This window comes from Antennarius striatus, chromosome 16, assembly GCF_040054535.1.
Source record: "Antennarius striatus isolate MH-2024 chromosome 16, ASM4005453v1, whole genome shotgun sequence".
Taxonomy (NCBI): domain Eukaryota; kingdom Metazoa; phylum Chordata; class Actinopteri; order Lophiiformes; family Antennariidae; genus Antennarius; species Antennarius striatus.
The window spans coordinates 11,926,952-12,477,391 of record NC_090791.1 but is presented as its reverse complement, the minus strand read 5'-3'; the positions used below and the strand labels follow the sequence as shown (position 1 = coordinate 12,477,391).

The following is a 550,440-nucleotide window of genomic DNA, read 5'->3' as shown; positions in this document are numbered from 1 at the left end:
TCTTTGCCTCTGCTGTGAGACATTCAGGTCCACGCTATGTGCGTACATTTGAACATTTTGCAGCAGCATTGTTCAGTGCAAACCTGTCCTCCTGTCGCTGGGTGAACTGGCACAGAGTTGATGAATGAGAAAGATAGACGAGCTAACAGCAGACTTGTCTACATATCGCTCTCGTTTCTTATTTGTCTCTTTATTTTTCTCTCAGCCTCCCTCTGGCTTGATCGCCAGCCTGTGATAATGCACAAAGTTGTGCTATCAAATCCTTGACATAGTGGCGGCTGTGGTAACATTCAGTTCTTTCTTTCAGTCCCAGTCTTTTTTCATCTCTGGTTCCCAGACTGAGAACAAATGCTCTCATCAGTCTCCAGGGAGGCTCAAGCATCTGGTTGGGAGTGCCAGGCTGAATGAAGTATGGGAGACAAGCAGCTGTGTTACGCTGCGGTTTGCTGTTATAAGGTAGCATCATGTGGTTTAATGTGTGGAGGTGACACCTAAGTCCTCTGGGTAACCTAGAAACCACTACACAAAGGAGCCCAGCGCTGATTATCATTAGGATTGTACACACAACATCAGTAAACCAAGTTTTAAAAAAACCATATGATCCCTATATTAGCATCTTTAGGAGGACTTAAGCTTCAAGGAATGCAAATCATAAATGCTGGGCTAAAACCAATGTTATTTCATGTTTGGCAGCGAGTCTACAGTATTATCTGCTCTTGTTTTCACATGAAGATTCATGTGCATCTAAAGATGGGATCAGTGCCACGGAGGAATGAACAGATGGGAGGCCTGAAGGAGAGAAGGTCAACCACTTTGGGTTCAGAGACACACAGAAACAGATAATGTTGTCGAGCACCTGTTTGTTTTGTAGGTCACGGCGCTGTTGAATGCTGCTTTGTGAGATATGGCCTCTCTGACCTGTTCTGTTGCTAACATCATGGGAGGATGACAAAGATCTTTTTTTTCCTCTCAGTCTCTTTCTTTATTCTTTCTTTAGTCGAAGCCTTTTCAGTACTTTTCAACACTGTGTTGCTTATTTTCAAAAATTCCTCAGATCAAGAGATGTATTCAGCGAGCGGAGATCAAAACAGAAATTCTCAACAATGAAACAGCTATATTGACATACGACAAAGTAAGATGTAAGGTTCTTCTAATTTCCGTGCTGGAGTGCATCTTTGTGCGTCGTGAGGTCAAATTCAGAAGTCTGGAGTGACAGAGGTGTCATTGTGCGACTGCATGGCCCTTCTGGTGAGAGTTTCTGCTGGCTGAGCGACCAGTGTCGTCTTTGTGTTGCCACACCAAACAAATCTCGTCGTGACAAGTGGAATCTCCAGAAATCACCACCACTGTGGAGTTTCAGTGACATCACTCCTCTTGTTGTAACGCAATGACCTCCCTGGTGTCTGACATACTCAAAAAATTACACATTTACAAAATTGCGAGCATGAACTTCCCTTTTTTTTTTTGTTTTAACGCAGCACTTACAGGGTGTATCCACGGTGTCAGCAATGTGGTTCACGTCCTGTCACACAGGAATGTACCGATGACTCAGTTTAGTGTTTTCACCTCGAAAAGGAAAATGACATGGAGTCCCCAGGAGCTCAATGAGTTTTAACTGAAGTGTTTCCTTTGCTATTGATCTGAAATCCAATTCAGCAACTTTACTTGCATCTGAAAACACTCCAAGGGATCAGGTCGCATACCTTTTGTTGTCACATCGTCTGCATCGGGGCCGGGTCGGTTCATTCCGTGTCTCCCAACAATCCCAGTGTCACCTCATTGACCTCTGACCTCTGATCCCTGTAAAATAGTGGGGTCACCATGCGACTGACAGCAGCTCCTGTTGTTACAAACAAGGCAACAACACTGCTGTAGCTGCACATGATAACATTCATGTAGATACACAGCTGTGTGGACTTACACCAAATCACTCCACAATACCCAACATACCTGCTTAATCGCCATATGATCTGCTGTGGCATAGGCGAGAATTGAGAAGGAGCTGTTGAAAGTGCCTCTGGTATGTTATTGTATAAGGTCATTTGTTCAGATTCCATTCCTAAGCGGTGTGTTTTTATACCTCTGATATCCAGGTGATGGGAGCTCACAATAGCTGCCAGTTGCCTCATGTAGAGGCATCATTTTCTTTTTCTTTTTTAAAAAAAGAAAAAGCTGAACAGAGCAGAAACCTTCAGCATGAGAGAAAGAAGAGAAAGAGGAAGTCAGCACTGTTGGTGTATGTCATCACCAATACGCCTCACCGAGGACCGATGGGAAACAGAACAAACAAGTAGATAACTTCTCCGTCTTGTGTTTCTCTCACCTCTTCTGTCCCCTTTTGTCTCTGAGATTTTCCCTTTTGATGGTTTTCTTTCCTTCCTTTATAGATTAGTCACCTTTTTATACGCACTCTGTATTTTGAGTTTTATTAATTCTGCATCAACCTCAAAGGTTTATTAATCTTTCATCCCATATTTCCCTTTCTTTCTCCTACTCTTAAAGAGTCAGTCCCATTACTTTTTACTCAAACTCTAACAATCTTCACGGCATGCCGCTTCACATTGTCCAATTGTTGCCCTTGGGGAGGACATTCCTGTCTGGCAGAATTCTGCTTTTTCACGCTATTTATACTCAAATATCTGAGCCCTGCTCAGATACCAGTAAAGCATGAAGCCAGACTATTGTGAAAATCGTCATCTCACATTCCAGTATTACTGGAACTCTCTGCTGAGTATACAAAACATCTCTGGTAATAATATCTCTCTCAAGTAAAGATCTATCCAGATAAAAGTGTAGACCTTTGAATCCCTCATTCTCCTTTTTGTTAATGTGTTATTTTAACACCATCAATCAGTTTTGGTGGGGTAATTTGGATACAACTTATTTCCTCATCCATTCTACAGAAAAGGAACAATCCACATCTGAATGACAGTAAATTGTAAATTTCATGCCACGTAGGGAGGGACATGAGAAAGCCTGTTAGTCTAAAATCAGCTTAGTTCATCAGCTGGCTCCTCAGAAACACAGTGTTGGTGCACTTGTATGTCTGTTTTTGGCTGGTCCATTCCTATTTATAAAATTCTGTCAAAAATGTGTGTACACGTTTACGCAATAAAAAAAAATTGCTCTCCAACAGTCCTGCCTAACTAGAACGGTAGAGTCTATTAACATTACCAGACAGCGGTCCTATAAATATAGTTGGCTGTGTACTTTTTTTACTTACTTTTTGGTATCAGCTGACAGTAACAAGTACATGAGGAAAAATATAAACAGTATGACTATATGCAAAAACTTGTTTTAATCGGTCTATGTGTATTTATCACACAGACACCATAATGGTAATCTGGCTTTATATATAAAAGGTAATGGAAAAATATAAAAGGCATTATATAAAGGCACTAATCAGTCAATTTATGTTTCACTCTAGGAGGAAAATTAATGGGCAAACCTGGTTGAACACAGATCCAGGTTTAAGTCCAGTTGTTCATATCTGGCATTTACTATGTTTCCACATCCACCCTTTTCAATATGCAAATGAACATCTCATTGGGACAATGCTTGTTTAAGTTAAAAGAAAGAAAGAAAAGTACATTTTCTGAACTTGACAGAACTCAAAAAAATTCATCAACAACCTCAGAGCAGAGTTTCAAATCGCTATCCTTGGAGACCAATACTTCAAAACCTGGAAAAACAGAACCAAAACTATTCCAACGGATTCCAACCACTGTGGGTAAGTGAGAAAATATGCTTCTGGGTGAATTGACCCTTTAACCTTCTAAACAGTGTGAGATGTTCTTCAGTGAACCCCAAACCAACAGCGTTTCCTCTTCTGCCACGGAGACCTGAGAGGTGCGGAGGAAGGAGCCGTGTGCTTTTTAACCAGGGGTCAGAAGGGAGGTTCAGAGGTCGGAGGACTCCACCAGCGTGACCTGACAGTCTGCTCTCTGAGGCAGTGGTGTGAATTTTAGACAGAGCACCTGTTGAGGGTGGAGACAGAGACATTTACTGCCATTATTCAGACAAAAATGGTCTACCTCTTCTCACCTAGAGTTCTCCTGTGTTCATGACTGATTTAGTCCAGGATTTTTCTCTCAAAATATACAGCGAGTAGTGAGAGTCGATGGCTTTTGGTTTATCCAAGGCAGTAGTTAAAGTACAGGACCACAGACATAAAGCTGTCAACATGTGGTTGTTGGACACAGCCTCGCATGGCCCCACAGCAACTTTATATGAATGTTTAACACCCCCCCCCCCACCTAAACATATCTGTCCTCTGTATTATATTTACCGGCCTGGTTAATATGCAGGCTGTGATTTCTCTCCACATTCTGCAGCATAGGGTCTCCACTCAGGACTTTTGTAGAGCAAAGGGTTCTGACTTGTTGGGAGAACTGTCACTGACATCTCTGTGCTTGGAGTTCCACCTGATATCAGTTTACCCTTTACGGGATATTTGTGCTGTTAATGCCAGACACTTAAATTGTCTGTGTGTGTCGGCTCCTGTGTTGAGACACATAAGACATGAGCGAGAGGTACTTTATGTGACGGTGTGTCTCCGAGTGCGATTTTTCCACCTCTTTGAAGTGCTCAAGATAGTGTAGATAATGGGGTGATATATCAATATATGTAATCATCTCCAACATCTGACACCCCTGTATCCCACAATGCACCACTTGTTAGAGAAGATCATCGTTTTAAAACATTATTATTATCCTGCCTGTGCTTTCTGATCATGAGGTTGCACAGTTACAGAGTTCAGCGTCTAACCAGACAAATGATTGTCGGCTTTGAAATATTGGCCAGATGAGAGATTGGCGACCGGCACAAAAAGGGATGTCTGAGTTCCTTGTGGCAAATCAAAGAGTGAGGATCAGTCAAACAACCAATCATTAAACCTTTTACATAAATTGTGCAAAAGTGCAGCAACAAAGACTGTTCCCTATGCTGCCTTTGTGGCAGAGCAACGTTACTCTAGTCAACAAGTTAAAAGAGGAGTGAAGTCTCAGCAGCTTTGATGTCCTGGCGGCAGATTTAGACCTGTTTTTGAAGGACATAGAACTTCCAGGCCTTATGCTTTCTCCCAACTGGAAGAGATAGCTTCTTGAGTCAGGTGTTAGCTTCTGTTAGCTGCTACCATTTGCTTGTTTAACATTGGTTAAATATTTTATGTGATGTCAACACATAACTCCAGTCATACCATCTCTCTGACTCTGACTACCTCTGGTGCCATCACTACTAGTTTTTTTTTTTAATGTATATACAGGAGAGCGATGCACAATAACAGCCCTATAGTCCAGTCAGTCTTTACAAAGTGTGGTGGTGGACACATGCTAATCATTTTGGTTTCTCCAAATGAAATCTTGATGAGGGACAGGACGTAGACTCCTGCCTCACACCCCATGCAGCATTAAACCTGGAAATCTAATATCTAGTAATTGATTCTTTCATCTTCTTGTCGCTCATCTTCCTTGTGAGTCATGGTTCTGCTGGGGCCTATCCCAAAGGACTACAAGCAAGAGACGGGGTACACTCCGGACATGTCACCAGAGCATCGCGAGGCCACACAAATAGTCAGACGACCACTCAAGCAAACACTCACAACTACCTAAACCAAATGACAGCAACAAAGGTCTGAAACGTGAGCATCCATCCGGCCTCGGCCCGACGCTCCTTATCAACGTGGAGATCAGTTTTGTTTCACTTTGTTTTCCTGCTACATTTTTTTTATCCCATATTTGTTTTCCTGCTTTATACTTTCACTTTAAAGTAGAGTGATACGCAAGCTGAGTTTTTCCAGCACATGTTTCCTGTGTTTGGAAGACGGGGGGGGCGGGGATACAAAAACAGAACAGTGGGTGAGAATGTCAGCCGTACACAAGGGAAGAGGTTGGAGAGTGTGAAGGTTAATTGAGAAGTGGATCTGAAGACAGACTCTCTATTCTTCCCATGCAAGTCAACCCAGGTTGCGATGAAATGACTAAGACAATACTGTTTAGACCTGAATAAACCAAACCAGCATTTAGTTACAGTAAATATCATGAAGGAAAGTCTTTCTTGCTATTTTAGTGGAAGAGTGCAGAAAGCAGCAGTGTAACTAAGGTGTGAGGTGTAACGTGAACCAGAAGTTACAAATCAGCCCAACCATGCAGTCACCGTCTATCACCTCTCCCAGAGACTATACAAATAAAATATCAGCTGGTTTTATCTCCTGAACACGACCACAATAGAGACGTCACCGGGCAACAGCCGCAGCACCCTATCTAGATGATGGTACTGGACTCCACACATTATCAGCTCCAGATGAATGATATCATGTTTGACAGGGAGATTGTAGCAACATGGCTTGTGCATAGCGTTAAGGTGTTACACCTCATTTAGGGATGAGCACAAAAGGTGTGTTTGTGTACCACAACATGGGGGGCGATAAAATATACGATGTTATCCTACAAAGGTGAGAATAAGAGACATTTTTTAACCTTACGTTAAACCCAAATATTATGAAAACGTGAATTCCACTTTAAAAGAGAATCAAATGCTGTATTACGGCTGAAGCTTAGATTGACACAGTAGCAGAAAACTTAACTGCTCTCACTATTGGGGAGACAACACAACCCAGGAAAGAAATACAGCCTATCTTGATTTAAAATTATTTTTTTAGCGTGTAAATTAAGTTACCAGTAATTTGACAAAGAACTTTATCTGAATTTTTTTTTTTTTCCTTCTCAAAAACACGAAACTGACAAGAACAAGCAGTGGATGTAACCACAGCACCGTCCACCTAAAGGGATATATCACACTCTTTATGCTAAAATAAGATTGGCATTTTTTGGTTTGGCTTATAAAAAGACAATCAAAGACAATCTGAAGCAGAGAGAGGTCAGGTCTTTTCTCCCATCATTGCGGTGCATTGATACTCGTTTGGTGGGACATCACTGAATTGGCTGAGGCTGTTTTTCTTCATGAGAGGACAGACCCATCTCCTTCTTATTTCTTTAATTTAGTATTATTAATAGTTCATAGTTACATATTGTCTCTTTCCAAACATGCCATCCAAACATGAGCTTAACGTACATTCACAGATACACGTCTCTGTCCGGGTCACTCAGGGTTAAATTCGTAGTTGAACACTTTGCTGAATATGTAGATGTTTTTCTCATTCCTGTGCTGGAAACTTCCAGGACAGAAACTTTGCTTCATTTGTGACAGTTTACTCATCCATTATATAGACAGCATTTCCTCTGAAAATCAAATTTATGTCTATCAGTCCCTTTCTAATTTGGACAAAACACAAGAAATATGCAGTACCGTAGAATGAAGTAGAAGTATACCAGTTTGGAATGTTTTGTAGGAATGAACTAATTTAAACATTGTGGATGGAAAAGTGATGTCTCCTCACCCCTTATTTACGTCTACAGAAAAGGCCTAATCATCGTCTGGCTTTTTGTTGTTATGAAAGTGTTCTAATAGTCTTCAAATGTCAAAACACAGATGAGGTATAACATTACTGTCTTCTTTTCTCAAGCCCCTGTTTCCTCCCACACTTCTATCACTTTACTCGTCATGTTACATAATCCTCTCTTTCTCTCACCCATTTTTCTCTATCTCATGCTACTTTTATGAAATATCTCTTCATGTATTTTTGTGAGTTGTGACAACGCGAATGGTGCCAGTGAGGAACTGCTGTTCTATAGCAAACCCCAAAAGAGATTCACCTTGATTCAATCTCTTTTACACATTCTTCACATTGAAATTACTAATTGCTGAGATAATTTCAAACAAGTACTGTTTTTTTTAAGAGATTTCTGTTTTCTCCTTTTGTCTTCTGTCTAATAAAGGTGGACGGTAACCAGAAACAGCAAAACTCATGCTGACCTGCTTTGAGCAAAACTACAAGGCACAGGAGGAAAACAGATGCACTGAGGAATGTCATTACTTTGCAGAAACGTTTGCTAATGTATCCTAATCTGCTCCAAGATATTAGTCAACGCGCATCAGTTGCACATACGCAAACACTATGTAGATGGACATGCACACACACAGACGAACACACAGGGTTGAAAAGGGTATTTCCATAAATTAATCACTAGTAATGCTTAGGGAGGAATTATTAATTGTGTCTCTGATGCAGATTGAAATCAGATGCAGATGTGCTGTTTGTTAAAGTATCTACTAACAGACATCAGAAGTGCACTTTGTTTGAAAGTATGACTAACAGGGGGAAACATTGTCTGCTTATGTGGAGGATAATTTTTAAAAAAAACTTTTTTCATCTATTAACATCTTATAATTAGTAGAAAAGTGAGCTTAGTGGCCAAAAAACACAACACAAGAGAAATCATGGAATCAGTTTTGACATATAGGTCTTTCATAATTTTGATTTTATTTCTTTTTCCATGAGATGGATGTGTGACAGAGTATAAAAAGGTTTTTGACAGGTTCAGTGCACCTATACCATCTCTGCATTCAAAATACAACCACAAAGCTAACATCTTAGACACTCTGAGCTGCAAAAAAAATGATCGGAATTGCTGTTGAAGTTCTTGCTGACATCTGGGAATGCACGGTAAATCTGCTCTTACTTCACCAAAAGGATGGCAGGGACAGCAGGAGTGCGTGTGATGGAGCAGCAGTGAGCTGTGACAAACAGAGGGAATGTGATAGTTGTGATAACGTTCTCCACAAAGACAAGATCCATACGTGTGTATCAAACTGAGAAGAAGGGACAGGGATGAATTTGTCAGTGATGGCAAGAGGATAGAAAGCAGAAATGAGACAGAGCTCCAGAATATTGAAACAAATGCACACAAAAAAGCAAAAGGAAGGTAGAGAGTGTGTGCATCTGCAAGGTTGTTTCAAGGGTGGAAGTGTGTTTTAGTTTACAATCAGCATCTCCCTGTGTCTCAGTCTGTCTGTTCTCAGTAAGAATTGTTTACAGCTGTTCAGATAACATCAGCAAAACACATCTCTGGACTCACGCTACAGCCTTGGACCACCTCTCCACTCACGGTTACTATCTCTCCACCCTGTCTCTCTCTCTCTCTCTCTCTCATCACACAAGTACAAAAGTGCTGCTGTAGATGTTACATGAGCCTGTTGTGGAGCGCTGCAGGCTGCGCATCATATGTTTGGCTTTGTGACGGTGACAAATACGTGTCTCTGTCCTGTCGTAAAAGAAATAATTTGAAATGATATACATCAGTGCAAATTTGTAACACTTATTCTTTAATGCTTCCAATTTATTATGACTCAGTTTTGATTTTTTTATGCTTTTTGTATTACCTTATGTTACCGTTTGCTGTAAGTTAAATTATGATTTTCAAATGAGACACAGGATGCTCTCCTGAAGCGTGACATATCTTTATAAAATACACAATAGCACATTAAAAGGTTAAACTTTACTCTGCCAACTTCAACAATAATTTTGATTAATAAACTAATAATTATCTGGTAATACAATCAAACACCCATCAGGGCGTTCTCTCACTATTAGTCTGTAAATGACACAAATGTTCTTTTAGTAATATTCAGGTGATATTCTTATTATGAAGGAAATCTTCATGCAACTCTTGGATTACAGGGGCTCTGCACAGGTCTTAAATTGTGTAAACTTAAATACTGATTGTGGTATTATGATATGGGAATATGATTTACATATTTCACAGTCATTGGATTTATATTTTTCAGGTAAAAGTGTGGTGAAGTGCAGGACTTGATTATTTCTTTATGTGCACTCAAAGCATGACATCATTTAAGAGTCTTGTCATTTGTTCTTCAAATCCAAACCACTTGTTTTCTCCTGTCCCGCGACAGATTGATGTTCTCATTGATCTTGAATAAACTCTCAGCTTTCCAAGCCCAATATGTTCTGCTGTCATGGGTCCTTTGATACACTTTTTTTTTCATTTTCCTCTCATCCTGTCTCCACTCGCTTACCATCCAGCTATGACATCTTCGCAGGCTCTACATCTGTCTGCACGCTGTCTGCAGGCTGAGGACGACTTGGGGAACTACCCCTCCATGCTTATATTACCTGAACAATATTCATGTGTGCTGGCTGTTAGTTCAGAGCTGCAGATGAAAGAGGCCTGGAGAAACACACTAGGTGTGTGTTATAAGAATGAAAAGATAAGTGTGTGTTTTTCATTTGACTTGGACATGATCCAGGTCTGTCTTTTGTCATCATTTGTTTCCTTTTTTTCGGTTTGTGATGTTAGCAACTGGTGTTTTGGTGCGTATCTCCTCTGCTGTCTCATATTCCACTTTAATTGGTTTTAATCTATTTCTATTCCTTCATCCTTCTTCACTCTGAACTGTGTTTCCACGTTGGTTTAGTAGGCTGTCATTTCTCTTAACCCCCCCCCCATCCAACCTTTAAGAGTCTTCTGATTTTCAATCTTCCACTTCTGTTCTTCTTCATATTTTCTGGCTTTGGTTCCTTGTGTCTGTCCTCCCAACTTCAGCTCAGTGCAGTATCACCTCGCTGTTTTCCTCCTTTTCTCCATGTCTGTATGAGCTGGGCAGAGAAAGGCAGGCTAATCTGTTATTCTTTCCTCCTTTGTCTGGCATGTGAGGAAGATAAAGGAAGATTTGAAGTCTGATCTGCTGTAATTTTTGCCCATACTTTTGGGTCAGTCAGATGAGGAGGGAAGTCAAGTCTGGTTTTATGATAAGAGGGGATGATCGGGGTGAGACGGGGCATTTACTTTAAGTTCCACTCTGACTGCTTTGCTAATTGTTCATTTCCTACAACCAAAAACATCAGGTTTGAATGACAACGGCAAGAAGACGAGTGCTTAGTGCACAGAGTACACGTGTAGATCCATGTTGCACCGATTTATTGAACCCATACAAATTATGGACTAATTGTGGGACAACCAATTAATTTCCATGACTGGTCTTTAAGAGCCCCATTTAGTAAAATCCTGCTTCTGTCTGGAGAACGAAACACATACCAGTGTGTAACTGATATATCTCCATACACCCACGTATTCATTGACATTTTAAAAGTTCTATGTCGTCCAAGCATACACAACAATGTGTGTAGTATAAAACACTAGATGACAATACAAGTGAAAGAATACGTCTTTAAGCGGGTTATCATTTCAATCATTCCAGCCTGAGGCACAGTCAGAAAACAGAAGAGAATCAGAGAACAGTATTTTATGAATAGGATTTACAGAGGGTGCCCCCCCACCCCCCCTTCTTTTTTATAATCTTCCATGAATGGAGTCTCAGACTTTGGCAGGATCTGTAAAATGAACCACTTCAAAAATAAAAATGTCATGTTTCATCCATCCATCCATTTTTTTTTTGTGGTGTCAAAAGTTCAGTTTCTGTGTGTTTGAGTAACTCGAGTGCATCTCGCACAAGATAACCACCATTTGTGATGCGAGTGTGGTGTCACAAAATGAATGCACAGCATATTCATGTTTGTGCATGTGTGCATTTGTTATTAACCATTCACGCAGGTGCGCTTTTCTTGTTTGCAGCACCTGAATGTGAGCGAAAGCCTCAGATTTTGTTGGATCAAACAACAGAACAACTCTGAGGGTCCTGGGGTTCAGGCTGGCAGCAGAGAGAGGCCCAGACCAAGGCACAGGTGTGTGTCCTTTGAGGAGAGGTGCTGTGTGTGTGTGATTGGTGGTGTTGGTGGGGGGCAGCCTTTGAATTGTTGCCAGGTTCACCCACTCCCTCCCTCTGGATTCTTTTAGTCAACAGCAGGATTTGCATTCAAGGACAGAACATGTTTGCTGCAGACAAGGAGAGGATGCATGTGGTGAAATAGATGTGATACACTTTACTTTAGTGATACAGTTTAATCATTTAACCTGATATAAAAGAAATAATTTACTTTTTCCCAGGTCTTTGGAAAAACCCACAAGTTAATGAAGGACACTGTGTGCAGGACCTGGAATGTGCATTTGGCACTGTGCCCGAAGTAGGAAAACACCAAATAACTACTTCAAGGTGATCAGCCTCTCCACCTTCCCATCATGCCAAGCTGCCGAGGATCTTTATCATTATGAAATGAAACAAAGGACAAGAAAACCCTGACACCGATTTTGAGCCTTAACCCCAAAAGGACCACTTCTGCTCCCACGAAAATCCGAATGATTTCCTCTTTTTTCACTTTTCCAGTTTTCAGAAAAATGGACAAACTTACAGACACACCGAGGGGCATTGTAAGGAAAAACTAAGCTGGGTTTTCCCCTTTTCACAAGTTCTTCAGTGGAAAAAAAAAAACACACCCATGCAAAAAAAAAATCTGTTTAAAAGAGCAGCTGAAAGGTGCATTTTATTTGGTATTCTTCAGGGAGTTGGGTCTAATAATCATGGGGTTGGGTGGGTTTATTTTCTAAATAAGACATCAAGGAGTAGTGTATTAATCACCTGTGTAACCCTGTTTCACTTCAACCAGTGGAAAAACATCTCTGCGGTCAGAAAGAGTTTTATCCCACCATGTCCGGTTCTCGCGGCTCAGCATTGCCCCCCAATGCATGTATAGCCATGTGTACATACATGCATGAACACATAAACACATGCTTATGCGTTTAGTGCATTCTGGGAGAGAAGCAAAGTACAGTAGACACAGGTAGTGCTGTTCTGAGAGGGCTCAAATGTTACCTAATGCCTGGATACGTGTTGCTGTGAAAGGAGCTTTGTGAGGATCCTCTTTAGCCCTTGTAGGGTTGGGGTGCTTAAGTCCTGCATGACGTCATCTTGCAGACGGGGGGGGGGGGTTTCGAGATGGTGCACCCAGTGTGGGGATTATGCTTGGTTCCTGTCACTGTAATGACTCTTCAACAGTTGGAATTTAAACAAATGAATGAATGGGGTGGTTAAACTCCACTGCCACCAAAGCATGACGCTTTATCACACTGAATTGAGGCCTCTGGACTGTTTATTGTTAAGCCATGACGTTTCCTCGGTGCTGCAGCCAGACACCTCAGCTCGACCAGGGCCTCGTTTGCCACAGGCTCCACTGTTGGACAAGAGGCCTGCAATTATAGCTCACTTCAAAGATGCCAGTCAGTCAAAGACGGCATTCATGCATTTATTTTGGCAAACCCCGTTCCATTCCCCCTTTTCTTGCCTCCTCACCTTTCCACCTCCCACTCCTTTACACGTCTTCCTCCATTCCCACCAACCCTCAAGCTTGTTTAGATGAGCGATTAAGGAGAGAAACAAGTGCAAATGGAGTTGTTTCTCTCCTCAAAGTGCAAATGGAGTTTGGTTTGGCTTGGATCATATTGACACACAGTTAACTGAAATATCTCCCTGCATAGTTTTCCCTCCCCTAAATTTGGATGAGGTGGATGTCGGCAAAGATGAGGGGAGGAGGAGGTCTCATGTGCCCAAACAGGGAGGTTATATAGTCCTTGGCAGAGAGACTGTCCTCTGCCCCCCTCTCACCCCACCTCCTCCAGTTGATCCAGAAATAAAATCCAAAACGGAGGGGGTGGGATGACATGTTTCACCTTAGGACATCTGCTCTATGCAAGCTATTAGATGTTCAATTAACAGGGTAAACTGATAGTTTGTCGAGTCAACAGAGCACCGTGTCACTAAGCATCAGGTTCTGCCTCTGCATTACCCCCCCCCCCCAAAAAAAGGATAAACAAAAAAACAAAAATTAGGCAGACTAAAATTTAAGAAATATTTATTCACAAATCATTTAGCTTATTTGACCATGAGAGTGCTGTGTATGTTAGAAGTCTAATACTACTACTACTTTGTAATACTTGATATTGCCCTGAGGCTTGAAAGTGCCCAAAGCAAGAGGTTTGACTGTAGAGACACAGCTGTTATATTCTTTCCTGCTATTCACTTTATTAGAAGGACATCATTGAACATAAAAATGATCATATTTCACAAAATTCCAGTTGTCTACCATCTGCTGGGTGAGACCTAGTCTTGTAAATCCTGGATACTGATCCAGTCTGAGACCCAAGTTGTCCAACGATTGGCCTTGCAACTCCATCAGTTACAGTTACTCAACGCAGGTGTGACTTTGGTGTAAACTGCATGTGTTTTTGAATTTTTTGCTTGTGTGAAAGCATGTGTTAAATTCCTCTTCTGTCCCATTTTGGGTTTGTTTTTGCGTATGTGCAGGAGAACCTGTAAATGTTTGTTGTTAAGGCAAACCAGACACCTTAGCCCCACTGGGCCAGAGCTCCACCATCACACCCCCTGGAATTTGAAACCTGATGCTGGAAGTTGGGCAGCCATAGCGATTAGGGGGACCTATCATGCAGGCAGTGTTACAGTTTGGATCAGGTGTCCCATTCGTCACACAACAGACCGACCCCAGCCTATAACGGCCCGGCCGACACCCCAGTCGCTGCATCGTGTCTGAGGTGGAGTCGGGAGGCCCAGGGACCTCTCTATAGGAGCCTGTATGGCTCCCATGGGTTCAACTTATCCACCCGCCTGTGAAGGCTCCTCTAACTCGTTAAAAAGCACAGAACTGCAGCGCTAAATCATCAACCTGTCACACACATCATACACACCTGGTGTGACTTGTATCCCTGTAGAACAATAACTGTCACTTACTTAATACTACGTGGACACCGAAAAGCGGAGTGAACAGTGAACATTTTAGCCTGGAGAACAGAGATCAAATCAGATAGATCACACAGTCTGGTACACACACACACACACACACACGCGCACACGCGCACACACGCACACGCACACACGCACACACACACACACACACACACACACACACACACACACACACACACACACACACACACTCAATCTTGGTTTGACATCAGAGGTAGTTAGAGGTCAAAACCACAGTGAGTGGGTCCACATAAAGGCAGCTTTGTTAAGATGCACTGTGCTCTGAATACCATCCAGCTCAACCTCAAATCCCTGCAGGAAGGAGAGGACAGTGATGGGAGTGGGCTGAAGTAGGATCATAGATATTAATATGTAGATAGGACTTTATGAGAGGGAGTTTGCAACAGCTACTGTATATATTTATTTAGGGAGTTGTGCATCCCTCTTATATTTTCTATTCACACTCACATACACACATCATAAAAAGATCCTTTAAGGTCTTTCAAGCCTCACAAGTTACCTCATTCTCATTAAAGTGAGAACATGACGTTCTAACCCTAACCTAGGAATTAATTCAGGGCACATTAGTTAAACTGTTTGCTGCCATAGACAGGACGCTGCTATTCATTAATCCATCCAGGATAATGTGCTAATGTTTTCTCAGTCCTCTCCTATTGAGGGGTAGCTTTAAAAACTAGCGAGTGGCTTTAAAAAAAGAGATAATTTGGGAAATTGTAGGAAGGTATTGAAAATAACACATGAGAAAATAAATACCTGAATCCTTGGCATTAATATTTGGTACATTATTTACAGCTAAAAGCATTAATTTAGTGTCATAAATCAAGAGCACTTAAAACATTATTATAAAATGATGTAATGTCAACAAATATCTGCTATTTTCAACTCCAATCAGCAGACAATTATGCACAGATTAGAAAACACTTTAAATGTCGCCCACCCACTGATGCTGAAGCGCGATAACCAGACAGAGACAAAAAACAACAGAAATGACGCAGAGGCTCCATTTAAACTTTTTTATTTGCTTCTTGTTACAGTTATTGTTTGTTTAGTTGGGAAATGAGGGATGAGCTGTGAGCTATGCATTCGGAATTATTGTTTCTTTCTCTTGTTGCAATGAATAACTGAGTATAAAATGTTTCTCAAAATTTAAACTTTAATTCAGTTATCAACTGAATTAAATTATCAATTAGACATTTCATTTACTTTAATATGATATTAATATTACATGAGTGTACTCTGTTTATCTGTCTAATTCTGATTAATGCTTAAAACATAACTCTCATGTGAGATACGTCCCACATGTCTATCTCTAAACACCACAAGATAACCAGATAAGGAGAAATGAAAAATGAGTGGTGAAGTTATTATAATGATTCTAATAAACTTGTCTGTGAAACTCTTCTGAGTCTCGAAGTTAACAAATGAAACTGCATCAACAGCTGATGACCTGTAACCCCCTCACACCCTCCTGTCACGGTCATGCCTTGAGGCAGCATTGTTAATGGCTCTCCACCCTGGTATGCAGAGAGCGTGAGCCGAACACAGAGGATCCTGCCAATGCAGATTGAAAAAAAAAAATCCCCCCTGTGTGCAAAAGGCCCAGCAGACACCTAGGTGGTCCTGAAAAAGATGGTTAGAGAGGGAAACTGAGAGACACGGGAGTACATGGGAGGACAGGAGTTATGTGGGAGCAAGAGTGTCAGGATGTCTGTGTCAACAATAAGGAAATAATTGGCTTGTGTAGCCGTGGGCCTCGCCACAGCAGCCTGGGGGCCTGCTGGGGTTGGGTGGGGCATGGCCCTGGCATTACACACAATTAGGCCAACAAGGGGGTCAAAAAGGGGGAGGCAAGGGTGGTCCCAGCCATGTCATTCATGAGAGGGATGTCTTTGTCCGTTAGGCTCGGCCAAAGCAAGGCTAGAGTCGTATGGAAAGGCCCTGAACTAGGCGTCTGACTGAAGATGGAAGGTTAGTGTGAGCGTCCTGCAGGTCTTAGACCAGGCTGATGACTAGGGGACGGTTGAACATGGGTTTATGTTGAGGTGAGAAAGTGTTATTCGGTGTTTGGTATGCCAGGTGCCAAAAAAAAGAAACTGTTATTGCAAATTAAAGAAGCTTCATTTCATTTTCCTCATCTCCATCCAAACCTCACAACTTTCTTCATCGTCAGTCAATCGCGAGCGTGTTCTGATATAACTGTTGAATCTACTAAGACCTGCTCAACAGGTTTTCCTGTCGGTTGTCAGGCTCTGGACAGCATCATCACCCTGGTTGCTGGGTGGCAGCCACTCGCCCCTCACTGACTCGCTTCCCTCCTTGACCTCTGCTAATATGATAAACATTCCCAGTCAATGAAGGAAACAGGGTGGAAGTGGTTGGGGGCCATGAACGTGACCTCCTGGTCGGCTTCAAACGCCTGGTGATTTTCTGTTTACACCTAATCCTCGCCTCGTTCTTCCGACATGGAATGTTTTGCCAGACATGGAATTAGGTCAGCTGGTTCACACCTGGTATCACTACCAAAAAAGTCACCCATCGTGTCAAATATTTCTTTCAAAACTTGAAGAAAAAAAAAACATCTAAGGAAAATGTGTTTCTTTTTCCAATAATCAACTTATTTCTGAACTCAATGGAGAACCAGTTTTTAGATTTTTAAACAGTTTTTTTTTTTTTGTTCAAACTGATGCTGAATTAAATAGCAACATGTTACAGTCCTTTCTCATTCTGAAAGCATCAGATACTAGTGTTTCATAATGTTCCATGGAATCCCCAACAAATGCATCTGGAAGCAGATGGTGCAAAATGTAAACTTATAAACCCGTCCAAGAGTGGCTGGAGAGTGGGGGTTCACACACAGGATTGTGGTGTACTACCCCCCCAAAACAAAATGTCTTTTCTTAAACTTAATGAAAAAGGGTTTTGTATCTAAACTAAGGTATTGTTCCACTTTGGAAAGAAAAGGAGGCTATATTCGAAACAAAGAAGTGTTGGTGTTTAAAAAGAGAGGATGAAGTCATGTCCACATTCACATTAATGCTCCATTCTCACTGTCATTATGCCATTATGAAGTTTTATGTATTGTGCTAAATGTAGTTTTGCTTTTCTGTTTCCTTTTCTTTGGTTTTAATTTTTGTCTTGAAATATTTCAATGTACTCAATTTATTGTTCATCTCTACTTTTGATCATCTCTTTATATTAAACTTGTACACATGTACAATGTATTGTGCTGGAACATATCTATGAAAAAAATGTGCATGTAACAAATTATATTATTAGATTAATAAAATGGTGATATATTCATATTTTAATCCACAAATTATATTTTCATATGTCAATAGGATGTTCTTATACAAACAAACAAAAATTTTCCATGCATGAACAATTCTAAATAACAGACGTGTCTTTTGACATTGGAATTTTAAGAGTTTTCTTGTTCTCTCCATGTTTGTGTGGGTTCTCTCTGGGTTCTTCCTCCAAAACAAGCAATTTAGGTGAATTTGACACTCCATAGGTATAAGTGTGAGTGGGTGTCTAACTTTTTTTGAGGCCCTGCAATGAAATGGCGACTCGTCCAGGGAGTACTCCACCTCTCGCCCTTAGCTGGGATAATGGGATGTCATTTCTACAGGAACAAAGAGCACTACCTGCCTTGTAATGATATTTCACAACTTTGTCTCTTTGCAAAAAAGTAAATAACTAAGTATCTCTCATGCAGAGAGCAGACGGCTCATGCTCCACACGGATGACTTCATATCATTGGTGCAAGAAGGAGAGAGCAAATGATCTGAAGTCAGTCTTATACTATGTAGTATTGTTCTCATTTTTTCTACAAAAGGAAGTGCGACAGCAGTCTAATGTCACCACTAAAACTGCCCACTTCCTTATTTTCCATTATCAAGCCATCTGTGGGTAACAAAAACTGTAAAAGGTCATTTGTGACTTCAATGCTCTGTTTTAGTTTAAGGAAAGGTCCCCCCCCATGAAATTCTATCGTGTTCATGCTGAGTTACTTAACCTCTACAGTACCTCCACCAAATAAAATCATTCCACCTCACCCTGTCCCAGCGACACCATGGTCTCCTCTGGCTGACGGACACACTTACAGTACAGTAATGCCGCATACACCCCCCGCAGGAATTCCCGACTGTATGTAACAAAATATATGTCTGAGCTCTGTGCTTACTGAAGCTTTTTGCCGCTTCCTCTTACATTCAGGACATGATCAAGCAAGACGGGACAGGAAAGTGGGATAGAATTTAGGTATGTGTGAGTTTGGGGTTGGGGGTTGTCTCTGGGGATGAGAAGAAGATGGGGGAATTGCATCTGAATCACTAACCTCCCACCCTCTGGCTTCTGGAGAGCAGGCAGGGCTGCTGCTGAGATGGAGTAGGGCTCAAGTTTTGTCAACGTGCATCAATCTCACTTGTCTGTCAGCCTTATAGCTCCCAACCCCTGACCCTTCCCCACCCTCTTGTGGCCCGGGTTACAAAGCTTCCAGCATGAGGATTGGTTCTTAGAGAGGTCCAGCTGAGAGACAGAGGAGACAGTAATCTGGCCTGCAATGCCGTCGTGTCTCAGACGGATGCAGCTCCGGTTGCTTTGGGCTGAACTTTACAAATCCAAAATTATGTCGGGTCTTTTCCACTCCCCGACTGTCATTAGTTATTTTGGTCCTTTTCCTTTTTCCCAATCAGAACATCCCCTCTTTCCTACAATTGGCTATCTCTCGTTCATGCCATTCTCTCTTCAAGGTACAAAGTGTCTCCATCCATCTCTCTTCTGGTGACAGAGCAGTCTGTCAGCGGGTTACCTCTGGATTGAAGGATGATAGTGTCCCTGAACAAAGAAGCTCACTTGTTCTCTACACATGCACCAAGTCTATCTTAGAGCTCAGAGCCTGGGATCCTGGAGTCGGGATTTTGATGTGCATGTGTGTGTGTGTGGGATAAAGACATGGCGGGAGCACGGAGAGAAACTGTAGAGACAGCATGACAAACCACATGTGGCATGGCTGTCTTATTGCATCTCCTGCACTATTAATTCTTGGACAGCCCTACTTGACTGCTGCCCTCTCTCAAAGACTCTCTGTCAGAACACAGCCGAGGTCAACAATTCACTGAACTCCCCCTGAACTGCTGCATTCATCTTTTCTACTAGTACATTTTTGGGTTTTAGCTAAGAGATAGTGACATTTTTTCTGGGGGTTGGGGTACCAGGGCAAACAGAAGGCAGGCAGGGGTTATTAACGCGAGGGGTGGAGGGTCCTGAGGTACTCCAGCTGCAGATCTCCACAAGCTTCTCCCCTTTATCTTTCTCACTCCTTGCCTCCTCTCTCACCATCTCCCTCCATCAGTCACTGTCCTCTGTCCGTCAGCATCCTGCAGGTTCCTGATTAAAGAGAATATCTTCTAAATGTGCCTGCCAAGTAGCTGGGACCCTCTCATTTTCTCCAACCCTCTTCTTCAATCTTCTTCTGTCCTCTCGTTGATATCTCCTTCACATCTCAGTGAAGTGACCTGACTCACTTCTATCAACTTGTCTTCGGATTATCTGAGTCAAGTTTTGTCATGAGTACAATGCACTCGACCTAAGTGTTTTGTAGTTTTGCAAATTTCCACCTTAACTCAGTCCTTTAACATGGTTCACAAAAACAGGTGTCAAGCTTGCCTGAAATTAGTGTTTAGTTCAAAGACTGACATGGAAAAGGGAAAAAGTGAACAAAAGCAGCTTTATTTATTTTCTCCCTTTATGTATGGCTCTTCTGTTCTTCTGTGAAATTTCAACTAGAGTCCCAGTCAGCTCTTGCCTGTTGTCCATTAAAGTCAGGACAATACACCTGGTTAACTCATCTCTTTGTCACCATTGCCCGGGAATCAGCAAGATACAGCTGACATCAGCACCACCATGGCACTTAACGAAAGACTTGAATCAAAGGCAGGCTGAACCTGTATGGTGGTATTCGCTCACAAACAGCTCTCTGAAGCAGGAGGCCCTACCCTCATGCACAGACTTTCAATCATCATCAAATCATCAGTTCTAGCTTTGATGCTCCCTTTGGTTGATGACTTATTGTTGCTGCTCCCTATTCACCAGCACCTGGGCAGGCTGGCACAGTGAAACCATCCTGCTGTGTTATGAAAACCCATGCATGACCCTACTCAGAGGACAGGATTTGAGATTAGGGATGAGAGCACAGACTGTGTTCAAAAAAACTAACAGAGGTATCCTCTTCCTCAACAAAATGGGAGGCGAGTAATGTGGACATTTGAGACAGGGTGAGGTTGTTTTTGCCATGCTGTCTGAATTCACCATCATGCAGATCATAAAGACCAACTAGAAAATGTTTACAATACAATGTCTTAATGAATCTCATCCAAATCACTCCAACATTATATTTTAATCAGATTCCGTACACAGTTGGTCTGACACCTTGATTCCCAGATACTTGACAAAGATGAGAGCTGCTGAACTGGCTGTATTGTAGTGGTTGTGGAGCACTTCAGAGCTGAGCAATGCAGCTGTGGGCAAGACAGCCTGGCACCATAAACTTGAGATCAGGCAGCGCCGGTCTTGAAGTCTTGGAATCGGCCAGCGTGTCCTCGAGATGCCTCCTCACCTCTGTGGCCACAGGTGGGGGTGTAGGGGACAGAGTCCTCCTTCATCACCTCGATGTGGGGATGGGACTTGCGCCCAGTGTGGGCATGCCCTGGCAAGTCCGTCCTAAACTCAGCCAGAGCAGTGCAGATAGGGAGAGCTGGACCAACGGAAGGCAGCACAACTGGCAGAATATGATTCACTGTGAGCTAAAACAGCATGGGTAAACACACGAAGATCTGTGAGAAAGTGTGCACAGCTTGATAAAAATACACCCACCCATGCATGCCCCTGTATACACATTATGTACCAGAGTCCCAAAATTTGTGTTGGCCAAGAAAATTGCTGTTTGGAAATGATAACAACAATAATGGAAGCTTTGCTGTTTGCCCTCATGTTGGTGCATCTGAAAATAGGTAATGAGTGTGAGGGGGAGAGAGGAACGGAGACAAGGCAGATGGTTGAACTTGGTGTCTTTGATGCACCGTTGTTCCACTAGCTGGCCTCTCCTCCTATGTAGCCCTGTGGTTTGGCCTTGGCTCCACGACCCTCTTCACAGCCCTCTGGTGCAACTCCACCGCCGCAGGCGCACTTCTTTAGCACATGTCAATATTGGTTTAGGATTATTTCTGGAAGTCCAGAAGGGTAAAGTTCTTTTCGAGATTACAGAGCTGACACAAAATAATGAGGAAGAATCTAAGGAACTGTGGAAGAACCATTAATGAATATTTATTATTTGCATAACACACACAGATGATTTAACTCTGGCATGCTGTGGGCAACTAAATTTGGGTGAAGCAGCACAGTGTCCTGGCTCACCTCAACCCAGAATAGCCTCCAATGAAGACAGCAGTCACAGTGGTGTGTTAGTCTCCTGTGTTTAGAGGTGAGGATGAAAACAGTGAATAGAAGTACAGGTAATTCCTTCCACCCTGGTTGATCTGAGATGAAAAGCTTCATGTCTGGCTCAGCAGTTAACAGCCCACTGGCATTTGGCATCTCATTTCTGGAGAATGGACTGGGAATCCTGGGAACCAACTGGGTGGTCAGGTCACTGACACGTGTGTTAAAGCCAAAAGATTTAACCGATTCCTTCATGCTCATTCCGTTTGTGCTATTTAATACGAGATGACAGCAGAGATGTAAAATATAGACTGTGTTAAAAAAGGATGTGCTGTGTTTCCATGATCTTTGAATGATTCCCAGGTGGGGTGTCCTCCTGGCAGGCCACAGAACGCTCAAGTCTGTTGCCTGATTGTTAGAAGCAGTCAGCGATTAGTCATGCAGTTCCTAAATAAGCTTGATGCGTTACAGCCATGCTTTCCTCTGAACTATATCTTCTTTTTTCCTTGACTGGAAGTTATTCACCTTTTCTTCAGTCAGCCTGGATTGGATTAGATTAGACTGGGGCCAACAAAATTAGGGCTGAAACAAACCCCTCCGCCAAAGGACTACATCATCTCTAAGATATGTGATGCCCTAACAGTGTTATAGTTCCCTGTGGTTTCTGAAGAAATACTGTTTTACCTGCTGTGAAGGGAAAACTCCCATTCAGCCTTCATGTGTGCATGTGTATGTGTGTGTGTGTATGCATGTGTGTGTGTGTGTCTGTGTGTGTGCGTGCGTGCGTGCGTGTGTGTGTGTGTGTGTGTGTGTGTGCGTGTGTGTGTGTGTGTGTGTGTGTGTGTGTGTGTGTGTGTGTGTGTGTGTGTGTGTGAAGATTCTTGGCTATGGCCCCTTCAGTTAAACTTCCTTTTCAGCATAAATTTATCTTCAGTTATTTAAACCATTCATCATTGCTGTTTATGCTTCGCTGCTCCTCCTCCGCTTAAACTATTACTTTTATTTAACACTTTAACATAACTGTTAGATTTTAAAGGCATATATTTACTTTTATTTTGAACCATTACTTTCAACTTTTTATCCATTAAAAACAATGTTTAAGTTTTATTTAGTATGTAGATATAGGTTTTGTTAATCATGCATTAATTTCTCTAATCTGGTTCAGTCGTAACCTGGTTAATTTGGCTGAAATGAGATTCTTTGATATCAGTGCTAAGATTATTCATTCATATCATATTATCATAGTTTGTAAAAGACAATCATAAATGTTTCAGGTGACACTACTAGACTACATAACATTTTACACAGGCAATAACTAATGTGATCAACAGATATTTTGACACTAATCCTCCTCGTCATGGACTGACAACCTTCACTTGACATCTGGTGGGAATGATGCAGCTCGAGCTGCAAACTCTTCAGGATTTTTTTTTCTTAAATTATGTCAATTTATTTGGCTTGTATTCTATTCTCCACCAGATTTTGATTAACCTCAGTGGTCGACTTCTTGGCTCCTGCATGTTTATTTCCTTGTTATCCAGTTTTTGTCTATTTTCTATTTGCTTGTGTTTTTCTCTGGTCCTAACCTGCTTTCTCTCTCTCTGCTAAGAACATCAGTGTAGACAGCAAGATTGATGTCTTGACGCCCACACCTCATCCTGTTCCGACATCAGCCAGTCCAAGTCTCAGTCAGAACCAGTCCTATGCCAGAACTTCTTGTCACCTGCAGCTCTCTTTACCAGCCTTCAATGAATTAACTTTTTCATTTCAGTCTAAAGTCTCTCAGTCTTCTGGGCTCATGTTTAATCTAAAGTTTAACAGTCTGTACATAATATGGATTAAGAATAAATGTCAAATAGTGGCTGTGGCTATAAAAGAAGTGAAAAAGTAAATTAAGCATTCTAACTGTGAAGCTAAAACATCAATGGAGTAATCCAAGAAGGATTTTCCAGGTTAAGGCTTAACAGGTAAAATATCTATGACTCCAGGGGATGAGCAAGTCCTACATTGTTCAGTTCAGATCAACACGAAGTTATGTAATCACTTAAACAGGCACTTTGTCTGTGGTAAAGGGTGTGTAACAGGAGGACGCGCTGCTCACATTTAACTTTGATTAGAGAAATAATTTAGGCGATCGTCATGTCTGAGTCTGACAAGAGGAGAAGGTGGGAGTGAGTAACCTGGAGAATTTGAATGAGTCATTTCAACTCTGTGTGTGTGTGTGTGTGTGTGTGTGTGTGTGTGTGTGTGTGTGTGTGTGTGCGTGTGTGTGTGTGTGTGTGTGTGTGTGTGTGTGTGTGTGTGTGTGTGTGTGTGTGTGTGTGTGTGTGTGTGTGTGTGTGTGTGTGTGTGTGTGTGTGTGTGTGCGTGTGTGTACAGTGTCATTTAAGAAACTCTGTTTGCCCCATTCTCATTTTGTTCTCTGCCTTAGAGAAGCGTGGAAAGTCCATATAGCAGTTTGGAAACTACAACCACAACCAGCCAATGCACAGGACACTTATTCATAGACTCACACACACACTTGAGGTGGGGAACAAGAGCGGCAGCAGTGGCAGTAGCAGTAAATTGGTACAGACATCCATCAGAAGCCCCATGAGTCACCCACTGGAAAATGTACAGCCTTCCACAGCCAGAGTAGATATCCATCAAAAAGTGATTGCGGCTGGCGCGTACTCCTGCAAAAACAGATATATACACACAATTATGTGCACGTACACGCAAACGTACGCCTACTTGCTCACATACAAAATTTGCAGCCGTGCACGCACTTAACAAAAGAGGGAGCTTTTTGTGGTGTCAATGCTAAGGTGCTGGGAGGATGACGAGTGTAGTGTAGTGTATGGAGGACAGACGTAACCAACACAGAGCCTTAACAGTGGCCAACTTTGTTTGTGAGGTCAACTGACAGTGTAAACACAAGTTGGTCTCCAATGCTTCGATATTGTTTTGTGAGCACCAGCTGATGGAGAACAAGCATGAAACCGTTTGAGTGGAACACAGGAGGGAGTCACGATGTCTGATGGCTCACTGTTAATATAACTTGCTTAGAGAGCCTGAGATCTCTCTAAGCAAGTCCCACCAGAATATAGAGTCTGATTCAGACAATATATCCAAGACAGGCAATCAGGGTCTGAGATAAAGTGTGGGTTTGATGTGACAGTCAGACGTTTCTGTTCAACTTTCTTCATGTCGAGATGCCTCACTGCACAGTACATCATATATTCCACATGGTTGCTATGTGTTGCACACATGTGTTACAGACATTACACTTGCACCCGAATTATGTGGAACAAGAGAGAACACATAGGAGAGGCCCGAGTAGAGCTGTTCATTGAGGGATCTAAATATCTCAATGTGGTACAGACGTTCTGCACTGTGTTTTCTGGGAGATTTTCTTCTCTTGCAATAAATAACGCACCTACGATTCCTGCCAGTCAGCCTGCTTCGTGTAAGCTCTCCCCTTCCAGTCATCGTTAATAACACGGATATACAGTATTTTATGAACATACGACACTTTCAAAAGATGCCCGGGATAAATACTGTGTATTTGTTGAGATTTAAGATACAGTTCAGTCTTCACTGTGCACTCATTTGCAAAAAAACATCTTCAAAAGCTTCTAAAAGTATTATCTTGGAAACTGAGACAGCTGGCAAACAGGTCTCGAAGCAAATTATGAGCCGATGTTGGTGAGTCATCTTGTCACTTTATCCAACTTTGCTTGCATTACTGTGCTGTGCTGCGTGGACGGCCCGCTACACGGATTCCTGAGACGTCAGACATTCTGGTGTTGGCGGGGCTAATGGTTGCAAGCCTCCACCTCACACATGACTTCCACAAGGTCAGCAGGTCAGATTCTCTGATAATCCTGTTCACATAGCAGCATGGCGTGCATATGTTTGTCCTCCCCTTAAACTGGAGAGGTTGAACTTGTGTGCATATTTGCCCACCACTGTGTGTTGGATGGTTGCTCAGTTTTGGCACTTGATAGCAAACAAGGGTGTTTTCAGAGTTTCACCAAAAATGATGCAAACCCCACAGCATGTTGATTTTGCATGGTCCTGTACCTCATTTCCACATTCACATACAGTATATGCATGTGCCGTAGTGTAGTGCACACGTTTACAATCACATCTTAATGTGTGTGCATGTGTGTGTTCAGGGGTAAGTGTGCACTTTGTCCCAGAGGGGGTGAAAATACCCATACCTGCAGGAGTTCTGCAGAGCGCATTACTGTCATCTGCAGAAGAGAGAACAGAGAGAAAGAAGATATGAAACAAAGAACAGAGTGATCTCACTCCGCCTCTACACATTGTTATTTCAAGCTTTTCTCATCATATAGTGGAGAGAACAATACACACACACACACACACACACACACACACACACACACACACACACACACACACACACACACACTTGGAACACTCACAGAGAGCAGCACAGTCAGCTCTTTCAACGAACAGAAGAAAGAGAAAAATCAAAGAGCAAAGAGGCGAGGAGAAGGAGGGACGGGGTGAAAGACATAGACAGCAGGGGAGATAAAGTACCTTATCCACAGCGGCTTTACTCCTCTCTCCTCCTTTACCACTTTTACACATTTTTCCCTGCTCACAATTGCCAGCTCTGTTTCAAAGAGTATGAGAGGGCAGATAATAGACAAAGGAATGACATTTTAAAAAGGATCTTTAGATATTTGTTACAAAAGTCATTTTCTTAAAGTGGAAATATACATTCACCCCCTTCTCCAGTTGTTCGGAAGGAATGCCTCTCCTGTAGATCTAATGGCAGCTGGGATGATTGATCAGGTGGCAAACAGTCTAGAGTCATGATAGAGTCTGCAGTTTGTGCAAGCATGTGCACTATGCATGTCACACACATGCGTGTGTTCCACTGGCATTTGTGTATGTGCCCGCCTGTTTGTGCATGTAAATTCCTTATACATACACAAGTGTGTTAGTGTGGCTTTACAGCAGACAGCAGGACATTTGGCACCACACTGACGTGACCCAACACTCGACCCCGCAGGACGCCGGTGACGGTCTGACATGAAGGACGAGGTGCAGTGGAGAACACCAACAGGGAGAGAGAATGGAAATGCAGCTTCATCTTGTTGAACTAGTAGTCCTACAACTATTTATTACTTGGATCACATAATGATTGAAATTCTCAACACAGACAGCATACTCCTGCAGAAATGTGGATGTTCTTCACCAAGCTCTCCTCTCTGAACTCTCGAAAAAGTCCATGCAGTGAAAAAAAAAATCAAAAAGACAATTTTATGCAATAATATAAGAAATGACAAGAAGAAACATCTGTGTGTGTTTCCCTTTTGGGATCTCTTTAATATTGAGGAATTTTGATGCTTCATCCCTTACTGGCTGTGTTTGTACAGTACTTCTCTGCTGGCAAGCCCTCACTTTTTCTGCCTCACCATTTTTCTTCCAATAAATATCAGTTGGCAGGGTTGAATTAGAGCTTGAATAAACTTCAATAGGTTTGGGATTTTGGCATGGAGCCTGGGCATATCTAGCATTGGCATTTAACCCCCTCTACAGGAGAGCGGGACTGTCACTTCTCCAGACTTCCATTCAGATGTTATCTGTCCAACAGGCCCACAATAAAGCTTGACTTACAGCACATTTATGGATTACTGGGAAACTACTGATCCACATGTGAATGCTTGGAAGATTTCCCTTTTATCATGGATATGAAGCCCGCGGCTATGTGGGGGTGGGAATTTGGGGCTAGATTGTGCAGACAGAATAAATACTCTGATGTATACCCTGCAGTGTCTACACGCCCCCCTTCTTTCATCTACAATCACTTCATTCACCCCTGTTATTTCTGAGGCCTTGGGCAGTGCAGTGGGGTCACCCAGCTGATCTAATGGGTCATCAGCTGAAGGGGTTGGAGTCACACAGTTCAGCTTGAAGAGTCAGGTGTATCTGACCTGAAACAGACATAAGGAGAGCCCATTACTTTGGTTTTACCTTTGCAGAGTAAAACTGACTTTGGAACATTGTGGTAAGAAAGCAGCTAAAAACAAATGAAATAGATACGTCCCTAAGGAAACAGTCAAGCTGGTAAAAAATGAGTTGGAGGGGAAAAAATGTTCACTTGCCTCAAAGTAAAAAAAAATATGGTATTGCATTGGTCATTATGCCTGATGGTATTCTCACTGCCCAGTAGGTTGAGTTTTAAAGCGCGGTTTTGGGTGAGCAGAGTCACCCAGGCAGGTACAAGGAACAGCAAACACAGGTCCTGAGCCGTGGGCGTTGTGGTGAGTTTTCAGGACGTTGAGGAGTGAGATTTGACATATGAAGGTGGAGGGATTTCTACCTGGGTGCAACTATTGAGCAGTCCCTCCCTTCAATCCTCTATCCTTTGATTGTACCATGCCTTCGTCTGGCACTGTCATGTTTGGTTTTCCAATCGGCTCCCTCTGCACCTCCCAACTTCCTCTGACTCCCTCCAGCAAAGGGATGTGTGGAAACTGAATCAATCAGCGACTCTTCCTTGAATTTTCCTTCTGTTTATGGAGGATCCCAGTGAAACCATAGTCAGAGGAGGAGTTCCCACAGCCAGATATAGCTTTTACATGTTTACACAGGACAGATAAAAATTGGTCATCAATGACGCCTCTATGTGCAGAGTATGGAGAGATTATTACGATCTCCCATACTGGACTGAAAGTTTATAATTATATTTAAAAAATATAATATAATTTTAATTTTCTGTCCAACACCTTTTCAATAGTAGATTGTTTTCACCATGAATTATGTTCTGATTATTTTCTAGTTTAATTGATAGAACAGTTTAGTAAATAAAATTAAATCTCCCGAGTGACATCATATATGAAACATCTCAACCTCCTGGTTTCAGGAGAGGAAAGAAAAGAGTACACTCAATGATGCCTGCACAGACAGTTAACATATTTATGGCTTTAAGAAAATGAAAAATGATGAATCAATGATCAAACTAACTGAAAATAAATAAAGCACCTAATTGACTGAACATTTCAGGTCTTCTTTTAAAGACTATAGTGTGTCTGCATGTGGACACAGTTGTTGGGGACAAACCAGGGTCCAGAGTCGACTGCAGGGGAAATGTGTTTACTTCACAATTACTGGCAGACGGCCCTGCATTAAAAAGCTTGGCCTGAATGGGAATTGAACCCAAGGCCTTGGCATTACTAGCATCAGCTGAGGTAACTGGCCCAGATATGATGTACTCATATCTGTATTTCTTCACATACACACACACCCACACCCACACACATTTTAAATCACAGGGCTTGAACAGGACATCTGTTTATGGTTGGTTGTGTGGCGCCATCTACAGGTCATAGAAGACCTGTTTCTGAATATTGTCTAGGTGGACAGAAATAACTCAGTTTGTCCCTCCTGTCCAGTTCTAAAATTAAAAAACAAAAGTCATTTATTTACATCCATACTTTATGCAAACATACAGCAGCAACCCTATTACACATTGTACCAGAATTTATAGATGTTCTCCTCTCAGCCCAGTGGAATGAAACACTGAAGCAGTAGCTTGTGGAGGGGGACGGATGCATCGCCTGACTTCCTTTTAATTTGTCTCTCAATGTTGTGTGTGAGAGAAAGCAAGCATTCACACTGCATCTTCCTGACTTTTGAACCACTACCACCTTTAATAGTTAGACGCTTCCCAGGAAGATTTATTTTTTCCTAAAACATTTACCAGGCAGATTGGAAAGTTTTAAACAAACCGAAATGAATACAAACTCAGTCTCGCCCATAAAGCAATCATTACTCTGAGAATCTAACACTTTGTCCTTTGTGAGCTCCATCCAGCAGTAATGTTCCATATGTCTGCATTTATATTTCCCCACTCAAATAATCTTGTGTATTATTCCTGTACTGAGTAAAGCATGGAGGGAATGACAAAAAAGGAGCAGAAGAAAAGGTCAGGACATGAATGGACTCCTTACACACAATGCTAATTTATTTTTTCTCTTTGTTGTCATTCCTTCCTTTAACATATATGTCAAAGCAGACAACTAATGATTTGTGACGTTGCTCTATCAGAAGATTTTTGATTATCTCACCATTCTGTAATTTTAAGTGAACCATGAAGCACAATTGTGTATTGTAAATGAGATCAGAACTGCCAAACACAGGATGTATAGTTTCTGAACACTGTGATCCAGTCTTAATCCATTCCATTAATTTTCTTAGCAGCGGAGGAATTTTGTTTTAATAGTGCAATATGGGCTGAGGGCCAAACCCGACAAGCAAATTGAAAGCAGCCATGACTGTCGGATAAGAAGCCATAGTCATGCTGGCGGGTTGAAAGAGATCACAGGTAGGAGAGGAGGATGTGGAAGTTGTCTGTCCTTGCCTGGTGGCAGTCGAACCCGCTACCCGAGCCCCCAAGCTGTGGAGAGACGGCCTCAAACTGCTTTCAAGTCGCAACGAGACATGTGGGGAAGTAGTGAAAGCTCCACCGTTCTTCAGGATTGTCATCACTAAATCAACAGCAATGTGTTATAGAAATTCTCCGAGCCAGGAGGCTCACAAGGAGTGTCAGAACAGGTCTTTTGATCCAAGGCTCCTTTTTTTCAAGGAATATTCCTGCAATCCAGATTCACGAACAATCAAATATGTCAGGGAAAATATGGTAAAAAAGAGGAATGTGTCTGCATTTGTGACGATGCAGAAGCAACCAGCAGTGAGGGAAAGAGAGGGTGGAGGTGTGATGGAGGGAGGGAGGCAATGGATGAAGAACTGGAGGAGAAGGGGACATTGTTAACTTTCCTGGAATCCCACAGAGCTGTGGGACAGCCTCAGCTCCATCAACATTTGTAAATGTGTGTTTGTGGATGTGCTCATGCCCGTGGCTGTGTGTTCAGTACAAGCTTTTCCACTTAGTGCAACACAGGTTGTCAACAGAGCAACACTCAGCTCACACAATCACTCCCTGTCAGTTTTATTGGAATGAAGGGGTGTTGAATTCATGCAGAAATTTAAAGGAGGGGCTGGAATGATGGAGCTGTAGACTGCTTTTATATATTAAATGCTAAATAAAGTGCAGTCCATATATCAACGCTAATAATAATTTATGATACACTGATGGCAAGACTTCATATTCTGAACATACTGTTTTTTTAATAACGTGAGATAACGTAATTTAAACCACATCTGTATGCTGGTTTTGATGGATTTTATCAGCCCAGAGACAGTTTTATTGATGTTAAATTACTTAGGATACTTTATTGGATCAATAGCTACATGTAATTGAAACAATTCGCATATTTCAACATAAATTTTTTAATTACTTTTTTGAAAGCCTTCCCTTTGAACAAAGTGAGACATACATTAAAAGAAAAGCGACAAGGAAATAAAATAGTAGAAGTAGAACATCACTTTTAAGTCATGATGTTTCAATTTAAATCATGGCGGCATGACTGAAATCGCTAACCTAGTTGTACATTGAATAGTACATGTAATAGCGTATTTACTTCATGCATGGTTTAGTGAGAAGAAAAGTACAAGCATATCATCAGTGAGTTTTATCTCTCCCATGAAAACGTGCGCTGGTCTTTGATGCCTCGGTTCTGGTTGCTAAGGAGCAGTTTGTCCAACTCTATGAAAATACAGAAACGCTGGTGGACAGGATGTGGTGTTTTTGCTCACCATGAGAGGTGTTTCCCCGGTATTGTCATCTATTAATGGAGCTGAATGGAGAAACTGCAGGACCTCTGCAGAGTGGCACCACAGACCCCCGTTCAGTAAGAGGCCAGGCTGCCATCCATCACACAGCATCCCTGCCTTTTATGGCCTGAAACGGGGTGGGTAGAAAGAAAGAAAGAAAGAAAGAAAGAAAGAAAAGTTGGAAGAATGCACGGAGAAAGGAAAGAAAAAAGAACAAAAGACCCTGTGTCTTTCTCTGGAGTTAAGAAAGAAAGAAAGCAGGATTTTTAAATGAATAAAAAACAATTTTAAAAACAACATTCATTTCGAGACAACAAATTTACAAATTCATCAAAGAAAAAAACAAACAAAAAAAAATGACAGAAGGAAATATTAAAAGTAAGGAGAAAATTAAGATATGTCTTCGCTCTTTTTTGTAATCTTTCTCTTTTTATTATCTTTCTATGCTTGACATAGTTGTGTTTGGTTGCCAGGTAACACATGTGTTACTCTAACAGGAAATGTTGTGGGCCTACCCCTTTATCCAGATCTCAGCTGGAGCCTCCTAAATCAGACTGATCCCCTCACTCGTTTGGAAGCATCATTCCATACATGCCTCTCCATCTCACTAGCGTCCTCCACTGTGTTTCTTTTAGCAGACATCTCAGATCCTCTGAGACGCTGTCAGCCTGTTCAACCGCATTCATCCAAACTACATCCAGCCTCTTCGCATTAGGCAGAGGCCTGTCTTTCCCCTAATTACCACGCACAACATCCCTACCAGCACAGCTATCCTTGGCCAGGGGTAGTGTTTGCCCACTACTAGAATACTGACAAACTCCATGTTTGTCATTATTCTAGTCGTGGGTAAACACAGGAGATAAGTTAGGCAGAATAAAATGAGAGTGTGCAAAAAACCCCCCAAAAAACTAAGCAGAAACATGAACGAAAAGAAAGGAGGGAGAGAACAGCCCTTTATTTTTCCACATAGAAATATGTAGTACGTATCTACAACATGTGATATCAGATTTGATGTTGATGTGCATCATCTGGATCTCTCTCTATCTGCCTGAGTCTTTATTTTTCTCCATCTGGTCGGCGCTGTGGCTTAGTTGGTTAAAGCGCCTGTCTAGTAAACAGGAGATCCTGGGTTCGAATCCCAGCAGTGCCTTTTTGGCGGCAGTCGTTCAGTTGGTAGAGAGGGTCGTCCAATGATCAGAAGATTGGCGGTTCGATTCCCGCTCCCCACAGTCACCTCTGGAGCACTGCCGATGCTCCCTTGAGCAAGATGCCGTTCCCTTCATGGTGCGCTCACTAGGGCACACCATGAAGGAGCTGCCCACCACTCTATCCTCACCCCCCCACATACACACATTGCATGCCCACAGGCCTCTTGTGTGTGTGTATTTCAGGTCTGTACACACTATATACATGCATGCGATTAAACTAACAGTGTGTGTTAGTGTGCTAACAATTTTCCTATGGGGATGAATTAAGTATATTACATTTACAGTACATTTATATTTACATTTAGATTGAATGCGTGTTTAGAAAATATGATTATAAAAGATCCTGCTAATACTTGACTGATGGAAAGTAGGATTTCGTCAGCTATTTTATTCTCATGAGTTTCACATCTGGTAACATTTCTGAATCAGTTTTATTACCTAGTCATTCCTGCGTCAGACAAATGTTTTCTATAGTTTCTGACAGTACAGAATTTGCGTGTACAGAAGAAAACCCTCAGATGGCATTGACTGACTGTAAATATAGATGAGATTAATGAGGTGAGTGTGGCTGGTTCTGCCTTGGGTCCTGCTGAAGAAGATCTCTGACCCACCTGTTCACCTCTAACCCTACGTTAAATTCAGAGCAGCTGCCACCACTGAACAGGGTGAGGGAACGGTGTTTGGATCTGGAGGCAGGTGAATAGAGACGTTCGAGAACACTGCACGTTTATAGTCGGTCTGTTAAAACGGGCAACAATTCAGAACTCATTTAGAGTTTCTCGTGATTGGGTAAACCTTTTTTAACCACTAATTTGTGAAAATATGTAATTTCACATTTGTTATTGAAGGGAAATGTTTATAAGACGGTGATGAGGCCAGTTTTGATGCAGGGATTAGAGACAGTAAGCTGGAGGTAGTAGAAATGAAGATGTTGCGGTTCTGTCTATGAGTGACCATGTTGGATGGGATCAGAAATGAGAGGAACAGCCACGGTGAGGTGTTCTGGAGAACTCCAGAGGACAGATGGTGAGAAAAGTCTTCATTATCTAATTAAAGTGATTGACTAAGATTAATTAATTTCATTTTCCTCACTGTTACGTGTTTGTTTCTGAGACAGCTTTACTTGTACAAATATGGATGATGCTCAGCGACATCATCTAAATACAGAATTATAGTTTGCGCTGAGCTGTCCTGCTCCGTCCTGTCTGCTCACTTCATGCCCATTACTTTGAAAAATCACAGACGCGGTGACTAACTGCAGACTATTTCAACAGCTCAAGTTAATGTCATTTTTGGTGCTGCCTGTTTTTTATCAGTCAAAATCAATCGATATCATTATGATGGTAGTTTAATCATTCCATTTTTAAACTCTGACAGTGCCATACATCTTTTTATACTTTTGTTACCCTTTGTGTTAAAATGTCAGCTGTGTTCTGTGGAGATAACTTAAAAATATTTGTTTGAAACGACCCATGCTTCCCTCTGGTGTTCACGGCAAAGCAGAGCACATGTATGTCGTGACACATGCATGACTTCACAGCAGCATCAGATACCTAAACTAAAATACCGACGCTAACATTGCATTAGCTGCATAATAAATAAATGATCCCATAATTAAAGCCACATGACAACACTAAAGCAGTGGGTTTATCTAAGGACTGTCCGGCTTGATGCACAAACAACTTTAAGACTATGTGAGTACATCCTCATCTCACAGTCCAACTCAAACGTTTTCTATTACAGCTTTTGGGCCTGAGGCTGCAGTGAGTTTCTGCTCATTGTCCAACTGTCAAGCCTGTAACTTTACTATTCTGGTTCACTCCCACTGCTATCATCTATCTTAGGCTCCAGCAGGCAGCTGGTTTCATTACAAGAGCATCAAAAAGATATATGAAAACGTGTGAAGTTTTAAGAAAGCTAAGTCTCCTGCTAAGACGGATCATGCAAATTTATGCATTTTATTTAAATACGATGTGGAAGTACAGGAAGGATTTGCCACATGTGAAAGAAAAGCTTATCTATGAAAAGAAACCAGTTTGGTGCATCTTTTGGCACTAAGCTCATAATCTTTAGCCACAAACAGCAACTATAGCTGGAAACATTGTTAATCACATTATTATTATTATGAAAGCTTGTTCGGTGTGTATTTGTGGATTCATGTTCATGCAGTCTAAAGTCGATATATGAATGTTTTGATGTTAAGATTCTTCTAGGTTAACAACCATAATAAATCTGTAATAATATCAGCTTGGTTACATACAACACTGATTGAAAATACGCCTTGACCTCCATCATATTTGGAGCTCCATCATATAGTTCTGTTATCACTTATCCTGTTATTTAAAAGCAGTTGGCATTCTTCCAGCTGCTGCCCTTTTTGTCCTCCATACTTCCATTAGTATTCTGTTATTCCCTGCAGTCATCTGGGTCTAGGCCTGAGTTTCTTGGTCCCTGGGGGCCTAATGGACCCTTTCTCTTTCAAAGAAACCCACATTATCACTTAACCATTCAGCTACTCAAATACAGTACAGCATATTTAGCAGTTGTGTCTATAGTTGGAATCACATTACATATATTACTTTACAAGCAATGTTGAAGAATAATTCTACAGACTGATTCATTAGCCCTGCTGATTCATTAAACAGCACAATTACTGAGTTTTACAAGAATAATTTTAGCTTCACTTTTCTATTTCATTTTCATTCTGACTTGTATTGAAAACTAAGCTAACAGCAGATTTCTGATGTTTGCAACATGTATCATTAAGTGTTTCAATCCCAAATAAAGGGGAGTGTTTGCGTATGTGTTTGTTGGTCTCTATGTGGCTCCGCGGTGCACTGGCGTTGCATCCAGAGTTTCCCCTGCCTCACACCCCTAGTCAGCTGGGATAGGCTCCAGCTCCCACTACAGTAGATGAAGCAGAAGAAAATGAATGAATGATTAAAAGAAACACAAAATCAGTGTGTCTATATACATAAACAATTACTCATTCAGCATTCATTCAAACACTTTCACAGCTTGACAGTAATGTATTATGTGAAATGTATTATGAAAAAAGAGTTCAAAACATTCAAATAAGTTCAGAATTTATTCTGCTGATAGAAAACATGAAATTTAGCATTTTAAACTAACAAAGTATAGTGATGTCAGCAAACATCGACACACTGAGCAATACTGGCACAGAAATATAGCTTTATGGTGGTATTGCAGGGAACACTTGATGCGAGTAAATCCATCAATATGTTGTTAAATGACAGGTTTAGTGGTTTTTTTCTCTGGTTAAATCTCTGCACTGAGTGGTTGTATTTTTGTCAAGCTACTCAAATGAAGTAACACCAGCAGAGTACTGGTGTGGGCAGTAAACATACAATTTGGCATAGATTTAAGCCAAATGTTGAAATACACTCATAGTTCTATAATCTTAAATAATTTATTAAAGCACAAACAGGTATTTATAGCCCTTTAACAAACAACCTTCACTTCATAGTACACACTTAAAGGTATTTTTAGGACAGCTGTGTTCTATTATATCAGTATTCACTAGATGATGTGAGTACACAATAACTACTATTTTTTATTTAGTTATGGACGCCTATCCCCGTGCATGAAGCTGCATAAGACACTTAGCATTTATGGATATTGGCAACTCGTGCAGTAAATAATATGTTTTAAGCCAGAGGAATTTCTCATACTGGTTCCAGTATCAGAAGAAAACCTTCCATTGAGTACAATGCAGAAGTCCACTTTCAAATAAATACCTACTTAGTCCTTAAATACTTTACATCAAGCTACATGAGAGTTTTATAGGTAACAGTTAGTTGTTGCTACTGAAACTACTGTTAATTACAATAACATCCTAAAGGTAACAATAACATTCTAAAGTCTGGATACAATCAGTAGTATTTCAGAAGAAAGGTTATATTTAGACAAGTATTTTATTAGCAGCATTGACTAGAGTTTAACCGCTGTAAGGTTTGTATCCAAAGGCTAAAAATGAAAGTTTGTGCTTCATGCTGTTAACCCAGAGAGTGCTGCTTCTTCAGGCTGTCGGAGCGCCTCATCCTCTCCTCTGGGGTGCGTCTGTACCAGCTCCTGAGAAGACAGACGGTTTAATACTGAAATACACACATTTACACTGGAATGATTATTTTGAAAAGAACTCTAAAGGTTTTAATACACACATTAAACATGTTCTCAGTGGTACATGAGGTACATTTCACTGTTAAACAAGAAAAGAGACTTTCTAAGATAATTAAGCTTTGTGACTCACCCCTGACGGTTCAGCTGAGGAGAATTTTGGCCTTGATTTGGCTTTGGACCTCTGACAAAGTTAAAACAAAAAAGTATTGAGTGTAGTAGAACAAAACGTGAAACAGACAATATGAATAGCAAATAAACTTATAACAAGTTCCCACTGATGTGCTTGGCTCCTGTTGGTAGTAGGGCTCTTTGGCTTTTGCTGCATTTTCCTTGCCTGCGCTGGGGATTCATTGACCCTGTATGGGTACCAGACAAGTCTTTGCTGATAACTGAAACTTATCAATAGAAATCTTTAGGTCTAACACCATTAAAACCATGTTCCCTTTATCGCTTCTTACTTCTTTTTCCTGTCCAGAGACCTCTGTGTGGCGGCAGAGAGAACGAACCTCTCCTTGGGGCACTTGGCTTTCTCCTGCAGGTTTGACACAGTCGGTTAATAATATCTTTTATAACAGAGATACTGACAGTGACAGCTGGAGACAAAGTGTGTCACAAGGTGCGACAAGAAAATCATTTCCTCTATGGGGTATCAATAAAGTTCTTCTGTTATACACTTGTTATACACTGATAGTTAGTTTGTAAACTTGTATTTTCTGGTTACCATGTCTCGTAGTTTCCTCTCTGCCTGAAGCTCCCTTTCTTGCTGCAGCAGCACAAATCGATCACCCAGAGGCTTTTCAAAGAAGATGTTGTGGATGTCATAAAGAGCTGCTCGGAGCTGAGGGACAAGAGACATACCTCACGTAAAAACATGGAAAGAGTAGCCTCTCCTGTCCATATGAGGTAACTACACTCTCATACCTGGGCTCTAACTCTCTCCTCTAAGGAGCGATCTTGTTCTGAGGAGGCACTTCTTCTCTGTGTTCCTTCAGTCTGGAATGAACGGATGAACTCTCGTGTATCCTAGGAACACATATGCATTCAAAACACAATTCATTAAAATAACTTTTAACTTTTTAAAATCTTCCTCAGAGGAAAATTGTGCAGCATTTTGCCTTCTGTTGTATAAACTATGTCTTAAGAATGTATGTTAGTGTGTGATCTCACCACAACAGTCTTTCGCAGGTGTTTAACTTTCTCTGTTTTGAGCAGACTACGTGTGAGGAACCCACGAATTATGGCACCAATTTTACAAAACGCTCTCTGTTGCTCTGCTGTCAGAACCTGGGGAGCATAAAGGAGATTAGAACACACTTATTCAATTACACTTTATTGTCTGCTTGGAAGATGGCACGGTGGCGCAGTGGGTAGCGCTGTCACCGCACACCAAGGTGGTTCCCGGTTTGAGTCCCGCTCTGTGTGGAGTTTGCATGTTCTCCCCGAATCAATGGGTGCTGAAGATGAATGAATGAATGAATGAATGTCTACCTGGACACACGCACCAAACTTAGCCTTGCTTGAGGTTTGCTGATTGCCCATGCAGGTTCCCAAAGATAGACAGGAGGCTGGATGGAGGGAGAGGACACACAGGATTTTACAGGACTGGGAAAACCTTGGAAAAGAGAAGCAGAGATTACAGTAACCTGATTTTCAACCCTCTTCCATCTCTGAGCAGTTGCATTAACTCCAAAACAATTTACCGTGTCCAGGCAATGGCTCAGACGGTGTGTAGACCAGCTTCAGTCCAGGGCAAGAGGGGCTCACAATGGGACATCTGTCAGCCACAGACCTACCCGTCCATCCATAAGCATCCCCACCCAAAGGTTGCACACACCCCTGCTCCTTCAGTCTTCTCCCGGTCTCACACTCCTAAACAGAAACACACACACTCCTCATTAAATCATAAAAACAAATATATTCATGTTATTGCATTTGTACTGAACAGTAAATTAAATTTTGTGGTTTCTTATATTTTTTTTCTTGGCAATAGATTCAATTCCTTGAAGAAAATCTCACTAGATGGAGGTGTTGTTGTTCCTTCTCCTGCTCAGCCAGAAACAGAGACATCTGGAAGGCAGGATCTTCCTTCAGAAGCCTTTGCATGTCCTCCACACCGTGTGCTCTCCTCTTGCTCTCCTCTTCTGATGGGAATAAAAGAAAAAATTCATCCTTCATCTATTAAAGGTTTGATCACTTTCCTTTTCCTAAATTCAATGCTGCATTGAGAGAAGCAGTATTTTCTGGACAATTTCATTGTAAGTTAATAGACTATAGTACAGAATGTGTTTATAGGCGACTGACCGGTCTTACCAGCTTGCGTTTCAGTTGCAGTTCTGAAGATGGCCGACGGGATCCTTCCATTGTTTGTCCTCTGAGCATCATCAGATTCAATCCGGAGAGAAACCTGAGCCATATCAGAAGTCATGCGAGGCCTCAGCAGAGACGGCGAAGGATTGTCTCTGTCATACAACTGGTTCGTGGCGGCTGCAGGGCTGCGGCGACTTGGAGCCGCCCATGTAACTCCTGCCATGAAGCGAGGAACCCTTTCTTGGCTACGGTCTATGTTTTCAATTCCAGAGCGGTAGCTGTGTGGCTGGCTATCCAGGGTGTAGCAGCGCCGACGAAATCCTGCAGCTAGATGGTCACGATGTCCCATTGGGCAACATCCTGAGGCACTAACAGGGCTATGGGTATCCTGCATTGGACTGGTACCACCACGACTGCTGCTAAATTCACTACCTGCTGTGTTCCAGTGATCAGGGGACTTTGCACCTCCTGGGAGGTCGTCTCTCCTCTGGGCCACACAGACACCATCCCCTGACCTCACAGAGTCTCGAGGGATAAGGTCTGCAGGGCCAATGGGAAACGTAATATGAATGTTCCCAGTAGAAACTGGCCGTGGTTTGCGTCTCTGAGGACTTGGGCTAACGCTGGACTCTGGACTGGGAAGACAAGCATACCGGTCAGGCAGACTAGGTGAGAGGTAGCATGACTGTTGAGGGTTGGTTTCATACAGAGTTTGATGTTGGATGTGAGTTTGAGGTGTGCCAACAGGGCTGTGGTGCAGACTGAATCCAAACTCAACACCTGTGTCCATCCTGGGAGGGACGGTCCTCCTCTCCTGGTCAGCAGTAATCTCAGACGGAGTCTTGGCGACCATGTGCACGGCTTTAGACTGCTGACTGTGCTCTTCCTTTACAAAATCCTTTGATCTTTTAAGGAGGCTATCCAAACTCATGTCATCCTCCTCTTCTTCCTCACTCTTCTCTTCACTCTCAACCTTCACTTCCTCCACTGCCTTGCAGCCTCTGAAGAGGGGGACCATCACAGATGGACTGGGAGGCAGAACTTTTGTATGAAGCCCTAATCCAGGGTCTCTAGGATGTCCAGGAGAGTCAGTGACTAGGGCGTAGCCAGTGACTGTAGCAGATCTAGAAACTGGCAGCTTATTTACCTCCTGTCTTGGTGCTTTCTGTATCTGCGCAGAAAAAATAAAGTGATGAGTCCTTATCAACTAATCACTGGCAGTTTCCAACATTGCTATTACAGACACTATTCCTACAAAACCACTGTGGTTTAATATTTTTTATTCATTGCTGGTAGTCCGGTGGCAGTTCTAAATTGAAAAATCTAGATGGAAAAAATACACTTGAGCTTAAATGTGGCCTGACTGTTAAAATAAAATTGAAGTAGCCCCCTTTGTCTTATCGTTGATATGAAAAATGTAATCCAACTGAGAAAATAAATGCTCGTGTCATTTAGTTATCTTAACGTGAAACTCAATCACCATTCATCATCGCCGAGACTGTAGTATCAGTAGAGTCGGTCAATTCTGACAAGACACTGGTCAGAATTGAATCCCCAGCGCAGGCAAGGAAATCTAACACAAGTTAGATCTTATTGGCTTATGGAAAATATTGATTTGAATGCTGATTAGACAAAAAGAGATACCATCAAGTAAAAATAGACCAGACTGCAAGACACAGTCTGATGATCTGTATTCAAGTATGGAAATGTCACAAGAGATTCTGGGAAAGACTAATCAATTTTAGTGCTAAATTATGGAAACACATAGATATATTTCTCATTTCTCAATTCTCAGTTATAGATGTGTGCATTTAACAGATACAAATAATGGCTTTATTTTTAACTGAAAATAATTCTCTGATTCTATTTTATTTAAATTATTTAGTGCACAATCTAACTTGTTTTTCTCCCTGTGTCTGTATGGTTGTCTAAATAAGTACAAAGTACAAAGAGATTGACCATTTATCCCTTAGGAGATGTTCAAAGAGATCAATCTAAATGTATAAAAGCTAACGATGGTTGATTCCTCCACGGGTCAAAAGATATTACCTTGAAGAGAAGAGCAGATTGTGGTCATTTCAAAACCTTAACAAGATCACAAATCTGTTTCACGATGATCAGGAAGAGAAGAAAATTAACAAAATGAACCCAGATTACTCTGAATCTGGACATTCCATCCTCAAGTCAGAGATAAGATAGGCCTTAAGCAAATTGAAGAACAGAGACCCCAGGGGCCCAGATGGTGTGTGCGTAGAGATGCTACAAGCATTGGACAATGAAGGAATAGACATGATCTGAAAGCTAAATTACAGAACTTATGAAACTGGCAAGTTCCTGTCCACCTCAGGGAGACGATAACAAATTGGTTTCCCAATTTGTCGCTGGAACCCCTTTAACCTCTAATCAGAAGTTATTTTAGAGGAGCTTGAGGACTTGTCCAAAACAATTGTGGTCAACTGTGTCAATATCAACAATCTTTGATACGCAGATAACACATTTCTACTCGCGAGATCTGAAGAGATGCTCTAATGGCTGTTTGATGCTGTGGTAAGCAACTAGGCCACTCGGTCAACAGCAAGAAGACCAAACTCTTGGTAATGTGACGAAATCAGAGACAGCCCCTGTATGCAGCCTACACAACAACATCACCATAAAGCGTGTCTTCTCGTACAGCTATCTCAGGGCATTAGTAACGTCAGATTGCTGCTGTAAGAAAGAAATCCAAAGAATGATTAGCAAGTTAAAGCCTTTGACGGAATGAAATCCATGTTTGCAGACAAAGATTTGTCTACTGGAGTCCTTCATCTGGTCTACCCACACATACCGTTTATGAATCATTGAGTTTTAAAGCTGAAACCCGTCATAACGTCGCTACGACCAGCACGCGTGCAACCAAACTCAAAACCAAACAAAGTGGCACGAAATGGTTCACATCATGCTGACTTGGCAAAACTTACGTCATGTCAGCGTGGGTTCTTTACGGGTTCATACAACATGAACTTAGGTGGGCACACTAATTTGTCCATAAGTGTGTGTGAGTGTGAATATTTTTATATTTGATGAGCTATCGTATTGTCCATGGTGTAACCCGCCTCTTGTCTGCAGTCAGCTACGATAGGCTCCAGCATAACCTGCAACCTCTATTCCAGATAAGCGGCTGAAGATAGACAGATGTATGGATGAATGGATGAATGAATGAATGAATGAATGAATGAATGAATGAATGAATGAATGAATGAATGAATGAATGAATGAATGAATGAATGAATGAATGAATGAATGAATGAATGTGCATATTGTTTACCTTCACATTTTCAGTTAATTTATATTATTTTGTGTTCTATACCCAGGCCTGTGACAGGATCATACCTGAGGCTGAGCCAGTGTGTCCTGAACCTGGACCAACACCTTGTTCCTCTGTGTGTTCTGTTTGTTCATCTCCAGCTGGACTGCTCTCCTTCTGTGTTCACACATCTCACTGCGCTGCTCTGCACTTAACTGGAAAAAATGTGAAAAATTTAGTCTGTTAAAACCATTTCTTGAGGAATAGCATAATGCATTTAATCAGCTAATGATCACTCCCTTGTTACACAAACACACCCCTACGAAACTGTACAAAGATAGGGAAAGAAAAGGACATTCTGAAGTTCTGAGCTTTGACCTAATCACCATTAAAAACATCAGTATTGATAAGACACACATTGATAACTAGATATATAAATCTTGCACACGTCTGAGAAATGTTTGGTGTTTCTAGTTCCATTCTGCCATGTTGTTTTTAACTAATGATCAAATTACATTCATCATTAAATGTCGATAGGAAAAATATCTGTACTTTTATATCTCCTCTGTTCGCATGGAAGAAAAATCCTCATCGTTCATCACATGGCTGGTCCTAAAAAAGTCTTTAGTCAGCATTAATCTAGTCATGACAAGATGTTTTTTTCCTGACTAGAATCAAACAACATTTGTGTTCTGAATTAGAAGTTACCTCATATCTGGGGCGGCAGTGGCTCAGCGGTAGAGCAGAGGTCTTGAAGACAGATCGCCCAGCCATCGGTGGATCGATTCCCGCTCCCGCCAGAACATCTCCGGAGTGTGAGCTGACGGTGGGAGGCGTCAGCTCACCTCCCAGCCACTGCCGAGGCGCCCTTGAGCAAGGCGCCGTCCCCCTTACAAGCTGCTCTATTGGGGCGCACTCCAGGAAGCTGCTGCCCGTCACTCAGGCTCCCGATGTACAGCTTGATGTGTGTTTGTATACTAACTGCATGATTACAGGCCCCTTTGTGTGCTGTGGTTGTTTCAGGGGCCTGTACATACATAGTGTGTGAAAAACTAACACAAAAAATGTAACAAATGTACACCTGAGTGACAAATGTAATTTCCCCTAGGGGATCAATAAAGTGTATCTTATCTTATCTTATCTTATCTTATCTCTTTCCCTGTCAAATGCTGATCTAATATGAACCATTTATACCACATCTCAGATACAATTAGCAGGCCAAAAAGAAACACATTTTGCTCACCCAGTCTTACCCCCATTACTTTAGCCATGTGATTGTGATGTGATTATTCAAGTACATATTTTTTTTAATGTCTGAAACAAAATCAGACCTCTTCAAAGTGTCCTTTAGCTGAAGCCTTTGCTTCATATAGTTTTAAATGAGCTGCTCTGGTCTGTTCGTTTCTTCCTTCTTACCAGAGGTGAAAGCACAGCTCGTCCGTTGAAGCTGATGACAGATCCAGCCTTCAAGGACCACAGAGGGTCACATGTCATCTTCTGGAAGCCTCCCTTCTCCTTCAGCGTGGCCAGAGTCCGCAGACAGAACTCCTCGTAGCTCTCCATCTCTGAACACCCACACATCCACACTCTAAGCGGGGAACACACACCATGTAGCCTCGTCATCCAGCTGTGGAATTAAAAAAAAAGAGTGACAAATTAGAAGGAGAGTCCAGAGGTCAGCAGCCTGGACCGTATTGAATGTGGGTCACTAGAGCCTCCATCAGAGACACACAAGAGGGTCTGTGTGACGTCACTGGCGTTATCACACTCATCACATTCCTGCCATTCCTCTCGATTACCAGACCCTGGTGGTGACTGGCTTCCATTTCTGCGTATCACTGCAAGGAAAACATTTCAAGGACGTTTCTCTCTGCGCGAATGGAATCATGTGTCCAATCAATAGCTTCTATTATTGAAACATTAGTCAGCAGCTGGTGAATTTACCTTCCGTTCACAGACAGGTAGAGTGACAGCATGTCAGCCTGAACGCACAGTTGTTGTATGGAGGAAATATTTAATGTGAAATCAGCTCAGAGATTTCCATTAAAAAGCCCCTTTTCCTTCGATACGATCTCAGAGATGCTGCATTGTGCGGCGGCGTCTGAAGCCATTAAATGTTGTCTGTCCAGATGTGCCCTGGTTTCAGAATGACAGTCCAGACCGTGACGGGCTGTTAAAGCCTTTCTTACCTTCACAGCGGAGTTGAAGCGATTCCTTCCTTCCTTTATCCACCCGGTGGGTGTCACAGGACGCAGAAATTTCCGAGGGAATCAATAAAGTGTGGCTACATAATGAATATTATGCTTCTCCTCTCAATCTCGGTTTTCTCATCACGTTCAACTCTTCCGGGCTCAAACAGCGCCTCCTAGCAACAGCGGATGGGTCGCGTTCCAATACCGTGCGCACACAACCTGCACAATCTGCTAACGGTGGGAAATTATAACTAATTATGCGACGACAAATACATATCATCGTATGTATTTCATGTCAAGAATTATATTACTTAAATCGTTGTTTTTTTTTAGATTTTAGATGACTTATAGTAGAAGTGGACGAGAGAAAGGAGAATAAGTAAAAAAGAAGAATGCTAAATGGAACCAGACATCTGTCCTGCCTCATCGCCTGCAGCTGAAACGATTCGATGATTCTGATGAATTAAAAAGAATATCCTGCTGCTATTATCTGTGCTTCCAGCCCAACTATTAACTTTACGTTCTTTATGCTCTCTATAATTTTTTTCTGATATTTTACATGACTCGGGTTTTGATTTGTACACATCTGAACTCACACGTGTTTGCATTTATGTTTAGGTTTCCAGGTCAGGAAAAAAAAATGCCATGACTGATTGGAAAACTAAAGTAAATTAATGTTTAAACCAATTTGACATTATGTTCAGGAGTGATAACTGATCATCTGATTCATCTCTAACATCATCATCATCATCATCATCATCATCATCATCATCATCAACATCATCATCATCAACAACAACAACAACAACATGTTATTGGAGGAATCTTGGGAACACATCCTCCTGTTATTGTACAACTGTGATTTTTCAGATCAGGTTAATTACAACTAATATTTTGTGTCATTGTCTTGAAAAGGCACTCTGCACTAAAATTATTGTTTTAACATTATAAGGTTATAAAAAAATTTACTAAAGAAAAGCCATTTTATCACGCTAATTTAATCACATTAGTCAGTCACACATAAATGTGCAGTATACTGTAATTGATGTGAAAGGTCCTTAGTGTCCCTGGGCAACAATCTCCCTGTGACGTCTACTGTGTGCACATTGGACACAGACAATGTGCAGAGGAACAATGCTCACAGCGGCTAGAAGGAAAATGTTTGACTCAATGGTTCCATTGCTTGGTTGTTCTTGAAATGACTTGGCAAATATTCCTTAGGGTTTTGGCTGTCGATGTGTCACTGCACTGACACATTGTATTTAACAAAGTATAGGCTCTAACAAAATATTCTAAATAGATATACTTATATCATTGTACACTATCATATGCACTCAGTATCTGATCTCTATGAATTCTGAAATTGCTTTGCAAGTCACAAGTGTGATATTTTGCATCTTTGAAAAACAAAACAATTGGACATAAACCTCCTGTACAGGCAGCACAACATTTTTCAATAATTTCTTTATTATCCTGACACTCAGAAATATGCACTACAAGCCATCATACATTCAGTCAAATCAAAATTCCATTGATGTCTTCACAACTCATCTCTTGAGTTCACAGGTGAACCTGAATGTACGGGTCGAGCAATTCGCACATTTTCCTTGTTGTCCCGAAGAACATCCTCAATGTGACTTTCCATGACGTTCTTTTCTTTGGAATACTGTCATAAAAGTTAAGGCATATTAGTTCTTACAAAACTATTCTGCAATTATGGATGTTAGTGTTTAAAGATTTCACATCTGCCCCACCTCAAAAGACTGCAATTTCACCCCCACACATGCTGTGGACTGTTCATAACACAGGATGATATTCAGATGCTCTGGTTCTTTATTGGCCAGCGCTTCCTTAAACCGGTTGTGATGAGACTCTGTAGTGTAATTCAAAACAAGTGACTAATTAAAGATTTTGAAAAAATGGAAATCCATTAGTACATTATTTCCTCCTGACCTTACCAAACAGGTGTGTGCAGGAGGATGCCATCTTGTCCTTAGAGATGCGGTCTTCTTTGTGGGACGACAGTTTTGCACACACACCCCCGGTGAGGAGGCTATCGATGACAATGTGTCTGCTCTCTGATGAGACTTCCTTCATGACCTTCTCAATCTCTTGGTGACAGAACACATTTTTATTTACTGTTTATGACTTCAAAACATGTGATGATATGACAGACAAGCACAAAAGGTCAAAAGGAACAGTTTACTCAAAAATTAACATAACAAAGGTTGGGAAATCTTTCTATAAAATAATTTTAACCCAGATTTTTTGATCTCTGAAAAGCCCATGTACCTTGTGCTGCTCTGAGACAACTCAAACAAGTGGCATCTGTTAAAAGCAAAACAGAAAACTATCAGAAATAAAAGAAACATGTCAAACTGCAAACAACTTTACCACAGAGGAATCTACGACATCAGAATTGTAGCGTTTACTTACGACGTTCAGGATCAACAGGTTTTACAGCAGGCAGCAAACACATAAACATGACAAAAATGATGACTTTCGTTGTCAGTGACAGCGGATCAAACATGTTTAGCTCACACAGTCGCACACAGAAACACACAAAAAGGCAAAGCAGCCTTACGTCCTCAGACTACACTGTCTTCCCTTACACATAATGTGGTCACATGAGCTCAAGGACAACAGGATCATGTCACCATCATTCCACAAATGACAAGTGGCCAGTTTTTCAGGTTTCCTCCGGATGCGTAAAGCCATTGCTAACAAAGTACAGTACTTGAAACACAATATAAGCCCTTTGACCTATTTTTAACAATAGTATGAACAGAAAGAACATGCAAAGGGTATAAATATTTTGCAACTAGAATAGTTGCAAATTCTGAGATTGTTGTTTTATGAGTATAACATAAAATATCCAATTTCAATGAAGAGTCCCTTCACATACAACCTACATTCAAAGTCAACATTCATATCTTCTCTGAGAAACAGCATTCATATCTATAACTATACATCTTCTTCTCTGCCAGGCTTCACATGACACTCAAGTTCAGAAACAGTCTTCAGCTTGTTCTTGTTGTTCACCCTCATCCATCAAATTTCCTAACCTGACCTGAATTGTCAGCAGTCTCAATGTTTGTGAACATCGATATTGCCATAAATCCATTGTGGGTTTGTTACCTTCTCAGAAGTTCACAGAGATGGGGAGAAAAGAAGAACAAAATGCTGCAGATGATGCACCAACAGGAAAGCCGAAAAGGCCATGTGAAGACTGACACCACAGCAAACTGTTCACTTAGTCTGATATCTGCTGAGTTATTTTGACATGATTTGAAATCTGAATCTAATGTTATGTTTTACAAACGTTCTCATTCGGTTAAATCCTGTTTCCATGTTGGCGTGATTGGCCCCTATCCATTGTCCTGAAGTAGGACATCTTCTACATCATGGAACAGGACCTACCATATATATATATATATATATATATATATATATATATATATATATATATATATATATATATATATATATATATATATATATATATATATATATATATATATATATATATAGTTATTACTAATAGCTAGTTTGTTATTAGTAATTTTATCTTATTTATTTCATTTTTAAGATTTATTCTTACGTCCTTTTAGCTCTTTATTTTCTTATTCTTAAATTTTCTATGGTTCTTTTTGAAGCAGTTCAATAGCGACAAAAAAAGATATTTCCGGTTCATGTTTAGGTGTATTTACCAAAAATAACCACTAGGTGGGGCTCTTTTATTTTGAAAGTCTGGTTGTAGTACTTACCACGGCCTATATATGGTCATTTTTACCATATAAGGATCGTCGCGTGTGACGCTGGTGTAGCAACGGAAAATTTGCTTGTGTGCGGGAAAGGCGAACGGCAGAGCAAAGTCCTCTTTTCAAACTGGAAGCTAGTTTGCTGTGAAACGTCAACGAATTGGATGTAATGAAAGTTAACGGGATTTACTCAAATACTCAGAGCCACTGCGTGAGTATATTTAACTTTTTTGTAAAGAACCACGTAAATTAACTCCATTTTTGCTAACCTAAACTGACAGGAGAGGCTGTAACTTCATCACAAGGCCAACCTCCAGTCTTAAATTATAAGTACAGTATGGATGTTACTGAGGGGCAGCTTTTTAAAAACACGTCTTACTTCCGTTTCCGTTTTGTTTTAAGTTTAGGGCCTACTGATTATAGGATATAAACACAAGAAGCATCCCTTAATGAAATCCAGAGAGGAAATTTCTATTTTGAGAGCAGTAACACGGGGCTATACGCTAGGAAGTTTATCCACTTCCGTCTTTGTTAACGTACCAGAAACGTTTGCATCTCTGACTACCGTTGTGCTTTGCTAATCTACACAGTTTCTGCTTGCTCAAGCATGATTAAGACGTTTCCCCTGGTCCAAGACATCCAGACACTCTTCAGTCAGGGCTGCGTGGAGTTGCTGTGAGCCTGTGGAGGGTGTTTTAATGCTGTCACGGCCACTGAATTAAACACTTTGAATGGGTCTAAATTTGGAGCTGGTTGTTTGTCAGTCCAGACGTCCAGCGCCACCTCTGGTGTTCCAGTGGTACTACACCTGTCAGGATGTCCTAGCCTTGACATTCTTGTAGATGTCATTGCCTTTCTACAGCAGTGGGTTAGTTTAACAAGGGAGTGGTCGTTTGGAATCAATTGGACAAGGAGAATGTTCTTTGTGCAACTGCCAGCCTTGGCAAAGTTGCTTTGTCCCGTCTTTGGGTTCCTGAAATAAACAGAGAAACAAACATAGTGGAGAAGCTAAGGCTGGTGATTTATGCCTTTGAGGTGTTGAGGTGCCGAGAAAATATAGTTGGCCATCAGTCAAGGTTGAGACAATCCTGCATTAGTTTTTTTCATGACAAGGCACCATAGATTGACTTAACAAACATGCCTCCAATCTAAATATGTCATAGCACAAACACTGACTAATCTAAATATGATCACATATTTTCTGTACCTAGCTGCTTTAACTTGCAGAAGTTCAGGATGAGCACCATAACACATGCATTAAATTTGTTCATGCAGAGGTTGGGGGGTTTTTTTGTGCAGGTTGAATTATGATATGTATTGACTGATTTTACAGTCGTTAAATCTAGTTCAGAAATCAGCTTCGCAAACATAAGGAATTTCAGCAAGGTGAATTTATTAAACTTGGCACTGTCATGTTGTTTACTTGCTGTTATTTTTGAGGACAGTCAGATTGAACTCCTACATCTAAATGTAGGCTGCTCTCCAGCAGATGGCATAGAAATCAAAACCAGATTATAGGACTAAATATTCGGCTTTGATATTTCTCTGGAACATTTCTGGCCTCATCACATCAGCTGCCTATAAGGTAAATTCATTTACATGCATACAAATCTTTCCAAAAATAATGATGGTTCTTCTATTATGATTTACGACTCTATTGGTACACACTGACTTAATGGAACATACCAGCATAGCTTCATACAACTATTTTATGACTAGGTTAAACAGGGACAGGTGACAACAGCTTTTTAGTTTGAGACATTTTTTATGTAAACAACATAAAATAACAGTAAAACAATAGTATCTGGCCCTGAAATATAGTGAAGCACAAGCATGATTTAACATTTCCTTTTCTTTTAGCCGTACCACCATCTTTCTTCTCCTGACAATATGAAGGACAATGTGGGGATTTTTACATGAAATAGGGGACAAACGAGTCAAAATCACCTTTAGGAACCTGTAGATTCTAGACTGAAACTCCACGTATAATGAAATGGTCATTTTTTAATCAGTACTTCATACATTTTATTGCAGTTTAATATTATTTTCTGTAGGAAATATGCCATCTTGAACAATGGTGCTCCCTCCAGCTGCGGTCCTCGGCGTGCCGTTGCACCAGAGCTGCTTTCCTCTATTAGATTTTAAAAAGTGCGCCCCGGCCGACAATAGCGGGCTTGGGAGTGGGAGGATCAGCTCAGCAGCGATCCTTCTGGCTTTGTTACACCCGGGAAGCCATTTTGGAAATCTGCTTGTTGTGCACTAGCAAAACAACCAAAGGATACTTGCAAACTTTTGCGTTTTTCTTGCAAGAAAAAATACGAAAGGGATCTTAGAGTCTGTAGTGAGTTAACCTTGACGTTTCCGTCCGGCGGGATGCTGGCACAAGTTTGCGCATTTTCCGTTGCGTTATTATCAGGATCTATTTCCTTTGGATTACAGTCTTAAGGAATAATAACATACATGGACTCCAACAACACGGGCAAGTTGACGTGCGACTATAAATGACGGCCCGTGTTGCATGGAGCTACAGTTTTCTGCTGTGAACGTGTCACTTGGTTTTATACAGATTTATTTTGTTCTTGCTGAGCTCATTTACTCACAACTTAGGCGGTTTCCGGCCTATTTGACTGCTTTGATCACGTCTGCTTCGTCATAATTAACGTTAAAACGTTAAATAGCTCGTATTCGTTTGTATTTTGACAGAAATGCTCCGTGATCATTTTTTGATCAGCGGTGGGAAAAGCGCGTCGTTGCGCAAGCCAGTAAGTCGATGCTGTCAGGAGTGACGCCGTTACGCGAATACATGGCGTTTAAATTTAGAATTGGGACTGTGACAATGTAACTGTGCTAATGTTTCGTCAGTTTTATAAAGTTTAATTTAAAACAGATATGGCCGCTGACAGGAACCAGCCGGTGCCCTTTTCGTCGCAGGTGGTTTGCGTAAATGAGCCCACAAAACAAAACAGGAGAAATCCAGTCTGTGTTCAAGTGTTGCCCTGGCATGTTTAGAGAGTAGGTGTGTGTTTGTGGTACACTTGCATGGCCTGATGTTATTAAACCTGTACTTTCTCAATTTTGTGTTGATACGTCTCAAAGATGGAGTCTTTACTTTGAGCAGATTTGGTCAAACTTGAAGAGAAACACTCCTGTCAGTGTTTGTGCTGTGACATGGTATTTGAAAAACAAATCATACATGGACAAAACTAGTACTTGGTTTTTGGTTTTGTTTCTGATTATTCTTATTTTGTCTTACTTGGAAGTATATTTAAAATATGATTGAGGTTGTTGCTAGATATTCTGTTGGGGGATATGTTGAACAAAATAACAATTTCATTGGCTTTTCATATCTGAATAGGAGACCAGAAGGAGTTCCTGTCCTCCATTCATACTGTATACAGGGAGAGAGAGAGCAGACAGCTGCCTTGTCACTTGGTCATTCATGTCTAGGTAGCACCCAGATGAAACTACTGCAATCTAACACAAAAATCCTTCAATAAAGTCTGTGTTCATGAAGGTTCGAATGCTTAGTTTTTTACTTGTTCAGAATTATTACTGAGGAGATCTTTTTACCTATTGATCATACATCTTTTTTTATTTGCACTGAATAAACTAGAGGAAAAATGCTGCTTTACTGGTATTGCTTAATTTGTTTGACAAAAGAGGTGGGTCAGTACCTAATGTCAGGTTGTACATATTCTATGTCAAGCTGCGCTTTGTAAATGCCAAAATAACAACTGCAGCAACCATTGTCTTCCCTGTTTCATGGTGGCTGAACCTATCCTCTGATCGGAGGGTAAGGAGCTCCTGAACATCCATTGTGTTTCCCCTAATTTACACTTTTTTAAGTGTTAAGTTAATGTTTCTGCTTCAGGTTAGCTGCTAACTGCTATTAGCTGCTCTTAAAACCCTTATTTAATCAAACGTAATCGACATGTTACATTCCTTGTGTCTTTGTGATCTTTTATTCAACCTGTCAATGCTGGGCCTTCTGGTATAGGCTGAAAAGCATCCCAGGAACTTTCAAGGGTCTAGACTGGTCTGGTCTACTGTATTTTACCACTATTACTTGATTCAGCTGTAACTCGTATTGAATCCATGAATGGGAGTACAGAGGTGCAGCAGTCAATCAGGACATTTATTAACATGTTATATTTTTATTCATCACAGTAACTATTCTTCAGCGTACCCATAACCAAACAGGAAGTACTACCCTGTGGTGCTCAGGTAGATATCCTGTGGCTCCTTTTACAAATAAATACTGCTTTTGTTGGCAAACATCAAATCATGATGTGCAGTCAAATAATACATTTTTATTCTTTAGCCAAGTGGTTTTCAACAATTGGATCTTCCTCAATATAGGTAGCATTTATTTGAAGACCCTTGCATTAGACTTTATTATTTGTATCCTGGTAGCCGGATGCGACATTATATTATGGTAACAGTATTTGGACACTGTGTTCATATAATAAAGTTTTCACTATGAGAGGTCAAAGCTTGACACCAGCTGCATCCTGCCCTTTGAGAAAAAGTCAGTCCCATCCCTCACTGTTTAATTTGGTTTCCTAATACTGTGTGTGGAGCTCACCCAGCATGTTACTGTGTGCAATGGCTGTCCTGGTGAGTACTTGAATCAAAACGGCAGGACAGAGGGTGTCAATTCCTGTCTGTTCCTGTTGTTATGTCAACCATTTGAGAAGAGATGAGTCATTGCTTACAAAGACTGTGGTGTTTCTAGCCTCCGTCAACATGCAGGATGAGGTCAGCCAACTCGGTTCTACTGTTCGAACCATTGCAGCATTGTTGTATTCCTGGGTAAAAGGAACGGCTAGCAGTTCTCATTAAGGCCTGTCAATGCTGGGCCTTCTGATGTTGCCTTCTCTAAAGAAAGACCAGACAAGAGAAAAGCTCTAGAACTGTGAAGAGGCAGAGGATAGACTGTGTTGTATTTCATGATTGGATACAGTAGTGATTCCTTGTGATTCTGTTTTTCAAATACAATCAACGGCTTATGAGTTCAGCTTATTAGCAGAACTCATTTTACAGAATGAACGAGGCCATGCATGTGTTCTTTGTGAGTGTGTATGGAAGTTAGTGTATGCTTGTGATCCTTGTTTCACCATGTCAGCTTTAGCTAAAGAGTCTTGTCCTTTGCATCCTGACTCCTGCAGTCGCAGTTTAAACAAAGAAGAATGACCATGGATTTTTCCCAACTGCACACATACACACCACCTCAGTGTGCTCCAGAGAACACTGGCTATACCTATTCCCTCAGGTGAGATGACAGTGTTGGCTGCAGCTCTAAACAGTCAGAGCCTCGGAATTTCACTTACACTGTGCCTGTAATTTGTGAGTCCACCCAGCTATGGATATTAACTTTGAATACAAATTACCATTTAGACCCAGTCACATTTTAATAACTTTTAACAGCTCACAAGGTGTAATGTGGACCATCCTCTTTATATTCCCTTTGCTCTTTTTAAAAATTTTTTTTAATGGGCACTGCATATGCATGTTGTTAGTTTAAGAGTTTCATTTTGACAATGGAATATAATGTGCATTTTTCTAGGCTGCTAAATAATCACAACTCTAATTCATTGCTCTTTGCAGATTATTTTTGACTGTTAAAAGACAAAAGATTAGTGGATTAGTGAGTTGACCACTTTCTAGATTTTGATCTTTAATGGTTGCATTGAAGTGTTTTGTTAAAATCTGAAATCTAAAACTTTTGCTGACATTGCTGTTTGCAGACTTTCTGAGGTTTATTACTCCAAATAATGCTAAAAGATCCTGTGTTTTTAATGGCTCGCCTTCTATGATTTAGTTGGTGTGTTTAAGTACTTGGTGGGAACACAGAGATAAACGAGCCCTTTCATTTTGCTTCTCCTCTTGTTTATTCTATTGTTCTGCATAGTTTGACTTTCTCTTCACAGATCATACAATTATTGTGGTTGATGCCACACCAGGAGGGTTTTTGCATGCTGTTGAGGTATCACTGTACCTAATGCTTGATAGTTTGTGAAAGGAAGAGTTATTGCCTGACTGAGGTATACCATAATTAAAGTGAATGCATGAACGTGTAAAAGGTGGTTGAATAAATACTCCTTGTTGGGTATACATCTGTGGTTTGCCATGGCTCAGTGGTAAAGCGGGCAGTAGAGCGGGTCGTCCCATGATTCAAGATCGGCGGTTCGATTCCCGCTCCCGCCCAAAAAAATACCCGGAGGTGAGCTGACAGTGGGAGGTGTCAGCTCACCTCCGGAGCACTGCTGAGGCACCCTTGAGCAAGGTGCCGTCCTCTTTACAAATTTCTCATTTGAGGCGCACCAAGTAGGAGCTGCCTGCCACTCTACCTCCCTTGCATGCCTACAGGCCCCCTTGTGTGTGGTGTGTGTATTACAGGGGCCTGTACACACTAATATGCATGTGATTTGAATTGATTGACTAACAAAAAAAACTAGAGTGTGCGTTCTTAATTTCCCTTCGGGGATTATAACAGTGTATTAAATTAAATTAAATATTTGTTTGAGTTTCTCCCCATCTAGTAGAACAAGTTCAGCCTCGGTCCATTACCATTTGAATTAGATGAGATATCAGGTGCTCCTGTACTCACACTGTAATTACGGTGTTGTTACAAACTACAAAGTTACCTGCCACCTCTACTATCTTTTTTTATCTGCAACAGACTTAAGCACCTAAAGAAGCAACATGTAGTTATGAACACAAGTAGTACTACAGCTAATGTTTCATAGTATCGTTGGAGAAACTTTATTTATTTATTTATTTATTTGGTCTTCAAGAGCTGCAGCAATTTTTGATATACTGAAGCCTGCGATGTACATTGATGTACTCCCATATTGGAAATTTACAACAAACCTTTAACTCTGCTCTGCTTGTGTTCATCGATATCTTTCTGTGGCTTGCTTGTTACACACTGGGTTATTCTGTAAACAAGAAATGCTACTCCGGAATTACTCCCAATGTAGATCCTCGTCGGAGAATGAGGAAGGGGTCCAGAGAATTTGTGCACTAGTTAATGACTTAAAACAAGTCTAAGATAATGCTGGATGGGCTTGTGCGTGCGCAGACTGCCAATGAAAATATTAATTGTGTTGACATCAATAACAGCAGTCATTGTGGGGCATTTTTCATACTTCAGAAAGAATAGTATGCCATGTTGTGTTATGGAGTAAATGGCAAAACAATAGAAAACCCTACCCTTATTATTTTTTTATTGAACCTATGTCCAAACAAACTTTCCAATCATGTCAAATCCAGTCCTAGTTACCATTCTTATGACACACACTGCTGGCTGAGGCAAAGTTAGATGAATCTACAAAAGCTTGTTAGGAATGTGCCAGGTAGACGGATAGGCTGGAACAAGCTAATCGTGTTCCTTTGAATGTGGTCAGCTGAGAAGCTATTAATGAACCTCACAGTCACTGTGGGCCCTGATCCCGCATCACACTAATAGTTTGTGCTTTGTGGCCAGCTAGTTGAGAGATCTGTTGTGTATGTTAGTCTGTGAGTGTTACAGCAGGGAAGCTAATGATTCTCTTTAGAAATAATAGCCTTCATTAAATTTACAGCATCAGGCTAGAGCCAGAGAATAAATTTTCTTAACAAAGTTCAAAATGCTACCGAGCCGTCCCAGACAGAGTCCAACAACTGATAGTGTTAATTCCTTGGAGGGTCTATTTGTTTCTACGGTTGACAACACTGAATACAAGAGAGTGCTAGAGAGACGGACAGGGTCAGGTGACAAAAACCGTTGGCCATCTGTTGTCAAGACTAAAAAGAGCTGTGAGGAGCTTTTGTGGTGTTGAACGATCTGGGAGAAAGAGGTGTAGGAGGCCAGCCAGTCACCTTCTGTTTCTGTCTCACACACATACTGCTGCTACAACTTGGACAACCAACCTTTTGTTAATATGATTAATACTGTGACTACAACAGGGGAAACACTCAGATTTGTCCTCTAACAAGGATGTAGTAGATTTAAAGGTTTCTGAGCTCTCACTCTCCTCTTTACATTCAATGTTTTGAAGAACATAGACAAACAATTTTACAGAATATTATTCACAGCTTATAATAAACACATTTCATGTTTGTTTTGTGTTATTTCTTAGTTTTAGAATGATCCTTAGATGTATGTTCACAACTACAGTCATTCATTTATTCACTCAGATTTTACAAATGAATATTATTCTGCCAATTGAAGCCTTTGGGGGAAAACCACAATGTATCATGTTCTAAGTGACGATAAAGTGAACTGAGGTACAACAACTTGAAGCAAATATTGAGCAATGTTCTGAGTAGTACATTTGATTATTATAGTTCTGGGCTTGCACTAGGAGGTAGTATGACTAAGCCACTGTGGCTCAGTGTAAAAGAATTGAGTAAGCCACAAAAAGCCACATTCTGTGTCCAAGACAGCGGCTTGCTGTAATAGCAAGTAAAACTTACAAGTAAACATTGACTAATACCAAGAATCAAATTTATTAAAATCAAAGTGTCTAAGTCAAAGTTAAAATGTCTTGTAGTCCAAGTAAAACTTAAAAGTAAACATTGAGTAATATTTTGTATGACTGTATCTTCACATAGTGAATGCAAGTTTTCAATTCTTGGGGGATGTAAAACCACACATGTCATAGGGGTGTGTGTGTGGGGGGGACCCCCCGCATGGGGGATTGGGGGGCCCCCCCGGGAATTTTTTTAGAAAATGGGGTTGTTTTCCTGCATGCTGGATGCTGGTGCATTCTGAGGGCAAAATCTTCTGTTCAGTTTACCTACAAAAATACACTAAAGTCAACAGTTCAAGCTTAACTACCTGTATTTCTATCCTATGTTATGCAGGTATAAATGTGATATTCAACAATTGAAAACTTGCATTGTTTTCAATTATATGACTATGTGAAGATAGTCATACAAAATATTACTCAATGTTTACTTGTAAGTTTTACTTGGACTAGAATACATTTTAACTTTGACTTAGACAACACCATTGGTATGCCATAGTTTCATTTTTTTTTAAAAATTCGATAATATGATTTTTCATTTCAATTTAAAAAGGCATATAAAATTGCAAACGAGTTGAATACACATTTACATGCATCGCTATTTATTCCTGCCGGTCATAGAGACCAAAAGTCTCAGACTACAAAAAAGTATTGATAATGTCTTTCATTTACCTTCTGATCGGTCTGTCACAAAACCTACCCCTCTCAGCATTCACCATTTGTTGTTCAATTGGAATTTTAACGCAAAATCTACTATAAAACACTCCCTTCTCATTTTCTTTCAATCGATCATCCTCGCCTTGTCGTACACCAATTCGCGGGTTTAGCTTATAAAAAAATAATCTTTTTGTTTTTCATTGGATGAGAGGAGGTCATCACCCGAGTGTATATTTAATGAGCGGGAGCATTCGGGTCACTTCGGCTATTTCCGTCGGCTATTTCCGTTGGCTTGCGGAAATAGCAGCGCCGGCGGGAATAGTGGCGCTAGCGGAAATAGGGGCGCTAGCGAGTGGCGCTAGCGGAAATAGTGGTGCTAGCGAGCGAAAAAGTAAGAACTTTTAGCCTTTTTTCCGTAAAAATAAGAACGCCACGGTCTACAAACCTTGTAGCCAATCTGGAATTTACTTTGCCTTTGGCGAAGTGGCGAATGGCTAGCGCAAGTTGTATAATCGCTCCTTCAACTCTTTGCATTATGAAACACATATAAACAAGAAAACACAAAAAAATATACAGTCACTCACACACCTACAGAAAGGAAAGGTACTGCATTTACAGAATATTAGGACTTTTATTCCAGCTTCAAATGTTGGTTGTTGGAGGAGATGAGGTCATCCTATTCTGTGGTTCACAGTTGAGTTGCTCCATCTCTTGAGAGACACTGCAGCTCCATCAGCCCAATTGGAAGCAGAAGTATGACTTCTGCATTGACCCACGCCTACCCTTTCATTTTTTATGATCTAGAAGTGGGTCAGTGAGGCCTGGGCCTCTGGTTGGACTTTTCTCCTCACAGTTTAACCATCACAGATCTGATGGTGTACGTATCTGTCTGTCGACGGCTGGTAGCAGCAAATCGATCTGAAGGACTGGAGGATTGGTGAGATGTAGAAAACATACAAGCATGCTGTTCATGCTGCTGTTTTGACATCTGTTCTGATTGTACTGTGTCACAGCATTCGCTCTGTACATGTTGCATATAACCAATCAAAAAGTCTTGACAGTGGTCTCCATAGCAACCATGGCAACATAAAATGACATATGATGGCAACATTACATGGAGAGCAAATGACGCTACTGAGAGAACTCTGGGGTATTTGCGTCTGATGGAAAATGAAGGTGGGTTGGAATGAATAAATGAATAAAACAAGTAAACAAACCAAATAAATTCCTCCCTAAATTACACACAAAGATGTTTGGGTTAGAAATCTGAAGGCTCCGTTGGATTCAGTTTCTGGCCACTAGTTAAACAGGCTGGTTCACATCAGGTCAAATTTGTCTCATTTGTGCCAGCTGAATTAAACAGAAAGCAGTTGAGCTGCATTTTTAAAAAAAATCTGATTTGCCACTTTCCACCATGGATGCCCAGTGATGTCCCCAAGAGAATTCAGGAAAAGATAAGAATGGCATAGTTTTCATAAGCAAAGTTTGGCCCCACAAAGTCAATCGGAGAGAATTTAAGTAAATATTTGGCTATTGGTGACATTACTAACATTGTTGTAAACAGTGATGTAACAACTTTTTGATAAGAGTTTGTATCAGATTTTCCTCCTGACAGTTTTATTAACACCCCTCCATCTTCTACAGACATCTTTGTTTTTTATTTTTGTTGTTTTCTGTGTGCAGAGGGTAAAATTTTCCTCTTGATCAGACTTTCATATCTGCAGTTGTGGTTTTGAAGCTAAGATTCATTACAAACCCTGAAGTTTTAGTAAAAAAAAGTGTGTAGGGCGGGAGGTTGCTAGTAGTGAGTGTTACTAAACAGAAGGTCTAAGTGCTGCAGATTGTCCACTAATTAGGTGAGGTTTGATGCCTCAAAATGTTTTTTAAATTATTTTGCTTTTCAATGAGACTGTTTCCCATTTAATCCCAGCAAAATAAGCCATTGTATTTATACACTCGTCACATAAGTGTATAAATACGAAGGTTCACATAATTTATACTGACCAGGAACCCATCCTGCATGCCGCTCAGCATTAATATGTGCTAAATAAAAAATAAAGCAATACCTTAGCCACTAAAATGAAGAGTTCTTTCTGATACTCTGCTGTGAGTAGACCTGAGCCAAAGCCATCTGTGCCTACCGAGTGTGGGAAGAGTAATAAAGCTTTAGTGTTACATAAGGAGAGATTCCCGGAAGCTGAAAGTCAGTTTATCTCAGTACAGTAAGTCTTCATCTTCATCTGCGTCTTCCTCATGTCTCTATTTTTACCACTGATGTAAGGCGTGGGAGCTGCCTGAGGGAGAGTGGCACCAAATCAATATGTATAGCCAGAACAACAGGAAAGAAATTGAAAACTGATTAAGCATAATTTACAGCCTCTGAAATGTGCTGGGATCTGAAGATTCATCTGTTTTTAATATTTGGTTTGTTTTTTAATGGTAACTAGAAAGTGGGTTGTTACGGAGCAGAACGTTCCATTAGTGACTGTGTGTAACTGGAGGTGAGGTGAAACATGGAAAGTCTGCTTTCTTTCTCACACACACCCTTCCTCACTGGCAGACACTCAGCAATATTTTGGCCCAATCCCAAGTCCTCTTTTCAACCATACCATTCACTTTCGGATTTAAGCTGTTAAAGTTATGATGTGTTGTGTCTTTATCTAGGAAAATGGGGCAAATACTCTATTTGTAGTGGTTAGCTAAGTTTAGTTATGGTGAAACAATTATCACAACACTATCCATCCATTTTCTTGTAGACGAAACGATCACAATCGTCTCATCTACAGCTGCTTATCTTTCTTGCTGGTCATGGGTCTGCTGGAGCCTGTCCTAGCCTGTCCTATGGGCAAAAGGTGGTATAGACCCTATACGAGATACCAGCGCATTGTGGGGCCATCATGACATTAATACACTAGCAAATGAAGATGGCAGTCAGGTCAGCTACTCTTATAGCAGCTTGGCAGTGGATTTAATTTCTGCTGAAAATTGGAGCAGATGTCTCATTTGCACTGGCATCTCTCGGAAACATGAAGGTTTTCTAGTTCAACACAAGCCTGTTGCTGCTACCATTATCAGCTAGTGACAAACCTGACCCAATTTAAAGGACAGAACAAGAGTCAAAAATATCACAAACTACATTCAAAAACATTCTTCTACCTAAAACCGCATGATGATAGCGTGGATAATAGAAATATTATAGTTGTTTATGTAATTAGTGTGTTGCAACAATCCTCTACAGCTTAGAAGCACATCTTGTTGAGATTACGAGCTATCACACTATTACCCCTGCATACATGATTGTGGTTTGTGAATAAAGCACTGTTACTTATTGGTTTCTTGGAAACTGGACTCACTGGGTTGAATGTGGTTTGAATAAACTGGCCAACTGAGATGAATATTTTAGTCTTTCAAGGTTTGAAATTCAAAACCAACTGTACTGTCGTGGAGCTTTTTTCCAATATTTGAATGACAAATTTTTAGTCAAGGAAATGATGTAATAGTAAGAGGTGGTGCAGCAAATGATTGATTTGTTTGGAAAATGATTAACAGCATAAATCTTCCGATCAATTCTTCCATAGATTCCAGTGTTTTAGTATGTGGTTTTATGGCTCTAAATTGGCATAGCTGTGTGTGTAACTCTTGATTTTCTACGGTTAAGTTTTTTTTGCTATTGTTGTAAGACAACATAATGCAAGACATTTTTTTTCCTCAACCACAAAAAGGAAGATATTTGCATTAATTATAGGATACGGAGCTAGAGATGATGCTATGGTCATACAATCAGAGAAATGCTGGTTGTGGTTGGAGTTAAACAGGAATGAAAGCTCATAATTGGCTCCCAATGGAAGAGTAATCCTGGCTTTAGCCATAGAACAACATGGACAGTGCACACACACATACATGGACATACAGGTGATGCTGCTGAGTTTATCATCTGTGGTACATGTATGTCCGGCATGATGTGCCAGTGTAACCAATCACATTTTGTTTAATCAAGCAACTTCCCTCTGTAAGAGTCTGGCAGGAAGTTGATCCATCTCCATCCAGTGCCCCCCCCCCATCTGTGAAGTAATGCAGTATGACTTTGTTGATCCACTTGGCAATAGGTCCAAAGAGCCTGTGAAGAAAGTCTAACAAGGCTGTTACATCCCGCTTCAAAGCGGTGATGTATTGTACTACCCCTAGCAAAAAGTATGGAATCACCAGTCTTGGACGAGCACTCACTCTGACATTTTATTATGTAGAACAAACTCAGATAAAAAGCATGAAAAGATAATGAAGTTTTTCAAAAGTGCAAATCCTTGGCATTCAGACACACTAAAATAAATGAAGAAAGAACATTGTGGTGGTCAGTAAATGTTACTTTTAAAGAGCAAGTGCAGGGAAATAAATATGGAATCACTCAATTCTGATGAAAAAAATTTGGAATCACTCCATTTCGAGTAGAAGATAAGGACACACCCAGTCAATTTCCTTTCCTTAATTGAGCACCTGCCTCAGATTACATCTGCTCGTTTGTCAGCAGTTAAAAACAGTGCAGTTATCCCACCTTGGAGGGCTGCTGGACCAAGTGGAATGGCAAGAATCATGGCTCCAACAGGAGAGATGTCTCTTGACACCAAAGACAAGATTATCAAACTTCTTGAAGAAGGTAACTCTACAAGTATGGTTGCCAAAGATGTGTGCTGTTCACAGTCAGCTGTATCGAAGATCTGGACCAGGTACAAACAGCATGGGAAGGTTGTTAAAGTCAAGCGTACTGGTAGACTACAACATCTAAGCGTCAAGACAAACAACTAAAGGTCATATGTCTTGAAAACAGAAAATGCATAACAAGACAAATTAAGAAGAAATGGGAGGAAGCTGGAGTCAATGTATGTGACAGAACTGTGCAAAATCGCCTAAAGGAAATGGGATTTTCATACAGGAAAGCTAAAAGGAAACCATCACTGACGTTAAACAGAAAAGAACAAGACTGCAATGGGCTAAGGAGAGACAATCATAGACTGTTATCATCAGTGATGAGTCGCCAATCTGCATTGGACAAGGTGATGATGCTGGAACTTTTGTTTGGTGCCGTTCCAGTGAGATTTACAAAATGGACTGCCTAAACAAAACATCAAAATTCCTACAGTCCTTGATGATACGGGGCTGCATGTCAGGCAAAGGCACTGGGGAGATGGCTGTGGTTAAATCTTCAATTACATTGACATTTTGGACAGCTTTCTTATCCCTTCAATTGAAAAAATGTTCGGGCATGATGAAATCATTTTCCAAGATGACAATGCATCATGCCACAGAGCAAAAACTGTGACGGCATTCTCTGGAGAAAGACACATCCAGTCAGTGTCATAGCCCAGATCTCAAAGCAATTGAAAACCTGTGGTTGAAATTAAAAAAATTGTCCACAGCAGCGCTCCGACCTGTAAGGATGATCTGGCAACTGCAATCAAAGACAGTTGGCACCAGATTGATGAAGAATACTGTTTGTCACTCATGAAGTCCATGCCTCAGAGACTGCAAGCTGTCAGAAAAGCCAGAGGTGGTGCAACTAAATACTAGTGATGTGTTTTGATTGTTTCTTTGTCTGTTTTTCATAAATCCACATTTTTTCCCTCAGAATTGAGTGATTCCATATTTATTTCCCTGCACTTGCTCTATAAAAGTAACATTTACTGACCACCACAATGTTTTTTCTTCATTTCTTTTAGTGTTTCTGAATGCCAAGGAGTTGCACTTTTGTATAACTATTTTTTTCATGTTTTTTATCTGAGTTTTACATAATAAAATGTCAGAGTGAGTGCTCGTCCAAGACTGGTGATTCCATACTTTTTGCTAGGGATAGTAATTGTCAGTGTTCGTGTGTTCGTCCGTCCATCCACGCATTAGTCCACCAATTATCTTTGTAACTGTTGCAGATAGAAAGATTAAACCAAAAGCACATTACTCGGATGACAAAGGGGATGAAAATGAGATGATGACCTTGAAAAAACTAGGTCAAGGTCAAATTTTAACTCAGGAACTGGATAAGGTAGACGAAGGAGAAGGCCAGTGTAGGACCGTAGTTCAAAACTACTGCTTTGATAAAAAGCTACTGCTTTGATCTATGAAAGTAGGTCAGACTACTAGCTTTGATCTTTGACCTATGCAAGTAAGCAACATTTTGAATCCAGGGGTGTCGCGGGATGTTGCAGTCTCTGACTGCATTGGTTCTTGTTTGTTGTTGTATTTGATTGCACAGCACTAGTTTAGTAGCTCTTACTAAAGTGTTGTCTGCCTTACTAGTGTAGAGGGAGGGAATTGGCATGGTATTTTGTAATGTTCCAGTGAATTTTACAATTGGTGCCTGAAAGTGGAGACTGAGTGTTGGCTTCGACTGTGCGTTCCTGCCCTGCCATGTGGGTGTGGTTCTGTGAGTCACAGCTGCACATCGCATAGCCAAATTTATGATCAGTGTCTTTGTGTGTGTCCACTAGCAGTTGGCTTTGATTTGCAACGACTGAGGCATGATACTTTTCCCCAGTTTACCAGCATGCTTTTGGATGTATATTGGGCTCTTTTTTCCAGTTTTTCTAGAGATCCGCTGTCGATTGTTGTTGTCGCTCTCTCCTCTGAGCGAGTCACTTCCCGTCAGGCCCACACTCAGGGAATAGCAGCGCTCTGAAGGATTGTTTGTGTTTGAAAGTTCTGAAGCTGATTTTCAAGATATTGCTGCTCAGTTTTAAGTTATGGTAGGAAGTTATTCTCTCAAGAATCGTGCATTTTAAATTAACATTTCATAACCGCCTTCTCCGAACTTCTTTTGGCCTTTCTTTCTTCCTTCTTTTCTTTCCCGCTCCTTTACCTCCTCCTCCGTTTTTCCCTCCTTTCTGTCTCAGCTCCAGCTACTCCACTTCAGCGTTAGAGTTTGAGAGGGAACATCAAATTGCTGCTGTTTATGAATCTCCCAGGATGTCACGGCGAAGCCTTCGTCTCCAGAACAGTACCAGTCACTATGTCAATGACAGCGTGGCTGATTACTCCAGGAACCTCAGCAGTAACAGCAGCAGCTACACCAGCACCAGGAGAGAGACACGGTGAGACCAGCAACTCTCTCTTAACAGCTGACAGGAAGTGGTAAATGTTTTTACCTCTCTCTGAACTTGAGGGCTGCTTACATGACAACTGTGTCACCCAGAAATATCTTCTTCTTCTTTTTTGTGATTTGCTGTTTGTTTACATGAGAATTCCATACTTGGGCAGTAAAAGGTTTAACTTGTGAAAATGTAGAAGCTTCTGAAAAATGTGACCCTTGTAAATGACCCTTACCACAAGTCCACTGAAAACAGATAAACAAACTGACTCAGTCTGCCCTGTTTTGTGCTGCTGATGCATTTCAAATGTGGATTTGGTGGACCATCATCGTAATCTTGTTCTGTGGTTTTGATTTTAAAATATTGTACACTATCCTGACATCCTACAGCTTCTTCATTCATATACTGGTGTGAAAATGTTTTCCCCTTTCTGATTTTTTTCTTTGCACTATTGACACATCAAACAAATTAAAATATTTGTCAAAAACAACACAAGTGAACAAAAATGCAGTTTTTAAATGAAGGTTTTTATTATAAAAGAAGAAAAAAATCCAAACCTACATGGCCCTGTTTGAAAAGGTGATTATCTCTAAACTCAGTAACTGGTTGGGCCACCCTTAGAAGCAAAAACTGCAATCAGGTATTTATGATAAACTGCATTAACCTGCATTTTGTGTTCACTTGTGTTGATTTTGACCAATATTTACATTTGTTTGATCTGAAACATTCAAGCGTGACAAACATGTAAAAAAAAATTAGAAATCAGGAAAGTGGAAAACACTTTTCACACCCAAAGTATTTGCTAGGTATTGTAAACAGAGAGAGGTCATTTGAAAATTTGCTATGTGAATGCAGAATGTATTTGGAGAATTTCGGTTCTAAATACCTGTTTTCCTGTCCCTGTTCTTCCAGTACGCTACGGAGCAAAAAGCTCCAGTCTGCATCTGGTGGCCTGTCTTTATCATTGAGCCAACTCGAGACACCGAGGAAAACGCTCTCCTTCTCAGCTGTTAACACCCCCATTAACAGCAGCATCATTCAGGAAACCAACACCGATGCGTCTCTGCTCACCTCCACCCTGGACCATTCTCACATAAGGCAACGCACCATTACCACTACCAAAACCACCAGCTCTAGTTCTGTGGATGGACACTGGGGTCAGTTGGGGAAACTATACAAATATTTTATCACAAAGGACCCATCACGATTGCATAAATGCTATATAAGGATCTTTGAATTCAACTTGTCATTTGACCAGTGTGTTTTCAATAATGTTTTATTAATCTTTGTTTGCAGAGAGGAGCTTCACTGCCGACCGCAGTTCATCCAGTGTCAACGGTGACGCCAGCGCTTCGCATTCCCACGCCACACTCCACAATGGCTATATCTGCAAAGACTGCTCTTTAAACTCTCAGAAGATGGACTCCTATATAACACAGTCATCATCACAATCATGTTTATCGTCTCATGCGGCAGAAGATTCCTCGGATGCTCTCTCTGCCTCATCCTCTCAGTACACAAGCATATACACCAGAGACAGGACTCAGAGAAAAAAGACAGGTGCACAAATGTTGAACTGAAATCAACCTGTTTTTTTAACTTGCATCTTATTAAATGTTAGATTTAATTGAGCTCGAGGTGCAGCCTTTATTTTTATGAGAATATAATTGGTAGTGTTTTGTCTCCTCAGGTGTCCTGGTATCCATGTCTAACGCCTGTATACACTACAGCAAACGAGCATTGGCCCCCATAGTGTCTTTAGTCACCCTGATCATCCACAGTGTGGTCTGGCTGGGGTCAAAAGTCAGGAGCCCCCCAGGAAAAGGTATACTTCAATAGATGTTCTATGCTCAATAATTATCAGTTTCTGTTTTTGACAATCACACCCTGTTTGTAACCTTTGCCATGGTTGTCTGTGTAATCCTGTTCAGACAATAGCCTCTAAGTTCCCGATAGATTTTCTTAAAACTTGATTGGAGGGTCAAGGGTGATTAGAGTGGATTGGTATCGAGGGTTGAATCCATGTTTGTTCCATGTTGACTAACAATGATTGTGTGTGGTGGGCGTCCCACCAGGTGTCTTTTCATTATTTTCAGACACGATGACACTTGCAGCTTCTTCCAGTTTGTCCAAGCTGTTGCTGATAAAACAGGCTATGCTCCACAGAGTAATGAGCTACAGAGAAAAAGGCTATGATAGAAAAGGTACCAGCCTTCACCCCAAAGGCTCCTGACCTCCTCCTGAGCTTCTATTAATACATTTTTTACCATTTCTCTCTTTTCTGTACTCAAGCCTCAAGTTGAAGGATTTTCTTTCTCTTCCCTTCATCCAGCCTTCAATTTCATACTTTTTCTGAAGGAGACAGAATACTAGAAATAAAATCAAGGCTGTAAACATCTTCAAACATCCATGATGTTCTGTAATTTTAATACTAACCCATTAGTTCACATGATGTTTTGAAAAATAAAGATGTTAAAAGCATGAAACCCAAATGATGAGATGGACAGATAGTCAGCTTCCACATGGGGATTATCCATTTATTCAGAGTGAAATGACAGGACGATACGACATAGTCTCACTAGACCTCTCTAGTCTTTGCTAAACTTCTTATCATGCTGATTAAGCATGATAAAATGTTTGTCCTTTAGAGTATGGGCAGTATGTGTGTTTGAGCCTGAGTGTGTGGGTCACACCTGCATATTATGAACACTTAAATTAAGTAAAACTAAGGTGAAAACCTGTCTACTGTCTAAATAGTGACCTTGGTGTTCATGCTCAGGTGGGGGTTTTCCTTCAGCCTGCAAGGTTTTGGTTAGGTTGAACTTAATGTTTCCCAGCAGCTGTAATTTTCCCAGCATCATTTTATTTCTCGTATTCTCCTGATTTTTGCAGCTACAGAAGAATTTGAAACTGAAACATCAGTTTCACCATATTTCTTGTTCCAAGCAGTGGTAGCCCATCCCCTCACTGTTTTCACACACTTATCTTCATTAAGATCTAGACTGCTGGTGTGTGCGTATACTCTCCTTCATTCATTCTGCCCTGTTCTACACATGTTGTTTATGGAAATCTGTGTGTTTTGCAGCTCACTCCAGTTTCTGTAGAAGCATGAACGTGGAAGGTTTGGTCACTGATGATGCAGCACATCTCAATGGTTCCCTCTGTAAGCATGCACACACACATTTTGTCTTTACTCGTGTGTTTTCTTACTTGGCTGTGATTGACAAGAGTTAATTATATGCGTGACCTGTGTGAGGATGGGTGCGCAAAGGTTGTGTGAACGGCATTAATCAGTTAGCTGCCTGTTGACTGTTGTGATCCATCTTTCAGTCATCCAAACCCGTTTCAAGGGATGAGAACACCCAAGTGCATTCACATACACAAACAATAAAAACGGATATGTCGTTAAACCTTAATGACTCAAGAGGTCCCATAATAACCGATTCCACAAAAATTGTATCAAAAAAACACTATAATAAAACTTAGCTATTGTAAAAACATCAAATAAAGCAAACTGTAGTGTGTTTGGTTGATAATGGATAATTACAGTGTTGAATGGTGACCTACATCAAACCTACATCTGTGATGTTATCGATAATTATACTGCAGTGACCTTAAAATTAAAGTTTTTGAGATCGACTGAGCTGCTTTGTCATTGTGAAGAACACATTAAAATTGGCCCATTTGTGTTTGTTTTAGTAGGATTTATTTCTGCAGATTCATTTTCTGTCCTTATTACATCCTGTGACACGGTGATGTATTGTAATTGTCAGTGTTTGTGTGTTCGTCCCTCCGTCCATCCACCAAGTATTTTCACAACCGTTTCAGATAGAAAGATGAAACAAAAAGCACATTACTCTGACTAGGTCATGGTCAAATTTCAACTTTTGTACTCATCGTGGATTTTTGGAAGGCAGTCATGTGATACCGTACGGGCATTCTATTGGCTGACGGCATCCGGAAGTGTACTACGTTCTGCGAGTCTTGGACTTCTGTGAGACAGAAAAGTACTTTAAACAGTCGATAAGAGTGTGGGAAAAGGTAATACAGATAGAATGTGGTTTAATATCAGTATGGGGAGGGTTCATAAACGTCTATATTAACGTTAATAATAAGATAAATAGTTTGTCGCTCTATCACGGAATTCGTTAATTGTGTGTGGTTCCTGGAATAATCCGCGAGGAACGACGGCGCACTGTATACCTTTTTTAGGTACACATCTCTGAAACCTGATGAGATATAATCATGAGACAAAAAGCAACATTTTCAGGAAGCCAGAGGAACAAACATGTGTAGGTCAGGGTAAAATGTTGAATTCAGGAGTGTCACGGGATGTTGCAGTCTGACTCCCTTGCATATGTTGCGTTGATTTTAATTCAGTTTTATGCTTAGGCCATTTGAATGTTGTCATTTTCACAGCTTTTTGTTTGATTCTTTTGTGTTTCCTGTTTGCCCACGGCTCATCTTTTTGGTGTGCACAGGTGATGACTGTAAAGGCAGAAAGCATTCAGAGACACACACTGTCCTCCTCAAACATTCCTCCAGGCGTCAACGTCTGGTGGCTGCTCTTTGGAGCGTCCTAGCTTACACAGGTTAACTGGCACTTTCTATGTCGATGATACTATTATGAACAGTGTTTGTAGTTATATTCTAGTCAATAAAACCCGAGAATCAATAGTAAACCTGTTAACTAAACCCTGTTTGGTGGTGTCCTCCAGGCTACTGCCTCCTCCTGCCAGGGCACTGTGTGGTGAGAGCAGGCAGAGCGCTGGGATCTGGAGCTGGGGCCCTGATGCAGAGGCTGCTCTCACTGTTCTGGACACTCCTGACAGCTCCAGGTTAGCAGTGATTTCTTTTCCCTCTTCCTCTCATTTTAGAATGCGTCTTTTTTTGCAGTATAGTGTGATTGCGTTCTTATTCTCTGTATGTGTTCTTATGTTTAAACTACCCAGTGACTGCAGGCAGAGGACTTCTGTGGTTTCTTGCTACAGGATGGTACCAACTGGTGTTGCTCATGTCTGTCCTTAATGTCTTCTTTCTGACACGGTAAAAGTTTTTCCTCCACTGTCTTTTGACTGAGGTTAATATGTGTGTGTTTCAGTTGACAAAGTGAAAATAATGCAACAGGCTGACAATTCTAAAAAGTTAAAACAATGGCATGAAAACAGTTCTCATTCTTCCAGCTAAGCCAGTTTTCATGACGGCAATACTGATTTAAATATTTGTCTTGAATTACAGTCAACCCTCGGTTTTCGAACATAATCCGTTCCAGAAGTCTGTTCGAAAAGCGAGTTGTTCGAAATCCGAAACTATTTTTCCCATTATAATTAATGTAAATAATTTTAATCCGTTCCAAGTCTAAAAAACAACTTTTTCTAAGTTTTTTTTTAAAAACTATTTTTCACCATAAACTGCACTGTATACTGTTTACCATAAATAAAAAAGGGGTAGAAATAGACACTGTGTTTTATTTTAATAAAAGATATCCTATCGAAATTTGAACACGAATGCGCTACGGAGGAAGCATCCTGGGCATTCGAGTTCGCTCAGCTCCCGAGTGAGTCGCGTTCAGGTACGCTCAGCTTCTTTGGGTTTGGTTGAGAGCCGAATTTTGGTTGAGTTCAGAGATGTAAAATTCTCAGATTTTTGGGTCGAGAACAGAAGCGTTCGAAAACCGAGGTTTGACTGTACTTCATTTTGACTGGTAATTCTAACTGTGTAAAGAATAATTTTTGAGAAACAACTTGTATTCCTGCCAGCCGTCTTTATCTGACTGTTGTGTGACTGTTTCAGATGTGTTCCACTACTTTGGAAGCTACTATTGTTCCTTTTGCCCCTTCTGCTTCTCCTTGGTGAGTTTCCAAGATGTTACTGTTCTGGTTTTACCACAGGTGTAACCCATTTTTTGAGAGGGTAGAAAGAAAAATCTGTTGCGAGTACTAAATTTCCTAAGCAGCACACATCCCAAGGGTGAGCTTTGTTTCCAGTATCAGATTGAGGTCAGCCTCTCTGGACCAGCGCTGTGCAAACATCTTTACAGAGGAACGACAGACAAGCACTTTTATGTATTTATCTTTTTATTTACTGTTTGTCTGTTTGCAGTGTTCTGGCTGTGGGGTCCGTCCACTGCTGCCCTGCTTGCTTACCTTCCAGCAATAAACCTGACTGAGTTGCATCCGGCCTCTGCCTTCACTTTCCTGTATAACTTGGTGCCAGCGTTGTCTCTGGTTCCTGCATCTGTTCCTGCTGCTGCACGCGAGACTCTGGAACAAACCTCCGCCACGCCGGTCTCACAGGGGACAGTAAGAAAACAGTGAAGCCATTCTTGTAAAGCACTGGTTGTGTTTGGATAAACATGATGTATGTTGTTACTCATTTGTTCTCCTCAGCCCATCCTTCCCCCTTTGGCGCTCTCTGGTTTGGATTTGGAGCGACTGGAGCATATGGAGCGGCAGCTAGCGCTGCTGTGGGAGAGTGTCCGGCAGGGCGACCAGAAGCAAGAGCAGTACCACAGGGACATTCTCGGTCTGTACAACATCCTGAGGGAGCAGATCCACACTCGGACCGACAAGGAGAGCTTGGGAATATGGGTGTCATCTCTGATGGAGCCAAGACTCGGCGAGTTACAGGGAGAACTGGCTCAGATGAACATACACACAACACAGGTAAAAAGATGAGAAGAAGTGCAGAGTTGCAGCAGTAATGCTAAAATGTTTTACATGCATTTCAATTGGTTTTCTTCATCGTTGCTCCACCCAGAGTGCAGAGCAACAGAAGCTGCAGCAAGAGAGTCAGGCAACACGATTGGCTGATGTACAACTGCTGTTAAGTGCACTGACTATCAAAACTGAGGTGTGTTACATAAAATTTTTAACTTACAATGATGAATGACTTGAAAATGTGCAGGCTCCTTGTGAAAATGTGGCCGAAGCACTGAATTATTAGAAAAAAAATATAATTCCAAACAAAAGGAAACATGAGCAGATATGTTACAAAAGCTAGCAACAACCAGACTGGTGATGTAATCCATCAAAATATCTAAGAATGGTGTCAAATGATAATTATTGATAATTGAGCACACAAAGCCTGGAGTGTAATTATTCTAGTGAGTTGCGTACCGCACCCAGATAGAAAACAATCATAGAAAGAGTGAAGAATATCCAGACGTGCACAGACAGGTGAGGACAGACGATGGTTATGGAGGCAGATCTGGTTTTAACACAAAGGATTATTGAAGCTCTATCAAAAATCTAATGAATCTAATGAGTCTTCATGGAAAAATGTCTTTACTATAATTATTGTTTTGGTTTGTTAAGAGCTTAGTGTTATAGTGTGACATAATCTGAAACCTTACATGCTGTGTGTTGTAGGAGCTGCAACAGAAGCAGCAACAGTTTGAGCAGGAGAAGCAGGAGACGCAAGAGAGGGAGAGAGAGGCTGTCGCTGCAGCAGCAGACACACTTCCTGTCAGGTAAGAAGTAAACCTTCAAATGTATGTGCTGACTCAGCCTTGATATTTATTACTTGTTATTCATGTTTTGTGAGAGCAGGGTTGTGGACGTTGGCAGCTAACTTATCTGTTTTTCACTCAGTGTGGGTGTGAACCAGGAGGACCATGATGCTTTGCTGTTGGAGGTGCAGAGACTTGAGGCAGAGCTGGGCCGAATCAGACAGGATCTGCAGGGCGTTATGGGATGCAGGGGCAAATGTGACCAGCTAGACACATTGCAGGAGACGGTAAGTGACAAAAATTATTCTTATTTGCTCCATCGTAAAAAATCCATCCTCTTTATGCTTTACATGTCTGTGATCCCTTTTCCAGATATCAGTCCAGGTGTCATCCCAGGTGCGTAAGGAGCTGCAGGCGCTGTTCTACGGCAGCGGGACCGGAGAGCTTCCAGAGTCTCTGGTCCTGTGGTTGTCTCAGCGCTACGTGAGCACGCCGGACCTGCAGGCCTCGCTGGCCTCACTGGAGATGAACATCCTGAGAAACGTATCCCAGCAGCTCGACCTCAGCCGCGCCCAAACCCTCGGCGAAGCTGAGTCTCAAGCCAAGACCATTGTTCAGACGGTAACCAGCACCGTCCGGCACACTGCTGCGGGCGAGGGACTGACAGAAGAGGTAATGAACTCAAATGACATCATCTAACTTTAATGCCGTTAGTTAGTGTGTTTGAAGTCATTTTCTTTCATTTGTGTTGTGCTCTCTACCACAGCAAGTAAAGCTGATTGTCCGAAACGCTTTGAGGATCTACTCCCAGGATCGAACAGGCCTGGTAGACTATGCCCTGGAGTCTGGAGGTAGGAAAGAAGCGCCACATCAGAACCAGCTCCGGTCCATCCAGAGCCTTTAGACAGTCACCATTTAGCACCACAGGGATTAGAAGGATAACTCAGGCTGTGGTCTAGTGCGGATTGCTAACATAATGAGGGGGCAGGCATTAGCTGGGTTTGAGGACAGCAAGGTATTAACAGTAGAAGCTCAGGCTCCATTTTCCTGTGTGAGCAGTCTGTTGACCTACATGGGAGCATCACGGAGGGCGTGGCCTAGTAGTTTAAACACACTGCATTTAATCATAACATACCTGGCTTCATTTTCATCCTCCTAAAAAATGTTTCATTTTATTATTATTTGCATATACAGGTGGCAGCATCCTCAGCACTCGCTGCTCTGAGACGTACGAGACCAAGACGGCCCTCATGAGTCTGTTCGGCCTGCCGCTCTGGTACTTCTCCCAGTCGCCACGTGTCGTCATCCAGGTTAGCCTCATTAGAGAATGGGTATGCGAAGGTGGTTGAAGGAGAGCTTATTCATGTTTAGGGTCTTAATACAATCAGCCAGCTCTCAGTGTGAACAATAAAACAGACTTTTTCTGTGCTTGTTATTATGTTAGACTTGATTTAAATTAATCTTAATACAACGGTTTTACTGCTCATTCACCTACAGTAATTTTGTAATTCAGTGAATGTAGGGGAATTGCAGTAAATAAACCCTTGCACTCTGGGGACAAATTAATTTGACGTATTTTCTGCCTTTTACAAGCATTTTTTCTTCTGTCCCATCAGCCTGATGTGTACCCAGGTAACTGCTGGGCATTCAAAGGGTCTCAGGGCTACCTCGTGATCCGACTGTCCATGAGGATCCTACCTACATCTTTCTGTGTGGAGCACATCCCCAAGGCCCTGTCTCCAACCGGAAACATCACCAGCGCTCCACGCAACTTCACTGTCCTTGTAAGCAACATACAAATGGACAGTTTTACAACTCGATGCTCAATTGTCAGTGAAGCAGTGTGTGATTGAATGATGTTTGTTTGTGTACAGGGTTTAGATGATGAATACCAGGAAGAAGGGAAGCTGCTGGGTCACTACATATACCAGGAAGATGGGGAGTCACTGCAAACTTTTCCCATCATGGTACTAAAGAGTCCTCCTCTAAAGTATTAGAACTAAAAAACATTTCCTGGTCTGTTGGCACCTTCTGATTATAATAACTTCTTTCAGGAGGAGAACGACAAGCCCTTCCAGATTATTGAAGTTCGGGTGCTGTCGAATTGGGGTCACCCAGAATACACATGCATGTACCGCTTCAGAGTCCATGGAGAGCCACAGCCGCAGTGAACGACTTCTAAAAAAAAGCTCACATACGACAAACAACACTATCTGTACATAGCTCTTGCCAACTTGTTACAAATACAATGGATAATAACTGTGGACTTTTATGAAGGACATGAAGAAGCCGTGGATTATTAAAGGAACGTGTGGAACATATCAAGAATGACTCTTGCACAGATGTTTTGTAACATTGAAAGAATCACAGGAAAGTTTGTAAAGACAAATGGAACCAAGGAAGAAATAAAAACCCACAGCGCCCCCTTTTTTTATTAAATGTCTCTTGCACTGATTGAGGGCAGCAGGCTCCAACATGTCCATCCCCTCATTTGACTCCCCGCCTCTAGGGAAATGAATGCTTGAAATGAGGGATTTCAGCCTCCTCTACACCATTTTTTCCCACCTTTACATTTTAATCAGAATTTATTTTTGTTTTTTAAATCATGTGCATGTAACTTTGGTTTCACGATCGACACCATCCCCACAGAGAAATCTGTTTCTAAAACCCACAAACAAACATGAGACGGCACAATAAAGATGATCATGACAGGAGCTCCGAAATGCAGTGGAAGAATAATTTTTTTGACAGCACATCTCCATGTGAATCGTCCTTTAGTCAGCCATTTCCAGCATCGAGCCGCTGCCCCTTTTCCTGCGATGCTGTCCTGGTGTGTCTCTTTTTTTATTGCCAAGTCTTGGAGCGGTGTAGTTTGTACAGCCTGCGGGGCTGGACCGAACTCAACCATGAATGTACTGGACATGAACGTCTCCCTCCATTCAGGACATGGCGTTGTGCTTCATCAGAGCCATTACTAACTATTGTTCTGGAAATAACGAAGCCTAAACTCTGAATGACTAACTGGAGGTTTTGATGCAAGTCCTCCTTTAACGTAATACCAACACTATATTACCACTGAGCTCTACGTGTTCGGAGTATGGGCGGCCCTTCCCTGGAGCATGTGGCTCATAGTGAACCTTTTAACTACTACATGCATCATGGATTTGCATGAGTGTCATTTCTTCATATTTGAGGCCTTTGCCGACTTCTCAATATACTAATAAATGTTGAACGCTAAACAAATAGAACTACTTCTGTAGACAAGAGATTCTTACCTTCTGAAGAGCGGACTGCGTGTCCCCCTAGCTCAGTTCTAAACGTCCTCCTCACGTGGGCTCCTCTATTCTGAACCCATGAAGGAATGTAATCTGTATACTCAATTGTTGATAGTTTTTCATGATAACTGCTTTTGTCATGGTTGCTTTATAAGACCCAGGTTTTGTTTATAACTACAGTTTTTCTACATTATGTTTGGTTTTTGTTTTGGTGATGTCAGAGGATGCACTGCAGCAGCTGTGTAGAGAAATATTTGTGGCACAGGTCTTCACAGATTGTATAATTGAAATGGCGGGTGTGCGGTCAGGAGTTTCAGTTGCTAATAAGGGGGAAATCAAAAATGTTATGTATAAAATGTCTTGTTCACAATCTTATTTATTAACAAGTAATTAGTGATCTCAACATATAAGTAACTGCAATGTATATTTTGTCAAAAGCTTTTCAGTGCATTTTGGAACCATCTTGGGACTTTTTTTTAAGGTAAATGGCTATTTTTGTTCAGTCATGAGATGACTTTGCTTTGGAATATATTCCAATAAAGATTTTAATTTTGAAAAAAATCAGTTATTGCAATCAATGACAGATGGTTTTGATCGATCATAGCAAAAATATAAATCCAAAAAATGTAGAACTGATCATCTCAGGGAAAACAAAAGTATATTTAAAAACTAAATATTGGGAAAAAACATCTAATATTCAAATGATGATCAATCATCCAGCTTAAGGACCTAAAATGACCAAGAATCTGGGAAATATCAAACGATATCCTAGAAAAGATAAAACCCATTCCTCAAAACTGACTGCGTGTTACATTCACAAATCTATCACTGGATGTATTTAGACAAAAATTAAGCATCACTTGTCAGGCTGTGCAACTCTATTTCAAATCAGGCGTAGTTCAAACATTTGTGGAATGTATTTTAAAGTGTGAAAAATCTAATATTGAACATGGATGTACAAAGAAATCCTGCAGTTTTCTAACAAACTAGTGAGTGGTCCACCTTGATTTGATAGATACTTTATTAATCCCGGAGGAAATTGTACATATCCACTGCTCAGGCATTACATAACGAATAAATACTGGATTAAACACCAGGAGAAAAAGAAACACTGACATCAGGACATACCACAAGACATACACTACACTAACAGACACATGCAGCACTAACAGGACTTATATACCAAACTATAACTAAAATATAACAGTATTAAAATATAAACAGTATAAAATTAAAAATATAACAGTATTAAATTAAAATATAAACAGTATAAAATTAAAATATAAACAGTATAAAATTAAATTAAAACCAACCGCGTGCTGACTTCGCCACCTCCCCCCCGCTCCTCCTGAGAGAGTCATTGTACCCCCTGATGGCACGGGGCACGAAGGAGGACCTCAGCCTCTCTGTGGAGGCGCTGTGTGGCAGCAGTCTGCCGCTGAAGGTGCTTCTCTGCTGGGAGAAGGTGGTGTGTAGGGGGTGCGTGGTGTTGTTAATGATGGCCTTAACTTTAGACATGGTCCTGCTCTCCAGAAGCGTATCCAGAGTCCAGGCTCAGACCAACCACTGAGCCCACTCTACTGATGAGTCTGTTCAGACGGTCCATATCTCTTTTCTTGGCCCCCCCACCCAAAACATTAACATTTACACATTAATTTGAATTTCCAACAATTTCAAGTGCATAAAGTCGCTGTCTAGCTGTCTCAGAGGCGCTGTTGTCTCAGCCTAAAATCAGTGATCCCAGATCTTGAGTAGCTCCAAGCAAAGGAGATGATTGCCTGTCATGTTTACTGTGACAATGACGTGTTACTGGAGCAGTTCTTTTCCTCTATTTATACATTGATCTCTGTCTTCGACTAATTTACACATTGTACAAAATAAAATCCACACCAGTTGTAAATGTCTTACATCTCTATGAACGTGGTGTTAATGTGGCTGGCAAATGTTTACACCAGGGGAAGGGGGGGGGGGGTGGCGAGGTCAGCACGCGGTTAAATGGATTTGGATTTAATTAAATTTTATACTGTTTATATTTTTTTTATATATGTACTGTTAATGCTACATGCGTCTGTTAGTGTAGTGTATGTCTTGTGGTATGTCCTGTTTTGTTTTGTTTTTTGTTAGTGTTTGGCTGAACAGTGGATATGTGCAATTTCCTCCGGGATTAATTATCTACCTACCTACCTACCTACCTACCTACCTACGGTGTTTTAGAATTAAACGTTTTAACAATGGTAACATTGACTATTAATCAGCTATCTGCTGCCCCCTAGCGGTAAACACGGGTTAGAGAGGTGCGACAGTGACTTCTATGACAAATTAACCCTTTGAGCATGAATTGCATGAATCGGAAGCGTTGCTTTTCAAAGCCCACATCAAAATAACGTCTCCGTCCATATTTCCTATAAACTTTATTGACAATGGTTAAGCCGTTCCATACAACCAGCTGTGACAGTGAACGACTTCTCCAGTTATCCAAGAGTCGTCAACCCGTCCAAACACTGAGAACCTGCGTCCGAACCGTAAGAATGGTCATATTTCTATTTCTTCTTCGGTTGTGTCCAGTGTTTTCACAGTATCTCCGAGTCCATCAAGAGCACTTGAAAGCAGCGCAGTGGACTCTGTCTCCATAGCAACGGTGAACAACAAACAACAAACTTTTACGGTTCTTAGTTGATACGAGATAATATTACAAACAAACAAATAACGTTTCTAAACTTTCTCTGAGGATTTAGAATATTCACAGAATTTATCAATTTGAAGAACGTTGTCATCTCCTTACGTCACTACGTCACTACGTCACTACGTCTGTTCCGTGTTTACATCGGAAGTGATTCGCTGAACTACTTCCTTAGTGATAACGAGTTCCTGGCAACCAGGAGGCCAAGCAGAATGACAGACACAAGCGGTACCACAAAATCACTCTGGGAAAAAGTGTGTGAAGGTAAGATGAGTCATTTTCTATTAAATATAAAATAAAGTGAGAAGCAAGGCTTTTATTTTGTTACGTGTTTGTAGAGTTTGAGCGTGAATTGCTGGTAAATGACAGCTCAGAGGGAGCCAGCACATCCTCAGTCACTCAGGGACTGACCACATCCCAGGTCAGATTGTCATGAAACACAGTCACACATCTGTTTGATATGATAAAATGAAAAGAATGTCAACTTAAATCATCATCATGGGTTTCATCAGGTGTCGGGTGATGGTCACCTGGCGATGGGACTTGACCCTCCTTTTTGCCATCCTGCTGTCACTGGCTCTATGTTGTTGGGAAAGCCTCGACATTTAAGTGAGACGAATCTCTCAAAAGATGAAACTACACCTCCTCCACAAGTACCTGAAAGTAAGAAGAGTGGACTTTTCTCTGCAGGGTGAACATGTAGTCAAACATCTGTTTGAAATTTGTTTATATGCTCTGTCCAGCCCCCAAAAAAGTTGCCTTCAAAACAGAAGGTCACTCTAATATTTTCTTGGACCACCTTTAGGTTTGATTTGGTTGTGGCATTAATTTATTTTACAAAGATTGATTTCCCTCCAGTGCTGCATTTATCTGTCACCGAGGTATTATTGTAGATGGACGTCTGACCAATTTCCAAGTCCTTTTCTGGCACTTCCCAAAGATTCTCAATTGGGTTAAGGTCTGGACTTTGGGGAGGCCAATTTATGTGTGAAAAGTATGCCCCATGCTTCTTAAACCACTCTTTCACAATTTGAGCCCAATGAATCCTGAGATTGTCATCTTGGTGTGTGTTCAATCCAGGTGGCGACTTTGTGTGCATTTATTTGTATGTTTATTTCAGGTCCTGTCACACGTTTTTTAGATAGGACTGTGTTTCCAGTGTTGTTGCCTGGACTGGAGGCTTTGGTGAAAGAAGCCCAGAAACACGACTGTTTTAAGGTATGAATTTCTTATCGTAATCAACTAATAAACACACTACATACAACCAATACTGTAAAATTATCTAAGATTAACTTAAACCCTGAAAATGTAGGAATGTATTTTTCCAGTAAAAACTGGAAAATTGCACAAGCAAATGAAAGTGCTTTGCACTTTCAAACATCCACTACAAATGAGATTGTAAGAAGGATTTCTTAGAATATTTTACAAATAACATACATTTTCTGAATATTTTTAGAAATATCTTTATTTTATGAAAATGACATTTTTGTCTTGTAATAAGATTAAATGTACTAAATAATTCTTCTGCAGGTCAATGATTACTGTTTGTTGTTTCAGAACAAGATAACAGCTTTTAATCCCTGTGACTTCTTAACTGAATGGCTGTACAAGTAAGGGCCTTGTACTACATCAGACACACACACACACACACACACACACACACACACACACACACACACACACACACACACACACACACACACACACACACACACACATATGAACACAGACACATTAGTTTTCTTTTCTTTCTCAGCAACAACCCTCGCAGAAGAAGACAAACCCGGGTGGACTTCCATAACATCCCATTTGTAAAGGAGTGGTTCAGATTACAGTGAGTGTCTTCTTGGACTGGTTATCCAAAAACTGAAAACTGAAAATAAGGCGTTTTCCTTTTTGTAATTAAAAAAGGACTGTTTTTTTTAAAAAAGTGATTAGATTTTCAATTTCCAGCCCAAATGTGATTGTCTGGCTACAAAAACAGGGCAAAAAGTGTGTTTGAACAGGCCCTGTCCAACTGGCAGCTGACCTGTGGTGAGTGCTCTAAGATGAAAACACGGGATGGTCTGTCAGAGAACAGCGAATGTTAATCATAAAATACCGAATATTCTATCCTGCAAAGACGACGAAATGTTGTTGGGGATTTTTTTGCAATTTATCTGAAGTCAATCTGCCTTTCTAAAACGACTGCAGCACACCAGCTTCAGCATTTGATGCTTTTGAATTGTAGCCAGAAAATCATCACGTTTAGTGTCTGCAAGCAAAACAAAAAACAAGCAAAGTGTAACAAGCATAGAGTGTAAAAAAGAATTTCTCCACTGGGGAAAGTTCATTCAAAGTTCATTCAAACTTAAAGTTGTTTTATTTGTTCTTATTAAGAGCAGAATAAGAAAATTAGACTCTGAAAAAAGAAAAATGTGTTATATTTCAACTTTGGTTCTGGAACTATAACAAAAAGAAATCTATTAACCCCTCCATTTTCATTTTTTTCTTATATCTTCTTCCGAAACAAAACTTGTATCGGCAAGACACGTGGACCCTCCTCGAACTGAATGCTTTAGAATAGAAATCGATTGTTTATAAAGAACTTAAAATCCATTGCATTGTTTGAAATTTGTCTTTGGCCTGTGGCAGGGTCCTAGTTAGTTTCCAGTGTCTTGAGCATAAAATATGCATAAATTTCACTCCAAAAAAGATGTCAGTCCTTAGTTTTTCCATTTTTTCATATTTTCTTTCTTTTCTTCTATCTTCAGCCCCCGACCTCCACTCCCTCTGTTTCTGCTGCTGAGTAAAGACCAGGCCGCTCGGCATATCCAGGCTTACTGGAGGGGGTACAAGGTAGATTTTACACAAGTAGAAGCAAAACTATATCGGGAGGCTTTGTGTTCAGTGTGTTAATGGACCAGAACCACAGACAGAAAGACATGAAAAAAAAAAAAAAGAACCACCGTTTGCACACAAAAATGTTAACAAACTAACCAGGGATGTTTCTAATAAATTGCTAGGAAAACAAAAAACTAAAACATTCCTTAATCCTGAACATATTTGACATTGCTATGGTTACATATTAACATATTTATGTGTATGTTTATGCTAATCATGCTGGCCAAATCTAATTAGACATAGAGTCAGCTTGTTTTTTCATTGATTACAATATGGTAAAAAAACCCAAAAAAAACAAAGAAGAATTGAGGTCTGAAGCATGAGGGATCCTGCAATTACTCGTCACACCACAGTGAGCCATTCTGCCTGTATATGTGAGTTGTTCAGATACAATAGGCGCCCTCCTGCGAGTGCAGCGGTCTGCACTGCAATCTTGTTGTATAATCCTACCCTGCTGAAAAAGGCCCTGTTCCTCAGGGACTGCAATTTTATTCAGCAGCTTGATTATGTCATCAGTGATGCTGGGATTTAATTCCTTCCTGTGTGGGTGTTGTGTTCTGAAGTACTCTGCGCTTGGACATAAATAGACACAGCAGTGATTTATTTACACATACACACAAGCAACTTGAGTCTTGTGTGGAGTCGATGTACGCAGGGGTCATGTTTTTGCTTGTCTCACAGGGAGCTCATTCTTTTTCCTGCTTATCAGCATGTTACACGAGTCTGACTGCACAAAATGCCATCTGTGCAAGTTGCCTCTATTTTACTGTAATGAAAACATGTTTTTATACAGTATAGTTGCATTTTTGGATGCGTGCATGAGAAAATGAGTGGAATCTGTGTGCGTGCTGTCATGGCTGTCTAGTTGACCACCAGCAGAGGGCGATATTTCCTCTACTTTTGCCCGTAATGAGAACTATTAAATTGGCCTTTTCTCACATAGGGTGGCAGCATCGAGCTTGGTGTCTGGAGCCTCAGAGGTTCTCTGGGGCCTCTGACACCACTGCAGCCCAGCACCCTGAAGGATTTAGAAGAAGAAATATGCTTTTAGAGGGATCTAGATAAAGTATGCAGAAAGCTTGTGGTACCTAGTGACCTAGGATGAGGGTAGGAGACACTCAACCTTGTGTCTGTCGCAGTTAAACATAGTGGAATAATGGAAATGCAGATCGGACCTCAAAGTTGTGAGTTTGCCTCTTAGGATCATGACTTATTAAACATACTCAGGCGGCGGAGGCAAAGTCTTGTCAGGCATAGCGGCTTGTCACAACCACTGCTGCCTCGGCTTGAGAAAACAGCATTTAACAGCTCAGTGGGCAGCAGAGCAAAGACGAGGACAAACTGTCCCCCATGCAGCACAAATGTACTGGAGGATGTGTGTCTGAAAGCACCGTCTGTTAGTTCCCTAGCTTTACAAATGGATTCTGAGAAAACTCACTTTTCAAGGCACCAGTGTTCACAGATTTAATATCTAAATGCACAGTAATGAGCTTAAGTCACCACTGAACCATCTAGTGTGAGTTTTATAAATACTTAAGAGTATTTTTGAAGGTTGGTGCTCTAAGAGTTTTAGGGAATTTGGGGATTTGGCTCCGTAAAAACACTAAAAACACATTCTGAGTCGATCCTCAGTATGATTGGTCTGGTATATGAACATTACACTAAAAATCAGAGATATTGAAATCATGTATGATCAGTAACCTAGTAGGAATTGCTCTGCCTACATCAGGGTCCCTTATCCTCTTCTACCCCCTTCATGCCCCCTCTTCCCCCTCTCACTCTACGGCTTCAACTCTTATATAACCTGCCTGACGCAGCGCTGACTGCAGAGGGTGTGTGTGTGTGTGTGTGTGTGTGTGTGTGTGTGTGTGTGCGTGCGTGCGTGCGTGCGTGCGTGCGTGTGTGTGTTTGTAAGAAAGACGGACAGACTGCCAGGGGTGGAGGGGGTTGAAGGGTATTTTTGTAGATCGGAGTTCTGCCCCTCTATTATTAATAGGGTTCATAAAAACACACTGAGAGGAGGAACAGAGAAGGAGCAGCAGTAGAATTCACACACACGCGCACACACACACACACACACACACACACATCTATGACCCAGACAATGTGATCATCTCTTGTTTTCCTCGTGTACAACTTTAAAGCCCTGACAGATCTAAACATTTTACATAATCTCCTTTAGACGTTGCGTCTCAGACCAGCTGTAATCCATTCACCCATGCCTGCTAATCTAATGCACACATATTGTTTGTACACACATAAACACACACACACACACACACACACACACACACACACACACACACACACACACACACACACACACACACACACACACGTCATCGATCACTGGACTGACTTTCTCAGTGCTGGTCAGCTGATGCATCACAATATGGCTTCTTTGTAATAAATAGACTTCACAATTAGGATGTTGGTGTTAAGGTTTTTGCGGTCCAGTAGAGAGGCAGCATTATTTCCACTCTAGTCTAGTTGCAGATTTAGTAAGTGTACACACACAGTGTGGTCAGCCTTTTCCTGGCCATAGCACAACATTGTCATGTGCAGCAGCCTGGAGCAACCTCAACCACCATCTAAAATTCAATCTGGTTAGTTTTGTGACTGAAAACTATGTGTAATATTCCTAAAAACTTGGATACTACAGTAATTCCTTTCAATTCATCTCTAGAAATGTGTGATAATGCAGATCTTGTCATCTGGCTTTTTTTTTCTCTTATTATTATCTTGCCAGCAAGTGTTTCTCAGTGTTCTGTGCAGATTCTCTCCAGGTGTTCTGGCATTCTCTCAGAGTCTAAAAACGTATCACATCTGTGAATTGATGACTCTAAATTGACCATAGGTGTGAATGTAAAGGTTGTTTCCTTTATTATGACACACTGGAAAGCTGTCCATGGTTGTCTCTCACCCAGTGCCAGCTGGGATACGCCTGGGCCTCGCTGCATCTTACAGAGGACTGGATTTGTTGTGTCCTTGATGCTTCTGGGCTGCAGCCTTCATCCAACAACAACAGAGCTCTATAAGGACACGGCGACTAGGTTTTTTTCCTCTGCTGTCTGTGTCTGGAGCCAGAGCGAAGGCTGACCACAAGCCTGACGGAGAAAGGCCCCCAATGGGATACTTTCCTGAAGGGTTGTGGTCATCTTTATTTGTGCTTTTGACCATAACCACTGTGAAACAATCCAGAGCTGACTATTCCTTCCAACGCATCCCTTCTCTCCACAAATCACATCATAATTTTTTTATGCAACATCTTTATTTAGATTCTTTCAATGTGAAAACATAAAACTCGGAATTTTAACATTCGTCACTGGAAAAGCAGCCGTTAGAGAAGAGTCAGCGTTTCATTCTCTGACTGGCAGATACCTTCCAAAATTGAATCACTTGTTCCCATCGCTGACGCAAATATCTGATAAAAATTTTATGTCAATCTGTTCTAAAACGTACAGGGTTCTTTGTGCTTCATGTGGGCCACTGACTCTTTTGAAGTTCATCTTCCAATCAAGAAACCCCCCCTCATTAAATGACAACTTGTTAATCACACTTTTTTTTTATTTTTTACAGATAAACTAATTATAAAAAATGTTGCTATAAAAGAGACTTATGGATGCTGGAAGGACTATTTTACCTTTGCATGCATTTAAGGTAAAATAGGTCTTTACCATTTTCCTCATGCTATGCTAAGCTAAACAGTTGATAGCTTTTAGAATAATTTATTCAAGACTTACCAGAGACTGGATTTTTCTTATCTAATGCTCCACAGGAAAACAAAAGAAGGGCAATTACCAGAATGTCAATTCACAACTTTGAAAGTTTGTTTTCTTGGCTTTAAAAAGAAAATTTTATTCTGAAGAAATTATTCTTGCGCTCGCGGGCTCAGTTGTTTTTTAAAAGTGGGACACTGAGCACTGAGTGTATTCTTCTTGACATTAGCAAACAGAAGTGCTTGAAAAAGTTCCACACATCAATACCCGGAGATCTGTGTAGTCAGCAGCACAACTAGGTCCGTGATTCCAGCTGAATGATCCAAGGGCAGCGATAGATGAGTAATTTGAATTGAGGGTCAGTGTTGAATAAGTGACGGGCTGCATGCAGAGACACTCATGCAGAAAATATGTCACAAACACTCAGGACATCCAATAACCTGTGACCCCACTTTATCCTCACATCTCCTTTCTGCAGAGTCTGAAGGGGCATTCATTCCCTGATGATATATGTGTGCGTGTGTGTGTATGTATGTATATATACTGTATATATATATGTGTGTGTGTGTGTGTGTGTATATATATATATATGTACACACACATAAATATATACACATATATACATATATAATATACTGTATATAATTTATCTTTTAGTTATCTATGTGTCCCTGTGTCTGAACCACTGAAGCACAAATCGGATCACAGGTTGCTCTGTTTAAGCCTAACTAGAAGCATAAGCGAGACAGAGATGACAGATTGGAGAGTGGATGTAGTGTGAGGCGTAGACGGAACACACTGCGTTGGCCGTGTCTTTATGCAGCCTGTCAGAGAGGCTGGAGATGTGACTGCAGCCAGTTCCTCCAAACAGAAGCCATTGTGCTGCTGCAGAGGGTGAGAAGAAGAGAGCAACTCGGTCTCACAGGCAGCTTTGCACAAAAAAAGGAAGGTATCTTTGAAAGGCTGTGCAGTGGGATTAAAGTGTGTGTGAAACAGAGGGCACAGTGTGCACCTTTTGTGTGCTTGTGCTTCTGCTTATTTCTGTGTGTGTGTGTGTGTGTGTGTGTGTAGGGGGGTGCTGGTGTCGCCTGTGGGAGGTTGAACATTCTCTTGTGTGTTTGCTGGTGGCTTTGCACAAATTCTTGCACCTTGCAACCTCTTTTCGTAATTTGTGTAATCCAGTGTTCGTGAATTCACACAACGTGCGGCACAGACTCACACACACAATGAAAACATGACTCCAGCATGCATGACATGGACAATTATAGGAAGAAGATATTATAATATCATGGGTTCATTAATGATTAATTAATTGTGATGAAGTACAATGAGGAGAGAGTTAAAATGCTAATGTCCTCACACACACACACACACAAACACACACACACACACACACACACACACACACACACACACACACAGCATACAGAGATACACAAACACACGATCACAACAATACCACTGCCCTACTAATCAGCTGATGCACACAGACAGGCTTCAAAACACTCATGCGCACACATACGATCACACACATACACACATACACACACCCTGTCAATATCCGACCCTATTCTAAACACCAGCTTTCCAAGAATGGAGACTTTGATTTCATCTTTTTTTTTGTGACCCATACAAACGTTGCCTCTGGGGCTGAGTGGGCATTGAGTACTAAACTGTCAGCGTTAGCTGGCAGCAGGAGCACAAGTGGAGCAACACACACCGACTGCAGGACGGCAGTGAAAAGTGACCCAGACTAGAAATGACCACACAGACACAAATAGACAAGCTATGGTGAGCAAACACAACAGACTGACCCCCGCTCCCTCCTCCCTCCCCCACCTCTCCTGACCCTCACCCTTCATTTCCATTTGTATGGTTTGCTCCAATAAGCAGAGGGGATGCTGTGACACAGTGACACACGGTGAATGAACTATCGGGGCCCGCTAGTCTTGTCCATTCCTCCATTCCGCTGCCAGGCTTATATAACAAGCCCACTTTTATACCTGCTGCTAATAGCAACATTAATGTCACACTCAAGCAACAGGGGCTGAAGAGACGAGGAGGAGGAAGAGGAGGAAGAGGAGGAGGAGAAGGAGGAGGAGAGGAAAATGAGATTTGAGAGAGAGGAAAGGTGGGGGAAATACAAGAGGAGGGAGACGGGTGGAAATGGATGAAGAATCGATGTGCTGGAGAATGAGGAGAGACTGAAGTGTTGTTGTGAGGTTGAGGAAGAGGAGGGAGAGAGAGGCACACCTGAGCGCTGAAGGAGACGAGGAAGGGAGAGGAGTTGTAGAAGGAGGAGGGAGATGGAGCTCTTCAGGGACACTTTTCTATTTATCAGAAACATTTGAGTTTGTTTAGCTGCTCCTCAGGAAAAGCCAGCAGCCAAAACACAAACACACAACAACTACTGGGTGTCCCTCCAAGAACACAACTTCAGCTCGTCCCATACGGTCAGGGAGGAGAATCAGAGGCAGCTGACTGATGCAGAATGTCAGTGTGTGCACACACACACTGATGCAGTCATACACTTCATCTTAACATTCCCCTCCAGTGTGCTAAACCTTCCCTTAACACACAATGAGACACACGTGCTTTAGTCTGGGTTGATTACTATGTTGTGCAAAGGTGAACCTGAAAAGTTCAATTGTAGTTTGTGACTTATATCTCATTACGAGTGGAAAAACAGCAGCGGAGATAATTTGTGTAGCAGCTTTTTAAACAGTTGGAAGGTGTTTTACATGGGAAAATCATTCATTCATTCATTGTGTGCATGTGTGTGTGTGTGTGTGTGTGTGTGTGTGACATAGATCAGAGCACTTCCAGACGTGCAGGAGCTGCGAAATTGGCAGAAAGAGCTCAGAGAGAACCGTGACATTGCAAAAACCGTTGAGCATTTCTGGGCCGAACAAGAGAATCGAGGTAACAATGCACACACACACACGCACGCGCACGCACACACACACACACACACACACACACACACACACACACACACACACACACACACACACACACACACTCACTCTCACATGGTATGACTGAATGCAGAGCTTCAGGCTCACGGACAACATAGTACTATTGATCTTGAATTTTCTCCTGTTGCCGTTGAGGGACAAACTGGATGAACACACAATTACAATTCAGATGAATGAGCAGAAAATATACAGATGTCAAACCATACAATACACTAGTACACACACACACACACACACACACACACACACACACACACACACACACACACACACACACGTATGCACTGCATGTTCTCAGACACACACAATGATACATTTATGAACTACAGAGGAGCAGCGCTCAACCGAACAAGGTTTTAAAGTGAGAGCAGAGCGGTGAGGACTCAGAACAGTGACACAGACAAAAAATGACAGAGACGGGGGGGAATGGGAGGGAAAGGGAGAGAAGATTGAAAGTGAAGGAGTGGAAGACGATGTCTGCAGGGCTCAGACTGTGTTTGTGTCGTGAAGGGATGGAGCAAAGGAGGTGAGGACACAGGGAGATACACAGAGCTGTATGAAATGATTAAGTGTGGCCCTTTGTGTGTGTGTGTGTGTGTGTGTGTGTGTGTGTGTGTGTGTGTGTGTGTGTGTGTGTGTGCGTGCGTGCATTAAGCACATGAAGGACAGAGCAGAGCAGCTGAGAATGCAGACCCATGTTGAGTGCGACTAGCAGTAGGGCTCAGTGAGAGTAACAAACACAACTTTGTCCTTGAAAGTAGAAAAACACACACACAAACACTCACACACATGGGACAACATGTGATTCCATAACTTCATTTCATAATACAAACCATAACAATGTTTCCCTTTCTAGAATATTTAAAGCCCGCTGGGACCAGACACGTTCATTTTGTTCCCGATTCGTCCAGGAGCCTCAGCAGTCTTTCAGCAGCAGGAGGTCTGGCAGACCGGACAGACCTCTGATTTCTTTCTCCAACGCCAAACTAAAGTCATTTTGTGCCCCAATCTGATCATTTTAGGGTCGTATTGTCTAAAAGGCATTGAGGAAACTTTTTGGGGAAATCCACCCAATATAAAACTACAGCTAAATTCATTCATTTTAATTTTCCAGAAGGTGTTTACTTCAAAAATGCCTCAATGATTTAAAGTTGAACATGTGTTTTCACACATGCAGAATATTTCAGTGGTTAGAATCATTCAAACTCACTTATTTTTTTTACAAATGTTGATGTATATCCGGTTGAGATTAAAGTATTCCAGACAGAACAGATCTTGGTAACATTACTGACTGATTATCTTTATATTGCCTTGATATCATGTAGACCATTTCTATGGAGACAAGATTCTAAATTGTTGGCACAGAGAACAGCAGTCGATCTAATCAAATGCACTCAATCAGATCAGCCAAACAAGTGTGTTTATCTGTAAATACAGTCAAAAAATTTTTTTTTACATGAATGGATGCTCTGGTCTGTCAGCAGTCTACATAAAACAGATAAGATAGCTGGACACTGTGTTTCGTTCTTGTCTGATTTCAGGGTGTAACTTGAAGGGCATCAGAAACACACATTATCTCTCATGTAGTTGTTTTCACTTGGAAATTCCAATTTTCACTGTACTTTAGTTTTGACAAAAATCAACATATTTCCCTTCGGGGATCATAATAAGTATTAAAAAAGAATGATGAGAGCACTGACAATGAACTTAAACAGATAAGTTGCAAGCCAGATGACAAAAACAGCTACAAGACCTAAAAACCCATGTGGAGCTGCTGAATCGTACGTTTGCCACTGCATGAGACATCGTTCACATTCCATTAGTCACGTGATTACAGGTGTACCATCCAAAAACGTTTCACTAACAGGCTCCTTTAAGTGAATGTGCATCACTGTGATGATGCCTGTACACACTCCTAATTCCACACTCGGTGCTCGGTGATGGGGCGTCTCTGTTTGTGCCGCTCACAAACAAAAGACGGTGTCACAAACACTTTTTTTTTTTTCCTCCATGCTGACACATTCCTCACAACAAAAGATGCAGCTGCGACGGGCCGGCGAACATTCTCCCACAGTCACAGCGTGCTGCAGCTACTGCCACTGCACCACCACTGCTGACCTGTCTTTTTTTTTGGAGGGTGGGTTGGGGGTGTTGCATGTGTATACAAGAAAGTCAGTGGAGACTCTCCTGAATAGAAGCCATTTTCTGAACTGAATGAGGTCAGTAAATGATGGATGGGACGGGTGGAGGAGCAGAAATGTGTGAGCTACATCAGGCAGGCTGGGGCTGGCGGGGGCTGATGCTGAAGCTGCAGTTTGCTGACTGTTTTTGTTTGCTGCTGTTTCGGATGTAATGAAGCAAGAGCTGCTCCCCCAGTGCTGACAGATAAATGACCCACGTTCAGCACGCTCATTGTGAGCGGGTGAGCAGGAGAGTGAAACTATTTAGGGATGCCCCCCTCCCTACTGTATACATGCTGTTTAAGCCGATCCAACAGCTGCACTCATCACATTTGACCCAAAGAGAACGACACCTGATACGTCGTCTAACATTTCATGTTTAGCGGTCTGACGTTTGATTCAGTCTGAACTTGAGAGTAAAACAAAGGGAGAGGAGCTCACATGAGATGATATGTCAGGGCCAATAGGTCACGGTTCATTCGACAGGTGCAGCCCCCTGCACTGCTCATGAATCACATGACTATCTAACACTTTGACCATGAGTTCCACTGCTGTTACAAGTATTAATCCAGCTGAGATAAACAATAATATTGTGAAAAAAGTCCAATATTTATCAAAATTACAATTCAAGTTGATTTAATTCGATCACAATCACATGAAGCTCTGTTACTTTTTTATGTTTTTATAAATACTCAATATTTTAAAGATCTATTTATATATAGTTTAAACAGTGAAATACATTTTTAGATAATAAGTAGGCACAAAAGAGCTTGGTTTCTTCAGAAGTGTGGATGATACGGACCCAACTAAGATGAAAACAAATGAGAAACATTTCTTTTACAAAACCCAGTTACATTCATCAGCATGTAAATAACACAAAGCAAATCTCACTGGCATCGCTGACGGTCCATCTCTGGCTGGTGTTGTGGTACAAATGTATCAAATGTACCCGGTATTCACTGGCAGATAACAAAAGACCCCCCACAATAGCCTTGCAGTTGTTACACAGAGAAGGTGTCAATAAGATGGAGTGAAGCACGGCGTCAAGAAGAGAAACAGATCCCCACACATCACTAAGTGATGAAGGTTTATGGTGCTCTATCTGAAACATGAATGAAGCTGCTCACATTAATGATGCTTCTGGTTTGTCTCCAGTGGGCTTTGCCATACCGGACCTACCAGGAAGCCCCCAGCCTGACAACAGTGTGTCCATCCAGGTTGTTTCCCCCACCCCCCAGAGCACAGTGGTCCACACCCCAACCACTCAGATGACCCCTGAGGCCGGCGACTGGTTGACCCCCGGCATGCACAGCCTTGACAGAACGGCCTTCCTATGATTGTGTGTGACTGGTTTCCTGACTGTGTGACAAACACCAGTGTCTTCCTTTTACTGGGAACTCACAACCTGAGCCGGTTGTGCTCAACTGAACACATTAACTGTGTGGACACGGTTCTCTGCTGTTTAAAGGCTATTACATTGTGTAGGGCTGATGCTGGATTGACTAAAGTGATCCGTCATGCGAACCTTTTAAAATGACTGTAAACCAGTGGATACAGCCAGGCAAGGATTTATAGTCCAGATTCATGTCTGATTAGTTTGACTGCTCTCGTTTGGCTTGATGGATCGCCTCCCTTCAGGACTTCCATCCTGCAAATGAACAACACAACACGCATCATATATTACACCACCTTGTGTAGCAGACACGATGTTTCCTCTCAGCACCCCTGGCTTGGAAGATGACCAAAACGTATTTCCCTTGCCTTGTCATTTCCTTTTTTCCTCAGCAATACATATCATTCCACATCAGAGGTTATAGCATTTCTATTCAAGTCAGGAACTGAGGCCAGAGCCAGAGGTGACTCAGCTTCAAGAGCAGCCATTCTATCCTGTTTATCAGAAGAGGAAAATATCCTGTCAGGGAAAAGGGATTTAAAAAAGAAAGATCACTAGCAGTTGATTGACAGAGTACCAGGAAGGAATTTTTATTTTCCATGTCATAATAATCTTGTTGCGTCAAATGTTTTACGTGAAATGGTTTATGACTTGGCTTAACATACTGTATGAAAACATCCACCCATCAAGACACAAATTATTAATATAATAATAATTATACATAACATATATCATGTATGGCACTGAAAAATGGTGTTGTTTTGCTTTGTACGTGCTGTATTTTGTTATATGTATGGAATACAGTAGTTATGTAGCTTAATATTTGTATTGTCCTTATTAACTGGAGCAGAGAAACTCAAACTCAACACAAAGAGAGTTCATCAGAGAGAATAAAGTCAGCTCTTGGCATACTTCCAATCTCTCTTTGACCCCTGCACACCAGAGAAGATACTTTTCCTGTCCCATCCAGCGTCTCTGAGGAACATCGAGACGGCGTTCTTGTGTCGATGATGATGCCCGCCGCCTCATGTTGGGGTGTGAGGAGGGTCAGGTATCTCCCACTGCAGGTATGTGGATGCCTGAGAAACAGCTGCCACTGAGTGAGGTGATAGAGCGGCACATTTCATCCCGGTGACATTTGATACTGCAGCCAGCTTCTCCGAGTCTGACAGAGCCGGACATGGACTGAAACGGGATCACACGGCGGCAGGGGGAGCGGGCACCAAGCTGTCAGAGTAAAGACCGAAAACAACTGCTGCTCTGCAGGCGGTCCAGGCTAAAGGTGGACGTGCAGAACACAACTCCATACTGCTGAACTACCAAGTCTAGAATTTATTTGTATTTGACACCGATTTTAAGACACGACCACCAAATAGGACAAAAGTATATGAGCTCATTGGATCAGTGGACACAGGTTTTAAACACATTATCGGCTGTGTTTTCACTTTTTTGAGTTGTTTAATGCTCCACCTTGCTCACTAGCTATTGGTGAATGTGCCTGTGCACTGTTTAGTGGGAAACAAGTTGTGTTCAAGGACTTTTGAATGTTTGCTGCAATTGAAAATGACATTTTGTGAGCTGAGAGTCTGAACCAAAAGCAACAAGGCAGTCAGAGACTGCAACATCCGGCGTAAGGTAGGTCAGGGTACCCTAAAAGTAGTACCTGACATGTGCATGGCTTTGACCTTTCAGGGTAGGTCACAGCTATGCACTAGCTTTGACCATAGATCAAAACTAGTGCATAGCTTTGATCTTACTCAGCTATGGTCTTACTCACACTGGCCTTCTCCCTCGTCTTTCTAATCCGGTTCCTGAGTATACAAAAGTTGAAATTTGACCTTGACCTAGTTTTCTCAAGGTCATTTTCATCCCCTTCGCTGCCCGAGTAATCTGCTTTTTGTTTCATCTTTCTACCTGCAATGGTTGCGAACATATTTGGTGGACATACTAACAAACGGACAAACACACGAACACTGACAATTACATCACCGCTTTGAAGCGGGAGGTAATAATGTGGCAGCACAGAGACCCATTTCAGTTCACATTCATATTGTTTTCATGTTATCATTTCATGCAGTTATGTCAAGAATAGGACTTTTTATACTGTTTCTTAGTGATGGTTAGTTGAGAGAAATAATATAACTCCAATATCCCTAAGCTAAATGGAGCTGATTAGCTTAGCTTCAGACTGAAAGTGTAAAATACAGTATAGCCTGGCTCTATCTAAAATCTTTAATTATTCTCTATTTATCATACATTTTATCTTTCTTCCCTGGTTGTTGGCTTTGTACTAAGTTTAACTTTAAGTTCAGTTGTAAAATTACAATAAATATCAATATCAATATATAAAGTGTACTTCTTCTTCTTCTTCTATCCATATCAACATAAAAAAAATGAAAAAGACGTATGTGCTTGCAAAAAAACCCACAAAATCCAATTTAAACTTAACTACAAACATGACACCTTTATTGAACTTTTTTTTCCTGATTCAGTTACAGAAACAAGAGAGTTAACTGTTTTTTATTTTTCTAATCAGGGGAATTAAGTTCTATACAGAGGCATGCTGCGTCACCGAACAGTCACAGCTGTGAAAACCAATATCGGCCCCGTCAGCAGCCCCCGCTGGAACGGTCTGATGGTAAGACAGATCAGTAGAGGACAGGCGAGGACGTCAGACCCAGGAGGATGGGTGTTCAGTGGACTGCCCAGGGTGACAAACAACATTTAGAAGTTTTGTGCAAATTTCACCACAGTTTATTTGATTTTCAACACAGAGACGATATCAGTCAGAATGTTCTCTTTTTTCCCCCCTCAAGGCTTCCAGCTAACAGAGGAAGTTATTATTAGGTCCAGTCATGATGGCATTCTGTTCCTTTTTGAGGAATCACACTATTTTGGACCACCCCCCCCCACCCCTTCTTTACTCTCTTTTATCCTCAAGAGCCAGCTCCCTTTTATGTATAAGAAAGCACAGACATTAAATGTGTCATCTGATTTACACTGAAAATTATGATTGCTGTCACATGACCCTTACATAAGTATTCAAAAGTATGTCTGAGAAAGGTCTTACATGTAGAAATGGTGATAAGCATGCACAGATAGGTAGTTGACGAGTGCAAAATCTACAAAGTCACATGTTATTGGTTTTTTTTTTTCCATTCATTACAAGAACTGAAACCTCCCCCCTCCCCTCTGAGCGCTGCAACTCAAGAAGCTTTGCCTTATTACTGCTGACAGCTTCTCTGAAGAGGCTATGATGCACGGTTCTGTAACCTGTTTCTGACCAGAGTCGGCATAAAAAAAGAGCCTGACATAGCAGAACGCTCTTTTGGATTTGCTGGGACGAGTCCAATTTTAGTATAACCAGTGGTTAAGACACCAACATAGAGCAGCAGTCAAGGGTTGTCCCTTAGTCTTTCCTAAAGCAGGGATTTTCCCCCCCTCCAGGCCAGAATCCAGGGGTCGGTAGGCTTGGAGATCGTTTTCTTCATTGCTCCTTGTTCTGTATTTCATAAATATAGTTCTAGAGAATAACAGATTAAAAGTTGCTTACTGCTTGATGTGCCTTTAGTTACTCACAGCCGTTGCAATTTTACTTAAAAAAATTAAATAATTATGTGTGTATCCCCTGTTAACAACTGTTTCAGAATAGACAGCACAGAGCGGACCACTGTCGTGAGAGAGAATACTGCACGAGGGGCGCAACTGACGTAACCCCCAACCCCCCCAAAAAAATGTCAGCTCATAAGATATCTTGAAACATTAATCAAGCAAAAATAAAAACAAATAAAAATATATCTAGTGTTGGCAATACAGTTCCAAAATACTAGTTTCAAAAAAATAAAAGACACCAGCGATTGAAAAGTAAAAGCATAATGTAGCAATAAGCAAATATATGAACACAAAGCAAGCCATAAAAAAAATAAAAAAATCCTCAGATAAAAAAAGAAAACAAACAGGTTGCAGTAGTCAGACATTATGACACTGGTGTCTAAAGTCAGCCAACAAATTGAACGAGCAAGCAAAGCTTTACAGCACTACTATGTACACAGCATCTCTGGTGAAGAGAGAGCTGGTATCACCATGAAGGGAAAGGGCGTGAAACGGAGACTCCAGTGAAACCAGAGTCCTTCTTGGCACTGGGACTTGAGTTATGGACGACCACAGAGAGGCAGGAGGAAGGTGAAGAGGATGAAGCGCTTCACCCAATGAAGAAGACATCCACATCGCACACAAACACACACACTGATCAGGGTGCCATTTTTCTCACACGGATCAAACGGACTAAAAGCGAAGGGATTTCACCGTCACTAAGATTCCCCCTCCTCTGGTTATCTCTTTCCTCCCCGTTTCTCCATTTGATCTCCTTCATTCTACCTTTTCACTGTAAATCTCATCTCTCTAAGGCTCTAGGATATCTCCTCACACACCTCCATAGTCACTCACACTTCTTCAACTCTATCTGCATCCCTGCTATTCCTCTGGTTTTGCTTCCTCTCTGGTAACTCACATGGAGGAATTTTTCAGGACCAGATAAAAACTCTTTATCTTTGAATTTCATCGCCCAACACTCATAAAAATCCCAACACACACATAAATATGGACAGAGGAACAAAGAACAGCAGGCCGTTTTGTCTCGTCGCTCCGTTTCCTGCTGATATAAAGTGACAGTTTCTCCTGGCGGTTTGGAAGCGCCAGTGGCCACCGGAGATGCGGGGAGAGCAGCAGCACAGCAGTCTGACCTAGATTTATCCCCACTGATGAGTGACGCCCCGCTCATCCAATCAGAATACATTTACTCCGGGGAGTATGCGTGTGTGTGTGTGTGTGTGTGTGTGTGTGTCTGCAGATGTGTGTGTATATTTGTGGGCTGTGTTTTTGTGTGCATGATGACCAGGAACATCTTTTGTCCGACCTTGACTCAGTCTTCACAGTTTGCTTCGTATTTGAGTCCGTTGCGTCCACGCAGGTTGGAAGGATGTCGTGTTCTATTCACAGATGGTGCCAGGAAATGATGGAGAGGGACGAAGGACACTCATTCAATGGTGAGGCTGAGGGGTAACAGTCTTGGTGGGGCAGTTCATCGGAGCGGTGGAGTCGAGGTGCAGGGAACACACTCACACTTCATTTCCTCTCATATACTCCACACACAAACTTTCTATGAGGGTGGTGCTCAGGCTCTACAGCTGCCCATGTGCTCTGTCTTTCACCTACACCACGGATGGATGAATGGATGGATGAATGGATGGATGGAGGACAGAGCCAAATGTTTCTCAAGAGTCAGCATTGTGAAAAGCAGAAGGACACAGGATGATATATTTCACAGTTTTCAAGGACGCTTCAGTGCTGCAGGGCGTAAATCAAGCTACGAGGAAGAATACGGCATATTGGTATTTTTTCAGATCAGAGACAGTGTGTTTTGTTCTACTCTTACACTTTCTGGTCCTCTTTTTCAACTCTTCTGTAGGGTTTTGTGTGCTAGAAGAGCTTTAGCTCTGTCCTCCATACCCACCATCACTCACTCACACACTCACACACACTTATACTATGGTTGATTGGCACACAGTCGGTGTTAAAGTCTGTACAGAGCGAAAAGGCCCAAGTGGGCATCCATGTTTTGATTCCCATTTGTCTCCTTCCTGGACCCCCTCCCTTCTCACCCTCTCCATCCTCCTCCTCTTCTCCTCATTTTTCTACCACACGTCTTCTTTCCGAACCTCTCGCTCACCACAGCTGTCTCCCTGTGTAAGTGGGAGGGGCGGAGGGTACCTGTGGAAAGAGATGTTGTAAATGAGCATCGTGTACGAGCATCACACACCCACACATGCGTTTTACACACATGCCAGCATCAGATGCATTTACGCCATTTATACCTTTTACTCATGCTTATGTAAAAAAATTAAAAAATCATCAAATAAGCCCTTATCTTTCAATTTAATATAAACCCTCCGATGGCTTCTTTTAGACGTCCTTGACTTTAAGGCTAGCAGCATTTATCTATTAAGCTTCATAAAGGTGGAACAGACCTTACCCGCATCTTACCATCAAATTCAATGCAATAATTCGAGTTTCTTCCTTTTTTTTTTTGCTAATTAGGAAGTGGGCAGGCTGTTCCTAGAAGGGCTCCGGTAGAGGAGGTTGTGATTATTTTTTTTGGTGGATAAAAAGCAGCAAAAGATGAAGTTGTACCCATCGATGGTTCATCGGTTCATTAAATACATCGTCATGTATGTTTTTTAATGTACTTTATTTTTATCCTTTATCTTGTGTGTAGACATCTTTTTCATTTCCTCCACACATGGGAGCCCTTTGGAAATGTTCACAAATATGTATAAAATGAAAGAAGAGGATGGATGGAGGGAACTGTTGGAATATATATATATATATATATATATATATATATATATATATATATATATATATATATATATATATATATATATATATATATATATATATATATATATATATATATATATGCATAAGTGCACCTATCTGCAGTATGTGGAAAAGCTGACTACAGATGATCTTTATGCATGTAGAGAATATGTGCTTCAGCATCTTAACCTCTGGAGGGGTGTGAGGTTGGTTGTTGTGAGTTGTATTTAATTCATGACAGTCTGTGTCAGCCATTAATCCTGCGTAATGAAGAGAGCGACAGACCAGCAGAAAGTCACGTCACCCACTGGACAGATTTATTTACTCACACTGGGGCATATGGATGCTCCCTGACACCCACCCTAACCTAAATCAATGTCAGATGAAGGAGCATTTGTGACAAACTGTCCATGCATGTGCCCATAATACACAACACATCATCGCTAAACCCCTGCAAAATAATAATGCACACACACTCACAATTCTCCCTCATTCTTGTGCAATGGCGGATGGTCGAGGAACGCACAGATGTGCATGCAGTCGGCGTGGTGTTGGTGAGCGAGAGCGGCGTGTAAGCGGGGGGGGGTGTACCTGTGACTGGGCGGATGTACTCACCGCTCCCCCGTTCAGGATCATGGTCATCTCGGTGGGCTGGTAGACGTTGCTGCGGAAAGGTGCGCTGGGTCTGGCGCCGGTGTTGCTGTTGTGTTGCCCGGCGCTGCTGCCGGTCCTCAAGCCTGGCGTGAGACGGACGAAGAGGAGGATGAAGACAACTAACTCATCACTGTCTCCCGTGAAGGAGACGGGAGACAGCTTTGTAATTATGCAGAATTTCCTTCTGTGCTTTTATTTCTAGTTGCACAAACAAAAATCTGTCGTGGTGTTCACTGACTCACTTTGGCCCACATTCCACCTACAGTCTGTCAGCACATATTCAGCCTGTCTGCTGTGAGATATTGGATTGTACCTGCGGTGTTCTCGTCGCTGTAACCGTAGCCCTGGTTCTCCACGAACTGCCTGTGAGAGAGTGGGATGTCTTCGTCGAAGCTGGTCTCCCTCATGCGCGTGGAATTCTGGGATGTGTCGAAGTAATCCGGGGCGGTGGGCTGCGGCGGGGGTTTTAGACAGATGTGGGTTTCGGGAATAGCGTGGAAGATCAGCAGCAGCCACCCCTGAGCCACTAAAGCGATGGCCAGCGCCGGGTCGTTCCAGTCCGGGGACCTTCCCAGCCATTCGTTGCCGTAGAGATAAAATCCTACCCAAGCCACCCACAGCAGCACCGACAGGAGGCAGGTCACCAGCAGCCAGATGGCATTGGGGCGCCACTGGCGAGTTTTCCCACATAGAGCCAGGGAGCCGGCGGTCAGCGCGGCTATTAGCAGAGCTAGCACGTAGCTGCAGGCCAGAGAGAAGTCCAGCGGCAGGTACTGACAGGCGGCGCGGCCCTCCCTCAGCACGGTCAGGAGAAGCCACTCAGCGGCGATGATGCCCTGCACCGCACTCAAGCCCAATGCCAGGCCGGTCAGGGCGCAGCCGCCGGGGCTGCGGCGTTCGCGGCCCAGCCTGCGCAGACGGACGCCCTGCACCAGCAAGCAGGAGAAGCAGACGGCAAACAGAAGCCCCCACAGGGCCCGGCGGAGCAAGCACAAAGACTCGTCCTGTTCGATCAGGTAAGCAAAGCTCAGGCTGAACAAGCCCAGGACGCCGAGGAGCAGCAGGAGGAGGGGACCCACGCCGCTCCGCTTCTCCGCCTCGCTGATGTGGCGTAAACCGCACAGCAGGACCAGGGCGAGCAAGACGGCGGTCAGCACGCCGCCGGCGGCAACCGATTCGACGGCTACTCCCCATATGGAGTCCAGGTCGCAGAGGAGGGTGTAGGGGCGCCCAAAGCCCCAGCCGCAGCCTCTCGGGAGATCCTCGGACTCGTCGGAATCTTGGCTGGTGGCGTGGTGAGGAACGGTCAGCAGCAGGAGGAGGAGGACCGGGAGGAACGGCATCGCTGAGAAACCAAGACGACGAGAGGAAGGATGGAGAAAGAGGAACAGAAACAGCAAAAGAGAGGAAAACAGGAGAGTGTGAGTCATTCTATTTATAAATGTTTCAAAGGCAACAGAGTTGACTTCAGATCAGTTATTCCTTCTGTTATCATCTGCTCCTGATGGTACAGTCAAATACTGCTGTCGTAGAAAGGAAACAAAGGACGTACGTTCATGGAAGGTCTCTGACTGAGGCCTGATACACAAATACACAAAAAAACACCTTTTTTTAAGGCTTCAAGGGTTCATTTCTGGCAAACAAGCTCAAACAAGACATGATGGAAAACACCCACATTTGTTTTATTTGTCCAGTCCTGCCCAGATAGCTGTGACATCATCATCCATATTTTTTATGACAAAACACAAATATCAAGATGGAAAATTGTGTTTGTACAAGCACTTCTGCTCACTATCACGCAATCTAAGGGCATCTTACCAGGAATGAGACAGTACAAAACATTTTACACCAAGAACATAGATATACTGGTGCCCAGGAGGGAAAAAACATGGCAGCATTCAGTGTTTGAAATATCTGTCTGCCTTTTCCCTGATTCAACACATCTCTCTCTCACACACACATCCACACACACACACACAAACACACATCAGCCGAGGTTTTATTTATGTCTCCACTGAATGATCGGCGCTGTTGTTCCACCTGACACAGACGGCGCTTTATGAAAGGTTCCTTTTATCAGGTTGCCGTCGACCGTCGCTCCATTACGTCACTAAGCTTTCGTAAATTCTTTCCAAGCCAGGTCATAGATTTGTGTGTCAAACAATCTGCTCTCACAAAGAACACACACACACACACACACACTTCTAGAAAACTCTCCATACTTGAAGATACACTTTGAAATACACTCCTGTTTATGTCAGACGCTTTGAGTCTCACTGGAGTTTGGACATTAAGGATTCCTCTGGTGTCTTCAAATAGCCTGGACTGCATTATTTACATACCATCTAAAGGACACTGGATATTCTGAGCTTCATTTTCTCTCCTTGCCAGTAAGTGAAGGAGAAACACACACACAGCCGAGCCTTCAGGGAGAGTTGTAGGTTTAAATACTGCACACAGTGATTAAGTGGGTAGACGGTGAGAAAAAGACAGACCACTAGATCCCCTCAGTTTTTTTTTTTTAACCAGGTAAACAGAGAATGGTGTCTGAGGGAGTCTGGTGGACAGTTTTTACAGATTTTTTTATACCTTTGGTCAAGTGCTCTCTTCGTTTCAGTCTGTGAATTTTCTAGTTATTTTTCCGCTTTGTATTTGCTCTCCGGACCATTTCAGCTGGACATCTCAGACCTCTTACTCCCATTCATTCTGCAGGTTTCTCACTAGCTTGTCAAAAAAATTAGGTTCTACACACATAACAAAACACATGAAAGATTAAAACCCCAATACAAATAAAATCCATTCCTTAGATTGAGGAGTAAGAGATTAAATGATTAATGCATTTATGAATTTGTCCATTTATAGCAAAGTGTTGTTTAAAATCAATTCTAAATCAAAAATGACCAAAACTTCCTGATTCCAGTTTCTGAATGACCCAATTCCTCTTTTCAATGTGGGCCATTGATCAGACAAATCAACAAATTTTTGGGTTAATCTGTGGAGCTATTGGTTATAGTTATGATTAATGTGGTTAATCAAAGACATTTCTTTATCAGGACTTTATCAGGACTCCCTCACGAGGAGGTTTGTGGTGTATCTGGTGCTTTGGGTAAAATTCCTACGCTGCCATGCTCATCCACAGCTTCCTCTTACTGTATGTTTCACAAATCCTCTCTGCTCGGCTCTGTGTTGTAGTAGCTTACCATCAATTCCCTTTAACCTCTGTGTGAGTGTGTGTTGTGCACATTCCTTTATTTAGATCTTTTTCAAGAGCGTTACACACGTAAAATCACTCCTCACACCTCCTCATTACTAAGATTCCTTTTGTTTCCTGACACTTTTTCCTCCTGTTGTTTCCTGCCGCCTCAGATCCCTCCTTGTCACAGCAATCGCTGAGTATTACCGCGCTACATTAACATCATTAGGCGCTCAGGATGAGTCACCACAACAACGACAAAAAAAACACACAGCCGACAGCTCCTCTCCTGTAGTGCTTTAAGCTTCTTCTTTTTTTCTTCGCTTCCATTACTACCTTCTTTTGTTACTTTTTGTGAAACCATACAGTCACAACAAGAAGACATGGTGTAGTGAGTCACTCAGCCTCTCACCCAGTCACTCCTCATCTCACAGATGGTTGCTCTGGCTGTTTTTTACGATTGAGATTTGGCAGACTGGTCGACTGAAAGCTGAAGGGGTGCGTATAAATGGGCAAAATCACCAATACTTGTGCAAAAATACACGACGTGCAGCGCATTAACACACAGATCCACAACACACGTCACACACTTATGTGTGTGTGAGAGAGAGAGAGATGGAGAGAGAGAGAGAGAGAGAGATGAGATGGAGAGAGAGAGAGAGAGAGAGAGAGAGAGAGAGAGAGAGAGAGAGAGAGATAGAGAGAGAGAGAGAGAGAGAGAGAGAGAGAGAGAGAGAGAGAGAGAGGGAGAGAGAGAGAGGGAGAGGGAGAGAGAGCCAGCCCCTGGCCTTCCGCTTGATGAAGCAGAGGATGCTGCCTCCGTCTCATCCTCCCCTCCCTCCCATCCTTCTAGTCATGTTTCTTGCTCTGTCACTCCCGCTCCATGCAGCCATTTCTGTCCTCCCCTCCATTTAAAATGCTCTATTCCGTCGGCTTTCAATGCCACCTCTCCTCCAGAGCAGCTGGAGTGATCTCATCTGCTTCGTTTGAGGATACGCTACGAAAGATGCGCCTCGCACATCTCCTGTCCTCCACATTTACTCCACATTTTCATCTCCAGTGTTTCATTTCCAAACATGCCCTCCCTACCATTTTGACTTCTTCTTCCTTCCCTGTGACACTTCCTCCACCCCGTTTCCCTCCCCCCATTTGCCTTTTTTTTTTTTTACTGTGCGTCTTATGTAACAAGGGGAAGTATCTGACTCCTTCCAGTTCAGTTTCATGACTGCTGTTTCTCGGAGCATCCTCATCCTCTTTAGTGCCCAAACAGATTGCTGACACTAGAGGTCCAGCTTAGTCGTGCTTTGGGGTTTTACATGCACAAACGCTGCACACGTCAGTCACATTGATCCATGCAGGATGTCACGATGTCCTCGAGTGCTGGCTGTATTTTCATGTTAATGATAACATTCTGCTGGGTGACATGTATTATGCATTTGATGCGAAGACATCACACCATCACACAACCGAATGCGGCAAGTATGAAGCATGTTTCTCATTACACTGGTGTTAAATACGCAACATGAATGCATTTAGATTAGAGAGGGATGAGGAATTCTATTGAGACGTTCTGTACAATAAACTCCAATAATAATACCAGACAGCACAACCAGATGATTTCTAATCACCATGGAAACGAACAAACAGTGACGAAGGTATTACCTTGTAGCTAAAGGTAATTCTTTTCTTCTCCTGTGATTAATGAGTCTCTGTGATTCTCAAATCTTTCTTGCTTCCTCTACATTTACGTTTCTGGTGTCATTCATCCGGCACCATGAAAACACTCTGAAAGGACACATGGTTGTTATATGATCCACAAACTTGTGATGTTGAGAGATGGTCTTTCCAGTTAGTTGATTCACAAAACCTCAAATACAGAAAATTGTAAAAGCATGACCCTATTTATAAAACAAAACATTTTTAGAAAGATATCTTCCCTGAAATAGGCAAACACAAAATTCCAGCTAAAGAGAAGTGCTCTAACTGAACCTTCAATACAAGTGGCCTGTGTATATAATAACAGCTTTAAAACACTTACAATAAGGATAGACTTACAGTCAGAATTACTTTACACAAAAGGGTCAAATTACACTCATCAGACTTACTACTACAAGTAAAACTCAGAGTAATCATAAATTGCACCGCACGGTCTAATTCTGATTCGTTCTGCTTCAAACCTCCACACATCTGTAAGCTTTTGGAGTGATGTCAGAACACAGCTGGTGGTGGCAGATATACAGGAAGAAAGTGGAAAGTGGGAGAAGAAATTTGTGGAGAGATGAAGTAGATGTTCAGCCTAAAACAAACTGCTCAACATGATAAAAATCTTCCCATTTGGTCATGAACTTGAAAGAGAAGCAGTTTTACAGAACATCATCATGTCGGTGCACTTGATCTACTGGATATTAAATGTTACTGTTTCTTAATTTTTACCCTATTAACTAACTGTGTCAACTTTTTGTCAGAATTATCATGTGACTTAAAGCTAAAAAGAGATTTTGTGAGTTCATAGTTTAAATGGAAAACAGAAGAAGTCCATTCGTCAGACTGGGTGCATGAAGTACGTGGAGATATTTTCCCCAGCATCCTCAGACACCTCTAGCCATTCTAATTAAGCCTCATTACCATGTGACTAGGCTCACAACAAGACCATATGCTAATTGACTTCACAATTAACAGCGCCAGTGGCTTACATTCCTCCCTTTACCCCCCACCCCCCCACCCTTTCTTCTTCTTCCTCTTCTTCCAGCAAAAACAAAGAAAAAAGGGAGCTGCTGGGTTGGATGTAAAGGCATCCAAACTCTATGGAAAAGCAGAGCCACAGACCTCTGGAGTCACGCTTCGAATGTGACACCAATAAGCATCTTTTGTCATCCTGAGGTGAGGAGACCTCACAGCAGGATGGGGGAGATGTGGGGAATCACAGGAGCCCAAAGCAACCTGGGTAGAGAATGTGATGATAGTGATCAGAGGAGGAGGAGGAGGAGGAAGAAGGAACAGACGGATGTGCAGGGGAAAGAACTAGAGCAAGACTTTTGCCTGGAGCCTGTGGGTGGAAGAGTGGAAGGGTGGATGGGTGGGGGTGGGTGGGGAGGGTGCATGAGCTCCAATGCACATGCAAGAAGAAGCAGGGAAGTTTTCATGTAACTGCAGTCCATGCGGCTCATGGGCTCAGCTGCGTCTTATGAAGGTAAAAAAGCGTGCTGACACACACACACACACACATGCACACTCACACACGCACGCGTGGCATCAATCCCGAAGAGATACTGAGGCATCCTGTTTTCCCATGAGGAAGCTAAGTAAGTGATGAAAGCCCAGCCTGAGAATAAACAGCTCCATCCTCCTGAATATTGATTAATGATGGAAAACTGAACACTAAAATAGGTCCGGGAGCTTTCTGTGGACACAAATACTGCACCGCCAGAGGCTCACATATCATCCATATTCATCAGCACAGATCAATCAATACATTGACTTCCACTCCCCAACTTCTTTTGTCTAATTGCACTCTGGTGAGTCTTTAAATGTAATTTCTGTCTGAGCTGCGTTCAGGGCCCTGAAGCCAGTCGGAGGGCCACACAGCTCCTAAAGGGGACCCCCAGTGTCCGCTGACCTCAGGACCAATGCAATGCAAACACACACATTTACATAATGCTCTTTATTTTTATTTTTCCACCCCCCACCTTAACAATAAGACCACACGGGAGGGTCCCTAGGGGGTTCCAGAACCGTGTGTTTGTTTGAGAGCAGAAGTAGGACCATTGTTACGGAGATGTGTGTGTGTGTGTGTGTATTTGTGTGTGTGTGAGAGAGAGAGAGAGAGAGAGAGAGAGAGAGAGAGAGAGAGAGAGAGAGAGAGAGACAGAGAGACTCAAAAATAAAGAATGACATCTAACCTCTCCACAATCTTCAGCTAAACTAATTTGTGGGCTGAAAATGGAGAAACAGCTGAGAGTCAGAACCTATTTATCACGGTGAGAACGAGGTGCCCCCGCCAATCATTAGAATCCACATCAATGGCTTTAATTAAACTTAACACGGATTTAATCACATGTTTCTTGTGAGGATGGATTTCTAAAACAGGCCTGGGAAAACCGTCAGGAGAGGCAGACTGTTATGGGGCCCTGCCAGAACAATTTTGGAAAGCCCCCCCCCCCCCCCCCCCACATCATCACATACTGGCCTGTATTGCAACAAACAACTACTGACCTCCAGTGAAAGCACTACCAACATCCCCAAACCCTCTTTTTCTGTTGACATGTGGCTCATTCTTTGTTCCATAGTTAGATGTGTATCTCTGTGTGTATGTGTGTGTGTGTGTGTGTGTGTGTGTGTGTGTGTGTGTGTGTGTGTGTGTGTGTGTGTGTGTGTGTGTGTGTGTGTGTGTGTGTGTGTGTGTGTGTGTGTGTGTGTGTGTGTGTGTAATCACGACGTCTCCTTGCCTGTGTCCACCCACAGTGTAGGATCGCCCCTGCCTCTATCTACACTCCCCTCTGCTTCACACACCTTTGCATTTGCTGCATCGACATCGCCTTTCTCCAGGAGAAACCACTGACGCAACAGACACCAGATTATAATAATCCCCATTACAATGCAAACACAGAGGTGCATTCTAATCACCGACATGTTGTAATAAACCCAACAGTTGTACCCACTGCGTAAATATCACGCGCAAACATTTCCACAAGGAGATCACACCCCCCTACCCTCCTTTCCCATCGATCACTATCGTGTGAGCTACGTGGTGAGCAGCATGTACCTCAAGTCGATGTAAACAATTCCAATAGATAAAGGAGGGCAGATGCGAAGTAGTCACGACTGGAGAGTCAAAATGTCACATTTCGGAGTCAGCCCCGTTCACGGCGTGTTTCTTCATCCACATGTACGCGATGAGCCCAGAAGGTTCCTCCGTCTTCTTCTCCAGGTTTGACACCAGTGGTTCAGCCCCGTTGTCTCCAGGAACAGAATGGGCACAGAGTCCCGACGGATCCAGAAAGAAGAGCCGGGGTGTCAGGATTTTTAAAAAAAACCGTGAATCCTGGTGGTTTTACCCCTAAATCCTTTGTTCAGCGGGGCGCATCTTTTGACTGTCACTCGTCTGCACCAATAAAGAGACGCACGTTGAAAGAAATTTGCTCAAATCCCTCAAAGCGCACAAACCGTTGAAATCCCGCGGTGCGCACGGAGAGAGCGCGTCTCCAAAAACTGTCCGCGTCTTCTGCTGTTGCGCCGATTATGCCGCTGAATGGCCGGGTTGACGCTCACTGCTCCCCACTGCACATGCCCCGACTGAACGCATCACCAAAAACTGCGTATAACGTGCGTATAATCCCTGTGAACACACACACGCACACGCACACACAGACACACACACACATACACGCACACAAACACTAAAGAGAGAAAGTGACAGCTCTCCCAGTCTACGGTTCCTCTCCGGCCCCTTCCCTGTAACAGCATTAAACCCCTATATATTAATTGGTTCCTGAGTGAGAGACCACCTATCCAATCTTTTGTAGATGGTGTGTCACACACACACACACACACACACACACACACACACACACACACACACACACACACACACACACACACACACACACACACACACACACACACACACACACACACACACACACACACACACACACACACACACACACACTTAAATCTGTCACTTTCACAGGATTTACGCACATGTGAACTCCTGAATGGCTGACCCCCTTTAGTCCCTGTTTGTGTTACTGTTTTTCTTTAGTTCACTGCGCTAAATCACACAAATCATGTGGCATCAAGTTGAACAGCTGAAGCGTAATTTCCGGTTGTTAGTTTCAGAATAAAATGTTTAAGATCCGTTCAAAGAACTCCAACCAACTTACTGTGAGTTGTTTGGTTTTCTCAACAGAACAAATGACTAAATGGATGGTGAATGAACACTCAACAACTTTTTAGTTTAAGACCACTCAAGCCCATTTTAATCAGGCTATTCAAGAACAACTGTTGAGGAAGGTGTTGCTCCTGTCATATGGTTCCATTGCTCCAAACGTGTTGTTCAAGGTGTTCCGAAAACGGCCCAGAAGATACCCTCTCTGCTACGCTGTACACCGAAACATGCAGGACAATGGTTAACTTGGAAATTAAAAATTTCCCCTTTTTAAAAAATTCTGCTTCCACAAATAATCAGAATATATATATATATATATATATATATATATATATATATATATATATATATATATATATATATAATATATTATATATTTTATATATATATAAATATATATAATATATATATAAATATATATTATATATATATATATATATATATATATATATATATACACACACACATATATACACACACACACACACACACACACACACACACACACACACACACACACACACATATATATATATATATGGGGTTTTAAAAAAGACGTTTTGGAAGGTTCTGAAAATGCTGCTGTTGTGTAAACCAACAACAAAATAACAAATCTTCAGTGTTTTAGGGTAAAACTGTCACTATGGAGTGACATTCTGTTCTTCTAGGTTTGTTTAGTGTGCAGGGATATTGTGCGATTGCAATGCAAGCGGAGCTTCATTGCAATCGCCCCAACTCCTGACCCTACAGCAATATCATTAAAAAAAAGGAAAATGAATCCTTCACAGACCCAGTGCATGTTACAGTATTTTCCGCACTATAAGGGGCACTGGACTACAAGGCACACTGGACTATAAGGCGCACCTTCAATGAATGGCCTATTCCAAAAGAAATTTTTCACATATAAGGTGCACCGGATTATAAGGCGCACTGTTGATTTTTGACAAAGTTAAAGACTTTTAGGTCTGCCTTATAGTGCGGAAAATACTGTACTCATTCCGAGGCTTGTGTTTGTTAAAAATAATGTCTGCTCATGTGTCCCTTTCCTCCATTTTCTTTCACGTAATAAATTACACTCTTATTCTGAAATCCATCCATTCCCTCATACCGGTGTCATCGCGGGTGTCTGTGGCGGCTTTACGTGGGCCTCCTGGTTACTCCTCTCAGTCACATGCTGATGCCTCAGCTGCTCCAGTGTGTTTACCAGGTAGGACCTCATCCACCACCCACCTGATGTTTCATTGTGGATTCAGCCTGGTGCACGATGTGAACCACTGGAAGTGGTCTTTGACGACACTGGCACCATTTGCACCATCTCCCTAAACCGTTCCCTCTCCAGATGAGCATCAAGCTGCTGGTTTAAGATTTTATAGGAGACAATATCCAAGTAAACCTCCGTTCTGCTACGCTTACAGAGCCCAGTGGCTTTCCACTGAATGGTAAATAAATCAGTATTATGTTGGTGTTAATCTGCACAGTGTGTTAAAACCAAATCCTGCTGCAGCATGACAGACAACCAACAACCCGGCCTCACTAACGACACACAGTCTGCATTGGACACCCCCCCCCCATCGTCCCCTTTCACACACTCTTATGCATAACTGCATGCAGAGTGAGATGACATGTGGACTAAGGGCAGTTAGAAGGCATATCAATTGGAGCGGCAGCTGAGGGTGTGGGGCTAATCTGACAGTCGCAGGCCAGGAGAATGACAGCATGGGAAGAGGGGGGGGGGGTCACGTTCTAAAGAGGACAACAGAGATTATTGGTCCCCTCGTTCTTCATCTGAAATTGTAAAGGTAGAAAATACATACTGTTCACTTGAATTCATATTTCTGGGATTTGAAAACATCTTTTGCTTTCTTTGAGCCAGAATTAAAAAATGATAGTGCTCTCACATCTGTATTGTAAAAATATAAAGTATTGAAAAAAATAATTCAATTTAGCTCAACATAAATACAACAAGCAGGAAGAAATAGCCAGCTTGGTCCTGTGCTACACTAACAACAGCTGGCTAAGGTCCACCATTTAAGAATCCTCAATAACAAAGCAAACACTTTACCAAACTTTAGCACATTTTGAGGTACAAAACGTCCAACATGTATAAAAGTTTGTGGAGGTTATAAACTAGAAAAAAAAAGATTGAACACAGGGTCACGGACAGCTAGGATCACCAACATCAACTCCAGCAAGACTTAATGTTATCAGCTGAAACCATTGATCCTAAACCCAATCATAAGAGTAACTAACATTAACATCAGATAAAACTGTTACCCCACTGACAACCAATACTACCTTACCTTACATTATCTCTCTCTGAGGCTAAGCATTAGCAGATAAAACTGTTACTTCATTCATTATTAGCAGCAGCTAACATTAGCTCTGTCAAGGCTTAATATTATAAGATATATACGGTTAGAAATAATAATAGTAACATTTCTGAGAAGTAGCAAGCAAAGGAGAAATTTCTTAAACTTAATAAAGGATTTCGATGTGGTGGTGGTGGTGGTGGGGGGGCAGAACTTCATATCTATGGCCACAAATGTCTGCATAACTCTCAAATAATTAATAATTGAAACATATTATGGACCAGGATGTACAGTAAGTGATTGAATATTTTCACAATCATTGATCCCAGACAGAAGCAGCATTGTGGTGCAGTAGGGACGGTCCAGTTTCCTCACATCTCCAAAAACATGCAGCTTAGGTAAATTGTTCACCTTGATTGATCGTCTCATCTTCAATAAGCTGCATGAATGATGGAGCACATGCAGCAGCAATGTGACAAACTGTTTGTGTACATGTGTTTGTGTTCATGATGCCATCCTCAGTTTAAACCATTAGAATTTATTGAGGGTGACAAGGCGGCTGTGTGCCACTATGTTAGGGGCCGTTTGATGTCTAATATAGCTTTATAGGCAGGAGGAAAACACATGATCACACTGTCAACAGGAACAACATCATTATAGAGAGCACCTGTCACGTTTCCTTATCGTTTATGTCCTATGTGTACACAGGTATGTATGAACACACGTAAATAAAAAATATATTTATGGCTTTATGTGCGTTTGTTTTATTCCGTACTAAACTTAATTCTCTCAAATCTGTTTCCACCTCCACATGTTTTTTAATTCTCATTTTAACTTTTCCTCTTTCTCATCCTTCCTCTCATTACTTACCCCCGTGCTGCCAGGAGGTTGCCCCACCTTGCCTTGGCTTCACACAATGAACCACAGACATGACAGCAGGGTGGCCAGCACACAGGCCCCCATGATGCATCTGTTTCCACTGACAACTATCAGGATGAGAGCCTGTGACCACACAGGATGTGTTAACTATGACAGGATGCAGGTGTCCAAAATAAGCAGGACGGAGTCTAAGTTTAAAGATGACCTCATTTCCAGACCTTTGGATTTTAAACTCACTGCAATTTGTCTTACATTTGTGTAAACTCAGACAAATTCCAGATGTTTAGCAAGGAAAAAAAGAACACCTGAACAATTAATTCAAGTGTAAAATAAAATCTTGTTTGAAAGTTAATTCCTAAATATGTGCTAACAGACAGCAAATGTTTTGTGTATGTGAGGAATATAACAGTTTTACACTGCACCCATGGACTGCGCATGTGGTCCTAAACAGGGAGATTTAAAAAGCATCTAGTAGCGTTTGGTAAATAACTGAAAGAAGAAGGAAACCTGTAATGTCTTCACATTGGAGACACACAGGATCAACAGTCATGTAGCTTAAAAAGTAAAAGATTGAAAGATTGCTTTTCGATACGTTATTTTGTTGTTTACCAAGCCTTTACTCTCCTATTTATGAACACTTCACACTTCCTACTGGAGAGTCATCAAGATCATGTTGCTATTATTGTTAAATATAAAGGCAGATGAGTCATCATGTTCAGTTATTGTAGGACGAAATAGATTTAAATGTCGTGTGTGTGTGTGTGTGTGTGTGTGTGTGTGTGTGTGTGTGTGTGTGTGTGTGTGTGTGTGTGTGTGTGTGACTAAAGGGAGACTAGAGTTTCCCTTCTTCCCCCATTTCCCTCTCTTAAAGCCCTCAGCTCCTTTATTTATTTATTTATTTATTTGCCATACTGATCAGCTGACACTGATGATGTTTTGGCTCCAGCTTTAATAACTCTCAGCTGTCAGTTGACTTTGAAGACTACAGATATTTATTTCTTTTTAAATCAGGCCTTCTTTGGTGAAGGAATGCCTGCATTATAAATTAAAAAACGTCATCAGAAAAAACTGAGGTTTTAAAAAGACGTTTTAATGCAAAGATACTGTTGAGTTGTGTTACAGGAAATGAAATGCGCTGACTGAGGTAATTGAGGTAATATCTTAAGTGGAATAATCCCGACTTCATCTGGCCATCATGGCGATTTAAACCCTCCGGCTGTCGCTGACCGCTCAGCGTCCTATAAAATTAGCAGGTGTCATGACCTTTCCAGTAGCATAGCCTCACAGAAAGAGGATGGATATTAAAGGTCACCTAAATGAGACCTTTCCAGGACCTTGCACAGAGTGCACATGGATGACGAGACACTTACAGTTCTTGAGCAAATACAGAGACCTTCTCACCACTTCAAAAACCACATCGTGCACTTTAACACACTTGCCTTCCTTCAGCGAGCCTTGGAGAGCTCTCTGCCAGCTCCTCAGGTTTCCCGATCGCTCCAAACGGGAGTTAACCTCTACAAGGTCAGGGTGGGGTCAGTGGAGTGAAGGCAGATCCAGGATTTACCTACAGCACCTCTTCTAATGTCAGTCACCGTGAGCCTGTAGTAGAAGGGATGTATTGTTTTTCAAAGCCTGTCTGAAGGAAGGAGATGGATAAAGAATTCTCTTAATCAGCTCAGTGGAAATGTCAACCAGGACAGCAAAATACAGGATATGAACAAAAGACTTCTTTACAAAGAGGGACATGTGTTTGTCCTCTTTGGTATGGCATAAAACTCAGGGATCATGTGAAGTTGTACAAAGCGTTACTGGTTAGCAGTGTGGTCATATGGTTGGTCTGACGGTCGGCTCACTGCTCTTATTCACACTGAACGCTCTCAACACCTATCAGAGGACGGCTTTGAGTCTCATCATTTGGGGTTTTACAGCTACCAGGAAATTGAAATTACTTTTTCAAACACTAAACATTTCATCTGGAGTCTTTTAGTTTCACTAAAGTAAAGTGAAATACCGCTGCCTAATGACCTACAACAACATGCTTCAGTGTCACGTATCATCTAAAACACACCATGGAGATTTTATTTATTTATTTATTTTTATTTATGTACTAATTTTACAAATATTTGGAGTGTAAAATTTTATATATCAGAATTAATAGGCCATTTTGTGTTTACGTGTTTATTTTCAATGGGTATACAGATCACATTCAACCAACAACCTGATTCTGATGACCTTGTTCCAGTCACATTAACTGAAACTAGTGAACCCAATCATCCTGATATGAAGGTTCCTGTTTTATGTTGTTCTCTAAATGTAAGGAGTGTCTATGTGTAGTTGGTATGGGCCACCAGGAAAATAGATTATGACCCGACAGTCAAACCACTTTGATTAGAGACTGAAGTTATGTAAAATCTCGAAGGGGTGACCACTTGTTTGTTTGTTGTCACCTCTGTAGTCTCGTTCTGTTGTTCTGTTGTTCCAAGCTTTGTAGAAATTCTCAAGATCACAAGTCAGAGTCTCCCTTCTTGGCTGTAAACGAACACGATAAGCGTTATAATGTAGTTGAGGTTGTTAAACGTTGGTCTGCACTACACGACACTGTCAGTGTGTCACCTTCATGTCAGCCTAAATCACGCCTCAGCACACGGTCCTGATGGGAAGAAACTATTTTACTGCACAGTTAAACTTCACAGCCTGTCTGTCGTTCTCCTCCGACCACTTGGAATCAGGCAGACCCTAACCGCTGGAGGTCTCGTGTTCCCTCCACCCTCATGCAGTATTACCAAGTGAAAGCTTCTGTGTCTGGCATGGGGAAGAGTTTGAGACGGGGTGGGGTGGTTAGAGTTGGCGTTGCAATCCTGTCTGAATCCAGAACCTCTGGTCTCTTTGGGGAGGGGGGTTCCTGGATTAGATGACAGACGTGCTGACAGAGATAGCACAGCCCTCATGACACCGACAGACGTTAACTCAGACATACTGCTCACCCCCTGCTTGGAATCAGACTCCACACAGACAGATAATCTCTTTCCAAGTCTATCTTTTGATGTTACCCCCCCCCCCCCACCTTAACTCACAAGACACAAATAAGCATGTATGTGTATGTACACACTCACTCCCAATGGGTTTTGGGCAGATTTGGAGGCACAGCATGCAACTATTGTTTAGGGCTTGGTGAGAGTAAAGGATTATTGACTTAATAGGACACTGACCAGATGCAAACACACGCCTGTCGGAGTAAAGTTATTAAATCACATCAGCACACTTGTCCGGCAATACTAACATCTGATTTGTGTCAGTGGAATCTTTGTCGTTGAGTGTTTTCCCTTCCCTGCACCAGTAATGGCTTTGCTAATGTTTCTCTGAGAGGTCTTCCCATTTATGTCGAATAAACTGTGGGTTCATCAATCTGTCCACACTTGACTGCTTTTTTTGTCAATATTCCAGATTCCAGGTCTTTTAGTCCATTTCTGCTCTTCCTCCATGAGCCTTTTTCCCTTTCAGCTCCTTGCCTTCTGAACCCATCAAACACCTTGCTGTCTCAGCACTTCCTGACCTTCCCAAATATTCAAATTTTAGGTTTGATTCAGGTGGTAGAATCTGAAGCGATACAACGAGTTTAGCTGCTCTGTGTTTTTGAAGCATCTCCATGTATGTGTGAGCTTTGGAATATAAATGGAGCTGGCAGAGGCCATGGAGCAGGAGCAGACCCAGGAAGGAAGGAGCACCACTCAAATTAATCTTCACTGGATAGCCCAAAAAAGGAGCAGAGCCATTTTTGAGAATGAGGAGCCATCTCCTAGGTGAGCACCATGGCAACAGCCAATGTGGGCCTCCAGCTTTCAGGGCTGTGCTTTTCAAGCACCCGATCTAAAGTGGCAAGCCAGTTTTTTTTTTGTTATGTGGCGTCTCTCACTCTCTCTCTCTAGGCCATTCTTCTCTATCTCCTTTTCTCTCTCTGCATGACATGGTCCTGGCCTTGTTAACCAGAGAGGCTGTGAGAAGACTGCAAAGGGTGAGTGTCTGTGGGAAAATTTTGCCAGATGGACACGGGTGTGAAACGGGAGATGGTCTGGGACAACAATGGATTTATACATCAAACCGGGAAAGATCGCAATGGATACGTTGCTTTTGCGCTCAATGTTTGCATTAAACATAAAACTGTACATTCTGCAAAACGGCTTCCTTTAGTAGAGGAAACTGGTATCATGTCTCTCAATGAGACAGATAGACGTCACATTGAAGCAATACTAGAAACAATAAGCGTTGTTTCCACATCTTATTAGTTTGTTTCTGTTGATTGCAGTGATTTACTTGATTCTATTTATTGAATCTTTTGTGCTCGTAGACAATACGACTCAATCGTCTCGCCTACAGCTGCTTATCCGCCTCGCGGGTCACGGGTGTTGCTGAAGGCTCTCTCTCATTTGGTGGTTTTTAGTGCGATGAAGGAGCGAGTGAACGGAGACATGTTTGTGTACAACTCAGGATGCATTTAAACCTTCACTATTCACAATCCAAGCTTTAATCTGACTCATATAAGGAGTTTCTCACCAAATATCTAATCACCCTATTTGTTTTAGTGTATTCCCCATTATTCAAATCAATCACAGAACCGATTACTTGTGATATGAGTGTATTACATTTACATAACAGTGTTTACCTTTAACTGTTACAAGGTGCACGTCAACTTCTACAGTAGTTGCTTAAAATAACATCACTTTAAAGGTCATTAAAGGGTACTTCCACATCACCAAACACATGCTGAATAATTCTCTGCATTTCTTTCTGCCTGACCCTTTGGCCAGGCACTCAGGAGGCGATGACTGTTTGTGTCAGAGTGCCCCCTAGTGGTTAAATGAGTGAACGCGGACATGAAATGTAAATAAATGTTTGTTAAGCAGTCACAAGAAAAAGAAAGGATGGGCTACAAGTGCATATGGAAAATGTTCATCTGATTCCCTGTGTTTAGGATTTATAAACCTGCAATTCCTTAAACATAACCTCCATGGTTACCCCCCCCCCACTAAGCCATCACTGTTTGCAGCCAGTCAAGATAGCGAGACACTTTCATGAAGATGTAGCCCTTGGTGCAGTCGGCCCCTGGAGGCCGGCTTACCACCCCGGTGAGGAAGAACACCTCCCTGTACAGGGTGAGCAGGGGGCTGCCGGTGCTCATGGTGCAGTCAGCATTGCTGCGGGGGGTGGTGCAGCCCATCTTATTGGTCATGAGGTCGGGGTGACTCTCCAGACACAGCGGCAGGCGGTTGTATTGGAGTTGGTTTAGAGTGAGTGGGCCTCGGAAAGACTCTGGATTCTGCTTGTCTTCTTCCCAGCCGGTAATGATGGCCGGGTGCCCCCCGCCTATCAGGACGCTCTCTGCAAAGTCTTTCTCAGGCAGACAGGCAGCAAACACATCCGACTTAAAACGGATGTTGGTTTGGAGCTCAATCACAGCCAGGTCGTTGTCAGGGCCACCGCTCACATAACGTGGGTGGACAGAAACGGACTTTACATTCAGCGTCTGCTCTCCAGCTTCATAGCTGGTGCTGCGTTTGCCTGAAGACACCAAGGTAGGACAATAAAGTTTATTCGATGTGACGTTTAACTGACAGATACGAACTAATCGGACAAACGAAACAAGTAAAACCTGTCTTTGACGACACAGTGGTTTACAAATACAATGAATAAGTAAATGTATATCTGCTCACCCACTGACACCTGGAAAGAGGTGTGTTTTCTGACACACTGAGCTGAAGTCAGAACCAGGTTCTCCTTCAGGATGACCCCGCTACAGTAACCTGGTGACTCTGAACTCTTCAGGAGAGCCTGGAACCAACACAATGAATTTCAGTAAAATGCATCAATGACACCCTGCACCACGGACCCACAATAAATAAGTTGAGGTCAAAAACCAGTTAAGGGATGGCTCCATACTGTCAGTTTGTTCCACAGATGAGTGCCTTGGTCTACAATTTCAATTCCTGGATATTAAATAGTCATCTGTAATTTCATGTCATGGTCACAGTAATTTCATACTTGCCACTTATATCTTGTGATGTTCAATGTTTCACTGTTAATTATTATTCTCTGGGGTTTTTTTTACTGCTAGTGATTGTTACAATCTCACCTCCAAGTGGTGACAGCTTCTACTAGGAATTTATGAATCTGGTCACTCCTGCAAATCGATATTGCATTGGTTTCTCAGTGTATGTGTGTGTGTGTGTTTGTGCGTGTGTGTGTGTTCATACCTGCCAGGGACACTCTGAAGAAGAACAACTATAGCCTTCAAAGTTGCTGTGCACGTTGCTGGTCTGTCTGCTTTCCCAGCGGCTCAGACTGTTCAACTTGCCGCAGGGGAAGCTTCCTGATAGAAGAATGTCAGCTGATTATTTTCTGATTGAATTATTTCACAAATGTATTGTTAATAGTTCTTCGTGATGAAGAGAAAGAAAATATCTTGGGGGAAATATATCAATGGCAGTTTTTTTGTCTCAGCGTGCCAGAGGCTGTGTCGTTGTCTGCCAGCATCTAGCAGGCTGAGCTCCTGTAGTAAACGCTGTTTATCTAATTTTCTTTGAAAGTTCTTTTACATCCCTCCTCTCAAAGATTTGTGCCAATAGTTAGCATTAAATCAGAAAAAAAAAGTTAATAAAGATGTAAAATGAAAATCACACAAGGGAAGAAAATCATTATTGTTCTGTAAAAAAGGTTTATCAATAAAAAATGCTTTCTGTAATTATAAAACAAACATAAAATGAATTTAAAAAATCTTGCTGCAGCAGAACAATTTGCATTTGACTTAAACCTACCTATAGGATCACACTTGTGCCTGTCCGATGTGTTGATCCTCCATCCCCGGGCGCAGGAGCATTCGTAGGACATGTAGCCTGGTTTACAGAACTGGGAGCAGCCCTTGTTCTTCTCCAGGGTGCAAATAGTCTCATCTGAATTTTGAAAACAGAAGGGAAAGGTTTAAAAAAGAACCACATACCAGACCAGAAGTGAATCAGTAAAACCAATGCAGACATCAGTTGCTCACCTTTTTCGCAGTGGACCCCGGTGAAGCCTGCCTTACAAACGCAGTCGTAACCTCCAACGCTGTCTGAGCACATGGCTCCATTTTTGCAAGGATTCTCTGCACATTGATCTCCGTCTGAAATCCACAGGAAGTCATTAGATACCACAAAAAATTGTGCATATGTGAAAATAATTTAGATCCAATACCTACCGACGTAGACAGCCCAGAAGATATCCTGCAAAAGAACATATGGTCCATAAATCCAAGTTGTAGCTAAATACTGACAGACAAAAAAAAAAAAGACGAGGAATTTTGAAGGACTTCTGCAGCTCACCGTCCGATACGTGTCCTGGAAGAACGCTCTAGCCTGCTCGTAGGTGCACACTTTCTCCATGCAAGCCTGCTCCAGCGTGGACGGGCTGCCATCGCTGCTCCTCTTCTGCCGGATCACGGAGGTCGCCTGCTGCTTGTCCAGGAACACTGGAGGAACACTTCATGTCTGAGCTGGTTCATCCGCAACAGACCCAAGTACAGACTCTGCTTGAGCTAACAGACAAGCTGTTACGATAACCCGCTGCAATCTCAATTTGTAAAGTAGTTAAAATTATTACAATTTGCTGATACATGAATAGTAACATTTTTATTTCACTGGAATAGAGAGGTTGTGTCGAACTGATGGTTAAACAACCTTCTTCCAAACAGTATTATACAATGCTAACTATCAAACAATTATTAAATATGAAAATAATGGTTACTGCAGACTGAACTAGAATAGAAAATGCCATTTTTATTTATTATTTTAAAAATTATAATTCGATAAACCCTGAAGCTGTTTTCATCTGGCTCCATTTCACCTGTCTCAGGCATTTGAACGGCCGCCACAGCTGCTGTAAGACACAGTAGAGCAGCGCATGTGGTGGAGGAGCCCATGGTGGTGCTGGAGTGAGATCTGAGTGGGTCCAGCAGGGATCAACGTCTTCTCCTGCAAGGCAAGGCAAGAAGATTACAGATGTGATGATTGTAGAAAGAAGCATGTGAGCCTGAGATAGTTCAAGTTCTTTTCATTGCATTAGTTTTAGTGCTTTTTGGTGGATTTTATCTGTTGGCGTTGCTTGCAGAGCTCTCTGCAGTGGTGCAGCATCAGCACCAATCTGCTGCTCGAGCTCCCGTTCAATTAATTTGATCAGGAGTGGGAAATTCAAGACTCCTAAAACCATTTGAAGTGGATGACATTAAAAACCATAAATGACTGCAGCATACAAATATGGACCCATCATTACAATGGGCACACTTTACACACTATAGATTTAGGAGAGGCTTTGGTTCATTAAATATTTACTGGAAGATGATGTGCATTTCTCTATTACCACTGCATATTTATAATACTCATAAATATGTAGTGGTCATCAATAAAGCATGGACAAGAAAAGAAAATGACAGAGAAGAAACAATTAGACACAGGTTTTAGTCAAATCTACATAATCATGAAAGAGTGAGAACTTTGATTAAACATTTGTTCAAGTTCTGAAGTGATGTAAGGTTCTATCGAGTTTGTTTCATGTCAGGTCTGTTCTATTTGTGATGCGTCTTTTCATATTTCATCGAGACACATTCTTTTTAAATAAAGTGACATTACCATACCGAGTGATCGATCTTTAATGATGCATTAATAATTATTGAGGAGCATTTTGCATAACGTAAACTTCATGAAACCAATTCAAGCCTTTATCTACATTTATATTAAATTGAATTTATCTTAAATCTATCTTTATCTTAAATAAAAATTTTTAATGATAAAAAAAAAACTTCATAAAACCAGTTCGTCTTTCTCTAAATTTATCTTTAATTAAATTGATCTTAAATTAAAAAAAATAAATTTAATAAATAAATAAAAATTCATAAAACAAATTCAAGTATTTATCTCACGATATGTAATATCAGTCTTTGAATGCCACTAAATTCCTATAATTCCTGTTATTTGTATTTGTTTATCTATTAGAGGAGCCGGTAAATGACGTCACCCTCAGTGATGATGCAGGTTTCCTACAGCAGGCCTCCACTGATCTGTTGTTCTATTGATAAACACAAATACTGTACAAACAAACACTGAAGGCCTCTAATTCGGCTGCGTTATGTTCCTGTTTACACAGCAGCTCTTGTCAGCCTGTTAGCATTAGCTCCTCTGGTCCAGCTGTCATGTCCGCTCTGAGGCGGTGACGCTGTCTCTGGTGCTATTTCTCGCTTAGCCTCCATTAAAACGAGCACCGTCACCGTTATTTGGCTAACGCGGTAACGGTATGAAACAACAGCATTAGCTCGTACCTACCGGTTCGGACGTGCTGCAGAAAGCGGTCGGACTGGGTAGTGAAATGCCCTCCTGGAGGGATCGGGCCTATCGATCCAGAATAATGGATGATAATTTCATCCGAGCGTTTCAGCCGCCCACCGCCCTGTTTACACTTGTGGACCTGTAATGATAAAATATGGCCGCTAGAGGGCGCTACAGGACAGAGCTGAGGTGCGGGGTGTTGTCTCAGAGCTGCAGAATGTTCAAACTATAAATTCCCAATCTGAAACATTCAGCACTGCAAAAATATGAGTCTGCAGATGAAATGAAAACATTTTTACTTCTTTTTTTTTTTACCTTTTCAAATGTTCTGCAGCTTGCTTATTGTGAATGTGGAGTCAGGGTTCTACCATGTTCACCCTGATGTCAGATAAGGTTAAAAAATGACTGCGATTAAGGATTTAAAAAAATATATAGCTTGGTCACATACAGTATAATAATATTGAAATTTGTTTTATGGGTGTTTTGTACTTGTCACACGAATGTGCGACAGCCTCTGTCCTTAGATTTGAGTGCCCACAAATATCCTCCAGTAGATTCGAAACACACTTAACACACACACTTAACACACACACTTATAATGAAAACTTTTAGTATGTGGAAAACAAATTTTCTTTATAAAAACAATAAAACTGTTTAAGATACAGGAATACAGGTAGATGCAAGTTTTTAGAAAAATAACATTGTGTTCTTGGTGATAAAACAAGACAGCTATATTATTTATAAGTCAATAAGTAATTATAAAATGCTGCTGAAGTCTAACAATTCAGAAAGGAGTTCCATCAGCAGGACACCAACAAGTTTGGTTTAGTATTTCTAACATCAGACCTGTTTTAGATTGATGCATCATAATTATAAAAGTTCCTCTAACAATAACAACTACAAGCTAATGTTTGCAAACAGCAAAAGAGTACATTTAAAAAACTATTGTCATTACATTTTTACATTCACAAGCATTTCAGTTTCAACATCAATATTGCTGCTTGGCAGTGGTAGTAACAATGGGCTACAAGAAAGACTGTCTATATTATGTATTTGATCATATTCATCCATACAACAGACATTCCAGGAACTACAAGCAATTTATGTTTTATGTCCAGTAAGAAAATTGAAATACATGTGGTTTATAAAAGAGCGATGGGTTCACTCATGTTTTGATAACGATAATACAACAATAATGGGGCATTGATCCTCATCTAACGTCTGTGTAATCAGATAATCAGGAGAGAGAGAGGTTCTTGGTTGACTGATGGTCCAGCAGAGAGGAACCTGAATGGAGGGGAGAAGGAGGCCAGTGTTAACAGAGGAGGATTACCCCAGTTGAAAACTGAGTTTTAAAAAAATGCTGTAAAGGTAATAAGTGAAATCCACAGACAGGTAATATCTACCACATCTCAGAAAGAATTGTTACAAGCTGAGAACACACACACAACCGAGATGCTAGGAGTGAAGTAAAGCTGTTTATTTCAAATTTACTGTACAGGTTTAAAAACATAAAAGGCAGTTCAAATCAGAGGACAGCATCCAAAGTCAAAAACCAGAAAACACACAAGAAAGAACTTGAAGAAAAAAAACACAAGGAAACATAAGGAGGGATGGTACGTGTGAGGAAACCTCAATGATAAACTGACAACAAGGAACAAGAGTCACCAACTAATACACTGGGGGATGATGGGAAACAGGTGAGGCAGGTGGAAACAACAAGGCAATCTTACACTGGAGGGAAAAACGAGCAAGGAAAGACAGGAACAAAACAAGAAGGACAAGAAACACAAACCCCAAAGAGTGGTAAAAAAGGTATAAACATGTCAACACGGAACATAAGACAAGGTTCAACAGGTGATGCAATAATAACAATCACTTATGACAAGAAGAAACAGCAAAAAATATATTGTGATATGGAATTTTCAAAATAAAAGTGACACAAAGTAGCCTTCAAAACAAGATACCAACACCAAAACCATGACAGTATCAGGTAAAATGCACTCAGATAAGATGATATTGTGTTTTATCATTTTTTAAAAAAGCAATATCGGCTGTATGGTGCACCCAGGCAAACGAGGACATGAATTTTACAAATAATGGATTTACCATCACTGAATGGATTTACTATCGCTGCTGTTTTCCTCATCACTGTGATCAGAATCAGGACCCCCTGATGTTTGCTCTTGATCAAACAAAATAGGATGCTATCTACTGGGATCAATACATGCAGCCACATGGCAAACAAACACACATCAGCAGAGACAAGAGCAAGGATCCAGATTTCAGCTCTGCACAAATCAGCTAAAGTGAAAACCAAAGGGGAGTGGAGGATTGGTTAAGATCTGCTGGGGGACTGAAAGCAGAGAAGTTTATAAGAGCATGATGAAAAACAGTCTTAAAGCTCACATCTTTGATTAAATTACAGTTATGACACATTTCAGTATCTATGGAGATCTTATGTAAAAATATTTAAAGTTGTTTCGAATGCACAAACAATCCGTCCAAAGAAGAATTTTTAAAATGCTTCAAACAGACATACAAGTAAGAGATAATCTAACCTCCTTGGTAGATGCAATAACGGGAGTTACTGAAACTGGGCCACCAAGACTCCTGCCTTCCAAAACTAAAGAGCGTCCACAGTGGCCTTATTTCAGTGGGATTGTTTGTGAGAACAATGTAATTTGCAGACAGGGCCACGGGGCTTTAGTCTGAGCTGCAGCCGTGTTAAACGTCTAATAACAGAGGGTTTATAACAGCCTTCATTGACCAGCTGGTCCCTGGTTTTGGACAGAGGCAGGACCTGGACTGCCCAGTCCAGGGAGACTCATCCATGGGTGGGAAAGCCTGTTTCAGCTTGCAGAAGTGTTGCTAGATGGATAAACGATTAAGATCGGGATGATTTCCCTCGGGATTCTTGGTCAGAGGTGAAATCCACGTGCATGCTATGTCTTGACTCTGTCTTGAAAACTGCTGTAGTTGAAATCGCTGCATTTATTCAACAACCCTGTGTTGTACTGTCTCTCACATTCTGCCTCTCTGTTGCTCCCACTCCTTCCCTCTCTTCACATTATTCCTCGAGTGTCTCCTCTAAATTGCAGGATGGCACTGAAGAAAGAGCGCTGCGAAGCTCGGCGTTCTCACACGACCTTGTTCACCCGTTCGTCTTCAAACCAAGGATTCAATTTTACAGGAACACTAAACAAATAGCCCAGTCATTACAGAATGCATCCATAATTAATTTCAACTGATACTTGTCAACACTGTGATGGATTTAACAGGCTGCGGGTAGGAAATCTCCTGAACTGCCTTCATGTTGTAGTCTGGATCAGTCCCACTGCGTCTCATCTCCATTGCTATTGATCACCGGTTTCATTTACCTGTTAGGCAGGTTAGTGGTGCAATGATACGATTGAGAACCGGTACGTTTTTTATGGTCCTCAAATGATGTGTTTCAAAGACATGTTTTCATTGACCAGTATACAGTAAATTTATCAACTGCACGGTCATATATCCATTCTAACAATGTTCCCTGAAGCTTCAGGTGTAATGTGACTATTTACTTAGCTGAAGCACGCTACAATGGCTTGTTGTCATGGTAAAGGTTTGTTTGTTAGCTCAAGAGCTTAGCGTTATTTTTGTCCACCATTTCCCACAATTACTGCTGGGAATAAAATGACTGATTTTCGAGGCCTACCCTATGCAATTAAATTATGCATCTCAACATACACAAGTTAGCATACGTATGACAACTGTAATACAGTCAACCCTCGGTTTTCGAACATAATCCGTTCCAGAAGGCTGTTCGAAAAGCGAGTTGTTTGAAATCCAAAACTATTTTTCCTATTATAATTAACGTAAATAATTTTAATCCGTTCCAAGTCTAAAAAACAACCTTTTCTCAGTTTTTTTTTAAACTATTTTACACCATAAACTGCACTGTATACTGTTTACCATAAATAAGAAGGGGTCGAAATAGACACTGCGTTTTATTTTAATAAAAGATATCCTATCGAACTTTGAACACGACTGTGCTACTGAGGAAGCATCCTGGGCAGTTCGCTCGCCTCCCAAGTGAGTCGTGTTCAGGTACGCTCGGCTTCTTTCGGTTTGGTCGACAGCGGAATTTTGGTCGAGTTCAGAGACGTAAAATTCTCGGATTTTCTGGTCAAAAACCGATTTGGTCGAGAACAGAAGCGTTCGAAAACCGTGGTTTGACTGTATAATGAGGTTGACATACTGAAGTCAGCTTATGGAAGTTAGAAAACTGAAGTTGGTTTGGTTTAAAATAAGACTGTCTGACTGTAACCTCACGTTGGTGCTGTCATGACTTTAAAGTCTTTATTTCTGAGCAAAAAAAAAACTATTACTCTATCTGCATTTATCTTTCATTTGGTTAACATTTTTTCCCCTCGGTTCAAACAAATCATCCAGTTTTCATTTCAACTGTGACACTGAGATATTCACTGACTCTGGAGCATCGCAGACGACAACGTATGACTTTAAACTACTTGAAAATTATGTACAGTATTTCAGCTCCTTCCTGCTTAGCAACCATCCATCTATCTGCGACAGCTTATCCTTGCAGGGTTGCAATTGAGTGCTGGAGCCTATCCCAGCTGACATGGGGGGGGTGGGGTGGGAGGTGGGGGTTAACTCCATGGACTGGTCTCCCATTCATCACAGGTCTGATACATAGAAAATCAAACAACCAATCATATTCACATTCATACCTATGGGCGATGTAGAAACCCCCCCATTACTGCATGTGCTTTGGACTGTCGGTGGAAGCCACAAAGGCACGGGGAGGACATGTAAACTCCACACAGAAAGGCTCATGATCCCAACCCAAAACCACCCTGTGCCCCCCCCCCAGCAACCACCTTTAAATGCCAGCCCCGCTCAGACAGAAACAGGCAAACATTCCTACAGTATTTGAAGCAGTAACACTTGTTTGGTTTTTGCACGTTTGTGCACGTCCACATTTGATTTGTCAGTTTGTGAGATGAGAGTGTGTGGTTCCCAGAGGATTTGTGTAATGATGATGTAATGGTTTAATAGCACAAACTCACCAAGAGGAACTCATACACAGACTTATCTACTTTTGACCTCATACACATACATCACTACAGGATGTAATGAGGTTAGGTGGGGGTACGACCACATAACCACACACACCCCAGCCCCCCACCTGTACTGGTCTCATAACATAACAGCACATCAATTAATAATGTCACACATCCACTGTCCCACACTGAACACAACAACCCCCCCCCCCCCACACACACACATAACATAACAATTTTGTGTGTAATCGAATTTGTGTGACAAGGACCAATGATGATGTTGTATTAAATACTGGAAAGCAGGCAGCCCCACCCCCACCCCCACCCCCCGGGGAGGGGGGGGGGGGCGTCTTTTAGAGCTATGCCTCACCTTACTCGGTCCCATTTCTCTGTGATCAGTTCACGTCAGCAGGCCATGTTTTATTTAACACTTAATTGTGGCGCCCCCTTCCTGCGTCCCCTGCAGCTCATTTGGTCACATGCAGGAGGAAAACATTTGGAGCACGCGATTACTCCTTTTCACTCTTCTCACCTACATTCACTTTTTTATTTCACTTTCCTGCATTGGGTTCAAGTGACAACCGTTAAATGCTGCTGTAATTAATTATTCCTTCCATTTAATGATGTCAGTCCAATGTGAGAAAAAGACCAAACAAAGATCCAAACAGATTTTCAGATGATCCTCCGTGAGCATCCTCTGCTTGGTGATTCAAGAGTTCTTTTGTTCCACAAAAAGCCTTTCTTTGTTTTGTTTTTCTTTTTGTAAAACTCCCTCTGTCCTGAAGTCCATATCACAGCCACACGCACTCCATTACCTCTGCCAAGGAGTTAATTCTCTTGCTGGTGTATTGGTTTGCCCGTCTGTTTTGTCTGTTGGTAGGATTACACAAAAACGACTTGACAGATTTTAATTAAACTCAGAGGGACGGTCAAGTGTAACCAGGAAGAACCCCTCAAATTCTGGATTTAGATTGAGGGGCAACGTTGGGAATTTGATCTGCCTTATTGAATATTGAAAGATAATGGATTGTTTATGTCAATTACACAAAAACAACACAATGGTTTAGATTTTCTCAGTTGTGGAGTCAACTATTGATGGTCAGACAATCCTGTGGACATTCTGAATTTCAGTGCCACTCATGTTTTATAATAAAATATAACAAAATTTTTTAGTCCAGCCATTACTGTATGTCCTTCTGTTCTTGGGATAATAATGGTTGCTTCCTCCACAGACAGATTTGTTAAGTGTCAAGGTTTTCTGCACAAGATATTTTTTTCTGACAGATCTTGTAAATTGAGGTTTTTCATTATGGTTCTCAAAAGGAGGCATGGCATATGAGTGTTTACCTATTTTTCTCAAGTGAATAGTTTTGCATAGAATAATTTATCATACAATAATGTAATCATAACATGTACAGTGACAATATGTAGGTCATTTATATGCAGGGCTGGATAGAATGTATCACACTTAAGATAATCGATTTTAGTATTTATTTTCAGTCTCTTAACATTATATATTGGCCATTTAATGACCAGATGATTGTATGCTTCATGAACTCTTGTCTACCTTTCAGCTTTGTTTACCAAAAGTATGAAATTAATTATTTTTTCTATATTTTTTTCTATATGATTGCGCTGATTCAGTCAAAATAGAAGAACACATTTTCATTACACGGGGGGTGTTGGGGTCTGCTAGACTGAAGGGTAATAAAAGTGTGGAAATTGTAAATAAATTGCGTCAAAATAGAAAAAGAATTTAAGACATATTTTCTCTTTCTTTGGACTGGTTTTGACATCAGTTATGTTCACAACACAAACTTCTTTGCAGTCTTGAAATTAGAAATGATGTTTGTCAGACTTAATAACTTATGAATATGTTGTAAAATTTGGTAGATAAGAAAAATAAATTGACAAACCGGAGACTTTGGTGTTTCTTCAAGAGGAGTATTTGAAATCTTCAATGTCAGCCTTGCGCTCATTAGTGCATTTAAGCTGGAAATCCAAGCAGTTCACACTGCATATAAAATTAGTTGATGCACCCAGTGTCAACCCACAATCCTGCACACACACACACACACACCTTCATCCTCATTTGATCACACGTGTTATTACTGTATTTCTTGTTAACGGTATGCAAATAGGCTTCTGGGTACATGATTGGACCTGCATGTTTATGCATTCATTTGTGAATAAAATGATCAAAAGCAAGTGGCTAGAAATACACTCAAGCAGTAAACACATTGACAAGATAACAAGGGAAAACTCGCTCTTTTTCCCACAGTTGACTTAAGCCTTAATTTGTCCCCTTTCATCGGTCACATCTGCAGTCTACATTCTATCTCCCTCCCTCATTTCTCCGTCCTGACTCTCCATCTCCTCCTTCCTTCTTTTCCTGCCTCTCTCCTGCTCTCTCCTCTCTCCTCCTCCTCCTCCTCCGGCTGCGCTCTCGACTCACTCTCATTCCCCCTTGCACACACACTCAGGAACCATCCTACCCTCGCCACTTCTGTCTTCACACTCACCTCACTCCTCTCCTCTCTCCTCCTTCCTCTTCATCACCTACTAACACATATCATCTCTGGCATCGCCCCCCCCCACCCCCCACCCATCTATGGTTTCCCCTCTTCCTCCACTCTCTCCTCCCTCTCTTACATTGCTCCCTCCTTCTCACACACTCAACCTTGCCGTCTCGCGCAAACTCACGTGTACACTCACTCATGCTTATTGGCACCCAAGGACAGAGCACCCTCTCTCCCAAAGCGACCACCAGAAGGTTTACCGCCGGGGCCAGACTTCTTGACACTGAGCTCAGCTGAGGAAGAGGAGGAGAACCGGGCCATGGAGCACAGCCACATCTTCCCTGTTTTTTCCCCCAATGGGAGCACCTGGAGCCCTGGACAGCATCCGTCTGAGGTCGCCCAGGGATGCCCCCTCGGACCACTACCTGTTATCTACTACAGTGCCCTGCTCTGTCTTGGCCTGCCGGGTAAGACATGTGAATATTAGTGCGTCTGTTGAATCCCATCTTGTGCTATTTTCTGTGTTAATTTGCTTATAATTGCGATTAGGTCCTCCATCTGTGGCTTCCTGGAGTCATGCTCTGCATTTTGATTTGTTGTGCACTTGCCTGCGGGTTTGAGTGAGTATGTGTCGCCCACAGTGTCACTCTGCCGACACGCTGTTGTCAGTCTGACCTTGTGACAATCACTTGTACATGCATGTGTGGCTCTTGTGGATGACCTGAATCGATGGCAATCCCTGCTCACCGCTGACTGATGAGTCCATTCACAGTCATTGTCAGACCCACTGACTACCTCGGTGCCACCGCGTGACAGACGAATGCTGATCTAGCCTTGTATAGCGAGGCAAAGTGCATGCACATGCAGTACATGTAATGTAGTTCTGCTTGTGTGTGTGTAGAGACAGAGACAGAGAATGTGGAGGTCAGATGAAAGAGAAAAAGTATTGTAGCCTGCTCAGAGACTAGAGTTCAGGTGTTGAATGCCCTCTGGGCTGTCGGATGCACACTCTACTTCAGAACATTACAGAAATGTTGGACTGATCCCGTCAGCACATAATATAAAGAATAATTTAACAGTTTTGATACACAACTGTCACATAAAGGTGTGCTTTACTGAGGGATTTGAATTAAAGTAACCCAAAAGTTGTTTCCTATAATGAATATAATTAAATTGAGATATAAGATGTTGTAGTTCTAAACAGAGCTGCAAAACGAAAAGCCTTGATGTGCTGAGACTGCGGTTGCTCCACAGATTTACAGCCTCACAAAAGGTAAAAAATCTGTCTTTCTGATCAGATCTCACCTAATTATTTCTCCCTAACAAATAACAAACCAGGTCTTGCACCAGCAATTCTCTATGTTGTCATTTGTGTTTCTCCTGGGATGTTTTTTTTGATTCTGCTGCTAAGTCATCCTTACAGATGTGAGTGAAGCAGTTTGTTTAATCAGGAGCAACAATGACCTGAGGGTGTAATGAAATCTTACAGTAGTTGTCTGAATTAATGATAATGGTTAAATCATTACAATGGCTTTTTTTCTGCCTCAAACTGAATTATGAATGTTTCATACGTGTCTATGTCTGAGCAGCAGCAGCAGCAGTAGCTACGTGGCTGACAGACCTACAGGTATTCCACAGGCTTGGTGGATTCGAGATTTTATATCGTGATTATCAGCCAGCGTTTCATCAGTTAATGGCGCAGAAATGGCATGTCATGTCTGCGTATTTCTCACAGACTTTGACCTTTTAGCTGCAGATGGAGGGGGTCACATCAAGAGCCCGGGTTTTGAGGGTGAAAACCAAGATGAAGGATGCTGATAGAGAAAGGGATTACGTAAGTCAAGTGCCAGGAAATGATTACAATTCGACCCAAGGAAATGATGAACCCAAAGCTTGGGGTGAACAGGAGGGAGAATCAAAAAGACAAGGACACTTAGAAGAAGAGAAATATAAAGAAGATGTGTGCAAGTAAGAGAGGTATATATCAAAGCAGTAATAGAGAGAGAATTTAATAACAGCAGAGCCAGCTGAAGTAGTACCTTACAGGCCCTTAGTGCGGTAGCCACAGACGATGGAGCCGAGACAAATTGCCACGTTTTTAATTAATCTCTCTCTCTTTCTCTTTTTCTGTCTCACTCCTCACCACACCACGCTGGCTGAGACAGAGCAGACGTGTGCTGGCATAGGAAATAGCAAAATGAAGGAGTTGACTCTTTGCCTCAGTCTTTGACATGCTGGGATTACAGAAGTGAGGCCTGCTCTTTGTACAGTACAGTATGTCTCAAAGCAGTCATCGCTAACACACGTACTGTACGGTTTGTGGAGCGTCTGTCCGGGACAACTCCGTGCAGTCCAGGCTGATCTCAGCTGTTTTTCAGGACATTTCTGTGCACAATCATTACTCTTACTTGGCAAATACACTTTTCAAATGCCTTCAGGTCAGTGCTGATGCCTGAATATTGAAGTGCTAATGTACTGACGTTAGATTACTGCCCTCCAAAATGATGCAGCAGGCCATCAATCCACTAACAGGATTAAAAGGAATTCTGTCAATCATTATGATAGAATAATTATATAGTAATATATAATTATGTATTGTATTATTATTAGATAATTTTGTATATTATACTATTTGACAATACTATTTGAATTTATTGAACTTGTTAATGGATTTAATTCCTTGTATTATATTCCATATAAAGAACTATAGTTTTCTCTGATTGTCATACTTTTCATTTATAGCTGAATTAATTTCTCCATTAGTTTAATATTATTTTATTATCTATTAATTCCATCTCCATGTGTGAAATTCAAACGTCATTACTGTGAGTGCAAATTCATTTTGCTTCCAAGTGCTCCGCACACAGAACATGACAAGTATTAATGTTGGAGGAAATAGGATGGCTGTACTGAAGTTCTGAGATAATTTCCTTAATATCTGTTTTCATACAATATTCTAAAGGTTCACTTCAAGGCAGAGAGAACAACCCAGTCACTATAACTGACAACAAGATTTTGAACAATCAATCACTTTTATCACACATACATCACGATTTGGCTGCTCTGAAATAAACTGACTATGAAAACAGCAAGACATATTTTGTCATATTAATTTGTGTCTGGTTCCTGTCACACCACTGCTCCTATAGGTGTTTCCATCTACAGCCATTTTTCTTTTCTTTATTTTGAGTGACAAAACAGTTACACACGTCACGTGTAGTGCTCTATGATTTATTCTCAATTTTGTTTTCAGCAAAAATTCCTTTCCACTGCATTCCACATCGCATTTTATCTTAACATCTCCATAAATCAAACCTGTCCATTTCAGCTGAGGCTTGAAGCCTATTTGAAATATTTTGACTTTTATTCTTGAATTTCCATCATTTCTATCAGATATGTCATGCACAAATGTGGAAATATACATAAAATAAATTGACTGGAGATGTATTATTTGTTAAACAAACTCAACTGGCAGTGCTCTGAGTGGTTGCAAAGTGGAGAGATATGCAGCCTTGTCTACATCTTCATTTGAATCCTGTTAATCCCTCCTCCATCCGTTTTCAAGTACATGCATGTGCTCACGTACTTCACGGGGTGCTGGTGTGTTACTTGCCACTTATTTGTCAAGTGCCAGGGTGTGTAATTTGTTAAACATCTCTGCCCACACCCACTTTTTCCTCCCAGAAGACGGGGAAGACACTGGAGATATTCAGCACTAATGACGCTGTTCATCGCCACAGTTTAGGTCAGTAGTCAGCTTCTACTTAATGAAGAGATGGAGTCCATCGATTTTCAGTTTGGACTATTGATCTGTCAATCTGCACCTGCTTGTTAATAGATGCTATCACTCCAAATGTGTGGCGTTTGAGATTAGAGGGCGTAAACTGGATGAAGAAGGAAAGGATCTGAGGGATGAGCAGCAAGGGAAAGGGAATGAAAAAAAACACGAAATGGATGAAGGTTAAGATTTTGAGGTTCTGGTTTGTCTCCAGTCTATGGTTTGAGAAAAGAGAGGAAGTGAAGGGGAAAAGGGTGGCGTGAGTGTGTCAGCCTGTCATGGGGGAGATGTGCCAGAGAGGGGACGGGAGAACAGAGAGGGGGTGAGGTAGGAGGGGGGATTTTTGTTTGAGGCAATAAATCATGTTGATGCAGTGACAGAATTTGTTTGACCAGTTGATAAAATTGCTGCTGAAACACCACAAACGCAAAATCCCCCACAAAGTGTTTGGGCATTGTTCAGGCAAAAAATCTGTACGTCAGTCTGGGGATGATTACAGAGCTGTTAGCGGGACATCTTTTTAATGTTTCATTTTTCTAATCATCTTCCATTTATTTATCTCACTTCCCATCTCCTCTCTGCATTTATTGTCCCCCGCGTCTCTCCCATCGACCGCACACCAATTAACTCTCCCCATTTGTGTTCTTTCAAATCTAAAACCCTACATGAAAAAAAAAAATTCAGTCACATCAAGAGGCAGATCAGGATTGTTGTCACTGTTTCATAGCGTTTTTGTTTTGTTTTGTTTTTTGAGTTTTTTGCTTCAGGGTCACACCTAGCAGTAAGGTCAGGCTTGATGTAGGAACGGTAAAGTCTGACTTGCTATATCCTGGCTGTAAAATGACTGCAGACAGGATCAGACGCAGAGCGCAGCAGCTGTATCGACGCTATCAGCACCAAACTGCTTCTCTTAACATTCTAGTTAACCCTACATATTAGAGTATAATATATTTATATCTTGCTCCTTTAATTTATGGCTCTCATTTCCTTATTTTATCAGCGTCTCTTCCACTGACTCTAGAACAGCCGTGTGTTCATAATGGCATCTGATAGATATAATTGCATTTTCATGTCATCACATGTCTGCAAATCAGACAGGGTTTTTATCAGGGTTTTCCTCTTGAGGATTCAATGTTTAAAAAAATGTCTGTAGAAGCATATTTTATCTTCAACACATATTATCACAGCTTTGTAGGGCTTCGCTCCTGGTTTTTGTTCAGCTGAATTAACGAATCATCCTGCTTTTTGTCCACTCCTGACACTTACAGAAGAAAAAAGGGAAATGGTTGTCATCAGGAACAAAGTGCTTGTGACCTTTTGAAGGAAGCTTTGATATTCACCCTCTCTCTCTCCTTCTCTCTCTCTCTCTCTCTCTCTCTCTCGCTCTCTCTCTCTCTCTCTCACCTCTCCCCCCTTTTCCTCCCACCTGTTTGCTGCTGTCTTCCATGCTTCTCTCATTCTGTTCCCATCTGATTCTCCCCTCCAGCCCTTCTCAATATCCTTCTTACTTTTTCTTTACTTCCAACGACCTTCCTCAGGACACACTTTAGTCTGCCGTCCATCTGTATCCTTCTGTTTTCCTCAAATTCCCTTAACCAACCTCCAGAAAAGCCAGTTCTAAATTTCCCAAAATGAACAAAAAAAATCTAGCATAGATCGTTTCCACTCCCCCTTTTTATGGGGCGTAACTTTGTTTCCGTCTGTTTAATGTGAAGCCCGTGTAAAAACCCCAACTATGAGATGGCAGAATCTTAAGTTTGGCCCGTTTTTTTTCTACGGGGGTTAAGCTACGCAATGTAATTTGTCGACAGCCCGTCTGAACACATCCCCTTAATGGTGGGATGAGTCAGCCTCGTTACACACCTCGGGGAGCATGCTGTGCCTCTCTTTTCCCACTAAACAACATCAATGATCCTCGTTATGTTACAGAAGCAACGGGGGGAACCAATACACAAAAGCACTCCAACGCAAATAGCACAAATAGACAGTAGGGGTCATCCGTGAAGACACACACACACACACACACACAATACCACACACCAGCAAATGTAGACAGACACACACAAAAGCCCATTATCTGTCCTGCAGGTCATTCTAATCCCCTCTCAGCTGGAGACACTTATTTTTCCCTGCAAATAGAAAAAAGGGGGAAAGATGGAGGGAATTTTTGCGTGTGTTCCTGTCTGAATATCTGAGTCCAGGCATGAAATGTACAAACTGTATGCATTCAGAGATACCTGTGTGCACATCCCTGTAACTCATCTGTCTCTGTCTGCTCTGCAGAATGTTGAGCAGGTATGTGGTTGTACATGCAGGATCCCCCCCCCTCCCCCACAAACACACACACACATATACACATACACATCAATTGAAATTAATGAAAAACCCGACGCAAGCTGACTAGAGCTAAATGGAAATGTCAAGCTCACCACAGATCCCTTCTGTCTGTCTGTGGAGGGCCCCGTCACACCAGGGAGCCAGAACAGAATAATACCCAGGCAAGCAACAGTTGACACCTCACTGTTTCCATTTCATGTCACACCTCTCTGTTTAGCTGTATGTGGAAACAGAAACAGAGGGACAATAGAGAATGTCAGATGATGGATGAAAGGTAAAGTACATAATGCAGGAGCTGCAATGGATATCCACCACAATATCATGAAGGACGTCGCAATGGAGTAAAAAACAACACTGATGCTGCTATTTGAAATAATTTATTTGTTCTTTTTTTTTTTTTTTTTTTGAAGACTGGTGACAAGAGTACATTTTCTTGTACTGAACAGTGGAGGTAAAATATCCCTTGTTTTAACAACCACCCAAAACAGGATTGTCAGATTCCCACACTTGCACCTAAACCTGAACGCACCATTACTTCACACCATCCTTCCTTCCTTCCTTCCTTCCTTCCTTCCTTCCTTCCTTCCTTCCTTCCTTCCTTCCTTCCTTCCTTCCTTCCTTCCTTCCTTCCTTCCTTCCTTCCTTCCTCCCTCCCTCCCTCCCTTCCTTCTCTTAATTTATGTATTTATTTATTTATCTACTTATTGATTTATTGATTTATTTATTTGCTTGAAATTGTAATGTCTTTGGACATGAACAGGTCTTACTCTTGTGTGTTCAAAATCTGTTTTTTGTTATTTTTAGCCTGAAAAATAAGTGAAACTATCAGAAAATTACCAGAATAGCTGCAGTCTGATTGAATACTGATCTGTATCAGACAGCAAAACTAATTCAAGTCAAACTCTATGATACAACATGGTTTAAAAACAACACGGATCAGGCATTGGTGAATTTTCATTTTGCATATCTGATCATGTTTTCTTGTGTTCACTTCATTGTACTTTTGTCAGAGGCCAAATCGAAACGTGTTTTGGATGAGAAGTCTGCTTTTTTATCTCTTTTCATAACATTTAAAACATTTTTAATCTGTCCTCTTTTGATCAGCACACAAACACTGCTCATTATATTAAACTGTATCCTTATTATCCAGTGAGAAGAAAAGTCCATGGTAATTTCCAGGTTGACATTTTCATTGAAGTTTGCTCTGCTGTTCAGGCCTTTTATGCAAATATAACCTTGAGTCATAATCCAAAAGCTGAGATAAGGAGCTAGCCACGGAGACCTAAGTTCACTTGTTTCTATTTAGCCTTCATTTTATTTTCAACTTCAAACTACAAGTTTGAAGTTGTTATACTTTGACAGGATAATGAATTGCCATTTCTTAACACTTTATCACTTTTAGGTAGAATAAAACTGGTGACTTATTATTCAGTGAAAGTTGCTTCTTCTCTGCAGCTCTGTGCCTTGAGCTGAAGCAGGTCCCGATATGTCTCTTTAGTTTTCTTACTGTATTTCCAACAATTTTCTTAAACCATCCATGTCCTGCTATATTGAGTAAAGTCAACAAGTCAGTGATCACACTCTCTTCAAGTTGTGCAATTGGAAATATTCTCCCAGATTGTACTTAACAGCACATCACTGTATGCCATTAATACAGCAGAATACTGTTCTGATTACACTAGAAATGTATATCAAAACTTTTGCAGTGCAACTGCATATAAAGAGCACAAATATTTAAATAAATTTTAAACAAGCCCAACCATCTCGTCTAAAACTGCTTCTTCCACCTTGTGGGACACGGATCTGCTGGAGTCTATCCCATCTTGCTACAGGCGAAAGGTGGGGTGCACCCTAAATAAGATGCCAGCTTATGGTGGGGCCCCATTCCACTGTCCCTCATAATTTCATTGAGGGGTTGAATAATTTCTTCAATTTACTGTATAGACGCAACGTCCAAAAAACCCCATTTTCAACAACATGATGCTAACTGTGAAAATCTTTGCCTATTGATTCCGACCTTAACTTAAAACTGAATTTGCTCTGGGTTTTGATCGTGGGGCCCAAACATACCAAAAAAGTCTGAATGTGGAAGACCAGTAGCTGAAAAGCACTAGAAGAATCAATAACTCAAGACTCAGCATGAAAGCAATTTAAGTTGGCTGTTCAAGATTTACTGTGGTGTACAAGTTGGGGTTGTTGTATTTGTGGATGGTGTGAAGTAGTCCAGCAGCCTGACATCTACATTGGCTCGCTAGGGCTTGTAAAATGCTTTGACATCCCATTTATGGTAAATTATAGATTACATGGTAATGAATTGATGCCTCCCTAATGATCTGTGTGTGTGTGTGTGTGTGTGTGTGTGTGTGTGTGTGTGTGTGTGTGTGTGTGTGTGTGTGTGTGTGTGTGTGTGTGTGTGTGTGTGTGTGTGTGTGTATGTACAAGTGTGCGTGTGTGTACAAGCGTGCGTGCATCCTCCAGGCAAGGACATCTTTAGTCATTATGTGGAGCTGGCTTTGTAATTTGTAATCAGCTGCTAGTGGCTGAGGCTGTGAAGTGTGGGGCACCAGACTCCAAGCTGCCACATTTAATCCAATCCCAGATCTGAAGCTGCAAAGAGGGACAAGACTACAGAAGACACAGACACACTGTAGATGAACACTGACGTCCGCTAAGTGTATTGATGTCTCAGTGATACGTATCACTGTCAGAAGCATCTTCAAACAAATCAGACACGGCTTCATACTGCTGCACATGTTTCACAAGATGGACGTCAATCACACAGGATGGATACGTTATTGTGAACAATAGACAGTAAATGTAGACAACTGAAGCAGTATGGTACAAAAAAGGACTTATGGATGTATTATAAAACATTGATTTCTGAAATAATGACTCTGACACTTCACTTGAAAACACTATTCTCATATCTTTGTGTCTGAAGTTAACATTTATATCCCAAATCTCCACACTTTAAGGTCCATACTTGACCAGTGGATTAACATGTATGACTCAATAATACAGTATACATATAGTTAAGGGTACACGGTGCCAGTAAATGGTAAAATGAAAACATCAAATCCCAAGAAGGAAACACACGGATTTTTTAAAATAAATTTTGATGAGAAATAGGAAATAAAAGATCAAGAATTTTGACTGTTTTCACCCAATATTTGAGATGAAAATCACTGATGAAGCACTTTCTTCATTTTATTTATGCATAATTAATTTTCCTCCAGTAAACAAATTACTACCTACCTCCATGGAGCTTTCCCATGAATCTTTATTGACAATTATCAATTGGAAGGTTTTTCTCTAGTGGCCAGCAGGCTCATTTTAGATGTAAAGTCTAAATACAGTTGTGAGACAGTGATAGAACTGCACAGAGTTAGGGTAATCATGAGCTTTTTCTTCACATTTCAAATGATTAAGTCCTACAGGATGTGTTGTAATTAAACATTAGCATTTCTAAAATCATGTAGTACATGCCCAGCTTCATTTCTCATTTGCGCAACTGAGAAGTGAGAAATGAAGAAGCCATTAATGGGTTCTTATTAGACAAATGTAGTTTCATCATGGTTTTTATGACCATTTTTATGACCTCAAGTCATGAAAAAATCATACAAATTTGTCAATCAGACTATCTTGAATTAAAATAAATGAATTATTCGCCTTGCTTATTCACCCACTGTGAGTGACTGAGTAGCTTAGGATCATTGCAGTTTAACTAAACCTCCAGAAGATTCTCTACTCAGTCATTAACTCCAGCAATGCAGATTTGAGTATCTTGGAATATTAGCAGAACTGCTAGCTACACACTTTGATTTCATATTTTAATATTTAATCTACCAAATTTCTGCCAGGACACATCTTCTAGAGATCCATTACATTATATCCCACCCTTTTTTTATTCTTTTATTCTTTTATCTTTACGAATTTGCATTTTATCATCCTGCAGGGTTGGAATACTTCAACATTTTCCTTGTTGAGAAAACATAGATTTCCAAATTATGTTAATGTAATGTAATCATCAGGACTTTCATATTTGTGACAGTGCCGTTTATAGATAGATAGTGTTTGTCTCTGTGAATTGTTGTAAAGATGCTTTTCTTGCTGAACATTCTGTAAAATTGTCTCAATTGAAAACTTTTGAGAGGAAAAAAATATTCTTCAGAGAATGTTTTCATCAAACAGTAATGACATACAATTCTGAAGATCGCAGTACTTTCAGCTCTTTAAGTAATTTGGGAAATATCTTCAGCAACAATGGGAATCATTCATTTAACTGCATCTTTTCTTTTCGTCACAGTCTAACATCACTGTGTCCTGTGGATTGGAGATAAGGGTGATAACCTGGGAATAATATGCACATGTGATGTTGGTTGAACAGACTAGTGCAACAAAGAGAGAAAATTTGCTGAATAGCGGTTCCACGTGAGGAGCAGAAACCTGCATTGGTCTGTCTGATGCAGGTGTACTGAGGCCACGCTTTGGCAGCATCTGGATAAATCCCATCCTGACCTTTATTCTGGTGTGTTTGTCCTCCTCCTGGAATATTTAACTGTCCTGTAAGAAACTGAATTGGATGAGATAGATGGAGGCGACGTAAAGATTAAATTTGGCAAACAAGAAAGAGGTATGGTGGTATTTCTTGGGGGATATGGAGCTAACATTGAAAATAAGTAAAGATGTCAACAAGGAGGAATGGTGTCCTTGTGCTTTGTTTTGAGAGCCAAATAGCCCGACTGAATTCACTGCTAGAGCAGCGGAGCTTCACATTGCCCTCCTGTTTTTGTGTAGAGCATACTTTTACTAATTTATTTGAGATAATAATTTGTTCAAAGGCATGCTCCATGAAAGGGGAAAGGTAAGGGAGATATAAAAAGTCCAGCATGGTAAATACTAAGGACGATAACAAATTAGGTTTTTACATGTATGAGACAGAACCTTAAGATCACTTCAGCTGAGTTCACCTGGCATCTTCCCAGCCCTTAGATTTGAAGCGATTCCTCGTCATAATAATTGTGCTTTCACACTATATTTAATGTTTATGCTGTAGAAGTTACACTTACATGTTGGCTGCAGCTATAGATTGCCGCATCTTTGTTGCGTGTTGCCTTTTTTTATTTGCCAGCCGAATAACTGTCAGTGTTTCTGTTTCTTCCCCTGCCCATTCACATTTCCTCCATCCTATCATATTGTTCAACACCAATCCTCTCCATTCTTCCTCCTAGCTAACATCTTGACCGTGGTCATCCTGTCCCAGCTGGTGCTGCGTCGTCAGAAGTCCTCCTACAACTACCTTCTGGCTCTGGCGGCCGCCGACATCCTCGTCCTATTCCTGATTGTTTTTGTCGACTTCATTTTAGAGGATTTTATTCTGGCCACGCCTCTGCCTCTATCGCTAAACAACGCAGTGCAGGTTTTGGAGTTTTCTTCGATCCACACCTCCATCTGGATCACAGTGCCTCTCACCATTGACCGATACATCGCTGTTTGCCACCCCCTGCGCTACCATACAGTCTCCTACCCAGGCCGCACGCGACGGGTGATATTTGCCGTCTATATTGGGTGCTTGCTCTCTGCAGCTCCTTATTACTGGTGGCCTGAATTGTGGCACAGTCACCCTGGTGTGGGTGGAGGTGGAGGAGGAGGAGGAGGAGGAGAGCGCGACACAAGAACCATCTCCCAGCATGTCCTGGTGTGGGCCCACTGCGCAACCGTCTACCTCCTGCCCTGCACAGTCTTCTTCTCTCTCAACGCCGTCATCGTACAGAAACTGCGCAGACGCCGAAACTGCTTCCGTCTGCGTGGCTACTCCACCGGCAAGACCACCGCTATCCTCCTGGCCATCACTTCCGTTTTTGCTGTTTTGTGGGCGCCCCGTACCCTCATGATCCTCTACCACTTCTATTCCCTTCCTCCTGCCTCACCGGGCGCCAGCCGACTGCTCCACACGCTCACCGATCTGGCAAACATGTTAGCGTTGCTCAACACCGGCGTCAACTTCTTCCTCTACTGCTTCATCAGCAAACGTTTCCGCAGCATGGCGGCCAACGTGCTACGCGCCCTTGTCCACTGCAAGAAGCAGCCGCCGCCATTCTACGCCAGCCACAACTTTTCCATCACGAGCAGCCCCTGGATCTCACCAGCTAATTCCCACTGCATCAAGATGTTGGTGTACCAGTATGACAAAAATGGGAAGCCCATCTGCATTTCCTCTTGAGTCCTCAGCCAATGGCAGCTGACCCCACCTTAAATTGTTTGGAGAAAATATTTGGTTTCCTTGGTGACCAGCTTTTCTCACATGGGACTCTTTGAGACTTGAAAATGTCGAAGCACCCAGAGAGCACAGAGGTCACAGTTTAGCTAAGTTTGAGTGAAAGCAAAGCAGTAGGCGAGTGAAGTTTAAGAAACCTAACGGCAGGTATTCTCAGCATTCAAAAAAATGCAGCGACCACCATCAAACAGATGATGACTGTTTCCATGCAAAAAAACAACAAAAAACTAGAGCTACTGTAAGTGACTGGATGCTGTTTAAGTGAGGGAATACTCAGACTAATGAAGGGATATCACCACCATCTACCATTAACATTAATGAACCAATGTTTGTATTGCCATTAAAATATTAACTGACAACTTGACGAATCTCCTGCCACGCATCAGAAGCTGGGCGACAGCGGTTGCTTGAGGACACTGTTGCACAGCCACAAACAGCGAAGATCTTTGATCAGCAGCATCTTTGTTCCGCTGAGAGTCGTTTCCAGGAAGCAGAGATCCAGTCTGAGCACTAAACATTGCACCTCACTGGGTAATTCACTCAGGCAGAGCCACCAACGGTGTGTGTCCACTGCCCACTGTATTGACTGCAAGCAATTTAAAAAGAGCTCTGTCATTTGCAATTTAATATGCAGGGGAGTCTCACTGGCATGTTTGGATTATTATGAAAGGAGAAACCCTCCCAGACATTCCTCATGTGTGCTGAGCTCATCTGAGCAGAGGAGGCTAGGTACAAGACTGACTTAATCTCAAATCCAAGCTCACAGATTGTCTCTGGACACTCAGTTTATTGTTGGCTAAATATCTATTAATGGTAGACTTGACTGTTATTGTAGCTTTGCAAAAAAAAAACACGACAAAAACATTTTGGTTCCATGTTGTCATTAACTTATAATCACATTTTCAATTTTAGGGAGAGGAAGTTTCTATCTGTAGATGGTCCTCTATTAACTATTAATGGTCCTTGATGACTTATTTGAATGAATATAATGAATGTAACTGAAGAGCTCTTTAATCCACTAGTTTTCAGACAGAATGGGTGAAAACGAGAGAGAGGGAGAGAACGGAACAATTTGTCCTCCATCATCATGCTTTGCTTTCAGAGCCAGAGCGATACTTTTCAGCTCTGCTTATCCTGCTTCTGGCTGAAGGCGGTCCAGTAACATTTTACACCAAGACACAGTCACGTTCATCAAGTCCAAGTCCTGCCCAGTAACAACCCATAAATGTGAACACACAGACACAGAGAGACACAAACACACACACACTCAAAGTGTATTACTCGCAATAGCAGCATGTTGAGGTCAATGCACATCCATTCTGCAGACACCTTGGGGCACTTGAGTGTTCATCTATCTCGTGAGAATGGAGCCGTGCCAAAGGGCAGGTTTTTGCTAATACCTGCCTGCGGGGATCAGACACAACAGACTTTTTAATGGATAAGACTTTAAATCTGAGCAGTATTATGTGGGTCTGCCACAGCTGATAAAGTCATACCCTCCAAACTCTTGTTCAGCACTCAAACAGCACAAGTAGGGCAAGACATCAGAGATTTGTGCTGAGGTGTCGCACATTCAGTCACAGGTCCAAAACATATGACAGAGGTACAGTAATTATTTTATCTTTATCTGAAAGTGTCCATATCCAACTAGGTGCCTGGCATCAGCTGAAATCTACATGTAAGGTAATGAAGACTTACACATATGGACTGACTTGTCTGAAATAAAGTTAAAGTAAACCAAGAATTAACAGGTTAGGTTGTCAATTCATAGCATCGTTCAACCTCATACAGCAGAATGTTAAATTTTCAGATCATTTGTATCAGCATGTTTTTGCATCAAATCCCCTAACTGTTAAATAAAATGAAGGTGACAATATTTTCTTATTGCCTAGATCAAAGACGTACTTTGCAGTAGGTGGTCAAAATAAGCCTTTCAGGAGAAATGTGAAATACTGAAATAAATCTTAAAATGCTAAAGCTAAGAGGACAAGTGAAGAACAAAATATAGTTGTTGTAGAAGTGAAGAACAAAATGTATAACACTTGTTAGTTGTAGGTGTTGTAGAAGTAATGTCATCACCTCAGTAATATCATCAGTAGATGACTCAGATTAAATATGATTTAATGTACAAGAAAATTAGGACTCTGGCTGTGTAAAAGCATAAAATAAAAGTGAATTTTAAATTTTCTTTTATATGTACAGATTTTAAAAATCGGTTTATTCTTATTATACTCAATTTTCCCATTTAGCATCTCTTCAAACTTAGTGAACATTCTTCTAAACTATTTGTCTTCTCAGTCATGCACTCAGGCACTGCTTCTGAATTCCTCCTTGAATTGATTGCTGTTAAAGGTGAAAGCAAATGAGGGAGTGCCGACCACACCTCGCCTGTTCTGATCTGTCCTCTCCACACTCATTTGTTTCTTCCCACTTGTCAAATTTAATCATTCAAAATTTATTCCACAAGTGTGCTTTTTCCTTGTTAACTGATTACCTTGATGTCTGTCGTACACCATGTGCATACTGAGCATATTGCACCATAATTTCTTATCAGAAAATTGATCCATGCTTTTAGGGACCTTGAGTTGTCGCTGTTTAAAGCCAAGCACTATGTGATGGAGCTTAAGGGTCAATAACCAGAACACTCTCACCAGCCTCTTTGACTCCATCCATTAAAGATATCCTCAGCAGGACGTTACACTTTATTTTGTGAAAAAAACACTAAAATATGTTCATGAATTAATGATCAGAATATAGTGATCACAAAAATTATTGAGGCTTCAGCCTGAGGAACTCAGTGCACAGACATTAATTTCACCTGTTAACCTCACCTCTCTTTTGGCCATATTAAAGTTACAACTGTGCAAAATTCAGCAGGTCATTTCAGGAAAATAAATGGGCATGCTGGGAAACCAAAGCAGAAAGAATTAGGGGGTGGGGGGCTCAAAAGAGAGTCACATGCAGGTGTTGCTTCCGAACCCACGTGAGTCACCTATGAGCAGGAGGGAGGGTGTGATGGGGGGGGGGGTGATGCCATGGAATTGTCCCCATTATGAGAGAAAAAAACACAACCTAGCAGCTATATATTCTTCAGCTGGATATTAAAAAGATAACCAAGCATAAATCAATCAGAGGGTAAATTATATTTTCTCTCTTACATATCCCACTCTGCTCACTTTTCTCTCCATCTCTCTGTTCTTTTGTAACTCTATAGTGTGCGTCTGTGCAAGTGTGTGTGTGTGTGTGTGTCTGTGTGTGTGTGTGTGTGTGTGTGTGTGTATTTAATGTCCGCGTTAGACAGAAAGAAGCTTTAAAGTATTTGTGCCATAAGACCTGTAATGTATGAAATCAAAAGTGTATTTATACTCAACCATGTCTAATATACAGCACAGTATTATAATGTTATATACATGAATGTAAAACTGACGCTTCTGCCATCTTTGTTGGTATTTTTCTGATTGTGATTTTCTACACAATGGCATTTTTTGAACAGTCTTTTACCTTTTCTTCATTTTCCAGTGTTTCAGAACTGTTTTGGTTTGATTATGCTGGAGTGTTTATAGGCTTGCATAACTCAGTTTTCTCTCCTAATGAATGTACCGACTGTACTAAGAGTATGTATTACTGTACTGTGTGGGGGAAATGTGCAGAAAAGTATTGGCTGATATCAATATTTTTGACTAAAGAAATAAAGTATCTCTAATGATTCAAACATGGTGCTGCTGAGAATAATGAGTCTCTTTTCTTCATGTTACATGTCACAGTGAGAAATAGAGCCTTGGCATAATTTTTTATATTGTAAGAAATACACACACACACACACACACACACACACACACACACACACACACACACACACACACACACACACACACACACACACACACACACACACACACAGAAAAACACACAAACATAATTAAGAGAATGAGGGCATTATGCCCAGTTTTGCAAGATATATTGCTTTCATTTGATTGTTGGACAAGGACTGCATACAATATCAATTGAAATAATTATGCATAATTTAAATACATACCTGGAAGCTCATTTTCATGTCCATTCCTTGCATAGGTGATGAATAACACAGATATAAACATTACGTAAAACAAGCAGCATCAAATTCCACTCAATCATAATGCCATGACTCGTAGAGAACACTGGAGGTTGTTAAATTATTTCACCAAAATTCAAACATGTAATGGGTTTTACCCTTTGTTTTGTTTTGTTTTGTTTTTTTGTTTCATGTAAATGGGCAGATAAGCTAAAAGGACTTACATTTTAGGGTCGTATTTGAATGCGAGGAGGACCCACAAACTGGGGTTCAGTACGCTGCTCAAATATACATAGACTGCTCCAGTAGACTGGAGCAGCTGGAAATCAAACCACCAAACTGCTAATAAGTGGATGGTCATTCTAACCACATAAGACACTTCCACCACCACATGATGTGGAACTTTTGTGGATCCAGAGGGAATGACAGCTGCTCTTTTTACACAGAAATCAACCAATCACAACAAAAGCCCTTCTCTCAGAGGAAAAGGGGAATAACAGCGGCCTACATTTCACCTGTAGCATCCATACAGAAAGTAATAAAGACATAACTATCTCACCTTGAACAGGCAATACAATAGAGAACTGTCACCTCCAGCTGGAATCATTATGGTATTGATCACAGAACAGTACTTAGTAAGATACATAGAAAAAAGGGTCAAATCAATCCTTGGGAAAAGCAGAAACGACGTCAGAATATTAGAAAGTTTACCTTTAAATAATGAAGAATTGCAGAATCAACAAAATTATTTTGGTAAGTGTGCTGCAGAAAGGATGGTTTGGTACCATTTTGAAAATGATAATGTTAAGGTTGTATCTAAAGATTATTGGTGTTTATTCATAGATAGGCTTTTGTGGCAGGATATAGTCTCAATATACTACATCATGAACACAGTGATGCCAATGACGACACGGAAAGAGGTTGATTTTAAACAATAATAACATCATGGGTCACAACTGACTAAGCTGCACCCTCAAAAGTTATCAATGTTTTCTAGGTACACAAGTGAAATTATAGGTTTACTAGTTCTGTAGTCCAGCAACTTAGAAGTCTTTAAAATTAACAACCATCTGAACCGTTACTGCCACCAATGAGGAAATGTCCACTAAATTAATAGGAAAAATATATTTTCCAGCATCGAATGAAAGCCTTTATATTAACCCATGTATTCTTCCTTTGACCGTTTATCAATATGATGCCTAAACTTTCTTGGACGGAATTTCTCCCTTGCTTCCTGACATTGTAAAAACAACATGCAACCGTTTGGGCCAGCAATAAAAAATGGTAGCTACACATCAGGGTACTTGTTTTATCTCCAGACGCTCTGACTGTGAGTAATAGAAAGATGAATATCAATAGATGATCGGTGTCAGAGATCTTGTTGTCCTATCTCCACTGGGACGCTGCCGTGTGGTCACATTGTGTAGGGATGATAAGGATGTGTACTACAGGTACACAGAGGAAAACAGGGATTTGTTGTTCCACAGCACCAGATTATCTGTCACAGCCCATGCGATAATCACACTGTATACACTATATGTAGATGTGTGTCCATTGCCAATTTAAGTCATGACAGCACTGCTGTCAACACTACTAACACATTGTTCTCGTCAATATCAGGACAAGTGAGAAAGAGAACGCAGCATGCATGAAAGCTCTCATACAAAGATGCTGTTTTATTTGCCTATAATCACCTCTGATTGGAGTTGAAGCCACGTGTGTTTCAGCTCAAACTACCCCAGATACATCTGCAGACACAGGCAGCCAATTGCGTGTGCTCATATTCACCGTCTACCAATCATCATCAAGTCAAGAGCTCGCAATAAGCCAATTAACACCTCTCACATACTGTTTGCAAGAAAAGCAGAAACACTTCTGCTCCTTGTAAACTGACTTTGTTACAAAAAATAATAAAATCAACGGCATTGAGCCACAGGATCAGCGTCTTTTTTCACCACCTGCAGTTGACTCTTTCAGTAGAAGGCATCTCTATTGTCTGAGCAGAGGTCAACCTTACTGTAATATAAAGTAGGTCTATGTGATAAATGTGCCGTCAGCCCTGAACTGTCTCTCATGCAAAGCAACAGGGGAGACGATCAGAGGGGGAGAAAAGAAGAAAGATGTGAGAACGAGCACAGAAAAAATGGAAGGACATGAGAAAAGCTGCGTGTGTGTGTGTGCATGTGTGCGTGCGTGTGTGTGTGTGTGTGTGTGTGTGTGTGTGTGTGTGCATGTGTGCGTGCGTGTGTGTGTGTGTGTGTGTTGCAGCTGTGATAAAGATGGATGAGCCTGTCTCCAGCTCCTGTGATTGGGACGGCTGGTGATTGTGAGTGTATGTGTGAGCATGTACTGAATGTTCGTGTGAGCGTACACAAATATTTATTTATTTGTGTGCATTTTTGAGTAACAACAAGTGAGAAATCATCACATTCTCTGCAAAAAAAATGTGTTGTTCTACAATAAATATGTGTGAAGGCTATTTATTAAATATGTGAGTCAACATTCAAAGCAGAGGCTGTCCATCATGTAGATTTTGAACTTTTTTTCCATATTTAATTTCATGTTTACGTTTTGTCTTAAACATATGGACCGATGCAAAAAGACAATATCCGATCATCCTATACTTTCCTGTTAATTTCTTATTTACATTTCAGAATGGTACTCATATACTGAGCAAGCTGCTTATGTTGTCAAAATCTAGAGACTAAAATGAATAATGGCTGTATTCCATTTGGCTGCTCCAGTTTGAGGATCCTAGTATTGTGAATACTGCCTCTCTGTCACTTTACATAGAGAATAGAATAAAGCAGAGCCACCCTCCATATAATTCATAATACCTATGTGTTTACAAAATGTCTGCGGTGAAAAATACGGTTCAAAGAAATATCAATATTTTCTCTAAATGCTGGATATTAAACAATCATTTAACTACATTTTAAAATGTGAGACAGTTAATTTCTTCCTCTATCTCCTGTTGTTTTTGTTATTTCTGAACATTTGCATTTCCATTTTGGTAATCTTTTGAATCATTTCTACAGCAAAAGCTTTGAATTATGACAGAAAACCGATTGTGGGATATAATCAATTTTGGAGCTGCACCTCTAATCTCTCTCCCAGCAGATATCCCTTAGATTTTCAGAGATTTGAGTAATTGATCGTAACCCACGTTTTGCCAGCTTTAAGGAGGATCAGGTTGGAGAGATGCCCAGTGAGCCCAGCTTTAAGGAAGCAATGTCTCCAACCGCACCTTGACTCAGAGCTTTTGTCCGTTTACCTCTGAAGCTGGGTAAACATTGCACAATGTTAGAATGTTGTTCTCTAATTCCAACTCATGTGAGCAAATCAGCATACTAATAATCAATGGAAGCCTTTTTAAATAGAGATGTTGCAACAGCACTACAAAAACCAAAGACTATACGATCTTTGTATGTTTATGCTACCCAACGCAAAGCGAGCAAAATGTGGCCCCATAGTTTTATTTCACATCACACAACCAAGAAACAGTGGAGTGACATGCAATATGCATTTACACAAAAATAAATTCAGAATTTCACTGTTTCACACCCCATCTCTCCGACCCTGCTATTCAACTGGATTCCTTCTACAATGAATTAGCTGATAGCTTCTACTCGCCGCTTTTTGAGTCTGCTTGTTTCAGGTTTTGTCAAACCTCTAAGTCCTAAATCCTCCCTATTTTGTTCAGTTTATAAACATTGAGAGTCAGTTTCTACCTTCAATGCGAGTTCAGAGACAAAACAACAACTAGCACTATATATGCATTTGTGACTTTTGAACAGGAAGGTGATGTAAACCATATACCAAAAAAAAAACATAGCGATGGATGGCTGAAGGGAGATGTGGGCAGACTAGTTTGTTCATTTTTAAAACAACACTGTAATTATAGTATTGTAATACTGTATCTCTTTTACTTCCCTTTTCTCTGTTTCTTTTTCATCATTGTTTTTCACTTGCACCCAAACACTAAACCTCACATTATCTCATGTGTATGTTAGCCACTTGCTAACAATATGGTTTAATAATAACCAAATTATAGTGTATCTGCACATAGACATAAATTTGCTTTATTGTATTTCTACCATTAAAAGTCGGCACATCCACATATCCCCCAGTGTCTTCACAACACCAGAGCTCCATTATAGCTTCTGAAAAATGATGCACATCTAATCATTAACAACTTCTGAAGCATCGTTGCGATTCTTAGCGTATGAGATGCAACAAAATAAATATGTTTTATGCTACTACAACCAATTATTTTAGCTTTTACAATAATCCTCTAGCTACAACTCCCATGCAATTTAGGAATTTAAATAAAGTTTTTGGTCTTTGCTCTTTGTGTGTGGTGATGAAGTTGTGGTTTCACTATATTCTTACACAAAGGTGTTGAAGCACATTGGAGTTTTAGTGCAGAGCTGTAAATGGGGCGTATTAGATTCTCTGTCTGTACATAATGCAGGTGTCTGTGTCTCTGGCTGCTCCAGGCTCTCACAAATATACTTTTAACATCTTCTTTATGGAGCAATAATCGCGATCATCTTTTGTGCGCTCAGACCAAATGTTTGAAAAAACAAACACTTATAAAACAATGAAACTGACAAAGAGAAGTGAAACAACGACACTCTTCCTTATGACTCATCGTGGGGTTCAGTTTCTCTCTCAGAAAGTCTCACCGACTGACTCACATTTAGAAAATAGCTATCACACCTGAGCTTCTCTCTCCGCCTGGAGACTTAAGCTGAAGGTAAGAAATGGTTTGACAAAACTATTCTTGGGGTTATGACGATTCAAAGCTAGTTTTTAATGACTGGAGTTCTCTTTGAGACAAAGCAGCACAAGCATTCCTCTGTAGTTAAATGTAGCAATTTCTTTTACTTCTTAAAAGTTTCATTCAAAGATATATAACTTTATCTAAATTGATAGCAACAATTCCAAAGCATCCAATTTCATTTGATAGAAACTTCAATTTCGGCTGGAACAACCTGACATGTCACATGTGATGATGTGAAAGTGTGAAATGAAATTTGTTTTCTACTTCAAATTCTCTTTGAGAGAAAAAAAAAGAAGTTGGGGGAGGTTTTTTTTTAAATTTCACAAGAGAAATTTATGTGTCTGTGCTCCTCTGGTTTTGATAGGCTGGGTCTCAGCTGGAACAAGTGCTTCTGAAAAAAGTTACCCTTTCAACCAGATTTAATAAATATGCTTATGTACACAGACACACTTTCTGAACAGTTTACGCTGTTAAAAAGTTTATTATGACAGGACTCTAAGCCAATCAGTACTGTTAATAAATATGATTATCTACAACATACACAACCACAACTTTTAAAAGAATAATATAAAGATGTCAGCTCTAATGTCTTACTGGTTCATAAACTAAAAATAGCCCATTTGCTTTCAAACATAGCATTCTGTGAAAGGTCTCCTAAGGATTACATCACCATAGCAAACACAACAGTAGCACAAATTCATTGATTGATTAGACAAATTAGACATGCAGATCCCAACTTGTGGAATCATTTCCTGCATAATTTTTAAAATAATGATTTAAATAAAACGTTAATAGATGTTCGTTTGACTTAATTATGACCTAATTTTGAAACACTGCTCAATCACTTTGGAGAACATTTCAACTAATTTTTCTTGCTTAAACAACCAATAAAACAATCAACAGATCACCGTAGTTTTAAAGACAATATTTAATAATAGATCATGAAGGATGCCTAGTGGATTTTTGAGTCGTCCTTGGATATATTTTATGATGAAAAAGGTGAGCACAACTTCTTGCACCAGATAGTGAGTATAGAAGACTCTACAGCCCCAAAGGTTTTAGATAGGTGTGTGATAACTCCTTTTAAATTAGCTTGGTAACAATTTAATCAGAAAATAATTCTTCATTAAACACATTGTCTTCTATTGAATACTTTACATCCTTTGTTAATTAAATGAATGTTTTCAACTGTTTTCACATTCTATTGTGTGCTTCTTGGTGCAATGCTATGTTCTTTCATGCACTGACTGTAACATTGTTCAAGTCGGTGCAGCTTTTGGTACCTGAGTATGTGAGAATAGTCAATTATGATTGGCTGCAGGCTGTCCATAATTCCTGGCTACACATATCTACTACGAAGCATCAAGGAAACTACTCACCATTCAAATTAGTGCTTTTGAATGTGAACACCTTGACATTAGAAATAAATTACATCGGGGGGAAAAATTGAATGTCAAACCTTGAGTGTTCCTGAGTGCAACCCTTCAAGGCCTCATCCTCATAACAGGATGGAGATGTTACAACTGCAGGTAATCAGCACTGCTGTCCTAAACTTGCTGTTACTTTTTAGGTCATCAAATAGGCAATCATGTCATCTCATCTCATGTTTGCTACTTCAAACTGCAGACAACACACACCCTTTCATTTGTCTAGGAAAATCTTGATAATGGCGATAATGTTGGGATGGCTAGAAAGTCTTGTCAGACATTCTGGTGCATCTTATTGTGACAATGGTGAGTGACTCCCAGAGGTCCTGTACATGAAATTGTCACCTAACTCTTGACAATGAACGATTATAGTTATTTTCCTAAATGGAACTTTAGGAATGTTGCATAATTAGCCATACACATTTAATGTTGATAAGAAATAGGATTTTCTGATATTTTAAATTCTTTTGGGCCTATAAGATATCGAATGTTAAAGGATTTTTAAATTTGATCTGGTAGCTATAAAATGTCTGTTCCTATCCACAACAAAAGGTCTTTCTTCCTCTCCTGACAACTGCACAGCTTCATGTAACACTTTCCTGCGAAAGAGAGATGATGCATCCATGTTAATCTCCTTTTTCATCACACCCCACCTTCCTGCCCAGCAGCTGCCTCATCTGAAGCTGTGAGTACCTACCTGTTTAATGTATTTCACCCTTTTGCTACCTCCTCTGCTTTCATCTAGCTAACAACAACACCCTCATGTTTGAGTAGGCCTTAATTCAGGGTGGTTAGAGCATCAAAAGGAATATGTAAGTCCAAACAACCACAGACACAAAAGTTCACCCATGAAGTCAAGGTTTGTGTAGCTCGTGTTTGTCATACATTGTACACATGCAAGTTTGTTAATGTTTGCATTTTTAAAAAGATTTGTCCAGCAGAAGCTGGACACTGCAGGTACTAGAGGACATTCTTCTATGTGATAACCCTTGAACCTACACAGAATATGAAAGATGCAGCGTTCTTTACCCACACAAAACAACAACGTGGCACTAATTCTACTCTAACCCAACCGATAGATGTTTAATGAGGAGCCTCGTCCAGCAGTTGACATTAATGCTGTAGCACATGGATAGACAGGAGTCTGCTTCACCTGGCTTCCTTCTGGGACACATTGTGAAGTGATAGAAAATACAAAAGGGTGGTCACAGGTTTAATGAGACAGAGGACCTCCTCTAGTCGCCCCATGTTGCGACTCCTATTCATCGTCTCTCTTTACTTTCCATCTCTTTCCTCCTCTCCCTCTTGTCCAAAGGTCGCCTCCAGGTCGGCCTGACATAAAGATGCAGCAAATAATGGATGAGGGTGTATCACTCTAGTATTATTCTTTAATGAAGACCTCTCCATCCGCTCCTGCTTCTTTTAATTCAATCCTTTCTCACAAGCGGTCACTAATACTACATCAGTTTTTTGGCCGTCTCCCTTCATAGTCATTGTTCAAACAGTGTATCAAAATGCAAGAAGGAATGGCTGCAATAGCAATTTATCAAAGTACATGAGCTGTGAGGGGAACTGCATAACTGATGAGAAGTAGAAACAATGCAACTCCTCTGATGTACTGTGAACCCACTGACCGAGCTTTTAGAGATCTCCACTCTACTTTGTTATTCAATGGCACCACATAAATTTTGATGATGAAAATTTTATTTTTTGATAGGCTGCAGGGGCGAAGTTGATTCGATATAATCAAATGTGTCGGGAAACACGCTGATTAAATATTGCAAATTCAATCAGTGTTCACAATGAGGTGGAGGAAAAACCAGTGGCTGACTGTTGGAATTTGTCATAGTGATGTAATATACTGATAGAAGCAGATAGCATCAAACAAAACATGACACACATATGAAACACTTATACTGTATACACTTTTTTACTAAGACATTTTTCTCTCAGGTCAGTTAACTTCACATCGTATTAAGAGTGAAACCAAGGCAAACAATTACTGCCAGTATTTTCAAAGTTCTCTAATTCTGTTGCTCATTTAAAGTAGCACAAACAGCATTTGAGCATTAATATGCATGCGCCAGCAAATAACTGAGAGGTTACAAAACAGTGGAGTAATGATATCTGCTTGGTATTCTGAGCCTCGCACTGTTGCTCTGGAAGCAACAGACAGAGGCTAAGAATGTTAAGAATTTTATATATATATATATATATATATATATATATATATATATATATATATAATATATACACATACATATATAGATATATATATACACAGGATATATATATATTATATATATATATTATATATATATTATATATATATATATATATATATATATATATATATATATATATATATATATATATATATATATATATATATATATATATATATATATATATATATATATATATATATATATATATATATATATAAAATTTTAGCTACTTTGGAGATGCTGCTGCTTTTGGTGAGCTTTCAGAGGTTAATGAAGGGCTCTGACTCTACCGCCCCCCTGACAACACTCCAGGGAGCTCCCTTTGAGCGTCTCCCCCTCCTCCTCAGTTGGACGGACAGGAACTGGAAACAGCCTGATTCATCTGGTAAAATGACTGCCACCGACAATTTGACATGGGGTAAAGTCCAAAGACACTTTGTTCCCCTGTGGCCAACGTTTGGTGTAAGACTCCCTTGCAGCTTCAGAGAGAGTTGAACAAAGTCGGAGCTGGGAGGAGTCAGGGAACAGATGCAGAAAGAGTGATGGAGAGGTGTAGGCATCGAGTATGACAAGCGAAGTGGTGGAAAAAGGCATCTGATCCTCCTCTTCCTTCTCATTTTCTCAGGAAATACATGTTGCCTGCAGTTTGTCAATAATGTATGTGAGCATGCAGTTAGAGATGGACATGCATCGAGACCCTGGAAGTATGGGAGATTTATAGCTGTTTTAAACCTCTCCTCTCTCAGTGATTTTTTTTTACAATCAGCTCATGCAAATTACATTCTACTGACAGCCTATCAATCACAGTCTGGATCCATTTATTGAATGACGAGACACGTGCCAGCACACATATCATACAGCCATTTTTGTTTCGGACACATGAAGCACTGTCTCCATCCACAGTCATCGTTGCCAAGAAACATTCAGTAAACTTTTATTTCTCAGCAGGAAGACAGATTAATGTGTTGGATGTAATACTGTATATTTCAGGATATCTATCATGAATCCTAAAGTCAAAATCTGTTTTTAATTACAAGTTTATGGCTAAATATCAAACAAGAGAATACTTTAACTGATTTGCATTTTCAAATGATAAAACTTTTTAAAAAACAAAAGAAACAAAGTTTGTAAAATTATCATTATTATAAAATGGATCAAATGAAAATCACAGTTGCGTTGGTTGGATGACTGTAGAGGCTGACCTGATTTTATTTGTTTAATATAAATCATTATGTAAGCTGACAAGTTAATTGATGACATTTATAAAATTGTTTACATATTTACATTATATTTCATTAATAATAATTTGAAATGAGAGGAAACTCCAACACTATGAAACAGAATGAAATCAATAAATCCACACATGGTTGTTGCACCTTTACTCTTGAAAAGAGACATATCAACGACAACACATGTCTCTTTCCAGCTTTTTCAGATCCAGTAGTGACATACATTTTTAATTTTTTAAGAGAGATAGAGTTCACTTCGAGGGTTGCGGGGTGCTGGAGCCTATCCCAGTCGACTGGGGGGCGTGAGGCAGGGGACACTTTGGGCGTTAACACCAGTGCACTGCTGAGCCACATATAGACAGGCAAGCAGGCACGAATGAACTCACCCCTATGAGCAATTTGAAGCCGGCCAATTCATCTGGAGTGCAAGATTTTGGAGATGGGGGGAAGCCGGAGAACTCGGAACGAACCCACGCAGATACGGGGAGAACATGCAGTCAGAGTGGGACTCGAATCAGGAACTGCTTTGCTGTGCAGCCACAGCGCTACCCACTGCTCTACCCACTGCTACCCAGTACACACTGCTCCACCCACTCCACCGTGCTACCCAAATTCAGTTCAATTCAATTTAAGTTATACTAGATATAGAAAAATAAACTGTGACATGTTCTTTTAGTAGTCAGTAAATTGAAAGCAGTGTAAAAATGAGAACACCTGATTTTCAGTTTAAAGACACAATGCACACACTTGAAATGTGAGCTGAACATTATTTTTTTTGTTTGGGATTTTTTTTTTACTATTTGACCAGATGAACATCTGTGAGGCACTGATAGTGGGTGAGTTGTCCTGGTTCACAAAAAGACACTGAAATCTTTTCTTTTCACTTCTGACATAATCAATAATATATTTACAAAATGAAATGAAATTTTGTTCTTTTGTCCAGAAATAGGTGAAAATAATTATTTCACTCATTTAGCCATCCTTTGTGCGCACCTCCCACTGAATGGCAGGCAATTTTGGTACAATGGAATTAAAAGGGAGTGAATATTCAGTTTGTAGAATGGCTGTGGTAATAACACTAGAAGCATTGTGATTGCTTTGAATACATAATATGTGTGGAATTGGGACATAAAATTGCCTAATAACTCAAGCAGAAGAGTTAGAAAAACAGCAAGAATAAACTGGATGTGCTTAAGGTCACTTGAAGCTGTTTCACCTCTCGTTTAAAATGGCTTTTTCAGTTTTCTAGTTGATTTTTTTTTTTTTGCTCTTCTTGATTTACCTTGACCTGGATGACTGCATAATAACTGTTTGACCATGGGCTGTTTTGAGGAATGAAGCATGGGAACAGTGAGTTGAAATTTGCAGAAAAACAGTAGTTTAACCTAATATGGCTACCTTTTTTTAATTCCTTGAACGCGCAAACTGCATAGACTAAGCCCACAACGTTCAGTCCACAAGGCTTGGTTCACCGAGTTCATTGTGTTTAACAGTCTGGAGAAGTGTTTGCATTCTCCCTCCTCACTCTTACAAAACCATTCCACTGTGCTCAATACAACAATATAGTGTGATTAATTAGATAGACCAGCAGCAGTCTTTTGGGTGGCTCAAAACTGATCATATTTTCATTCACTAGGAAAAATGTTGAAGGTTTAATGCTATCCAAAACTCAGGAGGCTAAACTTCATTTGTAGGTGGTGGTGGCAAGACCAGCAATTTCTGCCTTTGATTGAGGAAACAATCAGTGTTGGTGGTGAAGGTGAGTTATTTAATATTCTGTTCAGTCGCCGCCATCACACAGAAATCTGGGTGCAGCCATATAATAGCGGCACAGTGCATACTTAGAGAATGTGTGGTCAATATTTTTAAGGTGCCATTTAAATGACAGCAGCAACTTACCAGGACCCCCTCTTTTCTGGATGACTGTAGAACTTCTGCTGTGACTTCTCTTGTCATAAATCAGTCACACTTGCTGCTCAACAATCACAGCACTGAATTGTGTATTTTTTAGAGGTTTTACATCCTGTGCTGAAACTCCATAATTCATTCCAACAGGGTGCATAATACTTCTTCACTCATCCGAAAAACAGAAAACTTCCTGGCAAAATATTCAAACTTTGGCGTTTTAAATATAGTATGTGTAAACTTACTATATTTTCATAGTATATTTTATAACACAAACATGCAGAAAGAATATCTTTCTCCAATTCAAATTCAGTCACCTGAGAAAAAAAGAGTATATTTTGCTTAGAAAACAAATTATTTTATAATTAATCATCTAGCCAATAAAAGTAATTGATGGTTTGTGGGTGATCAAGCAGAAACAGACTTATGGTAATAGAGCTTTAATGACAATGAGTAATGCCAGAGAAGGAGGAAGGAGAAGGTGATATACAGCTGAATGTGTGGCACTAGACACAAGACAAGATTATTACTACAACTAATGATGATAACAATATGATTTACAATCTGTATAATTTGTGTGTCTGCGCAGTGTGTAAAGATACGATAGTAAAAACTATTACGTTTTGTCCTGGTATTGCATGTGTTACCCATTAATTTAGAATTAAAAAATCTTGTTATGTAACGGTTAACAATCTAGATCCATATGATAATCTAGATCTGAGACAAAATCTGGTACATTATTCCTTGAGCGTTTCCAATAATAATTTTGATCGCATTTTGATTGATCGCATTCTATTTATTCAAGTCAGCAGAGAAATAGGAATTCAACTTCAGGAAAAGCTTTAACTCTTTGATGAAGGTAATAAGATGTACAGTTTGGCACAGACAACGATTATTACACTGTTATTAACACACGTTTGCCATTACCTCCCTGTCAGCACTACAGGAAGATGCACCATTGAGATTCTACATATTCTACATGGTCTCAAGTCGACAAGCCAGAATGAATAAATAACTGAGATATCTGTATGACTTACATTGAATCTATATTGTTATAATAGGTATGAAATTACCTATTAGACTATTACCCCATTAATTAGCCATTTTGTATTTTCCAGGGTCACATTAATTTACTATTTATTTTAATTATGGAGCCTCCATAATTGTTATTAGAGGACACAGTTGGCTTGATTCGTTTTTAATGAGGACGAAATAATATAGTCTCTGAAATTTGTCTGAAATATACGACAAATTTGGTGAATTTCTCACATGAATATATAATATGAAATACAATGGACAGTAGATGGCAGTAGGAACAAATTTCAGTGCCTCTATCATCAGAAATCCTGGAGAGGAAGAAGGAGGAGGAAGAGGAAGAAAAAAAAATTGAAGGTGGGGTTTCAAGAAGAATTTGTTCCACTGTTTGTGTGGCTCAGATTACCTTCAGCTCCATGTTGGGCTGAAGTCTGCCGTGGACCTGGTTTGCTACATTAATCAGGTTTGAGCTCACAAACTTTGTTATATCTTTGAAGATATTACTATTGTACCAATATCTGATGACATACTGACTAACCTAACACCTCTGTTCTAACACTACTGACTTACCTTCTGTCATTGTTACTTGAATCCAATCCACACTCATATAGACCAACCAGCTGAAGAAATACCTGCACCAACCTCTGCTGTGCTCTGTCTGCTCAGAGTCATGGACTTACAATCTAGTCAAGCGACTGAGCTCGAGCAGCTGTGGGGAAGCTGGACCTCCAGGATGAACAACCTCTATGAAGACCCCAATGTAACGTATATCTGATCCTTTTCTTCATCCTTGATTCAGGAAATTATATCAGGACGTTATCAGCTCAGCCTTCTCTCAGTTTATTTTAGAAAAATAAAACATTGTTATAAACTAATATCAGACATTGCCTGATATTGGTTAACACAACACAGCAGCATGCAGAGATAACACAAGTAAGGAATTATTTCTTACTTGTGATGCTCCACACTAATTAAAATTCTAAAATTGTTTGCTTGTCTGCAAGATATCACAGGAAGTATTGGACAGATCTTGGTCAAGGAGGAATCGATTAAGTTCTGGGTTGGATCTGGATGATGTAGATTTTAGATTGCTTTTTAGACTTAGACTTTTATTGGCAATGAAATGTCATTGCTTGGCAACCGGAGTACACAGCATTTGTTCACATTGCTATTTCTATAGTGTTAGAAAACAATTTTCTCTTCAACACTGGAAGAAAGGGTCTTTTTTAATGTAATATTTTCAAAATGTCATGAAAAAACACTGCCGTCATTATGCAGTTGAAGAAGATTCATAGTCAACTAATTGGATTTCATGAATCTATAGATTGCAGGATGTTATATCTTGATGTGCTTTTGGTGATAATTCTGACATCTCTCCTCCACAGGTATCAAAGCTGATGAACACGAGTGTGGGGCAGTACCTCCTCAAACACCCTCTCTTAGCTCTGACAGCAGTCACATTCAGTGTTGTGGCCATGCTTCCTGTTGGGCTTTTCCTCACGTTCGCTATGGTGACCATTATTATGTCCACAGTAGGTTTTGTTGTCTTTGAGGGTAGGTGTAATCGTGTCAGAAGCACCAATGTGTCACGGCATCCTGTGTTAGTTGTGGCAACTGCAAACCTGTCGATACTGTCTTTCAGGATTCCTGCTGTTTGTAGGAGGGTTGTTTCTGCTGTGTGCTCTTTTTGGCCTCGCCCTCTTCTCTCTTGTCGTTTCACTGGTCTTCCGAATGCTTTATGTCACCGTCTCCAAAATCCTCATTCACCCACATGTGGCAGAGGTAACATTGGAAGAGGTTTATTGTAGATTATCATACACCTATTCACATTAAAACCATTGACTTGACTGCTTTGTGTTCATGCTCTTGTCTCCTCTTGTAATTTTCACTCTTATCAGCAAAGTAAAGACCAGACAGAAGAGACTGAAACATCGAAGCTGAAGGAAATGTAGTGACTTCTTGCCGATTGCCTCTCCTTCGATGTGGAAAAACACAAATTATGCAGGAAATCTAAAGTCTTCTACTAGGTGCTATGTCATGGCTTGAGTTGGGTTGTGCTATCTTTATATACGATGAAATAATAATAAACATGGTGTAACTAATCCATAACTTCCTTACAAGTCTACTTATACCGAAGGCATACTTTATGTTCATTAACAGATGCCCAAAATGTATAGAACTTGAAACAGTGGCTCATTTCCTTTATTAGAGTGAAGGGACAATACTTCATGTGTATTTTGTTGGATGTACAATCCTACTGTGGATTCAGGCTTTCAGGCTGTGTCTCTTTGTGTGTGTGTGTGTGTGTGTGTGTGTGTGTGTGTGTGTGTGTGTGTGTGTGTGTGTGTGTGTGTGTGTGTGTGTGTGTGTGTGTGTGTGTGTGTGTGTGTGTGTGTGTGTGTGTGTGTGTGTGTGTGTGTGTACTGTTGGTGTCCACTTGTGCCTCTAAGGCAAAATAAAGCACTTCTACACGTCTGTTACATGTTGGTATTTGCTGTTAACTTAATGTTGTATACATCTGTAATGCAGCTTTGAATAAATATTTGACAGAATGATCTTGAATTGTTCAGCTTCTGTGTGAACAGAGGCAGAGAACATAAATGACAATGTGTTCTTTGGGCGAGCTCACTTTCTGGTTTGAATGTATTATGTTCAGCACAATGTGGAATATACATTTGCATATGTATATTAGTTAAGTGACCAGAAATGATAATTTTGTAATTTTTCACAATGTACGACTTTCATTATTCCCCATTTTTTCCTGTCACCACAGACAAAGGAAGGCAGGTGATTTAAGAATTTGTTTCCATTCCTCTCTCCTTTACATTAACTCAAAAATAGTCAGGCATTTTTTAAAAAGAACATTTTGCATACATTTTTTCAATTAAAAAAATATTTTATTTCTTGGAGAGCTCTATTTTAATGAAGTCATCTGGAATTGTACAGAAAGTGTGTTTTGGGGTTATTGGGTTGTTGTTTTTTACATTGTTTTCTTGACAGTTTTTGCTTTTATTAGATAAGGCAGCTGAGAGGATATGACAGGAAACAGGCATATTGTGGAGGTGACATGTGGCAGAGCTGGAGCGCACTTATATTATTGTGCTTGACATGCCAAACTTGCATTAACATCCAGGTCTGGGAATAACAGGGATCCAAGGGTAAAAACATTGTTCCACATTACTGAAGTACCTTTTTAAATGTACGCTTCTCATTTGTGCTTCTATAATAAAACAGCCACAATAAAAAGTAGTTCTCATAAAATATTTAATGGAGGTGATATCATGCAAAAAAAAAAAAAAAAGATTTAACATCATTTTGAAATGACAAATTTAAAGTTTGGGAGCTAACAACAGGACCCTCATTTTAGAAGCACGGACTGAACATCATGATCACTCGTGCTTAGTTATTATGCAGCATTTCAAATTGGTTTTTGACACTCCAGACAATCAACAATTGAAATATCATCACTAGTGAAGTGCTGGAGGATTCTTGTGCCAAATACTTGCACTGATTGATCCCACTATGTGAAAAATGATCACTATTCAGTCATTTCATTATTGCTTTACTCAGTGATAAGTCCATGACAAAAACAAAGACTGTTTTCGATCTACATCCAAAATATGGTCCAACTTTGTTTTGGATGAAATTGTATTTTAAAGCTGTAGAAAAATGGATTCACTTTAAACTATTCAATGAAGAAAGTAAAAAAAATAAATGAAAGTTTCATTCCAAATGAGAGGCGTCTGAAAATACTGACCTCTGACAAAAAAAGAGAAAGTAATTATTTTTTTGTATTTAACTTAATATGAAGCAAAACTTTCTATGAGTTCTCCTTATAAAAAGTTATATTTCTTAAATAAGTAACCTTTTAAAATGTTTGCTTTCAACAAAATTGGTGTGTACTGGTGTGAGACTCTGTGGGCCTCCATAAATCATCTCAGCAGAGTAAATGTGTTACAGTATAGGCAGACACTTATCTAGATTTTTTTTTTTTAATCCTAAGGTAAAAAAAGGGAATACTGTGAGAAAACAGACATAAACCTCATTAGGCACATTTCTCTTTATCTCACTCTGTAATAAGTCTGTACATTTGTGCATTTCACTACCAAGCCAAACAAGGTACTTCTCGAAGTCGACCCTATTTGTGACATTATAAAAAAATAAAAAACAAGCGTTTACACCTCGCATGTAAAAAAAGAAAAGAAAAAGCCTTTTTTCCTATTTGAAAGACAATGAAAATAATTTTAAGGCAAGATGCTGAACACAGAAATCCAAAGATTGGGTTGATCTTTGTTCAGCCCTGGTGTTTGGTGAAATTAACCAGTTCCATCAGCAATCATCAACAAGACTAGTGTTTTTCCCCGATAGTTGGCTCTCTGTCTCAGGCATCTTGTGTTGGAGATCACAAGATTCCACGCCGTCATCTCCAACATCCCCTGAGTCTGCTGAGAGTCGCCATCTCTTGAGCATTTTACGCCGGTAGGCTCAGCTTCTTGCCTTTCAACACTACAGTGGGTGAAAGATGAGGTGAGAAAGTCATCGAGAAAGACCTAACACTGGCTTAGTATAAGTTCACACTGCCATTGATGACACACACTGACGTATAACATTGATAAGTCTCACGTTTTCTAAAAAGGTATTCTTCAGAAGAAACTCCTAGTGGTTAGCTTAAAGAGCCGCTGCATGTCAGCACTGTACTATCACGACCAGCTGCTGTTACATAAACTTTGTAAATAGAGCACTATTAGAGAGGTTAACTTATAACATCTACTTTCCATTGCAATGAATAGGTGGCGAAACCCACAGTCTTGGTTTCATGAGAAATTTTATCTGTAGTGGCTTCAGCAAATTAAGTGTGTACTTCCATGTTTGGTTTTCTTTGTACAAACTCTCTCGGTGCATTTCCTTTATCTCTTATCTGAGCTACTGTGGAGGGACAGTACCAGAAAAACAGTATTAAACGTAAAGCACCGTGAGGTGGAAACAAAAACTTCATTCAGTAAACTGATGTGGAAATTCAATAAATTTTAGGATAAGGTTTTGTGAGAGACTGTGGGTTTCACCGAAACGCTTTAATTAAAGTTCACAGAGAAAGAGACATCTTTGGAGCCAGAGTGGATAGCATGACAATAATGTGAAATACAGTGCGCCCTTGTTACTCGCGGTTAATGCGTTCCAGGACAATTCCGCAATATAGCGACAAACTCTTTATCTTATTATATACCGTAATTTAAATGTTTATAAACCCTTCCCATACTGATATTAAACCACCTTCTATCTGTATTACTTTTTCCCACACTCTTATCGACTGTTTAAAGCACTTTTGTGTCTCACGGAAATCCGAGACTCACAGAACATAGAGCACTTCCTGATGCTGGATGCCAATGGAATGCGCGTACGGTATCACATGACTGTCAAAAATCCGCGATAAGGTGAAGTCGCTAGTGTTGATGTGCAGATGCGCGAGGAAGCACTGTATTCCTATTAGCTCTTTTTAGTGTAGCAAAATAAGATATCAAAATAATTGGTCAATGAAAATCATGTTGTATTTGTATGTGTGAGATCGTGCAATGAAAGTATTAATATGAAACCCACCTTTGGTGACATAAAGGTAGAAAAAGTCACAGTAGAGGACAGTCTGGACTACCCCAGCCACAATCGCAATCAGGTCGAAGAAACCTTCAAAATAAAAGCGCCAGATCCAATTGCAGAGATAGAGGGCCCGGTAGAGACCCAGACAGAAAAGGTAGTGGGTGGTGATCGTCTCCGCCTCCCCAGTCTTGCTGATCATGAAGAGCTGAGGCAGGATCGCCACAGACTCCAGGTAGATGGAGAACGTCCACAGGATCTAATGACAGACGCAGTCACACGTTATTTGCAGGAACATGACTTTTACTGGTTGTAAACTTTATTATTAGGTCACACTTTAGCATGAATTTCAGACTCTGAACCACCTCAAGGAAAGAGAAGTCATGGTTGATGAGAACAGCAAGACCACCAACAGGAACAACCAGGAACTCCACTCTGAAGCTGTCATGGTTGCCATCATAGGTTGCCCTGAACTTCATGTAGATCAAGTAGACTGTGGCGTACGCACAACCGATGTAGATCACCTGAAATGACAACACAGGACAGCTCATCGTGACGACTCTGAGGAGAAATAAGGGCCTTTCAAAAAAGGACACAACCCAGTCCTGAGAGGTGTCTTACCTTCATACACGTGTTATAGAGTGAAATGAACGAGGAGATCAAATCCAAGTAGCGTGTGGTGAACACGATGGCAAACAGGATTTGGCTCTTTCCAGAGATTCCTAAAGGAAAAAATATCACACAGATTTATATGTGCAGGATGCTCACTTCAACTTCTGACAGCTTCACATGTAGCCGACAACCAAAGTGTTTCCTTGTTAAACAGCAACATCTACTGGAAACTAGATGAATATGTATCGGGGCTTTTAGAAAGCTCATTGGTCTTTAAACCCCATGTTTGAGACCCAATCTTACTTTTTTAACAAAAACTTTATTAATGTCAATGCACTGACTCACATCTTGACTGGCATGAGAACATCTCAATTGCAAGATCTATATTGTGCTTCAAACATCAACAAAGCACCGTGACACAACAAGAAGTGTGTACAAGATTCTTTGTGACTATGTGTCTATTTGTGATTGGGTAACAGCAAAACAGCCTCTTGTTATCTTGGTTCAAAAGGTAATTACAAGCAGATTCACGTGCCACGCCCACATCTTTCTCTGACTGTCACTATGTCCAAAATGTCAATTTTATTCTGTAAAGAATCTTTGCCTGTAAAAAAAGAGCCACACAAATGTAAACAAAGCAGCTGAGTGGTATGATGGTTAGTAATTAAACTAGAAAAATGGACTATAGTTCCAACCTGCTGGAACCTTTTTGTTGTCTCGTCAAGTCTAAAGACATGCAGGACAGGTGAGCCCTGGTCTGAATGAAATGTTGCCTACATTCTTATGTCCTACCATTAACAGATCAGCGACCTGTCAAAATATGGCAGTTTTCCCCCCTAATTCAGGAATGATTTGTGTCAAGAACCTGCAAAATTGCACAGGACAAACATAGCCGGTCCAAAGCAGAACTTTACCCATCGCTGCTTAAACTTATGTATACTTTTGTACATGTTACCTGTAGTAACTGATTATTCCCTCACCATCCCTGTCTCACCTCCGTTCAAACATCAAGGTTTGTGGAACAATAAGCGCCTCAATGACCCCAGAAATCTGTGATGTGTGTTCTACCAGGTGCTGTTCCCTGTTCCTACACCACACACCTCTAAACCAGCTATCGGAATTTAACCCGGAGTGAACGATTCCTCTACTTCTTCAGGGCAGCTACTTCCGTAGCGCCTTCCAGAACGCCACGTCAGAAGCCTGAGTAAAAAAAAAAAAGACAAGCTCCAACCTCAAATTAACGGTGCAGGAATACGTGGATGAGAAATATCTACAGCATGTTAAATCAGCCTGGAAAACTATACCAAAAATAAATTAAAATTACATAAATGTGCCCGTAAATTTAATAAATTCCGGGCACATTAATGACCCTCTATTCCCTGAAACAAGTTTAGCTTTAATTTTGGTTAGCTAACGCTCCGCTAACAAGCGATGCGGTACATTTTCTATAACCTCTAACTTCAATAGTTAATTATGTTCAATATTTAATTATATTTAAACTACAGCGTTCATAATGTCAAAGCGTGCAATCTCTGTTATCAGCAGCTATCTCACTGACTCCTCACGCTGCTAGCCGCCAACTGAAATGAATGGGTAGTTCTATTAGACTGGAGCTAACGCTAGCTAGCACTAAACTTGAGACAACCCTCAACCAATCATTTTGGCAATTATGTTAATTAAATCCGTAGGAAATATTTTGCAGGGACGTATGTAAAACAAAAATTCCAGCTCTGGCTCACCTGCACATGATCTGCTTTTCCATATTTTGAGTAGCAGGATGATGATAGCAGCCAGATGAGAGAGGTCTCCAGTCAGCCTGAAGATGTTCATCGTTGCGGGATGGAATGTGTAAAGCACTACAGGATGAAGCACCGCGGGTTGTCTTTTATTCTTTACACTCGGTGCTGTCACCTAGTTAATGGCAAACCGGGTTTGGGAGATGCATTCGAGTGAAAATATGGCGAAAGTGCAGGTCGACGTGGAAGGGGCGTGAGAGAAGCGATAGAGCGGTTTGCATTGGATTAAAATCTGACCGTCAACAGAGATGATCCGCCCACAGTGATGGGATTGAGCAAAACCCGGAGCCTGATGAAACTGGATTGGTAATCCAACATGAATGAGTGGTTCAACAGGGGCACGGTAGATAAAGGCTTGGGGACATGCCTCAGTAAAATGGGTGTAGGATAATTAAAAAAAAAATAAAAAAAATAATAATAATAGAAAATATGGAAATATGTGCTAGGGCGTTCAGTACAGCCTGCTATATTACATTTATTAGATCAACTACCCCTTGTAAAAATGAAACAAAAAGTTTATCCATGAAGTCATCGCTTTACCCTTTTCATTGGTTGCTTAGTTTCATTCCATTTTTGCTATTTTCTTTTAAAACCATAATAAACCATAATTTTCCACGGTGCACTGGCGTCGTGCCCGGAGTGTCCCCCGCCTCACGCCCTATGCCAGCTGGGATAGGATCCAGCTCCCCGTGACCCGCTACGGCGGATACAGCGGCGGTACTTGAAAATGAATGAATAATTTTAATCACAAATCAGGCATTTCCCTCTTTCTTGGATTGATCCATCACCTAAACAGAGCTGAGAGTACCATAGTCCATACATTATCAGATATTCTTTTCACATCAGTACTAACTGGCCGACAGAACCTTTTACTTTACAGTTAACAATGAAACACATGTTGTGACTCAATCTTTAGCTATAATAGATAATGTTAAATTAATCATCATTATCATGTCTTACTATAAACACATTGAAGTGACTCATGCTTTGCAAATCCAGTGTTTCCATTCCTTTGCAAACAGCAGTAGCATAAGTAATGATCAAGTATTGAGGAAGTGAAATATACCCACTTCCTATGTTGTCAAACATTTAGACAGTTTCACACAAGGAAAAGGCTCACTATTCACAAGTTGCTCATCTGCTAACATGAAGTTGTTGTTTTGGTTTTCTCTCCTGCTCATTGACCTGACAGTAACAGGTAAGATGTCAGTGTTATGTACAGGATTGGTTCAGGAAGCAATACTTAATGGGGATTTGTGGTTCAACTCAGATTGCTTTTGCTCAGTAGTGCAATGATTTCTCTAAAACATTTTGGGTTACAAGATACTTAATCTGTTTCATTCTTCTATCGGTTCATTCCAGAGAACATGGAAACAGTTGACGGTTGCTTAAAGCAGCAGAACAACATGTGGGGGGCACCAGGTCAAAGTGCTACTCTCCGTTGTGACACCAGATCACATTGTTCAAACAAAAGCTGGAGCTATGAGTGGATTGCTGTCAAGGAACACCATCAGTTTCGTATAAAACCGTCTGAAAAATACAAACTGAATGGAGCGTTTTTACACATCAGTGCACTCAATAGAAATGACAGCGGGATCTACTTCTGTGCTGCAGTAGCAGAAGGATTTCCAGCACCGGGTTTACAGCAGGTGGGATTTGGAACAATTCTTACTGTGAAGGGTAAGAGAAAAACTTGCTTTTAAAGGTCAGGCACAGATGTTTGGAAGTTTCAAGACAAAAATGGGACAGTCAAGTTTTCTTATATTTTCAGAAAGATTTACACTAATGAGGATCATTCGCCTGCTAGCATTTATCCTCTTGTCAATTTACAGCGTGGCTCTAGTGACCCTTATTGTAAAGAAGGTAAATAAGACTTTGACTCTCCATATATTCCTAAAATCTATGAAAGTTAATCTGAACAGGAGTGAAAATACTAATCTACATTTTCATGTTGCTCTTTTCTAGTATGGATGTAGAAGGATTCACAAATTGGACAAGGTTTGTAGACACAGTTGTGATTTTTTTTTTCGGGAGGCTAATCATTTCAAATGGTCTAAAAGCAGAGAAGAAAAAAGGAACAGGAACCAGCAACGCTGTAACTGACTGACAAAAAAAGTTCTTACAGCATCACATATGACAACGCAGTTGTTCACCAGAAATTCTTATGAGTCAAGTACAAAAGATGTTCATTTATTTTTATCAAATGTCTTTTCAAATAGAATCACTCAAGCAAGAAAAAACAATTTCAACATGTTCTGCAAGAAATGTACAGAAGAGGAAACCAGGAGAAACCCAAACAAACTGTGAGCAGAAACTCTTCTCAAATTCAGGTGAACTGTATTGTTGTGTGCTAGATTTAGTCCAAAGGCTGTGTAAATACAATGATTTATAAAATGTGTTAGAGCTTATTGGCATTTTGATGAAAGAAATTTGCTGTTTTATCACTGTCATTGAACATTTACCCCCTTTGCAGGCAACAAACACCAACCCCATCAGCTCATCTGGCGACATCTATCAGAATATCTGAGTGCCATCCAAGGATTTCAGATGATAGATTCAGAGCTTCATCATTCCAACTAAGAGGGACTCCAACACAATTAAACTTGGCTCTCGGTTCAAGTGCTCTGACACTGTCAGCATAATACTACTAAAATGGGATCTCACCCATTGACCCTGTCAATATGTATTATTTCTGTTTCAGCTGACTTTGGCACTCAAACAATTAATCTTCAGTTTAGACAAATGCAAACCCTATTAAAAACAGTGACTGAAAAAAGGGTCTAATGCTTGATTAGGACCCCTGTAATATCTGGTCCAGCAATCCAGTTGTAATGTAATAGAAATGATCAGATAGAGTAAATGAAAGGATAATTATTACACCATCAAATGAAAGCCTTTACAGTGGAGTAATTATCTTATCCCAACAACACTGCGGGAGAAATATCTGCCACTGCTCTTTACAGAGATCATAATTTCTCTATACATGTCAAGTTACTTCACATTTTTATACATTCACCACTTGCATAAGATTATTTAATATTAAGATTTTCCACATCACATTCAATACAAATCCTTATTAGCAACAGAGAATTTCCAGCACAAGTAAACTCATCCAGCTTTCCTCAAATGCTGGAATGATTTGAATTAGCCATCGATGTTCTTTGGGTCGACTGTATGACTGTTGCGTATGGAAAACAGCCTCCAGGCCAGTGCTTGTAAAATTGCAACTAGCAAGGGAAACAAACACACCAGGTAGAACATGACGCTATGGAGGCTCTCCAGGTCACTGCAGACAAGACAGATGATTTTTTACAAAATTATTACCGTGGCATTTCTTTGAAACGTGTCAAAACTAACACAAAGACTGAAGATTAATGATGATTAAATCCAACAAAGGAAACCAAACAAACAAGTGGAATTATTTCAAACAGCAAAACCTGTTTCAGTCTTCAAACGTGATCTGCATATTTATTTTGAATAGTTTATGCATTCAAACTGAACCAAACCTTTTCATTTAATGCTTTCAGGTAACCTATTTATTCATCAGCAATGTGATGTTGCAAACAAATATTGGTGAAGACCTGTTTTCTAAGGTTTTTATTTTTAGGTCAAAGAAAACAAAGAGTTATGAGTGAAGATTACACTCTTCTTCTTTTCCTTTCGTCTTTTCCCTTTAGGGGTTGCCACAGCGAATCAGTTGCCTCCATCTAACCCTGTCTTCTGCATCCTCTTCAGTCACATCAACTACCTTCATGTCCTCTTTCACTGCATCCATAAACCTCCTCTTTGGTCTTCCTCTAGGCGTCCTGCCTGGAAGTTCAAAACTCAGCATCCTTCTACCATTATATTTACTATCTCTCCTCTGGACATGTCCAAACCATCTCAGTCTGGCCTCTCTGACTTTATCTCCAAAACCTCTAATATGTGCTGTCCCTCTGATGTACTCATTCCTGATCCTATCCTTCCTGGTCACTCCCAAAGAGAACATCAGCATCTTCATCTCTGCTACCTCCAGCTCTGTCTCCTGTCTTTTCCTCAGTGACACTGTCTCTAGACCAAACAACATCGCTGGTCTCACCACAGTTTTGTACACCTTTCATTTAATTTTAGCTGAAACTCTTCTATCACACATCACACCTGACACTTTCCTCCACCCATACAATCCCGCCTGTACACGCTTCTTCACCTCTTTTCCACACTCTCCCTTGCTCTGGAATGTTGACCCTAAGTACTTAAAATCCTCCACCTTCTTGATCTCTTCTCCCTGTAACCTCACTCTTCCGCCTGGGTCCCCCTCATTCACACATATACTCTGTGAAGATTATACTAATCCTCCTAATCATTCCATCAGCGCCATCTCAACATCAGTGTTAATTCAGATACAGTGCAGTTTCATTTATGAGACCAAATGCTAGTGACATACCGTACCTTGAATTTAAATCACTTCTCTTATCTTTCAGCTGTTCGTATCCAAAGTTGTTGAGGATATTAAGCACGATCATAGGAGCCAGAGACTGCGCTGGCTTAGTGAATAGGGCATTCGTCCCAAAGACCATGGAGGAGAGAGGGGAACTGTAGAAAAAAAAACAACATTTATATGTATATATAAAATGAGACCACCAATCTAAGCAGGAATTTGCTTGATTCTGTGCTATTGCCACTTTTTGTTTCCTTTTTTTACCTGCGGTTATACTTGTGCAGGTCTGTGTCGATGATGTCAGACAAAGGCAATCCAAAAAGACTGAATGTTGCTTGGATTATAACCCTGAATGTAAAGCAGAGGATAATCGAGGAGTAGAGATTATCTGATATGCCTTACTGCATTGTGTAATTAAAGACAAAAACACAAAGAATGTTACATGCTGTTTTTTGTGCTGCTTAAACTCTTACATGTTAACAGTGAGGAAAAATGCAAGGACATAGTAGTGATGAGAACCAAGTGCTAGCATTAAAACTGCCATTCCAGTTTCCATATAGAAGGTGAAGAGGATGACCTTGTAGTAGCCAATATCACGGAGGAGACTCTGACTGCTCAATACTAAAAGCTGCGGTAGAAAGTGTCAGCATAGCACATAAACACAAAGTAGAATATCAGGCATTTGACAGCATTTGCTTATTGTTATCTTCAGACATGTCAGAGACTTGACGGTAGGTTGTCAAGATGTGTTGTACTCAAAAAAATATATACGATATAGAACTAAAACCGTAAAGATAAACAAGAAATAAACACTGGGTTGGGGTCAATGATCATCTATTTGACATATCAGATATTTCCAGAGGGGATAAAAATGTTTTCAGAAATTATGGTCATCGATGATATGTTGAATGGAATTCTTGACAGGCTAAAACCCACTCTATTAACTTCGGTCTGTTTAGGTCAACCAATAACAAAACAACATTTAAAGGTAAATGATGGGTCTGACAGCAGTGCTAAGCCTCTATACCTGTGGACAGATGAATCCTGCTCCGTACATGAGGCTCTGAGCCAGTGGTGGAAGCGTATCCGGAGGAATCAGGTGCTCGGTAAATATCATGGTAAAATTATTAAAAAACGCTATCATGAACACCTGGAAGAAATTCATAAGTACAAAAATCTGGAAGTCCCTGTTGGCAAGGATTTGCCATGTTAAAGTTTTTAATGTGGCGAAAGAAAATTCTGACTGATGAGAAGTATTGTCACCAGAGCAAAGCTCTTCCGATTCAGATCCTTTTTTATCAAAGCGGCTCTGACAGTGGAAGCCCGTATAGAGCATGCAGCCACAGCTCAGGATGGCAGCCAGCACTGTGAAGCCTTGGAAGGCTCCAAAGTCCTCCATGTTTTGTGACACAACACCACAGAAGAGGATGCTGGAGGAGCCAATGAGAGAAGCCACCTGGGAAATCACAAAGAGTGAATGTGAAAAGGATGGACAAAGGATGGAGGAAGAGTTTAGTGTGCAAAGGTCCTTACCTGGTTGTATTTAATAAGTCTCAATCTGTTTTGATGATGGCTGGAAATCTCTGCAAATAACGCACATTGTGCCAATAACACAAAGGTAAGCATGCCATCAAAAGCACACAGCGCAACAGTCAAGTGTAATCCACTCAACCAGTCACCAGCGGCGTAGGTCCGCCAGGGAAACCAGGCTATAAGAAAACTCAAGGAGTACAAGGGAGCGCCATACAGGATGGAGAGACGTCGTTGGGAGCAACAGGGCACCCGAGAATTATCTTGCAGGTAGCCAAAGATGGGGTCATTAAAGGCATTCCACACCATGTACACCACCTGTGGAGACAAGAATATCACTGGAACTTTAAATACTGCTGACATGACGACTTGATAAGCCAATCTCCAGGATGTTCAGATTAATCTAACTGATTGTGTAAAAAGGACAAACACGTTCCAGCTTCTAAACTGGAGTTTTCAGTGCATTTCTCGAACTTAAGTATCTTAAACAGATACTTCTGGCTCTCTTTCTTCTGTCTCCTGTTGTTGCTATCTCTCTAACTCATACCCAGACTGACTCACTTATTCTCTGCAAAATGATGAAACCAAAAGGATAATCGGAGGATACTAAAGACCAGATGGTCTCTATGAAAGAATTAAAGAGTGAGTTAAAGAGCAACTTTGATAAGTTAGGGAGTGACTTTGATAAAAAGTAGGAAGAAAAGCTAAAACCGGTGCTAGACGACTCTGAAGAAATGAAGCACAAAATGAAGAAAATGCAGAAAGACATGGATGAAAAAGACCGACAAATTGTTGTCTTGGGACAGGGACAACAAACAATGGATGATTTGGAACAACGCATTCGTATAAATGATGTGATCATCACTGGAATCAAAATCAAGCCGAGGAATTACAGAAATCCTGTGGCTAGCACTGACATCGAATCTCTGGAGCAACAAATGAGTTCCCAACTGAGGGATCTGGAGATAACTATAGATCCGGCCCAGATTGAGACATGTTACCCATTACCATCTGGAGGTAGGAGACCACCTGCAGTGCTGATAAAATTCAGCAATCGTAAACACAAGAGAGCTCTTCTGAAACAAGGCTTCAAACTGAAAGGAAAAAATGTCTACATTAATGAAGAATGAAAACAATGAAGATCAAGAGTGCAGAGGAGTTGGTGAAATATGAGCAAGAAAGACGGACAAGAATTTTTACTACACCAAAGATCAGTACACCAGAATCACTTCAATATTGAGAGCTCTACGATTTTGGACACGCCAAGTATTTCATGGAACAGTCAAAAAACTTAACATCATTGATATCAGAAACATGGACTAATGAACAAAAAAAACAACAAAACAAAACAAAAAAAGCATGTATTTGTGATAACATGGGATAACATTAACTTTGAGAGCATGTTGATATTTTTTGACAATATAATACCATGTGAAACTGTTCAAGTGTCTGCAACAAACTGGTTAATTCTTGTATAAACACTGAGTTCTCACTGAGTTCTCAACTGAGGGATCTCAGTTGAGATCCCACCTTCTCCACCTTCACCTCTTTCTGCTGAAAGAGGTGAAGGTGATCATTATATTCTTGTGGAGAACACTGGCAAGGTCAACTTCTTGTTTTGACTATCCATGATGTTAACAAACCCTGTGTTCCTAGGAAGAATGTAAACATGGTTATACTCTAGGGTAAAAGGATCATATCTGGAAGTGGATAAGGGTATGAACGTCTGTCAAAATTCAATGTATGAGCTGGTTGAAGACTTTTAATGTCTGAGTTTATTGATTACACATTCTAATGAGAGAGATGTTTTGTTGATAACTTAGGGGATGGGAATCTTACAAGCCAATGGCTTCCAACCGTTAACCCTTTTTTTTTCTTTTCGGATGTTGTTGATGATGTTTCAACACTGATGAAAGTGAAATATGTTGTAATAACATGTCTGGAAAGAAGAAAAAATAAACTTAATAAATAAATAAATGCAATGAGTGCAATTTCAAGGACTACAACTGTAACACCCACTGTGAAAATGATGGAATATTTATGTCATGTGGAAAATGCTTCACTGGTTGGACTGTAGCACGTGATCGATTCATAACTCTGACAAGTCTCTCTGTTTACAGGAACTTCAAAAACTATTGAAGTCTATAACCCAAATACAATGCAACCAGGGCTGAATTTGGAAAACCGTCTTCTAAAGAGAACAAAAAACAAAACAAGAAACTTTAAAAATAGACAAGCCAAAGTTTCCTTCCAGTCACCTCGTCTACAGCTGCTGATCTAACTTGTAGGTCAGGTGTCGGGAGAACGGCGGGGAACACACCGGATGAGATGCCAGTTCTTGGTGGACACAGGCTAATATATATATATATATATATATATATATATATATATATATATATATATATATATATATATATATATATATATATATTTTATTTTATTTTTTTTATTTTATTTTTTATTTTTTTAAAGCTAATGAGTTTTACTGTATGTCAACAGACGTTGCATTGACCGCTTCGTATATTGTGTGATTCTGTTTTGATGTTATGCATCGTTTTGGTCTTGTAATGAGTGTGTAATAGTCTGATCGTAAATGACTTCCTGTTTAGTTACAGCACTCACACTCACCTGTGACTGCTGGAAAGCGCCTTCTGATATCTTGTACTTATTAAGAAAGAGTTTGACATAGTAAAAGCTGAATATATTGTTTATCATAGAAGCTCCCAAAGTCGTCATGGCATAAGCCAGAGCCACAGAATTGACTCGTCCATTCAACAAGTATCGGCTTCTCTTCATTGTTCCGGAGTGCACACCTGGAGGATTCACCTCCATTACAGATCAACTATCAGTCAAACCAGCCGGGAGAAAAACTAACAAACATCCTGCATCTCACAGGATCTGAACTATCTTGTGCTGTTAGCTTTTCTGAAACTACTCCTGGAAAAAAAATGGGTATAGCCCAAAGTAAAAGAAAAAAAAATACTAGTTATTTTATCTGTCTTGTTTTCATCTTGCCCCTAAGGGAAGGTATAAACTCATCTACGGTTGTTGACGGTTAAACCTGTCCTTTCCCTAAGGAAGCTTGTCAAACTTTTGTCACTTTTCCTGTATGGGCGGGACCATTGATAAACACAAAAATATGATTGGCCGAATAATCTCTGGCACCACCTACTCCTCCTGATTCGTCGACTAGACTGACGTAGGCGGAAAAAGGAAGATGCGACTGTAGGTTTTTTTTAAAACAAATACCTTTTTGTTGCTATAGCTTTACGATATACATGAATACAGTATAAATATGTTATTAAAATATAACGTCATTTCAAGTTAATATGAAATAAAATTATATTTTCGTGTCGAGTTATATCTTCCATCTACCGGATGTTGGCGTGTCTCAGGAATACGCCACGTTGCTGGAGAGACAGCAGGCTTAACGCCTCCACTAATACACTAACAAGAGGGATGATGGACACTTTCACCAGGCAGCACAGGGAAGGGCGGACGAGTTGATACAGTTGCTAAACTAACACACACCTGTTTATCAGGTTTCTGACGGCAGGAATCTTCTGGGGCAAGCATGTTAACAGACATGATTTTGGAGGAAGAGTTTGACAGGAGTGTGGAGCCCTGGTACGATCCCCGGGACCTGGAACGCGGTAAGGGCTGCTGGCGCTGCGTGGGTCGCGCCCTGAAGTCTGTCCCGTATGGAGGGCTGCTGCTCACTGTTGTAGCACTGAATCTCAGCTGTCAATGAGTTAAAACGGTGTTTCCTGACGCTGCTTTGTGAAATATTTGCTTTGTGTAATTGTTTCTAATGCTTGATGAATACAAAAGTACTACATGCGTAAAAATACTAATAGGTATTTTGAATTATCCTGATCTAAATAATAAGAAGACACAAAAGTGTATGAATAAAACATCTGGCAAAATAAATAGAAATGATACAAACTTTATGAAGTGCAAAAGGATGCAAAGTGACAAGAAGTGGGTTATGTAGAGAATTTTGTATTACAATATCTGATGTGCAGTATCAAACTACTGTATAAATACAATATATTTCAGATGAGAAAGAAAACAGGCTTTATATATATATATATATATATATATATATATATATATATATATATATAGATAGATATATATAGATATATATATATATAAAATTTTAGAAGACAAGCTTTTGATATAACAAAACATTTATAACTGATTAACAATTCATCAACCCAGACATCCTCAGACAGGTCTTTCCACGTCCAAGGAGCTCTAATGCAAACCCCCTGTCCCCTTCAGCCTCTATGTTTGAGCTTGGGGCTTAAGATGAAGCTTACATACTGTATTACCAGCAGGCCAGTAATGTAAATGATGGAGAAAAAAAAGGGACACAAGAAATAAGTACGCCACTTAATAATGTTTAATAACGGGTAAAAGTGTAAACTACTGTAGAACAAAAACTATGACCTTACATATAGATCTGTTTTGATTTTTTGCTTGCAATTTTAATAAAAGCATATTTCCTCTGGGATTAATTAAGTATCTATCTATCTATCTATCTATCTATCTATCTATCTATCTATCTATCTATCTATCTATCTATCTATATTTTAATACATCATGGTCAATTCTTGCAAATTATATTTGACGTCATCTAAAGAATGGTAAATTAATCATAAAATGTAATAGCCAATTCACTGAAAGTGTAAAGAGATCTCATTTGCAGGCCTGATTTATTATTTTTATAATCGACACTGATGAAGAATAAGTACATGACTAAGTCCTGGTTATAGGCAGCACAGTATGCAGAGAATAGGCAGCTGGTTGGAGAGACTTCCCTCAGCATTCCACAGTTGCTTTGCAGAAAAAAAAAAGAAAATGCTCTGTTGTTTGTAGAACAATGAAGAGAATTGTAACATATTACTGTTTGTGCTGTTGTCACTATCAGTTTCATAGCTTCATAGTAAAAGGTCACCTGTTTGAAAAATGACAGGACACACCTTATTGCTTTGGTTGCCTTACATTGTTATTGCTTGTACCTAGAATAGTATCAAATAGTTAAGAGTCATCACAACCAGGAAAGTTCTGTAGGTGGTAGACAATGCCAGTTAGTTCTCTTTGAATGAACCATTGTTAAGTCTTAACTCCTGACAGATATTTGTGCCACATGCACATCTTATATCTAGCAGACTAGAGTAGTCCCACATAAGACGTGACTTCATTGACTTAATTTGTCAACACCGGTACTGGCTAGAATCTTGTGAAGGCTGTGTCATGAGATCCTAAGGGATTCCAGTGCCACATATAGGTATGAGACGATGAGGTCTCTGTTAGTGTGTACATACCCATCATGCACGTCTGGTTCTACCTGATGCCTTTGTTTGGGCATTGAAATAAACTCTTATCTCGTGTTTACATGTTTGCTTCTGTTTGACAGATCTCCACTTGGCAGCGGAGCTGGGAAAAACCCTCCTGGACAGGAACCATGAGCTGGAGCAGGCCCTGCAGCAGATGTACTCCACCAATCAGGACCAGTTGCAGGAAATAGAGGTGATAAATACAGTATGAGGGAAGAACCCCTCAGAGCTATTGAGGAGCACTCAACTCTCTTTGAGTCCAGTGTGGGAGCGACACATTATCGTTTCACCAACGTATTGTATGTATTTTTCAGTGCTGCCTGTCAACCCATATTTCTGACGAAGTGATTTTCAATTTTTGAACCAACAGAAGGAGTTGACTCACTGAAAAAAGTAAATCTAAAAAGCCCTCCCACTAGTCAGGAAGAGTGGTTGTGAATTCCTCACAGCTTGTAACAGGATGTAGTAAAACAGCTCATCCTGACCAGACTGACCTCCAGAGCCTTCTTCTTGGCTGGATGTTCGTCCACTTAGTTATAGGAAAACTTTCAACAGCTTATTTCGCACTTTCCACCGTTTTCTTTTTTTGGACGCAGTTTAAATGTCAAAAATCTTAATATACCTTAACACTGCAGAGCATCAGTACTCAGACATTTAATTTTAGCATATGCCGACTCTGCTGATCCATCAAGGACATTGTATGCAGTAGATCACCAAGGATAAGAGCCTTAATTTGTTTACGGCATTGAGAAGCCTGAAGCCTTGAGGGTTTATGGAGGTTGATAAAGGTAATCACCATACGTCTTGTTGACCCTGGTCCTCCTGCAGCGTTTGTCACTGCACTAGTGTGTCACAAAGGACTGTGTTGTGGTGCTAGATAAATGGCACCATTGATTTCTACTTGACAAAAGCCATTTAATTGAACTCAGCTCAGTTTATTCACGCTAATGTTCAACTCTCCAGGGTGATTTAAATGTGTTAAATTAAATGTTTGTTAAAAATGTGTTATTCACATTAGAATATAACTCAGACTCCTGTTGTAGTTCCTTTTAAGACGTTATTTGACAACATTGAGATGTCAGGCAGCTTCCAGCAGGGACTTGATGTATGTGGTAATAAAATGTCAGATGTGTTGTATTTTAAATTATATTACTTATGATCTCTTTCCTATGTGTGGATTTTATAAAAAGATTTTAATTTTACTTGTGTGATTTTATGCTACTGATCTGAAATTATTAAATCTGTACTTATTAGGTCTGCTTCCAATATTAATTTAATTTTTAGCTAATAGACTTGAAAAGATGTAATACAATTTCCTAAAAACTAAGACACATTTGGCCCAGCAGTTCAAAACCCCAAAATATTCATGTTACCTACTCACATTCCTGACTAATTGGATACTCCACAACCAATTTCATCTGCATGTACCATTTATTTAAAATATAATGCAGTTAACCTTAAAAACATTAATGAATCCTAATCTATGTTCTTTCCCTCTTTTGTTCACAGTACCTGACCAAGCAGATGGATCTGCTGCGTCAGATGAACGATCAGCATTCCAGATTGTATGAGCAGCTGGATGTGGCTGCCAGAGACCTGGAGCAAAGCAACCAGAGACTAGTGAAGGACAATCGTCTTTCCCAGCAGAAGATCAGCAGGTTTGTCCTCCAGCCATGAATCTGCTATTCAAATAATATTTCATATAAATACTCTCCCTAAATACTACCCCTTGAAATACTAAATGGACAGAATGTCACACCTCGGTGTCTTTCCCCTCAGTCTAACAGAGGCCATTGAAGGGCTTCAGACCTATATGGAGGACTTGCAAAGTCAGGTGGAGGAGCTGAAGTCATCCCGGGCAGAGCGAAACAAACGAGACCTGGCAGAGCAGCAGCGCAGCCTCGGAGCACAGAGTGTGTCCTGTCTCAGAGAGCTTTATGACTTACACCAGAACAGGTATTACATGTGCATCATTATTCACAATAGTACCCTCATTTCACTGATCTGTCAGTCTTCAGCATGCTGACCATTCAGCTTTAGCTCATCCAGAGCCAGACCATGCCCTCGTCTAATGACATAGTCTCCTATATGTCATGAGCACATAGCAGGTCAGTGTTATAATATATGCTGACCCTGACCTGAGTCTTCATGTAGTGGGGTTGTATCCACTACAGATCACTTAATATTTGTAAAAATTAAAAATAAGATAAAGCAAAAATAGGAAAATAAATAAATGATGATGTAAATAAGGAATGCATAAAAGCTGTCATGCTTTTATGCCTAAAAGCATGTAATAGATTTATTTTGAGTATTTGATGGGAAAAAATGTCAGAATGTAAAACTGCAGGCAGCAAAAGCAGGATTTAAGTGAGGGGGAGATGCAATTATCGCAGGTGGATGGTAAGCCTTTGCCAAACTGCTAACAAATGAAAAATTGTTTATTAAAATGCAATTATCGTACTTCTTTGTCTCAGTGTAATATATTTCTCCTTAACATGATTTAATGACATTCTTCTTTATTGGTTCAGGGATCGGATCCGTGATAGTCTGGATGGACTCTGGTCACCGCAGGGCCTTTACTCTGACCGAGACAGACGCCAAGACCAAGAGGAGGAGAACGCTTCCCTCCAGCGCTCCATTCATGCCCTTCAGAGCCAGATAGCCTTGGAGCGGAGCCGTAGGGAGACAGCAGAGTGGGAGAGTGAGTTGACCATCAGTGAGAACAGAGGCCTGGAACAGCGGCTGTCCCAGCTGGACGGCTGCCGGGCGAGGCAGAAGGAGCTGGAGGTGGAGGTGGAGCAACTGCGTCTTCAGTGGCGATCCGACTGCGCCAAGAGGTAGGCCTGAACTAGATTATAAACGTCTAACTGTTTTGTCTTCACGTAATACGACAACTTGTGATTGGTGTTCCCTCCGTTCCCACCAGTCTGAGACTAACGGACCAGTCGCTGTTGCCTGATACAGTATACTTTGCCTCAGAAGAAAGATTCAGCCATGGACAGAATGAGATGGAAATGAAAGAAGAAAGGGATGAAGAGCAAAGAAGATACAGCAGGACGAGGTGTAACAGCGACAGTGTTTTGAGAGCGACGTACCCAGACGAAATCTTCCGTGGTCATGAGCAGCTGTGCATAAGGCGGGCAGAGGCGGTGAAACAGAGGGGCATCTCTCTGCTCAATGAAGTGGACGCACAGTACAATGCTTTGCAGGTGGTGTATGTCGTACCATGTGGTATGTCTGAGAAATCAAATGTTATCTGACAGTCAGAGTTTCTTAAAGATGCTTTTCTGGACTTTTAGAAAGTGCACATCCATTTAAAAATGTACGTGTGTGTTTTGTCTAGGTTAAATATGATGAGCTGCTGCGGCGGTGCCAGCAGGCAACAGACCAGCTCGACCATAAAGCCGTCCAGACATCTAGCAGTCCCTTTGCGAGCAGCCGGACCCGCCGCCGCCTGTCCAGCTCAGCTGCACTGTCTGATCTGAAAGTGGTTCTGGAAGACGGCCAGCAGCCTGAGTACAAGGCCCTCTTCAGCGAAATCTTCACCTGCATCCAAAAGACCAAAGAGGACCTTAGCACGAACAGACGTCCAGTCAAGGACAGCGATTCCCTGGGCTCAGCCAAGTGATTGTGTCATTCATCTTTCAGTGTCTTTCACTTGGAGATCACTTTAGCGCAGATGCAATAAGTACATTTTGACCCTTGCTGCAATCCTCCTATCCCATGTCATTTCAATACACTTATGTTTTTGATAGTTCGCACTGTTCCTTTACTTTAAAAAATGCTGTTTCAGGTAGATCAAGTTTAAGAATTCACTCCAAAGTTCAAGAGTAAAAACAATTTTATTGTGACTACAGTGTTTTTTGCCTTGTTACAGTGGCAAGTCATTATTTTATATAGCAATATTTATATTAAGATAAATGTATTCTATGCTGATTAAATGAACATTTCAGCAGGTAGTTTGCCCACTTAATCTGCAGGTATTCTGTCCACTTCCAACAGTACTCAGGCTTAATGTAAGGGACCCTGTTACTACATAATCATTTGATGACTCAGAGGAAAATATAAATATTAAATGTTACATGGTTTAAGATGTAGCTGTTGCTGTATATAGGATTTATGTAAATGGAAATGTTGGAATGTAATAATAGGATGAAAACTAGTTAAAACTAAATCCTCAGGAGTTTATGATAATCAGCTTAACTGTTGGTGCAAAAAAAAATTTTTATGCTTCCGGTTATTTGTTCACCAGTTGGGGGTCTTTAACGTTTCAACAGAGACCTTAGAAACCAATTCTACTCATATGAACTGTTTGTTTTCACGTAACATGACACATAACAACTGCACTTTTTATGACTGAATCAAGTTGTCTTATTTATAGATTTTTGTTTTATTTTTCTAAGGTTAAAAATTAAATTATATTTGTTTTCTTTGTCATTAATGCTATGTTCGGGACAATTATAAGATTGTTTGACTCAGAGCAAAAAAAAAAGTCCTGGATGCAGCATTTATATGCAGAGCACATTGTTCAGCTTAAAGTTGAAGGGAGTCAGAAATCCACAAAGGGGCATATTTTGTGTTGGGAATATTGCCTGGTGGGATTAAAAATGTACAACTAAACAGAAAGAAAAAAAAACAAAAAAAGTTACCAAAAAGCTATTTCAGTCTTATAGCCTTTGTAATCTAAATCAACTGCAGGCCCTTTTGCTCATCCCACCATATCATTTCAAGTCCTCACCAGATAATACCTGAACTTCTACAGACCTCAGAATCCGACATCCAAATTGTGCATGTTGTCATTTAATTTCACTTTCCATATGACTTGATGTTCATGACAAAGAAGAAATTTTTTTATGTACAGTGCTGAGACTAGCAGAGGCATTTAGCAATGTGCTATTTTTAAGCTGTGAAACTTATACTGCTATGGATGTTGTCACTGTACGGCCTAGATGACATCTATGAAGATTAACATGTTTTTCTTGCAACTAATAAAACTTTGTAGCACAAGGTTGTTGAGTCTTCTAACGTGTGTAATTCTGCCATCATTTGTTTGTTCTAAAGGGTTCACTACAGATGTACACAGAGATCAGCTGTAAACACTGTCAAAAGGATGGAGTCAAAGAAAGCAGACAACTTTCACATCTCTATAGCTCAGTCTGTTAGTGGTTTGTTTGTCCAGGAAACTTAATGTGGCCTTTGTCTCATTTCATAATTTGGTTATACACAACTTCGAACTCGCCCTGCTTGCAACTTGTCCAAATTCGACTTAACCCCCCTAACAAGGGGATTGCATATTTCACCAGCATAACAGGATAGAGTTTGACAGAAAGCTTATAAAGAATGCCGGTACTGTTAATCAGCCATAGTAGCAAATTAATTGGTATGTACACTAATATGAAAACTGAAATCACCATAGAATGGGTCAGTTACCGCTGCAAAAGAAATAATACCATCATTTGTTTGCTTTCAGTGTTGAGAGGGCGTAATGAACTGATTGTTAATTTATGCTTTAGTGTTGGAGAGGGAGGATAATGCTCATAGAACAAACCATTAGATGTTGATGGTGACTGTCTGTGTGAACAATATTTTTAAGTACTATTTACTTTGATGAGATGGGGTAATTATACACTTCAACCAAACAATACTAAATAATTATAGCATTAATAACTAATAAGTATAATAGGAATAAGAATAATTACCTCCAATGCTTGGACAAAAATAATGTGCTGACCTGCTCATAAGGCCTGCTACATGTCAAATTCTGATCTGGATTATAGTAATATTCCACATCTGGTGATCTACAATGTTTATATATCTAATCAAATACTATTGATCAATTTTCAGTCATTTTTATCAGGGCATAACTGTGGTCAAATAAAAGAGACACAAAGCTTTATGTCTATGTTTTGTGAAGTGTTTTTTTTAACTTATAATAACATATTAATATATATTAATATATTAATATATTTAATATATTAAACATATACAGCATCTTAATATTTTATTTGAAATTTTTGAGTCGTGTCAAACGTTTGTTAAGCATGTTTTTTTAAACTGATTTTCAGAGGACACTATTTGCAATACATTTATTACAGGTTTTGATGTTATTATTATTTACAAATGTATGGATTATTTATTTGTTTGTTTGTTTATTTATTTATTTATTTATTTATTTATTTATTTACTTACTTACTTACTTACTTACTTACTTACTTACTTACTTACTTACTTACTTACTTACTTACTTACTTACTTATTTATTTATTCATTCATTCATTCAGTTCATTTTTCTTCTTTCCAGACATGTTATTACAACATATTTCACTTTCATCAGTGTTGAAACATCATCAGCAACATCCGAAAAGGGAAAAAAAGGGTTAACGGGTAGAAGCCATTGGCTCGTAAGATTCCCGTCCCCTTTTAGTTATTATAGTTTCACAACTATATTACACTATGTTGAAAGTTGTCAGATATTTTTTAAATTGTATTTATTTATTTTTAATTAAAAGATTAAATTAAATTAAAAATTAAAAAAAAATGTTGAAAGTTGTCAAATTTACATGTTGTAACGTTTTCTGTATACATTTGTCTTTCACTGGCGGATGGTTCATGTTAAGCAGCAGCATGAACCCTCTGCCGGTTTCTATAAATGGAATTTAAAGAGTTTAAATTTCATATTTAATGCCGGCATCCTGAATTCAGAGAAAATATCATTGAACTTGTGGCGTATAAAATTGTCTGAATCCAAAATTAACAATCTCGATCGTGGGAGCTTTGTGGTAGCGTGGCCGAGTGGTCTAAGGCGCTGGATTTAGGCTCCAGTCATTTCGATGGCGTGGGTTCGAATCCCACCGCTGCCAATATGTTTGCTTTTATTATAGAGCAGGTAGCTGATTACCATCTAGTAATTACCCTGGTCAACTCATACGTCGTCTGTAAGAGAACTAACATACATCCGCCCTAATTTAAAATGATATGGATTCTGTCTTCCCGGGAGGCAATTATAGTGGTACAACAGCGCCCCCTAACGACTTATGTCTCACAAGCCCGTCAAACATACTCCACACAATTGTCAACATGACTGTTGTAAACTAATTTTATTGCTTAAAGTGTACAAAATTATTAATTGATTACTAATTACAATCCATACAAATCACAACAAGTCTTTAAAACAAAAGCTGGGGGTAATCCATAAATACAATCAGGTAACATTTAAATATTTGTAACACAAACTTAAATATTTGTTTACTTTCTGTGAAAGCAGTAACTTCAAACTGTTGAGTAAAGCAGATCATGATCCAGCTCAGACCAGTCTGAGCTAATGCACAATGTTCTCTCTTATTTGGAGAGTGATTTACAAAACCACTGATGTCAAATCAATATTTTACATCCAAACTAACAAGACAATAGCAATATTTGAAAACCATCCTTAACTGCAGTCTGACAGAATTTAAACATTTTAGTACAAACGTGGATATTTTCTTCATTTACATGAATTAATGCTAACTTCAAACTGAGAAATATAGATCAGTATTTCACATTAGCCTTGAGGTTTTAAAGCTGGACACATACATGAACATTAAAAAGATGGAATAAATTATTGGAGTTAAATAAGTCATACATATATGTTGGAAATATTCCAGTCTGTTAACTTTCATGAATAAGTGAAAATACATTATCACTTTATGAAAAGATGAGCTTATTGTGCTGCTGTCCATTGACTTCCAGTAAGCAATGTCACTGATAGATTAGCACCAGTAGCACCAGTAGCACCAACATGAGACCCAACAGCAGTAGCATGGAGGTCCAGGAGCACCTAAGAGGACGCAAGCCCGAGTGAGGCTGTCTGGACTTCAGGTACTGCTCCACACAATCCACTAGGTTGTAGGCCTTGGGGCAATAGCCCAGCTCTCGACGGGCCTTGTCGATCTTGAAAGTGTGACTCACGGCTATGCTCCTCACCTGCCGTGGAAGAGAAGGTGCTAAACGTAGGTCAAAAATTCATTCCTCAAGTCACATGTTGTCTCTACAAGCTTTTTAAGCCACTGCAGAGACACAGTTCAAGGTCACACTGTGCAGCTAGTGGTTCAAATTAACAGGCTGGCACACGTGGTTTTCCTTTCTAATAGCATGTGACTGATGGATGCCTCCAGCTACTGAATCCTCTTACTGCTCGGAGATAAGGTATCAATGTGTGAAATATACGCCCTGAGTTTCAGACTCACACCAAGCTCTTATACAACTTCAGCACGTCAGTTTTTCTTCCTAACCACATAGAACTGTTTCAATCAACACACACCTTCACTTAAAAATTCTTGGGATTTTCGCTGTGTGAGTAATTGCAGGTTAGTGATCTACTGTCAGACACAATACAACTCTACACTGTTTGGTCTGGCCTGGCCGGTTTGACAGGACAAGGATCCTGACTGAAACGTCCCTGGCAGCTTAGCCGATTCACCGTCTTCAGTGTTCTTCTCTGTTTTTCCTTTGTAAATAATACCTATCTCTCACCGAAGAGGGTGTGATGCACTTCGTCTTTAAAAAACACAAACCAAGCAAGCAGTGCTGAAAAAAATACACAAAAGAGGAGTGTTTTATGTTCCACACACCCCAGAACCCAAAGAGTCCCAAGAACCAATGATAGGGGTTGAGCAAAGACCAGCTGAAGCAGCAAGAACAACCAGACATGAATCTGTCATCAATTTCCCATCACTTCATACAAAGGTCCTTAACCCCCCCCCCCACACACACACACACACACACACACAAATGCACTTAAAAGAGAAAACACAAACTTCTTCAGAAATTCTTCAGAAAACAGCTTTTTTTAATGTTGCTTCACCTTTATATAATCACGAGTTCACATGTGGTGTTGAGTTGGTGAGCTTTTATGTGTAATTATATTTTTTTGTTATTCAGAACCCATCTGATGAAAAGGCTTGGAAACAACACGTCTAAACAACACTGGAACGTCTTTCCATCATAATTATGATTAAAGAGTGCTCCTTTAAAAAAAAACGCTGAAGCATATGAAAAAACGAATGAAACAACAACCATCCATAAATACATTTGTGCTTACATTACACACATATGCAGCGTGTTTCTTGTTTATGTGATTATGGGGTGTCTGACAATGCTCACAATAGCAATGGCTACTATAGTGAAGTCACTTCCTGTAAGCTTCATTTTGGACTTCCTGGTCTGACCTACAGTAGTTAATGTTTTATTCACAGGACAATCATCGATCCCCCAGCCGGCAGCTGTCTGACAGCTTTGGTTTCTACCTCATCACATATTCATGAGGACCTTACAGGTCAACATGGAGACTTCTTAAGATGCATCATAAAGGCTTCCCCAGGCACAACTATGGTGAACTGCTACTGACACTTGACAATCCTTCTGGGTTGATTTTTATTGTGCTTCAGCCCCTCTGATTGTCGGCCAATTAAAAACCTCCTCCCAGTGACAATAAGGATTATTTATTCGACACAATTTTTGAATTCATGAAAGGCTCACTTTGCTTCTCCATAATTGATGCATCAGACGAGGGAGGGGGAGAGTAAAGGGCCTGTGGGAAAATGCCAACTTTAATGAAGTCTGTCTTCACTGTAGAGAACGAGACTTAAACAAGAATCTACTCATGAGAAAGCAGGTAAGGGATCTCTTACACACAAGACTTTCAATTAGAAATGACCATAAGCACCCACACATTCACACCGCTGTATAGCACTGAAACGTTCAGCACTATGTGTCATCCTGACCTCATCTCACACTGGGTTCATTCAGGGCAGAATAAATATTTTAATACAAGCAGAGATGGAAAGATGTGTGGTTACCTCACTTTGGGTAAAGAGGAGAGGCACCTCTATCACAGGTCTCAGAAAAACATGTAAATTTTCTACCAGGTTGGCTGAAAATGAAGGACAAACATAGATAAATACATACAATTAATCTTACAATCTCTCATCATGCCTTTCCAATTTAATTTCTAAAATGTTAGAGGGAAAGAGGTGAGCTACCTGCTAAATAGACGAATGAAACAGGAAGAGTTATCAGAGGCCTGCTGTAGCCCAGATTTTCAAACTGTAACGATATTGAAAAAGGAGAAGAAAACTTTTAGACAAAATTTAGACAAAATGCATTTCTTTAAATGCTAAAATTTTAATGGATTCGGCATAAATAGGTTAAAACTAATTAACCCTAACTAATGCATCAGCTTATCTCTCAGTATTTTCTATCATTCCACCACTCAGGCCAGATCTGTCCTATTGAACATTTTTAAAAGCAACACACAAATATTTTTTCTTAAAAAAAAAAAAAAAGCCACAGTCATTTTTACAACAGCATTGTGCTGACTTGTTCTTCGTTAGTGTGAAGACAAAGAAGTCATCACCACCCTCTTCATTTAACTCACCAGTGGTGCCAGCCACTCAAACAGATTGACTGAAACGCCGTCATTAATGAAATAGACCTGTCCACTCTGCAGAAAACAGAAGCAATGAGGTCACTTTGTCTTTATTTAAACTATAAAGTAATAGTTGGAGACATTAAGAACCTATTTTGTTTTATTTTGTGTAATTAGATAATAGGGTTGACTATAACAATACAGCAGGGCCCAAAGGACCAATTCTAAATCAAATATAACTAACATTTACCCACCCAATTGGTCACTGAAACTGAAAAGGTAAATTTTTTAAGTTAATCTTCAGCATTTATTGAACTTTAATTGTAGAGTGTAATCTGATCAGATGGGGTCTGTGGCTTTTTTCCTGACTTACAGAGACATAATTCTTTCGCAGTGTCAGAGCTTCAGCTGCCAGCGTGTGCGCCAGCACCAGGTTATTTACATGCACCCAGTTCATCCTGGCCTGGGGGTCGCCAAACCGGAAAACAAACAACCGGCGTTCCACATTTACCTGCACGGGACAGAGACGGAGACAGACAGAGACAGAGAGCAAATCTTTTAAATTTCTGTTGATGCTTGTTTTTAGGGTCAGGTGATCTCAGTAATCAAACCCTAGCAACCCTTTTAAACAGTTTCATTGAGTTGGAATACTGAATTGGCTGAATTGGTGGATCAGAGTCATGGAATCATGGGATGAAGCCCCTGCAGTAAAACCTGAGAGAAATATGATCCATTCATGAAACTACTGGCTGGAGAGTTGAACATAAATCTAATGCTGGTAAAAAAGTGAAACAAAATCAGACAACCAATTTTAAAGCCATCTGTAAAAATGGGAGGAGATGAAAAGAAAAGGTGGAAGACATCGGTCTCCTCGCAGCCCCTACGATGATGAACAACACTGTCGTAAGTCTGGGGTCTGGAGACAAATGGGAGCACGGCGGAGTAAACAAGCCTTCTGCAGGTGAGTCAGATGAGGAGCACGATGCAAAACCGGCTCCTAGTCTGAGAATGTAGAACTTCCCAAACAACCACAATCAGAGACGCCTGCCTCAGTGAAATAAATGCTGAGACAGTATAATTTGGGAGATTTTGGAAATGAATCACTTTCACACGTAGTGGGTCGCTACATCTCAGGGAACAGGTGGACAATCCAGGCATTACTCGGTGTTAGAGACAAAGTTTAGGCGTGAGCCCAGGGCACTCGATGCCTGGAAGGAGACAATAGGCTACAAATGGACAGGTGAGTGATCTAGAAAACAGATCTGACTGGCTTCTTAACCACCACATGACATCTATTATAAACCTCTAAGACTGGGGCAAAATCAAACTGTGACAGAAACACAAACGTCCATTTATGAAGTCAAAGGTGTGACTGAAATAATGGATTCAGACGTGAGTCTCAGAAAGATCGGTATGTCCCAACATCAACCAAAAACAACATGGAATTAAAATTTTATATTTTATATTCAGACTTTATACACAGTAATAAACTGAAACTGATGTTGTTGTATGATGTCCTTGTATGAAGTGATTTAATAATTTCCAGAATAACAAAGTTTTGGAATAATAATACCTACAATTTGCAGATATTGTTGAGCATCTTACATTCATTATCATTTTTTTCACAAAAGAAGAGCAGGTCTGTTTAGGAGTTTGAAGACAACTCCAAAATTACAGAGGGTACAAAATGAGCCAACTTGACCGACAACAAAAAACCCGAACCATCTGAGTACAAACAGCCTTCAATAAACTACACTGTTGCCTCGTAGAAAGGAAAAAGCTGCTGTAATTGGATGCGTGGAAAGCTTGATAAATAATGTAAACACTTCAGACCCAAACACATTTTGTCAGGAAGGCTGCAAACACTGCAAGATGGATATTTTTCCAATGCCTGCACAGAAAACATTAATCTTGATAATAGATCAATAAGATAAATGTACTTTTTTTTGTATACGGTCTCACCATCACTCTGTGAAGGTGTCTTTCCTCATTTGGTCCGTAGATGCCACTGGGACGCAGAACACAGGTCCTAAGCACGCCCCCACCTTCAAAAGATAGGAGTTAAGTAGATGCATGCAGTGTAAGCATTGTACCACTTATATACACTCATTTAACCTTTCATGAATATATTATATCAATATGAGTTTTTTAAGAGTTCTCAAATCAATGTATGGGAGTAGAAAGTACAGTTTCCTCCAAGTTGTAGTAACGTAGAAGTATTAAATCCCTCCCTTTGGGGGAGGAATAAAGTAATATTCTATTCTATTCTATTCTATTCTATTCTATTCTATTCTATTCTATTCTATTCTATTCTATTCTGTTCTGTTCTATTCTATTCTATTCTATTCTATTCTATTCTGTAGCGTAAAATCAAGTAGAGTACTTTCCATCACTACTCAGGTATCTTTATGGCACCAGATCCTTTAGCCTCAGTCAATCGGAAAAGAAAATCATCCCCCAGCAGATACATGAACTTCAACCTGCAGTATATAACGAGACAGCACTCAGCTCTAAGCTTAATTGAATATATAAGGAGGTGGTAAATGAAACAGTGTAAGGTTACACTGAAAGAAGAAACAGCAGGCTTTGCACCTGTTAATGTAAAGAATCTAGAAGAAATTGAAACCCACTGCATTGTATTGAGTAACGGTAAAATACGTCAGCTGAGCTATACTTCTCTGCTACCCGCCGTATTTTCATGTGATTTCATGTCATTAAATATTCTGATCGTCTTCACACCGTTTAGCGAGCATCCGTTGACAGAGAGGACCATGTGCTCTGCGATGGCTTTGGTTCTAGAGTAGTGGTCGATGTGCTGGAACACACACAGGCAGCTGCATTAGTAGTACTTAACCCTACATGTTCGGACAGAACATATACAGGATTTAAACAGATACTGTTTTTTATTCACTTATTTTTACTCACTACATCTGGGGGAACATAGGGCATTGAAGCCTCGTCACACTCCTCAATTGGTTTTCCAGTAAACACGGCATTGATGGTTCCTGTATACACCAGCCGGGGGATAGTCCTCTCCTTACACACTGAAAGAGAGAAGACACGTTTAAAGAGTTATGTGACGACAAATCTAGATGGATAGATAGATGGATGGATGGATGGATTATTTATTAGATTAGATTAGATAAGATTAATATTATCAGTTAATTAAATGTATTAATTAAATGACAAATGCTTCTGATAGATGGACATTGACAGTGAATACAAATCATTTTTTACTCAAGAAATTATGTAAAACCTCCAGGTTGCTAAAACTGGAGATAGAAACCTTTTTTGTTTGTTAATATTTCTATTTTAAAACCTCTATTGTGGTTTATTATGCTCCCTCTGAAAAAAATGATAATATTCATCCTCAACCCAAGGTGAAGAGTCTTTCACCTTAGGATGTACAATATTGGTACAATATTTCACATCATCCTGAGATTTCCCTTTGTGTATTCATGACGGTATATGTCATACGGTGTTGTGCTTGTGTGTTACATGCATGCTTACCATTTATGATGTTGTTGGTCCCTTCAACGTTAACTGACTCCACCTGTTTTTTTCTCAGCTGGCAGAAAGGCAGACAATCAAATTCTTAAACAACACCACTTTCATCCTGTAGGCCATTTTCACACATCCTATCCTACATACATCTATGCTCTACAAGAAGCCTCTTACTGCAGGTACATCTCAGTTTGTTACTGAACTATAACAAAGGTCCATCTCAGCAACATTTTGTCATCATTTTGAATGAGACATCATGGCTGATACATTTTATATAACAACACAATGATTTCTCATACACACACAGTCTGTATCTCAGGTCTCATCTCTCCTATAAACTAGCAATCTGAGGCTACATGAGCTGCTGGCAGTATAAAACACCTGAATTGTCACGGAAACAGTAGAGTTTGGAAGTTTCAGTCAGATAGATTAATGTGTAGCATGAAAGCATCCATTGTTTCTTATGATTGGAGGAGGATTTAAGGGAATATTGTGTTTTGTTGAATTGCTCTTCATTTGTACAACCAGAACAGGAACCTTACTTTATATATAATCCTTCATTGCTCTTTTCACCTTCACTTTTCCTGAGCATTTCTGGTACTCAAACATTTTCTGCAGTTCAGCACCAGCTACTGATCCCTCCCACTTGACACTGTGTTATTTTAAAGATACAGAAAACTAAAAGACTATGAATGGAATTAATACAAAAAGACAACACAACATAGTTTCACTTGCTTTTAAAAAAAGGAAAGTCACCTGTTCTGGTCCGGACATCCCATAAGACGCTGTGTGAAATATACAGTTGACCCCATCACACACCTTATAGAGAGAGGAATAGTCTCGGATGTCAATCTAGAAGAAAAAAGGGAAGAACGGTTTCCTTCATGAACTATAACATTTATTTTAAACATCTTTGTCCAAAACACAGACAGTCTTCCATCAATGGTATTTTCATGAAACGTCATGACAATACCATTGTGTGTGACGTGTGTTCTCATGGCAAAAATTTTACAAATTTGGAAAATTCCACATATGAGAAGGTGTGATCATAAACTATTCCAGTAAATGTACGATGAAGCCCAGCCGGTGAAACCTGAATCATGTCTCCACCTCATGAAGCGCAGTCAGCGCTGGTGGTCTGACGGCAATCACTGATCAATCAGAGAGACACGAGCTGGCACAGAGAAATACTGCCAGTCTGCTGAGTGTTATAAGAATACGCAGGAGTTTAATGAATTATAATTTCACGAAACTTTTTGTGATGCATTTTTTTTATGTGCATACAGCTGTAAATCCAGCCCAGCTAGCTATTTAATTTATAAATGTTCCAAAATAAAAATACTACCTTCCTCACACTGACTCAAACTAAATTGTTGCAAAATCATTTTAAGTTCCAGAATTAATCGCAATTGATTAACATTAAGAAAGCTATGGTTAAAACCCTCATACCTACCATGAAATCCTGCTCTCTGAGTATCGTAAGACCACAATAGATGGATCCAGAAATGAAATATTGTGTATTTGATTTTAATTTTGAAAATTAACTTGCATTTACTGTGTCTTGTCATTTTCTCAGACTGTAGACCACCTGAAGGTGGTTCTGGTTGGCTCGTAAAAAGAGGATTTTTAAAAATCTATATAAAAATTCAAAGCAATGGAAGACATTTTATGGCCTTAATGATATTCAACAACCAATCTGGACTAGGCGTTTAACATTTAATATGTGAACGGCACCTTCTTAGAGCAAACTGCCTGAAATGTCCAAAGAAATGTCCACAGTCTTGATGGGAAACTGGTAGGGAGCGAAATTCTAAATGTTTGGGAAAATAATTATTACCATTGTCAGAGTACACTTATCATGATGTTCTATAACAAGTTATTTAATTCAGGGCACATTTATTGGTTAAAATGTGTGTAATCTTTGGGGGAAAAAAGCATATTCCATAAAATATTATAAAAGTTAGACATTACGAGACAAAATTTTAAGAGATAACAGAGTTCCCCTCCTCCCCTGCGTCATACCTGATAGAAGACGGCTCCATCAGGGATATCAAAAGTGGGCTTATTGATGTCCAGAAGGATCACTGACATCCCCTGACGGGCCAGTTCTCTCCCCAGTCTGGACCCAAAGTAACCCCCTCCCCCGGTCACCAGGACCTTCTCTGTGGAGGCGGGCCAGGTCAGCGCTGCCTCGTCTCCCACTCTGGGGTCCACACACTCCTGGCCCTTGCAGTTAGCCATCACAGCTCCATTCACCCTGTGACGGACGGCCGCCGCCGGGCCAGAGGCGGGAGTCGGGGCGGGTTGGTTGACCCATGGCTGGTGGGTGAGGTGGGGGAGTTCGTGCGTGCGGAGACAACACAGGGGGACACCGTGGCAGGGGAGCTGCTTCACGTGGCACAGAGAGCCTCCACCCTCACTCATGTTGGGACTGCAAAGCTCCATGGACGCTCTGACGGGTGGAGGACGGACGTGTGCGTTGTGTTAGGAACACCATCACTGAAGGCGCCATGATTCAAAGGAGAGATTCACAATGGCTGAAGCACTAAATCAAATTGAAATTAGAGTCTGTCTGTCTGTTTCTCTGGCATTTTTATTACACTAGGAAATTTTGTGATGTACGGGAATTTCTTTATAATTTGGTAGCATGGGATTTGATGATGGGTTCATTGAAAATAGTGTATAAAATGTATGAAATAATTCAAATCGAATTCCCATTTGAGTTTGTCCAGGCCGACAACACACCCATGTGTTAAAAAGAGACCACAAGACAACAATCTGATATTTACCGTAGATACATACTGTACGTTATTTTCCTGTCATCCTAACAAACGAATTAAAATGTAAAATACTCAACGTTGTAAAAAAAACAAAACAAATTCAAACAAATGCGTCAGTTACTCTAAAATCCACATCCTATAGCTTTATGCATTCATCCATACTTCAGCTGTAAGTTTAGAATTTATTATAAAACGATACTCCGATCAAATTGCTGCCACGTGATCAATTTCCTATTCTGTGATGAATTAATGTATTAATTAACTTACCTGAATTAATTTACCTGTCGCCCTCTCACATCCATACCTGAACCGCTCGCCTCAACAAGTAACCCGGTCTCCTCCGTCCCGAAGCCGCGGTGATCGGATCCGACCCGGCGCTTCTCACCTGCCAATCACCTGCGCCTCCACCTGACCAGGCCCCTACCGTAATGACACGACACAACACGCACAAAGAAGATGGCGTGAAAAGGAAAGACTGTCATTGTGCATCGATGACAGAATACCTTGTTAGAACTTCTACCAGGTTTTATGAGTCAGAGTGTGACTGTCTCATGTCCTAATGCCTCTGAAATTTTCCCTGTGCAGTCTATTGTTTTGGAGGTGACGTTGTCTTCTCATTTTTAGTCATTATTTTGCTATTCCTGGAGTTCTGTAGCCTCCTTTCAGTTGTTAACATGGATGAATGTTATTCATTACTATTATTATCTATTAGGGCCTGTACACTCATATATATGCATGATTTCAACTAACTAGAGTGTGCCACTAATTTCCCTGCAGGGATTAAAATTAGTATATAAAATTATAAAAATAAATTTAGAAAAAAAATCAGCGATATGTAGTTATTAAATATAATTAAATACCCACTCGACACTTGTCATTATTTTCTTTACAAAGATATCTGTATCTTCTATTCGCTGTTGAAAAGTTTAGTGACTGTGTGTTATTTCACATAAAATAATCCAAACTCTGAGCTCATTTCTGGCAAGAATTTTTATTTTTTAAGCTCCATGCATATACAGTAGGTATGTTAGGTATGTTACAACAGTGCCTTATTAATGTTTAAATAAATAAATAAAAATGCATTCAAAGGTAATGTATTAATGTCGGGATTCAAATAGAAAGCACAGCATTTGGTTTGGTATCAGTCATATGAACATTCTTAACACTCCAGGTAAACAGCAACAAATCAGCACAGGACAGAAAAAGACACTTCATGTTTTATTTAACAGACAGCAGACAGACGTCAAGCTGAGTCCATACTGCTCATTATTACACAGGCAGGTATTCAAGTCTTAAGTAGCCACAAAACAACCAGGTGTAGAAGAAAATCTACAATTGTGCTGCCCTTTTTTTTTTGTTATTATATGTGGATTTAATCCTGCTCCCCATCTCAGTAAACACGCACACACACACACACACACACACACACACACACACACACACACACACACACACACACACACACACACACACACACACACACACACAGAGAGAGAGAGAGAGAGAGAGAGAGAGAAAGAGAGAGACAGAGACAGAGACAGAGACAGAGAGAGAGACAGAGAGAGAGACAGAGACAGAGAGAGAGACAGAGACAGAGACAGAGACAGAGACAGAGACAGAGAGATAATTTGATAGACTATGTCAAATGAAAAAGCACATTGAAAAAAAACACATTAGTGGGTTTCATCACCAGGGATCTGGATGTCATGAGGTGTTCTTAGTAGCACAGAGGAGACAGGTTTAACCCCTGCAGTCACCTGCTGAGCTGTCACCTCGGCTGACCTGCTGTAGTCATGAGGGAATGAGGGAAAACCACAGGCCTCTCCTCTTAACTAGTCCTCCCTTAACTAGTCCTCCTTTAACTCCAGGAATAACTCTAAGAACTGGTAACTCATTTAGGATAAATGACCACAAAGAAACACATATAGTAGGGCTATTGAATATGTCGCTTATATTAGGTTACAATACTGTAATTGGAATGTCTCTTAAATATCAGATAATAATGACCCACAATAAGTTTCTGCAAAATGACATTTTTAAATACAGTATGTTGCTTAGTTTTACCCAAATAGATTCAATGTAAAGACACCCCGTTCACACTTAGGAGATAAAACAAACCTTAAAATGGGCATTGGTGCTTGGGGTTTGCTTGTATTGAATTACTTGAGCATCTGCTTGATTATCTGCCCTTTGAATATGACTCAGCTGAAATGAAAAGCATTGAGTCGTAGATTAACCGACATCAGTAAGGTACACAAATCATTGTTTCTCACTTCTCCACTGAAAGCATCCTCCCGCTGGTGTAGCAGTAGAGTAATACAGAATAATCAGAAATAAACACATTATTGTTTTCCCAGTCAGATGAATAAATACAGGAAAGCGACCTCAGCAAAAATAGAATTAGGCAGCAGGGGGCGCTAGAGTACAGCATTTGATTTAAAAAGAGGCTCACAAGAGTGTCAGTTACTGAAGTCATTGATTGCTTTGGCCTTCTAAATCCAGGTTAGACTGTAAAAATAACCCCCAGAGTGTTTTTGTTGATTACACATTTTAAAGACTCACGCTTGTTTCATTTTTTGAAACAGTTTCATCTAAGTAGAGAGGTTTTTATGAGACAAATAAATTTAGGGAATCTAATAATGGTGTACTCAATTTCATGATTGGAAAATCCAATTTAAAGTATTTATTTACAAAAGAACACCCAATAAAATTCAGTCAGTCAATAGTTGGCCAGTGCTCAGGGGGTGACCTGACACCTCTTAAAGCCAGCTCACACTCAAGATGTTTTGACCCACATGGGTCTTGAGCCGGTGACCCTCCTGTCCCCAGCCCAAGACTTGGTAGACTCAGCTACTGCCGCCCCCCCATAAAACGTTGACTGAAGCAGATAAAGACAGTGAAGCAGCTCTGCAGGAGAAGAAGAACAAAATACAATGAAGAGCTGTCAGAAGGACAAACAAAACACTTTGCATTCAACAAACCTATAAGCGACACTGAATGACAGGTCCGGGATCAGTAGAAGGTTTTCTGAAGGAGGGAGACGTTTGTCTTTTATACAGTGTCAACCCACATGTCAGAGAGATAGAAAAAAGAACAAGGCTTACGCTGCAGCAGCTTCAGACTGACAATGAAAAAGATTCAACCGTCAGGGGGATATGGCAGATACATACTGGAAAATGTAAGAAATACTGAAGGAATAGTGCACAATTTAGAGGATATGCTCTGATACACTACGGCCTATTTAACAACAAATTGTTGTCAGTCTGAAAGCAAAGTGTACAAACTTTAGTCATTTTAAATTAGCAAAAGATGCATTTTGCATAATTATTGGTGTATATGTGTGAGAGAAAGAACACCCAGTGTAAAAGATGCATTTTGAATACAAACTTCATTCCATTCTTCAGAACAGAGTTGTTACCATGGAAACAAATGGAAATTTGTAAAATTGTATAAACAGCTAAAAAGTCACCACTCTAGTGACTGGTTACTGTCTATGCACAGTGTGTGCTGCAGGGTGTGTGTACTGATATAGGAAAAGATATACAGTATATACCTGTATATATACCTAAAGGAGTCTCTGCCAACCTGTCATGGAGGTACTCTGCCTCTCACACGATGTCAGCTGGGAGAGACTCCTTTTGACAGATTGAGTCACAGTCATACCTTGAGTACCCAATTCATCTGTATCCTATATCTGATGGAAGGTTCGGTTGTCAGGTGAGACGGAAATGAGGTGCGCTTCATGGAAGTGGGTTAAGGGAAAGAATCAGTTATTTATAAGAGTGTTCTGTGTTGCTCTGACATCTCTTCCTTATCTTCAGCGGCATGTTGGCACCTGAGGGGGCCTGAGACTCACAATGCGTGGGCATCGGTGTGTGGAAGTTAGACCGCTGGTTCTACTCTGTTAGCTGTAAGGTTTGGATAGTGTAAAGTTGCTTAACGTCTATAGAAAAACAATCATTGCCGTTTAAATCCCAATCATAAAATTCACAGTAATCCAGTGAACGATGGTGAGACATTTTTAGTGTGTACATATTACTGGTCGGACACACTGGACTGGTATTCCTAGCATGGGCCAAAGCAGCAAAAACTCTGCTCTAATTAGGATTCTAACACTGGAGGCTGATGTGGCAGGAACTGTGGGAGTCTCTGAATCTTATCAACATTGACTCTGCTCATTAATTGTTCCCACTGCTCACCAGCTGCTGTCCAAACACACACATGCATTGCTAAAGAGACACACAGGAGATGGGCTATAGCTGTGAAAACTGGAAAGCTGACTGAAGCAGACAAAGGGTGGGTGGGGTAGGAGACTAGGAGGGTAGGGAGGGACCGTGACTTGCATGAAATAAAACTGTCAGCATTAACTACTATTTTCTACAGAGGGAAAATGAGCATGGGGGACCGTGACAGATAGAGTCGGGATTGCTGATTCATTATTTGGGATAATGAAATCCTTCTGAAAATCCTGTTCTGCACTGTGTTTGTACATAACAAACAAATAAATAAAGTGTGGTACAAATGTTGGCACTGCAGGAATGGAGCAAGAGAGATGACAAACCTTGAACCGTGGTGGACAGCTCACTCTACATTTATCTGTCACACCTTTTTTTCTTGTTGAGTACATGCTGGTTAATTTGAGGTGTCACAGATAAATTGTCTTCATTGCAGTGATGTTATGTGAAGTTTGAAAATAACATAAAAAGAAGTGATCTTACCTGACCTTCATGTTTCTACTTGGCTCGAGGTGACGATAACCAATTCCAATTGGTTTTAACCAATATAACCAATTCCGATAACCAATTCAAGTTGAATTGACTGAGCTGGAGAGACATGTTTTAAGAATATGAAATATTTTTCAACTGTCAGTTTGACTTCAACAATGTTACAGGGGTATAATTGGATATATATATATATCTTGGATATAGTGAAATTATGCTGTTGCTTGGTTGCTGAAAGTGCTACATAATTTATAAAGTATTCTTTAGGTTTTAAAGGGGTTATGAACTTTTCATTTATAATGATCGAGCGTGGATGCTCCCTGTCCTTTCTCCCAAGTGACACCTTCAATTTTAAATATAGCTGCCTGTTAAAACTTTTCTCAAGTTGAAGATTCTCCTCCAACTGAAAACAACAATAAACTTTTGTTTCCACAGCCAGAGGAGCCCTTCTTTTGACAAGCAAATATACATAATAAAACTCCTTCAGCATCCTTACAAGATTACTTTGTCGAACTCTTTTGAAGGATCTTTTATTTGTGTTGAACAGCAAATTGATTTGTGTAACAATTCAAGTACTGTATATTCATGGAGAAGTGACATTTAAGGACAATAAAGACACTCTTGAATACTGAATTTACATAACCATCTATTTTAGTATGACTTAAGGTTTTGTGGACTGTATTTAACTAGAACACTGGACCCTCAGGATATGACATAACAGACCAACTTCTGTTGGAAAAATTAACTAATCATTGTCCTGATCTTTCTCTTGTAATCTCTGGCACGTCTGTTTCCCTTCTTGGTCAGACAGACAGAGAGCGATAGAGAAACCTGACAGACGGGGACAGAATTGGAAGCTTGGGACAAAGATGATGGCGGACCTGCTGCTTCAAGGACAGATAAAAACAGTGGGGGGTAGGGATATACTGCTAATGCTGGCCAACTATTGACTGACTCTATTGTCAAGAACAGGATCAAACTGGATCAAAAGGATCCAAACCTTAACATTATCCTGTTTGGATCCAAATTCAGACAAGATCATGTGATAAATATTTTGTGAAAAATCATTTATTAGTGAATTTTCTCTCCAAAAGCTGAAAGGATCTCATTCCAGTGTCCTTCTAAGATTCAGAATACCCTACAGATTGTGCATACACTGTATTGTAACAGAGTCAGACATCTTTACACCTGCTCTTCTTAAGGTCGGAGGCATGCAGGGAATCAATATTTGGCAGTTACTACTAAATCCATCGCTCCAGCGCCCAATCAGCCAAGCAGATGTCCTGATGCACCTGACAGCTCAAAGCAGAGGACGAGGGGAGGACAGGAGGTGGACGGCTTCCTAGATTAACTCTGCATTTCTCCACAGCTGTAAAACATGCAGTGATGAAACTGCTAAACAAAACACTTTGAGCACAATTTTTTAAAATAGCAAGGGCATATGAGAAAAAGACAAGGAGAGGCTAACAGGATTAAAGTCCCCTCCTCTGTTATCACTTTGCAATGTCCTTGACGGGGACCGTCAATCTGGCTCAGCTCTGATCGTCCTGCATAAAATAATGGCTTCTGTTATCTGCCACATGCATACACGCAATAAAACACAAACTTCCTTTAAGTGGGCTCTCTTCAGACTGGGAACATAATAATAATTCATTTGTGCTGGTTAAAAAAATATTTTCTTTATTTAAAGAGGTTGAGTCATGATAGGAGCTACTGCAGTCCCAGCATGCACCACTGCACAGTCAGTGACAGCAAGTGGAGTGCTGCTGAGTGCAAAACGCAAGATAATAATTAGATAAAAGATGAAGGAGACAAGGTGCACAGAGTATGAGAGAGGGGAGGTGTGTAAATATTCACAGGCAGGACAGGCAAAGGCAAATTAAGGCAAATAAACTACAACTTTTATGCAGCTTTGCATAAAAAAACAAACTTCTATATTTACATTGTCTATAATTGAACAGCAAAAAATGTCTTTTTATCGTTTATATTAAACCTCATAAATATACATAAAAAACTATAACATTGTCAGAAATGGAAATTGCAGTTGTGGCATACAAGTCCAGCTGAAAAGTCTATATAAAATCTCTGCTAGTGAGATGTGTTTTCACCATTATTTAGTGTCCATTAGTTGCTCCCTTGCTTCTCAACAGGATTACCAATTTTGAAAAAAAAAACTGTTTTCCAGTCACCCTTGTAGACTAATGATGTAGGAGCCACAGGAGATAGGAACTTGTAAGGGACAGTGGAAGAATTGATTAAAATTTGGCACAGATAAAGGGGCGGTTTCAGAATCTTCCATCTTTTAAAACATTACCTCTATCCGGTCCATCAGCTCTGATTATAGACCAGCACAACGTCCAGATATCATCCTGTTGGATGACGGCCCACGATTCAGTCAGAGCTGCTCAGAGACTCTCACTGAACCATTGGCGTTTAACCTGGGTGTCATAGCTGGTGACTTTTGTCGTCTTGTGCAACAAATATTTCTTTGTTTTACAGTATTTCTCGATTGCTTACACACATCTTCTGAAAGCGTGCTTCATACTCTCAGAGCTCTACACACAAATCCAAAACCCCACACACAATGGTCAAAACCTCTCACTTCTCCTGCAAAATGAAGCTTTACTTTCAAAACAATGTTAACTCTTCTCAAAATGGTGTTTTGTTGTCAAACGACAAAGACAAACCATCAAGTGAGTAGACATTTATAAGAACCATTTGAACACTGATGTGCTCAATGTAAAACACTGTGATTAATGGAAAACACTTCTTCTCCTTTCATCATAAGGGCCTTTTTTGTTCAGTGTTACACTTACCACAGACAGTACAGAAAAAAGTGTTGTAAAATATTTTACAACATTGTTTTTATACTAAGAACAGACAAATACAATGTAACAAATATATATTTATTTTTTTCCCAACAAAAACAATGTACACAGTGTACACCCAAACCAACACAAAGTTGCAAATACAAAATAGAAAAATGCAGTTACAGTACGAAAAAAAAGAAAAAGAAACTATGCTGCATCCTGTCTTCTGTTTGGATTTGGCCACAACACCTCATCCACATCACAGGCAATGTTTTCCTCTGGCTCTGCCTCTGTTGGCATCCATTGTTCCGAAACAGACAAGCTCACCCGTTGCCCCTTTATGCTAAAGCTGTGATTGCTAATTGTAAAACTGTGTGGCAAGTGTTTGCTGATGTGGTGAGTCAGTGCACATAGTAATTAAATTTAGAATTTTGAATGACAGTGTGTTCCTTGTGAAATAAAGAAAGTTTCTTCATGAAAATTGTGTCTAAGGCAGAGAATTGTGTGTAGTGTTTTGAAAAAAGTGTGTTTTACAATTGAAATGTGAGTGTAAAGCAGAAATTGTGTTTGTAGTTTAGCACAAAATGGTTCAGGGGGCTGGTGCATGAGTTACATGTTGTGGTCATTGTGTCTCAATTACTAGAAAATGTGTGAAAGAGAAAGACTGTAATCTGGTGTCTCCTTGACCAAAGATCCAACACTCTGAACCTAAAATGCACAGACCAAAGTGTGGTACCAATCTTATCTCACTCATTTAAGGATCCACACGCTGTATTGTAATGTTAATTGATAATCACCTTGTACAGTTGTGACCTGTTATTTTATGAGTGAAGTGAATCTCTAAAACCTTCTCATAGTCTAGAAAAGCTTGTTTGAAGTTAGCACTTTAAGAGCAATTTTCTTCACAGTGATTCAGCATCATGCTTTAACAAGAAGAATTTCAATTAATTTTCATAATTATTTTCATGTAAATTTGATGCAAGGACACAACTTCAGGTAGCAAAATTATACGTGGAAATTCACTGAATCGTTTTGGCTCTTTGGTCTTTCAGGTCATTTGGGGCTGATGATAATACTGGCAGCCCTCCAGCTCAAAAGCCTCTGTTCTGGCCATGAAAGAGGTTATTCTTCCCCTGTGGGAGTCCCCTGTCTAACCTCAGTATGAAGTCTGGGGGACAAACAAAGACTCCACATAAATCTACTGTCTATACACTCCAACAACACCAGATCGAAAATGAGGCTTGGTTTCTTGTGCTCGAATTATCATCCATACTTTTTTTTTTTTTACAAAGCTCAAGATTTTGAAATGTAATACAAAAGAGACCTGGGCCTTTCATATACTCTATTCTCTGCTTTCTGTGTGTTGTTGGCTGCACATAAAGGAATGAGCTTCTGTGTTATACAGGATACAGAAGCCTGCATTGTCATGAAAGTGTATTTTGAGAACAAATGCATATGATAACACGGTGGGCAGAATTATTTGTGTGTGTGTGTGTGTGTGTGTGTGTGTGTGTGTGTGTGTGTGTGTGTGTGTGTGTACTCGCGCGCATTTAGCCATACTCACAAAAGGCACAGACTGTTCTCAGCATACCCACACATTCCCCAATGACTCATCTAAAATAACACAAGAAGCATATCAAATTCGACATTAATACCATCATGAAAATAAACAGTGGGGTCTGGTCAGGGGGCTTGTTCTGTGGGCCGTGGGACTGCAGCCTCTCCTCCACGTCCCGCTGCTACGACAACATACCGAGCACGATGATGTCGACCTCGGTCAGAAACGGCTGAGCGGCTCACGGGTTAATATCAGCTCCTTCGTCACACATGTGTGTCGGCTGGAATATGAGGTCCATCACGGCTGACAGAGTTTTATGGGCTTTAATGAATTTTTGGCTGAGTGGACTATAAGGTCAAAGGTTAACTGCATCATTGTCAATAATCAGGAAAGCAAGAGAGGGATTTTTTTAAATGTTTATTCAATATGTCAGTACCTTCAGCACAATAGGAGATGTAATGGTTGGCTTGTTCTCTAAACTTACAGGTGTATGTTGTGTTCAACACCAATGTTAAGCATTTCTTTTATTTTAATGTTTACCTCAATCAGTTTAATCAAGAACTAAGATAAATATTTAAACTAACCAATCAATTACTGATCCTAATTTAACAATCGAAACAATTTCTGAAACATTCATCTAAAGATGTTTTTGTGTTACGCCCAACATGAAAGGCTCATTCGTGTTTGTCCAGATCTTTGACATTCCTCATCAGATACATTCTGTCCTTACTGTCTCTGAAAAAGATGCTTTCTGTCATCATTTTAAGATAATATCATATACTTATTTTGAGGATGAGTTGTAAGTGTATCCACTGACTTTTACATCAGTGAAACAACAATGAATGGAAGTGCATATCAAATATTCACTAATTGATTTATTTTTGAATACCATAGACATACTAAATATACTGAATTTAATTAATAAAGTGAATCTTGTCTGAAGCTTCAGACATTCAATGTATGACATATCATAGCTTATTAGTAGATGAGGTGAGATGAGATGAGATGGGATGAGATGTGATGAGATGAGATGAGATGAGATTAGATGAAGTGAGGTGAGATTAGATGAGATTAGATGAGGTGAGGTAAGGCAAGATAAGATAAACCTTTATTAGTTCCACAGGGGGGACATTTCCACTATTACAGCGGCAGCATCAGGGGTATAGACAGTCTGATACTAATATTGATGGATAAGAAAAAATCAACTCCATCATTTAACATGTTGAAAAGCTTATACAAGTACCTTAGTCTACGCTTAGCATGTACGCCACTATTTGACATTGTGTGTGAATTCAACATCATCTGTCCATAAAACACAATCAACTAAAGCATTAGCAGACATGAATTACATTCTAACGTTAATTGTGTGCTTGTAATATGTTTATGTTGACTCATCCGGACTGTTATTGTAGAAATACACACTGACGGAGCAGAAAGTTTCGCTGTTTACCTGTGACTACTTCTAAACATGATAGAGGAAAATGAAGCATGTGATACTGGAAATACTTGAAAATAAAGCATCTGTACTTGATTTCTTGGCTGTTTGAGCCCAGTGGAAGAAACAAATACAATATGTATTTAAGTTACAGCTTTTTTTACACAATATGTTCAAGATGGGACTGTCTTTATCTCTCCTCACCATTCTATATAAGTAAATGTCTTTAGTCTTATTTTATTCAGCATTGTGTAGTTTGTTGAGTCTTACCTGATCCACAGTCTGATCTCGGCCACAATGAGATTTACGAGAATGACATTTTCTCTAAGCTATGGTAATTCTATCCTTTCTAATGAACACACAATTGGCATCTGATGACTTCACTCAGGAAGAAGCTTTAAAAAAAGTTACTGGTCTGAGCGCTGTGTTACAGATGGACATCATTAGTGAGTTAATGCAGGTGAACTGGGTAACAGTTTGGGATCACTGGATTTTAACAGTCCCAGTTTGATTATGAAAATCCACAAAGTTTGAATGTTGCCTAAATATAAAATCACCATAAAATTTATGTTTATGTGTGAATGTGACCAAACCTTCCCCCCAGAAGAATGAAGACCAACAACACGTAGCTCCTATAAAAGGAACATGGTTCATTAAATCAGTTAATTTGTTGAATATGATAACGCTCAGATTTCTGACTGTCTCTAATTAAACTTTAATGTTCATAAGCTATGTGGAGATTCCTCTTTTTTCTCAGCTGATGTGCAAATTTAATTTAAATTTATATTTAAATGTAATATACTCTTTAATTAATGTGACATGTATTTTAAATAGTTTATTCCGGTCAGTCTGTTAACATTATTACATACACACATATATGATTCCACATTCTCCTCAGCTACATCCAGTTTACTGTATGTGAGTGGGTTTTCATTCAATCAGACTTTTCACCACGGTTGTCTCCAGGTTAAAAAAAATCTCCTAATTATCTTCTTGATAATTCTTTTTATAATGATTTTTTTTTTAACATTTAAGAGGTACATAAAATGGAATGTCTCTGCCACTCTGTTACCACAATACAACATTTTTCAGGGTTATATATTACAGTATAACTTAATTATTGATACATGACTGTTTGCTTCATTTTCATTTGCTATAGATAAAATTACTAGTGAACAGTAGTTACTTTATACGTGCATAGTTACAGTATAATGAAAGTAAACATTGGATGGATGGACGGATGGATGGTTAGAGCTGGCACAGAACAGATGGAGGCCATATTTCACTTGGCAGCAGCACGTTGACACAATTATCTATCCTAGTGAGCAGAAGGACCCTGTAACCGATGAAGCAACATTCATGGTTGGAGGACTTTGTACGCATTTGCAAATGAGGCTAAAATATTGGAATACACGCCACTATATGCCACTATGTACTCACTGCTTTTTCCACCCACACAGCTATGCAAATATTATATAAAGGCACCTCTCAAAGCAAAGATGAATCCGAATGCTGCACTACTTTATGTTTAAGATTCATTATAAACTGTATCAGGTTCTGATTTAAATGCACATCTCAACAGAGTTGTGAAACAGGACTAACAGGCATTAGCAGAAGCATTCCATGTCATATTAATTAGAGTGAGGGTTATATCATTGTGCCCAAAGGCAATTGTCCCATAATTGTTGGGCCCTCTTAAGCCCTTGATCATTAAAACCTACCACTAGAATTTGGAATTGATTCAAAACTACAGTATATTTCACAAAACGTTTTCTTCAAGATCTAGACCAATTACTTTTGAAAATATTTTAATGTGATACCAAATTAAATTAACACAGTAACGGCTACAATTTGATAGTTGCAAGTTTGTACTTATTATTTGTATTAGTTTTAATGTTACTCCTCTCGTTCAAGCACCGGGGTAGTTTTCCATTCTTTTTTTGCCTCTGTATATTTGTGGAAACACAATTACAAACTTTAGTGAAGTCACTCACTAGAGCGGGACTCGGTATAATAAAAGGACATTCAATGTGATACATATAGAGCTATAGACTCTTGTTAAATGACAGACATTTGCACAAAATTAGAAAAGGATCATTGCTTGGTGATGCTCCATTAAACATATTGTGCTCTCAACAGTGAGTGGAACATTTGCGCATGAAAAAAGCTAATTGAAGTTGTATTGTCACAGTTCATCAATACTTGGACAGTCCTTGTAAAACTTTCTTAATTAAACTTTGAAATGCATCCATCACGCCATATACGGCCAAAACTTTATTTTTAATCACAAAGCAGAGTAAGGGGTAAAGTTTTTTGTTTTTGACAATTACAAGCACACATCGAGGGGCTGAAAAACATGTCATCTCCATCTGGACTGAGAGAACTGATCCGGGATCTGTTAGTGTTGATATCTCCTGCAATAGCTCACTATTAACCATCTGCTGCCAATCAGTGGGGCCTGACTGCATCAAGAAGAGCGGTCTCATGTGGGTTCCCCAGGCTATAAGCTAACTTCAGTGCATATGCAGCTGGCTTAAACACAGGCTGGTAAAGCAAAGAAAGGAAATCCTGCAGGAGCAACAAGAACTAATGTATCAGTGAAATTGTTTATGTACAAACAGTAATTGAAAATTCACCACTGTATTTATTTTCCTAGCTAGATGTGTTGTAAAAATAAATTGTATTTTGTTTCTTATTAACTCCGATTTTCCTAACCTGGTGTGGACATTCTTGCAGATGTCACTTTCTCCCCAACCTTGCTGCTTTCATACAGATGGGTTAGGCTGCCAACAGAGTGGAATTTAGGATTCTTTAAATTTGTGTTTTCAGACTCCAGATTGCTCACAAAAATTAGTGCTACAAACACTCTCACAAAACTGCCCCAACATGTAAAATTACAACCAAATCCAAAATACAGGTTTTGTGATAGTGGCCAAAACGAGCATTAGCGTTTTCATTTTTATTTGTTCAGCTCATGTAGTGTGTTCTCTAATTCTGAAAGGATAAAGTTGGGGCGTATTTTATCAATTTCATACGGCAACAAGCTTGTAACTTCTTTTTATCTATTTCTCATGTCTATTTAAAAATTATCAACACAAGGCTGTAATACTTTTACATTTCCAATCAGGCAAAACCTTCTCCAGTAGTATTTCAATAAAAAAATAGTTGAAAATAAAGAAGAATCTATAATTTAAAACAATTTTTTTTCATGGTCATTAACCTTGTGAAACTCCTGGCCCTCAGGGCACGAAGCACGGGATTAATAAATAGCAGCAGTTTATAGAATATATGTAATTATCATGTCTTATTCTGGGAGTAAATATGTCCAATTTCCACTGAAACCAGGATAGGCTTTAACAATCAGAGAAGCTGCAGTATGACAGCATTACTGTGATTGTGACAGAATAACACAGATTAAGCTATCAAGCCTGTCACATCTGTAAGGAACACTTTCAGCAGCTGAGAGCAAACATTCATTGGGTCATTTATCCGTTAGTTCTGTTTGATGTCCCACATCTGTGTTTGGAGTGTTGCTGGTTGGACTGATGTGACCCTCTGAAATCTGAAACAGAACCACTGCATCATCCTGCAGGTCGCTCAGAGGCCAACAGCGGAGAAATCCTGGGTTGAGCAAGCAGAACAGGGAAATGACAAATGAAACTACGGCGTTCATCTGATTGTATATGAACATTTCTGAACAATATCTGCAAGTGAAGTCTGAGCTAACTCACTTCCTTGAGCTGTATGTGAAGCCAGCCATCACTCTTATGTCTATTCAGTAGTCCACTTCAATGGGGAAGTGTTACTTCTGAACATAGGGTAGCCTTTTCAAGTCTTCATGCTAAACTACTGTATGTTAGCTGAGGTATTTACCATAGACTACAAATCTGTAACAACACAACGTGTCCAAACATCAGATGTAGTATTCATTACAGGTGGAAACTCTTCTGGCTGCTTGCTCCATTTCTAAAAAAAAAAAAAAAAAAAAGAGCTTTGAAAGGTCTCAAATATCCATTTTCTTACATTTTGGTCAATAAGCTGCCACAAAAAATGTTGACCTTTTCATTGATTCATTTTCTCTAACCTGCTACATCGATTTGCGCGGGTCACGGGGGCTGGAGCCTATCCCAGCTGACTAAGGGCGTGAGGTGGAGGAAACTCCGGGCGCGACAACAGTGTGCTGCAGAGCCACAATGAGACACAGACAAACACACACGCACACGCTCACACCTACGGGCAATTTTGGAACAGCCAATTCGCATGAAGCACATGTTTTTTGGAGGTGGGAGGAAGCCGGAGAGAGCCCACGCAGACACGGGGACAACATGCAAACTCCACATAAGCCGGACCCTTCTTGCTGTGCGGCGACAGCGCTATCCACGGCGCCTTTTTTTTTTCAACAACAAATAATTTTTACCTATGTAGCACTTTAAAATAGAGCACGCTGCTAATGAATGCGCTGTGAAAAGTTTTCCAGGTCACTAAATAGCAAATTAGTGCCTTCATCCAGCGTCTCATCTCCAGACAGAGAAACCTGACCGTGTACATAAAGAGGTGACGCGCATTAGGGATCATCTTTGAAGCTGAGCTGAAGGTTTCATGTTATGTTTAATGAAAGGCATGTTCTGCAAAGTGATTTCATGAATAAATTTAGCCCTTATAACATACCTAAACAAATATATTGAGAGGAGGTCACTGGCATCCAAAGGGATATACTGTGTGGACTCCATATTGACACTGCACAGGAGGTTGAATTGTTAAATGTGGAAGTGTTGAACATTCACCATGTATACTCCTTGAGCAGATGCTTTTCTACTGGTGATTCCTGGTGGCTGACCTCGAATTAGATTTAATGAAGTGTGAGTGAAAGGACATGTCAGCAGCATCTTGCAGGAGCATGTTGATTTCAAGATTTATAGGTTAAGGAGGATCTCTAATTAAATGTTCCGCTGTGCTTTGTGTATAAGCTCAGATTAGTAGTGATTCATACTTCACATCTAGTAAATCATCAACACAGTCTCTGTCAGTCACACGCACACCCATTTTCTCCTTTTATTCAGTGATAAATAATTTCCTATGACCATAGGCTTTATGTGAAGACATCCGATCAAGGCAAGAGACAAATTAGAGGGCACACATTGCCACCATTAGAAAATAATAGCAGAAACAAAAACATTGAGGTAAGAAGTTCTCTTTTTTTTATACATTTGTGGTGCTTCTATTTCTGTTACTCACACTGTTGAATGCACAGTGCTTCCTAATACAGAAATCCTGCTTTTTGTGTCTGTACATTATTAAACAAAAACAGGTCATGGCACAATACTGAACCAACCAAGACAGCGTACTGCAGAGGGTAGAGTTAGCAGTATACATAATCAGACCGAGAGTAAGAAACGCTGAGCAGCAAACATATACAAAACCAAACTCAGACTCAGTGACTGGGCTCCGTGACTGGTTACAGACACACACACAAACACACATTGTTCAGTAGAAATTGGATAGTAGTTTAATGTATTCTTAATTTGCTTTGTTTCTTGTGATGCTAGTTTCTAAATCAGTGGTTTTTAAAAGGCCACTACAGGTGATAACTGAGAACAATTTAGTGCAGGAATGGTTGATTTGTGGTTTTTAAATAAACCCAAATATCCATTTTAAATCACACAATATCATGGAAGAAATTCCTGCTCTACTCCAGGAGTAGGCTTTCTTCAGTAAAAGAATGTAGTGGACTGAGCATTGATTCATCTCAAACAAGAGAAACCAAATATTGGACTTTTTTATGCTGTCAATTTGTCAAAATATTAACAAGTTGAAAAATACAGGGCAGCTGAAGCCCACCTCTAACTCATCACGGCAAAATGATGAAGAACTAGGCTTGCAGGCCACACTGGAAGACTTAGAAAGCAGCCGTTAGCAGTTAGCCGAACACCAGTTTAATCACACACACGAGTGGTGCTGTTGAATTGTTCAGTGTTAACAAAGAAAGGTGTTACAAACAAGGGACGTTGTTGTGGTGCTGCTGCACAATTTCTGCCTGAAGGAGGCTTTGGAAATGTAGTCATGCCTCGATCCAGAAAATAACACACTAACAAGCATCATAGTTGTCCTCTAAGCAAAGTATGGAATTTGCAGAATCACCTTTGGCCCTTAGGAACACTTACGATTTTCTGAGATTAATTAGAGTGACTGGAAAAGACGATGAAAATACAGTTAATCGCAGCGCTGTGGATTCCAACAGGAACAAAAGCATTGCATTAGTGTGTGTGTGTGTGTGTGTGTGTGTGTGTGTGTGTGTGTGTGTGTGTGTGTGTGAGTAAAACACTCACGGGCCTCAAGGGCAGCAAACTGAGGCACAGCCCCATTCAAGGACCTGACCTGCAGTCCCAGTGTCTTCACTGTCATACAAAAGAAGACAAAAATATTCCTGGCTCCCTTCTTTCCCATCCAACATTAAGGGGAATACCATCAATGTTCAGGATTCACATATGTTATTTTCACACATTAGGTAATGACACTTCCTATAGAAGTCAATACTGGCTATATTGAGTTCATCTTGACCCCACAGTCATGTACACTTTTTAAAAAATACCTTGAAAGCCTATTATGATTGTGGCTGTACAGAATTTAGAGTATTACTACAAGTACAAGGTGTATTTATGTTCAGATTATGGTTCTCTAAATTCACAGTCTTCTAGTTATTGGCAAACTATGTGTATCAGCATCAAGGATGCATCTTAGCAACCGTCTTTGCTGTCAACACTGTTCCTGTGTATGTAAATAACATACTGAGGGTCTAACATTGAGTGGCATTCTCTTCTCTGGAACTGAACCTCCTCTTCTGCAGCCCATGGAGGTCACCACCCCCTTGCTACCAACTCCTTTAGCTGATTATGGTTGTGAGAAAAGTAGACAGCACACCTGTACTTTCCTCAGGTCAGCAGTAGGCTGTGTGCTGGTCCAGACAGCTGGGCTAACAGCTGCTCTCCCCCCAGCTACACACCTGGGGCTTCGCCAAGTGACAACTGAGAATAAAACCCTGCAGAAAACCATCCAGTTCTCAAGGACTCAGTTAAACTCCTCCAGCTTCAATGGAAAGGAGGTGAGAGGTGGAAGAGAAAAAGAAAAGAAACTGAACACAAAATGTACAACAACAGAAAAAACACACAACTGAAAGAGCTAGGAGAAGCCAAAAATAGCAACAGGAGCAGTCTTGACAGCACAGATTTGTGCTTAGGGGCGACGAACTGAAGGTGGACAAGGAGGGGGGGGGGGTCAGGTTGAGTGGTCCTCAAGAAATGTGTGTCAGAATCGTTACTGTGGTTGCCATGACAGCGGCACACTGAGCATCCTTTTCCCCCAACAGAACCACAACACAGAGACGGCCATGTTTTCAGTCAATAGTGGGAGGACGCTGCTACAGCCGCGGCGGCCAGCCGTCTCAGGCCTCCATCCGTTCATCCATGTCCCCCCCCTATTTTCAGTTTTGTTCGTTTATTCCTTTTTTAGTTGTTAGGTACTCCACCGCCAGCGGTCCTTTGACACATAATCAAATACTTTCCTGTATCCGGCTTCCGGCCAGAGTTTGTTTTTGATTTTCAGTCATTGCGTATTTTGTAAATCCCACAATATTTTCTGAGCCTCTCCCGACAGTCCTGAGGCAGGCGTGGTCGAGTCCTCAGCCGGGGAGGCAAACTTTGCCTGCAAACAGAAGTCCCACTATAGTGAAGAAGATGGAGAGGACGAATAGCACGTACGAGGAGCCGACAACCGTGTTGTTGGGCAGCTTGTACGGCTGGCCTCCCACCTCATTGATGTAGAAGCCTATGGGGAAGATGAGAGCCGCCATGCAGAACAGGATCACTGGAGGGAAGGAGCGACAGAGGGGGGGGGGGAGTAAGGAAATTATTAAATAAAGATATAATTATACTTGGAATTCATAAATCTTGAATGTGAACTGAATTAGATTTATTTCAGAGACAAAGTCATAGAACTAAACATGCACTTGTTTAACCAAAGAAATAAAAGCACAAAGTACAGAGAAATTAACCATGAGCTCTAAAAATTCTACAAACTGTGTTCCATTTTAGTCAGTTCAATAGCAACATACATTTTCATCATGAAATGGCTTTCAGGGATAAATTCTACACTTTAAATGCTAAAAGATTAGCGTGACTCTGCCTGCCATGCAGTCATGGGTTATTAATATTTCAATATTTCATTTAAAAATAGGTTAATTGCCACAGACAATACATTCCTCTGGCAATTCCATGACATCCAAGCAGTACATGCTGTTTTTTCTCTTGGAGGGAGGAGACGGGAATAATTTCTTATTTTATGATAATGTCTTGATAAGAAGAGGCGACAAGAAGAACAGTTGTCTACATCACTGTGGATTATTTCATTCAGTGAAGCCTAATTTGGCTTCTTATCTTCACACTAGCTGAAGGCAGACTTCGGGGAATGTTGGACAATTGTTTTAGTACTGGCAGAAGTAACTTGCTCTTATCTAAAAATAACTCGTATGTCCAGCAGCTCGTATCTCAAGGTACTACTGTATAAATAAAAAACTACAGCAGAGACAAAACGCTGGGTGGCAGATGTGCCCGACCCCTGGCAGCGATTAGTAAAACTGTGTTTGAAGGGATATGATTAGTTCTCATTTGTTATGAATGTATTAATCACTTTAAATGAATGGCACATTCTTTACATATAAATTGCATAAATGTTTTTCAGTTCTTTTTTTCCTCTGTAATAAGAATGTGATGTGTTGTCCCTCCTGTTTCCATTTTTCCACCATTGCTTACATTGTTTACACTGTCTGGCTTCAAAACACTCCCACTATTTCACACATCTTTTCTTGATTTGACTTGAAGAACCTGAGTGAAGGATCATCATTTTCTGTTGTCTTGAGATTTAAGAGACAAGTGAGTTTAGGAAACATCCTAAAAAATAAGCGAGAGCTGACTTTCTATTTCTCATATAGAGCGCCATACCCTCCCACACCTGAAATACCAAGCCTTTTCCATTGTTAGAGGTGATCATCACAATGCTTTTAGCTCCTTTAAAAAAAGTAGTTGTGCTATAAATATACCTTTGTTTCCTGTTCCTGTGTTTTTTTACACAATACCTCAATGCCCTGCAATTTAGCTCGTGACATATTTGTGCTGGCCACACAGTTTGTAGAGGATTTGTTAGAGGACTTCTGAAAATAGGTGATTCACTGGGTTGCAAAAAACAGCATTGGCTTCAATTACATAGTTACATTATTATTAATTTGTTAAGTTAGACCAAATTACTTGTTACATTACAACACTAAAGCCATTAAAACTGTTAATGAAGTAGTTACAGTATAGTCAACAAAGAAGTTGCTGGATTACTTTTGCATAACCAAAAGAAAATAAAGAAATGTTCTGTATGAGTAGAGATTACTTTTAGCTGGGATATTTGAGTGGCAGATATAAATAAACCAGAATGTGTCCAACCACAGCATATTCTCATGCCTTACAGGCTACGACTGCATGAAAACACTGAGATTGAGTCAACTATGTTCATACAACAACTGATCCCTAATGAAGACGTCTGATGAAAACACCTGCAATTCTGGAATGGCGTGACAACATTATGACATATCTTAAAAAGGTACTGACTGTAAATTTCCCAATTTGAGATCAATATCTTACCTCATCTCATCTTATCTACATCCAGAAGAAAAACGCCATTAATGTAAAATAAATTTCATAAATAACTACCAACATGATGCCACCAATGTTATTAAAAATACTAGTTAGGTTTTCAGTGTCAAATAGTCATTTGAAAATGTCACTATTTCTTTTGCACTGGCAAAATGGCAAAAGTGAGCTCTTTAGTGATATCTGGCTATTATTAGTACTCTAATTCTTGTTGGAAGAGATAATTATGAATGTACTTTTGGACTAGCAGGCAAAAACCCAAGGAAAGCGTTGGGTTTAATAATTTGAGAGACAAAAGGGGCCATAGTGTCCTGAAAAATGCTCCCACCCAGTTTTTAAACAATAATACAGAGCATTGTGGCAAAGCAACCAATCAAATTCCATTCTCCCGCAGTCTTATGAAACCAGGTCCAGCCACAGTGCTTTGAATGCTGAGCTTTTATTGAAAGCTGGAAGTGTATGTACACAGAAAAAAAAAATCAAGGTAAAGCTGGAGAAAAACGCTATAGAGAAAACGAGAGCGATGCTGTGCCACATAAGCCACCCACACCATACCAGGCAATCTTACAAGAAATCAGCTTAAAGGGAGCACTAGGTGTCATCAAGTATGCAAAAACAGCATTCACGGATGTGCTAGAGCACATTTAAATATACACACCCACACACAGGTGTTTTCATGTCACCCTGAAACACACATAAGCCTGGGAGGTGGCCTTGGAAGTCAAACTTTTCTACACATCGTAAATAACAGCCAATATTTCCCTAGTTATTCAACCACATCCCTTGTCCTTTTATTAAATCATGCCCTGAAGAAACTCTGTTCAGGAAAACAGTCAAGAGGCAAAAACAATTCTTTTTATCTTAAAGTTACATCACCATTGATATAGTGAGATGGAGAAAAGGGTGAAAAATCTTCAGCGGTATTCAAGTACTATCTTTGACTTACTGCCAGTGAAGGCGATCCAGCGGGCATATTTGGTGGCTTCTCGTCGCCAGTGTGAAGCCACCAGCAGTCCACAGGTGACTGTGAGGGAGATAATGCCCATTATGATGAAGAACAGTGTGGTGACCCACTCTGGGGGAAGCCGTGGTGGGATGCAGGTCCGGTCTCGTCCATGGATGGTTTGACATTGCCGGACTAGACCCACTGTGAGGGCACCTGCAGAGAGAGGTTGAATTTAGATAGAAACTGTTTTTAATCTTTGTTTGATTCCTCCGATGGGATATCTAAGCAGAGATCAGATCAGATTATATGATGTGCAATAATACTGATAGTTTACTCAAAAAGAATTTGCATATAATTTATTTTATTAAAATAGTTGACAACATTAGTAAATGGCCATTAGTAAATGGTTCGTGGCCCACGGATTGGCAAATCATCTGCCTTCATTATTCATAAGCAACAGCTCATGAAAAGTGCACAAGTAACACACTTACCGGTACACACAAAAAAAAGGTAGTGGATTCTCAGAACATTAATTCGGAAATGTGCCCAAAAAAATGCATCATTAGAGGTGGGCAACTGCCAAATGATAATTATTTTGCTTCTTAAACAGAACTGAAGCCAACCCAGTTCAGCACAATGTGTCTATTCACCAAAGGGCAAAATATGAATCTAACAGCCAAAGTTTGAACACATGATCCTGACAGTGTGCATAAAACCTTAACAAAATGAGAAAATTGGCAAACAGAAAAAATTATGGGCAAAAAAGATTAAGGATCTCATACTGGAGAAAAAAAATCCAAATATGATTAATTGGTGGTCAACTGATGGCAAGCTCTAATGGGAGAAAGGCCAAAGCACAGTAGCTCAACTGATGGCAAAGTGAAACAAGAACCAGTGAAGGAGGAGAGAGGCAAGAAAAACCTTTGATTTGCAAACAGATCAGTGGTGGAAAACTGGTGGGACCCAATTATACCAGTGAGTGGCCAAGACATTTCCTCATGCTTTCAAGCACAGAGGGTGAGAGCTACATTAGTCCTGGCAATTACTGAATCTATCCCACGCAGGTATGACACTTAGCACAGACAGTGAGAAATAGCAATGATATCAGGCAGCAGGTTTAAAAACTAAATATATCAATCCATACTCGACTGTAATCATTATCTTCGTCCATGACTAAGCTTTGGATAAATTCTTATGTAGAATGGCACGACTGCTATAGTGACAAATGTCGCAACGTGATTTTATACGGCAACTATCACTCAATGTTTGCATGGGAGGACAAATGAATCTATGGCTCATTCTGCATCACCATTAAAACCAGTACTCTGAGGAAGAACATGCTCCAGTGGTGCATCCTCTCTGGATGGATGCCAGTCAATTAGAGCACAACCTCAAGGGAAATTTCAACCTGAGTAACACAGCATCATATCACTTTGGTTACTGCTGATCACAGGCCTAAGCCAAAAAAGCAAAGCCGGATTAGAAGCAACACACTCAGGATGTAGGAGATTAGTGGCATTTGTTTGAAGGGTTTCCATTGTGATGGGCTCTGTGGTGCGCATTTGTTTTCTATTTAAATGTGAGACGAGCTATCCTAAACCTCATTCTTTAACACTTGCCATCTGAAGCCAAATAAAAGGATGGTGTCTAAGAAAATACAGCTGTCATTTCAATAAGGCCACTGGTAGAACAGGCTTTGGAAAAGGAGGCAGGTTTGTTAGCAAGCTTTAGTGTTTTGCCATGTGTTGCTGGGGAAATTTAACCATCATCTGACAATGCATGGCTTTAGGCAATCAGATGTTTATGAAGACACATTCCTGAAATATTCCTTATTTGAACTGTGAAATCCAATTAGCTTCCTTAGCAAAAACGCAAACCATTGTACTCTGGTATTTCGCTCTTGTACAGTAAGCTAAATGAGACTGAAAACAAGGGAATGTATATCAATGTACCTCAGCCACCAGATAACCAACATGGACCATAGAGATAAGGAAGGCAAATGGAAAAGTATCACACCGACCTGTGGCAGGGGTATTTGTGAAACTGAAATAGTCAAAATCCCTAAAGACTTTAAGCCCACCAACACAAGAGGCCGGGACATTCTAAGGTCGAGACACCCAGAAAACAAACTGGGTGGTGTGTATAAAGTTCAATGCAGTGTGTGCTGATGAGGCAAGACAACCACTTCACCAGTGGATGGCACAACACAGGAAATCAAACTCAAATATTAAACCTAAATGACTCTGAGGAGCAAACGACACAACTATCATCCGAACGACTGCAGGGGACAGGACCCTATGGACCACAGGTGAAACCTACATGACTGCGTTTCATGACTCTCATTGCAATTTAACAGCCTCAATCACTCCCATTGGGTTACATATCTGGAACTACCCATCAACCCTTCAGAAACGAAGAAGCCTCCTGGATTAGAGGCAAAAAAAGTCTTCAGGATTTTCCTAAATCCAGCTAACCTTATTCAACAGAGACCTCTACCATGACCTGGCTCTTCACAGATAAGTACTTCTTTTTAGACTAACCATATTTAGAAGTTGGCTGACTTATTCCTGAGACAACATGCAAATATGCATTAGGCCGTGTCACTAGTCGAGTCAAGGTAATAACATAACTAATGAGTTGAAGAACCTGAGTGAAGGATCATCATAATCTCTTGGTGAGCGGGTTGATGCAGACATTGACACATTTTCAACCCTCAATAATCCTGTTGTTTTCATCTGTTTCCATAATAGCCTTTCTTCCCTGCCTCTGGCAGTGGGTTTCATGATAAAAAATGGTGACCCACTCATGGGAAAAACAAGCTGTTCACTTCCTGAAGGTCAAAATCGCCCCAGGAAACCTTCAAATAATCTTTCTGTGAAAGAAACAACAGTCTGTATATGGATGAGCTAATTGTAGTCTGAGCTACAATGACATGAGCATTGCATGACACAATGTCAGAGTATTTTGGCCTTACCATGTTTGATGGTTAATAAAAAAACAACAACACTCATTCCATTGACCGCAAAATAACCCATTCAGAGAAAAGGCACTGAAACAACAAGCTTGCATGGGTGGGACCAGTAGGCCATCCAGAGGAAATCCTGTGCCCTTTATGACACCCAGTGAAAGCACTGCTTTTACAGTAACAACCCACAGAAACAATGCTAGTGGTTCAAACAGAAACATGAGAGAAGGTGGATTCAAATTAAGGCAAGGATGGAAGTGAAGGTTTCATATCTCCTGTAGAAAGTATAAAAATTTACTTTTTAGACCAAACACAGTAACGCTGTCATGAGAGAACAAGCTTCATCACAGACAAGCAACAAATGAAATGATGTTCTACCTTCTCTATCTTATTTACCCTCTCTCTTATTGCTATGGCTATTAAAGTCTTGTTGAGAGGAACATGCAATAACGGTCATGTTCCACAGCCTACAGCTGAAGTTTCTTTGACATAACCTTTAACCTTGAGCAGGATAATGTATGGTAGGTGAGAAAGGTAAAGGATGCAGGCAACGTTGCTGAGAACAGTAGACCATGAGGCAAAGCTGTGGGTAATGTAAGCGTTTTATGACCATTTCCCCTGGTTCCTGAGACATCCTGCTGTTTCACTAGCTCTGTGCGAAATTCCTGCCCGACTGCAGGCAGTCACGCTATGATACATGGGTATAGGTAAACAACTCAACAAGCATGTGCACACACAAGCTGTTCTAGTTCAAGTCTAGAAAAAAATGATCAAATAATAATAAGGCTTGTTTACGTTATATAATTACTCTAAAATTCAAATAACAGCATACATACAACCTGAGCCTGTCTATGCAAGAATGTCCATGAGGATAAAGGAGAAGCATAGATATACATTCTGGGAACTCTAGGGCTCTAGTGATGTTGGTTCAGCTGCAGACTGTAATTTAGCGTTTTTATATCCCTTATTTTGGAGCTCATACTTTGGGCTTGATATTCTTTAGCTAGAATGATGGTGGAACAATCCGATCACCAAAAAAACAAAAACAAAACTTAAATACTCACAACAGGACCTTTCAGGCTTAAAATCAAAAATATATGTGCACTATGGCTTAATGAAAATAACAAAGTCCTAGTAATGACAGGTGGACAAAACAGAGGCACACAAATATCTAATTGACAAACCAGGCAAAGGTGCTGAAATATGGATAATTTGTACTGACTAACTGCAATGCAAAACCCATCCATTTTAGCCACTCCAAGCGTGGTATGTATTGACAAACATGCATCAAACTCAAAGTGCCAGATGGCTTGTCCCAGTTTTCACAAACAACTCAAAGTGAGGGGAATTAAACAAGCCGTAGCTTAGCCAAGAGTGAGATGGGGTGGTTCAGGATGGCTAAATGTGCACTGGTGTAAAGAAAGAGGTGCGTTGGATTTATTACACAAGGCAAAAGAAAAACATCCCTGCAAAAACTAATGATTTCATCAAATGTTTATTCTTTATAATAGCTGGAAACCAAAACTTCTAAAGAATTCACTGCACTGAACAAGTGTCCTGAGCCAAAGTTAAGTGCTTTGAATTAAAAACAAACATTATTTGTTCCAGAAAGAGGGAAAAAACTCTTCACCAATCCTTCAGTTTGAGGGTCTGCTCCTCTGCTAGACCTTGTTACAGTGCTGTCGGCTGTGTATTTACAATTAACAAAATATTCCTCTCACCGACTGAGAGAAATGAGATCTGTGTCTGCTTGCCTTTGGTATGATGGTGTTGTTGTTAGTGGGGAATAGGAGGTGCCGCTGTTTGAAAGATCTGGGGGCGACGAGTCAAACAAGCCTCTGAACTGTGGTGGGCGGCAAGTTGGCGAGTGAAGCAGGCAGCAACTTCTGCTGCTAGAGGCCATTCATCAACCCTTCACTCTGTAGGGACACAATTAACATGAACACGGCTGATGTGCCCAAGAAAAATGGACCGTATTCGAGGTTTTATCGATAAATGTCACTATTACTGTGCTGGCATTACTAGAAATGAAGTTTCCACTGTCAGATCCCCTTTAAAAATAAAATGTTGATGAATTAAACAAGGAAAGATTCTCCTATGCTGAATTTGTACGTCTGTACTATCATACCTAAATATCAGTAGTGCTTTATCGTCAAAGGCCTTCATTTCTAACTACAAATGGAATGTTTAAACTAGTTGTGTTAATAGATTGTTGATACTATTGATAGGATAGTGATACTGTACTGCGTTACTGTACCTGCATGGCTGCAGCAGTGTCTGTCTGTTAATTCAGTTTAGGTTAGCATGGCTAAGTTGTGTTTCTGCTGTTGCATACAGTGGGTCTCTGTTGTGTTGAACCTGCTTAATGATTTCGACCAAATTTCTAACTGTTGTGTTTGAAATATCCGACCATTCTATGGTACTGAGTAAAACACAAACAATTATGCTGTCAGTGACTCTTTCCCACCTTGATCATTTTGTGCGCTACCAAACATGATACTTCAGATTCCTTCAGAGGAATGACATTTGTCATCACTTCCATATCTGCATCCTACATTGGTTTTGTATAAACAAATGTGGTGAAATTCTATGAGGCACTGTGGAATTCAGTGTCATTAATTTCAAAAGGAAATTGATTATTACAAACAAAACTTTATCTGTTTATCTTTATCTCAACTTTATCTGTTCCTGGTAATGTAGTCGGTGGTGATAACTCATCTACAGGCTGTTTATAACAGCTAAAAACTGCTAAAATTGGATAAATTACCTGTATTGATGATTGGAATATTAAAAAATACATGCCTATTTCTACTTACGTATTTCATTTTTTTAATCTTTAAAGGGCTACTTCATGATATGTATGCAAATTTACCTAGAGACCAACACACAACTGCTCATAAATATTTGTTGTGATTAAGAAATCAACAGTTAACATAACTAGTTAATTCTTTAAAAAATTGACAAGCCAGCCTAAGGCACCTTTTGGAACCAAAATGAGTTAGCAACAAATGAAATACTTCCAGCGTAAAGCAATGAATTTAATAACAACTGCAATTTTAATTACCTGTTCCCCTAGAGGCTAAGCATTAAGACTTTTGTTAGGATTAGTATGCATTACTCTGTTCTGAATATAAAAATTATATTGCCTGTAATTTCTAAACATCGTCATAACTACATTTTCAGTTTGGAAGGAGCGCGCTGCCATCTTTGTCCTTGCCTGTTGGCGGTACAAATTAGACATGAACTACAAGTCAGAACTGCCTGGTCTGCAGCTCTGCAATGGAATGATATTGACTGGGTGTCAGTTGCTTTGAATCAGTAACAGTGTGTCCTTGTTCTTTGAAAAGGGATATCAAAAATAACACAACACAGGCATATATGCGGGTGTCTTGATGCGGTATCTCCCTGAGCGTAATCACACATCCCTAAACTGGAGGCAAAAAACCACACTCTCGATGACTAAAACCAACTTTGATACATACTTTCTGCCAAGGGAAAATGTTTTTGAGGTTAAATAAGGGCAGAATTCCAGGCAACGATACCGTCTGCTAAGACAACAACACAGCATTGGGAGCTATCAGTGACTGTCAGAGTACATTAAGCTCAAACAAAATATTAGCCTGTAAAAATGGGTGAGATAAAAACTGGCACACAGCTCAAAATAGTCCATAAGTAATGAAGACAAGTCAATCCCAAGGATTGCACTGCAAGAAATGTGCCTTTTAATTTGATTAAATTTATAATACACCAGCTCAATTGTAAGAAGCTGAGCAAATTAGCAATTTCACATGGAATAATTCAACTGTACAAAAGCCAGCATAAAGAGAAACTGAAATTATAATACAGGCCGCAAGTAGACGGATTTTACTGATGAAGAGAAGACATGGTCACAACTATAGAATGAGTAGGCCACATTAACGGCAGGCCTTAAAGCAAATCACCCAACTTTGATTGTGTTCTGTTATTTTAAAGTTTGTTTGAAGAAACATGTTCATTAATAACCTTTCTGAGAGATGAGAAAACAACGTAACATTAATGTTATCAAACCACTAGTTGAGGTGGGATTGTGGACACATGGATTGGGTTGCAACAGTATAGGTGGTAGTAGGTAAATCTCCATTTGCAAATAATTTAAGTAAGAATAACAAACATCTCCTGATTGGACCCCCCCCTACAATTATTTCATTAATTTATTCATCATCAACCGCTTCATCCACTGTGGCGGGACGCGGGGGCTAGAGCCTATCCCAGCTGACTGAGGGTGTGAGGCGGGGGAAACTCCGGGCGCGACGCCAGTACACTGCAGAGCCAATTAACCTGAAGCGCATGTTTGTAGAGGTGGGAGGAAGCCGGAGAACCCGGAGAGAACCCACACAGACACGGGGAGAACATACAAACTCCACACAGAGCGGGACCCCAACACGGACTTACCTTGCTGTGCGGCAACAGCGCTACCCACTGCGCAACCGTGCCCTCCTTACAAATATTTCTACAATCAAAAGACCTTAATATCCTGACTTCCTTATTATTTATTATTGTAATAATAAAGTAAGACATAGAATATAAACAGAATACAAGCATAGCAGAATAGAATTAAATACAACAGACTAAAACTAAAACAACCTCAAAGTCAGATAGACACACAAATTGAAATAAAGTGAAATTTTCTTTTTACTGTACTGCAACTTAAATTCCAACCAGCAGTAGAAGAACTTCCAGACCCTTAATTTAAAACAGAATCTCAGGATGTAACCAGACTAACAACAAAGGTCAGACAGCATCGATGGTTGGCTAAAATGAGTTTGAATCATTTATCAACTGTCCACACACCACACTACAAGACAAATGTTGAACAAGGTCCGACAACTGGTACAAGTTTGTATAAGTACCATTGGCAATCGGGTCATGCAACACAGGGGAGAATTTGATGCTAACTGCAGATGGAACCAGCAGGTTTATGGTGGCACGTCACTGTGGAGATCCACCAAAAAGGAAAAAGGAGCAGGGTGGTAGTAAAAGGAAAATTCAGAGAGGTGGTCCTTCACAGAAAAGGGGCTGAGGACAGACTGGCCTTCTTTCAACCGTAACACCAACATCATGAGCTGTAGCTGCGGCTTCAAGTACTCCAAAAATACACCTTTCCTGTTTGCTTCTTATGAAATTTTATTTTTTTTCAGTATACCAGAAATTTCATGAGATATTAAACAAACCAACACAAACCTGAAACTCAAATCACTTGAGCACATGACATTAAAGGTGAAAATAATGCTGGAATACAACCTCTTGCCTAAACCATGTACTGTTATGCTTGCCACAGCAAGATAATTGTTCAACAGAAAATGTTGTATAAATGTGGAGTATTTGCCTTTCCGGACCAAAAAAACACCAACATTAGTTATATACTATATATTCTAAACCTGTGGCTAGCACAATTTCAAAATGATGAGGGGGGGGAAAGGGTGTGAGGGAAATGCATTTTAGTGTTCTATTGTGTAATTGCCACTTTTCAAGGCAAGTCAAATCACAACTAAGGACAACAGTGAAAGCTTGGGGGAGGCAAGAACAGTCACAAGGATGTAGATGTTTTCTTCTGTATGACACCCACGCTCAACTGGCACTGCAGTTTAAATTTAGTCAATGTACGACTTTCTTCCCACAGGTAGAGAGCCTTGGATATCAGTGAGTAGTTACCATGCAGTCAGGACACCTAACTTTATACTTTGACCACACCATTATATCCTGACCTTGTCTCAAACACAGCTTTAGCCTCATCCTTTGCTCTCCAATGCAATCCAAAGGACTGCATTCTAAATGGTGGCCTCGTTTCATTTGAATCCTATTATTACATTTGCCCAGACTGCTTATTCTGTAATGTAATACCATCTAGATATATTGTATTGGTGGATGACGGAGCCTTTCTGACCCAGTTACTAAGCGGTCATTCTGCAGAGAGAACAAAGACAAGCAGCTGTCTGTCAACTAACAGCACACATCTGTGACAAATCAGCTGGGATACCACAAATTAGCACCAGTTTGGTCCCTCAAATCTGATCTGTTTTGACTGTCCACAGGCTGATTACTTTGATGGCAAAGTTAGCACAAAACCAAGCTTCAAAATTTTATCAGTCAAACAAGAGAAGGCATAAAATTGCTCTTATGATCATGAACAGTTTTCACCATTAAAAAGCCTTTGTGGTCTACAAGAAATGTATGAAATTACTTTTTAGAGAATCAACTACTAAATACTCGTTTGCTTGATATTTACTGATCATTTATTGATTAAAAGTCACGCAAAAACATAACTTGAAATTATAGAAGCACCAGAAATCAACTTTGCTGCTCTAATACAAATAATAACTACAGGGTCAATTTACAAAACACAAAGCTGTAGATAACAAAAGATGCTGCTGCAGGTAAAAAAAATAAACAAAAACCATACAAAAACATAAGTGCAGCTGTGGGTAGCAGTTATCCCGCTTCATTTACCTGCTGATTCACCTGTGTTGATCCAGTCGGGGTTTGCAATGCTGGCTATTGCAAAGATGTCAGCTGCCAGAAACAGGCACCCTGAAATGATGGTCAGCTTATCCATACCGCCCGATAAACTTATGAAGCGGTGAAAGACGTAGAGAAAATGTGCTGGTCGTTGTCCAAACGCGACCCGGACCCCGGTGAGACACAGGGGCGGGGGGCTGTGATCAGGCTAACCTCGCCCCCCCTTCAACGAGACTCTGTTGTGGTTCTGTTGTGCATTTTGCAGCAACGTAAGCTCTTTCGCATCCAGTTAAATGAGAGTCTCCGGATACAAAAGGCTCAAACAGCCGTCACCACAGCATCGCATCCCAAACGTAGTCCGGTGCGGTAGAACAAAAGCTCACTCATGCTCCAGGGCCTCGGACCGTTCGTGTTGTCTTTCGGATCGCAGCAGCAGCAGCCGCCGCAGCAGCAGCATCGGGTACAGCTGCGGCTAGCAGGTATGCTAGCTAGCTCTTTCCCAGATTCGGGCTCGGTGTACCGAGCTGCGGCCCGGAGGCTGCTCGACGGCCGAGACCGTCAGTACGCTAGCATCTCAGACTCAATACAGGAGGAGAGAAAGAAGCAAAGAAAGTTCCCCTCCCTTCACAGCCTCCTTCCCTTCTAGCTGAGGTCTAACATTAACGTTAGCCGTCAGGAAAACGAGAACCCATCACCGCCTCTCGCTGATTCGAGCCCGTTCTACTCTGCTGGAATAGCATCTGGTACTTCCAGTCCGTTAGCCATCCATCTTCACCTTTTCCACATCTTCTTCTTCGGGAAACGATGAGGAGCGGCTTCTCGTTTTTTCTCTTTTTTTTAAGTCGACGTTGGGGGTTTAAATCCACACGAGGTGCGAGTGGTAACGTTATTGTTTTGCTTTCAGTCCGTGTGCCCACCGCTAGCTCAGCTACCCTCCCAGTCGAATGACATCAAGCGAACACCCCCACGCAGCGTCGCACACATCCACACAGGGTTCAGGTTGGAGCAGGGGTCTCTTCTCGCGAGATTACACGAGACCACGGCTCGTGTTGCGTTAAACGTGTGGTCATTAATTGAGGGTCTGTGAGATAAAGTGTGCATCAGCAAATACATATCAATATTATGCGATGTATGTAAACTAAGGGTGATTCTATGATCAATGTTCGATATCAAAATCTAATTACATTTAATCTACTTAAATCTAATCTTGTTAATCTTTTATAATAATGCAATAATTCAATGTCATTCACCCTTTTCATTGTACTGTACGTGTCTATGGGCTTAGTAATAATGTAAAATAACAATCATCCAATGCTTTTGAAAACACAGGGCACCAGATGAAGTGGAATTTGCTTTCAGATAGCTCATCACATATATGAACCCTATGTGCTTTTCAACATTATGCAACATCATTGTTTTACTTATGAATAAAATTATAATGAAAATAATTCGTCTCCATCTTGCTGGAAACACCCTAGGTCTTTTAAATGCAATAGCTTAAAATACTATCACATTCACGAAGGCTATCACAAACAATATTATTTCGAGTTGATTTTGCTGTTATTTTAATTTTTACTCAAGAAAATTATCCCCCACAATTATTAGATAAACAGGAACAAGCTTGAGATTAAATTTATAGATGTTCAACATCATAGGCAATTTGCAATCTTTGTGCTCCTGGTTCCCCCTATTGGTTGACGAAATATCATTAACAGCATCAATAGATATATACTTTATTTATCCCAAACTGGGAAATTTAGATAACACCAGAACACCTCGAAGTAATAAAATTACAAGATGCCTGAAAAGACTAGTTGACCAGCATATTCCTGCTACATCAAAACCTACAGTAGTCATTCTGGGTCACAAATTCAAGCATCAAGCATATTTTAATTCTATAATTATTTTAATTTACATTGATATACACTTGTATTGACAACAAACAGGAGGAGAAATGTATTAGGTGGCTCCTTGTTGAGTTGCTTACACTTACTGCAGGACAGACTAGAAATGATTGTTGACATAAAATGATGTGCTGCAAGAAGCTGTGGTTTTGCAGTCCCAATTCCTCTCCAAGCAGGCAGGTACAGCATACCAAACTTAAAATAATACCGTATTGGCCCGAATATAAGACGACACTGATTATAAGACGACCCACTCTTTTTCAAGACTCAAGTTTGAAAAAAGACTTTTTGAACACCAAATTTAATTTTTATACAGAAAATAATTACAGTACATCTGAAACAAATGATCATAACAATATATTCGAGAGAAAAAGCGTGATATTTTGCCTCATTCAAATCATGCAAAAACTGTCTATCACATCTTAATATCTGAACATTTAAATATGTAAACTTAAGTGCAATCACATTTGTAAATGAATGGTGAGTGGCACCAACCTTGCTACCATCCGAGAACCGACCCGCTTTTCTCCAGATTGTCGCTACGTGTCTCCATTTTCTGTTATCTTTTCTTTCTTACCGCTATTTTTATTTTTCTTCTTCGTGCTACCGCTAGTTTTATTTTTATTTTTCGTGACAGGGGTTGGCTTTGGCCTGGGGAATTAAGTTCAGCATTCGCTTTAAAGATATCTGGCGCCATCTAGCGTTGTGAATGGGTATAATGTCTAGACCCTGGATGCAAGACGACCCCCACTTTTTCAATCTTACTTCAATGCAAAAAAACACCGTCTTATATTCGGCCAATACGGTAGATTCTTATTTTTTATATTACTATTCATATTTCATCCACAAACGGGGTCGTCTTGAGTTGTCCACAAGCTGCCATGGTTTTCTTGCCATCCACAAATTTTTTTGCAGCCTGTGTAGAAGGACAAAGTATTATTCAAATGCAGTAGACTCACTCATTAGTCAGTTATTTGTATGACAAACTCCATCAACTCCATTTACAGTATGGGACAAACAAATAAATACACCAGCACACTCAGAGTCACACAGTACATGTTACAGTTGGTCACTACATCTCTCCACTACTATTATTCTCTGTTGCATCTTTCTACATGACTGAGTCATCAGTACAGTTGACAAAATGCTTCACTGCATGTAGGGAGGGAAAGTATAATGAAAAAGTAGTGTGCAGCTGTAATGCTTCTGTTGATGCCCAGAGGGAGCTAAGTCCATGGATATAAACGCACACACAGTCTTCTCAATGCATTATCGTGTTTTAAAAGTGGTATTTTAAAACACGTGTTAAGATCTTTGAGGACTTGTTGATCACAACCACAGACGAATGTTTTAGTGTCTGGATTCTGACTATTTTTAGTGAATTACAGTGATCTGTTTATCTTTCCTTCGCTTTCCGTTAGCTCCAATTTTTGGTTGAACCTACACTGCCCGACCAAAAAATAGTCACCGTTTGGGTTTCAATAAGCAAATTGCAGTTTTATCATCAGAGGTTGCTTCGGTTGGTCAAGTCCAGGCTCAGCAATATTATTCAGCAAAAAAGTTAAGTCAGCTGAGTATCTGAATGTACTGAATGACCAGGCAATCCCATAAATGGATTTTTTCTACCGGATGGCACGATCATATTCCAGGACAACAATGCCAAAATTTATCGGACTCTAATTGTGAAAGAGTGGTCCAGGGAGCGTGAGGAATCATTCTGACACATCAATTGGCCCCCACAGTCCTGAGCTTAACCACATTCAAAGTCTATGGGATGTGCTGGAGAAGACCTTGCAGAGTGGTTTGACTCCTATCGTCAATACAAGAACTCGGCCAAAAATTAATGAAATTCTGGACAGAAATAAATACTGTGACGTTGTACGAGGTTGTCGAAACAATGCCGCGACAAATGCGCACCGCAATCAAAGCTACAGGCAGTCCCACGAAATATTGACTTTTTTTTTGGCAATGTATTCATTAAACTCAATCACACCACAGCTCTTTCCACATATAAGTTTGATTTTTATGTTCTTGAGACACTCAAGCTCAATGATAGAACCTTGCTAATCATCTCTTGGATTTGTAAACTCTGACCCTGTCTTCTGATACCACACATCATCCTCTGCTACATAGTTATTATGACAATAATGAAAATAAGTGTTTTGAACTATTTCTCATCATGTAAAGCAAAGCACAACTGGTATCTGATCTGGAAAAAACTGAACTTGTGACTGAATACTGACAGAGAATGACAACTTCTGCTGTCAAGGCCCTTACATTGACCACTGCCTCCTGGGTGACAGCATCAATCGTCTCCAAGGCAGCATCAGGGGGCTGATATGCTGCATTCGCCAGAGCCTGAGCACCAATCTCCTCCAGCAGGGTCTCAGAGCTCTCCATTGACATCAGGTAGTCTGTTTTCAGCTGTTTCCTGTGCAGAGCAACGAACAACAGACCAGGGTCAAAAATCCTTTTTCAAATCCATTCCCATACTCAAAAGATTCCCCCCAATGTTCCACAATGCTCAAATTAACTCACTTTGCCCTGGTGATGTCGGCCTCCGTTAGATTTCTCTCTGCCACAGACCTCACTTGAGTGATGGCAGCTTTGATGGCCTGTCCAGAGAATGGACACAAGCATGACTTCAGAGAAACACAGATTCGGGTACACTTGCACATTTTAATTGGAAGATTTGTCTTTGAGAGTATAAATTAGTGAATACCTCTCCTGCAGATTGAGCTTGTGCAATAATATAAACACCAAAAAGTCCAGCATCAGAGTACGATGCATTAAAAGCTGTGGCCTGGAAGACAGCCAGAGGTCATCTGACATTAGAAGACAAGCTGTATTTATACAGAATGAAAAACACATTATAGAGTGAAAACATCTGTTTCCATAATCAAACTTACGTCAAATGGCTGCATAGTAGCTTTGGCAATTCCTTGGGTCAGTTTGCTTGTGATGTTGGAGCCTCTCTTTACACATGGCCCAGCTCCCAGTATTCTTTGCAACACACTGAAGGCATTAGCCTCTTCAGTACCAGTCACACCACCTTCACTTGCTATCAGTGCATGAACCAAGTCATCACTGGTTTGGACCCGCAGCTCACCTACACAAAGACACCTGTCAAATAGTATTGTGACAATAATCCAATAATCACATTATTATGAGATTTACCCCCACGGTAAACAGCCTTAGCTTGAGGTGCACCACCACCACTGCGGACATTGAGGAGACCCTCTCCCACCTGCTTCAGAACGGAGTGCTTTACACCTGGAGAAATAAATTAGATGTTAATGAAGAGTAAAGAATCAGAAAAAAAAAATCCACAACATTTCACACTTTACAGCAATTACCAAGCTTATGTGTTTGGATGAAGACAAAAGGAATTTGTGGAGGGTGAACACATATAAATTTTACTGACATCAGTGAGATGCACAATGACTTCAGAGAACAAACTTCTAATCAGTAAGATGGAACCCAGAAATCAAAGCCTGAAGAGATAGGACTGCAGTGATGCATTCAGACGAGACACTCACCTAGTCCTACCAGAGCCATCCTGCCAGCGGTGAAATTATCCTCAGTAAATGATTGCAACTATGAAGGACAATAAAGAGAATAAGAGTTGAGATGATGGTTAACCACCAACATGCAGGATGTGTGAGAACAGGTCAAAACTCATTCATACCTGCTTGCAAGAGATGTGACCAACCATGTGGTCAGGGCAGTACAAAGAGTTGGACAGAGCATTTTTGTACGCCGCCTCGTGCAACTTCTCAATTACACCTGCATGAAGAACATGGTTGGATCTTCATTAAAACGGAAAGCTTCTTGAGTCAGTTTATTTGGTTAAATGACTAACCTTTTCAAAACTTTCTGTTATATAATGATGAAGCTCAGCTCTTGGAATGTGCCACTGAGAATCACTTGATTGTGCTCTAATTTTTCCTACAACTGTGCTTAATCATAAAGCAAAAAGAACTCCATAATCAACATGACTGGTACAGTGCTTTAACGGCTTGTTTGTTTTGGCCGTGGTAATCAAAATGTGTGTAGTGCTAAAAGTAACAGGATGTCAAAGTGACACAAATTTCCAAAGTCAAAATGTTGTTGCTACAACTTCTGCTACTACTAACCTATCTGAGGACATTGTTGCAAAAGAGCCTTGTCAAGCTTCACCCTGGATGTCAAGTCGGCCACCTCCCACGGCCGGAAGTCCTGAGCTGTGGTCACATCAACCAAATACTCCATTAATGAATCTCTGGAAACACACATAGATGTAATAAAGTTAGAACACACTGCATCCTCTTCACAACCTTTGCATCAACTTGAAATGCATATGAAACAAAGGGCTGTCACCTACAATTGATCTCTCAAGCACTGCATGGTGTACACCATGGTCTCTCTTGATGACGTCACACTGCAGGAGAAACACAGTGTGTATTTTGTGGTGCTCTATGGCTACTCCAGTAATCGCTGATCTATTTATAGCAGGGACTGTCTACATGTGGATGTGCAGAGCGTGCACTCACTGACCTCAGGCTGCCCCCCAGAGCTTCCAATCCACGACAGATCCGGAAAGCAGATGCCCCCTTAGTAGTCTGTAAGAGAACAACATGTGTGTTTCAATAACATAACAGACACACATAACAGGTACATAACAGGCAGCCATGATCAACACACAGGGAAGATACAGCCTCACAGTCACACCTTTGTAAGAACATTATCTCCTTTGGGAACAGAATAATTACCAGGTTAGCTGCAAGTCGTAGCACATGAGAAACCCCCTGGTTTTCCAAAGTCTCATAGCGGCTACCTGCTTTCACAAACATACAGATGCTGGACAAGGGGGAGTTGTTTTCCAGTGATGCTATCACTAGACCATTCGGAAGCTTGGATACCTGAAGTAAACAGAAACTTTAATTTGAAATGGTGAACAAATATACAGAACACCATCTTCCCATTTCTACTGAAATGTTCACAATTGCATGGTGTGAGTGATGAGTTAATGCAATGCTTGGTTGATGCGGTGTCAACAAGCACAGCACCTACCTGGACATTTTGGGCAGGCAGAAGTGTAGTTGAGGGTGTTTTGAGGTTTGTGAAAGGTTCATTAAAATCTGTAGTCCTGGCAGCAGCATAACAACGTTTCTGTTGGATATGTTGAAAAGACAAATTACTTCTATCAGGAAACAATGTGAAACAAGACAACAATGTATACATGCAATGTATGAATGTGTTGACAATGTGCTGCAATGAGAGAGATGTTGATGATTAAGGGGACAGGAACCTTACAAGCCAATGGCTTCTACCCGTTACCCCCCTTTTTTTTCTTTTCAGATGTTGTTGCTGATGTTCCAACACTGATGAAAGTTAAATCTGTTGTAATAACAAGTCTGGACAGAAGAAAATAAACTGAATAAATAAATAAATAAATAAGAAGAAACAACAGATATAAGAACACCCTGAGAACAGCAAACAACAAAAGACAAGACCGTACAGACTAAAATGTGAGTTGAGACAGGTGAGTCCGAGTATAACAGAAGTGACAAATTAATAACCCTATTACTTAATTCTTCTTGAATACAAAATAAATAGAAATTCGATTTACAAAAAAAAAACAACCTAAAAATAAAATGCAACTTACAAAGTTGTAAATCAAGTACAATTTTTTTAAAATTATATAAAATATATTGTGATTTATTTAATTGCAAACAAGTGCGTACTATAACAATAATAAACGCTTTCTGATGTAAACCTTGTCAACAAATCGGACACCGTCAAGCTGTCAGAGTTGACCTGAAGAGATCCAGACCAACACTGAGGCTAAAAACAAACTACACGTGGACTGTAAACAAGCGCCAACATTTTTTCTAAACAGTGTGTGATTAAAAACTGACACCAGTAATTAGTGATGTGATTCAAAACGAGGCGTCTATAAACAAGAGGACTACACGCAGTTCTGCAGACCGGACATGACCTTCAGCTTTCATCCAGCTGTGTGAAGAACCACAACAAGGGTGCGAAGCCAAGACGAAATGTATAAATAAATCGTTGGCCTTTTTTACTTCACTACATTACTACTGAATGTATTGTAATAATTAACAGGCAGGACTTGACTGAAAAAAAAAGCAAGTAAGATAATTAGATGCACATGAATTAGTTAGCCACCTAGCAAGCTAACTAGCCACTAGGCTAACCACAATAACGACTTCACTTTTCAACTATGTGGAGCCCCGACGTGAAGTTAGTGTCGTTACGCTGCTCACACCACACCAAAGGACTGAACTCACAGGGACATTCCGTAAAGACCGGATTCCTTTCATGTCTACTGACTCTCCTTCACCTGGAGAGGAAGGCAGACGGAGGCTGGTACACAATTACCCACAATCCACCGGACCGAGCTGCCCAATCAAAGATGATTTAAGTGTCAAGATAAATTCTTCACTTTTTTTGTCTGTGTGGCTCCGCGATGCACTGGCATCACGCCCGGGGTGTACCCTGTCTTACGCTCCCAGTCGCTAGGATAGGCTCCAGCACCCCGCGACCCGCAACAGTGGATGAAGCGGGTATTTAAAATGAATGAACGAATGAAAGTCTTACAAAGAAAATGTTTTGCGGAGTGAGAAAGATTGATACAGCTTGAGGGTTATTTAAACAAAACTGATCAAGTACAGTACCTTAAAGACCTTCATATGTAAGGAGATACTAAAGTAAATGTGAATCTGTCTTTAATTATCTTAACATTTAATATCTTGTGTGCGCACAATGTGTACATAAACGTAAAAGAAATTCTGAGGGAAAATGAATGAATTGCGAGAGAAAGACAATTGATGTGACATTTTAGAAACTCTGTTGCTATAAAAGCGACAAAGGTCAAAGGTTTTCAGGTGTTCATTTCATTACATACAGTTATAAAACAACCAAGAAACCCCACAAACTGCTTGTTTGTCTTTTAGCTTCCTTTGGTCTTGACATCGTCTTTGTCACGATGTGTGGAAGAAAAAAAAATCAAAAAATTGTCAAATATCATATTAACATGCCCTGACTAAAATAACTACTACAGGATTGAGAATAATTCAGTTCATTAGATCATATACATCACGCTGTTCAAGTGTGGTTTTGTATTTTGGGGGGAGAGGGTCAAAAACAATAAGGGTCAGCTTTCACATTAAGAACATTTTTATTAGAAGCCAACTTCATTTACAATTCACTACAATGCATGACACTACATTACAAAAATATACTCAACATGTTACAAGTAGGAAATACAGTCATTCAGAAATTAAATACAAAAACAACTGCTCACCTACACACGTTTCTTTCACAGGTAACTTTTGAAAATATTTTCAACATGACAGTTTGGCCCATAAAGCATCTTTTGAGGTTTATTTTAGATTAAAAAAGGACAAGAGCTCACTAGTCACACCCCAAAAAATACATTACGTAATAACAATACAAAAATACACTATGTTGGCTGGGAAAATCCGCACATGAGGTGTTCAGACATTAAAACAATACCCTAAACATGTTCACATCATACAGATCATGGGTTTGGCAGATGGGTTCTCAATCAGCTGATCCCTTTAGAAGTCTTTTCTTTGTCATCACATGAAAACGTGGGGACCGAGTTAGAGACTCATGCCAATTTAGAAACACTCTAATTTCTGCCATCAGTAACAGATCCAAGAGCGCTGCGCCACATCGAGGCACCTCCCCTCAGTTTGCTGCTCTTCAGAGCTCTGAGGTTTGTAGTGCACTGTTTCCCAATGAGGTTGGAAATAAGAACGAGGTGAGACCTCCTCCTCAACATCCTTGCTCAGTTGCTGTGTGGCGTCCCAGGACCGCTGCAGATATGGATGTCCTTTCTCAGTTGGAGAGACACACAGCTGAGCCAGCTGCGACTTGTAGGCATCTCCCCAACAATCTCCCACGTGTCCGTCTCGTCACAGTACCTCTCAATGGTATCATGATATCTGCACAAATGGTAACGAGAAATAGTTAAATGTCTCGAAAAATGCAATTTCACTCTACAAAAAAAGAATATGCATATGGCCGTTTCGCTTTTCCTCTGTCTCTATAGCCTTTACAGTAGATACCATGAAGATCAAGTTAAAGATCCCTTATTATTTAAAACACACTTTTTCATGGCCCGTCTACAAATACCCCAGACTTGAAGGGAAAAACCTCATCTCTCTCTGCCTGTTCCACTTAATTGTAAAATGTATCCTGTGGAGCGACATTCAGATTTGCAACCAGCTGTGACATCACAGTGGGCTTAACACACACAGAGACATATTTTGAGGAAAAAATCTACACATAACAATTTTCTATCGTTTCCTGTAAAAGAACATCCACAACAAAGCTTTTCTGAAATTTTCCTGACTGGCCCTCACCTGTCCCACCCTTCTTCTCCTCCCAAGACATAAATCATTCCATCGACTACAGCAGCACCGGGCCGGTAGCGTCGTTCGTTCATGGGGGCACACATGGTCCACTTGTTGGTCTTAGGATTGTAACACTCCACCTTATCTGTGTTCTCTGTGGAGGCATGCCATCCACCTGTACGAATGAATGTGTGCGTTAACAGCCTGTGTGAATTGTCCTGCACCTTTCAATAAGTTTGTTGCATTTGTGAGCCGTGTTCTGTACCTATAACGTAAAGCTTTCCTTTGAGCGTACAAGCAGCCGAACCGGAGCGGGCAATCTGCATGGGGGAAATCTCTGTCCATGTGGAGGTTTTAGGATTATAGACCTGAGCAAGGTCTGTGCCATCACCATCCTCCAGGACTGCACCACCTATAAGAAGAAAAACAACCAAAATTAAAGACTTGCTATAATGATCCCATCAAAAAATAGGCATATAACCTGTTTTTCTTGCCTGTAACATAGAGCAGTCCATCCAGGGCCACAACAGCCGGACTTGTGACAGCCATTCTGAAAGACTCAATGAATTGCCAGGTGTTGGTGTGAGGGTTGTAGCACTCCACTGAGTCCAGACGAGAGCGCCCCTCCCAACCTCCCACTGCATACACTAAGCCATCCAGCATCACCAAGCCTGAGAAGAGAGCGAAGAGAGAAAAAATAAGTAAAAATACTAATGAAAATCTCTCCTTAATGTTCCCAACTCTGAGTACTCGACAAAACATGAACTAATTCACAAAAGTTCTGGTTTTGCTCTTTTTCCTTGACCAGAATGTGGAAAATAGTCAAAATATGAATTCCAGAAACTTTCAGGGTTTATAGTTCATGCTATTGAATAGGACTGATCAAGCTGATATGCAGTGTCATCGAAAAAAGGGTGACTCAACAAATTTGCATCAATCTATATTGAGTCAACATCTGTTACAAGACAAGCATTTTTAAAATGAAAAATAAAAATGAAAAAATAAAAAATAATGAGACAAGCGGGTTTAAGGCTAAGATAGCCACCACTAGCATCACACATCTGAATCTCTGCACACTGTTGCAACATAAATTGTATGTAGGATAACAAATTAATGTAGGAATCAAAATTTAAATAATGAAAAGTCTTACTCAAAATCAATTAAATGCAACTAAAAAAAGCTAAAACAAATATTACATGACAAAAGATAATCTGGAATGATGCTGTTTTTTCTACTACTGGGGCTCACCTATTAAGTCTCAGTTTGTAAAAGTGGATAAGCTATACAATAAAGCCTGAAATATTCTGAAACATCCAATGGTATGGAGAGCCATTTGTTCTTGCTATAACAATAAGGATGGTGTAAGTCCCTGCAAAGTGAAATGAAGCACCTAATTCAGAACGAGCTACATTCATGGGAGCCATTTCAATCCAGGAGTCGAAGCAGGGGTCATAGCGCCACATCTCCCTGCTGGCTGAGCCATCGGGAAACTCTCCTCCCGCCAAATACAGAGTGGAATCTGAAAAGAGAGAGGAGTAAGAGGAGGAGGAGGATGGAAAGAAACATGTCACTTGTCCTTTGCAGCACAACCAAATTGTAGTTCATTTCATAAAGGGCACAAAATGAAGCCAACATCCTCAAAGTGGGACTGAATCGGGATTCCACCGTTTCCTCACCCGACACGACCAGCCCGTGTTTGCTCACAGCGAAAGGCAAGCAGGCAAAATTCTTCCACTGATTTGATAACGGATCGAAGCACTCCACGCTGCGCAGCACCACCTTGTCGTCCTCCCCGCCAACTGTCACGATCACGTCTGCTGTTGCTGTTGCCATGGAAACAGATGAAAAGGAACAGAAGAGGAGTAAGTGGAGGAGATCTTCATAAAAAATGAATTTTCTCTTTTTGGAACGTAATCTATTGAGTGTTTTCTCCATTAATGTTTAATAACCATTTAATTTATAAAATACAAAACAGAAGTGAAAAACACTTAAATCTAGCATTCTTTTTTCAAGAATGTTAAGAACTTCTCTGAAGATGTTTTGGCAAGTTTTACAAGTATTAAGTCAATGTGTAGTTAGTGTAAAAAACAAAAACGGACCCTGAATGTCAGACATAAGAACATTTAATAATTACAATTGCTGCCTCACAGTTGTATTCCTATACACACAATTTAAGTTGAAGTTAAGCTTCATTTCAGTTCCATTCAGATTATCATAATACAACTTTCAGGAAATTTAAAAAATGGAGTATGTGTAGTTACGGTCCAAAAGGGAAGTTAGAACTACACCGACATACACACGCCAGGGAATCATCTTCAGAGAATGTTGTTTTTACTCAAACGCTTTTTACAGAGTAAAACAGAGGAATAAAGGACGGCTTCATCCAAACATCACCTGGAGCCTCAATACCATAAAAAACGAAGAGCTTGTGGACTACAGTCCTATGTTTGATTGTGTGTGTGTGTGTGTGTGTGTGTGTGTGTGCATAATAAGAAGTAAAAAATGCTCACACACTGATATGCATTCACCTGTGGACCTACGCGGTCTGGCCCGTGGGCAGTAGAGTTCTCCACGACGGTCCTTCAGCAGGAGGTAGTCTTTGGTCTGGGAGATGAGCAGCTGGCATGCCTGGTTCTCCTTCACCACATCCAGAGCCTCGATCACATCGTGGAGGTAGTACGGGCTGATGAGAGGGAGCCGAATGTGCTCAAGGACCTATGAGAAGTAAATGGAGAAATGGAGAAATGTGACTATCCACTACTGTACCATAACAATGCAATAAACACGAAATACGTAACAATTTGAAACAGGTAATATGGCGGCACACTGGGTAGCACTGCTGCCTCACAGCGAAAAAGTTCCGGTTTCTATTAGAATATTAATTATCTGCTGATATCAAAGCTCATCAGATATTCATTTTAAAAGATTAGCCTGCAAACACCCCATAACAAAAACAACACAGGTGTTGTGAGTGAGGTGGTCTGTGAGGTCAGTGAGGGGTTGTTTTACATGAGGGGTTCCATTACCTCGTCATCAGTTGTGGGTTGTAATTCTTAATTTACTGCTGTTTTAAATGTGAACAGCTGCTGAGTTCAGTTTTTTTTTTAATATAGAATCCTTAACAACGTACTCAACAAAAGGCTTTAAAAGTTCTTAAGCTGTCACCATACAAGAATTTTAAATTTTGATGGATCAGCAACATCTAAAGCATAATGTCTATAAAGTGTGCCTGCAGTGATTTCAAGATCAGAGGAAGGTTTGGGATCACATGAGGACGGTCCACCATTTAAAGAACAATCACTGAAATCATTCCTAGATCCCCTTTTACATTCTTTTTTAAATTATAAACCTGCAAACAGCACTTTTAGAGAAAGCATAATAAATATGAGAAAACATGCAAATATCTAATGTGTTTGCATATTGCTACACCATCAGTACTTTTGTTCATATGAAAGGAAGATAAATTAAACGTGAAAAGATGAAGCATTGCTGCAATGAAAACCACAAAAGATGGCAAACCCAATTATGTCCAACCTTTTCAAAGTTCTGTTTACGAGAGGGACATTTATTCAACCACAGCATGGCTGCCTCAAACACCATCTCCTCTTTAGGCACATTGAGGAAGTCACTGGCAAGGATTTCTGTCAGTTTGTCCACACACAGCGACAGGAATTCCTCCTGGTGGGTACAAAAAAAAAAAAATAGACATTGAAAATGTAACTTCTCCTGCTGTTTAAACAGATGATCCACGAGTGCTAATCACTCATGGACGTGGGTTTAGCTGCTGACAGGCTGCTAGGATTATCTTCCTCGAGCCCTGTCACATATGAACACTGCCATGTTCAATTACCCTGCTGAGTAGGGTAAAACCCACAAACTGATATGACGTGATGTAAAACAAAAAGGTAGCATTGTATCATTCTAGAAATGTGTTAAGAACTTGTTCCTTGATAAACAACCTTATTAACTTCATAGACAATTAATTATTATTATTATTATTATAAGGCAGAACCTGTTTGGGCAGAGTAATGACTTCAGATTTGTGTGTGTCAATTCTCTGACTGTCAACAGGGTTATGCGAGAACTACAGGATTGAACATATTTCCAGGATGGGTTCTTGCCCAGAATTGATCCCAATACATATTGGTGCAACTCCAGACAAAAGGAACAAATCCAAGATATTTTTTTTTTACCCCAGGTTCTTTATTTTTGCAATATACATAATAAGTTGTTGTATTGCACTAAATGTTTTATTCTTAGGTATTTCTTATAACAGCCCACCAGTGGTAGCAATCGATATAATTGAGCTTGACTAAATATATTCTATTCACGTAGCCTCATCAGTGTCTCACCTGCTGATGAACACTGTTAAAGTGCTCCAGAATGTAGTCCATGCTGCGTTTCTCCAGTATTTTACAAGAATGAGCCTCAGCAAAGCAGTGAATCCCCACACAGTTTATTTCATCCATCTGGCGCTCCATGAAACGACAACAGGCCTCCCTCACAGCCATCACATCCAGCAGATTGGCTGCAGCCAGCAGGGCCTGCAATCGCATCAAAACAGTTTTCAGCGTGGACGCTGCTTGGGGGAGCGCATGAACAGGAGAGCGATAGGTGAAAGGCTTAACCTGCACGTTAGCTTTGGAGATGTAGACCTCAGATGTGTAGGCGTAGCTCACCAACATGCCAATCATCTGAGGCTCAACGCCATTGATGGCTACCCGCTCTTGTTTGGATTCGATCAAGTCAGTGGAAAACATTGCCTGGAGACAGAAGAAGAAATCATTTAAGGTTTAAAGCTAATAAACACCAGATTTCACTGCAGACACAGCTGCCAGAATTACATGAAAGTAGGAGCTGAAGGAGGCCAGCACGATGCGATGGCAGGGGAACTCCTGTCCTCCGCTGCACAGGGTCACATCACAGAAGGCGTTGTTGAGCCGCAGGCTGTTGAGCCCCTGCAGGACAGTGCTGGGATGTCTGGACTCGGTGAACAGGTAGTCCTCGGTGCTCATAGGAACTAAAGCGGCCGCAGCGGTGCTGACGTCCTCCTGGATCGGGAATGTGATGTTCATAGTGGACGGCGAAGGCAACCCGGCGTTAACATCAACCACTTCAGCCATGTTTCACTTTGCTAAGCAAATCTGGGATAGGAGGAAAAACCAAATAGAATATTAAAGACTTTTTGACAACAAACTCTTTAGACAGCGATAGATATTTGAATACAACTTGAATAAGTAGCTCTCCTTAGAAATAATGTTCAAGTCGTAGGGTAAAGAGACGAACTGAGATTTTCTGTGAGCTCCTTAATGAGGCTTAAAGCTAGCTCTCAGGTAGCAGCCTGGCGGCACAGACACCTCGTTCTTCTCCAGTCCAGTGAACCAGTCGTCTCCATATGAGCGCATCGCACAAAGACATGTGAGAGTTAACGTTTATCAGCTGGAACAGTCACACATCTTACCTGTTACGCATAATCGTGACCACTACGGTGTGTTCATACTCCCCCAAAGAGTTAGCAGCAAGCTGCGTTAAGTAGCAGGGTTCCTCCTACCTCCGCCGCACCGCTAAAGATGATGCCTCCCCCGTACTTCCGGCTTCGCTTCGACCCATCCGAGTGGATAAATCGTTTCTTAGACACGTTTATGGAAAATCATATTTAGTTATGAAAACTCATAAATAACTGATGATAAACACATTCTTACAAATATTGTAACGATATTTGCATAACACAGTATATTAGATAAAGTAGGAAAAATAATGAGAAAATAGTAGCAATAAATTATATATTTGTTGTTATTATTATTATTGCAAAATCTGTTATTTGTATTAAAAAGAATCATTGCATCACTAAAATGTTTATTAAATAAATTTGCATACAAATTATATTTGGTTTTTTAATCAATCTGCTTATTGCAAATGTAAGGAGATAAAACAGATCTGTTTACACTGTTGTCAAATATAAAGAATGCTAATAATGCTGTATATGTAATGTTTTACATTTGTGGGGTACAATATTTTGTCCCCAATTATTGAGTGGAGCTGTCCTCATTCAGACATACTGACTTCTATTATTTTTGGACAGTATAACATAGATTCTCACCCCAAGAGGAATTAGGACCTCAGAAGTATTTTACTCCTTACGGGGACTCCTGGTTCAAAAAAAGTTTATAAAAGAGTAACCCTCTACAAGTAACAGAGACACAAATTAAAATTATCATTGCACTAACCATCATACATATTTTATTAATTTGATTATTAGGCTTTCAAATGATTTTAATGTAATTATCATGTACAACAGCATAAAACAGCTCTTGACCATATCATGTTATGGAGACAAATAATCCTCAACCTCTTTCCAAAGCGTCTCTTATTGTTGTCCACAGAGTGATCCAGTTAAAGGCCATATTGCCCTACTTTGTTACAATCGGTGTTTTGTACACTTCGCTGATATATATAGTCCTCAGACTCCTGCCCTGTGATTGGTTGTGATTGGGGAGTTGTTGCTAGGGGAATAATTTTCTGAGTCATCAAAATGCAGATTTCTTTTAAATTTCCATCAGATAGTGTTCAGATTGTTTTTCATTACAAGCAACTGTCCTTCATTATTCCAGGAACCTCCAGTGCATTCTTCCTGCGTGCAATGGCTTCCAAAATCTTCTTCCTTGGTCCAAGCTGGATGCGAATGCCTTTCAGATCCTCATCCGAGCAAAGCATTAGTACGTCTAGGTCCAGGTGCTCTCTATTAAACGCAGGTGCAAACTCTGTCAAAGAAATGACCGACAGGAATACATCTAAGGGAGAGGTTTCTTCATCCTTATCATCATCCAAGCCTAGCTCTTCCTGCTGCCAGGGCAAATCAGTGTCACCAATCCCTTCTAAGCCGACAGCATCTTTCTCCGTCTCAAACAGCTTGTTCTGAATAAGGTATCCAAGACTTTCATAATTCCCACTTGGGACATCTTCTGAATCTGACCCCATTGGTTTCATAAAAATCAGACCTCCAAGGCCAGGTCGGTTGAAAATAGACTGTTTGACTTGCTTTTCATTGTCATTGTCACCTTCTGAGTCTGCCATACCTTCTCTATCTGACAGGTTCTCATCCTTTTCATTAAAGACATCCAGAAACTCTGGCTTTTCTGGTATTCCACTGTTCTGTTTGAAGAAAATAACATTATCATCCACTGTTGGTTTCTGCATTGTGCCTTTGTCTTTCATCCCAAGCTTCTTCTGGAATGTAACTTTAAACCTAGCTGCGACAGACCCGCTTTTACTACCATCGATTACATTGGAGAATTGCTCACTGGCACTGGTCATGGTACCACCATTGGAGAAGGCTGATGCCATGCTGGAATCTGAAACAGACCCGACATTGCTTGCTCCACGATTCATACGATCCATCTTGCTTTGGTGTTTCTTCTTAACTTTTTCACAGAGTTTCACCCGTTTCTCTGCTTCTTTTTTGGCCTCCTTCTTTAGATTGGCAACCTTCCTGGCATTTTGGTTGGTTTGCTGTGAGGCAGAAGCATCTAAAAAGCGCACACAATCCATACGGTCGCGGGAAGCAGCAACATCCATAGCTGTGTGGAATTCATTATCAAGAGCAAAAATGTTGGCACCAAAGTTGACCAGGAAGCTGATGATGTGCATGTGGCCATTAGCAGCAGCAAGATGCAGCGGCGTGTTTCCCCAAATGTCACTCCTATTTGGATCTCCTCTGTATGAGGCAAAACAAAAACTTGATTAAAGTAATTAACTGCAATTATTATCTGCAATTTATCAATCACAGATTAGATATAATGATGATCACTGTTTTTGATTTAGTGAGAAAGTCCTCCAGAAAGTCTTAGGGGTGAATATATATTGTGGTGGATCAATGGATCTATCTCTTGAAGTTAGCAGTATTTAAAAAAAAATTATATTACATTTATTTATTTATTCATTTATTGGTCCGTTTATTTATTTAATTTTTTTGTTTGTTTGTTGGTTTGTTTGTTTGTTAGAAACAGATTAAAACAAGACACAGCTTTATAAAATAGGAATATTTATGTCCCACATATCCTCAAGATGCTAAGATACAAATGCTGATATGGAACAGAATCTTACAATCAAAACTACTGTGTGCAAACTAGTCTAAATCATTCCCACTGATATACCCAAGTGCAACAGATGTTCAGTAAAGAAACTAAGCAGTGTAAAAGTAAATCTAAATAATCTACCCCATAAATAAAAATGTAAGGTAAATAAATATGAATAAAATATCTATTTGAAAGAAAAATGTCGCAAAGTCCTGGCATCAGGCCACAAAGTAAACTATCAATGCTGTATATTAGAATGTCTATTTGCCACACTGAGTGCCTCTAATATTTATTATTTGACGTAAAATAAAGTCAGATCATGGCTGACGTATCATATTATTATGATATTATTATGTCGGCTACATCCTGGACAAGTTTATCAGGGGACTAAACTTTTTCAGAATAGCATGATTTTCTTTCTAAATGGCATCACCATGACAAATCTGATATTGTTCTCATACTTGTATGATCAAAATAAAGCTGGAACAAGCTGATAGTTAGTGTAGCCGAGAAAAAAAGCTGGAAACAAGGGAAATTCTGGTTGTTGTTACAATCACACAACGCTTGAAAAAGCTGCTTCCCTTTTTCCAACCAACCGACTCTGGCTAGTTACCATACAGACATGATCAAACTTCTTGTCTAAGTCTTGGTAAGGAAGCAAATGTGCAAACCATCTATTCATTTAAATGTAGGAACAGTTTTGAAAGGAATCTTCCATACAACATATAAGTAATAAACACAAACAGGGCTGAAGATAATAGGTAAACTATTAAGATTTAAAGTCCTCTGGTGCTGTGTTTCAATGTCACAGCCATAAAAGTCTTAATCACTGCATTCATGTAACAAGTTCCAGCTCATTCTGATAATGATTACAGTAAAAAAGCTTATTTAATTGTGACCACATCTCTGTGAAGTGCTTTATTCATGTCTCACTAAATATGGTCCCTTTTCTGAGCCTCATTCAAATAATATGTTGTGCTATAACTGGTCTTTTGTTATGAATGAGTGGTAGTGTTTGGAGCTCTGGGAATGGCCGAGACAAAGGGCTCTTTTGTTGTGTTGATGCTCAATTCATGAAGGACACATAAAGTTTGGCTCCTTATATTATGACCAGCATATCAACACCAAATAATAGCCATAAACACTAGCCATAAAATGATTTAACACAAAATTATCATTTGCTATATGTGAACCCAGTGTTTCTACAGCAGAAATGAATTTAGTTTTGTTATATTATTCAAAAATCATTAAAGTAGACTATGTGTATTTGTTGAAGTCACACAAGACATAGCCAGGAAGAGTATTTTGCGCTTACTCTCTGCTGCATATGAGTTGAAGAGCCTCAATGTGTCCATGGAAAGCAGCCAGTAAGGTGGGAGTCATGCCGTCCTCGTCTGCAGTGTTCAGGTCCTTCCTTGTGGCCTCCTTCAAGAAGTCCAAGTATCCATCGATTGCTGCTTTGTGGTATCTAGACATTTCTTAATAAAAACAAGACAAATCTGACACAAAACTGTCTTTTTCTTTCACTTTTCCTTCTACTTTTCCTTCTACTATCAGACACACTGACTGGAGTGAATACAGACCCGCTCAAACAATGTGATCACTGGGCGTCAACAGATCAGCAGCTCCCTGCCATAAAAGAAAAGCAAAGTCCAAGTCACTGCTGTCAGGCTAAAACCATCACAGTTTGAATTAACCAACTCTGTTTAAAAATAAATTATCTCCTAAAATAATCCTCATTTTTTAAGAACAGAATAACAATAAATCAATATGTGACATTTATTGAGTTTTTGCATGTAGTGTATCCAAAGAAGGTGATGTTCATATCTTTAACTAAAGCAAAAGTAGCAACGCATACAGAACACATTTCAAAAATATTCAGATTTTTATCTGCATTCACAATGAAAATCATTAATAAACTGTCAATATACTTTCAAAATCAACTTATTAAATGATCTAAGAAATTAACTACTGTACTGCTTTCACAATTGGTAATTTCTGGTAATTCATAGGTTTGTCCGTCAATTTCACTTGGGTGCCATGAATTAAATTTTAAAATCACGCCAAGCTCTTTGAATTTCAATGGGAAATAGGCCCTATCACAGTTAGATGGTGAACAGGAATGAGCAATTAAGAATTAGACGTGATTTTATTTTTTGTGATAGATAATTCATTTAGTTTTGGAGCAGCAGGATTTTGTTGTTTAAACAGAGCAATTATGATGTAAAATGTTGGCATTTTGTAATTTAGGAACTTCTACCATTGTTTCTCTTTTCATTCCTATGATTACATGTTGAATTTAGACTCATTGTCAAATTTGGATTTCCGGATTATTATTATTATTATTTTATTATTATTAAATTTATTATTATTTTAATTGTATTTGCGGGATGGGTGCCCAAGATCCCGCATCCCAAGGACCTAAACAGCTACAGGCCGGTGGCACTAACGTCTCACCTGATGAAGACCCTGGAGCGTTTGGTCCTCTGTCATCTCCGCCCCCTGGTGAGCCCATCACTGGACCCACTCCAGTTTGCTTACCAGCCTGCCATCGGGGTGGATGACGCCGTCATTTTCCTCCTAGACCGAGCACTGTCCCACTTGGAGAGGCCTGGGAGCACTGTGAGAATCATGTTTTTTGATTTCTCCAGTGCTTTCAATACGATACAAACAGCACTGTTGAGGGACAAACTGGAGATCACTGGGCTGGACCACCACCTTACGGACTGGATATTGGACTATTTGACCAATCGTCTGCAGTTCGTGAGGACCCGGGACTGTGTGTCGAACACAGTTGTCTGCAGCACAGGGGCACCTCAGGGAACGGTTCTGGCTCCGTTCCTGTTCACCCTCTACACTGCAGACTTCTCTTACAACTCCCCCACTTGTCACCTGCAGAAGTTTTCTGATGACTCTGCAATCGTCGGCCTCATTACCGATGGGGACGATAGAGAGTACAGAGAACTGACCCAGGACTTTGTGGACTGGTGCCAGCGGAACCGCCTCCAGATCAACGCGGGTAAAACCAAGGAGCTGGTGGTGGATTTCCGCAGGCGATCACGCTGCCCGGTTACACCGGTGAATATCCAGGGTACGGACATTGAGGTGGTGTCCTCGTACAAGTACCTGGGTGTTCACCTTAACACTAAACTGGACTGGAGCACCAACACCCACTGTCTGTATAAAAAGGGTCAGAGCAGACTCTATCTGCTCCGGAGGCTGAGGTCTTTTGGAGTGCGGGGGTCGCTCCTAAAGACCTTTTATGACACCGTAGTAGCCTCAGCTATTTTTCATGGGGTGGTCTGCTGGGGCAGCAGCATCACTGCGGCCGACAGGAAGATACTGGACAGGCTGATTAAGAAGGCGGGTTCTGTCCTAGGATGCTCCCTGGACTCAGTGGGGGTGGTGGTGGAGAGGAGGATGACAACCAAACTGTCATCAATGATGAAGAACCACTCCCACCCTCTACAGGGCACACTGACATCACTGGAGAGCTCCTTCAGCGATAGGTTGCTTCACCCGAGATGCGTGAGGGAACGCTATCGCAGGTCCTTCCTGCCCACGGCTGTCAGACTGTACAACCAGCAGTCCTCCCAGCAGACCACTCAAACAACTCAGGGAACTCAGGGAACTCCAAGAACTCACCAAACTCAAAGAACACAACGTTCTAATTCCGGATGAGCAATGTAAAAACCAGCCTGTAGTGTATATTCTTTTTTTGGTGTGTAAATATAATGTACATTCAGATAATATGATATATGTTAATATGTTTCCAATATGTGAATATGTAAATTGCATATGTTGCAGATGTTAATATGTATGTATATTATTTAACTATTTATGTTTGACCCCCCCCCCCCGCTGCCACGATCGCACAAATTTCCCCACTGTGGGACAATAAAGGTCTTTTATTATTATTTATTTAGTTAGTTAGTTAGTTAGTTAGTTAGTTAGTTAGTTAGTTAGTTAGTTAGTTAGTTAGTTAGTTAGTTAGTTAAACGTCTTACTCCACTGACACACTGCCTCATGAACTAAAGCGGCGCCAGCTGAAGATGACGAGTCGAACAAACAGACGAAGAAGAAGCTAAAGAAACCACAGAAGAAGAAGCACCCGCCAGCGGAGGAGGAAGGAGAGGAACTATCTGTGAAGCCGGTCCAACCGATGAATGAGGAGCGGGAGGAGGAATTGCGCAGCCGCTTCTTCCTTGCACAACTTCAGTCGCACTTCTTCACTCATTTTGTGACCATGGGGTTTTCGCTGGGGGCTTTTCTGATTCCCAAGCAGCTCCAAATCTAGAAAAACCAGACCGGCCACTTGTTACCGCCTCTGCTCGGATCGACTCTCACTCACTTCCCGTCGATCGGTCTCTACGTTCCGACCCGGAGAACGCTGCACACATGTCAGCCAACACCCGTCCGCCCGTCGGCCTGCTGTCCTATGAGACCCTGGTACATGCTGTGGCTGGAGCGATGGTGAGCAGACAGGCAGGAGCATGTGTCTGGTCTTTATTAGCTAGCTTCATGTTAGCAGCGATGGCATTAAATCAGAAAAGCTTAATTACCAAAGTGACTGTGGGGAATGCCTTTATTTTTTCATGTTGTATATATTTTTATCATTCCGATGTGTTGTCCTCCAGGGGAGCGTGACAGCCATGAGCGTCTTCTTCCCTCTGGACACAGCCAAGAGCAGACTGCAGGGTGAGCATGTGTCACAGCTTACCGCCCCAAAACGGTGGAATCAAGTTTAATTTGTAGGTCTCTCCCAAAGATAAGAAGGAGTGTAACACTTACTAAATCTGCCAGTATAGTAGACCACATGTCTGAATGAAAAGTCTAGTAAAAGGGCCCTGTACATTAATTCATCAGTGATTATAATCAAATTATCCAACATAAGAAATATGTTCATTTCGGGATCTTAAACAATTTTTATAATGTCAAAAACATTTGTGTTTCTGCGTGAGAAAAGATTATGCATATGTGTGTTTCTCAAACAGGAAATTCTATATTTATTCAAGCACATGATCTGAGTTCATTGTTCATCAATGCTGTGAGAGCATCTTTGAGTTTTGTGTTACTACATCCCACTTCAAAGCGGTGATGTATTGTGATTGTCAGTGTTCGTTCATTAGTCCACCAAATATCTTCGCAACCGTTGCAGATAGAGAGATAAAACTAAAAGTACATTACTCGGGAGGCAAAGGGGATGAAAATGAGATGATGACCTTGAGTAAAGTAGGTCATGATCAAATTTCAACTTTTGTAATCAGGAACTGGATAAGATAGAAAGACGAGGGAGAAGGCCAGTGTGAGTAAGACCATAGATCAAAGCTAGTGCTCTGATCTATGACAGTAAGTCAGAGCACTAGCTCTGATCTTTGACCTATGCAAGTAGGTCAGAGTAAAATTTTGAATTCAGGGGTGTCGCGGGATGTTGCAGTCTGTGACTGCATTGGTTCTAGTTTTATGTTTGTGGATTTGTCCAGAGCCACAGTAAATTTCAGGCTATAACCTGATCTGTAATCTGGTTTTAGAGGAGTTGATTTCTACCTTTGGCATAGTTCAGGGTTCAGGGAACCTTTTAAAATGAGTTTAATGACTTTTTTTTTTTTTCAGTTGATGAGATGCGAAAGGCTAAATCTACCCCTGTCATACTGGCAGAGATAGCAAAAGAAGAAGGCTTGTAAGTATTGTTTTTGGAGTAATGGTTAATTTGTCCTTAAAAATAAGCTTTTTGGTTTGATTTGATAAATGAATTACGTTTGCACTTTAACTTCAACACGTTTATGATTAATGAAACTGGTCTAGACTGCAGTGCAAAAAGCAAACTAAAAAACAATTATGGACTGTTCTTTTTTTTTTTACACCAAATATTATTTGGTTTCAGTTTCTCAAATGTGAATATTTGTGAGGGTGTATTTTACAAAAACCTTTGGAGTTTTGGACATTATTGTCTTTTTCTGTGATATTTTATGACTAATGTGGAAATCAATCTCCAGATAAAATCATAGTAACTGGTAGCTGGAGGTCTACTCAGACACGTTTGGACTGATGATAAAAGCATTCAGCCCAGCATTCACCATTCTTCTGGTTCTCCACCACTTCTCCCAGTCTGTCTCTATACAGAGGCTGGTTACCAGTTATTTCCAGCCTTTGCTGCTCCAACTTCGTCTACTTCTACACCTTCAACTCACTGAAAAAACTGACGGCATCTGGTCCAGGCAAGTCCCGACCTGGCAAAGACCTGCTCATGGGGATTGCAGCAGGTAAGTACAGTATTCATACAGAAAAAAGAATTACAACATGATAAAAGAACTCTTTACAAACCTTTTGGACTAAAGGAAGACTTAGAGGTCTGTTGTGGAGGATTGTCGTAAATAAACAAAACGTATCGTAATTTCCCAGAGTTCAAGGTGATATCTATAAATCTCCAACTAGAAGTCCAAAGTTCAAAGGATTAGTTCAGCAGCGTGACTCTGAAGTGCTACCCTGTAGGTTTTCTCCCCAACAAATTGGTGAAAGTCCTACACTGTCAAAGACACCTGCAGTAACATTCAAAAGACAGAGGAAGATACTAAATATCGCACAAAAAGTTGGACTTCTGGACATACGAAAGGAATGTAGAAGTTAAGCAGCTGTAGGGGCCATTACAGGATAAATGAATCTTTGGTTCATTACATCAAGAAGGAGGAAAATAATACAAGAACAACAGCAGCAATAAGTTTCAACATGGATGCAAAAAGGGTTGTAACTGTCTACAATTGAACCATCAAAAGGAGTCTGCTTTAGCTTTGTGGATCAGTGACTGCAGGAAGAACATTATGCTGGATACCAGCATTATCCACGCATAATAATAACACTGGACTTGTTTTTCTACTACGGTTTCAACTTTAAATATGAGAGAAAAGTGTAAAAATGTTAACACCTGTCTGAGAAAAGTATATAAAGGTACGTATATAATTGCGGCATGGTGGTGTAGTGGTTAGTGGTGTTGCGTCAAAACAAGAAGGTCATGGATTCAAACTCCAGCATTTCCAACACTGCACTTCTATGTTGGGTTTGCATGTTCTCTCCGTGTCGGACTGAGTTTTCTCCGGGTACTCTGGTTTCCCCCAATCATCAGAAAAAAACATGCTGTTAAAGAATATTAGGTTATGTGGTGCTCAGGGTGCAGCAGCTCAGGACCAACTCTCCATTCTAACCTTACAATTCCGTTGTACCATTTTGTGGTAACTATAAAAGCTTCTTAATTATAATCTGAAAGTGTGTATTGTGAGGGGTTTTACAGCCTTAAAACATCTACAATAATGATTAAAAAAGGACTACTTTGGTGATTTTTGCAATTACAGGGCATTTTTAGAACGCACACTAAGTCCACCAATAAACAAGAGACGACTGCACATGGATCCTGAAATCAAATATTGTTGAAAAATTATGTTGATTAATTCTTCTGCTCATTTTTTCCACTCTGTTTTAAATCAATCCTCAATTGCCAGCCGTCTTCTTCACTGCATTTGTTAGCTTGTTTCTGCCATCAATGGAAGCCAAAACCGCAGCAGAAGGTGCCTTTAAGTTCAATGGAAAAACAGTTTACAGTCTGTTGTTCCTGCAGGTGTGGTGAATGTGATCCTGACCACTCCCATGTGGGTGGTGAACACGCGACTGAAGCTGCAGGGGGTAAAGTTCAGAAACGAAGACATCCAGCAGACACATTATAGAGGCATATTTGGTGTGTGTTCTACTTGAACCATTCATACGTGTTTATCTGTGTCTGTACAGTTGTGACACCCTTCTGTTGTTTTTTCCCCCGTTCCCTCACAGATGCCTTCTCACAAATCATAACCAATGAGGGTGTGGGAACTCTCTGGAACAGCACTCTGCCCTCCCTCATCCTCGTTCTCAACCCGGCTGTGCAGTTCATGTTTTATGAGGCTATGAAGAGGAAAGCAGGGAAAGGAGGGAAGAAAGTAGGAACACAATCATAATCATGTAGTAAACGTTTTTTAATTGATAATGTCTGCTGTTTGATCGGATTGACTCATCAGCTTTTTTAATGTCCGTCTCAAATTTGTGGCACAGATTTGATCAAAATTCCAGAACATTCATCATGTTGGATAATGTCTGCCAAGAGTGACATCAAATAAATACTAATATCTTTATTGTGATAAATAGTTAAGTTCAGAATGTGTGATTCTTTTAGTTCTAATGTAGTCTTTAATAATTTTGACTTTTTTGGAGGAATCTAGTGCATGAAGTTGAAAGACTGAAACTTTGTCATGAGGAGTCATGTGGAGGCATTTTAAAATGTTTAAAGATGACATAACATTCTCATAAGGACAATGTCAACATGCATTAAGGAGATGTAATAAATACCATGTCCATCATGTAGTTTGTTATGCAAACATTCATAGCTCATAGCAAACATTCATATAAAATACAGTCAAGTCTATGGAGACATTTATATGGTTTTTGGTTGGAATAAGATGTTTGATCTGCTGGTGTCATTAGTTTAGTCCAAAATTAGTGACATTCATCCTTTACATGAACTGTTGTAAATGAATGGAGCCACACTACCATTGTTAAAATCCATTGATTTATTTATAGTTTGACATTTTGGCCGGTAATGACACCATTTAGCTTACGTTTTGTTAGCCCAAGCATATTTGTAGGAACGGTTTGAGTCAACAAAATGGTCAGATCTTACTCTGTCAATGCGTGAATGTCCATTTGCGAAAGTTAACTCTTTGTCTCCCACCACAGATATCCTCAGCACAGATCTTCGTCATTGGAGCGATTGCCAAGGCCATCGCCACGACGGCCACGTATCCTCTTCAGACAGTTCAGGCCATTCTGAGGGTGAATAATACCAACCTACAAAGACAGAATACATCAAAAACAATATCTGAGAAAATAAGCTTTTAAACAATTAAAAACTGAAAGCCTAAACTAAAAATGTAGGCAATAGAAAAACATAATGATAGATTAAAGAGAAAATTGGGCAGTTCAGTTGGTTCGAAAGGAGTTTTGCCTTTTGTGGAGCACAGTAATTTTATGATAACAGTACAAACGATCCAGCCATTGTTAACTTTCATAAGATGTTTATGTTGAAGGAAGGGCTGGTGCTGCTCTACATTTAAAAGACATGGATTAAAAGAATTTAAAAAAATCAACTGAAATTGTCTGCTCTAGTTAGTCACACATGTGTGTATATATATCAAAATATATATATTAAATAAATGTGATAGCTAACTATTTATTGTCATATTCGTTAAGTAATGTTGCTGTGAACATTAAAGTGATAAAACAATAACTCTAACTTTATATTTCTTTAGTTCGGCCAATACAAAGGTGATGGCAAGGGCGGTGTGATTGGGAGCCTCTCAAACATTATTGCTCTGTTCTTTGACAGGATAAAGTGAGTGCGTCTACAAACATGAACACATCCAATGACACTTGAGAAATGACTTTATGATGGCTGGTTAATATGCATCTATTCCCTTTATATACAGGGCGCATGGTGTTCTTGGTTTGTACAAAGGCCTGGAGGCCAAGCTGCTACAGACAGTACTGACGGCTGCCCTCATGTTTGTTGTGTACGAGAAAATCACTGCTGTTACCTTCAAAGTCATGGGCATGAGAAGTAAACTGAAGCAGTGAAAACACCGCCAAGTGATCAATGAAAGTGAAATTATAATGGGTCAGATGCTCACTCACAACACGCGGGATAACCATAGCGGAGTGTATCAGTTAAAACAACTCTTTCTTTTCTGAACTCATGACAGATTCATTTGTGCTGATTTTGATTTTGTCCACTTGAAAATCTCTGAAATGGTTACCTCAGAGCTGAAATACATTTTCAGGGTACTGTCCTATCTCGTAACTTAAAAGTAGTTATTAGAAGCACTCAGCCCTCGATTTGGGTGTGTTCACGAGTTTTTTTTAATATGAATGAATGAACTCTGAGTGAAATTGACCCTTAATGTTCAAAATGTATGAGTACTTTCATTTGCAATGGAAAAACACCAAGGTCATCACTTTTGTAAAGCGCTTCACCCACCAACACCTGACAGCATATCTCAACATGAAGTTTCAAGTTCAATACTCCTGTATTAAGACATAAATATTTAATGTGTTGTTTTGGAAAAAGAAAAGTGGATTTACTACATTATGATATTACTATGCAAATTAGTTTTACTTTCACAAGTTGTTGAAGAGTCGAAGTTTCAAGGAATAGAGAGGAATGTCTAGCGCACTCTTTGTCTGGCTAGCACATCTTTGTAAGAGTGCAATCGAGCAATAGGGTGAATACGTCACAGCCTGTTCAAACACAGGTTTTGTTGCACATTCCAATTTTAACAAGGTGCATATTCTTTGTGTTGATCCAAGTCTAGGCAACCTTCACACACTTGGATCTCGTTGACTTCACAATAACTATAAAATGACTGTAAAAGGGAGACACTGCAGACTTCGCATTCTTATTTTTATTTATGTGGAAAATGTGCTCCTTTTCTCACTAAAAATATTTTAACATTTTCTTAGTATGTAAAATTAAAACTAATAAATATCAATCGTAAATATTTAACTCTATTGTGAAACTTTCGAGGAAAATTACATGCTTACAAATACAATCAACATTAAGTGCCTGTAAATTATAGAATTTAAAAATCTGCTTTAGACTAAGTTCAGGGTGTTAATGCTTTATTTTTACATTAATGTGACAGCCTGTCAGCTGTTTTTATGTATACCTAACCGTTTTCCCTCATAGGTGGATTTCATTATGATTGTTCCCTGCAAATTGTGTGACTTGCCATATTTTTTTTACTCAGTGTTTTGGTGAGTAGAGGATGGTGCTGCCTGTTATTTTTAAGACTGAGAGTTGACTTCCTTTAAGTGGTGAATATGTCAGCATAACGAGTTTCTGAGATTTCAGTTTTACTAGCCAGTGACTGAGGATATTTGCCACAATACTGTCTGTTTACAAAACTTTTTTTTTTGCATTTTGCACCACATTTCTAAAGTAGTACCAGTAAATTAGCTAAATTCCAGACTTTTTACCAACTTGGATGCCTGCTGCCCAAAAACAGCACACCAAGATTAGCAGATTACATCTTTGTGACAAAATGTTACAATGTGTAATATTGCATGTATTAAATGTAAACTGAGGGAATATAGAAATAAAATTTTGCTTAATTTTTTAGAAGATAGCAGTCTACATTTGGGTTCACATGCCAGGAATGCACTTGAATAGCCTTACTAGTTTGAAAGAAAAGCGTCATAAGTGTAGGATTGGACCAAAAAGATTTTGAGAAGTGAGCAAAAAGTGAGGATAGAACAGTCCAGTGAGGCAGCAGCTTAGACTGCCAGGAAAGGAAAGGGAATATTTCAGCGTATCGGGAAAGATGAGCTCAGTTAACATGACAAAGTCAGGAGAGACATGAGGACCAATAAGCTTTATTTTATTTAAGAATATGTCAGTTGTAAAACAAAAGCAGTGGACTAAATCATTGGTATTAATGTTTGTCTTTGCTGTTCTTTATTTTTTTCTTCCAGTGACATAATTTAAATGTTTTGTCTTAACAGTTTACATGAAAGAAAATTGTAACTGCTGATTCACGACTTGAAGTCATGTTCACTTTTCACTTACTTTTTTTTCTCTCTCAGTTTTGACTTGATTAACAGACCACTGTTTTGAAGATTAAATGATTGTTATAACCAGGAATAATAAAAGTTTGTGACAGTATATCGACTTTCATATTCATTTCATGCAAAATCACTGTAAACAAGATAGAAGAACAAAGCTACTTTATAAATGTAGGACAAATAAAGTACAGAATGCAAGTCATGATCTGTGATATGTGACACAAAAGATTCGTATAACCATTTTCATCATATTCTGATGAATTTTGTGAAATAATCATTCACTGAAGACTCGAGGTGACATTTGCAGATGACCATTTTTAGGTTTGATGGTCTGAGTCCTTTGTTCTGGTCATTTCCTCCACATACCAGTGTGGCAGGAAGGAATACTGGGAGTCCCTGTGGATGGAGTAGCACACATCTCTGTAGGGCTCATAGGAAAACAGGTGCACCACACTGGAAGGGGGACAGTAGGATTCATTGAAAACCATGGAACATTTAAAATTCATGTTTAAAATTCAAATTTCATAACATTGGATCACCTTGGATTGTCTTCTGTAACAACAGACTTCACAAAGGAAAGGAAATCACAGCAGAAGTTCATGCAGACTGTGGGCTTCCAACAGTTGTGTTCTTTCTGTCCAAGAGAAATATAGAAGACAGAAAAATATTAAATTACCATCAAACGGTTGAGTTTTAGAAGTTAATAGAAGCAATAATATACCTTGATAAGATGAGAAATGTTAGAAACAGAAAACGTCTCCACAGCTACAACTACTCCATTGTGATCCCGAAACCCCGCCACCACACGAGGGACTCCAGGCAGAAAAGACTGGGCCCACCACTTCAGCAGCTTGAACCTGAGGGAATGTGAGGTCACTTTTTGTTAGTGATAAATCAAATATCCTGCAAAGTGCATGCCATTTAAACATTATCTGATGTGTTACAATTTTATCATCTACCTGTGGAAGTTGCTGCGCTGTTTGGGGGTGCACATCTCTGCAGAGGTCTTCAGCTCAATATAGCATGCTGGAGGAGCCGGAGACTTGGGATCCTTATCCCGGCAGTCGACCTCACCCGAGAACAGAAGTCTGTGATCTGCAAGCCGAGTTTGCACTACGGTGCAGAAGGCCTCATTGGTGTTAACAACGCCACCTGGGTCAGGTGCACTGTGGACGTCATCTGGAGGGGTAGAACAAGTTTGGTGTCATCCAAACATTCAAAAATTACAGTATGTGCTTTATATGAGTTTGAGAGTGAATTGCATAATTAAATGGAATGATCTCTATGGTAGCTCATTTCTTCCAAGAAAAGAAACAAAAATCAACTACAAAGTGATGCCAAAAGATTCGTCTCCTCATTTAAACTTTTTTTTCATGTAGGGCTTAGCAATGAGCACAAGTGCTTTCCAGACTGAGACTTTCATTCACCAATTGTCTGCAACTGCTAATCCTCTGCAAGGTCGGGGATGGAACCTATTCCATGTAGCTGGGGTATGCGCCACGCCAGTTGCCACGGAAACTCAAAGAGCCAATCTGTCACAACTACAAACACCTGTACTGCATGTTTTTGGATGGATATCTTGAGATTAAAATATTTAAAGATTTAAACTGAAAACCAATACATGAACATGCAAAACATAAGCATTTAATAGTAGAGGCCTGTTCTGTGTTGAAGTAATCTCAGCAATTTATGGACAGCTGAAGTGCAGGACTACGGATCAGTTTAAAGCAATGCATTTCAAACACATACAGTGTAGTTGAATGTCTGACAGCTGTGTGAAATTAATTAAAAAGAGTATAATATGGGACCTTTAAATCAATCTACCTGCACATGTGTATTGTTCGAACTTGTACCCCCAGTACATCATCTCTTCATGCCTCTCTGTTCGGTTCTCTCGTTCCCTACGAGCAGCTTCTGTCTCCACTTCACTGATGTAAAGCGTGCCCCTGAACCTGGTGACTGCTAACAACCAGCCATCTCGTGTCTCATAGGGAGTGGTCAGCAGCTTAGTCAGGTGACCACGCCATGTCACAAAGTCAACATCTAAAGTACTGGGAAGAGCACAAGCACAGCATATGTAGTGAGCAGGAAATTGTTGTGATCAGAGGCAGTTGGAGAATATAGATTACAATGTCCCGTACCATGAAGAGGAGGTGGTCCCCTTTGAGTTCAGCTTGGATCTATTGGCCAAGATCCAGCGTAGGATATGGTCCAGTTTTTCCTTCACACTGTCATCTCTTTTTGTAAAGCGGTCCATGTATCCATCTCTCAGGTTAAAATTAGGATTTCTTTCAGGTTCAGCATAGTATCTCATCTGCCTGCTGTCATTGAAGAATTTACGCTGCGAGTCGAGGGAGAAACATCCCACTTCAATAGGCTGTTTGTACAAAGGAAAGTCTCGTTCATAAAGCTCCTTTCTGGTGCTTAACCGAGAGTTGAGTGGGTTTTCCGACAAAGTCGACCCAGACTCGTAGTGATGGTGGTGATGGGGTCTGAAGTGTTTAACGTCACCATGATTTCTACCGCTTTCATCTGCCTGTCTCCTTTGAGCTGAGTGACGGTTACGGTAGCTGGATTTAGGGTTGTGGAATTTGCCGTAGTCCATTGCAAACTACTGAGGAAGGATGTTAAGACAAGAAAACAGAAGACATTGATGATTATTCTTTTCTTTTTGTCATTTCATAACTTGGAATAGATCACATCTAAATGCATCACACAGTGTTGTCTGTAGATAACTGCCCATCGAGACTTACTTGTGTATTCATATTTAAGATGTTAAAATAGTACTCACTGTTGAGTATTTACTTGTGTTTGTCTATCATTTGAGTTTTAACAATCGCTTGAATTTGGCTGGAGATGTTATCTGTAAGAAAGGGTAACTACTATTTGTGAAAAAACTTTTTATGATTTTTCTAATCCACAATTTCAATGCAACACTGCGGCGTCCAAACGTAAGGAAGTTGATCTTTTCATACAGATTGTCTCTGCATTTGTATTTGTTCTTCTCAAAACTAAATGAACTAAACGTAAATAAATTAAATCCTACCTTATTCAACACACACAATAAACACAGTCAGCGTTAGGTTCAAGTCAACTATCATACAATAATGAATAATTAATACAACTTGGCGTAATGTTGTAATATTTTTTTCAAAGCTGAGACATTTATCACGACTAACACATAATAACTAGCTAGTAGCTACTGACGATGTTATTGTTGTCGATTCTTCTTCCTTTTTTCTGTACTTCCTGTATTTCAACCAGCTTTTAGTCTCACTACCGCCGTCCTGTGACTTAAGTGGGTATTACACTAGTCGTTACGTTGTTCTAGAAGATTTCTAGCTTGCAATATTTTCCTAAAAAGGCAACTATGTCCGACATCATGTGAAACTGCAATGATAATTTCAATATCTCGTTTTTTTTCTGTTAGCTTGGTATCTATCGCTTTACAGGCATTCATCACAGCTAACTTCCCTGTGCACTCAGTCTTCCACACCGCGAGGTGGCGTCCGAGAATCATCCTTCAAAAAGTCGTCACAGGCACGTTCAAATTATTCTTACAAACTGTGAATGCGGAGTGAAGTCGACCTGAACCTAAGGGTTATGAAAAACAATATTAATGCCATTAAAAGCCGACAGGTAACTTTTAAATTATTTTGAATGGTTAGTTATGTATTATGTGTCAGCGTAGCTTTTAACTAGCCGCGTTAGGTTGATCAACAACACAGACTAAACCACTCCAAATAGCAGGTCCGCCGTAACAAAATGTATGTTCAGTCAACATGAAACCTTTAGTTGTTTTTCCCAGAGCTATAGTTCTGGATTTTAAAAGATGAACACAACGTGTACAGTTATATTTGAACATGGATCAGAAAACACCAGAGCCACAATGCTAACTTGTATAGCTGTATGTCTAGTACAGTAGTCTGTGGGGAGTGTAACGTGCTGCCTGTGTTAACAGGTTGATTCTGCAGGTGTTGATGTCTGTATGATCACGTGCTTTTCCCAGGTATGAACAGGAAACGGGCTCTTATTTCAGACACGTTCAAGGTGAAGAAAAGAAGAAATGGCCCTGAGAAATTTGGAGCTGTCGGTGATGGAGATGGTAGTGGAACTGTTTGAAAGCTGATTGTTGAAATCCAGTTGAATTTGAAATTAACTTGACATCTATCTTTCCACCTTAAAGGACCGACTGATATCAGATCCACTCTTGAAGAACTCAGAACACTGTTCCCCAGGAAGCTGTTTAACGACACCTTGCCTCCCATTGTTCTCAAGCACCAACTGTACAGCATTCACAATGACAAAACTTTAGTGGACAAGGAAGTGGTAAGGTGTCTCTTGTCTTCTGAGATGTGAACATTTATCTGTATAAATGTTAAATTCCAGCCCACTGCTCTCTTTATTGTTCACAGAATAAACTGCAGGAACAAGGAGAAATGCGGATGTTCCAACTCGGGTTTGATACAGAAGCTTTCGGGCTTGTTTTTGTATCAGACTATAAGACAAAAGTTTTGGCAGGAGAGGAGGGCAGGGAGACACGAATGACAGTGGAGAAGTTTTTGGAGACAGTACTCTTGTCTTGCACAGACTTGAGCTTCAGCAAAGACAAGATGCTTCAGGAGTTCCACTTCACAGACACCGAGATTACGTATGAAAGACTCCAGTCTATCCTTCTTTAAAAAAAAATCAACTTGAAACAAGTTTGCCAAACTAGAACACTAAGTCGCATTTGAGTCATAGAGCAGCAGTGAACTCCAGTGTTTCTGCATTACTCAAAGCAGAAACAGAATATTGCTCTTTTTTTGTAATGCTTTTGACATTTTCAGATTGTTATTTTAGAAAAGAATTGGCACATTAATTTTCTAACCATGCAGGCAGCTGGTGAAGTCAGGGGTCCTAACAGTGAGGGACGCAGGCAGTTGGTGGCTGTCCATTCCCAACTCTGGCAAATTTACAAAGTACTTCTTACAAGGTGAGTTTCATTAATACTAAAGATTTTTGAACATGGCATTGTTACTTGAAACCGCTTTTAAAACTTACCACTTATCCTAGGTCGGAAAGCCGTGCTCGGAATGGTGAAGAAGTCCAAATACGGCGAAGTCTTAAAATCGGAACTAGAAGCGCGGCGGACGACCTCACACGTGAAATTCCACATGAAATATCTCATCCATGACATTGTTGGTGCGGAGCTGGTAGAGAGGTAGTAACTGGATATTTTAACTTCAGTCACTGATAAATATGACACATCAGTGTACAAACATTTTAAGTTTGTGAAATCTTGTCTTCTCAGCATATCTACTACCTCAGGGATGATGTTGCGATTTGTCGATTCCTGAACTCCTACAATAAGACTGAACTGATCTGGATCCATGAGCGAGCGAAGTTGGAAACTTCTAAAGATGCACAAAGATAGTTTCTATAAAGACTGAGAAAAATGTCAAATTGCAGATTTTCTGTGCCAAATGTATTTTACTTTGTGGGTTTATGAATCTTCAATTATGTTGTCATGATTTTTGTCAGCTTGTAATTTATTTTATAATTAAAATATTTTGTCCCACACTCAAAGCATGTCCAGCTATGTAACCTTGGCTTTATTTCATAGGTGTCACTTATTATCTCCACCAGTGAAGATTCGGTGTGTGTGGCTGATTAGCCACTTTCTTTAAACTTGTGTGAGCTGATGAGTTTATTCGATAGAGGGTCAAGGTTTTTGTTTGGATTGTAAATTTTAGTAACACATTGGCTGATGTCAGTAGTAGGAACATAAATGTTTAAAAAACAAAAATAAATGACATGAGTCAGATGATGAAATGGATATCATGAATTTGAAGGGTAAGATCTTCTAAATTACAAGTATATCACTATTGAAACTAATATGAAAAACTGCAGATCAAGTACTAGCAGGAGGCGTTGACAATGAATTACTTTGGTAAAAGGCAGATCAGCATGTCAACATCACATTTGGTCTCTTCCGTGATAAAAAGAGGTAAATGTAAGCATCTATTCAGTTTAAGTACAAATGAATTATAAGGGTTATTTTGTAAAACCATTTTCCAAAGGTTTGGTGAACAATCGGTGCTTTCTGGTAGACTGAGGTAGCCTCATCCAACAACGACCCAGATGAAGATTTTACTTGAATTTATTGGCGTTTTCAAAAAGTGACATTAGCTTTTATCCATTCACAACATTGGCTTGATGTCAGAATACAATACAGATGAGCAACATGTACTTAACCCCTGATCTAGTAGTTCAAGTACATTTTGTAAATAGACAAAAAATATAACTGGCAAATCTAATCTTTTTTTTCAGTATACGTTGCACATACATGCTATCAGCATTAATTACAAAAAGCTAGGCTTGTAAGGAGATTACGGTAGCGATAACTGCAGAGGTAATAAAAGATATTCAGAATGTTAGTTTAACAATACAGTGAGTGAAGTGTAACTTCTATGAAGAAAGATACAAAAAGTCAAATCACATGATTATAACAAAAATATGAGTACTACACCATAACCGACAGTAGGCGTTGTTAATAGCAGACGTGAATGCTCTTCTTAATGACGTTGCTTAGCCAGTAGTGACGCTATTCAAATCAAAATGTGCTGCACAAAAGGTTTCTGATAAATGCCCACAGAGCAAGGAGTGTGCTCCTGTTCCCGCCACCTGAACACTTAAACCGTTCTAATCCAATATCTAAAACTAGTTTTAGGCTTTGCACCTCTGGACAGCTACACAGTTGAGACAATGCTGGGGGGGAAATAACGCAGAGGAAAGAAAATATAAACCTGAAAGGTTTGCTTGGAGCCAAACATGAAATACTGGATCATTATATTTTTAAGGGCGTAAAAGCACTGTTGGTGTCAGTAGATTTGTTCCCGTTCCGTTTTATCTGTATGTCTAAGGCATTACTTATTCCACTAGAATGAATCAACATAAATCAGGCATGGACTAAAACCTGAGACAAACAGAACTTCCCCGATGGTTAATTCAACTCCTTTAGTGATGATACAGCAGGAAAGGAATGTTGATGAAAAGCTATTTGTCAGTAAGTTGAGACAACGGGGGACACACAACAATGTTGTCAGCTGTGTGTTCATGTATTTAAGCTTTGAGACAACAAAACAACTTTTCCTTTCTGCTAAAGAAGAGCACATCTGAAGGATGCGTTTGGCAATATTTCTTCCACTCAAGACTGTAAACAAAAAAAGTGGATAACCGGTGGATTAACAAATTGAAAACATTCCACGGTCCATTTGACAAAATATCCAATCCATGTTAGAAGGCCTCAAGAATTTAATTTCACTTGTCAATACAGTATACGATGTTGGGAAAGAACTAGGGTCTATGTTGTTCCGACCCACTTTCCTAGATCTAACCTCTATGTCAAACTTTTCCATGGAAAACTGTTGGTATAAATGTTGTAGCTAGACACATGGAAGGAAAGAACTTGAAGCACATTGTTTTTGTATGTATACTGGTGTATTTCTCCTGCGATCTTGATAAGAAATCCTGACCACTAGCAGTCATGTTCCCCTGTATCCAATCCAGTGGTGGAAGTCTTAGAGCAACTCACAGCCCTTATTCTTCTTCTTAACGGGGGGAGGACAGAGGACAGCCCGGATGGCCTCATCAAACACAGTTTTAAGGCCACGCTGAGTCAGAGCAGAGCACTCCAGGTACTTGACGGAAGCTGGGGGAACAGAAATATTTGTTTTCTTTTAATGTTGCAGCAGAAATAAATAAGAAATCTTGACTAAGCTGGCCTTAAGTTTGTTCAATTTTTTAAAAAAAAGATGAAAAATGTTTGTAACTTGTCCATGAGACGAGAAGACGCCATGGTGATTTAATGTACTCTGTGATTGCTTTAGCTATGAAACATTAATAAAAACCTTAAATGGAAAAGGTTAGAAACCTCACTAAAACCTATTCATCTTTTCCCTTAAGAGAGACAAAATAAATTTTTTAAAAATCATTTGTTCATCAAGTATCATGGAAAAGATCCTAACCCTTTCTCAAACTTCAAAAGGGGTAAAAACTACAGGGGCTGTTTAAAATAAGTATACAGTGGAGAACATATTCTATGTCTGGATGCATTCCTAGAAAGAGAAAAATATGCTAAATTGTAAAAGAGCCACTTGACATAAGATGAAGGTATCAAAATTTGCCGACAAAAGTTGTTACCAATATCTTTGGCCATTGCCAGTCCCTGGGGATATGTAATTGGAGTGAGTTTCTTCTCTCTCAGCTTCTCTATGGTCTCCTTGTCGTCTCTCAAATCCAGCTTGGTACCCACCAGGATGATGGGAGTGTGGGGACAATGGTGTCTCACCTCAGGGTACCACTGTACAAAGACCACAGTTGTGAAGTGAGTGTTAATACACAACTATCTCTTTCAACTTCAATGTGTGATTTCTAAAAACAGATGCGGTAATTATGTCTGAACTAGTCTGCTGGTCACGTGACCAGAGCTGTTGACACTGACACACTCATCTCATTTCCTGCATGAACTTGTTAATGAGTTGTGTATTTACAAATCCAACAGAAAGCATTGTCACCATTTATTTGAAATCACATCCAATGGGAAATAACAGTATTTAAGCTCTTTTGGATGGACATATCAATACTTTATTAATAGGGAAATTGTGTTCCATCTGCTCTCACACAATCATACATACAAGATCACATACAACACCAGACAGCACAGCAGTCACAATAAGTAAAGGTAGCAGGTATATAATGAGAAAACAACTACACTACTACACTACAGACAGCACAGATAAAGGAGACATTTACACAAAGAACATACAGAAGCAAGAAACGTGCAATGCACGAGTGTACAGCACAGCCTTTTGTTTCTAACAGACAACTGCATTTATAATTTATTGGAAGCTAATGGATACTGTAGATAATGCTATGCTGGTATATCCATCTGCAATTATCATTGGGTCTATAAATATTTTACATTCACAAGGTCAGGCTTCAAAAACAAACACAAAACAGACAATATAAGTGGATATAGTATCTGAGCATCTTTAAAAGCACTATATAAACATGTTGTGTGGTGTAGTGATATATGAGCTGCAATTTAGACAAATTATTCCTGCGTCCTTACAGCACGAGAACGCAAATTTCACCCTACCAATCAGACAATAACGTAAGGTCCACTGAGTCCACTTTCAATAACAGATCAATGACTTTTTTTCAACCAGGCTTTTGTCCAGTAAGTTGGGATCCTGCAGATGCACTGTCTGCATTATCTCACTAAGCTGACTGGAAGTTTGTGGTTTGGTCCCTGAAGTAACACAAGTTAAATGACGGGTGAGATACACAAAGATGGAGGGTTGACCAACTTTGTGAACTCACTGTCATATAATCTCAAGCAGATAGATATTTTGAATGGACTTAGTTCATTAGAAAGCAGTATAAAATCATTATCTAATCAAGAGTCGCAAAAAACAAACGATTTAAAAAATATATTCATCCCACAACACTGAAGATAATGATACAAAGGAAAAACATTCAATCTTATCCCTATGATTCACCCAGACACCTCGACAGGAAGCATGCTGACCCACCTTGGCACGGACGTTTTCAAATGAGGCAGGACTCACGAGTGAAAAGCAGATGAGAAACACATCCTGGAAAAACGTAAAACAAAAACAGTGCAGTTAAGAAACCAGGTCTGCGCCCACCTGCTCCTGTACTCATGATGTTCAGGTTGAAGCGCTTAACTGAGTGTTTCATAGATTATGATTATGTCATGGTGTCTTTGATTTCATTACCGTTTGTGGGTACGAAAGTGGGCGGAGTCTGTCATAGTCTTCTTGTCCTGCTGTATCCCACAGACCCAGGTTCACCGGCTTCCCATCCACCATAACATTGGCAGAGTAGTTGTCAAATCTGACATATGTGATGTGACAAATCACATAAAACCATTAAGATTACATTTAACTGATAAATTATTAAATTACTAAATATTCTCATCTTCTGACCCAGTCCATGTCACAATGACAATATCAGCATAATCTGTCTAGAATTAGAGTTTAATTATATTCCTTGTATACTCCTGGTTACAACTGTTACACTACAAGGAATCAAAATACACCTTGACCCACTGATGAGCAAGGTGCACCCCCTGATAAACAAGTTGAGCAACTGAACTTTAAAAATAACATCACATGAAGTAAAAATAACGCATTGTTAGTGACAGGTCCTATAAATGGAATGCAGTAATCTCTAATACACCCGTATTTCCTGGTATGACAAGCCAAGCGCATCCGCTGGTTACAAACAACGGCTGCAGTGTCAGATACTCACACTGTGGGGATGTATTCTCCTGGAAAGGCATTGGTGGTGTAGCTGATGAGCAGGCATGTCTTACCCACAGCTCTGGAAGATAAAGCGAGCTTTTAGATTTTAGGATTAGACGTACATTTAAGATTAGGGTAGGATCTGTTATGACCTTCTCTGTTGAAAACTGTTTAGGTCTTTTGTAACACACCAGGTCAAATGTTGGATTGCAACTAAAAATGATTCATATCCCTAATTAATCACTTTATTTTCTCAAATGTGTAGTGGGTCATGACATTTTTAAGAAGTTGACAGCTTTCACACAAAGTTATAAAATATGACATTCGGTTTTTTTTGTTTGTTTTCTAACCTTTGGTGTAAAAAAGTGCTTATAATGATGAAACACAAAAAAACAAACCCCACAGCAAATATTGCCATGACAACAGCTTAAGTCAATATTTCTACCAATATAGTCTTTCTTTTTTTAAAAAAAAAGAAATTATCTGATTTCTTGTGATTTTCCGATTAGTAACCAATCACATCAGCTTTGCACAAGACTCCAAGTGAAAACTGCACATTGGTCCTCCTTCACATCGGATACATGCTCGCACATGCAGGGGTTGACTAATGAAATGCAGTTCCTCCACAAAACAACAGCGTTGCATTGGAGGAGGAACGAGCCAAACATGGAAGCAAGCGTTATCGACTTCAGAACGAACACTTCCTCCCGCATTACCTCAATGATCCGAAATCGAAAATAATAAATTTACGTCAGAGGGCCGGGAATGACTCTGCTCCTGTGGTATCTACCACACCCTGAACCAGAGCCCACGACTCCCACATCTAGTTATACAGATGAAGAGCAAGTTCAGTCAACATTTAATGGTATCAAGTACTACAGCGGGGTTGGCAACGTGTCGCATGTCTAGCATAACAGTTCAATGTGTAGTAACTAATGACAAACGACACGAGTAACGCTTGAATTATTCATTGAAGAGAAATTACCCTTCCTAAATGTCAAAGCTGGTTAGGAGCGAACTTTCACAGCGAGAGCCGTGAACAACCAGTTAGTTAAGTGTGACTCACCAAAGAGTGACGAAAACATTGTAACCAGGATTATTTATCAAGTCAAAACTTAACCAGCTGCTGGATAACTAATTATTGTGCTATGCCGTGTCTTGCAATATCAATCAACACATCACTAATAGCAATCAACTTGTAATGGTAACACATAAAAGTAAAGCCACAGATGTACCACACCGCTTCACAGGTAGGAAAAGTTAAAGCTAGCAGCTAAGTTCAACAAGGAAATTCAAAAGCAGAAATCTTCAAAAACATTCGATATTGGTGTGCCAATTAAGATTCAAGCCAACGTCGCACTTCTTCATTTCTGTAAAAAAAATAAGTGCTAATCTCACTCTAGGTGTCAGTTCGATAAGATAAACTTACCCGTCACCGACAACGACACACTTTATGGCCTGCATTGCAGTGCTAAGTTAGCCTGGGAAAAGCTAACGTTAGCTAACAAGTCTCCTTCGCCTTTGTCCGGAACTGTGCGCCGGTGAAAAGCCCTCACAGCGTTTCACTGAAGGCCTTTGATAGGACACGTCGAAGCTGTGACCGTGGAACAGCCTCTGGAAAACTTGTGGTTAATTATCTAGCACTTTACAACAAGTTTACTCAGAAATTCCCTCGCAACATTCCCATGCTTTCGTGGGCTGGTCTGGACGCTGTGAGGCAAAATAGCAGCCACCACCCCTGAGTAAAAAAAATGAAGCTAGCCGACAGCAGACGGTGCTTCCGGTGAAACGGGCCGGCGCGCCCACAGACTTTTAGACGATCTAAAGCGAATTCCTGTAGATTCTGTACATATAATCAGACAAACTACGTCAGAGAGTAGTTAAAGCGAGATTTTAACGAGAATACTGAAAACATAAAATAGAAATAACGTGTAAAAATATATTTCCAGTGTCTGACATGGAATGAGGAAATGACGTCATCGAAACGCTCATCGATTATTCGACAAATTCAATGATTTCTCCTCTCGAACTATTGTAAACGGCCTGTATTTTGCTCTGTATCCAACAAATATCCATCCACGATACAGTAAAGTTAAAAATTCCCATATTAATATCCGTTTCATATAGGCATTTATATAAAGGAGGAAAAATAATAAGACATTAATTGCTTGCCTTGTGTGTGTGTGTGTGTGTGTGTGTGTGTGTGTGTGTGTGTGTGTGTGTGTGTGTGTGTGTTTAGATAATTGATCAGTATAAAAATTGACATATTAAACTGTCATTCATAAAATGTCAAATACATAGTTCTCAACTGAAATGCATGCATAACTTACACATCTTGGACATGCATAATAAAGTATCTATCTATCTATCTATCTATCTATCTATCTATCTATCTATCTATCTATCTATCTATCTATCTATCTATCTATCTATCTATCTATCTATCTATCTATCTATCTATCTATCTATCTATCTATCTATCTAAAAAATGGAATTACTGTATTTGGTTGATGGATGCAGGTTTCAAATATAATTATAATAATTAAAGTTATGCAGAGTAGAAGTTTAATATTTCCCCGTAATGGTCGTCGTTTAATCAGTTTGTGTGTTTGAGCATATGTTGCATAACAGGGGTATTTTTTTTTAAAATTATCATTAATTGAAATATTCTGCCTGACAGTTTAATCTTAGGACATAATAACACAAATACGTTCAACTTCCGTGTGTGTCACAGAGTAACATGTCCCCTTTGACCATAACAGGAACCAGTAGAGAAACGTTTGGGGCGGAACTTCCCTGCCGACACAAACAGCCGATGGGGAAATTGACTTCGACACCATTCAACGACAGAAATATGAAGTGTCACGTATTGGCCTTTGCTTTTCTCGTTCATTTTTCTCAGTAAACATAAACGGAGACACCGCCGGGACAGACTTCACCTGTATGGCGGGTCTGTCTTATTTAGTGCTCCGGTTTTCGGACTCCGCCGGTCGGACGTATGGAGTGTTTTCCAAAGGCTTGACAAGGACTTTGTTGATATTTTTTGATCTCGCATGGCGACTACGAATCAGATTTCCCTACATTTACCTCGTCGCTTCGATGATGTTTAACGTCAGATTGCAGGTAAACGGTTGTTCATTGTCAAGTAAAGGGTGCTGGTGGACATGAAACAATAGCTGACGTTAAAGGCCATCTATGCTAAGTTGTTAAGAATTATAACCAGTAACATTGTAATATATAATATAATATAATATAATATAATATTACTACATTCGGGTGGATAAAAAGGCTATTTGAATATTTTCCTTTGGTTACGTTGTTTTCACTCAGGAAGATTCATCGTTCCTCAATTTGAAGAATGTGTTGCTAGACTCTTTGGTTCCCCAGAATGAAACTAGTTGTAATCCTCTGGAACAGAGCCGACCGCCGTGAAGGTTGTGGTTTTTGGATTAGTTATTGATTACTTTGCGTTTGTAATTGATTGAAAGTGAATTTAGCGTAATTCACATTTTTCACATCATGTCACAGAATTCATATCAAAATCATATTAATACGATAAATCAGTATTATTAGTATTATAGTATCAATATTTATTTTGCAATTATGAGTTGAACTTCAATATATTTTGTTCTTTGGTGTCGAAAATGTCTACCATTATAATTTTTAACTGTATGTGTCTCGGTGATTTTTCAATTGTATCAAAGAGAAATACATAGAAGTTGTTATAGTTGGAGAAACTGATGAATTTGTGAGTGTGTCTATATTCCCTCCAATTTAATTTGGAATATCTTAACTAGAGTTCCTTACTGACAGCTGTAATGGTCTATTAATGGCTTTAGCTCTAATGTTGATCATTATTATCCTATGAAAGAAACTAAAATTTAAATCTGAACACCACATTTCTTAGTTTAGTCTCCGCGTTTCAACTTTTGACTGAATTTTTAATCACGTTTAAACCTGGCACTTTTTTCACTCTCTACCCATAAATTGACAATTTTTACTTTTCAGTATCCACTGAGTTTTAAGTTTTAATCCACATACTTTTTGACACTTTCATTTACTGGTATTGTTAACATTTTAACAGATCCTCTTCTTCCAACAGCGTGTGTCCAGCTGAGATCAATGACCTCATAGCATTTAATGCCATTGCCAAGATGGATTTCTGACTTGTTCATTCATTTTGCGTACTGTGTTTTTGCCTGACAGTGTCTTCATGTCTTTACAGGTCCACATTGAAATCCACTGAATCTTCAATAGCTGTATTTGAACTTTTGAAATCAACATATAGTATTGTGAACACCACAATGTTCCAACCCCTCTTCAAAACAAGCTCATGACTGCACAGTGATGCACAGGAAGAGGACGCATAATACAGTAAATGGTGGGCATGTGACAAAGTAACACATCTGGCAGTTGTTGGTCCGTCCTTGACACACAATCCCAGTGCCTTCACAGAAGAATGGATGGCAGTGAAGATTTGTTCGTTGAAGGCTGGATCTTGACACTGCCTTTTCTCTTTGGATATCCAGGACTTGTGCAGCCAGATGATTGCTACTGTGGAACTTTGCTATTTTTCTTTGTTTGATTTGTGGAATTATGAGGAGCTCAGTGTTAACATCTCACATTAATTTAAGAAACAAACGCATGACACAAGTCAGTATCATTTTTTTCTCTGTGGCATGGATACTTTATTTGAGGTTGGGGGTCGCTGTATGTGGGTACACAGTGTCAGAGGTTTGCTGTAGGATAATGATGCAGCGCCTACAACTCTTCTACTGGAAACAAGTGCAGCCTCAGAGAGAATCACTGCATGTCTTTTTGATGCTAATGTGAACACTTCTTCAGTCACTGTTGTGTTTCTGCATATCAGTTTCACTCTGGGAAGGTTGGTGAAATTGTTACTGCGAAATGTTATTTTTAGCGACATTTGTCATAAGTTTTTATTTCTGCGAACAATGACTGGGGTTTTAAAGTCACAGACTTCAGTATAAGGATGACTGAACTTGGGGAGCAATAAATTAATGACCTTTCAAACCTTTTCTCTCATCCTTTTACACTGTTCATTCATTATCTGGTACATCAAAAAGTACATTTAAAAAGTATCGTATATACACCTTTTGACATCTTTTGGGCGTTTTGTAAACAGTGCAAGAATTATTTTTGATTATTTCCCATAGGTACATTCAGGCCATTTTCCATTACATATCCTTAATGGTTGTATGGCATTGAAAGATGACGCAATTTTTTTTTAATCTACTTGCATTTAATTTGTTGAAATAAAATCCTTAATCCTTTGAAAATGAAATAAAATCAGGCCTTCAGGCATAGATGGACATGTTTGTCTCATCGGGTATGGCAGAAGCACAGAAACAAAACACAAGAGATCTACAGGACCCAGAATGTCCATCAGGAGCTCCACATCACAGAGTCTAAACAAAGACACTTTACTGTGGGGAGAAGCATCTTTAATACTAGACCTAATTCTAAATGTTAAATAGAGTAAAGGGGGAAAATGACCTGTTATTCTATAAATGTAGAGCAAAAATAAAACAGATAAAAGTCCTTCTTTGCTGGAAATGTATTTTACCAGTATCAAGAACTTCAATTATTCATTTCTGCTGAATTTTACAGAATTAGATTTCTCTATATGAATAACAGCATTACACCCCTTATACTCTGAATAAGAGTTTATTGAAACATTTCAAAATATAGCAACCTTCGTTTTATTCCCTTTTAATTTTTAAAGAGGAAGAAAAAGTGAATTGAAACTGTGTAATTGCCTTTTCAAACAAAACCATTGGCTTTATTTTATCACTTGTACCAGTTGTGTCCACAGGGGAGTTATTACTTGTAGTACCGGGTACGTCCACACGGGGTAGGCAGCGCATCGCGGTGAGTCAGATTGTGAGCTGATGCTGGCTGATACTACAGGTCATAAACCTGCGAGGCAACAGAAATAATCCTTCTTCATGTTGCTGTATGACTCATTCAACCTTCTTGTTCGTTTATTTCTCCCCAGTTTCATAATTTATACATGGATTCTGCCCGTGAAAAGAAAATATGAACTTTGATTGTACTTTGAGGTTTATTTTCTTTTTTCTCAGATATATTTTGATCAAAATTGCTCTGTGATCCATATATGCAGTATATTGTAATGAATGTCTGCTACCAAAGCTATTTGGCACTTTCCTTGGACATACACTTCTTCTAAGTAGGTTTTCAAACTGCTGACATCCTCAATCAGCACAAAATGTCTCCAGCAAACTTACCCTAGCCAGTCACTCTGATGCCAGGCTGCAGTATAAAACCAACAAGGGTTGCCAAGGCAACAATATTTCTCCATGTGACAGACAAACATGTCTTTCCCTCGCCCTCTTTTCAAGAAAAAAGGATTTATTTCGTAAGGATTTGCCAGAGGAAAATATTTTAACAGGGTTATCACAGATGATTGGCAGAAAAAGAGAGAGATCTATAGATGGCAGATAAGTCGAGTTATCTTTACTACTGTGTGTTTTTGCCAAGTACTGTTTGTAGCCTTAGAAAAAAGGCTACAAATAAAGAGTGTAGAGTTTTAGCCTTTGGCATCTGCAGCAGCTCACATCTGTTTTATTTGATTGAGTGTGAAAGAGTGATAATGTTGCCAGTGAAAATGGAAGGGATTCAATTTAGCTGCAATGCAGTAAATGTTAAGAACAACCCAGTTCCTGACACATTACTCCTAAACTTATAGCTATTTCTCTCCGTGCATTTAAGTCTGAATTTTACTTGAAGTGAATAAAATTATAATGGTGGAATTGTTTATCCAGGTTTGATCAAAAATGAGATTACTGATGAGTTTCTAAACTTATATACAGTAAATATGACTCCTAATGTTTGAAGCTGTATAAATGGAGCAGGATGACCAGCATTGATGCCTGTGCAAAAAGAATAGATTACAAATGTGAAATGTAATCAACTGTTAATCCACATTAGATCAGATCCACTAATTTTTCAACTGGGATTTCCTCTGATCCACCTCACTCGCAGTTCAAGGTACGGTATTGGTGTTGCATTGTCGATGTTAAAATGGGCTTAATAACTGCATTGTGGGAAATGTAGTTTTTGGTCAAAGCACTCTAATGCCCTATTGTTTTTAGAAACTCTGACTTTTAATGCTCATGCGGGCCACATAAAATGATGTGGTGGTCCACATTTGGCCCCCAGACCTTGAATTTGACACATGTGGTTTAGACTGTCCACTTTGGGGCCATTTAAATAGACATCTGATGTGTGTTTTATTTAAATCTGGCTGACTGAGGAGTGGAGGCAGATGTAAAACTTTAAACAGGATGACACAAGGTGCTAAGAAGATGTCTAAGCTGTCTGAGTCAAAATATGAGGGAGTGGGTGCACTGTGAAACCTTAAAAATGATTGGTGTCAAATCAGATTTACAACTCAAGATTACAAAAATATCAGTATCAATTATAAATGTGGTTATGTGTTCAGGCTCAGACTATTTGAGGAAGTGGTTACTTTAAACTTAAGAGTATTTCCTCAAATAATCTGAACATTTAAAATATTTGTTTGAGAAGTAGCTCAGTATGTTACCATGGTGATATTGTATCAATCCTTGATGATGCACTCTTGTATGTATATCCCCATAATGATAATTAGTTAAATTAAATTACTTTGACCTAAAATTAGGACGGTGAGGTGGCACAGTTAGTGGAGATGCTGCCTAAGAAGAAGAAAGTCCTGGGTTTAATTCACTCTGGGGTTGTGTGAGTTAAATGCTCTCTTCACAGCTCGTTCCTGTATAGATGACAGCTTAATGTAGTAGAACTAAAAGGCCACTACCGCAATGATAGAATCCAGAAAATAATTTTTTGTGGATTTCAGCAGACTTGTGTGTAAGATTTTTGGTCAGGTTCTCAAAAAAAAAAAAGCATCTAAAGATGTTGCTCATTGCTTTCACAATACATAAAGAAGACAAGTTTTAGGTGACTATCATTCAGAGGGCACTAAGTGCAATATAACTGATGCATTTGTCAATTAGATTAGTTAAAATAGTTACAGAAAGGGTTGAGTGTGGATCAGAAACCAGCGAGCCTCGATGGAAAGTAGTTGAGAACAACAGACAAAAGATGCTGTGGGCTTTCAAGTTCCAGACTGAGAAACAGCTGCTGGCAAACCAACCAGACATCGCGATAGTGGACAAGAACCAGAGGAGGACGGTTGTGATGGATGTGGAAATTTCATCTGACAGTAACTGAAGAAAGAAGGAGCATTAAAAGATGGAGAAAGTACCAAACAACTGGAGCAGATGCGTCAGGTAAAAGCTGCAGTGGTCCCAATGGTGAGAGGAGAATCAGGGGCTGTGGCCCCAAACTGTAAGTGGCTCCAACATGTCCCAGGGGAGGATTCTATCCAGAAAGATACAGTCAGGACACCATGGGGATGAGGGGCAGGTAAAACATAATGCACACCGGAATCTGCCTCACAGTGGTGTGGACATGAATCAAAGCCATATCCAAATATTAAAAAAATCACTCCGAGGTTGAATTTTCTATTTCATTTTATTATTGACATGATTTTTCATTTGTACCAAAGTAAAAATAAACATAACATATGCTTTGCCATGCAGGAAATGGTTTAACAGTGTGTTCTCACCATGAATAGAGGAGCTGTTTGCTAATGCTATAATTATCCCACACACCATCTTCTCCTGCTGTTATAGGTTCTCCTGACAAATGAAAAGGACACAATTTAAAAACAAACATGTGACAGATGTGCATCATAACAGAATTAAATGACAAACTAATTTAAACATGAAGGATACTTTACGAAGCAGCGGTACATACATCTCTACAGTTTTGCTCTGCAGATGTTCTGATTTCTGGTTAGTTCATGTTTCTATAGTTTACTGCTGTCTGACTTGTGTATTAATTAAGTAATACTAATTAATACACACTTTATTTAAATATTACTGTCACCATGACAACGTCAAAGCTAATGTCCCATTTCACTTGTATCAATACAGACACCCACAGTTGATACAACAAAAATGATTTTTTTCAGTTGAATTCTGATAGACAACAAAAAAATATCACGAATGTGGCACCAACAACCAGACTTGAAAGCATAACAGGAGAAGATTCAGACAGTTTGCTGAACACTACAGGGCAGATGGCTGAAGGTGGTGCAAGACATTTAGCGGCTGAGGAGGTCTGATGTTTGAGAGCAAGTTGAATTTTGGTGCCCGATGAGGAGGAAGCTGCAGAAAGACAGAAAGACAAAAAGAAAACAGAGAAGCGAAAACATGAAACTGAGTTCTGAGGTCAGACTATGCTCCGTGGGTTCATGGACACGCTGCAGAGGCTTGATTGTAGATGAGAACACACTCACACACACACACACACACACACACACACACACACACACACACACACACACACACACACACACACACACACACACACACACACACACACACACACACACACACACACACACACACACACACACACACACACAGCAGGAGCAGACAGCAAGAAGACTTTGCCTTCATATCATCAACAGTAAGTCTCTGATCAAATACAGTATATCAGTGACACACAATCCGTCCATTTTCACTCACCACATTTCTGTATAACCGATTTACTTTCATAAAAATATAAAGTTAAAGAAAGAAAACTATATAAACTAAGGTTAAAGAAAAAAATGAAAGAAAACCATTCAATGGAGCCTTCCGGAATCACATCACCAATTAAATTAAATTTTTTATTTCCTGTTTCACACTGTGTGCCCTGCTTGCTTTGCCTCAACAGATGAGCCAAATAAAGACTGTGTGTCCTTGCACCCAGAAAACTCAACTTTGCCCGTCGATCAGATGGCAGCAGGAAGTGGTCGAGAGGCAGAACTGGAAACCGATGAGAAAGAGGAGGAAATCCTGCGGCCTTCTGCTTCCTGTGGCCGCTGTCACACACATGCCATCACCCAAAGATTTACCTCTCACCTTTGACAAAAGGAAGGAGGTATGAAAACCTGCCACACCCCCTGGGACAAGACAGTCTGGGCCGTGATTTGGGTTGTAAACATAAAGAGGAATATGGATGGGGATCCCCCAACATCAGTGGATGTTGGGGGATCACCTCTGGTTCAACAGGGGGGTCTACAGCCATGCTGGCAGCTTTGGATAGTGGCCTTATGTACTGTGGTGCTTCGACTTAAATGCTAAATATCAACACGCTAACATGTTGATGTTTAACGGGTCATGGACAAATTAAACTTAACATCTCAACCCAACAAGCTCAGCTAATCTATAATTCATGAAGGTCGAACACAATTTCTTCAAACGCTTTAAATTCCTGCGTTCTCATTGGTTCCTCAAAGCAGTATTGAGATATCTCAGGAGGCTTCATGCTAGCGATTGTTATTCCACTTGATTGCCTTATGAAGGGGTGATTCTGAGGTTGCAGTATAGAGTGGTGGGGGTTGCTTATATGCGTATTACTGAGGGTGGGGGTGTCCAGCACTTCTGAAGGGAGGAGGTGGCTGTTCTCTGGCAATTGCCACAGTGAGTGGAGCAAATAAAGTGGTATGACTGCTCAATCAGGTCACGTGAAGTCGGTCAGGAATGCTACAGACGTTTTCCGTAACGGTTGGCCTTATCCGCCAGACGTGCATTCCCCCGGGAGGTGTGGGACAGACTGTCCCAAACACCCCCCCCCCCATACATGTTCAGTTGAAGTCATGGACTTTGGAATCACTGTCTGTCATTTGTTGAGCAGTTTGGGTGCCAAGGAATCAATTTCTGTGTGGAATCCTCCTCAGCTGAAACCAGTTGATATTTTGATCTTAGAGCTTTACATTCTGCATTTATATTTGCTCTCATTCGTCAGGATATGAGGATATGTGGGCCACACTGAGAGGTTTCTCTGATGACTCATAAACTCATTAGCATTTATGTGGAATAGAGCACGCAGTGTGTTTGTGCACCAGAGAGAAAGACTCACCCAGGATTTTAATTGCTTTTAATGGAACTTATTCTGATATTCAAGGAGAATTATCTTGAATGATCAGACAGCACTGACATGAATAAGCAAGAACAATGTCTTTATTTTAGCATATTCTCAAAGCTATTGCCAACATTATGTATATGATCTATTTTCTACTTGTAACACAGAGAATATTCAAAGCGGGGCTCACAGGAGTGTGTGAACTGCTTTTCATCGTGGTTGAACTGAAGTCCAGCATCAGACCAGTCTATGCTGCAGGGAATTCAGATATTGATAACAACATTTAACTTCTGGGTTTTTCTTTTTTTTAAAAATCTACTCTCAAAATATAAAATTAAATCAAAATAAAAGCAAAACTCAAATGCATACTGCAGATATTTATAAATATTTGCAGGAGCAGTTATCAGTCAGACCAGTCTGAGAATAAATGAAAAAGAAGTAAATATGAGTTTTTTTCGAACTTCGTCAAGGATAATATTTTGTGAAGTTCTTCCTTAATCTCCCAACTCTGTGAGCTCGTACAAGGACAACTGTTTTCACAGTGTCTGGAGACTGTCACGTTGTTTAAAACAGAAGACTGAGATCGGAACATTAAGAGACACCTATGAATAAACAAATGACCGAATACATTAAAACATCTGTTCATGCTTGACCATTGGAGTAATGCACACAGGAAACCAGACCCCCTCCTTCCCTGTGGAGGCTGGAATGCTATAATTGAAACCATGTGCGTTGAAGAAGAAAATACTTGTCTGTGTGTGTGTAGGTGTGAGAGTACCTCACTCCACTTAAACTGATGGCTCTGCCTCCTTATGTAAGATTCTCATCCAGAAGTCCTCTTAGTCTAATCTGACAACAATCTTTTATATTTTGATGACACATTCAGAATATTTTTGAGTAACTGCATCACTCTCTGTGACAATTTTGGTGAGTCATTTTTGGACATGCATGTCAGAGGCAGGTATAGCACACAAGATTCTTTCCTTAAAATGCTGGTAAAATGCTGTTCCTGCTCCATAAAGACCTGCTTAGCACAGTGATATGAGAGAAACCCCGAGAGGCCAGTGTCTTCAGCTGCATTTTTGCATCAAATTAATAGTCTTCTGTGTGCAGAATTACATACATAAACGTCTGAAGGTAATTGATGTTGACATTCAGTGAAAGAGCAACTAATCACTTTCATTCTCGTTTAAATAGAAAAGTATCATATCCTTTTATGGGGTAGAATCTCACAAAGAATTTTGTTCAAAAAATGACATGCTGTTTATAATGTATTTTTTTTTAGTGATACTGTTGATCTTCAATGCATTAACACAGAGAACTGCTACTGACCGACTACAGCACAATCCTGAATGGGATGGACAACATAATGCAAACATTTAGTAGTGTAACACCAGAATCTACTGTCTACAAATTGATGATCCAGTAGAATCTAATCCTTTCTCAAACTGTTTAAGCAAAGATTGAGTATTATAAACTGTATAGTGCCGGTTGATGCAACAGCCTGCACACATATCAGAGTAATCGATAATACAATAATGATGCCATCTTATGATACAGATACTTTGTTTAATTTTATTTCAATATTTATTTTAAATCTCACCCTTGTTGTCATTATTTTAATGTGTTGGCATTATTTCTACTGCCATCTTACCTGCCATTGTGTACACACAGTTTATATACAGTGTATATATACAGTACAGTCAAGTTTGTCAACACACAACCGTATATACAGTATGAATATCTGTGTGTGCGTGTGTGTGCGTGCGTGTGTGTGTGTATGTAAAACATGTTTAGATTAAGACTGAGGCGACATTTTCTGACATGTGACAGCATTAACCCGTGTTAACTAAAAAAGAAATGATTTCATTATAATTTGCAAAATCAATAAAATCGTCATAATGTCATTATTCCATGGAGTCACGTGAGCGTTGATCGGCGAGCGCTCACGCGCACTACAAAGTGTAGTGAAGCTACAATTGGATTATCGTGTAGTGTCAAAATAAATATAATACAACAAACTCTTCACTTGTCAACTCCAAAAATAAAAGACACTGTCTGACACACCATGTGTTGTTAATATTACTCTTTTATTTTGAAGTTGACACGATACACACTTCCGGTAGTACTCCGGTTGTGTGTTAGCACACTTGACGCAGTTTTCTAAACAACTCTCCCGACCACTACTGGAGTGAAGGCGTATCTGAAGGGATAGCGGCAACCCGCCCGGTCACGGTGGGCGAAAACACACCTCAGCTGCTGCGCTGCCGTGAGACACCCCACTCACCGGGACCGGAAAGGCTGTCTTCAGCCCGTGGACTCGCAAATGGCCACAACCTTTGCTGAGAGAAGACGCAGCCCGTGAGACAACCTGTGCGCCAAACGCACCCTGGAAATCAGGACTCACATTCACCGTAATTCAGACCATTTTCCTGCACCGGAAGTTTTTGGACCGTGTATTTTTTTGGGGGGGTTTGTTTGCTTGTTGTTTTTGTTTTTTTGTGTGTGTGTTTTGTTTTTTGGGAAGTATCTTGAATTATCACTTCAATCATGGACGAAGACAACCAAGGTATGATTCCTTCAATGCAATTTAGTCAGATTGACTGGAGCTGTTTCAGCCCTGGTGCATGCATGGACTGATGGTGTCTCTCCATTCAAGTTATATTTATGAAATAATGTTTTCAGATTTGACATGAACTCATGCTCTGACATCCCTCATGTTCTGAAGGTCCAGAGAGGTGGTTCATGTCTAGGTTTATGTGTAGAAATACTGATCTAAGTGCATGGTGATGATGAGGAGTTGGATGAAGCAGCGCGATGATTGACACGCATCATCAGCGTCACCTTAGTGCTGCTATCAGTTATGAATCCACGTCTGACGTCATTGAGGGGGAGGGGGGTGCCACCGGTTCAACAGCCCCCCGCCCCACCCTCCCACCCACCCACACACACACACACACACACACACACACACACACAAACACACACACACACACACACACACACACACACACACACACACACACACACACACACACACACACACACACACACAGGAGCAACACACCACAAAGACTGCATCAACATGGGATCAACTTGTTGCTTGTTTTGCATCTCCTCTTGTTCTTTTTGGACCTCTTTGTGCTCAGGCTGTGCTTCCTTGGATGTGTTTTCTACTTCAAGAACTTACAGTCTAATCCTAAACTCAGAGCTGGTCACTCAGGCTCCCCCCCCCCCTGAATGCCAGCAGTATTCAGTCACACATGCTCACTGCTTGTAGAGCTTCACAATGTGCATATTTGAGTATTTCAGTTCATGGCATGTGGGTATGATCATGTCATTGCTCTGTGCATGGCCATGCAGCCTGACCTCCAGTAGGGATGCTTGTCAGCAGAACCCCACAGATATATGGTGCTGAGATGCCGGCGAGGGATTGCTGCCAACAGGAGCGTAAACACACTCGCATGTGTTCCTGTCGGACAGGACAGACTGACATCCATGGATGGAGCCCCTCCTTACTCCTTTATGGGACTGCTTGCTGTGACCTGATGGATGGATGGATGCATGGGTGGATGGATGGATGACCTAGAACAAGTGTGTGTGTGTGTGTGTGTGTGTGTGTGTGTGTGTGTGTGGAGTACACTCGAGCAGGTGTGAGTGTCTGAATTATAAAGCAATCTGTCCTCTCATCTGGCTTTAATAGTGTCCTGGAAGCTGCAGTAAGGAGAGGATGCAGAGCTCTGGCTGTTTTTGTTCTAGTTTGGTTCTGTGTGGCACAGTTAGGAACATTAACAACAAATTTCTCCTTTTTATTACAGCAATTTGACACCAACAGATGAGCCCACAGCAGAGGGGGTTGCAGAACAAAGTAGACTGACTGTGCTGGTTTGGATTACAGATATGGATCAATTTAATGTGGCAGTTTGGTCGTCAAGTCGTTCTTTTCAAAGGACGTAGTGAGAGGAGTGAGAGAGAAGACGATAAGTTGTGCACAGAGTGAGATATTGAGGAGTCACATTTCACAACAGACACAGATGAAGGGGTGAGGATGAAACAAGAGAGAGTGAGAGACAGTCGTAGTAGCAGCAATGGAGGGTGTCTGAGAGGGAATGAGAAAGTGAGTCGTGGGATGAAGTGATCCAGTGAAGTTGTTAAATGACCAGAAATACTGTATATGGATGTTGGCCAATGAAGCAGAGAGGACTACTAGACACAGTTGCTGAATCAAGCCTCCTGTGTATCGCCTCCATATGAAAGTTCTTCCCTCATAATTATGATAATTAACTTAATGAAGAATAATTAAATAATGAAAAGTTTGAGGAGAACATGGCTTATTATTAGCGGAATTATTTTTCCATGCAGCAATACAGTTCTACTTTCCAAGGAGTCTTAAAATGAAAGAACAATTAATAAAGAGCAGACATTGTCCACCCATACATAACCTTTGCCAAAACCAAACCCTGTCACATTTCATGGCTCTGTTTGCTGCTGGATGACAGACTGCAGCATTTCTGTGACAGAAAATACCTCAGAGAATACATCCTATTATGTCTGATGAACATGCAACACCTGTCCTAAAAGTACAGGTACTTCTTGCAAACAGCGTTCCCTGAAGCTTCTGTGAGAGGTGTGCTCTAGAGGAGATGATGGCAGTGCCCAAGCAGCAGCACAACATCTACACCCCCCCCAAATCAATCCTGTAAGTCTGCTCCATAACAGAAAAGACAAACATTTTTCCCTGGTGATCAGCAAGTATCACAGTAATTTATGAAAAAATAATTGAATTGCAAGACAACATGCGCAACATCGACAACAAGACAAACATTAACACAAAAGCCAGACAGAAGACAAGTTTGTTGAATGTTTGGTGTTGCTGTTGCATATAAATCCGTCTCCCATGCATGAATGAGACAATACCCATGACAGCGATGACAGTCTGATGGAACAGACCGATAGTATTTTACTGTAACACATTCTTTCTTTGCATGAATGACTCTGTCTCTATCAGATGTACATCTAACTGGATCCACTTCAGTGTCGTTTCATTAGCCGCTGAGCTACATGCTCACAGGTCAATAAAACTTTCATGAGTGATGTTTGTATTGTATGAATGAGCGTTTATTCTCAACTTCAGCTTCACTGCTTGCCCTGTGATGGTTTGGCTGCTGCCGTGCTGTTTACATGGTGAAAACCAGCCACTTAAGTGGGAAGTTCGGTGTGTGGTCTGTGGGTTTATGGAACACTACAGTCCAACTGAGGCGGGGAGAGACACATGTGACGAGTTGGGCTCTGGGATCTTTTAGCCATTCATCTGCTGGCTACGGGACAGCAGCAGCAGCTTCCTGCTACGCTCAGGATTTGTGTTTTTGTCTCTGGAGTAGATTTGCAGCTGCTGTCTGTCCCCCGCAGCCTACGTGCTGTCAAGCGGCTAAAATAGGAGTGTCTTCAAGTCTATATGAAGCTGGGGAGCGAATGTTACTCAACGGTGCAGACTGCGTACCTCCCCTGTCTTCTCTGTTTTGAGAAGGTTCATTGGGTTCACCATCTCTGCTGGTATCTTCATAGGGTTGATACCCTAAGGAAGGTGGTAAGCTGTGGGTGTTGACTTCTAAAGCCTGAGGAAGTTCTGGAAGGCATCACAGGTCTATGAACCTGTGATTGTGGTGGAATCAATAGGACCCTGTCCTACATCAGGAAACGTCATATATATGGTTCTGTAGGTGCACTAGTACCGTAAGACGTTTTTCCAAATCTTATATCCATATAAAATGTGTGATGACAGAAAAAACAAAACATATTTCACTCACTTTTAAAATACAGGGGTTCTGCCTGAGCTGAAGAGCTAAACCCAACTTATATCCAAGTTTTAAAGGGCAGGCTTTAAAAACCCATTTTGTGCTATCAACACTGTGACCACACCAAGTGATATATATATACTGTATATATATATATAATATACAGTATATACACTGCATTAGATTTTGTGTTTGACCAATGTTTCTTTTTGGTTGTCAAGTGCCTTTTCCATCAAAAATGGAAGGAATGTGAAATAAAGGTGTGACCTTTGACTGAGGAGATCTCTGATCGATATTTTTCTCTGCTTTCTGATACTTGATAATTTAATGATACTGTGACTGTGTGTGTGTGTGTGTGTGTGTGTGTGTGTGTGTGTTTGATTTCATTCTATCCAATCCATTCAAGTCTTCATCTGTGTTTGAACTGTAATGTTATTTTTAAGAACTTTGTCTGGTTCCACCGGTGTGACTCACCTCTTCTCACCTCTAATGCTCGTCATACACCAGCAGTTACGCTCTCCATGGATCTTTGTCTGCTTGGAGAATTTGATGAGGAGGTAGAGAGAGACTTCTGGCTTTTGTGTGTGACCAAACGTTATTCTCGTCTTTGACAAAACCTCAGTGAACACAGAGGGCCCTTGTTGAGTTTGCCCTCCTAGAATATCAGGTAGCACATGATGTTTACTCATGACATCCTCTCAGTGATTGAAGTTGGACTCCATGCACGTGAAGACTGACTGACCCTTCACAGATCTGGGCTGCATCAAAAAAGTTGTGTTTTAAGTGAACACAGGATGTCTGTACAGATCCGTTTGAACCTTTGTCATGTCTTCTCTGCTTTCTGCTGATGGCAAGATGTTATTTTCATCTGAAGCCAGGAGAAAAACACCCACTCGTTCAGTTTTCTCTTCATCTAACAGAAGTGTGCAGTAAAGGCACTGTGCACTGCTCAATGGAGTCAAAGATCTGGCTCAGTCCCTGTTTCCTCAGGACCATCTAGGGTCTCATGGAGGAGAGACGTGAGACAAATCAGGCCTTCCTCCCCTCGTTTGGAAAGAAACCCCAGACTGGAAAGGCTGAAGACTCCAGATGTCCAAAGTCATGTGCTGAAGTGAATTTCAGGCAAAGAACGTCCGGCTCCACTTGGACCTTTGTGGGAGTTCATGGCTGATGTGTGTGTGCGTGTGTGTATGTGTGTTTCAGGTCTGTTGGAAAGGGAAGTGAAGGCCACATAGTGTGGACAGGAAAAGGGAGGGTTGCAACAGTTATATAACATGTGTGACCTGCTGTAAGGCAGAAAAAGATGTATCCCCTGTTGCAGTCAGCACTTCCACTTTTTCACATTTTATAAATTGGCGTAAAAGATTGTTCATTGATTTCAGATTACAATTTCAACAGATTTGAAAGTTTCTCAGGGAAAAAAAGTCAGCAGTGTTATCACCATCCTGCCAATTGACATGTGGTTTTGTTGTCAGCCCATATTTTCACATTTGTCTCCCTGGTGGTGATGCAGGGGGAACAGATTGCTCATAGTTCTGTCTGGAGGCATCTATTTGTCAAGGGTGCAACGATTCAATATTTCCCCCTGTAACTTGGCTGAAACATTAACCATGCACTGGAGTGGCGCCTTCAGATTTGTAGAAATTTCATACTTTTAAACATACTGTATTCAGTATTTTCCAGAGAGAATTTTCCATTAAAACACAAAGACAAAACTTTAAAAAAAAGAAGAAGAAAAAAGCCAGTGCAATTGAAATTTCTCTGGATGTTTACTCAGTTTTTTTTTTTTAATAATCAGAAGTTCACATCATGACATTTATAGAAACATCACATTTGATTGAAAAGCTCAAAATTACTGATTTTCAGTTGCAGTTAATCCTACATAGGAACACAGGTAAATTTGAGCTGGCTGTATTGGTGCTAGAAAAGAAACCAGCACATTTTTGGAGCCCAGAAGTACAAACAAACTGCAGCATTTTCAAACATCCCATTGTCAGTGAAGGGAACACCAAGGCGACCTAAACTGTAAGTGGAGACACGGCTGATTCAGATGAGCTAGTTAGTCTATATGACTGATGTGTTGGTTCTTGTTGACTGATTCCACACTCAGCAGCTCAGCTTCTTCTAGTTGAGCTTTTTTCTCTTGACCTGAATCTACTTTGTACAATCCAAATAACTAACCAGGAAAGCTGCCAAATGAAACCTCAGTACAGTAATAGATTTCTCGTAGTTGTAGTTGGGTCAGTGTATTTTTTTCACCTGTGTTTATTTAGGGGATTGTTAAGGAACGCAATGTTCTATTTCCTTCAGGAACACCTGGTCACATTTATATGGAAAATATGGAAAAATAATCAAGTTAAGATTCCCGAGTATTAATAGAAAGAAAAAGAAGAGGAAGAAAAATAAGTACAGCATGAAAAATGAAATACAACCTCAGAGTGAACTTGGCATATTGGAATTTGTGTCTCAGTATTTGTGTGTGTGTGTGTGTGTGTGTGTGTGTGTGTGTGTGTGTGTGTGTGTGTGTGTGTGTGTGTGGGTGTGTTGATGTGTGCCAGCCTCCAGCCTCTTATGATGCTTCTATCTCTCCGTTGGGACCCGTGGCCCTGTCGCACCAATGCAGGCCCTTCTTTTAAGGATTTGTAGCATTCTGTGACTCACTTATGGGGTCAGTTTATCATTAAACTACAGCACATCCTCAGTTTTTGCATGTTTCCATCCCTACCCCCTCTCCATTTTTTTTTGTTTTTGCTAAGATGCTGCTGCATCATGCAAAATTAATTCTTCTTTCACGGGGAGAGAGGATGAGCTGTGACTGTGCCGCTGGTGCTGTGAAAAAGGCTGAGGTTGTAGCAATCGTCTCTCCTTCTGTATCCCGATCAGCAGTTCTACTCTACTCACAATGACACCTGTGCTCTGTTTGTCACCGACAAAAGATACACACAACACAGTTGGATGTCCATATGACACGGGGGCTTTTTTTTTAACAACCTGTCAGTGTGTATGTATACATCTCTGTGTGTTTGCGTAGTCAGTGGATTTGTATGTTTTTAGAAGAAAGACAAGGAGATGTAGACATGCAGCTGTGCCACAGATTCAAAGTGAGACTGATAGTGAAGCAGATGCTGCATTCTGATTCTCAAAGTAGGTTAGTGGTGCAAGGCTCAGTGCAGCTGTGTTGCCTCATTCTTTTCTACTTCAGAATTTCGCTTATGGAGGCATGTGTGTGTATATAAATGTGCATCTCTTTATATGGGGATTATTGTGGGCTGCAAGCTCCATGCAATACACACACACAAATGGAAGAGATCAAGTGAGGAGGGATATGGATGACAGGAGATTATAGGTCAGAAGCTCGGGCTGCTCAATGTCACTTCCCCACTAGAGTTGAAACACACATATACACACACATACATACGACTATGGCGATACACAAGGATACCCCCCCCCGTGGTTTCTATTCCTGACATAGTGATTCATGTGATATACAGTAAAGCGTGTCACCAAGATTTTCCTCCACTTCACTCGTCATTATTTTTAGGCAGCTTTCCCATGAATTGTTAAATTGTTTTCAGACCTGCTATTGTTGCTGCGACGGAGACTGGACTAAGAAATGAGCGGCCTCTGCCAAGCAGGTCAGGGCGAAAGGCTCCGGAAAGTCCTCAAGGACGTCAGCAACCAGGGCTTTCTACGGGGATGTGACGGCTCGACTTGTGGCTGTAATCGAGGCGCTTTCACACGTGTCCTGCAGCTATGAAACACACACACACACACACACACACACACACACACACACACACACACACACACACACACACACACACACACACACACACACACACACGTATAATGCCCTTTGGGTATGTTAGAGGATGAGTGATTTCCAGTGGCTGCTGGGCGCAGGTTCCTTCACACATGCATTTAATCTCTTTGTTGACCTCTGTCCTGTTGTATTCCCATCATGCTGTGAGCCCATGCATTACAGCTAACCTAGAGGCGAGAGAAAGCTTTTCTCACCTCTTGTTTGGGTAAGACGAACATGTTGCAAACTCTTCACTGTCAATCTCCTCAAAAATGGACTTTAACAAAACCAAACTTATAATAAGTATCCAGTAAAACATCAGCAGCTATCCATTTCTGAAGCTCACAGAGGATTTGTGGTTATTATACATGCCAGCATTCAGGAGGCCATACATTTGCTTAGCTTTATGTAGTTAGTAATCATATTCACTACATGCCTGAGGAGGAAACCAGTCTGCTAGCTTTAGGTGAGATCAGAAAAGTTGATATTCAAATTTGTGATGGAGAAAATGCTCTAGGGGCCTTACGTAATTGTACGTGATGAGGAAATGCAGTATACTAATCTGTTCTGGCAAGCAGCAGTGTCTGCCCCGACACTATTTTCTCACGTCTTTCAAAATAGATTTGTAGTTTTCAGCAGTGGAAACATGTCTAGTTGATAAAGAGAACTAGTTGCCAGTATTTGCATGTACTGTAGCAGTTCAGAATCAACAGTTTCAGTCATTTGGAGCAACCAGCCTGTCTTCCACGGTCAAGATTTACATGGTTTTTGCTGTTTGTGGTCTCTCTCAAGTCCTAATAGAAATATTTGGCTCTTGAATTTCAAAATGATCAATTTGCGAGTTAGTTGCTATAGTAACTATGTTTGTTGGGTGTTTAATGCAAATTTTCAGCAAATGTTGAAAATAAATTAATCTTGCTGACAAAAGGAAAGCAAACTCAAAGAACACTGGATGGATAGGCAGTTCGTGTGTTTTCCCTTAACAACTCTAAGGGTAATATTTAATCGTGGTTAAAGGACAAATAAGTGTCAAATACATGACTCAGGACAAATTTAGGCAAAATTGTCGACCCAAACCTTAATCAGTAATGAGTGCTGGTGTCAGTCCTATGGTTTACACCACAATCGTCATCTCTAAACACATCCCTGCAATATCAATGAATAATTTTTAAACCGTGTGGTGAACATGATCATTAGGGCTCTGCTAACCAGGTCCCAGATGGTGTTATCTGACTTTCATAGGAGAAACGAGTCAGCTTCTCTGAGGAGATGATGCAAAAATTAGAAGTGATGTTTACCTCTAACCAGTGCTCATCTTGTGAGATTTAAGATAAGAAGCATGCAGAGGCTCATGAGCTGAAAATGTAACCACCCACATATTTTATAAACTAATGTAATCCTGGGTCAGGTTTTAAACACTTCTTTCTTTTGCCACCTCCTCATCTACCTCCACACTGTCCTGGTGTTTTACCAACAAAAGCAGAAGTGGAATCAGACTTGGCCGCTTGATCCTCTCATCGTATTTCTTCCTCCCTCTCTCGGTCTTTCTGTCGTGTATCTCCTGTCTAGATTTAAAGCCGTAACCCAACATAAAAAATAGTTACTGCTGCCTCCCATCATGGACTAGTTCAATACTAGACTGAAGGCTTGTAAGAGGGCCTCCTCAGAGTTTCTAGTACAGTTTTATATGAAATTATTTATTTTCAAATGAATTGGTTGCTGAGTTCAGTCAGTGGAACAGCTTCTCATTTTTAAGTAACATTGGTTGTATTGGCTGACATGAAACCTGTAGGTTTTTGATTTCATTTGCTGTATCTAGCTTGGTATAATTAGGCTGAAAGGATTGTATGAGTTTGATTGCATCCATTTATGGAAGGGTCTAAAATATTCACTTGATACCAAATCTTGATCACTATTCTGTGTTAAAAGAATGAGGTTAATATTGAATTTTCCAGACAATAGTTCTGATTCCTTGGTAGCTGATAATCCATGTCAGAGACCTTGGCAGCTGCAGTTATTATGTGAGAACAGCAATGACAGCTTGTCATGCATTTAGGTCAATAGAAAAGAGTCCAAGTAAAGAGACTTCACTTCCTAAAGAAAGGCCCAAAACCATTGACCTGACTGACCATAGTGTGCTTGAGAGAAACCACCTAATTATTTATATATGTGATGATTATTAACACAAAAAAGGTAACATGTTTAGAAAACTAAGCTGTTTCTCCCTTTTCACCTATTTTTTTAAGTAGGTTGAAGCCCCTAACAATTTCCCTGCAACTCCAACAACAACTGATTGGAATGACTCTTGTTATCCCCTATTGGGTTCATTACATCAGTTAGGTGTCACAAACTACCGTACCCAGTGATCAGACTGTCTTGTGAGCAGTTTCGTGTGCTGGTTAAATCAATTTTAAGACTATAGTTGTCCTCTCAATAGATCTTGCTTTATACCCGGCTAATAAAGCATTCTTAAAGGCTTAGTGTGGCCTCCTCAGTAGGTGTAGTAGTCTGTTGTGTAACTACTGCAACACTTAATCTCGATTAGCACAGCTCTTGTCGAGACTGAATATAAAACTTTTAAAAGCTTTATACAAAACAAAATTGAGGAACAAAGTAAAACAGTGAATTGACTTATCCGAATGACCTATAATTATATTCCGCTTCAAAGCGGTGATGTAGATAGAAAGATGAAACAAAAACCACATTACACCGGCGGCAAAGGGGATGAAAATGAGATGATGACCTTGACCTTGAGAAATCTAGGTCAAGGTCAAATTTCAACTTTTGTACACTGAGGAACCGGAGAAGATAGAAAGACGAGGGAGAAGGCCAGTGTGACAAAGCTAGTGCTTTGATCAATGACAGTAGGTCAGAGCACTACCTTTGATCTTTGACCTATGCAAGTAGGTCAGGGTAAAATTTTGAATTCAGGGGTGTGGCAGGATGTTGCGGTCTTTGACTGCCTTGGTTGTAGTTTGTTTATTTATTGTCATCTCAAATTTATTTGATTGCTGTCTTTGTAAAAATGCAGAAGTCTTGGCAGGATCAAGACTCAACATTAAGATTAGACGGTCACATTTTCTGCTCTCAGCAGATGGGCTGATGAATTATCACTTCCAGAAAATGCTTAACTGTGTAAGAAGTTAGTTTTAGTGTAATTCGCTACATTCCTGTTGAAGAAATGGCATTTGAGGTGATATCAACAATCATAAGTAAAGGTCGTCTGTGCTCACAGTTATGCCTGTAATTAAATCCAAAGGATAGACGGAACTTTAACAAAGGCAGTTAAGGCACAAGAGACTAGTGAGTTCCTTCAGGAGACAGTGTTTCTTCAAAGGATTGCATTACTATATAGCGTCTTTGGGGCTTAAAAAAAATCAAACAGCCATGTTATGTCTGGTGTAACCTCTGATTATATGTTGCAATCTAATTTTCGTAAAGGAAATGTAGGAGACATTTCTTATGAGAAGAGAGATAAAACAAGTTCTTCTTCCAATAAACAGTTAGGCAAACTAGTAAACAGGCAAACAAACGGTGGATGCAAAAGACTATACTTTCTTAACAGCATGTTAGCAATATCAATTTAAGCGTTTTTACCTTCTGATGCAAGCAATAAGGTCAAAGCAGCACCTTGTACATCGTTACGCTTGTGTGGTTGTTTGAATCTTTTATTGATTCTTCTTCCTCTATGAGAAGCACTCTTAATTAACTATAGAGACATCACCTGAAAAGTGTATTAAGAAATTTGACTAAAAAAATGAAAGATTAACGAGTGCCTTGTGGTCCTCTTTCAAAATGTTTATCTGAGAGTAAATTAAAAAGTATGGTTTCTGAGTTTGGCTTGTCATTAAATTCCATTGTGCATATTTGTTTCAATAAAATCTATCAGATGTGATTTGTTATGTGTGCATGAAATCGGTATTATTCATAGCAGAACCATAAAGCAAAAGGGAAGCTGTCCCAACCTTGCTGTCTTTACTAATGTGTAGAAATAACTTCTTTGGAGATAGAGAACATAATGGATGGGGAGATTTTGAAGTGCTGAGAAGTGAATTTGGAGTAGAAGGGCTCATTAGATAAGACTTCTTATCTATGTATGCAGTTTGATAAATTGTATTACATAGCATTATGGAGTTGTTACACACTACATACAACAGGTAAAGAAGTCACTGACGTAAGTCAAGATCATTAGACATCAGATGATGGATTGTAATAAGAGACTCGGTTACATCAGCAGTGACTAGGCTCTATGGTCTTTAGTGGCTGCTGCCCCAACATCATTAAGGTTGATTCTAGTGCTTTTTAAATCTGTGGACGATATTTAAAATGAATTTGAATGATTTTTTTCTTTTTCTACACTGACATGCAAACAAATCATATTCACCATAGTAGGTTAAGATAATATAGCAAGTAAATAACTTTTAAAATACCATAGTAAATGTCATGTTTCCAGATCTTTGCAAATACTGTACAGAGAAATTTGCAGTGTGAGGAGCTGGTTGGACCAGACCGGTCGGTTTAAGTATGACTAGGATAAGCTGCTTCCATACCACTGTCATTTGTGAAGAGACAGAAACTGTCAGAGTGTGTGTGTGTGTCTGTGTGTGTCTGTGTGTGTCTGTGTGTGTCTGTGTATGAGAGTGTGTGTCCGCGTGTCTATGTGTGCGCGCGTGTCTGCATGCTTGAGAGCTGGGAGTAGGTGTAATGCCGAAGGGGGTAAAACAATTACCACACACCTACTTGCCTCAGCTTTACCTTGCATGAGTGGGAAACAAGCAGCAAAAAGTGCTACAGTTGACAAACTTACAGCAGCGTGCTGCAGTACAGACGCAATACTGACCACCATAAGGACACAAACACAAGTGAGTCATCGTGGAAACTGGAGAAGGGAATACGCTTTGTATTTTTGTAATTAAATAAAGATATAAGGACTCATGTAATGAAAAGGTTCTCTTGGATCAGATGTAGACGTGCTCTTACACAAAGTTTATAAACTGAGGTAAAGGTTGGCTGAAGACTTCCAAGCTGTGTGTGTTTGTGTTTTGCTGATTGACACATTGCCTAGCTTTCTTACATCACTCTGGATTCTGCTAGGTTGCACTTATCGGCAGGACCACACCACGCCGTGTTGGCAGTGTTACTAACTTGTGTAAGTGCTTCCTAATTAGACTGTGGTGGGAATGGCCTGTGCCCTCCTGTGTTTACAAGGTTATCATTGTTACAGAGAGACATGCCCAGCGGACCTAATCACAGAAGACATCCCTCCATTGTTCTCCTGCAACCCTGGTGAAAATCACAACTTGTTTCACCAACTTTCTTTGCTGTTTGCTGTCCTAATTTCAAAGAGGATTGTCACATGATTGACAGCAAGGACAGTGTTTCAGATTTGGATTCAAAGATGTATTTCTGTGTCGTATAAAAATGTATTTCTCAAAAATGATTTGTAAAATTAATTAGTTGCTGCTAACTAACTTTACAATTGTGCCACCAGTTTTTGTGAAGTTTCATGTTTGACTATTAAAAGCTTTTTTTTAAACTTTGCTAGGGATTTGAGCCTACTGTAGTGTGTTGTACTGTAGTTTGAGATACACAAAAAACTAAATCTATAGATGACATCTGTCAGCCATCTGCAGGTCGACAGAATATTCTTCCTATTTTCTTCTCATTATTGGACCTGAATATGAAATTCTGCCTTTCTGAGAAAATTTTAACAAAAAAGGCTGTAAGTCAAAGTGAGAATCATAATGAAATAAGTGAAATTGAGGCTGCCAATGTGAAATCTAAGTTATTCCTGCATCCAAGGAAATAAAATCACACAGTTGGGATTGTTGTTGCAGCTGTGAATGCAATAGACTCCTAAAGTTCTGACACCAGAGTGTCCCTGAATGCATCGCTAGAGAGAGCTTTTAATTCCCACCTCCAAATTGAACCCACAAACAATAATAGGACCTTGACTTAAAAATTTCCTGTAGATAATCTCTTGCTGGTTTCATGTTGACTATTTGTCAGACGTCACTCAGTACTACCGGGGTATCGCTTTCATCCATCATCTCCAGCATTCTCAGTGCCAAGGTTTCTAGAAAGGCCCGACTGCCAAAGGCCTTTAGTCAAATTACTTTCTTATCTGCCTTCCTAGACTGTGCATTGGAATGAAGAACATGATGGTGATGTATTATTCAAGACCCTGAGTACTTTTGATCAGCTGATTGGAGTCTAAAGCTTTGTTAGTCCTGCAGCAGCTCTGTTATATTTGTTACTTCACAGCAATCAATCACCTCCACCAATGAGGTTTGTTTGTTGCCGTCACCATTTAGGTCATGCTTGTGCTGACACTGGTTTGTCTGTCTATCAGTAGGATTAGTCTGATTTGTGTGTTAGATTTGTTCTGTACACCAACATCTGATGTTTGAGTTTAATTTCCATCTCTTCAAACCTGATTTGTACAAAGACTCCAAACACGTAACTCGCAAAGACTGGACAGGGAGAGACAAAGGAGAACTGGGGAGCAGAGTGAAACAAAGGAAATCACTGTCCATGACCTTGGAAAGATTTTTGTAAAATCAGTGATTAAATCTAGAAAATAACAACTTGGAAATCCTGCTTCCTATTATATCTTGGCAAATAAAATATACTTCCTTCATGTTTGCTGGTATGTAATGCACAAAGATCGATAGATAAGAATGTCTGTACTGTAGTGGTAAGAATCTGAGCATCCACACTCATTCTGCTGGATTCAGTCCTGTCAGCAGCTTACTATAGTTAAATTATTTATAACAAACAAAAAAGAATGCCAGAAAAATATGAAAAGACAAGTGAAGTTAGTTGAATACACCACCTGAGAATGTTTAGAGAATGGTTTTCCTTTATTGAGAAATTGCATTTGTGTTTTTATGAGTGTCATCCACTTAATGGTATCCTCAGAGGAGATATCATTAAGGACAAAATAAATGCAGAGTATACCTCAGTTAAAATGACTAATGCCTAATGACACGTTGTATGAGTGTCATACAGTATAAGGTGCATACCATAAATAGCAAAAGAATGTTTCCTACAAACCCTTCAAGTAACTTAAGTAACTGAAGGATAAATATATGCTACAGGTAGGAACCGGTGTTGCTCATACTGCGGGGACCGATTCAATCTGTGTTTCTATCATTCATGAAATCACCCTGAAAAATATGATACAATGTCTTGTGGGTGCTAACAGCCATTTATCCCATTCTTCATCAGTTTCACTCTCCTGTATTACCGTCTGTGTTGCCTTATTACAAATGTCCTCTCTGTGTGGAAGAATGTAATGTTGAATAAAGAATAATGTTACACGACAATGTTAGTGGTAAAGGGGGAATGGGGAAAGCTCAACAAGCAGGTTTGAACTCTTATGATGATGTATTGATTGTTCCTGGAACAACAACCCTCGGAGTCATAAAATGAAAAGGTTGAGTGGTTCTGCGTTGGTACTCTATGTGGTCGTGCTCTAGGTTAAGCATGTAGCATTGCTGTGTAAGATAAAATGGATTTTTTTTTCGAGGAAGAGTGCTCTATATGGAAATACACAACAACATGTTCACATAAACACACAACGATTGACACCGATATCCAATTCCATTTTCCATATTCAACAGAAGAGTGGAGGAACTGTTACAATCCCATTCTCTGCTCCATGCAGGCTCTGTGAGCCGGAGCAGGAGGGATGAGGGAGTTTTTTTGTGTATCACAGGCACAAGTCGCCTGCAGGGTCTCTTTTCTCCACGATTACTGCTTTACGAAGCTGTTCAACTGAAGAAAAGAGAACAATGAAGGTGGAGAGTGTGAAGATGTCTGGGGTGCTGCTATCTGTTCCTTCATCGCTCTGGAGTCTTTCCCTCACTTTACTATCTGGTGTGAAGAGCATCTTCTTTGCTTGTGTTAGTTGCTCATTAATGTTGTGAAGTCAATTAAAAATACCTGCAGGATTTTGCTGCAAATTCTTCTTCGAAAGTTAACTTTCTCAAAAAGGTGCACACACCACAATCAGAGGAATGAGATTATATTAAATAATGCAGCTTTTTATTTGTTTACAACAATACAGTATCTTCATGAAGTCCGTTAGTTGTTGTTTTTGGATTTCAGTCTCAGCCACATTCTCTTTCAACATAAAGAGTTGCTCAGTTTTTTTGCATTCAAACATTTAGAATGAGAAGTTTAAGCTTTTATTTTAAAGTAAGAACCCAAATATAGACTTTGGTAAAAAGAGGAATATAATAAAGACTGGGCGGGTGAATGATAAGGGAACAAGAGGTCAGATTTACTGCTGAAACTTGGACATGTTACTGGCTGAACGGGGTGAAGCATGACTGCACAGGGCTGGAAGCACAGAGTTCATGAAGACAAGGAGAATGGGAGTTAGAAGTAGGCAAAAATAAAACGTAACTATCCCTGAACAAAAAGCAAAAAAAAAAAAAGCAAGAGGTTGTCAAATATTCTGACAACCAGAGAGATTAGCCAGAGAGAGGCACGTGTACAGCAGAGCCAGCGATCAGGTATATGTAGTCACGCCCATGGCCACATCCACACACATACAGATGTAGGACAGGAGGAAAAAACTACACAAAACTGTCAGGATAGAGGTTTGACAGAGAACTGCTAATGCTATGATCAAGATGTTTTAGTCATAATTTTGACTGTAAAATGTCAATTTTTGGAAATATGGTCTAGTTTCCTGCTGAGTTAGAGGAGTGGTACAAATATGAAGCCAGAATGTTCAAACATAAAACAAAAAATAGTTCCAAAAGACATTAAAGGGCTGATTATGTATGTGTGAAAATATACTGCTTATTCGCTTTACCGTTGAAAATTAGATGAGAATATCAGTAAATCTTTTATGTCTAACTGGTTTACATGTTGCTACCAGCAACATGTAAACCGGCAGCAGCAGCAGCAGCCATTAAGTTGTCTTATAATAAATGACCTTTGTTCAATCTAAATATTAAATTGTTATATACCCTGTATGTATAATCCAACCATAATTTATAAACATCAGTATTTAATGGGCTAAATGAATCAAACAAACCCCTTTTCATATTTGTATATTCAACAATCCACACACTCCCTATATCCAACCACTGTCTCACTGGGCAAAAGCTAATTTCCAGTCTTCAAGTTTACAGCAAATATATTCAGGTTATTGTTAAATCACCTGCAGCTATCTTGCCATTTAGCCCAACTTACATTTTTTCTCTACGGAACCAGAACCTATTATTGATGTCTCAAATGGAGGGGGAGCCGTCATTCAACCGAACAACGCTCTGTGGAACCATTAGCATACAACCCACTCTGCACCATTCAGTCATCAAAAGAACACATTTTTCCTGTGTCTTTTTGAAATTAGGTCAACCCTTTGCTGTGTTTTTCTCTGTCTTCTCTCTTCCTTACTTTGTTTTGTCTTGTTCAGGTTGGTAGATACTGCGTGAGATATCGCCGCTGTGTGTGGGAGATGGGATCTCAGTTAAAAAAGAGTTAAAAAAGCCATGCAGACCATTTGGATCTTTGCTCTCTTGACTGGCTGCTGACCTGTGATAACATGAGCCCTCAGAACCTAATAAACTAATGGTCCATGCTGCCTCTGTTACAGAGAGAGACCCAAAGGAGGCAGGGATTTAAAGAGACTGAGGGAGCAATGCCATAGAATGATAAAGGAGAGGAAATAACTTTTCTTTCCACATTATTCGCAGGCGAAGCGGAAACAACGGGAAAAAAATGTCTGAATTGCAAAGCTGCTTAGTGATATGATTCAGTCACAGGATTTGAATCTGCACTCCCCCCCACTTCTAGCACTGGGGTGGGGGTGGACAAAGAGAGATAGAGGGGGGAGTGTGTGAATGTGGCATAGGAGAAGCACAGTCTGGTATAGCTCTGTGTGAACATGACCTACTTCCTGTCAGCCCACTCTTAAATGGATTGTGTGGAGGAGAGAGGGGGAGGTCTTTAAGGGGTCTGCGAGGAGACATTGATGTGGCACGATTAAATGAAGGATAAGTAGTTGTATCTCAGGGACCTTGGTGGAGAAAAAATAAACATTATGATGTGTACTCACCTGTGTATGTGTGCTCCCGCTGTAAAATATACAGGTTGTATGATGTCTCGCTCATCTGTGCACCATTAAATGACCCAAATAAAGTCAACACAAGGCCTGAAAATCATAAACCAATATTTGAAGTGGAAGGCCTCGCCAGATGCTCATTGGTTGAAGTGTTTGTCAGACATACAGAATGTTACTGGCTTTTCAACAGGGCAGAGACATGAGAAACTCTGTTATGGAGTTTGAGAGATGTTATGCATACAGTGGTGCAGTGGGTAGAGCTTTCACCGCACAGCAAGGCGGTTTCAGGTTAGAGTCCCGCTCTGTGCAGAGTTTGCATGTTCTGACCGTGGGTTCTCTCCGGGTTCTCCAGCTTCCCCCCACCTCCAAAAGCATGCGCTTCAGGTTAATTGGCCGGTCTCAAATTGACCCTAGGAGTGAGTGTGTACGTGCATGGTTGTCTGCGTCTCTGTGTAGCTCCACGGTGCACTGGCATCGTGCCTAGAGTGTCCCTGTCAGTGGGGATAGGCTGCAGCTCCCCGTGACCCGCGCAAGCGGATGAAGCGGTCAGGAAAATGAATGAATGAATGAACATACAGTATATACAGTGTGTGTGTGTGTATATGTGTGTATATATATATATATATATATATATATATATATATATATATATATATATATATATATATAAATGGATGGATGGATGGATGGAGGGGGATAGATGATTAAAACAAATCCCTACACTACACAGCCAACAGTAAATGCATTTTACAATTAGTAATGTAATTGTTTTAATATGAAAACTAATGCTCATAGAGATTAACCTACACCTTCATGTATTACAAAGCTTCATAATGATACTCAGTCCACTCTTCAGCTACTGTTTTATTTGCCTCTACTAACTCATAGCTGGTGAACAGGCTTCAGCAGTAAAAGGGCTAAATGGTTCCCCCAAGAGTTGGTGGAGACCAAACCTGTGCTGAAAGTCAAGACTGAAATCAGGTGACTCAAAACAGGACTCCACGTGAATATTAATGTTGCTCCATAAGAACATGTCAAATCTGAAATAAGTCAAATCCAACCTTGCTTTTCTAATGAAGAGGGATTTGTTTTCTCCAACAAAATTATTGTGATCATGTTGGCTAAAGCAAAGAACTGTCATTTCATAGAGAATACTAAGATAAATTTTAAAGCTTTGTAGGGCCCAGGAGACGCCAGTAATGATTTCCAAATTATTCTTAACTGTAAATCTTTTCTAAACACACCTGAGAGAGCGCGTGTGAACTCCTGTCTGTTATCATATGAATTTAGGTCATGAATAATGGGATGGATTCACTGAACAGGTATGCATTGTCAGGCTTAATCCTGACTGTCCTCCTCCGAATGGCTGGCTGGATGGTGAATTAATTTTATACATACTCATACTCCCCACCCCCCACCCCCATCTACCTCACACATGTTCATATGTTCTCCGCTCTCTGTGTTTTCCAGTCCCTGAGGACCTCTCTTTGGAGGAAAGAGATGAGCTTTCGAACATACGACGCAGGAAAAAAGAGCTTCTGGATGATATTGAAGTGAGTGACCAAACAAGAATGATGCTTTTCTTCCATCCTGCGGCAGAAAATTGTTGAGAGGTGTCAGAAGACTAATTTAATGCTCGAAGATGTATGAGTCATACTGATTTTAACCTTCCCTAACTGTATGAGAACCTGACTGCAGATGAGCATGTAACTGTCCTCCTCTGTCTACCAGAGAATAATGTTAATATATGGAAGTTCAGTTTTAAAAGTAAAAGTAAATTGTGCTGATCTCTTCTTTGTAGCGGCTGAAGTTGGAGATCGCTGAGGTCATGACTGAGATCGAGCAGCTAACCTGTGTGGGAGAGAGGTCAGTTAACTTCTATTGATGAATAAATTGTTTAACACAGCATTTAATGATGATTTTTACAGTTTGCTGATTATCTTTTGAGTAATTCATTATTTCCTTTGTGTTTAAAATGCTAGAAAAATAATCCTTCACAGTTACATAGAATCCAAAGTGGATTCAAATAAGTGCTTACACATTCCAACATCCAATGTTAGTAGAACAAAATATTTATATTATCGTACAATTCTTTAAGGAGTTGCTACAAGCAGATCTGTGGCGAATGTCAAAAACAGTCGATGACCCAAAGACAATAAATGTTGACGATGAATTAATTGTTTGTTCATTCTGTCGTTTGCTTCCTGTTTTTCAAAGTGTCCCACCCCCCACACACACACACACACATGTACGCACCTGTTGTTTTTTTTGTACGTGTGTGTGTGTGTGTGTGTGTGTGTGTGTGTGTGTGTGTGTGTTTGTATGTGCGTGTGTGTGTTGCACTTGTGTTAACCCCTCTTTGACAAGCGAAGCAGGTCAGACCCTTGACTAAACATTAGTCACTCTGTACTCAAAGGCTCCATTCATCTGGTTGATGAGGTGAAGCATGGCCTTGTGTGTGTGCGTGTGTGTGTGCGTGTGTGTGTGTGTGTGTGTGAGTGTGTGTCTCAGGTGCAGCTTGTTAAGGGTCTCATAGCTATTTTGGGTACAGGAAGTGTAGGGAGCATGCACAGGCACACAAAGGTGGAAATTTCCCTGTGGTTCACATGCAAAATATTTTTTGAGGTTAGTGAAAAAAGGTGTTCTTCCAAATGACTGCAGGATGTGTTTTAACTGAAGGGACAAGCAAGCTCTCAGTATTCACAAGTACAATGAAGATGATAATAATTCACATGTGTAGCTTTTCAGGCTTTTCTTTTCATTCAAGTCCACTGTTTACTTAGTTGTTACAAAAGTGAATAAGCAAAATACACAAGATAATTCCTCACAAACTAATCTACCAAAGAAAGCCTTGAACTTGATCCCATATATGTCACCTGGTATGGATTTCTTGTTTTATTTCATTGCAGCAAAACCACACAGAGAAACAAACAGATTGCCATGGGGAGGAAGAAGTTCAACATGGACCCTAAAAAGGTCAGTCCACAAGAAGCAGTGAATTACATTTCAGTTATTCAATTTAAAATGTTACATATTATTCTTAAAACAGACAAAAATAAATAACTGATGTTTAAGTGTGTGTGTTATCAAACAGGGGATCCAGTTTCTTTTGGAGAACGATCTTCTCCAGAACACCCCAGAGGACATTGCACAGTTCCTCTACAAAGGCGAGGGGCTCAACAAAACAGTCATTGGGGACTACTTAGGTGAACGGTGAGCTCTTCAGTTTTCCATCTGTTTTTCTTCCACCTTTATTTTTCCTCTCCCCATCTCACCGACAGATCTCCACTGTGTGTGCTCAGACGAGGGTATAAAGCCCCAGGAAATTGATAGTCTGGATTTATGGAGCAGAGTAGCAATGGGACACTGTCCAAGTAAAGAAACTGGGAGGACATGTGGTTCTTATCGAGGGGAAATCAATGGGCGTGGGACTGTCAAAACAGCACAGCTTTTTCAGCGGATAGGCTTTCTGTCTGAAGCATGCTCTGTTGGGTTCAGGAATTCACTCTCCATCTTTTTTCACTGTTTATCACTGATGTCTCTTTACAGGATTGAGTTTATTTTAAAGGCTGTTTGTAAATGAAGGAATATTTTATGTTATGACACATCTTGTCTTTTCTTTAGGGATGATTTTAATATCAAGGTCCTTCAGGCATTTGTGGAGCTTCATGAATTTGCCGACCTCAACCTCGTACAAGCCTTAAGGTGAGTTATGTGTTGAAATCAGGTTGTGTTGTTGTATTCCTTCAGGCACTGGTGAAAAGGTGAAATACCATCCGAGACATCCGCTTTGAGCCTCCATGTAGTTGAAGTACTTACACACACATCAACAGGTTTCATTCTCTTCAGCCACGTTCAATGTCTTCACAGATGACCATTTCTTTATTGCTGGAGTCCTCTGCTTTTGCATTCTTACTGCTTCAGTGCAGTCTGTTTTCAAATGAATGGATACTGCTAATGCTAGTCATGATACAGGTTTGGATAGGAGTCCCATGTTTGTCTTAACATTGTATTGATTAATTTTAAAGGGTTTATTACATCAAATATTACCTGATGTGTTCTGCCCATGTTGGTTTCATTTTTAAGCACAACTGGGTACGGACACATATGGAACTTTCAGGAAATTAAGATTCACAGTCAGTTATCACAGTTTACGAATTTGAGACTGGAATTTAAGTTAACCATGGCATGCATGGTGCAGAACTTATGTTATTCTGGGATAGTGTCCTGTTTTTTGTTGATGTTGCACCTCAGCTCATTCATCACTTATGAAATCAAGACCAAATCACTAAATAACTGATTGTTTATGGTTTGTTTTTTATTAAACTAATATCATCTGTCCTTTATTGACTGTTGAAACAAAATGGTCTGAAATGGTTTCGTAATTTACAGACAATATGCATGTACTTTAAAATGCATTTACACATGTACTCTCTCAGCTTGTCATTCTGTTTTGTGTCTTTTCCTGCTGTTGTAGGCAGTTTCTGTGGAGCTTCAGACTCCCTGGCGAAGCGCAGAAGATTGATCGTATGATGGAGGCATTTGCCTCCAGGTACTGCCAATGCAATCCAGGCGTCTTCCAGTCCACTGGTACACACACACACAGACACACACACAGACACACACACAGACACACACACACACACACACACACACACACACACACACACACACACACACACACACACACACACACACACACACACACACACACACACACACACACACACACACACACACACACACACACAGACACACACACACACAGTGACAGACAGATGAGTCAGACTGTCCAGATGAGATTCCACTAGTCAGTCAGACCACCTCCAGATCAATCCCCAATAGAGAGCTACACCTGTCTGTGCTTCATAAAACTCAAACACGTGGCCACGACAGTGGAACCTTCCTGACTTGATAGATTACGCGACTTTCAGAAATCCACCATTCATCCTCAAATTAAAAGCTAAAGGTTTGAATTGAAACTCAGAATCCAGCTGTGAGGTGACATTGCTGACCACTACACTACCATCTGGCCCCCACCTTGCACATTAATCACAGTGAAATCACCATTTGTGTCCCCAACGTCAATAATGAGATCGATCTCCGGTCAATAGTGGTCATTAGTGTGGCGTTTGGCCCGCTGTACATCGTCTGCTGCTCCTGTGCTAAGTGACTGAAAAATAAGGAGGACATAGGTGACAGCTCAAGTCATGATTATTGATGGGATGGGGTGGCAACACACCCAGACTTAGTTATTGGTCATCTCTTAGGACCAGTGTTCTCTGAGCTGTAAATTACAGTGTGGAGGGTGTTGACTGGAGCACTTAGTATGTGGATGGATGAGGTGGACATAACTTGCAAGTGTTTTGATTTGTGTCTGTGTGCGTTCATGGCTGTAGGGACAGTTTACTGCTTCACGGCCTTGTGTAGGGCGTCATGACTTTTGTTCGACCCAGAAAATGAAGCTCTTCCTAGATTAAATTCTCCTTTTTATTTGACAGTCCTAAATTTGATGGTGAGAAATCTGTTGATAGATTGCTAGTACATTAATCACAATTAATTTGTTTTCACCTCAATACCTCAAAAGAAATACCTTCCTCTGTAGTGCATGCTAACCCTTTAGAAAGTTTACACCGAAGAAGAAAATGCTTTTAATTCACGAAAGTGGTCTATTTTAATTTTCATATAAGGATTTCAATCATTCTGAATAACTAAGGGTCACTAATTTAATCCTCCACCTTTAACACTATCACAGGCCTGTGTCATATTTTACAGTGACAGTCATTTCCTCCTACAGACACCTGCTACGTCCTGTCATTTGCCATCATCATGCTGAACACGAGTCTGCACAATCCCAACGTCAGAGACAAGCCCCCTGTTGAGCGCTTCATCTCCATGAACAGAGGGATCAATGAGGGGGGAGACCTCCCCGAGGAGCTGCTCAGGGTGAGAGCCTTGACTCGGTTCATTCATCACATATGAAATGTAACAAAAGCAATATGTTCAACTTAATGTCAGCAATTAAAGCTGCAAGGAGAACATTTAAATGGACTGGAATCTATGGGAATCCCTCCAACATGCATAGCTTGTTAATTGAGGCCTCTGCAGCCGGGCAGAATTAGATATTACCCCAGATAGCGGTAAAAACATCTTGATCCATTCATATATTTAAGGTTGCAGTCTCTATCAAGCTTCCTCTATCACTTTGTTAAAGCATCACCCAGTTTTCATTCATTGAGGTATGAATCATTTCCTGTTGTCTTGAAATAAAATCTGTCAATGACCTAGTTAAAGCACAATTATTCTGAGCTAAGCTGAGCTGAATGGTTTGAGGATGGAGGAAGAAAGATGCACACACATCTGGAAGCTATCAAGCTTTTCCATAATTTTCTCTCATTTATTTTTTTTTGTTCTGTGCAGAATCTATATGACAGCATCAAGAGCGAACCCTTCAAGATCCCAGAGGATGATGGGAACGACCTGACTCACACGTTTTTCAACCCGGACAGAGAGGGCTGGCTGCTTAAATTAGGTTTGTGTGTGTCTTCGTACATTCCAATGCTTAAAGGAATGCAAAACATCCCGGACGACTTTATTTCATTATTCCATCAGTTGTACTCCCTACAAACGGCCCCTTTTCCTGTCAGCCAAGAGCATTCTTCTTTAGGACAGACTGATTTTTATGCCACTTTCTAAACTTGACAAGTTTCAAACAATGCAGGGTTAAAGAATGTTGAAAACAAAAGATACTGTGTTTGAAGCACACAATGCGTGTGACGCAGTAAGGTGAGAGTCATAACTTGTGTAACTGTGTGTTGGACCGTACACTGAAAGGTTGTGATTAATTTTCATTGTATAGTCAATTGGTAAGATGCTGTGGGCTGTTTCAATACCAAACTCATACATCCAAATATGTGTACACACACACACACACACACACACACACTATACTTGTAAAACTTTGCCCACATTATGTGAATGCTCCACTCCAACAATATATATTGATAGATAGAGAAAAAGAAATCAGATAATGGAAACTTTGGTCAGAATAGTTTGGATGATGTTATGGTTTCGCAATTAGGTAATGTAGTTTATTGCTCTGTTCTGCCATTTCATTGCCATTTCTTCCTGTTTACACGTGTTTCTGATCTGTTCTTTCCTCCTTTACGCTACATTAAGTTTTATTGTTTCATATGAAACTGTTTAAGAGCTTGGATATTCTTGGTCAAGGTTTAAGGTCAACCTAACTGAATGCGATCCATCCAATTTATTGCTATGTGTACACACACACACACACACACACACACACACACACACACACACACACACACACACACACACACACACACACACACACACACACACACACACACACACACACACACATCTGGCTCTGACCTGTACATTCCTCTAACTCTGGGCAGCATCTCTCGTCTCATCAAGCTAGTGAGTAATAATGAAAATAGCCCCATTGTGGCTCACAGACCTAACATGATTACATTCTAGTACTGTTCCTCCCTGGAGCTATTTCCTCACACAGTTCTCACTATAATATTCCTAATTTAACACTCCAAAAATAAACCCCAGAGGATGTGATAGAATAAATGCCTTTTTTTTTTTTTTTTTTAAGCAAATTCCTCTCAATGCTGAGCAGAAATTTGCCCATGGTCTTTCAATAGCCGGGGTCTATTGAAGTGTAATCAAAACCTGAGGCTTTTATAATTATACTTGTCGTGTTTGGACTCATGAGGTGCCACAAATCCGGAAATGCTGCAGTGAAAAGTGTTGTGAATGAATGGGATAGTTAGCGAGGAGAGGAAATAATCAGGCATAGACAAAGGACGCCGTTACATAATGATCATGTGCAAGTGTTCAAGTTGTGAGTTATGTTTTGTGCATTACTTAAATAATCAGGAAAAATCTTCATATTAACCCACCCAACCATCCGTTTTCTTGAAGACAAGACAGCCGTAATCATCTCGTCGTCAGCCACTTGTCTGCCTTGTGGATTACGGGTGTTGCTGGAGCCACAGCGGAAAGACGGGGTACATCCGTCTGCATCACCAGTGCATTGTGAAAGACAAACAATTATTCACACACAAACTCACACCTATGGTCAATTTGGAGTAAATCAATCCACCTAAACTGCATGTTTTTGGAGGTGGGAGGAAGCTGAAAATCTCTGAGAGAACCCGCGCAGACACAAGAGAACATGGAAACTCTCCACAGAAAGGAAGCGACTCCAGAACTTCTTGCTGTAAGGCAATGGTGATACCCACTGCTGCCCATATTAATCCAGAGTTTTAAAAAAACTTATCTTAACTTTTAATATTTCAAAACATGACATTTTGGTGGTGTGAGGGTCAGGATTGAGGGTGAACTTCTTTGTCAATGCTTTCTCACAGCCTTTCTGCACACACGACAAACACACTGGTGTCTCCCATCAGGTCTTCACTTCTTCTTTACATCTCTGAGACAAGTGATGTTCTCCCCCACTGCCAGAGGCTCAATTACTTCAAAGAGTGTTTCAAATCAATTTTTGTGCTTGTTCCTCTGTTTGGCTGTTTGGATGAGATTTGTGTGTGAGTGCACTGGGAGCGTAAATGTTGGTGTTTGCCAATGTGTTCGTTCAGAGATACTTTAGGTGCAATTTTCTGGTCATATGAATCCTATTAGTGGGCAGCATGGTGGTGGGTAACACTGTTTTCTCATAGCAAGAAGTTCTGGGGTTGCTCTTACAGGGGGCTTGTTATGGATACTTGTTTGAAATGCCATTTTCACCTTTTGTTACACTTTTGAACTGCTAATAAAAAATATGTTAGTTGATATATTGTTTTTATGCTTTTCTCAACTTATTTTCAGTTATTTTGAATTTGATTTTCATCTTGATTTTAGAATAATTTCTAAAATGTATTCCCTGTTTTTAGGCATCTATTCTGATACTACAATTCCCATTTCACAAGTGTTCTTTCTTTTTGGAGCTTTGTGCAAATTATTTCATGTTGTGAAACACTTAGTGTATGAAAGATATATCATTATCATTGAGAAAGTGAATGTGAGTGGGCCTCATTTTGTGTCACATCCCTGCTGTTTTTTTCCTGATGGGAGACGGCCAGTCTGTCACTGCGGCTTTTGTGTCACTTCCTCTTCATTCTTCCTTTTCCTCTTTTTCCCAGGGGGCCGTGTGAAAACATGGAAGAGGAGGTGGTTCATCCTGACGGACAACTGCCTCTACTATTTTGAATACACAACAGTGAGTGTCACACGAAGATGACGTTCATCAGTGCAGTGATTTTTACGTGTGTGTGTATGTGTGTATCTGTATGAATTAACCAGCACAATAAACTGTGGTGGTTAATGTTGACGTATTGGTCTAATTTTGTTGTTTTTTTAAAAATTTTGTCTACCTGTGAATTCTCTATCATGTGCGACTTTATCCTGACGGTTAAACTTGTAACTCCTGTGGTAAATGTTAGAAATTGCCATAAAAAATTCTGAACCACTGCACCTCAGCTATTCCCAGTGCAGGGGTTACATCAAAACATGAGTCTGTATGGATTCTGTCGTACTTTTTCTAAGTGGTAGTTATTTCTGCATGTGCCTTTGTGTTTGTCTTCCTGTTTTGCTTTTTGTGACTCAAAGTGTGGCGCTGAGGATGTGTATCTGTGCCTGTTTCCCTGCTCTCTGCTCCATCAGCTGTTGTCTACCCTGATATTACGCTTTAACACACTATCATTATGTTGTGCCCTTGAGTTTCACTGCTACACATATTATCTGCTCTGTCAAAGAGCTGGAAGGATGAGAAGAGGGGCACGAGGTTGATTTCCATCAGCAGAACATTAAGAGGAATTTTTTCTCTTCCCCTCTTCACTCACACAGAACTGCTCTTTTACTTTCTTTTTTCCCCCCAAAGATTCACTCTTAACATGATTCTCTTTCTTCTTCTGGCTTCTTCTTCTCTGATGTATTCTGCCTTCTTTGCTTGCTTCTTATTTTTCCTCAGTTGCTACCCCTTTACTTTTACTCATTTGATTTCTCCTCATCTGGTGTTCCTCCTTCTCATTCCTCTCTCCTTCAGGACAAGGAACCCCGCGGGATTATCCCGCTGGAGAATCTCAGCATCAGGGAGGTGGAAGAGCCCAGGAAACCTGTGAGTGTTGCCTCATTAGGGGTTTCACCCTTAGATCACATAGATGACGTGTCTTTTCTCTTGTGTTACGCTGTGTGTGTGTGTGTGTGTGTGTGTGTGTGTGTGTGTGTGTGTGTGTGTGTGTGTGTGTGTGTGTGTGTTTGAAACTCCAGCAGCAAGTCATTAATGCCCTGCTCTGTCTGTTCATCAGAACTGTTTTGAGCTCTATAACCCCAATCACAAGGGACAGGTGATCAAAGCGTGCAAGACGGAGGCAGATGGACGTGTTGTTGAGGGCAACCATGTGGTTTACAGGATATCAGCTCCCACGCCGGAAGAGAAAGAGGAGTGGATTAAATCCATCAAGTAAGACTCCTCACAAATATACTTGAAGCAGATGTTTGTAGAAAAATGTTTATTTTCTCTGTTGACTAGTTGGATCTATTTAATGACGACCAGCAACAGGACCTCTCATTGTCTCGACTGCTTCTTTGATGAAGTTCCTTACATTTAGCTTAATATTGAAAATATTTTAGTTTAATATCCAACAGTAAAAATGTATTTTCATGTTTGTCAGCTGATCAGAACTGCAAAGCTGAAACTCGGTCTTAACATCTTGATTTTGTACAAAATTTGGCATGTCAATAAAATAAGTAAACCTAATAAATAAACCGATGAGGATTTTTTAAAACTAAATCCATGCTGGGTACATAATTACAATACTTGAGAGAAATTGTGTCTTTTTCTTCACTTGGATATTATACGTAGCTCTCAGTAATGATAAGCTTGCCGTAAGTGGCCTTAATATTTGCCTGCATAGAAGATGGTGCAATGTCAGAGAGTGTTGGCTCAGCAGAACACTTTCATACTATTATTCACTGGGGAAATGATGGACAATTAGTCATTGCTGTCACCCCAGGGGTGAGCCAGCAATCCCAGTAAACCTACCCAAGAGAGCCGACACCAAATTGAGACGATGCTTTGGCAGCTGCAGAGAGGTGTGAGGTCTCTGAAGATAACAGTTTTATAATAGATGATCATAGAGGCAGCGCCCCATCTTAACCATCTTCATTATCTTGATGGACAAACACATATATCCAACTGAGAACATGATGTTTTCATATAAGTACATTATTGATGGTTAAGTATACTACAGAGTGCTTTATAAGGGAATTATAACACAAAAAAAATCAAAAATCATAAACCCTGATATTTCCCATTTCATAGAACATATTTGGTTTTTAGTTTAAGACAGAATTAGAAAACAATCATTGTAGAGCAGGTTTGCTTGGATTTGATTAATCTGCAGTGGAGTTTTTGTTTCAGGACACTGGGTTGTCAAAAAAAAAAAAAGGATTGTCCTCGTATATATGCTCATTCTTCAGTGTGTGGTGCTGAAAAGGGAACCACAGATATCCGCAGTGGGGGGTTTAGCCTCCTTTTGATTTGTGCTGGTACTAACAGGATTTAGCAGCCATGAAACTGTGTTCCTCAGCAGAGCCTGAATGGCTTCATGATTCCTTCCTATTGTTCGCTGCCTTTCCATCACGCTAAACAATGAGAGAAAAATGAGTCAGTACAGTAATCCAGAACATTGTTGGCTCATCGTCAGACCTGTAAACCTACAGAGGAGTGAGAGGGGAGGTGTGTAACTGTGTGTTACACTACCTGCTTGGAGGAGGTTCAAGCAAACTGGACTACCAAGAAATATTCTAGTGGGAAGGGGGGGTCCTCTTCAGAAACCATGGAAACCAAACTAGGTCACAGCGCAAACTTTTTTGATCTAGTTAAGCCAATGGGGTTGTGTGTCTCCATTTCCATATCAAAGACGCTCAAGGCCCTCCTCTTATGGTCTTATTATTGTATGTAATTTGTGTCCTTTGATTGACTTCTCCAGGGCTAGCATTAGCAGAGATCCCTTCTACGACATGCTGGCCACCAGGAAGAGACGCATCGCCAACAAGAAATGAAAAGGAACAATCTGCTCAAGCTCCATTGCCTTCATCTCGCCACCATGAACACATAAACCAAGCTGGCTCACCGCAGACGTGACTGAGGACGTTTCCACTGAAGACAAACCTCAGTTTCTTCCCTCAACTGTGTCCCAAGTCATGTGCACTTGTTTAGCAGACATGACACATGGCTGGGTGAACAGCAGCGCTCCAGAAATCTCAGACATGCACTCCATTTTTTTTTGCACGGAGCGACACATGACCGACTGCTATGCTCGGTTGTTTCTCCTGCATCGCGAAAACACACCCCCAACCTCCCCCTCCTGGTCATAACCTGTTTCCCTGAAGCACAACTTCTATGTTTAGTGTGCATATGCTTGCATGTTAATATTCATAAATCAATGGTGTGTGTGTGTGTTTGTGTGTGTGTGTGCGCGTGGATGGGTCATAAGTCAGGAGACATGAGATTTGAGAACATGAGTGCAGTCTAACTTCACCTGGAACGTGTCTTCATGTCTGGTGCTGAATTTTCCGTTACTGGTGCCATGGCTGAAGTCCTGCTGGGAGAAATCTCATTACATTTAGATAACAGATGATTACAGTCAGCTGGGCTAACGTCAATTATTTATCTAGAGCAAAGAATTCTGAAATGTGTCTACGTTTTTACTTTAGTTACCGTTAAGTAGAGAATGCACGTTTGCCAAGTCTTTAAATAAGTTACAGACCTGAAGAGTTCAGTCCTGTTGGATTAATGTTACTTTTATGACGCCAGCAACACATGCAGTTTATTGTTATTTTAAAGCTAATGCTTCTTGATAGCTTCTTTGTGTGAAACACAACAAGAGAGCACATGATGTGTCTGTTAACAGTGCAGCCACACTCAAACATTTCAGGTCACACTATTGTTCATTTGAAGGGAATTTAAACCGCATGGCGATGTATGCCACCAATGAAAAATGGCATTTATAGAGGTTTTTACAGAAGGTAAGTGGATTAACTTTCTGTTGTGGATAAAATTGTGACAATAAAGAGTGATAAAAGCAGGCTTTGAGTATATGAACATCTCAAGGATCATAACTTTAAAATTTCTTTTGGGAAAGTCTTCAGTGTGCAGGGTAGGGTTTATTAATGGCTGTGCAATGGCCCATTAGGGTACCAGTCCGATTAAGCTTTTTTCTTATTGTTTTTTGACCTATGTCAGTTCAGGTCAATGTATTGTTGTGATCTTGTTTCCAACTTGTAGTCCAAAAGATGCTTGCTTGCTTTTGTGTTCCTCTTTAAAAGTATATAAATTCAGCTGAATATCATTTTTGTATTTATTTTCGTTTGTGAAATTGTTTAATACTACCTGTAAATGTAAAACAATGTATGCTTAAGTTATGTATGTACATATAATGTATAGGTTTCTAGTTTGTTGTAGTATGCACATTTTGTGCAACATGTTTGCATCAGCTGAAGTTTGGGGTCTTCTGTACAAAAGCCTTAAACTCAATCACAAGAAAACTGACAATGATGACCAGGAGGAGGGGGAGAAGAATCTCCTGGAGGAAACATTTGTGAGAAACTGTGACAATATTGTTAAAAAGCCATGACTGATGAAAAGATGTTAGACGATAATGATGTGTATGTTGATCGTAAAATGCTATCAGATAGGATGATGATGATGTCAAAATATATAAAAAGCAGTAGTTTTCTATGTGATTGTAAAATAAAATGAAAGCCTTGTGATCAGGGCAGAATATTATCTTCTACTGCCCTGTGTGGGCTTATAGTTACCTTTTATATTCTCTGTCAAAGCTATTGGTCACGTATCTATATAAAGTATACATTAAGCTTACAGAAGATCTCTGGTCTATTATTGATGCTTGTCTTGATATTTCCATAAGTAATGAGCTATCATTAATTATACAGATCATTGAAGAGATTCTGTTTGGACCATCTGAATCAGTGTCAGTCCTATAGAGAGATGGTGTATGACTCAGCCTGCTTGAATGGGAAACAGGGAAACGGGCTTGAGAGTAGCTGTTGGTTAAATGAGTGGGGAGAGTGTGCCCCCTACTGTTAATGTCTAACCTGAGCCGACGGAACAAATAGAGTTTTTGCTTCTAACTTCATAGATAATGCCTGCAATTCGTAATAACCTATCCATCAGAGATAAAGCACCATCCATGTATAATTTACGTCCATTATTTTGGAATTCATTGGGTTCATGGGGAAATTAGCCACTGAGATAGAGGGTAGATTTTCAAAATACAGGAGTCTTGTTTTGATGGACTCTTGTGGGATTATTGCTTTCAGGTGCTATGAAATAAACGGTAAAGTGAACTGACATGACATTTACAAAAAAAAAAAAAAATTCCTTGTGCTTTTGGGAAAGGGGTTGTATTCTGAGAACTCCTGTTCTTTATAAATCCTAGTGAAATTCATTTTGACCACCAACATTAACTAACCTATCACTGAATCAACTAAAGATAAAAAATAAACCCAGTCACTTCAGGCACAGTATTTAAACAATCATTTTATTTTTTTATTAGCATTTAACAGTTGTGGCAAAGCAACAACAACAAAAACCACCATCCTTCAGTTGATAAATGTAAAATCAATGATAGCAGAAAACTGTTTAGAACTCCTCAGTTCAGCTTCATAAAGACTAGCCTTCAGAATAACAGCACCACATATGCAGGATCATCTTTACATCGACACAGTTACATAAAACAGATTTGCCATATATCATGTTTTTTTCTCATTCCAAAAACTGAAAATTAGTTTTGTCCTCATGTTTATGTTTATAGTTCAATCTATTAATTCTATTTGGATAAAGTGTGAATTTGCAGCAGGACAAATTCTTTGATTGACTCAATGTGAAGTATTTCGTATGATTCATCACTTTCGTTATATTTATCCATGTATTTGGGTCTTCAAACAAGAAAACAGGAAAGTTAATACCTGTTTGTGACCATCATGGAAGAATTGCATCCTTGAATAGACAATGAAGTCATTCCAGTCAAAGCAGCACCTCAGCATTGATAAACCACTGTATTACAATAAAAGTAATGTACAGTCCTTAAATTGCATCGTAAGTGACAATTTTTAACTATGTGGTTTTGTTTTGAAGGAAAGGTGCAAGTTACCATCGATACTGCCCGAGTAAAGAACAAGAATAAAGCAGATTTTAAGCATTTGGAACATTTATTGCAAAGTAAAGAAGACAAGAATATTTACAAAAAGAAAACAGCCGTGAGGTCCCACAATGCACAAATGCATCAAACCAAAACATACGATTTAATGTACAAAGGGAAACCAGTGCAGACTTCCTCAAAAGCATTTGACCTGATGGAAAAAAACACAGTCAGGTCAGAAGGACTTGTTTCTAGTCCTCTGGCCACAGTCAAAGCTGCACCTTTGTGGCCAAACGTGATCCTTCATGGTCCCTTAGGTCACCTGCAGCTGCTTCTCTTGTGAGGCTTCAGCAGGGTGAAGATGAGACTCGATCATATTCAGGGCTTTTGAGGAGGGCCGGGTAACTGGCGCTCATGTGGAGAGAAGCTTCACTCGAGATGTCAGAGGGGCTTCGCCCACGCAACCAAACCTCTGGGTGGAGAAACTGGCTGGAGTGGTCAGAGCAGTTGCTGAGACGGGGGCGGTAGAAGCTGGTGTGGTGAGGCTGGTAGATCTCCTCTGTGGAGTAGCGCTTCATGAACAGGTATACAGACATGACACCCGCACTCTAAGGTAAAAAGAGACACATTAGACCAAAATAAACAAATTAATTACATGACAAGATAAGGAGTCTTTCATGTGTATTTAACTATACAATTTGTAGTACATAAATTGCATTCCAAAGGTACATGACAAATTACAACCTTATTCAGCAATTTTAAAAAATCCACAGCTGGAAAAAAATTCTTAACAATAGACTTTTACAATCATCAGTATTCATGTCAGGGTTTATTTTATCAATGATATTATGAAAATATTCATATTCATTATATTATAGCTATATAAAGAGTGTTTTAGATATTTACTGCACTGATATTGCTTCGGTGTTGCAGTTCATCTGTGGCCACTAGAGGGCAGTAACCACACACATTTGCTCAGTGTAAACGGGTCCAGTACTCTGACCTCTGTCTAACACAGCTCATAACATTCAGGATTATGACTTTCAGTACAGCTATGATCCTTTATTTTTCACCGCATTCATAAATCCATTAATCTCAGAACTCAGAGAACAAATGATGGCCATCAATCCATGTATGAACAATAGGTGCTTAGAAGAGCTGGAGGAGAACTGGCTGATCCATCCCATGTCCTCCACTTAAAGCACCAGCTTTTACCTTCTAGAAGATGACACAGAGCACCATGTGACTCAGTCCCAACACGCCTTCCTCCATCAATATCTTCAACATAGTTTTGTTATTAACCTAAATAATGTTAAATGAATAGATTTATAGCCTGTCTCGTTCCATTGAATACTACTGTGTAAGACAATATTGACATGTGTTGACATGTGCAATGTTATCTAAATTTTAACAATAAGCTATTTTATTTTTGTTGTTTGTTTTATAATGGTACTTGATTTTAAACACAATCCCATCGTACAGCATCATATAATGTCATATAGCTTCATTTAGAATCACGTCTCATCGTGTTGTGTCTACACCCAAAACACAAAAGTATTTTAACATTTGACAGAGCTAGAATGTACAGAGGAACCTAACAATTTTGTAATGTGGATCAAGAGATGTGACAGAAGCTATGAAACAACTAAATTCACACATGGTCACAGCTGATTTTAGAGGATAATTTCAGCAGAACCTTAAAACTGCCATAGTTTAAAGTCAGTAGCTCACCTCAGTCAGGAGGAAGGAGATGGCAGCAAAGGCAAAAGACCAGCTGTACTTATAGGTAAAAAAGGCATCACTGCTCTTGATCCTGTTCAGCATTTCGTCATTTATACTGGAGATGTACAGCACCAGACCCACCACCAGAGCCAACCCTGAGACATGGACAAATCAAATCAAATTAGAAACAGAGAAAAAGCACTGAGGTGTGACGTGGAAAGACCGGTGTACCTGACAGGATGAAGAAGATTCCAGAGACAAATGCCAGGATGGTGCGATGTGGCTGGATGTGCCCGACGTTGTTGAGGATGAAGCCGATGAACATAAAGAAGAGGCTGACCAGTGGGAAAGGAGTGGCTGAGCGGATCATCTCTGAGGAAGAGGACAGCTGCTGTTTCAGCCCAGAACACACATCCAGGTGATCATCATGACCCACAAATAATAATTACCTTGTCGGCCAATACAGCTAACTAAAACGTAATGATTAATTGAGCAATCAATTTTAAAGTGAGGATGAATTGTACACCTGATTGAGTCCTTTGTCACATATGTTCAAGAATGGAGAAAAAGACATCACCCCCCCCACCATGACAGAGCTTCAACATGACACTAACAAATCCTTCTGGCTATTTTAACTAAGAGGATTTCTGAGCATCAGTGACATTTTTCTTGGCCCTAAAATGTCTTCAACTGTTGAAGTGGACAACCTCTGGTAGGTTCCTTGAGTTATGAAGCATTACACTGCTTGGAGGTTGCAGTCGTTACTCACTGAGCATGTTTACTATGGTCTCTGACATCAGATGGACATTCATGGGCATGATGTACGCAGTGGCAAAGCAGTGACCAGACTCTTCACCTGAAGGGATAGAAAAGAAAACGTTGGGAGAAATTTTAGATTAGATTATTAGATTAAAAAAAGCAAGTGATGAAGAAGTCTAAAGGGCAAGGGTCACTACTTGACTTATCTATCTATCTATCTATCTATCTATCTATCTATCTATCTATCTATCTATCTATCTATCTATCTATCTATCTATCTATCTATCTATCTATCTATCTATCTATCTATCTATCTATCTATCTATCTATCTATCTATCTATCTATCTAATGCATGAAGACGCTGAGAACTGCTGCAGGACAGAGTGGTGTATAAAATTATAGATATTATTAGAATCCAACTTATACACAAGTAAAAATTATGTGAAATAACATAAACCTGAAAGAACCTAGACCAGTACTCATGTATTTCATCAAGACACAGCACACAATATGGTGATGTCACCATGGCAACGAGGTGGCAAATGATCTGCCTTATGCACAACAATAACAAGTAATTCCCTGATCCTGGAACCCGGTCCTAGAATTTAGAATCATGTGTTGTTGTGATGTGGCTTCCCTCCAGGTTCACCAGGTTTGGTGAATCTGTTGCCCACAGGTGTGAGTGTGAGTTCTTAAACCACCTCCAAACAAATCTTTTGTTCTGTATTAATTCTGCGTCGGTGGTAACAGAAAACCCAAATAGAAAACACAGGTGATTTTATTTCTAATGGACCATTAAACACGGTATGTTTGATAGGAAGATATATTCATCTTTTGTCATCAACTTTTTCTGTAAGTGTGACTTGCGTCACTGCCCTGCCATTCTCACTTCAACGTCACACACACACACACACACACACACACACACACACACACACACACACACACACACACACACACACACACACACGCTTTTGCACTTACGTCACGTCTCCAGAGACACATGACATCTCATTTTGCCACTGAAGTGACTTCTTGATACTTCCAGCCGGTGTGTGTGTGTGTGTGTGTGTGTGTGTGTGTGTGTGTGTGTGTGTGTGTGTGTGTGTGTGTGTGTGTAATCATGATGTAGGACTGAATGCACCCTCAATGCACCTGGTTTAACAATGTGTGATTAAAACCCAAACACTTCATTTTTCTTTGCCATTGTTCTTCTCACCTATGTCCACACTGACTCACAACCTCTCTCTCTCTCTCTCTCTCTCTCTCTCTCTCTCTCTCTCTCTCTCTCTCTCTCTCTCTCTCTCTCTCTGTCTCTCTCTGTCTCTCTCTCTCTCTGTCTGTCTCTCTCTCTCTGTCTCTCTCTGTCTCTCTCTCTCTCTCTCTCTGTCTCTCTCTCTCTCTCTCTCTCTCTCTCTCTCTCACACACACACACACACACACACACACACACACACACACACACACACACACACACACACACACACACACACACACACACACACACGCACACTATAAAACAAATTATTTTATCTATATCTATCAGGGCTTTATGTACCAATAAGTGTAAAATTTCAGGAGAAGAGAGAAACCGAAGCCACCCGTCCTCAGACTTGTTACCCACCAGCCAGGAAGCAGACTCTCCAGAGGCCTGAGTGCAGCGAGGTCTTAATGTTCACACTCTGGTTCAGAGGCATAATAACGCCCTCCTCCAGGTACAACCAATAGTCAGTGCTAACGGCTATTCCCAGCAGCCCCAAGCCGCTGATTGCAAAGACGCTGCTCAGCAATGTCAGGGCCTTCCTGCCACATGTGCTCATGGTGACAGCGGGGGAAGCTTCCGGCAGTCAGAAGTTAAAATAAGAAAGAGTCAAGGAAGAAATCTGGAGGAGGAAGAGCAAAAACGACAGGATTACTGGTTAGAATGAAAGGGAAGGAGCATGTGGAGATTAAAGACATTTCATCAGCAGTGAACCAATCACATGTGTCTGTCATTGGGTTTTTGACATGAAAGGAAATTATGAGCTACAATCAGAATGTGGAATAATCAAATTTCCTAAACACTTCAGCTTCTTGGGAAATACATTGATTGATGATCTTCATCAAAAAATTTTTAAAAAATGAATGTATGAAAAAAGTTGTACTATTTCTTTAAAAGGTATTTCATGTTATTATACTGTATGTCTGTTCTTTCTTCTATTATGAAATTAAATATTTTTATGTTTTTGTTTAATTTATTTTCCATATTTTTTATACAGTACATATGGACTGTTTGGCATCTCCAACAGGTCAAACTCAGCACTACTTCCTGGAATCAAATACATCATCATCCTGCTTCTGTTGTTTCTTGCTACACACATATTGTTTCCCTGTTTTCATAGTGTAACATCAGGCAGAGGATGAGGAGGGAGAGAACTGCGTTTGGTCGTCATTGCCATCTCCATTCAATAAGATATATCTCCAGAGTCTCTATTAGAGATTTGGGAAGCGGTATTCCACACATCATGATAGTCATTTTAAGAAATGTCAGAGCCACTGTGCAACAGGAGGAATCGATAACATCATTCTTCTTGTTGCTGTGCAGGTAAATCTAAATCAATATCCAGTTTTGGCTTTTGACCAGTGGGCAGACAGCAAGGTCGATTTTCCATTTAAACTTTTCACTATTCCCAATCTTCAGTTCATGTACTTCCTCCGCTCCCAACATTTAAGTTTAAAAACTACTGCAAATTGTACATCAGCCCATTTATGCTGTTCAGACTAAAGGGCATTACAGGTACATATTACTGACATTACAAATGCTTGAATCATTTAAAAATTCCAGGCCTGGGTTTGCATTTTATGGTTGTTAGTCAGAGCAGAAACAAAAGTGTGACATTCATAAAAGCTTTCATAAGTCACAGAGGGAGTTTAGTGATGGGTCACACAGAAGAACATAATCTACAGCGACAAGGCGATAACTTCATTCCCATTCAGGACACATGTGGATGATTCATGGCCAGTCAAGTAGAGAATACGGCGTCAGGGAGACGCTGGTTCTAATGTTTGCCTAAATTACGGTAATTAAATTAACAAAATCTACACTGATCAAAAAAATGAAGACATAATCTCAAGAATTTCACTCTTAAAACAAAGCTAAAGCATTTGAATTATTTGCTGTTCTAAAAAATCTTGAAGCCTGTGTTCCATCAGATAATTAGTGTGGAAATGTAGCTCCATCAATATAATCTGTGTGCCAACATGTCAAAAATTTGGACCTTAAAATGTGGAACATTCATGGTCAGGGAATAAAAACACTTCGGTAGACAATCAGCTTATTTGTAACACAATATCAGATGTCAACAATCTAGATATCTGTCCCCGGTGCTGAAACGTAATTTCTTACATACCGTTTGTCCAGCGTCTGTGGGTACTTCCTGCAGTTCAAGCAAAGACTGAGCTGAAAGTTGAGGATTTCTATCCTCATGCTACCAGTTACCTGTAGAGGAGGACCGTCTCTTTGGTCGATTTGGTCACAGATGCCTTCAGGAAACTAAAATGAAGCCACGAAGAAACAAGTCAATGCAGCTGTGCATCAGTTGCATCTGAACAAAGTGAGTCAGACGCTGGGATCTGCTGTGAGAGCTGATTTCAGCTCAGCTGAATGCTGAATGCAAACACAGGCTGAGAGAGAGGGAGAAAGAGAGAGGGGGAAAGAGAGAGAGAGAGGGAGAGAGGGGGGGGAGGGAGAGTTTCAGAACTATGGACAGCTCCATTCAGCGCTCCCAGGAAGAGAGGGTGATGTCGTTCCAAGTATGGAGGGAAAAGCTACAGACATGCTTACAAGGTGATGTGTAGCTTTTATCCTTTGTGATACGCTGCAGTCAGTGTGTCACTTTATTAAAGGTTAATAAAAACCTTGTGAATGCTTTATATAGCAACAGGACATTTTTTGAAATGTTGAAGACAATAGTTCAGTCATAAACCCTACATTTGCAAAGATACAATACCTATTTTTTGTATTTGTATGAACCTCCTTAAGGGATCAACAAAGTTCCACTCTCTATTTGTCAGTCAGAAGGCACCAAATGACATAAACATAGTTTTTTTATTTCTATGGGTTTTGCATTTCATTTGATATACTGTATGTACCTGATGTCGAAGGAGTGTTTAATCAGAGGCCTTTGTTCATTTGTATAATAATTAATCACACTAATCCCCTCCGGTATACAACAAGAGCACGACTGATGTCCTAAGTGGAGGTGTGCCCCCCCAGCATCATAAAAGTCCTTTTTAGCTAATATTGAACATGTAGTATTAAATGGTACATTTAGTTATCATTCAAAACTCAATGTCATTACAGAACAATTCTAAATCCAATTAATCGTACATGTAAAGATGCTGGAAATGCTCAACTCTGGAACATGAAATATTAAAATTACACAAATTAACTTGATTTGATGTTTTGATCTTATGTTGTGTTTAGTGGCATTGATTATTTTATCACATATCCAATACCAAAATACCCTCCAGTAAATCTAAAAAAAACATTTTCTGACACTTTCCAACCACTCTCAAATAATTATCATCTGGTCCCTTAAGGCCCTCAGTAGTCAGAAGAAAAATGTGTTCCCCAAAATTAAACAGAGTAGATCCATATATTTTTTGATGCTTTATTTGTACACAGTTTTCATCATACCACAATAAACAGAGGATCAAGAAGAATCAGGTTGACAAAAGCAGGGTGAACGAAAACATACAAACGTCCCTGTGGCTCTGACTACAGCCTGCAGCGATACCATACTAAGATTTCTTTTTTTTCTGTCATGGGTCAAACAGTTGATTTTCCATTCTCAATGTGAGACATGTAAACATTCAGTTTTATTTTAAACATCTTTTTTTTGGTCCAGATGTCACAGCTGCAGCACATCAGTCGAAGTGCCAAAGTAACTGACTGAGGGAGTGTGAGCAGTTACCCAAATTTGGCAGTTTTATGAATCCTCACTGTGTTGCACCTTTACGTGTCCGGCAAGAAAAGAAATACTACCAGACACACACCGAGAAACAAAAATACTCAATTTGGCAACAGTGAACAAAAAAACCAACAGAAGCATTTTTCACATACTGTATATTGTCTTTTTATATTTGAGCGTTTTAGTCTAACAGGTCGGGCGACGTTAACAGTGAGCGGGAGGAGACGATGACCAGAAAAAAAGCACACGATTTCAATTCTTGAAAACTCCAACAATTCAACAGTGGTGTGCACGTGTGTGTCAGGGGGGCTCTTTATCATGCAGGGGTCTTTCTCATGCCTCATGCATGGACACAGTATACTGTACACAAGAAGGGGTTGATGGGGTCTAACCTCCTCCTACCAGAGTGAGTCCTGGGGTGACAAAAAGGAAGTTGATCCGCTTCACACACAGTATTTGCTGCATATTCTCTGTGATGGTGAGTAGTAGAAAGTAACAGATAAGTAGTGGATATACACAAAACAAGGTCTGCTGATACCAAAAGCTACCAAAGATTCAGCCACACTTTAGAATCCAGGGGTAATCTAAACATAGAAATGATCAAACTGTCTACTGTAGTAAAAGCACATTCATGTCATAGTATAAAATCTGTAGGTAACTTCTCTTTTTGAAGCGTCTCTTTGAAAACATATGTACATAAGAAATGATTGACAGATGTAGAGGGTCTGGACACCATCTGGACTGAAAAATCGGATCAAACATTAAACAGACTTTTGTTTTACTTCTTATGATTAGAAAATTTTCTTCAAAACAAAGGTTCCTCCAAACAAACAACAATTATATATTAACATCGCTTATATCGTAATACTAAATTTTACAATGATACCAAACATGTACTGCATCCTAGAGTCTACTGCTTATACAGAGTCAGAAAATAAGCATGCAACAGAGATCTGCCTTGTGCATATGGATAAAGCCTCTTTGTACTTTAAAATGTTGTCTCTTTTGATCCACAGTTTTCTGACCCTATATAGTCAACTCATCCTACTGCACTGAAGAAGGCCCAGTATACCTCAGCAAGTATGATGTGCTTCTGTTTCTCAGTGTTGAATTATAGATAGTTTAGATCCACATCATTAAAACGACAGATATAAACTTCCCTGTTGGGGGTTTAGTGTGCTGACAGTGTTTGGAAATCAAGAAGGGAGAAACATTACAAGAAGTCAAGTAGTAAGAATAGAAATGTTTTCTTTCCACTTCTACTTTGGCACTCATGTAACAGTATACTACCTTTTTTTTAGTATATAAATATAAAATGAACATGAAAATGAAGCCAGACAGAACAGAAAAAACGTGTTCTGATCTTGTCGTGCATTGCAGATTGTTGTGCAGTGAGACCCAAGTGGGATGAGGATGATGAGAATTTCTTGCATGTTTAACAATTTAATGAGATAATAACTTATAGACACATTCACACACAAGAAGGGGCTGCAGGTTCTGAAGAAAAACACAAATACAGTTTTGGAATTAAGTACAAACAATGAGATGTCTAAAAAAAAAAAAAAAAGATATCAGTAATCTTTCTCCTCACCTACAAAAGGTTCTAAAACCTGACTGCACTCTCGTTTCTGTATAAAGATCTTTCAACTAGTCAACAGAATACTTCAGAGGATAATGTGATTCTTTTAACAGCGTGACGTTTTGTGGGATTCTGAAAGGATCCTGTAGGCAGTCCATCCTTTCCGCTCTCTCCTCATACGACGCTGTGCAACGAAGGATGGATGAACTGAGGGTTCATGTAGGAGAAGCCTGCGAACTCGCTCTGGTCGATGTTTGCGATAACCAGCTGGTCGGGAGGGGTCAGCACAGGCTGGGTGCGCGTGAAAAACTTGTCAAAGTTTTCTGCTCCTTTGCCACACTGAAAGAGATTTTTTTTTTTTTTTAAACAAAATTAGAAATGCGGGTAGGATCGATTGCTATTTTGATCGTTGGACTGTAAAATATCACCTAAAAAGGTTTTCTTAACTTTGATAAAATAGTACAAAGTCTTTTCCCACACGAGTCTTTTATTAGAAAGCTTCCTAATGGTCCCAGAGGGAAGGTGGTGCTTGGAAAATGTCGAAGGATAATGCGTAGCCGAGCAGAAGTTAGTAATTAGATTAGGAAATAACCTTTGATATCCACAGTGGAGGTCATCAGCATCAATGTGCAGCTTCACTCGGGGCTGTCATGTGTCTCAAGCAGCTGAACGTATGTGGATAGTGCTGTGTGTCATGCACATTGTTTAAATTTTCCAGTCCCCTCAGACCAATCACTGACTTGGTGTGTGAGCTCACGACTGCTATCCCACACAAACCCCGCTGAATAGATCCGCTTTTAGCATGTTTTCCTCCCTCTTCTGTAAGAGGAGAAAGACACATCCGCTGCCTAACCCTGCATTTACTGAGGCTCTTGTTAGGAATGAAGGAAAATCTGCTCTTAAAGAGCTATTTTTAGTCCTCGTGGCAGCACTTATATTGCTTTGGGCATTGTGGGAAATGAGGGGATGGAGAATGTGGGGGTTCACAAACAGAAAAGAAGTTTATTTTTGGTGGTGAGAGGAGGAGGTTTTACGTGTCGGAGGCAGCAGGGCTGGTGGCTACAGCTGGGGTCCAGTCTCCAGCTCCGGGTATAATCTATTACATTGGCTGAAGATGAACCCGCATACACAGGAAAGACGACAGATTTCAATTCCTAATCAGTGATGCATGCAAACCCCCCCCCCACACACAGATTTCCTTTGCTATTTTTAGAACACAGGAATCAAAAGAAACATGAAGCAAGTCTTTGGAAAAATCCATCTATTTTTTGAACATATTAAACGAACAGCATTTTTTTGGGTTTTTGCTGAAGATGGACAAAATAAAATTTCTTCATTTAAACGACTGTATAATACTGTATATCTGAATTTGTTTAAGTTGCTTCACTTGGACTGAAACATCCTTTTTTCCATTCCTTCATTTTCACAACTGCTTCGTCCGCTGTCGCGGGTGGTGGGGATCTGGAGCCTATCCCAGCTGGTTTTAGGGTGTGAGGTGGGGGAAACTCCGGGTGCGACGCCAGTGTACCGTGAAGTGGACTGAAACAATCTGATGTAATAATTTGGTTCACCGCTGCCAAAGAATCTCCTCATTAGGTGACTTTAGAGAGAACAATGGGTCTACAAATCAGGACAGTGTATAGAAATATTGTGCTATAAAAGTATTTCAATACACTGTTTGACATTACAAGTCAACTGGTATGTTATACTACAATGGGTAGAATATAATGTAATGCAATATAAATTTGCAGAACAAAATATATGGCTTTTTTTTTTAATGTTCCCCAAAATAATATGTTAAAAGTGATGCATCTATTCCTCTCTGAAAGCCCGGCGGTGGACACAACACTCACGCACACCGGCATCAGGCTGTCACTCACCACTTTGGGTTTAAACGGCGGCTGGATCTCTCTGTTTGCGAGGCGATCCCAGTCGATGCGTCTGAAGAAAGCCTGCTCCCTGATGTCCATTTCTCCCTCCGGGCCGCAGCCAAGACGTTTTGACGGGTGCTTGGTCATCAGCTGGTGGCAAACAGGAGAGGATTAATGGATGTGACACACACAGTTAGCTGCTGGAAAGAACACAAGGTCTCTGAATATATCAGTGGTCCAGTGATTTCTTTTGTTTCTAACATCAATTAACTGCGTTATGCTGTTTTCACTTACTTAGCTTTCAAATCAGTGGCAGGAAATTATTTTGCCATTTTGCGGTTCAGTTTCGGATTCAGATGTCACTTTTAATTTCAATCCTGAATTACTTTTGCAAATGAGATGTGAAGCAAACAATGAGAGGATTATCTCCTTTGTTAGTGGCTCTAGACGAGGAATTATATTTTCACGGCTGTATGTGTTAGACAGGATGCAGCTACAGTGTGTCATATTATAATAAAGAAAAGTGGGCTATGTTATTATGAGACATTAATTCAATCTTTTCAGTGGTGTAAACTAACTGAAAACTCATTTCTCTTTGGTAAATAATAATAATAATCATGGCAACTGTACCGGTTCAGTGTGACGACATCACTAAAACCATGCACAGGTATGAAAAGAACAAATACTTCTATAGGTGTCAACATTATCAAAAGATGAAATAGAGATGAAATAGAATCCAATCCTTCTGTGTCATCTTACCACAAAAAAATGCAAGTGAAGTCTTTATATTATTCATACCAGGGAAGGTAATAAAACAATTATTCTGTGAAAACAGTTCAAATTTATCCAAATTACAAAACAGCAAAAACACACAAATAGCCTCAAAAACAAGTAATCAATCAATAACTGACAACCTTTTTCTAAATGTTCTGCTGGGTCAGTAAAAAAAGGTGTTTTTTACTGACCAAGTGTTCAATGTTAGTGGCCCATTCAAAACAGAGACATTAAGAAAGACATTAAGAGACAAACTTACATAAAAACCTTGTTTTTTGTCCTCCTCAACTCATAAAATTATTAAAGTCAGAATATTTCAGTCTCTGTTGTCTCTGAGGGAAAAACCAAATCTGCATACATGCTGAAAATCTTTGTGACAAACAGCCAAGATTTAACCTCCATCATGTCTAAGATGAATGATAGTTTTTAAGGCCTATTGTTGCCCAGCAACTGCATGAAAGTACAGTATACATGCACCCCCTAGTGACTGCCTAATTCTCATAAAGATAGTGGATTCATTTGTTTGCAACAAACACAATCTTTATTTCAAATAACATCATGATATCTGTGTTTTGAAATTCTGTGACTTTAACAACAATACAGAATATTGTGGCAAAGCCTTTTACAAGCTGACAGCTAAATCCTCCATGTCAAACTTTTTCGAAAAAAACTCGCTCAGTTGTTATACTTTTAGAGTCCTAGAAATAAAAATGAATACTGTGGTAATACATCATGCACAATTCAAGTCTCTGCAAGTACAGCAGAGTACTTACTCCCTTGCAGATGGACACAGCTTCTTTAGACATGGACTTGGGGTAGGACACATTGTGCTCCATAATGGACTGGAAGAGCTCGTCTTCATCCTCTCCATCAAAAGGCGGCTGAGGACAAATAGAAGCATAAATATGGGTGTGATGATGATGCAGGGTTCTGTGACGCCTCACAGGAGACTGTGGTGACTGTTAGAGACAGTGAGGTAAGAAAGCAGCTGTGGGTGAATCATCTATCTGTTAAATAGCTTCTGTCTCAGCTATTTTAATTTGTTGTTTGACTACACAATAAAGTGAGTACAGCGGTATTTCACTGTCAGTCAAGCGCCCATTTTATTGTAGCTTCATGCTCATGTGTCAAACATAGATCATTACGATTGACGCTGGTAATTTTGGTCATGTGTTTAAAAAAACTGTTTTCATGTTGCAGAACAAGTTGTCACAAAATAAATCCTGGTGAGGCAAACGGTTTACAAATTATTACCAGTTTTTCCAGAGCTGTTTAATTTACTGGTGGAACCCTCGACAGTTAACTTGAGTGATAAAACTAACTAAAAAAATTGAAATTCTAGGTTTCTGCACTTTTTTGTTTTCATGTATTGAAATAATGAGCACTAAAGTAGTTTATTACCTGTCCTGCCAGCATCTCATACAGCAGAACTCCATAAGCCCACCAGTCCACTGATTTCCCATAAGGCTGGTATGCTATGATCTATCAAGAAAACAAGGAAAAAGATTTAAAACAAACATACACACAAACATACAATCAAGTTTATTTTATCAGGGCTTACTACCTTGCTCCATTTAATATAGTTTGACTACAGACAGATACAGACGATACTGATGGTATCAGAGAAACTGTTATTAGAAGCACCAAAATGTTTTTCTCATCTACATTCAAGCAGAATCGACCACCATTAAACACAGTTAGCTATTTTGAGTCGCCATAACAAAGGAACCTTCTCCCACCATCCAATTTGCCAACCTACACCTCCCTCCCACATGTAGACTACACACACACACACACACACACACACTCACACACACACACACATGCAAAGTGTTAAATTACAGCTGCCCTCGCATTTCATAGAGGCTTAAATGCAGCAATGTAATTCATAGAGGCTTAAATGCAGCAATGTAAGCAAATTATGAAGTGTTAATTTGTTGTTGAGCTTTCTTGACGATACCCACACATGTTTAAATTTCCAGATTAATAAAAAAAAAATTGTGTCAAAGCTGGTCTTATATAAGAACGGAGGTGTTTCTCACTTTTCACTAATTGCATCCTGCTGAATTTTATTCATCAATTTGTGATTGTGGCAGAAATGTCTATCTTTATGCATTTTCAATCACATGTTTTCATTGCTTAGGACAAACTTACATACTCTAAATATTGAGGTGCATTTCTAATATGTTACCAAAAGGATTTTGTGTGTTCTAAAGCCATTCAGATGAGTGATCAGGAGTGAGGGCTTGTGCTCCCTCGTCAGACACTGTGGACAGGTGAAGACAGACACACACAGACACGCATACTGTACAGAGATGATTCATGATGTCATCACCACATTATGAATCATCTCTGTGTAAACACACCTTACTTTGCTCTCTCTTCTGAAATCTCCTGCTGGATATTTCCATTGGTTTATTGAAAAGTAGACTACAATCCCACTGGAATCTGAACCCATCCTCACCTCTGGTGCGATGTAGTCTGGAGTGCCACAGAAGGTGCGTGTGTTCATGCCCTCATACATGTTCTCCTTACACATCCCAAAGTCAGCAATCTTAATGTGGCCTTCAGAGTCCAGCATCACGTTGTCCAGCTTCAAATCCCTGCAGCAGAGAGGGGATCTGTCAATTCACTTGTCTGTTTGTCTGTGTGACTTGTTGTGTGCTACAAATGTCCATCCTCCATAGCAACACAGATGATGCCATCATCTTTTCCACTAATCTGACAGTTTCTATTCTGGGAAACAAACAATAACTTCTTGGGATCAATATTATTCCCTCATGCCACCTCCTTTGTTCAATCTCAATTCAATCACGACTCCTTCGTCTTTCAATCTCGATTCTTCTTTGTTCAATCTTGATTCTTGTTCAAGCATCGATTCTTCATCCTACACTTCTGGCAAGTATGTGCAGTACAAAATAGTGCAAAGACTCCAAATATAAAGCAGCTATCGTATGAAAAATGTATGTGAGTCCTTGATTAATGTACCGAAGAGGAAGCAAAGTAAGATATATACATCCATTTTTAATCTTTCATTTCGGTCTCTCTGAACCTGCATATTTTCACCCTTTATTAATCTCTCATTCTTTCTTTTCCCTACTGTCTATCTCTTTGTTTATCCTGTCTGTCTGTTATTCATGTGACATTTCATGTTTTACTGCATTAAACTGTTTTCTCTCTGACTCACCCACCTGTAGATGATTCCCTTTCGGTGTAGAAAAAATAAACCGACAGCAATCTCCGCAGCATAAAACCTACAAAATTGAAAAACAGCAACAAAAATTCACAAATTTAGTTTGTTAGAAAAGTGTTTCTAATGTCTAAAAGAAAAAAGCACAAAAAAAAATTAAAAACGTGACACCCCATGCCTTAGTTAAAAAGGACTGGTTATCTCCTAGTAGATAGACTTTAATACAGCACAAGCTGATTAGTTTGTCCTTGTGCCTGAGGAGGAACCATGAGGTGTTCTTACACTGCCTGTGGTTCCTTGAATTTGCCCATGCGTTGGATGTGATACATGAGATCTCCCCCGTTGATGTACTCCATCACAAAGTAGAGCCGATCCTACAAACACAACGACGAAATGCAGCTCTGAACAGACTGAAAGAACAGAACGCCATGTGAACCCAACAAAACACATATCCACATATGTGTGCTTGTGTGTATTCATGATGAATAGTGATTCAAAATGTAGATGTTATTTTTAGACATCAAATCACCTGCCATGATCTATTATTTCTGTATAGTGACTACGGTCACATCATATACTGGTGTGACAAGTCAGGAAGCTTTAATCAATGATTATATGTTTTATTAAACACTCCTTGAGTCACCCTGTCTGTGCAGGCTTGACGTCACTCTGGAGACTTTGTATTCAAGGGTTGTCTCAGCTCTGTATCAATTTTTCTTTGCAGAGGGCTGGTGAAAGAATAAATGTTCCTTAAACAGAGATATTGTTCTGGGCACATAAACACATTTGCCCTGTGGGTTTAGATGGCTGAGGAGACGTCAATGAAAGGTAGATAAGGGAGGAAAGTAGTGCCCTTTAATTAAGGTTAATAAGTGATGTTTTATGTGTGAGCAGCAGGAGGTATTTAATTTATAAAGCTATAATTTGACTGTTTTTACTCACCACAGTCTGGAAGCAGGAATGGAGCTGTGTGAGGAAAGGCGGCTTGTCTCTCTGGGCCAAGACCCGCTTCTCCACCATCGTACATTCGACGTCATCATCCTGGATCACCACGTCTTTCTTCAGAATCTTGATGGCGTAAAGCTCCTCCGTTGACTTCATTTCCGCTAGCATTACCTTTCAATGAAGAGGGATTCAAATGGTCAAAGGTCATGAAGAAATACAGAGATTCTGAAACAAAACTGGTCATTAGGGAATTTTAGTCTGCTGTATTTTACAGCTAAAAGGGTGACATATGAACATTGACACAGCAGCAAACAGCTGTCACCTTGCCAAAACTGCCCTTCCCCAGCAGGGCCAGGAAGTTGAAGTCGCTCAGTCGTACCCGGTCCGCGTTACCTGAAGGAAAGCTGAACCTCCGATGGTCTGATGGTGTGATTACTTTCTTGCCGTGGCCCAGCTTGGCTTTCTGTAAGAATAAAACAAGACATACTTGAGATTGTTGAGATTATCTTACAAGAGATTTCACGTAAAGTGTAATTACAGGTAACAATACATGAAGACCTTTGTGTGCACATCTGTGTGCTGTGTGTCTAATGTTTGACTAATGTTTTATTGTTTGTCTCATATAGCTTTATACCCCCCTTTTTTGGAACTGGAGAAATAAAGAGAGCTTAGGTAGTCATTGTGCTCATATCTACATATCTACTGGAGACAGACATTCACATGTTGATGTCATGCAGTTCCCTATACATCAAGTCCCTTCCATCTCCTCTCCACTTCTACATCCACAGCAGCAGGACTTAAGAAGCAGCTGGCTTCTAATATAAAGGGAAATGTGTGTCGTTCTGTAACTTTTCAGTGAGGTTATAAAACTGACAAACAAAATAAAAAATTTCAAGAGCTTGTTTATGTTCATGGGCTTCATGATGACCTATGTTGAATAATGATCCAAAATGAATCTATTTCATTACTGATGTGTTACATTTTCAGAGCTATTCAAGATGTTTTGTCATATTTTTCGCTCAATCAATTCATTGTAATACATGTTAAACGTTTAGGTGATTCGAATTAAGGGACATTCTTTCTTTATTTCAAGGTAGAGGAAATGAAGGGAGGTATTTTAATATTATTATTATCAGTACTATCATTATTATTAATATTTTTTTGCAGAAGACATGTCAGACACCCTTACTGATATTCAGCAGATCTTTCAAATTTTACATTTTAGGAAATGGTGACGTGGGCAGTAGGTGGGGGGCTGCCAGCGGTGCATGGTTCCCCGTTGTTATAATGACCGGCCTGCCAAGTGTTTTTGAACAAAAAGGAGAAATAGGACCCTGTCAGCTTCTGCTGTTGTCTGATTCTTCTCGATAGAGAAGAGAAAACAGGCGACTGGTGAAGTGTTTGGAGGCTGTTGCCAGGCAGGCAATTCTTCTTTGCTTGCCTTGGCGTTGTGAGACACTCAACATTCTAACTTTAATGTACTTGACACATTAAGTGGTTCTACATGTTTGTCTGGTTGAGTTAATTTATTTGAGGGTGATACTGTATAAACATTGTCTCTCAGATCACCGCTGGCACAGCTTGGACAAACACACATCTGCTAGTTTCGCCACAGATAAAATCCGTGAATATTCATGTCAGCGTTGGGACACACAGTTGTTTAAATGTACACCATCTAGGCAGTCTAAAACATTTGCATATCGATCCACACAAAAATGTGATGGAATGTTTGTGATGTCTGCTACATTGGTGAATTGTCATGAAATAGGAATCACAATCAATAGGATAATCAATCCTATTGTGATTGCAATCACAATCACAATAGGAATCACTTTATTTACATGAAAAATGAAATGTGTGGGTTTTTTTTCCACAATATAAAAAGTTGTGACACACAACATGTAAACCTTTACCAACCATTGAAATCTGAATATTAAAAAACCCAGTAATCACAGCAATTCACCGATTCTACCATACAGTATTTAAAACACATTACACAATTCCTTTTAAAAGAAAAAAAAAAGGAAATTATTGTAAGCCAATTTGTAGATATATTGATGAGGTTTTGAAGCATAAAAAAGATATCTTTGTTGCCCTTTGCTGACTGTAATATAATATCATTAAACAGTTGCCTATCACACAAATGTGCCTGCAAGTGACAAAAACTATAATAAATACAACAGTGCCTCCATGTGGAGAGAATAGGCATGCACACCAGTCACACCAAGGAACCTCCAGTACGACCATTCATTCTGATACTGTGCTCTAGTGAGTTCACATCCATGCTGCATGTCTTAACAGCCTTCTATAGTCCAGAACTAGTAGAGGGCAGCCTGTGGATCAGCCAATGAGGAGCAGGTATGAAGCTCTTTTGGCCAATAGCAGAGCATTAATAGTAGTGAGGGGCATATTTTCTAAAAACAATGTTGTCTGGAGTTTGTGTGAAAGGGAGAATACATTAATTTAGTTATAGAAATGTGACTGTTCATGTTATTCAGTCTTTGGTTTAAAATATATTGCATTGTTTTTTGTTGTTGTCTCGTCTACAAGAAAATGGAGCGATGGATGTTTTCTCAGTTGTGATATATAGCCAAACAATGATGTTGATCAGAATGAGTTAGATGCTCCTTTACATTAAAATTAACTACTGTATATTTATTTTAGTGTTGTGATTACTGCACATACAGTATATGAGTCTAAATGAAAGAGGAAGCTATTGCGTGAGAAGATTTAGAGAAGTAAAATGTTCATTTATTGTGTGACTAGCAGCATCCGCTCTAGGCCAGTCCTGCTTTATGCTGCTCACATTGGTAGTGTTACTGATTTGTTTGCGGAAATCAGGAAGAGATCCACAAACAACCATGACACAGTAATGTGAGAGTGATGCAAGCTGGAGGTGAGAGAAGCAGAGTCCAGGCAGAAGAGCTACCTTGAGACAGTGGATATTTAACTGGCAGGCCTAGAAGAAAGAAGAAACTCTCTTGTTAGTGCAGCAAAAAGGCCAGCTTTCGTGTGTGTGTGTGTGTGTGTGTGTGTGTGTGTGTGTGTCTTTATGACAGATTATAAATGTGGAATAGTAAGTCATTCATTCTGTATATGTATCATCCATCACAAAACAATAATACGACATGAATCAGAATCAGTACTACAAAATATATGAAGTCCTTTTTTCCGTGACATCTGGATGCATATCTGTTGATCGTAACCAGTTGCCATGGCAACCGCGTAGTTGTGTGAAGACGCTAGCCTTGGAGGAAAATCAATGTCAATGTTTCACAGTGCTGAGAGAAAATGAGAAACTAAAGAAGCCTTTTCTTTAGTCTGTAGAATAACACCTGTATGCACACTTTGTGCTGGCTGGGTAGAAATATCACTGCTCTCCCCAGCCCCTGTATTTCCCACACACACTCATTTATATCAAAATATTTAATAAAAGAGCCATCTTCTTCTGTACCTGCATATAAAAATACAGACATGAATCGGTTAAGTGATTTGCTTAAATTTACTGAAACACGCAAGTGATTGAAACATGCGGTAAAAAAAGAAACCACTAGAGGGCAGTGTTACAGTTTTTCTCAGTTGATCTTCATGATCATGTTCTATTTAATCGAATCCTCTATGCAACGCTTAGAACCACGTGCACACCATTCTGCCTTGTGTTTTTAATTGGAACTTTTCCATCTGTTTTAATTCATTAGAGCAACAAAATACCAGAAGTCCAGAGTCGTTTGCTTCAGATTAAGCATTTTTTAATTTTGGACACATGCAATATGATTTCCATAATTATAAAAATCATCATCTCTCTATTTGAATTATATATTACAGATTCTGGGTAAGAACCAAAGACCAATAGTTTGGATTTTAGAGGTCATCTATTTCATCACCTGGATATTTTCTTTCTCTCTGAGATGGGGTGATTCTGAGATTTTTCCTTTTACCTCCATTGATAATACTTAAAATGAATGAAAAATAAATTAAACAACATCATCAAATTGTAGCTGAATGTGTGCTGATTATTTTTGATGTCAAAGTTAACAAGCGTTCAAAAGTTACTGAGCTTGATCCTGAAAACATTTTTTATTATCATTATTAGTGAAATACAGTTGTTCATGCACATCAATCAAACTAAAAATCAAATTATTGTGATTCAAGATGTTTGGGGCAGGTTTGCATCATCACTGAAATGACAAATGGTGAAGGCCTGTTTTGTCCAATCTACATCTGTTTATGTATACATTTAATCTTCCTTTAAAACTGGGATCATGCCCTTTGTGATTTTTCCTCTCCCGAATGCAGAGTAAAAAGTTGAAATGTGAACACAGACAATGTTACCATGGTGACAGGAAAGAGGAACACATTTTCTTGAGGTGAGCATGACAACAAAAACCTCTGCTTGGATCTCATATTTTACCAGCCGGAGTCGTTTCCTGTTTCTCTTGTTCTCACCTCAAACTTCTGCCGGAGCTCCAGGTTGACTCCGTCCACCTCCGGGATGGGAACATTGTAATACTCTCCCTCTTCCTGATTCAGCAACTTATACCTAAGAGGAGGAGAAAAAAAAGAGGAAAAGTTCATCCTTTATATTTTCCTTTTAGGCCATCAGACAATCACTGTGATGTGGATCATATCACCAAATACACAGATAAATCAGGCATAGGCACAATCTGAATGAGGTCATGTGACTCACTTAACTTGTCACACTGGACATACCTGAGGCTGCACATTATTGTCTCATGTTTGAAAACCAATATGTACAAGTATTTTCATCTTTGAGTATTTGTATATATTCTGATTGCCGCTGATATATGTGCAACATCTACAGCATATCTGTTAGAACTACGAGTCTAAGAACAAAGACTATTGTTTACTGAAAGGTTTTTAAAGCTCCTGAAGGATAAATCTGCTTCAGAATTCTTTAGAAATAAAACAGACTTGACTGTAGATGTTTGAAAGCTGCAGATGCAAACACAAAAGGCATTTCCTGCATCTTCTAGCGGTGTTCAAAGCAGCCGTCCATCAGTCTCCGTTTAGGCTGGTTGGTGACAGGTATGCTAACAGGGAAGTGTGACTTCTCCATCCCTATAAAGGTGTTTATTAAAACGAGACAAAGCAGGCAGACGCAGACAGAAAGGTTTGGAAATAATGCCTGACATGCAGTTTGTCACAGACTGGCTTCAGACAGCATTTCGGTCGCTTAATGCACAATGTGCTGCTTTTCTAACAATGATGTCTCTAGCTGTTGTAAATCCAAGTATAAAAACTGGAGGTCTGCCATATTATATATATATATATATATATATATATATATATATATATATATATATATATATATATATATATATATATATATATATATATATATATATATATATATGCAGTATACATATGTGTATATAACCAATTGCCTTGAGAACATCAACTATTTAGTGCTATTGCAAAAAAAAAAAAAATACAATCAATTACTGTTTAAAGGAATCTGACCAAACTTTTATTTATCACTTTATTTCTTATTCTGCTTTGCCATATCTTTAAATTATTATAACTTGGTGCTAAAATTTAAGTCAAACAAAAAGTCCTGTTGTTTAGTATCTTGAACTATTTTTAACTGGGCTCTGTCCCGAATAATCTCAATCTCAGAGGAGTTTTCTTGAATGAATGAATGTTATATAATCATATTCCAACTTTTCTGGATTTGTGGTTAAACAAGGACAATCATGGGTATATTTATGTTGGCAGTGCAGTCTCTTTTTATGATAATTCTTGCAATGTTCTCTGTGCCTGATTTAATGAATATGTGAAGCATGTAATAGGATTCTGGGCATGAAGGCTTCCTCAGACCAGCTGAGGCTTTCATACAATCTGAAGTAGTGCAGAAAGCAGAAGCGAAGGATCACTGACCATCCACAGTTGGGAGCTTTGATCAGCTCAGACACTCCGAATGACATGGAGCCCATGAAGTCATTCCTGGTGGTTCGATCCCAATCCCAAATCTCCACCGACAGACGGCGGTCCTTATCCGACCCTTTCAGTTTACTGAATGTGTAAAGAAAAAGGGGGAGCTAGGAACATGGAAAAGAACCATATACACTCAAACTATATCCATAGAACACTTTTCACAGACTCACAAGGTGAAGGACTCGTTCCAGCAAGGGTTGAGAGAGGAACGGATTGTCCTGGTCTTCTGTTTGGTCTCATTCTTTGGGTCAGGGGTGAGCTTGAGTTTCACATAGGGGTCTGACAAACCGTTTGGATCCATAGGAATAAGGTTCCTGGCTTCGCCCACTAAGAAGGAAAACAGAGAGGAAATAATGTAACCACACTGAAGCCGCAAGCTGGATTCATGATTCCACATGTAATCATGAAGTAAACGGACAAAGTGAGTCACTGCAAGTCACTGTAAGGCCGGACAGTAAATGATCCTCAGTCCCGCAACAATGCCTCTCTAGTGCACCACTGTTACTCAATTTTAAGTACTGAGCATAAATATTTTTTTTAAATGTTTTCTGGTGCACATTATAATGTGTGTTATATATGTGATATATGTCATAGATGAAGACAAAGACTCGATATCCTCAGTTCCTCAGCTAATCTGATGGCACATGCTCTAATAACACGCTGCTGCAAACCGAAACATATTCTAAAATATAGCTGGAAGTTGTCAGTGTGAAACAACACAACTGGATTCTTACACCAGTGGGTGTGAAGCCACATGAAAATGTGAACTCAGCAGAAAACAAAGCGTATCTTAAGTGTTTTTCACACATTTTGTGGAGAAACCAGTACATACAACAGGGTTCTTCAGTATACTCACTTCCTGTCATGTTTGGGATAGGTGGGCCGATTGACCAGCAGTTGCGTGATGTGTAAATTAAGCATCCCATAATGAAGTGAGAAGAAAGATTCTAAAGTAACGACAAAACTATAACAGATGGAAAGCAGAAACAAGATCACGCTGATCCTGTAAGAAGATGTTTACACCAATGTCTCAACTCTGCATATTTAAATGGAATCAAACACGGCAAGGGAGAAAAGGCTTTGATAAAAGTCTTTCAGAAAGTCAATGTCAACTTTCACACAAGGACACATTTGATGAGATTCATCTTTGAAACACAACGACAAAGCATAAAAACTCCAGGGCTGAATCTAAAGCAAAAGCACAACATCTGAAAAGAAGACTGGAGCTCATTTAGTTTGAATTCAGTCAGATTTTCTGTCAAAAATGAATGCATGTGGTGATCATATGTGTAAAGCATTAAGGGACTGGAAATAATGGATAACGATTTAAAAAGAATTCTAACACAAAAAAGACTGAGCTTTGTGTTTAAAGTAATGGAACTAAAAAAACTAGAAAATCAGAAAATAATCTGTAATTATCTTGACAATTAATTGATAACTTTATATTAAAACAAAAACAGCTAAAAATCCGCTTATCGATTTATAGATATTTTATCTTCCTTCAATGATACTGAGTTAATTATATGTAAGCTTTTGATTCTTGGCTGAACAAATTCAAAAACAGTATTTTTATAGACAGTTAGGGAAAATGAGAAATAATGGAAATACAGTATTAAACTGTTGAAATTTGAAATGAAGCTGGAACGTTCTATTTTTCCATGTTCTTTTGGTTTCATACAGTAGAGGGCAGTATAGATCTCTAAAACCGTGTGTCAGACAGAAAAAAGTGGAAGAGTCAGAAGCTTTGATCCTGTTCAGGAATCTCTTTATTCAACCCAATAGTTCACAACTCATTCAGTAATAAGGGTTTTCTACAGTTATCCTCCTCCCTGACGTTTAGCACACACACACACACACACACACACACACACACACACACACACACACACACACACACACACACACACACACACACACACACACACACACACACACACACGGTTACATGAAGTCGCACACCATAAAAAAGTGAAAGGCAAATCTCAAGCAACAGTCTAAATCTAAATCTTCCCCTATGTTTGCAGTGGCAGGATAAAAGCATCAGCCATCGCCATGGCAACACCTGCACCACATAATGCTAAGGCAACTTCCACCAGCCAGTAAACACCACTATTAAGGTGAACATATAGAAACAGATGAAGCGTAACAAGTTCCATACAAAACAAATGTTTATGTGTGTGTGCGTGCTGCTCACACACACACACACACACACACACACACACACACACACACACACACACACACACACACACACACACACACACACACACACACACACACACACACACACACACACATACACACAATGAACCATCAGCAGCAGCAGTGATGAAGGACTATCTCTGCTGTCTGTTGTTGCTTAGATACAAGGAGAGCTGTTCGCTTTCTGTATCCTCCCCTCCCTTTGCTCCTTACTAGGTAGTTACCAATAAAATAACAGCATGTATTTTGTCTTTCGCACTTGCTGGAGCTAAAACGGACACGATGCAGACAAAAAAAAGCAGATTATGTGTCCGTTAACTGGAGACTTAACTGATCCACCACCACTGAAGCTCCTATAAAAAGAGATGGAGAGATGATGAACGGCAAAGTTATTCCCTGGGCTTCACGCTACGCCAGACAAACTATTTCACTTATCTGCACATGATCATCCCTGAAAATAAGGAAACATTTCCTTATGCACTTCCATGGAAGCATAAACACACTGGAAATATATATTAATACACATCAGCCCACGCGTTATCATCTGATCTGAAGGTCATCCTAACAAAAATATGACACAGCCAAAAAAAATGACTTTTTTTTTTTTTAACCTCCGGTTGAGGGCTGCATTGTGCCGACAGTTCAATCTCTCAGAAAGGCTCTGAAATTCTAATGTGTTGTTACGTAACAATGGCATGTGCGACCAACGACTGGCTGATAATCTTGGGGAGATCTGCACAGCCAAATGGGAGATGAATGGTTCCCTACGGTGCACCGTCAGGGATTCAGACGTCACACCGAGCACAGAGACAGACAACCAGAATGACCTTAAGATTTCTATTTCTGTATGTGACGGTTTTAGGGAGGGGAAACTCAACAAAGCGTCAGGCTTTAGAAGGAAGCGATACTCTTCATCGAGACATGAGAGGTGCTTTTGTTTTCCTCAATTCACCCACACTCCCCTCCAACCAAATTCATTAAGGACTTGTGATAGTGTTGCTTTTGAGAGAGAGAGAGAGAAGCTTTGACTGAACACTTAAAAGACTTAAGGTAATAAGACTTGGGAAATGAGTGGTAACGAGTCGACAACCAAAAGTAGAACAAAACAGCCGGCAGAATAAATATACAGAAGGAGAAAACAAAAGTCGTGTCTTGGCAGCAACTTCAACCCTTAAAAAAATTACCAGGAATGGTTAAAAAATGATCTAAGCCATCAAAATTAGCATATCCAGTGAACAAGCTTACTGTACAATAATACGAACATATTATATCAAGGCTAAAGGACTGAAGACTGACAAATGAAATGAAGACAGAAAAAGCTACTTTAGAGGAAAATAATTCTAAATATTCTGCCACAAAATATAAAGTGGCAAAGAAGTATACTGTATTTAGACAATTTATTTAGATATGACTTTTATGAATGTCATTGACTTTGGAAATATGCCTAGTGCTTTAATTAAAAAATCATAGTCACACATACAGTATGTTAAGTTGCTTATTTGTCATAAATAATGAAACACTATAAAAAATGCCAATTAACTGAATTATGTCATAGTCTTTCATTGACTCGATATTTAATTTATATCCGACAGTAATACATAAATTAAAATTATTTTAGCTGTATATTTATTTAACTACAACAGTGTTTTTAAAACATTTGACACTTGTAGAATTGAAAAGTAGAATAAAATCTTGATTATGACCCAAAGCCATTAGTTGTGTTACTGAAGGAAACGTGTATTATTATTATTCCGCCTTGCTTTCAACCTGGGGCGAGTACGTCAGCAGTAGGAAATGTTACCCACAGAAACACACTCTGTGCTCACATATGCTCCACACACACTAGGAGTGTGTGTTCAAATCAAGTAAGGTCGTGGAGACTTCGCATGTTTAACCTTTCATTAAAACATCAGAATACACTTCTTCTCATGGCCGCAGTTTATTTATGTTGCGTTTGCTTAAAGAGCTGTCGACTGGGGGAGAGGGATGAGAGGAGGAAAAAGGAGGTAATCACTGGGGAAACAACTGAGAGCTTGAGAGAAAGGATGTAGAGGGAAGGTAATGAAGGTAATGAGACGTTACAGCCAGGAGGGAAAGGGTAAGTCACTTAACTGAGCAACATTTGGAGAGAAGTGGATGATATAAGAACCTATGTTGATGTCTTGTTGAGGAAAAAAAGGAGTTGATGAGTGGTCAGGAACTCAGGAAGTAAAAAGGAAGAATGGATGACAGGAGCTGGGGGAGTCTTGTTGAGGCCTCAGAGTAGCAGGTGGAAGAAGATAACAGGAAATGTCAATATTGGAAAGCGGGATGAGGTGTAGAGATAAAAAGGAGAAGCGGAGGGGGTTCTGGAAGAGAAAGAGGGGAAGAGAGACCTGGCCAGGTATCTGTTTTCTTTGCTGGAAAGATTTAATCAAGTTCACATGAGTGCAGTGAACCACAAAGGCCTGCTACTTGTCTGTGGGAGTGGGAGCTAAGGCTTCGCTGCTCAGACCACAGCCATGACAGATGGAAAAACAAACTCAGCTCCAAACAAAACACACCGCAGGACATAAACCCATCCTACAAGGTTCTCTTAGTGCTGCTCTTTATCCTCATTTCACTCTCTTCTTCATGCATACTGTCAAACAGTAGCGTTCCTATTTTTAAATTAAGCTTTTGCATCATGCAAACCTTATCTTTTGAACTTACTGAGCAGATTTTTTAAAGACAAATCATTAATATAAATACAAAGTCTCCAGATCTTTTATAGATTACCATCTTTGTACAGTTCAAATGCGTAACAGCTGATGTTCTCCACCAGAGATAGCCGCCAACTGCTACTAGCTGCTTTTACAACGGTGTGGATCACTCACATGTCAGACAACGTCACGCCTCCATTGCGTCCTACTGTCTTCACAAGTTGTGTGTTTGTGAGACATGGAGCTGTTACTACAGTAGGTGGAGAAACAGCAATAACAGTTTATAAAAAAGCAATGAAGCACCAGGGAAAAGTGAAGCTGTACCTGACAGCTTTTTTGTTTCAAAAACATTGAAAAAATTCATTTCATTTAAAAAAAAAATCATTCATCATTTTATATACCTGTAACCACTTATCCTGTATAGGGTCACCTGCTTTTTAATTTAAAAAAACAACAACTTTTTCTTCCTTTCTTTTTCTTTATTATGTTTATAATTAAATATCATGGCAGATTCCTCCCATCCTACCAGCAAAACCAAGCTTGCACCCTACCTGATCCAGATAATGAAGTCCTTGTCCTTAAATGTACAATTTTTTTTTTTAACTTAAGAGTTTAGAAGAAAATGTATAAAATATTAGTTAGGTAAATCTAAATGATAAAATAAAGCTGTAATCTGTGACTTTCAAAGAGGAAGAAGATGTAAGGAAATAAAAAAAACTATTTTAGAGATGTGATCATATCCTGTCACAAACAGATATACGGTATACCAATCAGTTGGCAGACACATAATAATTGACAGTGATTATGAGAATTAGTTCTCATGTCAAATAATCAGTTTCCCAAATATGATTTCTGTTCATTCTTATATATTACGATTTTCACAAAACAAAGTGATGATACCACTTTTGGAAAAATGCGATGTACATGGTATTTTTTTAAAAAATTTGGGCATATTAAAAAAAAACTACACAGGTGCCACATTTAATGTTTTCTAAATATCTACATTTTCTAAAAGCAGCTTGAAGCTTGAAGTTGTCAAAGAAAGAAGCTGCAGTAACACCCTCATAAACCCTGGAACACTAGTAAGTGTGTTACATGGTAGCAGCTTTCTCTTCCACTCCAACAACAATTATGTTCATTTAGTCTAATCTGAAAAGACAGAGGTAAGTGAGGAGAGTGCTGCTGTCATCACTGCTGTTAATATTCCGCCTCATATCTTCATTCTTGTTGACATCGGCCGTCACGTCACAGACCTCCCTTAGCTGTAAAGGAGGAAAAGGAGCTGGGAGTTGTTTACAGCGGGGCAAATAATCAGCACATAGTGAAATAATAAATTGAAAAGCAATTTAAGTAAAATCGACCAAGGATGCAATACAATCTGTGCATCTATTTCTTTGCACCTGGAAGAACACCAATAGACAGACAGACAAAGGTGTGTTTTTGTAGTCTACAGTATTTCTGCTGTAGCCAGAGGTTATTTCTGTCTTTTCCCTGCTGAGCTAAAAACACTTTATTGGTCTCAGCACTCATATTCCCTGACCAATACTGTCTGCTGTGTGTGTGTGTGTGTGTGTGTGTGCGTGTGAGTGTGTGTGTGTGTGTGTGTGTGTGTGTGTGTGTGTGTGTGTGTGTGTGTGTGTGTGTCGTCCACTCCAGGTGACGCTCTTGACTGACAGGATAATTTGGAGGTGCTGAGAAAGCAATCATTATATGTGCTGACACGGCTTCTGCTTTGTAGTTCAAACTCTCTGTGTGTATTCACCTGTGAAGTTAGAATTTGTAGAATCAAAAGAATCTGAAGTCAGAATTGATTTCTTTTTCTTCTATGGAAATTTTCACTCCATCATTTGCTACTACACTTAGAGATTACGTTTTTTTTGGGGGGTTGGGTTCAGTGAGTGTCATGTGATCTCCACCACTTTTGGGATTAATAGAATTGGACAGGGCTGCAGACAAGACATATGCTACACGTGTCCCCCTCCGCTGATAAAATTCAATGAAATATAACCTCACGAATGAATGCTTAATGTTGGGATTCATTTCCTGTACAGTTAAAAACTCCCTGTTGACTCAGTTTAAATTAAAAAGTCACAAGTGATCACCTCAGTCACATCAAGAAATAAATATTAGCAGCTAAATTACAAACTGCATTCACACATTGAGAGATTACTTTCTGTTGAGGGAATTCAAATGTTCATTAAGGCAAAGTCTGGCAGAGCATTATGTGCATCCTCTCCGCTGAGTGAAACGGCAGAAAAGACACATTTATTAAATAGATCAGTACACCAGTTTAACACCGTGTTAGCAGAAAGACAAGGATATGAAGCCTTTAAGTGCAGCACAACACAAAACTACACACTACACAGTGAGAATAAGACAGACCTGTGACATGTAGCCTGTCCAAGTTGACCTCAATCTTCAAGAAGAGACGACCCCGGCGTTCCGTGTGGTCCGTTCCACACAGACTGGGCACGTTGACTACGCACTGCTTGTGCACGTTCATGTCACAGGCTGAAGGGAGACAGAAGACAGACTGTTGAAAGGATCTGCAGGACAATTTTTTGTATATGTGTATATACATGTAAAATACAGTTTACCAGTAGAAAAACAGCTGGTCTGGTGCAGTTTGATGGAGGAAATAAAGTGGAATGAAATTTTATACAATTGATATTTCAATGAGCCGAGCGAACAGGGAACTACATTATTCTGTCACTTAAAAAGTGAATAAAAGACAAACTTCATATACCAAAGGAAAGAAGTTGTGTGTTGTTTTTTTTAATATTTAAAAATGAAATGGAGACACAATCAAATATAACACAGGATCAATAGAAAGTAGACTAAGAACAGAAAAAGCCATTGATATTTAAGGATATCGCCTTCAATGCATCTCCACATGAGTTTGAAGTTTTCAGGTGATAGATTTTTTTTGTGTGTGTGTGTAAATAATCTACTCTATTTAACCACCAACTCCTCCTGTCTCCCATCTTTGATGAAGAGATTGAGCCAGCCATATCAATACAAGGACAAACTCACTTGTAAGACTCAAACATCTCATATAATATGGTAATAGGAATCTAGCTGAGATGAACTTTAAAACATTAAAATAAATGAAAACTGTTGCTAATAAAGGAGAGACATTACAGATTTCATATAATAGCATTCTTTAGCACAGACAATAAATATATGTGAAAGTGACTGCAAACTAAAAACTCTAAAAACTAAAAACTTTCAGCTTCCCTAATGTTGATTTTTTAACCTCAAGGATAACAAAAAGTGTTTTTGTGTGGGCTTCGCACAAGCTGCAGGCTAAAACTGCACTATTGTAAATTTTGTCTTTGTTTCAGATCACACATTATTCAACATGACTGATGATATCCTATATTGTACAGTCATTTTGAAAGATGTCACAGGCGATGAGGATTAGAGGTCATATCACTTTTGTCAGTCGTGTATGCTTATCGTGTCCGATATCATTCAGGCGCTTTTTTGTAGGTACCTTTACATTGAGCTATAAAGATACTTCAAGTGAGATAACAACTTATAATACTGTCAAAGTGAAGTCGAAGCAAACTGGAAGGACACACTCTGATTATGCCAAAGATATCTGTGAACAACACTGACACTCGTCATGACCTGATGTTTTGTCTCATATATTTGGACCACAAAGACATTTCCACACATTAAAAAAGGCTGCAGGAAGACAGCCTTGATATAAAACGATATAATCCTATCTCTTTTTTCATACAGTGTAATTACTAAATACATCACCATCAGACATCCGACTCAGTCTTTCGTCCTAATTTTTAAGATTCAGCAGATAATTTTCCACACTGGATGAGTAAAAGCAGTAATTGAAATCGCCGCTGCTCTCAAAGGTGCTCTTTAACGTTCAAGCTTCAATAAGTAGTCAGCACATTAACTTTAAATTGATATAATGACTGTAAGCAGAAGCATTCAGCAGACTAACAGCCTTCTTGCAGCCCATCAGGGTGGACGTTAGTAATAAATGAGTTGGATTAGAATGTAAAAAAATAAGGAGAGTAATGTTTTTCAGGAGTGGGAGCGATTTGGTGCGGGGCATTATGAAAGCACTGACATGACGAGGTAAGTAAGAGGGAAAGGGGGATGATGGGAAATGTAGTCTTGTTATTGCTGAACTTCATTCTTTAATTTACTGGATCGAGAAGCAGGCTAATTAGTCTTTAAATAGCCTTTAAATGTGTGATTTAAATTATCTTCCTTACGCTCTGTGTGTGAGTGACGCACGCACAGACAGACACACACACGCACACACACTTCAATAAAGCCTAACAGATGAGGGACCAGAGGGGAGAGAAGACATTTGTTCTTTTTTCTCCTCCATCCATACTGCCCTCTACCTTCTCTTTAAATTCAATCCTCTTTTCCCTCCCTCGGTTTCTGCTGTCATTCTCCTCTCCCGGTCTCCCCCTCTAGTTTGCAACCTTGCTAGGCTGACATGCTGGGAGGAGACAAGGAGAGACAAGATTCAGGGGAAAACAGCTAGTTATGGCGAAGCCCTCCACACATCAATTTGTTCTGGTGCGCTCCCATTCCCATCTGCCACCAAAGACCCGCAGATGGATGGCCAGAGTTAGGAGGAGAGAAGAACGGGAGCGTGATGGATAGAGACGACGTGGACGCGCTGGGGGAGTCACAGTGAGGGATGCAATTGAGGAAGGCCATGAGTAATAGATGTAAAGGGAGGTGGAAGAAAAAGCACGGAACGATGTGGAACAGCCAAAGATTGGAAAAGTTAGTGGAAAGAGAGGAAGTGGGAGGAAAAATGGGGAGTCAAAATGGTTGTGGAGAAAGATGGGAGGAGTTGCTAAATGAATGTGGGTGGAAAGTCTGGGAGTCTGGGACACCCAGCAGGGCGGGGCAGTGAATTCTGCATGGGCTGCAGATGTGAGCGTCCTGCAATACCAGTCTATTCCCATCTGTTCTAATTAGAGCCAACTCTACAGCGGAATGGAAACCAGCACAGCATATTCTACACAGGTACACACACACACACACACACACACACACACGCTTTATAAATGGGGGTGTACACTCACTGTCACATTTCATCCCCTGGTGGATGAGCCCATACAGCAGAGATCCACAGTGGTCACAGAAAGTGGGACTGCCATAAGAGTGGATCTTGAATTTGTGCTTGCTTCTGGGGTCCTAGAGCAAAAAAGACAATCATAAAGAGCAGGAACTTTTTAAAAAAGTAATAAAAAGATGTTTTTCAACTGAAGTACATTCATATTATGATTATTCATAATAACCACAGTTCATCTCGTGGTGTTTTGACCTGGAGTTCTGTCCAACAGCTGCTGACACATTTCAGTTCAGACTAAAAGACTCAGCTGGTAGTTTCATTAGATTTTTCATACAGCAATGGGTCAAATTATATTTTATTTTCCTTATAATATAAAATAGATGACCTCCAACCTTTGGTGGCTGAACTGTGAAATGGGAGACAGTGCTTTAGAAAAATCTTAGAGCTTTGGATTTTCTCTGTTGTAGAAAAAAAAACAACACAGACTATTTTTACATCTGTTCATCACTCTATTGACTGATGTAACATCTTGATGGAAATTAATGGAATATGTAATTATAAAGAGCATCCGCACAGATCAGATTTTTGGCCTCATTACCACACTAAACAGCACATTGCTTCCCTCATTTGTACGTAAGAAGCGGCAAATGAGATAATGATTAATGTGCATCGTATTCACTGTATCACTGGAGGATGAAAGATGGCTGATCTCAGGATATGGGAATGTGTTTAAGGGTCAAGTACCAGTGCACTACATGGTTTCATGGTACTGCATGTTGTTACCAGAATTCTTATTAAGTTATTAAGGCACAAACTCACACCCTACAGTTATCGCTTGGATTCAAGAGCAGTGTAACTCAGACAAACTGAAGTGAAAATTGAGCTAATACGTAATGTTGTTTCTAAGGAATCTTGTTAGTTTAGATAAAATGGATCGTATGGACAAATATATGCTTTTCAGATTTCCACCACAAAATTAACGCAGCTGTAAGGGAAACCCTAGAAATGAAGAACCCCCAGGACTGGCTACATGTGTTAAACTGACTGAGTGAGCAGCTCAGTTGATGTAAAGACGTGAAGCAGAAAATGGCAGCAGGGCAACACGAAGGAGACACCTGTGTGGGGAGGCAAGCGTGGAAACCTGAAAAAGTCTAATTAGAATGTTCTCCTTTTGGCATGCTTGACTATTTTTGCTCAGTTCCTCTAGTCTTTCCTGGAGGATCTCCATGTAAAAAAACAAAACGAAAAAGAAAAAAAAACCAGATGGCACTATGGTCATGTCTTCTCTTCTGGGTCTCCCTTTTTTCAGCAAACAATTCTTTGCCTCCTCCTCATTCTTTTCAACTTTTCAACTGTGGGAACACTGAATTTATTTTAAAAGCAATGAACAATAACCACCAAAGTCTCAGGCAGTAACAAAGGGATACAATCCCCTACTCCCTGGGTCTTTTTCTGACTTTATAAGCCTTCACTCTTATTCCTCTCCTATCTGTGCTTCTAGGTAGTGAGCCTTTCATTTTCTCATTTTAACAGCAAACCCCATTTACTCCATATATGGTTTTATTTATTTTATTTGTAGTCCGTGTGGGTAAAATCAAAATGCAAGATTTCCAGGAATCCAGATCCTTTGACTCAGTACTGCTGGTTGGATGACTACTAGGCGTACATTTATAAAAATCCTTATTTCATCTCTTATGATGACAAAATAATTTGTTTCCAGTAACAGCATGTGTAGCTTTCAAAACTCCACAATTGTGTTTAAAGCAAATCTACCTGCAGTTTAACTGAGCTGACCTGTTAGTGCAGCATTTATCTGCAATTAAAACATGCATCTGCGGTTACGAGGATGATTTGTACTATTTGTTTGTGTAGTAAAACATAAAAAGGCTGGCACAAAACACTCATTTTAGCACCGTGAACGTTATAATTACATGTGAACACAAATGTTTCCAGTTATTCTGACAGAAGAACTCATCAGCGAGTGCTCCCTTTTTGTTTATTCTGTCAGTGAATGCAATGGACTCTGACTGCAGCATCACAAAGGGTTTCACTGAACTCGGGATAGGGCAGTGAGCGTAGTCTGGTGCATTCTTTGTTAGGGATTATTTAATAGACAGAACAAAATGCATGATATGTTAGTGTACAAACACTTGAGGAGGCAAAAGCTCTTGGCAGTCTTTGTCTGGGCCCACGCTGCAACATCACAATCAGGTCTTTGATGTGTTTGATTTCTTTCAGGAGAGTCATAGGATAGTTTTGGAGCACAAATCCCCTGTAGAAAAAAAAACCTGATTTGAAACTGTCTTCATGGTGTCAACTGTAAGAATGGCAGTTTGACACTGAGATTCAAACACATCTACAAGTCTCTATACACATGGACTGTAGCTGAAGGTCCTTTTGGACCCCAGGGCCTCATAACAATAATCATTAATTCATCCATGGGTGAAATGTCTGAGCAGAAAGAAGACTTCCTTGTTTTTGTCTTGCCAGTTCACTTGGATTCATGTGCAAACATGCATAAGAAATAAAACACTGAAGAGCTTTGTCTGGATGATTGTTTGAGTGATCTTTATATCTCTTAAGGAGTTTTAATTGCTGCTGTTGTGAAAAGAATAAATCCATAACTGATAAATAAGATGACATCCAAACAGCTAATGTTAAAAAAAACGGGTTAATGATGCTAAATCTGCATTTCTAAAAAAAAAAAAAAAGTGTAACACTATGAACTAGATTTATAATAAGCTCTATAAAACATCCCCAGCGACTCTAACGCCGGACAACATGCTTTGCAGAATAAAGATGCTGGCAGACACACACATCAACATTAACAGACAGAGCTGTTGAGGCCAAACCAGGAGGGAAGTTTGTTCCAGCGAGGCGAGAGGATGCTGGATTCCTTGGAGCGTAACGACGGTATATCAAGCAGAAGAAGAGGAGGAAGTCGATGATGGGAGTGACAGCAAGTCAAAGCAGGTTGTTGCTAATTGCAAACAGGCACTGACAGGCACACAAGAGATTATTAACTGGAAATTATCACCATAGAAGTGAAGAGTATAATGCGAGTCATTTCTTTTCGGCTAAGCAGTCAGCAGGTGACACCCAGAATTTACCTGCCTTCACCTGACTGATAACGTTCCGACTTGTAGGCGAGAGATGATTTGGATGACGTTTGTTTTTGGGTTATCTAGTTTGAAGCAAACAATTGTCACACAGCTTTGTGTTAATCTCATATTAAGAAGCATTATTGAAAAGAGCTGAAGTAGGAATTGCCAACACAGTAACAAAATCTCAATTCACATTTGATTAGTGATAGCTGTCAAAGGGAAAAACACGAAGGGAAGAGGCTTTGACAGTTCTGTGTGTGACTCACACCCAGGAGATGGAGCAGAAGACGATATCAACCAATATGTAAAATGGAAAGTAAATGATCCTTTTGTTGTTATTCCATCGTTTGCAAAGCCCAAATCATAAAAAGTTACACTAGACACCATTATTAATATACGCAAGTTGATAATCACACACCTGACTGAGGTTATACTGGTGTTTGTTTGTAGCCTATATAACACGCACATTAAAATCATACAGAATCTAAAAGTAGCAATGGTTCCCTTTAAGAATATAGAAAAACGTGTGTGTGTGTGTGAGAGAGAGAGAGAGAGAGAGAGAGAGAGAGAGAGAGAGAGAGAGAGAGAGAGTGAGAGAGAGAGAGAGAGAGAGAGAGAGAGAGAGATTTGGTTTAGAGGCTCGATTCAAGTGAATTCATTGGAGGAATTTCCTCTACTTGTTCTACCAGTCAGCGCACCTATTTATGCACAAACACACCGGCACAACCAAACACAAATTGGACGACAGCAAAACGGTCCCAAGATGTCACTGTGAGAAATCAAATTCAGCAAATTCAACCTACAATTAAATTAATACACCCTCATCAGACTGTGGGTGCGCTGGCTTGTGCATGTGTGAGCTGGAATGAGGGGGGGGACTAAGTGAACAACTGTACAGTTGCTATGGTGATAATGAGTTTGAGAAAACTCGGTGATAGATTCAAAAATCGGTGGAGAGAAAGCAAACAGTAGGAGGAAAACAGTGAATCACATGTTGTCTAATGAAATAACAAAAGTGTGTGCACATTGTTCATGCATGCACGGGGGGGGGGGGGGGGGCGACGAATGCATCCAGGTAGGAGACTACCAAAAGAATGAACACCATGGAACAATCTCATAGAGAATAATGATGGAATTTCTCTTGTCCTACAGGCTGGAGATGGAAAGAACAGAGAGTGCAGGGCTTTTGATAGATGAGAACATTCTCTCCTGGTTGTATATGAACCAACAACAAATAGCATTCTGATGCTAATAACACACACAATTCCCACCGCATTGCATCAGCAGGTATCAGTCTGACCTGTGGTTACAAGCGAACAATGAGCATTGCACTCAATGACAGGTGTAAACGCACGCCTGCGTGTGTTTGTGTGCATCTGCCTGTCAGTACAATTGGGAGGAATACAGAAACAACTGAAGGACGACAGGGAGACACAAACCTAAGAGGTACTGAAATAAAGGTGTGAAAGTGACAATAAAGAGATGTGAAGACAAAACACCCAGAAGCTCTGATGGTCAGATAGGAAGGGACAAACAAAGAGAAGGATGGAACAGATCGAGATTCAGACAGACGCATGCACAGAACAGCAGATGGACGTTAACGACAAGGCTCGGCTGTGTGTGTGTGTGTGTGTGTGTCCAGGTAGGAGGCTTTAAAGCTGCCAACCAGCCACCGTGGGCTCACGTCTACAATGTGAGGGAGAACTGACAGTTTTTCTTGCAGGCTTACGGTCCATCATGTAAAAATGGGATACTTTGCAGGAAGCAAAATATTTTAGAGTATTTATTTCTATTATATATCAACTTCAATACATTATGATAAATAAGGAGGCAGCGGTCTCATGCTGTAACACTAATAGATAGTGGCAAATCGTTTGTGGCCAGTTTTATTCCCACCTGTGACGTACAGCTCCTGTGCATATGAACATTAGTTTCTCCAGGTTAATGCTTGGAAGTCACAGGATGATTTCATGTAAATAAAATGAAAATACCAGTAGATTCTCTGTATGCAACAGTTTTGCTGCTGACTCCTTCATAATAGTGGCCAATGCTGTTTTTTAAATGTATTCATTGGACAGATGATGCATTTCAGCACTATAAAAAGTAATGTTAACATCTGAATTCACCACGTTTCACTTTTTCGTTTCAAATGCCAGCATGCCAATTATTTTGTACCTCATTTTGATGCATGTCATATGTCATAATTCATTGAATGTAATTTAACAGAGAGTACACAAAATAGGGGCATTCATGGAATTTAAAAAAATACTTATTTTTACAAATAATCGGCATTTGTGTACAAGTAGTCTTTTACATGCTAATCTCCAGAAAAACACAAGACGTGAAGATATGGTAGATGAAGTTCTTGTGCACTGGAGGGTTTCAATGGAACAAAAAGCAGTAGAGAACATAAAGTGTGGTTAAATGAAAGATTTTCTGGAAGATTAAGCTTATTGAGAGTGACATAACTTTGAAGCTGCATAGTGTTAACTTGGATATCATGTTAGGAGTCTTCAAAAGAAAACAATGTCAAATAAATGGTCATCCATTTAAAGACAAGGACTAAAAAACCTATTTAAAAAGAAAGCTGGGCATCCATTCAAATGCCAGGAAACTGGCTCCACTCGATCAATCATGCCACTTGTAGGAACTAATCTGTCTTGTGACACTGATAAAGACAATAATGAAGGTGTGACTCAGTGGAACAGAAGTGAAGATGGAGGGTGAGCAAGACCAAGAGAAGAAAAGGTAGATAAGAGAAAAGGCTCGTCAAAAGTCAGCGAAAGATTGTACCGTAATTTATATAAAACCAGCACAATGACTTGATCATTTTCACATCCTGTTCTCTGTTCTCTTCAGCTAACACTGAAGAGAGAACTAGGTGTGTGTGTTTGTGTGTGTGTGTGTGTGTGGCACAGAGTGATAAATAGTAAATCAGGACGCACATACACACAAGCAATTATATAAGGACATGAAACTAGCGTACGCCTCTTTCACACACTCCTCATTTACCGTGTCATAATTTGCAAAAGGATTTTTCATGAAGTGAGGGTGTGTGTTTGTGTTTAATGGCCTGCCTTCCCCTGGCAGTAAGTTCTCATACATCACAATACTGGTTGTGCAGCTTTTCTGATTACACGCCTATTCTATTCTCCTGAGTGAATTAAACATCAAAAAGACTTAGGATATCAAACATGCAAACTTTATGCTCATATGCCGCTGTAGCGCACACACACACACACACACACACACACACACACACACACACACACACACACACACACACACACACACACACACACACACACACACACACACACACACACACACACAAAGAATATGAATGAGCTAATTAGAAAGGAATGGTACAGAGAGCAACATCAGCCATCTCCAACTGAGTTCACTAGATTAAAGGATGCAACAATTCTTGATGATGAGAAGGGGAGAAGCTCATCGACGTGATGCTGTAAGTACCAGTTAGATGCAAAGAAGTGTTTCTCTCGGGTGTTTTAGGAACTGATATGGCTTAAAATATAAATCTTAATGTGACAGTTGATATCAAAGATAGTTATCACAGGGGGAGTACACACACCAGCTGGAAGATGTGCTCAGATTTTCTATGAAAATAAAAGAATTAGTGCAACTACGACATAATTTTAAAAAATCATTTAAAAATACTGTATATCGTCATATATTGTTATTTTTTCCTGCTTTTTAGTTTTAGTCCCTGTCCCAGCTTAAGTTGAATGACAGTTTTTTAGTCTATAGTTTTTAACATTTTAAGCTTCAGGTTGTAATTTGCGTTTCAGTGAATGTAGTCTAGCCAAATCAGCATGTTTCTGTTCATATTATGCTAATTTATTTATTTTTTTGAATCTAATATTTAGGAATAAAATTAACTGTTTAAGGACTCCATGGATTGTGTTACTTATGTAGATGTTTTTCAGACCAAGCCTAAGCCAGCAAGCTGGGCCTTACAGACTTTTAAAGTTTGACAATAAATTGGGATTATTATGGCCCCAGGAGGCTCCACTGAGCACCAGTCTGCTTTGTAGGTAAGTAGGTAATTCATCATTTTTGGCAAATGATGAATAATTAACAACTTTTTCGTCCTTGAGCATTGAGAATTTTAAATATGCTAATGAGATCCAACAACCCAAAAAGTTGGAGAGCCATTGGTTTAGAATAAAAAAATTTTTTATACATGTGAAATCTTTATATGATATCTTTAGGATAATATCATTATTCAAAATATATAACATTATTAATCATATACACCTACACATGAAAAAATATATTTCTTCATTCTAACTACTGTCACTAAAATCAAAGTGAGCAGACAGGTGTTCAGGACCTCAGCCCTTCCCTGTTGCGCTCTAATTAACAGCAGAGGAGAGGTCCTCTGGTCAGACGCATTCACAATGAACACCTCATACCCTTTCATCACAGTGTTACTTTCATCATCAAACACAACATTTAATTAGACCGAGTATGATGTGAGGCCTGCTTTTATTGCAGTGTGAATGTGTGTGGGCCCAGGTCTGCTGCAGCTCAGCCTTTGTTGATCTACAGTATTCAACTAGAGACCAAACCAGAGCCTTCAGCCGGTGACAGCGTGATCACTTCCTGGGCGCTCCTCAATCTGACGAGAAGTCTCTGAGGCTGAAGCTACCAGAGTTCATTAGGAGAGATCCGTGTATAGATCCTGTTCTACTCAGGGTCAACTGAGCTAAAAAGTAGTGAGAGACTCTGAGCTGTTTGGAGGATAGATGACTAAATGGGGTCAGAACTCCCAATTCCCTGTGTTCTTATCCCACAAACATACGTAACTCTTTGGACTTAAATAGAAATAGATGTAAAACATCTCAGGAGACACTTCTAAGATTTTTATCTGGCTAATCTGTCTCAATCTCTTTTGAGGTATTATCCCATGTTTTTGTTACATGAAGATTATGTTAGAGCATCAATACTAACCAATCATATGTGTCTTCAAGTGCATTAAATTATACTGCTTTAAAAAGTATGTAGCTTGAGAAGTAGGTTGAATAATTAAACACAGCAAGATGCTACAAATTCAGCACAGGGGAGATGTGTACATCTTGAAAAAAAACAGTTATTGAGTTACAGTATGTCGGGAGAAAATCTGACACTCCATCCCACTCAAACAATGTTTTTAATTTAACTTGTAACCATGGGAACAAAAAATACAAACAATAAACATCACCCAAAAAGCAAAAGGTTCCACTTCAGTATATATAATTTAAATATGAAAAGTGTTTGAGATCTGTTTAGGAAATTAAACCAACCATCAGATTGTAACTCAGGCCAACCAGTAACCATGGAAATGTAAAAAAATAAAATGATAAATATTATGTGGGATGTGCTGGCCTGAATGGACATGGAAAAGAACTTGTGACCGGACAATTATCAGCTCCATCCCTGGACCAGCAGAACGAAACCTTGAAATGGCAAACTGCTTCAAAATGGTGCCTTTGAGCACTAACCCCGTTAATAACATCTGCTCCAGCCGAGCTGCTCTGTGGTCATCAGATTAAACTCTGATCATCACAGGTAGCAGAGAACATTGCTCTCAGGATAACATTAAATTACTGAACCAGCGACAGAAGAAACAAGTCTGTAGGCCAGTACTCCTGCCTTTTCTCTCTTATCAGAGACAAAAAAAACACATTTCCAATTAGGAAAACATCACTTAAGAATTAACTCAGTATAAAAAGACCACGTTACGCTGAAAAGGGATAGTAGCAAAAATCTTTAGCAAACAGAAAACAACAACAACAACATAAATGCTGAAAGGCTGTAAAATTTTCTTTTCCTGTTTGACGCTCCCACCTCTGCCTGACATGAATAATTATACATGTAGTTTACTTCAAGACCTAATTTTCACATGGGGAACTTTAACAAGGATAAAAAACAACTATCAGGAAAAAAGGGAAAACAACATAACTTCTCAGGTCAGCTATCACCTGCCTTCCCAGAGTGCTTTGCAGCAGATATGATTCTACTTTTGTTCCCAAGTGTGTTTATTAATGCTTTACGTACAACAGAACCAGACAACTGGCTGTTAACATATCTGCACCTTAATCACTGTGACATCGCCGCTGGAACTAAGGAGGACAGGCCCCAGGTGGCCCCTTCGCTCTCACACACAAACTATATTTAACTTAAGCACAACAGACACACAAAGAGGTGCACTAACAAACAAGTCATTTCAAGTGCATGCAGGTGCACTTGAAATGACACAAAACGCTTACCTCATTAACCCCACCCCACCCCACCCATCAACTGTAATGACATATTGACTGAATGAAATTATAAATATAAATGACAAAAATAAACTGTCTCAATCATTTTCTCCAGTGTCATAAAATGTGAACTGTCTCTCCAATAGCTTCCTTTTGAGTCTCTCTGTGGAAGTGTGTTGGGGAAATGAGGTCAGCAGGTACTGTATAATAGTACTGGGAAGTATTGCCATTAGTTGTGTAATATAACTTATTATAGCTTCAATGTCAGCTTTAACGAAAACAAGTTACTTAATCCATAGAAATCTTCACTGCTGAAAACAAAAATCCAAATGGCACCTGAAAAATCTTAGTGTTCAAAGTAAAAACAAAACAAAACTGAATTGACCCAACAATGTCAATCTGGTGCCACAAATTTGAGTATGCATTAAGGGCTTCGATAAACTACAGACAATATAAAATCACAGCATCACCAGACAACTTTTATCACGACTAATTATGAAGAATTGTTGATTGCATCGTAGAGGCCATTGGTGTGACGAGATACAGTCACTTAAATCTTCTCCTAGGTGTGTAAAACACTATCTAAATAAACATACACCAAATAGAAATAGGATGCTGTAGCAGTTGCGTTGTCATTGTGGCTAATTTAGGCAAAACTGTTGCAGTACAGGTAACAAGAGGGTAATAGTTTGAATCTCGGGGCCACTGACTGAGCGCTCATATATGATGAGCTGCGAGTAATACAATGTTGTCATGAAAAAGTGTGTACATTTGTGTATGTGTGTGTGTGTGTGTGCATACACCCACAGTGCTGAAAAGCTCATTGCACTTGTAATGATCTACACATCCTTCAAAATGCGACCAACGGCCACGAGATTAGATAATAATCACCTCTCTGATGAATCCCTCATCTTCTGTGTCGATGAGCACAGCTTTACACACTTAGTATGTCATGGGATGTCAACAAGCAAGCAGAAAATTGCATATTGCACTTTTAAACTATGTACCATAGTACATAAGATAGCTAAAGCCCGTATCAACATAGGACATAATCACACACTTGGTAATCCTCGGCAACCATCTGGGACAATGTGCTTGGTGGATATATGGGATGCTGCAGTGATATTAGTTGAATCATTTCATTTTTTATCATCATCTTTGTTCTTTTAAAATGCAAACATACTTTTTCACGATAAAATATTAAAATTATGTTAGAGTCATACATTTCTGAAGAAAAGTACAGCTTAAAGTCAAAATGTAATTCAAACTGTTTCAACATGGAAGTAATGAATTAACAAATGTTAAAATACTGAATGCAGCAGTTTGAAAACAAAAGAAGCAGCAGAAAAGCAGAAAAAATTGTAGAACACCCCCACCCCCCCATGCATTTAGTGAAATGATGCAGGTAGGACAGATGACGATAGAAACGGTTTCCAGGGGACCATAAAAGCCGATGAATATAGTGGGGACATGCTTGTTGTTGCCATGGTTCATGACTCATGAAGTTATAGAAGTTCATTCTCAGCATGTGGTTTTGATGAATTATGTGTGCGCTGAAGTGTTCCTTGGAAACGGTCTCTGTATCTGTAGAGCATTTCTGCATATCTTTATATTTTCTCACTTGCAGCATTTTTGTTGATGTTATTGTCCAAATGTTCTTAAAAAGAATGTATGTCGTGTTGAATCCTGCTGCGAGTTGAATCACAGGGTGGTGTGTGAGTTGAGAGCTAATCGTTATGTGGGCTCTGACAGTCTGACAGGTTATTGCCCACAACTAGACTAATAAAATAATAAAGGTGATGATAAAAATTCTTCTTTCTACAGTGAGACACAGTCAGGTTTGCGTTCTGGATGTTAACAGGATTACAAAAAAACAACTTGACAAATTTTGATAAAACCTGGGAGTGACAGACTTTTGGAGAAATGTGTGACAGGTAGAAATAACCAATGTTGTGACTAACACTGACAGTCAAAAGCAGTTAGATTAGCTTGCTGGCTTCTGTTTTAATAGAATACAAACTAAACATAATGATGTGTCCTTATAAATGTGGAATGCTCTATTGGGATGGCCAGAACTATTTTTATATTGGTTTAGAAAGACAGGATAAAAATTCAACATGATCTAGTCACACATGCTCCAGTCAGATCTCATCACATACTAATGCTAACTCTTGAATGTTGACTGTTATGGAAACCCCGAGGATCCAATCTTGTCCAAAAAAAAAATCTAACATACACAGCATAGCAGTTTTAACATTAATATACGAAAAACATTTAATCACTAATTTAATATGCCCTGCTGTCCTTGTCCTGTCCAACAAGACTGTGTCCTCTAGCTCAGCTAGAGACCTCTCTCTCTCAAGATGTATGTGTGTGTGTGCGTGTGTGTGTGTGTGTGTGTGTGTGTGTGTGTGTGTGTGTGTGTGTGTGTGTGTGCTCAGTATTTACGTCTGTGCCATTACATAAGTAATGCAACTACTCTCTACATCTTTGTCTCATTTCAGCACCAGTGGTCGATACAAAGCTTTCTACTTGCCACCCTGCTGCTAAAATCCTCTCCTCCATTTAATCAAAGACCCTTATAGGAATCATTGCTTTCAGATCATCTCAGCGTTATACAGCATTAGATTGAAGTCAAAAGATCAACAGCCGACCCGTCAGCGGAACGCTAATCCAAGAGGTGTTAGCGACAGAAATATTCTTGTGTGTACGGCTTATCCTTAGATACTACACTCTCATGATTAGATAGGAGCACATGACGCTCATGGTATGAGATGTGCAGGTCTTAGATGGCATAACCTCTGACCTTCTCCAGGACAATTCACTCTAGATGAGTACAGTAAATACATTGCTTCAGTGTGGCAATACCGTTAATCCTCCCCATCATATCTGTCTTTACAGTACATGTGACTGTGCTCCAATCTGTGTGACGACATTCAAAGTACAGGCAGACAGAAATGGAATCTGCATTATTTTTGTCAATAAAATACATATATAATAAAACATATAAAAACAAACTATCAAGAAGTATTTGAGTTCTGAGCAAAGCAAAATACTTTCTGGACCACAAATCACTCCACATTCTCTACTGCCAACTTATTTTACCATGTTTACATTACAGTGCAGAAGTCTGGGGCAATACTTACAAATGTACAATAGAAAAGAGCAGAAAAGAGCCATGAGAGTCATTCATAACACCGGCTATAGAGATCATACTAATTCATTATACTGAAAATCAAAAACATTCAAATTCATAGACCTGATTCATTTTCAAACAGCTCAAATCATGTACAGTATAAAGCAAATATACTGGGAATATTCCAAACTTGTTCTTCAACAGAGATGGGGATTATAATCTGAGCGGGGAGCTAAATTTGAAACATCAGAGGACACGAACAACATTAAAATGTTTCAGTGTTTCTGTTTGTGGACTGACGCTGTGGAACGGATTGGGTGTGGAGCTCAAGCAATGTCCAAGTGTGACTCAGTTTATAAAAAACAGTACAAAAACATGGTTTTCAACAGGTACAGGAGGGGAAAAAGGGCTTTAACAAGCAGGTGTTGTCATAAATAATTTATGTATTGCCTTTTGCCTTACAATCTAGTCTTTGATTTTTGGACTGTAAAACTTGTGACCTCACTTGCAGCATGATGACAATCATTTTCCAATATAACAGGCATAGTCTGCCCTAACAATTTGCTTCCACCTACTCCAGTCAGAATAAAGATCAGAATAAAATCCAGTGTAGATGCCTTTGTTAAATCTATTAAAAATATGAACACAAAAGTCCCATGAGATGCATGAGGTGATAATAACCTGTTGTGACATTTGCATAACAAAAATAATGGGGATATGACACATATGACGCGTAATCAGTCCACTCTTGACTAAAACATCCGATCTCACACATGGCTCATTTGAATGCATGAATATATTACACATCAATTTAAATTTACCATGGCTGGACTGATCAATCATCTGATATTGTGGAGGCCGTAGCTGGCTTGATGGAGTCTGAGACATTTAGAGAATATTAGAGGTTTGGGGCTTTGGGCTGATCTATTCTCGTCAGGATGGGCTTCTCAGACTAATGATCCCACAGACTCGGCCACTGCAGGAGGGATCAGTGACGGCTTAATGAGGCCACAGGGATTCTGTGCTTACAGAGATAGAGGGAGAGGGAGGAGAATATTGTGGCGGGAGACACAGAGAGTAAAAGTGAGAGAAAAAAATGAGCAGAAAAGATGTGCTGTAAATCCAGAACAGAGGCCAGAGTGTAAGGAATGAAAGCCATGGAGAGGAGGAAGAGACAAAGTAAAGGAATAATGGAGGAATCAGAGTGCAGGGAGCAAAAACCATTTATGGGTAAAGCCTATTACCTTCAAATAACTGCTATTTTACTTCTATAAAACAGTACGTCTTAGCCTTAGGGTTGGAAGACCATCAGATCAGGGAAGAGTTGTTGTTGTTGTTGGTTTGTTTCTGAAATGCCCATAAATTTGGCAGGTTGGATGTATGGAAGGTGTGTATTTGCTTTCTTTGTAATTCATCGAACCATGGTAGTGATAACCACAACACTGATACATCATGCTACATATTCATTTTAAACAATTACTTGATAATACTAAACTTTAAATCCTGATAGTTCTCGTGATGCAACAACTCCAATGACCCTTTGTGATTCCCCTTGTGCCATTGATAAAGCACTGAATTATTTGGTAATATTTGGTTAATTTATTTTCCTCTAGTATTTATTTGGGACTCAATGACAAATGTTATATACAGTACCTTCCTAGTATTCCTAGTAGTATTTAATTTGATTCAGTATGTTTGCATTTAGCTCAAAGTAAAGCATCACAGAACTGCTAGCTTCAGGCTTCTCATCATTTACACATTAAAGCACCAAACGTTTGTGGCTATTATTATGAATTTCCAAACAATAGTAATCCCATATTCAAGGTGTGATAAAAGAATGCAAAATTTAAATTTAAATAGTATGTAAAAAGGTAGTCTTGACACACATTCTAACAGTAAAGTTTAATAACTGCTTTATCTCTGTTTCTGGCGACAATGCAGGATGCAGAGACGAGAATAGTAATAACGAAAATAACAACATATCGTGTTAATGTGTGAATTATTTCAAATCCAGTTGTCTTCTACAGTATATTTCCCTGTTACATAATTTATAAAACTCCCCACAGAGGCAAAAATACATACACACCTACATATACACATGAGAGACCCAGGGGAAAGTCAACCATTACATAATCTTCAAATGCTTAATGAGGCAGGTTTGAAGACAGGAGGAAGGAAGGTCATGTAAGGAAAGCAGGAAGAGAAGAAAGACAGATGAGGTGACATCCCACGTGGAGCAGCAGTAATGATAATAGATTTATTAGAGATGGAAGAAGAGACCTCAGCGTTACATCTCAGCGCTGGTGCTTCATGAAGACAATCGCTTTTCCTGCACTGGTTGCAGATTAAGCTGAGACACTTTCTGTTTGTTACTGATTCAACAAGACTGTGATGATTGTTTTCTCCAACACTTCAACCCACTTATGTTTACATCTGCCTTACTAGGACCTCACAGATTTAAGAAATACATGTTCTGAACCTCTGGGGAAAGGAGGCTGACGTGCATGAATGTGTTTATCAGTCACATGACTCTGACCACCAACTATTTCCAAATATTGTAAATGTTTTAAAATCAAACATGCATGGAATCTAACATAACTTTTAAGTGTAATATGAACAGTGTCACACAAACAAACAAACCTAAAGAGATTTGATCTCTTTGTGGCACACCATCCTTTGTAACCAATGAAACTCAGCTCCACAGCAGCCTCAGGTCCTCTCCTGATAGGAGATACTGCAGGTTCAGCTCTTCATTCCCCATGTCTTCCTTGAATACCATCAACAGGCAGCAAATTTTTAGAAGTGATTTGCAGCCTGTAATGATCTGGATCACTACCTTTGTCTGATGGATTGGACCTTGGGCCTCTGGAAAATGCTTTCTCAGCACCAAAAGTCAGAGCAAATCTTCTAGATATTTCCCTTGGGAACTATTGGAGTACATATTGGAGCTTGCCAGGTGTACAGAAATACAAGAGAAATCTAATGTGGCCCAGTATCTGTTGATGTCAATGTTTTTACATAAATTGGGAAGAAATAATGTATCTGCTCAGTCCAAGTGGCTAAAATGACCTAAAAATCATCCATGCACTAAATATCAAAGTTGTACTAATGGTTGAAGCACCACACTATAGGATCCTAAGGAGTTACAGGTATCATGGTTCATTGTCAGTCTTGAAAACAGTATTTGGTGAAAGTTACGTGACGTAACGTCCTCATCAGCAGATTGAGCCTTATTGGCTGACCTGTAGAGATCCAGTCTTTGCACAAAGCTTAACAATAAACATAAGAGTGATGATTGTTTGATCAGCTTCTGTCAGATGGCTAAATAAAATCCTGATTTATGTGAATGTTGAATGCAAAGAAGTAATGAATCTAGAAGATGAGGTTTCATTGGACTTGGATCAATTCAACAATTTGCTGTAAGGTGCTTCATTTCTCTGCATTGCGGGGAAAAATTATTTTGACTGTAAAGAAGTCATGCAACACTCATTTTCACAGAAGCAAAAGCTGATACTTGACACCTCTAAGCCAATATCATCATTCACAAAGAAAATGAGCGTGTATATCTGAATTGCAATGGAACAAAGACCTGCCTGACTGCCACCCCCATCTCTCCTGAGGTTGTTTCCTGGTGATGACATTGATCACAGGCTGCTCCTGCCCCCAGTCTGAGGAATAGGTCAGTTCCCCGGCTGCCGTCTGTCCACAAACACACTGTTTACCGGCCTGTCTGAGATTACACACACACACATACTGGAATGCAGAGGTAGACATAAGTAGATTCAGTCATACACACACACGCACGCAGGCAGGCAGGCAGGCAGGCACGCACGCATGCACACACACACACACACACACACACACACACACACCTGGTGTACTGTAGTAGAGGTCTATAAATTATTCATATTACTCCCATCTGATAAATTCAATTGACTTGATTATTTTGAAGTGCTAAATAACACTGCGGTTAATGTCCGGCTGTTTGCCCAGCATTGTATTTCCATTTTGGTAAGACATGTTTTTTACTGACATGTTTTTATTTTTGGATTTAATATTATAAATTTGATCGTGAGCTCATGACCAAGTAACAGACAGGAGCATTTTCCAACCTTCACTCATCTGAACCTTATAAAACACCCATCTCTCATTGAGAGGTTTGGGAGACAAATAGTGACAGCTTGTCCTCTTCAGAATAACACTGCTCTAACAATAAGGCTTTTTAGTGCATGAATTGTTGCTTATTTACTGAAGCAACAGATCAGGCAGTAAAGTTTTTCCACTTGAACCGTCTGTCAAATTTCAGGTCAATATCCCATTACTTTTAACTGTTTGGTTCTCCATGAACTCCTGTACTGTTCAATAGCTTGATACTTCACCATGTTTACTACCATTTAACCACTAAGTTGGTTCATCGCCTGATTGGTATTTATAGGTGAGTATAATTAGTCATTCTAGGTTCATCTCTATGTGCAACTCATTTGATTGAAATTTAATGAAACCCTTTAACTGGTGTTAATATATAAGCTGCTGATGAAAACGGCTTTAGGTTTCTCCTGATTTTCTTTCTTGTGCTGGATAGACAGAAATATTTGGTGAACGAGAAGCACTAGAATGCAAACACTTCAGTTCCCAGACTCTTGTTTGTTCCTGCTGACCAAATATTTTTCACACACACAGCCACACACACAGCCACACACACTCAGATAGATTGAGATATTACACATCTGTACTGTGTATATGTATTAGGGACGCCATGATATACCTCAGTCACGTCAAGCTGAAAACTAATGATTGTTATATAAGAACAGTTTCTTGCTGGTGCAATAAGGTGTATGTTTTACATTAAATTTACCTCTGATATAATTAGTCAAGTAATCAAAAAATAATCGGTGATTAGTCGACTATCAAAATAATCATTTGTGGCAGCTCTAATATGTATACGTATCTATTATATGGATCATTTATAACAGCAAAGGAAGTCTTATGTACCAGGTCAGTTTTTTCTGCTGCAATTGTGATGACTGAACAACAAAGAAAGCAATCTGCTGGAGCTGCAGGAAAGAAGTGATGAACCAGAACAAAATTTGAAGAATGAAAAAAAAGCACTACCTTTTGTAGTGTTAAACATGTTTTGTGTGTTTGTTTTCTTGAAATTACTTATGTTGTAACTAATTTATTCATTTAGACTTGGATAAAATATGCATTTTGTCTATTAAATGTAAATTAGACCTGAATCTACATGTAATCTTGTCATTTATTAGAGGCAGGCAACAAAATAAACCTTGCTGTCATATTTGGGAGGTGTTAAATGTCAAACAGCAAGAGACACAGCTGCTGCTCTGACATTTAAATAATAAGTGAATACATTATGTTAGTGCATTCACCTTTGGTGCCCATGAGCTCTACACACTGTAGCATTGTAAGCCCAGTAAGCATCACCTGAGATACCCAGTTACAGCTCAATACTCAATAGTGAATCTTCACATATGGCTATTTACTTCCTAATTCAGGTTAAACTCACTGGTGCACTTCTTCTCAAGCACTTTTCAACAGGCCACCCTGAGTCTTTCACCCACTGAGAGTGCAACTTTCATCACTATTCATCTTCTAAATTTCACCTCAGTGGGGAGCAGGATCTAGTAGCATCATTAGTCTGTCGGCACAAAATGAGCCTCCATTCATTCAGTAATCACAACCCAGCCATGAGCGCTTGTGCGTCTGGAATGATTAAAGATAAAATTAGCTTCTCATACTGTATATGAAGTAAAGTGGCAGTGGTAAGTTTGAAGATTCAACACATTACTGGGCTCATTTACGATGGTGACAGGCGCTCCTTTATCAGGCTTCATTCATTTCTGTCAACCCTCCCTTTCAAAAAAAATGTGAACCAATCAAACTTGTGAAGTTCTTGAGGCAAATAAAGAAAGCCCAACTTGAAATAAAAAAGGTTAGTGTGACAAGTCACATTACCACAGCGTGGAGAGGCAAACATGTCAAGACAACTAAAATCCTTGACAGTCCACCTTTCTGAGAGGCTGCTCTTCAGTAACGCTGCAGTCAAAAGCACTGTTTCAGACTGGCATTTCTGGGGCAGCTGTGTGTGTTGTGTGTGTGTGTGTGTGTGTGTGTGTGTGTGTGTGTGTGTGTGTGTGTGTGTGTGTGTGTGTGTGTGTGTGTGTGTGTGTGTGTGTGTGTGTGTGTGTGTGTGTGTGTGTGTGTGTGACTGAATGTACTGGTTTGACTGGTTCGAAAAGTAATGTCTTGGTTATTAATAACGTATGGATTTTTTTTCTCAAATGCATGAAAGTCATCTGAATGAATGAATGAATGAATGAATGAATGAATGAATGAATGAATGAATGAATGAATGAATGAATGAATGAATGAATGAGATGATGATATAGATGCAAATAAATCCCCCACATCCAGATTATGATCCACATCTGGATCCACTTACATCAAAATGTAATGTCTTTATAGGCCCAGGAGCTACAAAATCATTAGAACTTGGACACAAACAACATAAATGTCATTAATGGGGTAACTAAATGGAGTTACATTGCCTTTTTAATTTGAAAAACAAAGATTTTCAATGTGAACTTCTAGTTTATCGTCATGTAGTCTACTTCTCCCTGCACTGCGTCTAGAGGATTTTAACCTTAAACATCCTGTTTTGACTCCGCGGTGCACTGGCGTCGTGCCCGGGGTGTCCCCCGCCTCACGCCCTATGCCGTCGAGGCTCCGGCTCCCCGTGACCCGCTGCGGCGGATATAGCGGTGGTAATCTGAAGATGACTGACTGACTGACATCCTGTTTTGACTGAAAAAGCTCTGGGAGTGAGATAAAACTGCCATGTTGAGAGCTGGGTAGTTGAATCATGATCAATATAAAGGTCTCAGCTGCAACTTCAGGCTCAGATCCATCACTAAAGGTGAGACTGTTTAGGTTACACACTGTACTTTGACACAATGGCGTTTTAAACATGTAAATCAAACGCGTAATACGCTGCATTGAAAGCATGATTTTGAATTGAAATACATCATTTCTAATCAGCAGTAGTCTGTCAGTTACAGCACACATCAAATGTCTCTGTTTCAGTGCCAAGTTCTGGTGAAACACGACTGACTGACACAAGCTGTGAAGACATAATTAGATGTCCTATTGGTCTTTAACGTGTCATCCTGCTTCAGAAAAGAAAGAAAGTCAGCACACCCGACGTCCAGCTCAACTACACGCTCATCAAGATGCGAGAAAAGAGAACAGCAGCAACTGGCAAAGAGGACAGTGGTCGCCCACACACCTACACTGGTGCACGCACACATGCACACCCAAACACGCACACACACCACACACACACACACACACACACACACACACACACACACACACACACACCATACAGCCCAGCATGAGGTAAACACATGCACAACAACCCTGGCAAATCACATTGTCACTCAAGTACATAGATACAGAGGTCATATGTGCATCATCATCGTCATCATCATCTTCATCCTGACTCTTGTCTAGAAACTGTTTGTGCTTTTGCTTAAAATTAAATTTTATGTCTTTTTTTGAAGTTTTTGAATAATGGTGAGGGAACCAAATGTGGCAGAGAGATAGAGGAATGGATAGACAGAAATCAGTCCTATGTTGCTCATGGTGGGGATAAAAATAGGACTATATTTGTGCTGATTTTTAGGACGCTCACAGGTAAATTGGTTTCTTCATGAGGCTCAACTAACAGGCTGAAATTATTTTGCTGCATCTCCATTGTGACCTGATTACAACTCCGCTGCTATTCATCACAGCCTGGCAGGGATCGGCCTTCTGACACACACTACATATAACCATATTCTTCTCAGGTGTCTCTTCCCACATTTCTTCTCCATCTTCCCCACATGCAGACAACACCCTCCAGGCTCCAGACTTCCATATTTGCTCTATTTTCCCCTCTTTGGGTTCACGTGAGGAGAAGTGACAGATTTGCAGATTTTCCCGTCAACCCCTCCCTTTTTCTCATCTTTGCTTGACCTCCATGTGCTATTGCTATATCCTCAAATGCTCCTAATTATTTCATTGTCACTCTTCCTTGAACAGTTCCTGTTCTTATTAGAGACCTAGGGTCCAGCTGCTCTATTTATTGTCCCCAAAAATGATATATTAAATTCTTCTTAACTAAATCAAGCATGGGCACCCAATGACCACAATGGTATTCACAATCTGCCTCAGGCTTTCTCTGCTCATTTCATTTTATTTTCTTGAAAGAGACATAATCAGTCATCACCTTTCCTTCATCCATTTATCCAAATCGGGATCACAGGTTTATGCTGGAGCCTGGCTTAGCTGACTGGGTGGAGGCCGTGTACACTCCGGACAGATTCAAAACATGAGCTCCTCCTGTGTTACTTTGCAGCTGTGTGTGCTGAAGCTCCCCCATGGCTCTAACCGCTGCAATAACCACTGATACAGCAGAATTTTTGCTACGCTCATAATTACAGTCATTTAACTTAATTAACAAAGCAATCGTCCTAAATCATAAATATTGTCTACTTTCTAAACTGCTTTACATTGAATCCTTAGGCTTCTTTCTCCTGCACTGGAATCTCATTTATCAAACAGAGTGGGTAAGAAAATCACAAGAGGTTTTTCTTTCTCCTGAAGTGCACAACAGCAACTGTTGGTAGAGACATATCATCACCACAAGCAAGCGTTGTGCTTCCACAACACCTCTGATGCGTGTGTGCTCAACCTTTCCTGTACGCTCGTGGCTAAGCGACACCCTTGCTAAGCGGTGTGGACAACACTCGCAGTGAAGTGTGCTGCAGAGATTTCTGGAGGTGAGGAAAGGCTGATGATGTGTGTCGTCGTCTCTGATTGGTCTCCTTCAACGCGATCGCTAAACTCAGAAGGAAGGATGATGGAGAAAAAGCAGGAGATCTGAAATCATCCAAAGTATATCTGAAAAACCACACACTCTAGCAACACCAACGTTTACACATGCATCAGCCGTATTTTGCAAATGTGACCTTTGCTATTTTGAGCTTTCAACAAATGTTATTTGTTTTTTATTGCATGGAAATAAATTGTTTCAAATAGATTTAATTAATTCATTACATCCTGCTATGTTAGGAAAACTGCTGGTTTATCTGGCCCCTGGCTCAGACCTTTTAAGAATGGAACCCCACCCACCGCTATGCTGGAGCGCTGCTGTAACAGAAGCAAGCATTTGCAAAAGCCAACTGGTGGCTGCACTGTAGCACAGATACCCTGTAGGTAGAGCTGAATGATGGACAACAAGGGCAGAAACACAAGAAAAAGAGGGGCGGAGGTTACAAAATGTTCCCCTCTCTCTGCATCACAGCCTGCAGACGGTCAAGCAAACAGTGTTTGTCACAAACCAGCACGTGGTGGATTTCAGGCATGTGTAATTTTTATTTTTATACTTGTACATCCTGTAAGAAGCTTTTCTCTTTGTCCATTGTTCTTTGGAGCTTCGGTGTAGCAGATGGAAACTAAAATGTCACCAACAAGCCTCAAAATTCATCAAATGACTGACACAGTGTCTTATGTAATCAGGCATGAGCCCAATAACTACAGATTGCAATTTGATATCTGTGATTAAATCAACCGCCACATCATCACTCATATTTTCCAGCTGCTCAGACATCTGAGACTTTCAAAATTATTGGTTCCTGACAATTAAAATAAGGGTTTTCATGCACTTTACATTTTATAGATGCTGAACGATCATTACAAACGTCACAAAAACTTCAGTATATCCAATATTATGCAACTGAGTAAGTTTTCACTTCCCTTGGCAACCTGCTAATTTATAAATAATTTCCTGAGTCAGGTCCATTTTTTTTTTTAAAGGAGCTTGTCCTTCATTATTTTAATCAGCTTATGTGAAATTGTACTTTTAAATTGAGTTGAAGGAAGTTAAAGACATTTTTGTTTCAATTAAAACATGAACAGATCACACATTATTTGGAATTACTAATTGGAATTAATAATCTGGTAGCAAATCGTTTAAAAATATTACTAAGGGTATTATTAGACAGTAATGCACTTGGTAACATTGTAGTTTAACGCTTCATGATTTGATTAAAACATTGATTCCTTTGCAGTTGAGGTTGAAATATTACTAATATTATTATTATTTAATAAGTAGAGGTGCACTCAGTATAGCTCATATTGACAAGACCAAACAGTCCCTTTTAATTAAATTACACCCTCATCAAAATTCCAACAAGACATATCTCCCCTCAGGCTTCTCACAATGTTATTAAAGTGACAAATGAGAAGATCTGCGTGCAAGGACACAGACACAACCTTTCCTGGGTCCCCAGTTTGAGACCCTTCATAGCAGGTGTGAAATCCTTCTTTTTTAAAAAAAAAGCCAGACCCTATCCTTCACATACAGGCACATCTTCAGCGCATGTCCCACATGCAGTAGGTGTACCTGGAAAAAGACCCATTTCACAAAGATGAAGGAAATGAAGGACATTTATGGATCTGTTCGTTCTAAAATAACATTTTGACTAGTTTAGTTGTTTCTACTGTACATAATTAATTAAAGCAACCACAAAAAGAAGAAAATTCTAGAGCCACTAATGAAACTCAATGACCTCTTTTTTGCTATCTTCCCAATTCTTCAATGAAGTTTCATTAAAATCCATCAGGTACTGTTGTGCAATCCTGTAAATAGAAAGACCTTTAGTAAAAACAAATAAATAAACATACTGGCGAAGCAACAGTCTTTTCAGCGGATTTCGGGATACAACCTCTTGCTTTTAAGCGTACGTAATGGCAAGACTGTATCAGCGGACATAGAGATACAACCTGCTACACAGCGAAGTAGAGAGTGATTTCAAAGTTCTTATAAACAACAACTAACAGCAGTAATACATGTGCATTAATTAAAAATTAGGTTCATGATGAACTAAATGAAGAGCGTATCACATTTTTACAGTAACACAATTACTATGAACCCTTAAACGGTGTTAAAACAGTTCAGCTGTGTCAGTTCAGCGCTTTACAGTCACACCTGGTGACACTAGAGCAAAACTGTTTTAAGTAGCAGTCTAATCAACAAAGTGAAAAAATATCTGCATGTCATTCCTCTAAATGAAAGCAATCTCAGTGGCATTACCAGAGGCTGTGTCAGCTTGGTCATCCGATCAGTCTAAATCTGCTAACAGATTGTGATTTGTGACTGCAGAGCTCGTGCCCACTACGCCTCGGTGCAGCAACCTTACATAATAATGTCTGTAATCTAAAGTCGGATCTGCTTGACACAGAGAGACATTCGTCTGTTAAGCTGACAACTCTGACTTACATATTGTACAGAGTTATCATCAAGTTGATTCATCATCCCCCACCTGCTCTTCTGGCAGCACATGTTGAAGCACTGAGCTTCACTCTGAGCTTTAATCTGCTTTCTGGGCACTTCAGCGTTGACATGTGGAGAGATTTGACATTGAGTAAGCTGCTGTAGCAGACGGGTTGGATATTTCTACCAGCTGTTGCTGTATAGGTCAGGGCCGAACTGCTGGAAGTGTAATGAAATAAAATGGACAAATTAGGAAAGAAAATTCAAAGAAAAGTTATATTGTAGGAAATAAAATATAAAAAGAGGCATAGGAGTACCAAACTTGCCCAGTGGCTGCAAAATCTGAAAATAAAAGCAAACGTTTTTTTAAAAAATCCTTACAGAGGAAAAATTTATTGCTGTGCTTCAGTTGAAAATCAATGAAGATTAAGTTTGAATGATAAAAAATTATTTTGTGATATTTTATCACCTGCTTTGTCACTTAAACTGTATGAACTTCTCTCCTGCAGAGAACCATTTACCTCCATTGGCTCAACTTTGCTTGAGATTGTCTGATAATTTTTCACAATTATTAGACAATGTCCTGGGTATTTGAATTTGGGTGTTTGAAAAGAAAACCCCATAACAGAAAACTGTAAAAAAGTAGTTAAGTCTGGTGATACATTGATCCAGTGAGCATTGGTAAAAAGGAAGAACTGAGTCATTGATAAATAATTCAGTCTTAATTTTAACCATACAAAGCACAGTCCCACAAATTTAAGAGACTGTTTGCTAAGTTTCTCTGTCAGCAGACGTCTTGTATTTTTCTGTTGGACTACCAGTCTATCTCAGTTGGCTATGGGCAAGAGACGGGGTACATCCCAGATGAGACACCAGGTCATCACTCGGCCACTCCTAAGAAAAACAAGCATTAACACACACAGTCACACCCATGGACAATCTGGTGATCAGTTTTACACCTTCTGATTGTTTTTTAGAGGTGGGAGGTAGCTGGAAATCCCAGAGAGAACCCACCTAGACATCAGGAGAACACACACACTCCACATGGAAAGGATTCAAACCCAGAATCTTCTCGCTGTGAGGCAACATCTCTACTTCTGCTGAATGAATGTTATCCTCTGGGGTCTGGAGGTTAAGCCAAGCTTTAAACCACTGAGGTATTCCTCCGTATTTACAGTACGTGAACGATGCGCTAATGTGCTTCTTTGCAATCAAAAGTCTGAGACACCACTTTACGCCTGATTACTTTAAGCTTGATTTATTTCCATTAAGTTTCTCAGTTAACTCGACCAATAGCTAACATCAAATAGTAATAGTAGGTGTAATTGTCCCTTATCCATGGTCCTGAAGCCTAATTAGGAAATCATCCATATCGTAGCCAGCATGGAAAATGAAATGTTTCATGTCTTTTTAAGGCTGCATCAAATATGAATGTTCAACTGTTCAGATTTTAGACTCATAGGGCCAAACATTAACCTAAAAAAGAATTAGGCTTCTTGATTATTTTTTCATGATTCAGGGCTCGAAATTGCGCCCATTTTGGTCGCATATGTGCCCAAATTTTTTTATCAGTGCGACTATTAAATATATTTGGGAGCACCGGTGCGACTAGGGGAAAAAATCTGGTGCGCCTTTTTTTGTGAGACAACCAGGAAACAATGAGAGCGCAACTGCAGCTGCTTTCCTGGGAGAGAGGCGCACGGAACGGAGATGGACAGGGTGGTCTCTATCGCTCCGTCACTGCCTTACTTTTGGTTATAGGTGCTCCTAAAGTCTTTGCTGGTGCTACTAACTTCTAAATTTGGGAGCAACAGTGCTACCAAGAAAAAAAGTTAATTTTGAGCGCTGTGATTAAAAAAAACCTCCCCCACTGTTTTTCTGATAATTCACATCCTGAATACGACCATATTTCTTTCCTCACTACTTTCATTACTGCACTTGATCCTGTTCCAGGAACTTACTCCACTGATCAATGAGTTGACAAACATGGGCAATTACAGTAATTTAAAATATCAACTGAGTAAATATCAATTAGGTTCTATAAAACAGCTATTTTTAAGTTGTGATCCCTGATAAATTAATGAGAATATAATCTATTGATGAAACTAAACATACTCCACACTGTAAATCAAATAATCTACAGAGTATATCAACGGTGTTGATTCACTTCACAGGAAACGCTTTGGTTCCTCTGAAATACTTAGGTGCACTCAACAGTTAATGCAAAATATTGATGACATAAAACGCTGTAACTTGGGCAAAACTTTTTTTTTATTATCTTGAAATACTTATTGTAACATAGCTATCAAATATCCATAACAAAAAATCTTACACATGAGTAAAAATATTAGGAAAAACAGAAATGTTATAAATGAAATATATGGGTCAGCGTGAAAAAAATCTATTTAAAATATATGAAACACATGCAAATGCTCTGATGCAGTCTTGTTAATGAACAGGGCAGCAGGCAGATGGTTGGGAAGAAGATGTGCCAAGAAGAGTAACGGTTCTATACTCATGTAAAGCATAATCTCACTCACCACACTGACCAAATCTGTCATGACATAAATATTACAAGTAAAAGGAAAGACCTTTAACAAGGTTTTTTCTGATCAAATATCTAGGCCTATTATGTACATGTAACCTGGTTGTGAAACAAGTAATGCTTCTCCTTGGGTGAATCACTTTCATTCACCGCTTCCAGAGAAATTCTTGACTGATAATATAACACTATTTACCACCTACACCTGAGTGGTACAGAGAGAAACCGGGACGGGATTCATTCATGGACTAATGTCACCACCTCTCTCCTTCATCTTATTCTGCAAGCAGATCAAAGCATTCGCCAGACAGATGACGTCATTCAGGTGCTGAGGCTGCCGCAGGGGTCACTGGCAGCCCCCACTGCAAAGGAGAAGTGAGTGTGTTCACACGAGTGGTGAGACTTGTGCCATGTCTGAGCTACCAGCCGTATGTAGAGTCATGATAACACTGTGAAAAAGATGTTTGGAGTCAGGCTGAGTGAGATTAATCAGCTCATAGGTGAACCGTTAGTCTCAAAATATTTTAGAAATCCTATGGGAAGATCAAAAACTTGACTTTCATGGGAATTAATGTCAGACAGATCAACATTAACACTCTCATTCATTTTATCTATGTGTCTTATAACAGTTCTCTATTTGTCATCTTTGAATCTGTCTGTAATGAATGCAAATGATTGTAAAGCTGAGCTTGCTATCGATCTAACAATGTACACCAAACTCATGCCCTCTGCTGGGGACAGTTACTCCAATCTGGTTTGTATATAATAATAATAGGTTTTCAAAATAGGCAGAACAAAACTCGCAATACGAGAATGCATTTGACAAAATATGATTTGTTACAGCAGCGGCTTCTCAAGTGCCTGGTCGACAGCCTCACTGAACCACATTGGCTTTCTATGTGTGTAAATATTTCATAATTACTGTTATTTATGAGCGCCTGGCCAGCTCATTACAGTAACCAAGTTTACAAAAGACAGTGGAGTCATTAAGAAGAGAGACTGATGCTTCTGCTCTTGTAAATATTAGATGATATTGATATTGCTGTCTGCATCTTTATTGGCTTTACATGCTAAAGCCAGAGATGATCTCTAATTGACTTTTGGTATTTACAGGCATACTCAAGTAATAAAGTATGGAGGCTCATCCACCTGCATGTGGTTTGGCTTGACTGTATTAAAATTTGCTGCATGTAAGAATGGAATGGAGACATGCATGATGCAGATGTGCTTAAATGCCATCTTTATCTAAAACTGGATAGATACATTACTGACCATGAGGGGGAGGCTCAAACTGAACTTCTACAGCAAGGTTATACATGCATTATAAACAGTAGATTCCAAGCGATAACAAAGATCAGACATTAGCTCCAATAAAATACCACCACGGCATGGTATTGAGTAGTACATAAGTGTTATTATTAGGTATAAACAAATTTTAAAAGGGGCTTTAACATCCCAAGATGTAAAACATGAAATATTATTATTAGGATTATGTGCATGAGGCTGGAGAAACGGCAAATTACCATAGATCACTAATTCCGCTAAAACCACTGGAATTCCTGCAGCAAGTCAAAATCAGAGAACATGTCCACTGCACACACAATAGTGCAATGACAACCAGTGGAGTGATTTAACACTCACTAAGATTGTATAGGAGGACAGACTGCCCTGAATTGCAAAAAAAAAAAAAAGGCACAAAAACGTTTTAACTTATGAGATCTTATTGTTCAATCAGCGGCTGGTGTTAGTTGAATGTTCCGTTGCTAATGGAAACTGCTGCTGTTATAGTTCCATTACAATTCCAGTCTTTCTGACATTGGCTGTGACATAGCCATCGTTTTATCAGATCAAGAAGTAATAAAGAGTAAACATATATAATAATAATTCAGTTTGTTACTCTAATAACTGATCTTTAGACCTAACTCATCTATGAGATTTAATAAATAAATGCTAGAGGATAAGTCCTTTTTTTCTTTAAAATAGAGATCTTGGAGTGAACCCATATAGACATGGAGAGAACATACAATCCACATCCAGGTAGAATTGAACCAAGGACCTTCTTGCTGTAAGGCAACAATACCATGCACTGCGCCACTGTGCTGCTCATATGTAAATTAAATACAATAAAACGATTGTTGTGATGAATGCTTTTTGAGATCATGGAGTCATGCATACGGTTCAAATGACTTACATCTGTATCTGGACCCTTGTCGGCTCCGGGACAGGAGAAGGTGACAAACTCATGGCAGCGTTTGTGAACCACAAAACAACAAACTGACAGAAAACACAGAGAAAAAAGAAGTCAGTGTTACATTGAAAATTAATGACTTGCGATAACTTTGTTCATACACAAATTGCATATGACCACCAAATGTACCTGTCAAAGGAAAACTACAAACATAAATGCACAAAGTATGACATTCTTATCCTGCTTATCCTGTTGAAGTTATCTTTTGTGGAGATGCGGGTGGGAGCAGATTAAAAAGAAAGACATTAAACAGGAAAACATATCGGCAAATAACAATCGAGGGTTGTCAACTGATTCTGAGAAGACCCTCTCAATCACACAAAAAGTAATGACAAACAGACCTGCATGCACGTGCACTCCCACACACACGCCCACACTGAAAACTTCACTATGCCGTCTTATGTGTTCTGCAGCCATCGGCTCTTTACAGTCCATTGGATTGATTGCATCATCGCCTCCCACTGATCTGGGATCTCCCCATGTCCAAAATGTCAATCAGCACTGAAATGTCTGACATGACATCTGACGGTGATCTCACACCAATGGCACTTGCATTAACATTTGGATGCTGCTGCCAACTGGAGGGAAAAATAGAAGTGTGGACATCTGCGACGCCTAAATCCCAAAGATGACTCCCTCTGACTCTCGCTCCACAAACCCAACTGTATCTTCTCCCTGGCATACTTTAAAATCCCTCACTCTCCTCTTTTCCATTCTCACAAAGTCTGTCTGCTTCCCTCACTGTCAAGCCGTCTGTTTGTTCGTGTGCACTTTTGTGCTCGCCTGCAACTGTATTTGTGGGATTTTTGTCTCTAATTGTGCCGGTTAAATCAGGCTTGCCAGACAATCTGACATACATTGGCTGAGCAACAAAAATGAGCTTCCTGAGAAGTCCAAGCAACAGCAGGGGTTTCAACTGTCCATGAAAATATGCAGACGATAGAAATTTCAAGTACTCAGCCAAAATCCTACCATGTTTGTAGATGACAATTATTTGTCAGTATAATCATCAGTATTTTAATTATAGTGATTGATTCCATCATTATAAAACTATACCCTTATCGTTTTTACCCTCAGTTTTGTATACTGTATAGCCATGGACTGAGCCAATATTAGCATAAAGTATGAATTCATCTCTGGCATTACTTCAGTAGCAACGAGGAAGAGACGGGAGGAGGAGCAGCCCAAAGAGAATTATCCACGCTCTGAAGTTGTCATTTCTGCCATTTGGCTTTTTCAGTGTACAAGAGCAGGATATAAATGAAGATGATGGAAATTTGTAGGACTCAGTCAGTGAAGAATTTTCAGCTGTCCTTGTGAAATGAAGAGCAGTTATTCCGTTGGCCTCTTCACACTGTTTGGTCTCACACTATTTTCAAATTGCATCCATTTCAGGTTTGAATTTCCACAGTACTCCCTCGCTCATATACAGATGCACTCTTCTTAGGTATAGCCTCCATGTGTCCTCCAGCTATTCTCACATTTTTCTGGCATACACACATGACTTTACGTGCAGACAGACTGTTTCCACATGAGAGCAAAATGCATGAATGTGTAAGTGAAAATATCTGAACAAATGGTTTGAGAAAAACAAGAACCTTGGATCAATGAAGTGTATTAATGGTGAGGATTTAACTACGAAAAACATTTGTTTTGAAAAAATCAACTGTGTATTTGTAAGATAACTTGCTTATATAAAGCTAACTACTAATTTTACACAAATCTCAATTTAAAACTATGAAAGAAATGACAACAAAACCATTTACTTCTGCAGGTAATCTAGCGTCCCCAAGTCATGTATATTGCATGTTTTTGTTGGTGGGAGGAAACTGAAGCACTCGAAGCAAACCCACACAGACACTCTGAGAACATGCAAACAGAAAGGTCCCTGGTGGCTTCAAACCCACAACCTTCTTGTTTTGTGGCTCACCACCACATCACCATGTTACCCTGTAATAAAATAATTATTTGAAAATCTGTTTTATGAAATGAAATTAAAAGAAAAATGATTCCAAGCCACCGCAAGCAAAATTTCAGCTCTTTGTCACCAAGAATTGCGCTTTTAAAAACTATATAAAGCTTAACAGACAAAATCAAGTTGTTGGAATACTGCAATTCTTACATTATCCATATATAAAAGTGCACCCAAAGGAATAATGATGTGTGTGTTCAATCAATCCGATTTGAATAGATTTAATTATGAGTGTCTTACATGAGATAATTAAGTTATTTGAAATTCTTTTATCAAGATATTTCCACAGAGTGGGTGTGAGAATGAAAATAAACTTTTTTGAGACAGAAAAGTACAATATGCATTTGTATGAGAGAGCCAGAATGATTTATGGCTCGTACGCCCCCTCATACTGAACATTAATATGTTAAAACTCTGAGTTCTTATGTCCCGAGCAGTTAAAATGTGAGTTTTGAATTTTAGCTGCTTTCATACATTGTAAACCAAACTTTGGATTCAGATTTTGATGAAAGCATCACTGTCATAGAAATCATATGACCTGTGATCCTATACAAATAAATTAAAAAATGATCTATGAACTCGGGACCACAGGTCTGTTAATTAATGTAAAAAGAAAAGAAGAACAAATCTGTCACAAAAACCTTATTTATTACCTGACAGGAATTTAAAAAACTGGTGTCTATTTAATGCTGTCTGTATGAGCAGTTGTTTTATAATTGACCTCCGAGCATTCGTTCCCATTTCACTTCCACTTTTGACTTGCCCCGCAGTCAAACTTTCATTTTTTACAGCCCACAATCTGCCCACTCTACTATCAATGACATTGAGAAAACATTTGCTTACATGCAAAGGAGGAGTACAAAACACATCAAATCTGCTCTGTCTATTTTCACATTCTGTAACGCAAAGTTTTACTCAGCGGGAGTGCAACCATCTAGGTTTCTTGTTTCCTCCCCACAGCCTGTTTACAATATGTGAATCACGGGCATCATGACGTGCTTTCTCTCTCTTCATCCTCACACCTTCAGCCACACACCCACTCATTCAGGTTGCCTCTAGTCAGTGCTGATCTCAGACCGGGCTGACTGCTGGCGTGGTGGTGTGAAGCTCATGAAGCTGATGTGACACTGATCTCAGTTCAGAGGTGAAGAAGGGCAGTTAAGCTGGTTACAGTGGAAAGGATAAGTCTAGCATGGACAGTGTGTGTGTGTGTGTGTGTGTGTGTGTGTGTGTGTGTGTGTGTGTGTGTGTGTGTGTGTGTGTGTGTGTGTGTGTGTGTGTGTGTGTGTGTGTGTGTGTGTGTGTGTGTGTGTGTGTGTCAGGCACGCTTACTCAGAATTACACAAGACGTAGACAGTGTTCCTCTGTGACTGTAATCCTTGGAGTCAACTTTCGTGTGTGTGCGTGTGCGTGTGCGTGTGTGTGTGTGTGTGTGTGTGTGTGTGTCTGTGTGTCTGTGTGTAGATGTGGAAATACAAACATTAATCTAAAAGCAAAGCCAATCTGCTATAGTGGCTGAAACACATCGGCACTCTGGGAGCATACGGGATGTTCCAGGCAACCAATCAGGAGGAAAGCTGTGAAAAACACCTCACACTCCTTACATTCACACCTCAACCGACAAAACATACATTACTCACACTGTGCTATTAGACTAAAAATCACAGTTATTTAAAAGTTTACCTCAACAACTATTAAAAACAAATAATTTTAATTATTTAATTATTTCAATGATGTCTGCCAAGTTCTCTGACAAGCTCTATACTGTAAGCTGTATATCTGTACTGCAAGTATAAATATTGTATTTCTGTTTTGTTTCACGAACACTACATTTTTTTTACATGTACAAACTCCTCTTGTCTAGAACCATCTGTGAGCTCTGTGTTTGCGCTTGTGTCATCTGTGATCATGTATATAGCTTGCTATGAGTAAACACAGACTAATGTCAGTGGAACAGGATCCAAACACGCAAAAGGAAAAGTAGTTCTTCAGTCGAGGATATGGAAAAATATATTGGGATGATTTTATTCAATTTGACGTAAATGTAAAGATTTAATCAGTGAGATAGATTTTCATGGTTTGCCATAAACTAGGGGTAGGGAAACTTTTAATTTTAGACCTCTATTTGGTGGGGCAGATAGAGGTCTAAAATTTGACCGGCTGGTAAGATGAAGTCTGATGGATGGAGTGTTTACTTGTACTGTACTAATGCAAATGACATGTAAAATATTCTATAAAAGGTTTTGGCCTTCAACAGGCAGCAAAGCATACATATTCATGGTTATTTGTAAAAATTATTTTACAGCTGCATTCATTTCTATAAATTCAATATATTGTTTAATCAAGTTTAGTGGGCTGGATTACAAAGCCATAATGGGTCGTAAATGACCTGCAAGTCATAGTTAACCCATGCCTGGCCTAAATCCGAAACAAAGAAATGCAGAAGCACTGAAGGAATTCTTAACTGAGAAACTAGGTGGAAAATTTACAATGTTAAATATTCTCCATATGACTCAGGCACAGAGACCTTCATAAAAAGGTGAAAATGTCTCCAGATGGCTTTTGTGTTGTCAGGTAGAGCTGTGTGTAGCAGTAGAAGAGACACAGTGCAATCAGGGATACAATGGTAAAGTAAAATAGGCTTTTATTACAGCGCACACAGATAATGGGGTATGTTCATTAAAAATCTTGCATCATGTAGGATTGTGTGTTTGTGTGTGGAACACTAAAATATCATTCATATTGTCTGTGAATCAAGGTAGGAATTGTGTTATATTTTCACAACATTATGCAATATAATTGCCTTTGTGTATCTCTTAATTTCTCCTGTACAAATAATTTAAAGACCCTAATCAGTTATCAGTTAAGCCGCCGTCAACAAAATTATGTACAGATGACACCCTGGTGAGGGAGATAAGGGACACTTGCAGTGCTAGACCAACTCAATACCTTCTAGACACAATCAATTTATCCAGGCACCCAGAATCAAAGGTTTGCTCAAAGGATATGCAGGAGGAAAAAGAAGCAGGTGACAAGGCAGGGAAGGAGGGGACAAACCCACAGGAGGCTACGGTTCCTGTGACTGTAGTGATCTTTCAGTTCAAACAGCTTATGTGCTCTGGAATTATCCGTTTAGTGCAAACATATCGCTGAGGTGAATACGGATAGAGACACCTCTCTTCCTGGTGTACCTGAAATGCGATTTCTCCTTGGTGATAGTGTAAAATGCAGTGTTTCTCAACGTCGTATGCATCTGTGGTCTTTCTACAGACTGTTTGTAATTTCAGGCAAGAAAAATGATGGCGGAGGACGGGGTGGGGTGGGGTGCCGGGTGTGAAGACGGCAAGGGAGGGGTATTTTCCTCTCTTGGTTATTTTTAGGCTTGATTCTGGCCAGGGCTGGAACAGTTTGTACTGAACACCACAGTGGTGGAAACGTAAGGGAAGGAATTTCCTCTACACCTGGACTATGAACACTATAAATAAACTTGAAGCAATGACAGACAACAGTGTGCAAAGAGGGAGCCATATCTCAGGTGCATGTGAGAGAGGAGTGAACAATGAGTAAAAAGCTTTTCCGATCACGGGCCTATGTTGGTGCTGAATGATGGAGGTGGTACAAGCTGAAAGGGGAACCACGGAGAAAAGCAGACAATGGGCCAGTTCTGTACTGTATCTACATACAGCACAGAGCAGTACTTCTGCCTGTGTCAGGTTCTCATCAAATTTTTAAAAGTTAAAAGAGAAACTATATCTCTTGGTTGTTTACCATCCTAATCTCCTCCACCAGCAGTCAGCTCTCACACTGGGGCGTACATGATTTTCATCATGATTTCTTTGTGTAGTCAAATTTAGCATCTCAATAAAACAACATTGCTACGGTTTTAAAGTTTTCCCAAAAGACTAATAGCATGCGGACCTACAGCCTCCAGCGCAGTGAATGATACCTCCGACAGAGCAGTTCACAGAGCCATGTAGAAAATATCCCCCAAATTTGGTAACTCTGAGCTATTCATCAACATACAACTTTGTCAAACAAAATGAGAACGATGGTTATTTAAAGGTTGTTTTTAAGATAGAGACAGATGAAGAGGTGCCAAATGATGTTGGGGAGGGATAAGGGACAACTCGCTACCAGTAGAATCAAGAGGCACATGCTCTAACCATGAGCTACCTGTTGCCCTATGATGCATAAGGCGAAATGAAGACAGATTTATGGGCGATGGGTGACCAAACTTCTTTATCTCTACTGTATCATTCAGTGTTTCAGTCAAGGTGTCAGACATTGTCTTGGCAGCAGGCCATGCATTGTGTGTGTACTGGCAGTAAATGCACAAACAATAAAACACCAACGGTTGCTGATAAAGAATGAAAGGCCAACCAGACGACATGAGCTGAGATGAAAAAATACCCCAATTTAAACATCAAATCATTCTTTTTGGCAAACAAAAAGAGTGGGTGATAGATAAATAGATTGGGGTAGCATCTGCAGTGATGCAAATACTGTATAGGTCCAAATAGTCAGTTGGGTAGCAAAGCAAAAATCTCAATTGACCAGTTAGTCCACATCCCTTTCCTCACCAATGGCCATAACGGATGGACATTTTTGCAATGTAGTACTCCTTGTCCAAAATGTTGTTCAATGTGCTCGTATGAACAAAATTGCCAAAATACTCTTCTTTTTCTTTCGGCTTTTCCCTTCAGGGGTCACCACAGCGAATCAGTTGCCTCCATCTAACCCTGTCTTCTACATCCTCCTCTCTCACACCAACTACCTTCATGTCCTCTTTCACTACATCCATAAACTTTGGTCTTTGGTCTTCCTCTAGACCTCCTGCCTGGCAGTTCAAAACTCAGCATCCTTCTACCGATATATTCACTATCTCTCCTCTGGACATGTCCAAACCATCTCAGTCTGGCCTCTCTGACTTTATCTCCAAAACCTCTAACATGTGCTGTCCCTCTGATGTACTCATTCCTGATCCTATCCTTCCTGGTCACTCCCAGAGAGAACCTCAGCATCTTCATCTCTGCTACCTCCACCTCTTTCTCCTGTCTTTTCCTCAGTGACACTGTCTCTAGACCAAACAACATCGCTGGTCTCACCACAGGTTTGTACACCTTTCCTTTCATTTTAGCTGAAACTCTTCTATCACACATCACACCTGACACTTTTCTCCACCCGTTCCATCCTGCCTGTACACGCTTCTTGACCTCTTTTCTATACTCTCCATTGCTCTGGACTGTGAACTGCCAAAATACGGTAATTCTAAAAACAAGAATCACCATTTTATTTTGGGTACTTCTTGATCAGCCCAAGTACTCCAAGGGGTTGTACACCCCATTTTTGGTATAACTGGATTTAACAAAAGTTTGCCAACAATATGAAGAAGTATTTGAAGTCTATTTACTTAAATAAATTGGCTTAAAAAAGCCATTACCATCTCTGTTGACTGTTGATTTTCTAAATTAATACATGTATGCCCTACAATGTCAATAGCCCTTTGGCAAAACTCAACAAAGAAGATGTTTTGACTCTCATACAGTTAAATTGACCCTATCCTTTAAATCTCTCTCTGTCATGTAACCCATCACCTCCCTATCACCACCTTTTCCTTCAGGATGATTTACATGAGGTTTTATCCTGTCGGTTTTTCTCCAGCACTAGTCTCTGTGGAATTGACTGCCTTCAGTCTTCAAGGCCCTTTGCATAATGAAGATGAGCCATGCTAACAATTAACTAATCATCCTTCTCCATTGTCAACACAATAAACATTGTTATATAGTTCCAATTGATTTCCCTTCATTGAAATAGATTATGAGCTCACAAAAGACTCTGTGCCATATTTCAATGGTGGTGCAACAACCACAGCAAGCACCATGTTGACAGTTAGATATTTTTCTTGACATTTATTTTGCTCGTGTGCGTGGTATTTTGGAGCCCAGTGCATGGTGCACAGGTGGGAGTGGAGAAACAAACAAGCCAGGAAAAGGAAGTTGTTTGAATTTCAGTGGAAGACTTTGATCCACGTTCAAAGTTAGTAAAGCAGAAATGTCTGAAGAGTAGTCTATTTTTATCTATAAGTTAAGAAGTCTTATCTGTTGTGCACAACTGGTTCATATGATGAAACATTCCTCCTTCAGTTCACTGGAAACTAGTTTGTCCAAGCAATTGCAAATTGGCTCACAGGTACAAATGCTGTCACTGCAGCAGACTAACTTGCCTTGGAATTAAAAAGTCTACCCTTTTCAGACATGTTTGTACCTGCAGAGGCAGAAATGGAGAGAATTGCAACTCACAAAAAGCCTGGAATTTCAGTAGATACATTCAATTATATGTGCTATAGGCTCATAAAGGATGGACATACAGTAGGGATAAAAACAGTGAATGGGTGACCTAGACAGCATCAATAGAGCTGCTCACAAAGAATTCCGATGTACTGATTTACAAGAAAAAAATGATATAAGATACGATACAACACAATACGAGGATAAGATAGCATGAGATAAGGTGGTGAGATCTGGAAAGTAGAGCTTATATTAATTTCCATTGCAGTGTCTTCAAGGACGTTGCAGAATTAATAAAACTTGGCTGTGGATGTGTAATCATCCTAATCTACATAATACCATGCTGCATAAATATACAGTACATACATGCGCGTGCTTGATTGTTTTCATGTGTTCACATATAAGAATTCATGCAATCTCCAGAAGAGAATTCAGGGGAGATTCAGCTCAAGATAGATACTGCTCAACAATCTCTCAGTCACTCAACTGCTGCGTGGGCGCATACATTCAAGACCTGGACATAGGACGATCATTACTGGTGATTGATTAAGAAGATAGGAAGAACTAAATTGGAGGTCAAGGTTAATTCAGCCTCATCGCACTGCATCATTCTGCTCATGCTTTCTAAATCTCTCCTCATCTCATACAACACTGAAAGTTGACAAGCGATCGTGGTTATCACCTTGTCTCTCTGTCCTCTAAGATCTGAGTTTGATTATGTATGTCCGGGTAGCTTGTTGCAGCAGACAGACTGGAGATGATTTCCCCAGTGACTATGCTGGGTTTTTATTTGTATTTTTTGGCATGTACGACTTTGTTTCAATCATTTTCCCAATATGGATACACAAACAACAAAACACCTCTCTGATAAAACTCTGATAGACATACAAATGATCAGCACTAAGGGGTAAAACTGACAACAGTTTTACCCCAGAATGCTAAACTGTTGCTGTGTGTTGGCTATTTGATTATAAGGTACATAAAAACAACAGTTTCAGTCACTGACAGAGTTCCATCGATATCTTTTAAATGCCCCACTATATTGTTATCCTTTAAATGAAACGCCTGTGAGGGGATGGCATCACAGTTCAACATCATACATGCCTGTTATAGTTCCAGCTTCATTTGTGTAAGAGGACAGAATGCTATGGGCAGACCAAAATGTCAGACACTAGGGGTTTGTTTGTGCTGAGGTGTCCAGTGCAGATTTACTGTATCATGACTATGGTCTGATCTATTGATTTTGGAAAAAAGAAACATGTCAGTTGTAACCAAAATTGGACCTAGTAGCAGATCCCAACTCACTCAAATTATTTATTTAATTAATTTAAGAATTAAATATTTAATATTTAAACAAATAGTAGAAGAATTTTTATGAAATCATTAGTATTTAATGACATATTCCTCAGGATCCATCTGATATTGTTAATCTCAACCTTTCTGAAGACCCCCACATGAGATTGATGGTTGTCAGACTAAAATGTCTGAGAAAATATTAGATGGATCACCACAAAACAGAAAAAACAAATGAACACCACCTTTTATGAAGGAATAACTGTATTTGTATTACGAAATGCTTCCAGTTTGACTTCTCTGTGTCCCATCAGGGAAATAGTGACACTGCCTCATGAATTAAATATGACTGTGATTGCAAACAAACACACAAATACACAGGAAAACATACATTTATGTAACACACATTTATGCTTTTTGAGTGTACTCATTTCAAATGATATGTATTTACTATGTTTTTTCACACTAGCAAGTATACTGCAGAGTACACTCCTTATCTACTCAATTTAATTGTCTTTCACACACACACACACACACACACACACACACACACACACACACACACACACACACACACACACACACACACACACACACACACACACACACACACACACACACACACACACACACACAGGTGTATGACCCGCAGTGATCTGGCTCACTGCCTCTGAGTCTGTGTATCAGGTGTCACAGTAGTAGTAATGTAATAAGTCTGTTTGGCTGTGGTGTGCAGTGAAAGCTGGCACCACAGCACACAGAGCCAAATTAGTTCAATAGAATGGTCATTAATGGAATATGGATAATGAACTTGCAAATGGAAACATGGCAACATGTGAAATACAACTCTTGAATATTGAAATAAGAACAGTCATTAGCCTCAGGTTGTATTTTCCTCAGAGGGAATCTGGCTGATATGTGCATAGCCTACACACAAACAGAGCAGCCAGTCAGGCAAAAGACAAAGGTCACAGCCAAGTCCAAGTCTGGTCCCTGGGGAAAAGTTGATACCACACAAACATCAGAACGTCTCCTACTCCTATGGCACAGCATGTTCCAGACTAATTTGTGTGAGACACATGAAGTCAAGGCTGAATTTGTCTAAGGACTTTGTGAGACATAGGTAACACCTTTATTTTAGTCTTTTTCAAAAATAATCTAAAAAGCAGAAATATGCTACGGATGTTGTTTTAGAAATGTTCACCTACAGTATAAATATATCCTGTACATTTTTGTATCCTGCATCCTGATCTTTTTTCACACGCTGTTTTGCATCGGAGCATTAAGGTATGTGTTCATGCCAGCCTCAGCTGAAGCCTAGAAAATTCCAAGGACAGGGCTGCTGACATAAATTAATGTCTTTTTTCACACTGGAGCTCATTTATATAAAAGCTCATAAATATAAAAAATAATCAAGTGGAGTAGCCGACCGACTCAGACAGGTAAAACTGTCTTATCACAAGTCACAAATCTTTTGAGAACAGACCCAGCAGAGGAAGGTTCACCCACAGTTCAACGATCAAAGGCTTGTTGACAGATGAAGCTTTTTGATCAAAATGTTTCTGTAAAATATCAAGACAACCTCTGAAATAAATCAAATCACTATTCATATAATGTCCGATGGCCAGATACCATCGCTAATGCAGAACTCTGGCACAGAACAAACCAGCTGCCCGTGGAAGAAGAGATAAAGGAACTCAGATGGAGATGGATGGGCCACACCCTAAGGAAACTAGCAAACACCATCATAAGACAAGCATTAAGATGGAACCCACAGGGGAAGCACAAAAGGGGCCGCCCAAGAAACACCTGGCGCAGAGACCATGAAGATGACCTGGAACCAGCTGGAGAGAACAGCACAAGACAGAGATGCTTGGAGATCGCTTGTTGGCGGCCTATGCCCCAGAAGGGGTAGTAGGCGTAAGTAAGTAAAGTAAGTATTCATATAAATAATATGTATTAGCAATGAAACACATGATCAATTCAAAAAACTTTGGGGTTTTTTGCTTTGTCTTTTTAAAACCAGACACATAATTACGTACTGTAACTTCATGTTTTTTCTCACACAACTCTGTATCTCATGAGGGACAGTCTTATCTATTTGTGGTCTCATTCATATATCACATTTTATAACTTTGTCTTTAATGATCCTGAATCACATACATTTTTATCAATTTTATCAATTTGCCATCAATACTTCTAGACATTTTCCTATTGTTCAGAAAATAGAAAATAATTGAACATAATCTTTGACATTGTTTGACACTGACAAACTCAGCTACTATGCTTTCTGACTAAAAGTATGAAATCCTCTCCGCTGATCGGAGCCTAACACATATTCTGACACATGAGAGCCACAAACATGACATCTAAAACAAATACATTTTACATAGCCAAAGAATTTACAAATACTCCTGGTAATATTTTTCCATCAAGCGTTACCTGAGCTGCATGAATCATAGTGCATAGGAGTAGTAGTATGAATCATACACAAACTCCTGTAATGGAGTCTTACCCTTCCATCTGAAGAGGGATGAACAAACACAACACTTGAATTATGATGATTCATCATAGCCTTTCGCTAGCATTAAGCACCAGGAGATAAATTATGAATAATTGCACTAACAAATTAATTTTACAGCAACCCAACATTAATTAATGGTACATGTCCTTAGAAATTTGCTCATTTTGTATGAGACGTTTGAGATCTGTTTGTACATTATTAAATCAGACATCTGCTGGTTAATATAACTCAGTGAGGAGGGGAAAAAAGGGAAATTGAAGGAAAAAAAAGAAAGGTAAGAAAATCACATAAATGACTGAAAGGGCATTCAAAGAGCATGTTCCTCCACCATGGCCATGTATCCACTCCTTTATTACCGATATGACAGCCACTTAATCTGAATTTAAGTATAGCAGTTGTGTAAAAAATATGGTTTAATATGGCAGTAGCATCAACTATGACCCATTAGATCTGCATTATTATTAATTATTATTACATGCATTTTATTTGTTATAATTATTTTGTCATGTTTGGGTGGTAAGGTGTTTGAGTTAACACGTCACATCCCTGTATCACTTCAGTCCTTTGTTTTGTTTGTGTGTGTGTGTGTGTGTGTGTGTGTGTGTGTGTGTGTGTGTGTGTGTGTGTGTGTGTGTGTGTGTGTGTGTGTGTGTGTGTGTGTGTGTGTGTGTATGACACACTGCCTGAATCCACATAAATAATGTGACACTTTCCTGCACGCTTGTGTGGAGGTGTGATGGTGTTTGTTTGTGCTTTAAAATCTTACTGCCAACAATTAATCAGAAAATATTGTCTAACTCGTCTGATCCACACAAAGACAGCTTTGACCCAGAGCAGACCAGAGGATGAAAAAAGAGAAAGAGAACAGCATTCTGGTCAGCAAGCCAGAGCAGAAGGATCTGAAGATGCTTATTGTAATTTAAAAGAGAAATACGAAGGTCCTCAGCAGCTGAGGCGTCTAAGTTTGGACGATAAAAGGAGACTTCCAACCAAAATGGTTTCGCAGTGTTAGATGGCTTGAGCACTCACCTACAAGAAATGTGTTTGTTGCTTAAAGACTTGTAAAAAACAGAAGCAATTTTTTTAAAAATTATTTTTTGGATTTGTGAATGTCGTTGTCAAGAATTGAAGACTCAGTATGTTTAATATAAGATAGAAGCACTCATTTGCCCAGAGGAGTAAACAGAAGGCAGGGTACACTCCAGGCGCAACACCAGTGCACCACAGTAACGTCGAACAGAGATTTTAAATATAAGTCATATTAAATAGGAATGAACCCAACACATGATCAATGAATTTTAGGTCAGTAGAAGTTTTCATTGTTGCTGTGTTGTTGTTTTTCTATCCCTGCTTCCAACCTATTACAAGAAAGACGTTGGCAGTTTATTTTCACCTTTTGTTCTATGGTCCAGACTCTTCCACTAACCTTTCACTAACTAGTTAACGCAGTTTGCTGCACAGTAGACAGCTGACCACACACGCACACACGTGTGCGCACACACACACACACACAAACTTCCAGATGAACACCTCAAAAATGCCCTGACCTCAAAACCGTCCCCTCACACACACACACACTGGCACAGCTTTTCATTGTCTGGCCCTTTCTTAAGATGCCCAAAAGTGTATTTTTGAAAGCAGCAGGGCCCCAGTGAAACACTGTCATACTGTATTGAGGTCAAGAGGCTTGACTCAGAAAACCTGGCTATGTGGCTTCAGCTCCTCAATTGCTGATTAACAGTTTGACTAGGAAACTCTGTGCTTAGTTAATTGGCCTGGTTAATCCATGCGCTGCATCCAAGCCTCTGTTGGGCAATTAATCAACCTGTCAAGTGCATGTGGCAGAAAAAGGACAGAAAAAAGGACAAAATATGAAGGTAGAATATGTTGGCAAATGACATTCAGTGCATTCTGCTGTGCGTCCGAAATTTCTGCTCTGCAAGTAAAAGTGCTCTTAAGTGGGGTCAGAAGTTCGGTCAAACTTTTCAAACAACTTTCATCAATTTTCCAATTAAAACCTACATGACTTCTTCGACATTTGAATTTACAGTATTTCTATATACAGTATACGGGAAGAAAAAACTTAACTGAGGGACAATAGGGTATCCATGAAGCTCACATCTGTTTTAAAAACATCTGTTTGTAAAGGGAAGATGTGTCATAGTGGTCTAAATATGTTCCTGATAGATCCCAAGTTAAGAAGAAACTTTTTATCATTATTGCATGTTTTTTGCTTCATGACTGATATCTATGAAGCATTAACGGAAAAAAATGCAGTTCATGCAGAAGAAGAGCATATAGACCCACTAGACAGGCCCACACTCCAGCTCCTTGGTGCACTAAATAACTCATGACCTTTTACCAACTATGTCACTGAACCTTGAAATGCATGGAGTTGCCATTTAAACCTGATTTAGACCTACAGCTATTTCCTCGCATGAAAACTGCAACAAGAATCCCTGTGAGCTGTGTGTATTTTAACATAAAACAGTTATAATTAATTAATGAGCTATTAAATAGTTCCTCCATTCCCTTCTTAATAATTTGAATGGGAAATCCTTTCGTTTTTCTTATAAAAACTGGGATGAAGGTCTTTAACCAATTTATTATAGCGATAATTAATTGATTACAGACCTAGACCTGAAACCAATTATTACTATGATTTTTTTAAAAGTGAATTTCAAAGGATTTTTATTTTAACCGGTGTGGCTTTTCCAGCCTTTTATGGTACTCTGCACAAGCATATTTATATACACATGTTGCAACTTAGCAAAACTCTGTGCGTTTGAAAAAGTGAGTGACATTTTTTGAGTGGTCAGACTTTCTGAAGTTCTGACAGCAGAGATAAAATGACTGCAGAGCTGAGTTGTGAGAAAGCAGTCAGTTAATAAGTCAGTCACAGAAAGGTAGAACAACTAAATAAAGAAAATGAGAATTAACAAAACAAAGCTTTCGATTAAAGTGAACAAACTGTGTTTAGTCAGTTGAAGACTAGACTGATGATTATTTTTGATTATTATACGAAGCAGTCTGAGTCATCCCGATGAAAAAATATACAAATCTATGAAAAAAACACGCCACAAAAAATAAATACTCTGAAAGCCCAAAATCGTTGAGCTACCAAAATCATTCACTACTAATGAATGTTCAGTGAAAGTTGCTTGGATTTTCTATTTCCTGATGGATGAAGTTGTTCTAACGGAAAATACAAAGAAACATTTCATGGAAAAATAAAGCAAATTCTGATGTCACTACTTTGTGCATTTTAGCAAATTTAAAAGGAGTATTCATTATCAGCTAAGGCTACACATAGAAATCAGATCCACATGAGAACCTGGATCCTTCCGAGTTGAATTTTTATGTTGTCATGTCTGTATGGGTTTAAAAAAAACTGCTACACAGAGAATCTGGAATTATAATATGTGCTGGATATAGCATGTCAAAGGTACCGCAGCCAGGATATTGTGTGTGTGTGTGTGTGTGTGTGTGTGTGTGTGTGTGTGTGTGTCCGTGCATGCGTGTGTGCGTGTGTGTATGTGTACAGCACGTGAATGGTGAATAGTCCTGCTGCGTGTTGCCATGTGGGGCGAGGCTGATGCATGGCTTGCTATTCTTGCTCTGCAGACATGATATTGCTACACTCGCTACGTCAGAATCTATTAATATTCACAGACCACAGATACACATATACAGTACATCAGCAAAGTCCACATGTTCATACGTGATAAATACTAACTGACCGTGACTAGACATTTAAATGAATAACTAATACAGTAACCTCTGAAGGAAGCTAACAGGGAGACATCCTGATCAGGTGCCTGAACCTCTTAAACTCTTGCCTTCTGCAAGACAGGCACTTTGGCCATGATCATAGGTATTGATTGGTCAATAGACTGACTGAAATGTAGCAAAATGTCAAAAGGTTCTTGGGGGGCCAATACTTTCACAAGGCACTGTAATACTTGTGCCCTAGGCTGTGATAACAGAATGCTATTTTCTAATATTTTGACATCAGAAAAATTATGTTTGGTCACACAGATGTCATTCGGAATGGAAATACTTTATTTTTATTGCTGTGAATAGATCACATCCACAACAAAACAGTATAACAACAGTTCATTTAATTTCAAATGAAAGTTACCAACTTTATATGTACATAAAACTGTATAAAAATAAATAAATAAATAAATAAATAAATAAATAAAGTGAAGAAACCAGTTATTCTTATCTTCCAACCCACAACGATGCATGTTTTTCATGTTTGAAATGTACAATAACTGAACACTGTCCACTGCTTCTCGTGATGGTGGTGACAGAGCAGAGCCTTCTTAGAATCGTTATAGACAGAAGGGTAATCCTATATACTATTGCCCCTCATTTGGGCCAGAACAAATCTTGAGACCTCTATAATGTTGCCACATCAAACCAGTTCTGGTCACAAACAGGTTGCACAACATCAACTACTTCAATACCAAACTTCAATACCTACAATTTTATTTCACCTCGCCATGATGCTCTGCTAATGATTAACGTTTACCGTACATTACACTAAATTACATTCTATTAAAGTGGTGTAATAATTTATGTTTCTATCAGATTGCATTGCATTTAACAGCATATCACTCTGTGACATTAATACTGCAAAATACTGTTGAGATATCTCCATAATATTTACATTTTACAATATTTACAAGTTTTACAGTGTAAATAGATACAGTTAAAGGGGATTGATCAGCGTCATCAGTACAGCAAGAAATGTCAGCAAGATCCACATCAATACGCTGAGCCTAACCTTCTCTTTCACAGTCCCCATGATGCATAGGGGCACATAACAATTGAATGGCCTTCTTTCGGCATTAGCATTTCTTACCTCTGGCTTGAATACTGAAGAAGCAGGGAGATCTGCTGGACAGTCCTTCACCATTCTGCAAATGCATCACGTTTCCCAACTCTTGTCACAGAATGGCAAATAAGGTAAAGTGATCGTAATGAGATGCCACCATCAAGAGAGTTCAGTGCTGCCTGAATTAAAAATTAGGCATTTGTATACTTTAAGACTTTTATATTAAATGCCACGTGAAAACATATTTTTATTTATGGTCTGGCTTTCCCCACAATTCAACTTCTAAATGTTAGTGTGAGAAGCCGTTCAGTCGAAGACATTTGACGTTAAAAAATTGAAGTCTTCAGTTTCCATGCTTGTTTGTCACGCTAACATTCTACCATCAAGCAGCACACAATCTGAGAACGGTTTCTCTTATAATTTCTCCAGTGGGACCTCAAAGACAATAAACACAGATCAAAACATGAATTCCTTCCACTCGACCTTACATACACCAAAAAAAGAAAACAGGTCCCCTGTGGTGCTTGTTGCTATGTTTGCTCCAAGCGGAGCAAGGAGGCTGGGAATGACGAGGAGACACCTTCAGTTAGTGACTGGAAGTAAACGGCCTGTCCTCTCCTTTCAAACCAACCACTAGCACATTCACATCGATGTCAATTTCTTGAGGAGTTCTGCTCAAATGTTTTAGTTTATTGTCACGACAGGCAGGGTTTGGACCCAAATGCAGATCACAGATCTGCAGGCAGGGTACAAAACAATCTGGCGCAGATCCAAAAGAGAGTCAGGCTTACAAAGCCTCAGGCTAATCAGCCTGATCAGGTCCAGGAGACAAGACTCCGCCCAAAAGTTCGGCCTATCCTCCTGCCACACCCCAGCATAGCAGAGCAGCAACACAAACTGAGACAGTTTATATTCCATTATTAATTATCCATTATTTGACCAGAGAAAAAAGCAAATGAGCACATTTTGTTGGATGTATTGATCTCTACCTTCTTTTGTAAGGCAGCATCATTCCTACAGCTTATCTGCTCCGCATTCAGGCCTCCTGTACCTGTTCAGTTGGAGGTTAGCAGTAAGTCAGAGCAGGTCATCTGTTTCCAATGGTAACATGTAAACATATGGATGGTCAGGTAAGAAGGAAACAAAGTCTGAGGATGACTAAGAGCTGCAGTTTCTCATCAGATGACCCTCGACGGGGACACACACACACACACACACACACACACACACACACACACACACACACACACACACACACACACACACACACACACACACACACACACAGACACAAGCAGACATTCAAACAGACACACAGCACCACAGGAGCAGGAAGAATGAACACATGCTTCACAAACTTGCCACACACATTCACTAACCCTTTACCTCCCCCCTCACTCTCCTTGCCTCCCTGCATCTTTGTCCTTGTACAGAAATAGCGAAAATATTACTCAGTGGCTGGAAAAGTCCAAGATGTCCATCTTAGGCACACAATCCCTGTTTTTCCTCCATTAAGGGTCTGAGTTACCTTGGATCTTCTCATCCTTCGTGTTCTGACTTTGTTGACAAAACTGTGGCAGTATTTAGCTGACAGCCAGTATTACTTTGGTTTTTTCGTGTATATTTTTTTAACTTAAGGCTGAAAACAAGTAGATTTATTTCAGCATTAATTAGTACTGAATATTAGGGCAGTATGTAATGATTATTGGTTTAGAATGACGTCAATGATTGACACTGTTGAGATCCTAGAAAAGAGTACCAAAAATGCTTTATGCCATTGGACTGTCAAATACATATTACACACACACACACACACACACACACACACACACATGGACACATGCACTGTGTGCTCAAAACCCACCCGAGAGTTCACACTGCTTACTTTATGTGGGTCAAGACTGATATATTTGACTTAAACCATTCCAAAAATAGCAGTGGGTGTAATCACTGCAGAATTTATTGAGCACAGCTGGAATGAGTGGAGTGCGTACAGGTGATCACTCCTGTTCTAAATACCCCTGGGGTAAAGTGTACAGACAGGCAAGGTTTGTCACTGATGCACTCACCTTGAGTAACATTAAAACATATCAGGACCTTCCACTACTGCAGACAGTTAAGGTAGATAATAATGGATAATGGATAATAATGGATAATAATGGTTTATGCTGACTGGACTCACTTTTATAAATGACTGGTGCACCATCCATTATTAATGAGTGTTAAATATTCTGCCATCACTCCTGTAAATCAAAGCTAAGAAATTGTTCTCACTGGAAAACACATTTTCCACTGTGTGCTCACAACTACGTCAATGAGTGGGTCAAATATTCCAAGACCAAGACTGTTGAACATCAGTGCAAAAGAATTTATCCAAAATAAATAATAATGTACCGACACTATTCTTGGATGAGAGAGTCATAAGGTGACAGATGCAGAGCAGCATGGTGGAAAGTCGTCAGCATGTTTGTGGCGATACTCCAGCCATTCAGGGCACCTCATCAGAAGTCTCCTGTCTCCTCTAGGGTATCATTTTTGGTAACCACGCAGATTAAATCACGGTGCTGTGACCACTCCTGTCACTTCTCTTCTGTTGTTTACACACACAGCACACATAACAGAAGGCACGTATATTTTTAGAAGGATGGCATGACGTATATCTTTGTAGAATCTTCACTGATTTCTCCCTCTAAGCCCTCTCTAACTGCTCTTTTGCCTTTGTTTGTATGGAAAATAGATTATGAGGGAACAGCGTGTGTCATCTGATTACACCGAATTGTATCTCAGCAAGAAGACACTGGCAGCTCCCTGACAATTAACTACCCACTCTGAGATGAGTGATGTTGCCAAGCCTTCAAAAAAAGACCCTTTCTGAATGTCACCAGATGACATTATGTTATGCAAGCAAAACAGAGTGACATGATCTGCTCAGACAGTCTGTTAAAATGAAAATATTGCACCCGTAGTGATCACTGCTGGGCTGGGAAAAGGGGAAGAGTCTGACGTAATTTGGTTAAGAAATGGTCTCCTCCCTGATTTCGGGCTACAAGGTGGAATCGCTGAGTGCTGCTGGGATTGGAGTTTTCTGGAATAACTCATCATTTACACTCACATCACCTCACATTGAAGGATTACTTGGAAATAATTGTGTTGCTTTTTTTTTTTTTTAAATTAAAAGGAACCATTTGCCTGGCGGTCATTGGTGGATATTTGGCACATTACAGGAGAAGTACAGGACAAGCACTGTTACCATGGTAACCTTGGCACACAATTATCGTAATATCTGGCAAGAGTTCATAGCAGCCACGGCCAAGATGAGGAACAAGACGTAGAGAACTTATGCTACTGTCGATAATGACTTGGTAGGAAGCAACAAGGTGCACATTTGGTGGGTGAGAAGGATTTCAGTTTATCAAGGTGAAGGTGTTGGGAAGCTACAGAATGTGTGTGTTGTGTGGGGCAGTATGTTTGCACATGTTAAATAAAACACTGAAATAAAAGCAAAAATAGCAATGCCCCATTGCCAGTTTGTTTCATAAGTGTAACTTTGAGTAAATACATTTAACAAAATGTTGTCACCAGGTCCTTAATAATATTACAATTTACTTTCAATTTATTACCATTACCTCCACGACACACTGGTTCGTCATTGCTTTTCTGAACAAATATGATGCTGCCACAACATCTAACTGAAACAACCGGCTCGTGAAATTGAATATTTTATTTTAATATATTTTTAGTTTTGCTTGAGAGAACTAGGCTGTTTTTAGAAAAAGGCAGCATGCGACACAGAATGGAGCAGCCTTTCACTGTCCACACTACTGCATGAGGCTGAGTGGAGTCTGTGGGATATTTTGGCTGGAGTGGGAAATTGCACTACATTAACCCCACGTTCAACCTCATGTTTGTGCTGGAGAATGCTGAGAGTGGCTAATCGCTGAGCCCAACACACTGGGTAAGCTCTTCTGTCATTTGTCCAGTTTTTCTCTGGACATTTTTTGTTTGCGACACACACACACCTTTGTCATTGTTCATTCAATCAAAATATTTGCATTAAAAGTGCTACTTTTCACACATTATCTCAGCGGTATAGTTGAGTATAGTTTGTAACTACAGTATGAATACCAGTAAGAAAACCAGTATCAGTTAAATCGGATCTATGGATCTATCCATGGATAGATATCATCATCAATCTATGGATTGATTATTGCCTGACCTGTGTTCACTTTCACTGCAATGTTATGGGAAATAATTCTGTAGATTTTCTTCAAAAAGGAAAATATTGAAACAATGAAAGTGTGGAGATATCTGACATCTGCTCCTTTATCTGGATTTAATATGTTCTTTTCTTCATCAATTCCTCATCCTTACACCACGTTTCATGGAAATCTGTCAAGCTTACCCTACACACAAACACACATTTACCGACAAGACATAAGCAAACACACAGGCAGGGGCGAAAAACATAACCTACTTGATTGAGATAATTATGTACCTCCATCAAAGAGCGTGTAGTTAATTGCTGCTTATAGTTTTACTTCAGCATCAGCTTTAGCATTTGCTTTCTCTTTCCTGATGATGAGTGACACATACTGAGTTCCCTCTAATGCTAACTGAACACTGTCTTATCCGCCACTTCACATGAAAAGCTGTTGTTTAGTATGATGCACTCAGCTGTCTTCCAAAACGTTTCTACAAAACACAACAATTACATTCACAGCATTCAGTGACTTACATTACAGTATAAGCAGTAGACAGTATATGTCTACTAAACCATCTCTTGTCCTCAGTGTTTCCCACTACAGTCATCCCAGTCCTCTCTCCTCCCCCTCATCACCTCTTTACAGTGAGTGAGTTCTAAATGAGAGTTCTTTGTCTGGCGCCCAGACTGTTGCAATCCCCTCACAATTACGCAAGGGACAACTTTGTGTCTTTACCAGCATTAATTGGAATATGGATCAAAAAGGTTTTTGCACATGGGCTATTAAAGTCCCACAAGTCATTCTGACAAGCAACCAATTCAGACGAAGAAAGCAAAAGTTGATATTTCTTGGCACTCAAATTTACAATAGATTAATTGGAGTTTATTTTGGACTACGGGTACTACAAATCATCAGATGAAAAAGAACTTCTTACAAAAGTGCCAAAAAGAGCTTTCAGCATAATAACAAAATAGAAATGGCTCACTTTGTCACTACAGTCTTGTTAAGTGAAGTAAGACAGATAATCCGATAGTAAAAAAGGAACACAGAGTGGAGCAAAGACATGTAGAGGCAAAATTACACATAATTATCCAGGACAGCTAAGCTTCCACTCATGGTGTAATTAATGCTGTTCAGCTGGGAGATAGTTTAAAATCATTGAAAGAATGTTCCAAACTATTTCTCCATATTCAACAACCATGAGATACTCAGGTACCCCCACTGAAGAAAGACAGAGAGAAGCTATTACTGTTGCCTGTTAATTGTTATTCTCCTTAACTGCATATATGAGAGCATTTTCAGAATCAAAATAAATTCAGAACAATTCAAAATTCCCATAATATTAAAAGGCTTTTCTCAAGTACATGGAATACGTACAGTTATTATGCCCAGAAAGTTATCTAAAAACAATATGGAACCTATGTCTACATCCCCCTCTTCAATGCATTAATGGCAGTAAGTAACACTTATTTACGTGCATCTAAAGAAGCTGTATTATATACAATATCAAGTGTGGTAGCTTTGAAAACATATCCAAAATAAACGTAGAAGTAAAACTGACTGAAGCGTGATTTTATGTCAATCTATTTGGGTATTTCAGAACCCAGAAACATTTATAGTTTATTGAGAAAACCATCGGCTGCTGCTGCTGCACAAACATCAAAATATGTTACAATAATTATCTAGCAGCACTCTTGTTTTTAACATGTAAACTACATCTCAGATTGGTTAAGATATATAATTTAGTACCATTTATTGTCAGCTACTGCTATTGTCAGTGATTTAATATGAAAAAACATGAAAAAACTTCACCTTGACATTCGATTGGGATTATGAGTTAAAACGCTGGTACAATTAAAATGAAAATTAAATGACTGGATTCTCAAATTCTGATAACATTTGCAACAAATGATGCAGAATAAATAGTCAAGAACACCTACATATCAAGTTGGAGATTAATCATTAAAACATCACTAATGGAACATCAAGGCTTATATCTGTTTGATTAATTTACCAAAGGAGCATTTAATTAACTGAAGATGATGAAACATATCCAGGCCTACTTAGCAAGCAAGAGCAGGAGGACCCTTTAGATCCCCACTGGAGAGCAGAAGCCTGCCGTTGAGCAAGATGTTTATTGTTTGACACTCCAGAGGAGTTGCAAAGCTCTTGTTCACATGTTCCAGCACCCCCACACTTCTGCTCCTTGATTAGTTAATGAGGTCCACTTACTCTGAGCAGAGTAAAAGATTGGCTCAACACCTACGCTGCCATTAGGGTCCAGCGATGGTCTCATCGGAGACATGTGTCAGCCCTCGTCATGCTGACCGGCACGCGCACAATTCTGCCCACGGGGGTAACAAATGTCCCAAAGAGTCGAGGTGCAACCTACACTCAACGCCCTCATCTGTGTGCGTGACAAAGATCTCATCATTATCAGTTCATTGCCAGTGGATATCACCATGGAAGCGAATAGAAGAATGCAGAACTGCATTGAATATGGACATCTCTTCTGAAATTATTTCAGGTGAAATAAACATTTATGAGGGAACTGAGAATAAATAACTCTGTATCAATATATAACGTACTAAAATTGAAGTGACATCAGTGGTAGTAAATTACAGCTGCCCTCCGGCAGACTGGTGGAGACATGGCTGCCAAGTTGCGCCAATAACCTCTCCGACCACCACCACATCTACATGCACCAGTGTAAGATACTGGAGGCAAGATGGGTGCGTCAGACTTTCAAACTTCCTAATACATCATTGTATATTTTTTCCTGGTATGAATTTATTTTTACTCTTCATGACACTACAGGATTAATCAGCCCTGTCAATACAGCCCAAGAAAATGAAAGTACAGTACCTGCAAAAAGCGAACAAACCAACAACTGCAAACTGAGAAAAATTACTTTCTGGTCTATTTTATTCTGTACGTTATCATCAACACTAACACAGTGAATCAAAGGAGAATATGCAGTTTGGCCAAAGAAGTTTATTTTGCAAAAACTGCTGATGGTATAGTACTGCAGACAACACGGTTGCACAGCAGGTAGCGCCATGCCACCGTGTTCTGCCCATGTCTGCGTGGGTTCTCTCCGGGCTCTCAGGCTACCTCCCACCTTCAAAAACATGCAGCTTAGGTAAATTGATGATGCCAAAATTGCCCGTGGGTGTGAGTGTGTGGGGTTGTCTGTTTACGTGTGGCTCTGTGGTGCACTGCTGTCACACCCGGAGTGTAAACTGCTTCACACCCCCAGTCAGCTGTGATAGCCTCCAACACCCCATGACCCGCAACAGTGGATGAAGCAGGTATTTGACGATGAATGAATGAATGAATCAGTATATATATATATATATATATATATATATATATATATATATATACACACACACACTGTATACACGGTATGTGTGTGTTTGTATGTATATGTATAAGTATGTGAACCATGAGTGGGAATACTCATGGCAACACAGTCATTTCAGCTCCAGCTTCCATCCAAAATGATTGCAATGCAGTCAACACAGTAAAGAAAGTCCCCTTTGAATCTTCCTTATTTTATGATTATTCTGGATCTCATTTGCTCACAATGCAGCTTGGTCTCTGGTGTTGCTGGTTGCAGGTTTCTTGTTGTTACATTAATAAAAATATAACTAGTGCCCAAGAGCAAAGGTGACCTGTAGTACGCGAGACACAGAAATCCACGCATTATAGTTAGATTTCTGGTGAATATCAGCCTTAGGGTGCCAGGATCAGGTGTTTCCCCCCTGCTTCTACAATGTAGCCTTCTCTTCAATGGAAAAAAAACCTTTTGATGGGGCTGGGTGAATACAGAAAGAGAGATGATATACTCTTTATTATCCCCATAAGGCCTCTGATCAAGCTGCCATATTTGAGCCATTTGAGAGATCTGGTTCGTCCTGACCTCAACTTATTGACGCATGAAAAATATTTTTTGGAGTTTTTTTTTTATTTCAAACTCTCTCTTAACTGTTGCATATAACCACTCATGATCAAGTGTATGAAACCTCCACATCTGTCCATGCCCCGCCAACACATCCAATCAAGTGCGATTGGATGGAGGTGTTTGATTGTTTATATTTCTAAAACAGCATGACTCTGCTCTAGTTTTCTCTTATCCTCATCCTGCTCATCCAACACCAATATGATGTGTGAACTTTGAGGGTTTTTCAATGTGAATAACGTAAACTTCATTTCTCTATGTGTGCGAGTACATACGGTATGTGCCCATTGTCACACAACAGAAACGAAAGCTGTCCTGACTTTCACTAAAATTAAAATTGTTAATCAATAGTTCTCTAATAACACTATGTCATACAATAAAGTAAATACATTGCAGCAACATGAAGGGTTCACTAAACCTTAAGAGAATTACTACCTGAATCTGCATATCACATCACGGAGCAAGTGTGAGGATTGAACTCATTCTTTAGAAATGGGGCCATCAACTTTACAGATGGAGTTCATTCTGACTGTTTTAAGTCTTTCAGCCAAAACAGGTGGCTATTTTTAGTGAAAGGAAGCTATTTTAAGTGAAAAAAAAAAAAGTTTGCACCATAGTACCTGTTCTAGTGAACTCAGTAGAAGAGCCAAGTATTTTGCTCTGGAGATAGGAGACAAAATAACAGACATAAAGAGTCAAGAGTCACTCTAGGATTTACATTCAGATAACAGCAGACATGCTAGTGGAGCTTTGTTACTACAAAAAATAAGCTGCTGTTCCACAACATGCTCAGTTCAGTTTAAAAAGTGATAATATGCTAACAAGTTGACAGCTGACAGGTTTCACTAACACCATGTGTTAAAAAAATTACTTGAAGTTTAAGTCAATCTGATCCAAACGCAACGAGACAATGCTCAGACAGAGGATCCCTCATCCAATGCCAGGCCATCACAACATGAATGATTTGAAAACACTTCAGCATGGAAGGACTCTGGCGGCACTTTCTGTCTGAAAGAAGAAATGGCCAAGGTTGTGAGTGTGCACAATGCGTGCATTGCAGGACATCTCAGCAAGGAGATGATCAATTGCTTTGTCAGTGTACCCAGGGCACAGTACGCACTACGGTGATGTCACCAATGATGACAGAAGTTTGGTCAGATCTGCCTCCTGATAAATGTATTCCTTCATCCTGAAAACTGACTCCTTGTATTTGGACTTATTTTCCTCTGATTTTCCATAATAATGAATCTGGATCTGTTTTTAATCTAGATATGACTTCTTAACTCTCACTGACGTAAATAATCCATATTATTAATAGTACTATGTCTCTAATCCTTCTGTGATAACTCTACTTTGACCTGAGAGATATTGGCCCCTTCCACGTAACAAACATTTTAATCTCTCAGATGCAGATTATTATCTGGATCCAATTATACAGAGTGGTGGAACATCATGAGATGCATATTCCTGGTTATTTTTTATTTTTATCCGGTTATTAATTTTTATGATATTGGCAAAAATACAGGCTCCATCTCACGGTCCTGAAGAAAATGGAAAAAGTCATCTAGACTTTTCATCCACTTAACTTCTGTCTTAGCCCAAGATCCTCCAATGAGCTGAATTTGATTTAATTTCCACTGACACCAAACGACATTTGTGATCATGTCGCTTTCTTCAAATTTTTATAGTAGAGGTCTGTTACCAGCAAAGGTAACTTCAGCAGACATGACTGATTTCTACGCAGATGGAACATGGACATTGTTTAGTCAGTCATCTCCTACACATACTATTCACCACTGTTTTCATTCTGCTTTCTTTCATCTGCCCTGAGTAGTCGCAGTGTTTGCTTCATCTTTGCCAAAACTTTGTAGAAAGAAACCATAATATGTAGATGCCACTTTCACTTCAATTTTTGTCTTCTTCTTCTAAGCATCCCTGCCACCACCTCTTGCCTCTATCCACCATTTAGTTCTCTCCTTCAGTGATTTGTTCTCAACCCTCCAGGTGGCAAATTAATTTCCTCAGAGTTTCGATCAGTCAGTTTCAAAGGGTAGAAAAGGATGGCTAAAGGGAGAGTGTCCAACATACTGACAATACTGAGATGCTTTTTAGATAGAGAAATAAATACCAAAGAAGACCATTCTATCCACCAGCTGTGTTTACTGACCACGAACAAACCAACTGTGGCATAATGTCATCTGATGACATCACGCAGTGTCAAAACATGACACATCCACCTTGTCATTATGTCTAAATCCTGACTGTTGTTCATATAAAGACGTCGATTCAGCGATGTCACTACGTCCTCTCACGCCTCAGAGGTGGGCTAGTAATGGCCTTCCATCACCCTTAAAAAAACAAAGTTGTATCTACTTTGAAGAATTTATAGTATATATACACAAAGCAGCGTCAGTGTTAGGCCACAATGTAAATAAGAAATAAATATATGATTAAAAAACATTAAATGGAAACCATTAAATGACAGTGAGTCCAAATTTTTGATGTACAGCCTTGGTATCCAAAAAAGATGGTTTACTACTGAAAGACACTTGGATTAATAGAATTTTTTAAAATCTCATTTCAAAATGTTAAAGCCATTAATGCTTGAAATGTATTATGACAACCATGTATCTTTGGAACATTAGGTTGTTTGCCCATTGTGGTGAAGCGCTCAAGTTGCAGTGGCTCACAGCTAACTCTCCATTCTAACATCAACATTTCATCGTACAATATGAATGACAAATAAAGATTCTCTCTTTAAAAAGTTAAAATGGATTGCATGGTATGATAAATAAAATTCTTTCACTGGATGTTTATGTCGAGAATTTACATTTGAATATAAATGTTCCGTTTTTTTTCTTCAGCATATAAGATTCTTTTTTTTTTTTTTAAAAACACAACCAAGACCAAGAAAATGGCTCCATGGTGATGTCTAAATGGAGCTTGTAATTGAATTTAGAGCGTATACAGTACGGTATATAACAGCATGTCCAGCATGTCCATATGACCCCATGTCCTCTTGTTGCACATTCTTCACTTCAACTGCATCACAGTCAACAAGAAAACCAGACATTAAAAACATAATCCAAGGCACTCCACAGTGATTTATACAATTCATGTACAGTATTCTACATAATGTCTTTTAGCCACTCTGAGGTTCAGCGGCATCTTATAGACGGAGATATAAAGTAGGTTACAGTGGAAACTTGCTTGTTATTCCACAAAAATAACAGTATATGTAAGGCTAATGAGCAAAAAAGCATTATGTAGATCTTTGTTATTACATGATTTATTCATTAATCTGTAATTATGCCACATACTTCCTATATCCAGAAGTGTAGAGAACCGGACATTACCGGTGTTACTTTTCATAATAAAAATATAGCCCATGCAGTCACTAACCTATGAACAGCAGGAGCTCTGTCCTCTACCCACACAGAGATTCTGAGGTAATAAAGACATCTACACCGACGTAGCACTACACTCTGCTGCTCATGGTTGTGTGGTGGAGGTGGGTAATCACAAGAGTATTAAATGAAAAAGCTTCTATCTGGCTTTTTGATGCACACAGGAAGCACAAGGGATCGCTTAGTCTGCCCACACCTTAGAAACCATAACTTGATATCAGCCATGCAGATAAATGAATAAAGATGAATGGTCACAGGAGTCACACTTGATCACACGTCTAATGGCTATAAGAAGCTGAATGTCCTTCTGGGGAGCTGTACCTCACACATAAATCATTTTAGGTTTTATTCATGGACTACATCACGATGGCCGTCAATAATAAAGATGTTTGGATATTTCATTATAACATTCCTGCCTTCGAGAAGTAGTTGAGAAGAGGAATTCTTCAGATTTACAATAGGCTAGGTTTGCAGTCAGACAAATTTGTATGCCATGATTTACAGTGATAAATACTTGAGCCAAAAATCTCTCTAATGTTTGTTTTAGAAACTCGTGGAAAAACAATATACTATCCAAAGTCTCGATAATGTTGTCAACACTTAAAAGGAATAATACATCCCTCCAAATCAAAGCTAGATCAGCACATCAAGTCCTCCAGGGACCATCTCGCTATGGTTGTTCAAATGAGCAGCACATTGCTCAGACACACTGCAAGAAAAAGCAATGTCCACATCCAAGAACATGCATCTTCCTGCCCACTTCCAAAAATCTTTAGCAGCCAGTCTGTCGTCAGCCAGTGCAACAATTCTGCCCCTTCACAAATGCATAAATATTAATGTGAAATTGTAAAACTCTAAAACATATTGTCATTTAGAAATTTAAGAAGTAACATTCCATTAATGTCATCAATGCACATAAAAAAAGAGTTGTGTCTGTGTACAACTGGTGTTTAATATTTGGATAAAAAATGAATGCATATACAGTATATCTGTAGGGATTTTCTCAGTTGACTGAATATAGACAATTTCACTGCAGCTCCTTTCTGCAAAGTGACACTTAAAGACACGAGGACACACATATGAAAGTAATGTTGGTACAAAGATAAGTGGGAGCAATAATGAGTCTGTTGAGAGTTTATCACCATGGTATTACAGTCAGCATCCTCATCTTTTCATTCAGACCTGAGAGTAACACACTATACATTCAGAGGATATACCCTACAACCATACTATGGTATTTTATCATTCTGTGAAGCATCATTTACATATCATGATCTGAGCAACTGAATGATAGCCACACAAACATATTGGTGGGACGTTTCTCGTCTTCGCCTCGTTGCATAAGTTCACCACTTTCAAAATGCCAAACAGCTCTGCAGTCTGAGGCCTCCTGACACTGCTGATCAAACTGTTTTTTTTGACTGGCAGCTCAATCTTCAGACTCAAGCGCACTGATCTTACAATGTGAGTGGAGACAGAGTCCCTGTGCTATGTGTAATATAGACTTGCACATATGCAAACACAGCAGTGGGGCCTCAACCACAGCATATTTCATGCATTTAATTCGACATTATAAATATTTCAAAACATTTCCATGAACTTAATTGTCTCCATTCAATATTAACTCATTTATTGTTGTTTTTTTACCTGTGCCATAGCACCTAAATTGTGAACTAGCCTTAATCAGACTTGAGTAATCATTACTACTCTTCCAGCTGCATTCATTTTGACAACTCTCCCACCTTGCCCTTTCTTTTCCCTTTCTCTTCATTCATCTGGCTCAGTATCATGTTTCTGGAGAGAAATATTACACTGGCAAAGACGGTGGCAACGAGGCGTTGATTTCAAGGCATTCATGTATGCATATGTACAAACAAAATATATAAATATAAAAATCACTTTTTATTTTCAGGTACAATGTTCAAGAATTCATGGTGAGGTGATCGGCAATTCCACAAGGAAACAAAATCTGATTGTGTAATGGTGTAAGCACACACTGACCGTGTTTAGGGATCCCTTTCCCCGTCTAAAACGATGGACATTGTTGTCCAGCTGCCACACTTGTGAATAATTTGTCCAGTGATTGCTCTGTAAGCATCTGTTGCTAATGCCGTTCGTTTAGCCCTGAAGACACAAAGGGTTTGTAATAAGTCTGCTCAAGTCTAGCGTGTCCCAGTGAGTTGCTTGTCTCAACCTACAGCATCTGGGGTGTACAGGGAGCCATTTCCTGCTAATAACCATGGCTCTTGAACTCCTCTTGCAGTGAGTTTTTTTTTTCATGTTATGAATATTTGAGGACTGTATTGCTTAAACAGTCCTAATCAATCCTTTTTATTGGTTTCTTGCAGGGCTTTCTGGATTAGTCTCTTCCTTTTTAATGGCAGTGCTGGTTTGCCGACAATGAAAGGTAATGACTCTCTTACTTGCCATATTAGCCCATATATCAAGTGTTTCAGCTGTTAACTTTACAGGTTATGGATATCCACACGCGTCTGTCTTGCCCAACATGGATGGTGATGCAGACGAAGGGATGACCTCGTCTGTCCCTGTAGACATGAGCTACATTGATCCTAAAGTTGTTCAGCAGCCAGGTGGGTTCAATTCTCAACAAAACCTGCGTGACAAATCCCAGCCTGAGGTAGAGGGACATGTTAACAGTGTAAGAGACTTTGGCTTGGGAAACCATGATGATGCCTACTAGGACTTCTTCACCAACTCCAAGGTGCTAGAGCCAGAGGGTAGTGGATATGGTGCTGTTGACTATAACCCTAACTACAATAGAACTGATGACATTCCCCATCTTGTTTATGAGGATGTTTTTCAATATCCCTCTGGGAATATACAGTCGTCACATTATGGAACCACTTCCGGAGCATATGAGGGTGACCGATCTTTAACTGACTATACTTCAGAGGACGAATCCTCATTGTCCAGCTACCCAACTAATACAAAGGACCATCAAGTTGATTCCTCTAGGATTGGAAGCATCCACTCTGACCAGAGTAACTTTAAATCAAGTGATAAGGTCTCTCTTCGCCCACAAAGCCCAATCGGCACTCATGAAGTTAAAGTTTCACAGCAAGTGAGTGAACCAATCATTCCACCCGCACCTCCAAGACATAATCTTCAGTCCAGAAATGGCTACCAGCGACACAGATCTCTCAAGTCACCAAACTCTCCAGAATTTCCCCGTCTAATGTCTGTAAGGTCACAGAGCATTCAGGGTCGTGGGCCACAGCAACCTGAGGTCCCGCAGAGGTAAGGATGCCAAAAGTCTATTATAATGCTTTGAACAATGACCTTAACAAAAACTATGCCTGATCATTAATGGTCTTTCAGATTAGTGTTGAAGAACACAACTGACAAAGTACAGGTAAATGTTTCACTTGCTAACGTTTACATATCACAATGACAAAATACTAACCTCTGCTTTTTTGCTTGCAGAATATTTCCTGAAAATAAAACTTATAATTTGCAGTCTTTTGTGTAAGTCTTTTTTATTCTGAGCATAATATGGTGAATTATCAAGACATAACCTACTTGTAATGGTTTTAGTTCAGCTGTTGTGAATAAGACCTGAATAACCTTATGCAGATGTAATGGTAAGTGTTTTCTTTATTGGGAGGTGTTCAACTATAGGATCTGAATGCATCTAAAGCTGGTGGGTTAGGCTTCTGCAGTTGAAACAAACTTGTTGTTGGTCTATTACTGGCAAAAAAACCTAAAATTTACCTTGACACTGAAATCCTTGTTTCCCAAATCCCCTGCAAGAGGAAAAAAAGCTGTTAGAAAAGTGTTACACAAGGATTTTTTTTCTTTAAATCTCTTTGGAGAAAAAAAGTCGCTCAGTACAGACAGAACCTGCACGTCGTTGGTCTAAGTTATAAGTTGCATTATGTGAAAAGGTAGTTTCTGAGGGGCAAAGCACTTGCAACTTCGATCAAAATTTAAAAAACAAAAACATTTCTGCTGAATAACTCATTCGTAAGAACATTTTTCCATCGGAAGTTTGTGAAAAGCTGCTTAAAAAGGAAAGAAAAAAAAGCTTACCATATGAAGTCCGTGCAATGGCTGCAAAATGTTGGCTGCTTGAAAAACCTCGCAGTAAATTTGTGGTTTTTCACTTCATGCACGTTTTTCTGCCGCAAAGCACCTTTGCGGGCGAATCGGTTCCCAACCCCAGCTGAGTCATTATAATGTAAAAGATGGTCAGCCATAATGGATAAAAACAAAACAAACGACACGGCCAACACTTCGTGTTTTCCGGACCGATCTGAGATGCTGGTTTCCTCGCAGCTCCTGACAAATGATGCTGTTGGTACCAGCGTGCTGCTGACAGACGGCACACCTCCCCTCAGCTGTGAGCGCTTCTTTTTCAAAGTGACGTCGATAAATTGTGCCTTCACATGCTGTGGGAATATTTTCCTTCAATTATCAGCGCACATTAAAACATAGTTTTTCCAAGGTGGTATATGGAGTTTGTTCAGAGTTCTCTAGTTCTAGTTCAATATTGAGGATTTACATACTGTATTTCACTGGTGGGTTTTTAAAGGAGCCAAACCAAACCTTTGAATTTATCCCCCTAAAAGAGGATGTTTTGCGCCATCTTGTGGTTTAAATTATTTAGCGACGCTTCTCTAAAAACCGCGAGTAAATTATTTCTACATTCCTGATTCATGTTCTCTTGGTTAAAACAGTTCTCTTAAATCAAACTAAACCATTAATACCTCATATGTTGATTTAATATCTTAAAATCAGAGGCAAACTAAAGATGCAGTTTCTATGACGACGAGACGCGAGCCTGTGAAAACGGATGTAGCGTCGACGGGGACGCGGAAGTTTTGAATTATTTTGAGCGGCGGTGTTGGTCGTCAAAGTAAGTCGCAATTTCTAGTTTTTAACAATGTCACTGTTCGTTTTTTTCTGTTTCCAAAAGAAAAAAATTTTTTAGGAAACATTAGCAGCACATGTTTGACGGATGAGTTGTAGTTAGAGCCTCGACCTCCCTCCGGTGTCAGTCCTTCAGACTCTCTGTTAGCTAGTTTGTCATGACTGCTAACTCTCGCTGGTTGTTACTGCTGCATAACTGCGCTATGCAGCAGTAACAACCTACATTATAGGAACTTGTGCGAATACACAGATAAGGTTCACACATTCCATGTAGCGTTAATTAGCTAAAAACACGATAGTTAACTGAGCGCTAACTATTATTTATTCGTAGATCACCATGAGCACAACCGTGGACTCAAGCGACCGGCTGGATTTTGAGTTTGACCATTGTTTACTGGACATGAAGCCATATGTCCTTAAACATCCCAGCAAGACAGGTGAGATGTAATTTAATTTGTATTCAATTGTAATGGCTAAACATCGCTAACTTTATTTTTAGTTGTACCGGACTATACATTAATATATGTAATCAGTTGAATCATAATTTTTCCTCTGTCTTTTCAATCTGCTCCAGAGCGACAGCGCTGTGCTTCGTGGATAAAGAAGTTGTGTGATCCAGCCTCCTGTGGCTCAGGTCTGACAGGCCGGAAGAACCGCAACATTTATGCCCGTCTTCTCCTTGTAATGCTTAAAAGGGGGACACTGGAGTCACCTTTTACCAGCAAACCGGAGCCTGGCAGCCTCAAGACGCTCCCTACGTACATGGCAAGATGACTACTTTATAAAATCATAAATGTTGCTTTTTTGCCATTGAGTAACACGGTCTACCAATTTCTGTGGTCTCATTCAAATAGATTCAAAAATGCAATAATAGTCATCTATAAACTAAGAACCATTTTAGTGGCAACATACTGAAAGTTTAGAACATAATAAATTACATCTGAAATGTATTACTATTGTAGCTCTTTAATAAATACAAAAAAAAATAGTCTGATCAATAAATTCACCAAAGCTTCATTGAATGTTTTATTTCCTTTCCTGTCTAGTCCATCTACTTTGATGAGCCTCTGACATGTCAGTCTGGAAAGCACAGTAATCCAGGTTTACCTGACTGGGTGACCGGAGAGCTGTGTGGCTATACCGATGACAGTTTGGTAGCTGATCTGCTGAAGGACATAAAATCTTCCACACCTACTGCTGCTCATCATAGGTACTGTTATGTTGTTACTGCAAAATGTGTATAAAGTACAATTTCAGCCAGTGCATTTAATTCCTGTCAATTATGATTAATACTACCCCATAAAAGTACATTTGACTTTATCCAATCAGAGTAATTTGTGTTAGATTGAATTAGATGAAATACGTGTGTTTGTATGACATTCTCGTGCAGCCATGGAGGTTGGACATCAAATCATATCAATCTACCGTCACAAGTATCAGAAATTGAAAGAGACCAGTGGATTCTTAACTGAGCAGAGCAATTAGAAGTGTGTCAAACATGCAGTAACATAAAAAAGGTAATAGCTACCGTAAAGATAGCCAGAAATAACAGACTACTGAAAAATGAGAGATCAACTGAATATGTGCAAACCAATAATAAGATTCCTTAATCCAGTCTTTGATCCACTGGTCCAAGTGTCTTCATTTTGTCATTCATTGTCGTATTCTGTGGTTGTTTTGTTAAAAATAAATGCTAATCGATAAAAAGAGAGATGGATAGTTAGATAGCGTCCTCTCCTTAATCCCTTAAAAAACCCTCAGTTGCTTATCAGGATGGCAGAGAAAAGTCCTGAGAATCCCACTTTGGATAAATGTCTAATTTCTCACTCTCATAAATAGCTAATTTAAAATGGTGTTAGGTTTTTCCACAAATGTAGTTTATTAAAAACTGAATCACTCCTCTTATTCCAGCTTGTGATTGAACTTCCATGATTAACTGACTGATTAACAAATCTTTGGGTCAGATGCACATTAGATATTTATCACAGCATTCTGTTTGATGTTTCTTTTAATCAGGCTAGAAACACTGAGCTTGACTGCAAAGATGGATATTCAGAGCTTTCATGACTGAAGGGTGATCGTATTTGCTCAGCAACATAATGTGAAAAGCCAAAGACATTGCCAAGTTCTTACATCATTCTGCATGAGCCGTCCATTCTGATTTTTCAAAGAGATGCACTTCAAAAAGCATGAGAGGAGGACTACCTTCTTGCATTCTCTACCCATCTTTCTTTCATTCTCCTCTTTACGTTGTCCCACTTGTAGAACCTGTGGTCTTCCCACCAGAGAGGAGAGAAACAGAAAATAAGCATCAGTAGTTCATTATGCTGTTCTCACCTAAATACCTGAAACAGCAGTGAATTTAAATACAAAGAGAAGTGCAACCTGATCACAACAACTGTATGTATGTATGCACAACCATGTGTGAACTTTTTCGTTTCGCAGTTTGGGCGCTGATTGCTCAGGGTTAGTTATGACCATGAACAAGTAAAGACAGTCAAAGCAGATTGTCTGATATTATATAGAAGAAGAAGGTATACTTTATTGATCCCCTGGGAGAAATTACATTTGTCACTCGGGTGTACTTTTTTTTTTTTGTGTTAGTTTTTCACAGTCAGTATGTACAGGCCCCTGAAACAACCACAGCACACAAGGGGGCCTGTAAGCATGCAGTTAGTACATACACAACAACACACAACATCAAGCTGTACATTGGGAGGCAGAGTGACGGGCAGCAACTTCCTGGAGTGTGCCCCAATAAAGCAGCTTGTAGGGGTGACAGCGCCTTGCTCAAGGGCGCCTCGGCAGTGGCTGGGAGGTGAGCTGACACCTCCCACTGTCAGCTCACACTCTGGAGATGTTCTGTCGGGAGCGGGAATTGATCCACCGATGGCTGGGCGATCTGTTTTCAAAACATCTGCTCTACCGCTGAGCCACTGCCGCCGCAATATATAATGTAATTCGAAGAGTTGTTTTTAAAGGTGCATTATTGTCAATCAGTCATCTTCAGATTACCACCGCTATATCCGCCGCAGCGGGTCATGGGGTCCAGAGCCTATCTCGGCGGCATAGGGCGTGAGGCGGGGGACACTCCGGGCACGATGCCAGTGCACCGCGGGGTGCATTACTGTAACAATATCATTTAAAACATTCAAAAATTTAAAGAAATGTGAACCGTACAATTTTGTATTCTTTTGCAAGGGTATATAATAATTATAATATGCTAATTTAGCACTCCCCATGTCTGTAAGGTCTTTGCATTTTTGCATAAGGGAGATGATGCTTTTAAGCTGCAGCATAATTTGCTGTGGCTTTAAGTGCAAGTGATTCAAAACAGTATATTAAGAGGCTTTGCAGGGAGTAGACCACAGAGTAACACAACGTCTGACTTGGATAAGTCCATGACAAAAGCTCAGATCACACACTCACATCCTGATGGAGAAAATTAGCTTGTCTGAGAGTCCTTTTGTGTGTCTTTCTTATTTAGCTATGATTAAATGGAAGATTAAATGGCCCCCTGCTTTTGATGTGAAGATGTTTGATCTCTGTCTCATTTGCCATTAGTCAGGTGATGGTCAGAGCTTCCTTTGGCATGTGAAACTGTTGGGTTCAATGAAATTTCAGGCAAACCTGGGAATATTTTGAAATGAAAACTTCTCTTTTACTGTTACGATCCGTGTGTGTGTGTGTGTGTGTGTGTGTGTGTGTGTTTGTGTGCATGTACGTGTGCATGTATGTGTGCATGTACGTGTGCATGTGTGTGTTCTTGTGTGTATTGTTGAACAAATGAACAGTTGCATCATCTGACTGATTTAGTTTGAAATGCTCTGAGCAAATTCCTCATTATGAGCCACCATATCAATGCTATTCCCCTTTTGGTCACAAGGTGGAGCTACTGTTTTGTTTATAATACAACTCAGAAAGAATTATTGGTTAAAAAAAAAGTGCAGTCAACAAAGATCAAGAGATCAGCTGTAGTGATTAGCCTACATATCACGTTATGCTCATGGTAGACATAATAATAGAGGTATAGGAGTGAAAGTTAGGACTGACAATTTAACAATAATCAGCACAACTGTTGTCAGGTTTGCTCTGGTTTGATTCTAGTTTGTGACTACACTCAAACTTTGCCTCTCTATAATGTCCTATTTCCCCTTTCTCTGATTTCTTCCCCTGATCTGTGTGCTTTTCATGTAAAAACGTTTTTCTCAATAAGTTGCAGCAATAAAAGAATTGCATCTCACCTCACGTCTATCATACCAACAAAGCGTGTGTATGACAGACATCAGGCGGCGTGAGTGTTTCCAGTGATTTTGCCTCCAGGTGGTATTCTGTTATGGCAGGCTGGTATATGGGAGCCGAATTGTGTTTTTGTCCCAAGTCAGACTGCTTTCCTAAGGGTGCCTGGTAGTGAGACCCAGACCCAAAGACTCTGCACCTGGAGGTTAGGCGGGGGTACGGGTGGCACGCTGCTTTAATCAGCCAAGCTGTAGCTTCTCAGACTCCAGACACATCTGATTCAATTATCCTCATCCACTCAAAGGCACAAGCTTGGCCCCTTTATCCAAGCTTCATGGCAGCATGTGTTTGAGCATACAGGTGTGTGTGTGTGTGTGTGTGTGTGTGTGTGTGTGTGTGTGTGTGTGTGTGTGTGTGTGTGTGTGTGTGTGTGTGTGTGTGTGTGTGTGTGTGTGTGTGTATTGATTGAGATAGAGACAGTGGTTAAAGTCTCCAGGGTTTTATTTAAAATGTCTGATCCAGAACCAAATATAAATTTGTGAACATATGAACGTGATGCGCCTGTAGTTCTAAATGGTCTTTCCTTCTTCTGAGCTACTCTGTGCCTCTATGCCTCTGCTGCTGTTTGTTGCCTTGCCATTGTAGCTGATTGTTGCTGCGGTGAAATAAGTGCATCAGCAGCACATGGTATATCTAAGATCATTATGAAAATACTCATTACTGTATACCCCTCCATGACATAAATTGTACAGGCATGGAATAGCTGCCATGGGCAGTCAATTAGTATCAATATCCATCCATCCATCCATCCATCTTCCACCGCTTATCCGTAGTCGGGTCGCGGGGGCAGCAGCTTCAACAGGGAGCCCAAAACTTCCCTTTCCCCGGCCACATCCACCAGCTCTGACTGGGGGATCCCAAGGCGTTCCCAGGCCAGTGTTGAGATATAATCCCTCCACCTGGTCCTGGGTCTGCCCCGAGGTCTCCTCCCAGCTGGATGTGCCAGAAACACCTCACTAGGGAGGCGTCCAGGAGGCATCCACAGAAGATGCCCAAACCACCTCAACTTACTCATTTCCACGCAAAGGAGCAGCGACTCTACTCTGAGCCCCTAGTATCAATATCAATATGTTTATTAAATTGTTTACTTGCCGACTATTTTAGTTAAAGACTAATCCTTTCATTCATTTTCATGAAGAAAAACATCATTTCTTTTGGCATTTACACCTTCCTATGTTATGCTGCATTTCTTATATAATGAATCAGCAGCTTTTGGTGGATCTGAATAAGCAATTTGAAGATATTGCTTTGGGCTCTGAGAAATTATAATGAAAATTTACTTACATTTTATAGATTAAATAATTCATTGTGAATAAGAATTCAATTACAGATAGACTATCAGATTTTATGTCCATTTGCATTCTCAGAAATAATTGTTTGCCAATGCTATCCACCAAAAATCACATGGTCACAAGTACTTAAAGGTAAAAACAATATGCAGAAAGTAAATGACAACAAAATGATTCGGGGAACACACACACACACGCGCGCACACACACACACACACACACACACACACACACACACACACATGAATTAACACAGGGATATTAATATCAACTGCAGCAGAAACAACTTTTAGCTACTTAGCTGTACAAAACAAAGAACTAGACCAGCTGTGGGCAACACTTTGTAAAGCTTTCGCTCTAAGTTAAGTTAAAATATTATCCTCTATTAAAATGTTGCTCCAAGCAACACATTTAATGTCCGTGCAGTTTCAGAGTCTTCAAACACTACATAGAGCCGTTGCAGCCAACTGTCCATTATAATTCTATAAAGATGTGGACATTTCAGAAACAATTGAACGAGTCTTTTATTCTTCAGTCACTGTTGTGAAATACTTACTAATACCTATAAACTTGGCTAATATTTACTCTGTCAACAGAGTTGCAAGAAGAATGAATACTGAGTTGCTATTGTGTGCGACTTTCCTTCGTTTGAAGATTTGAAGAGATACAGTTTACAAAGGTGGCTTTGCCTCCACAGATATGCTTACTTTTCATTATTCAGGAGATAACACCACCTCTGACAAATGAGGTTCACATTTCGCAATACCAGGAATGCTTAAAAATCACTCCGGAGATAATGTGATAATGAATTGGGTCAAAGGCTAAGAATGTAAAACTGACTTTTGTTAGACAGAGATTTTTTTTCTCTTTAATTCTAGTCGTACATCTTCCCTTCTTCTGTGGAATCTTCATTCAATTAATATAATAGAGCCATTAGTAACGCACCACCGTACTTTTATTAAGTTAAATAATGAGCTGGAGTGAGAATAATTGTTTGTGTGTCTGTGAGTTTCTGCATTTTCTCCTTTCAGCTTCTTGTTCAAATCTTGACTGATATAATGAAATAAATCATTGACTGTTGTCCTGTGGATGAAACAAACCGATATATGGCAGAAAAGTTTATCGTTCAGATGTGATGAAATACAGGCCATAACACATGCAACCAAGGCCAGATGTGGATCTGTGCCTGTGAGGTGGGCTCCCTGTGCAGCATCACATGGAGACACTCCAGAGACATACTGTCGGTAACCATGAGTTCATTTTTCTCTCACTTCCAGGAGGAGGCTGTATGAGGAAAGGACCCCATCACAACCCATGTCTTCTAGTCCAAGCAAACAGCTTCCCCGACGTGAAGCCAGGACGGTTAGTATTTGACATCATTAACTATGATGCTGGACGTCTTCAGTACGCTTGTCTTGAGTTTCAACAAAAAAGCATTTCAGATTAATAGATCCGAAGATAAGCGTGATGACGCATTGAAATAAAAACAACAAGCCGTCTTGTGGCAGTACTAACAGTAGCCTGAGTGTTTCGGCTATTTTTGATGTGGACCAGTGTGGAATTTTATAAACTAAGTTCTCCATTAAGATGGATGAATTCCTTGAATTCATGAGTGTATGGCGAAAAACTGAAACATCACAACCATTTGGTTGTGATCAGCTGAGAGTAACATAAAGTCAGCTGCCAAATTATCAGTTGCTGCGTCCTTTTTGTCCCTTCAACATAAAAAAGGACATGGAGATCTAGTGGTCAATGAGCACAAGCGACGCTCATCCTTTGTTCAATGTGGCTTTGTAAAGGGAATAATCGTGGGGCCTCTTAAGAAACCTTTGCAGGTTCAGTTCATGTATCATCTCATTGATCATGAGAAATATGTTTTATGGCCTTTCGGGCTTTATTGTCACACCACCATCCTAAACATACTGCATGTTTTCTTAGTACAACTCAGTGTGCAATTCAGTAGCATAACTTCCATCTATGGCCCAATCCATTTGAGGCCTCTCATACATACTTATCACTGTTTAATGCAATCTGTTGAATTCCCTCTGCGATACAGAGACTGCAACACACCACTTTGAACAGCCAGTGACCCGCATACTCTGCATTCCTAGATATTGAAATGAAACGTTTGCTCTGTTTGTTCGAGGGTGAGGCTCTGGGACCTTAATGCCTTTTTAATCAGAAGTGGCATTTAATCCTGAGATATTCTATTCAGCGATTTCTCTGTCAGTGCAGTTCCGCCGAGGTACACCCAAGGTCCACACTCCAGCAGATCCTAATCAAATTCAACACATCTCTCCTTTCCCTATCGCTCTTTTAACTTTATTTGATATTTCCCATTTTTCAAACCTTGCTGCCCAACCTCAACTTGAGTAAACTGATCTTGTATCAACAGAACCCCATGAAGCACTGAATGAAATGAATCCGGAGGCCTCTCGTCACAAAAGGCTGGGGGAAAGCAAGAGTGACGGCCAGTGTGGCTGCATATGCCCCTCTTTTGTAGAATTTACTGTGTGATGGGAGTAATTTGGAACTGCCAAACATCTGGAGCGTTGTGTGTGAGAGGAAGGAGGGTGAAGGAGTGAAGGGTGGAGAGATGGAGATAACGAGGGTGCAGAGTGCTGTTAGCATTGGAGGAGAACACGTGTGGGTGTGCTGTATGTCTGTAAGCATTTAAAGACCCCTTTTGTTTTTGCCAAGGGAAGAGTCATTCTGTGTCACAATGAAAGCCTCCATCACTGTCTGCTGTTTGTGTCCTCAGGCCAAACTGCCAATCAAAGAATCCATTTAAATTCCCTTCTCTAATTTATAACACCAGTCCTCCTTAATTTCAAATCTCTTTGTCAAGTTTATGCACACTTTCTCTCCTCGTTTTTTTTGTCCTCAGGTGGATGGGGGGCTGAAGTCGAAAGCGTCTCCCGATGACAGTGACCTGGAGGCTCGTCTCAACAGCTGGAACCTGGGGGTGAGTCCAGGGGCATGCCTTGAGCTTCTTGATGTTTCATGCAGCTGTCAACAAGGTGCTACTCATCATCAGCGACAATGAATGCCTAAACACAAGAACAGCTAAATCAATAGTGCAGTAATGATGAGTTTGCAATGCTGCTGAATAGAGGCCGTTTAAACCCTTTCACCTTTGGCCTCTGGACACCATTTCCTTCAGCTAAATCACTACTATAGACTTGTGAAAACTGAGCATTTGAAGATGTGTACACTTGTCTTATCTTCTCTGTCTTGAGTGTACCAGGCCAGGTTTGATAAGGACTCAGCCCTCATGTCTTTTATTTCATTATTTATTCCCTGTTTCCCTACCTGCATAACCTTCAAGCCTGTTTCTCTTTTGTTTGCTCATTGCCCATGTCCTTTCTCCTTTACTTCTCACATAATAAACTACAGCCACTCTATGTTTTTATCTACTCATTCTCCAGCTATGCAGCTCTCCAGGTCTTACCTTTTCGCTCTGTGGCACTTTCTCGCGCTGTCTGTCCATCTATCTTTCCCAGACTCCCTTCCCTTTTTTTCTTTCAATACAAGGGGTAATCTGAGGTATCTATCTGCAGACGTGAAGCCATGTACAGATTTGCTCTGCACTCCCCTGTGCTGAGAGGCTGATAAGAGGCATTGCTTGGCAATGCTCCCGCAAGCCTGCATCTTTCAAATCAACAGATGTTCCTTCACACACAAGCAGACTTCTAAAGTTTACAGAAGTTTTGGAGATGCGCTGCTTCAAGCTCCTTGGAAATTTCAGCACAGTCAAGTATGACTTTTATCAAGAACATCTTTACCTCTGCTTTAGATGTTCTGAAACAGCCTGCATTGATTGTTCTTTTCACATGTGATATAGTACTATCATTGCAGTGAGCACGTTGACGATACTGGACAGTAGAGTGAATTGCTCCAGACTTGCATAAGGGTGTCTTTGAGCAACAAAATCCTGAGTCAGCTGTTTAATCATTTTTTAATCTGTAGCTTCTGTACTTGCAGTTGGAGTTTGAGTATTACTAAAGTTAGCTGGAGCATATGGTGACCTACCTGTCAAGAAAATAAAAACATGCAGATCACAGAAAATGTTGTTGTTTTTTTGTATATTTTTTCACTCAGGAAGAGAATTCATTGCCTGCCACTTAGTCGTCCATTGTCTGCAGTTCAGTGTGTGCCATTTGCTGCTTAGTGCTAGCCTGAAACTAGGAAGCAATCAATCACCGTGTGTTTGTTTTGGCTGGAGAGCCGGACCTTGTGATATGGAGTATTGTACCCTTTCTGCGACCGTCCACCCACACATCCATGTCTAGTTCCAATGACACAAATGGCCATTGTTGCTGTGAGACTGGACTGCTGCACACTCAAGAGTCTGTGTGTGGGCATACAGGAAAAAGGTCATCCACACAGGTACACATGTTCACAGAGTCTAAATTTAGTATAGTGATGTGCCAGCATTACACCACAGCATTTAGTCTACATGTCTTCTTTGCACTGTGCTCACTCAAATCTAAATACTGGCTGTCTGGGCATATGAAAACAATCATCCTTGTTTCCAGCCTGGGAACTGGTTTAAAGGACATTGATTGATTCACTACTTGGTAAATATGGATTTTTATTTTAATTCATCACACAGGGCATAACCATTGGTGCTGCTGTGCACTGACTAAGCTGAGTGATCTTTCTGTGTATTTCTTTTTATGTGTTATAGCCTACAATAAACCTGACTGGGTTGAAGCCAGGTGCCCCCTTTTGTTGAAGGCTTACAACTAACAAAACATCTGACCTTTTTTTACCTCTGTCACACAGACTTAGTCAGTAGGCTGAGCTACTTATGTGTATTTCACCTGCTTTGGTCTGAAGCAACAGATGAATGTCATTTTAATCTCATGTAGTGGTTGTAACTATTTCAGTCCCAAGCTTCTCCGTATTGTTCTCTCCCATCTCCTGTTCATTCTAGTTTAGTTTCATGTTTATTTTGCCATCTTCTCTCCAATAAATCTTCTCTTCTAACCTCTTAATGAATTCCACACGTCTGTATTCTGACAACTTTTCCTTCTTGTTTGGATCTTTCATCGCCTTGTTGAAGAGATTAGCAGTCAAAGTGTTTGCTGGGTATCATTGCTGTCATCTCCTAAGTCGATTCTGCTGCTTTATACTGTCGTGATCTTGCCACTTGTTGGCAGCCCATATAGACAGCCTCAGCGCATGAAACAGAATCACATCAACAATCAAATAATAGAAGGGAAATAGCAGTTTGTCAACATTTTGTGCCACGGTTAATATGATGCATTGATGAAATGTTGCAGAGTTACTCAGATCATGACACTCTCGTTTGTGTTTTATATTATGTCTTATAATACATTGAAGCATTCTATCTTTCTAATCAGAGAATAGATGACAATTAAGACTCTGACCATAGAATTTCACTGATGACAAATGATGGGCCGATGTTGGATCCTGGTACTGTTAAGGCTTGAATTTTCTCTTTTGTTCACTCTTTCAGATTGAAAACCCCAGGTATTTGCGAGAGAAACCCATTAATTTGTCTCCAGTAAGTTTTCAAGTGGTCTCTTTTGGTTTACTTGTAGTTCAACAGAAACAAGTTTTGTCTCTTTCACCTCATCAGCTTGACTGGTTCTTCTTTGCTGTGGTAGATTTTCAAGTCAAGCTATGGGAGGAACACCTTGACTGATGATCAGGACCCACATTATGTACAGAACAAGGAGGTATGCACTACAGCGGTCTAGCCAAGACAAAACCTAAGAGCTTATTTGTGTTGGACAGTGTTTCTTCTTACTTGAGGTGGTTTGCGAGAATATCAACATTGTTGAACAGATATTATTTTTCAGAACTCTGCAGGTCCAACTCTCACTGTCTCTCCATCTCCTCTTGATGTATTCCTTCCATCTGATATTTAAAAAATGCTCTGCAGGGAGTGAATGAAACAGAGACGCTCCCTGGTTTTACATCTCTTCTGTTAAGGCAATGATTTTTCCATATATTTTCCTATTAAGTGAAGGCCCACTTGTGACGTTTTAAGAAAGTAAGCTGACATTCATATTTGGTTCAGACAGTTTCAGTCATTTCGAGAAGGTTATGAGATTATGCGTGTTTGTTCATATCTCTAAATGTTTGTATGTCAAATGATCATATGTAAATATGTTATTAATGCACATAAATGCAAGGCAGGTTTATTGCCTTTTGGATCTTTTGTTTATTCATTAATCTGGCTCACTTTTCAATATTCAGAAGTTATTCAATTATTCATTTCAATATTCAGATTTTTTTTAACCCCTTTAATTCTCCACTTCTCTAAACTCTTGATTTGAGTGTAATTTGTTTGGCAGAAAGACAAATCACACAGCAAAGAAAGTTTAACTGATAACATTATTTTGTTTTCAAACGTTTTGATGGGTATCACAATTAATCATCATAAAATCTTTTGTTTACGATCACATAACGAAAATCTGATATTCAGACAGCCCTCTTGCTTCTGAACCTGGCATAACAAAGACCTGTTTGTGACTGCTAAAAGAGGATTCACATGCTCGGATACAGACACACACTCATCACGTACACACATTCTCATGGCAGCTTACCTGTGGGCCAGTGTTTAATGTTGCAACACCAGTATGAAAACATTAAAGTTACGTCCAATGCTGTTTCATCCTGCCTCAGTCTAGCTGACTGGATACATGCAGCTGAGTGTGGTGGGAATATAAATTGATCAGACCTCAGAAGATCTTTTTTTAAACTCCACACTAACTTTAATTTGATTGCTGGGAGTTTCCTATTTATTTGGTTCTCTGTTACAGTCTTCAATGATAGAATCCACTTCAGCAGGCCTCCAATGAATCTTGTGATGCTTATAATCATCAGGGATATCTATGGAATCTCTGAAGACATTTATCGTTGCTTGAAAATGAACACCTTTAGTAATCCCCTAGCTTCTTTCTCAAAGTCACTGAAACATAAATGATCTCAGCATTTACCAGATGAACTGACAATATGCAGTGGCAGTAATTTTAGTCAAATTAATTAAAATTGTGGTCAACTAAAAATCTGGTAACTTGAGTCACAGAAACACTAAAGATTTACCAATTTGTCGCATGAAAAGTGTTGAAGTTTTAGTTATTAATAGCCATAGTCAGAAACAATGCATTAGTCATTTTACTCTGAAGTTATTTTTTTTTGCAATAGCTTGAGCTGATTATTTGCTGATGAAAAACATGTTGAATGCTTAAGAAAACAGCTTCGCAGAAAGGGTCTTGTCTGATTATGTCAGTTTAAGCAATACATCCAGACTTGGAGCATGTTCTAATTTGCATATTTATTTTGAACCAGTGCCTGGTTCCAAGCCTGCAAGCCAGGATTTTTCATCCATTTAAAATTTTAGAATAGGTTAAGATCTTTTCAGCCCAAAGACATTTAATAATTTTCTTTACAAGATAAAACAGTGAGACTCTGAACACTAGCTATCTTGAGGCAAAGTTGGGAAGGAACCAGCTATTAGAGGGCTAGATTGTCTTTTTCCCCTTTAGTCATGTTGGACTGCTGCCTTGCGTGTCCTACCTCAACGTAGTTCACCATCCTTCAGATCCCTTCACAAGCACTTAAATCCACATTGACAATGAAATTGGAGACGTGCTGGTGGGGTATCTGCGGTGTAGAGCCCATCGGTGGACTCAACTGACATAACACAGACTATTTAGTAGGTGAAATTTTGTGGATTAAAAAAATAGTGATAAAGTTTTTGATGGGTATAACTCTTTCATTATCATCCACGTCATAATGAATAGAAATTATCCCTAACTTTTTTCTAAGCATCTAATTGTTTTATGGCCATTGTTTTATATTCTAATTGGAAGCACAGTACAGCATCAGAGCCACTATCATGATTATAGGCACTGGAGCTTTATTATATTTGACACACAGAACACACAGTGGATCATTTACCATGTAAAGGTCATAACGTTTATGTTATTGATATTAGTTCTCTTGCATTTAGCACCAACACTGTTCATGGACTGCTTCAATTGAACGGTTACTCGTAATTAAACCGATTGAGCATATGTTGTCAGCCTGTTAAACCCATGGTCATGACAGTTAATTAATACCTACTCCAGGGTGGGTGGTACTGGGTTCTCAGCCCATTGTGACGAGGCTATTAGTCTTGTGTATACTGTTTTGTGTATACATACATTTTTGGTCTATGTTTTGGTACCATGTTGTGCAGAATGTATTGATCTAATTTCCTGTTTAAATTTATATTTGTCCCTTTTCAATATACCCTTCATGAAGAGAATCAATGTTAGTCTTACCATCCAGAACATTATTGTACAGCAGAATACTTCTTGAGTTTTCATAATTTAAGATGCCTCCCCTGATCATGTGTCCTGGTCAACATTTAATTATATGGCTTGTGAGTAGCCTGAACCCCACAGGATACAGCTGTGACCACACACACCTACGACCAGCATTGGTACTTTCTTAAAATCACACTCCCACTTTAACATCCTCAGTAGCTGTGATACACTTTCCTGCAGGACTATGGAAGATTCGACTTGTGGTGTGGTCTCGCCCAATCTAGGAAATCACTGTGACTTCATTTCCCAAAATTTAGTTGCAAATTTACTAGTGTTTAGATAGGTACACATGCCACAGGTAATTTAAGTTGGGGGGAGCTTAAAAACCTGTTTTCACACGAATCTCCACCAACCCAAATACAACTATACTGATAAGAAGGCTGGTTGATTTTCCTATGGAATAATGAGTGGCAGATTAATGTGGAAATGTCTGGCAGGAACTGCAAAGTCCAACTGCACCAACAGTGTTCAACAATATTAGGACTTAACCTTGGTTAGTCAAGTAAATGATGAGTTTGTCTTCACTATAGTGATCAAATTAATCCTTGAACCTGGTCTGAGAGATTGTCCCCAGCAGGCAGAGCATGGTAGATTTTTGTGTTGCTATCATCTAGTGACTCTCTCAAGCCCCTGTCTCTGTATCATACATCTTTGTTTATGTTATAGGCATAATGATGCAATCCCGCCAATGTTAAGGGTCCTCTGAGTGTTCTCAGCATGTGATTTTGTATTGAAAGCGGACTACTTCTGTATCTTGGCTTTCAAGATGGTGCTTCAGGCGACTGCCTCCAGCAAGAGAGAAAAAGACAGTTCCCATATTTAAAGCTATTAATTCAATCTGTGCATCTTCTGTTACTGATTCTTACATACTTGATGCATTCATGTTACTAAATAGGAAATATAAGAAGTACAGTATATTGGCCATTTTACCAAATTTGTGCAAAGTTCGGAGCTGGAGACACATTTTTAAAAGTTGGGGTTTTTTTTTTCGAAAAACCTTGTCCATACATAAATTGTGCCATGTTTCTACAGTACAAATCTAGAAAAGGTGCCGTCACATTTCATATATTAATGCCTTGCCTGTTCTTGAAATGTTTTCCCGAACCTGTAATGTGTCACTACTGTAACACAGCAACACACTGCAATAAAAACTATTATATTCATTTGTTAAAATTGCGTGTCTATACACCATCTAAAGAATATTTTTTAGAAATGTATTATGAAGGGTTTTACTTGAAATCAATTTTTAAACAAATTTCATAGTTTATTTTCCAAGACTCATCCAAATTTAAATGCAATCTTTTCTTGTAAAATGAATTACAGTAATCTTAAAGATCTCAGAGATAATTAGTTATTACATTGAATGCACATTTAACTAATAGTTATCATATATGTTACGACTTTGTTCTTTTTTTATCTTACAAAATGCTCCCTGTTACGGTAGTGACAGCACTGTTACCGTAGTGACTGTACTGCTTGGTCGTGACCACATGATTATGTTTGCAAAGTTGTACTGTATCTCCTCAACCATACTATTAACATTTACTCATAACCTGCCTTGCAATTTGAATTTTACAAACACACAAATTTTATAATCAATAAAATGAGGTCATTTGCTATTTTACATTACTTCAACATAGCAGCACATCTACTGCAACATGGCATTAGAACATCTAATGTGTTTTGTCACTGAAAGTGCATTAAAGAGAAAAAATATAGAACATTACTAATCAAGTTATTCACATACTGAAATAATAACCTATATCAGCTCCATCATGGTGCACCTCCAATGAGCAACATATAAAGGGGACGGTACCTTGCTCAAGGGCGCCTTGGCAGTGCTCGGGAGGTGAAATAGCACCTCCTACTTTCAGTTCATACTCCCAGGTCCTGAACCACTGACCCTCCGGTCCCCAGTCCAAGACTTGCTGAACTGAGCTACTGCTGCCCCCAATCAGCATTATATTCATGTTTTATTATATCATACACTAGCGGAAACCAGTGAAAATTCCACGATAAAACAATAAGTATCAGACTTCATACCAATTTTCAAAAATTCGCTACATACATAAAATAATCTTTACTTGTGTTTGGAGCTACAGTTCTCTAAAATAGTGCCGTAGATAAATTTTAGCCAGAGTTCAATACATCTTTCTCACTGGACTCACTACAGTAAAGTTACTTTCTTTCAGAATGTAGAATCTAGCTGTTTCTCAGTAGATAGCAGAACATAGTATGCTGATAGGCATAGAGTACTTGTGTTTACTTAGAATGAAAGACGCTCCAGGATATTATATGTCTCTGGCAAGTCAAGGGAGATGCACAAACGCAACCTTGGTTTGTGATGCTCGAACACTTAGCAGACGATTTGTGAACACATCCTCTGGAGAAAACAAGCCTTGACCCCATGCCGACTTTAAGAGCAGAAAAAGCGACTGTTTCCGTTTTCTGCTTGCAGTTTCTCTCATCTCCCTCCACATGCCACTTCCTCCATCTTGTGCTTTCAAGAGTGAAGTGTCAAAAAACATGGCATCTTACAGCACCCGCTACAACTCTGAAGAAGAGAAGAGGGAGAAAAAAGCTATGCCACCCAGTCAGGGTGATTTAAGGCATCTCAGACGCCTTAGGTATACGACATTCCTCTTCCTCCTTTCACTGATGCCTTTATAAACAAGTTTCTAACGCCCCTGATCTAGTTCGACAAACTTTCTCCAAAGAGCATTTGAAAAGAGGATGAGAAAGTTACACCCCCTCATGTGCTTTTTTTAAGGGCAGCAGAATCAGATTCTTGCTCTTTGTCTTTCAATCACTACCACCTCTTCTACCCCCCTCCCGAGACAGGTCTCCTGTGGTCGCCTCAATGGCAGAAAAATGATGTTAAATCACTAAAAGCATCTCTAAAGATGGAGAGAGCTTTGTCAACAATATAGTGTCTTTATCTCATTCATTCTATAGTTTTTTTCTGCATGTCTCCAATAAAACTTTTGGGTCCTATCTGTCGATGAACAGGCCACTGGAGGCAGCATTCTGGCCTGATTTATGTTCGCTCGGATGCTCTTTGAGTTGTAGCGAATCTACTTTCCAACCACCTGGTTTGGGTATTTAGTCAGTTTAGAACCACTGACTCCACTATTTACTGAGGCTATAGCAATGTATATCTGCAGAAAAGAACACAGTTAGCAGGAGCTAATGGTTACTCTGATGATACGCTGCTGTTTGTTGAAAGATGACTCATTTTCACACCTATTTTCATCACAAATTTTGAGAGATTTTAAGAATAATAGAAATTATAAATGACAAATTACATATTATCACACAATGTTGCGTTACAGATTCCGGTACTAATATGGTGATCTACTTTAAGTGTGGTTTAGACTGTGCAGTCCTGAAGATGGGGCTATTATAATACTTGTTATATCAAATGACAGATATGCTAGAGTTCATCCATTATGCAGTGCACCCACAGGCCACAAAGTTAGGACTCTAAACACTTTTATACTCACTGGAGAATGAATCCCCAATTAGTTTTTTTTTTTCTTTAGCACATGTTATTTTTCTTTGGCAGACCCTCAGACAGAAATGTTCTCTTTGGCTCAACTTCAGCTCCAAAAATGTGTTTTTAATAAGCATTAAAGTCTTGTAGGGTCACTATGGCTTCTCTTAGTTGACTTGTAATTCCTTGAATATTGCAATTAATCAATAACTTCACACTAATTTAAAAAACATGTCATTTATTATGATTGCAGACAAATGTAATTGTGCAACGGGAACGCCTTCCAAAGACCAAGCCATGATTGTGAATAATAACGTTACTCCAGAGTCATAGTAATTATTTTCCAGAAATTATGAATGATTACCAGCTAATTTAGCATAAAGCACCAAAAAATATGGAAAATCAAATGCCGGTCTTTTATTTGATTCCAGTATGTGATGAGTTTGTCATCAAGATCTCATTCGACTGTGGCTTGAAACCTTAAACTTTCGCATATATTTTCCAAAGTGCATGTGACATTGCTGAACTTTTAATCCTCTGTGCAAAATCAGAACAGTCACTGTTTTCGTGATCAACTGCTGTGTGCACACATGCTCAAACACCCAAGGATTCACTTTGTTGTGCATTCTATAGACTGACTGGAATTTTATTGGAGCCGTGTACACACACAAAGCTGTTAACATTTCTGCCTCGCACTGTTTTCTGAAGCTTTTCTCATGGCTAAATGGTTTTAAACGTTAAATTGGTTTATTTTACTATCAGCTGCGATCGAGACACTGTCTCATCACCCTGTCATTATATGATGTTTAAATACAGAGAATTTTGTTGCAAATAATGTATCATCCCTCAAGCAGATTATAGATTTATATATAAAAATAAAAACCGTTTCATAGAAAGTTAGAGATATAATATGTAGCATTCCATGTAGAATACATTGAAAACTTTTCTTTTTATTCTTGTATAGCTGTTTACTTTTTGTCCAAAATTTTCAGTGCCAGAGAAATCAACAGACAAAGCATACCGTAATAAAACATACTGTAATAGCATCATGGAGTTGTGTGACATTTGGTTTTGGATGTGTTTCCAGGCTGAGATGAAATTGAAAGTTCAGGAGGCCAAGCACCAGGAGGAGAAACTAGTGATGCAGCAGCGACATGATGGAGATGTTGAAAAGGTAAGAATAAAAATAACAGAATTGCGTATTTGTGTTGTTATCTTGTCATTCTTGACATCAAGGGCTAAACAGTTATTTTCAGTCATTACATGTCATTAAAGAGCCAGGATATCAAGTGTGAAACCCAAACTCAGTTGGTACTTCCCGAATATCAATGACACAACTGAAAATGCAGAATCCTCGGTTTTTCCTTATATTGCAAAATACCACAAATAGATTTTCAAATGATTGGATAGTTTCTTATGCTGTATCCAGACCTGCAACTTTGTTAGCATGTGTGCTCATGAAAAGAAGTTAACCAGGCATTATTTGCTTTGGTGGCTAATGACAAGGAAAGGAGCAAAATCGCCTCTGCTTATTGGACTATCCACAAATAATCAGCCCTTCAAAGCTTTGTCGTCTGCCGAAAATAATGGTAGAGCTGCATTTTTTCAAACGAGTTGCCCATCAGTTAGACTGCAGATCAGGCGCCTGGGATCTGTCACATCCTCGCTATGACTTTCCTTTGCTGCCACAGAAGCTTTTAATAAAAACAGGCACAACACAACATGTTTCTCTCCACTTTAAGGTGCCCATTGTTTCTTTAAATTTAACAAGAGACAGGTTGACAGCCAGCTTTCTCCCTTCTTTAATTACATACAGATTTCAAATTATGTCTGATTTAATTTTGCTCTGAGTTTTACCCAGCAGTTACCCTAATGCCATCAGACGGAGACAGATTTGGGTGTGCTTCTGCCTTAGTTTTAGTCAGTCTCCTTATAAATGATGTACAGGATACTTGCCACTGTCCCCTGCTAGGAATGGAGAGGGGAATGAGAGAACTGTCCTGTGTATTGTATGTTAATGGTTGTAGATCATTACTCCGGTTTCAAAATATTCAATAACTTCAGGTGATGAGGCACAAAATGTATTGGTGTATGACATATGAACATGGTCAGAGAGGCGCAGTAGCAAAAGAGCATCTAGCACAAAACAGTAAATAGTCCTTAGTTATTGCTATCTTTTTGTAGTGGGACATCACTCTTTATGCACTGTAGTTTATTCATGTGTTTTCTTTAGTTAAATTACTCCTTTCATTGATAATTATGGCCAAATCTCTGGACAAACTAGCCTGGAACCCCTCGCATTAGGGTGTCTTATGAAAGCCTGAAATGGCAACCTAAAAGCTGTCATTTCCCATAGCCTGGTGCACTCTCCCTGGACCTGACACCGTGTCACCGCCTTGCATGTTGGACCCTACAATGGAGACAGCTTTTGGGGTGGCAAAATGTGCAAAAAAAAAGTGTGTCCTTGAATGTTCAATGAACTCTAGCCACCCTGTTCTCCTTTCATCTCCCCCATCCCGTCCACACAGCATGAGAGGCCCAGCAAATAAGTGCACTTGGCTAAAACAAAATGCTTGAAATAGAAAAAGTCATATAGGCTTTGTGACACTTTTAGATGGAAAAATAAGGTTGCTGTAGCTTGTTTTTTCAGTCAGAAAATGTAGCCTCATTTGGTGTTGGATGAGACAACTTGTTGTTGTCTTCATGTTTTGATGAGGGAGATCAATACCATAACCAGTAATGCTGAATCAGAAGTTGTATCTGTATTTTAAGTTGATTTCTGCATTTTTAGAGTAAGCAGACTGCAGGATAATCATACCTGTAGAGTACATGGAAGCATACCGTGTGCGGTTTTTTTTAGAACCAGTTACAAAATGTGCAGTATACACTTCCTCAGTTCAGGTTCTTTATGTACAGGCATACAGTTTGTTGGAGGCAGGCCAATTACTCAATTTGGCCAATCAATCTTAGCTAATCGTACATTTCACAGTATTGGTTGATCTTAGCTGCACCAGTTTGTAGGGGAAGCACTGCCAGCGTTATTAAACCTCTCAACCAGAATTAGTTACTCTGGTGGAAAATAGTTGCTCCAAAATTAACATTTGCTCCGATCTAAAAAAATCTTTCATAGTTGGTTTGATCAGTTCGATATTTATTATTTCCTATGGGTTTGCTGGTCAAAATTAGATGTATGCAGTTCCTTTATTTCAATTATTATTTTGTCATAGAACAATTCTTTTTCATAAACTATAGATCCACTCTCCGTCAGCCTCGATTATTCTTTCACATTATGTGGTTGGACCATGACACCTTCCTTCCTCCACCTGGAGAATGTTAGACTGTTCTATTTCACTGGAGCTCCAATTCTCAATAGTCTAATTTCAATAATTATTCACAGATGGCGGCAGCAAACATATGCTGTTACTTCATCACACCTCAGCACAGGTGGTTGAATTTGCTGCCATTATACACAGTTAGCCTCTGGTCTCTTTGGGTTTAGAAATTCATGTGGAAGATGAAGTCTTGTCTGTTCATTCAGGGAATTATATGTACAAAATGTCCCTATAAATTACCATATTTAAAGATGAAAAGTGTTCTGGTTTTATGAAACGATTGAGTGTGAAGAGCTGTTGTAATATTTACAATCAGATTGAACAAAAATGCTTTATGCGTCTTCTTCATAATGAAAATATTTACAAATACAACTTCTCATTAAAAACATCAAATATCCTTTTGTTTGTGGCGGTGGTTTGCTTACCAGCAAACTTCATCTGTCTTAGCGTATTGCTGTGTATCTTGATGCATTGCTTCACCTGTAGATCAGAGTCGACTAATGACCACAAACACACCGTGGTGTCTGCATTTGTCATCTGAGTCTATAAATCTGGAGCAAAATTCAAAATTTGTATTTCAGCTTGCAACAATAGTGACTGATGGAAATAAAACATTTCACCAGAGACACTGGATCCGTTATAATGTGAGATATGCAAAAAAAAAAAAAGGACCGATAGCCGTTTATTGAGCAGCGAAAAGCTGAACATTCTCCTGCCTGTGTTTAAAAACAACCCTCCCCTGCCTCTGATTAGATTCTGGACCGAAAGAATGGTGAGATTGAGGAGATGAAGAGCATGTACCGGGCCAAGCTAAAGGAGTCTGAAGAGATGATCCATAAGCTGGAGAAGAAAGGTGAGAGGTCAACGGATTGCAGGGTTAAACTGGAAGGATGTTTACGAGAGTGTCTCTGAACACTCAGTGTAAAAGCCCAAAAAGGCACAATTACACATGAGACTGCGCTGGCGTAAAGTGATGTTTTCCAGCTGTGCTGCCGAAGTTTAATAGCATAATGTGTGCCTGTTTACTCATTCACTGTTCTGTTCTCATCCTCTCTAATATTCTGTCCATATTACAAAGTGTTTCACAAGAGAGACAAACTTGCCAAAGACAAAAGCTACTGGACATTTGGTAGAAGCAGTACCTTTACTGACCTTTACTGATGTTTTTTACTCTTCGCATCAATGAGCAAGCTGTGAATGCTTGCGTGTGTGTGTGTGTGCTTGTGTCCACCCATCTGCGTAAATAACCTGAGGCAGGTTTGTGTGTCCGTGTACTATCCTCCACAGTTCAAAGTGTGCTGCGAGAATCCCAGGTCATCCACAAGTGCAAAGAGGAGCAGATCGCTGAGCTGAAGAAAATGTTGGATCAGAGCACAGACTCCATGAAAAACGACTGGGAGAAGAAGGTATGAGAAGAAAAAGTTGAAGGGCTTGGATATTCTGCAGCCCTACCTCCTGCAAGCTAAAGAGTTTTTCGGGTTACACTCAACTGCAAGCAGGCAGACTCTGCTGTACTTCCATAAAACATTATTCTTTCACACTGTGCTTAACTTATTGCAAATTTTATCACTAATAAAAAATAAATACTATTTGCCCAGGCTAAATAGTGCTGCCGCTGCAAGAACACTCGTCTTTTCAGTCTCTTAACATGAGTTGAGCAATAATGTTGAACCAAATATATATTAGATTATATAAAGGAGAATATAAACGGTGACAACAGAAGTAGCTAACAGTAATCAAGCAGATACAAGGTGGAAAATGTGTGACAGAACTTGTACGTTGTCATTCTATCCTTGTCCAGCTGCATGCTGCCATGACAAAGATGGAGCAGGAGAAGTTTGACCTGCAAAAGAAACATACTGAAGACATTCAGGAGCTGCTGGAGGACACCAACGTCAGACTGGCCAAGATGGAGGCTGAATATAAGGCCCAATCAGAGGCAACTGTGAGTACAGAATCCATAATGTGTGTTTGTGGCTGTAGGTTTTGGATTTAATTACTGACCAGTTTAAAGGAAACTTTATTTTTGTTGTATTCAATTACTGCATTTGATAAATTTGCATGCAGTTTAGCTCAAACACAATTAAGCTAACAGTTGAACAGTTCCACCCATATGTGACCACATCTTCACACCAGAGGCTCAAACTGCACCACGACATCCAAGCGTTCAGATGCCAACACCAGACTTTTACGGGATTCTGGGTATATTTTTTTATGAAGGTCTCACTTTTTTCAGCTTTTGTTCAGAAGCTTCATACGTCTTTCATACCACTAATTATAGAACCGTGACCTTCGCCACTCCGCTAATGAAGAGAGACAATCTGTAGCTTCTGCATGACAATGATTCTCATACCATGTCTTTGAAAAGTGTGTGTGTGTGCGTTAAATCTTACACCTGGCAGTGGTCACGCTCAGAGATGTGCATGCGTACACACACCTCCCCAAGCATCTGATTCTTTGATGTTTTATTTAAGGGCTTTGGTTTTGAGTAAAACTTTAAAACTACATTTAATTAACTGGGACCATCGACACCAGAGACCAGGCGAATGAACTTCATAAATAGTATTGTTATCTGTATCAACATTCAAAGGCTGTCATACATACACATATTGCTTCTGGCTTTCATCTGTCAGCAGGCCCACATTTAAGAGGCATCAAACACTGGACAGTGTGGGCCGGTTGTAAGGCCCCTCTTAATAATTAAGGACAGAACATGCCCCAGAGAATGAAAAGAGCCCTCTGTCACTGATTATTAGTGGCTCTCCTTCTCTGAGCTTCTGCTGGGCTGACCTACACACATATAAACAGACAGACAGACACACACACACACACCTTTTGTTGCAAGTTCAAAGTGGACCTTATTTCAGGTGACTTATTACAACACCCTTGTGTCGTGTTTTTTAAGATGAACCCTTTCCTGTCAGTGTGGTCTTGTGTCCTTTTACTATGAAAATTTATATCTTTTTACCTCAAAGACGTTGGTCCAAAAACCAGAATTTATTAACCACACATTTTATGCTGTTTGAATATTCGCCTCTGTTCTGATTCAGCTGTGAGGAGCTTCAGTAGCTTTGAGCGTTTGGTGTGTTTGTTAAATGATGCTATATACTTATCGGTTTCAGGCCGCTGCTCATCCCCCTGGTTGCTATGAGGCCAAGAGGGCTACTTAAGAAAAGTTCAAAACCAGGACACAATGTGAAAAGTTTGCTTAGTTCACATGCCAAGATAAACTCTGTATGATGATTTATCTGTATTCAGATAAAGTGGACTGGATCTGATTTAATAGCAGTGAAATGAAGAGTATGCCACAGCCCAGTGTTACCTGGTTGGTTTTCTATCCAAAGCAGATCAAAGATAAATATGATGTATGTTGTTATCTCTTGACTTTACTACGTCTATAAGGCAGAGCAGAGAGAATGAACAACAGATCCCACCAGACAAGAGCAGCCCGGAAGGACTGATAATAAAGATATAGTTTACATCATCTAGTGGTTATAGCTGAACTTATCTTGTCTGCTAGTTACTAATATTTTGGTACCTTTTCTTCCAAGACTGTGTGTAATGTAACTGAAATTAATTTGTCTATATATTTATTTTTTAAGTCAACAGCAGCTTACATGAAGATATAATTTTATTCTACAGTGTTTTCAAAGTTGTGTTGTGAGTTGTGACTCCATATGATACAGAAAAGTAATTTCTTTCTGTTGTTAATTGAACTTTTTGTTTGTTTTTTTGCTTTCATAGAAACTAAAAAATATCTTTAAGTTACCTAAAGTGAATTCTGGGCCCAGGTTGGGAGCCTCAATGCCCAGATCTTCTTAGATGTGCTTCATGTTGATTGAAATTTTTCTTCTGCTTTCCAGTTGTACGTCATCAGATTGTCCTTCCATTATTCATCCAGCTGATTGAAAGTGTTCAGTGTTGGTGTCGTCGCCACTTCCTCCATTAGACTGTTCCTTTGATTTATAACTCGGTTCTTGAAAGATTGCTATCTAATTTGTGTTCTGGGACGCTTCTTGGCAAGCTTATAGCTCTGGAGGCTGAATCAACTGCTCTATCTAGAAGAAATGCATCTTATACGCCTCTATCCTGTCTCTATCCTGAAACATACTGTTTGGAGACTCAGCCTGTAAGTCTCCCTTTGTAGTCAAGATTTTTCAGTGATGGAATGTATCTGGTGCCTTAATGCTGCACATTCTCAATAGTTATGTCTTTTTTGTGGATGATTTTGTCATGTTCTTTTTATAGATGGGTTTTTGTAGATGGTTTATGTAAATGGATTTTGTAGATGTCAATCAGTCTGTGGGACTTTATTGGAAAAAATTACTTTCCCCTATTTTCAAAGACACTATTCATTCCAAATCTGCGATGCAAGAGAAACTCATAATGTACCTCCTGTAGTTTGCTCTTCACACTTTGTAATTCTTCCAAAGCACCTAATGAAGGGACCTAGTTTCAGAATGTTTCCAGGTGTGTCCAATCCAGCTTCAGCATAGAAAGACACTTCTTCTCATCTCCTGCCAGAGTGCTAAGTGTCAGCACGCGTCCCAGCATAACACAACAGCCCCTTGTTCCTTTTGTTAGCACCCTGCACTGCTAACACAAAGATGAAACTCCCACCAGCCTCATACGCATCATTCCCTCCTGCCATCATCCTTCCCTCTGTCATCGCTTGCCTCTGTCATCATCCAGATGGACTAGCATGCTACATCTGTAATAAGCGCCTCGTCATCACCTTTATCAGCCTGCCCACACTGCATTCCAAGCTGCCACAAGCACACACACACACACACACACACACACACACACACACACACACACACACACACACACACACACATGTACATGCTGTGGGACTGCACAGAACTCTTTCTTCATCAGCTCTACCAGAGGACACCTACATCAGCTGGACGTTAATCTTCATCCTCGTTGAAAATCCAAAGTGAACGATTAAGATTTCAAACTAAATAAAGTTGAATGAAATCTAATTTCTGTCTCAACACATGTACTGTAATCGGTATTATCAGATTTTTAAAAGAAAAAACACACAATTTCCTGCACAGTTTTTTTATATTTAAAGTTTATTCCACCCAGTTGGGTTCGTTGTTGAACACAACAAACTTTGATGTACCTTTGTACTTCTGTGGGCAAAATGAAAATCGTACGGTACAACGTGTTTTTTTGCTTGTGAATAATGAATGGTGGTCCTTGAGATGGGCTGTGCAATGCCTTCATTTTGATGGGATGCTTGCATGAATGCTCACAATAGCCTTCACCTCACTGTGCATGATGAGTTGTCAGAGGAAGAAAGAAAACCAGATGGAACTAGAAAATAAATTAAATTGTTAAGTGATATTTAATGAAATATCAGAATTCAGATTTTGCATCCTCATGGGGGTAATAGGGATAAGTCCTACTAAAAACAATTGAAATTGAACATACCCATGAACTGAATATAATCTCTGAAATATTTTCACAAGATATTTTTGTTTTTTTGCATTAAAAGTGTTTTGAATTGATTGTTGCTACAGCATTTGTTCAGGGTTTTTTTTTCTTCGAAACACATCCTCAGAGAATTCCAGTGTAAAAACCTTTAATTCATGTAGTCATGATTAGCATGCAGTATATCCTAATATGTAAATAAAACATAATTATATTATGTAGAATTTCTAAGTTACAAGATCAAAGATGAAGTCGAAATGTGTCAAAATGTGAAATTCCATTCTTTCTTATGAGCAACCTCTTCAGCATGTGACCTCTCTATGGGACCACATGCTTTGACCCATGACATTTCTCTCAGAATGGTGGCTTTAGTGGTTCAAGCTGTTTGTTTTAGTGGTTTCTGCTGTATGCTTGTGGTTCAGGAGCAAATGAGGCGCGAGCTGGAGCTGCGAGGGAAGCAGCAGTTGGTAGAGGTGGAGAAGGGCAATGCACTGCGTCAGAAGGTGACACAGGAGAAGGCCCAGCTGGAGATCCAAATTGCATCCATCAGCCTGGAACTGCAGGAGGCCAACAAACAGTGCGTAATGTAGTTAGCAATAAAGGAGGAAAAAGTGTTTTGAAAAAAGGGATAGTCTGCATATCCAGGTTGTCAAAATCTGTCTTGTATTGGAAATATATAAAGGCGTTGGTGTGAGTATTGACTGTCTTGTCACACTTCTCACCTGTGAACAGATTCAAGATTCTGCAGACGGAGAAGAAGCAGCAGAGTGAGCAGCATGAGCAGATCGTACAGAAGTTGATGGCCAAACATGAGACAGACATGAGCCACTTGCATCAAGAGCATTCTCTGTCAGCTGCTAAGGTGCACATTACACCCTACATGGCTAGTCATACCAGCCTATGAAATAAGTTCACTTTTTAGTCACGTAAAATACAACATTGCACCAAATCTACCTTCATATTTCTCCTTTTATGTTAATTCTTGCAGGCTTCTGAGGTGATAGATGACTTAGAGAAAACTGTAGCTCATCTCAAGCAGCAGCTGCTGGACAGCGATCATCGAAGACACCAGCAAATCAGGGTATGGTTTGAGTGATGGTTGATAGGTGCATTCCTTTATTTGTTACTTTTTGAATACCATCTATGAACATGTGTAAAATTACAGAGGTTGTGTGATCTCCACTTCTTTTCAGGATCAGGGGATAAAGTTTCAGCAGGAAAAAGAGGAACTACAGATCAGCTGCGATAGAAAGGTGGTGTAGACCAGTTTTCCTTCCGCAAAAGTGATCCATTTAGCTTCTGCTGCATCTTTAAAACTGCTGTGGACAAAGTTCTTACTATCAAGTAGATGTGAAAGCCTGGAGTCGTAGGCTCCTTCTGGTTGCCCTTACTTTTATTCTCTGCTCTCTTAGAATCTAAGATGTAATTAGCAGGTACAAGTAGGACTGTACATAAAAGCAATAGGGATTATAATCAAGCATAGAAACTCTATAGGACAGTTTTAAGCAAGCACAAATCAACTCGTACAGTCACTTTGAGGAACAGGGAATTCAAAGGGGACAATTTTTTTGCCAGTGTGCCTGGGCATACACTTACTGTATTTGCCCCTTTTACTCTGATCTTTGCTTTTAAGAGACCCTTCAAAGCCGTTGAGCAGCTGTAAATCCTAAAGCGTGGCGGACATTGTTAATGACCTGATCCAGACCAGACCAGTCCAGGTTTTTAAGACCTGCTGCAGCTGGGTTAGCTTGAAAGTGCATCAGTCATAATATGTACACTGGTGGCAGGCTGGCACAGGCTTATTTTACTGAAAAACGTCCTTCTGCAAGGTGATACAAGACAAAAACGCTGAAAAAGGAACTGTTTGTTCATTTTCTATTTTGCTTCCCCTTAAAAGATCCTCATTCCATTCCTTATAAGAACTAAATAAAATTCTTGAAGGAGGCCAGGGTATGCTATTTGGATAAAAGAAGGGCCCATATGGCTGCCATAGATCCGGAATGAGAGGCCCTCTGTACAGGAAGATAGGCTCTGACAGTACAACCGATGGGGTGGTAGAGAGAAGAGATGCACCAGATGCACGAGTTCACAGGCAGGACAGCTTTGCTGAGTGATGCTTGATGGTGCCTGCTGTTGCACTCACTTACACCTCTTTCTCTCTCCTGTTCTCACCCTCTCCCTCAGGTTTTCACAATCCATAGTGAAGCAGAGAAAGAGAGAACAGAGGCCAAGAGGAAGATAGCCAAACTGGAAGAGACTCTCAGGTACAAAGACAGAAGTAACAACAACAAAAAAGTATTTGAAGCCTCAAATTTGAGCGTCACCATAAATTTTTATTTGAATTTACAAAATGTTTTCATTTAGTAGTGAGAGAGTACACAGTCTCCAAAAATACTATAATTGGTATTATGTTGTGGCTTTTATTCTGTAAATTTTATCCTGTGCTTTATATTGGACACATGCTGCAAAAAAAAAACAACAGCTCATTTTGGATACACCACCCACTTAACCATTCACATAGCCGGCATCCAAAGCCAGTAGCTTGAGCCATGTTCACTTAGCTGTGTATTTTAATAGGCTTAGAAAAGTTTAGGCTAGGGCTGTCACTTTAACGCGATTAATTAATTACGCTGCAAATTAACGCGCTATAAAAATTAACGCAATTAATCGTGAGTGGCAAGTCAATGCGCAAGCATTTTAAGTTTGGCTCATTGAGGGACCCGTAGGCTGCAGTGATGTCACTTCGTCCCTGTGCCACTAGTCAAAAGCAGGGTGATTGAGGACAGAGATGGACGTGACACAGGAGAGCGAGGCAAGCCCACTCAGACCTTTGGGTGGAAAGTTTATTTATAAGAAGAACAAAGACGGGACTATCAACAAAAACGCAGTGATTCTGCGCTGCCAATCTGCGCTGTAGACGCCTCCGTCAGTCTGCCCTAGGGCAGCTGTGGCTACACACGTAACTTACCATCACCAAGTATGAATGAGGAGTGAAGGAATAATGGATGAATTTCGATCTAATTTAAAGTTTTAATTTAGCAAACAAACCTCTGAACTCTCAGATCCTTTGTAGAGAGCCAGGAAACTGTAATGAAGTTTCAGAACTTCATGCCTGTTGGACACTGCAGACAACCTAAACTTGAACACACTGCAGCCAGGCAGTACATTCCACTGGTAATTAATCCCATACTGGACCACATTATTTTGTAACAAGCAAGCTGCAAAATCAAAAGTAGAATTCAAATAGAATTGTTAAGTACATTAAAATACAACGTGTATTGAACAGGACGGTGCAGTGGGTAGTGCTATCGCCGGTCAGCAAGGTGGTTCCAGGTTCGAGTCCCACTTTGTGCGGGGTTTGCATGTTCTTTCCGTCTCTGAGTGGGTTTTTTTCCCGGTTCTCCAGCTTCCTCCCACCTCCAAAAACATGCACTCACTTTTAATTACTTTTTCTTAACTGCTGGTATTTTTTTTCTAAGCTTTCAAATTATCTGTATTTTGTTCAGATTTTTAAGTTGGTTTTATTTTTATTTCTTTTCTTTTTTTTAATTCTTTGGAGCACTTTTTTTCCAAACGGTGCTTTAATAATGAAGTCATCATTATTAAATGTCCTGAAAACAATCTTTTTATGTGTCAATCAAAGATGAAATTTATTTTTGAACACTGTTATTTTTGCGGTTTCGTTGCGTTTCCTTGTTTGAAGCAACATGACTTCAAATGTAGCTGTGTAGCAGTTTTTAATGTTCAGTGTTGAGATTGCAGTGGGACAAAGTGCCGGCTTATTGTTTGTGCTCATCATTGTCAGCCCAGCTGCAGAGGACGAGCTTAAAAGCAGCAGACGGATCCGTTTCTGAATAAATTATCCTTGTGTTAGTTTCAGTAAGGTGCCAGCCATTTCCTCGTTTATTGTTAAACACTGAGAAACAGTTGCCCATCAGGCTATTTGCTAATTAACTACTCAAGATACACACACACACACACACACACACACACACGCGCGCGCGCACACACAAACACACATGCACTTACACATATCAGTGAGTAGTGTGATGTCTGTTACCTGCTAAATGTGATCCAAAAGAACTTCAAAGTCAAAGCGAGACTGTACACAAGGTGTGTGTGTGCGTGTGTGCGTGTGTGTGTGTGTGTGTGTGTGTGTGTGTGTGTGTGTGTGTGTGTGTGTGTAAAGATGGTGAATAGATCACAAAATTAAACAAGAGGAGCTGTTCAGGGTGCCTTCCATGTACAGGTTTTTGAATCCGCAAAGGGGATCGTGTTGTAATTGTCAGTGTTTGTGTGTCCGTCCATCAGTTAGTCCGCCAAATATCTTCTCAACCATTACAGATAGAAAGATGAAACAAAAAGCACATTACTCGGGCGGCAAAGGGGATGAAAATGAGATGATGATCTTGACCTTGAGAAAACTGGGTCAACGTCAAAATTTCAACTTTTGTACACTCAGAAACCGGATAAGATAGAAAGATGAGGAAGAAGGCCAGTGATAGTACGGCCATAAATCAAAGCTAGTGCTTTGATCAATGACAGTAGGTCAAAGCACTAGCTTTGATCTTTGAAGCCAGTGCTTTGAATTCAGGGATGTCGCAGGATGTTGCAGTTTGTGACTGCCTTGTTGAAAGTTGAATCTGAAGCAAATGGACTTTTGTTTTCAGGCTCAACATCAGTGTTCATCCTGGGAATATGGTGGGAAGGTCTTGTGAAAATGATGCAAGGAGAGGACAGCAAATACATAAATATAAGTAATCCTTCAAGGCTGAAGACTTCTGTCTAACCCTGTGACAGCCAATAATAAATTTGCTTTTTTTAAAAATGTAATAGGCCAATAATGTAATAAAAGTCCCGAACCGATAAAATAACTTTTGCCTATCACGTAATAATTTATTACTTTAATTTTCACCTTATTAGCAAACGGTATTACGTTATCAGTTCAGGACTTTGGTTATGTTATTTGTCTATTACAATTAAAAAACGGGTACTTTTATTGTTATTACAGTATCGGCTGTTGTTACGTTATTGGCTTCTTCACCCTAACCCAAAACAGTCCTTCTGTTCAAGCTCAAGGGTTACCATGACCTGCGTGAATGAGGACATTCTACACCAACATCCCAGTTGTTCATGTGTAGCAGACATGCCGTTTGTCTATAGATATATTCTTTCTTTTCAATACAATGACAAATTGCTCCATCCTATCGTACAAATAAGTATTGCCATAAACATCTGAATTCTATAGCATCAACAGCAACATAAATAACTACAGCTTAACAAAGAGCAGCTTTCTCCTTTCTTTCATCCTCTTGTGCCTCAAATCATTTCAGGGTATTAGTATTGAGATGGAGAGATGCATCAGTGAGAGGAGGGGTGGGGGAGTCATCTGGGGAACAACTTGCCTCCTGTTTCACCAATGACTGCCAAGCAACAACAGACAAATTGCATGAGAGTTTCAAGAAGGGTAAAAGATAAACAGCTGGTCTATTTGTCCACGATCATTTTTTTGCAGTCCTCCTTCCTGTCGTTTAGCACCCAGCTGGTTTTACCAAAGCCACATGATTGTTGAGATTTTAGAGCGGAGTTGTTGCGTATCTGACTGTAAGTTATCCTCACTGGGTCCGTTTGTGCCGTTTGGAATGGGAGCTGGAGGGAAAGTGTGTGTCCTTTCATGAGAGGCTTGCACATGAGCTGTGAGAGTACCTGTCCAAACCTGTCTATGCTTTCATGTATGGGGCGTGTAGAACTGATTCTTTACCCCCCACTACCCGCTCAAAGAAATTCTAACTCTCCGGATTTTTTACTATTTGTCCAATTCCTTTTTTTCCCACAATACAAACCAAGCTGCTGCTGAGACTACCGCTCACCAATCATGAAAACAGTGCTGTGTCATGGTTTCTCTATCAATATGTACTGACTGCTTCAATGCGGTAGTGACCCCTCTACTCTTAAACTTATGGGATGCAGCCAGTGTATCCTTGTAAGTTGTTTTGCATGTTTGCAGTAGGGGATGAGTGAAACAGGGCTGGTGGTCCATAGAGGGATTACGGGCAACCAGTGAGTGATGAGCATACAGAGCAGGTGGAGGTATGGATCCTGAATATTAAGAACCTCACCAGGGCTCAATATTTTACTCCTGTGGCAACTCAACTGAAATGATAGGATGAATATGGGTTAAGTACCAGTTCAATATCACAGAACTGACCACAGGGACATTGTATGAAGCTCTATAATCAGAGTCTCTTAGCATGTATCATCCCATTACGTCATCAAACAACATTGAAATGTACCTTTTATAATCAGACATGCAGGCATAAATGTTACCTCACTATAAAACCCAGAGAATCTGTATTAGTAGGGCTCAAAGTTAATAGGGGTATAGTGCTAAGCTTAGTATCTGTTATCATTGTGGGAATTTCTAATGCAGCACATCTAGGCAGAGAGTGCCTAGATGCTTCTGATTGACACAGATGCTCAAGAAGAGAAAGACAAGTTCCTTTCTGAAAAAACAAAGCAATTAGCTATCTTTAAATCTGATTTTTGTAGCATCATCTCATAATGTAATGTGTCCCTGACTGATATTTTTGTGATATTTTTATACCACTCTTATTAAATGTCTTGCCCTGCCTACGTGATTATCACTCATAATAACATTTGACTTTCTCACATTACGCTAGCTCATTTACAAATGTGCACTGACAGTATGAATTATTACCAAGGCAGGCATAAGTGAATTCATCCACTGAAGTAATTCAATCATTAGATGGTCTTTAGGGCTTTCATTGTTTTATTTCAGCTTCACTTTCCATTGCAGAGTGTTTGCGGCATGTAAACACAGTACGTTTTACTTGAGGGACTCGTGCCTCATTGATTTAGAACATTATGCTGTTGTTTCCATTCTTAAAGGCAAATAGAATCTAAAAGCACCTCAAAAGCAACAGAACCCACTTCAGTATCATGTGTTGAGTAAATTCTGTTCTTCATCTCTTAACATTTTTTATATCACACCCTCTGTGCATTTAGTGTTTCTGTGCTCTTGTATACAAAGAATAAATAACATCCATCAAACTATGAACTTTACTGAAGAAAAAAAAGATTTATAGCAATATTTAATAATTGATCTCAGAACCATTTTGTGCTTTATATTTTTTTCTGTCTCTCCCATGTTGATCCACCCACGTAGAGGTACTGTTAGCCTGCACTGCACCAGATTCCTCTTAATCCTGTTCTCTCTCCGTGTGGTGTTAAGTTGGCTTTGACACTCTAACTAGTGAGAAGGAAAGTCACTGGTTTCATCCCCAGTGATGATGGGAGTGCAAAAGCTTCAAAGGAGATCATATGTAGACATGAATTGAAATGTCATCTGCCACAGCAACTTTCTTCTCCTCTGCAGTGCCCAATGATCTGCAGCTAATACAGCTCTTATCTTTTCATTTTCATTACCAATTAATACTTTGGTTCAAGAAAGGCAGAAAGTAGTGAAGTGTGACCACCTCAGTTACCAAAAGTTTAACACGATGCAGTTCAAAAACCAGAAATCTTCAGCTTTGCTCTCATTAGGACTAAGGACAGCAGGAAATATTCACATTTTCTACCACGTGACCAGTGAAACTTTACTATGTTTTCTCAGAAATGCAGCAATTATTTAAATATCAAATTAGCTTGCTAATAATAGTCCATTTTAAATCTATCAAGCTGGTGCAATTATTGAAAGAGATAAATAAAATACCAGGAAGTTAAGACTAAAAGGTTTGTGTTGATGCCACTGTGTTTCACATACAGTATGTGGCCATTTTCTATCACATCCTGGTGTGAAAATTTTTGTAAACAGTCGACCTCTGACAGCAGTTTTAAAGCCATTAAGCAGAAACTGTTTTCTGCTCCCCTCTGGAATCTTTGTACACCACTCTTTAATATGTTCTTGCCCTTCGCGGTCTCTCCTTTGTATTCAGATATTTGTGGTTTCTGTCTTTATTTTATTTCTCTTTCTGTCTCTCCAGTTCTCTCTCTGGGGATGCAGATGAAAACCAAGCCTGTTTTATTTTTTTGTTCAGAGGGCGCTGAATATTCCAGTTTTGCATTTTACTCTCTTTTTTTTCTCCAAGCCCCTTTGATGTGTCTGTGGATTCGTTATCATTCCATTTGGATGAGCTCACAGACGCAGATGCACGGGCACATGCACTCTCACACACATCCCATGTGCACTCTGTCTCTCACTCTCTCTCTCTCTCCTCTCTCTCTCTCTCTCCTCTCTTCCTCGCTCAATGTCTTTTTATACTAGAGACCAGAGGCATCCAGATGCAAGCCTGCATTCTGGTCTGTTTATCAAGCTTTGCACTGCTCCACCCACTTTCAAGCCTGCACAATTCTTAAATACTCTGCTTACATGAAACGAATATTTGCATAAGCAATTACAATTGGCTCTGTGTACGTTTGTTTAATGTGTACTCCTGTCTTGACTGTGCTTCTGTGTAAATATTAATGCAAAGAAGGCTCCTTGTGTCTGTCTGTATGTCCAACATGCATAGGCGGCATGTGGCATCATGCGGTTTGGGCAGTCCGAGGAATGTTGACATCCCAGCACCCCTCCTGTCTGCCAGTCCGTTTCACCATTTCTTGCACAAACACTCCTTTCTCCTTGCCACCCTGTCTTCCTCCCCTATAAACAGTCATTTAGGATAGACTTCCTTTTTAGAAAAGGCACATCTTTAATTTGAGCCTCCTCTCCTTCCACTTTACTGACCAGAGATCCATTTAAAGCCAACGGGCCGCCCTGGTGCTGGCACCCCTTTCCTTCCTTACCCTCTTTTGATTTGCTCCGCTAGGCCTCCCTGATCATTTTTTTTCCCTCTGTCCTCTCATCTCACCCTCATTGCTGTTTTATTGATTGTGACATGCTGTCTGTCCCTCTACTGACCACCTACGTAGATGAAATACTTTTCAAAATGCACAGTAATTTTCCTAGGACATGCCAAAGCTGCTATGTGTTCACCTGCTCTCTCCAATACGTTTCAGTCTGTCAAACACTTAAAGTTAGCTGCACTGACTTTTTTTTAACATATCCTCGGAGGTATAGGCCCAGCAGCCAGCTCCAACTTAATAGTACAGCTTTCCTCCAGCAGACTTTGAAACTGTGGCTCGGGAACAAAGGCCTATGTACAAGCACATGCACACATTCTCAAGTGAGACACACACCCAATTCATCTCTGCTCTGCCTTGGAAGTTTAAAAAACTTGCTATTTCTGTGTCATCCTTTTTTTCCAGCCTCCTCTCTGTTTAAGTCTGTCATTCTTTTTTCCATCTGAGTCTCAACATATCCTTTGTGTCTGTCTGAGCCCGGAAGCCAGTCATGCAACGACTAATTAATAATTAGAGAGTACATAAAATTGGGAGGGGAAAAAAAAACAATTCCTTCTACGTTTGATGTCCAACTTCAGAGAGACCAAAATTACAAAGAGATCACTATAAAGGGGAGAGAAAACTTGCAAATTCCTGTTTCAATCCTCTGATTTTGCTTTTTATTTCTTTTTCTTTTTTTCTTTTTGCTGTTTTTATCTCCTCTGTCTTTTTGCTGGATTTCTTTTCTTTCGTCGTACTCTGTTAACATTTCCTCAGAGTGGCTGCTTGGGCTTGGGTAATGGGAAGTGATAGATCACTTGATAAAAATGGAAACTTTATGAATGTGTGTGTGTCAGTAATGACTACAGCTTTTTCCAGAGATACACAGAACAGAAAGTTTGGAGTTACCTGTTGCATTAATGTTTTCTTTTCCTTCTGTCACCATTTTTTTTAGCATTGATTAAAAGCATCATCATATAGACCCCTAGTTTGTTGTTCATATTTGATCAAGTTTTGGTCCCAAAAAGGAATAATGAAATGAGTAAAATGTCAATTTTGTCAATGGAGATGATCCTGTAACCATTATCCTCAGAATGCCTGGACAACAAAAGTCTTAGTGTTCTTGAATTATTACTGAATGACAGGTGGGTTTACAATTGCCTCTAAATATGTAATATAATGATATAATATTGAAAAAAATTCATACTGTTCTGTTATCTTTCTATTTTCTAATTTTAATATTTTTTTTTTCCTGGACTACACTTCTATTTTCTCTTTCAAAGTTTTAAGACTAGATTAGCAACAGACATGCTCATTCTTGTTTATTAAAAATCTTAACGTTCCACATTTAAAAGAGAGTCATGTGTTTAAATCTCTGAATTTTTGCTGCGCTTCTAACATCTTCCATCAGTGACACAATGGCTTCTTATTCATTTATTTAAGTGTTACTCAGGTGTATCAGTCTCTTTCTGTTTCTTACATCCTCAGACTAAGACAGACATTTGAAAATACAGAGCATTCATCTCAACCGTCAAACCAATCACAAAGCAGACCCACCATGACTTGTGACATCACGAACAGTGTGGGATCCAATCCTGGTCCAATATTGAACATACATTAAATAAAACATAAATGTTGAAATGTGAATTACCTCGGGCGATTTGGGGAATTTTTTAGCTGTGCAGGGGAGTGTCTCAGTTTTCTCAGGAACTACTCATCCAAAGGGTTTGAAACTTGTCACTGTACTTCTGTGGGTCCTCAGCAAATGTGAAGTTGATCAGATGAAGGACTGTCGAAAAGAAAATAACAGACAGTTTGGATTTTTTAGATAAGATGTGTTAAGCCTGTGTTATTTTCTAATAACTTCGTCTAACTAGTTTAAACACTCAACCACTGAAACAGAATATTTCTTCTTCCTGCTTGTCAGCCCAAATGTAAAATCATCCCCACAGCGTCAATTAGGACAAAAGCAACACACACATATAGACACCAACAACAACATCACACCAGTATATTTTATACCAGTCACACATCACATTAATATGTTTTGCCCCTCACATTGTCATTGTTGTGCATTAATAGAAGAATGGTCTTGCAAGAATTTTGGGGCTGTTCTGTGGAGCTGGAAGTCCACAGTTTTATTGTTGCTTGAATATTCTGTGAGAATATGTGTTATAGTTTTTTCTCTTCATTCACTGTCTTCAGTGGGGACCACCCATTGGCATTATTATCATACAGCACACATGACTAGTGGGGACTGCAGTGAAAAAGTTCATCCTGCTTTAAAGGCTTTTTGTGTAATCTATTAGGTCCGGACTAGTATGAAACAATCTGTTTATATTTTTAGTTGTATTCAGTGTAGCTCCCAGCATGGAATGTCTCCTGTTTAGATATATTTCATATAACACATCATGTTATTAGAACATAATCATTGTATTTTTGTAGAGAATGTACAAACATTTATCCAGACATTCCTATATAGACAGGTTGTAGGCATGGACATGCGATAGAAGCATTTTAAACTAGAATTCATGTGGAACTAAAAATTTCAACACAGTAAACATTCATGACAGAATGATGAAGTTAGATTGTATCTTACATTTTTATGCTCGCTGGTACAGCACATTGGCATAATCACTATGACTGTAAATTTCAAATGCAAATTCTCAGATGGTTTACAAAAATAACTCCTTCGTTTTCCTCCTTCGTTTGCATATCTGTCTTCATGCTCCTTCCATCCACTCCAACTCACTCCTGTCTCCACACACTGTCAGTGTTAGGCTTGACAGCTGCTTGGTATTTCTGTATATGATGTTGTGGCTAGGCCTCCCGGGTGGAGGCTGACAGCACTCAGTATGAAGCTGTCCCTTCTTAGTGTGCCTGTCAATCCGCTCAGACTGTAGGCACAATGTGACCTGACATTTTCCAGGAATAGCGGGAATGTACCTGTACATCGACAGATACACACCGGATAACTTGTGGGTTGATGGATTTGCCACGTTAATGTGCTATCACTCCACTTTTCATCAAACTCACAGAAATATTTGGATGTGTATCATGTACGTATACTTTCTTCTTTCTTTCTTCCTCCTTGAAAGCACTTTGTAATACCATTTACAGTACAGTGTAGCATTGTCCAATCTGCAGTACTATTTTTTTTTACTTCAGATACATCTCTTTCTCTTCCTTCCTCTCACCCAAGGGAGATGGAGAGCCAACTGGACAGAGCCAGGGAGAGCCAAAGGCAGCAGATCCAGCAGGCAGACATGGCACTGGAGCAGTTCAAGAAACAGGTGGAGCTCAGCTCTGAGAAAACATATGCTGATATGAAAGTCCAGGTACACTACTTATTACATAAATGTTCATAAAAGTACAAAAACATTACACATTCAATACAAACAGGAAGCACTGTTCACTTAGGCCTGAGGTCTATCAAACACACATGTTCCTTTATCATCCAATACATTTTCTTAACCATAAAGAGAAATTCAGTTGGAGAAACATACAAACACACACACACGTACACGGTGGTCACAGTGAGATACATCCTGACAACACATGCAACAAGACTCCCTCCAGCAGCTTCAAAATTTCTCTACACATCTTCCTCTCTCCCTAACTCCCTCTCCATCACCACCTCCTCTTCCTTCTCCTATGCTGTTCTTATCCTGAAAAGTCTATAAGCAGGAACCGAGAACGTTGCAATCCCTAGGCAACATTTAAAAATGTGATTTTCCAAATAAATGAATGATTAACATACTCTATTCCACATGTTGACCTGACTTTTCTCAGTGGGTGTGACTTGGGACAGTTGAGTTTCGATGGAGAACAGGCACATCATTCTCATAAGCAGCCAAAATAATTAGTCCATCAGGCCAACCTAACAATCTGTGCTTCACACAGCGTGGGCTGCTTTTCATTTGGACAGTTCTCCTATCAGTTCATGCTAAGTTGTAAAACTTCTGATACTGTTTCACAAGTCTGTTTGCTATAGGCATTTTTGTCTATCCTAGTTGTCTGCAGCACTGACAGCACTGAATTTAGTCTTGCATCTTTTAAATGGCTGCAGATTTGCAGGTTTTAGTTGCTGATTAATTTGGTTAGTCAGTTTAGTGAGGAGACAAATTTGTGCATGAATGTTTGTGGGCACACAAAGCAACCTGCACAACCCCAGACAGAATGTTAAACGTATGTTGTGTTGAGAAAAAGAGATAAAATATGCAGCTTTTGCATCAGGACCCTTAAAAAGACACCCAAAATATGGAGGCATGGCTTGCCGTTTCTTTGAAAAACACTCACAGGTGCTCAAAGACTTTCAGAAAACTAAAAACAAATTTCCTAGACTCTTATGTTTTGAGATTTGCACTTTGAGCACAACAACGATTGTTGTTCAATTTCCATACAAACAGACAGAAACCTTTGCTTTACTTTCTACATCCCCGTATCTTGAATTCAAGGCTACATGTGTTGGTTGAGTGGATGTGAAATCATGTCATCTTTTCTTCATGCTTCTAAAAAATGCCTGTAGTTTTTGTATTTTTTTCCCCTTCTTCCCCCTTGCTCCTTCCTCCTGTCATCATCCCTCTGTCTCATGCTTGTTCCCTCTTTCCCAATGAGCCCCCGGCATCCCAATCTCCAATCTGACTTTATCCTCAGCCCACATCAAAGCCACAGGAGGGAGGGAGCCGTCTCTTCTGCAGCCATGTCATCCTCTCGCTCTTTCTCACTCCCTACCCCACTTTTTCATCGTTCCATCACCTTCTCTTGCTAAGGCTTTAATGTTGCAGAAAGTACTTCAAAAGAAGTTTCTTAACTCCCGTTTTCATCCTTCCATCTTTCCTCTCATCATCTCCTCTCTCTGTGTCTGCAGATGGTGTTATATCTAAATGGATTATCTGCATCACTCTCTTCTCTCTGTGTCTTTCTCTCATTTAAAAATCAGCAGCCCACTTAGATGACACTTAAAGGAAAGAGTCTGCCCTATTTTGGTTCCCAAAAAAAATCTAATCTCTGTTGCGTGCGTAGTTCAAAGCAGGCTTCACCATTTTAAAGGGATTAATCAAAAGACGTTTAGCATTTTCATGCTACAACGTTACACACGACATAGCCTGTATACAGAGGAATTCTGCAAATCACATTTCCAATTGTTTGGAATTTCATCACCTCGGTAGAAAATATGAAAAGTGTTGGGATTAAATGAAGCTGAGTTAAATAAATAGCTCGAATATTTTCAGATCCATTTTTGGGTCGAAAAACACAGAAGTTTCAAGAAGCAGCACCTTCCTTGTTTATAGCTACATTTTATATGTCGGTATACTGTATATCTGAGTCCACAGCCTGAACTGATTTTCTAGCTAATTTGAATATTGATGATCTACAGATATTACACATTCAAAATTAATTACACTACGGTGCTTTGATTAATAAATTAATATATTGAGGTACTGCTAGAACAATATTATTTCTATTGCATATGATGTTAAGAATGTTTTTTTTCCCCTATGGCAGTTCATTAACTTGACATTAAAAGAAAAATGTAACAGAAGCATCACTATGCTGCAGATGTGTGGTGTTATGTGTCAAATCATGCATGAATCAGATTTTGTGTACTTATCTATTCATCAACTAGTCCAATGAAAAAAGCAGAAAGAAATCTTCTGTAATATCACATTTTAAGTAGGAGATTATGTGTGGTTGAAGTGTTCCAGATAGTAAACCCGGTCCCAGTGTTTTTACTCAAATATTTAATAACATACATATTTGACTGTCAATCAAAGTAATATTAAACTTTTTTATATCCTTGTGCTTCCAGATGGAGAAGGTAGAGGAGGATCTGATCCGCTCCAAGTCCCTCAGGGAGAACCAGGCCAAAGAATTCTTACAGCAACTTGATGAACTCAGACAGAAATATGAGCAACAGGTCTGTATTAGTTTGTTTCTTAATGTGTACCTGTCTACCTCTATCTGCACGTAGGTACTGTAATTTATTTCCTATTATTATTATGTTCCTGATGTTGCCATTGGAAAGCCTCTCTTGCCTCATTCATCATCATCATCACATTGTTATCCTTTTATTATCAGTGAATACTTGGAATACATGTCATCCATTTGGAATATTCGTAATATTATTTCTCATCTGTTCCATATGATTAATCTCTCATGATAACTGACACACTTTAGATTGGAATGCAGCACATTACATTTCCTAAATGTTGCCAATTGAAAATTACAGTAATGCAATCTGTATAACAGATACACTGTCCTCATGATCAACTGATCTTAGTCTTCTTTGATTGAGAGTCTAGAAAAAATCTGATTTATTAATTGGAAGACATTTCTTATAGGACAACAGATTCAATTAAATCAAGGAAACAGATTCGATCGCTGCCGGCCAGTTTGACTACAGGTATATGAGGCAGGGAACCAACCTCATGTCCTGTGAGTGGGATCTTTATTCTTACACAATGGGGTTCAATGGGGTTCAATATGTTGAACATGGCAGATATTTGAGCCATGTAATACAAGATTAGCACTCACATATCCCTTCTTTCCATTAAAAACAAAATTCTAAATTTATTTAATTCTTCCTGTACTTGGCGTTTGCGTCACTGAAAAAACATCTCTTTTTCCAATCTGTACCCACAGCATGATTTGCAGCCACCAAGCTAGCATCAAACCCAAAAGATTTTATTCATTTTTACACTAATTTCAGGCCCAAGTGGCATTTACACTGTGTCTAATTTTTTTTAAGATTGCATAGAATGTAACATTAGTGTTATTCTCAAGGACAGAAAGGGCTCTCTATTATAATTATTGATTTGCTCCGTGGCTGAACATTTTGTTTGTAATTGCAGAGGCATTTATTGACAAAAGATTTATACTTTTCCATTTATATCTTTTCATTGATTTAAATGGAATTTATAATATGTTCATAATATCAAAATGCATTTAAATGTTCCGCACACATGTGTTTGGAAGGAAAAAAATTGAGACATTCACCTTTTTAACTCTTCCAGTAAAGACAATCTGTCACAGAGCACAGACAGAACCTTTTAAACACTTTATTTTCTTAAAACAGATTGTATGTCTCTCCTAACGATATTTCCATCCCTCTGTAACAGTCCGCTAACTGTGAAGATTTTATCAATGCCATCCTCAGTGCATTGTTCTGAGGAATCTCATATTCCATTTCATCTGGAAAACAGACGTGTAATAAAAGCGTTTCAGAAAATATTCAAGTGACAATTATCTGCTAATACAGTGGGTGGGGGTGCAGTTGACAGTTGAAGCCAACTACACAAGGTTAGCAGCAAATCAGGAAGGCTTTTGTCTTGAAGATAAAAACATAGAAAGATGAAGGGCCTGTCTTTATGATGATGTTGATATGAGCGCTGCTGACATTTGCTACACAGAAACAGTAAAGAAAGAAGTCGAAGAAATATGTTCGTATGCACGTGGAGATGTGTGATTATTCACAATTTACTGCCATTTTACATCATGTAAACTTTGTTTCCACACACAAATATGATAGCAAGTACTTCTGTTCAGAGAGATTGATGCCACAAGATTGCATGGGTCAAGTTTGTTCATTCAGATGCTCACAATAGAAGTCACCCAATGGCAGCTTCAATCAGACTTTAAAGGGGTTCTGTGTATGAAGGAGTTGTTTTCCAGCTGACCTTCCTGGAAGCCGGACGTCATTATGTCCAGACAAAGTTCTCTTTATTTCTCTTCATGGCATTGGGGTAATGTATTAAAAGTTAAATCACAACCTTGAGAGTATGGAAATCCGAACAGTGTCACACTTCAGATGTTATATTGGGAACATAAATAAGAAAGTGGTTTAGATACTGTGCAAACTAATGTATACTTACTGTATATCACAATGTCAATCAACATCTTCAAACAATACAGTGAGGGCCACTCATGCCATCGTTCTCAGCTGAGGCCAGTCAGGGCATCTGTTCTTGTACCCCCCCTCCGCCCCCCAAGCCAAAGTGAAAGAAGACCATAAGACCATCACTTCTTTGCTGTCCTGTCTTATTGTGTGAGCAATACACACACAAGCAGCCAAGGCTGACGGAGTCACGCTGTGTTGAAACAACTGACCCTATTCGTCTCTACGGAACCAAGCTGTGCTATAACCAGCTCAGTCTATCCTCATAAACATCACGTCGGTCTCCTTTAAGAGCTCCAGCACCCAGCATCCTCTGCTGCACACTGGCGTTTATGTGATGTCACAACCAGGCTCATGCTGGGTCTGTTCCTGTCATCTCCTCTCATCTCCATCTTTTTCTTTAGCTGTCTTTTTATAATGGATCTATATTGCCCATATTTTTATTTTCATTTTGCTTCAGATCCACTCTTTGCTGCTAAACCACCATGGCCCGAGACTAAACGGGAGTGAACAGTAAGCTGCAGCGTCCTTGCCCTGTTTCTGTTTCCGCGTGTCCTGATGTCCTGCTGAGTGTTCAAAGCAAGCGCTTGCTTATCGATCTGCTGCACTATCTCAGTGTGCTGTATAAATCTGACTCCCCATGTGGGACAACATACTCTGGCAACGGATCTGGTTTGTATCCATTTTGTCTTGAATGCAAAATGGAGATGGTGACAGTATGTCTGTCTCTGGTACAACAACATCAGCATCTCTAGCGAAAGCAAGTGGAAGATGATGCTGACATTCTACTTATAGTGTTTGTCCATGGTATTGTAACAATGTAACTTTCTCCGAGGGTATACTGGATGCGTGTCGGCCATCAGACGGTCATCAGCTGAGCTGCGGAGATAAAATACATTTTTTATTCTGCTGTAATTTAGTTGCTTTCTTCTGAGGGCATTTAGCAAAGCTTGCCTGCCAGAATTAAGTGCCTTTTGTGTTCTGATGGGGATGGAATCCGGCTTCCTGCAGATAACCCCTCCTCCATCACCTGCCCTTAATAGCTTGCAACATCCAACGTTAGGGTAATGGATGGAGCTTGGCGTTGGGCATAGGGGATGTGTATCTCCACTTCTCTGGCAGGCAAGGTAGGGTGCCGTCAAGCACTATGTGAAGGGGATTAGTTTCAAAGCAGGGAGACGAATGGGGCCCCAGGCCCCCGCTGTCCTTTCTCAGCTGGCTGGAGCAGCACAGCAAGATGGTGTGGGGGTCAGCTGTCCACCCCCTTCTCCACCCCTGCCATGGGAGAGTGGAAACAGAACAGAGCTTGAAGCTGGGACCTCCGCTGCAACACTCACTTCCCAGCAGGTGATTTCATTCACATTTGTCCTGAACTGCAGATGACAGGAGGGTTAAGACTGAAAAGTTGGAGAATTCCATTAAAATGTGTTATTCTTACACCATTATGTTGTGTGTTTTGTTGTAACACCAATGAGACTGAAATCTTACTAGCTTCAATATCAATAGTCATTTAGCATTGTCTCAAATTCTGCTTTCTGCCCCTCTAGTTTTTGTTTTTTTTCTGATTTGAGGTAATAATGACTACATGGTCAATGCCTAAGCCGATTTTCGCATGCTGTCAGGAGCATAGCATGAGGCATTGGTAGTTACTGCAGCCAGATGGCTAACCCCTGCCAGCTTGAAGGGATAGCCCAAGCTAACTGCTCTTTTGTATGCCGATAGCAAAATAGGGGGACAGATTTGAAGAGAGAGAGGAGTTGGGTATTGAGGATTGGTCTGTACAATTGTCAGGAGAGGTGGGAGGGCGGTGGAGGAAACCAGATGTAAACACCTCACATTGTGTTGTGCTCTGACAATGTTAGGAGGCGGATAAACTTTTCTCGTTCTTTTTTTCCCCCATCTTTCCTACGAATTTCCCCAATGTGGTCAGACGCATGGGTGTTCCAGGTGGAGATGAGGGGTAGATGGAATGGGGGTGAAGAAAGGTTGAGTGGATCGCTGGAAGTTGTCATGACGACAGGTTTGCTCTGAGTGTATGTTGCTGATGAAGTCTCTCTTTGCCTGCTTGTCCAATCAGATGGCTGAGCAGCGCATACAGCATGAACAGGAGAGGACGTGGCAATTGCAGCAGCACAGCGCGGAAAAGGACAGCTTGGTCCAGGAACGCCAACGGGAGGTGAACAGCCTGGAGAAACAGGCCAGGGCCACCTTGCAACAGCACCAACAGCACACCCAGGAGTGGAGAAAACGGGATGGTCAGGTAGGAGGTCTCCACTGATCGGTGTTTGTCCACACACACACTTGCCGACCCACTGCCGTCTGCCGGACAACCATTTTGGAGTTTTTTCCGCTGATGGTTTCCTGGGATTTGAAAACCTCAGTGGGTAAAGATACTTTTTACTTACATAGTATCAATATTTTTGTGAATAATTTGATGGACAGCTATTTAGCCCGAGCGCAATTTTGATTTAAATTATTACCGGAAACTTTATTTCCATAAGAACAATGACGCAGACAAGAGTAGACTTAAATTAACCCAAAAAAGTCAAGCTGTGTGAACTTATTGCATTTTTTTCTGACGTTTTTCAAATATTATTTTTACCGTGGTAGGGCTTTCTTATAGAAAAGTAAAGGCTTGAAATTCAAAAACCACAGGAAGCTGGATGAAGAAGGGGGATATCTATTCTATGGCATGCCAAGCTTTCATTTAAACAAAAAACCGGATTGGAGTTTTCTTTTATTTTCAGCTGTATAGTTGTAGACTAGCATCAAGCGCCCTGTACTCCCGCCGAAATGTCTGAATGGCTTTCTCTTCTCACTGCGGGTAGCCTTTAGAAAATGGTAGTTATTCTTTTATTTCACTATTGATGGCCACAATGACTGTATGCCATTATATTAATACATCCCTGACACTTTCAGTCTATTCTGTAATAATGTAGGCAAACACGCAGCAGGTCTTTATCTCATAGCCTTCTCTCTAACCTTACCTTTCCACAGCCTGGGCTAGCTTGGCGCTCTGTGGGATGCCATTTGACAATCCAGCCCCCAACTGGGTATGTCTTTGACTGTCAAGGCTTTCTGATTAAATAGACTTTCTTGGAAAATTTAGTTTTTCATGCCAGATTTTGATAGGGTTTTTTTTTTTACAATTAATCATTTTGTTTCCATTTTGATATTTTTGTTCTTGTTAGCATTTTAACTTTCAACTATAAAACTACTTTGGAAGTTCCCACCAAGTTGTTTGGTTTTGTTTTTTTAAAGCCCTCTGTTTCCAAGTCAAATATGAAAATATTTTTCACCCATAATCTGTGTGACGGATTGAGGCATTTATTTTGTGGAATGTTAGATGTCAATATTTTTTTTCAAAAAAATAACTGTAAACTGCGTAGTGTAACAAATTTCCTCTCTATATTCTCTTGTTCCATATTTTTATGAAAGTCCTTTCACAGTACTGTTGGTGCAAGCCTATGTGTTTAGTTTTCTGCAGATGACAGCACAACAGGACTTTCCTACTATAACATTCTCCAGTGCATGTCAAAATAAGGTGTAGTTTGACAAATCAAGATGAGACGGAAAGCAAACTCATCGCATATTTTCAGTTCCTGTTCAGTCGTGCAGCGTTTTTATGTAGAGATCACACGCTCTCCTAATGTCAGATGTTAAAGCAGCAGAGTCAAAATGTCTCACTAGGGCCTTTGACTGACAGAGGACACAGTTGTGTGGGTTGTGGGGTTCGTGAGCTGGTTTGATTTCCTGTGTGAGCACTGTTCCACAGATGTGTCGCTGAAATGACAAGAAGCTGGCACACCAGGAGCATATATATATTAAATATGAGATTTTTTTTTCACTGAGCAAAGCCACTTATTACTAAACACTTTTTGATCACCAATTTTTTTTGGTACATGGCAGTAAAAGTTATGAGTCTATGAATTGAATTTAAAAAATCTGAAGCACTTGCTGCAAGTTTCACGCTACAGCTTCTTTTCCTCTTTCACTACTCTTCTGATTCTGAGGTTACCACAAATTCTTTCTCAACCCTTGAAATAACACACTGCCACCACATGGGTCAGATGGACGAAAATATTATCAAGATATGTCAGTAACAGACAACCCAAATATATGCCTGTTGTGGTTATTGAACCCAGGCCTCATTATTTTTGCCTTTCTCCATCTCACACTTTCTCTCAGTCTTCCTGGAATCAGTCAAAGGACAGTTGCAGCTTGGAAGTTGGCAACCAGAACAGAAATTGTCAGCTATATATTCATATGATGAGTAATCCCCACTCATCTCCTTGATGTGGTGGGACACTAATAAATAGCATTCCTGACTTCTGCCTCGTGTTTGTGAACGAGAGCCAATGAGTCGGAGCAGCTGTTGGAGGGAAAAACTAAAACACATACACAGGGACACATTGTCTTCATCCCACAAGTTTGTTATCCAAGAAAATCTGGCTTCACCCATCACGAAGCCACTGCACATTATAAATGCAATAGGACTCATCTGCTGTGAACATGGGATTTCTTTTGTGTTTAAGATGACCGAGCCATTCAATATTTGTCAACATTCACACTTCAAGTTATCATTCGTTTTCATTTGCTGTGGCATTACTAATGAAAGAATTAGAATTAAGCTGTTGGATTCAAGGCCTTTGAGGGTATTAACCGAAAAAAAATTCCAGCCTCATAGAAATGAAAGTTGCTCTTGAAAGAAAGAGCTGTTTAGCACATTTAGAAAAATAATACTAAAGTGCGAAAGGACGCTCAGCTTGGCTATATGACCAGGATGATGAAATGTCTTGTCTAGTAAAACGTTTTTCCACTTTTGTTGATACCCGGTAACACACCAAAATCCTGATAAAGTGTTTTGTTTTGTTTTGTTTTTGTCAAGATAAACTGTGAAGTAGTATTTGTGTGCAGATACACCCTCTACCTTTACCATTACATTATGTATTCTCTTTAAAAGTAATCTTTATACTACATTATTTATAATAAATGAATAAAGAAAAGAAAATAATAAATAAAATAAAGCTTTTATGTTTTTACACAATAAAACAATTTCTCTAGGGTAAAGGTGAGCAGGAATCTGACTTCAAAATCTACTGTCATCATTGTGAATTGAATAAAAGTTGTTTATGTAATGCAAAATCATCATTAACATTGTCCCGCCTTGTTCACAACTCATTTGTGGGTATTATTTTGAAATTTTATTTTTTTTAGTGGAATTTATATTCCATCTGTATTTTCAATAGCATGAAAGCAACATATTTTCCCTGGCTGTGACAAAAAAATAACGATGTTGTAAATTTTTCAAAGCTTTCAATCCCCAGTACATGATTAAAATGAGTCAAATGAAGCGGATGATGACAGACTAAGTCAAAGCTTAGAGGATTTCTTAGGATGAGAACAATGCAGACAGCTAGACCAGTTCCCATCACAGCGCTTGCATGTTGTCATTTACTGATTGGTCCTTAAGAGCTGGTATTGTCAAGTGTCTTATTATCAGTGGATGGTATCCAACCAAACTAACTTGTGTTTATGGTTCTCTTCCTATACGCATCTTATTATTTAGTCAAGGCTTAGCTGCTTTCTTTTGTTTGAGTTTGTTTGTTCTCCTCATTCAGTGTTCATGGGAGAAATCATCAGTAAGTGCTGATGTTCTGTCAGTTGTCAAGTGTTATAGCTTGACATCTTTCATAGCGGGCGGTAAGTCATCTAGTCTCAGAACTCAGCTGTATTAATATTTGAGACAATCCTCCCGCTGTTCTTTTTCAGTCATATAATACATACGCATTGCATCTATCTGATTCTGAACACAAGTACATTATTTATCTTTTTGTCATCTGATTTCATAGGCTTTACTGGCAGTAGATCGCTTTGGTTATATCATTAAAAAGTAAATATTGGTTAGACTGTGTAATGGCATGAATATCATTTCACCATCTGTGTTTACATTTTTCTCCATAAGCCTCATTTGCAGTATGCAGGTCTGTCTGCCACATGGGGTGAAAGAAATCAGTCAAATTAAAAGTTGATTTATGGTGCACAGAAAGAGAGCGAGAGAGAGAGAGAGAGAGAGAGAGAGAGAGAGAGAGAGAGAGAGAGAGAGAGAGAGAGAGTTATGTATTCAGTGAATTGGTAGGTTATCCTTTTTTTTTCTTTTACACCAAATTTTGGAGGTATTTGTCTTTGTGGAGCCAAGGGGAGTATTTCCTCTTTGACAGCCAAGATGGGTCGGTTCTTCTGAGCTCGTTGGTAGGTGCTCCTGCGTCAGTGCTCCTGCCTCATTGCAGCTGTGTCAGTGCAGAAGGACTCGCTTCCTTCCTTACAGCAGTGGAGGAGCCATTAGCACCCTTACCCCTGGTGTTTGTTCAGGTTGGGTGACAGCAGGTGTTATATTTTGGCTTTGCTTTCATTTTGGTTTTGACAGGGATGTTTTTATTGCATGTACTGAACTGACCACAACTCGTATAACTGTCATTCAACCTGTCTATAATTACATCCAAGTAAATAGTAGGGAAGGACTGGAATAGTTGCACACTTCATTAAGATATTTCATGCATTTGGGTTTCTTTTGCATTTTTAAAAAAAAACCACTTGATGTGTCATGTACTGTTGACTCATTTTGACTCAATTCCATTCATGTCTGCCAGTGAGCCACGTTAGTAGTCATCTTTCACAATTCCAGGACTTTGGCACTGATGTGCTCACATTGAATACTGCACTCATTAATTGTATTAGTTACACCTGCATTTGCCAGGTCACTTCTAACACTGAGAAAGATATGCCTGTTTATCATTAAATTTTACATAAAGCATTTTGGAATGGAATACACTTCTATTTATTCTTGTTTTATTACACATCTAATATGATATCTGAGATTCTGTTTTCATAAATATTTAAACAAACCAGTATGGTAGTGCCATCTACTAAGATGAAGCTAACTGATATCATTCACTCCAAAACATTTATTTCTTATGTTTCATATAAATCAAATACTAGAAATCCATCATATATGAAACAAGTTGAAACAAGTCTCCCTCAAACAGAGTTGACACTTTGTGCATGAAAGGCTTTTATGTTAGTGTGCAGGAAAGAGTATCGTTTTTGTTGCTGGCGTGACCACACAAAGTCAGAACCCCTCCAGATCTGTTACCGGGACATGCTTGTCCTGATGATTCTGCATATAAATTATCATGATGCAGTTTTCAAGTAAAGACGTTTGTGGGCTAAAATGTCAGAATCTCCTCAGGCAGAAATATGCATTAGCTTAGCATCATTTTCTCTCAATGTACCGTACATCTATTAACAGTCAACCAGCGTGGCATGCTATGCAGCTCAGCGCTCTCTCTGTTGTTTTGCCAGTTTTTTGTCTTCTTAGTTGACACTATTTGACCTATTGTCACCATGAGCAGCTTCGTCACAAAGCTCCACATCAGCATGCCAACATGTGCCCTATTCAAGCGGCTGTGCGTCACTTGCTTCCAAATGTAACATGCTCTTTTGGCCTCTTAGATTTTTGAAGTGTCTTTGCCAATGCCTCTGTTCCAGAAGATTATACTCAAACTTATTAAAAGATTTTTTTATAAGCTGGATCATCTGCATTTATTAAAGAGAGAATTATATATTAGACTCTTCATAGCTCTGATCTAATAGCTGTTTGCCCTCTGAGCCAAAAGCGGAGCAGTGCAACATAATGTTGAGGGAGCGAAGAGTAGAATAAAGAAGATTGTGTGTGATTTATTTCATATTCAAACTGAATGTGCTGCATTGGATTTACCAATGAATATGAGTGAGCCAGACCATGTCTTTCTGTTTATTTATGTATGTATATGTGAATGTGTCTCTGAGTTTTTTTATTCATTTTTTTTCATACCTATAACACCTTTAGGAAGGTTCGACCCTTCAGGTGATGACGAGAAAATCAGTTCAATAAACCGAGGAAACGTGTGGCCACAGCAGCCTTCTGTTTTTCTGTCTGTTTTAAGTTTCAATGTCCTCAGCACCTGCTAAAAAGACTTAACACACCGTCTTCCTGATTGCTTTAACGTCCCGTTGTCCTAAAAAACCTGAGTGAGAAAAGAGCACAAGAGTAATGACTTTTTTCTTACGATCAGTTATGGGTTATTCCCAATGTTTGGTGATATATTCAACACATTGTGTTCTTTATAACAACAAAGTAGCTAAGTGATATTAATTTGACAAACTGTCAGACCAGTCTTTTTTTTTTTATGTTCATAAACTGGAGGGGCTCTACTTATTTCCAGCTCCTTCTTTGTGATGTTGCCTCTCACTGGCAGTACTATTAAAGGGCTCTTCTGGGCAAAGCTGAGGCTGAGTAGTTTAAAAAAAAAGAGGTCAGAGAGTCAGTCCATGGCAACAATCCACACAAATATCCAGAGGAAAAAAAGGACATTTTAGCATGTTTGTAAAACTTTCCTGCCCTTAGTGCAACTGTAGAACCGCTCTTTTACACCTCCATACTGTTTCCCTCCGAAATCGTCATCATTATCAACATATTGTGTATCTCTCAGTGACTGAATTAAAAATGAAAGATGTAATCTATAAAACTTGTTTCAATATATCCGCTGTACCAGACACAGATTTATTTATTTATTTAACCAGCTCTGTGTGACTTTCTTCAGTGATCTTGTCTTAGCCTATTAACTGTTACCACGACACTTTTAGTGTAGAAATAAATGAGTAAGAAGTAGGGATTATGGGGTATTCTAGATTCAACATATTAAATCCATTTGGAGAGATACGATGTACAATAAAGACAAAGATTGTCACTTGAGATTTTGAATCTCATGGACTCTTCTCTATCAATAATATTATTATTATTATCTCAAAAAATCTCAATGTCACATGATGTCACATATCTGAATTTACTGTACATCTCTGTGGTCTGTCTTTTTCTAGAGGATTTCAGATTTGGAAGCCCAGTTGTCAAGTCTCTATGAGGAGCTCCAAGGTATCCATGTACAGCATAAGCAACATTTGGCTGAGATTGCAATGCTTCGAGAAGAGGAAAGACAAAAAGCGTTCCAGGACAAAGAAGCTTCCCTGGACCGCCTCCGCTCTGACATGGAATGCATCCGCAGCAATCTTGAGAGAAACCACCAGCAGGAGAGGGATGCTGCACAAGAAAAGGTGAGTGATGAATAAAAACAAAAAATTGAATGTGTTCATTTTAGAATAAAATCCTGTTTCCACAATAGATGAATCACTGCTCCTTGCTGCCTGTGTGGATATGGAGTTAATATCTAATCCAAAAATCATGTTGTACGAATGCAGTTTCTTTTAAAAACGTGAAATATTAGAAAATAAATTGTGATATTGTTCCGTCAATACAAAATGTGCCTATCAAATAAATTCACAACATGGTATTCATGCTTCAGAAACAAGTCAGCCTGTTTTACAGATACAATTTTTTTTCTGATGACAGAAATATATGATCTGTACAAGCTTTCTACAATGTCCTACAGAATGTTCTCAACAACCATGTCCAGTGCTCCACTGCCTAGCAACAGCAGGTGGCATTTTGAGTCAGTTTAAATGTGCATGGAAGTCAAGCCTACTGTACGTCAGTTAAAAAGTAATTTTGCCAATATGGTACCTGATGCAAATAGGTGTTCAAGTTTTATTTCAGCAAATACCTTTAAATGAAATGAACCTTATTTATTCCTCCGTAGGGGAAATTATCTTTCCACTCTAGTCACATGCATATCTATGTGGTATGCGAGTACAGGCCTGTAGCACATACACATACACATACACATACACACACACACAAAGGGCCTGTAGGCATGGAGCTGGTGGGGAGGTAGAGTGACGGGCAAATCTTTCGTGTTGCGCCCCAGTGAGCGACTTATAAATTGGACAGCCCCTTGCACGAGGGTGCCTCGGCAGTGCTCGGTAGGTGAACTGTATTTTTGTATTTGTATAATTTTTTATTTGTTTGTTTGTTTGGCCCACTTTCTATAATGGGGTCTATCATTTGAATTGCACACACTAATTATGGGTTTGGATTTCAGGTTGAGTCACCAGGTAGAAATCACAATGTTCAGAAACACTGTAACACTGTTAATCAGCTTTACCTTTATCTACGTATCTTAGTGAACCAGGAAGTCCTTCTGTTAAAACTTCTTTTGTTCCCTCTGTCTTGCTTTCCCTCATTTTGTCTCGTATTTTTTACCCTCATCACCACAGAAATTGAACCCTTGGTTGGGAAATCACTCATAATCTTGTGCTGGTCTAGCAGGAAGCTGACCTAAGGTGGTGTTGATCAGAACCTAATCCCTCGGCTGGGCCCATCAAAGGGAGCATTTTTCATTAGACACCATCTTGCACCAGCTGCGTAGCATTAGTTCTGGAATGCAGGGACCTCCAAAGCACCCAGACAGCCATTTTGGCTCCATATGGCACACAGAACCATGGAGAGAGAACCAAAGAAAAGAGCTGATTAGAGGGTAATCTTCATTTGAAGAAATCCTGTTGTTTCCCATCAGCCCTTTCTTTTATTTTTGGATATGTGAGAGCTGTTTTGCTAATCATTCTGGTTCATTTAAATTTCACTCTCTTTTTTGGGGCCCTGCAATTTTCAGGTATTCTAAAATGGATTCAGCTCAGTGGGCCAGATTGTTGAACTGATTACTGATAGCGCCATGAAAGGTGCTAGTTTCACTTTTTATGGAAGAGATGAATGATTTCTCCATCCTTTTTTGTCAGCTGAAAGTGTACACTTCTTCAAAAAAAAAAAAAAGCTCACCAAAGGTTGAACATCTTGCTTTTGGCCTTTTTTTCTACTTTCTACTTTCTGTCGCCAAGTTTGACCTCGGAGTGGGAAGGGAGAAGTTTCACTACTTTGTGGTGCCCTGTCTAATTTCACGTGGGATTGAAGTCAGTCATTTCTCAGATCCATATTGATTTGTTCACCCTGTTTTGTAAGCTGAAAATTTCACATTCTTTTGATGCAGACAGAAATGCTGTCCTCTGCAGTCCACCATGCTCTTGGAAGCAGATCCTGCGCTGACCAGCTTTTCCCTTTTTGCCAGATCCTGAAAAAAAAGCCAGAAAAATCCATTAAATCCATGAATGGATTCACATCAAAGACATATATGTTTAAGGGACGGACAGAGTGAGATACAGGAGGATGGGGGAATGCTTCGGAAGTAGATGGCTAAAGCTACTGGGATGAAATAATGAGAAACAGAATATCAGAGGAGATAAGATCAGACAGTAAGACAGTACCATACATTAGAGCTGTCAAAAAAGTACTGGGATAGTAGGAAAAGTGGTGAGTGAGTAGATAGTTTAGGCAGGGTGTTTTAGTCTGGTTGCTATTGAAGTTTATCTTTGTGAATGGGGGTGGGGGGGTGGGGTCATGAAACTGAATGTACACAACCTCAGACCTCCCAATCTCCATTCTCCACTGAGGGGCTTGTGAAACTGCCTCTGTGCCTGATAACGACTTCTCATCTCTGGACTACAGTAAGCACAAATCCTGGCTCTCACCCACACCTCTACCTCCATATCTGACTTTCTTGTTCTCCTCCACACCTGCACCACCCACCTTTCTCTCTCTCTGTCCCCCAACCAACCCCATCCTGCTTTCAATCCATGCCAAAACCCAACTGAACATTAGTACTTTCTAAAAAGAGTCAGCCTCACTAGATATCAGGGATAGACTCAAAATGTGGGAGGATGTTTTCTTTCGACATGCACATGCATATTATGATTTCTAGTGTGTAAAACAAAGAGAATATATGTAATTAGTAAGTATTTGGCAGTAGTTATAAAAATGTCATCCTTATTTAGTGGAGAAAATGTCTTTTTGTTGCCTCTCTTGACCTCACACAGCTGTGTCCTCAATCCCTACTCAAGATACTGTGAGACAAAAGATCAAAAGATCTCAAGTTTGATAGGAAGTGAATCATGTCTGGAACCTTCAATTCATATTTTCTCTTAGTCTGGAACTTGGCTCTGTGAACCACTAGAAGAGATTAGATGTGAAAATTTTGTCAAATATGTTTGTGTGTGCATGTGTGTGTGCATTTGTATGCTCAGATACGTGTGCCTGCCAACTTTCACTTCAGATCAAAGGGACAGGACATTTCATCAAACACTAACCAAGTATGACAAAACCACCTGGAGGCAAACACCAGCCAATAAGAAAGCAGATTTGTGGCTCCTCTACTCCCGTGTCACAGGTGTCCTTTGGCCATGCACATGTGACTTGCTTGACATGAAAGGCACTACTCACTTTTTTTCACTCACATGCTTACTACACACACAAAAATGGAGTGAGCATTAGAAAGCTAATTTGGGAGAGTTTCTGTCTTGCAGTTTCTTACTTCTTTTTCTTTGTTGCTTAATTTCCTTTTGTTTCAATTTGAAGTCCAGAGACCTTCAAACACTGTTCAAAAACTTGGTAAACTTCAAAAATTAGGTGAACTCAGTAAGTAGCTTTCCTGTGTGACTTTGCACTAAATATACAATGACACTGAAGCTCTGAAAGGCTTTCGCTGGAGTTATCGCTGTCAACTGAGCTCAAGCTGGCTCAGACTTTTTATCTGAACAGAGATGCTTCTATTTTCAAAGTCTTTACAGTTTGTCAATATATAAATCCCTGTCCATCCTCAATTGAAGTTAACGTATTTCAATCTTAATACAGAAGTACCTTGGGATACAAGTTTAATCCGTTCCGTGACTGAGCTCGTAAGTCAAACAATATTTCACCATTTAAAACAGCTAAAATCATTATAATCCATTCCATCCTTTTAAAAAAAGCACCAAACCATTCTTAATTATAAAAGCAAAACATATTTAATTGACCAATAGAAATACATACTTTACCAGTGCATAATTTATAATGTAAGTTACACAAACAATGATAAATTATGAAAAGAAATGTTCAAGTCAGAGCTACATCTTTACTCCGCGAAAGAGAACCATATCTGGTCTCAGCTTATGTTGTAGCCATCAGCCAACATGTGCAAAAGAGTGAGATGCAGTCGCAGCTGATGTATTCATCCGCCAACTAGTGGTGCTGTCCCGAAGCACAGTTCGTATTTCAGATTCTGCTCATATATCGAACAAAAATATGGAAGAGCTACAGCTTGTATCTCAAATAACTAGTATCATGAGGTACTACTGTACATTTCCAGGGTTTTTCTTGTTGTGCCTTCATGTTCATATTAACAGCTGTGAAATTAAAAATAGATCACCCATGATGTTTCTAAGATATTTTAATTAACACAAGAACAGGTCTACAGACAGTGATGCGTGATAAAGGAAGGAAAATGTATGTCTTCATTTTAAAATGACAAGAAAGGGCAATACACAGGCATATCTGGCTATGAACAGATCACATTTTATCAATCCAGTCACACTCACTTTGCTCCTACCCTATGAAGATCACATGCTTTCAGCTTCCAAGAGTACACTGTTCTCTTTCTCAGCCAGAAGATGGTGGTACGAGGTTGTTGTCGTGGTTGTTGTTGTTACAGCCATGGCTTGTTCTTCGCTCTTGCCCCTTGTCACCACTGATTTATTAGGTTGGTCCTCTGCCATTTGGAGATACAACAAATCACATTATCCATTTGGTCATGGATTAGATGAGAAGGAGAGAAACTGAGGTTGAAGGGTGATCAAAGAATGCCCACATTCACCCCGCACCAACAGACGGGTAGACAAAAAGCTGGGGGAGGCAGAGCGAAGGATCTAATTTTAAGGATAAAGAGATAAATTTTAGGATGTTATGTGCTGGGCCTTCAGATTTATTTGACCTATGTGTCTGAATCAGTATCTGTCTGCAGTTGGTTTATATTTACTGCATAGCTGCTGTACAAAAAAACATTCAAGTGCCAGAGATCATGCTCTTGTGTTTGTGTACGAACATGTGTTATGTGTTTGTGTGCATGTACGTATGCCCAGACCAATCAAAACTCCCCATTTCCTCAGTGCACCATCAGGCCCAGCAGCGGAGAGAGAGACTGAGAGTGAGTGAGTCACCCAACAGATGAAAGAGTGGAAGTAAAGGCCCCGCTGTCCCAAAAAAACATCACACAGTTCCCTTGCTCGTATTTTCAAGTCATCTGAGAAGGGGGAGGGAAGTGACATACTTTCTCAATCGCATTAAAACATGGCGTCAAGCAGCTCCCATCTTGTACAGTGTTATAGATTACATTTTGGTTTGAAGTGGAGTTTTAAGTGGGACACCATTGGATTGATATTTTTTGAGTTAAGATTCTAATGCAATTTGGATTCATCCTATATGTTAACATACAGGAGAATGTTTAATCAAAGTAGGAATGGAGGCACAGCAAGATGGGAAGTGAGGTCGGCCAAGGTAGAAAACTAGACTAATGTCAGAGTTCTACCAAAGTTCTGTGACAAAGTAGAGAGACTTGTTACAGTCATGTCGTAACTATCTCACTTCAGTGTCTTTCTCTGTGTAATAGTTCAAGCAAAATGAATGGAACATGTTTCTAGTCTGACAGCCTGTGTAGAAGTTCTCCATTACATTTGACAACATCATCCCATCCAATCCTAACCTTGTGTTGTGGGTCAGACGTGAAACAAGCTCCAGCTGATATTAATGTATGTAATTGGTTTTCTGATGCCAAGAACTAACTGATTAAGTGTATAATCACCAAATATATAAAATGTTCTGGGTATGTTGATGTATGTTTTTCTGTGCATGCCTGCCTGTGTGTGCGTGCGTGATGCTTTATTTCTGTTCTTTGTGCGAAGCAGCAGAGACAAGTGAGTAGCAGGGATTAAGAGAATAACTACTGACAGGCAGTGATGGCAAACTGTGAAATGGAAATGAGGCCTCTTGTCATTACAGCACCAACTCTGTCTCAGTATGCTGATACGCAGGCAAGCACAGCAAGACGGCAATGATTACAGACAAATGAGCAAATAGTATCTCCCTCGCTGGCAGATTGAACTCAAATTGTTATGAGAGACATGCATAGTGAATAGAAGATTGTTTTGAATGCCTCCAAATCATGCCACCACAAAAACTGAAGGCTTCATGGAGAAATGACAAGGGGAAGCTTCTCTTTGAAATCAGTTTTTGTTTTTCAAGAAACGAGCTCCACAAATCAGCCCCTTAGTGTGCGATATAAGGCATATTGTTAAAGCTGCGTGTGCCTGTGTGTGTCTGTGCGTTTGTGCAGTGGAATGACAAACAACCATTTAAAAAACATTTTGTGATTCAGTTACTTTAAAACAGTGGTTCTTAACCTTGTTGGAGGTAGCAAACCCAGCCGGTTTCATATGCTCATTCACCGAACCCTTCTTTAGTTAAAAAATTAATAATGTTTTTTTCAAATTTAAGACATAAGTATATGTTTTACTGGTGTATTTAATGAATTGTGCATTAATGTCACTATTTTCAAATAACTAAACCAAGACAGTGCATGAACTCACATGAAATGACCTACCTGCAAATCAGTGTAACTTCTGCTGTTGTTATTGAGAGACCAGTTCAGATATACGTGGCTTCACCTTGGCAAGTGCTACTCTGATGTCATTTTCACAGCAAAGTGTGTTTCTTGTGTTTTCCATGCAGCTTAAGGAAGTGTTCCTTGACAGTATTTTTGCCAGTGCGAGACTAGAGTTGCTCAACTTGACATTCAAATCATGCAGAACGCTGACTCCCATCACGTTCCATTATACAGTACTGTACATGTAAATTCACGTTGCACATATTCATCCGACCAATTTCTTTTTTTGCTCAACGTAGTTACTGTGAATTAAAATATTAAGAAAGCAATCAGGTGACGTACCATCATGACAGGCATAAATCGACTACTGAGTGTGCAAAATCCCCTGTAGCACAGGTAGGCTAATCGATGTAGCGTGATCACCTGCAGCCATGTCATCACGAATTGACACAATGTGTCAAATGTACACAGTGATTCGTGTATGTTCAGCAAAAACACCCGACACGATGGATCGGGTGTTTTGTCTTGACCCCCGTCTCCGGCGAACCCCTGAGACCGACTCAGGTCGAACCCAGGTTAAGAACCACTTCTTTAAAAATGATCACTGCCCAATCGTCTGTCAATTAGCTGTTATAAGTGTGTCCCGTCTGTGCATGGAGTGACATCATCCTTGCATCAGTGGTTTTATATCTTGTCAGAGTTCAGTTTTCGGACAGAGTTGAAGCCATAATTGCTCTTTAGCAATGCGAGATGATTGGAAACATTTTGCAGAAAAAATGCCATATGGAGGCAATATCCTGTCCGGGACTATCGGCTGCGCTGAACAGATTCCGCAAAGACTGGAAACAGACACACTCGACTTAAAACACACAGGAGTTATCATGTGTTGGCTGGATTACTCTATTGAGAAATGTTTACTCTAGTTTCTTCCTCTTTATCAAGGATACAGCAGTCCAGTGGGACTGCACACCTTGAGCAAATTTCATTTCCAAACAAGCTTTAAATCAAACCAAATGCATGTGTGCTTGGCCTTCATGCAGCCTGTTTGTCCATAGTCTGTGTTTGAATAATTGTGACTTGTGTGAATATCACTTCACTCAAGTGTGTGTAGGTGCTTATGTGTGTTAGAGGGAGAAAGTTTTCACCCTGTTTTCTGCCCCTCCCGTGTATCTTTTTAAATATGCGCTGTATGTGTCTATATGTGTGTGTTTGGCCTGGTTCCCACTGCAGATTATTAATTAAGTTCTGGTAAGCGGTGCATGCCTTGCCTTCAGATCCACTTCCACTCTCTTCAGCGCGCACACACACACACTCAAGTACCCACTCACCCGCACAAACACACACACTTCAAAGCAGCCGCACTCCAGCTAGGATTAAGAGGCGATTGAAGAGCCTGATACAGCCTCAAAGTGCCTTCAGCACCAAAATGCCTTTGGCAGGGCACAGGTAGTCTCTTTGAAAATGCTCACACACACACACACACACACACACACACAAAGACACACACACACACACAACCATACACATATATCCAAGCTTTTAATTTAGCTCTGATTTCCCTTTGTGTTTTTGACAGTCCTTTTCCGTACGCGTACTATCCATATCTTCATCTATTTCCACACATTTTGAATGTTTGTCTCGCTGGTTCATCTGTTTAATGTGTGATGTTGGGTAATGCTTCCTGCTAAATTCTCCTGAGTGGCTGTAGGTAAAAAGAATAGAGTAGTAGCAAGCTCTTTATGTTTTCATGAAACATCTGAGCCCGTTTGCATGTCAATATTGCCATATGCTTTCCATAAATACACTCACATGTGAACCCAAAGACATGTGCAGCACAGTCACGCACTTCTCATTACCTCAACGTCAACTGCAAATGTGATCCTAATATAAAACTTTGTTGTAAACAGTTTCACAACTGAACCATATTTAAAACTCATCCTTTGCTCCAATTAGAATATAATCATAATAATGTTGAATCAAAGATTCATGGCGATGGTGTTTATGATTATGCTATATTAATTACCAAGAAAATTAGCCTGCTAACACGTGTCGCTTCAAGTGCCCTGTATTCAAATTGTAGCACTCCAGTATCAATAAAGCGAGACAACAAATGTGTGGACTGCACAAAATAAACATCAAACAAAAAGACATGGAATTAAATAATCACAATTAAAATGTATTTTATTTTATTATTTTATTTTTATTTTATTTTATTTTAGGTCACACCATCTTGGACATTATTTTTTTACCTTTGACAATGTTAAATGTGCACTCAGATGATAAAATAATGATTGTTATACAAACTCACATGTCTAGTCAAATTTACCATGTCACCTGTCCTTCCCTTGTCTAAATTGATTTTAGACCTTTCAATTTTTTATTGATGTAGCATTGGTACTACCTATTTGAGTCAGTGGATTACTTAACCATTGCAACCAGGCATATCGGGCTACTACCCGTTACAAGTTGTTAAATTTGATAAATGCATATACGTACTTCAGCTTATGATTTTCCATGCCATTCTCTAAACTGTCTTTCCAAAAATACAATATTTTATACAAAAAAGGCACACGGAAAGATTCCCTTCACACCCCCTCTCCCACACGTAGTTCTCTTCTGTCTTTTATATGTCCTTCTTTGTCTAACCCTCTCTCATCAGCTGCTATTGGGCCCCAAGGGAAGAGTGGGCTGCCACTCAGTAGTCCTGGCACAGGAAGACAGGCCAGTATCCTTCGTAATGGTTTGGTATTCCCGTGGTGACAGGTGTGTCCGCTCAGAGTAGGATGGCAGTGTTTGTCAGGAAGTGTTTAGATGGGATGCAGAGGCCAAACACAGCTCAGGTGTTGATGGTTGCGAGGGGTTCGTTCAATGAAACCGTGTTTGTTAGTGAGTTGTCTGTCTGTCAGTGGCTGTTGGAACAAGATCGTCAGGCCAGCTTTTTGTGTGTGTGTGTGTGTGTGTGTGTGTGTTTGTGTGTGTGTGTGTGTGCGTGTGTGTGTGTGTGTGTGTGTGTGTGTGTGTGTGTGTGTGTGTGTGTGTGTGTGTGTGTGTGTGTGATAATTTTGTTAAGGCATTTTGCATTGCTGGAGCATTTTTAGGTAACATTATGTCACCCACCAGCATTTGACAGCGAGGTTTCAAGAATTGAAAGAAATAAGAGTATTAAACTTTGTTAATCACATCAGACACATCACCAGATACTTACTGTGGTATAAACAGCAGGTTTTGTTGTTTTAATGTCAGATTAGTTGGATCCTGTGCAACTCTGAGGAAGCTGAAGTGTCATGGGTATAAAAAGGATACAAAAAACCCCCCAATATGAACAAGCTGATGTGTATTGCTTTGTCCTTTCAGACATGTATTTAAAATTGTAAACCATTAGCTTGCCTTTCAAAGAATGACCTTTATCTCATTAATTTAGTCTCTCTGCTCTACTTTCAAGCCTTTTCACCGTGTGTACAGGCTGCCATTGACATCCCATCAAATTCCAGCACTTCACACCCCATTATCTCACTCCAGTGTTCAGGCTCTCATTGAAACTCTGGCATCACAGCGTGGCTATCTTAACATAGACAGATCTTGTATTAGACAGTCACTGTGTTTCCTTCCAGCTGGCTGGCTTCCCACAAAGCAACAACTGAAAACAAAGAGACAAACACCATTCAATAAATCCCTAACAACAATCTCTATTCACTTCTATTCTCTCTGCACCGTGTTGTGTCTCCCAGCTTCTCCCGATCACTTCTCTTTTTTTCACCCTATAACTAATTGGCAGCAACATTTTAATTCCCCCAACTCGCCCCCCTTCTTGTTAAGTGATGAATTGTTGGCAGGGGATCAGAGGGGGTGTGGTGCCCACTGTGCACCAGGCCCATCACTACCTGCTGGCACATACAAACGCTGTGACTGGCTCTGAGCCAGGGGGGCACAGGCCTTCACCATGGGGATACAATGCCAAGAGACAGAGGTCAATATTGGTGTGGGTGGGGAGGTGGGTGTGTATGTGATAGAGGGTAGCATTTGTGCTTCCTAATAGAACATTCAATTTCACAATCCTCTTCCTTTGTGTCTTCAGCCATCTGTCTGGATATGTCTTTTTCACACCCTCCTCTCTCTTCTTGTTGCAGACCAACAGCAGGTTGAAGCAGATTGAGAAGGAATTCGGACAGAAGCTTGCCAAATCTGCCCAGGTACGGTAATCAGTTTTCTCTTCTCTTCTTTTTCTGGTCTCTTTCATTTTATATTCCTTTTTTCCCAATGAATTGATTTAAGATGGTACAAACACAGCGAGGGGGGAGGTGAATGAAGCACACAAGCCATCTCTGCTACCCATAAGTCCATATGCACATTGCAGATTGGTGCATGCCTCCAATGTATGTACCGTGTATTAGACCTATTAGCTGAGACAAATCATTTTAAACACAAAGTTCATGCGTTTTTATTTCACATAGGTTATGTAAATGTGCCAGCCAATGTTTTTGAGTTGTGTTTTTGGCAGGCAACATTGGCTGGCAGAAACACAACTCCAGTGATGTGGCTCCATGTCTCCTGAATGTGTTAACAGGGAACGTTTACATAAATGTAATATAACAATGTTTTTACATGCTTGTTCGGCTGTCCCTTATAGTGCCTGTAAATCAATTCATGCTCATTCAGAACCCACACAACTTGATCAGACTGTTGGCCACAAATGGTTAGATTAAGTTTATGAAGTGAATTATACTGTACTTGCATGTGTAGTTTGTAGTTGTTTCATTTGCTCCATCATCAATATCTTCTGTCTGAGATGATTTGTAGTTCAACTAAAAATTTAGCCCTTTGACCATCTTTTCCCGATTGAAACAGTAGATTAATGTAATAAGATGTCATCAGTCCACATTGCAAACCTTTTCTGTTAGCAATCAGTGTTAGTACAAGTAAAGGGAGGGTTTGCCCTGGAAATGACTTGAGTTTGAGAAATAAAAACACAATTCAACAACTGCCATGCTAAAGAAGAGGTTATTATTCAACTCTCACATTGACTTTGCTATCAGAAAGTCTCACATTAATGAAAATATATCTCAAAGTATAAACCAACAGTCAACAATTTGTTGAAGGCCCTTGTTGAAGCAAATGAATGTCCCCTGCTCATTCATTTGCTCTAGTTTTCTTCTCTATGCCATTTAATTCTGTTTCCTCTTTATATCATCTGTCTATTTCTTTCTCCTCACCTGGTGTCACTAAGGACCATGTGTGTCACATTTACACTCCTCTCCTCAAACGGAGCTCATTTAAAACGTGAGATAATTCCTCTCCCCAACCAGGTTTATAAATTCCCAGGACACTGTCATTAAGCAAAATGTCTCAGAAAGTTGACACAGCTTTTAAGTCGCTAGTTGAAAAGATCCAAAAGTACTCCTAAGTAGTGTTTACATTACAAAAGAAAAGGCTTTTTTTCTTGATTATGTAGCAGGGTAAAATATCACAATCATTTGGCTGTAATTGTACCTTGTTACCCAAAGAGCAGATTCAGACATGGGTTTTTGTTGTTTTTTTTTCTTTCTTCAATCCCCCCATTTTTGGTTGGCTGGCAAAGGCAGAGTTGAAAGCAGGGTTGACAAGCAGATGTTGTGAGAAAACGGTAGCTTATTAGGTTACACAATGCTTGACTTCAAAAGAAGTCAGATGCTGTGCAAAAGTTCAGCCATGTTTGCCTGCTCTGGTGGTATGGTAGGCCGTCTCAGACAAAGCAACAAGTGATTAATCCTCTGTTTTGGGGATGCAAAATTGGCACAAAATCAACAAGCAAAACTAACATTAAAGGGATGTCTTGCACAGTTCAAGACCTTTGTTTACATAGTTCATATGGAGGGTTATGCAGAAAATTCGTTTTTCTGCAAGCATATTAATATGCGTGATTAATGCAGACTATTTGTTGTAGGCTTGGGCGGCTTTGTTTTAAAAGGTAAAGGTGGAACCTCCCCTTGGGGCAACTCAGTCAAATGTAAACAAGCAGCCTTTGAACCTCAAAGGCTAACCCCAGTTGTTAACCCCTCGCTGTCTGACAGGGAGCATCACTCTTGAGCTCAACAGCATAGCTAATAGCCCAATTAAAAACATACCACGCCATATATTATCCTGAGGGGGACTGGAGACATCATGTAAGGGTATATGTTGACGTGCAAGCACACACGCACACACATCCTTTTCTCTTGTACGCTCTGTTGTCTGTTATTCGTTGCCTTTCTCATTCACACACACACACACACACACACACACACACACACACACACACACACACACACACACACACACACACACACACACACACAAGCCCTCCTAATTAGAGTCTCTCCAATCCAATCCAGTGTGTTAAGCTTCTAGCTGTGAGTGGTCGTCCTGGGTGACCTATGAACCGAACAGGACTGTGCTCTCTTCTTCCCCCACTTAACGATCAGGCTACAGTGGGTGGTAGCCATGGCACTGGTGGGAGATCATTACTTCATCCGTAACTAACCACAAGTAGATAGGAGGTGGAGGGAACTGGCCAATTGGAGGCACAGTGCATAAGAAGTAACTTGTTCCTGCATAAAGAGGTTGAAGTTCACTCCATATGCAAATTTACCTCATTTATTTCTACACTTTGCTGGGTGTAAAATCCACAACCAATGTTCACATGTGACCTCTTTGGTAAGAGTCAACCAGATGAAATCAATAACGGTGTTTTTTTTGTTTGTTTGATTCCTTCTCGCTTGTTTAAAACACTTGAAAACGTTAATAGACCGTTGCCTCATACTTAAAGTAACACTATTTTACCAGTAAGTACACCCTATGCCTGTTTCTACTCTGTTCGGCTCTAAACAATATGTGAATGTTCAGAACATAATTAGCCCACTTCTCTGTTTAGCATGGGAATGTGTTTGCATGCACGCATTTTTGCACGCCACGCCATGCATTTGGGGAATTGCTCTCAAGTTGAATTATTTTCTGCAAGAATTTCTGTCAGTGAATTCGACTTTCACCAATTGGCAGGGACATGCCTGTGCACCAGCAGTTGTAGAACAGCCAAAAGGAAGGCCCTCCCGCTGACATGTTCAACAATTGGCTTAAATCTCTCATCATTAGCTACATCTTATGATCCTCAAAAGCAAAGCTAAGTGGGATTACACAAATCTATTCTTCTTTCAGACAATAAATTGACAAGTAATGATGATTTTTTTACCCAACAGGACCGCAAAATAATCATTGCTTACCCCAGCTTTAAGGCCACTTGATTTCAACATTAAACATGCTAATCATCCTCATTGCATATTGGGCATTTATTCATAATTATTAGTTTTTCTCTCTTCAATTTACAAACACATAAAAAAAATACCAGCCCTTTTTTACCTTCGGTTCATAGAGAGGTAAGCCTGCCTTTAGCCCTAAACAGAGATGCTTGTAGGCTGGGGAAATAGACAAGTCTCAACAGACCAATTACAGACTTAAAAAGGCCTGGCTGGCTATCAGATGGTGAAAAAAAAAAGCTGCTGTGGTGTGTATATATACAGGAATAACAAGACAGACAGCTGAGTTCACCAGTTTAGAGTGCCGCCACCGCCCGGGGCTGAAGACCAGCAGATGCAGGGAATCCATATAGGAAAATATTTTATTAAACTCAAAAATGATGTTCCCATAATAATGTGCCATTTGTTGCTTTCATGTGGCTTTCCCACTGACAAAATAAGCCTAACCTGCTCTTATTTCTCTCTGTGACTGTGGTTGACCTGCACCACTCTAACTTCCATACTCCCACACAATGTTCAGATTCCAGCAGGTCTAGTCCTCCAGAGTTTGAACACGGTAAACAATTATCTGTCTAGCCCAAAGCTACCAGCAACACTGCCCCCCACCTATTTCTCCCACCACCCCCCTCCTCGCTCCCTTCCTTTCCCTCTCTCTTTTACTCTCTCATCTTTTCTCTGCCTTTCCCTGACAGTGGCTTAAATAGAATGTTAATTTTGACTGGAGGATTTCAAAGCCAAGGCAGTTCCTTTTCATCTGGTGTGCACCACAAGTTCACCAACACAAAGTCACTCTGCTCTTCAAAAAGGAAGTTGTTTTTTTCCTTCCTGTCTATTTTTGTTACCTCTTTCTCTTTCTCTCTCATCTTTTTCCTCTCAAAAAAAAAAAAAAGAGGCAAGACATGAGACTCTGGACAAATTAATGTTCTGGTTTGATTGTTACTGCATCCAAATCCATGACAAATCTGAAATGCCTTTTCCCTGAACTCATTTTTCAGACTAGTTGAATGAAACAAATCAACATTTTATACAAGAAGCATGTTCTCACTTTTGTGTCTGACAATATGTTGACACTTTGTTCTTTCAAACACAAACACATATGCTTATAAAGCAAACAAACAAGTGTGAGTGTTTGGTCAGGCAGGCACGCAATAATTATCTATTTACCTACCAACAACTTTGAGTAACACTGTGTGGTCACTTGTTCATTTGCTCAAACAAAACCAATAAGTAAATTCAACCTGTTTTGTTTTGTTTTGTTTTTTCACACCAATAGTTAATTGCGGAGCTACAGACATCTGTGTGTGACTCAAATGAGGAAGCTGTTCGTCTGCAGAGGAGTATGGAGAAGCAGTTGGAGGAGGCGAATGTCCGATGGGATGAAGAGAGGAGGGCAATGTCTCACCAAGCTGATCAGGAGAATAAGGTCTGTCTTGAGCCCCCACTGAATAATTTCACTTATCAACATCAGTGGCATGACAAGCAACATTACCATTTAGTTTCATGTAAGCAAATACATAAAGGACATTGCAAAATTTAACTTCTGTGTTATTATTATTATTATTATTATTGTTATTGTTGTTGTTGTTATTATTATTATTATTAGACCTATAACATTACATTTGAAATAACAGAGTGACAACTGTAATTAGTTAGGTGTTTTCCAGTCACTTAATTTATCTTAAGATAAACTTTGTATTAAATGATAATTTGCCAGAAACTAGAATATTTCATCTAAAGATATCTCAGGTTTTACCTCAGTACCTGTAACAACATTCAGATTTAATGGCAGATGTTAAAAACTGGCACAGTTTGCGTCAGTTCTGGTTTCTTTATAAGCATCTGCCATTCCATCCATTTTTTTAATCTTCTTAATCTCCCAGCTATCTTATTCTTGTGTTTGTCAGTTGTTTCTGTTCACCTGAAGATATACAGTAAGGCTGTAGACAAAGAAATTTGAGAATGGGTTTCAGTAAAATACATCCCTCAAGGAAAGCCTGCGATGAATTTTAGTAGACCGGACATTTACAGTGTAGACAGAGATCACTTTTCTTTTCTTTCTTTCTTTTTTTTTTGTTTTTGTTTTAAGGCCACATGTTGTATGCATGTGTTCTGTCATTTTTATGGCAAGTTGCAAACTCCATAGTGTGTTTAAGTGGCTTGTGTCCTCTATGTATGGCTGAAGCTTATAAATCTGTCCTCTGTGTCCTACTTAAGAGGGAGCCTCTCTATATCGTTGCTGAAATTCTCTTTTATAGTTAAACTTTAAACGTAGTCTCTTTTTTCACTACTAACCTTTTTCATCTCACTTTTGTTTATAGTATTTTATTTCTATTGATATCAACCTTCACGTGGAGAAGAATATTAGTCCATATACATCTATTTCGTCTATCCTTGTCCCCTCATCTGCTTTGTAGATTTCTGTTTTGGACCTCACGGTATCTTTTATTCTGCCTCTTGCCCTAGCTACCAGACAGGGATATAGCAGTAGTTGATGGGTGTGGCTCACTAAGAGTTGTTGTGTCTGGGATCAGGATGTGTTTCCAAATCCAACGTTGTCTGTTTGTGGCTGCAGCTGCCTCATATAGTAAAGAGGCAGCTCTTCAAGCCTCCTTTAGATCTCTTCTCTTCCCAGGCCCTCATAATCCTTTGGGAAACTTGAATTTTCTCCTGGAGCACACAGTTTTCTCTCAAATGGCTGGGCTACACCTTATACAGTACTGTCTACAATATTTGATTTTTCCACTGCTATCCATGTATGATTTAAAATAAAGTCATTCAGTCAAGATTGTTCACAAAACTTCATTCATTCATGAATGAGCACATTAGCTTTATTCATTATGATCAGCAATGTAGCAGGGAGCCATTTTCAAAGTGACACATGTTAAAGGTAATCAAGATGAGCTGACCTTTATGTGCTGAAGTGACAAAAAGTGTCGCTCAGTATTCAGTGAATCATTACTTTAAATCATAACCTGCTACATCGGCAGCAGGTCTGTCGGGCTGTTCATCATCAGCTTTTGTCTCACAAACTCTAAGAACTTGACTCAAATGGAATGACATATTATCTCTGACAAATAGTTGTGCTCTTAAGATATTGTTACAGTTTATCATCTTGTCCAGAGCATATCTGGCCTAATCTACATTGTAGCTTTACAGTCAGTCAGTCATTTTCTTAACCCGCTTAATCAGCTTACGCAGGTCGCGGGGGAGCCGGTGCCTATCCCGGCAGTCTCAGGGCGTGAGGCGGGGGACACTCCGGGCACGACACCAGTGTACCGCGGAGCCACATAGAGACAAACAATCACTCACTCACTACGGTCAATTTGGGACCGGCCAATCAACCTGAAGCGCATGCTTTTGGAGGTGGGAGGAAGCATGTTCCCACGCAGACACGGGGAGAGCATGCGAACTCCGCACAGAGCGGGACTCGAACCCGGGTCCGTCGTGTTGTGAGGCGACAGCGCTAACTACTGTGCCACCATGCCGCCCTGTAGCGTTACAATATATCAAAAATATTTACATACAGTGATACCTCTACTTACGAATGTCTCTACTTACAAAATTTTGTACTTATGAAATTTCTCAGCAGGAAAATATTACCTCTACTTACGAAAGAAATTTCGACTTACGTAATGTAAAAACACAGTATCGGCCGATACTCAAATAAAAACACAGTATCGGCTGATACTCAAATCTCTCACAGGTTCCTGAACGCAACATTCTCATAGCTGCTCTGCCATTGGCTATTACCTATTACGTATCTTCCTGGCATCCCATTGGCTAAGAGGGATGCCACTCCACCTCTGTGTGGAGCTAGAACAGTGCTTATGGAGTGCCTCGGCGTTCGGCACTCAACCCGTGAGGTAGTCTCATAGTTTTGCGCAAATATAATAACTTTTTTAATACACATTCGCTATGGACCCCAAGAAAGTGATGGAGAAAAGAGGAAAAGAAAAGACGAAGAAAAGAGATTTTTGTCCGTACAAACAAAGCAAGAGATAATAGAAAAGCATGAGAAAGGGATGCGTTTGGTTGATCTCGTCAAAGAGTATGGCCAAAAATCTACAATCGACACGTTGTTAAAACAAAAGGAAGTTTAAAGAGTTTAAGCCAAGGCATTGCATGGGTGGTTGGAGAAGTTCAAAAAGAGAACTGGAATTCACTCTGTAGCTCGGCATCGTGAGATAGGAGCGCATGAACCAAAGAGGGCAAAAAACAATGGGGACAGCTGTAAAAGGTAAATGACCGTCATTATTATTCTTTACTCTATTCTTTGTTTTTTACGTTATGCACAACTCTCATTTATTGTGTAATAATCTAATCGTAACATGTATTTGTTGCGTGTTTTGTTGCATTTTTATGCTTTATAAATACTTATGTCGGCATTTTTGAGGGCTTGGAACGGATTAGGGCATTTGCATGGAAAACGCGTCTCTACTTACATAGTTTTCTACTTACGTAGTTTCTTCCAGAACCAATTAATTTCGTAAGTAGAGGTACCACTGTATTTGATATTTTTGAATTTAATATTTTTGACTTAATTAGTATACAGTCAATAATAATTGACTGTATTCAATTTTTTTTTCTGTGGTTCCCATAGTAACATGGTGTTTTTCCGTGGTTCTCACAGAAACATGTAAGTGATTCTGATACCTCGTCTACTTGAACACAGTCTATCTTTCACAGTCTTTCACATCTTTAACGCATAAACTGCAATTTCTGCCCTTAAAAATTTATAATTTTGAAAATGGGTCCTTTAATGATATATTTATGCCCCTGCTACAAGGACATACAGTAGGTATAGATTTTACCTCCTCCTTTAAAAAAAAAAAACAATATAAAAATATCATCCACTTGAGCACAAGTAGTAAAACTGTCTCTTTCCACAAAAATAACACAGTTGAAGCCCTGCACAGGCGTGTCAACATTGTGACTTAAAGGAACGGAGGATATGTCATATACTGGTGAATCGGTACAGATTCTTGCAGGAGTTATATTTTATGCTTAGATTACTATTTTTATTATTACTGTCCCACAGATTAAAGTGGACATGTATTCACAGTATTTTCATTTTCATTATGATTCATCCCTTGCTCACTGTAAATCCTGTATTTGCCATTATGTTAAAGCATTTTGTGTGAAGGTGTCATTTTAATGAAGACTCAGCAGCACTGATAACCGGCTACGTTTGCTCATATTATGGCTTTGTTGCATGTAATATAACTATCAAACACAACGCACGCACGCACACACACACACACACACACACACACACACACACACACACACACACACACACACACACACACACACACACACACAGTCTTCCCTGTTGTAGGCTGTTAAAAGACACAAGTCTTAGCATCTGTGTTGAGAACAGACAAAGGCTTATGTTTCCATTATCTGTGTCCTCATTATTATGATTCCCTGTATTAACCACCGCCTAATGAGACTGCAATTAATGATTAAATTGCTTATTAAAGGCCATACATGAGGGAACGAAGACAATTAACAAGGGAAATGAAGGTAAAATTTGTCGACAAAATAAATAGAAAGGAAATAAAATAAAGAGTTGGTGAGAAAATGAAAGAAGGAGAGGAAAAGGAACAAACAATGAAAGAAAGAGGATGGAAAGAGAGTGGACAAACAGATGGAGGATGTGTGAGGATTGAGACTGCAAACAGACGGACAAGGGAGAAATGGGGGAAAGAGGAGAGAAGAAAGAAAGAAATAGCAGAGAGCTGTCAGAAGGCCATTGGAGGGAGTGTGTCGCCTGCTGACATTGTTTCCATGCTGCTCACTTCAAAGGGTTGGGATTATGGGGAGAGCGAGGGGCTTCAGACAATGGGAGTGGAAGAAAATAACATCAAAGTTAGCCGCACATTTGAATCAGGATAATCCCAAAACAGTTGTTCTGAATGCAAGCTGCATCGGATCAGATGTCCCTTTTTTCCCCCTTGCTAGCCCTGTTCTGCCGTTTCTAACCCAAATTTAGCTCTGTGGCGCTACTGTACTTGTGACTTTTTAAATGTGGGTGTTAACTGCAGAGACCTATGTATCTCGTAAACCGCCATTTTTAGAACAACGTTGGTTCAGTTAAGTATGCTCATTATGTTTTTTTATAGGTGACGTTTAGGTGGAGGAGTATTTGTGTGTGTGTGTGTGTGTGTGTGTGTGTGTGTGTGTGTGTGTGTGTGTGTGTGTGTGTGTGTGTGAGTGCGCATGTGCACACAAATTGGAGGTTTTAGCTACTTTTATAATTTTGTTTTGGTTTTCCATAATATGCAACAGAACTAAACAAAAATTTGACGTTTCACCTTACTTATTACCCATGTTTCCCATGAAAGCTCTTTCAAACGGACCTGCAGTCAGATGCTACCAGTTATATTTAGCATACCAATTATCTCGGGGCATGAAAGGAATGGGCAGTTTTAATGTGCTGGATCGAGTCCAGTGTCATTGGTCTGTGGAAGGTGAAAGTGTTGCATTTGCTTTCATCTGTCTACTCAAATCATATCAGGCACCAATGGGAGGCATTGGAGCACAGCTTGTGTTTGGGTCAGGATAATATCCATTCCTCGTGTCATCTGTTCCTCTGTAAGTAGTGTGCCAAAGAGTCTCCATTTAAGAGTAAATGTTCTCCATGATGAGACACAGGAGTTTCAATGTGGCTTAATCGTGAAGAGGGTTTGCTTGTATAAAGTGAGTTTGTGTGGCCATATGTACCAAACAGTGTTTTTGTCTGTGTGAGTCGATGTATGACTCTGCTTGAAACGAGCAGCTGCCCAAACTGACAGAACTCCAACCCACATTAGCCTGCCAAAAGAAAGGTACAAAGACCACACACTCCCACGCAGGCACACACACGCACACACACAGGCCTTGTCTCTACCCTTGCTGTCAAACACCCCATCTTTCCAACTATGTATCTGCGAACTCTTTTCTGTCTCAAACCCTCTGTCTCTGCACATACACAAGCACACATGCTCACCTCACCCTGCCAAAAGGGAGAGGTGGCTGGTGAATAAACAATGGCACTCCGCCCATAGTGTCACCCGCCTGAGCTTTGATCAGCGCCGCTGTTCCTGCTCCCCACAGCAGTGCTTCCTGTCTTTCTGACTGCCGAACTCTGCCATGCAAACACACGCAAACACACACACACACAAACACACATAAATTAGTGTTGGCGTCTCATTCTCACACATGGGTCTATATATACTATCTCTCCCATTTTCTCCTCACTGAGACGTGATCTGGATCTTTCTGTTCCTGGGGCTCACACAGGCCTTGCTTTGAGTTAGTACCCTGGTCTCAGCAGCTTCAGCATTGTCTTAGTGTTATCTGTGGAGAAGTGACAGCAGACACATTACATAATGCAAAAGTGACCATTGTTTCATTCTGTATAAGGGGCAGAGTAAATATTTGACACTCACTGCTCTTTGTACACCAGACAATGTACCTGTCTTTGTCAAACTTAGATGGAGTCCATGCGATACAGGAGTTTTGCTTCCATGCATGTATATGAGAAACGTGGGCAGAGGCTCCTTTACGCACATTCAGCCTCACAAACATGTTCATTGGAGCGGTTTGTCTGTAATCTTTAGTTATTTATATGCATTAGTTCCTGAGAAGGTTGAAAAGATGACTTTGCCAGTGGGACGGATTGGCAGAAGAGCATCAAGAAAAGGTGCATTGAATACCTACCCCCGCAGAGGAAAGGAACTGCTTCAAAAATTATGTGTATGCATGTGTGCGTTTGTCGTCTCCATTCATGTGTCTGTACGTGTCCTTCAACACGTGTCCAAGTTCTTCATGTCAACCTTGAACCGCAGATTTGTTTACTGAAGTTTGCTAAGCCATCTGTTTTTCTGTCGCTTTATTCCTTTAACGTATGTGTTCTCATGAATACTGCATCCACAGTTTTCACTTTTATTTAAAGATGTATGAAGACATTTTTCCAATATTACCATGAAATGACTCCTTGTAAAATAGAAGGGCATTACCGTGAGAACATCTCAGTCTGCAGCTCTGCACTGGCTATTTCATACCTTTAGACAAAACTGGTCAGCAAACCAAACCATGCCCTGTGCTCATAAAGTTTTGTACACATAAAGTATGTGCACACCCTTTCCAGCTAAAATGTGCTGGTTATAATGTACACATGGTATTCCAAAGTGAAATAAAGGCAAGAAAAAGCAAAAATAATGCCTTGTAAAATTTACCTGATGGCAGACACCTGCATTAAGTGTTTCACTGTGAGGTTAGTGTTAGGGTTGTCTTCAAGGTGGAAATTTGTTTACCATTCATTAGAAATTGCTTATGTATTACGGATTTGTTTTTGAGTTAGCTTTCTGCTAAGTTGTGTAATGTATCATTTGAAGTTTGCTAATATACTCTACAACTTCTACATTTTTAAAACTCTAAATCTGCACTCCTTCCATCCTCCAGTTTAGGGCTTGTTTTGTCCTTTATATTAGCATTAGTTAGAAATGTGTACGAGTCAAGGAAAGGCCCACCCCCTCTTAAGTTCCCATCTGCTTTCATGTTCATGTATTTTTGTGTGCATGCAACTCTACATGTGAGCCTGACAGATGACTTTTCTGGCTGTTGTTAGCGTTTGATCCACATATCACAAAGGGTGGAAGTAGGAGAGAGAGATAACATTCCGAAGAGAAACACGTGAACGTGGGAAGTAAATCAGCTCATAGAGACCGTATTCCAGTCAGAGAGGGAGGAAAAAAACAGAAATTACTCATTAAACCACAAAATAATGACAGCCTAAGTTGTGTTTCCTATTTGAAGAATCCTATGTTGACACAAATCCAGGCTGTGGGCAGATGTAGATGAACATCCATTGCTGCACAGCACCTCACTTAATCAATATTTAACACTGTACTGTGTGCAGTTTATGAGAGATTTCACTCGTATTTTGTGTCCTCAGGTAGACTTGAACTGCTGGGATATGCCAATGTTCATCTGTGATGGGGGTCTGGTCTGTTTTTCCAGTTGTAGCAGCATCTATGTGGTAGGACATAAATGGAAATGTCCCACATTTCCTTTAGAACTAATTACATGTAGGAAATATGGTCATCACTGCCAATAAATAGAAGTAATATACAGATAACTTCAACACAAAATGTTGATCACACTGTCCTGACAGTTGCTCCAACAAAAAGAGGCTTTCAAAATATGAAGTCAAAGCCATACGAATACTGTTAAATCAGTGTTATTTTTCTTAAATCTCTATTATTATTACATGCTCATGTTTCAATCACATTTTGAGCGGCTTACTGCCAAAAGACTGACAGAAATCCCACTCAGGGCTGCTGGTGAGCCGCTACCCTGCAACAGTGTTTTTATTAAATGATGGGGTTTATATTAAAAGTTTGACTTTTTATGGCTTATGTGTTTCATGTAGTTTAATAATTGGTTCAGTTTTTTTATTTTTTTGTAAGTTGGGTTGTGAGATATACTTCTGCATACTTCTGCATATTAAACATAGACAGGCACAGACGCTGAACAATGGACTGTCATGGACAGGGTCAGTAGTAGAGTCGTTAGAATCATTTGCATGCTTTTCAAAGCCACCAGACTCCTCTCACATACGACATCAGTTTCTCATCAAGAAGTCTGACGGTTGGATAAAATATTCCAAATATAAACTGTTATTGATTTTTGTGAGGTAGACTGTTTTTTCATGTCGCTAGAATCTGTTTTGCTGTTGATCCTGTCCATAGCAGTGCATCTTTCGATTTCTTCGCCAGTAGTCCTGACTTCACCAAACAGGGGTCATGCCACCCACCATCTGTTTCTACAGTTAAAGAAAATAATGAATATAAAATGGCGGAAACCTGCAAGGAGCTGCAGGATTGGATTCAGTATTTACAAGTGAATCTTTTACTTTAATTGGTTCAGAAACTTCAGGGGGGTTTTTTATACTCCGCTTGAATGCAACAAGACTGGCTTCAGCCAGTTTGGTAAAGCTGTCACAGCTACATACATATAGATATATTTGATTATTTGCTCTTTATCTCAAATGAGTTGTTTTCAGCTCAATGAAAACCACGACATTCAGTCTTCAAATAAAACATGGATCTTACTTTTTGCCTAAAAGATAGTCTAGGATTTAAGCTACCATGCTTCTATGATAACCTTAAAAGCCATTCAATAATATAATTTGATTAACATAGTCACACAGGGCATATCGTACATTTTCCATATCATTTTCTATTCTCCTTCTATTGCAGCTGAAGACCGTGAAACAAGCAGATATAGAACGAAGTGTTTCCCTCGTGGGCACCGTTTGGTTGGAACTTGTCTTCATTACTACAGCAATTGCCTTATTGCTTTCATCAGTCCGAGGAAAGACACCTCCATTACTGTGCTGAAATGTGTAGATATTGCAGTGGGCAAGCTAACTGTTTTATTTGCCATTCATGAGGGTCTGTTAATGCCACCATCCCAGTATCCTCCCTCTTAAAATCAGAATAACTCTGGGGGGAAAAATACCAAATATATTTAAAGTACTGTAAGCAAATGAATTCATACTAACGTTAGTGATGTCTTTCAGAGGGGCTGTCCTGTCAACTTGCTAAATCACATCTTTTTATTCCTACATACAGACAGACAGCAAGGCAAAATCAAAAGTTTCACTCTTCTAACACCTCAGGAGACCTCTCTCCTCCTTCCTCCTCCTCCTTCTACAGGTTCTCTCTAACACTCTTCTTTATCTTTCCCGCAATCCTTTGATAAAAGTGCAGATAAAAGAGAGTTGGTGCTCATCTCTCTGGCTGTTCACCTCTCCTTGAGGTTAGCACCTCCTTTATTATTTACAATTAGATCAGTAGACATACATGCACACACTGCCTTGTTCTGCTAAAGCTAGTGTGTGTGTGTGTGTGTGTGTGTGTGTGTGTGTGTGTGTGTGTGTGTGTGTGTGTGTGTGTGTGTGTGTGTGTGTGTGTGTGTGTGTGTGTGTGTGTGTGTGTGTGTGTGTGTGTGTGTGTGTGTGTGTGTGTGTGTGTGTAAGTGTGTGTGTGTTTGTGTTTGTGTATCTGTGTGTGGGCGCAGTCCACTTGTGTGTATTTCATGCCCCCTGCGTATGTATCAGCCCTTACCCTTTTACTTGACTGCATGTGTGTGTGTGTGTCTGTCTGCGTGTGTGTGAGTGTGTGTGTGTTTGTGTGTGTGTATGTCCTTGACTGGAGGCGGTGCAATGTTAGGTTTTTGCTGCTGTCTGAAGTTGTCCAGCCTCAGTGTCATTAGAGGATCTCTTTAATCCGGACTTTGGGAGAAACTTCTGACAGCACGCTGCAAATAGACGGCCCTGCCTCACATGAAGAGCAGCTCTGCTCCTAACAAAACACAGAGTTTAAAGAGGCCCCTGGCCTTTTTTCCTCCTCCCACTATTCCCTTCTTTCTTCTTTGCTTTTTTCCTGCCCTCTATTGCTTTTACTTCACCCTAGGGAAACATGCTCTCCTTATCTGCACAGGAGGACCACCCAGGAAAGATGACTCAGGCATCGGTATGTCTGTGTGTATGTTTGTGTGCATACACTTGAATTGCACACTCATTTGACTGTGTAGCACTCACATTTTTAGAACTTTTGCTGTTAATATTAATGCATGCCTATACCTGCATAGATTGCTGGGAGCAGTGTGTTTGTTGGTGCTTGCATGTGCGTGTGCCTGGCTAATCCTTTAAGCCAAAGTTTGGAATGAAAGTCAGAGACACATTGCTGATGGAGATGTGAGAGAGGCCTTCAAGCCCTCTGATTGTAGGACAGTGCAGCAGAGGATCACCATGGCCCCGTCTCCTCACTCTGACCACGTGTTTCTCCCTTCATGTCACTCCCCCTTTTTCCTCTGGATCTTGCTATATTTCACTTTTTTAAACTAGGTTCTTTCTGATATCACATTTCTGTCTTATCTTACCAGGATTTCTTTTCTTTTCTTTTTTTTACTTTCCATTCCGTCACGCACCTTTCTTTTTCATTCTTCCCTCCCTCCTTCCAAATGCTTCCATCTCGCCTGAAGGAAATCTTATTTCCCACTCTTCCTGGCCTGTTGACAGCGATCCCAGTCTGCATGGCTGATAAAGACCATATCGACCTGCACATATGGAGACATTTAAGCAAGCCCCCCCCTCTCCACACACACACACACACACACACACACACACACACACACACACACACACACACACACACACACACACACACACCTTCAAAAACTAAATTCCGTTGAAACAAGAGCCACTGTGGAAGAGCATACCTCTTCCTCAAGAATTGAATAAATACAATTGAACAGAACAAAATCACACCAATGAAAATCAAAAAGTTACATTTTTCATCCTTCCTGTTATAAAAGTGCTATTTGTGAACAACATTACACTGTTACACAAGGTTTGCTGTGGGTCCACAGCAAACCTCTTTCTTTTCTTAAGAATACGTATGTTTAAGTTGTTGCCATGGAAATGCAAAAACAGAAACTATAAAAATAATTCTGCATAGTAAAATGCAGCCCTCTGGCATTTTGATGATGTGTATGCAAAGTTTGCTCAATATGTATGCAGAAAACTTAACAGAAGAGTTGTGCTCCAGTGGAACACTTAGCAATCAAAATTAAGAAGTGAATTATTTTTTTCCTAACACAAGGACAATATTTTGTTGCATGTTCAGTATTGACATGTAACACCCCAATTTAAATCTGAGAATATACAGAATAGATTTACAGTAAAGGGCAATAAATGGAGAAACAAGTTGTTCTTTTGTCCTCATATTTAACCACAGATGTTTATGTATGTTTCTTGATATATTGATTTTAAAATGTGTTGTTATTAAAATGTTTCAAGTTGTCTTTAATGGTTTCAGTTGTTTTCCTCTTGAATTTATATCTGTGGCTAACATTAAGGCCCCGTCCACACGATGACGGATTTTTTAAAAAACGGTACTTTTTAAAAATGCATTGAAAACGATTCGCGTCCACACGACAGCGTTTTTAAAATAATCTCCGTCCACGCGTAAATGCACCAGTGCGTTTTCGAAGACAGCTATAAGCATGCCAAACCATGTGGTGGCAGTATTGAGTCAAATTTTATCCAATTAGAATCCTCCGTGTTTTGTTGTCACAACACACGGGCCCATAAATATGATGTCACAGCAGTTTTCGTCGCAGGCAAGACGTCAGCCTTTTTAAAAAAAGTCGCGGATACACCGTCCACACGACAACGCAGACCCAGCGTTTTTAAATAAATCCACCTCGGCCAGCATTTTTAAAAAGTTGCATTTTCGTTCCGGATATCTGCATTGTCGTGTGGACGGAAGGCGTAAACGCAACAAAAAAGTTGCGTTTTTAAAATATCCGTTATCGTGTGGACGGGGCCCAAGTGCGACACACATTGATTCCCCAAACTAGCCCTGAATATGTGTAATTTGATCGCCATGGCTGACAGTCTTCTACTTTTTTGTACATCTAGTGGGTTTTCTTCCAATGACACAAAAAAATTTTATGATTTAGAATAATGAAACAACACTTGTTAAGCTTCTACCCTCAAGAGTTGTTTTGAGCCCATCAGATACAGAACACACATGAAAGAGGCGAACACATCACGAGTTAGGCCCACTTGTCTCGTTTCCCAGAAGTTCTGGTCCAGAAACACAGTGCGGGAAATCAGACAAGGGTTGAGAAAGGGTGGGGGTTTGAGGCTCTCTCATCTTCTTTGTCAGTTGTACAGCTGTTTCAATGCACGGTTTTCCCTGAAGTTACGGTCACAGTTGGGGAAATGATAGAAAAAGAATGGATGAAAGCCTTAACACTTTATAAATGTCTCAAAAATTCTTACTTGTACAGTAATCAAATGGTTGTGTGTACTAAACTTATCTGCTAAGTCAGAAAATATGAGAAATCAGTCCCACAGGACGGATGCCTGCTATCCTTTCAACTCAATGAGGAACACTTCCAAAAGGAAAAAAGAAAACACAACCTCGTGTACCTTAGGTAATATAATCACAAATGGGTAATTAGTATCAAGTCTTCACAAAAATGCTTCTCTAATGTCACTGAGCCTTTAATTCACCAATAAACAAAATGAAATGATGAAATCAAAGGCAAGGGATTGCATTGGATGGGCAGCGATGGGATCGTGACTGACTAAGAAATACCCTGATTAATAGGATCAACATGCTAGAAACCAGCTGCCTTTTCATAGTGCAGAACTAAAAGTTACCTCAATATGCTTCAGAGCTTGTAGACAGAAGCTAACGTGAGCTCCTGCAAAGAATCTGACATCTGATCTACCTGTATTGCAGTACAGGTAGTACAGGTATCTTGCTGTCTTGATACTTCAAATTATTGAAAGAAAATTATCTCCTGTATTACTGAGAGCTACCATAGCTAACAATCGTGCAACAGGATGTTGTTGTTTTTTATTGCATGCTTCCCTGACCCTGACGCCTACTAGTGTGTGTGATTTATGTCAGTGTGATGTGTTGTAGATCATGTTGGTCATGCCTATCACCTGGACCGTTTCCCTCAGCTTTGAGAATTGACGAGACAACACCTGGTCCACTCACTCATCTCCACCGGGGAGAGAGACCGTGGATATTCATGCTAGCCAATGCCCCCGCACACATATTTTATGTGTGTTAATGTTTTTGTGGGGTGTGTGTGTGTGTGTGTTTTGTGTGTATACGCATGCATGCGTGCGTACACGTAGTCCTTTCTCTGCTTTTCATGCAGACTAATCAAAGACGTAGTATATGTACACTCAAAACATCTGGTCCTGCTTCACATGCGGGAACATCGCCTTTCTTTCCAATGCTATCACATGCAGGCAGGGAAGGAAAAAAAATTACAACATGCACATGTGCTCAAACACAGATGTACAGTAAAGTCACTTTTTTTCTTTCTTGCCTGAATCTTACAAAGCAAAATATAATAAATTCTGTACTTGCATCCTATGGGAGAACACATTCAACTCAGTAATGTGAGTACTGGTAACACTAAATGATACTGCATATTTCTTAAATTCAGTACAATGATGAAATTATACTTAAAGAAATGAAGTTTGAAAAAAAAAAACTTTTGCTAATTCTTTTAATCTTGTAATCTCTTTTTGTGTACCCTTGTCCAGGAAGGAATTTAGACTTGATGAGGCCAGCGTGGCAGTAATTACTCTCATGACCTTATTGTTAGCCTTTTAACACGCAAAGACTAATCAAAGACAGCATCCTTCCTCAGTGATGCTCTGTCCTTCATCTGTCTTGTGTCTTGAATATTCTCTTAACAGCTCTGCCAATCATGATCGCACTTTGTTCTTTTGTCCTTCAGGTTCAGTGTCTGCGGTTCACCTCAGTGTACCTGCAGATTAGACTATATCACTGCGATACATTACACCACATAGATCTGCAGTTGCTTGTCTTTTTTCCGTCAGCAAGCCAACAACACTAACTATCTCTCCCTTCCCCCAGGCTCTGCAGGAAAAGGTGGAAAGTCTACAGAGGCATCTGCGTGGCTCAGAGAAGAAGCTGCTGAGCAAAGAACTCGAAACTGAAGAGAGGGTAATGCAGTCACTGTCTTCCTCTACAACTCAAATTTCATTCTCATCAGGCATGAACACGCGAGGCTGTCTATATTGTACTTGTAGTCGTTAGCTTACCGCTAATACTGTTACCTCACTCCTACTACCCGCGATTCAAATTTATCAACTTTCTTTTCATCACACTTATTTTTACATCTTGCCACCTCAATTTGGCTTTGTTTTATTCCACTAATCCTTATTTATGTTGTCGCTACCCCATCACTTTGATGTCCCTCCCCACCATCCTTACCAGACCCTGCAGGGGGCCACAAAGATAAATAAAGAAATGGATTCTTTTCTGGCCTCCCCTCATCACTCTATCATTTCTAATTTTCCTGTTCAGATCCAGAGATATACCTCCTTGCACATTTCCCAAATTCCTTTAGTTTCAGCTTCAAGCATCAGCACCTAGTGGAAGGAATGTCCCTACCACCTATGTTCAGAGGCAAGCCTCTCTGTGTACACAATCACATATACATACACACAAACACACACACACACTCCATGCTTCTGAGAATGCCCTGTAATCAAGCTCTGTTTTGACCTTGACACACACACAGAAGAAAAGTGCCGATGATTACACCCAGTCTGAAGGCTATTCTTTGTATGCTGGTATGTACACCAGAGCCATCTATTCTCAGGTGTCACATCCTATCTGACTGACCCTTGTGCACACTACACACACTCGTCACACAGCTCAGTGTCTAGCTGTCATAAATCTGCAGTGGAGAGTCAGTGGTTTTTATGAGTCATTGGTCACAGACCCAGTCCCAGAGGCGCTTTGTATTTTTTCCTATAACTTAGGATGAGTTGACCCTTGACCCAGCCTGCTTCTATGTCAGTTCATTTCTTCTGGATAAGGATTTGGATTTCAATAATATTTAGAGGCATTCACATTCATTATTTTCAGAGGGGTCATGCTTTGACCTTTTTCACAGTGACAGTAAGGTGTCGTTTTCACGAGATGATACAAGACAACCATTTATTAGTGAAGATCAAATCACTTTAAACCACACTAAAAGTATGTTTGATCAATATTGTCAATTTGCATAAAGGTATTAACATATACTCAAAAGTTTTATCACATTTAGTTATAAAACGGTGCGGATCCGCCTCCAGTGTGCACCCTATTGCCAAAAAGCTAGTTTTACTTTAAATGCCACACTTTATGCTATTGCACAACTTATTTTTAACGGTAAAAATTTCAAAGTAACAGATGTTAAAATCGTGGCAAAATTCATCTCATTTATGGACAATATCCTATTGTTGTTTATCTGTGCCCAATTATTTATGTGCCATGCAGCATAGAGAGAATTCGTAACACGTTAGTAATGTTGGATCAGCTGAGTTAGGACTAGATTGTTGCTTCTTGTGACCTTCCACCTACAGTACAAATTGAAAGACAGCCTAGGAATGCCGGGGCAGACCATAATCTTCATCTGCAGTCAGAAGGTTGGTCAAGGTTAATGAAAACAAGTTTTGATGAATGAACTCAGAAATAAAGAAACACACATTTTCCCCCTCTGACACGTTCCATTTTCACCTTAAAGTTTAATCGCCATGCCATGTCCTCATTATCAATTTTTCCAAAAAAAACTCATGTTAGTGATTTTTAAAAAGCTGCTTTCTGGTATAAAATCAGTCACATAATTTAAATCAGACAATTTATTAAAACAAAGCATGTGTAAGCAAAACAAGAAAAATTGCTGGCAATTTTAAAGACCAAAGTTCTTAAATTTCTATGCAAACTCATTGAATTAATTTATTCCAGATTGTTTTGGTATGTCAAATTTGGCAGTAAATCCACAAATAGGAGTTATGCCATACAGGATGAAGAATGATCAACTGCAGAGCCCTAACAGGCATCAGTGGGTAGGACAGCTGAGACAGGACGTAGAAAGCTAATAGCTGCATCTCATTGGATGTGCAGCTACTTGACAATGCCATATAGATATTACACAATAAATTATGATTTTAAAAATGCCATAGAAGGCAAGAATCTACAAATAGTTTATATCTACAAATAGTATTGACTGATATATCAAATAAAATTTTGGGTGATTACACAGGTATGATCAGTGCTGATGTTTGGTAAATGAAATGTTGCTATTTTACAACTCATAGACTAAGGGAATAATGAGATTAACTGGTGATGTGTAACACTAGGTGTAATATGTTACTTTGGTTATAACAAATTTAAAAAATATTTTACAAACATTACAATTTACATGTGAAGCAATGGAATGACTTCTTGAAACAAATAGACTTATTGTATTCATAATGATAGATAAAAATTTTGGAATAGTTGTCCATTTATTCTTCAAAAGAGTCACAGTATGAGTCAAGCGTGATTTGTTTGTCAACCAATCAGATGCTGCGTTTCTCATCATTGGGATTTGCATTATCACCAACCACAAACTGTTTTAACAGTCAGTCATTGTTTATTCCTTGACCGAATGACACGTGGTTCTCCGTCATATCATTCTCAGTGCGCATCATACGTTGCTTTGTTGGTTGCACACTAGTTCAGGGGTGTGTTGTTATTTGCACATGATCATAAATGTACCCTTTGTCTTCTCGCATTGATATTGCCCTAGTTTATTTGCCAAGTCTTGTCTTGGTTATCGGATCCCTCACAAGCAAAAATAGCCTTTCTGCACAGACTTCACACAGATGTTGCTTGCCCTACCACTCGTAGGGCCCTTGCAGGCTCCCCCACTCCAAAATGGCGAATCAGCAGCTCACTGTGAGGTTCAATTCTCCTTGAAGAGAGGAGCAGAATGTTGAAGAGTACAGCTCTTTGTATAAATACATAATGATAAAATAGACTCAGTGAACTGACAAGTTTCAGAGCTGTATTCTCCTGCATCATGGGAGCTTGGTAAAATAAACTATTTCTGAAGTTGTTTTTGGTATTGATGCAGACATAAAAATGTGGAGGAGTTGAACTTCTTGAAGTTCTGTAGGCTCACTCGTTTTTCTGCGTGCTGTTTTTGTTGAGGCGCGTTACATCAGCAGCTACCAATCCATCCCGTAGTTCTAACAACTTCACCAAGATCTGTAGCCACTTCTAATCACTTCCTTCCTTTTTGCTCTTTTTTTTTTTTTTTTTAACTTTTATGAAGCATGTTCCTTTTTCTCCCTCATGCACCAAAGCGTTTTTGAATTTAAAGCACTCCTTGGTGTGCTGTCGGAGCACCAGCTCAGTGGATGCAGATGTACAAACTTTGTGAGTGGCATCATTTTTGATGTAACTCCTTGTTCCTGACAAGGTTTTTGCCACTTTGCAGCAGGGGGGTATATCAAAAATGTCTCTCTAGCAGCTCCACACCTACCCCCAACCCACTGCACACAAGACTGTACACACACACATAAGCACACACCATAATTCATTAACATACATCAGGCTTCCCAGTGTTATGACAAACTTCATTTGAACGTTGAAAGTGTTGAGGGCTTGTTCCTTTCTGCTGGCAGCTGACAAAAACCATGCCATATGACAGTACCAAACACAAGGGAAAGTCAAAAACACAATCTAAAGACTATATATAGATGAAATGTTGTCATTTTAAGATGACTAGGAGGAGAAAACGACTGCTGCTCCTCGTAGTCTTCAAAACTAGAAAATCACACTTAGGAACAAACAAAATGTCTTTAACAGCGCAGTGGAGATGAAACCTGATTTTTCTACACAAAGTCAAAGTCTCTTTTCATTGCTTTGGGAAACAGTGACACTTTCTCTTGTGTTTCCCTTCCTGTTTTCTTTTTTCTGCTGACTATTGTCCAGAGTCCATCAGTGACCAAAACCTCATGGAAGTTTTGATGAACCCTTTTGTTCAAAAGCATCTGACATCGGTCCTAATGGTGAGGAGGCTTTTTATTTTGAGATGCCGTCACATTCCTTCTGCCACCTGTCAGAAAAACAAACACGTCTTTGCTGTAAAAATATGTTGAAAGAAGAGAAAAATGTTAATGTGAAGAAAACAGAGATGTGAGAGGAGGGACCTTGAAAGAGGTGATAGGATGCAAAGCTGAACGAATAATGTCTCCCAGTCAGACATGTTTAGGGAGTCTGAGGGAGGATTCTCTTTTGAATTTTGACGCCATTGAGGTCCACGCTGAAATCAGACATTTGAATTGGAACTATTTTATGAACATCTGTTTGTCTTACATACATTTTCTCAACAGAGATGTAGTGTAGTTAGAAAAAGGCTACTGGTTCCACCCACTCACATAGCTTTAGTTAAACCTTGAGTGGAAAAATGTAATTACAAATACTAAGGTCTTCTGTGCGGCAGTAGCACAAAACCGCATCTTGTGCATTCATGTAGCTGTAGATGTACATAACATGTGTGCAAATTTACATTTATTAACTGTATGATGAAATTGTTTACAATACAACAAATTGATATTTTATTAAGCTCCTCTGTTTCACTCCAAATACACCAATGGTGCTCCTCCATGCTTCCCTCTCTCGTTACTAAAGCAAACATTCATAGCCTGTCTACTTTGATTAGCCACGAGACTACATACAGTCTCCAGGCATCCCTTTTGCTCTCTCAGAGCACCGGTGAATATGCTGTAGCCTTGCCCATTCTAATGTATGGGAAGGAAAATGGAGACAGCAATGCCACAAAGGAGCTTGTAATTTAGGCAGAGCGGATCTCTCATTGCTGTGGTGACTGCACCATACATGAACCAAGAATGCAAAACTAAGGAGCGTGGCTTTTGAAGAATCTAGACTTCTATTCAGAGTGGTTGTAAAGGGATGTGTTTATTCAATCATTGTTTATTGCTTCAGCCTGAGGTAGAAGAGTGTTTTGTCTTGGCTTTCCATTTTGTTATGACTACAAGAGCAACTATAGATAGATATACTTTTTGAAAATCTATTCTCTCATAGCTCAAACTGATTTTTTTAACTCTTGAACATTCAAATTAAAACTTAAGTAACCCATTACTCTCAAATTATCCTCGCCGTCATTCACACAAAGCAAGGAACATGATATATCTCTAAAAAACCAATGGACTCTCGACCCGATGATATTCTCCCAACGCGTTAGAATGAACACGGTAGAGGGAGTCTGAAAAATTTGGCAATGTTGTGGTAGACTAATCTAGAGCACACTGTGCCGAAACAAAGGGAGCTGCTTCATGTTGGGATCATTTATACTGGAGCTCACTTTGAAGTGCTTCCCAATCCCTTTCATTGTGCCCAGGAAGATTAATTAGCCAAAGCCAGAACAATCAGTTAAATCCACAACAGGAAAATTATTTTAGGAAAACCAATCTTTTCCCTCCCCTTCACTTCACTTCATTCATGCTCCCTTTGCTTGACAGACCGGACCGATGAGAGTAGAGGTTGGGGATAATTCTTGTTAGCTGAACTTTGGCTCTGTCAAAAGCATTATGGTTAGCCAAAATGCTCAGACTCTCCCTTGGTTACACCTTTGAAATATATGGATGATTAAGTTTTGGTTTTCACAGCCCCCGTTGATTCTTCAGGTTCTGTTAAAGTATTCATCAAGCTCCAAATTAATTGATTCAGCAACTCTTCAAAATGCTGTAAATGCTTTTTACAGTACTGTTAAAGCTGTGTGTGTGTGTGTGTGTGTGTGTGTGTGTGTGTGTGTGTGTGTGTGTGTGTGTGTGTGTGTGTGTGTGTGTGTGTGTGTGTGTGTGTGTGTGTGTGTGTGTGTGTGTGTGTGTGTGTGTGTGTGTGTGTGTGTGTGTGTGTGTGTGTGTGCATGAGTGTATCCATTCATGTGTGGTTGTGGGTAAAAAAGGGGGAGTTGTGCTAACCAAACCCTTTTCAACTTCTATAATCAGACTCTGGTTTAGTGGAGTATAATTTAGCCCCAGACAGACTTCCTCCGGTCCTCCCCAGTAGAGCTAGCTATAGCTAGCAAGCTATGGAACTGCTGCAGCGTTTGATGTGTTCTGTCCTCCACTGAGGTCCTGTCCTATTCTAAACCCGGCTGTGTAACAGATACATTATGTTAGATCTGGCTGTAGTCGTCAGCAGCCGGTAGAGGGTGTTGTGCAGAACAAGTCATGCCAGCCTGCAGACCCCCTGTGGAGATGTAAAGGAACTGTGAAGAGTGAGGGAATACTCTGAGCTATGAATAAAGAGGAGATGCCCACTGTCTGTCTGGATGTGTGTGTAGTTGTGTGTGTGTTCTAAAGGCAAGCTGTTCACATGGGCGTAGTGTGTGGAAATGCATATATACGTGTGTGTTTATGTGGTTGAAGCACTGAACTACCCTACAAAGCCAAAGTGCAGTATCTACAAAAAAAAATGCTGAATGAATAATTATTAGCATCCAAACATGAATGGAAACCAAATATCTCCATAAGAGAAAACAGTAGGACAATAACAACACTGACAGACCGAAGAGACATTACATCACTTTTTGCAAAATTACAGGTCCTGCACCTTGTCAGGCTTACTTATTCAATGATTAATATTATATTATTGTCGTTTATATTAGTTAACAGTCTTTATTGCATCAACTAAGGAAAATATCATTTAATACGAATCCACTAAAAAAATGTGTAAATTTAGATTAAGGTCACGTATATTAAGGTTTAGTGTCTGTGCAGGTGTTTTAGTGTTCACACAGATAAATGCATGTCTACTTACTCGGTTAATGTGTTTGTTCATGTTTCCTTTCTCTATAACAAAAGACTTTTGTAGACTTGTGGTATATCTTCTGCACAAAAAAATGTGTTTTTGTTGACTGAAAATGCTAACTCTTGAAATTAGGCTCTGATGTGTATTTATCTGCAGCTTTACTATGAGAACAGGAATAATGCCACTGCTCTGAAAATGATGTCACAGCCCATCTTTACCAATCCTGGTTACAGTTACTGCCTCATTCATATACACCAACGCAACACTATGACCAAAACAATGACAAGAAACAATGCCAGCTTCTGTTTGTGGTCTGTCTCTATAAAGTGTTTTAACACTTCTCCAGCGTAGATTTGCCGCATCACTACAACTGATCTCTCTCTGTGATGTTGATTTTTGAAAGGATACACCCACTACTGCTCTTGCGTGTATACTGCAGTGTTTTCAATTGTATTTGGGGATCCAGGTAGATGGAAGCTGCAAAACAACTTTTGTACTCTGAACTTTTCAAAGCACAACAGAATAACTTTTCTATTCTTAGCAAAAATGTTGTGTAGACAGGTTGGTGACACTGTTGCTTTGCTTCTGTCTTCTCAGGTGACTGTGGTACGTCAGGAGTATGAGGACAAGATCAAGGGTTTGATGCCAGCAGAACTTAGACAAGAACTGGAGGATACAATCACCTCTCTGAAGGCTCAGGTAAGAAATTAAAATAATTGCAAGTTATCAGACAAAGGCAGGATGAGAACAATCATCCTGATGACTTCACGTCAAACACATTAGACATTGTTTGATTCTCATTTTCAACTAATAAAATAGTGTGTTTTTTTCAAAATTGTTGCCCTCCAAAAGAGTCAGAGTCCTTTAAACTCTCCATCTGTCGGATCAAACTGGACATCGTGAAATATATTTGACCCTTTTACACAGAGATCACACAACAGTGCTACAACAAAGAACCTTTGTTTCTTTTTTTTAACCTGGGACAATAACATGCAGTCATGGGTATACAAACCATATTGAGTCTGTTGTACAGCACAGATCATTGTATATTTGGAAGACTGTCAAATACTAGTCCTTTTTGAAATTGCTATCATTCCCTGTTATCTGACACTTTTTGTTCCTACTAATGCCATAAAAACTGTTAGAACCCTGGATCTTCATGAGCAGTCATGTAAATCATATTTGTTTGGTGGAAACAAAGATGACGTTAGTGCAGGTTAATTTTGTAGTACTTGATTATTGCCACTGCTATCTCTTTCAATCATGACAATTCTCTTTGTAGACCCCAATTTTGCCTCGTCACTCCATCAGATCTAACAATGACTTCTGCAAAAATCTTTTTCTACAGCAGTAATACTAATGTGTTTAGGGTAATTTTGACACTGACTCATTTCAATTTCTTGGCTTTTATGTTGCAGGTAAGAGAGTATTCTATAATGATGATAGGAAACATGCATTTTTTTGTGAAAGACCTCCTCATAAACCCATCTTGTTCAAATAAGCCTACCAAGATCCCATTTCAGTGAGCAGACCACAGCTCTGAGACGGGATATGTTTGTAAGATGTAATTCGTGACCAGAATGGTCTCTCCTCTCATTGACAATGTCATGGGTTTTACACATTAAAGTGCATTATTTTTACATAGTGAAAGAAGGTGGAGAGAATTTTTATGTCTATGGAGGCATCCGACCACATTTCGGTGGGGTTTCACAAATACTTCACCACTGTGAAGTGCCAAATGAAATGCTAGAACTTTCCTGAGGTCTCCCCCACAGAAAGGAATGTACCCTCGGCTGCAGTACGGTAGTCCCAGCACAATACAGATTCTTTTGGAGCCGTGATTATTCTGCCAGGCTCTAGATTCCGTGTAAATGTAGATGAGATTTATTTTCTCTTCAGCCAAGGATACTTCGTAGATAAACTCACACTTTGTAGCCAAACAATAGATTGACACTGCCTCCCCTCACAGCATTCTAACCTCAACTAACCCAGCTCATAATCTCCTCTCTGTCCCAGTGTGCCTTAACCCCTTTGCCCTAATCTCCTGACCCCCAACCCCTGCTGTCCTGACCTCTGGGCTCAACAACCAAACCTTTCTTCCACTTAGCTAACCCCCGGTATCCAAAAGCTCACTTGACCCAAGAAACTTTTCAACTTCAGGTTTCTGGCTTTCTGACAGATTTCTCACTGCATAATGAATCATAGCAAGTTCATTTTTGAATATTAATCTGTGCCAAATGTTCAATTGCCCATGTTGCAGGTGAACTTCCTTCAGAAGAGAGCTTCTTTGCTACAGGAAGACTTCACTGCCTCTCACAGCAAGAGGTTAGAATAATTGTTTGGAATTATATAGAAATATGTGTGCTCATTGCTTGTACATGGTTAATCTGGACCTTTGCCCTTCTATACAGTACAATATACAGTATTTATTCATGAACTTTTACAAAGCACTGTGGTTTGTAGTTCATATAGTGTAGCAAGTATGGTTAAGTTTCAGTATACGCATTGGCTTCAGTATACTTTAGTAGTACAGGTCTTTCACTACAACAGCTACCAGCCCTTGGGGCTTTCTTTTCCTTCTGTCCATCATACTGTAAGAACCATGAATGTCTTTACAAAAGCATCTATATGTACAGAGTGATGAGGCTCCTCATTAACCACTGCTGACACATGCCGCTCACATCTCTGCAAACATCTGTCAGTCACATACATCAGAGAAAATGACAAATGGTGATCTCACTCAACTCTCCCAGACAATCACAGACATAGAGCCAGATAGATAAAATCAGATTCAACAATGTTTTAATTGTTTAACACTGAATTAATCAAACTCACAACTCTCTCTGTCTCTCCAGGTAACCAAAAGGAGACCCTGACTGTCCCTCCCCCAGGGATATACAGGATATGACATCCAATCAGATGTGAGCATTAGCTTTTCAAGTCCTTTACACACCTGTCATGTTACAGGACTTGTCATCTGTCAGGATGATGTACTAGAGTTCCATGTTGCCATTATTAATATTTGATTATTTATTCACAGTCAGATTTTAGTTTTGTTGTTGTTGTTGGGGTTTTTTTTGGAAAAGAAACATTTAATGTTCATAACAGGTTAAACTTCCATTTTTATATCATTAATTTAATATTGGTATGTATTCTATGTTAATCAAATGTCTCATGCTTATTCAAAATTCATCTTAATTAAAGGATTTTCCTAATTTTCTTTTGTCATGTTTTTTTCTTAGCATGTTTTTCATCTTGAAATGCCTCATAATTAATGGTTCAGTGAGGTGAAGCCATGCTTTCACCCTTGTTTCATATAACATGCATGTTAAGCAAGATTAGCTCTCAGAACTTTGCACTGAAGTCAAGGACCTTGAATTCCCATCTCCCACATCGCTGCTAAGCATCGCCTTTCAGTTCAAGCCCCTTTTCAAACTCTAAAGAACAGTTGTGGGGTTTGTGGTCACTTCAGATAAAGACCACTGCAAGTTAATTGTTTGAACCTCTGGCCAAACACTACAGTCCTTGGACTCACTGATTCTGCTTCCTCTACCACTTTGTGTTAGATGGCTCCACTCAAACCCACGCTTAATGGCTCAGACACTGGAGTCCATGACGGCAGCCATGTCTCCAAGTCTCCTCCAATGTCTCCAGAGTTTGGAGGCTTTCTGCTGATTATAACATTCAGTGGGCCATGGAGGGACTTCATAATGAGCCCCCGACCATTGGTGTTTTGTGTCTCTGGTAGTTGAGGAATGCATGGGATTGAATACTGATAATTTCAAAAGAGTCCATGTTTTTCTTTGAAGTTTTGAGGAATTATTACATTCCAAAATCAAATTTGGTTTCAGAGCCCCCTGCATTTGCTTTCATTGGAATTGCTTTCCTTTAACACCCACATCTCATGCATTTCGATGTGTTCCCATTGTCCGTGACCTGTCCTGCTGTCTCCAAACGAAACACTATACCCCTCTCTATGTTTATTTGATGTGCTGATTCCGCTGCCTGGGCAGAGAGGGAGAAAGCAGAAACAAAAAAAGCGAGAGGAAAGTAGAGACGACTGTCAGACCGACATCTGAGAAACAGGAATTTAGTCTTTCAGCAAAAAGTCTGTAAAATCTGTTATTTCTGGAGAACGCACGAAAGGGATACTTACCTATTGCAACATAGCATATCATATGCAGTGCACGTATTTGTTTACATGTAAGGCAAAATATGGGCCATTTTTGCCATGTATTAAGTTTCTAAAAACAAAAACTTTAGAAACTTATAGCCCATAAGTGTTTGTCTTTTGAAAGTCTTTATCTTGATCCTATCATTTGTGCAAATCAGCCTAAGGGTAATGTTACTTCTATTTCAAGGTTTCGGTTTTGCCTGGAAACCATCAGCGCCAGGTGAGACAACGGATGATAAATATCAGGGGTGCATCTTTTTCACTGTTTGTCTCCAAGTTCAGGATGAACCGTCCTCAAGCTATGGTCTGAAAGTTTTTTACATCACATTTACTATTTCATTTGTCTTCTGTTTTGACATTCTAAATTATGTATGTCTGAGGCGACCATCAGATGTCTGGTCTTTATCGGGTGTTGTTTCCTGATACATCTACCTCCTCCCGATAGCAACTAAAGGAAAACAAAATTTTCTAGACAGATACAGCTTGCTTCTGTCACACAAATCCATTCGAGAAGCTAGACTGGAGAAGTAGTTTCCAATACTGTCGCTGTCGGTTAAAGCACATTAATTCATAAAGATACAGTAGAATTGGAGCCTAATTTTTAGCTGACTGACACCCAAACTGGCACCAGCTATAACCTCTCCTGTAATCTGTGTTATTACTCCAACATAGCTTCTCTAATTGATTGTCTGCCACCAAAATAAACCTCCATAATTGTGCTTGTGTAAATAGAAGCCCTGAATGTCATTTCCACACAGCTGACGTGGCCCCATTAACAATCAAAGCCGTTGCTTCCTCCCAGCTATCGCTGCATTGGGCAGTGGACTGTTGGGTGACAACACAAAGGGAACTCTGGGAGTCTCCACGGATTCCGTTCATCTTCCATAGTCTTGCTTCATGCTAGTACTCACTGCTACTGTATGATAGAATGCATATTCATGTGGAATCAAGGTTGCGTGATATAACTGTAAAAAAAAAATTTAAATTGCACATTGAGAAAGATAAAAACTGATCATGACAATGAGTCAGAACTGTAGAGCAACTGGAAGCTGGTGGAAGAAGACTTGTAACCTCAGATTTCATTCCTGTAGGAAGTTATCTGAGGACATGAATTTAAAGACCAACAGTAGTTTCTAATCAACTATAGAAAATTTGGTTCTGGGTCATTTGGTGCTTCTTTTCCCTACCTCTTAAAGTCACACATGTGACTGTGTGTGCACTTGTGACAGGCATTTGGGATTGACTGTACTGTATATCCACATGTGATTGACAAAGTCATTGTACATGTGTGTGTTTGGTGTTCTGCCACAGGAGCTTTTTATAGTGTTGTATTCTGAGTCAGACCCTAGGAGGCCTGTGTTTGGCTGCTATATGCTGCTTGCATAAATAAACCTGTTTATCACCAACACTTCTCTCACACACTGATGTCTTCCATCATGTTTTCTGCTCTCTGCCTTTGTCTCACTTCCCAGCTTGTATCATACTTCTGTTTGTTGATTCGGTATTTATGGAAGTGATTTTTCCTTTTTTCCGCAGCCTGTCACTCAAATGCAACACAAGCTAAGAAAAGGATATGCAGCGACATGATTTGAAAGCAAGTGGGTTGGAAGCTGTACAGCATCAGTGAAGGAGGAAAAGCAGGGTTGTTGCTCTTTATATGTGATTATGGTGTGAATTTAGCGTTTGGGCTGATGGAACAGACAGAGGAGCCTACGTTCAAGACAAGATGCCGTTCATTGGTATCTCATCTCACTATTTCTTGTATTAATATTCACAAAATTTTGCACCATTGCATCCATCAACCATCCTCTAAGGTAGATGCTGGGCTGTTTTTTCACTCTTTCTTAAATTTATCCTTTCGTAGTAGTGACTTAACATAAAATTACACCAAAACAAAAATTTGCTCTTTAATCACTCCAAACACACTAAAAATATTTACACTATTAATAAGTTATCTTTCAACATAATCCCTTAAATTCTGTTTGACTAAGGTATGCTGTAAATGTCATTTATTCCAAATGACATTTTCATGATTTCCTGCATTTTCATTGAAATCACCCCCTCTCCCCCACTGCAGAATCACAATCTCCTAATAGGAAGCAAGAAAAAAGATAAAAATCCATCTTCTATTGTATGGGCAAACAAGTTAATCACCTTACTAGTCTGGCAACCCTGCACTCCGGAATCAGGGAAGAGGAGAAGATGGGGTTAATGTCAAGGATTAACGATGAGCGAAGGAGCCCCGGGTTCAGGTTAAGACTGATTCAGAGACGGATTGCTGTCCTGTCAAGCATGGCAGAGCAGGGACGTCCGGCTTGTGAAGTGTCTGCACGGTGCTTCAAGTGCGACCAGCAGAGGAAATGAAAGTCATTACTGTCAGTGTGGAGTGAGCTTCATGGCCCAAACGGGATTAGACAGTGCATCCGACATTGTTTCTATACATTAGTAGACTTAAAAGTCAAGCGCAAAATGGGATTAAAATGAGGGGAAAAAACCAATAAATAATCTTCAACAGCCCCCTTTCTCATTTTTCCCCTTTTTTTATTTTCTCACCACTTTCCTTCGCTACCAATTCCCTACCTTTCTCATGTTTCATTCTTTCTTCATGCTCTTTCTTCCTTTCGCCTGTCTCGCTGCCTTTTCTGTTCCTCTGACACATCTATCTTTCCCCATTCCATCTTTCACACACTCATTCTCATCATCAAAATGCACAGGTAGGCGCAGACTCCCACTCACGCTTTACATTCTCCGTTTTTAAAAAAAAAACCATCCTTCTGGGGCCAATTGGCACTTGAAATCCAGCTTCATTCCCCTCAAACTGAACCCTTTCAAAAACAAACCCTCCCACTGCTCGCACTTTTTTTTTCCTCCTAGTCTTCTTTCAAAACAGCCCCATAACAAACTGGCAAATTGTTGCCCTTCCTTAACTTTTAAGGGTATTATGCACCATGTCCAACTTCAAAGCTTGTCTTAACTCCACACTTTAATTGTATCTTCCCCAGCTCTGCATGCCATTTGATTCTGCTGACAACAGCATTTCTCTCTCCGTTCTCCTCCATCCTCCTCCTGTCCTCCTCTGCCTCTGTTTGGTCCCACTCATGTTGTATTTTGACCCCCTGCATCCCCCACCACCACCGCCGCCGCCGCCACAGCTCCTCTCATCAGCTCCTTGCTCCCTTCAGAGGCCATTGTCCCTGTTGTCACCTACTTTGAAGAGGTAGCCTCCATTTCCTCTCTCAGCAGTCGGTTGTTGCCCGGGGTGTGTACACACCAAACAAACTTGAAACAGTAACCTCTTGTCCTACATTGGCTGTCTCCTGCTCTCTTTATCTGCTCTCTCTCTCCCGCCCCATCTGTGTGAGCCGACTTCCTCCTCATGGTGCTGGTTGATAATTGCCATAAGCTTCCCTCTTGGTTTCAATTTCCATTGTCCTCCCTCAAATTCTTGACTCTGGCTTGAGATAAAGGGATGAGCACTTCAAAGGGGTCTGCAAAGAGTTTAACCCCAAACCAAAAGGAACGGCACACAATACTGTAATTGAGAGCAATTACTGATCACAGAGCGACAGTAGGGACAGGACAGCACGGGTGGATGCAAGGACTCACTCCACCATTTTATGACTTCAACTGCGGTGGCCTGTAGTAGTTACAACAGGCCGAAGCAGCTCAGGAAACCATATAAAAACCATCATAAAAACCTCTGGTAGTTAGATCAGTTAGTTGTTAGGTTTTATTTATCTGATTTAGTACATGCAAAAAAAAATCCAGATTAAAATCCTGATGGGGCCAACGTCTGATTTGAGTGACCCTCCACCTCTATTTATAGACCTCTTTGTAGTCAGGCTGAATTTGACCTGTCCCTGTAATAATATCTGCCCAAACAGGAAGACAGCTACACCCCATAACCTCTACCCCTGAAGCTTTCTTTCAAGAATCTTTTTATAGGGCCAGGAGCCAAGGACACCTCCTGTCTCAAGTCAGTCACATACCTTGGGTCAGTCTCTGAGGGGCAGCAGGAAATACCCATCCTATGGGGACCTCCCATGAACCATAGAGGGGGTTGACATTAAATGAGGACCCAACTGGCCCCTGATGCTGGCAGGAGGTTCACACTATTGTCATGGTGATGAGTTCAACCCCTGTGTTTGCTGTCGGAGGTCAGCGTTAGCCCTCTAGTGTTAACAAAGGCTGACATTGTTGGGGCAGTGCTTGGTATATTAGCCAGATGACCTTCATTCCTACAGAGAGACCTGGAACATGTAGATGAGCTTTAATGAGATTAAAGAATGTTATTGCAGATGTTTTTTGTTTTATTCTGAGTCAGTGCCTCGCATCTGACACGGGTCCAGATGTCATACATGCTATATATCACTGGTTTGCAACTGTTCTTGTCAGATGTTGCCACATAGCTCTTTACCCACTACTTTTAGCTGACTGGTTGTTTATGGTCTTCCCACTCCCAGTTGGCAATAACGTCACTGCGGCTCATCTTTTGGTGTGACAGTGAGTTTGATGTCGACACACACTGGGAGTGTTTTGTGAATGTGATCACAATGAAGTGGCCTTTGAATACTGTGTAATCTCTTTGTCATCATAGCCTCTTCAGGAGCAATTTCCTCTTTTATTAAGCTTGATGGGAAGTGAGGTATCAAGGGAGAAAGTTTCACAGAGTAGGCCGATCAAAGTGTCTGCTGTCTTTGTGCTGTACTTTCTGAAACTCTGTCCACTTAAAGGATGATGACACACAGACACGTTGTCTCTCATAGTTGCTGTTTTAAACACCAAAGAATACTTTTCTACAGCCAACTATGAACACTGTAAACACTGCCAGTTGATGTTAACGGGATGTAATAAAGAAAATGTAGCATCCAAAATATCAGCTACTTTCCATAGTCCACTCATGTGCATATTGACTGTTGGACTGTCACACGGCTCCTCACTTCTTTTCATGTCTACTCTACTGGTGTTTAGGAGAAAGCTGCATCATCAGAACAGCCGTGTGGAGTATGATCTACAATAAAATCCTTCTGGGAACTAATTCCCCCTGAGTACATATTTTAATCTGGTGTTTAGACCTGGTGTACACACACCATGCACCTTTATTGCCACTGGTGGGAGCTGTGGAGCGTTAACAGCACTGATGTGATTTCATTATGCAACATGTTTCATGCCAGGTGAAGTTCACACCGCAGTTGAAAGTGACCCAATTCAGATTCTTCTCAACTGTGATATTATTGTGTTCTTGATTGTTTGTTGTCATCTGTCAGTGACTCACATCTGATGTCACTGTAAATACATGATGCTTGATGCTATAACAGAAAAGAAAAGAAAAAAAAGAAGCGGGCTTTTATGCAGGCATTTATTTCTTAAACTTTTGTGTGATAACAGTTGTGTTGTGACATTAATCCGCTTTTTAGGCTGAGGGCAAAAAGGCAAAACCAGATTTGACTCAGTCATTTTTTTTAAATTGAAATTTATGTCACCCTGGTGTCGTTACTACCATCTCAAATGTTTGACCATTATTACTTCATTGATGACTTGTAAGTCATCAGCAATATGAACTTGCTGAGAGGAGAAAAGGTGCGAATTCTGATCTGAATCTTTACACTACTGTTACGTTAATAAGAATCAGAAATTTATCTAATTTAGGATCACACATGAAAGCTTATAATCATGTTACAAACCACCCTGTTAAATTCTGATTTGTTTTTTAGTTCAGAGCAGATTCAGCGATCTTTAAGCTTCGCATTCATAATTAATTAGGTGATTGGTATATGCCATTAACGTGAATAGATCTGATGTCTGAAAGGGTAGATATGTATTCATTGACGCATTTTGTAGAAGTCATCCCCATCACAAAAACATCGTGTTTATGAGAGAAACCACAGCATTCAAACCAGTGGATGAGCTGGTACTGAATGTCCACAACACTTTTTACATCCACCTTCAAATCCAAAAGCTGTTGAGTCGATCCACTGGACGTTAAGAACGTCTTCCTTAACGTCCAGTGGATCGACTCAACAGCTTTTGGATAACCATGACCTGGAGGACTGAGAACCTACACAGACATCCACCTTCAAAGTAATGATGTATTGTAATTGTCAGTGTTGTCTTGTCCGTCCGTTAGTATGTCCACAAAATATCTTCGCAACCATTGCAGATAGAACGATTAAACAAAAAGCACATTACTCGCACGGCAAAGGGGATGAAAATGAGATGATGACCTTGAACATGAGAAAACAAAGTCAAGGTCAAATTTAAACTTTTGTACACTCAGGAACTGGATAAGATAGAAAGTTGAGGGGGAAGGCCAGTGTGCTAGTGCTTTGATCAATGACAGATCAGAGCACTAGCTTTGATCTTTGACCTATGCAAGTACGTCAGGGTCAAATTTAGAATTCAGGGGTGTCGTGGGATATTGCAGTCTGTGACTGCCTTGTTTGGTACTGCTGGTGCTAGATGTATACAAAACCACTAATTCAGATCTGATCATTTGTAATCATGTTGCATGCCATAATTCAGAGCGACACATTTGAAAAGATCAAATGTTAGTGTTCACACAGTCCTTAAATCATATTTATGCAAGATGCAGACCAGAAAAAGTCTGAATCGAGTTAATTCAGGCTGGCAATGTGAGTGTCGCCAAAGTGCCATAAATCCCAAGTGAAAAGATCGATTGTGATTAGTGCTGTTCACATTGTCTGCAAAAAAACAATAAAAAAAAGACATCTGGATCACATATGGGTAAAAAAAAAATGAATAAGGGTCACTTTGTCCTTCGGTGTGAAGCCTAAATGATGTACTGCATGTCAAAAGTGAGTGTGACTTTTATTTAAAATCCACTAAAGTAGAAAACTTTTGTGTACCTTAGATTTTCTTGAAATCTTTTAATCCTTCAGGAGTGACTAAATAATTTCCAAATTGTGCCCTAAATGGGTTATAATCATAGTTTCACCACTGGGATGTGTCTTATTGTGTGACAGAAATTCAAATGAGGATATGAACGTCCTGTTTGATACGGGCTACAGGTTGGTACACGCTTTGTGTATCCTCGGGATTCCAACGGATTCATGTCAAAAACTATGCGGGTCTTGAAAAGATCGCCGCGTCTTTTAAAGTTTATGTAGCAACAGAGGGATTGTAGCGATAATGCTATTGGGGCGGCAGATCAGTTACTTCTGACGCTCCAAAGCCTCGGGGAGTTGGCTCAAGATTGCTTGTCTTTGATAAGGTCCTCAATGTCTAGCTAAAACTTGGTGATCTGGTAATAACGTTTTAAAACGTGGTAAAAAGTGCGCGGGTGGGGAAAAATCGTCAGCAATCTTTAATATATGTTCGTTTGAGATTGACTGTAACGAATGTGGAGAGATACGCCTTTGTTTTGTATTTTTTTCGCGGGTTTCAAGCTGTATTTGTTGTTATGCAGCTGTCGGGACCCGGCAGTGGGTTCCTGACTTTGAAGTGCGCTGCTTCAGCCTGTCGGCTCAGTTGGTGTTGGAGTCGCCTGCAGGAGAGACCCACAGTGCGGCATGGCAGCCTGAAACCATAGGGAGGAGAAAAGGAGGAGGGAGAAAAGCGCTATTTTTCCCCTCTCGAGTGCATTTTTCTCTCCGTCAAACCGACTCTAACCTGTACGAACTGCATTTGGACGTGTCTTCCAGACGAGGACTGTGGATTATACGTGCTTTTTGGGATAAAAAAAAAAAACCGTGGAATTTAATTTGAGGAGAGAACTCGTGGATCGATGGTAAGTTACTGGAGTGTGTGCCTCCTCAAACTGGCCCCCATTGGAGCTCCCTTTGAAGTGCTGTTGACTCGCCTTTGAAGTAATGATCCCGGGGAAATCGGCTGCTTTTCTCGTGAATTAAGACCACAAAAACGCGTGGAAAGGTTTTTACATCATTCGCTTCATTTATTTTTTCGAAGTTTGTGTGACTCCATATTTAAAGTTAAAGTACAGAATCTGAAGTAGTGGTTGTTTCTTTTTGAAGAATTCCCCACACACACACACACACACACACACGCAAGATCTGAGACTTTAGTGTACTTGGGAAGCCTTGCTTCTTCTTTTTCTTTTTTGCTTTACCTGTAAGAAAACTTTAAGACAAGACAAACTTGTTTTAAAATGTTAAGAAGATTTTGATGTTTAATACATAGTAAGTTTCTTATTCCTGCAGTAGTAACTCCTGGTGGTGGTGATATTTTTCTGCTCACATGTTGAACTCTTGAACACTATAACCGTGTGTCAGGGAGACAAAGTGACATTTGTAATGCTACAAGGTGTAAAACCGAACACTACTGATCCCATCTAACAGTATTAATGATAACTCACATAGCTGGTATTTCTACACTCTTAATAATGGACAGTGACCGAAACGCGGCACAGGCAGCGGGTTAATAACTCTTATTAAGTATGTTGGTCACGTTTTTCGATCTCCTCGAGTTTGTTCCACCGGATCGGTGTCCTACAGGTACTCACGGGGAGACTCTATTTTGACGTAATTTAACCACTCACGATGAGACGCAGGGAGAAAGTTCCAGGATCACAATATTCTGCATTCTGCAGCAGTCATCCAGCCTTCAGCCCTGACAACAAGTGTGATGGATCAGAACGCGTTATTAGATCCGTGGCCGCGCGTAACGCTCTGCGTAAAGCTCTTCCAAAGTATTAATGACTTATTGATGGTTTGGGGGAGCACACCCCGCATGACAAACCTGCGATTTCTACTTTTTCGTGTTGCGATCGAACGGAAGAATCCCTGATTGATCTCAGGCGTCGCTTGGGTGGTTTTTCCCGCAGACTTGTGCTGTTAAATTAATTTGCGTCCAGGTTTCAGGCAGAGAGATGAAGGAACGCTGTTTATGTCATCCATCCGCAGTGTTTTCTCAGGTTTTTGTGAACTCGCCTGTCTTCTGTAGAAGTCAGTCGGGGTCTGAAAAGACTTACTGCGTCTCTTCCCCTTTGAAGTTGGGGCGGATCTGGTTTTGATTAGATCAATACTTTGTGTTTCAGAGAGAAGACGGCAGCCCGAGAGAAGCCCCCCCTCCCCTCCTGCTGACATAAGAGAGTGAGGAGATTTCACTAGAGCTTAGAGGAGGAGGAGGCAAACAACACACAGCTCTCTCTCCTTCAGAGCCATGAGCCGGGTGCTTATGGACCATATCGCCAGTAGTTTCAGAGAAGATGCTCCTCGACCCCCAGTGCCGGGGGAGGAGGGCGAGGCGCCCTGCTACCCCGGCAAACTCACAATGATGAAACCCTTGGAACCCCCTAAATCAGTTGTGCTTGGCTCCCCTGGCTCCTCAACAAGGAGAAATGAGGATGGTCTTGGGGAGCCAGAGGGGAGTGCCTCCCCGGATTCACCCCTTTCCCGGTGGACAAAGTCTTTACACTCTCTCCTTGGGGACCAGGACGGTGCTCTTCTTTTTCGGACATTCCTGGAGCGAGAGAAATGTGTCGATGCTTTAGACTTCTGGTTCGCCTGCAATGGCTTCAGGCAAATGGACCTCAAGGATACCAAAACGCAGAGAGTTGCCAAAGCGATTTACAAGCGCTACATCGAAAATAACAGCATTGTCGCCAAACTGCTCAAGCCAGCGACCAAAACCTTCATACGGGATAATATCAAGAAGCAACACATAGACTCAGCAATGTTCGACCAGGCACAGACTGAGATCCAAACTGACATGGAGGAGAACGCGTACCAGATGTTTCTAACCTCTGACATTTACCTTGAGTACGTGAGGACTGGGGGGGAAAACCCAAACCATGTCAACTCAAACGGGTTTGGTGACCTGAAAGTTGTATGTGGATACTTGCCCACGCTTAATGAAGAGGAGGAGTGGAGTTGTGATTTCAAAGCCAAGGCGTTGGTTGGACTGTCACTGAAGGCTCCGAGTGCGACTGTGTCCATTAGGGCAACGGAGATGATGGAAAGAGGATACAGGTATGACTACAACACCTTTTAAACTATACTGAAGGGACATTCAAACATTGTCAGTCTAAAAATTGCAATTAAAATATTTCTGTCTCAGTCAGTTCATGGGTTCTTACAACTAAGGAGAAATATCTCTTTTTTTTACTCCCTGGGTTTCTGATATTTCCTGTCCAGTCACAGCCCTCTGCTGGCACCTGCCCGGGTTTCAGGAGCTTTGAAATAGTTCAGCCGAACGAGGGAATCGTTTTCCGGGGAAAAGTTAACATGGCTCTGGCCCCAACTAGAAAATAATAGATGATGGCATTACTATTCTTTGCCTCCTCTGGTAGCACACCATCCTTAAGCTTTTGGCAGAGGTTAAAAACTATAACAGGTCTACTACAGTTGGCACTTTGCAGTTTGTTTTTGATGCTCATTGTGGACTTTTTCTGGCTTGCCTTTGGTCAAGAGTTGGTGTATACTAAAAAATATATAACTAACCAAAAATGGCTAAGCTTTGACAAGGTGCACATAGATCTTGTCATGCACAATACGTATGACAGGGTAAGCAAAGTGCTAGCTACCTGTTGTGATATTTATGCATGTTTGATAGTGGATGAGTCTTTCCAGACCTGTAAAACTAGTTGCCCAAAAAGAGAGTTGGGTCTCCTCTTAACATGAACCCATGACTCCTTTCCCACCTTGCACTCCCTTTGTCACTCTCCAGATTCAAAATGCGGAATGCATTCCTTCCAATCTGTTTGACTCTTGTCATTGCATCTGCATTTACAGTACAAAATCAACATTTCCCCACACCAAGCCTCTCACTGTCTTCCTCTATTCTTGTTGGCATCAATTCTTCTCTGATTCCCTCCTTTGCAGCTCCCCCCTGCCTTCTCTACTTTTATCCTGTTTTTTCTTTTGAAATCTCCAGGATGGGGACTAAGAGGCATGCTTTTGGAGTGAAAATGAGGGGAAAGGAAGCGGAAAGGAAAGACAGAGAGAGGGGGTACCTCATGAAAGAAAGGGTGGGAGTATAGGGATAAAGGACGGGGTGAGAGAGAGACTGAGAGGGAAGAATGCAAGGCCAGCTGTGGTAAATACCTGGCTCTTTGCAAGCCCCTCTGAAGGTCAGACTGGAGTTGGGGGGCCTGCCGGTTCACTCCCTCCTTGTGAAGACCCTCTGTTTTTCCTCTTTCCTTCTGACCTACAGTCATGCTTCCGCTCGGTACTGTTTTTTTCCCCCCTTTGTCACTCCCCTCTTTTCTCCTCCTCCCGTAACATGGCAAGAATGCATGCACAGCAGGGGACGAACACTGAGGGAGTTTGAATGAGAGAAATGGAAAGAGAGAAATTACAGGCTATTTAAGAAAGCATAAATGGAGCATATGATAAAACCACAGCTTTCCCAGAGCAGACGATTGTGAGTGGGGTAGGTCCTGGCCCCTACATTGGCAGTCATTACTACTCAGAAAAGGGACTGTTTATTGTTGAAGGCAGATAAGTTCATTTTGAAAGATGCACTTCAATTTAATGACTCAATGTTCCTTGAAACCTCTAAAGATGCAATCACTTCTGATTGTGAAACAAAATGTTGTCCACCTGTTGGATGCAAATTTATAGCATTTCATGTATTAACCTGATGTCGTTTGTAACCTTAGGTCATGTAAGAGAGGAGACTCATTCGACCCTTGCCATGTGGGCTCTCTTGCCCCTGTCAGCAGCACCAATGACAGCGAGGTATCCAGTGACGCCTTGACCGATGATGCTATGTCTGTGACTGACAGCAGTGTGTAAGTGAAGATTAACCAAACATGAGTTTGTGTGTCATGTGAGAGACAATGTCAGCACATGGGGGTGTTCCAGGAATGTCGCTTGATGTTCTGTAGAAAGATTAAGTGACAATTTTCTTCAGCTGTTTGCTGAAAGAACCATTTGCTGTAGTGGAAATATTAGTGATTTTTGCCCCTTGAAAACATACATTCATTAGAACAGCTAGGATGTGGTGTAGATTAGAACCAGGCTTCACCCTTCAATGCTCAAACAAGTCTTTTCTAACTTTTTTTTTGTGAAATGTACAGTTTGGGGTATAAATGGATGCTTTGCTTAAAGTGCCTCATTTGAAAATGTTGGAAGCTGGTTTCCGGAAATTGGAAAAAGAAGTGAAAAATGCCTTGAGGGTATTTGCAACCATGTCTGGTCTTCTCAACAGTTAGCCATTTTTCTTCTCTGACTGATTTCAAGAAATACTAAAACTGTTGTTGATTGATTATCAACGGTGTCATTAAGCAAGGAATTGTGCTATTTCTGTGCTGAAAGGATTCCCATCAGTGTTGTCTCTGTCCACATGTGGTTTGTTCTTATCTGCGTACGTGCCTTGGGTCTCATTCTTCAACAGGATTACTTGGTGTAATCACATGTCTGGAGTGACAAGGTGCTATGAAATCATTGCGTGGTACACAGCTCAAGGCCAAGAGCGCTTCGGTCAGCTAGTTTCTGGAAAGACAAAGACAAAAATCTTTTTGTAGAGTTTAACATGTGAGGCGTGAAGGCCTGTGTGATGACATTATGTCACTGAGGCAGTGAGGTTCTCCATGATCGGGGTAAAGATCCATGGAGATTGAGAAGATTGAGATAGTTATGTTCCAGCGGATAAATATGTCAACTATAAAGAGTTTTATGACAGGGAGTCCTCTGCTGTTGCATATCTCTAGATGACTCATGCTTCAAAGAGACCGGGGCCCATATAAGTCCTATTTTGTCCCTGTTGTACCTTGCCCGGTGCTGTGGCAAAGCCCTAGATGCAGGAACATGACCACCTCCACCCCCCAATTCCTGCCCACTGTGGCCTTGATCAGAATATCGGCTTCTCGTTAGGTCAGTTAAAAAAACTCATAAACATTTGAATCTCATTTACAGATAAAGAAAAGAATAGGAAAGGGAAAAGGCAACAGGGGAGGAGGCGGTTGGGTGGGAAGAGAAAGAGAGTGGTGGAGGGAGGGATTTTTGGTTATATCTTATTTATGGATTTGCTTGGACGCTGGGGAATGCAGCTGCGCAGACTTCAAACATTACCTTATCTTACAAACCAGCCTTTTGATGTGCGGAGATCAGAGGCTGGCTGCGGCAACGCTTGCCAAATGAAGATTGGAGGGTGGGTGGGGGGTTTGCTTATGCGCATGACTGTGGCATTTCAAAGCAAAAGTGGAAAAGTGCTCCTCAGTTAGGCTAGGTCACCAGGAAGCCACTGTTTAACATGAAGAAAAAAAAGATTCTCTTTGTCACTGTCAAGTGCTGCATTTTGAAGTGTGAGCATTTCTGTTAGTTGTGTGATTTAATTTTGAAGTCAATCATGCATTCAGTCCCTTGCATAGATTTAACCAGGTTAACTAAACCCGTGGGTCCTGTGCTGCGCTGCCACTCGAATAGATCTATGAAGGTAATGCTTACAGTGCCATCAGTTCAGCATAAGTTAGCAGGGGAATGCCGGTGGCGATAGAGCGGCGTGCCCTGTGACTGCACAGTGTGTTTTATGTAGTTTTTAAATGGAAATGACCAGCAGGGTTCTCAGTACTGCATCGGAAGAAACAGAATCTCTGATCAGTCTGCTCTAGACGCAAACAAGACTGTAAATACTGGGATATATAATAATTAGAACTATTTTTTTTGCTTTAACAGTATCTGATCGACTGACAGGCTCCTTCACAAACGTCTGTTTGGTCTTGAATGATCTCTCTGATTTGGTGGTTGACCTGTGTTCTCTGTCTTCACCCTAGAGATGGCATTCCTCCGTATAAACTGGGCTCCAAGAAACACCTACAGAGAGAGATGCAACGTAACATGAGGATGAACAGCCAAGTTGCTCTCCCTGCTTTCCCTGTAAGTACGCGCGCAGGCGCACGCACACACACACACACACACACAGACACACACACACACTGACATGTTCAGAAGTCTTTTTGAACCTGAGTCCCACATTGTAATTTCCATAACACCCTCTGTTCCGGGTCTCTCTTGGTTCTATGAATAGTAACCACACAGACTGTATTCAGCATTCTCAGTTCAATGGTAGCAGCAACGATCTGAAGAGCGAATTTAAAAAAAAAAAATCCAGCCTCCTACTCACACCTATGCACGCATGCATGAGCACACATACAAACACAAGCCCCCTCCCTACCTTTGGTGTCACCTACACCCCCATTAGGGTTCCTTGAAGTCTGCGGGAGACAGGGGAAGTCTCTAAGCTGTTTATCGCCCAGCGCTCGGAACATGCCAGGGTTTTTCTTCCCTTTCCGATGCTGTAAATATTGAGAATAGGGAGAGATGAGGAAGATCTCTGCAGCTTTATCCCGAGGGCTCTGAAATCAGCCCGTTTCCCAACAAAAACACAAAAGATATTCACACACGAACAGAGTGCTTTGATCCAAGGATGAGTGGTGCAAATACACTGCGAAGTGACAACTTCCAACAGAGCTGGCCCCATTTTTCCCCAACAGCTCCACCCTGTTACATGCACATGTATCTCTATATTTCCATCTATCTCTATATCTCTATCTGTCTATATATATACAATATAAAATATGTATGTACACACAATATGTGGAAACACACCCAGTATGTAAAAGGAAAGGGTTTAGGAAGAGTTCTGTGTCAACTGAGTTCTCAGTGGGTCAGGGAGGTGTTGCCTTCTGGGTTATGAAAAAATGACTTCAGGTTGAGAGAAGAGTAGGAAAGGAGGTCCTAAACAGAGATAGGGGAATAACTTTGGAGAAGTAGCAGTTACAGAGGATTAAACTTGATGTAACCCCATTAAAAAAAACAAAAACTATTAGACATGCAGCAAGTGTTGCCACAGATTGGTTCTCACTAGTCTTCTCTCCACTGTCCTCCTTTCACTTTATTTTTTGCTTTTATTCATGTTTTTGTTTCCCATTTGATTTTTGGCAATGGCTGCCATTCCCATGGTGCACCAGCCCTAGGCTCCATCAGACGGCACCTCTTTTTTCACTCCTTTTTATCCCCTTCATCCTGACTACAAAGGGATGGGAGAAACAAAAAAAGAAGAAAAATCAAGAAAGCCCTAGTGCAAAAATGCAAATAATTTAAGATATGTGTGGGTACAGACACACACACACACACACACACACATTCTTATACTGTCACCATACTGTACCTCAAAGGTGCCCGGTGTGTGACATGGGGGGAATAAATTACTGCAACCTGTCTGATCTTCCTGCCCTTATTGGCACCTTTATCTCTTTTGTCCACCCCCTCTGTCCCTTAATTTTCCCTTTGCCTGCCCTCCTGTGATTACACATCTCTGCATCTCAACTTCTCCTATTTTCTTAATCCCTCATCCTTTCCTCCCTGGAGTTCTTTTCCGATATGTGGCTTTTATTCTGAGATGTAAAGCCATTGCTCCCCATCTATCTATCCCTCCATCCCTCCCTCCACCGTCCTATTCCCCCCACTGTGTGTTTGATATTTGGCGAGGAAGCCTTTGAAGTGAGCTGACTTTAAAGAGGTCTGCTGATGATGACAGAAGCAAACAGCCGAGGCCTAGCCCAACATGACCATGCACCAGGCCCACCATGCCTCCTATGGTAGAACAGCTGGTGGAGACCAGTTCATAAATGTAGATGAGTGAAAGGACAAGGATGTGTAGATGTCTTTGCAGAAGTTGGGCAAGGCTTGGTTTTGGTCATGGAGGGGATGCCAACAACTAACCTTTCTCTTTCTTCCTCCAAGCGTACTCGCCGCCCTCCTAAGGAGATGGTCCCAATGGAACCAGCAGAGTTTGCAGCTCAGCTCATCTCCCGCCTTGAGAGCCTGAAGAGAAAGCAGGACACTATTAACTCTCTGGAGGAGAGACTGCAGCAAATTCAGGAGGTCTGTTCAAGATTTATTTACTTGAAAAGTCAATGTTGAACTCGAAATGAATAGTGAGCATGGCTGTCTCTGCTCCTCCTATCATCTGTGTGGACATCCGTACAGAATTCATCCATTTAATTATGATATTGGGTAGAAATTTTTTGGTTTATTCCTTAGTTTCTTAGATTTTGTATTTTCTTATCAGGAGGAGGAAAGAGAAGACCCAGAAATCATTGCAAGCGCTCCCCAGCTCTCTCCTCACCCCTTGACCCTCCTTCCTGGCTCGTCTGATGAGGACCCCCAGGCGATCCTGGACGATCACCTCTCCCGCGTTCTGAAGACCCCGGGCTGCCAATCCCCCTCTGTCATCCGCCAATCACCGCGGTCCAGCTCCCCAGAACACAAACCCTTGATGCATGGAGGCTTTGGGATCAAGGCCCTGATAAGGACAGGACCATCCAATTCTTGTGTCTCTAGTACTGACCAAGGGGCCACCACTCTAGCCTTGGGCCCCAACAGGACACTAGTAAGCAGGCAGAGCACGAAACACATCCACCACCACTACATCCACCATCATGCCAGTCCCAAGACTAAGGAGCAGATTGAACGGGAGGCAGCGCTCAGAGTGCATGGCCTGTGCTCCAGCAGTGGCGAGGGTCAGCCCTGCCAGCCTTACCAGCGCAGCCGCAGTCTGGGCAGAGATATATGTGGCGCCGTCTCAACGGATAGTAGTATGGGGTCAGTACTGAGCTCTTCTTCGATTCATGTCCTGCTTATTTACAAGTTTCTCATTTTTTTAGATTACATTTTTAAAACCAATTCTCCTCTTTTCGTAGGCGTTCCAGCTCCCTGTCCCGGCGTGTTTGTCGCACAGGAGCAGAGGAAGGCGCAGCAGAGGGATGTATGGATGACTGTGGGCCTGTACAACTGCCCAGCGACACAACAGACCCCACCCAGAATGTGTTGCAGTGGATTCTGGAAAGCAAACGGCAAAGCAGGCATAAGTTTCACAAGTGAGCAAGTGTTTTTGTGTTTTTGCACCAGTTCTACGTTTTATTTTAGCCCAAAGTGTTCTAATTTTGTGGTTGTTGTTAATCTGTATCATCTTATTTTCTTTGTCCCTTGCAGCAACCAGAGCACCAAGAAATCCTTTGGAGGTTCCTCTGGCCAGACACACACATGGGGTGGTGGTGGAAGCTGTGGCCACCTCCGCAGCCACCAGCCAGCCCAGCCATTCATCCAGGACCCAGCCATGCCTCCCCTGCCTCCTCCCAACACTCTGGCCCAGCTGGAGGAGGCCTGCCGCAGACTTGAGGAGGTCTCCACCAAGAGCACCAAGCAGAGGTACACAAAGTAGAAAGGCAGTTGGTGGGTTTTAGCTTTAGTGTTTCCAGCAATGCCTGATCTGAAATGTACTGATGTCCCCCCAGTGTCACTGAAGGAAATTTCGCTTCGAATTATTGATCTACTCACGAGGTTCCTATCACGTCTCTTCCCTAGAAATTCAGTGTCCAGTCTTCAGCAAGAGAAGATCCACCTAGTGCCTGTCCTGGGTGAGGGTTCAGTCCCTCCATCTCTGGCCAATCCCAGCCCCGCTGGGCTCATCACCACCAGCCCTGGTCTCCAATCAGAAGAGTACGATGCCTCTAGGGTCCTGCCCTCCCTCTCCTCTTCTCCTCTCTGCTCCTCTTCCTCTTCTTCTCAGCCATAGTCTCCACCTTGCAGTGTACTTCTACTCTTTTTAACTCTTCCTAGCACACAGCCGTTGTAGGGAGACAGATGAATAGTCATGTGCAAACCTACGCAAATCACACATGTGTACACGCCCACGTGCCGTCACTCAAAAGAGAAGGTGACCCCCTTAGCAAAGTGAATTCTCAGCTTTGTATGCCTGGTGCTGGCTCTGTATGAGTCTTGTGTATGGATGCTGTGTGTGTGGAGTGTGTAGTCGCTGCACCACCTGACTGAGACATCCCTTTCATATATATATGTATCATTTTTATTGGCTGTCCTTCAGTGAGCTGGCAGTCGGCTGGGGCGAGCAGAGCTTAGGAAAGAGAGCTCCTCTGAAGTCGGCCTACAAAGCCTTGGATATAGCTGAAGGGGAATTGATAATGCCGTGCCCCTTCTCCATGTACCAACAACACACAAGTTCACACTAAGTGATGGCACTGGGTCACTCACTCAGAGTTACTCTTCAGTCAGTTTGCCACTGTATTTCTAGTCTAGTCTCCTGTACACAAAGCAATAGACTGTTAGTTAAGAAGCTTTGACTTATTTCTGTTTTTGAGTGTCATAAGGATTTCTTCTACATCTAACACTCCGTTTCTCTTCTTCTTTGTCTCTTTTCAGGATTAAAGAGTGTAAAAAGGGTGTAGGAAGTCACGGGATGTGCAGCAGTGAGACAGTGGTGACGTATTTCTTCTGTGGTGAGGAGATTCCTTACCGGAGAACCATGAAGAGCCACAGTCTCACTCTGGGCCACTTCAAGGAGCAGCTCCGCAAGAAGGGCAACTACAGGTGTGTAGATGGAAATTTAAATAAAGTTTTATGAGGGTGATCCCATGATGTAATCTGCACATTTGTTAGGGCATGATCGATGTTAATAAAACTGTTCATTTCATGGATTCATATCCCGTATCTTTGGAAGGCTGACTTTGTAGTATGTTCTTTTTAATGTCATCTAATTTGATGACTTTATGAGCCGTAACACCCTAGCTGCACCGTCTAGTGGTAAATGTATATTTAAATCATGTTCGGGACCCTTGTGACCTCACATTTTATGTCTTGTCAGTGTTTGTTTCTATGCATGCTTTGAGTCAGAATCAGGACTCTGTGTGTTTTTGGGGAGGGGTGGAGGGTATGCATTGAAAGGAAAGGACAAGAGCGAAGGAGGGTGGGTGTTGGCGGGGGTTAGTGGAAGAGTTTGAACTGCAGCATTTTGGGTCCCATCTGGTATTGATTTCCATGCTAAGGCACACTTAATACACATGGCTTTGAAGCCCCGGCCTCTTTCATTTCAACCAACAAAGACTCACACAAATGGCCAGCGTGCAAATTCTTCACTGATGCTATCAGGGGCTCCTTTTTTTGCCTGCCTTGGTGTGTGCGTGCGTGCGTACGTACGTACATGTGTGCACACATGAATGTGCTTGTTTTGAACATGTACAATGTTTACACATGTTGTAATCATTTTATGGATATTTTTGAAAGACAAATTGTGAAATGCCAGATCTGCTTGTTTGCAGTACTTCAGCCTCATTGTGTATTTGTGGAGAGGGATTTTTTTTTCTTTGATTGCCCCTTTTCCAACAGGCATTATAAGAATAAAACAGTTTAGATATGTATTGTTGTGGCTGCTCTATTCTCCCGGACAAGAATTGGTTGGGTGTTAATAATGATAGATATCAAACTGTGCAGAAAAAAACACCAAATAATGATGGGAAAATTTTCCCATATGTGAGCAGCGTGACAAGCACTTAGCTCCAAGTCCCTCCACACGTCTGTCCTCCCCCTTTTTTATTCTCTCTGGCTGCACTGTCTCAGTTCCTGTGTCATACCATCCACATTTTTTGGAAAGGGAGCCACACGGTGCTTTAATAGTAGCCAGAGAATGTGTGGAGTTGGGTCATTTCGACATGGCAGCAGTTCAACAAAGAACAGTATTGCTGGGCCCTGCCAGATGATATTGGTGCCAGATGTCGAGAGAGAGAGAGAGAGAGAGAGAGAGAGAGAGAGAGAGAGAGAGAGAGAGAGAGAGATTCTAGCCACATAAAACATGTTCCAGTGGAAATTCAGGCTCTGCCTCTCTCAGCAAAAAAAAAAAAAAAATCATGGTTCTTTGAAGATTTTTTTAACATCAGGCCTTTTTTTCTCCTTCCTCAAGATAGGAAAGAAGAATACAATTATAAGACATGTCTTATGCTCTTTCAAGTCGTCTTATTTTTCTACTTTGTCTCATTTACTCACAAGAGAGACCTCCTGTGCTCCGTCTAGTTGAAGCCTTCCTGTTTCAAACGAAGCTGCTTTTTATTAGTGACCACCCTCATGTGGATTAGCGCATGTGCACTCAGGCACCTTAGCGATGATTTCCTTATAAAGATTACAGCTCTGGTTTAAATGGTATTACATGTTCTGCCTCCTGTCTCATTAAAAACAAATGCTCACAAACATACCCGCATTCCAGTCGCCCCACACATGGAGCAAACCAATGCATTTTTCCATTACATAGTTAATGAGTGAATTCTGAGACCCCGCCCCCGTCCCAACACATGCACTCCTGCTGGTTTCTCTTCCTCTAACATGAGGATGGGGGGGGGGGGGTTGCATCATTAAGGCCCCAGTGAAGTCATTGCTGACGAGAAACCCATCTCCTTGGATTTTTTTTTTTTTGACACACACACACACACACACACACACACACACACACACACACACACACAGTCCTGCCTTTCCTATAGTCTTCATGCAATCGACACTGGTAAGGGACATGCTGTACCTCCAGTTTGTCTCTTCTTTTCTTTGGTGAAATGGGAGCGAGGAGTGAGTGAAAGTGGACGCATGAGTCCCCAAATGTGTCTTAAGAGTCGGGAGGACCGACTAGGCAGACTAGTAGGCACCCAAAATTTCAGCCTTTGTCAAAGAGCCCCTTCATTTGCACACTGGCCTAATTGGCCCCTGTTAGCAAGGGCAAAACTTAAAACAACACGCTGGAGAAAAATGAAAGGCAGAAGGAGTGGTGGTGGGGGGGTGAAGACAGACAGAAAGATATAGTGAGTGCTTTATTTTAGGCGGAGCCATTTAAACGGTAGGTTCTGGATGTTCGTGAGGCTTGGTGTCTGAACCGGTAGGGCGAAGGGGCAACAAACTAACTGACCTTTACCCTCTTTCTTTTTGGGTGTTGGAGTGGACTGGCCCTTGTAGAGGTGCCAGTTCACCTCCTGAGCACTGTCAATGTGCCCTTGAGCAAGGCACCGTACCCCAACAAGTTGCTCATTAGGCACGACACAACGCGGCTAACTGCCGCTTTACCATCACCCTCTCCTTCTTTGCATGCCTACAGGTCCCCTTGGGTGTGTGTGTGCACAGAAAAGAATTTTTTCCACTTTTTAAAAAAAATCTATTTCCTTACAGGGATAGATAAAGTATGTTTCTTCTCCTTCTAGGTTAAGGAGCATCGGCTATCATCATCATACTTGTTGTGTATGACTATCTTCCTCGGGTGTAACCCTCTTGTCTCCCTCTGTTGCAGATACTACTTCAAGAAAGCCAGCGATGAGTTTGAGTGCGGCGCCGTGTTTGAGGAGGTGTCCGACGACTGCTCTTCGTTGCCCACCTATGAGGGCAAAATCCTGGGCAAGGTGGAGAGGATGGAGTGAGGACCTGTGCGCATTGTGGATTACGCCTCCATGGATGTAATTCCAGCACATGCTCAGAGACACACACACACACAAAAGCTTGTGTCCATAGGCTGAAAAGACTGGATATGGAAGGAATGTTGACGAGACGCGACAAGATGAATGATTCAGAGGAAAAAGTACAGGAGACAAAATGATTACTATCACGTGAACAGCCTGCCTTCAACTGAAGAAATTAAAGGATTGTGTATTGCTGGACTGCAAAATGTCTATGTATCCAGTAGAGGAAATCCTAGAGACTCCAGGTGAATGACCACTCATCAAAGAAGCAAGGCAATGGGTTCAAATGTGAGACTGACAACCTGCCTACGGGAACACTCTAGATCGCCGCTAATATGTATATGCAGACAGACATGTACATTGCATTGTATTGTGATGCTCGTATTGCTGTGTTTAGATTTCTATTGCTATTTATTGGAAATATTCCCGCCCCCATTCCTGTTATTCTTCCATGGACAAGCTGCTTGGAGTTGGAAAAGCCTCTACCAATTTTCCACCTCTATGAATTCCCTCCTCCCTTCCATGCAAAAGAAATGTGTTTTATTCATTTTCTGTTCCTCATATTGAACTTAAAACTTCAAAAATACCTCTTCAAAAACTTCACTCCTGTTCCTGGAGATTTTGCGGGACTATTCTAATATCTTGTCTCGAAGAGCTTACTGCTGAAGCTTTGAGAACGCCTGTCACTTAAAATTTTGATAATATATATTTACTACTGCAGTACTATTTGTGGCTGTGTCCCCACCTGCTTGAAGGGACCCTGAGTGTGCTATGAAAAAAGGAACAATTAATGTTCTATTATTGTTTAAATTCCCCTGCTGGGATTGTTTCTAGCTATATTCTTGGTCTGTCGCATCTTAGTGCCTTTTTCAGTGGCGCAGGCATCGCCCAAATAGCCTACGTACTCACCTAGAGGAAACAACCCTGTCCTCGATATCCCAAAATGTCTTGACTTCAATTTTAAAGATTACCAACTGAAAACTCTATAATGTGTTCCCCAACATGCTTACATATGTGATTGTGTGACAGTTGTATTTGAGTAGGGTTACTGTGTGTGTATTTGAATCCTGCACTATGAGCTGCAGATGAATATGATGGTGGTGATGTACACTATGTCCATAGTGTTTCAGTTGAGTACAGTAGCTGTGTCTACATGGATTCTTGCCGTGTTTTACCCTATTTTCAGGGTCCAATTACTCCCTTGGTTCTTACAAGGGGCCTTATGTTGAAAAGATATTTTTATGCCTTTTCGTATGTTCCATCATGTTTATATTTTATAATATTTTTCATGGCTTCCTTGGCTCCACTTGTAAACTGTAAATTATGCGTTCTATAGAGCTCAGTTGAAAAGATGCCTTGGTACTTTAATTATTGTAATTATGAAGAGATGTAGCCTTTATTAAAATGTTCTATTTTTCAAATTAGCAAATGACTTCCTCTGGTTTTGTGTGTGTCTTTTGATGGGTCGTATTGTGTATTTTCCTGTCTCTAATTAGGATGGTAGTGTGTGTGTATGTGTAAGGGCATGGGAGTTGGGGGGGGGGACTTCAGTTCACACTTCCTACTGTGAAGAATCCAACTGTGGATCCAGTGAGAAATCTCTCCCAGATTTGCATCCATTATCAGCCCTTAATTCAAGATGTTATAAATTAAAATATGCAGCATTAATTTGAACACCAGAGCCTCTTAGTGTTTTATTGTAAGGAGAGAAAGATGAGTGAGTGAGCGGTAATGAGACACTCTTGCTATTTTCATGATTACTGTAACCTTTTCATGAACTCTGTGGCAGTCTGTCTGGGGCAATCTCATTTCCTACTGGACATCATACTCTTGGAAAAACAGGTCACAGCTAAAATACACACTGACAAAAATCTGAATTAACTGTTCTCTCTCCTTTAAAACCCTTTTTCTAATTTACACCAACTCCGATCCTCAAAGTATAAATGAGCAGGTTTGACCACACAATGCAATGATCTAATTTGTGTCACAGCGAGGAGATTACTGTAATTGTTTTTTCTTTGCACACACACACACTGACAGATTTACTCAGATCTACATCATGCCAGTTTTGGTAATACAGTGCACCCTCATTACTCACAGTTAATGCGTTCCAGGAACCACACATGAATGATGAATTCCGTGATAGAGCGACAAACTATCTTATTTACGGTAATTTAAATGTGAACCCTCCCCTTACTGATATTAAATCTCTTTTTATCTGTATTACCTTTTCCCACATTCTTACCGACTGTTTAAAGCACTTTTGTGTCTTGTAGAAGTTTATTGCGTTCCAAGACTCAAGGAACATATCGCCGTTCCGAATGCCTTCAGCCAATAGAATGCACATACGGTATCATGTGATTACCTACTAAAAATCCGTGATGAGGTGAAGTTGCAAGTGTTGATGCGCGAGGGCGCACTGTACTACAAAATCCCTTGAATCTGGATAACTATTCCTGATGTAAATGTCAAATTAAACAGTTTTCCTCAATGATAAACAATCAATCTTTGGCCTGAACTCCCACACATACAGTGAGACCGAGGTTGTGATATCTACCTTCCTCGTTTTTCACCTAATAATACCCAATACATGGTTGACTTTAATTTTTAATTATATTGACAAGCTTTGAGAAAGGCATTCCGTCCAACAATCTTGAAGGAAAAAATTTGTTCCAGAATCTGTTTCCATCCAACCATCTGTCCGTCCGTCCATCCGTCCGTCCATCTGTCCTTCCATCCGTTCTTCCATGAATGAGGAGTGAATGAATAATGGATCCAATGTAAAAGTGACTTTGAGTGTCCAGAAAAGTTCTATATAAATCTAATCCATTTATTGTTATTATTATTATTATTATTATTATTATTATCTGTCCATCCATTTTCTTGTACATGAATTGATCAGTTGTGTCATCTTCAGTTGCTTACCCACCTTGAGGATCATATATCTAAAGGAGTCTATCCCAGCCAGCTACAGAGTGTCACATCTCACCATAATGAGGCCTGTCCCAACCCCTTGCATCTAAATCTTCTTTTTCTTTTGGCTTTTCCCTTCAGGGGTCGCCACAGCAAATCAGTTGCCTCCATCTAACCCTGTCTACTGCATCCTCTTCTCTCACACCAACTACCTTCACATCCTCTTTCACTACATCTATAAACCTCCTCTTTGGTCTTCCTCTAGGCCTCCTGCCTGGCAGTTCAAGAATCAGCATCCTTCTACTAATATATTCACTATCTCTCCTCTGGACATGTCCAAACCATCTCAGTCTGGCCTCTCTGACTTTTTCTCCATCTGTTTACCTTTCAAAATAAACTGTAGACAGCAGATGAGAATGTAATTGATCACATAACCAAATATCTACAGTATAATTATTTTTTTGTAAAGGCTCAAAATCATCCAAAGAGCTATAATCTTAAATGTAAATATGAATGACTCAAACAGTAGAAAATGAGTGGCAGTGGATTTTAATACAATAGTAGCAAGTGGAAATTATGTAACTCAATAGTTGTTGCACAAAATGTAAATTTATGGAACAATGGAATATTCAAAATAAGCCTCTATAAAAAAAATGGTATTACCCACATCATAGTTTAATATCAAACCTCGAAACTTAAATCCCTCTGCGGTGTAAGATGTGTAAGATGTAAAGACAGCTAGAGCATCATATTGCATGCCCAGCTGCCCTATATGATATTAAATTCAATTTAAATATGTAATGGTTTATACCTTCACACACATCCACGATGATATCTTCACAGACATTTTTCCACCCTCTCCTTTTAAGTTTCATTGGCTAAGAGTGTTACTTATGCTGCCTTTCATATTGAAAGGGCATCATGATATTGTTAAAATACCATTTTCAGCCCTTTCATCAGCAAAGGTCAGTGCATACGCTTGAAGGCCATCCTTTGGACTCCTTAGAACTAAGAGGCTCTCACTTGGCGGCGCTCCACTGTGAGAAGACCTTCTGAACTGATCTTTGTGTGGAGGGCTATTTTAGATGGGGTCATCTTTTTGAAAAGTGCTCTCAGTTAGTTAGACTCTAGACTGCCATTCAAACAAGCAGATGCTTTTTGGATGCCATATTAACATCCAATTTTTTTTAAGGTTGCTAAAAAGTGCTTTGACACAGAGGAGGTTACTGCTGTCTATTAATAAGATTTCCTTGTTGAGAAAGGTCACAGTGCATTTTTTAACTGGCTCCATGTTCAGTATTGTGTTGTGTTGGAGCCCATCAGTGACTCTTTAAACCCTGATCAGAGGCAGTATAGGCAAACTTTGTTCAAGACTTTTGAATTTCTGCCAGTGACTATAATTTTTTTCCATTGAAGACTTAAGAAAGAAAATGTGAAATAAGCCTGAAAAATAAATTTAACTGACCAGAGCCTGAAACTGAGCTCAAGTCTAGAGCATGTCACATCCCTTGTGAGATGCACTCGGATACTCTGGAAAAACCTACTAAACCAACCTTGATGTTATTCCTGTCAAATTACCTTTAAATTTAAGCAATTCGGCCTGAATTTCAGTGCCCCAGTATCACCATAATCCCACAACAGGTTACTGTCATGTCCATACGTCCACATATTCCTGCCCTCAGGCCCTTGTCTTATGCAGTGAGCTCTGACAGCGATTTGAGTCACTGTCTGTTCACCACTTTAAGGAATCAACTGTGGCCGTTAATGAATTGGCAGGACTTTGTGCCAAGCCGCCATCGCAGCCCCCTCATGTCCACATCTCTGCCTGTTATTGCTTCCCTTGATGATATCCAACGTCTGTTACTTCTCCCACCAACATGAGGTGAGATCAAAGGCTCTGACTGTGAACAACGGCACACAGGAACAGGAAAATAGGAAGTGGAACCAGATTCACACAACAGTACTTTGATCAGTAGAGGCAAGGCTTTGACATCCATATGTAGTCATTACTGCTAACCACTTTTAAAATGGGATGTTGGAGCACAAAAGATGGGATGTTGACCACCTTCGAAGAATATCCAAACACATCAACAGAAATTTATTTTTCAGTCAGTTCAGAAAGTCTAATATATGAAAGACTTTATTACAAAAAGGCATGGGTTTAAAACACAACATCAGTCTACAACATCAAGCCAGCTGAGCATAAATGACATGGGAAAAGACTCACAGTCTGTCACCGCGAACCTCAGTCTAATTTAAATACACTCCAGTCATTCCACCAAATGGATTTAAGAGCGTAAGACCCCCAATTTTGAGTCCCGAACCCCTTCATTTGGGACCTGGATCAGTCATACAAGTTGTTCCACACAGGCATCGACCCAGACAGCCATGGGACTGTGGTCAGCCGGGGGGCCTCGACTGGATCCTGGCCAGGCGCCACAGCAGTTGCTGATCCCTCTACCATGTGACCAGTCACATGATTTTATGCTGCCTGATACTCCACTCTAACTAGAGAACCTGAACATATCCATCAAAAAATAAAATTCACAGAGCTTTTATTGCAGCTTATAAACAGTTCAAATGTAGGATTACGGAAACAGAGTAATGTCTTATTATTATTACTATAATTTTGAAAATGCTGCTGTAATTTTTTCCGGCAGGAAAACACCTGGCAACTTAGTACTGACGAAAAATATACATATTTCTCTTCCTAATCGCAAAGCTAGTATCTGGGGAGATTATGTATCTCACAAATGCATTTGGAAATGAAGCAGATCAGAGTTTGACTGTGAGGACCTGAAATCCAATCTACCACGCGTATAGCTCGGCGGTATCATATGCTGTGCTGCTGAAAGGGCACTAAGGATGTGAGGTATGATAGCTAGCCATGCCGTGCTGCACCAGGGGATTCTGTGTGCATCCTCCCTGCAGCTAAAGGAAAAGCATCTTTTGTAAAGAGAGAGAACACCATTGTCCTTCCTCTGTGTTTACGTTTGTCTTGAATTTCACCTAGCGCACAGTGCAGCCCCACCAAGCCACAAGATAGGCATTGTTCTGGGCCTGTGCAGGAATGGTAGCCTGCAGTCACCTTCTTTCTGACTGTTACCATTGTCATTCCACCCCCCAACCCCCCAAACGTCTTTGTTTTTGCTCCCCGCCAAAGAGAGCTCAGATTGTTGCCTGATGTTGCTTCCTCCTTATTCCATTGTCCCCACGTCTCTTCTTATGTATGAGTTGTCTCCTCGTTGTAGGTCGACGTGTGTGTTAGCTTACTGAGTGGTTGGAGGGGAAGGGAGTGTGGGGTTGGGGGTTAGGGGAGGGTTAGGGTACACAGAGTGCATGTGAAGTTTTATGGCTAACCACATGTGTTTTTGAATCTTTGAGGTTCCGGTGTTTTTTTTCCCAGGGTGGGGGGCTGCATACTGCCTGTAGCATGATGATGGGGCGAAGAGAGGGAAGTTGAGGTATAAAAAAAAGAATTAAAGTACAGGAATGGGACATGTGGTTCTTGTTTGGGGCACTGCATGCAGAGATGGTGGGTCTGGCTTCCCTGTGCTATGACCTGCATCTACAATGTAAACATCCCGGTGATGATTAAACAAGGATGCTCTCCTCTGATATACACAACAGGAACATAATAAATCAGCCTCTTTATTTTGAAATCAGAGAGTTGAACTGTTTCTCTCTCAATGAACTAAAAACATTTTTTATGGTTATACATCTACCTTTTGCCATCGGGTCTCTTGTTAGCTGTAAGTGTGTGGAAGCACATTAGCAGGTGCCTCGGGGTTCTGTAAATTTGCTACAGTGTGCAGCGAAGTCAGACTGAACTATCCAACCGCAACCCCCTTCAGTCTATTACATACAAGTAACACCTACATAACTCTAAAGCTGTCTGGGTAATGAGCTGTTTTACATGTTCGCACACCCCCTAAACACTAAAAGGCCACAATGAATAGGCAATGATTTCATGTAATACAGTTTTCAGCAAAGGTATTAGGTTGTTAGTACTTTATCAGAACATAGGCTGATATTTTTTGTGAACATTTGTAATATTGCTTACTACTTATTACATTATAAGTTTGACTCAAATGCCCTACCCTCTTTTCATTACCCATTTGGTGTATGAAGCCAAAGTAATCAGCACCAGCACAATGTCGACACAACTGTTCATAAGCTTTGGCTATAATTGATTCCAGAAAGACAAAAACATTTTGATCACATCAAAACACCCGCGATAAGTCACTTGATAATGTTACAGCTGATGTCAGCGCCTATAGGGAGTTTGTAGACACATCTAGCCCATCTTCACCTTTCTAATGTTAGCTTTGTGCTACCTTTGTAACTAAAGTGGTGAACTTGATTCGATGGTTTGAATATTTTGAATAGAGAATAGTTTTCCCACTCTAGTTTGCTTGCACACAATATTGATTATGGTTTGTTTCTTGGTCTTCTTGAGCATATAATGCTCATTATAGCCATAAATGTTTTGAGACTTGAATTGGACTTGAAAAGCAATGAGCATCTCTTTACTGTAGACAACAAATAGTTTGAGTCATGGAGCTTTTTGTACAGACAGAGCAGTAGAAAATTGGGATGGACTCCAATAATCCAATCCAATCCACTTTATTTCTATAGCAGAATTTAAGTAAACACAAGGATTCCAAAGTGCTGCACAGTTTAATTGCATGACGTTAAAACCTTCAACATAATGCAATTAAATAAAATATCAAATAAAAATCCAATAAAATAAGTTAAAATAAGTTGAAAGCAGAAATAAAATAAGGTAAATGCAATTAAAATAATGTGAAATAACACACAAAATCAACACTCTAGATGGTGTCAAATGCCAGGGAAAAGAGGTGGGTTTTAAGAAGACATTTACAATGAGCCAATGAAGAAGCCTGTCTGATGTGCAGTGGCAGTCCATTCCATAGCTTAGGTGCTGATACAGAAAATGTGTGTTCCCCTCTGAGCTTCAGGCTGAAGGAGCAGCTGGTCAGCTGACCTGAGAGAGCAGCTGGGTGTGTGTGGGTGAAGTAGCTCAGAGAGGTAGGGTGGAGCGCCCTACCTAACAAACAATACACATGAACAAGCTTTACTTCATGTTACACATACAATATAAAACCAGCCAACAATATATGAATCAGCCTAAATGTGAATATGCATGTTACTAACTAGACAGTGTGGATACTCTGCTCAAATCATAGGTAGAACACTTTCCCAGCTCTTCCATTAGTGTGTGGGTGATTAATGCCACCACTGTGTGAATGTTTGAGTGAATGGGTGAATGCTGCCTTATGCTGTTAAGCATTTCAAGTGGTCAGTCACACAATAAAGATGCTATGTAAGTACAGCCCATTCACAATTTATGTGTGAGCAGAAGGCATGTGTGAATAAAAAAACCCCACTTGTAATGTAATGAGAGTAGTCATGTGGAGCGAGACTGCAGGATAGAAATGGTCATCAATTACATATATTTCTACAGGAAATGGAGACATTTGGAAACTTTGAATAACTGGAAAAAATATTTTCAGGGGGCAAAGAGGGCAAAGGGAGTCATCAGAGGAGAGGGGAGGGCAATGAAGACTGTGATCCAGATGAAAAACATTTTTTTTAAAAAGCTAAATGTGGAAAAATAGCAGCAGTGCAGTAAACAAACCCTCAGCAAAGCAGCGCATTTGATGTTTTCAACTGTGAAACACAGAGTCGAGCAAACATACAAGTTAGACAGCTGCAGAAGAGGGCAGAGAATGGGATATAAAAACCTGTATGCGGGGTGGGAGGGGGTGCACATCCGCAAAAAAACAGTTAGCTTTTCCAACCCAAGAGCAAACAGACTGGGGTGCTCAACGTGGTTTGATCACCACTTTTTAGCACCTCAAACATGGCCTGTCATTTCTTATTTTGATGTGGTTCCTTCCAATGAAGTGGGTTCTGATTTGGACAAGAAAGTTATTCCACCAGGGGAATAAACTGATTCCCATGTGTTCCTTCTATCCTTTATAAGAACTCATCAGAAAAACAGCATCTTTAGCCATTTGTTCAGAAATCCTCTTTGTCATTGCAGCAAAGAACATTTTTATACCACTGTAAAAAGTCTTGATGAGGAGAGCAAGCTGAATGGATCATACTGTAGATAGAACCAGATGATCCGTCCTCCCCTACCATTGTTCATCACCCAACCATTGTTGAGTTGTCTGTCAGTGGAATTATCCTGGAACTGTCTTGAAAATCTGTTTTGCACAGTTCCTTACCAACACTACGGACATAACAGCGTGCAGTCAGTCAGACTGGTACACCTGTCAGGTAGTCAGGGATCCAGGAGACTGTGGACTTGTCTACCTTTATCACTCACAACATCTTCAGTTCAACTGGTTCCTTCCAGATGTTGCTTCAAAACTCGATTCGGAAAACAATGTTTACAAAATATTGTGCTTTAACAACAAATTAGAAATATTTGGATGATCAAACATCACATTTCATTTGTTAGATTTCTTGCAATAGTAATTTCCTTGATGCTTTGTCATTACCTTTAATTTTCTTGACAATTTTAAGATGATACCTTCAAGATTAAAGGTAGCGTGAAAATCCTGTGAAAAGCTTAATTCCCTATTTATCAGCCCACTGACACTGAACATCAGAGGCACGGCTTTGCTTTGGTGGACCTCAGCTACCTTTGAACACTCGTAACTTGGCTGAAAAAAAGAAGCACGTCAGAAAGAAGAATCATAACGACACGCCTTTGCCTGTTTATCCAGCCTTGAAAAAGTTAAAATTAGTCTTTTAAAAGGCAGAATTCAAAGCTGGGAGCATGAAAGGGGTGGCAGAATGAAATGTCGGCACTGCAGTGTTAAAAGGGAGATGGGAGATGAGAGATCCTAGTGTCTGACTTTGGTGTGACTTCAAAAGGCTGTGTTTAAAGCGGCAGGCCTTAATACTGGCCTGATAGCAGAACTGTCATGTCTGTGTGACCTCCCACAGCTGGCCAGCCAGGAACACAGGGCTCATGCCGTGTGTGTGTGATTGTGTATATTTTTGTCTGTGTCGATGTCCATGTGTGTTTGGCCATTTCTTGATGTGTGTATGAACTCATTTGCATTTTGTATATTTGTGTGTCAGCACTCTTGTGGCTCTCACTGTGTGTCTTGATGTGATTGTCTATGCACCTTTAATGTTTGCGATGTGATGTCAGTGTATGTGTCAGTATATGTGCGTCTAGGTTGAAGATCTGAGGCAGGCTCTGCCCTCTCTCCCCATGCACAGGGCCTTTTTTCCATCTTGTTAAGATTCAAACACTGATAGACTTTGAACTACATCTGTGGACTCTGCAGCCATTTCACCACTTTAGCTCAACTAGCTAACGCTGCCTTTGCAACTGCTTGTCACCCCATCGCTGCTGCCGTTACAAACCATCACATGGGCCGCATTTACTGCACAGTGGTGGGCAAAGGCTTGCAGCAACATTTGGTAAAGCAGGAAATTGCCTTTTATCAGTCTAATGTGACAAAACAGGCAACTGGTCCAAACAGGATGCCGCTCGGCTTAACTTTTTCCTTTTAGAGAAAGATTGCTGATCTGATGTTTGACATGCAGTAAACAACTTTCAAAATTGATTGAGTTACGTTATGATTTTTAACCCTTTTTCCTTTTTTGCTGTAACAGCAGCATGGGTGTAAAGATGGAAATGTCATATCATCACTTTGTTTCAAATGGAAATATCTTGAATAATTTTTGGAATAACTTGGTGACATTATTGATTTGGTCACAATGATGCAGCTGAGTTCTTTGGCAGGCAATACAGAAATGTTTCAAGCAAAGCTCAAATTCCAGTGATGCTACATACCAGAGAGTATTGGTAAATATTTTACTGTGGTTCAACTAGTGACAGAAAGTCACAAAATGTGGTAGTAACCTACGCTGTTCTTGGGTGTGTCAGACAGTCCATTTCGCCATATGGGCTTAGGTTCCAACTGAGAAACGGTGAACAGTGACAGACGTGACCGCAAATCATCAGCAGAATAGTTTGAATGAAAAAGAAAAGTCCCTGGGTTTACTTCAAAGTTCACTAGGAGAGCCAAGGACTTATTTGTTCCTTCACAGATTAGTGATCACAAAAAGAAGGAACACGCCAACTGGTTTTGGCAATCAACAACTATGTGTAACTTTTGGCCTCTCTGTTGTGACTTGATCTTTGGTTTCTGAAGCAGAAGACCAGAGCACCTACTGCTGACCAGTTCACCTGCCGGAGCACCTGGCACTAACCTGGACTTCATTACTCCACAAATGTTAGCATCACGTCATCCTTATGAGTTGTTTCAGGTAAGGATTCTGAATGACAAAGATAAATCATGTTTGACTTTAAATACTTCACAAGTCAAGATTTCAAACTCACATTACGAAGATTTAACTGTTTCAAATCAATCAAGTAAACCGACACAGGGTGTCAGATACTGCACAGTATTTTCTGCACTATAAGGCGCACTGGATTATAAGGCACACTGTCAGTTTTTTTCAAAAATTAAGAGGCTTTTAGATGCACCTTATGGTGCAAAAAATACTGTACTTACTTTTTGGCACATGTTTGGATATTTAAGGCATCTACGTATTTCACAATTAAGAAACTGTATGTTACAATAAAGTTTTTCTTGTTGTTGTGATAATTGGTCCTCATAGTTTTTACCTTCCAGGACAACATGAGTCATAGTGAAGGGAACATAAAATATGTCAGTTCCTATAGTTTGGTTTACCTTGACAACCTTCTCCAGATGATTAAAACAATCTGATTTGCTACTACAAGGTTGAGATACTTATCTTAACTCGTCCTTACACTTTATTATACGTCTTTTTATGTTATGTGTATTTATGTTATCATGTAACGTCTTTTAGTCTGTGTCAGCTACTGTTATGTGAACTAATATATTTTTTGTGAGCAGATGATATATTGAATTTCCTTCTGGATTAATAAAGTATCTATCTATCTGTCTATTGGCTGGATTGCTATTCATTTTTGTCCACATTAATGTTTACCTCTGTGTGAATTATCATATCCTGAGTCGGTTATCTTTTATTTTTCACTAACAGTTTGGTGTACGACCTACAAACATCGATATTCCCATCCGCCTCAGATGTGTCTTGTCCTCAGTAGTAACAGTTAAATAATGTGTATTTAAAATGAAATTATTATCTCACTGTACAGATATCTGGTTCATTTTTCTCTTTTAGTTCTCTCCTACCCATTTGGTGGAAGTAGCAGAAAAGATGGAGAAGTCTCTTTTCTGGTCTTGAAAGTCCAACAGGCAGGATACTGCTGAGAGCTGCCTCTCTTCTCCTGTGCTTGTTTGTTCTCATTTCATCTCTCTCTATCTTCCCTCAGGAGAGAGTGCAGCCCAGTGAAGATGTTGTGAAAAGACCGCAACATACGCACGACTCTGACACACCTTCATGTCCTTTGCACCTTTTTGTTGGGCGTACAGAGTGGAACCCATCAGGGAAGCTTTCTCTGCATATGCATCCTGCCTGGCCCATATCCTTGATTTCTGTTTTGAACTATGTGGAAGAGAGGCACTGCGTGCGCCTATCAGTTGATCAAATAAAAAATTTCCAGTGGTCACCTCCCGGCTCCTGACTGTGTGTCTGCTCGACTGACAGCGGGAGAACGGAGCAAACATCAGGAGACGCTGTCTGTCGCACCCCGATCTCTGCTTTGAGGAGTCACATCAAACGATGTCCATGTCTAAATGTTGGCCTCAAAGGAAAGAACTGGGGGAGGTGTGTGTGTGTGTGTGTGTGTGTGTGTGTGTGTGTGTGTGTGTGTGTGTGTGTGTGTGTGTGTGTGTGTGTGTGTGTGTGCGTGCGTGCGTGCGTGCGTGCGTGCGTGTGTGTGTGTGTGTGTGTGTGTGCACTTAAAAGGACAAGAAAGGAAAAGAAAAACAGCTCTTAAAGATATATAAACAACCTTTTTTGTTTCACTAGGCCATGCTGTTGATAAGATTTACTTATTCAAAAGTTCCAGATGCAAGGATTCCAGTTTACTTTAAAGTCCTGTGTATTTGGGATTGTGTGTTTTGTGGAGATGCAAGTTGCCAGGCAGAGATAATAGACTTCTAAAGGGATATTAAGTCTTGGAAGTCTATCGCCGGGCTATCCACTGGCAGAGATTTAGTCGCTATCCTCGCCATTGTGACAAATTAGCATTTCAGGCTTTGGAGCAACTGTTTCTGCAGTTCAGGGTTTATTCAAGCCATCCTGTGATGAAAACACACCACAGGGACAAAAAAGGAAACAACAAATACAAATAGACTGATGATGTTACCCAACCGCATTTGAATTTGATCCCCAGTTCCTCTAATATATATTCTACTTCCTGTTTCCACGTTGATAAAATAGCAGTGACTTTTTGTTACCAACTATTTTCTACTCTTCTGCTTATTTTCCTTGTTGATTTCTTCTATAGTTCTTCTTGGCATTGTGTTGAAACTACAGCTGGCAGTGAGGAGGCTTTATCTTCTGATGAAGAGTTAATGTGCTTGTCACATGTTGCGAATGACATATGTTTGCCCCATTGCTGGTCTCTTAATATTTAGTAAGAGTGAAGGTGGGAGGCATGCATTTATGCATATTTTCCTAGAGGTCCCTGTGCTGGTGTGTCAAGCAAAAAGAACAAAGTGCTGCTAGGCTCCATGTTGGAATTGTTTTAGGGTTGTTTTTGAACATACATCATGTACTCAACGCGATTGTGGCTCTTCTTTCTGTTATATTGTTTTTCTTCTCCCCTGCAGTTTCTTCACTCTTTCCTCTTCTGTCAAGTTTCTCTTAAACTTTGTTTTATGAATATTGTGCCTACAGATTGGTGAATCACATGTTTGATTTAGCCAGCCACTTAAAGCAGCTTGGTTACAGGGAACTGCCATCTTTCACCTCACCCGCCATCTTTTTAATAAAACTTTTGTAAAAGCTGCTTAGAGGTCTCATTTTAATTGAACGCAAAACACTTTTTAAAACAAACTGTGCCTCATCCTGCCTTTACATCTGCCAGAGGAGGCTTTTATAGCATGTTTCCATGGGAAAGAGATGTGAAGCTTTACATCTCTCTCAGCAGGAAAAGAGAGGCTTGGTGTTTAAGATGAGTAACACAGACGCTGGTGCTCAGGTTTTAACAAGAAATACTGTATTATGAGTTGTGACAAGTACTTTAAATATTGGTACTGGATGCCAGCATGTATGTGGTTTCTGCTTCCATCTGTAAAATGTTTTGATCAGACATCCTCCAGCACAGGACTGCTCATTAATAATGCTAATGTCTCCCGCTGTTTCTTTGATGCTCGACCCAGGCTCACAAAGAAAGCCAAGGTTACCTAGGGCTTGTGTAATCCAGTATTCAGAGTCTGACGCGGGGAGACATCCAGTTGAGAGCCCTGACAGTCACAATCAATCATGTCAGGGATGCATGACACACAGGTCTGTTGACCCCCCGGCAGACCTCACCATGATCTCCTCCTGTAAGCTTATGATGACTGTTTTTAGTCCTGACAGCAAAGCAGTTTGTGTGTGTGTGTGTGTGTGTGTGTGTGTGTGTGTGCGTGCGTGCGTGCGTGCGTGTGTGTGTGTGTGTGTGTATGTATGTGCGTGTGTGTGTAAAGTGGGTTGGTGAGGGGAATGTATTGAGATGGGAATGGTTTTGAAGTTTGCTGACATCATGTTAACGCAGCTCGCCTAAACCCTTGATGGCGGGTGTGGGTGTGGGGTGGAAGGCTTGGGGTGGGGGGCGGGGTAGCTGAGATTATTTTCTGCACTTCAATATTGGAAGACAGCGGCATCATCTCCTCAGCATGTTGGTGGGTTTTAGGTTATTTTGAAACATGTATATCGTAATTTTACACATTATAGTACAGTATATGTATTTTAAGGCAGGTATTTTTGTTCTGACATGAAAAATGACTAATGGCCAAAAAACATTGTAGTTAGATTTAGATTTAGATTTAGATTTCTCCTTCATTATATCACCTTATCCTCCATAAGGATTATCACTTTTATAGACAAATTTTTTTTTAAAACATTCTTTTCTGTAATGTATGGCAGAAAAGTATGTTTATGATTAGAAAATGATGGTAAAACATCATTAAGGTCCCTTAAATGCAATGGAGGTTCAGTCTCAGCAGACATATTTTTGCGATACAAAATTCCCCTGCATGTCTTAGACCTTCCTAAATTTGATCATCATTACTTTATTAATGAAATAAAACTTTGTTAAAGTCACACTACTGGTGAAGTGTGAACACGAAGAAGGTGAACGTTTATTTCATTTGTAGGGAGGAGCAGCTTAAAAGTTGTCGTTACATTAGTAGTGAATGTTGTCACTGGACATAAATTGTGTGGTAGAATTATCCAATATACACTCAACAAAAATATAAACGCAACACTTTTGTTTTTGCTCCCATTTTTCACGAGATGGACTTAAAGATCTATATTTCATTCCAGATACACAATATTACCATTTCTCTCAAACATTGTTCACAAATCTGTCTAAATGTGTGATAGTGAGCACTTCTGCTTTGCTGAGATAATCCATCCCACCTCACAGGTGTGCCACATCAAGATGCTGATCTGACATCATGTTTAGTGCACAGGTGTACCTTATACTGCCCACAGTAAAAGGCCACTCTGAAATGTGCAGGTTTTTTTTGCTTTATTGGGGGTCTGGGGACTCAGAACCAGTCAATATCTGGTGTGACCACCATTTGCCTCATGCAGTGCAACACATCTTCTTCGCATAGAGTTTATGAGATTGTCAGTTGTGGCCTGTGGAATGTTGGTCCACTCCTCTTCAATGGCTGTGCGAAGTTGCTGGATATTAGTGGGAACTGGTACACGCTGTCGTATACGCCGGTCAAGCACATCCCAAACATGTTCAATGGGTCACATGTCTGGTGAGTATGCTGGCCATGCATGAACTGGGACATTTTCAGCTTCCAAGAATTGTGTACAGATCCTTGCATCATGGGGCCGTGCATTATCTTGCTGAAGCATGAGGTGATGTTCATGGATGTATGGCACAACAATGGGCCTCAGGATCTCATCACGGTATCTCTGTGCATTCAAAATGCCATCAATAAAATGCACCGGTGTTCTTCGTCCATAACAGATGCCTGCCCGTACCATCACCCCACCACCACCATGGGCCACTCGATCCACAACATTGACATCAGCAAAGCGCTCACCCACATGACGCCACACACGCTGTCTGCCATCTGCCCTGAACAATGTAAACCGAGATTCATCCGTGAAGAGAACACCTCTCCAACGTGCCAGACGCCATCGAATGTGAGCATTTGCCCACTCAAGTCTGTTACGGTGATGATCTGGAGTCAGGTTAAGACCCCGGTGAGGACGACGAGCATGCAGTTGAGCTTCCCTGAGACGGTTTCTGACAGTTTGTGCAGAAATTGTTTGGTTCTGCAAACCAATGGTTTCAGCAGCTGTCTGAGTGGCTGGTCTCAGACGATCTTGGAGGTGAACCTGCTGGATGTGGAGGTCCTGGGCTGGTGTGGTTACACGTGGTCTGCGGTTGTGAGGCTGGTTGGATGTACTGCCATATTCTCTGAAACGCCTCTGGAGACGGCTTATGGTGGAGAAATGAACATTCAATGCACGAGCAACAGATCTGGTTGACATTCCTGCTGTCAGCATGCCAATTGCACGCTCCCTCAATGCTTGTGGCATCTGTGGCATTTTGCTGTGTGACAAAACTGCACATTTCAGAGTGGCCTTTTACTGTGGGCAGTATAAGGTACACCTGGGCACTAATCGGGATGTCAGATCAGCATCTTGATGTGGCACACCTGTGAGGTGGGATGGATTATCTTAGCAAAGCAGAAGTGCTCACTATCACACATTTAGACAGATTTATGAACAATGTTTGACAGAAATGGTAATATTGTGTTTCTGGAATGAATTATAGATCTTTAGGTCCATCTCATGAAAAATAGGAGCTAAAACAAAAGTGTTGCGTTTATATTTTTGTTGAGTGTAGATTTACCTCTAAAAGATTCTATAACAACATCTGATACCAGTTATAGCACCGATGCTTTTGTCCTAGGGGGGTGGGGGTGGACTGAAAGATTGGACTAACATAACATCTTTGAAATCTTGTAAACAGTCCTTGGTGCAAGTGTTGATAGTAACTGTCATTGTTAGCGTAGTTAGCACAGTTTAGCATAGTGTTATGTCCAGTTGTATTTACATACATGAAGTGGTTGATATTAGAAGTCAGAGCAGGCAGAGTTACTCTGCTCTTTGGAACAAACTTCTGAATCTGCTGCACACACATGAGACTTGACTCCAAACAACACCTTCTTTCCTGCTGTCACATTCTGTTTTTATGGTGTATATTCTTGGCTTACCCAGCACTGAGCGCTGGGAACAAAGCACCTATGTGGTCTCATCGTCATCAACTGTACTCAAAAATAATGTAGCTCTCTCTTTGGAGCGGGGCTGACAGCGGAGCAGCGTGGCTGGAAGGTGGCTTAAAAGAAAGGGTGCAGACCAAGTGTGTATGCACTCGTCTGCTCGGGTCTTTTCAGTCTCGATGAGAGCAGGTGCCTGCTGGAATGAATGTGATTCGTTTGCTGGGAGGGAGCACAAAGGCGATCGGTTTGGCATGAAACAACCTGTTACAGCTCTTCCTCCCTCCGCCTCCTTCTCCTTTACTTTTTCTGGTGCCACACGTCAAGAGGAAGGCAGGAATGTTGGAAAGGGGAAACAGCAACAGAGAATGGCCTTCTCCCTGGAGCTATCTGCCAGGGTTGGATTACCAACTGAACACACACACAAGCGAACACACATACACGATCCTTTGTGGTGAATCTACCTCTTGTCTCACCTTTGCCCGTTTCTGGTGGTTGAAATGTGAGAATACTCTGGCTCCAGGGCTTAGCTCAGGTTAAGGCTTGGCACAAACCGTGCCTTGAAAAAAAAAAACGGGATGGATTCTTAAGCCTTTAAGGAAGTATACTTTATGCTGCTCGGTTTTCTAAGTCACCGATAGAGACGAGATGGAAGCAAGTGAATAATGATGATCATGGCAATGTGTGAACGCAAGAGGAAATCAGTTTTGTCAGTCAGTCAGGCTACCAGATAAACACTAAGTCAGCCTGTCGGTAAATTCTGTCAATCAGCCATTGATCCCAGTCTCCACACCAGACACTGACTGGAAATCAGTGAGCTGGAATGACAAAATAACTCGAGAGAGTCTGGTGCCAAAGGCAGCAACACTATCACCCAACACTTTAATTACTACACACAACTAGTGCGTGTGTATGCGTGTGAGTGTGTGTTGGTGTTTGTCTGCAGCAATGCCAGACCTGTTTGGCCAGATAGGATGACTGTCACCTCTCATCTCCTCCAAATTAGCCCCCCTCCCCTCCGCCTTACTAAGTTTCAGCAGCACACTTTTCAACACGTTTCAGTGTAACTTACACAGAGATATTTGGCCCTGATTTTTCTCTGCAGGATTGTAAACATATCCTCTTTATCTTTTCTAATCTGTCCCTGAGACCTCCTTTCACGCTTTATATTTCACAGTGCATGCTAACAATCCAGCAGCGTCTGCTGTTGTCAAGGGCTCATCTTGGTTAAAGGACGGTAATTACTCCTTCTGCTTTGGATTGCTTCGGAAAAAACATGTGAGGTACACAAGTCTGGCATGTTTCAGTCATCCTTCGGTGGGGATTGTAAACATAAAATCATGTTTTAGAGAAGACCACATCACATTGAAGCAAACATCTTCCCGTATTAAAGCTTAAACTGAAATTTTGTAATTTTGTCTTTTTCCATGATTTCTTACAAAATTTCCATTTTATTCAGATATAATTTCTTTCGGAGATACACAAATCCCTTTCCAACAATTCCACTTTATTACAGTTAATTATTGTTTGCAGAACCATGCCTAAATAAAATACACATTTGATATAACATAACAGGAAGCATTTTTTTTAATGCTTCCTGAGAAGCAGTTTAAAAAAAGTTACAACTTAACTTTTAACTTCTTTGTGTACAACCTCTCAGATCATCTAATAATCACATCACAATGTCTCATGATCTCAAATCTGCAAGATAATTACTAATATTAAACAATAAGCTGTATCACTATTGAGATATGCTACTCTCAGAAATTCTGGGTATGTAGGGGGTGCTGCTAAGGTCCAAATTAATTTGGGCTCAAAGGAATGAAACATGTACTTTTAAAAACTTATTTTTATTTTCTCTGTCAGCCTTCAGTATATTTCTGATTATGTATATGTGTGTACATTAGACTTTTTGGCTATTTTCCTTGTGAAATACTCTTACCAAGGTAGCAGCCTCCTTCAGACTCCAGGAGACTTTGAGGAAGGATCTCGGGTATCACCATTCATTAGCAGAGTGCTAGAAGTTTATGGAGAATATCACCGTCCTTGTAAGAAAAAGAAAATGTTTTTGTTTGTAACAAATAATCCATGTCATACAACCCATGTTCACATTCCTTTTGGTCTTGCTATCAGAACCCATCCACTGATGGGTTCCAATAACCTCCCGATTCTCCACGCTTATTAGATGTTCACCATCTTCACACACCGTCATCATCATCGTTCCTCTCCTCGCCTCCACTTATACATTTTCTCCATCTCTGCTCTCCTTACCTCTAACTTGCACGAGGTGTTCGCTTACCTTCTTCACTTTGTTCCTTTCCTTTTGCCAGGTCTCACTGAAATGCACAAACACACACCTGTAGCCAACAATAGAGGCCTTATCCATGGTGGGCACACCGGCCCTCTATCAGGGGCTGTGATCGGGATGTGGCCGACTGCCACTCATATGCCACGGTGATGCTTAGAGTAACTTAAAGGTATCCAGTCAGAACAGCACATAATGTTTTTCTTTTATTTGTGGCTTGATCTCATAGCCGAAAGCTGAGATATTATCCTAACAGTGTCACAGCTTTGTCACTTCAGTTGTAGACATGGTTTACTCCAGCACATCGAAGACGTTGAGCAGAAAAAAGAAAAAAAAAACTGAACCAAAAAGTTTGTTATATAACCAGAAACTGTCATTATATTTTGGATGCTTACGTCAGATTTAACCACATCCAAATCCTGCTTCTTCTTCCTCGTGGTGCTACTCAGCCTCAGACATAACACAACATCCCCACGGCCATGACATCACCGTCTAAATAACATGCTTGTTAGGAATCTCCCTTGATGTCTGTCGCTGCACAGAGGGATGAAAGCGGTTGAATGAAAGAGAGGGCAAAAGCCATCAGATGCGTGTTCACGCGCAGCCTTTAGCTTCAAAAGCAAACCTCGGGCTCTGAGACGGAAAACAACGGCGGATGACATCACAGGGATTGGGGGGGGGGGGCACAGGACATTTAAGCAAAACCTCATCACTGCCCCAGAGCAGTTCTCAAAGCACAAAAGAAGAGGAAAAACAAAGGTGCGGGACAGGGTTGAGGTTTAATGAGGAAGAGAGGGAAAAACAGAGAGCACAAGGGTTCATGGGGGTTGGTGTGAGCACACACCAGGGTGGCATGCCAGATCAGAGCAGCGGGGAGCGTTCCCATGTTTGGGATAGGAGGGAAAGACAAATAAGCTGAGGACGGCTGCACAAAGAGAGGCAAGGAGGAAACGGGAATGTTGAGATCCCAAAAGGAAAATCCGTGTCTCCCTCTGACAAACACTTATACACACACACACACACACACACACACACACACACACACACACACACACACACACACACACACACACACACACACACACACACACACACACACACACACACACACACACACACACACCAATGGGTTTTGATGGAGCAAAGTGGTAAACATGTTCTTGTGTGTGTGTTTTGTAACCATGGAACATGAGTTTTAGAAGTTTGTTATGAATTTGTTTTCAGAATGACAGGCTTTCACAACAACCCTCTTCCACCGTTGCATGCCAGCAGAGAGCGAATGTTTTACATCATGACTCCACTGCCTCCGAGTCAAAGATGTTCCAACAGCAAGAAATCTGGCTGTTCTGTTCATCTCCTGAAAACCTTTCTTTCTTGGAAGGTTTGGTCGTATCTTAAATTAAGACCAACAGTTTTCACCAGTCATGTGATTTTATATGCTAAACTATAGACCACGAATGTCTTTTGATAACAGTTTTAGTTGCTAGCATCACTATTTGTCATTAAAGATTAAGGATTAAAGAGCCACACACACACACACACACACACACACACACACACACACACACACACACACACACGCACACACACGCACACTTGCCTCTTTACCTTTATAACTGGTGGCTCAGTTCTAACCCAGCTGCAACTTGGTTGTGAATGTCAGATTGTTGGTTTCGGAGAGTTTCAACGGTTGTTAGATTCAGCCTGCCTTAATCCAAAATCAGACAAGTTTAGATAGAGGAGGGTCTCAAAAATATTTGACTGTCCAACAAGGAGTTTCTACATCTATTGTCATAAAAACACTTGTGGAACTTGCTATAAACAAGCTGATGTGGTTTCTGCATCTGGAAGATATCATGAAAATATGAGATAAGGCTGAAAGCACAGGAATAAATCTTAAGTGATTTAAAGCGATTAGCAAGATCATAAGTTTGAAAGTTCACGAAGCCACTAATGAACCTCCATGTGCATCACAGATTCTGTTGTGTGTTTTCTTCATCTGTCAGCTCAATACACAAAAGACATGAACATTTGGCTCATCAGAATACTGATACAACCAGCCAGCTACCTACACATACCAAAAACCACACGCTAGCCGCCATCCAAACCATAAATTTCCTTCCTTTGTCTAGAAAAATGTAAACTAGCACCTGCACAAAACCCCTGTTCCCCTTTAATATAGGATATTGGCACCGCACAATAGCTGTAAAAATCCAAAGTATCTCAAACAAACTTCATCACTCCCCTGCTGGCCTGTCCTCCCCTCTGATCTCTCTCCTCTTTCATCCTCTTCTCGTAAGGCCCCCTCTTACTCTCTCTCTCTGTTGTCCCCATTCTTGCATGTCTCTAGGCAACACAGCAATGGAAGTCTGAGCAGAGAGAGAAAGAGAGAGAGAGAGGGAGAGTGGCAGACAGAGAGATACGGAGCTGCTCTTGAAACTTTTGAGACAGTTATTCCAGGAATGCAGGTGCCTGCTGTGAAGGCAACAAAGTGAGGAGGACCTCCGTAGGAGCTCAGCGTGGGCAAGCATCACGTCGGTGTGAGGGAACCCAGCCCACGCCTCAAAGCAGTTGTTCAAAGGTCACTGCGAGAGGCCCCCTCAAAATACAACATGACAGTAGGTCTGAAAAGTCTGAGAACAAATTAAATGTGTACTTACGACCCAGCCACCTGAAGTCTTCATTGTGCCGTCCATTCATGGAGTAAGTCATGTTTACTGGGGGAAATATAGTGCTTATGACTGAAATTACACAGTTAGAATAGCTGAGGCATAGAACAGCAGGGTGGGCCGTGTTGTTTGGTTTACCACGTAAAAAGAGAGATTGAAGAAGTCTTGACTTTCTTTTCTCGTTCTTCCTGTTTCTTTCTCAGACTTTGAGTGAATCTTTGCCGTCCACATCTCCCTTCTCATTTCCCTCTTTCTCTTCCTCTCTCCTAGCCTGTGTTTTATTCAGCAGAAACAGAGAAGCCACATCACAGGGAGACCAGAACGGTCCAAGAAGGAGGACGGAAGAGAAGTTTCAAACAAAGTGTAGGAGAGAGTTTCAGCGAGTGTGTGATGTGGCCGGGTTAAAGGACAGATGACAGAGAATACTTAAATAAAGAAAAAGAACATTATTTAGCAATTGTGAGTTTGTGTGCGAGTATGTGTGTGCGTGCGTGCGTGCGTGCGTGCGTGCGTGCGTGCGTGCGTGCATGTGTGTGTGTGTGTGTTATGGTTGCCCATCTGCCTGGTGGAGTCTCTGCCAGTGACTGATCTGATTTAGTGCTGCAGGTCAGAGGTCAAGAGCCCATAGTCTCCATCTGCGCCTGAAGAAAAGGCCATCAGGAAGGGATTAAACAGGAGTCAATGGTCCTGGTGATGCGTCTGCCACCGTTTCACTTCACCCACATCCACAAATCACATGCAATGAAAAGAACATCTACATTTACTGACCAATCACAGCATTAACTTGATAATTATACCAGATTTAACACTGAATTGTGATATTTTTGATTCCTATGAGGACTAGAACCCCAATAATCATTACCAGTAAGATCAATAAGACTTCAAATGGCTTTTAGCCTCACTATGGCATTATGGCATAACTATCATTTTCAATTCTTACTCAACTGTATTCATAGTAACATTTTTAAAACAACAGATAAAATGAAATTGTTAAAGTCAAGGTCAGTGCTTTCAGCTGGAAAATCCATGTTAAGCAAAAGAGCAAGGTCGTGGCAACATCAGGGTGGTTACCCTCGCTGTGAGGGAATTTTCCCTCATTATAGATCGATGTTCTCATTCAGACAGAAACATGTCATGGTCTGACTATTCAGTGTGTTTGCTCTGATAAAGCTGGCCAGCCGCTGGCAGAGAATCCACAGCTGAAGATTTGTTGTACTCAGCTCCAGGCTCAATAAACTGATGCTGTCTCCATTTTTGCAAAGCGCTGCAGAAATGAGTCGCATGACTTACATTTGGAATTTAAATGATTCAGTACTCAGTGTACATAAGGTTTGTGTGTAATATGTAGTCAGGGTGTGATTGTCAAAAAACAAAACAGAGGAAGGGGGGTGATTTTGTTTTTGAATCATAAAAATTAAGCAATTAATAAGCAATCAATAAGCCTTAGGTGAACAGTTTACCCTGATGTTGGACGCCATGTGTTCTTTCCAGCTTTCCTTTTGGTGCATCATCTGCAGCATTTCGTCTTTCTTTTAGCCACATCCTGCGCTCAGGTGTCCCCCTGTAGGAACTGAATGATGTATCAGTTCTCCTGGGGGATAATTGGTGCTCAGGTATAAGTTGGAACCGATGTTGATTGGGTTCGTTTCCTGCCTGGAAATATGAACAGTTTTTTGACTGCTGAACTCTGAATGTTCTTCTATTTGATGTTAATTATCAGTCAAGACACCTAATAGAAATAAGGGTTAGGTTTAGGGGTTAGGTTTAGGGTCAAACATACTGTAAAATGGTGTGTTAGACTTTTGATTACAAGGAAGCGCATCAGTGTGTCATTCATATAAGTGCAGTGGAATACCTCAGTGGATTAAAGCTTGTCTTAGCCTCTACACCCCCCTGGGTAAAATTAATCCAGCAGTGGCAGAGACGTAAAAACCAGAGGGGGAGATGATATCCCACCTCCAAAAATTGCACCCTGGTACTAGTAATTAGCTTTATGCAAGAAAACCCAACAAATTAAAAGTTTCAGCGGCTCAAAACTACAAGTTATATATATATATAGTTATATAATATTATATAATATATAAATCCCCTTGATACCCTCCCTCATGAAATCGTGTTTGGAATCGTTATTGAATGGTACTGAAAGGGTATTGAAATGATATTGAATTATATTGAAAACTATTGAAACTTAGATTTACTTATTTTTGTTTTTAATATCTGTAATATTAAACTCTTCGTTACTTGTTCCATTTTTGAAACAGCTGATAAATAGCAAATGTTCTCATTACAGAGAGGATTCATTGGAGAGTAAGAAATGTTGAAACTATAGTATGTATTCCATGTACTGATATAACTCCCCTATAGAATAAACATATGGTGATGTTCATATAAACACCCTGAGCTGGAGGAGCGCTCATGGTTTGTGATGACACCACTTCCCTTCACTTAGCAGATGCACCGTTCGTCTTCAGTTCTCCTTGATGTGCATCAAGCGCCAATAAATACTTCTGCATCAGACACCATCCGTCTCCTGAGGCCTCGTTGCCTCTGCTCTCTAGATTTCTATCACACTCGGTGGTTACTTGACCCTCCAGTTGGCTGAGGAGAGTCTCCCATAAACCGTGATGGATGTTTATTGCGGACAGTTTGAGGTGGAATCTGACCGCAAATACATTTTACCAGCATGGAGACTTATTTAAAACCTGAGCATTTGTTCGACCACTCGTTGACCTCAGGAAATAATTTGATGAGTACAAAAAAGTGTAATATTTTTCCTTTAATGTTCGGTATGTGTTAGCAACATGTAGTGTGGGCAATTCCATAGTAGCTTACTGTAGCATAAACCATAATTTGCTATTTAATTTTTGAGAATTCAAGTATAAATCCTTGTGAACCTTAATTAAATACACATTTCTAAAGATGATGGCAGAAACCTGAGGAAAGTATTTTCTGTGTGTCGCTGATTGACTGACAGACAAACTTGCAAAATGGGTGAAGACAAGTATGTTTAATGAAACATGGCAGGAGCCACATCCCAGTCACTCTCTTATTGAACCTACCGAAGGAGGACTGTGTTGTGGAAAAGTTCCCCAAAGTGGCGCAGAATTGGAGTCTGTTTTTTCCACGGCTGAAGGGAAAACTGGTGAGTTGGGGGAATAATGTTTATGTATTAGATTTCAAACACTTCCATCCTGGGAGAAAATCCAGATGTAAAGGTACGTTGTTTTGCCTTCAGGATCTGACAGATTTCTTCTTCTTTTCCTGCGTTTAAAAAAAAAAAAAAAGAATAATCTTGTTTCTTCTTGGTGTCGTGATGGAATGACAGAGTTTGGCTCTGCATCATCTCAACCCACAGAGGATGCTTGAGCTAAATATGTATGCAGGTTGCTGCTAAATGCGTTGTTTGCCATCTTTTAAAAATACATCCTCTCACCTTGAAGTTTGTGCGATGTAACTTTAAAAAATGTACGAAGACATCAGTTAAAGGTTATCCACATAGACAAACCGATTTCCAGGTCATTTAAAGTAGTCTATGATGTCAAGTTTTATCTTCAGTCAAATCCTAGCCAGCTCCAGTGGTTTGTTCTCACCGCCCTTCTCATCTCTGTGAACATCATTGGCAAGGAGAGTTTCTATATATTCTTACTCCCTTTGTCAGCATATATAAACACACCCAAGGCCTTCACAAACACACACACCTCCTCACTTCCAAAAATTTCATAAAAGTCCTTTTCCTCCCCTCACCTACAACTCAGAGAGTAGAAAACAGGCTTTTAGCTCTTTGAACCGGCTATCAGAAAATCCTGGGGAAATTACGCTGAGCACAGCAGCCGTGCAGCAAAGGGTGATTACAAATTCAAATGGATGCTTTTCACATCAATGGAAAGCTTTGAAAACTTCTTAATGAGCAGATAGCCAAAGTTAAACATTTGTGGAAGTGCCATCTTCGAAAGTAGAAAAGATGGGAGAAGAGGAGAGAGAAGCAAGGCGAGAGAAAGAGGGTTTTTGATCCTGGCAGATATCTGCAGGGCAGTGCTGAGAAACTGTCTATCTCAGACCAGTGATTGTCTTTTGAGAGCTCGCTGTTCAAGGCTGTGTTTGGATATCCAGGGTTAGATGTTGACTCTCTGAGCATACTTGCACCAGGACAGAATCCCTGCTGCTGCGTGCTGATCAATGTGTGTCAGATTTGAAAGACTGGCATATGTGATGAAAGCCGGATTGAGATACGGAGAGGGAGAATATGAGAACGTGGGGCCCTGCAGAGAGCTGAGTGTACCGTAGGATGAAATATTGAAAATAAAGTAAGGGAAGGGAAGGAGACAATACAAGAGCAGAATGAAAGACAAAGAAAAAGGAAAAGGATGGTTAGAATCTGTCTGAGAGGAAAAAGGTAGGATGATGAAGGATGGGAGTATTGATAGAGAGATCGAAATGAGGAATGAGAGGGCGGAAAATAGCAAAGCGAAGGATAATCAAAGATAAGGAGGGAGAAAGATGGAAGCGTGGTTCCTCTGCAGAGCTGCAGGAGTCTAGTGGAGCTTTGAACTTGGCCCCCATTAGAGGCCTGATGATGGCTTGAAGTGAACCGTTGAAATGAGACAGAGCATTTTAGATGTTAATTTGTTTTTGTTGCGTGTGTGTGTGTGTGTGTGTGTGTGTGTGTGTGTGTGTGTGTGTGTGTGTGTGTGTGTGTGCGCGCGCGCGTGCGCATGTGCCTATCCTTGTCAGGGATTTTGAATTTATAGTTACACCCGATCTAACACAGCAGTATGAAATGCTGCTTACGTGTTGTATGACGATTGGATGCGTGTTTCACATCTACGACCCTTCAAAGCTCATCGCTGGTCTGGTGTGACAGCTGTGGAGTTTGAAAATGGTCATACCGTTGATGATGAACATGTTTGTGACCCTTCCACCCATGAAATCACAAGCTGCATGGCAGTGATGATGTCTTCCAACCTGACTTCTATCAGACTGAGGTCCACTTGACGTAACATTCTACTCAAAGCCATCACATCACAATGAAACATTCATGGAGTGCAACTGAAGACGGAGTAAACTAAAGGAGGTCAGCTGACTCTCTTTCTGCCCCTTTGACCTCTGACCTATGGTCCTATCCCCCCATTAGGTTTTCAGTAGTCGGTCAGATCAGAGAGCCAGTCTGGCACCACCGCCTCCAGGTTGACTCCTAGCCTTTGTCCCTCAGCTTCGCCAGCCGGAGTGACAGGTTCTGGGGGACACAGCTGGGGTAGAGACCAGGGGGGTCTGGTTGTGTGTCTGGATGGGTCTAGTGTGTAAACACTGACCTCCTGTGATCTGGTGACACATGAAAGGGGTCTGCATGTGGGGCTGCCGGACTGTCGTCTATATGTCGAGGTCCCTGCCACACGCACACACAGACACACACAAACACCAGATTTATGTATTTATGCATTGTGGCGGCACAGCTCAAAGGGATATGGCTGGAGGGGGTCGGGGGAGAGTAGAGGGGGAGCGAGGCTGTTTGGTCTGTAGACAGAGACTGATGGGCTGCTGGGGGCCGTGGAGAGTGGTCTATAGGTGACAGGAGAGATTGAAGGGCAGGAGGGAGAGAGGGGTGAGGGGTGGGAGACAGCTGGAGAGCGATGATGCTGATTCACAAATGCTGATGGTTCCTGAATTAGATTATCTTTTTCTGGAATCTAAAAGGAAAAACCAAGAGAAAAATTAAAACAGAAGTATTGAATGAAATGAAAGTTCTCATCATAATTTCATGAGGACTTTCATTTCACACTGAGGCTGTTTTACTCTCATGTGTGAAGTACAACAGTGCATCACAAACATCATTCAGCAAACTCCAGCCTTGAATTGGCACCTTTATATTTTCCATTGTTCTTTCTACTTGCATATCGCATCTTGAAATATTTTAAATCAATAAAACCTGTGCATGGAGGTATGTTGAGAGTTAAGGTTTTTTGTTTTAAATGTTCTAATACCGCAATGTGTAAATGCTGCACAACTAGTAAAAGCCAGCATTCAGTTGTTTCATTATAACGTGCACCATGTTCTGAAAGATAATCGTATGTTTGAAGCCTTGTGGTCCTGTGAGCAACACATTTTTAATGAAAAGTCAACTTTTCAAGATAAACAATTATTTTTGTGATTCATTTTCTGTCCAATGCAGGAATGTGAGATTAACATTTAATGAAGACTCAGTAAAGGAGAGATGAAGGACATATTCTAAACTCTTAAAGTATAAATAATTAACCTTTAGTTAATCAACACCACTGACTCTGGAGGAAACTGGGCTGACAGTTCCCTGACAGCTGGTATTTAAAGCTGACAAATGAAAGTAATGCTAAAAATGATTATTTTCATCTGAGTTGTAGAGCAGGAGGAGTATAAAGATGCGTTATATAAAACTTCTCCCACCATTGTCTTTATTTTTTTAAAGGTAAGACTCTGATTTGATCTACAGTATGTAATCTCCGTGGGTTGCCGTGTCCCATGCGTAGTGCCTCAAATTTACCACCAGAGGGTAGAGATATGAGATTAACAGACATCCCATTGTATTAGTTTAATAAATTAAAATATACAGTGATTAATTTTCAATCTGAAATTGTAGATTTCTCACCGTCCTATTAATGTTGTCTACACAGTTGAAAATCATAAAAAGTTTGGCTGGTTTAGGCAGTCACAATGTTTTACTTGGAGGATGCCACACAGGCTTCGCCCACCTCTAGTCTTCATTCATTGTAATATTCAAGGTCATTTGTCATTTTAAACGCCCCCTTTTGTTTCCATGACAATTGTGAGTAATGTTCTCCAGCATCTGATGACAGAGGAGAAAAAAATAATAGTGTTGTTCTTATCCTTGGTTTTGCCAGTTTACTTTTTGAGAAACTCAGTTCAGCTGAATAGTTATTCAGCTGAAATTGACTGACAAGTCCTCTAGAACATCAAGTGTTTTGGCATTATTTTCTATCTGAGCATTTTATCCACTTCCTACTGATTGAAATGAATGTTGTGCTGAGTGCAGATTTACTGTCTAGAATTAAAAATCCTTGAGTCCTTTTTACTGTATTCAAGATCGTGTCAAGCCATGTGGTTTGAACTTAAATGAATCATCCAACAGTCGCAACATATTATGTTTGCTCAAAATCCCAGATGGCACTTTCATCATAAAAATTAACCCAGAAATCATTTCATCCCCAGAACAATCCTTCACTCTCTTGTTGATTGGCAAACAGCTAAGCCTTCAAGACTGAGGAGAGAGGCAGAGAAAAGGACAGAAATAAAGGGGGGTGTCTGGATAACTTCAATAGCCTCTCTGTGTCCATCTAATATGGAGGGCTAGCATGCTGGGAGTTGGCCCTTTCCATTCAGACAGACCCAAAACTCATAAAGACCTCTTCTATGGCCCCCAACCTGAAACCCACCCACCAAAGCTCTCTCTGGTATAGGCTTCTTCCATGGGAACTTGCAATCTGCAACGTAATCCCACTTTGGCCTCTGGAGAAGCCTTTCCAAACAAACCATGTGAGTCCTAATACCCAAGTGGCTCCTGGCTAGGCCACCAACAACAACTTGGCCCTCCTTCTTTTTTTTCTTATTCTCTCGTTTTTTTTCTTTCCATGGATAGACGACAAAAGACAGGGATCTCCTTCTAATTGCTTCGGAGATTGAAAAGCTGAGAGGGGTGATGGGTGGCTACAGAGGGAAATGAGACAGAGGCTGTGGAGGCAACGGGGGACTGTCAGTCTAGCTTCGCCCGCCCTGGGAGTGCCGTGGTTGGGATAAAGGAGCTGGCAGTACAGCCTCTGGTTCAGAGCAGGGCTGAGTGGATCAGTGTGGAGGCGGGTGACTCCCAGGGTTCAGCTTTGCAATTCCAGCCAAACTGTGGACTATGAGAATGTGTAGAAGCCGAAGCAGCTCTGCTGGAGTCCCTCCACACTCATGGGAAAGGACGTCTGGTCTTCTCAGCCGGGATTCAGAAACTATAGGCCACTAAGAACACTGTGTTCAGGCCAAGACGAAGTACCTGACACAGAGAAGGTGGAAATATACAGTTTATTGGAAGCCATCTAAACCCTCTGCCCTGTAGGAGCAGTCCAGCAACTGATCAAGGAGGTGGCAGATGATGAAGTGTGTGAACACACAGTTGGGGTGGTCCGTGACCTTTGGATCTGTTGCTATGACATGCAGAGTTGCTAATAACATTCATATACACACAGAGACATGCACACCTCAACCTCTGCGGTAACTACACACAAGTCCACGCCTCTCTCTCCATCCCTGCCATCACCCAGCAACACTTCTATTGAAGCTTGGCCAATGAATTTTGCTCAGCTGTTTGTTAGTGTGAAACATGGATGGAGAAAAAAGGAATGAAGCTGCATGATGAGCAACACAGCATTCAATAACATTTCACCCGCACCATTCAGCAATAGCCAAGGTTTTTAATGGCCATGAAACAAAATATGTGGATTAATAAAAATGTCAGAGTGCTTAACACATTGTGTTTATATTCAAAGACTGAATGCAAAGGGGTGTGCTCCTTTGCATGCTCCGTAACAGGAGATCCAGAGGAGTTTGGCCTCAAAAGCTACAGAAAGTTCCTCAGTCTCCCCTCCTTGACCTCTTTTCATCCCTCCATCCCTGTGCCTTTCTTCTTTCTAATACAAATCAGCCGCTCAATGCCATGCACATGTTTTAATGTTATTTGAACTCTTGCAGAGAACTTCAAACAGCTTTCAAAGTGAACAGAGTTTTCCCTCCCTTGCTCTCAATCTTTTTGGCTTTTTTGAAAGAACACAGCCATACTGCCACGTACACCTGATCAGAAGGTTCAGAGATGGGGATTACGATATGCAAATGAGACTTTGTTATCAGCGTTGACATTCGTTATAAAGCTGAACAGAGGAGAGGTAAGATGAAAAGGTGGCAAGTTACCCCCCTCTGCCCTTTTTAGCATAACCTCCCCTCTCAAACACATTGGCTTACCCCCCCCTCCTTTTTTTTTTCTCATTTAGATCAAAAGGTTACACACAACAAAGAAAGGCCTGTGTGGAAAAGAAAAAGCACCTTGTTCACACTTCTGTGTACCTTTACACAGTCAAGACTATTGATCAGTCACCTGGTCCAAAGGTGTGCGCACATCTTTCTTAGTGTGTGTGTGTGTGTGTGTGTGTGTGTGTGTGTGTGTGTGTGTGTGTGTGTGTGTGTGTGTGTGTGTGTGTGTGTGTGTGTGTGTGTGTGTGTGTGTGTGTGTGTATTCATCTGTGTCCTGATGAGGTTGTCATCTCTTATGCTGTTTAGGCAGAGCAGAGGTCTTTGCAATTACCAAAGACCGTAGAAAGGCTTTCATGTCTCTCCCCCACTGTGACAGGATAAGGATGAGGACAAACACACACACACACACACACACACACACACACACATTTACAGACCGAGTCACTTCAAGCACACACACACACACACACACACACACACACGATTGCCCTCTTATTCAATCGGCGCACAGTTCAGTTCAAAGGAGTCTCAGCAGGGCCGCAGTCAGAGCAACATTTCCAGCTATTAGCCAGGACCAGCATCAGCAGTGATTGTGAGGAGTGGGTTTTATGAAATTTGTAAAGGGATGGTTATTAGAGCATCAGAGTGGAGATGGGCGGTCTGGCCTTTGGGTTTACCTGCAGGGTACTTTGATGTGAATCACACTATTAATTAAGTACTGAGAGGTAGAGGTAGAGAGAGCTGCTGAAACCTTACAGCAGGATGAGTCCCTGTTGTAGGAGCAACAACTGACCTGTTCCTTCTTTTTTTTAATTACACATTTAGTGCATATCCAAAACAGGAAAATAAAAATTGTTTAGATGCACCCATCAATTGAAACTGCACTTTTTTTTTCATTTAAACATTATTTGTCTTATAATATATTTATCTCAGCTGTATACAGTATTTACCAGCTGTGTACCTTTTTGGGGTCATCTAAAAATTGCTGTTCCAAAGGCTGACAATTAAAGTTCATTGCAGGCATCAGTTGTGTAAGGTCATGATCATACACATCCTCCACTGACAGGTGGAGATTTGTTGTCATTAAACTGAAAAAATATATTGTGATTCTCGATGTCGTGTTATCTTTGAAATTCAACATGGCATGATACATTAATGAAGAAAAGTTGACTTTGATTGTTTCAGATCTGACCTTTTCTGAACGGTAAAAGACTCAAGGGATCCTTTTCTTCTGATCCTTCACTGGAATCTCTTCATTCTCCAGCGGCAGAAAGAAACCTCTCATCCCCAATATTCGCTGAAACATAACCCACTATGTCCCGAAGGGGGCGCTGCTAATCCACAAATCGGTCCGACCCACTCCAGACTCCGGTTGAGCTTTGACTGAGAACAACAAGGAAACTGAGAAGAGGAAGAGGAACTCTGGTGCTTTACAATTAATTCTGTTCCTGTGACACAGCTAATATGTCTGAAGATTGATGTCATTCGAGAATTGAATAATGTTGTCATAATTACATTTTCAATCATTTTTGCAATGTAATTGGAAACAAAAACAAATAGAGAGAATAAAATGACACCAAATGCATGAGCACCGCAGGTTTTTCAGGTGATAGGTGATAGTAGTTGAAGATGTTCAACACTAAAAGTCTGACTAAAAGTCTGACTAAAAATAAATATAGGAAATCTGCCTACATATGGATATACAACTAATTAAAAAAATAATATTTTATATGCAAATTCCTGATAGAAGCTATAAATACGTTAACATTAAAAAAAAAAAGAAAGAAAGAAGCTACAGTATAAATACGTTTGACCGCTTGCAGTACCACCATTATCCACCAGATGGATCCCTCCAGCGGTGAGCTCTGCTCTCCTGTTGCTGAATCATCTCTGAATCAATGATTAACGATTAATCCAATCGGACGAGCTGTAAATAAAAGTCATTACACGTGATATAAAGTAGGAGACAATGAATGGCAGCAAAGACAAATTCACTGTGAGCGTTCCACTGTCGTTACCACGTCTGTCCAATAGGGGGCAGCCTGACTAAGAGAATATAATTACATTTAAAGCGAGGAGATTTTGGTGGATTTGTCTACCAGGAACTCTGTTCACCTGATCTGGTCCTTGGATAGGTAGGTTATGTCAGGTGTAGTTTTAATAAAACAACATTGCGGTAGCTGTAAAATGACAAACGTGCGGTGGTTTTTATTTACACCAGCTGATCGTTCAGACGCAGGTTAAATTCTAAGGATTCAGGGCTGTAAATTGTGTTTGTGGAGGGGGGAACCCGCGTCTGATTGGCACACCGCACTGCCATGACGCAATTCGCGCACTCCTACTGCAACACAAAAACATATGAATCATCTGACGGTGGGATGTTGTAGTGTAAATGTCATTTAAATGTGGAGGAGGAGGGGGTGTGGCGTTCACCGTCTGACATTCACTGAAAACACAGGACGCACCGGGGAGCTTCGGTATCTGGCGGTCAGGATCGAGCACCGCGCATCTGTCTGCTGCCCGACTCCGGCTGGGCGCTCAGGCCAGCCGAGCAGCCCCTCGGTCATCCATCCATCCCTACACCCATCCCTCCATCCACCCCTCCGCAGGCTGCGGCTCCGAGCGGGGATCCTTGTTTCAGCCTCACGGAATGAGGAGACAGATGCGGTCCGATTTAAGGTGCGTTTGCTTTCGGTTTCACATCAGCGC

General features: G+C 40.2%; 26 protein-coding genes, 1 long non-coding RNA gene and 2 other non-coding genes across 52 annotated transcripts in view; 14 read left to right on the top strand and 15 right to left on the bottom strand.

Moving 5' to 3' along the window:
* The first annotated feature begins 32,795 nt into the window (after positions 1-32,795).
* Positions 32,796-32,869, top strand: trnat-agu (transfer RNA threonine (anticodon AGU)). Its single transcript has one exon. It is a non-coding gene; the product is annotated as a tRNA-Thr (tRNA).
* A 3,142-nt stretch (positions 32,870-36,011) lies between these two features.
* On the bottom strand, positions 36,012-44,999 carry LOC137609651 (centriolar coiled-coil protein of 110 kDa-like). 6 transcript variants are annotated; one of them, XM_068336809.1, is made up of 14 exons: positions 44,847-44,999; positions 44,074-44,284; positions 42,744-42,872; positions 39,378-40,545; positions 39,084-39,208; positions 38,768-38,936; positions 38,570-38,679; positions 38,235-38,351; positions 37,989-38,090; positions 37,789-37,905; positions 37,526-37,599; positions 37,343-37,423; positions 37,198-37,248; positions 36,012-37,019 (listed from the first exon to the last, which is right to left on the bottom strand). In XM_068336809.1, exons 2-14 carry the CDS (start codon positions 44,278-44,280, stop codon positions 36,944-36,946), a joined length of 2,526 nt encoding a protein of 841 aa, XP_068192910.1. In that variant the 5' UTR covers positions 44,281-44,284; positions 44,847-44,999; the 3' UTR covers positions 36,012-36,943. The 6 variants fall into 6 exon arrangements, with proteins under 6 accessions (XP_068192910.1, XP_068192911.1, XP_068192914.1 ...); XM_068336810.1 differs by having other exon boundaries at positions 39,084-39,205; XM_068336813.1 differs by lacking the exons at positions 44,074-44,284; positions 44,847-44,999 and adding exons at positions 43,210-43,269; positions 43,366-44,024.
* Positions 45,000-46,290: 1,291 nt separating this feature from the next.
* Positions 46,291-47,480, bottom strand: LOC137610311 (uncharacterized). Its single transcript, XR_011038457.1, has 5 exons — positions 47,286-47,480; positions 47,142-47,177; positions 46,808-46,960; positions 46,604-46,722; positions 46,291-46,515 (listed from the first exon to the last, which is right to left on the bottom strand). It is a non-coding gene; the product is annotated as an uncharacterized lncRNA (long non-coding RNA).
* A 1,200-nt stretch (positions 47,481-48,680) lies between these two features.
* Positions 48,681-77,492, top strand: sun1b (Sad1 and UNC84 domain containing 1b). Of its 5 annotated transcripts, XM_068336050.1 has the most exons (23): positions 50,837-51,089; positions 53,779-53,882; positions 64,659-64,856; positions 65,766-66,010; positions 66,150-66,413; positions 66,544-66,678; positions 66,929-67,057; positions 67,939-68,016; positions 69,335-69,445; positions 69,572-69,691; positions 69,806-69,899; positions 70,647-70,705; positions 70,956-71,155; positions 71,243-71,518; positions 71,613-71,705; positions 72,224-72,324; positions 72,446-72,590; positions 72,676-72,975; positions 73,070-73,154; positions 73,498-73,613; positions 73,920-74,087; positions 74,178-74,270; positions 74,358-77,492. In XM_068336050.1, exons 2-23 carry the CDS (start codon positions 53,800-53,802, stop codon positions 74,472-74,474), a joined length of 3,210 nt encoding a protein of 1,069 aa, XP_068192151.1. In that variant the 5' UTR covers positions 50,837-51,089; positions 53,779-53,799; the 3' UTR covers positions 74,475-77,492. The 5 variants fall into 5 exon arrangements, with proteins under 5 accessions (XP_068192154.1, XP_068192151.1, XP_068192153.1 ...); XM_068336053.1 differs by lacking the exons at positions 50,837-51,089; positions 53,779-53,882 and adding an exon at positions 48,681-48,821 and having other exon boundaries at positions 74,358-77,491; XM_068336052.1 differs by lacking the exon at positions 66,929-67,057.
* Positions 77,493-78,441: 949 nt separating this feature from the next.
* On the top strand, positions 78,442-92,097 carry iqck (IQ motif containing K). 2 transcript variants are annotated; one of them, XM_068337509.1, is made up of 9 exons: positions 78,442-78,522; positions 78,597-78,679; positions 78,771-78,921; positions 79,379-79,476; positions 79,816-79,868; positions 80,015-80,092; positions 81,012-81,096; positions 87,671-87,782; positions 91,174-92,097. In XM_068337509.1, exons 1-9 carry the CDS (start codon positions 78,471-78,473, stop codon positions 91,353-91,355), a joined length of 894 nt encoding a protein of 297 aa, XP_068193610.1. In that variant the 5' UTR covers positions 78,442-78,470; the 3' UTR covers positions 91,356-92,097. The 2 variants fall into 2 exon arrangements, with proteins under 2 accessions (XP_068193610.1, XP_068193611.1); XM_068337510.1 differs by lacking the exon at positions 91,174-92,097 and adding an exon at positions 88,695-89,042.
* Positions 92,098-93,860: 1,763 nt separating this feature from the next.
* Positions 93,861-107,170, bottom strand: gprc5ba (G protein-coupled receptor, class C, group 5, member Ba). Its single transcript, XM_068337528.1, has 4 exons — positions 106,399-107,170; positions 98,757-99,788; positions 98,405-98,526; positions 93,861-97,180 (listed from the first exon to the last, which is right to left on the bottom strand). The coding sequence occupies exons 2-4, from the start codon at positions 99,784-99,786 to the stop codon at positions 97,136-97,138; spliced, it is 1,197 nt and encodes a 398-aa protein (XP_068193629.1). The 5' UTR covers positions 99,787-99,788; positions 106,399-107,170; the 3' UTR covers positions 93,861-97,135.
* An 8,157-nt stretch (positions 107,171-115,327) lies between these two features.
* On the bottom strand, positions 115,328-120,194 carry proza (protein Z, vitamin K-dependent plasma glycoprotein a). Its single transcript, XM_068336644.1, has 9 exons — positions 120,056-120,194; positions 118,584-118,711; positions 118,064-118,209; positions 117,940-117,964; positions 117,751-117,864; positions 117,521-117,655; positions 116,960-117,075; positions 116,420-116,537; positions 115,328-116,267 (listed from the first exon to the last, which is right to left on the bottom strand). The coding sequence occupies exons 2-9, from the start codon at positions 118,657-118,659 to the stop codon at positions 115,735-115,737; spliced, it is 1,263 nt and encodes a 420-aa protein (XP_068192745.1). The 5' UTR covers positions 118,660-118,711; positions 120,056-120,194; the 3' UTR covers positions 115,328-115,734.
* A 7,759-nt stretch (positions 120,195-127,953) lies between these two features.
* Positions 127,954-139,981, top strand: gpr139 (G protein-coupled receptor 139). The gene is made up of 2 exons (XM_068337724.1): positions 127,954-128,110; positions 138,990-139,981. The coding sequence occupies exons 1-2, from the start codon at positions 127,963-127,965 to the stop codon at positions 139,979-139,981; spliced, it is 1,140 nt and encodes a 379-aa protein (XP_068193825.1). The 5' UTR covers positions 127,954-127,962.
* Positions 139,982-157,022: 17,041 nt separating this feature from the next.
* Positions 157,023-159,022, top strand: LOC137610263 (lipid droplet assembly factor 1-like). Of its 2 annotated transcripts, none has more exons than XM_068337785.1 (5): positions 157,023-157,159; positions 157,308-157,456; positions 158,082-158,250; positions 158,339-158,478; positions 158,595-159,019. In XM_068337785.1, the coding sequence occupies exons 2-5, from the start codon at positions 157,367-157,369 to the stop codon at positions 158,646-158,648; spliced, it is 453 nt and encodes a 150-aa protein (XP_068193886.1). In that variant the 5' UTR covers positions 157,023-157,159; positions 157,308-157,366; the 3' UTR covers positions 158,649-159,019. The 2 variants fall into 2 exon arrangements, with proteins under 2 accessions (XP_068193886.1, XP_068193887.1); XM_068337786.1 differs by having other exon boundaries at positions 157,089-157,159; positions 157,363-157,456; positions 158,595-159,022.
* Positions 159,023-159,943: 921 nt separating this feature from the next.
* LOC137610262 (ER lumen protein-retaining receptor 2-like) lies at positions 159,944-164,870 on the bottom strand. The gene is made up of 5 exons (XM_068337784.1): positions 164,637-164,870; positions 162,907-163,007; positions 162,651-162,809; positions 162,292-162,544; positions 159,944-161,202 (listed from the first exon to the last, which is right to left on the bottom strand). The coding sequence occupies exons 1-5, from the start codon at positions 164,725-164,727 to the stop codon at positions 161,168-161,170; spliced, it is 639 nt and encodes a 212-aa protein (XP_068193885.1). The 5' UTR covers positions 164,728-164,870; the 3' UTR covers positions 159,944-161,167.
* A 936-nt stretch (positions 164,871-165,806) lies between these two features.
* si:ch211-139g16.8 (immunoglobulin superfamily member 6) lies at positions 165,807-167,304 on the top strand. Of its 2 annotated transcripts, none has more exons than XM_068337928.1 (6): positions 165,807-165,891; positions 166,056-166,373; positions 166,465-166,556; positions 166,659-166,691; positions 166,913-166,996; positions 167,167-167,304. In XM_068337928.1, the coding sequence occupies exons 1-6, from the start codon at positions 165,840-165,842 to the stop codon at positions 167,218-167,220; spliced, it is 633 nt and encodes a 210-aa protein (XP_068194029.1). In that variant the 5' UTR covers positions 165,807-165,839; the 3' UTR covers positions 167,221-167,304. The 2 variants fall into 2 exon arrangements, with proteins under 2 accessions (XP_068194029.1, XP_068194028.1); XM_068337927.1 differs by having other exon boundaries at positions 166,913-167,023; positions 167,167-167,296.
* A 533-nt stretch (positions 167,305-167,837) lies between these two features.
* Positions 167,838-173,700, bottom strand: mfsd13al (major facilitator superfamily domain containing 13a-like). The gene is made up of 7 exons (XM_068337925.1): positions 173,269-173,700; positions 170,644-170,958; positions 170,138-170,566; positions 169,584-169,738; positions 169,375-169,458; positions 169,122-169,265; positions 167,838-167,979 (listed from the first exon to the last, which is right to left on the bottom strand). The coding sequence occupies exons 1-7, from the start codon at positions 173,470-173,472 to the stop codon at positions 167,838-167,840; spliced, it is 1,473 nt and encodes a 490-aa protein (XP_068194026.1). The 5' UTR covers positions 173,473-173,700.
* A 368-nt stretch (positions 173,701-174,068) lies between these two features.
* Positions 174,069-180,990, top strand: cdr2a (cerebellar degeneration-related protein 2a). Its single transcript, XM_068336641.1, has 7 exons — positions 174,069-174,293; positions 176,066-176,178; positions 177,495-177,643; positions 177,765-177,941; positions 178,514-178,822; positions 178,912-179,194; positions 179,329-180,990. The coding sequence occupies exons 1-7, from the start codon at positions 174,215-174,217 to the stop codon at positions 179,611-179,613; spliced, it is 1,395 nt and encodes a 464-aa protein (XP_068192742.1). The 5' UTR covers positions 174,069-174,214; the 3' UTR covers positions 179,614-180,990.
* A 1,773-nt stretch (positions 180,991-182,763) lies between these two features.
* Positions 182,764-182,845, top strand: trnal-uag (transfer RNA leucine (anticodon UAG)). The gene has a single exon. It is a non-coding gene; the product is annotated as a tRNA-Leu (tRNA).
* An 877-nt stretch (positions 182,846-183,722) lies between these two features.
* Positions 183,723-192,339, bottom strand: sdr42e2 (short chain dehydrogenase/reductase family 42E, member 2). Its single transcript, XM_068336342.1, has 10 exons — positions 191,917-192,339; positions 190,651-190,746; positions 189,901-189,958; positions 189,316-189,434; positions 189,130-189,205; positions 188,353-188,435; positions 186,764-186,901; positions 186,005-186,068; positions 185,822-185,895; positions 183,723-183,947 (listed from the first exon to the last, which is right to left on the bottom strand). The coding sequence occupies exons 1-10, from the start codon at positions 192,337-192,339 to the stop codon at positions 183,723-183,725; spliced, it is 1,356 nt and encodes a 451-aa protein (XP_068192443.1).
* A 15,518-nt stretch (positions 192,340-207,857) lies between these two features.
* On the bottom strand, positions 207,858-224,365 carry mosmoa (modulator of smoothened a). Its single transcript, XM_068336735.1, has 3 exons — positions 223,285-224,365; positions 213,834-214,046; positions 207,858-211,058 (listed from the first exon to the last, which is right to left on the bottom strand). Exons 1-3 carry the CDS (start codon positions 223,388-223,390, stop codon positions 210,874-210,876), a joined length of 504 nt encoding a protein of 167 aa, XP_068192836.1. The 5' UTR covers positions 223,391-224,365; the 3' UTR covers positions 207,858-210,873.
* Positions 224,366-225,128: 763 nt separating this feature from the next.
* Positions 225,129-231,602, bottom strand: uqcrc2a (ubiquinol-cytochrome c reductase core protein 2a). Of its 3 annotated transcripts, XM_068336293.1 has the most exons (15): positions 231,491-231,570; positions 230,493-230,593; positions 230,250-230,348; positions 229,949-230,098; positions 229,734-229,798; positions 229,561-229,617; positions 229,334-229,458; positions 228,886-228,983; positions 228,737-228,794; positions 228,375-228,470; positions 228,107-228,306; positions 227,920-228,000; positions 227,736-227,812; positions 227,475-227,628; positions 225,130-226,113 (listed from the first exon to the last, which is right to left on the bottom strand). In XM_068336293.1, exons 4-15 carry the CDS (start codon positions 230,027-230,029, stop codon positions 226,030-226,032), a joined length of 1,176 nt encoding a protein of 391 aa, XP_068192394.1. In that variant the 5' UTR covers positions 230,030-230,098; positions 230,250-230,348; positions 230,493-230,593; positions 231,491-231,570; the 3' UTR covers positions 225,130-226,029. The 3 variants fall into 3 exon arrangements, with proteins under 3 accessions (XP_068192393.1, XP_068192392.1, XP_068192394.1); XM_068336292.1 differs by lacking the exon at positions 230,493-230,593 and having other exon boundaries at positions 225,129-226,113; positions 231,491-231,602; XM_068336291.1 differs by having other exon boundaries at positions 225,129-226,113; positions 230,250-230,593.
* Positions 231,603-232,381: 779 nt separating this feature from the next.
* si:ch211-256e16.3 (kelch-like protein 3) lies at positions 232,382-239,142 on the bottom strand. Of its 4 annotated transcripts, none has more exons than XM_068336718.1 (12): positions 239,046-239,142; positions 238,429-238,728; positions 238,213-238,347; positions 237,937-238,128; positions 237,119-237,262; positions 236,095-236,299; positions 235,261-235,407; positions 234,975-235,103; positions 234,079-234,255; positions 233,850-233,996; positions 233,594-233,759; positions 232,382-233,173 (listed from the first exon to the last, which is right to left on the bottom strand). In XM_068336718.1, exons 2-12 carry the CDS (start codon positions 238,705-238,707, stop codon positions 233,017-233,019), a joined length of 1,878 nt encoding a protein of 625 aa, XP_068192819.1. In that variant the 5' UTR covers positions 238,708-238,728; positions 239,046-239,142; the 3' UTR covers positions 232,382-233,016. The 4 variants fall into 4 exon arrangements, with proteins under 4 accessions (XP_068192819.1, XP_068192820.1, XP_068192821.1 ...); XM_068336719.1 differs by having other exon boundaries at positions 236,113-236,299; XM_068336720.1 differs by having other exon boundaries at positions 236,125-236,299.
* A 645-nt stretch (positions 239,143-239,787) lies between these two features.
* Positions 239,788-243,260, bottom strand: anks4b (ankyrin repeat and sterile alpha motif domain containing 4B). The gene is made up of 3 exons (XM_068336722.1): positions 243,243-243,260; positions 242,975-243,137; positions 239,788-241,298 (listed from the first exon to the last, which is right to left on the bottom strand). Exons 2-3 carry the CDS (start codon positions 243,133-243,135, stop codon positions 240,167-240,169), a joined length of 1,293 nt encoding a protein of 430 aa, XP_068192823.1. The 5' UTR covers positions 243,136-243,137; positions 243,243-243,260; the 3' UTR covers positions 239,788-240,166.
* A 2,517-nt stretch (positions 243,261-245,777) lies between these two features.
* slc25a17l (solute carrier family 25 member 17-like) lies at positions 245,778-253,396 on the top strand. Its single transcript, XM_068337869.1, has 9 exons — positions 245,778-246,132; positions 246,297-246,357; positions 247,273-247,339; positions 247,768-247,922; positions 249,269-249,385; positions 249,478-249,623; positions 250,417-250,512; positions 250,989-251,071; positions 251,166-253,396. Exons 1-9 carry the CDS (start codon positions 246,058-246,060, stop codon positions 251,311-251,313), a joined length of 948 nt encoding a protein of 315 aa, XP_068193970.1. The 5' UTR covers positions 245,778-246,057; the 3' UTR covers positions 251,314-253,396.
* On the bottom strand, positions 252,241-256,524 carry dxo (decapping exoribonuclease). Of its 3 annotated transcripts, none has more exons than XM_068337867.1 (7): positions 256,504-256,524; positions 255,438-255,910; positions 255,121-255,347; positions 254,256-254,475; positions 254,018-254,153; positions 253,836-253,930; positions 252,241-253,749 (listed from the first exon to the last, which is right to left on the bottom strand). In XM_068337867.1, the coding sequence occupies exons 2-7, from the start codon at positions 255,899-255,901 to the stop codon at positions 253,614-253,616; spliced, it is 1,278 nt and encodes a 425-aa protein (XP_068193968.1). In that variant the 5' UTR covers positions 255,902-255,910; positions 256,504-256,524; the 3' UTR covers positions 252,241-253,613. The 3 variants fall into 3 exon arrangements, with proteins under 3 accessions (XP_068193968.1, XP_068193966.1, XP_068193967.1); XM_068337865.1 differs by having other exon boundaries at positions 256,343-256,520; XM_068337866.1 differs by having other exon boundaries at positions 255,438-255,907; positions 256,343-256,520.
* A 280-nt stretch (positions 256,525-256,804) lies between these two features.
* Positions 256,805-258,942, top strand: LOC137609159 (inactive serine/threonine-protein kinase 19-like). Its single transcript, XM_068335971.1, has 7 exons — positions 256,805-256,935; positions 257,306-257,401; positions 257,483-257,625; positions 257,712-257,947; positions 258,174-258,271; positions 258,352-258,499; positions 258,590-258,942. Exons 2-7 carry the CDS (start codon positions 257,308-257,310, stop codon positions 258,633-258,635), a joined length of 765 nt encoding a protein of 254 aa, XP_068192072.1. The 5' UTR covers positions 256,805-256,935; positions 257,306-257,307; the 3' UTR covers positions 258,636-258,942.
* A 480-nt stretch (positions 258,943-259,422) lies between these two features.
* LOC137609160 (ras-related C3 botulinum toxin substrate 1-like) lies at positions 259,423-265,358 on the bottom strand. Its single transcript, XM_068335972.1, has 6 exons — positions 265,039-265,358; positions 263,617-263,688; positions 263,082-263,199; positions 262,875-262,937; positions 261,481-261,640; positions 259,423-260,989 (listed from the first exon to the last, which is right to left on the bottom strand). The coding sequence occupies exons 1-6, from the start codon at positions 265,071-265,073 to the stop codon at positions 260,859-260,861; spliced, it is 579 nt and encodes a 192-aa protein (XP_068192073.1). The 5' UTR covers positions 265,074-265,358; the 3' UTR covers positions 259,423-260,858.
* An 11,453-nt stretch (positions 265,359-276,811) lies between these two features.
* Positions 276,812-308,197, top strand: cyth3b (cytohesin 3b). Its single transcript, XM_068336906.1, has 13 exons — positions 276,812-277,176; positions 295,756-295,838; positions 296,087-296,151; positions 297,195-297,261; positions 297,380-297,498; positions 297,910-297,990; positions 298,763-298,875; positions 300,083-300,231; positions 300,706-300,817; positions 303,462-303,538; positions 304,364-304,435; positions 304,626-304,780; positions 306,312-308,197. The coding sequence occupies exons 1-13, from the start codon at positions 277,158-277,160 to the stop codon at positions 306,382-306,384; spliced, it is 1,185 nt and encodes a 394-aa protein (XP_068193007.1). The 5' UTR covers positions 276,812-277,157; the 3' UTR covers positions 306,385-308,197.
* A 1,635-nt stretch (positions 308,198-309,832) lies between these two features.
* LOC137610059 (voltage-dependent calcium channel gamma-5 subunit-like) lies at positions 309,833-313,787 on the bottom strand. 2 transcript variants are annotated; one of them, XM_068337484.1, is made up of 5 exons: positions 313,592-313,787; positions 311,977-312,105; positions 311,439-311,579; positions 311,217-311,362; positions 309,833-310,093 (listed from the first exon to the last, which is right to left on the bottom strand). In XM_068337484.1, exons 1-5 carry the CDS (start codon positions 313,785-313,787, stop codon positions 309,833-309,835), a joined length of 873 nt encoding a protein of 290 aa, XP_068193585.1. The 2 variants fall into 2 exon arrangements, with proteins under 2 accessions (XP_068193585.1, XP_068193586.1); XM_068337485.1 differs by having other exon boundaries at positions 311,977-312,063.
* Positions 313,788-316,623: 2,836 nt separating this feature from the next.
* Positions 316,624-402,588, bottom strand: prkcab (protein kinase C, alpha, b). 2 transcript variants are annotated; one of them, XM_068337348.1, is made up of 17 exons: positions 402,355-402,588; positions 402,037-402,068; positions 369,756-369,838; positions 341,195-341,306; positions 338,499-338,627; positions 331,404-331,560; positions 331,177-331,311; positions 329,725-329,818; positions 325,601-325,741; positions 325,276-325,449; positions 324,616-324,707; positions 324,335-324,397; positions 323,608-323,746; positions 322,545-322,625; positions 321,917-322,024; positions 320,379-320,519; positions 316,624-318,837 (listed from the first exon to the last, which is right to left on the bottom strand). In XM_068337348.1, exons 1-17 carry the CDS (start codon positions 402,519-402,521, stop codon positions 318,673-318,675), a joined length of 2,013 nt encoding a protein of 670 aa, XP_068193449.1. In that variant the 5' UTR covers positions 402,522-402,588; the 3' UTR covers positions 316,624-318,672. The 2 variants fall into 2 exon arrangements, with proteins under 2 accessions (XP_068193449.1, XP_068193450.1); XM_068337349.1 differs by lacking the exons at positions 402,037-402,068; positions 402,355-402,588 and adding an exon at positions 387,721-387,824.
* Positions 402,589-403,120: 532 nt separating this feature from the next.
* On the top strand, positions 403,121-494,248 carry cep112 (centrosomal protein 112). 3 transcript variants are annotated; one of them, XM_068337777.1, is made up of 27 exons: positions 403,121-403,180; positions 403,526-403,631; positions 403,769-403,959; positions 404,241-404,404; positions 410,060-410,144; positions 411,670-411,747; positions 414,268-414,315; positions 414,419-414,490; positions 421,711-421,797; positions 424,709-424,808; positions 425,243-425,361; positions 425,757-425,900; positions 429,820-429,974; positions 430,130-430,259; positions 430,386-430,478; positions 430,591-430,650; positions 431,582-431,661; positions 441,441-441,531; positions 444,051-444,158; positions 448,213-448,395; positions 455,055-455,285; positions 465,718-465,780; positions 470,129-470,278; positions 484,326-484,415; positions 491,664-491,765; positions 493,327-493,391; positions 493,922-494,248. In XM_068337777.1, the coding sequence occupies exons 2-27, from the start codon at positions 403,532-403,534 to the stop codon at positions 493,923-493,925; spliced, it is 2,793 nt and encodes a 930-aa protein (XP_068193878.1). In that variant the 5' UTR covers positions 403,121-403,180; positions 403,526-403,531; the 3' UTR covers positions 493,926-494,248. The 3 variants fall into 3 exon arrangements, with proteins under 3 accessions (XP_068193878.1, XP_068193877.1, XP_068193879.1); XM_068337776.1 differs by having other exon boundaries at positions 441,441-441,576; XM_068337778.1 differs by lacking the exons at positions 414,268-414,315; positions 414,419-414,490 and having other exon boundaries at positions 441,441-441,576.
* An 8,474-nt stretch (positions 494,249-502,722) lies between these two features.
* On the top strand, positions 502,723-517,886 carry LOC137609501 (axin-2-like). The gene is made up of 11 exons (XM_068336561.1): positions 502,723-502,987; positions 504,254-505,187; positions 506,819-506,950; positions 508,934-509,036; positions 510,906-511,046; positions 511,234-511,766; positions 511,865-512,041; positions 512,157-512,372; positions 512,529-512,663; positions 513,381-513,548; positions 516,280-517,886. Exons 2-11 carry the CDS (start codon positions 504,379-504,381, stop codon positions 516,404-516,406), a joined length of 2,541 nt encoding a protein of 846 aa, XP_068192662.1. The 5' UTR covers positions 502,723-502,987; positions 504,254-504,378; the 3' UTR covers positions 516,407-517,886.
* A 31,962-nt stretch (positions 517,887-549,848) lies between these two features.
* Positions 549,849-550,440, top strand: part of LOC137610015 (testis-expressed protein 2-like) — a 23,516-nt gene continuing 22,924 nt past the window's right edge. The window contains exons 1-2 of the mRNA XM_068337407.1: positions 549,849-549,866; positions 550,190-550,410. The gene's annotated coding sequence lies outside the window, so the exon portion shown is untranslated. The remainder of the gene's footprint in view (positions 549,867-550,189; positions 550,411-550,440) is intronic.

What these genes read in the sequence shown, in the direction of transcription:
- LOC137609651 (XM_068336809.1), bottom strand. Translation starts at nt 44,280, where the DNA reads ATGACGAGGCTACATGGTGTGTGTTCCCCGCTTAGAGTGTGGATGTGT. An exon ending in AACAACAACACCTCCATCTA is followed by an intron (nt 38,937 to 39,083) that starts GTGAGATTTTCT and finishes GTTTCTGTTTAG; the next exon opens with GAGTGTGAGACCGGGAGAAG. An exon ending in TCTCTGGACAGGAAAAAGAA is followed by an intron (nt 37,424 to 37,525) that starts GTAAGAAGCGAT and finishes GTACCCATACAG; the next exon opens with GGTCAATGAATCCCCAGCGC.
- sun1b (XM_068336050.1), top strand. Translation starts at nt 53,800, where the DNA reads ATGACCATGGATTTTTCCCAACTGCACACATACACACCACCTCAGTGT. An exon ending in GCAGACACACTTCCTGTCAG is followed by an intron (nt 72,325 to 72,445) that starts GTAAGAAGTAAA and finishes TTTTTCACTCAG; the next exon opens with TGTGGGTGTGAACCAGGAGG. An exon ending in CGCCACGTGTCGTCATCCAG is followed by an intron (nt 73,614 to 73,919) that starts GTTAGCCTCATT and finishes CTGTCCCATCAG; the next exon opens with CCTGATGTGTACCCAGGTAA.
- iqck (XM_068337509.1), top strand. Translation starts at nt 78,471, where the DNA reads ATGACAGACACAAGCGGTACCACAAAATCACTCTGGGAAAAAGTGTGT. An exon ending in CTGGGAAAAAGTGTGTGAAG is followed by an intron (nt 78,523 to 78,596) that starts GTAAGATGAGTC and finishes ACGTGTTTGTAG; the next exon opens with AGTTTGAGCGTGAATTGCTG. An exon ending in AGAAACACGACTGTTTTAAG is followed by an intron (nt 79,477 to 79,815) that starts GTATGAATTTCT and finishes TTGTTGTTTCAG; the next exon opens with AACAAGATAACAGCTTTTAA.
- gprc5ba (XM_068337528.1), bottom strand. Translation starts at nt 99,786, where the DNA reads ATGCCGTTCCTCCCGGTCCTCCTCCTCCTGCTGCTGACCGTTCCTCAC. An exon ending in CAGCGACGAGAACACCGCAG is followed by an intron (nt 98,527 to 98,756) that starts GTACAATCCAAT and finishes GTCTCACGCCAG; the next exon opens with GCTTGAGGACCGGCAGCAGC. An exon ending in TGATCCTGAACGGGGGAGCG is followed by an intron (nt 97,181 to 98,404) that starts GTGAGTACATCC and finishes CTCTTTCCACAG; the next exon opens with GTACCCTCCGCCCCTCCCAC.
- proza (XM_068336644.1), bottom strand. Translation starts at nt 118,659, where the DNA reads ATGGGCTCCTCCACCACATGCGCTGCTCTACTGTGTCTTACAGCAGCT. An exon ending in CGTTCAAATGCCTGAGACAG is followed by an intron (nt 118,210 to 118,583) that starts GTGAAATGGAGC and finishes GTGTTCCTCCAG; the next exon opens with TGTTCCTGGACAAGCAGCAG. An exon ending in CTTCTGGGCTGTCTACGTCG is followed by an intron (nt 117,865 to 117,939) that starts GTAGGTATTGGA and finishes TGTGGATTTCAG; the next exon opens with ACGGAGATCAATGTGCAGAG.
- gpr139 (XM_068337724.1), top strand. Translation starts at nt 127,963, where the DNA reads ATGGAGCACAGCCACATCTTCCCTGTTTTTTCCCCCAATGGGAGCACC. An exon ending in GCTCTGTCTTGGCCTGCCGG is followed by an intron (nt 128,111 to 138,989) that starts GTAAGACATGTG and finishes TCTTCCTCCTAG; the next exon opens with CTAACATCTTGACCGTGGTC.
- LOC137610263 (XM_068337786.1), top strand. Translation starts at nt 157,367, where the DNA reads ATGGACTTACAATCTAGTCAAGCGACTGAGCTCGAGCAGCTGTGGGGA. An exon ending in AGGTTTTGTTGTCTTTGAGG is followed by an intron (nt 158,251 to 158,338) that starts GTAGGTGTAATC and finishes ACTGTCTTTCAG; the next exon opens with GATTCCTGCTGTTTGTAGGA. An exon ending in TTCACCCACATGTGGCAGAG is followed by an intron (nt 158,479 to 158,594) that starts GTAACATTGGAA and finishes CACTCTTATCAG; the next exon opens with CAAAGTAAAGACCAGACAGA.
- LOC137610262 (XM_068337784.1), bottom strand. Translation starts at nt 164,727, where the DNA reads ATGAACATCTTCAGGCTGACTGGAGACCTCTCTCATCTGGCTGCTATC. An exon ending in GAAAAGCAGATCATGTGCAG is followed by an intron (nt 163,008 to 164,636) that starts GTGAGCCAGAGC and finishes TTTTTCCTTTAG; the next exon opens with GAATCTCTGGAAAGAGCCAA. An exon ending in ATGACTTCTCTTTCCTTGAG is followed by an intron (nt 162,545 to 162,650) that starts GTGGTTCAGAGT and finishes GTCTGTCATTAG; the next exon opens with ATCCTGTGGACGTTCTCCAT.
- si:ch211-139g16.8 (XM_068337927.1), top strand. Translation starts at nt 165,840, where the DNA reads ATGAAGTTGTTGTTTTGGTTTTCTCTCCTGCTCATTGACCTGACAGTA. An exon ending in TGACCCTTATTGTAAAGAAG is followed by an intron (nt 166,557 to 166,658) that starts GTAAATAAGACT and finishes GCTCTTTTCTAG; the next exon opens with TATGGATGTAGAAGGATTCA. An exon ending in GGATTCACAAATTGGACAAG is followed by an intron (nt 166,692 to 166,912) that starts GTTTGTAGACAC and finishes CTTTTCAAATAG; the next exon opens with AATCACTCAAGCAAGAAAAA.
- mfsd13al (XM_068337925.1), bottom strand. Translation starts at nt 173,472, where the DNA reads ATGGAGGTGAATCCTCCAGGTGTGCACTCCGGAACAATGAAGAGAAGC. An exon ending in GACTTATTAAATACAACCAG is followed by an intron (nt 170,567 to 170,643) that starts GTAAGGACCTTT and finishes GTGATTTCCCAG; the next exon opens with GTGGCTTCTCTCATTGGCTC. An exon ending in TTTTTCCTCACTGTTAACAT is followed by an intron (nt 169,459 to 169,583) that starts GTAAGAGTTTAA and finishes CTTTACATTCAG; the next exon opens with GGTTATAATCCAAGCAACAT.
- cdr2a (XM_068336641.1), top strand. Translation starts at nt 174,215, where the DNA reads ATGTTAACAGACATGATTTTGGAGGAAGAGTTTGACAGGAGTGTGGAG. An exon ending in ACCAGTTGCAGGAAATAGAG is followed by an intron (nt 176,179 to 177,494) that starts GTGATAAATACA and finishes TTTTGTTCACAG; the next exon opens with TACCTGACCAAGCAGATGGA. An exon ending in CGATCCGACTGCGCCAAGAG is followed by an intron (nt 178,823 to 178,911) that starts GTAGGCCTGAAC and finishes CGTTCCCACCAG; the next exon opens with TCTGAGACTAACGGACCAGT.
- sdr42e2 (XM_068336342.1), bottom strand. Translation starts at nt 192,339, where the DNA reads ATGGAGCTTTGCAGTCCCAACATGAGTGAGGGTGGAGGCTCTCTGTGC. An exon ending in GGATGTCCGGACCAGAACAG is followed by an intron (nt 189,959 to 190,650) that starts GTGACTTTCCTT and finishes CCTTTCTGCCAG; the next exon opens with CTGAGAAAAAAACAGGTGGA. An exon ending in TTCATTCGTCTATTTAGCAG is followed by an intron (nt 185,896 to 186,004) that starts GTAGCTCACCTC and finishes CTTCATTTTCAG; the next exon opens with CCAACCTGGTAGAAAATTTA.
- mosmoa (XM_068336735.1), bottom strand. Translation starts at nt 223,390, where the DNA reads ATGGATAAGCTGACCATCATTTCAGGGTGCCTGTTTCTGGCAGCTGAC. An exon ending in CAACACAGGTGAATCAGCAG is followed by an intron (nt 214,047 to 223,284) that starts GTAAATGAAGCG and finishes CTCTCTCTGCAG; the next exon opens with GTGCCCTCACAGTGGGTCTA. An exon ending in CTGGATCGCCTTCACTGGCA is followed by an intron (nt 211,059 to 213,833) that starts GTAAGTCAAAGA and finishes CCTTCCCTCCAG; the next exon opens with TGATCCTGTTCTGCATGGCG.
- uqcrc2a (XM_068336291.1), bottom strand. Translation starts at nt 230,420, where the DNA reads ATGTATACATTGTTGTCTTGTTTCACATTGTTTCCTGATAGAAGTAAT. An exon ending in GCTCTGGGGGGCAGCCTGAG is followed by an intron (nt 229,618 to 229,733) that starts GTCAGTGAGTGC and finishes TTTCTCCTGCAG; the next exon opens with TGTGACGTCATCAAGAGAGA. An exon ending in CCCAGGAGGCAGTGGTCAAT is followed by an intron (nt 226,114 to 227,474) that starts GTAAGGGCCTTG and finishes CCTTCTACACAG; the next exon opens with GCTGCAAAAAAATTTGTGGA.
- si:ch211-256e16.3 (XM_068336718.1), bottom strand. Translation starts at nt 238,707, where the DNA reads ATGGCTGAAGTGGTTGATGTTAACGCCGGGTTGCCTTCGCCGTCCACT. An exon ending in ACACGGGCTGGTCGTGTCGG is followed by an intron (nt 235,104 to 235,260) that starts GTGAGGAAACGG and finishes CTCTCTTTTCAG; the next exon opens with ATTCCACTCTGTATTTGGCG. An exon ending in GGAGAAGAAGGGTGGGACAG is followed by an intron (nt 233,174 to 233,593) that starts GTGAGGGCCAGT and finishes CCATTTGTGCAG; the next exon opens with ATATCATGATACCATTGAGA.
- anks4b (XM_068336722.1), bottom strand. Translation starts at nt 243,135, where the DNA reads ATGTCTAGATACCACAAAGCAGCAATCGATGGATACTTGGACTTCTTG. An exon ending in CAACTCATATGCAGCAGAGA is followed by an intron (nt 241,299 to 242,974) that starts GTAAGCGCAAAA and finishes TGCCTCATACAG; the next exon opens with AGGAGATCCAAATAGGAGTG.
- slc25a17l (XM_068337869.1), top strand. Translation starts at nt 246,058, where the DNA reads ATGTCAGCCAACACCCGTCCGCCCGTCGGCCTGCTGTCCTATGAGACC. An exon ending in ATGCTGTGGCTGGAGCGATG is followed by an intron (nt 246,133 to 246,296) that starts GTGAGCAGACAG and finishes GTTGTCCTCCAG; the next exon opens with GGGAGCGTGACAGCCATGAG. An exon ending in CAGGGAAAGGAGGGAAGAAA is followed by an intron (nt 249,624 to 250,416) that starts GTAGGAACACAA and finishes CTCCCACCACAG; the next exon opens with ATATCCTCAGCACAGATCTT.
- dxo (XM_068337867.1), bottom strand. Translation starts at nt 255,901, where the DNA reads ATGGACTACGGCAAATTCCACAACCCTAAATCCAGCTACCGTAACCGT. An exon ending in CAGCGCAGCAACTTCCACAG is followed by an intron (nt 254,154 to 254,255) that starts GTAGATGATAAA and finishes ACATTCCCTCAG; the next exon opens with GTTCAAGCTGCTGAAGTGGT. An exon ending in ACATTTCTCATCTTATCAAG is followed by an intron (nt 253,931 to 254,017) that starts GTATATTATTGC and finishes TCTCTTGGACAG; the next exon opens with AAAGAACACAACTGTTGGAA.
- LOC137609159 (XM_068335971.1), top strand. Translation starts at nt 257,308, where the DNA reads ATGAACAGGAAACGGGCTCTTATTTCAGACACGTTCAAGGTGAAGAAA. An exon ending in CTTTAGTGGACAAGGAAGTG is followed by an intron (nt 257,626 to 257,711) that starts GTAAGGTGTCTC and finishes TATTGTTCACAG; the next exon opens with AATAAACTGCAGGAACAAGG. An exon ending in TTCACAGACACCGAGATTAC is followed by an intron (nt 257,948 to 258,173) that starts GTATGAAAGACT and finishes CTAACCATGCAG; the next exon opens with GCAGCTGGTGAAGTCAGGGG.
- LOC137609160 (XM_068335972.1), bottom strand. Translation starts at nt 265,073, where the DNA reads ATGCAGGCCATAAAGTGTGTCGTTGTCGGTGACGG. An exon ending in TGTGTCGTTGTCGGTGACGG is followed by an intron (nt 263,689 to 265,038) that starts GTAAGTTTATCT and finishes TTTATCTTCCAG; the next exon opens with AGCTGTGGGTAAGACATGCC. An exon ending in GGAGAATACATCCCCACAGT is followed by an intron (nt 263,200 to 263,616) that starts GTGAGTATCTGA and finishes CACATATGTCAG; the next exon opens with ATTTGACAACTACTCTGCCA.
- cyth3b (XM_068336906.1), top strand. An exon ending in AGGCGTCTTCCAGTCCACTG is followed by an intron (nt 298,876 to 300,082) that starts GTACACACACAC and finishes TTCCTCCTACAG; the next exon opens with ACACCTGCTACGTCCTGTCA. An exon ending in TGGAAGAGCCCAGGAAACCT is followed by an intron (nt 304,436 to 304,625) that starts GTGAGTGTTGCC and finishes TCTGTTCATCAG; the next exon opens with AACTGTTTTGAGCTCTATAA.
- LOC137610059 (XM_068337484.1), bottom strand. Translation starts at nt 313,787, where the DNA reads ATGAGCACATGTGGCAGGAAGGCCCTGACATTGCTGAGCAGCGTCTTT. An exon ending in AATCTTCTTCATCCTGTCAG is followed by an intron (nt 311,363 to 311,438) that starts GTACACCGGTCT and finishes TCCATGTCTCAG; the next exon opens with GGTTGGCTCTGGTGGTGGGT. An exon ending in TCTCCTTCCTCCTGACTGAG is followed by an intron (nt 310,094 to 311,216) that starts GTGAGCTACTGA and finishes TTTTTACCTTAG; the next exon opens with AGTGCGGGTGTCATGTCTGT.
- prkcab (XM_068337348.1), bottom strand. Translation starts at nt 402,521, where the DNA reads ATGGCTGACCATCTTTTACATTATAATGACTCAGCTGGGGTTGGGAAC. An exon ending in GGAAGGGCAGTTTTGGCAAG is followed by an intron (nt 325,450 to 325,600) that starts GTGACAGCTGTT and finishes CTTCATTGAAAG; the next exon opens with GTAATGCTAGCGGAAATGAA. An exon ending in CTGTGTCCATCTGCAAGGGA is followed by an intron (nt 320,520 to 321,916) that starts GTAAGTACTCTG and finishes GTTTGCCACCAG; the next exon opens with CTGATGACCAAGCACCCGTC.
- cep112 (XM_068337776.1), top strand. Translation starts at nt 403,532, where the DNA reads ATGAGCACAACCGTGGACTCAAGCGACCGGCTGGATTTTGAGTTTGAC. An exon ending in GAAGACACCAGCAAATCAGG is followed by an intron (nt 430,479 to 430,590) that starts GTATGGTTTGAG and finishes ACTTCTTTTCAG; the next exon opens with GATCAGGGGATAAAGTTTCA. An exon ending in GGGATGCTGCACAAGAAAAG is followed by an intron (nt 455,286 to 465,717) that starts GTGAGTGATGAA and finishes TTCTTGTTGCAG; the next exon opens with ACCAACAGCAGGTTGAAGCA.
- LOC137609501 (XM_068336561.1), top strand. Translation starts at nt 504,379, where the DNA reads ATGAGCCGGGTGCTTATGGACCATATCGCCAGTAGTTTCAGAGAAGAT. An exon ending in GACTGCAGCAAATTCAGGAG is followed by an intron (nt 511,047 to 511,233) that starts GTCTGTTCAAGA and finishes TTTTCTTATCAG; the next exon opens with GAGGAGGAAAGAGAAGACCC. An exon ending in TCAACGGATAGTAGTATGGG is followed by an intron (nt 511,767 to 511,864) that starts GTCAGTACTGAG and finishes CTCTTTTCGTAG; the next exon opens with GCGTTCCAGCTCCCTGTCCC.